The sequence below is a fragment of the Hippopotamus amphibius genome, chromosome 9 (assembly GCF_030028045.1).
Source record: "Hippopotamus amphibius kiboko isolate mHipAmp2 chromosome 9, mHipAmp2.hap2, whole genome shotgun sequence".
Taxonomy (NCBI): domain Eukaryota; kingdom Metazoa; phylum Chordata; class Mammalia; order Artiodactyla; family Hippopotamidae; genus Hippopotamus; species Hippopotamus amphibius.
This window is the reverse complement of record NC_080194.1, coordinates 111,458,770-112,035,485: the sequence shown is the minus strand read 5'-3', so window position 1 is coordinate 112,035,485 and position 576,716 is coordinate 111,458,770. Positions and strand designations below refer to the sequence as shown.

Sequence of the window (576,716 nt, the reverse complement as noted above, 5' to 3'; positions counted from 1 at the left end):
AAATGAGCCTGCCAGACAGATGACCTGGGGAAGGCCACTTAGCCTCTTTGAGCTACGCTTTCTCTTTTGGGCTCAGAGTTAGATGTCACTAAGGGTCTTTCCAATGTAGGGAAGTAGTATTTGCTACCTGAAGACCTGGATTTTCATCTTGGCTTTGCCATTTATTAGTTGTGTTACCTTGGGCAAATTACAAAACCTCTTTGAACCTCTGACTTCTCTCTGGTAAAATGGGGATAATCATACTTTGCAAGTTGTTCCAAGGACCAAATAAATTGATATATGGGATAATACTTTCCAATAAACCATAAAATAGTACACTAAAGCAGAGGTATCGATTTTTATATTTATTGATTGATTGATTGATTGGCTGCGTGGGGTCTTCATTGCTGTGCGCGGGTTTTCTCTAGTTGTGGTGAATCGGGGCTACTCTTTGCTACAGTGCTCGGACTTCTCAGTGCGGTGGCTTCTCTTGTTTTGGAGCACGGGGTCTAGGTGTGTGGGCTTCAGCAGTTGCAGCACGTGGGCCCAGTAATTACGGTTCACGGGCTCTAGAGGGCAGGCTCAGTAGTTGTGGTGCACGGCCTCGTTGCTCCAAGGCAGGTGGGATCTTCCCGGACCAGGGGTCAAACCCATGTCCCCTGCATTGGCAGGCAGATGCTTAACCACTGCACCACCAGGGATGTCCCTTTTGCACCTTCTAAAGGCTGCTTGCATTCTTAGCTTGTGGCCCATCTTTAAAGCCAGCAATGGCTGGTCATGTTTTTTCCATGATGCCATCTCTCTGGTCTGCCTCTCTCTTCTGCATTTAAAGCACCCTTGTAATTACACCTGCCCCATGTAGATAAGATTTTCCACCAGGATAATCTTATTTTAAGGTCAGCTGATTAGCAACCTTAATTTCGTCTGCATCCTTAATTCGCCCTTCCCTTGTAACATAACATAGCTACATGGGGATTAGGACATGGATATCTTGTGTGTGGGGGGGCATTATTTTGCCTCCCACAGTGACTGTTTTGTCACTGTGCTAACAAGACCAAGTGAGGGCACTAGGAAATTAAGCATGAATAACTTGTTCTCCCTAATCTCCATTCATTCATGGAGGAGCACCTCACCTAGGTTTGGCAAATCAGAGTGCGCTTCCAGGAGGAGGTGATGTCAAAGCTGACAAGCATCAGATGAGCAGAAGCTAGCCCGGTTGAGAGTAGGGGTTTAAGAAGAGTGTGCCAAGCAGAGGGAATTACATAGTCCAGAGGTTCCCTGAAGACAAAGCATGGGGGATTTGGGGGGCAGAAGAGATTCAGGAGGGCTAGACAGCAGGTAAAATGGAGAGCGGAAAACAGTGATGCTGCTTTGCTATGAGGTAGGACAGAGCAGGGACTGTTAATACCCTGCTCTGTCCTACCCTGAAGGCAAGGTATTTAAAAGGGGGAGTGACACGGTCAGATTCATGGAGGAGAGGCATCATTCAGGTTGCTGTGCAGAGAAGGCACTGATAGGACCAGACAGCTCAGTGGGAGAGCTGGAGATACCCAGGGGAGAGGCAGCGGAGATGGAGGGGGTGGGTGGTTGGATGGATGGATGGATGGATGGATGGAGGAGATGCTGAGGAGACAGAATCATCAGGGGCGGTGAATAGAGTTAAAGGGAATGCCTAGGTTTCTGTTTGGACAACAGGTACTTCTGTTTGTGCTTTTCACAGAGACAGAAATGCAGAAATAGGGTCACACGGTTGGGGGGGTGGGGAGTTGTAATAAGATGCTTTTAGGACATGTTAAACTTGAGATGCTTGTGGCCACCCTAGGGTGGATTCTAGTAGGTACATCAACATGGAAGTTAGAGGCCCAGAAGAGGAGACTAGGATGGAGATGACTATTTTGGTATGATCATCAAATAGACGAAAGCCATGGGAGGTGATGGTTTCACCCAGGAAGAGGGTGCAGAGTGAAAGTCAGGAAGTCACAGGGTAAGGAGAACAAACATTGGAGGGGCTGGAAAGGCAGAGTCGACCTCCTGCAACCGGGGGTGGGATGCGGCCCAGCTTCCTTTCCCTTCCTTCCTTCCACCCTCCCTCTGTCCTTTTCTTCCCTTCTTTCCTTTCTTCCTCGCTCCCTTCTTTACTTCTTTCTTTTCCCCTTCCTTGCTTCCCTCCCCTTCCTCCTTTTCATATTTCCGTTCTTATTCAGCCCAAAATTAGGTTTGATGAGCCCAAATAAGGTGGTCATGGTGGCCTGTGTGAGGACAGCAAAGAAACGGGATGGCAGGGACAGCCCATTGGGGTCAATGAATTGGCTGCATAGAAAGGATTGAGCACATGGAGACAGATTTTGTGTATACACTGAGATACTGGGAGCCAGATTTCTCACTATTGGAGAAGAGAGGAAGAAATATAGTGACAGGGGAAACAAGAATGAGCCCTGTGTTGTTGGCTTGGAATTGCAACTGTTGGTGTAAATTCATGCTTTATAATGTAGAGAGATATAGCTGTAAATATAGGTATAAAAGTGTGTGGGGGTATACATATATTTATTCCCTGTTCTGTCCACTGAGAGGGCCTGGGAGCTGTGACACCTGATAGCAAAAGAAACCAAGGCTCCTTGAGAAATGCCTAATTTCAGCCAAGGCTTGGGGATCTATAAGATGGACCTGGAAAATTTTGTTGTGGAAGAAGTGTTCAGATAATGATGGGAGCATGTCAAAACACACAGAAGGTGATCTGAAGGCACTCCCACTTGCCAAATCTGAGATAATTTTGAAACAGAGTAGGACCGTATGGTCCTTGACCCCCCACCCCATGTCCTCTGCCTGCCTTTTGTCTGCAGAAAAACTTTAGCCAAAGGATAAGTTTAATCAGAGAAATGAGAAAATGCAGAAACAAAGGAAAACAGTCAAAAGAGACCACATAATAATCGTTTAATGAGTAAGCAGATCAAGGACCTTTAGTTCCTTCTCAAGGGCTATAGATAATATTCTGAGCTGGGCTGTCATCCTGTGAGATGTCTTGTAGATACCAAAACCCCCACCAGGTGGGGAAGTTAACGACATGATGACCAGCCTGTCACAATTCCGAGAATTGGCCTCAAAGAAATGGAAGCAAACCGACCCTGGAATTGAAGATTAAATGTACCTAGAGCAATCAAGATGATGCTGGTCAGATCATCGATGACCAATTTCAAGATGACTGTCAGAGCTGACTGCGCTGTTTCTGCATGTAGTCCCCTTCCTCTGTCTATAAAAGCGCTTGCCCCCTGATTGTCAGGGGTAGGGGGGGAGTCAGCCTTTGGACAGGCGTCCGCCCTCACCCCCGGTTGCAGGCATCCAAAATAAAACAAACTTTCCTTTCCACAGACCTAGCCTCTTTATTGGCTTTTGAGTGGTGAGCAGCCGGACCCCACTTTCAGTGACAATTTGACCACAAAAGTAAATAAGGATAATAATTGGTTAAAACCAGTTGAAAAAATACAGAAATTCATGAGTCCACATGGATCTAAAGAATGAACAAATAAATGGGGAAGATAAACTCTGCTTCATATAGTAGAATGTAAATCAACAAATGCAGAAAAAAACCAAGAGGGGCTAGAGACAGGGGAGAATTGAAGAAATAGAATGGAAACCAGAAGAATGAGGTATATGAGGAGGGTGTGGTCAACACTGTTGATGATTACTGAGGAGAAGAGCAAGGTAAATTCTAGAAAATGTCTGATGGCTTCGGGCCCATGGAGGTTGTTGGTAAGAATCTACTGAGCAGGTTGAGGAGCGAATGGGGAGGGAAAAAGTAGACACACTGAGCACAGACAATTCCCTGACGAAATTTCACTATGATGTGGAAGAAAGAGAGGAGTAGCCGCAGGGAAGCACATTGAGTTTAGGGAGTGCTTTTCAAAATGGAAGAAACATGAGTAGTTTAAATGCTAATGAGAAGGAACTGAAAAAGAGGGACAGGTGAAAGAGACAGGAAAGTGAGAAGAAAATTGATGTGAGGTTCTAGAGAAGGTAGGAAGAGAGGAAACCTCCCCCCCCCGCCGCCCCCCCCGGGGGGGGGTGGATTAGCACTTTCTTTATAACATGAGGGAAGGAGGAAAGGCAGAATACAGGATAATATGTAGATTTAGGGGCAAAAAGTTGAGAGAGTTTCTGTCTGATGGTTTCCAAGTTTTTGTGAAATGAGAGATGGGGAGACTGACTGCAAGTGAGGGGCAGATGAAGAGCACATAGAAGCATCTGGAAAACATGGGAGATAAAAAGCTGGCAAGGACGTCGCTGGTGGCGCAGTGGTTAAGAATCCGCCTGCCAATGCAGGGGACACGGGTTCAATCCCTGGTCCAGGAAGATCCCACATGCCGCGGAGCAACTAAGCCCGTGGGCCACAACTGCTGAGCCCACGTGCTGCAACTACTGAAACCCATGCTCCTAGAGCCCGTGCTCCACAACAAGAGAAGCCACCGCAATGAGAAGCCTGTGCACCGCAACAAAGAGCAGCCCCCACTTGTGGCAACCACGTGCAGCAAAGAAGACCCAACGCAGCCAAAAAAAAAAAAAAAGCTGGCAAACAACCATCAGGGGTCCAGTGGAGGGTGGCTGTCATGAAATTACAGTGGCACCAATCTACATGGTTATGGGGCCTTCGTCCTGTCCTTCTCAGACTGGCTCTCCAAACCTGAAAGGGCCGGCTTCCTTTTCCTTCCTTCTACCCTCCCTTTCATCTTTCATCCCTTCTTTCCTTGGCAGGTGGAAATGATGTATCATGTACCAGTTACCAACTGATGCCTCTTAGCTCCAAATCCACCCTTCATGGCCTGCTTTGCAAGGGTGGAGATGGGTACTTTAAATGTTTCCTTGTGAGCTGATGCAATATTAAACACTGTCGGTAGAGGGCGCAGGAGAGACATTGCAAGAAGTGGGCTTTTCAGGTGTACTACTCACAGGCACCTGCAGTGCTAGGTGGCTAGCGGCAGCTAGTGGCCAGCAGCTTTCCCCAGCATACTCCTTGGGTGATTTTATAGTGCAGTGCCTCCAGTGAGACATCTCTTCATGAACAGCTTAATCTAGAAAACAGAAGAGTAGGTTTCCAGCAAGTTCCAGGGAGTGGATTTCTGGCACACCCCACCCCAACTCTGCCATCCAATTACTCATGACTCTGTCCCCACAAGGTGGTCTGGATCTCAGCCCTGAGGGGCAGGGGGGCCCTTCCTTGGGCACTCTATCTCAACTTAGGGATAATAGTTACTCTTTACATCTGCAATTCTTATATTCTTTAGAGTTCTCTTTACTTCTTCCTGGCCAGTCCTTGGGTAGTCTGATCCTCTGTTACAATAATTCTTTATTTGTTTAATTTCTGTGTGGTTTATGTCTCCCGATTGGACCCTGACAGATACTGATTGGTACAAGGAGTGCTACCAGGAGATAGACTTGCATAGATGGGATTTGGGAATAGGTTTGGTCATGGCTTTAGCTTTGAGTGCAGTGCTGAGCTCCTTGTCAGTGGAAAATGGGATGCTGGTAATTTATCACATGAAGTGATGTCACAATTAATCAAGCTATTTGTTGTTTAATTGTGATGAAATGCCAATTGAAGCACAAGCCTTGGAGGCTAAATGCCTCCTGCATTTGACAGTTATGACAGTAATGATGACTTTGAAGACCCTGGTGTGAGTTGGATTCTTGTGAGTGCACTTGAGCACTTTACAGAGAGAAAAACCACAAGCTCAAGTCTTTAACTTTCAGCTTAAGTCATGGTTTAAGAACCTGAGATTGCCATGATAGCCCTATTATTCTTATACAAGAATCTCTTATTTCTTGTATCCACGGGGCTGATATTGTTGAGATCAAACACAAATTTAAGTATGTGGTTGTTGAATTACGGCAAGAGTTGAGTTCACAATCTCACTAAGTTTCTCACGTGAAAGTTAGGGCATGCATTGGTAAACAATAGTATTCTAAACTTGGAATGGGAACATATGTTTGGATCCAGATGAAAGTGACAATTTCTCATGGAAGCTGAGAAGCCAAAGGAGGGGGGATTATCCAGTCACTAATCTATTGCTTCTCAGATCCAAATCCATCTTCCATTGCCTGCTCTGTGAAGATGGGTCCTCTAAATACATTTTCTATGCCAAGCTAGTGTGATGTACAGCTTTGTCAGCAGAGGTACTGTGGAGACATTGCAGGAGGAAGAAGTTTTCCTTCCTGCTTCTGATGTGCTCCTGTTGGCAGACTCCTGTGACCTGAGCAGCTTCTCCAGGACCCAGCTCTATGCTTCACGGGAAGCTTCCTTATCCTGGATGCCGGGTCCACTCAGTGATGGAGGCTAGAAACCCGAGAGTCATCTGAAATTTCTGTTTCCCCTGCTGTCCCATATATTGATCACCAGGTCAAGTGGATTCTGTCTGCTGAATATTTCTCGTCCCCCCTGCCCCCCACCCTCACCCCACTCTCCATTCCCACTCCCACTGCTTCCGTTCAAGCCTTGCTTGGAGGGTTCTAATAGTTCCTAGCCAACAGCCTCTGCCTGTGTTTTCACCTCTGTTAATTTATTCTCCACACTTCAGACAGAGTGATTGTACTAAAATAAAATCTGATCCTGTTGTTCCCCAGCTTAAATTCTTCAAACGGGTTCCGGTTTCTATAGCAGTGGTCTCTAAACTTTGTTCCTACACCCCATCAGTGAAACATTTCTAAGCATGCAACCACAATCTATGTACATTAATTTCCAGACATGTTCTACTCCACTTAAAATTATGAATCTGGTGGGAGGGATAAATTAGGAATTTGGGATTAACAGATACACGCTACCATATATGAAATAGATGAAAAGCAAGGACTTACTTTACAGAACAGGGTACTATAGTCAGTATCTTGTAATAAGCTGTAATGGAGAAGAATCTGGATCACTTTCCTGTATACCTGAAACACTGTAAATCAAGTATAGTTCAATTTAAAAAATAAAAATTAAAAATACCTTCTAGTGAGCAAAAATTTATGAATATGATAAACATATACAAAAAAGGAATGAAGATGAAAATGGGCAAGGTAAAAATAAATATCAATAGAAGTTCTGGTATTTTCTTTCCACATCTCAATAGTTATTTTTGGAATCTCCTGGGGAGTATTTGCCCTGTTTGAATACCACATACTAATTGGACAAATGAACTGCTTAGCTAGCATACCAAGCCTTCATGATGTCTTTTATTTGACATTAAAACTTGGCTTAAAAACTACCTCTAACCTGTACCACCTTCTCTTACTTTTCCAGTTGAAGTTGGAGACTTCATTAGCCCCTTTTTTCATATTTTTACCACAGCATTTTCATTAGTGGCAGCTCCAGAATCTCCATCTCAGAAGACACAGGGGCAGAAATTTGGTTGGGGTAGTTGGGTTTGGAGGGAGCTGCAGCTACCTGACCTGTCTTACTACCAAACACACTCTTTTTTGCTTAGATTGCAGGAATTTTGTTTTGTTTTGTTTTTCTGGCCGCGAGACATGGCTTGTGGGGTCTTAGTTTCCCCACCAGGGGTTGAACCCAGGCCCATGGCAGTGAAAGCATGGGGTCCTAACCACTGGACCGCCAGGGAGTTCCCACGTAGGGACTTCCCACGTAGGGACTTTTTTTGGCATAACTTTAGTGGGGGTGTTGAAGATGATGAGGCTACTGAAGCCCCCTGGCACCCACCCCTTGGGCCACCTGGGGTGGTGTGGGGCTGTCAGGGGCTGTTTATAGGGGACTCATCAGGAGGAACAAGCACCAAGGCACACAGGTCTGGTTCAAGAGTGATGGGCCAGGGTCAAGGGAAAGTGGTTTTGAGCTGTCTTCTCAGTCTGTTCCCCTCATCATCCTCCAGCCCACAGCCCAGAGAGAGGTGATGTTAGAGAGGCAGATGGGGCCAGACCCTGCAGGGTCTCCCACGCCAGGGTGAGGCGTTCAGGGTGTGTGGTGGGACCCCATTTTTGTAGGGTTTGGAGCCAGGGAATTATGTGGCTCGATTCATGTTTTACATACACCCGTCTCACTGTCGTGTGGAAACAAGATTGTAGAGGGACACATGGAAGTAGGGTCAGCTTTGCATGGGTCCTGTGCCAGCAATGGGGCCTCGAGTGGGCCATGGCCCTGGCAGTGCCCCTAGCTACGTGGAGCCCCTGGATGCTGGGAGACATGACTATGAGCATGCCACATCAGAGGAAGGTCCAACAGGGCAGCCAAGAACACGTGTGACACACACCCTGGGGAACTCGGGATTTTATAGGAGATGGAGTTCCCAGAGAGCAGGTTGGGTAGGACCAAAACCAATGATGTTCTGTTGTGACTCTGATGGCGGCCTCATTTTTCATCTCCAGGCTAGCATTAGCATTGCCTGGGAAACATGGGTGAGACTTTTATTGCCACTTGCTTTTATTTATTTATTTATTTATTTATTTATTTATTTATTTATTTTGTGCTTTTATTTATTTTTTTAAAAACTTTTTATTTTAGTTTTGGCTGCGTTGGGTCTTCGTGGCTGCGTGCAGGCTTTCTCTAGCTGCGGCGAGCAGGGGCTACTCTTCATTGTGGTGCATGGGATTCTCATTGCGGTGGTTTCTCTTGTTGCAGAGCACAGGCTCTAGGCACGCAGGCTTCAGCAGCTGTGGCACGCGGACTCTAGAGCACAGGCGCAGGAGTCGTGGCGCATGGGCTTAGTTGCTCCGCGGCATGTGGGATCTTTCCGGCCCAGGGATGGAACCTGTGTCCTCTGCATTGGCAGGCAGATTCTTAACCACTGTGCCACCAGAGGAGTCTGCCATTTGTTTTTCATCTTTCATTAAGAAGTTTTGATCCATATAGTGTGACTGTATATAAACGTTCATTATGAAAGAGACATTTGAATACCCAGAAATTGATAAGCTTCCTCAGGCTTTTGAAACCACCCTTACAACAAACACTAAAGAAGTACAAAGTATCATTATTAATGCAAGTGGACAGAGATGACCATGAGTCAACAGTACTTTGTACTTCAGCCACCTTCCAACAGAGCATCTCAAAGGGCTGGATATACCTGAACATCAGACCCTTTCACGTAGATCAGGAGGCTCTGTGATGATGACGTCTCTTAGGACCTAAGGGTGACCCTTGTCAGGGTGAAATCACCAGCTATTTCCTAAATCACAGAGAGAGAGAATAACAGCTTTGGTCAGGATATGGGTATTGCATTTGGCTTGTCATAACTCCTGGTCTGGGCAGGTGGAGTATTGCAGAAATGTGTGTGTGTGAACACACACATGCACACAGTGGGGTTGGGGGTGGGGGTTGAATTTGATAAAACCAGGAGGAGGCAGGCTGGTAGGAGGGACGTTGGCTTGGGCATGGGGCAAAGTTCTAACTCTGCCCTTCCTAGCGGTGTGCTTCTAGAAAATTAACAAATACTCACGAGCCTCAGTCTCCTCTTTTGGAAAATGAAGATGACAGTTCCTCCCTTGATGAGTTATATGTGGATTAGATGATCCAATATGTGCAAAATATCTAGTACACATTAGGGGTTGAATAAATATTTCCCGTAGCACATTCTTTTGAAGTTTTGTGTTTTCTTTGGCTACACCACATGGCATGTGGCATCTTAGTTGTCCAACCAGGGATCAAACCCGTGCCCCCTGCATTGAAAGCCCGGAGCCCTAACCACTGGACTACCAGGGAATTCCCCCTCTTACAGCACATTCTTAATGACTGCTTAATTTAAAATTTTTTAGAATGACTATTGTTTTTGTGAAAATAATTTGTGATTATATAAAATTCAAGTCATATACAAAAGCACAAAGAAGAAAGTAACACATCATAAAATTTCCTACCACCGTGAAATAACTATTTTTAACACTAGATTACAATCATTTCATACTTCTTTCTGTGCAAATTGGTGGTTTAATAGGTAGTTGGATAAATGAATGGATTAAAAATAACTTCACATATTATATAGGAATTTTAGTTTAGATACAAATGTGAACTTTAATTTTGCTTGCTATAACAGAAGCTAATGAAACTAAAGTAAAATGAAAGATTTTCTGAACTTCAGGTAAATGTTTCTGTACAAGTGATATTTGCTTCTTTGAGATTCATTAAGGTTAGGAAAAAAGATCATTAAAAAAGTACAATGATTCTTTTTAAACTGCAGTTTCGTTTTAGCTCATATTTATTTCCTGAGTTGGTGCACATTTGAGAGTTTCTGCTTAATGCTTTCATACTTGGGATGACATCCCTTTGGATGGAATATTCTTGATTCATTTTTTTTCTTCAGCTTTTCCTTTGAGCTGGTGGAGGCTATGGAAAGTTCTGAGGCTAGCTGAAGCTTCTTCTAATACATAGGTTATGCTTTGCTGCCCAAAGGCTTGTAGAATGCATTCTCTCTACTTGAAGTTCAATAGCTTAGCCAGGATTGGCTCTGGGCCAGTCACTCTATTAATTTTCAAGGTATGTGGTGTGCCCTTTGACTGCCGATTACCTCCTTGTGTAGCTCTGCATACTTTTCCTCTTTCTTTCTTTTTTTCCGGTTCTCTGCCTCTCCCAGTCACCGTTTACAACCGAGTGTTGGATTGTATCTTTCTACTCTCCACAATCCTGACTTTTTTCCAGGTGCTTTAATCTGTTTCTTTTCAGCCTTGCATTCACTGTCATTATCTCAGGCATTTCCTTTGTTAATAATTCTGATTTTTGATCATGTTGGTTCTTTCCTTGTGTCTGATTAGATTTCCATGGTGGTGTTTTGGTCCTCTCTTTGCTTCCTTTTTTGGGGGCAGAGGGGCTTGCCACTTGTGGGATTTTAGTTCCCCAACCAGGGATCAAACCCAGGCCCTCGGCAGTGATCACTGGGCAGCCAGGGAGTTCCCTCTCTTTGCTTCCTTAGTTCTATAATTTCTCTTTTCATCTCATTCTGGGGTGTCATTTTCTTGTCCTTGTGCTCTTATTTCCTGATTCATCTATAGTGCAAAGCACCTGTAGGGGCATTTTCTTCTAAGCGTGGGCTACATTTTCTTCCAAACAGGGTTCTAAATGTTGCAGAATCTCTAGGACTGGTCCTTCTCCCTTCTCTGCCTACATCCTCTGGCTAGGTGATCTCTTCTATCCTATGACTGAATGCCATGTAGATGCTAATGACTGGCAAAGTTATGCCTTTAGCCCACACCTATCTCTTGAACTCAAATTAAATTTCAACCAATTTCTTTATTTCATTTTATTTTATTTTATTTTATTCATTTATTTATTTTTGGCTGCACCTCACAGCATGTGGGATCTTAGTTCCCCAACCAAGGATTGAACCTACAGTACCCCCTACAGTGGAAGCACAGAGTCCTAAACACTGGACTGCCAGGGAAGTCCCTCAACTGATTTCTTGACATCTCCATTTGCATATCTAATATGCATCTCAAAATCCAAATGTCCTATACATATCTCTTGGTTTTCATCTCCCACATCACAGTCACCTGTTCCTCCTTCGGTCGTCTCCATTAGAGTGGATAGCACTAATATTCACTCTGTTGCTCAAGCCAAAGGCCTCACAGACATCCTCCTCCTCATGCCCCACATCTGGTCCACTCCCAAGCCTGTTATGTCTACCTCCCAAATGTGCCCTAGCGTTCTGCACCTCTTTCGTCTCAACCCCATCCCTTCTTCCACTGTTGCCCCCCTATAATTTATTCTCCACTCAGGAACCAGGATGTGGTGATTTAAAACAAGTTTGCAAATTCTTTAACCCATCTGTCATCAAGACATGGAATCCAGTTCCTCTTTCCTTGAATATAGACTTAGTCACGTGCTTCTAAGAATAGAATACCCACTCCTTCAAGGCTGGATCATAAAAGATGATATGATTTCCCCCTGCCTCTCTCTCCTGGATGGTTGCTCTTGAGACTCATTCTCCATTCCTTAAGCGAGCCCAGGTCATGTGGAGAGGTTACCTGTAGGTGTTGCACTGGACAGACCCAGCAGAGGTACCAGCCAACAGCCCACTTTAATCACCAGGTATCTGAGCAAAGAAACCCTGAGATGACTCCAGCCAGCCGTGGTTTAAAGGCAACCACATAAGAGACCTTGATCAAGAGCCACCTAGTTGAGTCTAGCCATTCCCCAGAATTGTGAGAATGAGAGTGGATGTTGTTATTTGACATCACTAAGCTTAGGGTGGTTTGTTACACAGCAATAGGTAACTGATACAACAAGTGACTTTCAAATATAAATGATATTATGTGACTTCCGCACTTGACAGCAATGAATTTTAGAATTGAGTTTATTTTTTATTATTATATTTTTTTTTTTGGTGGCACTGCACAGCTTGCAGGATCTTAGTTCCCTGAGCAGGGATTGAACCCTCGCCCTCAACAGTGAAAGCATGGAGTCCTAACCACACAACCAGGGAATTCCCTAGAATTGAGTTTAAAGTAAAATCAAAACCAAATCCTAGCATGATCTCGTCCCACCTGCCATCTATCTCTTCCCTCTTGCTCATGGTGCCCCAGCCCTGTAAACACCAAGTGTTCTCTCTCCTCAGGACCTTTGAGCCTGGTGGGGCCAGGCTATGGAGGCTTCTTGGAAAACTTCTGGCTCCTTGAAATTACATCTTAATTCATTCCTTCGATACTGGAGAAATGGTCTGTCTCTCCTCAGACGCCTACTCCATCCAAATGCAGAGTGTCTCTTAGAGCATGTGTTGCATCGTCACAGGCTGCCTCCTAGTCAGTGTGGCTTCATTATGACTCAAAAGAGCCTTTCGGCAGCAGTGGGCTTCCAAAGAACAAAAGTTCCCCAATAACTCTTCTGCCAAGTTTGAGAATGACACCCACACTTTGAGAGGGACAAAGAAACAGGGAAGAGATTGGCCAAGAAACCAACCAGGCTTGCCTGGATCAAGACACAGTCCTTTAAAATTGGTTTTGCTTCCACGGATGTCTCTGATGGAATTTTATTTCAGTTTCTTCGAGTTTAAAAGTTCCCAAATGGTATTTGAGTCGTTTTCCTTCATAGTGAATTTGAACCTTGAGTGTCTATTTTGTCATTGAACTAAGCTGATATTTTACACTTGGGAAAAACCATTTTTAAATGATTGGATTATAGGAGGAAATGGACAAGAGCGGTGGCCAGGCAGAGGAGGGTGTCACCCGTGGCTTGTGTCCCTCTGCCTCTTGCCCACCTCCTCGGTCCCCTGTTCTCCCAGCATGCTTGTGAAGTGGCACAGGGTGCAGAAGGAGGGATTACCAAATGGAGCATCCAAAAGGCATAATTCTTGGCTTCATGGAGTCGACTTACTTTTATCTGATTTGTTTACTTATAAGATTCATTAAATGTGCACTGTCTGAGGACTTCCGAATATCTACACCAACTGTTAAACACAGTGATGTTATTGGATTCTTCAAACAAGCTTCATTTTGTAATTGTGAAGGTAGGCAGTCAGAGTAGGTGAGATGTCTATTATCAGGCTGGAGGCACGCCAGCCCTATGCAGGCTCTTGGTCAGAGTGTGTTGACTGGCTGAGTGATGGTATGTTTACCATCTTTATCTGCTTTATCTGTCAGCTCAGTGGCTGGCACTGCCAGGTGCCGTAACTGGCCATCTCATCTGGCACCTGGGAGCCTTCTCGAGTTCTCCCGTTACCCGTGCCACCAGATCCACTTGTTCTCCAGGTCCCATTTGGTTGTGTCTCTGGACCATCTCTCCTGTCTGCCTCCTCCTCCTCATCCCCACATCATTGTTTCAGTCTAGTAATAATCATTTCTGGCCCAGAGCAGTGCAATAGTTCCTAGCTGGAGTCTTTTAAAACTCCCCTCTTTTAATCAAAGATAGAGCTCGCTACAAAGCAGTTAAATTTTGACACTTTGTAGTATTACCACGCATTGCCTTTTAAATGATCCAGGTACCATTTCTGTGTGTCTAAAATGTTTAAGCATTCTAATCACCATATGATCCAAAAGAGGACACAGCTTTACCCCCAAACACATAAAGTTGTCAATAATACCTCAGTAAAGTGTGTGTGGGCGGGGGTGGGGTGGGTGGGTGGAATACAGCTTTAAAGAAAACGAAATATGTAGGCACTTTTCTCAAACTTTAATCATTATTAACTTACATCGACCATGATCTCATTAGGCCAGAATGAAAATGATCCTTTATAACTCACTGGATTTTCTTAGACCCCAAATCTCTTGCTAATGTGTTTTACTCTGTCTCCAAGTGGAAAGTCATTTTCCAGTTCCACTTTAAGTTGCTCCCTGGCCTATTTAGTTAAACTTCATTCTGGTTCACCAGAACAAAGGCATCCCTGGCTGCCCTGGAGTGAATGCTTCCATTGTCTGACTTTATTGTGTCCGATTTCCAAGGGGAAAATTCCAGAGGTGGTGGGGCAGCAGATCCTACTAGCTCACAGCTTTCCGCCCTAACTAAATACCTGAGGAACAAACATAGGTTGAGGAATATGAGACAGAAGCCAAAATAGGGCTTGGAATCCTTTCTGGAGGTAAATACAGAATTGGAGGGGAGAGTAGTGAAGTGAGGGCTTAGACCTGCCTGGAACTTTCTGGGGAATTTCCCCACTTCTCCCTCAAGCCCTCCTTCCCTTCCTTTCTTTCTTTCTTCCTTCCTTCCTTCCTTCCTTCCTTCCTTCCTTCCTTCCTTCCTTCCTTTCTTCCCTCCTTTCTCTCTCTTTCTCTCTCCCTCACTCCCTCCCTCCCCCCTCTCTTCTTTCTTTCTTCCTTGTGTGTATTGAATTTGTTACAATTTTTTTTCTTTGCTTTGTTCTGGTTTTTTGGCTCTGAGGCATGTGGGATCTTAACTCCCCAACCAGGGATCAAACCCACATCCCCTCCACTGGAAGGCGAAGTCTTAACCACTGGATCACCAGGGAAGTCCCTCCTTCTCTTTCTAACCTCCTCTCCTGTCTTTCTCTCCCCTCTTTTTTGGTATTCTGGGAACCATAGGGAATAAATATGAATCTTATTTCCATCAACAATATTTTAATGGAGGAGAGTCCAATAAACACTATTTCTGTTAAAAAAAAAATACCCTGCTCAGCTCTTGAAATGTTCCCCTCTTCACCCACCATTTTCTCCTTTCTTGATCTCTTAGCATCAGATTTCACCGAACACCTCTGGATACAACCACCTTCCTTCGACTCTTTGGTCTTTTCAACGTGGTGTCTTGCATTTCCGTGTTTTTTCATTTTGCATTTAGAGCTAAAAGTTAGGTTCTATTTGGGCTGAGGAAAAACATATAGAAAAGCAGACAAATTATTTCAACCTTCACTAGCATTAACATCAAAGATCTTCGGGGATTTAACACCCTTTCCCATCAGTTCCCTGCATGTTGGCCAGTGAAGTCTTCTAGAATAGTAACAGTCAATGCTCTCCTCTGGTTGACTACTTTTCTTTTACTTCATGAGGAAAGTAACTTTTACCCCTCTTTTTTTTTTTTTAAGGAAGGGAATGAGCTCATTTCAGAGAGAAGTGCAAGGAAAAGCACAGGGTGACACAAGTCCCCAAAGGAGAGGCCTCCAACAGGGTGGACGTGGGGTCCAGCACACGTGAGGTATCACACTCCAAACAGAAACATAGCAGGAGGAACAAAGGCCCTGAACTGGGGAGGGGCCTGGCCACAGCCTTCCCTGCTCTTGGCCTTGGCTTCTCCCTGGGGGACTCTTCCTGGCCCACAACTGTCCCCACCAACCCTCAGCCAGATCTAGACAAGCTGTCCTCTTTCACTCCTGTGCACCAGCACTGTGTGGGGCTGGGGCTGACCTTGGCTTCACCCTGGAATTGGTGGGCACCACGGAAGTCCCCTTTTGGCATGGCCACCCGGCTCACAGCACTCAGTCAGGACTGGCAGATGCCTCCAGGGCTGGACCCCCCCAGGGGCCTGCTGGCTGTGGTGTTGGGCAGTCGTTCTGGATGGCCCAGTCCCCACTGCCCACGGCAGCCATCAGAAGGATCAGGACAGGACCTCACAGTCCCTGAGTCTGGTCTGGCCATGTCTTCTCCTCCTAGATGAGCCTGGTCTCTACTCGCCTAACTAGGAACAACAAATGTGTCTTCAGGCCTCTGTGGAGGGAGTTGGGAGCAGGCCGAACCATCGCGGCCTTTGCCCTCCATCGCAAACAGAGTAAAGAGCCTCTGGGTTCAGGAGTTGGCGCTGCTCAAGGGTTTGCACAAACACAAAGTTGAGAAATCCTGCTTGCTGGAGGGGGTGCAGGAGGCCAAGGGAACTGCTTGTCCCTGTAGGAGGAGTCAGTACTGTGTTGGCTTCAGCTGTTCCTTGTTGGATCCCTTGTGGAAATGGTTGACCTAGTGTCCCTCCTCTCTATCTACTTGGTGAGTTATTTAGCCTCTGTGGAACCCAATTTCCTTATCTTTGAGACTAGTGATAAGACCACATGTTCCTCGAGATCCTTTTCATCTTGGCCATTCACAAACCAATTAGTGGATTGGTTTTCCAGTAAGCACATACCTCCAAACAGTGCTGTGATCATGCAGGTAGGCATTAATGTATTCTGATAATCTTGGAATCACCCAGAATGAGGGGGAAGTACTTGAAGGAAGGGACTTTCCTCCCCTCCTTCCTTTCTTTCCTTTTTTCCTTCTTTCTTGGCTTCATTGCTTTTTTTTTTTTTTAATGAAGTCTTTATGGAATTTGTTACAATATTGCTTCTATGTTTTGGTTTTTTGGCTGAGAGGCATATGGGATCTTGGCTCCCAGACCAGAGATTGAACCTGCACCCCCTGCACTGGAAGGTGAAATCTTAACCACTGGACCACCAGAGAAGTCCCTTCATTGCTTTTTGATAGCCTTAATTACCTTCTACAACCTTATGCCTTTTGACACTAAAGTTGATGTTTATAAACAGCCGTTTGAGCCAGGCCTTGTGGATAAGTGAGTGTCAAACATGAAGCCATAACTTTGGCTACAACAGTTTCCCAGAGAGCATGCTGTAAATTCTGAAATGCTGTCTGCCAGTCACTGGGCCACAGTTCAAACATCTTGCCAAATTCCGAATTACACATGAAAAATATCCTTCGTGTCAAAGGAGGAAAGCACGAGGGCCTTCCCTTTCTTTCGATCTATTTATTTTCTCGGTTCTGGAATTTTTAACTGCTGGCTTTGATGTCCGGTTTGGTTGTACTAGACACTTCCACTGCTCTTTTCTTTAAAACTTGCTGATTTGTCCAGCTCCTTCGATAGGTCTTTGGTGTTTTCTATGTCAAAATACGTGAACTAATAATTGCAGAAACATTCTACATATTCCAGGTTACTTTAAAAATGAGACCAAATCTTTATTTATACTTTACTTTTTAGCTTTCATGAAGGTGGTTAGCCATCCTTTAATGAGAACAGAGTCTTCTGACCTTTCCACCATTTTCACAGGTTGTAGGGTGCCTGCACGGGCACAAGTGAACCTTGCAGGCAGATGGTTTCTCGCCCAGTATGACTAGGAGGCCATTTCTAACCATGTTGTTGTGCAGATGTAGAATGAAAAGCCACTTGGCAGCAAGCTATATTGGGAATTCAGGCATCATGTGGGTGGCGGGATTTACAGGGCCTTTTCTTTTCAACCAGAAAATTCTACATTTCCGTGATGCTCTTTTCCTACCTTCTATACACGATCTGTAGGCAGCTTCTGACATGACTCCCAATCATCCTGCCTCTTAGTATTCACTCCCTTGTGTAATATCTTCCTCCTACACTTGGAGTGGACCTGATGCCTGGTTTCTAAGGAATAGAATACACAAAGATGACCGGATGTCACCTCCATGATTAGGTTGGCGCAGAAGACCGGCACTTTCCATCTCACTACCACTCTCTTTTGCTGGCACTCTCTCTTGCTGTCTCCACTTGCTTACCCTGGTGAAGCGAGCTGCTGCTTGGAGAGGCTCAGATGGTAAGGAACTGAGGTTGGCCTCTGAGCAACAGTCAGCAAGGAACAAAGGCTCCTAGTCCAGCAACCAGTGAGGAAGTGAATCTTGCCGAAACCACATAAGGGAGCTTTGAATCAGCCCCTTCTCCAGTCAGACCTTCAGATAAGACTGTAGCCTTGACTGAAACATAGACACAGCCTTGTGAGAGACCCTGAGACAGAGGACACAGCTAGGCTGTGGATTCCTGGGAACCTAGATTCCTGACTGAGAGAAACTGTGAGATCATAACTATTGTTGTTTTAATTTTATTTATTTATTTGGCCGTGCCACGCGACATGCAGGATCTTAGTTCCCCAACCAGGGATCGAACTCATGCCCTCTGCAGTGGAAGCACAGAGTCTTAACCACTGGACCACCAGGGAAGTTCCAATAACTATTGTTGTTTTAAGCCACTAAAGGTTTAAGGTTTGGGGGTAATCTGTTATGCAGCAGTAAATAACCAATACATCATTCAAGACTGTCAAAAACCCTCACTCTCTTAACATTGTTTCATTGACCAGAACTCCTTTTAGTGTATCGAGTGTTTTGCTTTTAGATGTAATTTGACTGAAATTTGCTACCAAAGGGGTTGGACTCAGTCATCTAGAAAGTTCCCTTTAGCTGTAAATTTCAGAGACACATTCTTTGCTCCAAAAGCAAGCATTCATTTTTTTTCATCCTCATGAAATAAGAAGGCTTAAGTGGCCACAGTTGCTGGCACAAGATTAAGTAAGTGGCTGGCAGTGCAGAGGGCTGCTGGTGTGAGCGGATTCAGGGGCAGGGTGTGAGGCTGTGACCCCTACAAGCTCCTTTGTACCTCCACCCTCTGGAGAAGCTCAAGGTCCTCACTGTCAGCCACCCCTCTCCCACTCTGGGCGGACTCTGACTCAAACGCTTTGTTCTTATTGTGGTTCCTGTCCTGTAGCATTGTTACAGATACTTCTGAGATTCCTTTTCTCTTTCTTTTTCGAGAACAGGTGCCTGAGTCCTCCCTTCTCCCTTTGAGGACATTGAGGCAAAGACAGTTTAAGTGATCCACTCCTGGCCAGATCCTAGACCCCTCCCTCCATACGGCAGGGCATCCCAACCTTGAAGTATCTTCCCTGAGAAATGAACTCTGGGTCTCCCTGAGGATGGTGACAATGCTGCCAGCACACCCTGAATCATCTGACTTGGACATTTCATGCTGCTACCTAAATTCTCTAGAGTTGTATGAAAGTGATATCATCCGCCTTAAACTATTTTCCCTCTTTCTTTTTCTATTTTCCCTATTTTCTGCCCCTTTCTCCCTCTCTTTATACCACCTTCTTATATCATCTGCTACAGGTAAAGACATTACAAGAGTTTGCTTGCTTATTTTTTTTTTAAAGTAGAGATATATGTCAGTTAAAAATGTAAACAAACAACGAATTTCAGATTTCTTTCCTTCTCAGCCCCAGACATTCTAACAAACTTTGATGGCCTCTATTTTGAGGTTCCAGTATGTGGCCAGGACCCGGGCAACAGGTCTCCTGGTGGCTTGTGGAGTTTGTTGTGGACTAACAGGTTTCCTGGGGCCTGTCTCAGTCTGTGGGTAAATGGAAGGTCACATCAACAGTTATGAACAACGTAAATGTCTCTGGGTCTTAGCCACACCTGCTATCATAGGATCTTCCTCCCACCCATGGAGGGAGTCTCTTGGTGTGGCTTATTGGTGCTCCTGAGAACTGGCAGGTTTGTTATCCCAGGGCATCGCCAGGTTCATTCCCCCTCCTCTGGCCTCCTTGGTTAATGCCTACAGCCCCTTGGCAGGCTTTACGCCTTCTGGGCCAGGGCATTCTCACAGATGCTGGTGTCCCTGCTGAGGGCACTGTGCTCTGAAGCTTCTGAAGTTAAAAAATGCTTAAAGTTCCAGTACTGGTAAAGGCACCACTGGCAAGCATCACAATTAACTTGGCTAATTTAAAAAGAACAGAAATTTATTGAAAGGATATTGGATAGTTTGCAAAATTGCTGGATGGTCAGGGAAAACATGATGGGAAGCTCTATAGGCAGCAACAAAGGCCCAGATCCCGTCTGGGAGCAGCTTTGGTGAAGGCATCCCTCCCTGATGCCCTGGCTGGTCACCTGGCCTGCTCCCCACTAGCACCAGAACCCTGTCACTGTCACCTCCAGAAACTAATGCTGCCATTGCATCTACCTTCCCTGACACAAGGCCAGTGGTTCTCCCCACAGCTTACCTCCAGCAGAGATGGGAAAAGCATGTGTCTCATATTTTCAACTCTTTCGGTGGGAGCTGGGCTCTGCCTCCTTAGGTGGGAGACTGTCCAAATGTAGGATAGGTTTAGATCCTGGAGACCTAGGAGAGAACCAGATGTCCTCTGCTGTGGGGCCAGATCCCCTGATGCCCTTGATATTCTGAGTCCCCCAGCCCTCTCTGAGCCACGCTGACATTTGTGCACCAAAGTGCACGGTGTGGGCCCCAGCGCCCATAGGATCATCTGTGAGAACTGCTCCTTCAGCCTCCACTTTGGCCCCTCCTTCCCCAGGGCCACCCCTGCTGATCTCTTCATGCCCCTCCTTGCCTCCTCCGAAACACCTGCTGTTCTTGGTGGGGCCATCCCACCCATCCAGGGTGATGGTTTTCCTGCCACAGTGGAAGTCAGGGAAATCATGAAACTCTCTCCCCAGTACAGGGCCACCTCCTGCATAGGGAAGTGGCAGGTGTGACAGGGTATCCTGGGAGGCAGGAGCTGGGACTTACACGTGCTCCCTGTCTGGGCCTGAATGACTCCCTTCCTCCCTAATATCCCATTGCAACTACTGACTTATATGAGGAACTCTGGGAAAAAACCAAATTTAATCGTGTCGACAATTTAGAATTATATGAATTTGTAAGAAGGACTTGTCGGGACCAGTGGAAGCAGACTGTAGAAACTTCCGTCTTCCAAATGGCACCTGGTGTGATAGCCGGATGTTTACACAGGGCCAGGGTGAGGAGGGAGGAGCAGGCCTGCAGAGGGAACAGCACTGGGTTTGATGCAGAACCCATCGTGGAGTGTTTTTGCTCCAGGGAGAAGAACGACAGTGATTGCCAGTTGAGAACACGGCTTAAGTGCAATCTGTCGGTTTGGGGCCCAGACAACAGTCTCCCAGCACCCACAATGGAGCATAGTACCCAGGGAGGGAGCTGTTTGTTTATTTGTTCGATTATTTTACTTGTTTTTTCATGGGCATTCGTGGCTGGGGGAATCAGCAGGCATTTGCTCCTCGGGGTGGGGTGACAGCAGGCTATGCGGACAGGTTGGCTCAGAGGTGACTCCTCTGTGGAAATGTTGGGCTGCTTGCCAGAGTTGGGGATTGTGGCAATAATTACACTGAGGTGGTGACAGCAGAGGATTGCAGCCAGTCCATGTGGGGTCCACTCATTGGCATCTCTGAAAAGTTATGGGGACCAGCGGCTGCAGGGCCTTGGCTCAGCCAACAGGAACACTAGCCATGGTGGAGGATTTACAGATGGTGACAGTGATTAGGGAAATAGGAGCCAGAGGCAGTGGTGTACTTGGACTCAGAGAGGCACTTCTGAGAACCTGGGGGGCCATGACTGCACAGTCCTGGCTCAGTGAGCAATGGAAAGGTTGATGAAGGTATTGGGGACAATAATAGCCAGTGTTTATGGAGAATGCCGGATACTATTCTAAGTGCTTTCTATGTATTTATTCACTTAGTCCTCACTACAACCCTATCAGGTAGATACTATTACTATCCTTCGTTCAGGGATGAGAAAGTTAGGCTTGGATAAAGGTTGTTATGCGGCAGATTGCGCTTTCCAAAGACAGCTGCCACAATATTGCGTAACCCACATGTTATTCTGCAATGCACCCTTGATCCTCATACTATTGAGAGATGGGATCTATTTTCCACCGCTTGAGTCTGGGCAAGCTTCTGACTCTCTTGTAACCTACAGAATGCAGCAGAAACAAGGCAGTGTGACTTCCAAGGCTAGGTCAGAAAAGGAGATGCCCTTTGCAACTTGTTTACTGGAACACTTACCCTGGAGCCCTGAGATGCCCCGGAAGGAGTGGCCTGAGGCCACCACGCTGTGAGGAAGCTCAAGATAACCCATGTGGAGTGACCACATAGAAATGTCCTGAAACTACATAAGAGGGAGAGTGAGAGATACCCAGCCAGCCACTGCTGCTCCTTGCCCCTGCTGTTCCAGTTCTAACTACACTGATTTCAACCAGATGGGGAGACATTGTGCCAACCAAGCCTTTCTTAAACTCCCAACCAACAGAACCTGTGAGAAATAACAAAACAGTTGTTGCTGTTTTAAGCGACTAAGTTTGGGGATAATTTGAGATGCAGCAATAGATAAGTAACAAGTAATAGAGCTGAGATTTGAACTGTCAGTGCAGTGAATGAAAAGACAACACATGTGTACATGAAGACACTTTTTTTGAGATCTCCAGATATACCCGGGGAGGAGAACAGATTATTACACAGTCATCTGGTGTTCAAAATTCACAAGACTCAGCTATAATGTTAATGTCACCTTGTTGATACCTGCTCTTCTGATGGGGTCTGAGAAATTCAAACTCCACAGCAAAGTCAGACTTTTTCTTTTAAAAAATGTGTCTGGCTCCTCTCCAACATGTCAATGACCAGAGTTGAAAGTGCTTCTCAAAGACTCACCCTCGAGGGGAGGGGCTGGTTGAAAAATGTAGATGCCTGGGTGCCCCCCACCCCCATCTCTGAATCTGAATCTCGTGGCGATAGGACCAGGAATCTGAATTTTTAACAACTCTTTAGGTGGTTTTTGAGCACATTCGAATGGAAAACAGCTGCTCTATGGCCAACATCATTTAATGTGGAGAATATTCAAGGTAGGGCTCACTAATCAGCCTCCCCATGGACTCATTAACCCTCCAATCAGTGTTACTGCCTGAAGTTGCCTGATCGTAAGGATCACCTAGAGGACTTGACAAAAATACACATTCCTAGATTTCTCCTCTGCTGGGAATCAGGGAAGAAGCAAAGTCCAGCAATCTGCACTTTAAATTAGTTGTTAAGGGAATTCCCTGGCGGTCCAGTGGTTAGGACTCCTTGCTTTCACTGCCGAGGGTGTGGGGTTCAGTCCCTGGTTGGGGAACTAAGATCCCACAAGCCTCACAGTGTGGAGAAAAAAAAAATTAGCTGTTAAATGTTCTTCTAAGTAACTACTCAAGTTTGTGTGTTTCATGGAGTTATTGAAATATAGATCAGTTAAATTTTGGATAGCATTTACCCAATATGATAATTTTAGTTTTCAAACAGCACTTTATTTTAAGCCATCGCTTTTGGAAGGATTAAATTTCACCAAATGCTTCATTTTTGTTTTACCCATAGAGACAAAGATTAAGATGACAATAGTTAGCACTTATTGGACACTTACTATGAGCCAAACACCATGCCTTTAACCCTCCTCAAACTCTTTGAGGCAGGTACTATCCCTATCCCCTTGGCCCAAAGAGTGCTAGAAGAAGCCTTGTTCCTAACACAGAGAGGCCTCTTCTAAAAAATATTTTCTATACTAGAAAAAAAGATTGCCAACTAAATTATCAGAGAAGGTAAAGCCTTTTGTTAATTTTTAAATTTTTTTTTTAAATTTATTTATTTATTTATTTATTTATTTATTGGCTGTGTTGGGTCTTTGTTGTGGTGCTTGGGCTTCTCATTGCTGTGGCTTCTCTTGTTGTGGAGAAGGGGCTCTAGGGACACAGGCTTCAGTAGCTGTGGCACCCAGGCTCAGTAGTTGTGGTGCACGGGCTTAGTTGCTCCATAGCATGTGGGATCTTTCCTGACCAGGGATCAAACCCGTGTCCCCTGCATTGGCACGTGGATTCTTAACCACTGCGTCACCAGGGAAGTCCCTGTTAATTATTTTTGAATAATTTATTCTTGGGCTTCCTCTGAATTGTTGAGTTCACAGAGTATCTTGGAAAGCCTCTAATTAGGAAGTTTTAAAATAAACAAAGGATAAACATTCATAGGAGTTATATTTGAAGACAACTGTTTTTAACACCTGATCCTGAAACTGAGCAAAGGGCTTATGTGACTTTGGTGCAGAAAGCCAAACTGCCAGTGGATGTTTGCAGCGAAGTAAGGAATTACTGCAGTTACAGGGCACCAAGCAAGGGAGTGGGAGACAAGCCTCAGATCCATTCCATCCTGAGCTTTGAGTTTGGGGATTCTTTAAAGGGGAAGAACAAAGGCTGAGATTAATCATCATCTTGTGACATTTCTGTGACATTTTTTAAACTGAAGTACATATAGTTGATCTACCATATTGTGTTAGTTTCAGGTGTAAAGCAAAGCAATTCAGTTATATATATATTTTTTCAGATTATTTTCCATTGTAGGTTATTACAAGATATTGAGTATAGTTCCCTGTGCTATGCAGTACATCCTTGCTACTTATCTATTTTATGTATAGTAGTTTATATCTCTTAATCCCATACTCCTAATTTATCCCTCCCCCCCACCCCGCCCTGACTCCTTTGCCCCTTTGGGAACTATACGTTTGTTTTCTCTGTCTATGAATCTGTTTCTATTTTGTATATAGATTCATTTGTATTATTTTTTAGATTCCACATGTAAGGTGATATCATACAATATTTGTTTTTCTCTGTCTGACTTACTTCACTTAGTATGAAGTGGATATTGTCTTTATATCCACACTGCTGCAAATGGCAGTTTCATTCTTTTTTATGGCTGAGTAATACTCCTCTCTGTGTGTGTGTGTGTGTGTGTGTGTGTGTGTGTGTGTGTATCACATCTTCTTAAACCAATTGTCTGTTGATAGACACTTGGGTTTTTTCCATGTCTTGGCAGTTGTAAATAGTGCTGCTATGAACATTGGGGTGCATGTATCTTTTCGAATTAGAGTTTTCATTTTTTCTGGATATATGCCCAGGAGTGGGATTGCTGGATCATATGGTAACTCTATTTTTAGTTTTTTAAGGAACCTCTATACTGTTTTCCTTTGTGGCTACACCAATTTTCTGTGACATTTCTTTCTTTTTTCCTTTTAAGAGAAGTAAGCCTTCATTTCCTTGTTTCACAAATAAAGCAGGCTGAGTTGGTTGCTTTCTGTGACATTTCTTAATCGTAGTTTTAGGAGTCAGGATGTTTCTGCTGTATGATTCTCTGGCCAGGTGGTCCATGGCTGGGGTGGTCCATTAGCTCACCTTGCTCTGAAGAAACAACCTGAGTTTATACATTAAGATGATGTCTATAATAGCAATTTTAGCTCATTAACGATATTATTGACAATAGTCATTCTTGTCATCTGACTGTGATGAATGCTCAGTTAGCGGAGGATTGAGGTCAGAGGGGACAAGAAAGGGAATAAAGTTTTGGAGAGAGATTAATCATGGATTCGATAAGGGAAATCCCTTTTAGGGGCATTGGGTTTCAATACCACTAGGAATTCAGCAACTTGGCAGGGAGTTATTTATTGTTTTCCTTTAAACAGAAAGCATGCACATTGACTAGCTCAAAAGTGTTCTCGTCCTCATATAGTGTAGAAAATGTATGCAAGAAGAGGAAGTGTTCTGTGTGGGGAGGGCCAGGTGCAGTTTGTATTTGGCTTCACTGCTGGCTGGTGTGTGGACCACAGACAAATTAACTCATCTTTTTTATGGGTAGCGTGTGACCCTCCTTGGAGAATTTCACAAACTCTTAGGGAGGGAACCCTGTAAAGTTAGGGCTTGCTACAGTCACATAGATTGAGTATTTAAGGTGATAGAGTGCGGGAGAATAGAGAAACATTTAGAGTAACCAAGCAGGATGAAAAATGGTCTGGAAATAGTCATGAAGATCAGGGAGATGTCCCAACCTATCTCCTGCTGGGACTATGGGAAAACGTTGATTAGGACACAGCAGGTCTCTAGGGAGAGACTAGGTTGGGTGAGTGAGAGAATCAGTGAGCTAGAAGGAAAGAAGCGTGTTTCAATTACTCTTACTTCATAACATATAAACCCCAAACTTTAGAGGCTTAAAGCAATAATCTCTTTTTTTTCCCATGGTTCTGGGAGTTGACTGGATTCAGCTAGGTGGTTTGCACTTGGGTCTCTGATGCTGTTGCCATGGCTGGGTCTGAAGTTATCTTAAAGGCTTCTTTAGTCTCATGTCTGGCGACTGATGCTGGCTGTCAGTTGACACCTGGGGCTGTTGGCTTGAAGATCTAAATGCAGACTCTCTGTGTGGCCTGGGCTTCCTCATAGCGTGGCGTCTGGGTTCAACAAGCAAGCCCAAGAAGACCATGGAGGAGTGGTTTATAATCTGGCCTCAAAAGGCACAGAGCATCATTTCTGCCACAGTCAGACTCTCTCAGATTTAAGGGGAGGGAGCACAGCCCCAGACTCTGGATGGGAGCAGGGCCAACATCACAATGAAGAAGAGCATGTAGGACGGGATTTCTTGTTATCGCCATCTTGAGAAATCCAATCCTCCATAATAGGGAAGAAAAAAGAGCAGAATATTGGTGTTGAAGACTTTGGAAATCTAGCCTTTCAGAAGCATCACACATCACATTTGCTGTGAATGCTCATGTACAAGTTTTTGTGTGGACCCATGTGTTTAGTTCTCTTGGGAATATATCCAGGAGGGGAACTGCTGGGTCACATAGTAACTATGTTTAACATTTTGAGAAATTGCCAAACTGTTTTCTGAGAGGTTGTACCATTTTACATTGCCACTAGCAATGTATGAAGTTTCCATCTATGTACAAGTTTATTTATTTATTTATTATTATTATTTTTTTAATTTTAATTTTTTTTGGTCGCACTGTACGGCTTGCAAGAACTTAGTTCCTTGACCAGGGATGGAACCTGGGCCCTCAGCAGTGAAAGCACAGAGTCCTAACCACTGGGCAACCAGGGAATTCCCTGTGTACAAGTTTTGAAGTTTACCTTCTTGGATTGGCACGAGGTGACCTCCCAGAGTTGTACCCACCAAGCACAGGTCTCAGCTGCCACTTGGCACTACAGAAAAGTTCATGAACCGCTTTACAGAGAAGAGAAGCATCTTCTGTACAGAGACAAGGGCTCTTCCCTGTGAGCCCCCAACCGTGACAGCCTCCCTGGGCTTCCTCCCACAGCAGCTTCCTCCTGCTGGGTCTGCACAGCTACCCCTTCCTGCTTCTGGGAACAGCACTTTCTTGTTTTTTGGGGAGAACTGGTTTTTCATAGACTCTCTTGTAGGTCTGTGGGGGCTGCCATCTCCAGCACTCTTTCCTTTCTTTTCTTTTTTAATAATTGTTTTTTTGATGTGGACCATTGCTTTTAAAGTCATTTGTTACTATATTGCTTCTTTTTTATGTTTTGGTTTTTTGGCCACAAGGCATGCGGGAGCTTAGCTCTTCAACCAGGGATTGAACCCCCACCCCCGGCATTGGAAGGTGAAATCTTAACCACTCTTTCTTTTCTAGGCACAGGGTTCATGAGTGATCTGAGGCTGGTCAAGCTGTCTGAATTCTTCATTAGGATTTTAAAAATTGGATTTAAGGGAGGAGAGGCAGTCCCTTCTTGGCAGGAGGAAACAAAGATGCAAATGGAGGAACTTTTCCTTCTATAGTCAAAAAACTGGCCTGAGAGAACAAAATTGACACATAGAGGTAAAGTAGACAGAGAGAGTTTTGATGGGGTTTGAATCCCTGGCCTGGTGAGCCAGCTTTGTGTCACCGGAGTCCCAATTATTACAGTAGAAGTGGGAAAGCCTTCCAGGAGAAAGAGATATCTAAGCTGTGGGTAAGTAGGAGTTTGAAAGCTCCAAGATGAAGGTAGTAGAATGTGTATGAGAAATTCAAAGAAGTCTCTTCAATTGTTCAGCAAAAAACACCATAAAGAGGGGGAAAGGGCAAGCCGCAGTGTAGAAGATATTTGCAATACACATATTGACAGAGATTTGTGTCCAGAATATAGCAGACTTTCTATAAACCAAGAAGAAGAAGACAACCTACTTTTTAAAGTGCAAAAAAGACTTAAATAGGCACTTCACAAAAGAGAACATCTAAGTAGGCAATAAGCATAGGAGAGGTGCTCAAATTCATTGGTCTTCAGGGAAAGGCAAATTTAAAACCTTCACAGTCCCTCTAGGGAGCCACCAAATTGTCTAAAACTGAAAGCACTGACCTCGCCAAGGGTTAGTGAGGATGCAGGGTACCCGGAACTCTCATACTTTGCTAATGGGAACTTCAATTGGTACAACCGCTTTGGAAAACTGTTTGGTAGTGTGGTGGCCCTGGTGGCACACTAGTCAGTCTCCCTTCAAGAGAGTCTGCTGCAAAGAGGCTAGCTGGCCAGTAGCCTTCAGCGGCCACAACTTTGGGTCAATCACAGCATTCATGCTCAGGCTGTTCCCAGGCCATGACTGCGCCTGGCACGACTGCTAGGTCAGGGACACTCCTGCCTTGCTCCCTGTCAGCCTGGCTGAGATGCAAAGCTTTCACAGTGGTCAGACCTGCTTTGTGATCTGAAGGCTTTGATGCCTGCTCTTGTTCCCTGTCTTCTTTATCCTTCACAGTCACTGCCCTCCCCCCCCCCCCCCCCCCGGTCAATCTCTTACACATCTGATTTCACTTTGACCTCTCTCCTTGGAGGACCTGAATTGACTGAGGCAGTACTTACTAATACTGTCTGACTCTAATTCCACCCTGTGGATGTACTCCCAATAGACATGAGATCATATAGCCACCAAAAGAATGTGCATAGAAGTGTTATTCATAATTTACAGAATGTGCATAGAAGTGTTATTCATAATAGCTAAAAACTAGCCAAATGTCCATCAAGAGTGGACAGATTGGATAAAGTTGTGGTTAGTCATATAATGGACTGTTACACAGCTGTGTACAATAACATGGATAAGCCTCACAGACATAATGATGAGTGAAAGTAGCCAGATAATCAGTAGTTCTCACCAAGTGAGTAAAGGAAGGATGGGGGCAGCAGGAGAATGAGTCCACTCAGTTACATGAAAACCACCGGAGAGTGAGAGTGGCGATCTTTTTGAGGACTGTGGTAGGCAGCCTTAAGATGTTCCCAGTGATCCCCCTCCTGGTAATCATACCTCTGTGTAATCCCCTCCCTTTGAGTGTAGACTGGACCTAGGGACTAGCTTCTTTTTTCTCCCCCAGTTTTATTGAGATATAATTGACATATAACATTGTGGAAGTTTAAGATGTACAACATGATTCAATATACATATATAGTGAAATGGTTATTACAATAAGATTAGTTAACACACACATCACCTCACATAATTACTTTTTTTTTTTTTTTTTTGCCTGGAGGGAGGGAATGAGAACGCTTAAGATTTAGCAACTGTCTTAGCAACTTTCACGTATACAATACAATATCATTAACTATAGATGCCATACTGTACATTACACCTCCAGAACTTATTCATCTTATAATTGGAAGTTTGTGCCCTTTGACCAACCTCTCTCCGTTTGCTCCACCCGCCAGCCCCTGCCAACCACCAAACAACTCTGTTTCTGTGATTTCAGCTTTTTTAGATTCCACATGTGAGATTATACAGTACAGTTGACACCTGAACAACACAGGTTTGAACTGCACAGGTCCACTTACACATGGACATTTTTCAATACACACATAGTGCAGTACTACACGCTCCCAGGTGGTTGAATCTGTGGCTGTGAAACCTCGGATACGGAGGGCTAACTGTTAAGTTATATGTGGATTTTCGACTGTGCGGGGGAGGGGGGGAGCGGTGCCCCTAACCCCTGCCTTTTTCAAGGGTCAACTGTATTTGTCTTTCTCTGTCTGATTTATTTCACTTATCATAATGCCCTCAAGGTTTGTCCATGTTGTGTCAAATGGTAGACTTTCCTTCTTTTTGTGGCTGAATAATATTCCATTGTGGGTACATACCACATTTCCTTTATTCATTCATCCATCCATGGACACTTATGTTGTGGGCTAGCTTCTAAGTCATAGTATATGTAAAAGTGATGGGCTGTCTCTTCTGAGATTAGGTTACAAAAAAGACTGTGACTTCCTTTTCCCTCTCTCTGATCCCTTGCCTTAAGGGAAACTAGCAGCCTCTTATGGAGAGGTACAAGTGGCCAGGAACTGATGGATCCAGCCAATAGCCAGAGAGGACCTGAGGCCTGCCAACAGACTTGTGAGTGAGCTTGAAAGAGGATTCCCCAGCCTTGAGATGCCTGCAGCCCTAGGCAACATCTTGACTGCATCCTTGTGAGAGATCCTGAGCGAGGGAACCCAGCTAAGCAACACCCAGATTCCTGACCCACAGAAACTGAGAAAACAAACAGGATTTTTGTGTTTTTTTGTTTGTTTTAAGCTGCTAAGTTTGGGGTAATTTGTTACCCAATAATACATAACTAACACAAAGACATCAATTACTCAAAATCACTGTATAAAACTGAAATCTCTTGGACAGCTGCAACTAGGAAAGAGCTAGCAATCTCCAAGAACAGTGTGTTTCTTCTTAGAGACAGTGAGAATAACATACATGTATTTTTCTTTTAGTTTTGGCCACCAGGAAGCTCAGAGCCAAATTTATGGTTCGGTTTTAATAGTTATGTGATACTCTATGGCCTGCTTGTCTGTGTTCTTACTCCTGGTCTTCCCTTTTATTTTGATTTGTCTTTTTCTTTGTCCTGATTTTTTAGTTCATTTTTATACTTTATGACATGAATTATGTTAAGCCATCTCAAATTCAGCTCACAGGGAAGCAAGGTATTCAGAAATACTGTTTAAAAAAATAGTTAAGGGACTTCCTAGGTGGCGCAGTGGTTGAGAATCCCCCTGCCAGTGCAGGGGACACGGGTTCGATCCCTGCCCCAGAAAGATCCCACATGCCGTGGAGCAACTAAGCCCGTGCGCCACAACTATTGAGCCCATGTGCCACAACTACTGAAGCCCACGTGCCTAGAGCCCGTGCTCTGCAACAAGAGAGGCCACCACAATGAGGAGCCTGTGCACCACAACAAAGAGTAGCCCCCGCTCGCCACAACTAGAGAAAGCCCGTGTGCAGCAATGAAGACCCAGCACAGCCAATAAAAAAAAAAGAAAAAAGAAAAAATTGTTAAGTTTGCACTTGTTGGAACACGAAGTGCAGGAAGGCAGTGATGGGGAAGATCAGGTAATATAAGTGTGGCTCTGGAGCTTGGCTCTGGAGCTCCGGGCAACAGCCGAGGTTAATTTGGATTGGGTCAGAAAATATTAAGTGATAGTGGCAAAAAAGGCGGAAAGTATGGCAATTGATTACCACCCGCAGGAGGTGGGGCCAAGGGCTTATCCAGTCACACACGGTGGTATCTTTGAAATGTATTCCTTGCACCGAGTACCCTAGGGCCCGCCCGCGCCGCCCCGCCCCGCCGCCCCGCCCGTCATAGCGCCCCACCCGTCTCAGAGCCCCGCCCTTCCCACCTCCTGGCTCCGCCCCTCCTTCGGCCCCGCCCGCTGCGCGCGCCGCGCGGCCCCTGGCTCCGCCCGCCGGCCGGCCTCCCGGGCGGTTGCGTGCCCCGCCCCCTCCCTCCGCGCCCGCGCGCGCCTTCCCCGCCCCGCTGGGTTCTCTCCTTCAGGGGCGGTTGGGCCGCGCGCCTGTGGGGGCGGGGCCCGGAGGAGGCGGTCGAGCCAATGGGGCGCGGCGGCGGCGGCGGCGGTGGCGGCGGCGGCGGAGGCGGCGGTGGTAGCGGCAGCGGCTGGGTCGGGCCCCGACGGGCGGCGGCGGCGGCTGAGGTGGAGGCGGAGGGAGGCGGCGGCGGCGGCGGCGAGGGAGGCGGCGGCGGTGGCGGAGGGGGGAAGATGGCGGCGCCCGTCCTGCTGAGAGTGTCCGTGCCGCGTTGGGAACGGGTGGCCCGGTATGCAGTGTGCGCCGCCGGGATCCTGCTCTCCATCTACGCCTACCACGTGGAGCGGGAAAAGGAGCGGGACCCCGAGCACCAGGCCCTCTGCGACCTGGGGCCCTGGGTGAAGTGCTCCGCCGCCCTTGCCTCCAGGTAGCCCGGCTGGGGGGAGCGGGCCGGGAGCGGCCGAGCGGGGCGAGGGCGGAGGCCGGGGGTGGGGAGCGCGCGGCGGGGGGTCGGGCCTGGGGGGGCGGCGGGGACCCGGCCGCGAAGGGACCGACGGCGCGGTGAGCCTGGCCGGGGCCGGGGGGGCGGCGGCCGGGGTGGGGCGGCCCGGGTCCAGGCCGCCGGGGCTGAGGTGGCGGGGCCGCGAGACCGGCAAGGAGGGATGAGGTGGCAGAGTGCAGCCGGGAGGCCGGAGCGGACCGGGAGCAGTCGGGCAGGCTGGGGCCGGGCCGGGAAGGAGCGAGCGGGGCTCGCAGAGGGTGGGTCCCGGTCGGCTTGACAGATTTCCTGGTTCTCGCCCAGGGAGGCGGGTCGGGGGTGTGGGACCCTGCCCGGGGGAGCCGTGAGGTCAGTGTCCACCCCTCCTCCGAGGTCGCTGCTGCTGCCCGCGGCGTGGGCTCGGGGGTTGCATTTCCCACTGTCTTCCCGGTGCTAGGACAGGTGTTTCCGTGGTCAGGCCTCTTTGTACTCTGTAGCGCTGATGAGAATTTGCAGACTTCTTGAGACAGTGACATTTGCGGGCAAACACGAATTTGACCCTACTCTGGAAGGCGATACCGGCACTTAACATATCTGATTTCTTGGATTCCCCCTCGTATATTTCAGTGTGCCCGGGAGGGGGAAATGGCCTGAGTTTGGATCTGATCTAAGCTCAATCTGAGTAAAATATGAGTATGTCATGTGTAGTGATGATGTTTGGGGTATTAGGGTGACTTTTGAACGTTGTTGGTTATTATACTAGAATACCCACCGAAGATTAAAAACACACGCATTGGTAAACTGAAGGGATTGGTTTGCTTTACGTATAATTTTAGGTTTTTTTAAATGTTGTAGTTGATTTATCTCTTACACTTCATTTTCTGCATTAGGTTTTTCTGGGCAAGTTACTTTGAAAAAAAGAGTAATTTACATCTTAAAAGTGGCTGCTTTTTTTTTAATTTAATTGAGGAGGGTTCATTTTTTAAAAGTAGCAAAAGCGAAAGAAATTATTTCACAGTTGATAGGTTATAATTTTAATAGAGACATACTGTGCTGAATATTTTGGGTTTGTTAACAGTAGTCACATTTGAGCAGTTTCTTCCTCTCATGTTGATCTGTAAATTACTAGGTAGACAGTAATGTATAGCTCACTGGTTTATTTTGACCTACATATTGGTGATTACATGAACAACCTAGCACTGGAGTTTGTCTTGTTACTCTTTACAAACTTCAGGCTGCTGATCTCTTCCACTTAGACAGCCTTCTTGGTAAGCCAGGTACTCTTTCTCATTTGCCCTTAAACCAAAATCCTGTAGCTTTTTAGTGGGAAAATAGTCATCATTATTGCTACATTAAACATAATGTGTTTAAAATGTAGATACCAGTTAACAGTTTAAATATGTCAATGTGACAAAAAGCTCACTTTGTTGTTGGGTATTTTGAACAAAGTTAATAGACCTATTAGACTCTCAGGTACCCTTTGAGAACCACTGAGTGTATTTTATGCAAACATTTTTATATTATTTTCACTATCCATTGGAAAGGACTTTTATACTTAAAGTACCTTGCATGCAAAGTTAGCTGACTAAATATAGAATGAAAAGACTGTGCAGCAGTATATTTCAGGTATTTGAAAAAAGGAATAAAAATAACTTTTGATATTAGATTAATAGGGAATTTAGACAGAATTATTACCAATTTTAGCTTTTGGAAACACTGTAGTCTATAATAAATTTAACTAGACCCTTTAACATTTGGACATGAAAAGAGTGCTTTATGTTATCCAGACTGTATGTTTAAGTTCTTAAAATTGGTTTTCCTTTTAAAAAGAATGTTTTTGAACCATGTAATAAGTATAGATTACAAATATTTTCCGTTATGTGTCTTGAATGATCCAGGTTTTTGTGTTGATTTCTTTTTAATTAAGCGCCATAAAATAATATAACTACCATCAAATGAGATTATATATAAAGTATACTATGAGATTAAAAATATCTAGATCTCTTTATAGTTTTAAATCTGAATTTAATATGTTGTGACTGACACTAACGTTTAATTGTGTAGCTGTGTACACAGAATATTTTAAATTTGATGCTCACTAAAGGAAGATAGGTAAAAAATAAGACATGCCAGTAAGGGGAATAAATAGCTTATTTGCCATGTACACAATAAAATTCAAGAAATTTATCCAGTTTGACCAACCTGTTTATAAACTACTTGCAAAACCATATATATCAATACATACATACATAACATATGTATGTACTCTGTGTGTGTGTGTGTTATGTAATGGAGATACAAAAATTTGGAAGTTAAAGTGGCTTGAGTCTGATTTATAGACCAGTTTTCTTTTGGAAGTAGGTAGACCAAACGTAAAAGTTTTTATTTTGTCAAAGTGAAAAAGGCTTTTTTTTTTTTGGCACACGGGCTTAGTTGCTCCGCGGCATGTGGGATCTTCCTGGAGCAGGGATCGAACCCATGTCCTCTGCATTGGCAGGCGGATTCTTAACCACTGCCCCACCTAGGAAGCCCAAAAAAGGCTTTCAATAAAAGCAGATTATTGGAGACCTCGAGTAGTAGTTCTTTTTATTTGACTTAAGTATTGATTACCAGTTAGCAGTAGTAGTAAAAAAAAAAGTGACTATTTTATTATTTAAAAGAATTGGGTTTTTTTATTATTATTTTTGGCCATGCCACTGGGCCACGTGGGATCTTCGTTCTCCAACCAGGGATCGAACCCGCACCCCCTGCGTTGGAAGCTCAGAGTCTTAACCACTGGACTGCCAAGGAAGTCCCAAAACATGACTATTTTAGGACCAGAAAGTTTGAGCCCAGATGTGAGTGAGTAGAATTAAAGATAGATGAGAAAAATTAACCAATGAAATTCTGAGGAACATTCTCTGCCAGAATCCAGTGTTAACTCACGTGATTTTGGATTACTGAAACTCACTTTATTCTCATTTCTCAGTCCTTAGATGTATATAAATAAAGTAGAGATTAATGAGAGAATCTTGAGAGGTGTATGTGTGTGGGGGGGGTGGGGGTGTGTGTGGGGGGGGTGGGGGTGTGTGTGTGTATAAAGTCCTCTTGTTTGGGGAGGCATCATTGTCTAAGGAGGTAGTTCCCAGATGTTTGGATTTCAAGAAAAGTATTCCCCCCGCTCCCCGCCCCAAATTGGGAGGCTGCAATAGAGGTGCTAGTTCTGCCAGCTATAGTCAATAAAAACAGCAATAGTAACCCACACCAACATCTACTGTCACTGTCATTTCATTGTAAGGAAGGATATTTTAACTCAAATAATTAGAAAGAACTGAATCTCAGTATGAAAGATCTTTTAATTGAATCATTTCACTTTATTAAAAAGTTTACTTTCTTCTTATTTTTCCTCATTTTTATTCAAGTTACTAGAAACTTTGTTGCACGTCTGCACCAGCCTGCCAGCTAATCCCTGTCTGGTGCCCTGAATTCAGATCCCAGGATTCTGGGCAGATGCCTAGCTCTTCCACTTGTTGGACTGTGGCCTCGAGCTAGTCACTCATCTTCATGGAGCCACAGTTGCTTCTCATGTTAAATGGGGATATTAAAACCTACTTTGCCAGATGAATGGGTAGGATTAAAGAGGATACATGGAGTAAATAAGTGGAGGATACTTGGACACAGTATGTACTCATTTAGCTACAGCCGTTATTGACTGGAGGTGGTATGATTATGTTTTGCAGTGTCTGATCATAAACACCTTTAAGTAGTACACGTTACGTGTTTTAGGTATAGTCGTTTATGTATTTTAAATGTAAATTGTTAGTGTACTTTGTTGCTCACTCCATGGCATAGTAAAAAGACTTAAAGTCCATTTAAAACAGCTCTAAGTGTGGCAAGAGACACAATATAATGTGCAGAATATTCTTTATAGGTATTTCCTATACATTGCATTAGACCCCTTCTAAGAAGAGCTGTTATGTAAGAAAGAAATGGTTTTGAAAGATGAATAGGCGTGACAATTCATGTCCTCAAAAAGTTGCCTTATTTTGCAAAATGTTGGACTAATATCCCTCTCATGTCTTAAAAATAGTACCATCTGTTTACTGTCCCCCTCTTTGATTTACATTTTTAGAATTAGAATAGAACCTAGGAATCTTTGCTGCCCCTTGCTTAGTTCAGCTAGACTCAGAGGTTAGTGGCAGATTGGGACTAGAAGCCTGGTTTCCAGAGTACTTGTTTAGCGGGACCACCCCCACCCCACCTCCATTTTTATTTTTATTTTTTAAAATTGATTGATTGATTGATTGGCTGCATTGAGTCCTCATTGCGTGGCTGCACATAGGCTTTCTCTAGTTGCAGTAAGCAGGGGCTACTTTTCCTTGCAGTGCATGGGCTTCTCATTGTGGTGGCATCTCTTGTTGTGGAGCATGGGCTCTAGGGGCACAGGCTGCAGTGGTTGCAGCCCACGAGCTCAGTAGTGGTTGCAGCCCACGAGCTCAGCATGTGGGATCTTCCTGGACCAGGGATTGAACCCATGTCCCCTGCATTGGCAGGCGATTCTCAACCACTGTGTGAGCAGGGAAGTCCCCCCAACTCCATTTTTAAAATGAAATTCTTATATAGATAGTATATTCACTGCTTCAAATTTGAAAGATACTAAAGCATACACAATGAACCGTCCCCTTCATGACCCTTCCCAGACTTGTAGTTCTCCCTTTCCTCCCATGAAACTTTACAGAGACGTTTCATGCATATACGACATAAATGTGACCATATTAGTCTCCCTATTTTTTTAAACATAAAGCTACCATATTCTCTGTTCTGCGCTGTACTTTACTCTTTGCTCGCATTCTTTCCGTTACCACCATATTTTAAGCGCTTACATTCACGTTTGGTAGAATGTTAATAACTGCTACTATGTAAAAGAAAATTTGTTCTACTAGTGAGTTCTGACCAAGGTGAATTTAATAAATAAAATACAGATTCTTACGTGACCACTGTCTCTTGGTATAGAAATTTCAGGAGCAGTGTGAACTGCAAAGAATGTAAGGAGAATAGAGAGATATCACAGAGAGGTGAACCTGGATTGCCGTGCATTAGAGACAATTGTTAATACTTGGATACTGTTTACTGTGTGCTAGGCAGTGTTCTAAATGCTTTACATGTATTGATTCTCACAACTGTCCTAAGAGGCACTTTTATCACCATTTTACAGATGAGAAAATTGAGGCACACAGAATATGAATGAAACTTTTTTAGATAATACAGTGGCAGAGGCCACATTTTAACCCAGGCAGTCTGGCTTTTTACCACTACTTTAAATTCCTTTGGTCTGATATAGATATAGTGATAGCCATATCAGCCAAATTTTTAAAAATATGCAAATATCTATGCCTTTTTTTTTTTGCGTCTGTATGTCAAAATGCCTAGTATTTGTGTTTTAGGTTTTACTTATTGAGAGCACTCTTTTTGGAAAAGCAAGGACATTACTATGAAGGCACGGTTTTCAAGAAGTAAATCCATGGAGTGTTTGCCTTCTAAGCCTAAACTTGTGAAGATATGACATTTGTCACACCTAGTTAGTGAACAGATACACAATGGGGTCAGCTATCAGGAAGACCTAACAGCCGAGTAGCGGAGAGAAGAAAGATAAAGTGGATCTAGGTACCTGGAGGTGTAAAGGAGGAAAGAAGAGTTAGTTTGAATTTGTACTAGGGTGGGCTAGTCCTTCCTGAGAGAGGTGTTGAGTCATAAGGACCTACTGCACATAAAGACAGAAGAATTGGGCCTGGGGTGTGGTGGGCCTAAATCACCAGAACCAGGAATTTAAGAGGTATTCATTTCCTTGATGATTTGGAAGAATTCTAGGAAACAACACAAGGAAAGGCAGAAAACAATGACCATTTTGGGGGGAATAGCAAATGATCATATTTGAATGTAATAGAGACTTACTTGGGTTAGGAAAGGACTGGAATCTAGTGCTTGGCCAGGAAAATGCAAAACCAGGCATTCTTGTAAGCCACGTGTTCTTGTAAACATAGATAAGACTTACAAGCACTATGCCTTGGGTTTCTCTTCTGTACTGTGTTTGTACTAGATTGCATTAGACGTGTATTAGATTATCAATTTTTAAAATTCATTTCCCAGAATCCTAGTTCTGTGGTGGTACAGCGGGGATTTCATAACCATTTGAGTCACATTTTTAACATTGTAAACTTTAAAACGTTATAAACATTTATATACACTCAGATATATATCATGCTCAATTTTTAACACATTAGAGACCACTGATTTGTACTACCAGGTTATCTAGGTAAAAAAAATAGTCACTCTTAAAAGTTTACATTCTATGTGATTGCATTTACGTAACATTATTCAAATAACAAAATTATGGAGAATAGATTAGTTGTTGCTAGGAGTTAGGAATGGGGAAAAGGGTGGTTAAGGAGGCAGCTTGAGGGAGCTTTGTGGGGAGGGAACAGTTCTGTATCTCAACTGTGGTTACTCAAAGCTACAAATGTCAAATGTGATAAAATTGCATAGAACACACATGCACACGAGCGTAGAAGTGGTAAAATATGAGTAAACTCTGGGGATTGTACCAAGGTCAGTTTCCTGGTTGTGATCTTATACTAGAGTTATGTAAGCTATTGCCATTGAAGGAAGCTAGGTGAAGGGTCCTTGGGACCTTCCTATACATTTTTTTCGAATTCCTGAGGGTGGGAGGGAGGCTCAAGGGGAGGAGATATGGGGATATATATATAAATACAGCTGATTCACTTTGTTGTATAGTGGAAACTGGCACAACAGTGTAAAGCAATTACATTCCAATAAAGATCTGAAAAAAATAAAAAAATAAAATTAAATTAAAAAAGTAAAAAAGCAAAAAAAAAAAAAAGGCAGTATATTTAGGGTGTTTGAGAGGAAGTGAGCAAAAAGAAAAAAAATGAAAATTATCCATAAAGCCAACAGCCAGATAGCAATCCTTATAATAGCGTTTCTTGCTTTCTTTGTGCATATAATTGAATTTTAAAGATTTTTATTGATTGGAAAGATTGTAGCTTTATATTGGTCTTTTAAAAATTCAGGCCAGTGCTTATTTGCTCACGTAAAATTATATGAGCAAATTTACTCTTGTGGACAACTCTCATTGCATTGTGTAATAACATGTGACTGCCTTGTATATAATGTCTTGATGTTATAATTAGTATATATTTTAAGATTTTTATTTTTTACCAAAATATTTGTGTTTACCAAGTATTCTTATTCCTAATATTATTAGAGATTTAACTTAGAAATGTTCTACTTGGACTTCTGGACCGGTGTAATAAAATCCTTAGATAGCATTAATGTGCTGTTTTTCCAAGAATCACAAAAACTCTTACTTGCATCTGCTACTCTCTGTGAATCAGGTTTTTCTTGATTCTGGGCAGTCAAACAAAACAAATTTGACTGCCCCAATCATCTGTAATTTGAAGTTTGTGTTCATCAGAAGAGCTTCATTGTCAATGTCATAAATTTGAGCTTTTCAAATACACTGATAGAATGCGATACTGCTTTAATCTGTTTCTCATATCATAGATCCATTTAAACTTTCATTTAGAAAAAAATTTCTTTTGCCAAAAAATATTTTAAATCCCTTGGATTGTGATCTATAAAGTTTCTTTTGTAACTTAGGGGCATTTCAAGGATGCTGTTGTCACTGTTATGTGGTTATTGACCTTTTAAAAATAATCATATTTGAGAAGTAAAATAATGGAAGATCCATTACAAAATAGGAATTAAGTGGAGTATATTCAACAACACTTTGTCTTAGGAGTTTAATTTATTTCCTTCTGTGCATTGTGCTTATAGTTACGATCACAGGCTCTATAGCAAGTGTAACTGGGTTGAAACATTGATGTCTCGTCGCAGTTTCCTCCTCCATAAAATGAGGATAATAATAGCATCTAACTCAGGATTGTTGTGAGTATAAAGTGTACCAATGCACCAGTACCTGTAAATGGTCTTAGCAGTGCTAGGTACACAAGTAAGTGCTCATAAAAGTTAGCTATTATTTTAAATATGGTTGAGATCATGCTGTACGTATTTTATATCTTTTTTCCTCATCTAACATGTCACAACTATTTTCTCATGTCATTAAAAATTCCACTGGTAATGTAAGAGAACGTCAAGTGCCCTGTATCCCTGCCAGTATTAGACATTCTCATTTTTTAGACCTTTATCAACTTCATGTGTGAAAGATGTCATCTCATTATTTTGACTTGCATTTTCCTCCTAAGTATAAGCAAGGGTTAATGGTTTTCATATTTTATAGCTGTTTGTATTTCTTCTCCAGTCTTGCCTGTATAGATCTTAGAATTTTTTATATTAAGACAAATGCTTTGTATATTTAAAGGATATGAATACTTTATTATATTTTTTAATAATTTTGCCATTTTAGTTCTATTTCATTAATTTTTGCAGTACTATGGGTTTTTTTAAGTATATAACATTTATTTTTCTTTGTAAGTTTTTTTCATAGGTTTTAAGTTTAGAAGGGCATTTCTCATTCTGATATCAGATGAATGTATATTTAAAATTTCTCTTAGTTTTGAAAAAATTAATTTCTTAATCATCTAGAATGTAGCTTATCAGGTGTTAGATGAGTCTGTAACCTAACTTTTATACAGACATATGTTTAATGGACATTCATCGTCCTTCTGGATATTGCCTGTTCATGCCTTTACCCATCTTTTTCCCTTCAGAGTTGTCTTTTTTTCTTATTGGTTAGCAGGAATTCTTTGAATATCACAGTAGTTAATCCTTTGTTATATAACACATACTTTCTCTTAGTTTCTCACTTGTCTTTTAATTTCATTTATGGTATATTTATTCATATAGAAGTTTAAACTTTTTATGTGGTCCCATCTTTGACTTCTTTGTAGCTTTTGAGTTTTGTTTTGTTTTGTTTTTTTAATCTTGTTTAGCAAAATCTCTACCATCCCAAGATTTTTTTTTAACTCTCATATGTTATGTTTGAAATTTGTTTTTTTCATATTTAACTCTTAGTTTGTGTGGATTTTACTTTTTTTGTCTGGTGTGAGGTGGGGATCTAACTTACTTTTTTCTAAATTAATAGGCTTTTGCCTAACTCCACTTACTGACTTGTCCACATTTGAAATGCTGCAAGAATTTCCTTATGTATGTAGGGCCTCTTTCTGGATTCTCAGTTAGGTTCCAGTGATGTGTTTGTGTATGTTTTTGCAGAATTCCATTACCACAGACCCCTTTCCCCTGTGGCTTTTTATATAATACAGTTTGATAGCTGATAGAGCAAATATGCTCATTTTCATATTTTTCTTGGCTATTCTCATGCGTTTATTGTCTCAAGTGAATTTGAGAATTTATTTTGATGAGCTCTAAAAAGAAATCCTATTGAGATTTTGATTAGAATTGCACTGAATTTATAGATGAATTTGGGAAGCAGACAACCTTCATTAAAATCTTTATATCAAGGAACAAACATATTGTGACCTTCTACTTATTCTGGAGTTGTTAATCTGATGCCAATTTAACCTGGATGCTCATTGTGGGTTTTGTTTTGTTTTGTTTTATATGAGATTTATGTGGTGATAGAAATTGAGAAATTTTATGGTGGTATTTCAGTGGAATCCAGGAATACTAGAATTCCCTCCGGTCCACAGCTACTATTTTCAAGTCTATAGGGTCCCTAAAGGAGAGATTTATATTAAATATTTGTACTGGCAATGAAAAACCAAAATACTTTGCATCTTGGGACTTTCCTGGTGGCCCAGTAGTTGGGAATCCGCCTGCCAATGCGGGGGACGGGGGTTCGATCCCTGGTCTGGAAGGATCCCATGTGCCGCGGAGCAGCTAGGCCCGTGCGCCCCAACTACTGAGCCTGCACTCTAGAGCCTGTGCTCCGCAACGAGAGAAGCCACCACAATGACAAGCAGCCCCCCCACACACACACAGCTAGGGAAGGCCCACGCGCAGCAACGAGGACCCAATGCAGCCAAAAATAAATAAATAAATAAAATAATAGCCTTTAAAAAAAAAATACTTTGCATCTTATTCTTGACTAGGATTGGGGCATCAAACTCCAAAACAAAAGACTACAGAGCCCAGCAGCTTCATATGGAGATGCTATTTTTATCAATTTAGTTAGGCTTCATTTGTTTCAAACTGAAACAGGCCATGAGATGGACGCCCTCCATCTCCCCAGTTTTCAAATGTGGCTAGGTCTTTCCCTTGTGATGTGGGCAAAGCTGCTCTAACTCATTCCTGTCAGTGCTCAGGGCCTTGCAACCAGAGAGAGCCCTTTTTCCCTGGCTGACTGCTAATCTGGTCTTGGCCACCTGCCTCTGGCCTTTTCCACCCTAGTAGTAGGTTTAGTCCTGGCTCTCACTTGGAGTAGAGGAAGTCCTCTCCTGAAGGCGTCTCATACCACTTCAGTTACATGGAAGAAGCAGAAAAGTGAGCCCGCACCTGTGTGCTGACCTTTTCAGGGTGATACTACCCAGCAGCACACAGACCTATTAGTGCTCCCAAATCTGTCTTCCTTCCTGAGAATCAGGGAGAAGAGTGAGAGGGGCCTTAATTCCTCATTTCTAACGGTAACACAAAAGCTTGCAACCATTCTCAGACACATTGGTTTTCTCTTGGAGTGTTGCTTCTCTCAAGTCAGCCAGAGAGAGGTAGAGTAAAAACTGGCTTGCTGAGTATTGCACATAACCTGTGTGTTTTCTTAATTATGCATCAACCTGCAGTGGATGACTGATTACTCATGAGACGTTCTCTTCCCTTGCTTAATGGCTCATGATATGTTCTTGATTGTCCTCCCACCACTTGGTTCCTTCTCAGTTTTCTTTACTGGTTTATCCTCCTGCACCTGCCCATTAAATGTTGACATACCAGGGATCAGCCCCACACCCACACCCTCTTGTCAGTCTTCTTTCCCTAAACAATCACATCCATGTCCATGATTTAACTTAATGAATTCAAAATTTATATCTCTGGCCTGGACCTCTCCTCTGAGCTCAAGATCTGCATATCTAATTGACTGCTGGACATCTCTGCTTGGATGTCTCAAAGGTACTGTTAAACTCACCATGTCCAAAGTTTAATTCATGTTCTTCCCCTGCAAACGCTGTTTCCTATCTCAGTGAAAGGCAAACAGTTGTGCAAGTCAGAAACCTAGGAGTTTTCCTTGGTTGTTTCTTTACCCTACCCCCACCGCCCCCCCCCCGCCAAACCCAATCAGTCACCAGGTCCAGTGGACTTTTTCAAACCTTTTTTCTGATTTGCAACCTTTTTGATTTTGTTCTGATGCATACAGAAAAGTCATTGATCTGTGCATCTTTTTTTAAAATAAATAAATTTATTTATTTATTTATTTATGGGCTGTGTTGGGTCTTTGTTGCCACACACCAGCTTTCTCTAGTTGCAGCGAGCAGGGGCTACTCTTGGTTGCAGTGCATGGGCTTCTCATTGTGGTGACTTCTTTTGTTGTGGAGCAAGGGCTCGAGGCACACAGGCTTCAGTAGTTGTGGCACGTGGGCTCAATAGTTGTGGTTCAGGGGCTCTAAAGCACAGGCTCTGTAGTTGTGGCACACGGGCTTAGTTGCTCCGAGGCATGTGGGATCTTCCTGGACCAGGGATCGAACCCCTGTCCTCTGCTTTGACAGGCGGTTTCTTAACCACTGCGCCACCAGGGAAGTGCCAGTGCATCTTTTTTTGATGTAGTGATTGTAAAGCGTAAGCCTCGTAACCAAAATTCAGGTCATTAAATAGACAATTTTCAGTGCTGCAGAAAGCCCTCCTTAAACTCCCTCCATATGAACTATACTTTTACTCCTTCACTGGAGTAATCTCTGCCCTGACTTTTACGATAATCACTTTCTTACTTTTCTACCTAAGGTTGCAACCTAAGTTGGTGGTTTAGTTTTGCCTAGTTTTTCAACCTTATGTAAATGGAACCATTTACTTTGTATTCTTTACTCTGGCTGCTTTTACTCAACATTATTTTGTGAGATTCATCTGTGTGTGATGGAGCTGTAGTTTGTCATTGCAGAATGTTCTATTATACAAATATATGAGGGTTGATTTTTTTGCTCTTTTTCTGGATGGATATTCAAATTGTTTTCACTTTGCAGCAGTTATGAATAATGCTGCTATGAACACTTTTGTGTATCTTCAGTTTTAGTGGATAATGCCAGACTATTTTTCAAAGTGGTTGCACTAGTTTTGATTCCTACTTGTTATTCCAGCTCTTTCCCAAGGCTTGAAATTGTCAGTCTGTTAAAGTAACCATTCTAGTTTACATGTAATGGACTTTTGTGTGTTATTTGAGGTATATGTCCTATCCAATAAGTTGCAAAAATCTTTAATGTACAGCTTGAAGAATATTTTATGCTGTGCATGTACCACATCCAGATGGAGATATAGAACATTTCCATCACTCCAGAAAGTTCTCTCATACCCCTTTCCAGTCAGAAACTGTTATTCTGACAAAACTGTTTTGACTTCTACCACTATAAATTCATTTTGCCTGTTCTTGAACTTCATGTAAATGGGCTCGTAACAGTGTGAACTCTTGTGTCAGGCTGCTTCTGCCCAGCATAATGTTTTTTGCAATTCACCCAAGTTGTTAGTTTTATAAGTTATTCTCTTTTTACTGCTTAGTCCCATTTTATGAGTATCATTTTCTTATTGATTATTGTTTCTAAGTTTGGCTCTTGTGAATTAAACTGCTATGAACATTCTCATGCACGTCTTTCTGTATATACATACTTATTTCTCTCGCGCATATATTGAGGAGTGGATTTTGGGTCATCAGGTAGGCGTTTAATTTTATTAGAAAATACAGAACAGTTTCCCAAAGTGGTTGTACTATTTAACACTCCTCTTTGGTTTAATTTGCATTTCCCTGATAACCAATAGGGTTGAGCAGCCTTTCGTACGTTTATTGACCATCATCTTTTTGAAAGGCTCATTAAAGGTTAATTAAAGTCATTTGCCTGTTTTTCTGTCTGGTGTTCTGTCTTTGTCTTATTAGTGTGTGTGTGCGTGTGTGTGTGTGTGTGTGTGTGTGTATTCAGATATTCGTATTGCAGATATCCTCTTACACTCTGTGGCTTGCCTTGCCTTTTCATTTTCTTAAAAGTATCTTTGGATTAACAGAAATTCTTAATTTTAATGTAAAGTATATCAGTCTTTTCCTTTATAAGTAGAACTTTCTGTATCCTGGTGATGAAGATATATGTTCTGTATCATTTTCTGTTAGGTTTTTGCCTTTCACAGTTAGATCAACCATCTATGTGGAATTTTTTTTTTAATGGTGTGAGATAAGGGTCAATTTAATTCTTTTCCTGTATGACTGTCCAATTACTATTATTGTGGCACCACTTTTTAAAACGTCCATTCTCCCCTGCTCTGTAGAGTCACTTTTGTCATAAACCAGCTGAATGTATACACAAGGATTTGTGTGTGCTCTCCTATTCCATTTTTCTGTTTTGTCTGTCCTTATGCCAAAATGCCATTGTCTCAAGTAGCCTATTTCAGTAGTTCTCTTGGGATCATGTAGGGTCCCTGAGACCTTTTAAGGGCGTCTCTGAGGTTAAAACTATTTTCATAGTAATAATAAGATGTTGTTTGCCGTATTCATTCTCATTTTCTCACAGGTGTACAGTAGGTTTTCCAGAGGATGCATGACATGTGATATTGAAATAGATTGAATAAAGGAGCAGATCTGAGAATCCAGCTGTCTTCTATGAAGCCAGATATTAAAGAGATTTATAAAAATGTAAAGCAGTGCCACTCTTCTCACTAAATATTTTTGTTTTGGAAAACAGTTATTTTTCATACAGTTATTTCTGTTAGCATGTAATGGGTTTCTTATTATTTTTAAATGAATATTTCAGAACTTTCTGCTTTAGTTTCAATTGTGAAAAAAATAGATAACTCACATAAACTAAAGCTCTTTAGAGTCTCAATAACTTGTCAGATTATAAGACCAAGAAGTTTGAGAATTACTACGCTAGTTTTATAAATCTTGATATGCAATAGATAATTCTTGGTTATTTTGGGCCCCTTGCACTTGCGTATACATTTTAGAATCAGCTTGTGAGTATTCACAATAATAAGTTTGGGGTAATTGAAGTCTTTATGCCGATGCGTCTTCTAATTCATGAGTATTATCTCTCCATGTGTTTTGGTCTTCCTTAATTTTTTTCTCAATAATATTTTATAGATTTCTAAATAGAGGTTTCACATATCTTCCTAACAGAATTTTTGAAGAGAAAAAGGTAATTTAACAATAGGCATAAAATAAAAATCCTCATAGCTGGGCAATGTCTTTTTCTTTTAGTGTACATAAAATATTGTACATCTTACAATGAACGTATCTTTTCTGAAAAGATTTTTAGTGGAGTATAGTTGATTTACAATGTGTTAGTTTCATATTGAAAGTATCTTGAAGTTTATAAAATATAATCTGTAAACTCAGTGTAACAACAGTATCTCAGAGTTTTAAAAACTTGATTCTAAAGTTCATATGGAAGGACATAAATGGAATTTTTCATAAGAATTATGAAAACCAGTGTTCATGACGGAGGTATTCATGCTATTAAAGTCTGTGTTGAAGCTAAAGTAATTAAGAGCAGCAGAGTAGACAAGTTATCACTGGATAGAGTTGAGAGTACTGAAGTGGCCTCATTTATAGAAATGGTATATGTGATAAGAATGAAAACAATTCTTCAATAAATAGTATTGGTTAAAAAAAAGCTGGTTTGCTGTCTCACTTTAAAAAAAAACTTCTATTGAAATGCAGTTCACAGGAAAATACGCATATTTTAAGGAATCAACTCAACAAATTAGTATGTATGCATACACAAGTTACTCACCGCCTCGATCAAGATACAGACTATCTCCAACATCTCAAAATTCTCCCTTATGCTCTTCCCAGGTAATACCACCCCCCCCACCCCCACCCCCACCTCCAGTGAGAACCACTATTCTGACCTGTATCCATAGATTAGTTTTGCCTGGTTTTGATCTTCAAATAAATGGAATCGTATAGTAAGTCTTCTTTTGTGTTTAGCTTCTTTTGCTTACCATTATGTCTGTGAGATTTATTTATGTTGCATGTAGCAATTCTTTTTTATTGTTGTGTCATATTATGTTGTGTTAATACGTCACACTTTGCTGTTGATAGAAATTTTGGTTGTTTATATTTTTAGAGGTAAAATGAATAAAACTGCTGAGAACATTCTTGCACATGTTTGTGGGGGGAGCACAAGTGCTCATTTTCTTTTGGAATTGAGTGGGAATGCTGGGTCATAGGTTATGCGTATGTTTCATTTTAGTATATATTGCTAAACAGTTCCAGAATGACTGTACCAGCTTATACGCACCAGCAACATATGACAGTTCCAGTTGCCCTAAATGTTGCAAAACCCCGGAAACCATAAAGAAAAAAAGTTGATGAATTTGCATAATGACAGATAAAACCAATGCATGGCAATAACTAGCATAAACAAAGTTGGAACTCCAAAGATAAACTAGGAAAAAATTTGCCATGCATCATATTTAAGGAGCTAATTTTCTTAAAAAACAAAAAACCCCTGGGAATCCTTTTATATCAATACAGAAAAGACCAGCAACTCAACAGAGAAGTGGGCACAGGACATTCAAAGACAGTTGAAAGTAAAAACAAATAGTTTTTAAACAGGAAATGATCCTCAGTTTTAGTCGTAATGAGAGAAAAGCAAATAGAAAGTATATTGAAAGCATTTTTAATATATATGATTGGCTAAGATGGAAAAGTTTGATTAATTTAGCTAAGATGTAGAGAAATAGCTACTTCCATATAGTAATGGTAGGATTCCAAACTATGGAGAGCAGGTGATATCCATTAAAATTAAGAATGCGCATACCTCAAGAGTAGTGTGGATTGGGGCTTCCCTGGTGGCGCAGTGGTTAAGAATCCACCTTCCAATGCAGGGGACAGGGGTTCAAGCCCTGGTCCAGGAAGATCCCACATGTTGTGGGACAACTAAGCCCACGCATCACACTACTGAGCCTGCGCTTTAAAGCCCTCAAGCCACAACTGCTGAGCCCAAGCACCAAAACTACTGAAGCCCGAGCGCCTAGAGCCAGTGCTCCACAATGAGAGAAGCCACCGCAGTGAGAAGCCTGCATAGCAGCGAAGACCCAATGCAGCCAATAAATTAAAAAAATACAAACAACAAATTAAACAAACGAAAAAGAGTACTATGGATAAATTGTGATGTGTTACACAATTGAATATTACAGCGAGCAAAAATAAATGAATTACAGGACTGCTCTGATGGCCTAGTGATTAAGATTCTGTGCTTCCAATGCAGGGGGTGCGGGTTCCATCCCTGGTTGGGGAACTAAAATCCCACCATGTAGCGTAGCAAAAAAAAAAGAGAGAATGAGTGAATGAATTACAATTCACACATCCTGTAGATGATTCTCACAAACATTGAGTGGAAGAGACAGACACATAAGTTCAAAACCAGAAAAAATTAATCTATTGTGCTAGAAGTCAGGGTTGTGTTAACCTTGATGGGGCTCACGGAAAGAAAACACAAGAAGAACTTTGAGGGTCTTGTAACGTCCTGTATCTTGATGTGGGTGCTGGTTACATGTTTGTGTTTACATTGGGAAAATTCATCAAGCTATAAACCTCAGATTTGTGTAGTTCTCTGAATGTATGCTGTACTTCTATAACAGTTATAAAATAGAAAGTGTATGTACTCAGGCATAAAGCACATGCCTTTGTTTTAGCAATTCCCTTCTGTGCTTGTGAGCACACGCATGGGAGGTTAAATAGCATGAATATATTCAATTGCTGTGTTTGTAATAGCAAAGTTTTGGACAAAACATATTTACCCATCAGTGGGGAACTGGTAAAATAACTAATGGTATAGTCACACAGTGAATTAATAGTAGCTCTTAAAAGGAGTAAGGCAGTTCTATATGAGCTCCTTTAGAAATATCTCTAAATGAAAAGACCAACATGCACGAACACTATATGTAGTATGCTACCATTTCCATGTGGGTATTTTTTTTAAGGCATGTATGTACAAGCGTATATAAATAGAATATCTCTAAAAGGATAGAAAGATATATTAATACTGGCTTTCTTTGAGGATAAGTGGGTGACTGGGGTACAAAGTGGGAGAGGCTCTGTATACTGTTTTGTGACTTTTAAATTAAAAAAAATTTTTAATTGTGGCAAAATACACATAGCATAAAATTTACCATCTTAATTGTTTTAAGTGTGCAGTTCAGTACTTACTGTTAAGTATATTCACATCGTTGTGCAACCAGTCTCCAGAACCTTTTCATACCCATTAAATAACTCTTCGTTTCCTCCTCACCTTGACCCCTAGCGATCACCATTCTACTTTTGTTTCTGTGACTGACTATATACCTCATAAAAGTAGAGTCATACAGTATTTGTCTTTTTGTAACTGGCTTGTTTCACTTAGCATTATGTCCTCAAGGTTCATTTAAACTATTTTGTGACCTAATGCTGCACCTTTGTTCATTTATTACTTTTTTAAAAAAATTTTATTTACTTAATTAATTTATTGGCTGCTCTGGGTCTTCATTGCTGTGCTCAGGCTTTTTGTAGTTGTGGGGAGTGGGGGCTACTCTTCATTGCAGTGCGCAGGCTTCTTATTGCAGTGGCTTCTCTTGTTGCAGAGGACAGGCTCTAGGTGCACAGGCTTCAGTAGTTGCGGCGCGTGGGCTCAGTAGTTGTAGCACATGGGCTTAGTTGCTCTGCCGCATGTGGGTTCTTCCCGGACCAGGGCTCGAACCTGTGTCCCGTGCATTGGCAGGCGGATTCTTAACCACCGCGCCACCAGGGAAGCCCTATTATTTATTTTTAAAAGACCATTAAAGTAAAAAGTTATGACCTTATTATTCAGAGCTGGCTAATTATATGGTAAAAAGTTGACAGTGTGTATTATTCACCTTAAGCAACATTTAATGCCAGTTTTGGCAGCAAACAACTTTATGCTAAAGTGCCATTTGAAGCTTTATTTCACCTCATGTTTCTCCTTTTTTCATCTGTAGGTACCAACCAAATTGTAGGCTCATCAAGTCCCCAGTCTCTTGACCCTCAGTCTGCTCAGTAGTTTTTCCCCTGGGCTTGTTGTCCAACTTTGGTCTTCTCAAAATCTAGCTCTTTACCCCAGGCACAGTCTGGTTCTGTGCCAAGGGCAATTCTTCCTCTGGTTTTTCATTCTGCTCACTATTCAGAACTGCTTGAGATCATTAGTCTAGACCCTTCTGCAGTAATATTCTTTCCTGTGAATCGAAACTCTTTGTTTCATTGAAATTGTTGACTGTGGGGATTGATGTGGAGACAGAAGAACTAGTTGAAATGGCTTTGAAGTTTATGGGAGGATTTGTACCATTAAATAGAACAGAGGGGGACAGGCAGGCTCTAGGTGGAAGATAGGTGACTGGTTTTTGAAAATATTGGTTTGAGATGCTGGCCTATGAAGCAGCAGGAGCTGTGAGCTAGACATGGGGATTTAGAGAATAAACTTCTCATTATAAATTTATTGTTTATGTATGTGTGTATAGAAAATACAGAAAAATATATAGAATAAAAGGTATTCATAAAACATAATCACCCTTAACATTTAATTGAATTAACTTCTGTTTGTTTTTTTATGGTTACATGCATATAGATGTACATAAATAAACTCACAGTTTAAGATGTAGTTGAGATTTTACATTTTGTATTCTGCTTTTTTTCTTTCTGTTCTATTCATGAATGAAGAAGTCCAAGGCCAGTTGCATATGGTGCTTCTGTTGTGTTAAGAGTCAGCAGCAAAAGAGGTCATGAAACTGTGGGGCTTGTTGAAATTACACATGGTGAGATCCTGCACAGATGGAGGAGAAAATGTGGCAAGGACGGAACTTTGGAAACTTGCCTGTATTTGAGGATTCAAGAATAAATCATAATCAGAGAAGTAGAAGAGTTTAGCGTTAAAATGAGAGTGGAGCAAATTGTAAGGAAAAAAGGAGTAGTTAGCATTGTTAGATATTTTGTTAAAAATTGATAGAACTGGATGAACTAAGAAAAAGACTTTAGATAGGAAATTGTAAAATCTTTAGTTGATTTACAAAATTTATTCTGTCCAGCAATGAAGGAATAACAAGGACTGAATTTACCTTGCTACTTTAAGCAACTAGAAAACTAGGCAATATATGAAAAAACAGTTAAGAGACATTGGATAACAGGCAACACAGGAACTGTGATCACTGAAAGAAGAGAAACAAATCTACTGAGCTCTATGGTTGCCCCAGTTTATTATTTGGAGGTAGGTTTCAGGCTGCAGAGCAGGAATTGGGAACCCAAACAGAGTCCAGTGATCTCATTGAGTTGAGAAGACAGAGGTAGGAGTTCAAAGAGTCCAAGGCAGCTATAATTTGTGGGGCAGACAAGAAAGGAGGAAGTTGCATAGAGAATTCCAGAGATATGCAGAGGTGTCCCTTGCGTCTGGTTGAGTACTGATCTGCACATGCATGAGAGGACACCACCCGAGGCCAGAGAAAGAACTTCACTGGAAAATGGTAGGCTAGAACTCCCACAGGTTGGGAATAGTCTGTGTTCTCTCTTGCCTGAGTATGCACAGGGCATCAAAAAGGTATTGCCTTGATGATATGGCTAAATTAGCCCTAACTTAAAGATTGCTCTGGACTCATTCTAGCAAAGTACAAAAGCAAGCCTTGGAGGATCCAACTGATTCCAGGAAACTTAATTGTACACCAGAACAAAGTCAGACACTATTTAAAGGAATATAGCAAAATCCAGCACCCAAAGGATAAAATTCACAATCCAATCAAAAATTATCAGGCATGCAAAGAACCAGGAAAATATGACCTGTAATAAAAAAAAAAATCAGTAGAAATAGACCCAGAGATGATGGAATTAATGAATAAGGTGTTAAAGCAGCTGTTATAAATATGTTCTGTATGTTCAAGCAGGTAGAGAAAATGGTTAACATAATGGGGAGAGAAATGAAAGATAGAGAAAAGACCTAAATACAGCTTTAAGAGATGCAAATGGAGTAAAAAAATACACTGATGGGATTGACAACAGATGAGGCACAGCAGATCAGTGAACTTAAAGATGTAACAATAGAAAGTGTACAAAAGGAGACAAAGGGAAAAATGTTGGGAAAATTAGTAGGTCACCAATGACTATAACAGACAGAGGAACGAAAAACTCTGGCATACGTGTATTTGAGCCCTTTTTGGAGAGGGAAAGGGGAGGACAAAAAAATACTTTAAAAAATGATGACCAGAAATTTCCAAATTTGATGAAAACTACAAACCCAGAGACCTAAGAAACACAACAAATTTCCAAGGAAAATAAATATAAAAGAAACCACACCAAGGAACATCATAGTCAAATTGCTGACAACCAGTGATAAAGAGAAAATCTCAAAAGCAGGCAGAAAAAAAATACACATTATGTACAGAGTAATAACATAAGAATGTCAGCAGATATTTCATCAGAAATTTAGCAGATCGGAAGATGGTGAAGAGACATCTTTAAAGTGTTTAAAAAACACACACACACAAAACCAATAGCCTAGTATTCTTTGTCCAGGAACATGCCTTTCAGAAATGGGAGCAAAATATGTTTTGAATAAACTAATAATGCTGAAAGCATTTGTTGCCTGCAGACCCACACAAATGTTAAAGGAAGCTTTTCAGGCAGAAGGAAGATTATTTAAGATGGACATTTGGATCTTTACAAAGGGTTAAAAAGTACTGGAAATAGTAAATGTGGGGGCAAATATAAAGACAGTTATTCTTATTTTTTTAATCCTTTTAAAAGACGATTGAATTGAAAGTGACTGCCAACAATTATAGGGTTTCTTTTGGGGTTATGGAAATGTTTTGGAATTATAGAGTAGCTAGAAAAAGATACTCAGTTTTTAAAACAAAAATAATGACATAGGTTTTACAACGTGTTGTGACAACAACACAAAAGATGAGAGGGAGGGAAATGGAAGTATACAGCTGTAAAGTTCTTACATTATACATAAAGAGGTATACTATAGGAGAGCAGAGTGGTAAGTTAAAGATGTATAATGTAAAGCTTAGAGCAACCACTAGAAAAATTAAACAGAAGTATAGCTAGTTAACTAATTGGGGAGATATAAAGAAATCCTAAGAAATACTCAGTTAATCCAAAAGAAAGCAGGAATTGAGGAGAAAAGGAACAAAACACAAATGGGACAAAGGGAAAACAGCAAGATGGTAGACTTAAACACAGCTGTATTGATCTGTCATTACATTAAATGTAAATGGTCTTGAAAATTTTATTCTGTTTAAAAATTTGCAAAGTAAGGAAGATAAATATTATCTCCAATGTCACCACATTAACATTTTAGTGTACTTCCTTCCAGTTGATTTTTATCTATACATACGTATGTGTGTACATATGTACATGTATATATGTACATTCATACAAATGTATATCTATATACATAAATGCTTTTTTTGAAGAAACAAAATTGAAACTATTCTGTTTTCATTTAATTTTGAATTATAAGCATTATGACATGTAATAAAATATTTGAAAACAGCTTTTGATGTCTGTATAGTGTTCCACTGAATGGCCAAGATGTAATTTGTTTCATCCTAGATTTTTTGCCATGTAGGTGTTTGTTTTTGTTTTTGTTTTTTTTCCGGCCGTGTTGCATGCCATGTGGGATCTTAGTTTGAACCTGTGCCCCTTGCATTGGAAGCGTGGAGTCTTAACCACTGGACTGTCAGGGAAGTCCTAGGTTGTTTTTTAATTTGCCATTTTAAATAATCCTATGATGAGTACCCTAGTATACTTTTATGTAAATCTTTGCCTCATTGGTTATTTTCTAAGCTATATTCCTGGAAGTGGAATTGTCAAATTTATCTCTAGAAAATTATACCAATTTATGTTCCCTCTATAGCACATAGGAGTGCCAATTTAACCTCATCCTTGTCTACATGTAATATTAAACATTGCAAATCAGATTTTTTTTAATTGTAGGTAACTTGACTTCCACTCTGAATGCTTATAGGATACTTTATGAGCATTCAGACTCTTTGTATTAAATTTGACTAGAAGACAAAATGTGTACATTTATTTTTCCCTCTCCTTCCTTCCCTCCTTCCTTCTTTTCTTCCTTTCTCCCCTCTTCAACAGTATAGTTTTCATTTCTTTGGTTATTGCTTCAGCCTCATTTGTTCTAGAATATGAACTTTTCCATGTCTGTCTTGTTCACTATTGTCTCCTCAGTGCCTGGCTGTAGTATGCTATATGCTCAACAAATTCGTAGAAGAATAAACACTGTTTTCCTTTCTACAACTCTTATTGGTGAGGTTGATCTGTGTAATATATCTAGCATTTTTTCCTTCATTTTATTGATTGATTTTGTCCTTTAGTTGTGGGATAATTTATCCATTTGTTTTATTATGTCACTAATTTTCGTTTGGTAATATTTCATCCACCACTCACGGCTTCTATTGCAATTTCAGATTTGGCAAATCATGTTTTTCATCTCGGAAAATCTTTTCATCTCTGAAACAGTTCCTCATCTTAGATTATTCCCACTTCATGTTGATTTACATATGCAGAATTCTCTCAAATTCTTTTAAAACATTAAGTACTATGCATTTTATTATTTTCCCCTCAATTTATACCAGCTTTTTTGAGACTCTCAGCTTTTTATATCTTTTTTCAGCTCCAGGGAATTTAAACTTCAATGGGAAATAAAAGAAAATGGAGTGTCCCTTTGTTGATTACTTTTGTCATTTGCTCCTTTACTTCAACCACCTCAACACACAATTTAAATGTATCACAAGATTTTTAATAGTAGAAATTTAGGCTCAAGAGTTCTTATTGGCAAATATTGCCATGTGGGAATATTCTAGAAAACACCTACTTCTTGAGCTATTTTTTGAGACCTCCAAAGGTAGAGAACTGAATCAAAGAAACAAGTAATCAAAGAAAGTTTTAATACAAATTACCTATTTTTAAGAAGTCAGCAAATTCAGAACTTGAAAGAGTTGGGAGTTATTCCTTTCCTTAATTATTTACACTTTGGAATTTGACCCTGGGGACCCAGAGATGAATGAGTTCCTGTTCTTAATGAGTCCATCACCTATGTCTGGTGTTAGACGTAATGGTGATGGTGATGATATACCAGATGGTGAAGATCTGTAATTCCTGGTTTCCATTTTCTACCTAGAGAGGCCAGGAGGGGTTTATGCAGAGTGAAGGAGATTTGAGATTGCATTTTGGAGTAGTAGACTTGAACCTGGGATGAGTAAAAATAAATTACAAATTAATGCTTAACGTGGTTTTTTCCTAGTAATATGAGTTCTCATATAGGGGTAGAAAATGCCAGTAATGTATTGACTCAAGGTAAGGTGATTTGAAGGAAAATGGGACTGAGCAACAAAGTGCTTGATAAATAGAATCACTTGTGTGTGTATAACTGCTGGAATCCTCATTACTTTTTTTTTAAAGCTCTTTATTGGAATATAATTGCTTTACACTCTTGTACCAGTTTTTGAGGTACACCAAAGTGAATCAGCTATATTTATACACATATCCCCATATCCCCTCCCTTCCGTGACTCCTTCCCACCCTCCCTGTCCCGACCCTCTAAGGCATCCCCCATCATCAAGTTGATCTCCCCTTGTTATACAGCAACTTTGCACTAGTTATCTATTTTACAGTTGGTAGTGTATATATGTCTATGCTACTCTAACTTCGGCCCAGCTTCCCCTTCGTGCCCCCCCCCCCCAAACCCCTTGTCCTCCAGTCCATTCTCTGCATTTGCATCCTTATTCTTGGGCCCATCAGTACCATTTTTTTAGATTCCGTATATATGAGTTAGCATACGGTATTTGTTTTTCTCTTTCTGGCTTACTTCGCTCTGTATGACAGTCTCTAGGTCTCTCCACCTCATTATATATAGCTCAATTTCATTCCGTCATTACTTTTTATATTTAATATGAAATTAATTACTAAAACTTCAAGTTGAAATGGAAGTTTAAAATGTTTTTCCTTATACCTGAAAACTATGCATGGTAGCAGTATTTCTGATGGCCTCTGGCATCCTCTTTCCCAACACTGATAACTGTCTTGAAAGAATGGCTTTGATTTGCTTTCACATTACAGAACGACCCACAGTAGACCTCCTGGTGTTCAGTTTTGATTACTGGCAACATATGCCACTGTGAATACTACTGGTTTTGTTTTTTGTTTTGTATTTTCATTGTGGTGGAAAGGTCTAATAGTTTCATCTATACTAGCTAGGTTAATGATCTACCGATCTCTGAACCAGGTGTCTAATTAGTTTTCAAATTCAAATTTACTTAAACTTCAGGGAGTCTGAGATTAATCAGAACACTTTGATATTTCCAAAGACAATTTTGTTCAGTTTGTTACTCTAAACTAGATAGGTTTTTTTCTTAAGAAAATCTTCTTTGTTGTTTTTTTGTTTTTTGTTTTTTTCCCTTCAACGGATAGAACACTGGATTAAATATGAAAATGTGCTCTAGTCCGAGCTATCATTATTTACTGTGAAAACAAGCAAGCGATACATCAAGCCTGTTAACTCCTCTGCTGCCTGGGGGCCATGAGTACTCTGTATATAAATACCAACAACTGACAACTTAAGACATTTTCTATACCCATCAAGCTTCTAGATACTTAAAAATTTAGTTTTACTTCAAGTGTTCACAAAATCTTGATAAAGATACGTTCAGGATCTACGTGAATTTACTCTGTTGACACAAACTCAGGATACAAGTAGCTATTTAAGCCTAGCCCAGTGTTTCTCAAACTGGTGAAGGAAGAGTGTGAAATTTTTAGTCGTTATGGACTGATAGATTTACAAAATGAATTATTAAAAAAATAGATGAAAACAACAGACATGCTAAATACAAGTTCAAGTAATTTAGTCATCTCACAAAATTACATTTTAATGATTAATATAATCAGTAAATAAGAATAGAATACAAAGTTACAGAAATTGTAAAAAAAAAACTGTATATATATAGTCAATTACTAGAGTGAATGTGTTATATTCTTAATGTCTCTGTTAAATTCTTAATTTTGTGATTGTAATTAAGTAAAGTTATGTAACAGCAATTAGGTGTGCTAAACACCTAACATACACCTTGAACAAACACTGTTTTATCACTATGTAAAGTTTTAATGTGACAAGCTCACTTCGTGCTTGTTAACTTATCTGGGTTGGATTGAAGGCAGCACTATGGGACGCAGCAAAAGGAGTTCTAAGAGGGAAGTTTATAGCAATACAGTCCTACCTTAAGAAACAAGAAAATTATCGCATAAACAACCTAACCTTACACCTAAAACAACTAGAGAAAGAAGAACAAAGAAACCCCAAAGTGAGCAGAAGGAAAGAAATCATAAAGATCAGAGCAGAAATAAATGAAAAAGAAAGGAAGGAAACCATAGCAAAAATAAATAAAACTAAAAGCTGGTTCTTTGAGAAGATTAACAAAATTGATAAACCATTAGCTAGACTCATCAAGAAAAAAAGGGAGAAGATGCAAATCAACAGAATTAGAAATGAAAAAGGAGAAGTAACAACGGACACCTCAGAAATACAAAACATCATGAGAGACTACTACAAGCAACTATATGCCAATCAATTGGATAACCTGGAAGAAATGGATACATTCTTAGAAAAATACAATCTTCCAAGACTGAACCAGGAAGAAATAGAAACCATGAACAGACCAATCACAAGTACAGAAATTGAGGCAGTGATTAAAAATCTCCCAACACACCAAAGCCCAGGACCAGATGGGTTCACGGGCGAATTCTATCAAACATTTCGAGAAGAGCTAACACCTATCCTTCTCAAACTCTTGCAAAATATTGCAGAAGGCGGAGCACTCCCAAACTCATTCTATGAGGCTACCATCACCCTGATACCAAAACCAGGCAAAGATGTCACAAAAAAAGAAAACTACAGACCAATATCACTGATGAATATAGATGCAAAAATCCTCAACAAAATACTAGCTAACAGACTCCAACAGCACATTAAAAAAATCATCCACCATGATCAAGTGGGGTTTATCCCTGGGATGCAAGGATTCTTCAATATATGCAAATCAATCGTGATACATCATATCAACAAATTGAAGGATAAAAACCATATGATCATCTCAATAGATGCAGAAAAAGCTTTTGACAAAGTTCAACATCCATTTATGATAAAAGCTCTCCAGGAAATGGGCATAGAAGGAAATTACCTCAACATAATGAAAGCCATATATGAAAAACCAAAAGCCAACATCGTTCTCAATGGGGAAAAACTGGAAGAATTCCCTCTAAGAACAGGAACAAGACAAGGGTGTCCACTCTCACCATTATTATTCAACATAGTTTTGGAAGTTTTAGCCACAGCAATCAGAGAAGAAAAAGAAATCAAAGGAATCCAAATTGGAAAAGAAGAAGTAAAATTGTCGCTCTTTGCAGATGACATGATATTATATATAGAAAACCCTAAAGACTCTACCAGAAAACTGCTAGCACTAATTGATGAGTTTAGTAAAGTAGCAGGATACAAAATTAATGCACAGAAATCTCTTGCATTCCTATACACTAACAACGGAAGAGCAGAAAGAGAAATTAAGGAAACTCTCGCATTCACCATTGCAACCAAAAGAATAAAATACCTAGGCATAAACCTGCCTAAGGAGGCAAAAGATCTGTATGCAGAAAACTTTAAGACATTGATGAAAGAAATCAAAGACGACACAAACAGATGGAGGGACATACCATGTTCCTGGACTGGAAGAATCAACATCGTGAAAATGTCTGTACTACCCAAAGCAATTTACAGATTCAATGCAATCCCGATTAAATTACCAATGGCATTTTTCACAGAACTAGAGCAAGAAATCTTACGATTTGTATGGAAACGCAAAAGACCCCGAATAGCCAAAGCAATCTTGAGAAGGAAAAATGGAGTTGGTGGCATCAGGCTTCCTGACTTCAAACTATACTACAAGGCCATAGTGATCAAGACAGTATGGTACTGGCACAAAAATAGAAAGGAAGATCAATGGAATAGAATAGAGAACTCAGAAGTAAGCCCAAACACAAATGGGCACCTTATCTTTGACAAAGGAGGCACGAATATACAATGGAAAAAAGACAGCCTCTTCAATAAGTGGTGCTGGGAAAATTGGACAGCAACATGTAAAAGAATGAAATTAGAACACTTCCTAACACCATACACACAAATAAACTCCAAATGGATTAAAGACCTACATGTAAGGCCAGACACTATAAAACTCCTAGAGGAAAACATAGGCAGAACACTCTCTGACATCCATCAAAGCAAGATCCTTTTGGACCCACCTCCTAGAATCATGGAAATAAAATCATGAATAAACAAATGGGACCTCATGAAACTTAAAAGCTTTTGCACAGCGAAAGAAAGCATAAACAAGACTAAAAGGCAACCCTCAGAATGGGAAAAAATAATTGCCTATGAAACAACGGACAAAGGATTAACCTCCAAAATATACAAGCAGCTCAGGCAGCTTAATACCAAAAAAGCAAATAACCCAATCCACAAATGGGCAGAAGACCTAAATAGACATTTCTCCAAAGAAGACATACAGATGGCCAACACACACATGAAAAGATGCTCAACATCACTCATCATCAGAGAAATGCAAGTCAAAGCCACAATGAGGTGTCACCTCACACCAATCAGAATGGCCATCATCACAAAATCTGGAAACAGCAAATGTTGGAGAGGGTGTGGAGAAAAGGGAACTCTCCTGCACTGTTGGTGGGACTGTTAGTTGGTACAGCCACTATGGAAAACAATTTGGAGGTTCCTTAAAAAACTACAAATAGAACTACCATATGGTCCAGTAATCCCACTCCTGGGCATATACCCAAAGAAAACCATAATCCCAAAAGAAACTTGTACCATAATGTTTATTGCAGCACTATTCACAATAGCCAGGACATGGAAGCAACCTAAATGCCCATCAACAAACGAATGGATAAAGAAGATGTGGCATATATATACAATGGAATATTACTCAGCTATAAAAAGGGATGAGATGGAGCTATATGTAATGAGGTGGATAGAACTACAGTCTGTCATACAGAGTGAAGTAAGTCAGAAAGAGAAAGACAAATATTGCATGCTAACTCACATATACGGAATCTAAAAATGGTACTGATGAACTCAGTGACAAGAACAAGGACGCAGATACAGAGAATGGACTGGAGAACTCGAGGTTTGGGAGGGGGTAGGGGGTGAAGGGGAAGCTGAGACGAAGCGAGAGAGTAGCACAGACATATATATACTACCAACTGTAAAACAGATCGTGGGAAGTTGTTGTATAACAAAGGGAGTCCAACTCGAGGATGGAAGATGCCTTAGAGGACTGGGGCGGGGAGGGTGGGGGGGACTCGAGGAGGGGGGAGTCAAGGAAGGGAGGGAATACGGGGATATGTGTATAAAAACAGATGATTGAACTTGGTGTACCCCCCAAAAAATAAATAAATAAATAAAATTTTAAAAAATAGATGAAAACAACAGACATGCTAAATACAAGCTCAAGTAATTTAGTCATCTCACAAAATTACACTTTAATGATTAATATAATCAGTAAATAATAGAATACAAAGTTACAGAAATTGTAAAAAAAATTAAAACTACATGTATTGTCAATTACTAGAGTAAATGTGTGTTGTATTCTTAATGTCTCTGTTAAATTCTTAATTTTGTGATTGTAATTAAGTAAAGTTATGTAACAGCAATTAGGTGTGCTAAACACCTAACATACACCTTGAACAAACACTGTTTTATCACTATGTAAAGTTTTAATGTGACAAGCTCACTTCGTGCTTGTTAACTTATCTGGGTTGGATTGAAGGCAGCACTACTTTCAGGTAATAACATATAGCTAAACTGTTGCTGTGCTTTGATTTAATAATACTTTCCTAGAGAAACCATCTCTACTGAGATGTTGTTGGGATTGGAAGAATAGATATTATACTAAAGGCAATTTCATCAAGCTCAGGATATTCATTTAGAATTTTATCCAAAAACAAGTGGTGTTGTAGTCTCAAATGTATCCTTTACCATTCAACAGTAACCAATTCCAACAGTTTATGCTGTGAATAGTTAAATTATCTTTAAATGAAAGAAATGGGTTTAGTTCTATTACTTTTACTATCTGTGAATCTCATTTGGTTGGAAAATTAAATTTCAAAATGTTCTATGACATTTATAAGGTATATGGTGGTAGTTTGTAGAAACTGTCCTTTGCAGCTTCCAATTTTTGTTTTTCCCTTTAATCTTACCTGTCACTGAAAAGCATGTTTCATTTCTTCCTTGTGAGAAAGTCTTAAAATTGTTAAAAGTACTGAAGATATTAGGCAAATTGGTTTTCCAATTTGCATTTTTTAAGGTTGGAAGCAACTTGTTTTTTATCTTGTAGAAACAGTGTGTTCTGTAATTCCAGTTTACCCCCTTAAAAACTGTTATTTTAATACTGACATTGTTTTAACGTTAATTCATTAGCAGTCGTTTATAAGATACTTTTTTATTATTATATAATAAAGAGAATGATCTCTAATGCTTTAGCATTAACATTTTCATGACTTTTATTGTGACACTAAACATGCTGTTTAGTTCAACTAACTTTTTTTGTACCAAGATTTTGTCAATGAAAGAAGCAATGTGTTGATTTACTTTCTAGTGCTCCTTCTTAGTCTGGGGAATTTCTCCAGCATGTTTTCTTGTCATTGCAGCTGTGCCATTAGAACATTCTTCTCTATAAAACCCCACACCACCTTTGTTGATGGTGTAATTCTTTATAGTTTTATCCAGTTCAGAGTGAATTGTATTTGTTGCCTGTAAAACTGAGAACAAGAATTCTTCCTTCATATCACCATCATGTTCAAATAGCACTATCTGTGCACTTATCAAGGGGCAACGAAAAATACTTTGCAAATATTATTTTGCAAATTGGTCTTCCATTCATTAGTCTCTAAATGTGGTAAGCTGTGCTATCATAGGAAAGTGTAGATTGACCCAATATTTCCAAGCAAGTATCTTTGGTGTACTTGTTCACTTGTCTCTTAACAATTGTAGTTAGTGTTTTAGTCTTGCAATCCAAAGTGCAAGGATAGGAAGCCTGTAAAACCAACATTTATGGATGAAATACTGAATATCTGCTTCTGTTAGCCTTTTTTTTTTTCTTTTCTTTCTTTTTTGGTTGAGTTGGGTCTTTGTTGCTGTGCACGAGCTTTCTCTAGTTACAGCGAGCGAGGGCTGCTCTTTCATTGCGGTGTGCTGGCTTCTCTTGTTGCGGAGCACAGGCTCTGGGGCATGTGGGCTTAGTTACTCTGCCACATGTGGGTTCTTCCCCGACCAGGGATTAAACCCCAGTCCCCTGCATTGGCAGGCGGATTCTCAACCACTACACCACCAGGGAAGTCCTGTTAGCCTTTTAAATTCAATGCTCTTTCTTTCAAAAAAATTCTTTTGGCTGTGAGCTTATTTTTGTGCACATTTTGTAAGTGAATGCTCCTGAAATTTTGATGTTTTTGTTGCTCCATTAACTAGTATATCTCTGCAGCTAACACACGGATGTTGGCACTTCATCATTAATTATGGCTACAAAACTGAACTAAGTATACAAGGGATCATACTCCTGAGTGAAAGAAGGCCTCTTTGGTTTTCTGTTTGGAATCACTTCCTTTACCTTCATTTGGTTTACTACTACTGTAAAAAATGTGTCAGAAAAAATGTGTCTTTTCCATTAAAATGATGCTAAAAAATCCACACCAGCTTGTTTGTCCACATGTAAATTCAGTTAAAAATAATGTAAATTTCATTTCCCTCGTTTAGCTAATGATATTAAATTATAAGTTAAAAAACAAGCATGATTAAGATTAAAATGTTTATAAAATTAGCTAGTTATAAAAATGAGTAAACCTGTGTATTTTCTCAGGTTTTTATACATCTTTCGGTAGTTGACAAAATAACCTTAAAATATCGCAACTTGATTCTGCTCTGCCTCACTAGCACACGTCATGCCAGATGCAATTCGCCATGTAAGTTTGTTAACACTTGGATCTGTCTGTATTCTTTTCAGGAGGACAGATCCACTAATCATGTGCTTTGATGTCATGGCAATGCCAAATATCTATAAATTTTCTAAGTGCTTACTATCAGTTTCTGAACTAATCTCATCACAGACCCATAACCAATAATTCATCGACCACTGGTATGTGGTCCATGCTTTCAGTGGGAGTGGACTACCAATAGAGTAGTGCTTTATGTGCACTACTACTTAAATCTATAGGAAATAACCAGTTTCAATGAATCTTTTAAAAGGATTTATTTGATACCTATTACATGACACAACAGAGCATATTATGCACTATTGAAATATAATTCCATAATAAGATAATATTAAGGTAAAAGTGTATCTTATTAGGAAAAAGGAATACATACTTATATTTAGTCATTATTATACTTTAATTTTCAAATATTTGACAGTGCTTTCATGAAGAAATGTGCAGGCATCTACTGTTTTAACTGGAATTTCAGGACATTTAAAGTAGATGTGAGCTGTTCTTAAATGTTTGTGAGGTGTGAATTTGCAAATGTAAATCATTAATGATGGTGGAGCTGTAGAATATTGTTTTTTCCCCAAGAAGCCATCGAGAACCACTGTGTGGTATTATTTGTGGCTCTTTCTAAGTTCACAGTGTTACAGCTGACACTCTTCAGTGCATATTTACCCCCATGTTTCTGAACTGGTGCCACTGGATCTTTTGATTTATGGATGAGAATAACCCAACATTTTATTATGAAATTTTTCAAGCATACAGAAGAGTTTGAAGAATTTTATAGTGGGCCTGTATACCCACCACTTAGATTCTATGATTAATATTTTACTGTACTTGTGTTATTTCATGCCTATACAATTATCTACACCTCTATCCAACCATCACTAAAAATTTTCTCCTAAAAACTTCAGCATGCATATCAACTACAGTTTGTTTGTTTACATTCTGTTTTCTTTTGAGCTAAAATGCACATACAATGCAATACACAGATTACAAGTGTATGTTCTCTGAGTTTTGACAAATCATACCCCTATGTAAGCCAAAGCTCTGTCAAGATATAGGGCAGTTGTATTCATTTAGGAGCAGTTTTGCCTCCAAGGGGACATTTGACAATGTCTGGAGATATTTTTGGTTGTCCAAGCTGGGCAGGGTGAGGATGGGGTAGTGCTGACATCTAGTGGGTAGAGTCCAGTCACAATTCTTTGTCAATAGTGCCACTTTTGAGAAATCTTGATGTAGAGCATTACCATACCCCTGGAAAGTTTCATCATTTCACTAGCCAGTCAATCCCCCCTCACCCCACAACATTCCAGAGATAACCATTGGTGTGGGGTTTTTTTTTTCTACTATAGTTTTGGTTGTTCTAGAATATCATATAAATGGGACCAAACATTATACATTTCATGGCAGTCTTGTCTAAAAAAAGAAATCAAACCAAAACATTGCCTATAACTCATCAGGGGAGGCAGTTTTTTCCCTATTAACTATAAAAGAAATGCCTTGTAGGGTTTCACATAAAGGACACAGAGACATGTAGACAATGTTTGCAGCAGCATTCCTATAGGAAACAAAGTACAGGTGTCCTCTTGGTATCCACAAGGGATTGGCTCCAGGAGCTGCAGTGGATACTAAAATCCACAGATGCTCAAGGCCCACAGTCGGCCCTCTATATTCATGGTTCCACATCCTCGGATTCAGCCAATCTTAGATCATGTAGTACTGTATGTATTTATTGAAAAAATTCTGCATATAAATGGACCTGTGTAGTTCAAACCTCTGTTACTCAAAGGTCAGTTGTGAAGGAACTCATGTGACTGTTTCCTTTAGGAATTACCGAGACATAATGCCAGCATGAAACTCGGTGCAAGCAAATTTACATAGAGAGAATATTGTCCCAAAGCATAGATTTCTCATGGTCCAAGTTGATTTCAAATTAAAATCTATAGATGAATGTTTGGGATGATCCTCACACACTCCCCACAAAGGCTACTTTTTTCAGCCAGGATTTGATAAGACATACACAACATCCATTTCAAGTCATATACAGAGTGCAGATAACAGGGTGCCAGTTAAAGGGAAATCTACCAACTCTGGAAAACAAATAAGAAGAAATTTGGCCTTGCCTTAAAGTTGGCTATGCAGTTTTTTCCTTGAAGGTGGTATGTGAGAATATCTGAAGGCAAAGAAAGATTCTTTAAAAACCAAAACAAATAGCATAGTTTTTTCACTCCAGCGCAAGCTCAAGTCCCCAAGTTAACCACCACTTTTTCATCCTTGACAGCTCTGATGACTAATAGTCATGTTTATTAGTCATTGATTGATGAATTGATTCATTTATAGCAAAAGTTACTTGATGATGTCATTCAGTCTCCTGACTTTGAATACCACCTATATGCTGACAACTCCCAAATTTCTTGAACTATAAACTCATAAATCCAGTTGCCTACCTGACATCTCTACTTGGATATATAAAAGGCAATTCAAACTTGGTGTTTCCAGAACTGAATTCTCTCTGATCATTTCCCTAAAGTCTTCTCTTTCACATCTCAGAAAATAGCCAGCTTTCTAGTGGCTCAAGTCAAAACCCTAGTATCATCTTAGACCATTTTCCTTGTCTCACACTTCACATCCAATCTGTGAGCAAGTCCTGGTGGCTGTACCTTCAAAATTCATCCTGGGTCTAACCATTTTTCACCATCATCTCCACCGTGGTCATCTGTCACCATAATCTCTTTCTGGAATTACTGCAGCAATCTCGTAAGTGGGCTCCTTATTTCTGCATAAACAGTGGCCAAACCTGCAAATTAGCTTCCTGTTTCATTCAAAGTCATGATAATGGCCTAAACACCCTACGTGATCTTCTGTGACCCTTGCCTTGCTGTGGTTTTTTTGTTTTGTGTTTCAGTTTATCTCCTATTACCTTCTTTCATTTGCTCACTCTGTTCCATCCATACTTCCTGACTATTCTTCAAACCTGCCAGGTGGGCATGGTTTGCTTTTTCACCTCAGAGAGGCTTTCCCTGACCCCCACCTGACTTCACATTTTAAATGTAAAGTTTAAATTGCAGTTCTTTCAGCCCTAAACTCACCTTTCTTGACTTTGGTTCTGTTTATCCCTATCTGGCATGGTATATATTTTACTTGTTAGCTTGTCTCTCCTTCCATGAGAATGCAAACTCCATGAGGGCATAGAATTCTGTTTTTCTTATTGTATGCTGAAGCACCTAAAACAGTACCAAGCACATGGTGGGCACTCAGTATTTGTGGAAATGAGTGTTGAGACCCTACCCAACGGCATGCTGTACACTGTGCTAGACCTTGGGTAGTCAGTAGTGAGTGATCCCTCTCCTCATGGAGTCTGGAGCATAGCCTAGTACAGGAACACAGTAATTAGCACATAAATGTATGAGCAGAATCTGAGATAAAAGCTCTCCAGGAAAGGAGCTTGGTTGTATGAGAGTATAAAATCTAGGAAGCTGACAGGAGGGGTGGGGAGGCTCTTCCCAGGCCAAGTGTCAAAAGCTGGCATCTGAAAGATAAAAGTTAAGTAGTTTCTGTAAGAGGCTTACCCTTTCTCGTTCCTGAAACTGTTTTCCCCTTTTTTTAACTAAAGACGGACCTTTCCAGGCATTTGTCCCTTATATTAATCCTTGGTTTGTGCTATTATACTTGTTTCCTATTTCATTGACTACTTATCTTACATTTATTAGTTTCCTCCACTTTGGGGAGGTTTAATTTGCTGTTATTTTTCTAACTTTTTGAGATTAGTAATTATATCACTAATGCATGCATTTATGGTTATAAATTCCCTTTAAACAGTGTTAGCTAAAACCCACTAGTGTTGGTAGTGATATTCTTGGGAGGTATTTTAACAGACTTTATGTGGTCAATTTAATTACTGATATATTTGGATTTAAACATAACATCTAACAATTTCTGTTTCTCCTACCAGTTCTGTGTTTATTTTCTTTCTTGTCTTCTCTTGGATTAGTCAAACATTTCTATGATTCCATTCCCCCCACTGTGATATCTTATTCATTTACTTATTCATAAACATTCATTAACACCCTTTTAGTCACTACCCTACAGATTATACCATGCATCCTTGGATTACTGAGGTCTAGTATAAGTAAATAGTTTTATCACTTCTCTGTCAGCGCATGGACCTTGGAATATTTATGCTTCATCTACCAGTCCTACCTTTTATGTCATTATTGTCATTTAATTCTGCATATCTGTGACCCCATGAGATATTGTTTTGTATAGTCCATATTTATTTAGCTCTTCCCTCATGTTTCTTCTTTTTGTCTTCATTCTTCCAGTTTGCAGTGCTTCTGTCTGTGATCATATTTCTTTTCCCTGAAGAACTCTGTTTAGTGTGGGTCTTCTAGTGAACACATTGTTTTTACTCATATGAGAAAATATTTTCCCTTCATTTTCAAATGATACTTGGACTTGGTATAGAATTGTAGCTGGGCAGTTCATTGTCTTTTGGCTTCCCTTTCTGTTGTGTTAGCTGTCAGTCTTATTGTTGCTGATTTAAGAGTAATGTATCCTTTTATCCCCCCTCTCTGGCTGCTTTTTAAGATGTCTGATTTTCTCTCATTTTCTGGAGTTTTACTATGATATTCCTGTGTGTGTTTTTCTTTCAATGTCCTGCTTGGGATTCAGCACCTCTTGACTCTATGGCTTGGTATTCCTCTTCAGTTTTGGAAAATTCTTAACCATACTCTTTCTTCAGGTATTGTTTCTGTCCCATTTTCTCCTCTGTTTCTGGTGACCACAAAGTGGAAGGTTTGATCATGGGAAGGGATAACTGACTTGGAGTTACAAAGTGGGTAATTTATGTGGTTGGCTGGTTCATCTATGTAATGTTAAAGTCTCTCAAAAAGATGATAGGAGTTGCGGAGAAGAGAAAGACCATGAAACCAGGAGTCGAAGGCTTCCTTGAGTATAAGGATGTGAGAATATGACTGTCAGTGTGATTACAAGGTTGATAGGTAGCAACAGTGAAAGTGGTGGCTGCACTTGTATACTCAAACACAACTGCAAGGAGCAGGGAGTTTTGCAAGAGGGAAAGAGAAGCAAAGCCTTGAAAGCAAAAATTAGAAGGAAGGAGCATATTTTCCTTCCTGGCTCTGACGAATGCATATGAGACAAAAATGTGTCAGCATTTGAATGGGCTGTTAAGGAATTCGTGTTGTCAGAGAGCTAAAAAAGGCAGAAGAGGGTTTTTAAAAGTGAAGGGCTTATTTAGCTTAAGGGTCAGTGAACAGGATTTCAGAAGACATAACTAAGAGGCTTGGGAGGTAGAGGAGAAAAATGAGATATTAGATTTTAATGGGAAGTACAGAGCAGTGTGAGACTCATGTGATGATGGATGATTTAGGAAGTTTGACCTTCTGGCAGTGACAGGTAAAAGGGATGATGTGAGGCATAATGAGAAGGGTCCTGATAGTTTCTGAGATAAAGATGGGCTATCAGATTTCCTCTCCTGATTATGAAGGCTTCCCTTTCAGGTATGGGGAAGTGACATGGGGCCTTCCTAGAAGCTTTAAAGTATTGGTTCTTATGAGCTTATTGGATAGGGTGACTTAGCCAGGGCAGGCTTCCCAGGAGAGACTCAGTGCTCTAATGTCTTCATACATGGCTTACTGAGGCTGGAAATAGTAGCTTCTCAAGGCTTTTCAGGATTTTGAGATTTGAAACGCAAAGCTAGGCCCTTGGCCATGACCAGTGCACCAAACTAAATACCAATTTGTGAGACTTCTGGTGGCCTCACAATTGGTATTTTTCTTCTTTCCTTTTCTTTTTTGGTTAGTCTTTACCCTCTGTTAATCTGGACAATCTGTGTTTACATACTGTAACTGCATTATCTTTATCAATGGTGACATTATTCTGGTAAAGATTGGCTTTTTCTCTTTTTTTACTTTTTATTTTTTTTACAGTAGGTCCTTGTTGGTTATCTATTTTAAATATAGCAGTGTGAACATGTCAACCCAAACTCTCAATGTAATCCCTCCCCACCACTGGTAACCATAAGTTCATTCTCTGTGAGTCTGTTTCTGTTTTGTAAATAAGTTTTGTTGTTGTTGTTTTCTGTTTTTTTGGATTATGATATTTGTCTTTCTCTGTGGCTGACTTTTTCTTTAAAGGGCCAGATAGCAATTATTTTAGGTTCTGGAACATGATCTCTGTTCCAATTAACTTGACTATATACTGCTGTGGTGTGAAAGCAGCGAGAGACAATACAGATGAGAATGGTTATGTTCTGATTAAACTTTATTTACGAAAACAGGCAATGGGCTGAATTTGGTCCCTGGGTTGTAGTTTGGCAATCTTTGGTCAAATAAAACCTCCAAGGATATTTTTCACTGGAACCACTGTCACTTTGACAGTATACTTCATAGTAAGTTTTTTGTGTGCCGTGTGGTCTTCAAATTTTGTGAAAAATCTATCTAGCAATTTTCGCAAATGTGTCAACAGACAAATGTTCAGCTGCTTAGTTTTATTTATATGAATTTGCTGGGTGGTGATTGACAGCTATGCCTACCCGTTCTTTTAAGTCATGGTTAATCACTAGCTTAAGTGCCAAATCTAGGAAGTACTTTTTACTCTGTATTTTACTAATCTTTTCCTCACTATTTGATATTGACTATTGTATTTTTCCTTAAATTCTCTCTCTCATTCCTTCCTGTTACTACATTCTCCTGGTTCTCCTACTGCTCTCAAGTCACCCTCATGGATTCCTTCTCTATAGTCTTTTTTTCTGAATACTTTCCCTGAGCTATCTTATTTGTGGCTGTAGTTTTTAGATCCACACTTCTAAATCCACACTTTAGACCAATTTATAAACCTTCAGATTTTTATTTTTTATTTAATTAAACATAATTATTTGTGTGGCTCAGAGATATGTGAAAACTCAAAATGTCAAAACTAAACTCTATCCTCCATCGTTCTTCCTCCTGTGTTTATCTCATGAATGGCCTCACCATCTACCCAGTCATCCTGGAAACTTGGGAGTCAGTCATCCTTCTTCCGTAATTCAGTGCATCATCAAATCCTCTCAATTTTACTTTCTATCTTTTGGATCCATCTTTAGTGCTCTTTCTTAGTCCTAGTTCAGACCTTCATATTTCCCCTAAACTATTATAGTAGTTTACTAACTGGCCTCATTCTTTCAAATTCTGACCCCTTGGATCAATCTGTGCTATATACCAATGCCACAATCCCTTGTTAACCCTCTCAGGCAGAATTAAACCTTCTTCACTTAGGTACATACATACTTTATAGCATTTATTACTTTGCATTATGTTTCTGGATGTCATTTTTCTCTCTGTTCTTTAAGACGAAGTTTCTTGAGGGTACAGACTGTGCTTCGTGCATTTATATGTCCAACTTCACAGCCCCTACTGCTTCAAACACCTACTGCTTGGCATATATGTATTTGGTAAAATTTGAAGAAGTGAATTTTATTTTATTTATTTTTATAAATTTATTTATTTATTTGTTGGCTGTGTTGGGTCTTTGTTGCTGTGTGCGGGCTTTCTTTAGTTGCGGTGAGCGGGGACTACTCTTCGTTGTGGTGTGCGGGCTCCTCATTGCCCTTTGCTTCTCTTGTTGCAGAGCATGGGCTCTAGGCACATGGGCTCAATAGTTGTGGCTCACGGGCTCTAGAGCACAGGCTCAATAGTTGTGGTGCATGGGCTTAGTTGCTCCACGGCATGTGGGATCTTCCTGGAGCAGAGATCAAACCCGTGTACCCTGCATTGGCAGGAGGATTCTTAACCACTGCACCACCTAGGGAGCCCGAAGAAGTGAATTTTAGATCTCTGGACAAACAGAATGGATTTTATGCTTGTGTTTATCTCTACACCCTCAGGAAATTCCAAGGAAATGAGAGTAAAGGAATAAAAGAACTTGTATAAAACCACAAAGATAAAAAGAATGGAAAAGTAGACACAGCTCTAAGAACACTAGCAGCCAGGCATCTGCAGCCATATCCCTACCCCTAGCAGTAGGAGACTGCTGGATTTTTTTTTTCCCTAAAGAAACATTAAAAAAAAAAAAGTGTACAGATACTGACTTTCAAGGACATTTAATGATATGATTAGCTCTCTACCTAATAAGCCACCTGTAGTAACATCTAATGTTGACAAAGTCATACCCAGTAATAGAAATTCCGTTCTGCTTTGAAATTTTCAATTATTTTAAGAATTAATTTAGATTTACATAAAGTGAAATTTGCTATTTGGTTTCCAGTTTGTTGAGTTTAGACAGATGCAGTCAGGTAGCCACCAGTACCATTAACATCGGAACAGTTCCCCTTTTTAGTCAGCCTTCCATCGCTAGCCCCTGGCAAACATTGATCTCTTCTCTGTCCTTATAAGTTTTGCCTTTTCCAAAATATCATTTGAATGGATTACAGTATCTAGCTTTGAGTTTGGCTTTGTTAACCTAGCATAATGTGTTTGCAGTTGAGCCATGTGGTTGCGTTTGTCAGTAGTCATTTCCTTGTATGACTGAGTGATATTCCATGATATGTACTAGTGTGTTCATCCATTTACCTATTGAAGGACAATTGCATTGTTTCCCATTTTTGGCAACTATAAATAAAGTATAAACTTTTACAGACAGATTTTTATGTGAGCATAAAGTTTCATTTCTCTTGGGTAAACAACCAGTGGGAGTGCTGGGTCGTATGGTAAGTGTATGTTTAACTTTATAAGAAACTGCCAATTTATTTTTCCAAATAACTATACCATTTTACATGACAACCAACAATGTATGAGAGTTCCAGTTGCTTAGCATCCTTACCAGCACTTAGATGTGTGTGTTTCATTTTATTAAGTTTATTTACCATTCTGGTAGGTGTATAGCACTATGTCACTGGAATTTTAATTTTAATTTTTTTTTTTAAAGATTTATTTATTTATTTATTTTTGGCTGCGTTGGGTCTTCGTTGCTCTGTGTGGGCTTTCTCTAGTTGCAGAGAGTGGGGGCCACTCCTCCTTACAGTGCTCGGGCTTCTGATTGCCGTGGCTTCTCTTGTTGCAGAGCACAGGCTCTAGGCTCTCGGGCTTCAGTAGTTGCAGCATGTGGGCTCAGTCGTTGTGGCGCATGGGCTTAGTTGCTCCGTGGCATGTGGGATCTTCCCCAACCAGGGCTTGAACCCGTGTCCCCTGCATTGGCAGGCAGATTCTTAACCTCTACACCGCCATGGAAGTCCCTGCATTTTTCTTAATGACTGAAGATGCTGAGCATCTTTCCATGTACTTATGTGCCATCTCTGTATATTTGGTGATGTGCTTGTTTAAATTGTTTGCTTTCTTTACTAGGGTTTTTTTCCCAATGGCTGAGGTTTTAGAAATCTTTATATATTCTGAATAAAAGTCCTTTGTTTTATATGTAATTTCCAGGTATTTTGTCTCAGTCTGTGCTTTATCTTTTCATTTTCTTAATGGTGCTTTTCACAAAGCAAATGTTTTAAGCTTTGATGAAGTGAACAGTGCTTGAGGTCTGAGGTATGGGTCGAAGTTCTTTTCTTTCTTTCTTTCTTTTTTTTTTTTGTCATATGCATGTCTAATTATTCCAGAACCACTTGTTGAAGACTGTTCTTTCTCTATTAACTTGTCTTTGCACTTTGTTAAAAACACCAACTGTGTCTGTTTCTGAGGTCTGTATTCTGCTCTGTGATCTCTGAGCCTGTTCTTTTTTCAGTAGCATACTGTACTAGTCTATTACTATAGAATATCTTGAAATTAGTGTGTGTTCTCCAGCTGTATTCTTTTTCAAAAATGTTTTGGCTTTTCTAATTCCTTTACCTTTTTATATAAATTTTTGTCACTATCTATAAAGAATCCCACCGGTATTCTGATTAGAATTGCATTGAATCTGCATAGCAGTCTGAGCAGAATTAGTATCCTAACTGTATTGAGTCTTCCAGTCTTTCTCCATCTATGTAGGTCTTCTTTATCTTATCAATGTTTTATAATTTTCAGCATACATATACTACACATATGTTGTTAGATTTGTACCTATGTATTTTCTTTGTGTGTATGTACTATTGTAAATGATAATTTTAAATGTTATGTTTCAACAATTCATTTCTAGTATATAGAAATACAGTTGATTTTTGTAATTGACTTTGTGTTGTATAACCTTATAAACTCACTCACCTGTTAATTCTAGGAGCGTTTTAGTAAATTCCTTGTATGGAAATAAATGAAGACCACCCAAATGAGAACAAGTATGGCATCAGCCACCATTACTTGCATTTGGCACAGACTCAAAAGGAAATCTAAAAGGAGAGTATAAAAGCTTTATAATGGAAAAATGGGAAAGCTTCAGGTTGTCTTAATTGGAAGTTGTTGGCATGGGGAAACTGGAAGTGGGCCTAACTAGAAGTAGGGCATCCCGTGTGATTGGTTAGGGGAGCATATTTGGCTTTCTCTGATTGGTCCTAAATTGGAAGTGGGGACAAAATTTAGGGAAGCTGGCTATTATTGATCAAGACCTGGCTGTTGGGAATCAGTTGCTACAGAAGTTATAGTTCGCCTTCCTGGACTGGTTGCTGTAGAGGCTGTGGGACAGAATTCTGGTTTTGGTTGTGGCATGGCTATTGTCCATTTATATATTCAGTCTCTCACTTGGGATATTCTGTGTAGACAATCATGTGGTCTCCAAATAGAGTTTTATTTCTTCCTTTCTAATTGGTACCTTTATTTTCTTCCCTAATTGTACTGGCTAGGACTTCTAGTACAATGTGAAATAGAAGTGGTGAAAGCAGACATCTTTGATTTTGTTCCTAATCTTAGGGAAAACAATATTTAGTCTTTCCCCATTGAATATGTTGTTAGTTGTAGGTTTTTTGTAGATGACCTTTATCAGATCAAAGAACATCCCTTCTCTTCCTAGTTTGGTAAGCATTTAAAAAATCATGAATGGGTGCTCTCTTTTGCCAAATGCATTATCTGAGTCTACTGAGATCATCATGTGGTTTTTCTTCTTTAGTCTGTTAATATGGTGAATCACACTGATAGATTTTTGAATGTTGAACCAGCTTTGCATTCTCACAGTTAATCTCCCTTGGTCATGGTGTGTTATCCTTTATGTATATTGCTGGATTTGATTTACACTATTTTTGTTGAGGATTTTTACATCTATTTTCATGAGCATAATATTGGTCTGTAGTTTTGTTTTTTTTTGTTGTTGTTGTTTGTTTCTTGTAATGTTTTTGTCTGGTTTTGATGTCAGCGTAATGCTGGCCTCATAAACTGAGTTGAGAAGTATTGCATCCTCTTCTGTTTTCTGGAAGAGATTGTCTGTTTTCTGGAAGAGGTTGTGTACAATTGGTATTATTCTGTGTGTGTATGTGTGTGTCAGTATATATAGTAGAATTTGCCAGTGCAACCATCTAGGCCTGGAGAGTTTTTATTTTATTGAAAAGTTCTAAACTGTTAGTAGTACTATTGAGATTCTCTTTTTCTTCTTCAGTGAGTTCTGATATTTGGGAATTTCAAAGTATTGGTCCATTTCATCTAAGTTGTTAAGTTTATGGGCATAGAGTTGTTTGTAGTAGTCCCTTATCATCCTTTTAATGTTTGTACCTGTCTGTAATGATATCCCCTCTTTCATTTCTGAAATTGATACTTTTTGTCTTCTTTATCTCTTTCTTCTCCTCTTTGTCAAGTGTAGCTAGAGATTTATCAATTTTATTGAACATTTCAAAGAACTAGTTTTTATTTCATTTACTTTGTTTTTCTGTTTCAATTTCATTGATTTCTGCTCTAATCTTATTTTCTCCCTTCCTTCTTTTAATACTATAAATTTCCCTCTAAGCACTATTTTAGCTGCATACCACCACTTTTGATATGTTATATTTTTATTCAGTTCAAAATATTTTCTAATTTCCTTGAGACTTTATCTTTTACCTGTGGATTTTTTTTTTTAAAGTGTGTTGTTTAATTTCCAAATAATTAGGGGCATTTTTTAGATACCTTTGGTCAGAGGGTATGCTTTGTATGATTTCAATTATTTAAATTTGTTAAGGTCTGTATATGTTTGTTTATGTTTTATATATAGTGTGGTTTATCTCGATTGATGTGTATTTGAAAAGAATATATATTCTGCTACTGTTGGGTGGAATGTTCTACAAATGTAAAATCAGGTTGGTCTGGGTATGATGTTCTTTGAGTTTATGAACTCATGTTCACTGAGGTTTTTTTTGTTATGTTTTTTTTAAAGTCCATAAATGTTTGTATTTGCTAAATTTGAGGAGTTTTAAGCTACTATTTCTTTAAAAAACTTTATGTCTCAATCTCTTTTTCTGTCCCCTTCTGGGAATCCAGTGACATGAATGTTAGACTGTTTGATATTGTCCTACAAGTTCCTAAGTCCCTGTTCATTTTTTTTTTTCTTTTTCTCTGTTCTTCAGGTTGGATAATTTCTATTGATCAATCTTTCAGCTCACTGAATCTTCCCCTTTGCCATCTTCATTCTGCTTTTGACTTCATCTAGTGGATTTTTAATTTCAGATCTTGCATTGTTATATAATTTCCATTTGGTTCCTGTTTTGTAGTTATTCTTTCTCTTCTGAGAACTTCCATGTTTCCAGTAAGTTCTCATTACTCTCACCTTGTGGAGCAATCAACCCAGTTAGATTAAGAGTACAAGTTCTATCTCCTCTGTGGGTGATGGTTTCAGTGTCACTTCCATTTTCAAAGTCTTTGCCCTCACATGCCCCACTCAGCAGTCAGTCTGCAACTTGAGTGGTGTTTAGTTCTCAAAGACTTTGCTGGGCTTCTTTGGTTCTGTTCATGCATGTGCAGCTCAGGAGTGAGGCTGGGACTTGTGTTAGTTGCTATACAGAATTAAGAGATTCTGTCTTTGGCTTCCTCCTTGCTGGGGTTTTCTTCCCAACCTCTGGTTCCCAGTGGCCCCTTTTCCAGTTCCTCTAGCTAGAAAGACAGGTTTCTCACAGAGCATTTTAGCTCTGCTTGCTGTCACACAGTTCCACATGACAGATTTCACCCTCAGGGTAAAGCAGGGAGAGAAGAGGAAAAAAAATGACAGGATTCCCCTTACTCGCTTAAGACCACAGGGACCCCTTTTCTCATTTCTTCTAGCCAGAGACAGGATTTCTCTCAATTTGAGGTACCTGGACTGTCATCCCTGGGATGTAGTTTCAGAACTCTTGCTCACCTATAAGCAAGACCAGAAGAGAAAAAATAAATATGAAAACAAAGTGTGGTTGCCCCCACACTGTTCAGCTCACATGGGTCCCTTTTCTTTATCTTCTGGTCCCTTTTTGGCTGTCTACTACCCCTAGGCAGTTCTGCGCCTCGAGCTACTCTTGGTTCAAAGGCAGAAGATAGAAGAGGGGGAAACCCTCAGAAAATTCCACAGTACTGGTTATTCAAGTTTCAACTTCTCTCCCCTGTCCACTTACTGTTTTTACTTTTGCGAGTTCTCAGGTAGTTGGTTTTTATATTCTTTCCAATTTTCAGTTGTAATCAGTGAGAGAGAGAGGCTGTGGTGGGCATAATCTATTTTGTCCAGCACTGGAATTGGCATTCATATTTTTAATGCCTTGGTCTACAAATGAGTTGACAGTTAAGGGTCCTCAGACATTTGAAAAGAGTCTTCAATATGAGAGACAGACACGCGTAGACACACACCAAGGAACTCAGAGGAAACAGAAAATGAAGCTGCCTGAAGTAAATTTAAAATAAACATAAATGGTTTTAGCTTCTTAAATCTAAGGGGAAAAAAAGTGGTTACCCATAGACAAAGCAAGATGCTATTTATGTAAAAGGAACAAACAGAGAATAACAATTCAACGTATGGTAGCAGTAAGTTTAATAAATGAATGAAGATGGCTTGGAAGAGTGTATCATGTTAATCTCCTAGAAAATGGAACCAAAGGAAAGAGAGATGGCAAATAGAAGGAAAGGTAAAGGAAAATTGGAGGTTCCGTTTTAGAAGTCCAACAGTTGTCTAAATCATATGTGAAAATTTTATTCAGGAACACAAATTTCTATATTGAGAGGGCCTACTAAGGACCCTGAACAATGAATGACTGAAGACCCACACCAAGGCACATCCTTTGTGAAAAATTTTATATCACTAGAATTAAAATGAAGTTTCTTAAAGCTTCATGGAGGGACAAAAACAAGTCATATTCAAAGGTCAGAGTGGCATCAGATTTTTCAAGGACCAACTCTGGAAGTAGGATAGTGGAACAATTTCTTTAAAAGTTCTGAGGGAAAATTACTTTAGATTTATAATTATATACCCAAACAAAATGTCAGTCCATGTGATGGTAGAAGATTTTTTTGGGGGCCACGCCACATGGCTTGCTGGATCTCAGTTCCCTGACCAGGGATTGAACCCGGGCCATGACAGTGAAAGCCCAGAATCCTAACCACTAGGCTACCAGAGAACTCCCTAGAAAGATATTTTTAGACTTCCAACATCTCAGAAATTTTACCTCTAGTATGTGTTTTCTCAAGGAAGCTATTAGAAGATTGTTTCCCCAAAACAGGTGATTAAACTAAGGGGGAGTAGAGCATGCTAAACCCAAGAAACAGAAGATTTAGTGTAGGGAAGAGATTGGAAGTCCTAGGATGATAGCTGTGCAGCACACACAGAGAGCAGCCAGCCCAAAGCAAGTCCTCCAAAGTGGATCAGGAAGGTTGAAGTTTCCAGAGGAAAAATGTACTTCATTGATTTTTTGATATGAGTGATCTTGTTGAAAATATTGCTCAGAAGGATTTTTGCTCAAGGCATAGAAACAAAAAAAAAGACTATGAGTTATTAACTCTAAGAAAAGCAATTTGTACACAAAAGGAAATATAATCCTAGCTTATTATAGGCATTTCTAATATAACATATTCCTAGAAAAACTCATTTTCTATGGAATTGAGCCTTAAAAATACCAGGGTTAGGAATTTATAGCTCAGAAGTGACTTCACACATCGAAGAAAAGAAAATGGGAATGGGGACAAGTTTTAACTATATAGTATCTAGGAATGCTTACTTGGGATGCATCCATATAGAAACTCAAGTATAAAAGTTGGCATAGTTATTGCTTTGGAGAGAAGGGGTGTTTGATTAGATTAGGGCACATCGAGGGCATCTCAAAGTTCCATTTCTTGACCCAGGTGGTGGTATGAGGGTGCTTGACTTACAATAACTTTCAATAATATGTTATTAAATATTTTAAAATTTTTATTTAAATTTAATATATTATTAAATATGTTTGAATTATACTTTAATAAGGTATAATAATTCCATTTCTAAAAAAGATATCAGGATAGTGGTTATCCTGGGGAGAGGAGAAGTAACTGTAAGGGGAGCATAAGAAAGCTTCTGAGGCACTGGTATTGCTCTATTTCTTGATCTTGGTCCTGGTGCACAAGTATTCAGTTCATGGAAATTCATTGAGTTTTGTAAACTTATGTAACTTTTCTATATGTAAATGATGCTTCAATAAGAAGTATTTTTTCCTAGCCTTTTTTTTTTTTTTTTCTGGCTGTGCCATGCAGCACAGGGGATCTTAGTTCCCCTACCAGGAATCAAACCTATGCCCCCTGCAGTGGAAGTGCACAGTCTTAACCACTGGACCACCAGGGAAGTCCCAATGAAAAGTGTTTTTTCATACCAGGGCTTATGGGAAAACAAGGGATGGAAGGGACATTCAAAACCTATGAAGATTTGTAACCAGATGACAACAAAAATCCTAACAAAAATACTGACAGAGTTAAAAGACATGTTAACTTTTTTTTTTAAGATTTATTTATTATTTTATTTATTTATTTTTGGCTGCATTGGGTCTTCGTTGCTGCATGCAGGCTTTCTCTAGTTGTGGAGAGTGGGGGCTACTCTTCGTTGTAGTGTGCAGACTTCTCATTGCAGTGGCTTCTTTTGTTGCAGAGCACGGGCTCTAGGCACGCAGGCTTTAGTAGTTGTGGCATATGGGCTCAGTAGTTGTGGTTTGCAGGCTCTAGAGCGCAGGCTCAATAGTTGTGGCACACGGGCTTAGTTGTTTCGAGGCATGTGGGATCTTCCCAGACCAGGGCTTGAACCCATGTCCCCTGCATTGGCAGGCGGATTCTTAATCACTGTGCCACCAGGGAAGTCTCAAAGATGTGTTAAGTTTTAAATAAATAAATAAAGACTATGGTCATTGTAGGACTTTACCTGGGGGGTGGAGGGAGGAAATGTGAAGGAAGGTTGATGGATGAGGATATGAGGAAGGACTGAGGCAGCTGAATTATGAAGACAGTAGTAAAGATCGGTGAAGAACCACACACTTGAAATTTGAGCAGTTTCAAGAAAGCATGAGGCCAAACCGTGGTGTAGAAAGTATTTCTCTGTGGTCTGTCACATCTAGACTTATTCATGTACTTTGTGTTCAGCTACTTTTCTTCAGTGGTGCAAAACTTTAACACTCTGGGGAAAAATGTTTGTAACCAGTGTAAGTTCCTGTTGTGTTGTAACAGAACAAACTATTCCTAACTCAGTGTCAAACAATTCAACATAAACAGTGTATCTTGATGTAACCAAAAATTGTGATATAACTCAAAAGTATGATATAATTGGGAGTTTGGGAAGCAGGGAGAGGGGAAGGTGGAAGAGTACAAAGTTATAGTCTAGTCTACCATATAATGAGAAGATTGGCTGAAAATGATAGAACAGTTTTGTGAAAAGAAACTTGTAGGTAAAAACCAAAAGAAACCACAAAAAAGAGCTGAAAGTGCTTGCCTCTGAGGAGGGTGATTTAGAGATCAGTGGACTATTTGTTGTCCTAAGTCTTGGAGTACTTATCTGATTTTTAAAATTATATATATGTGTAACTGTAATAAAATTTAATATCATGAAAACAAACAAAACTTACCAAATGAGTATACAAGTCTTCTACCAAGTTTCTCAGAAATTTTTATAATAGTAATCACAAGTATTTATTGAACATGTAGTATTACCAGATACCATGCTAAGCCTAATATATGTACTATCCCACTTTAGTACACTTTCCAGGATCCAGTCTTCCTTTTTAGTGATTGTGACCCTTTTGGTTCCTGAAATAACTTGAAAAAATACATCTTTTGGCTTGAAGAAAATTTTTAATTCTGAATTTTATTTGACACGTAGTTTTCACAGTGAACTGGGATTGAGGCCATGTCTTGGTACAAGCTGATCATTTCCACAAAAGAAACTTTGACAAAGATTTTATAAATCCATCCAAACTTCTATGTTTCTATGATTTTTATGCCCGTTGTTAATTATTACCATCTGGATCAATGTACCTGTGTATATGGTCATTTTTTTCCTCTAACAATTGTTAAATTGATGATGTATCATAACCCATGACTTCAGAATGAAAGAAATGTGGATTATTTTTTCATCTTCACCCAGGGCTGCCACTTCCCTTCCATGAACCATGTTGTTAACTCTGACAATAGGAGAGGGAAGGGATGTCTAGCACTTGTTCAAAGGACTCATCTCCTTTGATTTGCGTTGACACTGGGTTTTACCTGAAGCTTTACCATTAAGGGAGTTTGTTACTATCAGAGGAATGGGCGAAAAATTATAAGAGCAGCTGCAATTGGTTGGGGAGAAAAAAAAAATTATATATATATAGAACAAGCTTTATATATCAAGAGATGGAAGCAACCTAATGTCCATGGATAAACAAAGCTCTGTGTGTGTGTGTGTGTGTGTGTGTGTGTGTGTGTAAATGGAACATTATTCAGCCTTCTGTTAAAAAGGAAGGAAAATCTGTCATATTGCTACAACATGTATGAACCTTGAGGGCATTATGCTAAGTGAAATAAGCCGGTCACAAAAAGACAAGTACTGTATGATTCTACTTATATGACTCATCTAAGTGAAGTAGTCAAATTCATACAAATAGAAAATGAAAAGGTGGTTGCCAGGGGCTGGAGGAGGTGAAGAGGAGAGTTGTTGTTTAAGGGTATAGAGTTTCAGTTTTGCAAGATGAAAAGGTTCTAGAGATCTGTCTCATAACAATACAAACATTTTTAACATTTCTATACACTTAAAAATGGTTAAGATGGTAAATTTTATGTTATGTGTTTTTTACCACAATTTTAAAAAAGTTTAATCCAGGATGCAGCTTTGTTCAGGTAGATAGACCCCCAAAGAAGGAATCCAGAAGGATCTGACCCACAGTCTTTCTTGTAAGTTGATCAGGTAAGTTTTTGCCACTGGCCTAGCAAGGAATAAGTGAAGGGCTGGGACAAAAGGCAGGGGTATTGCTCAAATGGAGGTCTCTCCATGCGGAAATTTGAGGAATAGGGAATAATTTCTGCAAACGTACTATTCACACACATATACACATATAATTCAAATATCTCTGTGTGTGTATAGGGAGAGAATTTTTAAATTGTTCTTAAAGAATATTGATATTGTTAAAATGGTAAAAGCAAGATAATTACATATTTATTGGTAACAGAAATTTAAATACCGAAGTAAAAAGCAAATAATTTCCAAAATATCAATAAAGCGAGTAAATAAAGGTAATCAGAAGTTTAAACTTGTGAGTATATTTTCTTGTTCAAGTGTAAAGGCAGGTTTATCATTTATTCAGTTCTAGTTGTCAAAGAAGACATTTCAGGGACTGATGGTGAAAGTATAAATTGTTGTAATTTTTATGCACAACCTTTTGCTCAATAGCACAACAGTTTTTAGGATGCTTCTGCCACTAGATCAAGTCATTTCTTTCTTCATAGTTTATCCTATGGAAATAATGCAATATACAGATAGACGTTTTACACAATATGTTCATTTAATGCTTTACAATCATGAGAGGTAGAAACAGCCCACCAATATTCACCAAAAAGGATACATTCAGTTAATTATAATATAAATATGCCTATAAAATATAGAATATTATACAACATTTAGGATAACAGTTTAAAAGTTTCAATAAAGTATACATATATTTGTGGAAGAAAAAAAAGGCTTTGTATAAATGCATGCTATTTCAAAACCATTGGGCCTTGAACAGATAATGCCAGATAGCAGAATGTCTTATGTAAACATATTTATTTATATTTTGATATTAAACCACTAGAATGTATAATGGAGTCACTTTGCTGTACAGCAGAAATTAAATACAACATTGTAAATCAACTATACTTCAGTAATTTTTTTTGAAAATGGTTAAAGTAGTAAACCACTACATAATTATTCTTAACCCAGTTATTTCTCAGAACAGTCCTATGAATTGGCTACCATAATCATCTCCGTTTTACAGATGAGGGAATTCAGTGTTCACGGTTAAGTGACTCACCGAAAGTCACCAAGCCTGTTAATAGAACCAAGTTTGTCTGACTCCAAAGCTCATGCTCTTAGCACTGTGGTCTCTGTGTGTCTGTCAGGAAGGTGTTCAACAGTGGGTAGACTTTTCCTTCGTGTAAATTACATTTGTAGAATTACTTTAAAGCTGATACAAGATAATCTTATTTTTCTTGAAGATGCCCAACTTTTTGCCATATCCCTTCATAATGCCCCCCAGCCAACTTTGGAAGCCAACTGGGGATTTTTCTTTGGGTTGCAGCTTATATAGATTGGTTGGATTGTTGGTTGGTTGGTTGGTTAGTTGGTTGGTTTTTTTCAGTAAAATGTACTTCCCACAGACCATCAAACAGTGCAATTTAAGATGTTGGAATAGACTTATTATTATACCAATAGGCCATTACAAAATGCTCATAAGATCTAAAATTAGAAAATTATAGGCAAAATGTATTTCCTTGGCCAAGCTTGAATTTAAGAAGGAAAAGAAAAGCAAGAGTCCAGTCGTCTTACATATATTTATAAGTGAAAAGAATTTTTTTTTTGGCCATGCTGTGAGGCACGTACATTGGGATCTTAGTTCCCTGACAAGAAAAGAATATTTTTAAGTGGTACGTGTATGCAACGTCTCAACAAATTCCTCCTCAGAGTAAGGAAAATGCCAGGGGAGCTCCTAGATTCTTATTCACCTCTTCTCTTTACTAACTTTGTGTTCCTGAATGTTTTAATCAGGACATTAGAGACTTGGTAGATTTTCCGTGATGAAAGAGATTGCAGTAAAATTTATGAAATTCTTTTTGTCTGTTGAGATTACTATATGATTTTTTCTTTCATTCTATTAATGTGATGACACATTGATTGATTTGCATGTATTGAATCATCCTTGCATCCTGAATGCAAGTTCCTCTTGATCATGGTGAATGGTCCTTTTAATATGCTGCTGAATTTGGTTTGCCAGTAATATTTTATTGACAGTTTTTGCATCTATATTCATCAGGGTATTGCCCTGTAGTTTTCTGGTAGTGTCCTTTTTTGGCGTTGGTATCAGGGTCATGCCTCATAAGATGACTTTGGCTTCTTCAAATTTTTTGGAACACTTTGAGAAAGATTGGCACAAAATTAACCATTTTAAAGTGTACATTCAGTGACATTTAGTACACTTGCAGTGTTGTGCAACCATCACCTCTATCTAGTTCCAAAACATTTTGATTTCCCCCAAAGGAGATATTGTACCCATTAAGCAGTCACTCCTCACTGCCCCTCCCCCAGCCCCTGGCAACCACAAACCTGCTTTCTGTCTCCATGGATCTGTCTGTTCTGGAACTCTCACATAAGTGTGATCTTTTGTGCCTGGCATTTTTCACTTAGCATAATGTATTCAAGGTTCATCCATGTTGTAGCATGTAACAGTACTTCATTCCTTTTCATGACTGAATAATATTCCATTGTATTCCATATATTCCAATAATATATCCATTGTATGGATATACCATGTTTTGTGTGTCCATTCATCAGTTAATGGGCATTGAGTTGTTTCCATCCTTTGGCTATTGTGAATAGTAGCACAGTACTTGTACTTGCTTGAATACCTGTTTTCAGGTACTTGAGGTATATACCTAGGAGTGGAATTGCTGAGTCATATGGTAATTCCATGTTTAACTTTTTGAGGAATCAATAAATTGTTTTCCTCAGCAGCTGTACCGTTTTACCCACCAGCAATATACAAGGGTTCCAGTATCTCCATATCCTCACCAACATTTGTTATTTTCTTTTGCTTTTTTTTTTAATGTTATAGCCATGGAATTATAAAAATATAATTTATTAAAACGTATATTATTTTATTGAGGTAAAATTGACATCATTTTAGGTGTATGATGCATTGATTTGATATTTGTATATATTGTGAAATAATCACCATAATAAGTGCAGTTAACACCCATCACCATACATAGGTATACAGAATTTTTTTTCTTGTGATGAGAACTTTGAAGATCCCCTTACCTAGCTACTTCCAAATATATAGTATAGTATTTTTAACTATAGTCACCATACTATACATTATATCCCCAAGGCTTATTCATTTTACCACTGGGAATTTGAACCTTTTGACTCTCTTCACCAGTTTTGCCCACTCCTTCCCTGAGGCAACCACCAATCTGTCCTCTATATCCATGAGCTCAGTTTTTTTGTTCATTTGTTGTTTGTTGTTGTTGTTTTAGATCCCACATATAAGTGAGATCATACAGTTTCTATCTTTTTCTGACATTTCATTTAGCATAATGCCCTCAAAGTCCATCCATGTTGTTGCAAATGGCAAGCTTTCATTCTTTTTTATGGCTGAATAATATTCTATATATATATATTTTTTCTATTTATACACACACACACAGAGCAAATTTTCTTTATCCATTCACCCATTGATAGACATTTAGGTTGTTTCCATGTCTTGGCTATTGTAAATGATGCTGCAGTGAACATAGGGATACATATCTTTTCCAGTTAGTGTTGTTTTCTTTGGATAAATACCCAGTAATGGAATTGCTGGATCACGTGGTAGCTCTATTTTCAGTTGTTTGAGGAACCTCCATACTGTTTTCCACAGTGGCTGCACCAATTAACATTCCCACCAGCAATGTGTAAGGGTCCTCTTTCCTCCACATCCTCACCAGCTCTTATTTCTTGTCTTTTTGATAGTAGCCATTCTAACAGGTGTGAGGTGGTATCTTATTGTGGTTTTGATTTACATTTCCCTGATGACTAGTGATGTTGAACACCTTTTCATGTACCTGTTGGCCATCTGTGTCTTCTTTGGAAAAATGTCTATTTAGTTCCTCTGCCTCTTTTTAAAATCAGATTGTTTGGTTTTTTGCTGTTGCATTGTATGAGTTCTTCATATATTTTGGGTATTAACACCTTATGAGATATATGACTTGCAAATATTTTCTCCCATTCTGTAGGTTGCCTTTTCATTTTGTAGATGGTTCCTTTTGCCCTGCAGCAGCCTTTTAGTTTGATGTAATCCTACTTGTTTACTTTTGTTTTTGTTGCCTTTGCTTTTGGTGTTAAATTCAAAAAAATCATTGCCAAGACTGATGCCAAGGAGCTTACTCCTTACTGCCTATGTTTTCTTCTAGGAGTATTATGGTTTCAGTTCTTATATTCAAATCTTTAATCCATTTTGAGTTAACTTTTCTGTATGGTGTATATAGTGGTCTAGTTTCATTCTTTTACATGTGGCTGTCCAGTTTTCCCAACAGCAGTTAGTAAATAGACTATCCTGTCCCCATTTTATATTCTTGGCTCTTTAAATTAATTGAACATATATGTATAAATTAATTGACCATATATGTATGGGTTTATTTCTGGGCTCTCTATTCTGTTCCATTGATCTGTGTGTCTCTTTTTATGCCACTGCCATACTGATTGATTGCTGTAGCTGTGTAGTACAGTTTAAGATCAGCTGTGATGCCTCCAGCTTTATTTCTCAAGATTGCTTTGGCTATTCAGGGTCTTTTGTGATTCCACAAAAATTTTAGGATTGTTTATTCTATTGCTACTTTCTCTCTCACCGCAGTTTTTAAAATTTTGTCTGACCTGTGATTTGTTTTTGGGGGGGAAGGGGAATTGGTCAAAAGCAGTGATTTTCAAACTTTTTGATATCAGAACCCCTTTATACCTTTAATAATCATTGAATACCCCTAAAAGTTTTCGTTTATGTGGGTTATATCTTTGGTGTTTACTGTATTAGAAGTTAAAAACTGAGAAATTATTTAAATATGCATTCATTCATTGAAACGTAATAAATCCATTATATGTTAACAAAATATTTTAATGATTAATAACTCTTCCCCCCCCCCACACACACACACAAGTGGAAAGACTTGTATAGTTTCTCTTATTGCATATCTCTTTAATGTCTGCTGATAAGACTATTGGATTCTCACATCAGCTCCTGCATTCGGTCTGTTGAATTATCACGTCATTCATATAGCCTTTGGAAAACTCCCCAATACATGAGAGAATGGTAATGAAGGAGGCAAATAATGTCTTAGATTTATCCTCAGGGACCTAGGATACCCAAGTTGGAGAGCAATTGGTTTTAAGATTTGTTGTTTCTGGCAAAATTAGAAGTGTTTAGAAACTTTCCAACAATTTCTCACCATACCTTAGGAAAGAGGTATTGGCTGTTTATGCACCCAAATGCAAAATATTCAAGGAAGTTACTATTTGGGTCAAAGATGAACCTTTTTTTAGAGTCAAAGATTAAAGAGAAGTTCTCATTTGCATAATCACTTCATTGATGTTGTTCAGTACTATACTGAAGCAAAATGAACATCTGTATGAGTAGTACTTTAAGAAAACATTTCTTGGGACTTCCCTGGTGGTGCAGTGATTGGGAATCCGCCTGCCAGTGCAGGGGACGTAGGTTCAAACCCTGGTCCGGGAGGATCCCACATGCCACGGAGCAGCTAGGCCCATGTACCACAGCTGCTGAGCCTGTGCACTAGAGCCCTCGAGCCACAACTGCTGAGGCCCGCGTGCCTGGAGCCCGTGCTCCGCAACAAGAGAAGCCACTGCAATGAGAAGCCTGCGTACCGCAGAGAAGAGTAGCCCCCGCTCACCACAACTAGAGAAAAGCCCACGCGCAGCAACGAGACCCAACACAGGCAATAGATAAATTAATGAATAAATGAATAAAGAAATAAATTTTAAAAAAAGAAAAGAAAGCATTTCTTTTTGCTCAGTTGGTCAATATCCCATTTTGTTCCATAAAGTACTTGGGGCAATCTGCAAATTAGTATAATAGAATTTTGAATATAGATGGGACAAGGAGAAAATGGTTAGAAACTAAGATAAAGCCAAGCATACAGTTAGCACATAAAATGTATTTCATATGCTTTTGTATAGCTTTTAGAAGTGGGAGAAAACTATAGTATTTTCAAATGTTCCAACTTGAAAAAGATTCACTGAGGGTTTTAAATTACACCATCCTTAGCAATTGTGAAGTATAGTGTTATTTATGAAAGTCTGCTCTTATTCACTTTTCCAAGGAAAATAATCTTATGTAATGCCAGTCTACCTAGCTAGTGATTTGACTTGCTAACAGTTATTATATCAGCCTTATTAAGTTTTATTCAACTTTGTTAATTGGATTTATTGAGGAATTAAGCTATTATTCTGTTTGGTTGAAAATTTTGGGATGGTAATTGCATTTTATAACAATGCAGCACAAGGGAAAGAGCACAGCACTGCGATCCAGGAGACCAGAGATCTGATTTTGGTTCCGAGGCTGGAGTCCTACAAGCCTAGGCAGCCACATATGTCTTGCTCTTGGGTGGAGAGGAGTGTGGATTGCTGGAAAGCAACTAACAATGTAATCTGGGAGATGGAAGCACTCTATAGAGTGTTGAGGTGTTGTTTGTTTTTTGTATTTTTATGAAAGGTACTTACATTCTCACTTCACACTACTAGAATTACTTCACACTCCAAAATTACTATACCAAGATTAGTATATAGGATTACAATTTGTATACCAGAGTTACTCAGGTGTATGTATTTGTCAAAATTATATGGTTAAGATTTGTGCCTTAAATGTATGTACATGTTACCTTAAAAAATCAAAAAATAATCATCAAGTGGTTAGTGGGTAGAGGTGGAGATAAAACAAGAAAGGCACAATTTGCAAAGCTGGGTGATAGGGACATGAGGTTATTACACTGTTCTTTTCACTTTATGTGTATACATTTGAAGCTTTCCATGTTAAAATGTTTTTTTTTATTTTTTATTTTTTATTTTTGGAACAACATTCTGGTCTGCCATATTAGAAGGTCAAAAGATAGCATTTAGAATTGACAAAGCAAGAACTAGCAATGTAAGCATATTATTTAGAAATGTGGAAGTAAATAGGAGGGAAAAACAATTAAAAGGCGTCAAAGTGGTTGCCTGTGGGGATCAGAGCTGAATGTGGAGAGGGCTGGAGCAGAAAATTATCTCTATTTTGTTTTATAAGGCTTTGGGTGTTACTTGATTTTTTAAACTTATGCATGTATATTACTTTGATAAAATGATGTATTCATTTTGTGGATTACTGCATTGTTTTCAAGGAAAATATCCACATGATCATATGTGAATAATGAGGCATAGACCAATGCTTAGAACATAAAAAATTCTGTTTATGTGTGATAATTTTGGCAGTATGCTCAGTTATTTCCTTTGCCAAAGTTGGTGATTTACATTTGAATTCCTGCTTCAGATGAGTAGGGCTTCAAAGTTTCATTGCATAGTTGTCCCTGCCCTCCTGCAGTTTGGTCTTTACGCAGCAGTGGAGAGTGGCAGCAGTCAAGAGTGACCGTAAATAAGCTTATATTACTCTCCCATTTAAAAACCACTGAGTGCCTTCCCACTGCAGTGAGAACAGAATTCAAACTCTTCATCGTGGCCTACAAACAACGCTGAAATTATATAAGTGATAGAACTGTGCCTCATTCTCTTGTCACTCTCCCTCATGGTTGTCACCTTGATGGCCTGCTTTTACACACTCATAGCTCTTTCCTGCCTCCAGGCCTTTGTCGTTGCCATTCCTCATGAGACTGGCTGCTTCTCATCACTCAGAACTTAATTCCTGAAAAAGGCCTTCTCTGACCATCTAGCTACAGCAGTGGTGCTGAGTGTGGTCCTCAGACCAGAAGCATGAGCATCACGTGGGAACATTTTATTTTGTTTTGTTTGGAAATGCAGAGTCTTCAGTCCCACCCTAGACCAGCTGAAGTAAAATCTGCATTTTAACAAAACCCCAAGGTGATGGTGTGCAGTTTAAAATTTTCAAAAGCTCTGATCTAGAATAACCCACCTTCTCAGTTTTCCTGTGTATCTGTTAATAGTTCATTCATTTCTGAAGATAACTTAGTCATTTACCTGTCTATAACTTCTCCCTAAATGAAGTGTGAGCCCCCCAAGGGCACCACTTTGTCTGACTTGTTCACTCTGAACAAGTCAGCACCTGACCCACTGTCTGCACATGGAACGCATTCAGTGAGTATTCGATGTGTAAAAGAACATACAAACATGATCGAGATTATTTTGTGTTCCTTGAAGCATATAACTGTACAATAACAGTCTTCGTGGTTCTCACTTGCTTGTAAAATTGGGGTTATTCTATCTCCCATCATCATTGTGAAGAGACGTCACTCTATTTCTTAGACACTATTAAAGTCATATGACAAAAAGAATCGCTTATTTATCCTTATTTTCAGGTAGTTTGTCTTCAGAACCAAAGTTTAGATTTTATTGAGTAATTCACTACAGACTGAAAACATTTTCATTTTGGTATTTTAAAAAGCACCTTCATCAGAGTTAAAGTTATCATCGAAGGTTTTTATCCAAAGTAAATGTTAGTTTGATATTTGTATCAAATTTTACTAAATCAGAATTTGGTAATTTTTAATAAGAAAATAAGATTCTGAAAATGTGAAGTCAAATGCAAAATTTTCAGTTAAACTGCAAATAAAAACTGATGGGGCAAATAATGTATCAACTTTCTACTCTTAAGATTCTAGGAAAGACTTTAGTCTCTGATATTCTATTGTATATTTAAAGATGTGTTCCCAGGATATGCTTCCTAATGCATGTCCTGGTCAGGAAGCAACATTATATTCTACGTACTTTGAATGAAGAATAGGACAGCTTACATCAATGGCTTCTAACTTGGGGTGATCTTGCCCCCTGGGGACATTTGGCAGTGGCTGAAGACATTTTTGGTAGGCATAACTGGCAGGGGAGTGGAGGCCAGGGATACTGCTAAGTATCCTGTAATGCACCAAATAGTCCCCCTCCACAAAGAATTATTTAACCCAGATTGTCAGTGGTGCTGCTGCTAAGAGACCCTGGCTTGAATTGAAAGAGCCCTTCCTCTCTAAATACTAATGCTCTCAGGAAAAGAACACTTTGTCCTACCTTTTGGAAAAAGAGACTATATAGAGATTGGCAATTTAGAGATTCAGATGGGTATGTGGGCATGATATGCTCAGATAATTCTACATTTTTTAAAATAGGAAAACTCAAATATAGGATTACTGGTTTTCTTTCTTTTACAGATGGGGTCGAGGATTTGGTCTTTTGGGTTCCATTTTTGGAAAGGATGGTGTATTAAACCAGCCAAACAGTGTCTTTGGACTTATATTTTATATACTACAGTTATTACTTGGTAAGTGTTTATATAACAATACAAAAATAAGTTTGTTTTGTTATATTTCATTTAGTACTTTGTGTCTTTGCCTTCATGTGTGTCTTTATATTAAATAAAAGCATATGTTAGTGATAGAACCCCTAGTTTGTAACACATTTTTGTGTTGTGAAAACGTGGTTCACTAAGATTTTGACGCTCATGCTGAACCTGGTATCTGTTGGTGTTTAATGATGCCCAGAAAAACAAGTCTCATTCCAAACAGTTTGCCCTGGAAACCTTTTCCCTTATTATTTTTTATACTCTGTAGCTATTTTTAAATATGATGCATTGAGAAAACATTAATGGTAAATGATATTCAGTCATAATTCCATCACCTTTACACAGCCACTACTGCCACTGTATTCTACTTTTTTCACTTAATTTTATGTGAACTCTCTTATGTTGTCTATCATCTTTAAGTGTTTTGTTATTGTGGACATCAAGGCTTCAGATTTTTTAATGTTCTAGACAACACTGCAGTGATCAGCTTTAAGTCCCCTTCTCATACCCTCTTACCTCTTTGAATTATTTCTGCAAAATAAATATCTAAATGTAGGATGAATGAGTCAACAAACAGATTTTTTTGTTATGGATTTTAATAGATATAAGCAAACTGCTTTTCCCTCAATTGTCAGGTTTCCCCAAAACTTCATCCATCCTCATTTTTTTTTTGTTTTTTCTGTAAAATTTCTAATTCAGTAGTTATATATTAGTAACCATTATTTTAATTTTAATGTATTTTAATTTACTTTTATTGCCAATTTAGTTATTGGGACCCTGATAACAGTACATTTCATATTTGCAACAAACATTTAACCCATTCTTTATCCTTTTTTAATGTTAGCTTTGTGGATTTTGATTGTACAAAAGTTTTTATACTTTTAGAGTTAAATCCATCCATTTTTGCCCTTGCATTTCAATTGTTAATATTTTATCCTGTTATCTGCCAGGTCTTCTGTCTAGATGCAGTAGATATATTACAAGGCAAATTGTGAATCTAAATTTTTCTCAATAGTCCTATAAAATTTGCCCAATTCCATATCTATATATCCTGCAGAAGTACAAAAATATGCACAGGGATTTCACAGCCGTGCAGTTAAAAATAGTAAAAAATTGGAAGTAGCTTAGCAAAACGTAATGGTTGAATAAATTAGGTTACAAGCATACTAGAAAATACTCTGTAGCCATTAAAGGGAAAAGTAGGTCTACAAAACCTGGAAGATGAAGATATAGTTTAGTGAGAAAAGCAAATTGTAGTATAATAGAGCTAGGATAAGTATATGTTTATATATATGCATGGAAATGCACAGAAAAGGGTGTGGTGGTTGGGCATCAGGGTTGAAACTTTCACTTTTTATTCCATTTAACTGTTTTGTTTGGATTTCTAAAGAATATAAAGTATAAACCCATATTAAAATAACCTAAGCAAAGCTTTGACTGTGTTAATTTTTGGAGATACGGGTTGAACAAATTTCTGTTTATAGTATTTAATTTGTTAATTTCATTACATACACGTTTTAAATCATGTGTATCAGATGTATTTTTTTCTGTTCACATTTTATGCATTCACATGCATTTTTAGTGTCAGTGGAGGCACATTTGAACTCCTCAAACATAGTTTTCCAGAGCTCATCATCTTCACTCCCTTCTAAGTTGTTCGAGATACAGCCTTTTGTTTTGCTTTGTTTTGTGTTTTTGGTCGTGCCTTGCGGGACCTTAGTTCCCCCACAAGGGATCGAACCCTGGCCACCGCAATGAAAGCACCGAGTCCTAACCACTGGACTGCCAGGGAATTCGCATCCTATTAGCTCCTGTAATCTGCACACCAGGCTCAGGGGGCAGTCGTGATTATTATTGCAATTTTCCAGTTAAGGAAAAGAATTGCACAGAGAGAGTAAATAACTTGTCCATATCATTTTGAAATTAACTTTCTTAGATAAAATTAAGGTGACAGCATTAATTTTTGAAGTTTTAGTTGTTAGCATAAATGAGGTCAGCAAACTATGTTTTGTAAGTAAAGGCCAGACAGGAAATAATTTAGGCTTTTCTGACTGTTGTAACTACTCAACTCTGCCACCCTAGGGCAAAAACAAGCCACAGACATTACATACATGAATGAGCGAGGCTAGGTTACGATAAATCTTTATTTACAAAAGCAGGTGGCATAAGTAATCCAACAGCATCTTAGTCTTGAAGAGCCTTGTTAAAGCATCAAATACTCTAGTACTGACCGGCTCTGGGCAAGTCGGCCCCAGTGGCCAAGTGCAGCCCACAGCCAACGTCTCATTCTACTGGCAGTGGGGATTTCAGCTTCTTAATTAACCTCTTCAAACCACTACCACCTATTCTTATTTTTTCCTGTTTTTGTGATCCTTAATGGTTAGTTGTTGGGTAGAAGGGTACAGTAGTTTAATATGCTCTGCTGTCTCCTCTGTCCTTGAAAATAAATGCGCATGTTCTGAATACTGTTGGCTACAGGAAATTACAAAATAATACACGTGAAGATGTTAGAGAGCATCAAGAATTCAGGCAAGCCTTTGTCTTGAGAACCCAGCTTAGCACACGTAACTGCCCTTTTTTCTTGATCTGGTTTGATCCACACGTGGCCAGCTGGCCAAATGCAGTTTCCCTTATGCCCCAGGGTGAGCCCTTTCTGAAATGTTTATCATGATTTTTTTTTTCTTCAACAGCATGTTGGTGTAATCATCTCCCATTATGTGTTTTTTTTGATAAATTTGATCTAAACATGGGAAAGCAAATTTTACTTTCCACAGGTGGGGAGCCCACCTGTAGTGAAAAGGCCGGGAGGGGTGTCTCACCAAATGTGTCCTGCTTGGATGAGAAGGTTGTGGTCCTCAACTTACTTCACTCATTAGAGTAGGTAGGGCTGTCAGTTTTACAAATCTGCTCATTTCATAATGTGATTACAAGAATGCATATTTTCTTTGTGCGCCTTAACTGAGGCTAGTTTATGAAATAAGTAATTTTCCTCTAGAATACTGACAAGTCAAAAACATTGCAGCTATAAAACTGGTATCCTGTGTGCAGAGTCAACCTGCATAATCTTAACAAAACAGACCTGTAGTTTTTTGTTTGTTTGTTTGTTTGTTTTTTCTTTTTGTTTTTTGTTATTTCGTTTTTTCATTTAGACCTGTAGTTTTTATCTTCAAATTTCAGAATGTTTTGTCATAAGATCGGTATTCCAACACTGCAGCAAATGGCAAAATGTTACCTTTTAACTGAGAGACTTTCTCTCCAGTGTCAGGGTCTGATTGAGCCAAGTGTCTCTTTCTCCTGCAGGCCTGACAGCAAGTGCAGTTGCAGCTTTAATCCTCATGACGTCCTCCATCATGTCTGTAGTGGGGTCTTTGTACCTGGCCTACATCCTGTACTTTGTGCTGAAGGAGTTTTGCATCATCTGCGTCATCACATACGTGCTGAACTTCATTCTTCTTATCATCAACTACAAACGACTAGTTTACTTGAATGAGGCCTGGAAACGGCAACTGCAGCCCAAGCAGGACTGACCACCTGACGAACTCTTAACTGACAGTCTGAAGTCCCTTTTTCCATTAAGTTTATTTTGCAGTTTGGTTTTTTGTTTGTTTTTTTTATTCTTCACAACAGACACTTTCCCTAAGAATCTTAAACTGATTTTTTAAAATCCTGTAAATTAGAAGGGGCCCTAGGTATTTTCTGTGTCAATCTTCATTTTAAATATGGATACAAAAAAAAAAAAGGATACACCGAGCCAATCAAAGACAAGCTTTAACTTTACTTTGGAGATGTTTCTGAAATAATAAAATGTATCCCTAGCCCCCTGCCCTCAGTTGTAAAGTGAGCAACCATTGCTAGTAATTCTCTAGTGTGTATAAATTAAATTTCAGGTATAACAAATGTGATCATGACATGAAAATATTTTAGAATAGATACTGTATTAAATATTGCCATGTTTACAATATGTAATATGTTTTTAGCAGATGGATTTAAACATGTAGATTCAGCTAGAATCCATTCATGTGATATTTGTAAATAAAGGTAGAAATATTGGATCCATCCCTGCAGAACTTACTGTACAGTTTAGTTGAAGTGTAGCAATGAAGCAATGTCAGCTCAACGTTTTGAAGAAATAGTGAAAATAGTAAGTCCATACAGAGCATCTTGTGAAAAGTACTGACAGCTGTGGGTCCAGCAATGACAGCAAAAATAATAGGGTTATTGGTTCCCTTTCATCTCCTTCCTCTGAAAGGAAGAAAACTAAATATGGACATTTGAGTCAAGCTTGTACCTAGTCATAAAACCGGATCAATTATAACCTTACAGAATGAGTCATGTGACCAGACTTTCAAGTCCAAGGCCTTCAGGACACTAAAGATGGGGAAATGGGTAGATTTCTTTGGAGAAAAGCTGGAAATATTAATATGGCATTTCTAGGTAAAGTCTCTTACAACAGTTGAATTTTCATGCAGATAATTTTCCTTAACATTGGTGCCAGTCAACCAAACAGTATTGACTTTGAAATCATCAGTATAAGCCCAGTCGCTCCAGAGTAGGATTGCTCTTGGGTAGCTCTGTAGTGTTTTCCCTGTTTCTTTCTGCACTAATTAACCAGACATCTAGTTTAATTGTTTTAGAGTCAGATACTGGAGTTGTAAACTTTAGGACTGACATGCTGCTCAGTTTGCTTAACTGGGAGGAGTACTAAAGGTAGAAATATCTCAAGGTGAAATACAGTACTCTTTCTAATAACTACCCAAGTGCAGAGTGTTTGCAAGTGATCTGAATAAACCCAAATGAAATGGCGACAGTATGTTTCTATGGTTGACATCTTATATCAGATTGTTAAAAGTGCCTTCTGTCTTAAATCTCAAACCAAATATTTTGTGTGTTGAACTTGGGCAGAAGTGTCTTTCCTTCCTTTCCTAGCGTGAAGTAGAAAACTTGCATTCTATAGAAAGGTTCTTTATGATCATTTTATTCCTTAGATTGATAAGTAGTAGCTATGTTTTTGCTTCCAATTCCATGCATCATTATGTTAACAAGAGACCGGTAACTTTTGAGTGCTTTATTTTGCCTTCTTTTGAAGGGAGGGGACAGGCTCTGCTCTGTAAACCATAACGTGTAGAGTCAGCAACTGTTCAGCAGTTTCCAACTAACTGTCATAATTGATGCAATGTATTCTTCTGGCCCAAGGCAGGTATAAAATCGGAATTGTACTTTTAACCAGTTTAAACCAGTTTTGTAAAAGATAGCTTAATTCAGATTTCATCAAGGCTTATGTTTTCCCAAGAATGTGAATATTTCAATGCCTGTTTTATTATGTATGTATTGCTCTTGTTTCTATAGTTAAAGAACTCTAGGAAGCACTGATTAGATGTCTGGTATTTTTGGAGAAACAAGTCCTAACGCTGGAGAACTGTGCAACAAGGTCGTCTCGTGGCAGTGCTTCCTGTCTACCCAGCAGTTTACTGCTTCTCTTTTCTCTGCTAGAGTGGAAATGGCTTCCCAGAGAAGACTTCGTGGTATATATAACTCTGGTCGTGCTAAACAAGTTCCTTGTGTCCCAATTTAAAATTGTTTTTCACCATATTCTGTATCAATCAGAGTAGAGTTAAAGCTTGTCTTGATGTTGCGTTCTTGCGAACGTCTTCAACTCTTACATGAGAAAACGTCAGTGTTCAGCCAGACCCTTCAAAGTTTTTCCTTTGCTTTTCTAAGCCTTGGGGAAACCACTGTTTCAGTTGTAGAAAAACTGTTGCCACATTCCTATGACTCCAGGATTAATGTCGTCGCTGGGTGATGAACATGTGCTGCCTGAAATAACAGCGTGGGGACACCCGTATCCCTGTGAGCAAAGGACCCCCTCCCCCCGACATGTGATTTGGTATTTTTTCCTTCGAAGAATTTAGGCTTCCCTCCACATCCTCAATTACACCCCAGAAGAGGGAAAGAATCCCAAGTTATAAAATCTGAGGGCTATTATGACTATTTTAGACAGAATATTTAACACTGCAACATTATTGCCCACCAATGTTGAAGAACAGATTAGGGAAAAAAATGAATTTCTGCTTCTTGGTTTTCAAAATGATTTGTAACAAATGAAGCCTCTTATTTACTTGACAGTCCTGTCATTTGAAGAAATAAGAGAAGTTATGGTTAGATGATAAATTCTAGGGAATCTAGGTAGTTAGGAGGGTTTCTTCGATTTTTTTCATTGCAGCTAGTTCTTCTCAGTGAGGGTAAACGTCTGGTGAAATAACTCAGTTTAACTAGCTGTGTGCCAGGAATTACTTTTACTTGATGTATAGAGCCTCTCCTTAAATCTATTATTTCTAGAGTTGTTGAAAGCAGTGTCTATTTTCATACATGGAGACAAAGATCTATCATTTGGTATAGGAGATCTTTGGACCTACTAGGTAGGAGACAGGACGAAGACTCCAGTGAAATTAAAACTGTTAGTTGGCTTTAGTTTTCTTATATTTCATTTATTTTTAAGACTATCAGCAAAACCGCAAAGTCGTCTTCAACAAAGCTTGACACCAATGAATGCTGACAGGTCTTGGCCTAAAAAATCAGTATTGGACAAATGCCAACAAGAAAGCCACTATCATTTTTGGTAACCTATTTGGGAAGGAACACCTAATATTCAGTCTTTGTCCTCGTGTATTTTTCCCCAACAGGCAAGCACTGGTGAAACATTTCTTTTCAGATATTTTAGGCAGCACTTATGATTCCTAATTTGTGAGAACTGCCCTTCAATAAATCCAAGGGGGTGGGGTGGGAGTCCAGGCTCCTTGGTTAAACTTTTTTTTTTTTTTTTTTTACAGATTAGCCCAGAAAAGGTGAAATGTTTTGTTATAAAACTGTATTGAGCATGGCCTAAGTATTAGGTGACTGATCTGTATAGTATGTTCCATCAAAAATATTTATTCCTAGTGCTTGAAGCTCCAGGGTAAACATTCATTGAAAATGGAGTTCACTGGGCAGATTTCCCCTTTACTATAGATAGAAATATTCTTTATCAGAGATTTAGGACACAGTTTTGCTAACTGGTAAAAAAAAAAAAAATGTAAATATGTAAGAATGTTTATTTGTTGCACATAACTTTTTTGGTATAAAATAAATGTAGACGTTACCTGTGGAATCTGTGCTGCCTTCGTTCTTATACTGCAGTCTTACCGTTCAGAAAGCAGCAGAGATGAATTCAACCTTATAGATTATCCTTGAAATGGATACTGTAGCCTCATTTCTACAGGTGTACTGAGTTGATTCTTTTCCTCTTAAACTATATGTAACTTATAGAAGACAAGCAGAATTCTGAGATTCTAGTTCTTGGAATTCCTGTGGGTTTATGATGTGTGTGGTTGTCAAAAATTAATGAAAAAGATGTTACTGCTTACAGTTCTGTAAGCACACAGAGTGTATTCATCAGCTGTTTTTCCACTGTTTTACTTTAGCTCACCTTGAATACTCCACGCTTATAATCTCCTAAAAAGTTAACATCTGCAAGAAAGATGATTCCATTTGAAATGCAGTTAGCCATATTTTACTGAATAGAACAAGTGTGTCCTGTGTTAGAACCTCAGGACTTAAGAAATGGACCTTACCTCTAATTTGTAAAACATCTAAGTGTGTTTGTGATGTTAAATTTTTTTAATGTTTGTCAAGTAAAGAGTTTTATATATTGTTCCTTGACATTAAACGGGAACACAAAACTTGATTACTTCAAGGAACTTAAGTTTAGTGGTAACAAAAGAAATATGTAACCCCTAGAATTCCTAACTTACTATTTGAACTGACGACACTCTCATTTCTTAAAAGTGGTCTAAAGATGGCCACTAAAATGAGGTTAAATTATCTATACTGTTTCTTTCATGGTGCTTGGAAAGAAAGGTTAAAAAACACCACGTGTTAAGATGTGAAATCCCCCACAAGTGAAGTGGGTCAGGCTCTGTAATAAGAACTATGTTGGTTCACGGTCTTCGATTTGACTGACAGTATTTTTCCAAAGATTTCAGCTTTAAACCAAGATTGATGAACACTGAAATCTTACAATGTATATTACTTGCCTTAATGGAGCCTGTGGAAGAGGAGGAGAAGGAAAGATTCTATAAGGAAAGACCATCCTCAGCAGCAAAGCAGGTGTCGTCACCCACAGGTACAAGAGCCTGTCCTACTTGTCTGCAGGCCCAGCCCGCTTAAAGAGGCCTCATCACATTCAGTGGAGTCAGTTGTGATGGGCCCAGTGGGCTTCTACGCCCACCTACCCCTTTCCGTCCAGACAAAACCATGGTTGAGGTTGGAAGCACGTCCCAGAAGAACTGGTAACCTCTGAGCTCCCTTCCAGTTCTGACATTCCTCAGCTCTTACCTTTCGTGGGCTTATCTGTCAGCTTAACTCTGGAAATGGGTACCTAGACTTTGTGCATTATTCCAGCATGATACTACTTTCTGTGAATTTGCTGGGACTTCAGCCTACCTGTGGAGTTACTAGCAGTTGTCTTTTACAGTCCCCCACTCAAGTCAAGGCTGGCCTAAAGCCCAGGTGGCATCTGACACAGGTGGCCGTAAGGTGGCAGCACACGGTCTGTAACCAGCGACTCTTGACTGTGGCGTGAGTGCTGAAGCAGAGGTTTCTCAAGACTTCGTACTCAGTGAAGGCTATGAAAACAGCCTGACCCGGAAAAACAATTTCAGATGCTGTGCAGCAGTACAGATCATTCAATGTATGGCTGGTCACTTTTAAGGCAACTCTTTATTCTCATACTACAAAAGCCTTTATTTTCACCTGTAATGTTCCCTTTTAGCAAATAACCACAAAATCCAGACCAGAAACTTCCCGGTCTGCCATGCACAGTCCAGGAGGCACTTGCTCTGTGTGCTGTGGAAGTCGCCCCCTACTTGAGGAGGAGGGGCTGACAGAGCCGGTGTCAGCAGAGAGGTAGTTCTTGCTTTAAAAAGTAAACGGGCTGTTTCCCACACACTGCGACTTCACAGCGGACCGGTGGTACCTGGTTTCATTGGCAAGTTTCCAGTATCTCTCTCGCAACAGGAATGCTGCGCTTTTTGGTTGTCTCTGACGAGTGAAGATCCCTTTTCTATTCCCTATCACCCTCGTTGGTGCTAAAAACAAGGCAAAAGGAATTTCAGATGACTTCGGATGGGGGCCAAATCAGAACCAGCCTGGAGCCAAGCTGGACACTAAACAGAGATGTCCTCATGGTTAAGCGTTGCTGGGTCTGAAGTGGTTTCTGAAGTGGCCCCTTAACAGGTTAAAGATTTAAAATACCACTGTTCCCCCAAAACACTGCGTGTGTTCATTTTTCTTCTGTTAGGGAAAAAATCCAAAACTATCTTTTACTTGCAAAATAAGGCTTAAGACATTATGGGTACCCAGCTGCCTGGTAACCGGAGTGGGGCTGAGACAAAGTTACCCTTGGGAAGGCTTGGGCCTCTCTGAAGAGGTGACTCTCCTCGTGGGAGCCAGAGTCTTGACCCGTCACAGGTGCCTAAGTGGCATCTACTGAGCAGATTTTAGCGTCCTCCCGGGCCGACTTCCAGCCGGGTCCTCACCCCCGGTGGCAAATCTGCCGGAGCTGGAGCTGGGAAAGGAGGGGCTACACTCCCAGTAAACCTCTCTGTCTCCTAGAGAAACCACCGCTTCTGTTAAATGGAAAGCAGGTCTTTCCCACTGAGAAGTTCAAGACGGCAACATTTTTTTTTCCATGAAAAGCAAACGCCAGGCACTGTGCCAAGCACTTTGTCAAATGGAATTCCTCCATAGACCTGCGAGGTGGTAGGCGTCATCCCCACTTCACAGGCTTGTGAAAAGGTAGGTACCTTGTCCAAGGTCACACAGCTAATCCCTCACTACACAAAGCCAGTGCGCCTCGTCACAAAACTAGACTTCCACCCCAGCTTACTCCGGGAGCCAGGCAGAGGGGAGGCTCGTGTTCTCTCTTTTTTCTCTTTACCTTTTTTCTATTCTGATTTTTAATTAAACTTAAACCTTCCAAAAACCTGTCTTTCCCCATAAGTAATTCCCACTACTACCAAATCCTTCCCTATCTCCCTAGATTACTATCCTAAGTTTATGGTATATCAAGATGCTAGTAACCTAGAGGTGTAGAAAGATAAAGATTCATTTGGAACGTCTGTGAAGTAGCCCTCATTATCCCCACTTGAGAAAGTACAGATCATATTCACTTTGAAGGCTTTCAAACCCTCCCACATTCAAAACCCTTTGACACTTACCCGTATTTGGTGAACCTGCCTTTTATAAGTGAATAATATAAAACAAACAGAAATATCTTAAGTTTCTCGGGCTTTGCACCTTACTGTGGAATAATGAGTGTATCCCACAAGGAAACCCAGTACGAGGTCCACTTTTGCCTCATTCTGTAGTGACACACAGAGGTGAGCGAGCCATCTCTGCCTTGAGACGGTGGGCTCTCCCATTTGCTTGTTCACCATAAAACGATTTGGGCACCAGGGAAGCGATGGCTGCTGGCTAAATGCAACTTACTTTTCCTAGGAAATCCTCTGTGCGGCCTGCATTGATTACATCAGCTATTCCCCCCACCTGTTTCCAAGGTTCTTACAACCAAATGTCCTGAACTAAAATGCCAACCTGAGAAAACGAGAAGTGGTACATTCCAGGCACCCAACTGCCACTTACACTGGTTAGTCATAAAATCAGCAAAATTCCAGATGAGCTCTCCCACCACATATTCTTTGCGTTTTTGATCCAGAACCACGTGATACTGCTCGAGCAGGCCTTTCTGGTACTCTTCACTGAACATCAGAGGTGGATCCTGGAGTTCAAGGCAAAGAGAGAACTCAGGAGTCAGAACCAGCAGGACTGCAAAGGTTAGACAAACCTGAAGACCCACATGATGACCAAGACATCTGTCCTTGCGGTGGGCTACAGTGACTGCAGGACTTACGGGTGCTGGTGTAGGGACACAGCGAGGGTGCAGGGTAAGAAAAAAGGTTAAAAAAACAAACACCTTAATTAGTAGCTGCTTTTTGGGGGGTGGCACACAGGATCTTACTTCCCTGACCAGGGATCGCACCCGTGCCCCCTGCCGTGGGGGCTCAGAGTCCTAAGCACTGGACCACCACGGAATCCAAGTAACTGCTTCATTTATAAGCAGATTTTTTTTTTTGGCGGGGGGTACCGTGCCATGCAGCTTGTGGGATCTTAGTTCCCTGACGAGGAACTGAACCGGGCCCTCGGTAGTGAAATTGCCAAGTTCTAACCACTGGACTGCCAGGGAATTCCCATAAACAGAATTTAATATTTGCTTTATCTTTTCCATCTCTATTCCCCAGTGCAGTCTTACAGCTGAACTACACTAGGAATAAAAGTGTGTCTCTGGATAATAAATTTAAAACTCAAGCTTGAAGTAGCTTTTGGTGCATCATTTGAGAACTAGTGTGACTCAGATTTACACACGGCAGATTCATCTGTATCTCACCTGGGTAAGTAGCTGTTATTTAGCCGATTCGTCCATTCAGCAAATAATTACTTAGTATCTGCTTATATGGGGGACATTGGAGCATCGGAGACAAGGTGACAAACTAGAAAGACAGGGTCCCTGCCCTCACAGGCTTTACAATCTGCCAGGAAACAGGCTGTAAGTGTAACAAGGGTGAATTGGGAGTGGGGGCGGGGAAAGGGGGAGGTTAGCAGGAGGCGCAGACTGAGGCAGGGGCCACTGAAGGCTCCCCTGAAGCAGAAGCTGAGACCTGCCAGGGCAGGGAGGAGAAGACTGTCCTCAGCGAGAGCAGAGGTTGCATCTTACGGACTCACCCAGTATCTGCTGAAGAGCTCCTGTGTGTTGTGTACTAAGATATAATGATCTTTCAGATGTTCCTGGAGCATAAAGTCTGAGTTTCCATCTCACGGGAATTTGGGGGTGCTGAGCCTTAGATGCTCAAGGATGTAGCATTTCAGGCATCTTATGAGAGCACCAGACCCTGTTGGCTTTGGCTCTCCTCCATGAGGATTAAAATGCTACTGTGCCTGCGGGGGCTCAGGTTCGATCCCTGGTTGGGGAGCTAAGATCCTGCGTGCCATGTGGCACAGCCAAAAAAAAAAAAAGATACAGAACAACAACAACAAAAGCTATCATACACCGAAGGTATGCCTGTACCATTGAGCCCTGTTTTCTTCCAGTTCCAAAGTGGAATCTGAGGACAGGGCACGATGTTCTTACTGTGTTTTAATGGAAATGACCCTGGGTTGTCTAACGCTAGCCACACGAGGTTACTGACCTTCAAAACTACATTAAACTACATCAGTTCAGTCACACAAGTCACGTTCCAAGGCCTCAAAAGTCACATGGCGGTGGCTCCCCTTCTGAATGGTGCAGATCTGGGACATCTCCATCGCTGCGGAGGCACTATCAGACAGTGCCGACCTGTGCCCTTTCCGAAGTTATTTATCTACTTTTTATCTATGTATGTACTGAATTTGTTACAATACTGCTTCTGTTTTGTTTTGGGTTTTTGGCAGGGAGGCACGTGGGATCTTAGCTCCCCAACCAAGGATCGAACCCACACTGCCTGCATTGGAAGGCAGAGTCTTAACCACTGGACCACCAGGGAAATCCCTTTCAGAATCTCTTAAAAATTCAGAGTTGGTCACCTTTTCAAAGAGGGAGGACAGATGTGCGTACACTTTGTCTTCATAAGATCCTTCCCTGTATGTCTGTCCAAGTGGCATTCTGTGTAGGCAAGACGAACGTAAGGGTGTGAACAGAATAAGACCGTCCACCTGGGTGACGGCTCAACCTGCAAAGGATCAGCAGGTGAAACGTGTCAGCGAGGAACCCTGGCTGTTCTGACAGGCGAGTGCGGGGTGGCTGGCGTGGGGCCGCGTGGCTGGCTGGGGTTCAAGAATCCACGTGAAAAAACTTCCCACAAGACAAGCAGCCTGTCTCTGGTGAGGAAATGGACAAAACAATGAGGAAACGCTAGCGATTAAACCTTGCTCGAAGGACTTCCCTGGCAGTCCAGTGGTGAAGACTCTGCGCGTCCAGTGCAGGGGGGCGTGGGTTCAATCCCTGGTCGGGGAACTAAGATCCCACATGCCGAGCAACACAGCCAAACCCTCCCCCCCGCCCCACCCCCCCCCCCCAAAAAAACCTTACTCCAAGATCTCACTCATTCCCTTAACAAAGATCACTTAGCACCTGCTGTGTGCCAGACACTGCTGGCTGCTTGAGAAGCAACAATAAATAGGACTTGGTCTCCCTCCTGGAGCCCCTGGTCTGGTCAAGGAGAGAACCAAAGAGATCATGACATCTCACAGGGAGAAATGCTGAGACAGAGACGGAGCAGGGCGAAGAGCTTCCTCTGCCTGGGCGGGCCATCTAAGCTGAGGCTTGAACGCTCAGTAAGAGTCCACTAGTTGGTGAACACGGTGCTAAGGCATCCTAGGTAGAAGGAAGAGGCCAAGCCGGAGCAGAAGCCAGGGAGGACAGTGAAAACAGGCCAGGGTCCAGGACTGAAGGCAGAGGAGGATGAAGACCAGGGAGACGGCAGAGGGCGAAGGCTGCTGACAGCCCTGACCACAGATTAGGGCTTCGTCTGCGGGCCAGGGGAGGCCAGGGATGGGACTCCCAAGGTTTGGATTTGCTGCAAAGACCATTTGGGCAGCTAGTGGGAGGCTGTCTGAGGACCACGCAAGTGAGGCAGAGGCTGAGTCTGGGGCAGCCGCGTGGAGGGGCAGGTTAGGGCGAGCCTGGTGAGCTGTAGGAGGTCATCAGGACAAGTGAGGCACGGGGAAGGAGGCATCTTTCTAGCCTGGGGCAGTGAGTGACACCACTGTCCAAGAGAGTGAAAAAATAACCCAACCATTCTACACTACTTACCTCGTGAAACCCTGCGATGGTTTCTGCTCCATACTCGCTCTGAATAATTGGCTTCTGGTAGGTTTTATACCAGTTCTCAAACTGGCTTGCCAGCTGCAGCTGAATTACCTCCATGTGCCCGTAGTCATGATACCAGGAGTAGTAACTGTTCACACAGATGACATCCACGTATGGCACCTAGGAGGGGGTTAAAACGTGTTCACGCACCAGGAGAGTGTAGGACAGCGTTCGCACTTGTACTCAGGGGGCTGGCAGAGGAGATAAGCAGGGGATGCAGAAAATGAGTCAGATGCTCACACGTGTAGGACATGTACTCAGAGGAGACCTGAACGGAGCGAGTCTCTAACTCTGAGCTGGTGCCCCTGACCTGGCTGCAGCTGCACTCAGGGGAGGGCGCCCAGCGCTCTGGCCCCAAGTGGGAGCCCAGGGCCCATCCAACCCGACCATGTTCCTCTCTAGGTTGTGCTCCTGTCACTGGTCATCCCCCAGCCCTGGAGAAATGTTCCCAACTGAGGGATGGAGGCAGTTTTCCTTCTTACAAAGACTTGATTTACCTTTCTGAGCTAGCGCCATGGGTCGTAAAGTGGCCAGAAAACTCCCTCCTAGGAGGGGAGCGCAGGCGATGGCGCGGGACTGCCTTGAGTCTGAACAGTGCGGAGCTGAGTGAGCAACAAAGCTCACCTGAACCCATGCTCACCTCCAAAGTCTGCACTAGGACCATCGTGGTCCATCCTTCCCAAATGACCGAGGCACCTTTCCAAACTGGTGGCGGAAAGACGCAGGCGGGAAGCTGTGCTTCTGGGTGGGCATGTGACCATGACCACGGCTCACACACCCCACCAGGTGAGCCTGGCAACCTTCCGGGCGGTGACCAGCACGGGCTCCCCTGCCCACCAGAATGGGAAAGGAAGCCCCTGAGCCTCTGAGCCATGCAGGTCTGCCTGTGCCACGCTGGTGTCTGACCACAGTCTTTGTGCTCCTTTGAAGGGAGTGTTGTCAAGAGATGGCACAGGAACGCCAGGGCTACAAACCGTCCCGTCCACGTTAAGATGCCAGTGCTCACAAATCTAGACTGGCGCATAGTGTTTTCTCACCCATTCTTTCTTCAGATGACTTCTCTTTCTGGAGCACTTTTAAGGACTGGCCTCAGTTCTCTACTGAAGGACCATCTTCGGGCTCCCATGTTTTACAGCTTCTGTGCAACTCAACACACCGTTTCCGAGGGGCTGCTGCACCCAGGGACCGAGAGGGCGGCCATGGGGTGGCTGGCTGTGTGAGCCTGTCCCTTTGATTTCCAGTCCCAGGGGCTGGATCGAGTCTAGTCTAGTCCAGATGCCAAAGCTGATGGAGGACTGGAATCACTGAGGAGTTTTTAAAAACTCAGATTCCCACCCTGGACTTTCCTACGTCAGAACCTCAGAATCCAGAGATCTGTACTTTCTAAAGGCTTCCCTTAATGGTTCTGATGATCAGCCAGGTTTGAGAAACATGGGACAATGCTGACTTTAAGCTCCCTTAAACCTCTGCCCTTTTCTGAGCACATTAAACTGAGGGGCATGAAATTAAATTGAGGTGCATAAAAACCAACGAGTCTGAACTAAGAATGGATTAGACCTCCCTATGCCCGGCCTCCCAGATGCGAGAGGCCACACTGCCGGGCAAATCTGCGGGCAGTCCTCCGTAACCTAAAGACCATCTACGGGAACGGTCGGACTGGCTGCTCGTGGTCCCTCCCAGCAGCTCATGTCAGCGGGCATCGGGGCAGGACGAGAGGACGGGCAGAGGGGAGACGGGGCGTGGAGACCCCCAGGCTCACCCCCAGGTCTGCTTCATAGCTGGAGCTGGTCACAAAGGTCACAGGCCGGGAGGGGTCCAAGGCTTTGGTGTGTGCGATCAGCGTCCTGTCCACGGAGGGCAGAAGACACGGCGCCGTCAGTTTGGGGAGGGCTCTCAGATACCCATCCGGCATCCTCTCCTTCCCACCTTCCCGGTCAGAACAACAACAAAAGACAAACCCCAAGACACTGCTCTCCTCCCTGCCGTCCGGGTAAGCAAGCATGTTCCTCTAGATACCACGCTCCCGGACATCATTCTTTCCTCCTTCCTCCCTCCCCAGATCCGGGCCCCCCGCCCTCCCAGGGGAGAGGCCCTCCTCCAGGGGTGAGAGGCACAGAGCTGAGGTCCTTGGGCTGGGCGCTGCCAAAACCTAGGTTCCCCACCTCTGGCAAAGCTCTACAAATAGGATGGGGTGTGGATCAGGATGGATATTAATTTAACACGATTAGGGAGGGAGGCTGTGTGCTCGGCACGGACCAGAGACTGAAACAGCCGTGTAGCCGTGGGGCAGTGGGAGCACAGACACCACACAGGCGAATGTGACAAATCCCGCTGGCGGGAATGATGAAGGGGGAGCACGGGGTTCCATGAGACAGCAACAGGGCACCTCGCTGAGACCAGAGGGTCAGCGGCAGCCTCTCTGAAGACACAGCATTTATGCTGCATCCTGCTACCCAAGGAGGGGTGGTGAGAACAGGCTTCCCAACAGAGGGGCCAGTCTGTGGTTAGGGCGTGGCCTCCCGGGCACAGGTCACCTTCATTCACTGTTTAAGCCTGTTTTCCTCTTCTCTCTCCTCACAGCTGGTTTTCTTTTCCTTGACCCCGCCCCCATCATAGCTCTTCTCATTCAAGGCTGTGGTTTCCACAGGCCGGAACGGAGCCCCCCCACCAGCAAGTCCAAACCCACTGTCTGAAACAGCCTGTCTTTCACCTGGGAAGCGTCAAAGCCCAGCCAAGCACCTCCGGCCCAGGCGGCCCTACTTACATCCTGTCCTGTCCCTGCTGCTCCCAAAATCAAGCCTCTGCCTCTCTGCGCCTCACAGAAAGGTTCACCGGGACCCTCAAGCACCTGTTCCCAGAAGCCTACAGTCCTTTCATCCTCACAGCAAAAATTCTATCCACCAGTCTGGCTCTACATCCCCGCGCCACATGCTCCGGGGCTGCACGTCCAGAGCTTGCCTTTGCCTGGCTGGGTCCACTCCTCAGAGCCGCCGCCCATGACACTGGGATGCAGGCAGTGTCTGCCTCAGGGAGTGTGTCCAGGGCCTCTGCTGTCTCTACAGTAAGTGAAATAATCCCCCTCTCCAGGCTACGCTACAACTGCATGACCGTAAGAAAGAGAAGGAACCCAGGAACAGCCCGAGGAGGGCCAGCCCGCTGTGGGGAGATGGCCCCTAAGTGGGGTTTCTGCCCACAGCAATGCTGGGGGACCGGGGGACCCAGTGGCTTTCAGTGAGTGGACCATGAACTTTAGATGGCCTGGTCCCATCCAACAGTGTAACTTGAGAACAATTAGAATATGCACATCATTGAGAATCTGTTTATAATTACATGCCTAGGTAAGCCAGCTTTATAAAGCTTAATTCCCCTTTACAGATGAAACCAAAGCCTCACAGAGTGGTTTTGTGCAGTTTTAACACATGCTAAATTTCCCAGGAATGGAGATACCATAAAATTCAAGGGAAAACTATACTTGGTCTTGGATGGAACTTTACCTGGAGTGGCTCAGTTCTTTAGAAAACAGCAGCATTGAATAAAAGGCTCCTCAGGGTACCAGAGTCGCCGGCGATGCTTTCCAGCTCTGCCATCAGCTTTTGTAGCTGAGCTTTCAGGGAGGTTCCACATCTAGGTGCAAGCACCTGACCCCTTCCCTGGGTCTTCTGGGGAGTCGGGCCCATGCACCCACAAATTATTTTACAAATTTACTCTTCCTTATATTACAGTGAGTCCATATCACTATTTTTTTTTTTTTAATTTGAAGTTATGTGTATAAGGAGGTTAGTTAACTCTGGATTTCACTCCAGGTATGTCAAGGAGACACTGTGTTGAAATCACAACCTGGGTGGGTGGGTATTTGGTCCCCTGAACTTATCAGGTGTGGATGCACCTGGACTGGGAGCAGGTGCTAACCCTCTCGCAGCCCATGCCCACCCCAGGGGCCACTGCGGCTCTCTCACGGCTGCCAGCCAAGGCTGAGCTGGGCCAATGGGCTGAGGACTCACCCCTGACCCAGGCCGGGGAAGGCAGGGACACTCACTTGAAGTAGTAAGCAGCCGGTTTCAGGAAGGAAGCAGGCTCGTTGGCCACAGACCACATCACAACGGCCGGGTGATTCTTGTCCCTGCGGACCATCTCCTCCATCACCTCCAGGTGGTGCTGCAGAGACACGTTGCTGTAGCTCTGGCTGTGGGTCCGGGGGAGGAAAGGGAGCAGGTCACAGGCTGTCAGGCTGGGTGGGCTGGACAGGGTGGGCAGCGGGCACTCACGCAAGCACGATGCCCACGCCGGGACTCTCGTCAATGACCACGATCCCATAGCGGTCACAGAGCTGCATAACCTCCTCCGCGTAGGGGTAGTGGCTGGTGCGGAAGGCGTTGGCACCCAGCCAGTGAAGCAGGTTGAAGTCCTTCACCAGGAGCGACCAGTCAAAGCCCTTCCCTCGGATCTAGCGGACAGCACAGCAGGGTGAGCCCCTGCCCCCCGTCCCCGTCTGAGATGCGCTTCCTCCTAGAGCCGGGCCCGTCAAGAGTCACCCCGTAAGCCCGCCATCCAGGCCACCATCGGGCAGTGGTTTCGAGCAGTTTGCGTAACTGCTCTGAGATGCCCTCAACCGCTTCAGGGGACACGGGGATGGGGATGGTGAGAAATGCCCCGCTCCCACCTACCCCCCACCCACCCTGGGGACTCAGGAGCCCCAACTCACATCTGCATCCTCATGCTTGTTGACCCCGTGAAAATAGAAAGGCTTCCCGTTGATGAGGAACTGGCTCTCTGTGACAGCCACGGTGCGGATCCCCACAGGGAGGGTGTAGAAGTCAGACATAGACCCAGTGGCCGTCTGGGCAGTCAGCTTCACCTGCGAAAGCCAAGCGCTGGGCGTGAGGCATCCTGGACGGCCCGAGCCCCACGCAGCCCGCGCTTCAGCAGGACAGCCCCTTGCAAACCACGGCGGCCCACCTCTGGGACTGCAAGCAGAGAGACGCAGAAAGTACAGGCGTCCGCCATAAGAAACTTTCGCCCACCCTGCCTCTGGGACCTGCTCTTCAAACCGGGCCTCCCACCAAGGGTTGAAAAAATTAGGCTGGGGGAAGTCTTCAATCCAACTGACCAGAAACTTCAGAGGACCACACCTGCTGAAGCCAGGGCTGCTGGATGGGGGCAGAGGCCCCCCACAGCCCCAGTCCTCACCACCATTACCTCCAACGAGTACAGGTAGGCAGGGTGCTCGTGCATCAGGTACGGCCACCAGAGGTGGGCACTGGGCACCTGCAGCTGGCCCCGGCCCCCTGTGCCCTTGGCCACAACCCTGCCTTCCTCATCCAGAAGACACACTTCCAGCTGGAAGTGTTCACTGCCCTGGACGACGACCTGGTAATTCACCAGCCCTGCGGGAGACGAGAGCAACGAGACCAGAGAGAAGAGGGAGGTCACACAGATGAGCGCGCCCCGAGGCCACCATTCTGAGGAGCCCCCAGCCAACAGCCGTTTATTTCTTGAGCTCAGCCCGCAGCGAGGGGAGATGAGATGAGGGCGGCACCGTGGGGAAGGGGCATGGCGTTCTCTTGCATCCTGGGCCGCACTTCCTCCCAAAGTGACGTCAGAGCGGGTAATTTTTAAAGCCTCTGCTGGCTCGGACAGGCTGGATTTCAGCTTCTGAAGTGGACGGGAGAGACTTTCTCCTGGAGGATCTTTCCAAACAGGGAACAGAGCCACTCTGGGCCAGGCTGAGGGCAGACCCTGGCAAGAGCCTCACCAGTGTCTTGCTCCACGTCAGTGGTGACGGTGATGTCATCGATGTAGGTGGTAGGCGTGATATAGAGAAGCACGGGCCGATGCAGTCCCGCATAGTTGAAGAAGTCAAAGTTTGTGTTCTGGACAAAGTAACCCTTGGGGTACCTAGAATGGGAGGACAGTAGCCTGGCCCTGGGGCTTTCGACCTCAGCTCGCACGTCTCCCTGGCCTCCCAGAGCCAGGGCCTCACCTCTGCTAAGGCCGCCCTGCCCCTGGCGGGAAGACCACTGGGCAGGGGGGGCAGTGGGGGGGGGGGGGGGGGGCAAGGTGCCACTCACTTGGAGGTGTCCGTCTTGTAGAGGATGGTCCCTGGCGGCAGGGTGTGGGGGGACAGCGTGTTGTTGACGGCGATGGTAATGCGGCAGGAAGACAGGGGCCCGCTCTGGACCAGCTTGCTGATGTCAGCCTCGAAGGGGAGATGGCCCCCCTCGTGCTCTGCCACATGGACCCCATTCACCCACTGCAGACACAGGGAGATGTGAGGAGGGGGCCCTGCCGTCTCAGGCGCCCCCTCACAGAGACGTGCCGTATGGGGGGTGGGGGCGGGGCGGGCTGAGGACCCTGCCAGCTGCCGCCTGCCTCAGGAGTGGAGGAATGGAGCTCCAAGGGAACAGATGAGGCGCAAGCCCCAGTGGGGGGGCGTGCGTGTGCCCCCCCCACCCCGCAGGCACCCCAGGAGGCAGGCCGTCAGGTGACGGCGGGGAGCCAGGCACCCCCCGCACTCCACCTGCTGCCCGCGACACTGACCACGATGGCATAGTAGTGGGCACTGCCGACCCTCAGCACCACTCGCGTGCCCAGGTCCTCGGTCCACCGCTGGGGCAGGGTGGCCTCCCGCTCGTACCACACCCAGCCCACAAAGCTCCGCAGCTGCCCATCCTGGCTCACGTCGTTGAAGCTGGCAGGAACAGGCATGTCCAGGGTGGGGCCCGACTGTGGAAACCAGGGCTGGAATTAGGTCCAGATCACCTGGCAATCTACGGGGCCAGGTCCCCCCAGCAATCCCACCTGCAGGAAGAAGCTGGACAAGATGACTTCTCCCAGACCCTCCCAGATTCCAGGCCACCCCACCAGCAACGGACCAATGTCTTTAATGGACTCATTTAATTTTCACGACTCGAATGAAGTAGACCCAGCCGCTCACTCACTGGTGCAGAGCCAACACCTACAAGCTTTTTTAGGCGCTGGGAACAAAAGAGTGAACAAGGCCTCTGCTGTCCGGTGAGCAGCTCTATGAGGAGAGTGTGGAGCGTGGCAGGGGACTATCTTAGGGGTCAGGGAAGGCCTCTGGGGACCAGGGCCCATGAGATACAACCTCTGGACATCCTGGCGGAACCAGGTGAACCTGAGCCCCATAGGAAATCCCTTCAACCTCTAGACCCTTGAATCCCTCAGGTAGGAGGGAAGGCAGGAGCGGGGCGGATAGCTCAGTGAGTCTGGAAGCAGCCTGGGGAAGCGCTTCCTGAAAACATATGTGGGACATGTGACCTCCATCCAAGCAAGCAGGGACTTCCTGTCCCTCACAGCTGTATGCCCAGCATCTGAAACAAACTCTGCCACATAGTAAGGACTCAGTAAATATTAGCTGAACAGATGGATACCTTGCTGATAGATCAATGGCTAGGGGGACTTCCCTGGCGGTCCAGTGGTTAAGAGTCCTTGCTCCCACTACAGGGGGCATAGGTTTGATCCCTGGTAGGGGAACTAAGATCCCACATGCCACTGGGGTAGCCAGAAAATAAAAAGAGGAAGAGAGAGAGAGATCAACTGCTAGAACGGTTTGTGCCCAAGGTCTGGTGGGGCCAGAAGTTCTTTCTCAGGACAGGGGCCACCAGGGTCTCCACGGAAAGGGGTGAGCCCAGAGTGACAACCAGCCTGGGATGAGAAGGATCTGCAGAGACCAGACCCGGACTAAGAGGAAGATGATCAACGGACTGCCCCAGGGAGGAAGGCTGGCCAGGGAGCAGGGGCCCCGCTTGGCCGAGGAAACCTTGCGTGGGGCAAGTGCCTGGCACCAGCCCCCACCCCTTTCTTCCTCCGCTGATGAGGGCCGGGCAGCAAAGACTGAACAAAGAGCATCTAAGTGAGGCGAGCGTCGGCTGGGCACACAGGCCTACGCCTGCCCCCGTTCTCAGACCACCCGACTCAAGTGAGAGGAGAGACCTGCGGGGGTGGTCCTTGGCTGAATGCCAAGACCCGTCCTCTACGTGAACCTTGGAACCCAAGGTCCTTCCAGCCACGGCAAAGCCTCCCCTCCTGCCACTGCGGGGCCACCGGCCCCCGGTTCGGTGCAGGGACACTGCTCCACCTCCCCACCGACGTCCGGCCCGCCCATTTCCTCCTTGCCGGTCATTCTCCTCGTGGGTCGACCGCAGGCCCCCAAGGGCCGTCCATCCTGAACCTCCTCCTGGCCGGCAGCCCCGAGAGCACAAGGGAAGGCTCCCCATGCGCCCCACCCGGCTTCCAGGAGCTTCCCTGCCCTGGCCCCGGGCCCCGTCCCCGGCCGGAGCACGCACCTCCCGCAGCGGCGTCCGGTACCACTGCTGCTCGAAGCCCTGGCGCCGGTTGTCAGAGAAGTCGGCGCGGAAGCTCCAGAGGCCGTTCAGCTCCTTGCGCTCCCGCGACCGGCTCTCCCGGGGGTAGAGCATCCCGCCCTGCAGCAGCGCCAGCCCGCAGCCCCAGAGCAGCGGGCCGAGCACGGCCCAGGGGCCCGCCGGCGCCCGGAGCATGACCGCCGCCCGCCGCCTGCAGCCCGGGGCCGGGTGCGGGGCGCCCAGAGCCTCGCGCGCGCGGGGCGGGGCCGGGGCGGGGCCTGACATCACGTGTCCCGCCCCCGCGCCATCTTGCCTGAGGGCCACTGCCCCGCCGGGGGGGCGCCCCGCGAGGAGGGCGTGCGGAAGGGGGTTCCCGGCCCGCCTCCCGGCCGGAGCGCCCGCCCGGGGCTCCGAAGGGCGGAGGTCACAGGCTCGGCGCCCGCGAGGTCCCTGCGGTCCTTCGCCCTCCCATCCCCAGCTGCTCACGCCCAAGGCGGCCGGTCCAGGGCCGCGGGCCGGAGGGGCACCCGGGAGACAGCTGGGTTGCCCCCGATTCTTCAAGGAGGCGGGCCTGGGACCCCTGCAGTCGCTTATGCCTGCGGGACACGGGTGGGCTTAGGCGAAGCCCCAACATGCCCAGTCACGTCCTTCCCACAGGCTCACCTGGCTCGTACGTAGCCTTGACCCTGGGCCTCCACTTGCGGCCACCCGGGCCGCGAACCCCTACCCAAGGGCCTGGCGCTCCGTCTTGGCATTGCGGACACACACGTAAAGATGTAAGGAGACATGCAGAGTGAAGTGAGTCAGAGAGAGAAAAACAAATATCGTATATGAACACGTATATGCGGAATATAGAAAAATGGTACAAACCAATCGGTTTGCAAGGCAGAAATAGAGACCCAGATGTAGAGAACAAACATATGGACACCAAGTGGGGAAAGCTGGGAGGGTTGGGGGGGAGTGAATTGGGAAATTGGGATACCAAATTGTACACTCTAAATATATGCAGTTTATCGTATGTTAACTGTATCTCAATAAAAGTTCTTTAAAAAAAAAATGAAAGGAGAGGAGGGGGTCTGTGGTTCCAGTAACTGGGCCTGGATACGATTATTCGTACAGTTACCCGATTTTTAAATTATTTATTTTGTTTTGATTTCATGTTCACCAAAGCAACCTTCTGGTAATGGACCTTGACACTGTAAACAAAGTTGTTCCCAGGATGGTAAAAATAAATATGTTGTAAGAACTGATGAGGTCTAAAGGTTTTCTGACACAAACGCTTACAATATGAAAGTAAGAGAAAGTAAGATGCAAAAGTATATACAGTATGATCCCAATAGTGCTAAAATTATATCCATGCAGATATAGATAGATGTGGAGTGTTATTATGGGTGTTACGGATGATTTTCATTTTATTCTTAATATTTTCTGATTTTTTTTAAATTTCTATCATGAACATGCATTATTTTTATAATCAGAACCAAACCAGTGATCCTTTTAAAACTAGCAAACGGGCAAAAACAAGTAAAGGTCGATCTGCTTCTATAAGTTAATACATTGATTTTCCATTTGCGAGTCAACCTGTATATGTTTAGTTAGTACAAGTTTATTTTCTGCTGTTGATAGAGATCAAGTAAAACAGTTTCCAAATGTGTGAACCTGACAACCAGACCCTGTTGGGTAAAGCCCATCGGCCAATTTCCTTCCCCTCTGATTTTGCAGCTTGGTACAAACACACCAATCCGGAGATAAAACTTTGGGAGTTGTCAGCCATGAGAATGGATGAGGTCACCAAAGAAATGAGTGCAGGTGGAGAGCAGATCCAAACGTTAGCCCCAAGATACCCCACATTATGAGTACAGGGGGTGAAGAGGAGGAGTGAGCAGCTCCCCATCTCCTTGAGGATAAATCCAGACTCCTCAGCATAGTCTGTGATCTGACCAGTCCCTGGCTCTCAGTTCCAGAACACACCATGGTCCTGCAGGCCTCTGGGCCCTCGCTTACTCCCTCTGCCTGGAAGCCCCTCCGCCCTGACTAGTTAACTCTTCCCCATCACTCATTCTTCAATAATCAGTTCAGACATCTTTTTTTTTTTTTGTCAGGGCCATGAGGTTTGTGGGATCTTATTTCCCCAACCAGGGATCGAACCCAGGTCCTCAGCAGTGAAAGTGCAGTCTCAATCACTGGAGCGCCAGGGAAATCCCCCCCCCCCCTTTTTTTTTTTTCCCCCAGACATCTTTATATTCAAATCCCCTGGCTTCCAATTCACTCCCTCCACACACATACAGACCCCAAATCCACTGAGGAACTTGGTCCTAGGCTCAGGCCCCTTCTCCATCCCACCTCCTGGCCCTGTCAGTGGCCTTCCCATCCTGGACCTTCACTCTATGACCTCCTTGACTTTATTTACCTTTCCGTTACCCATGGTGACTCACTTACTGGACCACATTCTAGATTCTTTTCATTTTCTGAAACCCACGACTTCTGAGATTCCTCCCAGCCTACAATCTCCTCTTCTTTTCACCATCCCCATTTACTCTAAACTTGCTCCTTTACCAGAACCAACCTCCATTTCTTTTATCTTCCCCATTTTTCTGAATCCAGTTGTCCTCTCCTGGTTTTCCAGACTGAAAGCCATTCTGACACCACACCCTGCCTCTCGCAGGGGTCACCTACCATTCTATAGCTTTTCTTCTGGAATGTCTCCACCCCTGCCTCGCCTTTTCTCTTTCTCACTTGCTGCCATCACTCACTTCGCCCTTGGCGGGGAATCTTCTCCTCCCTCGCCCCCAACCCTGACCAGATTTCACCAGCTCCCTCTTTGCTGCTCCCAAATATAGGCACATGAACTCTTTCTACTCTAAGGACTCATCTACAGAAGGAGAAAGGGAAAACCAAGCTAACAAAACATGGGAAAGTTACTGAGCTCCATCTCTCGTGGGTGCTGCTCTGTAGTTCCCGCTTTTATTTTGAACCTTTCCTTTGAATATCTGTCAGAGGGCTTCCTTGATGTGTCCTGATCTCCAGTGAACAGTTTCAAAATGTGAAATGTTCTTGAGGGCTGATTCTTCCTTGACCTGGAATAAGCTCCCCAGGGCATTTCCTCCCATCTGCAAATTGCTAACTCCAGGCTTTTCCATCCTCATTCGAGTTTATCTCAAGGAGGCAATTGACATGTGGACCCGTCCTTCTTAAAACTCAGCAACATCCCAGTAAAGCCCACGGCAAGACTGGTGCTTCCCATGTGCCTTCCACCCCACCCAAGGGATTCCAGAGAGCCAGAGGAACGGCAGGATGTGCCCGCGAGAGACCCTGGGAGTCCAAGCGGCACAAACCCTTGTGTGGAGAGCCGACTTCCTCGGCTGTTCCCTCCAGGATGAATGGTGAGTTCCCCCGCAGAAGTGGATTCACCCTAAAGCTAGAAGTTTAAGCTTTGGGGCCCCTCACTAGCTAGAGGGATGCTAGCAGTTGGTCATACTATATGGCAGGATGAAGCTTGTGGTGCCCCATGTCCCATCCCCTTTGGCAGCCTCTGAGTTCTGCCAGAGCTGAATTCCCTGAAAGCTCAATTAATTACCAATGACCAATTCCCTGAAAGCTCAGGCTCAGCCCCTGCTGACTCTAAACTGCTAAATTCTGCTTCTTCAATGGAGTTGAGAAGTGGAGGTGAAATGTGTATAAATAACCCGGAGGCAGCATCATCCAAAGGGAGACAGGAAGCACTGGATGAGTGTTTCAGCCTTTCCTCCCCTAGGAAGGCAACTCTGGGAGACACTGTGTATAGTCAAGGGGTGACCTTGATAATGCACTTTGATGTTAGCTTTTCATTCTTCTCTCTCTTCCTCTTCCTGCTACCATACTTCTGGGAACACTTCCCAAATAAATGCCTGCATGTAATAAGCCTTTGTCTTGGGGCTTCCCTGGTGGTCCAGTGGTTAAAACTCCGCAATTCCACTGCAGGGGGTGTGGGTTCTATCCCTGGTCAGGGAACTAAGATCCCACATGCAGCACGTCCAAAGAAAATTAGGCCTTTGTCTTAAGCTCTGCTTTCCGGAGAACACACCTGGATGTGGCTCTAGAAAGTCAACCATTAGAATGGGTTTCTAGGACTAGACAACTTTTCTGGTCATTCAGCAACAAGGGCCCTATCGTCCAGAGGTGCTGTAGCATTAGAATTACTGAGACTCTTACTTGTTGTGAATTGACATAAGGTACAGGTGGAAGGCAAAACACCAGGCAAGGCAATATAACTCAAATGAAATGTGAGTAAGGTTAATTGTAAGGCCTGTAAAGTTAGCTCGTTCTGTGAAGTGCCCAGAGACACCTCAAGAAAAAGTATGACAGGCTATGTTCAGCCAACTAGTAACCCAGGGCACAGTGTGAAAGCCAGAAGGCCTCCTTGGCACTCTGTAAAGAGACCATCATCTCCTGCAGTCGTAGGAAGACTGTACTGAAAACTGGGCATGATATTTAACCAGAAGATGCCAGAGCTGTGAGAGCCAGAGCACTCACAGGGAAGGTGTGAGAGCCGGGATCTGGGGTATGGCCATTCGGGTGGTTGCATCTGAAACTCTTACCCCCCAGCTTTACCCGAATCCTCTGACCAGTTAAAGAAGCATTTCCCCCTTGAGAGTGGCCTCCTCTTGACAGAAACCACAGATGAAGGTCTCACCTAAGGAGGCTGCCTCACAAGATATTCTGCTCTAGATCCCAATCCCCCTCCCCTCTGTCCTCCAGACCAATAACTGGGTCAGGATGAGCAGGGAAGGCTAGGCCCTGTGCTGAGCAAAGGGCTTACTCGTGAAAGAATTGCAGGACCTGGCTAATATATACTGACAGAAGGGGGCAACAGGTGAAAGAATGGACTTAAGTATATCAGACCAAAGTGTGGAATGTAAGGCTAGATAGGGAGGGTGTATTGACATAGGGTGGGGCAACTTGTCTGTGACTCAGGATATAATATTCTGGAAAGGATATCTGGAATCAGTCCTATTACGCTCCTGGGAGGGTTCCTCCAATCTTGACCACAGCGGTGGCTCACTGTAAATGAAGTGGGGATGCTGGAGCTGCCTGGATGGAGTATTGACCAAGGCCAAGTGGAAGCCCCAGCAACTCCCCTCCCCCCACCCCACCTGCCAAGATAGTAAAACAGAAGCAATGCTTCACCCTGGTGGACCTGCAGAGTGGAGCCACCGTCCAAGACAGAGTGTGCCGGCATGGTGGTCACCATCGTGTCGCTGTCCTCTGAACCTCCGTGGCCCCTACAAACACTGGATAGATCATAGATCATGACGTTTACTCCCATAAACTTCACCAACCAGTAGCCAAAGCTCAGAAGCTGTATCTTTGCTGGAATATAGCAACACAGCCTCTGGCACTTGATATGTGACTACTGAGTGGCCTTGAAAGGTTCAGCCCAGTCACCAGCTTGGGGACAGTGCTCTGCAAATTTGGAGTGCTGTCCTCCGGAATGTGGAATATGCTGACATCTGGTGTTGCCCGGTAGCTGAATCACACAGTCCAGGAATCAAAGGGAATAGAAATAGCAACAGACCCTCTCATCATCTCTTCCAGAGACCCATCTTCAGAGTTTGCGTTTCCTATCTTCATAGCATTAGGGACTGATGGACTTGGAGGTCCGGGTTCCCAGGATCAGGAGAAGGGGAACGCTTCCGCCAGAGGACACATGAACACATGAAGGATTCTGTAAACTACATCTCTGGGCTCCTCAGTCAAGGGACCATCAGGCCAAGAAAGGGTTTCAATCTGCAAGTCAGGGAACTTACTAGGCCACTCCTTGTTGCTTCCATGGCCAGAGTTAACAGTGAGCAGGCAATTGTAGCAGCCATGGCCTGACAGAGGCAAGACAGCCAAGGGCTCAGAGCAAGCAGACAACCCGGGTGAGGGAAGGTGGCCAAGAATGGAGGGAACGGTGGTGGCAGAAGGAGATCACGAGCACAGTGATGAGCTGCTGTACCAGCCGCAGCAACTGCCATCTTTGTTGCATTCCACTGCCCCACCCACGCGAAGTCTTCTTTCCAGACGGCAGGCAGCCGCCCTGCTGAAGGTTCCCTTCCAGGGCAGACTTCACACAGGCCACAGACAGATCTAAGAGCCTAAGGGGTGGGCTGAAGCAGATGCCTTGGTGCCCTGTGTCGCATCCCTTGGCCCTCCTCTGGTTTCAGCCTCAGCTGCGGGGAGGACAGCTCCATGAGCACCCAGACACGTTGAGCTGACAGTGTCCCAGAACTGAAACGTGCACGCATGGCACACGCTCCCCACCTCTGCCCAAAAGCCTTCTCAAAACCTGGGGGGGGGGGGCCCGCTTAGCCCCCATGCGAGCACAGACCGGAAGTGAGGGGCAGTGAAATAGCCAGTGAGGCACGGGAGCCAGTAGATAAATTCTCTCACCTCCTTTCCTGTAGGCCGGAAGTCCTCAGAGCCATTCTATCTGCTTCTCTGAGTCCCCAGTGGCATCAAGGTCCCATTTCCTGCAGTATTGACTTCAATGCCCAATCCTCTCTTGGTTTTTTCCTCTCCCTGCTTCCTAGGTTCACCTCCCAAGTAAACTAGCAGTATCTAAGCCCTGGTCTCAAGCTCTGTTTTGAGGGAAGCCCACATTAAAACACATCAATTTATGTTTTTGTAAAATTTATATAAAGTAAGATATTTTTTACTTGGTTAAGACTACTCTGTCTTTAGTCACTGATTTTCCTCCTGTCTTTGTGTCTGATGAGAATGGAATAGACTCTGGCGTCTTTGGGATCTGGCTAAGGGCAAGTTGAGCTCCAGTTTGGGTTTAGTGAGATATAATCATATGGTTGAGTCACTTCCTTGTACTAAGTTACTGCCAGTGGTTCCAGTGTAAGGAGGCTTCCAGGGGTGCGCCTACTGCCCACTGTGCCAACCTGCTTACCTGCTACCATGATAGCCAGGTGCAGGGCCAGAGATGCACATTTGCTATACTGTCACTGGAAGTCTGTGGGTAGTGGAGGAGAACGAGGCCGGAAGTTACAGATAAGCACAGCTGTAAGCAGACAGTCTCCTTCTTGTTGATACCTAGTCATAATGCAGGATCGTTCCTGACAGAATATCCTCCATAACTTGGAATGCGCTATCATATATGTGTGTGTGTGTGTATCTGTGTGTGTGTATGTGTGTGTGTATACACACACACACCTTGTTTTCTTTTTTATAAGATTTGTATAAAGTAGAATTTGTTACAATTCCTATGTTTATAGGGTACAAACCTGTGCCAGTACCTTAAGCAGGGGTTGTATCTTTTTGTGACCTCACACTGCAGTGTATCCGCTCACATCTTAGCATAGCCACTGCATCTTGTTCTGGAAGGTCTGGTGGTTCCGAACAAAGTAGTGTGCAAAACTGCCATCGATGCAGCGAAATGGCCTGAAGAAACAGGGACAGAACTCCCATCAGAAAAGGACTTGTTCCCCCAGTGAGCCCTCCTCTGGCACTGACAGTATTTACCCTGCTATTGAATCGCCGCTGTGTAGCATTCAAACACATCCTAGGATCGCCTATCATGGAAAATGGCCTCTGACCCCAAGTTCCCCTCCACAGAAAGTTTATCAGAAGCATTGTCTGTGCTCCGCGGCACCAGATTCTTCCATTCCGTTTACTCTCACCCTGCTCCAAACAGGTTTAACACTCCATGGAAACTGCTTGGTGTAATCATCAACCGTGTGTTTTTAGATACAAAGTGGCTTGCAGCCTTCTTACTCCTGGTAACCTTCGACTTGGTTGTTCAAGCCAACACATCTACGCTTCCAGGAAGATACACACTGTTCATCTTCCTCCAACCTCACTGGCCACTTCTCTGCCTCCTCTGCTGGTTCCCCCTCTTTTGTCGGATCTTTAAATGTTGTGGAGCGTCTCAGGGTTCTCCATCTATATCCTCCCCCCACCAAATTAACTCATCCATTCCCATGGCTTAATACACTATTTATATGCCGATAGAATCTCTCGAGATTCATGTCCTTGTATAATCTCCTCCCACATCGTATCAGGGTCGGTCTATGTGAAATGAAAAGAAGAACGGCAGAAGTGACAGTATGTTACTTCCAAGACAAGGTCACAGTGTGACTTCTGCCTCTTGCTGTCTCTCAGATCACTCGCTCTGGGTGAAGCCAGCGGCCGTGCCCTGGACACTCAAGTAGCCTATGGAGTGGCGTGGGGGTGAGAAACCCAGGCCTCCTGCCAACAGCCATGTGGCTGCGCCATCTCGGAGCTACCTCCAGCCCCAGTTAAGCCTTCAGCTGACTGCTGCCCCAGCTGACATCTTGACCACAACTTTGCCCAAATCCATAATTACCCAGCTAAGCCACTCCCAAGTTCCTGACCAACAAAAACTATGAGATGATAAATGTTTGTTATTTTAGGCTACTAGATTTGGGGGTAACATGTTATGCAGCAGTGCCACACTGATACAATCCCCACGTTTATATCTCCAGCCTTGTCCACTCCACAGATCTCCAAATTCATACACGGAAGGACTACCGGATATCACCCCTTAAACATCAAAAGCATCTCCAAATTAACATGGACAAACCAAAACTCTTGATTCAGAAAACTCTACTACCACCCAGTTTCTACTCTGGGAGAAATCTACATCTCAAGAGCCATTCAGCTTCTCAGGCCAGAAACCTAGGAGTCATTCTTGATTCCTTCCTCTCCCTCACCGTCCACATCCAAATCATCGGCTTTACTTCCAAAACTGATCTTGACTGTGTCTACTCCTTTCCACCTCTATTGCTGCTACACCGGTCCAGACCACACGTATCTCCCACCTGGCCTGTTGCCTCTTCACTGATTTCCCTTCATCCACACTTGCCCATCCCATCAGAGCAACCAGAGTGAATGGTCTTTATAAAAATTATACCATATTACTTGGTTAAAACCGTCCAGTGTCCTCCCAGTACACTTTCAAGTAAAATTCAGACTTCTTACCATGGCCTTCAAGGGCCTGTGTGACCCAGCCCCGCCAGCTCTCACTCTTATTCACCATTTCCAGAGTCATTTTTCTGTTCCTCAAATGCTTTAAGCCCATTCCTGCTTTAGGGACTTTGCACACAATGCTCTCATAGTTTCCCCTTCTTTGTGATTCAGGACTTGGCTCAAATGTCACCTCCTCATTGAGTTCTCCTCTACCTACTTTTTTTTAAAAAACATTTATTTATTTATTCAGCTGCACCAGGTATTAGTTGCAGCATGTGGAATCTTCATTGCTGAGTGCGGGATCTTTTTTTTTTTTCAGTTGTGGTGTGGGGGATCATTAGTTGTGGCATGCTGGATCTAGTTCCCTGACCAGGGATCACACCTGGGCCCCCTGCGTTGGGAGTTCGGAGTCTTAACCACTGGACCGTGAGGGAAGTACCTCTCCTTTACTTGATTTAAAATTCAGTTATAATAGTTAACTATGGTAATCGTTAGTGCTGTTCACCATTTTTCTAGTCCTCCCCCTTTCTAGACACGTGGTCCTTGTCCCTTTAAAGTTAGATGTGACCATGTGACTATTTTTGCCAAATGAGATTTCTTTTTTTAAAGTTTTTTTTTTTAACGTGGACCATTTTTTTAGAAGTCTTTATTGAATTTGTTGCAATATTGCTTCTACTTTACGTTTTGGTTTTTTGGCCGCAAGGCATGTGGGATCTTAGCTCCCGGACCAGGGATCGAACCCGCACCCCCTGCATTGGAAGGCGGAGTGTCAACCACTGGACCACCAGGGAAGTCCCCAAATGAGATTTCCATAGCAGGAATTTTAAGAGCCAGTGCTGGTCTGCCACAGACATTTTTCCGGCCTTGAGGATCATGGAAGCATGTTCCAAACCGAGCTTCCATCAGCCTGAATTCCTGAGCGACCAAGGGCGATCAATGCCTATCTTCCAACCCGGGATGGATGTGTGGCATGAGTGAGAAGTAAACCTTTGTTGTTTCTACCACAGCCCATTACCTTATTCACCTCATAACATCCTCTTTTAAGAAAGGCAGTGTCAGGTATAAGGACCACAGTTCTGCAGATGGGAACACTAAAGCAAATGGAGCTAGTGCCTTGCCAAGATCAGAGAAAAACCCACAGCAAAATTCAGGGTGGAATGGTGCTTTTATAAATTCAAAGTCCTTTCCAACTTCTTCTCAATCATATGTCTCAAATTTGTCTTAACTTTGGCCTTACTTTATAAATTAGCATGTTTAGAATCATGCTAATGATTATTGTGTAATTTTATTTGAGAAGTGTGTATCATAAATCTGCCAATTTCTAACCGAATAAATCTATAAGATGGTCAAAACCCCCACACCTTTATTGTTTCAACCAACTGAGGTTGTGGGGCTGTTTGTTACTCCAGCTCCTGACGTATACACTACAGAGCCAGCTACTTACCTGGGGGTTTTACATGTAGTAACTCATTCTCGTGTCACAACATGAAGCAGGTACTGTTATTATTCCCATGTTACAGATACAGTGACTGAGGCACAGAAAAGTTAAGTAAGGGCAGAGGTAGAACTTGAACCGGTTAGAGATTTATGTTTAGTCGCTCTGCTATACATTCAAAGACATTCAAACTCACGTTCAAACAAGGAATTGACAGTATCATGGGTTTTATTATATATTAATACATCTATAGAGAAAAGGGAACTGCCGGTTTTCATCCTTAGAGAGAGTGTGTGAGAGTGTGTGTGTGTGTGTGTATCTTTTAGGAATACAGGGATGTCACTTGATATATTAATTACTATTTTAATATCGATACCATAACAATTATCAAGTATAACAACCAATTAGAATAACAATTTTTTTTCTTTTTTAAAATTTTCAGCTGCACCACGCAGCTTGCAGGATCTTAATTCCCCAACCAGGGATCAAACCTGTGTCCTCCACAGGGAAAGTGCAGAGTCCTAACCACTGGGTCATCCGGGACTTCCCTAGGATAACAAATATTTTAGAAGTTAAAGGTTATTTTTACGAGCTCTGAAAATAAGTCTGTGTCTTAAAAGACCCTCCCCCACCTTGTGGACTTATATACTTGAAATACTTTCAAGGACTTTTTTTTTAATTGTTTAAAACAAACTCTCGGACTTCCTAGGTGGCGCAGTGTGTAAGAATCTGCCTGCCAATGCAGGGGACACGGGTTCGATCCCTGCCCCAGGAAGATACCGCATGCCGTGGAGCAACTAAGCCCGTGAGCCACAACTATTGAGCCCATGTGCTGCAACTACTGAAGCCCACGCACCTAGAGCCCGTGCTCTGCAGCAAGAGAGGGCACCACAATGAGAAGCCCGCGCACCACAATGAAGAGTAGCCCCCGCTCGCCACAACTAGAGAAACCCCATGTGCAGCAACGAAGACCCAACACAGCCAATAAAAAAATAAATAAATAAATAAATTTATAAAAACAAAACAAAACAAACTCTCTTGAGGTATAATCTACAAATAATGAAGTGCACACGCATTCTAAGCATACAGTTTGATAAGGCTTGACAAATGTCTACACCTGAGTACCTACCAGCACTATCAGAATATAGAACTGTTCCATTACTCCAGGCAGCTCCCTCCTGACCTTGTCCAGTCTGTCTTGTCCCCACCCCTGTCCAGGCAACTACTGATCGACATCGTGTCACCATAGAGTAGATTTGGCTTTTCCAGAGTTCCACATAAATAGAACGATGCAGGGTGCTTTTTTGTGTCTAGTTTCTTTCATTCAGTATAATGTTTTTAAGTTTCTCCAGGTTATTGCACGTGTCAGTAGGTCATTCCCAAGGACTGTTTTTAGTAACAGAAAATAGAACAAGTTTCAATTCTGGGCAGAACTTTCATAAATATGCTCAATTCCACACTTTATTCAGATGAGAGTCTTTGAACCAATTTTATGACCTAGAATGGTATCTACCCTCTGCTCCTTGGAAAGAGGAAATTCTTGTAATTCCGTTTTTCTTGCAACATTCTCAAGACTCAATACCAGGGACTTCCTAGGTGGCGCAGAGGTTAAGAATCCACCTGCCAATGCAGGGGACACGGGTTCAATCCCTGCCCCAGGAAGATACCACATGCTGCAGAGCAACTAACCCTGTGTGCCACAACTGTTGAGCCTGCACTCTAGAATCTGTGAGCTACAACTATTGAGCCATGTGCCGCAACTACTGAAGCTGATGCACCTACAGCCCGTGCTCCACAACAAGAGAAGCCACGGCAATGAGGAGCCCTTGCACTACAATGAAGAGAAGCCCCCGCTCGCCAAAACTAGAGAAAGCCCGGGTGCAGCAACGAAGACCCAACACAGGCAATTAAAAAAAAAAAAAGACTCAATACCAGCTTTCCATCAGCATCTAGAGAAAAGAAAGTTCTGGGGATCTCAAAACCCACCCAATGGAAAGGAAAAAGGCAGAAGCAAATTCTAAGCCAGAGGAATAAGGGGCATGTAACATTCTTCTCTGACACACCCGATAGGGAATTCCCTGGCGGTCCAAAGGTTAGGACTCCAAGCTTTCACTGCTGACGGCACAAGGAGCAGGTTCCATCCCTTGTCGGTGAGCTAAGATCCCGCAAGACAGCAGCACAGCCGGAAAAAAAAAAAAAAAAAGATACACCTGATAGAAGTTGACACCCCTCCCATCACCTTCTCACCTCTCCCTGATCTACCCCCTGACACTTCTCACAATCTGAAACAACCGTGTCCATTTCCTTTCCAGAATGCCGGCACAGCCAGGCACATGCTTTGGCCAGATCTAGCTGCCAAATGTAGCTCTGGCGCCCGTCCATTTTCATGGCTGGAGAGTATTCCATTGTGTGAATACACCACCGTTGATTTCACCCTTTTCCTGATGAGCATTTAGGTTGTTTCCATTTTTCACCTGACCATCAGCGCATTCTTCACGTGCATCCTGACCTTATGCTCACATGTGAGACTCTCCCCTGCTGTTTCCTAGAGATGTCACTGCTGGGCTGGAGGCTCTGTTCAGCTTCCCCTTTACTAAGGCCGAGCACTCTCCAAGGCAGCTCTGCACGCTGGCGCTTTTACTCCCGGCTACCCCAGGGAAGCTGAGGAAAAATGCCAGAACACCAGCCCCACCCTGGACCCAGCGCCGGCCCACAGGCCTCCCCCTTTCACCACTTCTTGTGTCTGGTTCACAAAGAGCTAATGTTTATTTTTATCTTGACTAGATCTCTCTGGGTCTTTTCTCTTTTTGTGTCTTATTCATCTTTATTATATGTCGTAAGCATGGAATGGTTGCAGGAAAGGGACTCCTTCCAGAGCCCGAAAGGGGGCTCTTGTCTGACACTCGGAAATGAATTGCCCGAGGAGACGCACGTGCTGATGAACCAAGAGACTCTGCTGGGAAGGAGTGCCCGGGGGAGAGCAGGAGGGCGGGGGAGCCCAGGAGGACTGCCCTGCCCTGTGGTTTGAAGTCTTGGGTTTTATGGTGATGGGGTTAGCTTCCGGGTTGTTTCTTGCCAATCACTCTGACTCAGGGTCCCTCCTGGTGGCACACACATCACTCAGCCAAGATGGATTCCAGTGAGAAGGCTCCCGGGAGGTTGGTAGGACGTGTGGACTGGCGTCTCCTCTCTGCTTTTGACCTTTCCCATCGTCTTCCTGTTGGTGGCAGCTTGTTAGTTCCGTGTTCCTCACCAGCATCTCCTGTGGTAAAATAACTCATGCAGATTGTTACTGTTTTTGCCTGGCCGGGACGGGCAATTGCAGACCGTGTTTCCCCACCAGAGTCATGACGCTATTTGACTGTAAGTCTGTCCTAAGAGACTTTTCTACGCGTCTACCCCGTGCCTCAGTGCCCTTCTACTGGTATACTTGCTCCTCGACCCCAGAAATACCTTCCCAGGCTGGTCTTGGAGGCTGCATAGTTCTTTCTCTCGTTCTCCGGGTCATTTTTCTAAGCTTGGCTCTCGTGCCAGCTCTTTTGTTTCCTGATGGTGACAAAACTTCCTCCTGGGATAGCCGCTGTCACCACACTTGTAGTCAAGGGTCCTGAGCTGGAGTCCTGGATGCCTGGCCCGAGCCAGACTGTGACTTTCTGGCAACCGATCCTCCTTGCATAACCACGGTGACGCGGACCTCTCCCCATACGCGAGAATATACAGAGCATCACTTGGGTAAAGGTGACCTGGGGCCTGTAAGGTGCCCGCGGGATTCCTACTGCTTGATGACAGTAGTGTCAGCAGAACCCCCTCCCCAGCAGACACTCTGCTTAGAGATTCTTCCAGCTCTGAAAGACTGTAAAGTGGAGTTATTCTTTCTCTGCTACAGATGAGGAAATTGAGACTGAATTGAGAGGAAAGGTGAAATGACTTGCTCAAGGAAACACACCCAAAACTATATTGACTTTTTTTTTTTTGGCACGGCTTGTGGGATCTCAGTTCCCCCACCAGGGCTCTGGCAGTGAAAGCGCCGAGTCCTAACCACTGGACGGCGGGGAATTCCCTGTATTTACCATGGTTGGTGGCACATTCACTCCTCTCATTCCCCCAAATCACCCTGCATCCGGAAGACCTTCTAATGTCTAGGACAGACAATAATATTGATAGAATAAGCTCTCCCTAGTGGTGAGGTGCATCAACACAAAATGCCCATGCAAAGATGTGAGGGTCACAGCCGTGAGCAGAACAAGCAAGTCACGGGACACTCAGCTGATCAGAGCACAAGCGTGAGGCTTCCCGGTTTTTTTTTCCAGTAGATAAGTTTCATTGCATTGTAAAGATATCACAGATAGGTCCTGGGACTCATTTGTCATCTTCTTGTTTCCGTAGCTAGACAACTCTTATATCTTATTCATCAGCCTGATGACTGGTTCCTTTTTCAGAGACGTAGATAACATCCAAAATGATCTGATATCCTTATTTTTAACTGTGTGGCTTGCTGAATCAAAGCAGCTGAATTTGATGCAAGGTCAATGCAAATCACTTTCCGGGCTTGAGATGCTGAATAAGCAGTGCCTGGCCTCATATGAGCCCTGCAGATTTTTCATCTAAGAAATTCCCGGCTTCAACAAGAGACCTGCTCACCTGAATAAAGACGTGGACGGGGAAGTGAGCATACACACATGTACTCTTGTAACGGAAGCCCATGGAACACCCTTGATCACGTGCTGTGTCATACTAGAGACTGCGTGAACTGGAGCCGGTTCCTTTCTCTCCTCCACTGTTTGTCAACCCAGAGTCCCTTCCTATTCTTTCCAAGGAAGGCTGAGTTCTATACTGATGTAGTCCCTCTGCAGGATTCCTCTGGGGCCCTTCACAATAACTGTGTGTCTCTCCAGAGTGATGTTGTCATTTTCTGGAATGTCGACAGTCTGGTTGCTGAAAATAGTCTTCGTTCTCATGGTGGATTCAGCAAAGAGAGCATCTTAAGGTTTATTTCTTAAACTTTTTAAAAATTTTTACTGGGATGTAGTTGATTTACAATGTTGCGTTTAAACAGTTTTATTGAGATATAGTTCACATATCACATAATTCATCCATTTAAGGTGAACAATTGAATGGTTTTTAGTATATTCATGTATACGTATGACTATCATTACAGTCAATTTCAGAATAGTTTCATCACCTCAGAAAGAAATGCCTGGGGCTTCCTAGGTGATGCAGTGGTTAAGAATCCGCCTGCCAATGCAGGGGACACAGGTTCGGTCCCTGCTCCAGGAAGATCCCACATGCCGCAGAGCAACTAAGCCCATGCGCCACAACTATTGAGCCTGCGCTTTAGAGCCTGTGAGCCACAGCTATTGAGCCCATGTGCTGCAACTACTGAAGCGCACTTGCCTAGAGCCCTTGCTCTGCAACAAGAGAAGCCACGGCAATGAGAAGCCCATGCACCACAATGAAGAGTAGCCACCACTCACCACAACTAAAAAGAAAATCTGCGCACAGCAAAAAAAGACCCAACACAGCCAATGAAATAAATAAATAAATAAATAAATAAATAAATAAATAAATAAATAAATAAATAAATTTATAAAAAAAAATGAAAGAAAAAAATGCCTGTGCCTTTTAGTTATGTATCCTGTATCCCTCCCGCTCAGCCCTAAGCCACCACTAACCTATTTTTTGTCTCCACAGATCTGGCTAGTCTGGATGTGTTGTGTAAATTATGTAATATGTGATCTTTTGCCTCTTAATGTTTTTAAATTAAATGTGTTTACACTGTAATTCTGCTTTATACCAGAATTCATCAGAATCCGTGTTTTTAGCTCTGTGGTTTTACACATGCTTTTCATGGTTAGCAAAACATTACAGCAAACCCGTAAGTTATATTTTCTCTTCCCTTTCCTGAAGAAAAGCCCAGAGACTCTTTGTTTAAGAGCTCACACTAGGGGAAATAAAATGAAAAGAAGGAAAAATAACAACCCAAGGAACTTGGGACATTTTAAATTTTTATTGAGGTTCTCAGCATCCAGGCCCCCGATCTCCAGGGTCTGTCTGTTTTGGGGTCTGAGCCCACCTTTGAGGTGCAGAAGCCTGGAAGATGGGTCAGGGCTGCCTCTCCTCCCCCACGTGCAGACTGCAGAGCTGCCTGCCGAGGAAGAGTACCCAAGGATACCTTAGAGGTGGGCATGTAGAGAGACAAAAGTGGAGAAGAGGTGAAAGTCCCATTGCCTGCAGGAGGAGGGAGCATATCAGAGCAAGGGCTGAAGACAAGTCAGTTGCCAACAGGTCCAACCAGCTCTCAAGCCTGCCTAGGGGAGCCATAGGGTACTTCCGTGCAGTGGGGTGTTCTTTTTTTCATTCTTTTTTTCTTTTTTAAATTATTTTTTGGCTGCGTTGGGTCTTCATTACTGCATGCGGGCTTTCTCTAGTTGTGGCGAGTAGGGGCTACTCTTTATTGCGGTACATAGGCTTCTCATTGTGGTGGCTTCTTTTGTTTCAGAGTGTGGGCTTCAGTAGTTGCAGCACACAGGCTCAGTAGTTGTGGCCTACGGGCTTAGTTGCTCCACAGCACATGGGATCTTCCCAGACCAGGGCTCGAACCTATGTCCCCTGCATTGGCAGGCAGATTCTTTTTTTTTTTTTTAACATACCATAAGCAGGGGGATTCTTAACCACTGTGCCACCAGGGAAATCCGGGGTGTTTTTTCAAGGTCAGTCACAAGATAGGCATCTACTAAGTGGTACACGGAAGCTCTGCTTGGGTCCTGACCCTCAGGAGGGAACTCATCAAAATGACCCACTCCTTCTGACTTCACCTTTAGGGAAGGTCAAACAAGTTCCTGCTTCCACCATAGTCCCTTTACCCAGCAAAAATGAGAATCCTTTTTCTCAAATACTGGGCGGGAATCATGCAACTCTAGGGCAATACCTAAAAGTGAGCTCCTGTTGCAGTGCCAGTTTGTAGAGTCAAGTAGATGCTCTAAGGAGGAGGGTGGCTCTGGAAACCTCAAAATCCAAATTCTACTTGGACAATCTCAAGTGAGCCAGGGGAAAAGAAGGAATTGTTCTGGCTGAGCTGGAGTAGAGGGATGAGAGAAACAAAGGTCCAGTGCCAAATGGAGACCAGGCTTGCAGTAAGAGGGCAAGAAGGGACAACACAAAAAAGAGATAAAATGATAACAAGCAGATTCAGAACTGCAGATAAAGTAATATGTGGATTTTTGACAGCTCAGAGGGTTGGTGTCCCTAACCCGCATCGTTCAGGCATCAACTGTATTTGCTCTGGCTAGAACTTTCAGTACAGTGTTGAATAGCAGCAGTGAAGACAGGCATCCTTGTCATGTTCCTGATCTTAAAGGGAAAGCTTTCAGTCTTTCAGTATGATGTTAGCTCTGGGTTTTTCATAATAGTGTTCATCATGTTCAGAAATTTTCCCTTTATTCCTACCTTTTTGAGAGTTTTTTTTTTATCTTAGAAAGATGTTGGATTTGTGAAATGCCTCTTCTCAACCATTTGAGATAGTCATGTGGTTTCGTTTCCTTCATTCTACTAATCTGATGCATTATATTGATTGATTTTCCTTTTCCTTTTTTTTTGGGGGGGGGGGGCTACACTGTGCCGCATGTGGGATTTTAGTTCCCTGACCAGGAATCGAGCCTGGACCCTCAGCAGTGAGAGTGCAGAGTCCTAACCACTGGACTGCCAGGGAATTCCCAGATTTTCTTATTTTTAACCACCCTGGAATCCCTGGGACAAATCCCACTTGGCCATGGTGAATAATTCTTTAAATATGTTATTGGATTCAGTTTGCTAATACCTTGTTGAAGATTTTTGCATCTATATTCATATGGGAAATTGCTCTGTAATCTTATTTTCTTGTGATGTCATTATTTGGCTTTGGCTGGACTCATAGGATGGGGTGGGGACTGCTGCTTCCTCTTCAATTTTTTGGAAGAGTTTGGTAGAATTCACCCGTGAAGCCATGTGGTCCAGGACTTTTTTTTTTTCTTTCTTTTTTTATATGGACCATTTTAAAAGTCTTTATTGAATTTATTACAATATTGCTTCTGTTTTTTTATGTTTTGGTTTTTTGGCCCTGAGGCATGTGCAATCTTAGCGCCCCGACCAACCCACACCCCTAGCATTGGAAGGTGAAGTCTTAACCACTGGACCGCCAGGGAATTCCCCAGGACTTTTCTTTGTTGGGAGGTTTTTGATTACTGATGTAGTCTCTATTTGTTATAGGTCTGTTGAGATTTTCTATTTCTTCTTGAGTCAGTTTAGGTAATTTTTGTGTTTCAAGGAATTCGTTCATTTCTTCTAGGTTTTCTAATTTGTTGGTGTACAGTTGTTCAGAGTATTCTCTTATAATCCTTTTTATCTCAAAAAGCTCAGGGGGCTTCCTAGATGGCACAGTGGTTAAGAATCTGCCTGCCAATGCAGGGGACATGGGTTTGATCCCTACTCCAGGAAGATCCCACATGCCAAGGAGCAACTAAGCCCATGTGCCACAACTAAGCCAGTGTGCCACAACTATTGAGCCCATGTGCCACAACTACTGAAGCCCATATGCCTAGAGCCCATGCTCTGCAACAAGAGAAGCCACGGCAATGAGGAGCCCACGCACCACAACGAAGAGTAGCCCCTGCTCGACGCAACTAGAGAAATCCTGTGTGCAGCAACGAAGACCCAACACAGCCAATAAATAAATAAATTAAAAAAAAAAAAAAAGCTCAGGAATAATGTCCCCATTTTCACTTCTGACTTTAGTTATTTGCAGCTTTCTCTTTTTCCTTTGTAAGTCTGTGCTATGTTCTGAATATTATATCCACTCAAAACTCGGCTATTGGGGCTTCCTAGGTGGCGCAGTGGTTGAGAATCTGCCTGCCAGTGCAGGGGACATGGGTTCGATCCCTGCTCCAGGAAGATCCCACATGCCGCGGAGCAATTAAGCCCGTGCACCACAACTATTGAGCCTGCGCTCTGGAGCCTGTGAGCCACAACTATTGAGCCCATGTGCTGCAACTACTGAAGCCCAAGCACCTAGAGCCCGTGCTCCACAATAAGAGAAGCCACGGCAATAAAGAGCCCGCACACTGCAACGAAGAGTAGCCCCCACTCACAGCAACTAAAAAGAAAATCCGCACACAGCAAAAAAGACCTAACACAGCCAATAAAATAATAAATAAATTTATAAAAAAAAATAAAACTCGGCTATTAAATCCTAATGCTGAATGTGATAGTATTAGGCGGTTGGGGCCTTTGGTAGGTGATTAGGTCTTGAGGGCAAACCCCTCATGAATGGGATATGTGCCCTCATAAAAGAGGCGCCAGAGAAATCTATGCTCCTTATGCATGTGATAATGAGATGTCTGCAACCTAGAAGATGCCTCTCACCTAATCACGGTGACATCTTGATCTTGGACTTCCAGTCTCTGGAACTGTGAGAAATAAGTTTCCATTGTTTATAAGCTACCCAGTCTGTGGTATTTTGTTATAGTAGCCTGAAGAGACTAAGACAGTCTAGCTAAAAATTTGTCAATATTGTTGATCTTTTTGTTTCATTGATTTTTTTCTCTTCAAATACCTTGTTTTGGGGTGACACAATTTAACCCATAACAGTGACCATATTTGGAAATAGAGTTTTTGCAGATGTTATAGTTAAAGTGGGGTCATAATGGATTAGGATGAGATCATATTGGATTAGGATGGGCCTTAAATGCAATGACTAGTGTTCTCATACCTTTCCACCAGCAGTGCACAAGGGCTCCAATTTCTCCACATCCTTGCCAACATTTGTTGTTTTCTGTTTTTTGATAGTAGCCATCCTAATGGGTGTGATGTGATATCTCATTGTAGTTTTGATTTGCATTTCCCTGTTGATTAGTGATGGTGAGCATCTTTTCATGTGCTTATTGGCCATCTGTATGTCTTCTTTGTAAAAATATCTATTCAACTCCTTTGCCCATTTTTGAATCAGGCTCTGTTTATTTTAATTGTGGTTGAGTTATAGGAGTTCTTTATATAGTATGAATATTAACTCATCAGATATATGATTTGCAAATATTTTCTCCCGTATTTTCTCTGTTGGTTACCTTTTTACTGTGTTGCTATGTCTGCTGATGTACAAAATTCTTAAAATGTCATCAAGTCCAGTCTATTTTTTCCTTTGTTGTCTGTGCCCTTGATGTCATATCCAAGAAATCATCACCAAATCCAGTGTCATTCAGTTTTTCCCCTATGTTTTCTTCTAAGAGTTTTGTAGTTTTAGATTTGACATTTAGGTCATGGATCAATTTTAGTTCATTTCTGTATAAAGTGTTAGGTAAGGGTCCAACTTCAGGCTTTTGCATATGGATATCCAGTTTTCCCAGCACCATTTATTGAAGACTCTCGTTCCCCCATTGAATGGTCTTGGCACCCTTGTTGAAAGTCACTGGACTGTATTTGCAAGTGTTTATTTCTGGACTCTATTCCATTGTCCATGTGTCTGTATGCCAATGATCTTTCAACACACTGCCTTGATTACTATAGATTTATAGTGAATTTTAAAATCGGAAAGCTTGAGACCTCCAACTTGGTTCATCTTTTTCAGGATTGCTTAGCTATTCAGGGTCCCTTGGGATTTCATTATTAATTTTATGATGGGATTTTCTATTTCTGTGAAATATGTCATTGGGATTTTGAGAAAGATTGCATCAAAGCTATAGTCCACGAGCATGGGATGTCTTTTCATTTGTTTATGTCTTTCATTTCAGCAATGTTTGATAGTTTTCATGGTATAAATCTTTCACCTCTTTGGTTAATTCTTTTAAGTGTTTTTATTTTATTTATTTATTTATTTTTATAAATTTATTTATTTATTTATTTATTGGCTGTGTTGGGTCTTCGTTGCTGCACATGGGCTTTCTCTAGTTGTGGAGAGCGGGGGCTACTCTTCCTTGCGGTGTGCGGGCTTCTCATTGCAGTGGCTTCTCTTGTGGAGCACGGGCTCTAGGTGCGTGGGCTTCAGTAGTTGTGACATCTAGGCTCAATAGCTGTGGTTCATGGGCTCTAGAGCACAGGCTCGGTAGTTGTGGCGCACAGGCTTAGTTGCTCCTCAGCATGTGGGATCTTCCTGGAGCAGGGATGGAACCTGTGTCCCCTGCATTGGCAGGCGGATTCTTAACCACTGTGCCACCATGGAAGTCCCTCTTTGGTTAATTCTTAAATATTTTATTATTTTTGATGCTATTATAAATGAAACTATTTTCTTAATTTCCTTTTTGGATTGTTCCTTGTTAGTGTATAGAAATGCAACTGATTTTGTGCGTTGCTTTGTATGTTGCTACTTTGCTGAATTTGTTTCTTAGGTGTAACAGATTTTTTGTGGAATCTTTAGGGTTTTCTACCTATAAGATCATAATATCTGTGAACAGAGATAATTTTATTTCTTCTTTTCCAATTTGAATGCCTTTTCTTTCTTTTTTATGCCTGATTGCTCTTGTTAGGACTACCAGTACTGTGTTGAATGAAAGTGGCAAGAGTGGGCCATCCTTATCTTGTTCTTTGTCTTAGAGGAAAAACTTTTTTTCACCATTGAGTATGATGTTTGCTGTGGGTTTTTTGTATACAGCTTTTATTATATTGAATTAATTTCCTTCTGTTCCTAGCCTGTTGAGTATTTTTATCATGAAGGGGTGTTGAATTTTGACAAATGCTTTTTCTGCATCAACTGAGATATTCATGTGGTTTTCTTTCCCCTTCATTCTGTTAATGTGGTATAGCACATTGATTGATTTTTGTATGTTGCATTGTGGGGGAAAGTCCCACTTGGTCATGATATATAATCCTTTTAATGTTATTATTTTTAAAACTGTGGCATATTGTATTTTGTTTTGTTAAAGAAAAGATTTCTTGAAGGAGTGGTCAGCAGTGTCAGGAACCTCAGAGAGATCAAGTAGGGGAAGGATTGAAGGGGATTTCAATATTAAGAGGATTTTGTTAAATTTGTACTCAAATGTTCTTAGCAGCACTATTCATGATAGCCAAAAAGTGTAAACAATTCAAATTTCCATCAGCTCATGAATGTAGTATATCCATGCAATGGGGTATTATTCAGCCATAAAGAGGAATGAAGTTCTGATCCATGCTACAACATGGATGAATGAAGTGAAGGAAGCCAGGCACGAAAGCCACATATTATGTATTTCCATTTATATGAAAGTCAAATAGATAAGTCCACAGAGACAGGAAATAGATTATTAGTTTCTGGGGGTTTGGGGGAGATGTTTGGATCAGGTTGGGAGCTTGAAGGTATGAAGCTTTGGATTAGCTCTGAGGTGGGGGGCGGGGGGGGGCAGTGGCAGGGAAAGCTGAGCAAGGATAAGTGAAAAACGAAATGTTTGGCTGAGTTTATAAGCCCAGCCTTGTACATGCAGATGGCTACAGGACTTGGTGAGAGATCAGGGTAATTGAGAACAAGCTGATGATTTTGCAGAATTACTGTGGGCAATGTGGTAGCTGCTGGTGAGCCAGGGTAGGCTGGAAGGACCGTAAAGATTTTAAGAATGGAAAGAAGGTGAATCCCACAAATTCCCAGCAGACTAGCGTGCCTTGAGCACAGCACCTGGCACGTGTAGGAAATACTTACTTGTTAAAAATAAAAGAATAATCAGTTTTGGGGAAGGGTATCAGCTTTATTGAGGTATAATTCAATTCGCTTATATTGGTCAATTGCTTATTATTGTTATTATTATTTTTTGATTTGGCCATTCGATGTAGCTTGTGGGATCTTAGTTCCCTAACCAGGGATTGAACCCGGGCCCCGGCAGTGAAAGTGCAGAGTCGTAACCACTGGACCACCAGGGAATTCCTGGTCAATGGATTTTTGACAAGGGTGCCAACACAACTCAACCGGGTACAAATAGTCTCCTTAACAAATGGTAATGAGACAAATGGGTTTCCACGTGGAAAAGAAATGACGTTGGGCCCTTTCCTCATACTACATATAAAAATTAACTCACATCCTGACGGGTATGAAGTAATTTCTCATTTTGGTTTTGCTTTGCATCCCCTAATGACTGAACATATTTTCACGTGCTTATTGGCCATCTATATATCTTCTTTGGAGAAACGTCTGTTCAGATATTTTGCCCATTTTTAATTGGGTTATTTGTCTTTTATATGATTGAGTTTTAAGGGTTCTTTTTATATTCTGCCTGCTAGACCCATACCTGGTATATGATTTACACATACCTGTTCTGTGTGTCTTTTCGCTTCCTTTGAAGGGCAAGTTTCTTGTGGGCTTCTTTTTAGCGTGATGAAATGTTCTAAAATTGATTGTAGTGATGATTGCACAACTCTGTGAACAGACTAGAAACCACTAAACTGAGCACTTTAAAATGTGTTTTACGGCATGTGAATTATGGCTCAGTAAAGCTGTTATAAAATAAATGCTTGAGAGGGCGTGAGAAAATGGAACCCTCTTCCACTGTTGGTAAGCATGTCAGTTGGTGCAGCCACTATGGAAAACAGTGTGGAGGTTCCTCAGAAAACTCAAAATAGAATTACCATATGATCCAGCAATCCCACTCCTGGGCACTTACTCGGACAACACTATAATTCAAAAAGATACACACGCCACTATGTTCATAGCAGCACTATTCACAACAGCCAAAACATGGAAACAACCTGAGTGTTCATCGACAGATGAATGGATAAAGAAGATGTGGTACATATATACAATGGAATACCTCTCAGCCATAAAAAGAGATGAAATAATGCCACTTGTAGCAACATGGATGCGACTAGAGATGATCATACTAAGTGAAGTAAGTCAGAAAGAGAAAGACAAATACCATGTGATGTCACTTATACGTGGAATCTAAAATATGGCATGAAGGGACCTATCTATAAAACAGAAACAGACTCACAGACATAGCGAACAGACTTGTGGTTGCCAAAAATAAATAAATTTAAAAAGTTGGGAGAGGTTTCATATTGCATGCCATAAAGATTAAACCACAGCCTTGCTCTTTTCATTGTTTTTATTGGCGATTTCAGATGAGAAAAATAGATGAAATCCTGATCCAACTTGCAGGAGTCAGAGAACCAAGCCAGCTTTAACTGGATGAATTCTACAAGGGAAAATTTTAGTTTGCATTTTTTCAAATAACTGCAGAATACAGGATGAGACATACTTCCACAGTGCTCATGTGGAGCATACCTCTGGAGTTTTGTAGACTTGAAGTCTACCAACTTTTGCTTTGTTTTGTTTTTTGTTTTGTTTTATCTGTTACAAACCCTTGTGTTGAGGGCTGACTTTCAATAGATGGCAGCGAGGGAGCTGCTCTGCTACGTACAAAACCCCAGACCAGAAACAGGTGATGTGTGAATGGTCTAGCACCAGGTTCCCCACAAACGTGTGGTTCGTGATGGGCGAGGGGATGGCCACCTTTCCGGCTGCACCCTGTGTCCCCAGAGGAAAGGCTCTCTGCACCGGACCCTAGTCCCTTGAAGTCTACCAACTTTGTGACTGCCAAACATGTCAGCGCCATCTTGGTGCTTCAACAGGACAGTAACTGCCCACGCTGGACTCCATTGGCTGCTAAATGAACAGTCATTTCCCCTCTCCCTTTTCCCTTACTTATGGGCTCTAATATTGTTCAGAAGACAACAGGAGCAGTGAAGTGGGCCCTGCCCCAGTCCCCAAGGGATGATGAAATTTGCATACAAGAGCCAATCAGACAACGTCATTTCCTTCTGCCAGGCACTTGCTTCCTCAACATCCCTTGCAGCTTCAAGAATAAAATGCAGGAATAAAGATATCAATTGAGGTAAGAACTGGTAAGCAAGAAGAAACCAGGACTTGGGATTTGGGAAATCTCAGCCCATCTCGATTGCAAAAGATACTAAAATTAGGAGATTCACTGTTAGGAAAACACGCTTTAGAGAGAAAGCCAGGGGTAGGTTGGACAAATTTTGCTACTGCCGGAAAGAATCAAAAGGCCAAGGTATCCTGTTAAGAATGCTCGTGAAGAGATTTGGCACGTGATTCATGGATCCCTCCAGATATCTCAGCAGAAGCCAGGAATAGAGATGGGATCACCTAGGAAAGAGGACTCCCTTGTCCAGTGAAGTGAACCCCTGTGACGTACACAGGAGACCCACAAAGTTCTTGAGGATGTTATATCAACAAAAACTCTGCCAGCACAGACTAAAAGGAACAAGTGGGGGGAAATTAAAGAAAGCTGCCACAGTTGTCTCAAAATATGCTTATATGTTACTCAGCTACAAACATATGCTACCCTTCAGGAAAAAGGAGTGGTGACTCTGAGGATGGAAGTGTAGGTCCAGAGGGTAGAGCTGAGAGCCACAGAGGATTATTCCTGGGCCTTGAGACCTAATGGAGTTTGCTATGTTGGATTTCAAAATTGCTTGGAACCAGTGACTCCTTTTTTCTTTCCATTTTCTTTTTTTTTTTAATTGAAATGTAGTTGATTCACAATATTGTGTTATCCATTTTCTTTCTTTTTATTATTACTTTTTTTAATTTTTTTTTTTTTTTTGTCCACATAGTGCAACTTGTGGGATCTTAGTTCCCCAACCAGAGATCAAACCCAGGCCCACAGTGGTGAAAGCACTGAGTCTTAACCACTGGACTGCCAGGGAATTCCCATTTTCTTCCTTTTAAATTGAAGTATCCGCAACTGTTATCCTGTACCTAAACCAGCATCTTATTTTAGGAGATCATTTATTTCTTGAATTTTTATGTGTGAACTCATTGAATCCTCACTGCAATCACAGGTTCACGGATAGAGAGGAATTTTGCCCCAAGATGGATCATATCCAGAATCTCATTCATACTCATTTTGGATGATGAGATATGAGACTCTTGAGCTGATGAGATTTAGATGGAATTTTGAACTTGAGTTGATGCTGTAATGAGTTGAGACTTTGGGGGAATTTGGGATGAGGTGAATGTACATTGCATGTGGGACAGATATAAATCTTTGAGAGCCAGACAGAATGTAGTAAGCTGAATAATAATCCCTGGAATTTGTAACTGTGTTACTTAATGTGATAAAAAGGGACTTTGCAGATGTGATTAAGTTAAGGACATTGAGACAAGATTATCTTGGTTTATGTATGTGCATCCAATGTAATCACAAGCGTCCTTATAAGGAAGCAGAAAGGTCAGTCAGATGCAACAAGCAAATGAACCTACCTATGAAACAGAAACAGAATCAGGCGTATAGAGAACAGACTGGTGGTTGCCAAGGGAGGTGGGGGAGGTTATACACATATGTATAACTTTACATATATATACACATGTGTATACATACATATGTATATACACACACATATATACACATACACATATATACATATATACACATATACACATACATATATACGCATACATATATATACATATACATATATACATATATACACATACATATATATACACATATGTGTATAACTGAGTCACTTTGCTGTACAGTAGTAGTTAACACAACATTGTAATTCAACTATACATCAAGAAAAAAAAAAATGTGACAATGGAAGCCGAGGGTCAAAGGGATATCTGACGATGTTACATTGCTGGCCTTGAAAATGAAGGTAGCAACTGTAAAATAGATAGCTAGTGGGAAGTTGCTGTATAACAAAGGGAGATCAAGTTGATGATGGGTGATGCCTTAGAGGGCCAGGACAGGGAGGGTGGGGGGGGAGTCACAGGAGGGAGGGAATATGGGGATATGTGTATAAATTCAGCTGATTGACTTCGGTGTACCTCAAAAACTGGTACAAGAGTGTAAAGCAATTATATTCCAATAAAGAGCTAAAAAAAAAAAAAGAAAATGGAGGAAGGGGCCAAGGAATGCACGTGGCCTCCAGAAACCAGAAAAGACAAGGAAACAGATTCCCTTCCAGTCTCTGGAAGAAGCATGGCCCTGCTGATGTTTGATTTTGTCTCAGTAAAACCCACTTCAGACTCCCGGCTTCAAGAATTATAAAACAGTGTTTATGTTGTTTTAAGCCATGAAGTCTGTGGTACTTTGTTACAGCAATAGGAAATCAATACAAGGTCACACTGAGCTTTGGTGTAAACGGCTTCTGAGACTAAAAACAAAGCAGACAAGAGGAAAGGGTGTAGCCAGTTGGTAGCAGAACAGAAGGAGGCAGATATGGGGCTCAGTCATGTATGGTCAGAGTCTGGAGAAAAGCTGCACAAACCCTTGCTCTCCCAGAGCTGGGACAGACCGTTGCTTCTGGTCAGGTCGGATCACGCGTGGCCAGGCTCATGGGTGGGAAGTCCCACGAGGCTGATTGCCATTCAGTTAAGGAAGAACTTTTGGGACTTCCCTGGTGGTCCAGTAGTTAAGAATCTGCCTTCCAATGCAGGGGAAATTGGTTCGTTCCCTTGTCAGGGAACTAAGATCCTGCATGCCTCGGGGGCAACTAAGCTTGCACACCGCAACTACAGAGAAGCCTGTGCGCTGCAACGAAAGATCTCTTGTGCCGCAACTAAAACCCGACACAGCCAAAAGTAATAAATACTTTTTTTTAAAGGAATAACTTTTAACAGGATCATCTGGAAACAGAGTCCCCACTTAGATTGGGGTGTCCCCCTCAATGGAGGTGGTAGAGCTAGAGGGAGGCATACATATATATATATACCTTTTTCAATTTCTTTTCCATTATAGGATATTACAAGCTACTGAATATGGTTCCCTGTGCTACACAATAAGTCCTTGTTGTTTATCTGCAGACCAGCACTTCTGACTCTAAATGTGTACAAGAATTACCTGGGGAGTCTGTTACCCTGCAGATCCAGAATCGGGAGGTCAGGGCAGGGCCCAGGTGAGGCTTCGTGTAACAAGGTTCTAAAGATCAGTTGATCCTCAAACCCGAGCACACGTCAGGATCAGCTGAAGGACTTGTTAAAGCAGATTGCTGGGCCCCACCCAGAATCTGGTACAGTACGTCTCGGTGGGGACTGGAAATGTTCTTTTTAACAAGTTTGAAGATGATGATAACAGTCAGGACCACGACTCTAGAAGATTCTGTCTGTGACACACCGCTTTCAGCCTCGTGGGAATTTGGTGTCGTGTCCCCACTGCTGGAGTCTTGGTTCTTTAGTTTACGAAGTCTTTTCGTTGCTCCCAGAATCGCTCGGGAGGCATTACTCATCCTTCTTGGGGCTTAGCTTGCTTACTATCTTTGTTGTTAAGAAACGTCTGAAATGTACGTTTTATTGGCACGATTCTGGTGAGATTTGTGTAGACGAGGTCTCTGCACATGTGCTGGCTCTGGGGCCCCGCTGTTACTGAATACTTACCATGGGCCAGGCCTGGCCTCGGGCTCTTTGCAGACTCCATGTGACCATGCCTCCCTTGACAGCAGCACGGGCAGGCCCTTTCAGCACCACCTGTCCGTGGCCCGCCCCTCACGGTTAGTGCCTGGGAATTTGTCTGTACATTACTGTCCAGGGTGGAGGGAGTGTCTTCTCTACCTGTGCGTGAAGCTCACCTGGTGCCTGGCATCACGTGCTAGCTGGATGACTGATTTTAACACCAGATATTCTATTCCCCTCAGAGGGCACGGGACACCCTATAGTGCTGCCTGGTGGTCCAGGGAAGGGTGGGCTAAGCACGGGGAGGATGTGAGCAGGGAAGCCTAGGAAGGACACTGGAAGGAAGGGGATGGACAGGGGCTGACTGGGTTAACCAGGCCCACCAGGTCCCATCAGGGCTCCAAGGAAGCAAGTCCTGCCAACACACCCAAGGCAGGAAATCACTGACGCCAGTTGGTGAAGGGGTGGGGCCTGCACAGGGCAGAGGCTCCGATGAGAATCCCCTCCGCCCTTCCCCATCTGTGACCCTAGCCATGCTTGTCCAGTTTCTCCACTTCCTTGATGGACCTACTGTCCCCCCCCCCCCCCCCAACCCCAAGCCCACCATCGAGGGAGACAGGCTGGGCAGGAAACACACACGGCCTCCTCTTTGGCCCACTTTATTTGGGAGCGGCACGGGGGTGCTCTAGGCCTGCTGTGCCCGTAGGAGAGCTCGCACCTGGCCGATCTGCCAGTCGACACTGGAGCGCGCGGTGCCCCCGAGGGCCGTGTACTGCTCCACGCTGTGTCCGTAGTCCCACACGTGGCTCACGTCGCCCGAGAACAGGGGGCTGGGGGGAGAGGAGGAGGAGGTGGGCCAGGGCAGCCCGGCCAGCCCAGCCTCGGGGGCCCGAGCTCGCCTCCCCGCAGGCAGCAGAGGGAGGGCAGGGCTGGGAAGGGGGCCGCACCTGATGGTCTGTAGCTCCTGCAGCGACAGCTGGTTGAGGGCGACCCCCTTGGTTTCAGCCACGAACACGGCTTTCCCGGAGGCCTCGTGGGCCTGGCGGAACGGCACCTGGGGGCGCCGGGGCGGAGGGCGGTGCTCGCACAGGCTTCCTGCGCTCCCTGTTCTGCTGGGGGTGCCAGCGGCCTCTCTGACCGCCCCCACTCCCGGCCGGGGGACACCCCTGTCCCCTCACCCCGCCGCCCTGGCCGCCCCACACTTACCCCTTTGCGGACTAGGTAGTAGGCCAGGTCAGTGGCCAGCATGTCAGGACTAAGAGCCTGGGCCATGTTCTCACGGTGAACCTGGGGCCAGCAGGCCAGGTGAGTGTGAATCTGGGGCGCCCTGGTCCTGGAGCTGCCAGCCTCAGGCCCACCCCCCTCAGCCAGGAAGCCCCCTGCCTTGGGCAGGTCCCCTCGTACCCACCCTGTTCCGCTCCCTGTGCTTGAGCCATCTTTTCATAATTATTGATAATTATCAGCTCTGCTACTGGGGCTGCCTCATCTGTAGCATCAGAATCACCCTATTTATTACACATGCGGATCGCCGCGGCGTAACCCAGAGTCTCTGATCCAGCAGGTGCGGAGGGGGGCCTAGGACGGCAGGTCTGTCCAGTTCTCAGGTGACGCTGGTGCTGCTGACCCCGGGACCACCCTGAGAACCACTGCTTTAGAGACACACCCTGAACTACTCAGGAATGCAGTGATCTGATGAGGGGGATTTGCTTAAAAACTACGGCGGAGCGGGCAGTGGGTAACGACGGCTGAAGCGAGAACGGCCGCGAGCGGATGGTTGTTGAAGCCGAGTGTTGGGACGTGGGGGTTCCTGGTACAGCCACTCAGCTGTCGTATACTAAAATTTCCCATTGTAAATGGTTACCAAAGAAATCTGGTCGGGCCAGATGATGGGGCCCCTTGAGTCTAACCCGCTTCCATTCTACTGCAGCAGCCTAAGTGTGTCTCTTCACGTCCCAGGGCAGGAACAAGCACATACCCCTCCTCCTGCCCCAGGTCTTCTGGACCCACCCACGCGTGCTTCCTCTCAGGATCGCCCTCCTGGCATCCCACCCCTGAGTTTAGGGGCCTCGGGGAGCAGAGGCGTGTCTTGCCTGCAGCGTAGAGATGACGCCAGTGGCCACCTGGAGGACGGCGCTCATGGTGTCGGACACTTCAAACACAGCTTCCTTGTCCTCCTGGAAGACGCATGGCGGGAGGTAAGGGCCCAGTAGCCCAGTCCCCACGGTCGCCTCCCCACTGCCTTCCGCTGGGAACACTCAGCACCTGGTATACCCCACACCGTGGGAGAGGAGAGCGCTCTAGGCTGGGCAAGGGCTGGGTGCACAGGATGGGAGGTTGCAATTCTGTGGGGCCCCTGCCCGGATGAGCCAGGACCCCAAGAACTGGTATGTGGGGTATATGCAGCGGGGTCCCCAGCCTCGCACCTGTAAGTCCTTGTTGTAGGTGCTCGGAAGTCCCTTGAGGGTCATCAGGAGCCCAGCACACTGAGGGGACAGGGAGGGTCAGGAGGCTGGACCTCGGAGCCTGTCCCGGACGTCCCCTCAGCACCCTCGGGTCAGCGCAGAGGCCTTGTCCCCACTCCCTGCCCTGCTCACCCGCCCAAACACGCGCCCCGCCTTGCTCCGGATCAGCTCCAGGCTGTCTGGGTTTTTCTTCTGGGGCATCAGGCTGCTTCCGGTGCTGGAGACAGAGATGCTGGGGCTGAAGGGGCTCCCGGGCCCCGCGGCCGGCCTGCTGGGCAGCTCTGCCCAGGGGCTGGAGCGGGGAGGAAGGAAGCCACGCTGGTGGGCGCAGAGCTGGGGCAGGGCAGGCGCAGCCTCACCTGTAGGCATCTGAGAGCTGCACGAAGCCGAACTCCTTGGTGCCGTAGAGGATGAGGTCCTCGGCCATCCTGCTGAGGTGGGTCATGCACAGCGAAGCCCAGAACAGGAACTCAGCTTGTGGGAGCAAAGGGAGAGCAGGCTGTCTGGTCACCAGGCCCGTCTCGCCGCTCACCCAGCCTGGAGAAGGCCCGGGTGGGCCGTGTGGGGGTGGCAGGAAGCCGGAGAGGAGCCAGGGCAGGGAGACGAGGCCAGCGCACGCTGCAGGGGCCTGGCCCTGGAGGGCGGGCGGGCTGGCTCCCAGGACTCACCCACAAAGTCTCGCGCGCTGGTGGCATCCATGCTGTTGAGAGTGATGGCCCCAAAGTTCAGCGCTGGCCGAGGCAAGAAGGGGAAGGTGAGAGGGCTGGGCTGGCGGGCAAGGAGGGGCCTTCTCCCTGCCTCCCACCCCCCAACCAGGCTGCCCAGCCACCTCCCCCACACCTCTCTCTCAGGGAGCAGGAGCAGGGAGGGGCAGGAGGTCGGGGAGGTCTCCCGCGCAGGTCCCAGGAGGGAGGCGGGAGCCCTGAGTCTCCCGGGCACCATGCACCCCGACCACGGCCTCCCCTTGCCTCTCTAGCCTCAGGTCCATACATAAGAAACCAGAGTTTCACCCGGACCCCTGTCCTCTCTAAGTGTGTGTCTGCAGAACCTGGCAGGTGTTGAGGGTGGCCTCATGGGAAAAGAGGGGCAGGGCGCCTCACCTGCTTGGAGCAACTCCCGGTCCACACCCAGAGGGTTGCCTGCGATGGCCCCGCTGTAGAGATGGGGGGGGTGTCTGTGTGACCAGGGCTCCCGGTACGTGCACACACACCCGTGCCGAGCTCTGGCTGCCAGGGCTACGGCCCGGTCAGCGTGGGTGCCAGACCCTTGTCCCCAGGCAGGGGACACAGCACGCTGTGAGCCACGGGCTGTCTGTCCAGAGAGCTCTGGCCTTGCTCTGACACACGCGTTGTCCCCGTGTGAGAGCTGAGGGTCCATGTGCGGTGCCCCTCCCACCCTGGACAGGGAGGCGGATCGCCTGGCATTCTGTCCCCCTCTGTCCTTCCTGGCCCCTCCTCTCCTGTTGACCGCCAAGGACCCTGCTGACCGTGGCAGGAACCTCCCCCCGAACCGTCGGAGCACTGGGCCTCGCTCACCTCCCCAGGGGCAGGACGTTGATCCGCTTCTGCACCTCCCGCAGCCGCTCGGCGTCTCTCGTCAGCGCCACAGCATGGCTGGGGGAGGCGGAAGGCAGCGGGGTCAGGGCAGCCTGAGCCGGGCCACGCCCCCGCCCCGCCCCGCCCCGCCCCCAGCGCCCTCTCACCTCAGGATCCAGTGGCTCCAGCGGATGGGCTGCGCCCTCTGCAGGTGCGTGTACCCTGGGAAGAGGATGTCACGTTCCCTGCGGGGGAGGAGGAGGGGCAGGGAGCCTGAGGGTCCCAGGAGGTTCAGGCAAGAGCGGCCTGTGACACCGGACCCTCTAGGGAAGAGCAGGGCAGGCCCACCAGGCATCTGCCTGCCTGAGGGGCCAAGTGATCTCCTGGGGACGAACAGGGTGCAAGGGAAGAGTCGGGCAGCGGGGCAGTGTGACTGGGCCCTGGCGGCGGCGCCTGCGGGGGGTGAGGCTGGGGCCTCTGCATCTTGGCAGCAAATCTGAGCAGGGGCCAGGGCGGGGGGGTGCCACCTGGCAGTGAGAGGCTGAGTTGGTGAGCACGAGAGGCGCTCCAGAGGAGCCTAGAATAGCGGGGGGCACTTTAAAGTGGGCAGGGCAGTGGCAGAGGTGCTGTGGGTGATGGTGCTGGTTTTTTTAAATCCACAGCTTTATCGAGATATAATTCACATACCAATCACCCATGGAAAGTTTACAACCATCACCCCAAGAAAGAAACCCTGTACTCATTAGCCGTCACTGCCTATTCCTCCCAACAGCCACCCCCAGGATGACAGCGTTGGGGCCCTTGTTTTCCCCCAGTGGTGAAGTCCGTCAAACAGGGGTCACGGGGCGCGGGGGAAGAGGAGGGGTCAACCCTGTCTCCGACACCAAATAGAGACTTCTCCGCTGTCACGTCACAGGAGCCAACGCTGGGGACGAGGCCAGCGGGAGGCAGCCCCCGGCTCTGGGCTCTGTCCTCTGCCTGCCGTGCTGGGTGCGGATGGGGGACAGGCAGGCCGAGGGGCGCCTCTCTGGCTGGCCCAGGCGAGCCAGCCCCTTTCCTCAGGCTGCAGGCCATCTGCCTGGTGCCTGAGCCTCCGGCCTGTGACGCCGCAAAGGGTGAGCTCACCCTGCCTGCTGAGCTGGCCCAGCTTGGGGGGGGGGGACACGGCACAAAATGCCCAGCAGTTCTGGGGGCCCCGGGACCCCAGAGCCTGGCCTCCTGCCCTCGTCACCCCTGCCACTAGGTCTGGTGTCCAGGCTGCCTGTCTCAGGGGAGCGGAGCCCCCGGCTGCCCTCACGCCCCTCTCTGCCGCCTGGCGTCGGCGCAGACTCACGCCTCTGCCCGATCCACCATGGTTCTGATGAGCTCCCGGAGGAGGGCAGAGAGCGTGGAGCAGTCCTGCCGCATCCACAACCTGAGGTCGGTGACCACCTGTGGGGAGGAGGAGGTGGCACTCAGGGACACAGAGGTGTTCCCCCCTGGACGCCCCAAGGTTGGGAAGGCCCGGGGCGGGGTGGGGCGGGGGGGCTGGCAGCACCTGGTCATTGCGACTGCGTCCCGTGTGCAGCTTCCCTGCGGTTTCCCCAATGAGCTCCTGGGGGTGGGGGGAGGCCCACCGTCAGGGTCTGCCTGCTCGCGGCCTGGGGGGTCAGCCCAGGCCACAGCCTCCCCAGCCTGCGGCCCTCCCTCCCCGACTGTGGGTCCCCTTGCTCAGACCGATCTCTGCCATCTCTGCTAAGGCCTCCTGCTCTGACGTCCCAGTGATGAAGGGAACAGAATGATGGTGCTTCCGTGCCAAGTGGCCCAGGGCAAGGCAGAGAGGGGCGGGGCAGGGGCCGGGATGCGGGCGGTGAGTTGGGGGTTGCCGCACCTTCAGACGCCGCTCATTGGCCGTATGGATGTCCTCATCGTTGGGATTTAGGGTGAAGGTGCCCTGAGCCCACTCCTCAGCTACCTGTAGCAGATGGCAGCAACACGGGGTCAGGAGGGCCGGCGTCCGCAGCCGAGTCCTGGCAGCGCTCCACCCCGAGGAGCATCTCAGGCCCGGAGCACCTTTGCTCAGGAGCCACGGGACCACGGGGGCATTAAGGGATGAAGAGAGACAGTCAGCACAGCACGTGGTTGAGGGCACCTCTCTAGGTGTAGGGTCACTACAAGTGGAGGTGACAGGCTTGGGATGATACCGCAGCCGGTGCTTGGGGATTTGGTGAAAGCCTGGGACCACAGGGAGGGGCCCTGGGGTGGGCCTGGGGGCGTGCAGCATACCTTGTCCAGGCCCTGGAGTATCTGGTCCATCTCGGCCTTGGTGAGGAGCCCCGCCTTCTCCAGGGCCCGACTGTAGGCCTTGCTGCCCTGCACGTCCACCTCCCAGAGGTGCCGGTCATAGGTGATGGACGAGTTGAACTTCTCCATGATGGGGTCCACTGAGCCCACAAACCGGCCGCCCCACAGCTTCCCGCTCTGGCCAGGAGGGCAGAAGCAGTTAATCTCCTCCCCCGTTGAGAACAGTGCCTCCCACAAAGGGCCCTCAGGAGACTTATCAAGTCTGATGGCGATGGGAGCCAGTGGGCGGGGTTATTCTCCCTGGACAGATAAGGAAACTGAGGCTCAGAGAGGGTCAGGAACTTGCCCAGAGTCACTCAGGGAGTGAATGTGGGGACCTGGCTGGACACTGAAGTTAGGTTCTTTCCCACCATTGGGTGCTACTCCAGGGAGATGGCGGCAGGCACCCCCAAGACCACAGAACTTCTGGGGCCCTTCCTGCCGCTGACCAAGGTGAGAAGTCACTCTGGAATCCAGCTCCGATGTGCTAGGAATAATGACCATAATACTGGCTAACATACGTCGTGTGCCAAGCGCCATTCTAAGTGCTTGGCATGCAGACAGCAACCCTGTGAAGTGGGTACGAGTCCTGTCCTGCTACAGAGAGGGGGAACTGAGGCACAGAGCAGATCTGTACCTTGCCCTTGCTGAGAGTGGCAGAGCCAGGACTGCAGCCCAGCAGCCTGAAGTTGGAGCCCTGCTCTAAACCCCACACTCCACCAGGGCCTCTCTGCTGGCTCTGCTGCTCTGAACGTTTGCTGCAGGGACAGGTGAGGAGGCACCTGAGGGGCCCCATCAGTCTCAAATTACCTGCATCTCCCTCCCACAGCTTGCGGTGGGGCCCAAGGTCCCAACCCCCACCACTCCTCTCGTGGGCCTTCTAGGAGGTCACTAGCTGACCTTCTGCCTGCCAGGAGCCAAGGGCAGAGGGATGGGGCAGAGACACCTCTGTTTTGAAAGAGGGCATAGGTCAGGGCATGGGCAGATGGGGGAGGGGGCACAGAACCCCTCAGGGGCAGTCCAAGTGCCCAGCATGCCAAGGACAGGAGAAGAGTATGGGGTGGAGGTGGGCATGTTACTTCACTGGCATCTTTTCCGGGGGGGGGGGGGTTTACAGTGGCCACTGGGGACATATGTTTTCCTCTGTCCCACCGCATTGTCCCAGACCTCTGTTAGCCACCTGACCATAGGAGTGTTCTGTGACCTCTCTAACCTTCAGGGTTGCCCTCTATAAGACAGGAATAATAATCGTATTTATCTGCTGTGAGCATTCAATTAGATTAAGCTAATTGCATACAAAGCGCAGTGCCTGGTACTCAGTAAATTCTAGGTATTACTAAGGGAGGGGCCAAGGGCTGCCAGGGCCAGGGTGTGCCTTCGCTCCACTCCTGGTTCTTGTGTGCACCCCCAGGACCTCCACCATGCTCAGGCCCCAGGCTGTAAGCTGACCCGTCTGTGCCCAGCAGCCTTGGCTGCCAGAGGACTCTGCCCTGCAGATGTAGCCTCTGCCCCCCCAACCCTCAGCCTTATGAGCTGGACCCGCCCCTTACCCTCTGCTGCCCCACCAAGCCTAGACCTCTAGCAAAGCACCGCGTGGGGCCCTGGTCCTGACCACTGGGGCCAGAGGGCCAGGGCCAGCCAGTCAGGATGGGGAGCCAGGCTGCCCTTCAGCTGGAAGCCTGGCATCACCTCCCCAGCAGGCCCCTGGGTTCCCTTCATGGGCCGTCAGTAATAACAGCTATTTAACAAGCGGGGCTGCAGCCAAACCAATTAGTGCCAACCCACAGAGGTCGCCTGGCACCCTGGTCTCCTGAAGGCAGCCTACTCTGCATTGGGGCCAAACTCCTACCCCACGGACAAGCTTAAAAGGACCCCGGGAGGCTGTCAGAGTGAGGTGCCACCACCTGGGCACTGAGGGAGGGGCCAGGTGGCGGGAGAGGGCACTGCTGTAAGCCAGGGCACATCTGGGTGAGAAGGAGCAACAGCCAGATTTGTTGGGGTTTTTTTTTGCCACACCATGCAGCTTGCGGGATCTTAGTTCCCCGACCAGGGGTTGAACTTGCGCCCTAGGCAGTGAAAGCACAGAGTCCTAACCACTGGACCACCAGGGAATTCCCAGCAACAGCCAATTTAGAACACATGGGAAATGCCAGCCTTGTCTCTCTTAGTGTCATCAGCCACAGTTTATTGAGCACCTATATTGCTTGGCCCTGTGCTAGGCATTCTCCAGATGCTGTTACTCCCTCCTATGAGGTTACCCCTATTTTACAAGTGAGGAAAGATGTTCAGGGAGGTCAAGTGACTGCTCCAGAAACCAAGTCTGTTTGGCTGCAAAATCGAGGCCCTGCCACGGGCTCTCCACCATGATCCAGAAGCTAGCAGGGCAGACAATCTTAACTCGTTTATTTAATGAACAAACTGAGGCCCAGAGAGGAAGTGACTTGCCAGCTAATGGGGGCCAGAAGGGACTGGAACGCATGCCTCCTGCTTCCCAGGCCCAGCATTCCCTTCTCTGGCATCAAGCAAACAGCACCCTTTACCTGAAGGGTTCCTTACAGAGGCAGGCAGATGGCTAATATTATCCCTATCTGCCAGGTAAATCAACTGAGGCCCAAGGAAAGGAACCTATGCCTCGGACTCCTGCCACCTGGTCAGGAAGAGAACCCAGGAGTCCTCTGGCTCTGAGGGAGAGAGGCCAGTGAGGCAGGAAGCCACCAAGTCCTGGGGCCACAGGGCATGGTCCCGTACCTCCAGGCTCTTAACCCAGGCAAGTGTCCTGTGGATTCTGATACACAGGGACAACTGCTATGGCAGGACAGGGGCACAGGATGGGGACTGACAGGAGGATGGGGGAGGAAGGAATGAAAGGTGAGGGAGCTGAATGAGTGGAGGGCACCCTTCTTCACCCGGCCTAGAGCACTGTCAGGTCAGGTCAGGTCAGGCCAGGGCCACCTACCCCAGCAGTGTGGGTTGGTGGGTTTGCCACACAGGCTGCCTGGGGAGGGGTGAGGGACTGGGGAGAGCAGATGGAGGGGGGAGACACCGGAAAGTCGGGGCAAAGTTCCCTTCCGGGCTCCGGCAGGTGCGCCCGGGGGATACCCACTGCCTGGAGCCAGCGAGGACAATTACCAGGAGGGCGGCGCGCGGCAGGTCTGGCTCGGGGAGATCGCGTGCTCGGGTCACGGCCCCGGCCGGCCCCCAGCTCGCCCCTCCCCCTCGTTGGGAGGCTTGGAGGACCGGCGTCCTCGAGGTCCCACTCACCTCCGATGCCATGTTGGGCGGCTCCTGGTCGTCCGGGAGGCTCGGTCCTCCGGGTCTGGAAGACAGGGCGGGACTGACGACCTCCTCGGCCACCGGGCGGGGTCCCCCGGGGCGGGGCCGACTCCGGGTTGGGGCCCTGTCCTTGGCGGAGCGCAGCCGGTGGGGAAGGCGGACGCGGGCAGCGCCCAGCGCGCTCGCCCGGGTCCTCTGGCGTCCCCCGCTCCCGCCCGTCCCGCGCGTCCCGCCCGTCCGGCCGCCGAGCACTCACCACCGCCTGGCCGCGCGCTGCGTCTCTCGCCAGCCACGGGGCTTGGGCTTTCCTGGCGCGGAGAGGGTCCACAGCGGCCCGCGCTGTCCCCGCCTCCTATCGGCGGCCGCACCAATCCCAGGCGGCCCGGTCAGGTGGGCGTTGCCCCCGCCCTCCAATCCCGGTTGTGGGCGGAGCCGTCTCTGGAGCTGCCTGGGGCTGAGCGGCCCCAGGGACAGGGTAGGGGACTGCGAGGGTAGTGCCTGGGCAACAGTGCCCAAAGGCTGCAGACTGCCCCGGGCACTGGAGGGAGACCCGGGCTAGGGATATAGGTAAAAGACACCGGGCTGGGCCTGGCGGGCTCACAAGAGACACAAAGTGAAAAGCCGTGCCCGATCGTTTATTCATTCAACAAACATGCACCCGGCACCTCCTATGTGGTAGGTACAGAGTTAGTCAGACACTGAAGAAAAGGAAATTAGCATAAGAAATGATGCTTGCCTCAAGAACTCTAACAAAGTTTAGACAAGGTGTGCGCGAAGCACAGAGGGCAGCGCAGTGTGGGGCGTCTACCTTGGGGTACTCAGGGAAGAGTTCCTTGACACGGTTAATTAATTATTCGACGAAAAAGACAGCCTGGGTTCTAGGCGCTAGGGGGCCTCGAACTTCTGCCCTGGAAGTTCCACATTCTGGGGGAGATATCCCCTGATTTGGGTCTTGGAAGATGACAGGGAGTTAGCTCAGAGAAAAAGGGGGTTAGAACATTCCCTGCAGCAGGGGCAGCCTGGGCAAAGTCCGGGAGGCCAGAGGCCAGAATGTGAATGGCCTGCTTGGAGAACAGGAAACTGTCAGAGTGGCTATAACAAAGGGTCAGGGGCTTTAGGATGGGGGTGGGGAGGAGAGGTGGAAAGTAGGTTGGGGCAAGATTGTAAAGGACCTTGAATGTCAAACGAGAAGGTTTGATCTTGATTCCATAGGTCATAGGGCGCCAACAGAGTTTAAAAATCAGGGGGAGCCAAAATTGTTTTAGAAAAATAAATCTGGCAACAGTATTGAAGATGGAATGGAGAGGAGAAGAGACCAATAGCTGGGATACCTCGTGGGTTGAAGGTTTTTAGCCCCACTCAAGTATGGAATTACTTGGAGTTCCCAGAATACATCAGGCTATTGCAGGCTTTCCTAAATGCTCTTCCCTGTGCCTGGAATGCCCTTCCCTCACTGTCTGTCCTGCTGCTCCCATTCATCCGTCAGTATTCGAGCCAAGCATCATCAATGTTGGGGAGACTCCCCACTGATCCAGGTGTCCAGCTCTGGGCTCCCCTCAGATCCTAGAGGAGCATCTAGCAGTCTTTCCCTGAATTGGGAAAGCACTGTAGTTGTGGCTTCTGGTTCTTCTCCCCCATCCAACTGTGGGCTCCTTGGAAGCAAGGCCTCATCCTCTTTATCTCTGTGACCCGCAGCCCTCTCCTGCCTTCTCCCACAGAAGCCCCAGAACTGGGCTGCAGCAGGTCCCTAGGTGGGCAGGGAAGCCCTTGAGACCAGCCAAGAGCCATGTGATCCTGACAATGGAGAAAGTATTGTAGCAAGTCCCTGGGATCTACCTTCTAGTGTCTGAGGGCTGACATCCCCTTCTGGGAGGTCAAGTGTCAAAGCCAGCAGTACTCTGCAAACATGAGATCACATTCCTGAATACCCAGCAACATACAGGGGTCAAAACCTTTAGCAAATGAATCCAGGCTGGAAAGGGAATTGGGGAAATGTTAAAAAATGCTCACAGTCCCTCTGTTAAAAGCCTCACAAACCTGAATATGTATGGATGGGGGTGTGTGTGTGTACATATATATGATGTATATATCAGCTTTATTGAGATGTAATTGATACACAATAATATACAAATAAAGTGCACAATTTGATATGTTTTGACATATGGACACCCATGAAACCACACCATAATCAAGATAGTGAGTGTATCCATCATACCCCAAATTATCATTATGCCTCTTCATAATCGCATCCTCCTGCCTCTCCCCATCCAGCCCCAAGAAAATACTCATGTGCTGTAACAACAGATTAGTTTGCATTTTCTCTCTCTCTCTCTCTCTATGGAACTATTATATATATGAAATTATTTTTTAAATATTTATTTTTATCTGTGTTGATTCTTTGTTGCTACACACAGGCTTTCTCTAGTTGTGGCGAGTGAGGGCTACTCTTTGCTGTAGTGTTCAGGCTTCTCACTGCAGTGGCTTCTCTTGTTGCTGAGCACTGGCTCTAGGCGCACTGGCTTCAGTAGTTGCTGTATGTGGGCTCAGTAGTTGTGGTGCACAGGCTTAGTTGTTCCACGGCATGTGGGATCTTCCTGGACCAGAGATCAAACTCATGTCCCCCACATTGGGAGTGCGGAGTCTTAACCAGTGGACTGCCAGGGAAGTCCCTGCCATGGGGTCTTTATATTTCTTGCTGTGTCACTTCCTCACCTTCTTCATGTCTCTGCTCACATGTCACCTTCTCAGAAAGTAAGGACTTGACTACCTGGTTTAAAGGAGCAGTTTACTGCTTCTCCTCTCTCTTGCCTCCTCACCTTTATTTTTGTCCACAGCACCATCACTGTCTGACATACTGTAATTGTCATCTGTTTGTTTATTTGCAATTGTTTCTGCACACTAGAATGTGAGGGATTTCTGTTTTATTTTTTAATGTCTTCCAGGCACTTAGAACATTGAAGGAACACAATAAGTATTTGTTAAATGAAAAAAAAATAGAATGAATAAATGAGTAAAAATACCTAACTTGTATGATTTGTTGTGAGAATCTGAGTTAATAATATACTGTAAAATCTCAAGAGTGGGTCTGGCAGCTATACAATCGGGGCTCAATAAATGTGCTTTCATTGCTGTTGTTGATAATAACAACTGCGCTCCCAGGAGAAGAGGGAGTCAGGGAGGGAAGGGAGAGGTTCTTACCTCATCACATCTCCTGAGCATCATCCTTAGAAATCCAAAGCTCTGGCTCCTGCCTGAGAGAAAAAGTTAAGGAAGAAATTTAGAGATAGCCTGAGGCATTTTCTGTATATAAATAGAACAATAAACAAAACAACAATGATAGCTAGTATTTCTTGAGGCACTATGTAAAACATACTATATAGTGATTACATACTTAGATCCTCACAGCCACCCTTTGTGGTCAATGCTGTAATTACTCCCATTCTGCTGATGAGAATACTGAGTCTGGGAGAGATTAAGTGACTTGCCCCAAAACACCCAGCTGGGAAGTGGCAGAGCTGAGAATGACCCTCAGCAGTATGGCCCCAAAGCCTGTGTTCTGTGCAAGCAGCAGTAACATCCATCTGAGGATCCTTGACCGTAGGCAAACCTATCATGCCCATTCTCATTGGCAGCTTGGGGGTCCAGGACTGTTCAGACAATGGACCATTTCCAGCTGGGGGCCGAGTGCTGTACAGGATTTGCCTTCCTCGAAAGAGTGAAAACCTTGCCTGGCCTCTCTCCCTTGAAGTTTCCACCTTGATACATCAAAAGAGTCTAGGAAGGTTCTAGTGCAGAACAGGGAGGAATCCCTAATGTTGGCCAGAAAGAGGTCAGGTTGGAGTTGGCCAAAGAGAAAGAACCCAGGCTCTGATACTTCCTGACTCCTCTCTGAGGTTCACACTCCTGTCTGTGAAATGGGCTGATCATAGTGCTTAACCCTGAGGACTCCTGAGAGAAATGAATGAGACCATGTTGACACCGTGCCTGGCATGCATCCCCATGGGGATTTCGTGAGGATTAAATGAGTGTACATGTGTGAAGGGCTTAGATCAACTCTCTGGCAGGGGGAAGCACCAGGCAAGTCTTACTATCCTAGACTCTCTCTGGATGACTTTACTTTAAAGGCTTCAGTTCCTACTTATACCTTCAAAAGCTCTATCAGCCAATTTTCTTCTGAGCTCTAAACCTAAAAGCTTCAATGTTCAACAGGACATTTCCACTTGGAGGACACCCAGGCTTTGCTCATGCTTTAGCCATATGTATGTATTTAATACCTCTGCCTAGAAAGCCAGCTGTTAAAGGGGAAAAAAAAAAAGCCATTTTCCAGAATGGTGTGATTTGGGTGGCAAACAGAGACTCCTTAGGCAGCCTCAAGTTAGGAAAACTGTAGGGAGGCCCTGAGTGGGGACAGGCCAGGCAGGACGGGCCCAGCTTTGTTGCCTGGGTTACCTCATTATGCAGTCTCCTTCTGGGCAGCCTTCCCTCGTGGGACCGCCTCTCTCCTGACAACTTGGCTGCCCCCTTGGGATAGATTGGGTGGCTGCATATGGCCCCCAAAGTCTTAGGGTAGCATCCCTTGGAGAACCTGAAGCTTAGCCATCTTATCACGGCACACCCTCTCTTCTGTGGAAGCCCATCCCTGAAGCCTTGGCCTTGTGTGTTCCTTTCCGCACCCGGCTCAAACACCCCTGGCTTTGGGATGCCTCTCCACCTAATTAGTCATTTCCTCCTCTGTTCCACAGCGTCTTGTAGTTATTGATGTCCAGAGCTCGTTCCCATCTAGGCTGTCAGCTAGGCAGGGTAGGAGGTGTGTATTATTCATATTGGTATCATCGCCACCGAGTGGGCCATCAGCACGTTTGCTGAGTGAAGAACACAACAGGGACTCTCCACATGAGTCAGGCCAGCTGAGTCTGGGTTGGCATTTTCTTTACTCGTTGATTTTTAAAGTAAGTTAGTTGTTTTGAAAATACTTTTGTAGGGAGTTCCCTGACGGTCCATTGGTGAGGACTCAGCGCGTTCACTGCCGTGGCCCTGGGTTCAGTCCCTGTTCGGGGAACTAAGATCCCACAAGCTTTGAGGCACAGTCAAAAAAAAAATTTTTTTTTGTATTGATAGTTTAAAAATAACAGGTATATTGAAAAATATTTTAAAAATTCTGAATGTGTAAAGTTAAATGTTGGAAATTCCCCTTACTTCTCTTCCAATGCAAACCCCACAGGCAAACACCAGGAAAAAACATTTTAACAGCTTTTATTGATAGATAATTCAGATACCATCCAGTTCACCCATTTAAAGTGTACAATTCAGTGTTTTTTTAGTATATTCACAGGGATGTGCAACCACTACCACAATCTAATTTTAGGGCATTTTTGTTTCCTCCCAAAGAAACTCAGTATCCATCAGCTTCCCATCACCACCCCCGCCCCTCTCCCAGCCCTAAGCAGCCACTAATCTGCTACCTGTCTCTATAGATTTTTTGCCTATTCTTGGACATTTCATATAAATGGAATCATATAATATGTGATCTCTTGTGTCTGGCTTCTTTCACTTAGCATGTTTTTGAGGGTCATCCATGTTGTAGCATGTATCAGTACTCCTTTCCTTTTTATTGCTAAACAGTATTCCATTGTATTAATATTGCCTATTTCATTTAGCCAGTCATCAGTCACTATTAACAATTTAACACACCTCCTGTATTTGCTCAGATTGCCTGAGTTTGAATCCTTACTGGACAAGTTCCTAGATAAATGACTTCTGGTAAGTTATAAACTCTCCAAGCTTGGCTCAGTTTCCTCAGTAGTAAAATTTGATTAACAAAGGAATCTACCTCATAGAGTGTCATGGTTGTACTGTCACAGCAATTATTATTTGTTGAGCACTTAGTATGTGCCAGGCACTTTAGGTACCTAACAGATCAATGACTTACACATTAGGGAACTGAACTTAGGAGAAGTTAAGTAACCTCCCAAGGTTAAACAGCCCCTAAGAAAGTGATGGAGGTAAACAGAATCACAGGCGAAGCCTGCACTGTTAACTGTTAATATCATGGAATAGCAAAGCACTTATCAAGGGCCTTACAAAGAGAATATATTTCTTTAGTAAATGATAACCGATATAACTATTTAAAAAGTGGGAAAAAATTAGCATCATCTAAGGACACCCGCCATTGTTAATTTTTGGCATATTTCCTTCCAGTCTTTAAGAAATATTTCAAACCATACCAAAAATCCGGGTGATAACAGACATCAACCTTTCACCTGTTTTTTTTTTTTTTTTTTTTTTATAAGAGCACAAAATTTAGTAGCTTGGGTGGCTCTATCTCCCATACCCTTAGGTATTTTTTCCCTATGCTTATTTTTCCTTAGGTTATTAGAGTCATACCACGTCATTTTCCATCTTTTAAAGCCTATCTTGAGCATTTCCCTAGCATATCAAATTATGCTACAAGATTTCTCATGGTCACATATATTGATATTATACTGTATGGTTTAAACATGATTTATCAATTCCTTATTGTTGGGCATTTAGGCTGTCTCGCAGCAAAATTATCATTACACATCTGTCTTTCTTCAAGCATCGGATAATTCCCTTTGGACAAATTCCTAGAAAGGCCAGAAGGTCAGAGACTGTGCTTGTCATTAAGGTTCTTTATACTTTCCTGCCAAATAGCTCTGAAGAATGGGAAATGGGAGGAGGCAAGCTGAGATTCTTTTTTTCACTTTTTAGAATGTCTTACTCAATTATTAACACAGACAGAAAAGTGCACCTAAGTGTACACAGCACACTGAATTCTCAGAAACGGAACACACCGCGTACCCAGCACCCAGGTCTTGAAATAGAGCATTTCCAGCAGCCCGGGGCCGCCTCACCCCTTGCCACCGCTACCATCCCAGGGGTGGGATTTTAATGCCGCAACGGCCTACTACTCCTATGATGTCTTTGGAAACTTACTTTTTTAATACTACTTAGATATAACCTAGACCACGAAAACCTGAGCTAAACCCCGTCTGCAAGCGCTTAACAGGCTTAAGTCGAACGGGGCGAAGAGCACAGGCGCGGCCGGCTAGAGGGGCCCCGCCGCGCTCGCGGTCCCTCGGGGATCCTCCAGGCTCCCGGCGTGCAGCGCGGCGATCCCGGCGTGCAGCGCGGCGATCCCGGCGTGCAGCGCGGCGATCCCGGCGTGCAGCGCGGCGATCCCGGCGTGCAGCGCGGCGATCCCGGCGTGCAGCGCGGCGATCCCGGCGTGCACCGCGGTGCGCGCAGCCGGCCACTGGGGGTCGGCGCGGACGCCGGGAGGGGCGGCGGCGGGGCGGCGGGGAGCTCCGCGGGTGCTGGCGGCCGGAGGCGAAGAGGCGGGGTCGACATGGAGGTGTAAGCCGCTCGGGGCGCGTCGCCGACTTTGGGCCGAGGCTCACAGCTGGGGGCCGCTGGAGCCTGGGAGCCGGGAGCCGTGGGCCTGGCGCGACCCCTCGTCGCGGCGTGTGGGGAGGGCGACGGGGCGAGAGGCCCGGGAGGAAGGGGCTCTGGCTCTGGCCCTCCGAACCTTCGCCCACACGCCCCCTGCGTGCCCGGGACGTGGGGCCGAGTGCCACTTGGCCCGGCTGCCTTTCAGGGTGCCTGTTCCCTCCCTCATCCACTCGCTAGCGTTTCAGGGGTCACGGCGGGGAGCCCTGCCCGGTGTCGGAGCGGGGACTGAGAAGGTAGAAAGCCCTGGGTCCGGCCCGGATGTACTTGGAGGAGAGATGGGTAGATGCTGGGGTGGAGCTTTGCTTAGGGGCAGTGGGCTCCTTTGGAACCCTAACTCGGAAGATACACCTTCAGAGTTTGATGAGAAGCGTTTAGCCTTTTGTATGTGTGTTGGGGGCGGGGGGAGGGAGTAAAATCCATTCTAACAATTTTAATTCCACATGGTCTTTTCCGTGTCTGCTACTGTACCGCGTGCAAATGGAAGTTTTTGCAGCTACTCTGTATGTGGATTTTTGCATGGTTGACATTAACTTGTAGGCATACCTATATTGCGTTTTCTTTGGCACTGATTATTTAATACTGACATTTTCCCTTATGTTCTTTAGCCTCATGTGTAACGTCTACTGTTTTTCAGACTTTAAAAAAAAGACACAATTTATAGGTAACTGAAATGAAAGCGTCATGAGAAGATACTGTACGTAGTACGCTCTGATAATCTCTCTTATTAAAATAGAATGTTGACCCACTGAATTGATTTTGCAGTCCCTTGATGGGGTTTAATCTGCATCTTGAAAAACATGCATACTATTACTCTGGCCCAAGCCGTCATTATCAGTTTTTCCCCCTTTATTAAGCATTACCTGTCAGCATACAAACCTGCTTTATCTATCTTAAAAGAAAAATTCCCAGTCTGTCCCCACATGTGTGTCCACCTGTTGCCCCCTTTCTGCTTCCTGTCACCAGAAACCTTAGAAGTGTTGTTTACCCGCTCATTCTTTCAGTCATTCTTCTGGGCTTTCATCCTCATCAGTCTGCAGAAATGGGTCTTATGTAGATTACCTAAGCCTTCCATCTTGTCACATCCAAAAGTTGATTTTCTGGCCTCAATTTTCTTGATCCCTTAGCAGCAATTGATACAGAAACTCTCTTGGCTTTGTGACATGCTCTCTTGGATTTCCTTGTACATCAAAGACTACTTACTTCTCAGTCTGCTTTCCTACCCCTCCCCTCTCTCCACCCCCTTCCTTGGCTTCTAAATGTTGAAGTATCTTAGGGCTCAATCCTGGGAGCCTTTATCTCCACACTCTCTTCCGGGGTCATTTACCCATCTGCATGCAAATGATTCCCCGGAATATATTTCTAGCCCTTTTCTCTTATCCAGCCAGTTGCTTAGACCAGAAATCTACCCTCTTTCCTCGCCCCTAAATCCAGTCCATCAGGTGTCATCTCCACCTTCAGAATGTATTTTGAATGCAGTTACTTTTCACCATCCCCACTGCTACTTTTGTAGTCCATCATTTCTGGTCCGGATTAAGCAATAACCTTTGGCTTCCACCCTTGCCCCACCTCCACCCCCCTTCATTCTGTTTTCTACAGAGCATCCAGAGTGAATCAAAATATTAATTGGATCAGATCACCTCCTGTGTAAAAACCCTTCATTGCTTTTCTGTTGTGCTTAGAGGATATCTGCATTCCTTAGTAGGACTACAAGACCTTGTGTGTAACCTTACCCACTCACCAACCTTGTTTCTTGCTATTGTCCTCTCTCCCAAACACACACACTTTCTGATGGCAGTCAGGTAATTTTGGTAACCCTCCAGGCCCTTTACTACCTCAGGACCTTTGCATTGCTGTTCCCTCTACCTGGTATACTTTCCCCCTGTCCTGCCCACTTCTTATCTTTTTGACAGCTCAGGTTGAGTGTCCTTTTTCAATGTTATTTTTCCTCTTTGGTAAATCCAAAATAAGTCCTGCTTTTTGTCTCATAGGACCTTGGTTTACTTTTCCCTTAGATAATTACAGATTATGATAGATGTGTGTTTACTTGTCTAGTGCTTTGTCTCCTTTGTGAGAGTATAAGTATCATGAAGGCAGGGACCAGTGTCTGCTCACCTAGTGCTTAGCAGTGCATCTGGCACACAGTAGGCCTTCTGTATTTACCGGTTTTGTATTCATAGGTTTCACATCCACAGATATAGAGGGTTGACTGTACTCGTTGAGTGAAGTAATATAGCAATACTTCATTAATTTAATAAATTAAATTAATTAAAATTAGTATAAATTAGCTAGTTTCCTGATTGCTGAGCATATAGGTTTTCTGATTTTCTTAAGTGAAATGGTTTCAATCAAGAGTTTTTTCTCCTGTAGTAACCTGCTCCCTTCTCCCAAGGAGTCAGTGACTAATCAAGAATTTTGTGGCTAGCAGTTTGTGGGAAAATGAGGTTTTTTGAGGTAGGCATGTGGTTTGGGAGTGAAGGGGCCCCTGGAATGAGACTGTCTGTAGGCCTAAGTCTTCTATTTTGGCTGCACTGTGTGGCATGTGGAATCTTAGTTCCCCGATTAGGGATCAAACCCGTGTCCTCTGCCTTGGAAGAGCAGAATCTTAACCACTGGACGGTCAGGGAAGTCCCTGGAGGCCTAATCTAGTTCTTGCCTGGCCTCCAGCATGAGGTGTGACCTCTGGCATTGTGGTCCCAAACATATTACACCTCTGTCAGGCATTCCTAGGACCTGCAGTGAGGAGGCATGGATGGAAAACTCCCCTGAGTTTTTACTACTTCTTTTTCTTCAATCACTACCTACTGTGTGAATGATACATATAGATATATACTAGAAGTTTTTTAAAGGTGAGGAAATTTTTGCTTTATTTGGTTTGAATGATAGAATTTAAAAATAAAAACTTTTTGACCACCACATCAAAGGATACAAAATATTCATAGCAAAATTAAGTATTTGTATATATAAGGTATTTGCTGTTTGGCTAACTTTGCCTCGTGCCTCAGGGCTGTTTATATGCTTGGAAAACTTTGTGTTCATCCTTTTATTCTTTTTTTTAAAATTATTTATTTATTTATTTATTGGCTGTGTTGGGTCTTCATTGCTGCACACGGACTTTCTCTAGTTGCAGCGAGTGGTGGCTCCTCATTGCCGTGGCTTCTCGTTTCGGAGCACGGGCTCTAGGCGCATGGGCTTCAGTAGTTGCGGCACATGGGCTCAGTAGTTGTGGCTCACGGGCTCTAAAGCTCAGGCTCAATAGTTGTGGCACACGGGGTTAGTTGCTCCGTGGCATGTGGGATCTTCCTGGAGCAGGGATTGAACCCGTGTCCCCTGCATTGGCAGGTGGATTCTTAACCACTGCACCACCTAGAAAGCCCCATCCTTTTATTCTTGAACTTAATATACATAGTTAGGGAAAATGGAGTTTCTTTCATGTCATCTTTTTGAGATAGTGTCAGAATTTCCTTCCTCTTACAGCTAGAAATACTGAGGTTTAGAGACTTTAGCTAACAGGTCCTGTAGCAATTCAGGAACAGGACTGGAAAGAGGATAATTTGTTTGCTAGCTTCCAAGCGAATGCTACAGTTTCAATTGTTCTTTGGCTTTGAAGCCTGCTCATTGTTCTTGGACCAGAGTTTGGTTTTTCAGGACAGGACTTGAATTGGTAGCATAGGTTAAACACAGGAGCATTTGAGCAATTCTTTTCGTCCTTGTGTTTGTAAGAGTTGTGTGGCAATTAACAGGCACTGTTTGCTTGGGCTTTTTTTGTGCATGTGTGCGCCTCTAAGGAAGAGTCTGTCAATAGATCATTTTGTTCTGTTTATTCAGAATTTGGTTTTCCAAAGCAGTTGTTTGTATCCATTAAATTGACTGAGCAAGTTAAGCAGATTTTGCAGGTTCAATTTCAAATAGCACATCAACTTCAGTCAGCTAATTCATTACTTAAGGAAATTAAGTGACTGCCTTCATGTGAGTATAGATTCAGACAATCTTTAAAATTCACTTGGAATATTTGCTTTAAACATCTGTAAATAAAATCAGTACTAAGTCCTACAGGAAAGTATGAAGTAAAAAAAGAGGAGAATGTCCTCAATTACAAGTTATACTAATGTCTTTTTTAACTTTATGGAATTCTTTAGTTTTACATCTCCATTTTTCTCAACTTTTTACCTTGAAAAATTTCAAACCCCTGGAACAGTTGCAAAAAGAGCATCACAAGTATCTTTATATCCTTTACCTGGGGTCACCATTTATTAACATTTTTGGTATATCTGCATTCTCTCTGTTACTCATGCATGCCTTCTCTCTCCACACACACACACACTCTTTACTGAACCATTTAAGAATTGTAGATATGTCATTTTATCAGTCTTAAAAAGACATTCTCCTGTGTAACTGCAATACCATCATCACACCCAGAGAATTTAGTGCTGATATTACCATTATTCTTAAATTGCTATAGTAAATCTCCTATAGTAAAATTTCTCCAATTGTCCTAATAATGTTTTAGCTGAATTAAAAAAAAGTCAATTCAGGATCCAATCAGGAATCACACATTGCATTTAGTTGTCAAGGTTCTTTAATCTCCTTTGCTCTAAGAACAGTTTCTTAGCCTCTTTCTGTGACGTTGGCATCGTGACAGATGATAGTGATATTTGAAGAATCTAGGCCAGTTGATTTGAAGACTTCTCAGATTGGGTTTGTCTGATTATATCTTCATAACTACATTTTTTGGCAGGATTGCTGTAAGGGATATTTCCTTCTCAGTGCATCACATCATCATTATTGGTGCTGTTAAATTAGATAACTTGATTAAGTTGATGTCTGTCAGATCTCAACCATATTCTGTTCTCAACAACCTGCCACTTAGTGATGGTTACGGTAACTTCTTCTGGAAAAAAAAAATTTCCCAATACATACAGTTCATTTAGGACTCGATAAAAGGCAGATACTGTACTCATTGACATTGAATAAAGGAATGCCTAGCATATTTTGGCATTTACTCCACTGGTATTTAGCCGGGTAAAAAAATTATGTATCTTCCTATAAAAGAATCATTGAATAAATCAGCTTCTACCCACCAGAGTACAAGATGCAGTACTTGTTTAAATATCCACTGTTCTCCTGGCCTCAAACCACAGGTTCATGAAAATATACATGAAAGCGAATTCCTTTCCTTCTTTGTATATTGGCTCTAGAAAAGACAGAAGATGGTCTTTGGATTCTTGCAATTAACAATACTGATTTGGGTGGTGGGGCAGTAGTTTGGAAGAGACAAGGACGGATTTCCCAGGGCATGGAATAGTCTGTGTGACAGAGGAGGGGGCGGTGATTTGGAAATGAAGTTGTCACGGTGGCACCTGGGATAGATCCGTTGGCCTTGAGGAAAAATAACGTTTGTAATTTTTCTCCAGCCTGTTCCAGGAAGGGATGTTTTAGTTTCTCTGAATGTTAGGGCACACAGGGCATTGTAATTCAATTTCAAGCAAAGATAGGAGGAAGCCTTGTGGGCTGACTTCCTGATTAAGTAGGCAAAGATGACATGTGTTTTAATTTGTCATTTTAAATGAACCATATCATGTACTCTAATTATGCATTATCCTTCCTGTGTTAGGTTCCTTTTAAATATGGTGTTCTTTGTGACCTGAGTGCCATTGTGGTCATTTGGGCAAGGCAGCACTTCTGTGAAGTCCCGGCTATTTGTTGAATGACTAGTAGCATTTGGTAAGCTTCATGTGCTGATTTGATTACAGTGCTGACATCATTGTGCTGACCTAAGACCTAGGTTGAAGCCTGTGTTAACCACCGGCATGTTTTGCTTTATTGACTGAGGAAACCACCCATCTGTTTGGCCCATGTGTTTGAGATTTTGTGTCCTCATTTTCATAATATAGCCCCACTCCTAGTTTAAGAACAAGCAGTAATCTTTGTTGCACGTTTTGACAAGTCCAAACTCCTTGAACTTTTAGGATTCTGCATTACTAGTTTCTGTTTGTTCAGTCCAGTTTTATTTTTCACAGTAGTTATTGTCCACTTCAGTTAGGCTTTTTACTGTGTGCCCTTGAGCAAGTTTTTAAATCTCTGAGCCTCAGTTTCATCATCTGTAAAGAAGGAATCATAATAGCACCTACATCAGGGTTTTTAATGAGAATTTAAGTGAGATAATATCTTTTAAAAATCATTTAGGGAGATCCTAAACACACCAAGAACTGTGTTACACTTTTAAAACTTGTTTTCCTTTCATCCTCAGAACGGCTTTATGAAGTAGGAAGAAGTGGTGGTGGTGGTGGTGGTGGTGGTGGTGGTGATAGCACAGGTAGTAGTAATAATAGATGGTATTTACTGAGCTCATACTGTGTTCCAGGTACTTTACATGTTTCAACTTAATCCTGTAACAGCCTTAAGAGGTTGATACTACAATTGCCATTTTATAGATGAGGAAATTTGGGTTAAATAACTTGCCCAAATTCACATAGCTAATGGGTGGTGAAGCTGGGTTTAGAATCCAGGCTACACTTCTAGGTACTAGTTATCCTCATTTTTTGTTTTATATGGGGATGCTTAGTGGGGGTTAATTAACTCACTAAAACTCACATACCTTATAAGTGGCAGAGCTGGACTATGAACCCAGATTTGTCTGATTTCAAAACTGTATTCTTTTTAAATTGAAGTACAGTTGATTTACAGTGTTTCAGTTATACAGCAAAGTGATTCAGCTATACGTACATATATATGTATATATGTATTCTTTTTCAGATTCTTTTCCATTATAAGTTATTATAAGATATTGATTATAGTTCCCTGTGCTATAGACAGTAGGTCAAAACTGTATTTTTAATTATTACTCTCTACTGCCTCCTGACTGTTAAAAATAATAAGTACTTTCTGATGTGATATTGTAGAATGGATCAGTTGTAATTTAATACAAGTCACATTGCTGTGTTCATTCATACATGAAAGGTGACATTTTGCCTTGATCGACTGTTGCCACCACTCGACACGTGAACTCTACCTGTTGAGGTGACAGAGATGAACACCTTGGGAGTTTTGTGGATATCTGGCAGGATTCCTGATGTTGCTGGAATTTCCAGTAGTGATGTTAGTGTTAAGGATCCCATTTCTGGTGATCCAGCAGGAGGACTTGGCTGCCCAAAATGTCAGTAGCTGGTAGAAGGCAGATGGTACTGGAGAGAGGACAAGGCTGTGGGATCTGTTTCTCTAGTTAATTCTAGCACCCTCTGTTTATTGACATCCCCCTCCTCCTGTGGTTTTGCCCCCATGTTCTTCCGGTAACTAGATGTCTGACATCTCTTAACTTCTGCCTACTTGGACCAGGGTAAGTGTAGTATTTTAATCACCTACCTGGTGATGGATATGTGATATACTGTTGTAGCAGTAAAAAGAATTTGCTATGAATTTGTCCATCGCCAGCTAAACCAGTAAGAGTTAGGACATTTCTCAGTTTTAGGCTGTAGTCCCCAAATTCCTAAGCTGTACTACTGATTCTTGACAGAGGGATTATCTTGTAGATATTTATAATTCCCACAAAGGGATGTAAGCCCAGACTGATGATAATTTGCTTTATTTTGCAGGAAGGATGCCAATGCTGCGCTGCTTAGTAACTACGAGGTAAATAGCTTTGGACTATGGTGTTTTCTGTTCTCATCGTTTGCCCTTTACTTCTGAAGGTTATTCAGTTAGTTTTGGTTAGAAATGACTGAATTCATTTGGATTTGCCACTATAAAAAAGGAGAGATGGCATCTGGTGGGCCTTGGAATAGTCAGTTTAGTAAATTATACTCAGTAATTCAGGGAAGCTGGGAAGCCTTTAGTTTACTGTAGGCAACCTTCTCCAAATCCCAAAGATTTTAGATCTTCATTTGGGATGCCTTCATGCGATGGAAGTATCAATTTTGGAACGGTTTCTGTTTGCAGGAGTTTTCCATTAAAATATTTATACCTTTTCCTAATGACCACTCTTTAGCTGTAGAATGCTTTTATAAGTTATTCTTTTGAACCTCATAATAGTCCCATAAGTATTAACACCTTCATTTTGGAGATGAAAGTTTAGTTGACTCCCCATTATGAATAATTTAGTAGGACCTAACAGATTTGGAATTTGGGGGCTTGAGGGTTGGGTTGCTGGGGAGAGGAAGGAAGGCAAGAGGTTGGTGAGAAGGGAGATAGAATGTTATTTTTGCCTACGTTCTGTTTTGCCTGGGTGTTGTTTGGTACTAGCAAAACTATCTGATAGGTTAACTCCAGGTTTAGAAAGAACTCAGGAAGACTTACAGGAGATTTGAGTCTCTGTTTTGTGATATTGTAGAAGGTGGTAGAATTAACACATTGGACCATATTCTTTTCTTCCTAAAGTTTCATCTTAAATGGTTGCTGCTCGTAATAGGAAGGAAATGGTTGTTGGTCAAGCCATTGGCTTTTAGGAACCTCCTCATTCAGTTTGCACTGTGGACAAGGTGTTTAGTGTTTTATCCATTGGGGAAACATTGCATTAATTGGGTCTCATGCCACTATTTCTGAAAGGAATGACAGGCAGGGGAGGGATTGCATTGTATCTAGTCAGTACTGTGTTTATGATCCTATGCTCTCAGTTCTCTGGTATAATCTCTAAAACAGGAGAGCGATTTCCTCCCCTGACCTTTCTTAGCAGTAATATACATGTGTTTCTTCCTTGTGGGGAAGTTTACTTCTAAAATTTTATAGCAGTTTTTCCCTTTTTTTTTTGTAAACCACTTTTATTTCTTTCTTCATAATTTTTCTTTTCCATAAATAAAATAGATTTTCATGTTAGAGAAACAAAATCTTTTTTTTTTTTTAAAGAAAGATTATTTTAGGAAAATGTTTTAAAATTCAGGTACAATCAACATACAACATTATACTAGTTTCAGGCATACAACATAATGATTCCATATTTGTATATATTGCAAAATCATTACTACAGTAAGTCTGCTTAACATTGGTCACCATACATAGTTACATAATTCTTTTTTTCTTGTGATGAGAACTTTTTAAGATTTACTCTCTTAGCAACTTTCAAATATGCAATGCAATTATGGTATTATTAACTAGAGTTGTCATGCTATACATTATATTTCTTTGACTTATTTATTTTGTAACTGGAAGTTTGTAACTTCTGACCACCTTCACCCATTTTACTCACCTCCCCCCCATCCCCCGCCATCCCCTGCTGTCTCTGGCAACAATCTGTTCTCTGTATCTATGAGCTTGGTTTTTAGTTTCAGTTTCGGTTTTGTGTTTGTTTTCTTTAAATTTTTGGCCATGCTTCAGGGCATGCAGGATCTTATTTCCCTGACCAGGGATCCAACCTGCTCCCCCTGCAGTGGAAGCATGGAGTCTTAACCACTGGACTGCGAGGGAAGATCCTTTTTTTTTTTTCTTTTTTAGATGCCACATATAAGTGATATCGCACAGTATTTTGTCTTTCTCTGACTTCTTTCACTTAGCATAATGCCATCAAGTTCCATTCACGTCGTCGCAGATGGCAAGATTTTGTTCTTTTTTGTGGCTGAATAGTACAACTTTGTATATATATGTCACATTTTCTTTATCCACTCATCTGTAAATGGATATTTTAGGTTATTTCCTTACCTTGGCTATTGTAAATAATGCTGCAGTGAACATGGGGGTGCATGTATCCTTCCAAATTAGTGTTTTTGTTTCCTTTGGATAGTTACCCAGAAGTTGAATTGCTGAATCATATGGTAGTTCTGTTTTTAGTTTTTTGATGATCCTTCATACTGTTTTCCACAGTGGCTGCACCAGATGAACATTCCCACCCATAGGACACAATGGTTTCCTTTTCTCCACCTCCTCCCCAATACTTATTTCTTGACTTTTTAATAGTAGCCATTCTAACAGGTGTGAGGTGATATCTCATTGTGGTTTTGATTTGCATTTCCCTGATGATTAATGATGTTGAGCACCTTTTCATGTACCTGTTGGCCATCTGTATGTATTCTTTGGAAAAATGCCCATTTTTAAGTTGGATTGTTTTCTTTTTTGCTCATGAGTTGTGTGAATTTATATATTTTAGGTATTAATCCCTTATCAGCTACATGATTTGCAGATATTTTCTCCCATTCAGTAGGTTGCATTTTGTTGATGATTTCCTTTGCTGCACAGCAGCTTTTTTAGTTTGATGTAGTCCCACTTGTTTATTTTTGCCTTTGTTGCCTTAGCTTTTGGTGTTAAATCCAAAAAATCATCGCCAAGACTGATGTCAAGGAGCTTATTACTGCCTGTGTTTTCTTCTAGGAGTTTTATGGTTTCAGGTCTTACATCAAGTCTTTAATCCATTTTGAGTTAATTTTTGTGTGTGTTGTATACATAGTGATCTAGTTTCATTCTTTGGCATGTGGCTGTCCAGTTTTCCCAACATCAGTTATTGAGGAAACTATCCTTTCCCATTATATATTACTGGCTCCTTTGTCATAAATTAATTGACCATATATGTGTGGATTTATATCTGGGCTCTCTATTCTGTTCCATTGATCTCTGTGTCTGTTTTAGGCCAGTACTATACTGTTTTGATTATTGTAGCTTTGTAATGTAGTTTGAAATCAGGGAGTGTGATGCTTCCAGCTTTGTTCTTCTTTCTCAAGATTGTTTTGACTATTCTGGGTCTTTTGTGATTCCATACACATTTTAGGATTGTTCTATTTCTATGAAATATGCAATTGGAATTTTGATAGGAATTGCATTGAATCTGTAGATTGCTTTGGGTAGTGTGGACATTTTAACAATATTAATTCTTCCAAACTGTGAGCATTTGTGTCTTCAGTTTCTTTCATCAGTGTCTTATAGTTTTCACTGTACAGGTCTTTTGCCTCCTTGGTTAAATTTATTCCTAATTTTATCTTTGTTGCAATCGTAATAAATGGGATTGTTTTTTTAATTTCTCTTTTAATAGTTTGTTATTAGTGTATAGAAGCACAACAGATTCCTGTATGTTGATTTCGTATCCTGCAAGTTTACTGAATTCATTTATCCTAACAGTTTTTTGGTGGAGTCTTTAGGGGTTTCTGTAACACTATCTCATCTGCAAATAGTGACAGTTTTACTTCTTCCTTTCCCATTTAGATGACTAACTTTTATTCCTTTTTTTGTGTAATTGCCCTGGCTAGGACTTCCAGTACTATGTTGAATAAAAGAGGCAAGAGTAGGCACCCTTGTCTTATTCCTGATCTTAGAGGAGAAGCTTTTAGCTTTTCACTGTTGAGTATGGTGTTAGCTCTGGGCTTGTCATGTGTGGCTTTTGTTACGTTGAGGTACGTTTCTACTATACCCACTTTGTTTCAAGTTTGTGTCATAGATGGATGTTGAATTTTGTCAAATGCTTTTTTGCGTCTATTGAGACGATCATATTTTAGGAAAATTTACTTTCAAATAATCAGCACATTATTTTTGAGATCGGAGGAGATCAGTTATATGGTGTATATTGGTAGGAAATACTTGAAATAGTTTATGTAAACAAATGAATTTGCACTATTTGACTTAGATAAAAGAGGATTTTTAAAAAGTCACATGCTTCTTGGATTCATTTGCTCTAATACAAGAGTTTGGGGAGGGTTTATGAGAAGAAAAGAGGTATTATTCTATTTATCCTTTAAAATCATTGACCTTGGAATAGATACATTTCTCAAATTTATTTACGGAAATCTTTTGTATATCTCTTTCTAGGTGTTCCAGTTACTAACTGATCTGAAAGAGCAGCGTAAAGAAAGTGGAAAGAATAAACACAGTTCTGGGCAACAGAACTTGAATACTATCACATATGAAGTAAGCCTACATTTCTGGAAGGTCTGCCCAAACTAACATTAAAGGGGGATGGTTTATCTTGCTGATGACCAGCCACTAAATCATGACTACTTATTACCTGATTTGAGTAGTTTTACTATAATCCAGTTTTTATCCCGTTTATAGAAGTGGAAAGGGTTTGGCCTATTGCAAGTGTTAACCAACTGCAAAGTCAGAGGAGGGAATAATCAATAGTCTGCCCTCACTTCTAATACCAGTTGCAAGTCAGGGAGCTCCAAGACCACCCTCAGGTTCAATAATTCACGGGAAGTACTCACAGAATTTGCTAAAAGCTATTTTATTCACAGTTACAGGTTATTACAGGGAAAAGATACAGATTAAATTTGTCCAAGGGAAGAAGCAAATGGGGCAGATGCTAGAAGAAATACCAAATGCAGAGCTTCCATTGTTCTCTAATGTGGAGTCAGAATATGTTTCTCTCGAAATTGGTGTGTGTTAATACACACAGAATATTGCCAACCAAGGAAGCTGGGCCAAGCTTTGGTGTCCAGAGCTTTTACTGGGGCTGCATTACCTAGGCATGATTGAATAATTGCCTGTGTAGTTCATGTCAGCCTCCAGGTCGACTGATACTGCATGACCCAAAGCCCCTACTTTAAGTCACATTGGTAAGACTATCCAGTAGGACATAAGGCCCTCAGACAGAGATACTCCTATTAGATGTAATGTTCCAGAAGTATGGAGATTACCTCCCAGAAGCTGAGAGCAAAGGCCTGACCTTCTCTTTTAGCAAAGCCAAATTCTTTATTACAGAGAAAGTGATACTTTTTCTGGTAGAAAACTTAGAAAGTACAGAAAAGCATAAAGAAGAAATCAAAAGTAATTCATAATCTTAATATCTAGTTGATAGTTTGTTGCATTCTCTCCCAGTTTTATGCTTAAGCTGTTGTATTTGTTATATGATGTTTGATTGATGTTGTATCTGTCATTTTAATTTATTTTTTCTCATTTGCTTTCAATTTTGATTTTTGTCTTTATAGAGATTTGCATTTAACTATTTTTTTTTTTTTTTTTGGCACACGGGCTTAGTTGCTCCACGGCATGTGGGATCTTCCTGGAGCTGGGATCGAACCCGTGACCTCTGCATTGGCAGGCGGATTCTTAACCACTGCGCCACCTAGGAAGCCCGCATTTAACTATTTTTAATTTGTTTTCCAAAGACATTTTTAAACTTGTATTAAGGTATACTCTCTTTTAAGGAAAATAAGGAATTTAGCACTTTCGTCACCATTCCTTCCCATCTGGTTTTGCTCATTTAATCATGTGCTTAGAACCCTACAGTTCATTTATTCATTCATGTTCTTTTACATTATATAGTTCATCTCTTTCAAAGAAAAAAAAAGATTGTTGGTAATTAGTTTTATAACCAGATTTCAAGCTATCAAGCACCCTTAACCACACAGTTAAATAACTTATGCTCAGTATCACTCTATTAATTCTTAGTTGCTTTTAATTCCGCTGCCTTTTTTTTAGAAATGAAACAACTCTTTATTATAGGTTCCTATCAAGGAAGTTCTTGACAAACTCACTACATAGCTTCCTATACATTTGGAATAATAGGTAATGAGAGAGTTTTATAAGAAATGAGGGTGGAGAGAACAGAAAAAGTTGGGTGGAGAAAGAAGCTTATGTCCAGAAGCTTTGATCTTTTCATTATTACACTAAATGTAGGGATTTTGTTAACTGTTTCCTTGCTAATATAAGTGTATTCGATAGAGTATATATACTGTTACAGTATAGTTTCTAGTCTTTCAGATCATGGACCCTAAAAGGCATATTAAAACTATATACTAAACATCTGTTTGTAGTATCGTTCTGGAATGAAAACCATGAAATATCAGATAAAATTCCTGGCCTTAAAAATTACTACTGGTTAGAGATTCAAAACATACACCTTAAATATAGAATGGAACATGGCTTCTTAAATGATGGACTAGTTACGATAGGATACTTTGACATTACAAAGTATCTCTCTCACATTTTCCCTCTTCCTGAATTGCCTTTTTTTCTTTTCTGTTCACATTTACTTGTGAAATTGTTTCCATCAATCAAATTGAGAAAGGTGACTGTCACTCTGAAAATGGTTCTAGTACTTTCTATCAGAAGTTGCTGCCTCTAAAAAAGCATTTCTTGACAATATAATGTAAGTGCATCTGTCTTCCTCTTTCTTGCACCTTCAGTCTCATTTTTTTCCAGTCCCTATCCCCAGCCTACAAATGTTCTCAGATCTCTTTTGTTCTTAAACTTTTTTTTTGTTCCTAAGAAAAGCTTTGTTCTTAAAAAATTCTCAGAGCATGCTTTTTTGCTTGCTTTCTCCTTGCAATTTCTTCCGCTTATTGCCCAAAGTCTTTAAAGAGTGCCATATTCTTGCTGCTTTCATTTTTTCTCCCTTCACTGATTGTTCAACAAGCATGTGAATTTCATTCTAGTGAATTTCATTACTCTGTTGAAAATCTTCTCTTGAAGTACAGCAATGATCTCTTTTACTTATGACTTCCTCAGTTACATGTGACAAAAACTGCATTCACCCTAGACAGAAACTATATTCACTTCAGTTACAAGTGACAACAACTGCATTCACCTAACAAAACAAAACAAAAACAAAAAACAAAACAAAAACAAAACCCCAAACCTATAAAGCTGAAGCTACCATCGAGGTTAAAATGTGTTCCCTTTCAGAAAGTCTTTCTTTATGCTGTGGCACGGTGACCCCTGACATATTACAAGTTACTAGACTTTTGCAATTTTTAAATCCCAGAGAATGATGTCTCATGGCTGATAGCTACTGGCATCATGTACAAGGGAGAATCCCATTGGTTCAACTCAGGTTGTGTGTATTTTTTAATCAATCACTGTGGCCAGTGTCTTACTTTTAGGGCTGAAGTAGAAGATGGAGTCAGTCTTACTTATAACCACATGGATTGACCAGAATTGCTATAGCACCTGGGAGTTGTGGGACACCAAAGAAAGAGCCACGGTGGGGGTGGGGAATGTATGTCTCATATTCCTACTGAGAAAAGCTTCTCTGAGCCTTGCCTTCAATCTCTGTCCAGTACAGCATTGACCAAATTTACCTTCTCGGAAACATTCTCTATTAGTTTCTATGACAAGATGATTTTTGGTTTTCATTGCTACCTCTTTGCCTCTTCTTTGTTTTCTTTCAACACATAGAAAATATGTATGGGTTTATTCTTACACATTCTGTATTTTCTTTTCATCTCTATCTAAAGTTATCTACATCACATTTCTATGATCAACTCAATGTCGTTAACTGCCAAATTTCAACAATTCTGTATTTGCCAAGAGCTAGACCTCTTCATTTGAGTTATTTGGAGATCCTAGTAGGTTCTCCAAACCCAGAATTATCGAAAAAAATTTGAAATCTTCCTCTTGTAATGTTTGCCTCTTTTCTATATTTTCTTATATTACTGAGAAGAATTTCCTAACATTCAGTAAGAAATTTTCAAGGTACTTTAGGAATACTCCTCCTTTACTTTGAGGTCATCAACCCATCTGATTGAGGAGGGAAAGATTAATGTTGCCTGACACTGTTATATGAGCTGCCTTAAGGAAAGTTACTTTGGTAATAAGTTACTTCTCATTGCATAATACAGAATACATGGTATCAGTGTCTCATCACTGATGCTGTTAATTTTGATCACTTGGTTAAGGTGGTATCTGCCTGGTTTCTCCACTATAAAGTTACTCTTTTTCCATTTCCATATTCTGTTAATGAGGAAAGAGTCACCTGATTCAGCCCACATTCAAGGGGAAGGGGATTAGGCTTCACTTCTTGAAGGGAGGGATGTTAAAGAATTTGAGGACATCTATTAAAACCACCTCAGTAATTAATCAATATTTTGGGGAAGATGCTTTGAGACTATGCAAATATCCTACTTCTCCTTAAGCTTTTGCTCATGAATATTAGTACTCATTGATGGATTCTTCCTGGTGTAATTATTCCTAAGATACAATTGATTGCCTAATGATTTATTTCCCTCATTCTTTCTATGTTTAATTGTTAGAATTCTTTGTAAGAAAGAGTTGTTCCTTCTAATCCATTTATTGGGTCATTTATACCTGTCTGGACTTGTGGCTACTTATTTTATTCTTTGGGTTCCCTCTATACAAAATTGATAACGTTGATAACAGTTGTCAGACTGAGTTTTTTCTTTTTCTTTAAGATCAGAAGTTTTTTTCTAAAATTTCAGTGATCTCATTCTAGCTACTGGTTTTATTTTTGAGGAATTCGTATTATATGAAGACTGACTCTCTTAAAGGAATTTGTTTTACAGAAGATTTTTGGAGCAAAATTTTAGAATACTAAATTATAGCCATGACCTTCTCTTTTTCTCATTCAGGGTTGTTTGTCTTATGCTTGCTTTTTCCTTTTTTTTTTTTCTTGTAGACATTAAAATACATATCAAAAACACCATGCAGGCATCAGAGTCCTGAGATTGTGAGAGAATTTCTCACAGCAATGAAAAGCCACAAGTTGACCAAGTAAGTAAAAGTCATCTTTTTTTTTTCAGATCTTTATTGGAGTATAATTGCTCTGCACTGTTGTGCCAGTTTCTGCTGTACAACAAAGTGAATCAGCTGTATTTATACATATATCCCTAAATTCCCTCCTTGTTGAGCCTCCCTCCAAGCCTCCCTATCCCATCCCTATAGGTCTTCACCAAGCATCGAGCTGACCTTGCTATGCTTTGCAGCAGCTTCCCACTAGATATCTGTTTTACATTTGGTAGTGTATATATGTTAATGCTACTGTCTCACTTCATCCCAGCTGCCCCCGCCCCCCCCACCAGTAAAAGTAGTTTTTAGTGGGAAAAGACTGACACGTAATGAAAATGATAGCTTACAGAAGTCATCCTCAGCAACTGTGTATTTATATTTAGTTGGGTTTTGAATTATAATTAGTACGCAGAGAATGCTCTTTTACAGCAGGATCATGGTGTTGTGGATGAGACAACTGAGACATAGACACCGGGATCCTTCTAGAGCCAGAAACAGAATGTAGTGGGCTTTTTAATCTCAAAAATCTTTCCCAGATATCTGTCCCATAACCCCTTCCCAACATTTAGACTAAATTGGTTGAAAAATGGGATTCACAAATTAAACTGCTTTTTATAAAGTTGATGAATTAAGTCATTTGACATTTGTGTTTGCTTGGGGCAAAACTGGCTTGATGTATTCTGTCTGCTCTTCTAGTGCCTAGTTACTTTCTTGAATAAGTTAAGTTTGTAGGAATTAAAAACATCATTAAGAATTAGATAAGAGTTTCCATGAGAAGAAAACTAGCCCTGATCTTTTAGAATTAATACCAGAGCTGATAAATCCAAAAAGCTTTTGTCATTCATTCAGAATAATCAATAATTTTCTTTTGGAGGAAACATTTGATGTTTCTTCAGGCACACAGTTGATACACGATCTGTAAACTAAGTGCCCTTCTCCCCTTGCCTCTCTTCTCTAAATGAACTCTGAAGACAAATATATCTTTCAAATGTGTGTTGGTATGTGTGTATGTTTACAGTTTATTTTGTGATAACATAACAAAATTTACCATCTTAACTATTTTTAAGTCTATAGTTCGTTTGTATTAAGTATAGTATTGACGTTGTTGTGCAGCCAGTGTCCAGAACTTTTTAATCTTGCCAAACAATCTGTATGCCAATTAAACAACTCCTGATTTCTGGCTCACTCCAGCCTTTGACACCACCATTCTGTTTTGTGTTTCTATGAATTTGACTATTCCAAATATCTCATATAATTAGAATCATACAGTATTTGTCTTAAAAAAGTCTGAATATTGTTTAATATTATCTTTTTATTTTAACCATTTTTAAGTGTGCAGCTCAGTGGCATTAGATATATTCAGTTGTTGTACAACCATCTCTGCCATCCATCCAAAGGACAGTTTTTCATCATGCGAAACTAAAACTCTATACCCATTAAACAGTGACTCCCCATACTCCCCATCCTCTAGCCCTGGTAACCACACATCTGCTTTATGTCTCATGAATTTGGCTACTTTAAGTACTTCATATGAGAATCATACAGTTTTTGTTCTTTTGTGACTGGCTTATTTCATTTATAATGTCTTCAAGTTTCATTCATTTTATAGTATGTGTCAGATTTTCCTTCCTTTTAAAGTCTGCATAGTATTCCATTTTATGTATATATGATATTTTGTTTACTAATTTATCCACTGATGTAGACCTGGGTTGTTTCCACCTTTTGGCTGTGGCACATAGTGATGCTGCTGTGGACATGAGTGTACAGATAGCTCTCTGAGACCCAGCATTCAGTTCTTTTGAGTGTGTATACCCAGAAGCCGAATTGGCAGGATCTTGCAATAATTCTATTTTTAATTTTTTGAGGAACTGCCATACCATTTTCCATAGTGGCTGCTCTGTTTCACATTCCCACAAGCAATGCACAAGGATTCTAATTTCTCCACATCCTCGTCAACACTTGTAATTTTATCTTCTCCCTTTTATGTTACAGTTGTCATATTTATTACATCTATATATGTTGAAAATAGTGTTTAGCGGTATTTTATCATTTATGTTCTATACTTATATATATATTTTTTTACTTCTACATATTTTAAAGAACATAAGAGGACAAAGTAGTCTTATGTTTACTCAGAATTTTACTGTTCCTTTTTTTTTAATGTATTTATTTTATTGGCTGTGTTGGGTCTTCATTGCTGCACATGGGCTTTCTCTAGTTGCAGTGAGCAGGGGCTACTCTTCATTGTGGTGCACGGGCTTCTCATTGTGGTGACTTCTCTTGTTGCAGAGCACAGGCTCTAGGTGTGTGGGCTTCAGTAGTTACAGCACTCAGGCTCAATAGCTGTGGTGCACGGGCTTAGTTGCTCCTCGACATGTGGGATCTTCCTGGAGCAGGGATCAAACCTGTGTCCTCTACATTGGCAGGTGGATCCTTTTATTTATTTATTTTTTAAGCTCTTTATTGGAATATAATTGCTTTACACTCTTGTACCAGTTTTTGAGGTACACCAAAGTCAATCAGCTGTATTTATACACCTATCCCCATATTCCCTCCCTCCCGCGACTCCCCCCCACCCTCCCCGTCCCGGCCCTCTAAGGCATCACCCATCATCGAGTTGATCTCCCTTTGTTATACAGCAACTTCCCACTAACTATATTTTACAGTTGGTAGTGTAAATATGTCTGTGCTACTCTCTCACTTCGTCCCAGCTTCCTCTTTGCCTCCTGCCCCCCAACCTCGTGTCCTCCAGTCCATTCTCTGCATCTGTATCCTTATTCTTGTCTTGTCATTGGGTTTATCAGTACCCTTTTTTTTTTTTTTAGATTCTGTATGTATGAGTTAGCATGCAATATTTGTTTTTCTCTTTCTGGCTTACTTCACTCTGTATGACAGGCTCTAGGTCTATCCACCTCATTACATATAGCTCCATTTCATTCCTTTTTATGGCTAATACTCCATTGTATATATATGCCACATCTCCTTTATCCATTCATTTGTTGATGGGCATTTAGGTTGCTTCCATGTCCTGGCTATTGTAAATAATGCTGCAATAAACATTACGGTACATGTTTCTTTTTTGGATTATAGTTTTCTCTGGGTATATGCCCAGTACTGGGATTACTAGATCATATGGTAGTTCTATTTTTAGTTTTTTAAGGAACCTCCAAATTGTTTTCCATAGTGGCTGTACCAACTTACATTCCCACCAACAGTGCAGGAGAGTTCCCAGCAGGTGGATTCTTTTTTTTTTTTTTGGCACATGGGCTTAGTTGCTCCGTGGCATGTGGGATCTTCCTGGAGCAGGGATCGAACCCATGTCCTCTGCATTGGCAGGCAGATTCCCAACCACTGCGCCACCTAGGAAGCCCAGGCAGGTGGATTCTTAACCACTGTGCCATCAGGGAAGTCCCTTGCTGTTCCTTTTGCTCTTCATTCATTCCTGTTCCATGTTTACTTTTTATCATTTACTTCAGCCCAAAAAACTTCCTCTAGCACTTCTTTTAGAATAGGCCTGTTGGCTACGATATTCTTAGTTTTCTTTCAAATGAGAATGTCATTATTTTCTTACAGCACTTTAAAGGTGTTAGTTCAATGTCTTCTGATTGCCGTGGTTTCTGATGAAAAATCTGTGGTCATGCCAATATGTTTTCCTCTGATTGCTTTCACTACTTCTTTTTTTAATAAATTTATTTATTTATGTATTTATTTATTGGCTGCATTGGGTCTTCATTGCTGCACACGGGCTTTCTCTAGTTGCGGTGAGCAGGGACTACTCTTCATTGTGGTGCGTGGGCTCCTCATTGCAGTGGCTTTTCTTGTTGTGGAGCACAGGCTCTAGGCGCATGAGCTTCAGTAGTTGAGGCACACGGACTCAATAGCTGTGGCACATGGGCTTAGTTGCTCCTTGGCATGTGGGATCTTCCTGGATCAGGCATCGAACCTGTGTCCCTTGCATTGGCAGGCAGATTCTTAACCACTGCTCCACCTAGGAAATCCTTCAGTACTTTTCTTTATGTTTGAAGATTTGATTATGATTTTTTTTTGTTTATCTTTACTGAACTTCTTGGTTATATAAATTTTTGTTTCTTACTCAGTTTGTGAAGTTTTGGTTTATTATTTCTCAAAATATTTTTTCTGCCCCAGTTTCTTCCTCCTTTGTTTCCAGAACTCCAAAGACACAACTGTTAGAACTCTGATAATTGTTCTGCAGTCCCCGAGGCTCTGTTTTTGTTGTTGTTGTTGTTTAAAGATAAGGAAACTTTTTAATTTAAGTATGGTTGATTTACAATGTTTAGTTTCAGGTGTACAGTGTAGTGGTTCAGTTATACATATGTATATCTATATACCTGTTCTTTTCCATTTTAGGTTATTACAGGATATTGAATTTCGTTCCCTGTGCCATATAGTAGGTCCTTGTTGTTTATTTTATATATAGTAGTGTATCTGTTAATCCCAAACTCTTAATTTATCTCTCCGCACCTTTCCCCTCCTTTCCCCTTTTGTAACCATAAGTTTGTCTGCTATGTCTGTGAGTCTTTTTGGTAAAAATGTTCATTTGTATCTTTTTTTTTTTTTTTTTTTTAGATTCCACGTGTAAGTGGTATCATGTGATATTTGTCTTTCAAAGTCTGACTTACTTCACTTAGTATGATAATCTCTTAGCCCATCCATGTTGCTGCAAATGGTATTATTTCAGTGTTTTTTATGGCTGAGTAATATTCCATTGTTTTACACACACACCCCCCCCCCCCACATCTTCTTTAACCATTTATCTCTTGATGGACATTTAGTCCCTTCTGGGACTCCCAAAATGTATCTGTTGGTCCACTTCATGGGGTTCCACAGACCCCTTAAGCTTTGTGCACTTTTCTTCAATCTTCTTTTTTTCTGTTCAAGTTCATTGATGCTTTGTTCTGATGTTCAGATGTGCCTTCAAATCCCTCTAGTGTTTTTCATTTCAGCCATTGTACTTTCCAGCTCCAGAATTTCTTTTGGTTTTGTTTTGTTTGCATCTCTTATTGATATTTCCATTTTGTTCGTATGTTTTCTTGACTTTCTCCACATCTTCCTTTAATTCTTGGAGCATCTTTAAGACAGTTGTTGTAAGCCTTTGTCTGGTAGACCTGCCATCAGGTTTTTTTTCAGGGACATTTTCTGTTGATTTAATTTTTTCCTTTGAATGGGCCATACTTAACTGTTTCTTTGTTTACCTTGTGATTTCTTTGTTGAAAACTGGACATTTGATCTAATAATGTTGTAACTCTGGATATCAGATTGTCTTCCTTCCTGTAGGCTTGCTGATTTTTGTTTATTATTTGCTATTTTTGTATTGTTGTAGGCTGTCTCTGTGCTAAGGATCAGCTTGAGGTGTAAACTCAAGGTCTTCTCAGGTCTTTTCTGAGTGTGCCCCTTTCCCTAGGCATGCACAGTCAGTCTCTGATTTTCCCCATATATGCAGTTGTTTTTGAATGTCCCAGCCTTTAGTGTCTGAGCTTTAGGGAAAAAATAAGAAAAGAAGTGGGGGTAGGGTGCGGTGCAGAAAGGACACTAGCCCCTTACATTCTAGAAGTCACTTCAGCTGGAGGGGGAGGTGCAACAACAATGGCTGCTGCCCCTTTGCTTGCACTTCTCTGATCAGAAGCTACAGTCAGTGATGAGAGCACAGATCTTGATATTTGGAGGACGGGGTCCCTTTTCCCCTCTCTGGCTTCCACAAGCTGTGTGCCAGCTGCTCCAGGAACGTGGGCACAGCTGCCTGCCACTGGAGTTGGGAGATGGGTGCTGCTGCTGTGCTAAGATCTAAAACTGACCAAAATTAACTGCTGTTTATCTTCCAAAACTTCCCCTGGAAGTTGTAAGCCTTCAGTAGACTTCAGAGTTTTAAAATAGTGAATATCAGACAGATTCTACCAGTACAGTTGTGTTCTAGGTGGGGAAACAGATTCCTGGTACTTCCTACTCTGGCACCTTTGCAGAATCATCTCTGTTATTTCTTTTTTTCCTTCTTTTTTTTTTTTTTTAAAAAAACTTCATGTTTTTAGATGGGTTTTATGTTCACAACATTAAGGGGAAGGTACAGAGATTTCCCATATACTCCCTCCCCCTCACATCCGTAGCATCCCTCATTATCAACATCCCTCTTCAGAGTGCTAGATTTGTTACGATCAATGAACCTACATTAACACATCATTAACACCAAAAGTCCATAGTTTATTTTAGGGTTTACTTGTGGTGAACAGTTGTTTGGAGTTGGACACATGTATAAGGACTGTTATGGTATCAGTATTTTCTCTGAGCTAGAAATCCTCTGTGCTCCACCTATTTTATTTATTCCTTCCTCCCCACCCACAACCCCTGGCAATCACTGATCTTTTTACTGTGTATAGTTTTGCCATTTTCAGAAGGTCATGTAATTGAAACCACACACAATATGTAGTCTTTGCAGGATGCATTTAAAGTCCCTCCGTGCCTTTTCATGATTTCATAGTTCATTTCTTTTTTAGCACTGAATAATATTGCATTGTCTGAATGTACCACATTTTAGTAATCTATTACCTACTGAAGGACATCTTGGCTGCTTCCAAATTTTGGCATTTATCAAAAAAAAACTACTAGAAACATTTGTGTGCAGATTTTTTGTCAGTGTAAGTTTTCAGCTCCTTTGAGTAAATACCAAGGAGCACAGTTGTTGGGTCATATAGTATGAATATATTTAGTTTTGTAAGAAACTGCCGGACTGTTTTCCAAAATGCCTGTGCCATTTTGCATCTCCACCGTCAATGAATGAGAGTTCCTGTTGCTTCACATTGGTTCATCAGCACTTGGTGGTGTTAATGTTCTGGATTTTGGCCACTCTGATAGATGTGTAGTGGTGTCTCATTGGAATTTGCAGTTCCCTGATGACATATGATGTGGAGCATCTTTCATTTGCTTATTTGCCGTCTGTATATCTTCTTTGGTGAGGTGCCCATTCAGGTCCTTTTTTTGGCGGGGGGAGGGCGGGGGTGAAAAAAAATGGTACCTTGTTTTTATTTGCACTTCTGTACAGATGAATGAAGTTAAGCATCTCTTCTAGTGCTTAAAAGTTTTTTCTGTGAATTATCTATTAACATCCTTCATCCACTTATTTTTTGTTTGTTTCTTTTTTTTCCCCCAGTATAGTTGATTTACAGTATGGTATTAGTTTCAGGTGTATAGCCTAGTGACTGAGTATTTTTTGCAGATTTTAGACCATTATAGGTTATTACAAGATTATGGGTGTAATTCCCTGTGCTATATAGTAAATCCTTGTTGCTTATCTATTTTGTGTATAGTAGTTTGTTAATCCCATACCCCTAATTTGTCGCTCTCCACTTCCCTCTCCCTTTTGGTAACCACAAGTTTGTTTTCTATATCTGAGTCTGCTTTGCATATATGTTCATTTGTATTATTTTTTTATTTTTCAGTTTTTTTATTTTTCTTGGCCGTGCCTTGTGGCATGCAGGGTCTTAGTTCCCCAGTCAGGGATTGAACCTGTGCCGCCTGCAGGGAAAGCGTGGAGTCTTAACCACTGGACCTCCAGGGAAGTCCCTGTATTATTTTTTTAGATTCTGCATATAAGTGATATCATATAGTATTTGTCTTTCTCGGACTTATTTCACTACCCATAACATTCTCTAGGTCCATTCACATTGCTGCAAATGGCAATATTTCATTTTTGTTTTTGGCTGAGTAATACTCCATTGTGTGCTGTATCTAAAAAGTCATCACTATATGCAAGGTCATCTAGGTTTTCTCCTGTGTTATCTCCTGGGAGTTTTATAGTTTTGCTTTTTACAGTTAGGTGTAGTTGTCTAGGTGGTAGGGAGGCAAATTCCTGGTTTTTCCTGCTCTGCCGCCTTCCTTGAATCCTCTCTGTTCCTTTTTTTTCCTTCTTTGTTGTTCAAATGGGCTAATTTCTACTGAACTATCTGTAAGTTCACAGACTCTCTTCTATCAACTCTATATTGTTATTCAGCCCACATAGTGAATTTTTAAATTTCATATATTTTTCATTTCTAAAATTGTCATTTGTTTATTATAATTTCTGTCTCTTTCCTGAGAACTTTTATTATTCCATTCATTTCAAGAATGTTTGCTTATACCTCATGTAATGATAGCTACTTTAAAGTTTTTGTCTGATAATTCCAACATCTGGATCATCGTAGGTTTGGTATCTGTTGATTGTCTTTTCCCTTGAGAATAAGTGATGTTTTCCTCCTTGAGGTAATTTTAGATTCTATCCTGGACATTTTGAATATTATATTGTTTATAACTTTGGATCCTGTGAAACACCTGTGGTTAATGTTGCTTTCTTTTAGCAGGTGGTCAGTCCAGTTAGGTTCACACTTCAAGTCTGTCTTGGCTTCCATGGCAAGGATTTCAGTATCAGTTTAGGTTTTAAAACGTTTGTTTTGCCACTTTGGATCTTTATTGCATATGAGACTGGAGTTGTGTTTTAACTTGTTCACTTCTCAATGTCTTTGCTTTGCTGGGTCTGTTTGCTCTTTGTTTTGGGGGCTGTTCTACATGTGAATAGCTCCAGCCAAACCTAGGATTTGTGCTGATTGGTGCTCAAATTTAGAGAAATCCTCTCTCTGGCTCTCCTCTCTGAGATTGCCCCCTGACTCTCTGGCCCACATGGGCCCCCTTTTTTAGGCCTCTAGCCATAAGTACTAGATTTCTCTCATCATTTTAGCTGCCCATGTTTGTGTTTGTTACTGGTGCCACCCTTGGGGCAAAGAAGGGAGGAAAAAAGAGGAAAGGGTAAGAAAAGATATTCCTTGGCACTCTGGACCACAGGGGCTCCCTTCCTGAACACAGCCACTGCCAGGGCTCCATGAGGAACTGCCCTCGAGTTGTGGGCTTTACCTAGATCTCTGGATCTTTGGAGCCTCTTTTCCCAATTTTTGGCCAGAAAGGTGGAATTTCTTTCAGAGTTTTAGCTGCCTATGAAGCTACCGCCATAGGGCAGTACTGCTAAGGGCAGTCCTGAGGATCAGGGCTTATGAGAGAAAAGAAGAAAAGAAAGAGACTCACATCCACCCTCCCATCTCCCCACTAGTTCCTTTTTTTTCTTTTTCTTTTTTTTTTTTTTGTAGGTTACGTATATTCTTTTTTTTTTTTAAGAACTTTTATTGAGATACAGTTAACAGACAATAAACAGCATATATTTAGAGTGTACAATTTGGTATCCCAATCTCCCAATTCATTCCCCACCAACCCTCTCCACTTTCCCCACTTGGTGTCTATGTGTTTGTTCTCTACATCTCTGTCTCTATTTCTGCCTTGCATTTCCTCTTTCATAGTTGTTAGCATTTGCCTTATGTATTGAAGTGCTCCTGTATTGGGTGCGTATATATTTATAATTATCTCCTCTTCTTGGATGGATCCCTTGATCTTTATGTAATGTTCTTTCTTGTGTCTTGTAACATTTTTGATTTTAAAGTCTATTTTATCTGATATGAGTATTGCTACTCCAGCTTTCTTTTGATTTTCATTTGCATGGAATATCTTTTTTCCATCCCCTCACTTTCAGTCTGTATGTGTCCCTAGGTCTGAAGTGGGTCTCTTGTAGACAGCATATATATGGGTCTTGTTTTTGTATCCATTCAGCCAGTCTGTGTCTTTTGGTTGGGGCATTTAGTCCATTTACATTCAAGGTGATTATCGAGATGTACGTTCCTATTACCACTTTAATTGTTTTGTTTTTGTTTCTGTAGGTCGTTTTCTTCTCTTATGTTTCCCACTTAGAGAAGTTCCTTTAGCATTTGTTGTAGGGCTGGTTTGGTGGTGCTGAATTCTCTTGGCTTTTGCTTGTCTGTAAAGCTTTTGATTTCTCCCTCGAATCTGAATGAGATCCTTGCTGGGTAGAGTATTCTTGGTTGTAGGTTCTTCCCTTTCATCACTTGAAATATATCATGCCACTCCCTTCTGGCTTGCAGAGTTTCTGCTGAGAAATCAGCTGTTAACCTTATGGAAGTTCCCTTGTATGTTATTTGTCGTTTTTCCCTTGTTGCTTTTAATAACTTTTCTCTGTCTTTCTTGTTTGTCAATGTGACTGCTATATGTCTTGGCGTGTTTCTCCTTGGGTTTATCCTGCCTGGGACTCTCTGTGCTTCCTGCACTTGGGGAGCTATTTCCTTTCCCACCTTCGGGAAGTTTTCAACTATAATCTCTTCCGGTATTTTCTCAGGTCCTTTCTCTCTCTCTTCTCCTTCTGGGACCCCTTTAATGCGAATGTTGGTGCATTTAACATTGTCCCAGAGGTCTCTTAGGCTGTCTTCAGTTCTTTTCATTCTTTTTTCTTTATTCTTTTCTGCATCAGTGATGATCACCATTCTGTCTTCCAGGTCACTTATTCGCCCTTCTGCCTCAGTTAATCTGCTATTGGTTCCTTCTAGCGTATTTTTCATTTCACTTATTGTGTTGCATATCTCTGTTTGTTTGCTCTTTAATTCTTCTAGGTCTTTGGTAAACTTTTCGATCTTTGCATCCAGTCTTTTTTCAAAGTCCTGGATCATCTTCACTATCATTATTCTGAGTTCTTTTTTTGGAAGGGTGCCTGTCTCCTCTTCATTTAGTTGTTTTTCTGGGGTTTTATCTTGTCCCTTCATCTGGTACGAAGTCCTCTGCTTTTTCATTTTCTCTGTCTCTCTGTGGCTGTGGTTTTCAGTTCCACAAGATGAAATACTGCTTGATACTGCTGTCTGCTCTTTTGTGGAGGAAGCTATCTAGGAGGCTTGTGGGTGCTTCCTGATGGGAGGGACTGATGGTGGGTAGGACTGGGTGGGTGGAGTTCAGTAAGACTTTAATCTGATTTGGTGGGCAGAGCTCAGTAAAACTTTAATTTGCTTGTCTGCCAATGGGTGGGGCTGTGTTCCCACCCTGTTGGTTGTTTGGCCTGAGGCCACCTAGCACTGGAGCCCACAGGCTCTTTGGTGTGGCTAATGGCGGACTCTGGGAGGGCTCACGCCAGTGAGTACTTCCCAAAACCCCTGCCACCAGTGCCCCTGTCTCCTCCGTGAGCCACAGCTGCCCCCCACCTCTGCAGGCAACCCCTCAACACCAGCAGATAGGTCTGGTTCAGTCTTCTATGGGGTCACTGCTCCTTCCCCCTGGGTCCTGGTGAGCACACTTTTTTGTGTGCCCTCCAAGAGTGGAGTCTCTGTTTCCCCCAGTCCTGTGGAGGTCCTGCAGTCAAATCCTGCTGGCTTTCAAAGTCTGATTCTCTGGGGATTCCTCCTCCCGTTGCTGGACTCCTAGGTTGGGAAGCCTGACGTGGGGCTCAGAACCCTCACTTTAGTGGGTGGACTTCTGCGGTATAACTGTTCTCCAGTTTGTAAGTCACCCACCCATCATTTATGGGATTTGATTGTAATGCGATTGCGCCCCTCCTACCATCTCATGGTGGCTTCTCCTTTGTCTCTGGATGTGGGGTGTCTTTTTTGGTGAGTTCTAATGTCTTTCTGTTGATGATTGTTCAGCATTTAGTTGTAATTCTGGTGCTCTTGCAAGAGGGAGTGAGCTTATGTCCTCCTTCTCCGCCATCTTGATTTTGTCTAGAACCACTGGACCACCAAGGAAATTCCACCAACTCATTCTTTCTTCAAGTTTTGTTTCTCTTCCAGTGCACCTACTTCTGTTTTCAGAGTCCAGGTTTTTGCTTTTGTATTTTGTCCCGAGTTTTTCATTGTTGTTGTTGTAAACAGCAGAAAGAGGTTTTAGTGGATTTACTCCATCTTCTTTACAACAGAAGTCCTAATGGTCAAGTTTTAAGACCTCTTCTCAGTTGTTTGTCTGGTGTTTTGCTTCCCAATTCCTACATCTCTTCTGCTATAAATACGCACCTGGCTACCATTCAGTGGCTTTGCAAGCTGATTCATGTTTGGCCATAATCTATACATATTTAAAGTAGACTGTAATATTCAGAGGAGGATTTATTTCACTTCTCTTTTTCCATTTGTGATCCTAAATTTGAGGATTTGTAAAGTTCTTTTTGACCCTTTAGTGTCTACTTTTCATTAAATGGTTGATTCCTGGGATAGATGAACATGTCAGGGTAGATGAACATGTCAGGGTTCTTATTGACACATGTGACTGTAGAAAGCAAAAGCTGCAGGCAATGTTATTCTGAAAACAACCAGTAGAGGGGGCCGGCAGGCTTCTTTCCGTGTTGCTGGGCCTGGCTCCTCTGGGAGGTAGCCAACTATTGCAGCCCCCTGGAATTCATTTGACCTCAGTGCCCGGTGACTCAGGGGGCTGCTTGCCATATACTATCAAGACCTGGGTCATCTTGTGCTAGCCAGTACAGTTTAAGACAGGAATCACATTTATAACAGAAACTGCTGAAGTGCTCTTTAATTCTTATTCTGAATATCTCGATAGGGTTTTTCTTTACCATTCTCTCAGGAAGAGGAGGTTCAAGATAATAGCCCTTAAGTGATCCAGTTCTAGTAGTACAAACTGGAGCTCCATTAATTTGCTTAAAAACCTCCACTGCTAGAGTTCTTGAGGGTTTGGTAGGAACTATGTTTTACTTGACTTTATAGCTTTACTCAGCAAAATGATAGTATTGAGACTCAGCTTAAAATCATTTTGACACCAAGTCCTAAGTCATTTTTTCTTGTAGTATGTTAATTCCCCAAGGCATTTGGTTCTCTAATCATTTAAATTTTTTGCTTGAGGTGCTTTGTTCTTAAGAACTGTAGCCTGGCTTGCAGCCCCAGGTCTCATCCTGAGATCTCCCTAAGATGTACAGCTGTGTCTGCCAGGAATAGAAGGACTTGCCTTTGAGACCCAGCTTAGGTAGGTCTGTAAATAACTTTGGGTCCCTAAAAGAAACTCTTCTGTGCATAGATTACTCTTGGACTTTGGCACCGTATTTGGGACATGTATCTCCGGAGCCAGCAAAGCTCAGAGTAGGTGGATGAGTTGCAGGTTTCACTAATATCTGGAATGTGGTTACTCTGCTTAGAGAGCGTGGAATCTTGCCCTCTGTCTCCTCATTGTCCCAACAGTTGTCTCTCTCTTGAACTTCTCCTGCAAGTCAATGCTATTCTAGCTCTTTATTTTTCAGACCACATTTATCTCATGCTAGCTTTGTCTTAGTTGTTGAGGATACAAAAATGAATAACCACAATGTAAGTGCTATGGTAGTCGGCATAGTAGAGAGACACTGAAGTGTCAGAATTTGAGTATATCATTTTGTCTATAGGAGGTAACACTGGGTTTTCATATAAAGGAAGAGCACATGTTTTCTAAGCAGAGGGAACATGATATGCTAGGGCCTGGAATCAGGAAGTAGTCTGTTTTCCTGTATCGCGTTTGCAGTTTCATTTAACTGGAGTACGAGTGCTTAGGGAGCATGAACATGAGGCGATTAGAGAGATGAGAGAGACCAGATTTCAGTGGGTTCTGGAGGCTGAACTAAGGAAATTCAAGTTTATGCCAGAAACTGTGGGGGCAATGGGAATATTATAAGCAAGATAATGAGATGACCAGATTTTCATCTTTTAAAAGGCACTTCATTTGTAAGAATGAAGATAGATTGAAAAAGAGGCAGACCTATGTGTATAGAGGCCTTTGTCCTCTAACCAAGAAGAATTGAAGCGGCTTGTAGAAATGGTGAGGAGGGGACAGATAATCTTGAAAGAAGTGTAATCAGTAATTCTTGGTGTCTTCATATGGGCAGTGGGTGAGAGGGAAGAGTCAGGGATGACCCTTGGCTTTCTGGCCTGTGTGTTTGGCTCTTCACCAAGATGAGAAGCACAGAGAGAGGAGCTGATTGTTGGGAAAGGTAGTCAGATTGCTTTGGGTTTGTTGAGTTTGAAGTGTATCTGAGATGTTTAGGTGGAATGTCTCAGTGGCAGTTGGTTACAAAGATCTGGAGCTCAGCTCACATAGCCTGAAGACTATGGTTGTAACCTATAGCAGCAGATGAGGTTGTGAGGTTCGGATGAAGAACTGAGTAAGGGTGAAAGATGGCACCATGGGAATGCTACAGAGGCAAGCAGAAGAAGAGAAAACCTGGAAAGGGGATAGATAGGAGAATCAGGAAAGAATGGTGTTGTGGGTGCTGCAAGGGTAGATAGGATTTTGGGTTTTCTTTCTGTTTTTTGTTTGTTTCTGTGGGTTTTTTTTTTCTTTTTTCTTTTTTCTTTTTTTAGATTAACTGGATCCCTTTTTTTTTTTAAATGCCAAGGCATTTTATAAAAATCAGTGGGAAAAGCTTATTCAGTTAATGTTATGCGGAAAGTTGTACATCCGTTTGGAAAAACATAACATGAAATATCAACATGACATGATGCAAACTTACATAAAATTTCAAATAGGTTTGAACCACAAAAGTACTTTAAAAAGATATAGGAGAAAATTTGTGTAATAATCTGTTTTATACATATTAGTGTATATATGTCAATCCCAATCTCCCAGTTCATCCAGGTAGATAGTTTTAAGGAGGGAGTGACCAGCAATGTCATCTGTCACAGAGACAGCGAAGGGCAGGACAGAGAAGCATCCTCTAGAGAGGTCAGCATGGAGCTCCCTGGGCCCTTAACCAGAATAGTTTTGCTGAGCAGTTGGGGTGGGAGCTAAAGTGCAGTGAATTAAGTGAAGGAGAAGAAAGTAGAGATGATAAAAATAAGCCTGGTTATAAAGTCAGGGGGAATGTTTGTAACCCCCACTCCCAAAACTGGTGCCTGCCGTACGTGTGGTTCTCTGACCTGACTTCAGCAGGGCTCAGCTCCTGAGCAAGTTCTCAGCAGAGAACTTGCTTGGTTGGTTTGACTCCAAGTTGGGGTTTTTCAGGGAGCAGCTGTGAATGATTTTGTCAGTAGAAGACTTATCCTTTTTGCAACTGTAGGAACATTTCCAGCATTTCAGAGCCTGGCAGGATAATGACTGTGCGATGAACTGAGTTTTGTTGCTTTGATTGATTTGTAGCTGAGATACTCATTTATTCAGCTGTGTCTTTTCTCTGTTCCTGCTCTTTATTCATACTGCCGGATGATAATGGTTAGAATAAATAGTTTTGTTTTGAGTGAGAATTCTTACTTTCCAACTCAGCTGGCCCTTCAGAGCTGCTTGCTGATCTTATTCCTAGTCTCCTGCTTACTCAATCCTCTGCAGCTTTTAGGCCTGTTAACCCTCTTCACATCCAGACCTCTCACATGGTGACATCACTTTTGCTTCACTGAGAAAACTATCAAAACTGAACTCATTTCCCTTCTCATCTCCTCAAATTTGCTTTTTCTTTCCACATTGCTGTGATCTCAGTGAAACATGAACCCTTCCACTGAAACTTTGAACTTTTGTTTTTTTGAGGGTCTTTCCCTTTCTCTCCTTATAATTTCAGCCTCTCTACCTGCTTGTCTTCTTAGCCTACAAACATGCTTCGGTTTCCCTCCAGAACCTGCCCTCCTCAGGCCGCAATTGCTTTTTCACTTCTGTCCTGTCAAGAGGTCATTTCTGTCCACGACACTGAGCTGAACCAGATCCACAACCGCTGTGAACAGCAAAGGTCAGTATCCGCCACAGCCAGCCTGCTCTGCGCAGCCTCCTGGGAATCCACTGTACCCTCAGACCTTGCGTCTTCCTCAGGCTCCACCCTCTACTGATGCTTCACCTGCCTGCTCGGAGGTCTGTCATCGGAGCTTTGTGCCCCCGGGGGCTGCCACAGTCCCCACCGTGTCAGCTGCTTTTCCTGGCACCTCATGGTATCTTCCCATGGCCTAGTCTGTGGCTGTTGGCCCTTTAGGTTCCACAGTCCTCTTGGCTTAGTATCTGAATGGTCCTATCTCTCCAGCTGGTTCAACAGTGCCGATGGGGACGGTGGGATGTGGGTGCCAGATTCAGAGCTGAGGCAGGATTCCTCCTCCGCCACCAGGGTGTCCTCCCAGCGCTGCTCAGCTTGCAGTCATGCAGGCAGGCCATGTCCTTGTAACTCACTGGACGAGAAACTTCTCCATTGGTGGCAGAGGTGGTGGCTACACCATCCGATGAGGAACCAAGGCCACCTCTGTGCCAGGAAAGACATCACCTCGCTTCTCACAATATATCTGCTCTAGTCACATTAACCTGAAGTTGCAGTTTAGACACACATTGTTGGGGTGTCTTTCTGGTGCCCGTACTTTCAGTCACTTTTCAGACTTAATAAGAAACTGTTTGTATAGTGGTAGCAGTACCTCCCTGAAGCATTTTGATGTAGAGGAGGTATCTGTTCATAAAATGAATGTGAGTGATGCAGCCCTAAGGATCTTCCTTTAGTTCCTCTGGAGTAATATTGTAACATACTGATCTTTGCTGTTACTAATGAAACATGAAATTAGGTTTGGAGAGAACTTTGATCTTCTAATTAAAGTTGCCAAATTATTCTGATTGGTTTTTAATCCCCTGTAAGTCTTTGATTTTTATTACTTGCTATACATGAAAGGCTTTGGTTGTCTGCCTTTTCCTTTCCACCTTTTGCCCTAATCTCACCCTTAACTCTCGTCTTCCATTCCCTCGCAGCAGTCTCCATTGAGTCAATGGTGCAGGACAGAAAGCAGTCAGACCCATTTTCTTCTCGCCCTGCACTTCTCCCACTTGCCATCTTTTAACCAGTCTTTTACAAGAATCCTCTGAGACCTGCTCAGTGCCTTAAGCACGACCCCATTATTTCTACTTTGAATTTCCTTAAGCAGAAGTGGGGAGTGCCTGTGGACCCTCCTTAAAGATCGTCTCTTTGTACATGAACCAAACCCAAATTTGCTTTGATTCCAGAAAAACTGAACTTTTCCCTGAGCTATCAAAGCATATCAACACAAACTACTGAAAACAGTTTCAAGTATGAGGGGCAACGAGGAGGATGCCTTTCAAAAGCCCGATGACTTTAGAGTCAAATTAAGGGGAGTTTTCAGATCACAGATTGGTTACCATTTATTGTGGGAGTGCCTGATGTGGCCACTTATGGCTCCCAAGAATTGCTAAGCTGAGTTAATGGGGTCACATTGTGAATGCCTCACTCCACAATGACTTGAGTCCAGTGAAATCTCGTTAGGGCTAAGAATATTTCAGGATCCTTAATCTTTTGATTTTTGTTTTCTGAAATTGGATTTTATTTTATGTTAAAATTTCTGTTCACCTAAATTTTGTGTTCTATATATGTTATGTTTGTTGTGGAAGTTCAGTGTTGTATGTCTCTAGCTGCACTGTGGTGCATCTATCTTGTGGGTTTTTTATACTGAAAATGTAGAATAAAGACTATTTTGCAGATTTGAATAAAGTGATAATTGAATTACAAAGAAAAAAACGAGATATTTCCTCCACAGTTAGTCCCCAGTCCCACAATCCAGTTGTCACCTTAACTGTCATTCCACTGAACTACTTGCCCAGGCCACCAGTGTCCTCCTTTTTGGCAAATCCAGTGGCTTCTCTACCATCAACCTACTTTCCTCTCTTCAGCATTTGACATTGTTGATAATACATACTGTCCTGAACTTTTCCTCTCTTGGTTTTCATCACACCACTCTCCTTGGTTTTCTTTTTCTCTCTTCACTCCTTTCTCCTTTGCTGCCTTCTCTCCTGGCCCCTTGAATGGAGGTGCTTTATGGTTTTCTGTCTTGGGTCTTCATTTACCCAGCAGCTGGTCTCTGGACTGTGGTATCCACTCTAGTGGTTTCATAGAACTGCTTGATAATAAAGCCAGCTCTGATCTTTTTTTTTAGTTCTAGACCAAACTAGAACTAAAACCAGACAAACTATTCGACAGAGACCTCTTCATTGTGGTTCCACAAGTACCATAAACTCAAATTCAAATTTCAAATAATACATTTTTTCCAAACAGGCTAAACATCTGACAGTAAACCTTAACTCTCCCCTTTCCTTCACCCCACCTCCCCCACCCAGCCAAGGCAATTGTCAGGTTCTATTGACTGTACCTGAGGGTGACCAGGAGCATTTACAGGTCCAGACTCTCATTGCCATCCCTGCTGCTGCTGCTGCTGCCGCCCAAGTTCACAACTTTGTTTTCTCTCACCCAGGAGTATTACAGTGTCTCTGCCTCCATTTTCTCAGGTTTTTCAGACCCAGCAAGTCACTCCTTCCCTTGGTTGCTCTCCAGTGTCTGCAGAGTAACATCCAGCCTCTTGGTAGTCAGGGCCCTCTGTGGTCTCATCCCAGATGACTCCTTCAACCTTGTGTCCCACGGCCTCTCTAGCAGCCATTTCCTGAAACTCCATGAATTTTTGTTCTTCTGGGTGTTTACTTGCACTGTTCCTTCCCTGACAGCCCATTCCTCTCATCCTTTTTGCCTAGAAGATCCTTAAGGGCCCAGTGAAAGAGTCTTCTCCTCTGTGAATTCTGGAGTAAATGTTTGGAGGATTATGAGGAGTAGAAGTTAACTACAGCGACCTTGATCATGACTACCATTTATGGGGAAACAGATGGTTAATAAGGACATGAGCTTTTTTCTTTTTCTTTTTTTAATATAGTTAATATGGGATGTAGTTTTACAATGTTGGGTTAGTTTCTCCTGTGCAGCAAATTGAGTTCTCTATGCTATACAGCAAGTTCTCATTAGTTATCTGTTTTATACATATTAGTGTATATATGTCAATCCCAATCTCCCAATTCATCCCATGCCCCTCTTTCCCCACTTGGTGTCTGTACATTTGTTCTCTACACCTGTGTCTCTATTTCTACCTTGCAAACCAATTCATTTGTACCATTTTTCTAGATTCCACATATATGCGTTAGCACACGATGTTTGTTTTTCTCTTTCTGACTTAACTTCACTCTGTATGACAGTCTCTGTAGGTCCATGGGGTGCATGTGTCTTTTTGAATTATGGTTTTCTGTGGGTTTATGCCCAGTAGCAGGATTGTTGGGTCATATGGTAACTCTGTTTTTAATTTCTTAAGGAATGTCCCTACTGTTCTCCGTAGTGGCTGTATGAGTTTACATTCCCACCAACAGTGCAAGAGGGTACCCTTTTCTCCACATCCTCTCCAGCATTTATTGTTTGTAGATTTTTTGATGATGGCCATTCTGACTGTTGTGAGGTGATACCTCATTGTAGTTTTGGTTTGCATTTCTCTAATAATTAGTGATGCTGAGCATCTTTTCATGTGCCTCTTGGCCATCTGTATGTCTTCTTTGGAGAAATGTCTGTTTAGGTCTTCTGCCCATTTTTTGATTGGGTTGTTTGCTTTTTTGATATTGAGCTGCACGAGCTGTTTGTATATTTTGGAGATTAATCCTTAAGGACATGAGCTTTGATGGCAGAGTCCCAGCTCTGCCATTTACTAGCTGTGTGACCTTGGAGAGATTATTTCTTTACCATCTCAACGTCAAGTCTGAGGGTTAAATGTGCTTGCCATACGGAAAGTAAGCAATAAATGGTAGCTGTTCCTGCTATAAATGGTAAGATTGTCATCCCTCATAACCTCCTCATGAGATAAGTAAGTACTGTTGTCATTCCTGTTTGACTGGTGATGAAACCAAGGCTTAGGGAGACCTAGGTAACTGGTACTTCTTCCCCAAACACCTGACTGTGGGAATTGTGCATTACTCATCACTTTATTCCAGAATATGTTTATTGATTTGAATTGAAAGTTGAAGCTGGAGCTCCAGGGTCAGATTGAGAGAAAAATGTAGAAATTGTCACCTGCACCGGGGTGGTAATTGAAACCACTTTTTTCTAAGTCCTGTCATCTTTGAAAGTCCACGCATTTCAACCACTGCTTCAGCAATGAGCTGTGTATTGTCTTGTGTCAGATGATAGCTAGTACCTTCACTGTTACTGAAATCTTTTGTTAAAATTTGCTTGTGTTTGTCTTCTTTCCCCAACTGGATTGTAAGCTCTTTGAGGGCAGAAGACTATCTTATACTACGTGTGTATTAACTCCTGTCCCCTTAGAGTCCTTGTTTTTGTTTACTAAGATAACAGGCCAAGTCTGAGTAACATTTAATCTTACTCTAAAAAAGGAATTCTTAACCATTTCTAAGTGAGGACCAACCAAGATGATTTTGTTAATCTTTACTTTCTGTAATTTTTTTTTATAAATTTATTTATTTGTTTGTTTGTTTATTGGCTACATTGGGTCTTCATTGCTGCATATGGTCTTTCTCTACTTGTGGCGAGTGGGGGCTGCTCTTCATTGTGGTGTGTGGGCTCCTCATTGCTGTGGCTTCTCTTGTTGCAGAGCCTGGGCTCTAGGTGCATGGGCTTCAGTAGTTGTGGCACATGGGCTCAATAGTTGTGGCTCAGGGGCTCTAGAGCACAGGCTCATTAGTTGTGGCACACAGGCTTAGTTGCTCCGCGGCGTGTGGGATCTTCCCGGTCCAGGGCTCAAACCCATGTGCCCTGCATTGGCAGGCAGATTCTTAACCACTGTGCCACCTAGGAAGTCCCTACTTTCTATAATTTGGATTAAGAAAGCATTATTCACATTTTCCAAATAAAATTTATTAAAACTGCACCTTTACTATCTGTTACATTTCTTATAATCCAAGCCTCTGTACTGGTTAGGATTCTAATATACCTTTGTGCCCTTGAATAAGAGTCACTGATATAGGACTCTCCTACTTCTATTCTTTCATTTTACAGTTGAAGAAACTGAGCGCCATGTTGCAAGTTGTTCTTCCATGGAAATTTGTTATCTGACAAAGTGTTGTCTAAACAGCTTGGTCAAGACTCAAGATGCTTAGGGGTATGAGAGTTTTAAATGCACTGTACTTTTCTTTTGACAGAGCTGAAAAGCTGCAGCTGCTGAATCACAGGCCAGTGACTGCTGTTGAGATCCAGCTGGTGAGTAAAGGAGGCTTGAACTTGGGTGGGTTGGTTTCTGGGTCTGAGATGTAGAAAGGATCCTAAAGGCTGAGCTCAGGCAAGCCAGGAACTGCCATTACTTGAAAAGACTGCCAGACCACCCACTTTATTTTATATATATATTTTTTTCATCTTTATTGGAGTATAATTGCTTTATAATGTTGTTAGTTTCTGCTGTACAAAAAAGTGAATCAGGTATATGTATACATATATCCTCATATCCCCTCCATCTTGAGCCTCCCTCCCACCATCCCTATCCCACCCCTCTGTCATCACAAAGCATTGAGCTGATCTCCCTGTGCTCTGCAGCAGCTTTCCACTAGCTATCTATTTTACATTTGGTAGTGTGTATATATGTCAATGTTACTCTCTCACTTTGTCCCAGCTTCCCCTTACCCCTCTGTGTCCTCCAGTCTGTTCTCTACATCTGTGTCTCTTCCTGCTCTGCCACTAGGTTCATCAGTACCATTTTTCTAGATTTCATATATATGCGTTAGTGTATGGTATTTGTTTTTCTCTTTCTGGCTTACTTCACTCTGTATGACAGACTCTAGGTCCATCCACCTCACTACAAATAACTCAGTTTCATTCCTTTTTATGGCTGAGTAATATTCCATGCATATATGCACCACATCTTCTTTATCCATTCATGTGTCAATGGACATTTAGGTTGTTTCCACAGAACACCCATTTTATAAGTGAAAGGAAAGCTTACTAGTTTGACACTAGTTAATATGGACTTAGGAAAAGGGAAAAACTAGGAAAAATTCAGTTCCTTCTGCGGGCTTTGGGACTGTGACTTGGCAGCTCTGTCTCCCCGATGTCCTGCACCATTCTGGCCACTGCGTCCCTGTAGGGATTATTGCCAACCAGATAAAAGCATTAGATTCAACATGACTTTGGTGGAATTTATTTCCCCCCACTCCCACCCTTCGACCTCCACTTCCTGTATCTTCTCTTAGTTCATGGAGCGCATGTACACTTTCCCGCATGCTCGCGCTCTCTCACCCTCCTGGCCCTGTATCCCGAGTTACAAGGCTAGAAGCCATTCCCTTCCCTTTATCTCCTAGTCAGTCAGTCCTGGGTTCTCGTGCTTCTCCCTCCTCTTGCTCTTTCTTCTCTCCCTGCTGCACTGCATTAATTCCTGTCGTTATTGCTCAGCTCAGCTCTTGCAGATGTCCTCTCACTGTTCTCCCTGTCTCCAGTCCAGCCCCCTGCTGTCCATCTTCTACACCACGATCAGAGTTCACTTTCTAAAACCACACATTTGATCATCTTGTTTCCTCGCATGAAACTATTAGTGGAACTTCAACACTTGCAAAGTCTAAACTGCAGTCATAGCATAAAGCTTTAGAATTGGGGAAGCTGGAGTAGAAGGTGGAGATGGTATAAGGAGAGTGTGAAGATGAGACCCAGTGGTGCAGACCGAGCGGCTGCTGTATTGGCGTGCGCCGCACTTTCCTTCTGTGTACAGGGCAGAGAGCACCGTTAAGCTCCAAATATTAGGCAGACCATTCAACTGCCAGTAAAAAGCTTTGGTTGAAGAATTAATAAAATGAGAATAAAGCAGCTTTCAAAGTCAGTTTTAGAAGTATTGAGCTGTTTGTCATATTTCCCTCAGAAAACTGTGGAAGAAAATGGCCAAAAATACCTCTGATATTTAGAGCTGCTTCAAAACAAAACAAATCAAAACAAACAAACAAAAAACCCATTTTGAAAGAATCATGGTGTATTTAATTTTTGACTAAAACTTTTGTTGTCTTCTCAGCATTCTGTTTCTACTCTTCAAAATGCACCCAAAATTAAATTAGAAGAATTCCTTCCATTAAGGGTGCCTTTCTGGGGGAACTGGCCTTCAGGCTGAATAGAGATCCTTTTTTTAGACCCTCATTATTCTGATGCTTTCGACTGTGTTGGAGATTCAGCTTAGAAAAGAGAAAAAACAAACAAAACAGCAAGAAACTAATCCCTATCCCTCTGGGTTAAAGATCACATGTCATGTCTCCTCCAGCTTTAATCAGCAGCATATGTTATTCATGGCTTAATGACAGATGGAGGAGAAGAGATGAGGAGGATTAGCATGACCTCATCCCAGAGGCTGTAGAAAGCTCTCATTACTTGGTAAGATTAGCTGCTATTAAGATTGCCTGCTCTATGCCAGACTTGGTGCCAGGGGCTTTGTATATGTCACCTTTAACGCCCTTGCCGTAGTCTTGGCTAGTGAGTGGCTTGAGTGGGTCTGTGTGATTCAGAAGCCTTACTCTGTTCCTCCAAGCCCTGTGCTTCTGCATGGTGAGGGGAAAGGTGCGTGTGGCATCCCCTCCTTTCCACAGGTAGGTAGGCCTTGTTAAAAACTGTGTATGTTGTTCCCAGCAGTGGGACCATTTTTTGGTTCGATTTTTCCCAGCCTGGGATTTGGCTACAAAGGGTAGCAAATCATTTACCAAGGTTTGTAGCCGTGTCTCTTTTCACCAGAAAGGGATAAGAAATGAGGTTTCCCCTAGAGTGGAAAGTGCAAAGGACTGAGAATTTCCCTGTGTTAACCTTGTAGCCGTTTATTCTCCCTGGGTCCAGAAGTAACCCCAGCATCCAGCACTTTTCAGGATTCAGTTTTGGAGGCTGAAGCTTCTCTTTTTCAGTTTTACTTCAGCGATGATTTGCTGTGATTCTGAGATCCACAGCTGACTGCCTGCTGTGTGTGAGGAAATGAGGAAGCCACAGCTCTGTGACTTCTGCCATGCCCTGCTGTGTATTCATTTGGGACCGTTTGTGAGTCCTCTGGCCTGAAGACAGGACCATGAACCCCTTGACCTCACAGGCTGCTGTCCTGAACAGCATTACCATCTGTTCCTGCTGTAATTTAGTGATTGTAAGAAGGCTTGAGTTATATAGTTTCATGGCTTACAAAACACTATAGTTTGTGTTCTCCTTTGCTCCTTACTATAGGCATTACTTTTGTTTTACTTTAGAGAAAATTGAAATTTATAGAGGTTAAGTGAACTGTTCTGGGTCAAATAGCTATGTGTCTGTTGCTATTAGATTTTGAGTTGTTTAAGGAAAGGAGGAGGTTAGGCTTGGCAGCTTAGAGTGAGAGGCAACCATTTTTGGAGTACAGCAGCCCAGTCTGACAGCCCTGGTAACCAGTGTAATCTTCACATATGACACAAAATTTATCATTTATGTTGACCCGCCTGCAAATGCTTTATATTTTTACATTTCATTTGCCCTTATATTCTGAACAGCTTGAACCCTTTAATGTTTGGGAATGTTGAGACAGTGCTTTGCATTTCTTTGTTTGGGCTCTGTTTCTTCTGTGTTGGAAAGAAACGGTGAGGAGTAAAGTAGTTATTATTTAGTCTAGCGATCCAAGAGGGGTTAGTAAGTTTTTGGTTTCTGCGCATTTCTTTTTGTGTATATTTCATTTTGCTTAACACAGCTCAGGTTTTCTTCCTGTGACTGGGAAAGAAAATTTCCTGACTGTAATTGTCCCTGAGGGTTGTTTGCTGATAAAAGCTTCTGCTCTTGGCAAATTTGGCAAAATTAGTAAAACTCGTCAGCCCTATTGCTAAGAACACACCTAGCTGAAGCTGGATATGTCAGACCCAGAGATTGGGATGCAAGAAGGTGGCCTGTCTAAATCCTCTCTGTTTGGTTTTCTGAAAAGACCCCTCAGAGGTCATACAACCAGACTCTTTCAAACCAGTGGACTCTGGTGTGCCAAACAGTGTCTCTAAGAGAGGAAATGATAGAAACCTCCTGCTTGAGGCTGTGGTGTTCTAGAAGGAGCTGGGATTCAGAATCTCAAAAGACCTTACACTACCTGCTGTGAGATCAGATCACGTTTTCCTTGTGATGCTGAGCCTTCAGGTACCCATCTGTAAATTGTTCTCACTTTATGTACAGCATCCTTGAGAAGAGAAGCTCTAGTGGCAGTGATTGTGGGAAAACCCCGGTCCACTGTGGTGCTCAGATGGTGGTGGGAGGTTGTCACTGGTCTAATGACAGTCTCCTTCACCCTGTTCCCCTGAGTAAGCAGTTCATCATCAGCTGTGTGTACCAGTTATTCACAAACTTGAAGACATTTTTCTCCCATATGGACATCATTTTTTCCTCAAGATTAAATTGTCAAATCAGATATATTCCTCCTTCTTCCTCCTTCATTCTTTGGAGGCAGTGTATGGTAGAGTATTTCCTTTTACAGACCATAATTTTGCATGTCTGATTTTAAAAGTGGATTTTTGATAATTGTTCCTTGTTCAGTAGAGAAGTTACATGGAGGCTTTGAATCTTTAGAATATGGTCGTTTTATTTCACAGCATGATGGGAAGAAGCCCCATTGGTTCACTCTGAATCTTTATTCCAGAACACCCAGGATTATTCTCTAGTTGTGGAAACATTTTTGGACTGAGGTGAATGAAGAGGCCAGTGGTTTGCCAGGACTTTGATCTTGGGCATGTCACCTGGCTTCTTTAGCTTCTGGACTGTTGTTTGTGAAGCTAGGCGGTCAGACTGAAGTCCTTTTGAGGATTGTAAGCCTAGCTTGTCATCATGCTTTACTTAAATCTGTCAAGATTTCTTTCTGGAACTCCTTTTGGTCTTAGTTGCCAGATTTCAGAGATTGTTATGGGAAATGCTGTAGGGTAGGACCCTGGGCACCTTTACTGGGAAAGCTGTTGGTGATAGATGGCCAGTGCCACCAAGTGAGTGTGGTTAAGTAACTTGACTGCCTGCATACTGCGTTTACAGAGCTGGTTGATGACATTGTCTATTTATTAACATGTTGAGAGTTAGAGGTGAAGCTAGAAATTGTGGATATCATCTGTATGCTCAGATGTCCAGGACCATGTCAGAAGCTGGGCTCTAAGCAGACCTTTGATGGGGCGGTGGGAGATTGTTTCTCAGCTGTCACTCGTCCGACTCCTGTTCTGCATTCCCAACAGATGACCAAGGGCGCAGGGCATGGGGTAGATTGTAGGTGTTAGAGATGGGCAGGTCTGGCTTGGGATTGTAAATCTGCCCTTTTCCGGGCTTGTTGTGAGGTTTAAAAGAAATAATGGGTGTGACGTGCAAGGCACAGTGCCAGCACAGGAGCTCCCTGAGGGCCGCTGTTAGTGGTGGTAATAATGAGGATTAGAAAAAACACACAGGCCATATGGCACATAGTGGGCAGTCAGCAGATGAGTTGTTGGTACAGGTCATAAGTTACAGATGTGCTTGTTGTGATATGTAAAAGTATATAAGATGCCATTTCACTCCCCAGAGGTGAGTTTTCTTTGCATATACAGCATATTCATGTGTGTATGTGGATGGGTAGAGAACTGTTAGAGTTTGCTTTTTCTTTAAGGAAAAATGCTAACCTGCAGCTTGTTTTTTTCACTGACCCGATTGGACCAGCCACATCGGCTTATCCTGGAATTTGAGCTGGTTTCTCCTTCCCGTGGAGCCAAAATGGAAAGAACCTGGAGACCCAGGGTGGCTCAGGAGCCAGGCCTTGAGCTCTGTGCTGAGGGGCGGGGGTGGGCCCAGCCTGTGAGGCTCCACTGTAATTCCTGGAGGGTTTTCTTTCCTTCTGCAGATGGTGGAGGAGAGTGAAGAACGGCTGACAGAGGAGCAGATTGAAGCTCTGCTCCACACCGTCACAAGCATCCTCCCTGCGGGGCCAGAGGCTGAGCAGAAGCAAAATACCAATGATGACGTGACGATGGACGAAGAGGACCCAGCATAGAAGAGCACAACTGGCCCAAGTGTCTCTCGGAAAGTTAAAAGGCTCAGCAGACATTCAGAGGATTGTTTACTTGATTTTACCTTCTATCCCAACAGGCCTAATTTCCTGGTTAGTTGCGTAAACCACAAAAACAAGCCTCTCTCAAAAATAAGCTAAAAAGAAATCCTTGTGCCTCTGGGAGAAGAAACATGGTGGACAGGCTGAGGTTGTCAGGGCCGAGAGCTAAAGAGAGGAGGAGTGGGTCCAAGAGAACAATGACTGTGGAACCCTCTGTGGTAAAAATATTTCTTCTGTGGCCTTTGCCGCAATTGTGGGAAGGTCCCTGTACACAGCTGGTAAAATACTTGCATTGGCTTTGATGGGCTATGTCCTAATTAATTTCATCTGCTTCCCTAGGAGCTTCCTGAGCAGGGATGCAGAGCACTAGTGGGATGAGCGCAGAGTTATGAGAATCCTTTTAGATGGCTGAAACCTCCCAAAGCGGCAAGTAGTTGCTTTAAGTTTAAATGACCCACTGAACTTGGCTCACCTTAGAGGAATCTTTTCTTTGAGAATAGCAGAGATGAGAAAAGAACAGCCTGGACAACTCTTCATCAAGTCTAAAGGCCCCTTTCCTCTGCTGGCTTTGTTTACCGGCTTACTAGTTAGTCTTAAATGTTAGGGCACCAGCTCACTCCAGTTGAAAAGAGACACTTCAGACTGAATGACTGTGTCGCTGCCTTTCTGAACACCTTCAGGTTCCTGCCCTGTGACAGGTGCTGCCTGTTGAAGCCAGGTGAGCTTCCTTTGCACAGCGGCAAATTGCATCTTTTAAAAAGGGCACAATTATGTAGCTCTTTTTGTGGATGGAGTATGAAGAACCAGAGGTTGATTACTAAGAATTTGAATTTGTTGGCTCTTGCATCAGTTTTTGAATTTAAAATATTAGAATAATTACCATGTGAAGAACTTGTTAATATTCAGGCTTTGGAGAGTTCAGTAGCCCCGAGCGTGGTTGCCTTAGATCCTAGGCATATTGTTAAAAATTAGTTTTCCACATTCACTCTGCTCCCTATTTGGGGAAGAAAATGCCCATAGACATTAGTGTTTCAAATTGATACTCGTGTTGTAAAATCACATATTTTCAGTGCTTCTGTTAATTGGATTCTTTCCATCCCTTGCAATTCCCAGGTTATTTCAGCCTCCCCACTACCCCTGCCAATAGACAGTTATGTTCATCTTAACCTTATCATCTAAGGATCAGTTGAGATCGGCTAACAGGCAGTATTGAAATTAACAGGGCATTTATTTTTAAATCTCTCTTGAGTATCGGGAATTTTACCAGGAGCTCTTGATTTGTCAGGGTATACATGTGCTTATGTCACTGTTGTTTCATTTTGACCTTGAGTGTTTTCAGTGCTTTTTCTTCATGGATTTAGGGCTTAATTAGTTAATAATAAATCATTTCCAGGTACTGCCAACTTGTGCTATTTTTATAAATCTTTGAAGAGTTTGTTTTACTGTGGCTAGAAAGAAATAAAATCTGACTTAAAAGCTAACATATATCTAATTTTATTTTAATTTTTTTCTTAAGTTGAATCTATGTAGGTCTAAATTTTGTGTTGGATTTCAAGAAAATTTCAAGTTTCTTTATTTGGGACCTGAATTTAGCCTCTGATGAAGTTTCTGATTAAGTCAGACAGGCTGTAGAAGACTTAACCTTTATAAGAAATATGGTCTGTGTAATATTCCCATGGCATTAATAATCAACATTTCAGAAATAAAAAGTTGTAATTTACACAAGAAACAACCAGGAAGAAATCTGGAAAGGAGAGCTGGGAGTCTTTGAGACTTGCTTCTCATTTTATATCCTTCTGTATGGCCTCAGTTTTGTTCTGTTTTTTTTAATTAATTAATTTATTTATTTTATTTATTTATTCGCTGCATTGAGTCTTTTTTGCTGCACATGGGCTTTCTCTAGTTTCTGCGAGCTGGGGCTGCTCTTCACTGCGGTGCGCAAGCTCCTCATTGTAGTGGCTTCTCTTGTTGTGGAGCACGGGCCCTAGGTGTGTGGGCTTCAATAGTTGTGGCACATGGGCTCAGTAGTTGTGGCTCACAGGCTCTAGAGCACAGGCTCAATAGTTGTGGCGCACAGGCTTAGTTGCTCCGTGGCATGTGGAATCTTCTCAGAGCAGGGCTTGAACCCGTGTCCCCTGCATTGGCAGGCAGATTCTTTACTACTGCGCCACCTAGGAAGTCCCTGTTTTGTTTTTTAAATAAGCTTTATGTTTATTTTTTATTTTTTTAAATTAATTTATTTATTTATTGGCTGCGTTGGGTCTTCATTGCTGCACAATGGCTTTCTCTAGTTGCAGAGAGTGCGGGCTGCTTTTCATTGTGGTGTGTGGGCTTCCCATTGCACTGGCTTCTCTAGTTGCAGAGCACAGGCTCTAGGCGTGTGGGCCTCAGTAGTTGTGGCACACAGGCTCAACAGTTGTGGCTCACGGGCTTAATTGCTCCACAGCATGTGGGATCGTCCGGAGCAGGGATCAAATCTGTGTCCCCTGCAGTGGCAGGTGGATTCTCAACCACTGCGCCACCTAGGAAGTCCCTGGCCTCAGTTTTTGACCAGGTGACTGTTCTTTCTTTAAAAAGAAAAAAATTTGCACGTTGTCCTTGGCCTCTGCAGAAGTTATTCAATGTATAGTCGATAGTTAAATTATGTCCCAGATATGGAGACTGACACCCAGTCCAGTCACTCTGGAAGATGCAGCACTGAGGGGACTGCTTTTTTAAGAAGGTACTACTGAGCTCTTGAAAGATGAAGTTGACTCCCAGTTAGAGGTTTGTCCAAATAATTGCCTTGCCTCTTTTTGGTTAAAAGTTACTGTGTGACCCACGACCACCTCAGAAGACTTGCCATTTAATCAAGGCTTGTTCATAAAATAATGGGTACTCTTTTCCTAATCAGTCATTGTGTAACCATAGCAGCTCTCAAGAGCTTATACCCTAGTGAGAGATAAGAGAATTAATCCTCCAGTGTATTCTTTGCTAAATCATTTTCTCCCTGAAACCAATTTATTATCACTCATGTAAATGGATTATTTCTCAGTAAACTATAAAACAGATCACATACTCTGAAAAGTATCGTCAATCTTACTTAATTACACAGTGAACAAAGGGGATAAAAGGAAGCAAAACTGCCCAGAAATCCTTTTACATATTTTAAAAATAAAGATATAATTCACATACCATAAAATTTATCATTTTAAAATATACCACTCAGTGGTTTTGAGGATAATCACGAGATTATACTATCATCACTACTGTCTAATTCCAGAATGGTTTCATCACCCCTAAAAGAAGCCCCATACCCATTAGCAGTCATTCCTAATTCCCCATAGTCTCTGGCAACCAGTAATCTACTTTCTGCTTTTTCTCTCTGTGTTTGCCTATTTTGGACATTTCACAGAAATTGAGTCATACAGTATATGGCCTCTTGTATCTGACTTATTTCACTTAGCATAATATTTTCAAGGCTCAAATATATTGTACTGTTACTTTTTGTGGCTGGGTAATACTTCATTGAATGGATACACCGCATTTTGTTTATCCATTCATCAGTTGGTAGACATTTGGCTTGTGTCTGTTCTTTGGCTGTTAGGAATATGCTGCTGTGAACATCCATATGTAGATTTTTGTGACTGTTTTCCTCTCTTGCATATACCTAGGAGTGGAATTTGGGGTCATATGGTAACTCTGTGTTTTATTTTTTTGGCCACACCATGCAGCTGTGGGATCTTAGTTCCCCAACCAGGGATCAAAACCATGCCCCCTGCAGTGGAAGCATGGAGTCGTAACCACAGGACCACCAGGGAAGTCCCTGTGTTTACCTTTTTGATGAACTCCCAAACTGTTTTGCATAATACCTATACCATTTCGTGTTTCTACCAACACCACAAGATGGAATCCAGGGAATTCTCTGGTGGTCCACTGGTTAGGACTTGTCGCTTTTACTGCTATATCCTGGGTTCAGTCCCTGATTGGGGAACTAAGATCCCACAAGCCGTATGGAATGGCCAAAAAAAGGAAGAAAAAAAAAATCCAATCTCTCATTTGTTATCTTGTTATTGTCCCTCTTATTGATTATAGCCGGCATAGTGGTTGTGAAGTGCTGACTCACTGTGGGGTTTTTTGTTGTTTTGTTTTTGTTTTTGTTTTTTGCCTGTGTTCAATCTTTGTTGCTGCTCATGGCCTTTTCTCTAGTTGTGGCAAGTTGGGGCTTCTCTTGTTGTGGAGCATGGGCTCTAGGCACACAGGGTTCAGTAGTTGTGGCACGTGGTTCCCAGTAGTTCTCAGTAGTTGTAGCTCATGGGCTCTAGAGCACAGGCTCAGTAGTTGTGGTGCATGGGCTTATTAGTTGCTCTGCAGCATGTGGGATCTTCCTGGACCAGGGATTGAATCTGTGTCCCCTGCATTGGCAGGCAGATTCTCAACCACTGTGCCACCAGGGAAGTCCAGTAATTACTTTAAATGGATTAAACTCCCCAATCAAAAGCCATAGATTGGCAAAATATATTTGAAAAACATGATCCAACTATATGCGCTCTACAAGAGACTCACTATTTTTTTTATATTTATTTATTGGCTGGGCTTTCTTAAGTTGCAGTGAGCGGGGGCTACTCTTCATTGTCATGTGCAGGTTCCTCATTGTGGTGACTTCTCTTGTTGTGGAGCATGGGCTCTAGGTGCATGGGCTTCAGGAGTTGCGGCACACAGACTCAATAGTTGTGCCACACAGGCTCAATAGTTGTGGCTCATGGGCTTAGTTGCTCCATGGCATGCAGAATCTTCCTGGTGCAGGGATTGAACCCATGTCCCCTGCAATGGCAGGCAAATTCTTAACCATTGCGCCGCCTAGGAAGTCCCTGAGACTCACTTTAAATTTAAGGACACAAATAGGTTGAAAATGAAAGGATGGAAAAAGATATTTCATGGAAATAGTAACCAAAAGAGAGCAGGAGTTAATATGCTAATAAGACAAAATAGACTTTAAAAAGATTATGAGAGACAAAGAAAGATGTTATAAAAAGTTCAATACAGCAGGAAAATATAATAGTTTAAAACATTTATATTTGTAATAAGACAACCAGAATATTTGAAATAAAAATTGACAGAATTGAAGGGAGAAATAGATAGCTCCACAATAATAGTAGGAGATTTCAGGACCACTTTCAGTAATGCAAGAACAACCAGACAGAACCAGTAAGGAAATAAAGGACCTGAAAAATACTATAAACAATTGGAACTAACAGACTTACAGACACTCTACCCAACCACAGCAGGATACATTTTTCTCAAGTGCACATGGAACATTCTCCAGTGAAGACCATACATTAGGCCACAAAGCAAGTCAATATGTTTCAAAACTATTGAAATTACAGTTGGCCTTGCACAACATGGGTTAGAACTGTGTGGGTCCACTTATATGTACATTTTTTAAAATAAACATGTTGGAAAACTGTTTTGAGATTTGCAACAATTTGAAAAAACTTGTGGATGAACTGCAAAGCCTGGAAATACTGAAAAATTTAAGCAAAAAGTATGTCATAGACATTTCTCCAAAACAGATATACAGATGTTCCATAAGTTTGTAAAAAGATGCTGGACATTACTAGTTGTTAGGGAAATGCAAATCAGAACCACTAAGATCCACATCCATTAGGGTGACTATTATAAAATAGAACTAAACAAGTGTTGGTGAAGATATGGAGAAATTAGACTCTTTGTGCATTGCTTGTTGGAATATAAAATTGTGCATTCAGTGTGGAAAAGAGTATGGTAGTTCCTCAAAATGTTAAACATTAAGTTCTCGTATGATCTAGCAGTTCCATTTCTGGGTAACTACCCCCAAAGGATTAAAATCAGGAACTTGGACAAATATTTCTATACCCATGTTCATAGCAGTATTATTTTCAATAACCAAAAATTAGAAGCAATCCCAATGTCTATTGATGGATAAGTGGATGAACAACATTTGAATATATATAAAAATCTAAGCATTTGATCCCAGTATTCTAGGTCATTCACAATCTGATTCTCAGTAAAATTTCCAACTTTATTACTCTCCTGCATAACCCTCCATTCCAGCCAAATGGAGCCACTCATCCATTTACTCAACACATTTTTGAGTGTCTGCCATGCAAGGCAGTGGTGGTGCAATGCGACTCTGTCATCCAGAGTCCCTGCCTTCGGAAAGCTTTATGTTTTAGGGGAAGAGATGCTAAATGATCAATTTCACAATTCATTATTGCATTACAGCTGTGGTTCGGATTAGAAATGAGAATGAGCTAAGAGAGCATGTAACAGAGAACCTGACCTAGTCTGGTTAGAATCGGGAAAGGTTTTTCTGAGGAAGTAATAATGTTTGGACCTGAAGGATGAGTAAAAGTTAGCCAAAGAAAGAACATTCCTTGAAAACATTCTTTGTTTTCTCTGTGCTTCTGTGTATACTGTGCCATTGGCTCATTCTACACTGCTCCTTCAAGTATCCAAATCGTAGCTCAGGATTTGCCTCTTACCCACCATTTTCCAGAAGGCCCTTCCTGAGCTCTTGTGTGTTGATAATAGTGTGTGCTCTTTAAATCTGAACATCAGTTTCGCTGGAAACAAAGTCTTTGAGTCACAGTTTCTTTTCCTTGAATTTAAAATATTCAGTTACTCTGTTTTCTTCTGACATCAAGGATTGATGTTAACACGTCTAACAATATCCTCATTTTGTTTCTGGTATAAGCCACTTGCTTTTTTTTTTTTTGCCTAGATGCCCAAAGGATTTTTTTTCTCCTGCAAGTCTGGTGAGTTTACTAGAATATGTCTTGGTAGTGGTTGTTTGAGTCAAGTATTCTTAGATACATGGTGTATATATAGTTTCAGGTATTTTTTCTTCAATTTGGAAACATTTATGGAAATTTTTTTAACATACTCTCTTGATTTTATACATATTTTATACCAAGATATATATATACACACCTTGATTTTTTTGTATATTTTCTTGATTTTTGTATTTATTCTGTTCACTTGCTTCAGTTCTGTGCTTCCGAGACGTCTATATTCTGTATTAGTTCTTTGCCTATCTTCCATATGTCATTTTCGTTCAGATCATTTTGCTCTCTTCTATGATTTCTTAAAAAAATTTCCTCCTTTCTATTTTCCTTAAGACATTTTTTTTATTGCATTTATTTGGTCTTGTGTTTCTTCTAATTTAGTCTTCTTTTTTTTCCCATTTTACTTATAATTTTTCACTCTGAGTAAAGTAAAACTCCTATTTAAGAGTTTTTCTAATTTTATTTACTGTGGTTCATTCATGTCATGTATCATTTTCTTATTAATTTTTAGCTGGTTTTAAAACAGTTTGCAATTTGAGCTGTTTTGTGTGCATGTGTTTCTGGTGTGCTTTCATTATCTTATAGAAATGTTATGCTCTTTTTCTTTTTTTTAATAATAACTTTGATAATTGATCTCAATCATGTTCTGTTTATTTTTATATGAAATTAGTTTTTTGGAACTTTTGGAAGGAGTTGTGTGGTTCAGGTTGATTTTTCTAACTTCACTGTTTTGTTGTTTTCATGTAGTAGTCAAAAATTGTTGGTTTGCTGACTCTGTTTCCCTCCTACTCTTTTCTTTAGACCAAGGATTGGCAAAAGGTGCCTGTTTTTTGTAAATAAGGTTTTATTAGACCACAGCCCTGCTTGTTCATTTCTGTATGTTTATGGCTACTCTCAGGCCAAGTGTGCAAAATTGAGGAGTTGCAACATGGACCTTATAACCTACAAGCCAAAAATATTACTGTCTAGCCCCTTAAGACCCTGATTTAGAGCTCTGCTTTCTTTGTCTGTTGCCCCTGTTTTGCTCAATTTTGACTTTATCCCAGCCGTATCTGCTCAGTGTGGGGTGCTGTCAAGCAGGCCCTCACCAGTCAGCTTAGAGAGTTCTAAGGAACCCACATTGCTTCAGACCTTAGCACCCCGTACATTTAAAAAATTGTGGTAAAATATACATATAACATAAAATTTATCATTTTAACCATTTTTTAGTTTAACATTTCAGTATATTCACCATGTTGTGCAATCATCACCACTCTATATTTTCAGAACTTTTTTATTACCCCAAACTAAAACTCTGTACCCTTTAAACAGTAACTCCCTATTCCCCCTCTTTCTCTGGCCCCTGGTAACCTCTCTTCTACTTTCTGTCTCTATGAATTTGCCTGTTCTAGGTACTTAATGTAAGTGGAATCATACAATATTTGTCCTTCAGTGTCTGCCTTAGATCATCCATGTTGTAGTAGGTATCAGAATTTTGTTCCTTTTTATGACTGAATAATAGTCCATTGTTTGTATATGTCACATTTAGTTGATCCATTCATTTATTCATGGACACTTCAGTTGTTTATTTGTTAGTTTGTTTGTTTTGGCCGCACCACGCTTTTGGAATCTCAGTTCCCCGACCAGGTATTGAACCTGAGCCATGGCAGTGAAAGCCGGGAATCCTAACCACTAGGCCACCAGGGAACTCCCTATTTTTAACTTTTTGAAGAACTGTCACAGTGGCTTTTTCATTTCTCCACAGCGGCAGCATCATTTTATTTTCCCACCAGCAATGCACTTGAATTCCAATTTCTCCACATCCTTGGCCGACATTTGTTTTTTTTCCGTTTTGCTCTTGTTTTAATAATAGCCATCCTGATGGGTATTAAGTGGTATCTCGTGGTTTTGATTTGCATTTCCCTAATGATTAGTGATGTTGAGTATCTTTTCATGTGCCTATTGAGCACTTGTATTTCTTCTTTGGATATATATCTGAGTCCTTTGAATTGCATTTGTTGTTGAGTTGCAGAAGTTCAGTTCTTTATATATTGTGGATGTTAATTCCTTACCAGATATGTGATTTGCAGATATTTACTCCCATTTACAGGTTGTATTTTTGCTCTCTTGATAGTGTCCTTTGATTATTTTCCCTTTTAGAATTAATAAGTAATTTATGGGGAGATACTTCAAGGTTATATAAATATCCTCTTCTTCATCAGACTTTCACTCACTAATTTAGGCATCTATCAGTGATTCTTTCTTGAATCAATGGCTACTATTTTTGCACCCAGCCATGTTTCAGATACTGCACTAGGTGCTGACCATGCATTATCCCTGTGTCACAGATGAGGAAACTGAAGCTGAAGAGGTGAAACAATGGTGCAAGGGCTCCTAGCAAGCAGTAGAAATGGAAGTAGACTCAGGACTGTCTGCTCTAGAGCTCGAGCTCATGTGCTAGAGCTTGGAAAGCAAGTGTTAGCTGGAAACTTGGGCCTCCAAGCATCAGGTCTGTTGAGCCAGCCTGTTTCTGATGCTCGTTCCTTGTGCTTCCCAAACACCCGTGACATCAAGGAGGCATAGGGCAGGCAGACTTCAGGGCTGTGGGTTGTGACGTGCTGGGTGTGTTCTGCTGTCAGGAGCCAGTCCCTTGATAGAGTACCAGCTACCCAGACTGATCCCCTGCTTGCAGCTTCATTGCTTACTAGCTGGGTTCACAGAACCAGAAGTTCCAAGTTGTCCTTTCAGTGATAGGGGTGGGGGGTCTTAGTAACCTAGCAGGTTCTGGGTTAAACATTCCCATTCTTTCCTCCTCTGTGGCCTTAGCTGGGAGGACCAGAACGTAGGCAGGGTGGGGTCCTGGGGCAGGGAGCCATTGCCCTGAGTCATAGGGAGACCAGGAGTCAGGGTGAGGGCACGGCATGTTGAGCCAGAAAACCTGGAGGAAAGCCATGCTGGGAGGAGGGAGAAGTCACCAGATGCAGGCGCGGTCACAGGAGGGATCACAGTCAGGAATGGAGCCAAGAACAAGCTCCAGTGGGTCAGGATCACATTAGGTTGGTGTAGGAGATGCTGAACCTGTGTCTGGAGATCTCCACTGTGGGAGGCTTATTCTCCAGGGCCGACAGTGGCCTAAGCCTGGTAGATAGGGGATGCACAAGGCCAGGTGTGTGCATTAGTCACAGGTGCCTTATTGGTTCAGGCTTCGTTGTGGACATTCATCTCTCCAGCTATAACTGGGCATCTCCAACATGCCCATACCCACCTCCACTACCTGGGATTCAGCCTCTGTATCCTATCAGCTGGGGTCTCCTAGCCCAGCTCCTCATCTGCTGCGATTTCTCAGTCAGACCCCAACCTCCCCTTGCATGAAAACTGCAGTCTTCAAGAGCTTTACTCTCAGGCACTTTCCATGTAGTGGGTTTTGTTGTCGTTGTTGTTATTTTTAACCATCCAGTAAAAATTTCAAGCTTACGAAAAGTTGCAGAAATAAAAGCAGCACAATATAAAAATATGCATTTCCCCCCAAACCATCTTGAAGTGAGTTAAATATATTTATTACTCTTTACCCATAAATATCATGATTAATTATTGCTGGTGTTTTCTCCCTTGCAACTAATAAGCAGTGCAGAGAGACCATGCAAATTTCCTTCTCAAAATCTTCCCCTCGTTTGAGCATCCCCTGATTCTTCCCTAATCCAGTCTTTACTGTGATGGTTGCAAAACTGACTTGCTGACTCCAGCACTCCCTCCACATCTTCCATTCCGCCCTCAAAACCCCATTTTTTGAAAAGCGCTTCCTTACTTTCTGATAAAACATGGGATTCCAACCCTAGCTTGTACCAGCCCCAGACTCAGTCATTTCTGTGGGGAGCATGACTCCTTTCAGTGGTGAAGGTATCAGAGAGCTAGATGTCCTCAGTGCTACTGGAGTGCCTTTGCTTCTTGACTCTTTCAACAGACTGAGCTAGGAAATATACGCTTGTATATACACATGTACACATGCACATATATTTGCATATTCATACATTTGTATAACATAAACACGCATATACATATTTTAGAAATCATGAGTTTACACTGATACCTCCTCAGAGTTATTTCTTGCCTTGCTCACTCTGTATATTTATGTCTCTTCTCCCTCAGCAAGAATCCTGGCTCCCTACTGTATCAACATATTTACTCAATCCTGTATTACATCTAAAATATTTGGTTCAGAAACCAAGATGGTTTCTGAATTGCTTTGCCCACAGATTACAAACAGCAGATGTACTAAAAGGAGTTCAGAGTTTGTTTCCAGTTCCCCCTCCCACCACACCCCTGCCCCCAGTTGAGGGTATGTAGTCAAATACTGTGTTAAGTTACTTGAATTCTTTTCTTTTTAGTGTGGTTATGGTACTTATTTGAAATATGATTAGTTCCATTGTTTCAGTTTGCTTTCAGTTTTAACTTACCTCCTTCCTGTTCTTATTTATTTGATTTTATTTTTTAATATGTGGGATATTGCCATACTTTCAAAAGTCAAAACTATAAAAAAGGTATGCTCAGAGGAATATCACTTCCACCTATTCTCCTCCACCCCATGTAGGTAACCAACGGCATTTTTTCCTGATTTATCCTTCGTGTGTTTTATTTTGTAATGATTATCAGAAATAGGTATATTTTCTTATCTTCCCTTTATTTTCTAGCAAAAGTTAACATACTATATATGTGTTGTGTAGTAAGAAATATATTCGGTCTTTGTCCTGGGTTCCCAGCACAAAGCTCCTGAGACCCTTGAGATTTCCTAAGTGATGGGATTGTCTTAAGTTACTCATAAGGAGCCCGCTTTTTTGAGCACACCTGAGTTTATGCTAATGAGGTGACGTAGTGTGGAGCCCCTAGATAGCTTCAGGATGGGGTTGGTCACCAGAAAGACCAAGTGATTAGAAGGTTGGAACTTTTCAGCCACACCCACTAACCTCTGAGAAGGTGAGAGGGACGAACTGGAGATTAAGCTCTATAAAAACTCCTGAATAATAAGACTTGATGAACTTCCCCGTAGGTGAATACATCCACCTGTCAGGAGGGTGGTACACCCGTTCCATGGGGACAGAAGCTCCTGCACCGGGACCGTTCTGGACCCCACCCTGTGTACCTCTTCATCTATCTGTTCATCTGTATCCTTTAAATAGCCTTTATAATCTAGTAAATATAAGTAAATGTTTTCGATGAGTTCTGTGTGCCACTCCAGCAAATTAATCAAACCTGATTGAGAAAGGTGTTCTCCAGTTTATAGCCAGTTAGTCAGAAGCACAGGTAATAACCTGGATTTGCGATTGGTTAAAGTTGGGACAGTCTTGTGGGACTTATCCCTTCACCTGAGGGGTGTGGTGCTATCTCCAGGTAGTTAGTGTTAGAATTGAGTTAAATTGTAGACACCCAGCTGGTGTCACAGACTTACTTGGTATGGGGAAAACAACTACATGCTTGGAGTACAGAAGTATTCAGAGTATTGTGTGCAGTATAAAGGAAGACAGTAGGGTTCTTTATAATATGCTTTTCTGCAATTTAATGTCTCCACTTATCTTCTGGAAATCATTCCATATCAGTTCATAGAAATCTTTCTCATCTTTTTATTCCATGAGCTCCAGAGTGTATGCCACAGTATAGTCAACCAATCTCCTCTGCTTGCACATTTAGGTAATTTCCAGTATTTTGCTGTTAAAAATAAGATTGTGATAAGTAACCCGCACATGTATTTTTGTATTATTGACAGTATGTCTTTAGGACAGATTTTTAGAAGTGGGATTGCTGGGTCAAACAAAGGGTGTTCCTTTTCTACTGCTTGTAACAAGTCACCACAAATTTAGCGTCTTAATACCCATTCATTAGCTCAGAGTTCCATAGGTCAGAAGCCTGGGGGCCTTGACTGAGTTTTCTGCTCAAAATATCACAAGGCTGAGAAAAGGCTGGCTGGGCTCTTATCTGGAGGCCTTAGAAAGATCCACTTCCAAGAAAATTTCTTTATTTTTTAATTTTATTTTACTTTAATTTTTGGCTGCACTCCGCACACTTGTGGTATCTTAGTTCCCCGGCCAGGGAGCAAACCCAGGCCCCAGCAGTGAAAGCGCCAAGTCCTAACCACTGGACTGCCAGGGAAGTCCCCCAAGGAAACTTAATGGCAGATTTCAAATCCTGAGACCGGATTCCCCGTTTTGTTGCTGGCTTTCTGCTGAGGCTGCTCTCAGCTTCCAGAGGCTGCCCCAGTCCTTGCCATGAGACCCTCTCCACCTTCAGACCGGCACCGGTGTGTTGAATCATTCTTCCTTGGACTCTCTCTGACTTCTCTCAGAGATAAAGCTGGACACTAGTTAAAGTGGTAAGGACAGATTGTGATCAGTAAGAAGTGTTGCAACAGGGGAAAGAGTCCAACAGAACTGAATTCAGCTTCTGCGCAGGGGCTCAGTAAAGTCAGGGTAGTGCAAAATTGCAGAGGATCAGTTGATGTACGTGCAGTTCGGCCAGCCATGTCTGCTAGCTGGCAGTTAGCAGCATCAGGCTCCTGTCCTCCCACAGAGGCTGGGAGATTGGGGCCCTGGCTTCAGGTTTTGACCTGGAGCACAGTCAGTTCTTAGGTTTTCTCAGGTGGGCACTTAAGGGGCCTGGGGTCATCCTAGGGATATGACCTGGAGCTGTTAGAAACTATGTTAGTGTTTGTTCAAGTCTTTATAGGCCAAAGTTGAGGCCTGATTGAGAGATGGCTCAGAGGAGCCTGGCTGGAGTTTGGTCAAGGAGAGAATCTTTGTCACTTCCTCTTCTACTAGCAGACAGAGAAACTACTTTTAAAGGGCTCATGTGATTAGTTTAAGCCCACCTGGATACTGTCCCTTTTGCCATATAACGTAATCATGGCAGTTATACCAGGGGGTAAAGTTTATAGGGACCAGCTTAAAATTCCCAGCCCTCCTTCCAGCAGTTGTTCTGGCCAGCGCCCACCTGGATCACACAGGAACCAGGATAAGAGGTCTGAACAGTGTGGGGCTCTAACTCAGCCTGTGGTTAACAAGCATGGGGAAGAGCCTACAGTCCATCAGGAACTTTCTTGGTGCTGACAATGTGGGAACAGTGATGGAGGCTATAAACAGTGTCTTGGAGAATGAGGGTAGGGACAGCCCCATGAGGTATCTTGAGTAAAGGACAACTACAGTAGGACTGTTCTGAGTGGCTGAATCCTGTCTGTACTTTTGTGCAAGAACGTGCATGCACCTCACATGCCCTTTAATACTCACTCTGGTTTTCAGCCTCCTTTGAGGGACCTGTCCCTTGCTCTTGGAAGCCATGCTGGTGAATGGCTAGCAGGAGTACAAGCCCTAGGCCAGATGAATCCAGGTTCAGACATTTACTAGTTGCAGGACCTTGAAATTACTTAATTTCCTTGTGCCATGATTTCTTCATCTATGAAATGTGAGTAATCAGAGTAACTACCTCCTGGGTTAGTAGTTGGTGGGGGTGGGGGTGGGGTTATCAAATGAAATCATATTCACTGAGTGCTGATGCGTTCCTGGCACAGTCAGTGTCCAGCAAATGTTAGCTGTCTGAGTTTATCTGTCTTGCTTCGTTTATGGCTTTGTACCCTAAGCGCTTCTTGGCTTTGCTGCGGTCCTTAGTGTTAACCTCTGGATTCTCTCAGCATGATGGCTCTTGGTTCCCAAGTGTCCTGTCCTAGAACTTGCCCTACTCTCAAACCTGTTAAGGGTGGAGGCCGAAAATAAAGTACCCTGTTTATTAGACATCTGTTTCAAGACACCCAAACAAGAAGCAAACTTTGGTCTGTTGTATGCCACTGTCTCTCTGTGTAACCCAGTTCCACATGCAAGTTTTAAGAAAAGGCATCTCTTCTGTTAATTTATTGTTGTGTAGCAAAGTACCTCAAAACTTAGTGGCTTAAATAACCATTTTATTTTAATCATTTTGTGAGTCAGGAGAGAGTTTGGTTGAGTGGTCCATCTTTGATCCATGCTGGAGCAGCTGGGATTGGAAAATTCCCTTCCAAGATAGCTTCTTCACACCCATAATGAGCATTTATTTCCACATAATGTCTCTTCTTCCAGGGCCTTCAGGATGTTTGGGCCACAGACAGCATGGCTCTCCAAGGGCAGTCAGACTTCTCACATGGCAAGTGGCTTCCCCCAGATTGAGCGTTCCAAGAGAGAGGGCCAGATGGAAGCTTCTTATGAATTACATTCAAAGTTTGAGAATGTCATTGCTACTGCATCCTTTTGGCCAAACAAGTCTTCAAGGCCAGATCAGATTCCAGGGGAGGGGTATTAGATTCCACTTCCTCAGTGGGAGGAGTAGCAAGGAATGTGAGCGGTCTTTAATCTACCACAGCACCTGATGAGTGGAAGCTAACTCCTGCCTGGAACTCTGCTGCAACGGGGTCTGGGAAATATAGTTTTAGGATTTTTAGTCTGCAGCATAGAAGGAGGATGGGGCACAGGAAAGAGGGTGGGGCAGTTCAGCATTCGGTCGTGTTTTGGTGATCAGATTCTGTATTAGGCTTCCCTTCATCCTTCGTGTCAGCATCCTTGAGTCCAAATGGGAGTGGGGAGAAGTCAGTCCCTCAGTCTATCCTGTCCTCTGGGTCAAGGCTTAAATTTTTTTTTTTTTTTTTACTGGAACTCACAGCAAAAAATACAATTTGTATCAGCATATGGACATATATATGTAACTGAAACCAAAGTTTTATGAAACAGTCCTTATCTTTACTATGTGCAGTGTTCTCTTACAATTTTCTCTTCTATTGTATTCTAGTCTGTTCCTTTTATTTATTTATTTATTTATTTTTTATTATTATTATTTTATTTTATTTTTTTTGGGGGGTACACCAGGTTCAATCAACTGTTTTTATACACATATCCCCATATTCCCTCCCTTCCTTGACGCCCCCCCCTCGATTCCCCCCCACCCTCCCTGCCCCAGTCCTCTAAGGCATCTTCCATCCTCGAGTTGGACTCCCTTTGTTATACAACAACTTCCCACTGACTATTTTACAGTTGGTATTATATATATGTCTGTACTACTCTCCCGCTTCTTCTCAGTTTCCCCTTCACCCCCCACCCCCTCCCATACCTCGAATTCTCCAGTCCATTCTCTGTATCTGCTTCCCTGTTCTTGTCACTGAGTTCATCAGTACCATTTTTAGATTCCGTATATGTGAGTTAGCATACAATATTTGTCTTTCTCTTTCTGACTTACTTCACTCTGTATGACAGATTGTAGTTCTATCCACCTCATTACATATAGCTCCATCTCATCCCTTTTTATAGCTGAGTAATATTCCATTGTATATATATGCCACATCTTCTGTATCCATTCATTTGTTGATGGGCATTTAGGTTGCTTCCATGTCCTGGCTATTGTAAAGAGTGCTGCAATAAACATTATGGTACAAGTTTCTTTTGGGATTATGGTTTTCTTTGGGTATATGCCCAGGAGTGGGATTACTGGATCATATGGTAGTTCTATTTGTAGTTTTTTAAGGAACCTCCAAATTGTTTTCCATAGTGGCTGTACCAACTTACAGTCCCACCAACAGTGCAGGAGAGTTCCCTTTTCTCCACACCCTCTCCAACATTTGTTGTTTCCAGACTTTGTGATGATGGCCATTCTGATTGGTGTGAGGTGATACCTCATTGTGGCTTTGACTTGCATTTCTCTGATGATGAGTGATGTTGAGCATCTTTTCATGTGTTTGTTGGCCATCTGTATGTCTTCTTTGGAGAAATGTCTATTTAGGTCTTCTGCCCATTTGTGGATTGGGTTATTTGCTTTTTTGGTATGAAGCTGCATGAGCTGCTTGTATATTTTGGAGGTTAATCCTTTGTCCGTTGTTTCATAGGCAATTATTTTTTCCCATTCTGAGGGTTGCCTTTTAGTCTTGTTTATGGTTTCTTTTGCTGTGCAAAAGCTTTTAAGTTTCATGAGGTCCCATTCGTTTATTCTTGATTTTATTTCCATGATTCTAGGAGGTGGGTCAAAAAGGATGTTGCTTTGATGTATGTCAAAGAGTGTTCTGCCTATGTTTTCCTCTAGGAGTTTTATAGTGTCTGGCCTTACATGTAGGTCTTTCATCCATTTGGAGTTTATTTTTGTGTATGGTGTTAGGAAGTGTTCGAATTTCATTCTTTTACATGTTGCTGTCCAATTTTCCCAGCACCACTTATTGAAGAGGCTGTCTTTTTTCCATTGTATATTCGTGCCTCCTTTGTCAAAGATAAGGTGCCCATATGTGTTTGGGCTTACTTCTGAGCTCTCTATTCTGTTCCATTGATCTTCCTTTCTATTTTTGTGCCAGTACCATACTGTCTTGATCACTATGGCCTTGTAGTATAGTTTGAAGTCAGGAAGCCTGATTCCACCAACTCCATTTTTCCTTCTCAAGATTGCTTTGGCTATTCGGGGTCTTTTGCGTTTCCATACAAATCGTAAGATTTCTTGCTCTAGTTCTGTGAAAAATGCCATTGGTAATCTGATCGGGATTGCATTAAATCTGTAAATTGCTTTGGGTAGTACAGTCATTTTCACGATGTTGATTCTTCCAATCCAGGAACATGGTATATCCCTCCATCTGTTTATGTCATCTTTGATTTCTTTCATCAATGTCTTAAAGTTTTCTGCATACAGATCTTTTGCCTCCTTAGGCAGGTTTATTCCTAGGTATTTTATTCTTTTGGTTGCAATGGTGAATGGGAGAGTTTCCTTAATTTCTCTTTCTGCTCTTCCGTTGTTAGTGTATAGGAATGCAAGAGATTTCTGTGCATTAATTTTGTATCCTGCTACTTTACTAAACTCATCAATGAGTGCTAGCAGTTTTCTGGTAGAGTCTTTAGGGTTTTCTATATATAGTATCATGTCATCTGCAAAGAGTGATAATTTTACTTCTTCTTTTCCAATTTGGATTCCTTTGATTTCTTTTTCTTCTCTGATTGCTGTGGCTAACACTTCCAAAACTATGTTGAATAACAGTGGTGAGAGTGGACACCCTTGTCTTGTTCCTGTTCTTAGAGGGAATTCTTCCAGTTTTTCTCCATTGAGAACAATGTTGGCTTTTGGTTTGTCATATATGGCTTTTATGATGTTGAGGTAATTTCCTTCTATGCCCATTTTCTGGAGAGCTTTTATCATAAATGGATGTTGAACTTTGTCAGAAGCTTTTTCTGCATCTATTGAAATGATCATATGGTTTTTATCCTTCAATTTGTTGATATGATGTATCACGTTGATTGATTTGCGTATATTGAAGAATCCTTGCATCCCAGGGATAAACCCCACTTGATCGTGGTGTATGATTTTTTTAATGTGCTGTTGGAGTCTGTTAGCTAGTATTTTGTTGAGGATTTTTGCATCTATATTCATCAGTGATATTGGTCTGTAGTTTTCTTTTTTTGTGACATCTTTGCCTGGTTTTGGTATCAGGGTGATGGTAGCCTCATAGAATGAGTTTGGGAGTGCTCCGCCTTCTGCAATATTTTGGAAGAGTTTGAGAAGGATAGGTGTTAACTCTTCTCGAAATGTTTGATAGAATTCGCCTGTGAATCCATCTGGTCCTGGGCTTTTGTGTGTTGGGAGATTTTTAATCACTGCCTCAATTTCTGTACTTGTGATTGGTCTGTTCATGGTTTCTATTTCTTCCTGGTTCAGTCTTAGAAGATTGTATTTTTCTAAGAATGTATCCATTTCTTCCAGGTTATCCAATTGATTGGCATATAGTTGCTTGTAGTAGTCTCTCATGATGTTTTGTATTTCTGAGGTGTCCGTTGTTACTTCTCCTTTTTCATTTCTAATTCTGTTGATTTGCATCTTCTCTCTTTTTTTCTTGATGAGTCTGGCTAATGGTTTATCAATTTTGTTAATCTTCTCAAAGAACCAGCTTTTAGTTTTATTTATTTTTCTTATGGTTTCTTTCCTTTCTTTTTCATTTATTTCTGCTCTGATCTTTACGATTTCTTTCCTTCTGCTCATTTTGGGGTTTCTTTGTTCTTCTTTCTCTAGTTGTTTGAGGTGTAAGGTTAGGTTGTTTATTCGATCATTTTCTTGTTTCTTAAGGTAGGACTGTATTGCTATAAACTTCCCTCTTAGAACTGCTTTTGCTGCGTCCCATAGGTTTTGGGTTGTTGTGTTTTCGTTGTCATTTGTTTCTAGATATTTTTTGATTTCCTCTTTGATTTCTGTAGTGATTCCTTGGTTGTTTAATAGTGAATTGTTTAGCCTCCATGTGTTTGTATTTTTTGCAGTTTTTTTCCTGTAATTGATATCTAGTCTCATGGCGTTGTGGTCTGAGAAGATGCTTGATATGATTTCAATTTTCTTGAATTTGCTGAGGTTTGATTTGTGACCCAAGATGTGATCTATCCTGGAAAATGTTCCGTGTGCATTTGAGAAGAAAGTGTAGTCTGTCGTTTTTGGATGGAATGTCCTATAAATATCAATTAAGTCGAGATGGTCTAATGTGTCATTTAAAGCTTGTGTGTTTTTATTTATTTTCTGTTTGGATGATCTGTCCATTGATGTAAGTGGGGTGTTCAAGTCTCCCACTATAATTGTGTTACTGTCGATGTCCCCTTTTATAGCTGTTAGCATTTGCCTTATGTATTGAGGTGCTCCTATATTGGGGGCATAGATATTTACCATTGTGATATGTTCTTCTTGGATGGATCCCTTGATCATTATGTAGTGCCCTTCCTTGTCTCTTTTAATAGTCTTTACTTTCAAGTCTAATTTGTCTGATATGAGTATTGCTACTCCAGCTTTCTTTTGACTTCCATTTGCATGGAATATCTTTTTCCATCCCTTCACTTTCAGTCTCTATGTATCCCTTGGTCTGAAGTGGGTTTCTTGTAGGCAGCATATAGAAGGGTCTTGTTTTTGTATCCATTCAGCCAGTCTGTGTCTTTTGGTTGGAGCATTTAATCCATTTACATTTAAAGTGATTATTGACATGTGTGTTCCAATTACCATTTTCTGAATTGTTTTGGGTTTGTATTTGTAGGTGTTTTCCTTTTCTTGTGTTTCCTACTTAGAGAAGTTCCTTTAGCACTTGTTGTAAGGCTGGTTTGGTGGTGCTGAATTCTCTTAACTTTTGCTTGTCTGGAAAGCTTTTGATTTCTCCCTCAAATCTGAATGAGATTCTTGCTGGGTAGAGTATTCTTGGCTGTAGGTTTCTCTCTTTCAGGACTTTCAGTATATCCTGCCATTCCCTTCTGGCCTGCAGAGTTTCTGTAGAAAGGTCAGCTGTTATCCTGATGGGTTTTCCCTTATATGTTGTTTGTTGCTTTTCTCTTGCTGCTTTTAATATTTTTTCTTTGTGTTGAATTGTCGTTAGTTTGATTAATATGTGTCTTGGTGTATTTCTCCTTGGGTTTATTCTGTATGGGACTCTCTGTGCTTCTTGGACTTGGTTCATTATTTCCTTTCCCATGTTGGGGAAGTTTTCCACTAGAACCTCTTCAAATATTTTCACAGACCCTTTCTTGTTTTCTTCTTCTTCTGGGATGCCTATAATTCGAATGTTGGTACGTTTAAGGTTATCACTGAGGTCTCTGAGGCTGTCTTCTAGTCTTTTTATTTTTTTATCTTTTTCCTGCTCTGTGGCGTTTATTTCTTCCATTCTATCTTCCAACTCACTTATTCGTTCTTCTGCCTCAGTCATTCTGCTGGTTAGAGCATCTAGAGTATTTTTAATTTCAGTTATTTTGTTATCCATTGCTGTTTGTTTTTCTGAGTTCTTATGAACTGTTTCTTGTACTTTCTCTAATTTGTTATCGAGATTTTGTATCATTTTTACTATCATTACTCTAAATTCTTTTTCAGGCATTTTTCCTATTTCCTCTTCATTTATTTGGTCTTGTGGGTTTTTTTCCTGCTCCTTTGCCTGCATGGTGTTTCTTTGTTTCCTCATGGTTGTCCAAGCTTTTGGGGTTGCTTGTCCTGGTGATAGAGGTGTTTATAGAAGACTGTCCAAGCCTCAGACTAATGTCCAAGTATTGGATTAGATGAATATTCAGTCGGCTATGTCAGGTTCTCCGCAGCCCTTTCCGGTGTCCGAGGCTGTCTGCTGGTGTTCAGCTGGTTCTCTGTGGGAATGACTGCATCCTTCCGTGCATTCCCAATGCATCTGTGGAGAGGGATGCACTCCACGTCTCTCTACTTCGCCGCCATCTTTTTCTCTATACACTCGATACTTAATGAAATGCTTTTCTCCTAAGCTTTACAACAAGGCAAAAATGTTCTCTCTTGCTTTTCCTATTCAACATCATACTGGAGTAGAGAGAAGAATCAAGATGGCGGAGTAGGAGGACGTCTGCTCACTCCCTCTTGTAAGAGCACTGGAATTACAACTAACTACTGAACAACCATCGACAGAAAGACACTGGAACTCACCAAAAAAAACCACCCCACATCCAGAGACAAAGGAGAAGCCACTAGTCTGTTCCTTTTAAACAGTTGCTTGTGCTTGCACTCAATTAATCTCATGACTTACTAAATGGGTTACCACCCATAGTGTGCAAAGCATTGCGGAAAACTCTTCTGCCTCTGTCTTCAAACAGGCAATGAAAAACTGAAAAGAAAAAAAAGATGAGTCAATAGGAAAAAAATTATATAAGAACAAAAAAAATACATTTCCTCCAAGTAGGTCTAATTAATTCAACAGAAGTATGGTAGAGTATATCATTGTTTCACCATTACTCCTTCTCTTCCCTATAAGGTGATTATACATACCTGCTTGCTAAGTAGTCCATTGTGAGGCTTGGCCATGTGACTTCTTTTGGCCTTTGGCATGTGAGCAGGAATGACATTCATATCATGTCTGAGCAGAAACTTTAAATGCAAAAAATTGCATGGTTTGGCTTGGTCTCTAGTGGTTGTGCCCTCTGCTATGAGAACAGTATGTTTCAGTTAGGTCTCTTCTTTTGACCTGGGTTCCAGAGTGAAAAAATACACAGATCCAAAATGCAGCCTATCCTCAGCCTTCATGTAACATGAGAAACAAATATTTGTTGTTATAATCTGCTGAGATTGGGGGTCGTTTGTTACTGCAGCAAAAGCTGTCTAATCCAAGATGCAACTTAATGAAAAAAAAAAAAAGAGAACAAAAAATCAAAGCACTCTTTTGAACATTTAAACAATACAGAAGTATATAAAGTAAAACATGAAGTTCCCTTTCACCAACTCCCTGCTCCAGCAGTCATCATTGGTAACATTTTGGTGCATGTCCTTTCAGAGAAGGAAATTTTTGAAATGGCTGTTTTCTAATCTTAATGAGATAAAATTAGTACACAGTTTTCCATAAGTAAAGTTTTATCACCTATTTGTTTACATATGGCTGCTTTCACACTAAAATACCGGAGTTGAGTATTGCAACAGAGACTATAATGCCTAGCATATTTACTGTCTGGCCCTGCCAGAAGAAATGTGCTGACCCTTGACCTAAGTTTACCAAATGTTAACGTTTGGCATTTTGTAACTTTTGTTTTTATTTTTCTCTTTTGTATATATTTTCTAAACTATTTAAAGTGTAGATATTTATATATTTCAGTATGTATTTCCTAAGAATAAGTGTACTCTTATGCATAACCTGTTAACTCTAATAATGTAATAGCCAGTTATTTTACTAGCAAAAGTGAATTTATTTGGGAAAAGCAGAGGACTTGCAATTTGGGATATGTGAACCATTGTGGACCGTAGGCAAATCCAGAGAATAAGGAAGGGAGATTTTTATAGGAAAAAGCAGGGAATTGGAAGGAGATTGTGATAACCAAAGAGTCCATTGGAAGAAGCTGGAGTCCAAAGTATGGGGCTTTCTCATTGGTTGGGCTACTGTAGTCTCTAAGTACCTGGGTTGTTATGGGTGGAGAGAAGTTTTCTTCTTGTGCTGGGTAGTAAAGTAGAGGCATCTTCCTGTCAGAGATGTAAGCATATATCTCTTCCTTTTTGGAGCAATCAATGATGCATGGTGGGACATGAGACCTCCCCCTACAGGCCTGTCCTGACTCCAGTTTTAGCTGAGGTTTCTTTGATTCCACATTTCCCCCTTTTGATCAAAATCTTTCCTTGAAAGCACTGCTGATCGAAAGTCAGGAGCTCTGCACATAGTGTTTTGTCCCTTGGTGCCAGGAAGGATCTTCCCTGGTTGTTATGTGCCATGTTGGAGGGAAAGTACACAAATCAGAAACCTCTTGAGGTACATTTGAGTAACAAAAAAAGGTGGTAGGAAGAACTCTCAGGCATTTCTTGTTAAAAGTCCATATTTAGTCAAGGTTGTAAGTGCTAGAAATTACCTCAGCATGCTGAACAAGCTCATCTTATTAGGCATGTCATTTTTGCAAAGGTTCAACAAGCAATAGGTACAGAACTTAAACAGATGACAGATGATTATAAAATAATTATCTATTTGATCAAAGTAACACTAAAAGATTTCAGAGAAAAATAGAAAATGTTACATAGTTGTAAGGGAGACTTCGCTCTTTTAATACTGAGAAGATTCAGTATTCTTAACTAATCAGAGACTTGATTGACAACGTGAAGCACAGGAAATAATTTTGTAAAACAGAAATCTCTGTTTTCTAAGCAGATTATGTAAAGGTAAGGAAAAACCTGTCACAATTTTTTTGTCAGGGGTAGACCAATATTCCAAGAAAATCTTGTTCTTTTACCAAATGAAAGAAAATTTAAGTTTTGGTTTTATATAAGTACACCACCGATTTTAAAGCTTAGTCTCAAAACCTTTATAATCTTCACCAGATTGACCACACATAAAGTTTCTTTTTTCAAAGATTCTTTTTCAGCTTACTGTTTCCATTTAGATTTTGTTCTATCTTTCCTATTCTGAAATAGCCTCATTTTAGGACAAAATTACTTTCTTTCCCTCAACCAAATTTCCATTCCTCACACCTTTCAATACTAAAACACATATTCTCCTTTCCTTGAATACAGAGTTGTTTTCCCTTATTATTTCTAGTAGCTTCACTAGAATGGCCTGTTACTGACAAATTTCTTCACACATTTCATAATTCCTAAAAGCATATTTTCCCCATAGTAAAATTTCCAAAATATGGTATGCTTACCAGTAGATCCAACTATCTTTAATCCCTTTGTAAAGGAATCCCAAAGTGGGTGAACCCTTTTTTCATAATGTTTTAGTATTTTATCTTACTTGGGAATGATGTAGATATTTAATGACTACCCACCATTTAACTGAGCAAAACTGTAAGGTTTCAAATTACCAAAAAGATTTGGGGAAGCTACCTTTAAGCATTACCTATAAACTTTTATCTCATTCACATCCAATTTGCTTGTTTTCAGCTGTCATGTATAGATCACTCACAAAAGTTTTTATCATACCAAGTTATTTTTCTTGCCAACAAATTTTGTTAACAAAGATAACATGAACTTATCTGACCAGTAAACTAGGTGGAATAAAAATTGTATGCCTGCAATTATTTTCAGTGTTGATAACTCCAAAGATATGTGTGTTTTAATTAAACCCCAAACTAGCTTTCATTCACCAAAATTTATCTCAGGTCATGTAAACCTGAAAAGCACCTGGTCCGGTCTCTGTTATATTTCAACTCATATAAGTGCTTGTTTGTTTTTAAGCCAGTTAAATAGGACTCGTTTATAAATTAATTTTAGCAATACCATCTGCAAGTAGAAAAGGGAAAAAAAAAAACCACGCATCTACAACACATACATACATATAGACACAAATGAAAATACAGACAGATGCAAACAGGGACCTTCTAGGTTTGTTTTCAATTTTAGCCATGTCTCAGATACAAACTAAAGAATAGTTAGATCCAAATTGTGTTCCTGGCATGCTGTAAGGATGCTTTTAGAGCTGATTATGGAGTCAATTTGCCTTTTAGACACTTATGTATACCAATCAAAGAATGCATTACATTGTCTCCCTAAGGGTTTGGACCCCTCTCTTTTTTCCCTTTTTTTTTTATTTTATTTTTTTATTTTTTAAGAAATTTTATTGAGGTACAGTTAACATACAATAAACTGCATATATTTAGAGTGTACTGTTTGGTATCCCAATCTCCCAGTTCATTCCCCCCCAACCCTCCCCTCTTTCCCCACTTAGTGTCCATATGTTTGTTCTCTACATCTGTGTCTCTATTTCTGGCTTGCAAACCGGTTGATTTGTACCATTTTTCTATAGTCTGCATATATGTGTTAATATACGATATTTGTTTTTCTCTTTCTGACTCACTTCACTCTGTATGACAGTCTCTAGGTCCATCCATGTCTCTACAGATGTCCCAGTTTCCTTGCTTTTTACAGCTGAGTAATATTCCATTGTGTATATGTACCACATCTTTTTTATCCATTCGTCTGTTGATGGACGTTTAGGTTGCTTCCATGTCTTGGCTATTGTAAATAGTGCTGCAATGAACATTGGAGTGCATGTGTCTTTTTGAGTGATGGTGTTCTCTGGGTATACGTCCAGCTGTGGGATTGCTGGGTCATATGGTAGTTCTATTTTTAGTTTAGCAAGGAACCTCCATACTGTTCTCCATAGTGGCTGTATCAATTTACATTCCCACCAGCAGTGCAAGAGGGTTCCCTTTTCTCCACACCCTCTCCAGCATTTACTGTTTGTGGATTTTCTGATGATGCCCATTCTAACCGGTGTGAGGTGATACCTCATTGTCGTTTTGATTTGCATTTCTCTAATAATGAGTGATGTTGAGCAGCTTTTCATGTGCCTCTTGGCCATCCATATGTCTTCTTTGGAGAAATGCCTATTTATGGACCCCTCTCTTTTAAGGGTACTCTGTAAGTTGGACTTATTTACAACAAAGTTTCCCCCTTTTGAACAGGATGGGGTGACTTACCAAAAACTTCAACAGACAGAAACAGAAAGCAAGTTTTCTCCTATTATCAAAAATCTAGGGCAACTGCTATTTAAATCTTTCCTTCTGGTTGTTTATTTGCTCCAGATAACTTACAAACAGTATCTAGGGGTTTAGCATTTGAATCCTCAGAGGGTTCAATATTAAAGGGGCCAGTTTTCACAGAGGAAAGAGGAAGGTGGCATTGAGGGTGGGGCCAGAGCACAAGGTGGAATCTGAGGCCAAGGGGCCAGAGAAGACACACAAGATGGCCCCTGAGACAAAGAATCTGGGGGACGAGAACACAAGAAGTATGAGGCTTCAGAAGTCATTTTGTTCTTTTTTTCTTTTTCTTTTCTTTTCTTTTTTTTTTTTTTTAATTTTTTTTGGCCATGCCACGTGGCATGTAGAATGTGGGATTTTAGTTCCCCAACAAGAGATAGAACCCGCATCCCCTGCATTGGAAGCATGGAGTCTTAACCACTGGAAAGACAGGGAAGTCTCAGTCATCTTTTTCTTTTCTAGTTTTTTGGTTGTTTCTGCCAATTTAGAAACGGTATCTTGCAAAGAGGCAATTTTAGAGTTTTGTGTGTATTTGGGAGCTTCCGGGTACCAATAAAAATAAATATACCATTTGTTTTGTTTAATTTTAAAACCATGGTCTTAAAATAAGTTTGAGGACTTCCTAGGTGGTGCAGTGGTTAAGAATCTGCCTGCCAATGCAGGGGACACGGGTTCAATCCCTGCCCCAGGAAGATCCCACATGCCATGGAGCAACTAAGCCCATGTGCCACAACTATTGAGCCTGTGCTCTAGAGCCTGTGAGCCACAACTATTGAGCCCATGTGCCACAACTACTGAAGCCCACGTGCCTCGAGCCCGTGCTCCACAACAAGAGAAGCCACCACAGTGAGGAACCCATACACCACAATGAAGAGTAGCCCCCACTCGCAGCAACAAAAGAAAGCCTATGTGCAGCAACGAAGACCCAACACAGCCAATAAAAAATAAATAAATCCAATAAATAAATAAATTAAAAAAAATAAGTTTGAGAAGAGTGAAAATCCCCCATAATGGCCACTGTAATTCTGAATTCCCTTTAGTTTTTTCAGCCCACTTAATTTAAAATGTGCATGTGAGGAGTCCGTAGTTTTTAAACATGAAACCAGCTGGAGCCACCAAAGGAGGGCTGCCCTCAGAGCATTTAGATGGCCAGGGTCTCATTTTCTTAAGTTCTCTTGGAAACCCAAGAAAGTAGCTGGAGTCCTAGCCCAGATTCCAAAAGGGATAAAACAAACTCTTATATTCCAGTTAGCTTAGTCCCCAGAAGAGAACCTCACTATCGTGCTCCAGAAAACAACTGAGTACTCACCAAGGATGAAAACTTGAACCAGAAAGAACAAAACCTTTCCAGATCCCAAATAAGGCCCAAGAGCTCAAAATGCAAAAAGAGTGGAGCCTGGAATCCAAGATGAGACTCCAGACTGAAAGCAGGTGGTGACCCACAGAAGCAGTGGGCATAAAGGGCTTGCTGCAGTATCTCGTTCAGTTCTGGGAGCCATTATTTCTCGGGTCCATCTCCTTTGGACCCCACTTCTGACACCGAATATGTCAACTGTAATAATAGCCAGCCATTTTACCAGCAAAAGTGAGTTTAAGGATAGCAGAGGGATTCCAATTTTGGATGTATGAACTACAGCACACTACAGGCAAATCCAGAGAACAAGGAAGGGGAACTTGCTTTTATGGGGAAAAGAGGGGAGTTGAGAGGCTCTATGATAACCAAAGAGTCCACTGGAGGAAGCTGGGAGTCCAAAGTATGGTGACTTCTCATTGGTTGGGCTGCTACAATCTTTGATTAGCTGGGCTGTCATGGGGTAGAGAGACGTTTTCTTCTCCCTGCTGGATAGTAAAGTAGAGGCACCTGCCGGTCAGAGATGTAGGTGAGGTCTCTTCCTATTCGGAGCAATTGATGATGCGTGGCGGGCATGAGAGCTCCCCCTACAGGCCTGTCCCAACTCCAAGTGTAGCTGAGATTTAAAAAGTTAATTTCACAAAGCCCATTATAATTATCACACCTAGAGCATTTAACATTGATACAATTCTGCTAATACTCAGATCTCCCCAAAATTGTCCTGAAAATGTCCTTCATACCCTTTCCCCAGTTCAGTTTGTAATTAAAAATTATACAGTATATTTAATTATCATGCATCTTCAGTTGCCTTTTATCTAAAACAGTTCCCAGTTTAGACTCTCGTGAAGCTTTTTGAAGAGTTTTTGAAGAGTCTGGGCAGCTGTTCTGCAGATTGTCAATTTGGATTTGTCTGGTTTTTGCAACCGCAGTATGAGATTCAGGTTAATCATTTTTGGCAGAAATTCTACATAGCTGATGTCATGTTCTTATCAGGGGGCTCATGCTGTCACTTTGACTGATTGTGATGTTAAGTTTTGTTTGTTTTTTTAAATAATTAATTAATTAATTGTTTGGCTGCATTAGGTCTTAGTTTTGGCACTCAGGATCTTCAGGCTTAATTGCTCCACATCATGTGGGATCTTAGTTCCCCAGACCAGGGATCGAACCTGTGTCCCCTGCATTGGAAGGCGGATTCTTTACCACTGGACCACCAGGGAAGTCCCATGATGTTTTGTCACTTCTTTACATAGTGTCTGCCAGATTTCTCTCTGGTTTATAACTGATAAGTCATCTGTGGGGAAATTCTTTGAACTGTGGGGAAATTCTTTGAACTGTGCGGAAAAACTCTTCCCCAGGAACCTTTTACCCTGTGGTTTTGGCTCCACTGATGATTCTTTCTTGAATCAATTGTTGTCTTGTAGGATGTAAATGGACATCAATCTTTAAAATGGTCCCCAGGTGATTTTAAAGTGTAGCCAGGAATCGCTAGACCAATGCTTCTCAGTCTGTATTTACAAATCCCCGGAGATCTTGTTATAATGCAAATTTGGATTCAGCAAGACTGAAGTAGAGGTAAGATTAAGCATTTCTACAAATTCCCAAGGTGCTGCTGGTCCACATGGGTCACACTGTAAATATCAGGGGTCAGTCTAGACTCCAGAGAATACATACAGTTCATTCTGGATACAATGCCTTTCTTCTCTAATGTAGTTTTGCCCAGTGTGTCAGTCAAGATTCTCAGTCACAAACATCAAAACACACTCTAGCTTGTCTGCACAGAAAAGGTATTTATTAATCAGCATTGGGGAACTCTCAGAACCCCTTGGGACTGGGCTCACAGGAACAGTGCCCAGACACATTGCAGAACTGACCTAATGAGGGAACCAGTCTTTCCACTGCCGGGCACTGAACCCCTCAGCACTGATGCCAGGGATGCAGATCTGCTGTGACTGCTACTGCCACCAGCACGAATGCCATGGTCATGCCTGAAACTCAGCCTCACAGCTATTGCCAGCCCTCAGAGCTAGATGTCAGTTGTCACCCTCACGAAGGAACAGATTCCACACAGAGCCTGCTTTCTCACATTGTTTATTTCTAAAGTTTCACACAAGTATGTGGAATTGCTGGAGCCTAGGTCACATGCCCATCCCTTAGCTGCAAGGGAGGCAGGGAACTCACATTTCCTGGCTTTTCTCTTGGGAGATGGGGAAGGAGCAGGATTCATATAGCAGAAAGTGCTCTAAAGAGGCGGCTCCAAGACATGACAAGTGTCCAGTACACAGTTACTTGAAAGAATAAACATAGTAAGTGCTGAGAAATCTATGAAAAATAAGGTTAATAATAGAGATATTCTCTCTTATGTGGAAAATAATGTGTGACACCAGAATGACATTAGATAAATATTTGGGGTATACTTGTCATATATATATAAATGTGGTGGGAGTGGGGAGGTGTTAGATCCAGGCCTTTACATCAGCATTGGCCTAAGCCAGTCAGGATGACAAAGCCCAGAGTCATTGTACAGCATGGGAGGGAATCAGACAAGGGCTTGGACAGAGGGAAGCCTTTGCTGCAAGAGTTCTTCAAGTATGTTCTCATTTATGATTTTTTTTTCTTTTTTTTTGCCACACGGCGAGGTATCCGGGATCCTAGTTCCCCAACCAGGGATCAAACCGTCGCCCCCTGCAGTGGAAGTGTGGAGTCTTAACCACTGCACTGCCAGGGAAGTCCCTCATCTATGATTTTTAAACTGTGTACATTAATAAGGCCGAAAGGAACTATCAGAATGTTACTGGTGATTGTCTCTGAGTGGTAGCTGTCTTTCCATTTTAGGACTTTGCTGTGCGTTCTAAAGTGTTTGTAATAAGTATGGGTTTGTTTGTTTTTTAATTTTTGGAAAAAAATTTAGAAGAATGGAAAGAAAGAGAAAGAAAGGGAGGGAGGGAAGGAAGGAAAGGTGTGAGGGAGAAAGAGAGAAAGAAAAAGAAAGAGAGAGAGAGAAAGAAAGAAACAGAAAGGGGAGAGGAAGTGAGGGAGGAAAGGAAGAATTACCTGAAATTGATTTACAGTTAGAAGGCTGGTTGCTTTCTTGGAGCTGAATTTTCCAGAAGAGCAATCTGAGAAGTGCAATGCAATCTGAGTGGCATGTCTCTTTTCCTCCTCACCCTCTCCTAGTTGTTGGATCTGCAAAGCGCCACAAATAGCACCTAGTCCAGTTCGTGTGTTCGGCCTCCCCTTGCTCTAAGCTTCTATGTGTTGCAGCCTTGGCTTCGCCCAGAGCTTTGGATGGACTACAGAGACTGGAGAACTATGCTGATGGGAGATTCCTTTGATGTGGAGCAGGATAGAGAGAGAAAGGGTAGCCAGGATCTCCTGATGTTTCCGTTGGAGCCTGAGCTGCTTCTAGCTAAAGCTGGGATAAACCTTCAGAGCTGGTTTGAACTGGGAGGTGGAGTGAGAGGCCCTGACTGTTATCCTCCTATGTCAATCAGTCCTTAGATATGGGCTGCCTGAGATGTGGACGTGACCTTGGGTGAGATGCCTCTCCTCAGCTGAGGCTATTCTTGAAGGCGGCTGAGGCTTATCTATGGGGGTCACTCTGAGGTAATTCGTGCTTCTTTCCTGAAAGGGGATCTTCATTTCTGATGGGGGATCACAGAATCCACCATGAGTTTACAGAATAGTATATTTATAAGAAACTAGGCAAGAATAGAATGAGAAGACATTAGAGCAAGCAGTGGGAAAGGAGGCAGGAAATGGTGTCTTGTATTTTTGTTTTTGTCTTTTTTAATTTTTATTATATATGTTACAAATATTTCTTCCCAGTTTGTTCCTTATATATATATTTGTTGTTGTTGTTTTTCTATCTTTTGGCCGCACACCACGTGGGATATTAGTTCCCTGACCAGGGATCTAACCCTTGCCCCCTGCATTGGCAGTGCAGAGTCTTAACCACTGGACTGCCAGGGAAGTCTGGTGTCTTGTTTATGTGGGTGCTATTTTACCCACCACAGCACAGGCGCCAGGCCAGGCCCACTCACCTAGGAAAAAACCTGGCTTCACCCTGACATTGGTTCTCTCTGTCTTCTTCTTCTGTCTTCATTCACGGTCCAGGCCTGCAGGTTTCTCAAATATTCTGCTCCAAGGCACCCGTGCCCAAGGATCTTTGGTACCTTTGGGACTCCAGGTCTGTTGAGCATCTGGCCACCCTGGTCCACTTGGAGCTAGTCCCTTGGATGCACTGCTTCATCCTGGGAACACCACCAGGGAACATTACAGACACCCTTGGCTCGCAGGACCCAGGCTGAGGACTCTGTTTTCAGCTGAAGAAACACTGCCTCTCCTCATCTTGCTTCTGAAAAAAATAAAAAAGAGAAAGAAAATATATTTTGGGGGATTATCCTTTTGAAAACAAAAGACACTGAGAGCCATGGAGATGTGACAGTTGGATCTCCCTCAAGAGAGAACATGGCCTTTAGCCACCAGGTGTGCAGGTAGCTGACAGCCTCCAGCTGTTTGCATCTCATGATCTGCCTCAGCTTCCACCCTGAGGCCAGAGTCTTACTGGGCAGCCCCAGACTTTGACTACATGTGGCAGGGATACTAGGGCCTGGTTATTTTTGCCAAACATAAGATTCCTCTACGGGTTATCTTTGCTCCCTCTCAAGAAAGTGAAAAGATAGCCCACAGGATGGAAGAATGCTTTTGTAAATCTTATGTCTGAGAAGTGACTTGTCTGCAGAATATATAAAGAATTCTTACAATGCAGTAATAACAAAAACAAACAAACATACAATTAAAATATAGGCAGAGGATCTGAGTAGACTTTTCTCCAAGGAAGAAATACAGATGGCCAAAGGGCACATGAAAAGATGCCCAACATCATTAGCCATCAGGGAAATGAAAATCAGACCCACAATGAGGTAACCCTTCATATCCATCAAGATGGCTAATCAGAAAAACACATGAGTGTTGATGAGAATGTGAAGAGATTGGAAACCTCAGACCCTGCGGGTGGCAGTGTAAAGTGGTGCAGCCACGTGGAAAACAGTCCGGCAGGTCCTGAGATGACTAAACATAGAGTTACCCTATGACCCAATAATTCCAAAAACTTGTATGCAAATGGTCACAGCAGCACTGTTCACAATAGCCAAAAGGTGGAAACAACCCAAATGTCCATCAAGTGACAAATGGGTAAACAAAGTGTAGCATACCCACACAATGAAATATTTTTTGGCCATAAAAAGGAATGCATTGCTCATACGTGCTACAGCATGGATAAACCTTGAAAACATTACGTAGGGCGCCAGTTACAAAAGACCATATACTGTATTATTCCATTTGTGTGAAATGTCTATAATAGGGAAATTTATAGACAGAGTAGATTAGTGTTTGCTTAGGACTAGAGGGAGACGGAGGATGAAGGGTGATACCAGAAGGGTGATACCTAAAGAGTACAGGGCTTCTTTTGGAGGTGCTGAAGTTGTTCGAAAATTGACTGTGATGATGATGGCACATATTTCTGAATACACTAAAAACCACTGAATGATATTCTTTAAATGGGTGAATTATATGGAATGTGAATTACATCTCTATAAAGCTGTTTAAAAAAAAAAAAGAAAAGAAAACACAATGTGAAGAGAGCTGTGATCATAGGGGCATAGGTAGGGTGCTGTGACAGCTAATCTAGAAAAAAACAGAAAAAAGGCCAGACCACCCCAGGCTAGGATGGTCAAGGAAAGTGTTTCAATGAGGCCCTGGTTGGGGGTAAGAAGGGGTGAGAAGATTCTCAGGGTGAAGGCTATAATCTGGGACCCAGGTGGGAAGCCTAAAATGGGGAATGCATTCCGAGGAGTTAACTTTTGAGTAGCTAGCTTGAAAGTGGAATACAAAAAAAAGCAAGAGAGAAACGGGAAACGGGAGAGTTCTTATCTGAGCACTGCTGCTGTGAACTGGTTTCGGATTTGTTGAATGTTTAAAGCCAGTTCTTTGAGGCTTGGGTACTTAGGTGAGTTCTCCAAGGAATGCTTTTCTTCAGTCACTAGGAGTGAAGGAAACACACCTCTCCTTCTAGAAAATTCTCCCCCAAAATTTTCCTCCTTAAGTCCAGTCACCAACCTTTTTATACCTTTGATGGGGCAAGGAGTTAAGACTAAAGTAACTACTTTTCAGAAACCTAATAAATTCTGCATTTGGTCTTAGCCCAGGGTTTCTCAGCCTCAGAGCCACAGACACTTTGGTTGGATAATTCTTTGCAGTGGGCACTGTCCTGTGCACCAGAGGATGTTTAGCAGGGCCCCTGGCCTCTACCACCTAGGTGGTTAACACCCTCCACTTCCAGCTGACAAGCAGAAACATCTCCAGACATTTCTCACTGCCAGATGTCCCCTGGGGGTGTTGATAGCAAACTCACCCCAGGTTAAGAACCACTGACCCAGCCCCCTTGCTACTGAAAGTGTGCACCATGGACCAGAAGCATAAGCATCATCCGGGAACTTGTTAGAAATGTACATTGTCAGGCGCCACCCTAGACCTGCTGAATCAGAATCTGCACTTGAACAAGATGTATGATTTGTATGCTCATTAAAATGGAAAGGCTGGTCTAGTACACCGTGGCATGTGGGATCTTAATTTCCCAACCGGGATTGAACCCGTGTCCCCTGCAGTGGAGGCTCGGAGTCTTAATCACTGGACCGCCAGGTAAGTCCCAAAACTGACATTTTTAACATAAAAAGAAACTATGAAGGCCGTGGCCTGCCCTTACTGGCACCATGTTCTCTTGTGCTGGCCCTTAACTCGGGGTTTGCATTAGAATCTCTACAAATTTTCTCAGACTAACTGGGTCTAGGCCCCAGATTTTCTGATTCAGTGGGTTCAGAATTGGGGTTCAGGGTCTATGACTTTTGAAACATCTCTCTAGGTAATGTGTTCTCAGTTAAGATCCCCTGGACTAACTTTGCTGGGTACTTAGCCGCTTCCTTCCAAATCAACTATCCAAGTTGCAGAATCTCTTAAGATAGAATAATTGGCTACCAAGTGAGCCCTGGCCATGTTTCAGAAGCACCAGGGGAAATAGGGTCATACTTGGATTCTGGAGTGGAACCTTCTCAGGCCTCCAAACCTGGGTCTCTGGAAGTCGCGGAGTGTGGTCTCTGGAAGTCGCCAGTTGCCGAATCCCCTTCTTTTGCCTGGAGGACCTGGGGAGCTGCTCTTTCTGTCATCACCCCCTGCATTGCGCACCCCCCTCTGAAACTCTGGCCACCAAGCTCAGGCATAGTGTTCCTTCCAAGAATACCCAGCCTTTCTTAATTTCCTCTGTGTCCTCAAACCAGAATGGCTGGAAAAAGTGACAGGGCGGGCTTTCTTGGAAAGCAATCTGGCCTGCATCAGCATTAATGAGTAAAATGTGTCCTCCTGTGGCTATTCCCCAACAGACAGCACATTCCCAAGCTATTTTAACTCATCGGTTCAGAAATCCTAGCATCCCAGTCCTTGAGGTCTGGATCCTCTTTCTCCCAGAGAATCAGATGCAGACTTCATGGATTAAAGGTTCTATAAGTCTCAGCAAATATCTCCCTGTCATCTATCCACAAATCTGTCTATGTATCTATCACCTCTGTCATCATCTAAATATAGATTGTTAGTTGTAGCGCTATTTATATTACAAAGTGTTAAGAAATTCAACTGAGGAAATGTTAAAGATCTTATTGGCTTCATTCAATAATTCATGAATCAGGAAGCATCCCATCTAGCAAATAGGAGCTCCCAGGAGCTATACAAAATGAAAGACTTACTGGCAGAAGGAATGGAGTAAGGAATTTAAACTAGCAGAAAGTGGATGGATTGCAGCAAGGTCACCTTTCCTTAGGGGAGAGCAGCAGTCTATCAGTCAGATTACCTCACTGACCAGGTGATTCCTCATTGACTGGTTTAAGACTGCATTTCCAGGAAAGACCAAAACTATAATTATTAAGTCTCAATTAGCTGTTACGAGGCTTAGTATAAGTGACTCCATGCCGAGACCAGCTCGGCGACTCGAGGCGAGTGACGGGTGCCGCAAGCTTGAAGAAGACGCAGACACAGACTGAAGAGAAAAGTGGGACCGGGGGGCTCAAGACCTCTCGGATCAAGAGCCCCGCTGACTCATCCCAGGCTGCTTTTATTGAGTTCCGTGGGCTGACATTCTCAGGTGACACTCATAAACAGTCAAAGGCCTCACATGATTGAGGCAATTATCTTTGTGTACTTCCTGGGTCTGAGTTGAGCAGGTGTGGATTTGAGCTGGGGGTGGAGAGCAAAACAGCCCTGGGGGCAGGAGACCTCTCTCAGATATTGGGGGTCTGTGCCCCACCCGTGTGGGCCCCTCTGCGACTGTGCCTGTCTTAGGTTGTTCCTCCCTTGAGGAATCTTACCCGTCTCTGGCTAGCCAGTCATCCTCCAGGGCCAAACACGGTGATATAAGGAAGGTTCTGTGCACCACCCCTGTTGGCCCCTCTGCGGCTGTGCCTGTCTTAGGTTGTTCCTCCTCTGAGGAATCTTACCCGTCTTTGGCTAACCAGCCATCCCTCAGGACCAAACAGGGTGATATTAGTCTCCACGCCCCGCACCCTCAGCTCCTCCACTGCTCAAGCAGGACATTCTGAATCCCATCGCTGGGCCCACATACTTCAACATTTTCAATGTTTCAAAAAGGTTCCAGAATGTCTTCCCACAACTCCATTTTGGGTCTGCTGTCTTGTTTTTAACAAAAACAATATAATCTTGATTTAGAAAGTTTGGAACATGATACAGTTTTTACAACCCTGTTAAGGTTTAGTGGCCAGAACCTTCTTGGAGCTGTCAAAGTAACACAGAAAAAGCCAAGAATAGGCTGCCTTTCAGAATCACAGAAAATTGGACTATCTTTATTGTGCTTCTCAGGGCTGTGGAAGCAGGCCATACAACATTTCAGGCCCTGTTCAAAAGAATGCATTTTCCTGTTCTACTGGGTCTTTTATTGTCCTACAAAAAGTTAGTTTTTTTTTTTTTTCCTTCACAAGTAAACATGCAATTGACTAGTTTCAGTGTGGTCAACACCTGACTTGAAGCTAAATCATCCCCACTTTTGTCTCAGCTGTGTTAAGTTCATGAGACCTTTGTTTCTTATCCCTGATCAGCACTGTCATTTGTATAGTATTTTCTATTCAATTAAATATTTAAATAATGACATCAGTTGCTCTTCTGAGCCTGATGACAACCGGTGATGCTGAAATGGGACTCTTGGCAGCTACACAGCACCCCCAGGAGTCAGCCTGAAATCATCCAGAGTCAGCTGACAGATTAAAAGTTCAAGTCCAGTCTTAGAAAACTGCCTTGAGTCTGTCAGCATATAGTGTATGAAAAGTGTGAAAGTGTAGACTGTTCAAGTCTTGAATTTAGCAAAGTTGAGGACTGTCTGTATATACAGGACATACCCTTTCCCTGCAGCACAATATCTTCAAAATTCTTCCCTCCAATCCCCCGAAAACTCAGAGCCTGACTCTCCTATCACTATAACAACCCCTGGCTCATGGTGAATAGGGTCGTTATCAAGAGACGCAGAAGTAGTGAAGATTTTTAGTATACCTCTTGAAGTCCCATCTGGTGCTCGCGTCTTATTTTGGGGGCCTCTTGACATCTTGACCTTTGCAACACTTGCCAGTTGGGCCTATAACAGCCCTAGAGTGATCTTCTGGGTGATCTTAGTGACAAATAGGGTAGTTAAATTCTAACCAAAGTTCGATATCCACACATAAAAATAAGATGTGCTTACAATAGAGAAATCCTCCATAAAAAAGAGGGTAAGGGCAATCACCTCTGATTAATTATCCCAAGTGAGGCAGCAGTGTCCCGCAGAAGAAGGGAACAAAGAGTGCTGGCCTGTGCTGGAGAAGGTTCCCTCTAGGGGCACCAGACTGCAGTCCAAACTGTGAGCCTGTTAAGGCCAGGTACCAAGGCTCGCTTACCTGGAATCTATTTGAGGATACCTGTGTTCATCTACTCAACTGCAGACTCTTATTTGTGAGTGGTAGAGACTCAAAATAGCTTAAGCCTAAAGATGGATTTACTTTAAGGAACAGTGGACCCTTGGAACCAATGGGTCTCTTGGAACCCAGGAGCAAGAATTCAACAGGGGAACTTCCCTGGTGGTCCAGTGGTAAAGAATCCGCCTTCCAATGCAGGGGACATGGGTTTGATACCGGGTTGGGGAACGAAGATCCCACATGTCATGGAGCAGCTAAGCCCGAGTACCTCAACTAGAGAGCCCACGTGCTGCAAACTACAGAGCCCACGCACTCTGGAGCCCGCGTGCCACAACTGGAAAGAGAAAAATCGCATGCCACAACTAGAGAAGTCCACACGCCACAATGAAGAGCCTGGGCCTCAAGATCCCGTGCTGCAACTAAGACCCGATGCAGCCAGAGAGAGAGAGAAGAAAGGAAGGAAGGGAGGGAGGGAGGAAGGAAGGAGAGAGAGAGAGGGAAAAGGAAGGAAGGGAGGGAGGGAAGGCAGGCAGAAGGAAGGAAGGAAGAGAAAGCAAGCAAGCAGCTGGGCCTCAGAAACTTTATGGAATTGGAGACTCAAACACCACCCGCCTCCGTCTTCTTTGAATGCCTCTCTGAGCTTCACTCTTTCTTCTGAGCAATGCATCTGCCTCCAGTCCACATGATATGAAACATGATTGTAGAGAGCTCCTAAATTTTATTTTTTTTATTTTTAAGAACTTTTATTGAGATACAGTTAACATACAATAAACTGCATATATTTAGAGTGTACAGTTTGGTATCCCAATCTCCCAAGTCATCCCCCCCAACCCTCCCCGCTTTCCCCACTTGGTGTCCATATGTTTGTTCTCTACATCTGGGTCTCTATTTCTGCCTTGCAAACCAGTTGATTTGTACCATTTTTCTATGTTCCACATATATGTGTTAATATACAATATTTGTTTTCCTCTCTGACTCACTTCACTCTGTATGGCAGTCTCTAGGTCTATCCATGTCTCTACAAATGTCCCAGTTTCATTGCTTTTTACAGCTGAGTAATATTCCATTGTATATATGTACCACATCTTTTTTTAATCCATTCATCTGTTGATGGACATTTAGGTTGCTTCTGTGTCCTGGCTATTGTAAGTAGTGCTGCAGTGAACATTGGAGTGCATGTGTCTTTTTGAATTATGGTGTTCTCTGGGTATATGCCCAGCAGTGGGATTGCTGGGTCATATGGTAACTCTATTTTTAGTTCAGCAAGGAACCTCCATACTGTTCTCCATAGTGGCTGTATCAATTTACATTCCCACCAGCAGTGCAAGAGGGTACCCTTTTCTCCACACCCTCTCCAGCATTTACTGTTTGTGGATTTTCTGATGATGCCCATTCTAACCGGTGTGAGGTGATACCTCATTGTCGTTTTGATTTGCATTTCTCTAATAATGAGTGATGTTGAGCAGCTTTTCATGTGCCTCTTGGCCATCCATATGTCTTCTTTGGAGAAATGCCTATTTAGGTCTTCTGCCCATTTTTTGATTGGATTGTTTGTTTTTTTTTTATATTGGAGAACTCCTAAACTTTATTTTAATTTTTTTTATAAATAGGGTTTTTTTAATAAGTTTATTTATTTATTTGTTTTATTGGCTGTGTTGGGTCTTTTTTTTTTTTTTGCTGTGCGCAGGCTTTCTTTAGTTGGGGTGAGCGGGGGCAACTCCTCATTGTGGTGTGCAGGCTCCTCATTGCCGTGGCTTCTCTTGTTGCGGAGCACGGGCTCTAGGCATGTGGGCTTCAGTAGTTGCAGCACATGGGCTCAATAGTTGTGGCTCACGGGTTCTAAAGCACAGGTTCAGTAGTTGTGGCGCGTGGGCTTAGTTGCTCCGCGGCATGTGGGATCTTCCTGGAAGAGCTCCTCAATTTTATATTTTTACACTCTTAGACACCAACAAGAGCCTGTTTCAATTCTCTTTCAGTCTTTGGTTCAGAAAATCTGGGAGAAGGCACTCCTTGGATCAGCTTGAGAAGGGTGCCTTGCCTTGAGCCAATCAGCTGTGAGCAGCAGACAGGGTCCCATGAAAACCTGGCAGCCTGGAAGCAGGAAGGAGCACGTGCAGCAACTAAAAGGCGAATAGTTCCAGCCAGTCATTCCCATGGGGTGTTCAACAGTCCTACTATTTTGATGTCTTCTTTTGTATTCATTGTTCTGTGTATGAGGCTGGAGAAATATGCCATGTCCATAGATTAGAAAACAATATTGTAAGGATCAATTCTCCCCAAATTGATTTCTAGATTATACATATCCTTATCAAAATCTCAACGTGTTTCTTTTTTTTTTTTTGGTGTTTTGTTTGGTTTGTTTTTAGATTATGATTTTTATTTATTTTGTCAATTGTATGTATGTATAACTTTTTAATGATTATATCCAATTATGTAGGTCTAATTTCTTTTTTTTTTTTTCAAAACAAACAACTTTTTGTTGTAGTACAGTTGGTTTACAATGTTGTGTTAGTTTCAGGTATACAGAAAAGTAATTCAGTTATATTTTCTCTTTCCAATTCTTTTCCATTATAGGTTACTACAAGATATTAAATATAGTTCCCTGTGCTTATCTATTCTGTATACAGTAGTGTATGTCTATTAATCCCAAACTCCTAATTTATCCCTCCCCCTCCCCGTTTCCCCTTAGGTAACCATAAGTTTGTTTTCTATGTCTGTGAGTCTGTTTCTCAACATGTTTTTTAATAGAGCTTGACAAGCTGATTCTAAATTTATATGAAAATACAAAGGGCCAAGAAGAGCCAAGATAGTGGCCTGTTCTGTGAAATGATCCACTTCTTACTCACTCCAGATGTGACTTTTTAAAAAATATTAGAAGGAAAAACTAGCAGAACACTGCCCACAGTTTTCACTCAATAAAGGAAGGGAAGGTCACCAGCAGGCTAGAGCCCCACAGGCACAGCTGAAAGCTTATTCACAGGCGCTCAGGAAGGAAGATCCAGGGGTGAAAAAGAACAACTGAGTGAATAACGGGGAGAAACCGTGTGTGTGCTAAACAGTGACTGCTGCCTTCCTTCCATCCTCTGACTCTCATGAGAGTACCGCTGGTAGCCCACCCTCACTGGAGTCTCACTGGAAAGGGCTTTGGAGTGTGTAGATCACCCGAGCTACCTTGCCCCTTCACACGTCCGCTGCACTAGTGTGAGTGCCAGTTTGGGTGGATACTGCCAGAATACGGTCATTAGTCTCACCTTATCCTGCACATCATTGCCAACGACTGACCCCCAGCTTCCAGCTGGGTCTCCTTTGGTCAGGCTCTCTGCCCTCCACGCGGCCCTACACACCTTGTCCTTTGAGCCAACCTCAAATCCAGCATGTGGGGACTTCCTTTGTGGTCCAGTGGTTAAGAATCCTCCTGCAGGTGCAGGGGACGCGGGTTTGATCCCTGGTTGGGGAACTAAGATTCCACATGCCACGGGGCAACTAAGCCCGCACACGGCACCATGAGCTCTGGAGCCTGTGCACCACAAGTAGAGAGAAGCCCTGCGCTGCAACTACTGAGACTGCACGCCTCAATGAAGAGCCCACATGTCGCAACGAAGATCCTGTGTGCCACAACTAAGACCCGATGCAGCCAAAAATAAATAAATATTTTTTTAAAAATCCAGCGTGTGTGTGTGTGTGTGTGTGTCTGTGTGTGTGTGTGTTCAGGCCTCTCTAGCTGTTCAAGGTCCAGCTGATCCCTTTGCTCAGACTCCTCTCTCTCACATCCCAGAACTCCAAGCCCCTCCACAACATCTGCTCTTTCAGGAATGGGGTCACCCCTGCCCACAAATGTTTCACTCAATCAAGGATTTGATGTTTTAAAAATGACTTTGCCGGTGACTTTGTTTATTTGCATTAAGGGCCTTCACATTCCCTGGCTGCCTGTGGCCTAGAATTGCTGACTTCAGCCCTTCTGCGAGCCCTGGGCATGGAAAAGCGCTGCAGACTCTGCATCCATATTACGCCCGTGGTGTGTGTGTGTCTGTGTTTCACCAGGATGTGAACAAGGCGTGGGTTTGCTGCCTTGTTCACTGCTGTGTTTCCAGTGCCTGCACGGGGCCTGGCACATGGTGGACACTCAGTAAAGACATGTCAGATGAGTGAATACAGCATACACGCACATTTTGGGATAGGGACCTGGGTACAATGTGTAAACACCTGTGTGTAGAATACGTTATTGTGTGTGGGGGGGGGGGGTATGTGTGTGGCAGGGGGAAGACAAAAATATTTGGGTAGGCCCAAAACAGCCATCAGGGACTACCTTAGTGACTCCTAACCATCAATACAGAATTTGTTAGAGAAACATGTGGAAAACTAGCATTTGTACAGAGAAGACAAACACACGTGAATTCCTTCCATAGCAAGTTGACTGGTGGCCCCCAAAGATGTGTACTAACTCCTGGAACCTGCGAGTGGGACCTTATGTGGAAAAAGGCTCTTTGCAGATGTAAATATTTTGAGAATCTCACTGTGAGATCATCCAGGATTACCTGGGAATCCCTAGGATCCTGCTCCAAACTCCTTATAGGAGAGAGGAAGAGGAGGCTTGTGACCACAGTGGCAGGAACAGGAGGCTGTGGCTAAGGAAGCCAAGGGTTGCCAGCAGCCACGACAAGCTGGAAGAGGTGAGGAAAGATTCTCCCCTAGAGTCCGCAGAAAGAGCCCGGCCCTGCTGACGCCTCGATTTCAGACTTCTGACGTCCAGAACCGTAAGAAAATAAATTCCCGCTGTGTTAAGCCACCCCACTTGTTGTCCTTTGTTATGGCAGCCACAGGAAACGAATACACCTTCTGTCCGGCACACAAGAACTCGTGGTCAATTTGTCCTGGGCTGTGTGTGCCCTGTGGGTGTGCTTCCCCTACATTCCACTGTGACTGCCAGCCCAGGGTTGTGTACAACAGCAGAGCAAATATTTGTAAGGTGTGGAGCAAACTGGCAGAGGGGTTTGAGGGAGCCTGGCCAGGCCAGACCAGACCCAGAGACCTGGAACTCTTCAGATTCACGGGGGCCTCTGGAAATATTCTGGAAATAATACCTCTAAGGCATTTCCCCCCACTGAGCACCAGGGAATAAGGAGGAAAGGATGGGCTTCCTGCTTCCTGCGGACTGGTCCCTCTCCAGGTCCTGATTCTGGGGAAGGGCCAGTACCCTTGAGGCTGCCCTGTGGTGCCTGGTGTGGCATGACTGTCACCCACACCTCAGTGAGCTGCAGCTCAGCTCCCAGCATAGCGCTCAGACTGCCTGCCCTGCTCTCCGCACAGTTTCCTGTCCCCGCTGCTTCTCCTTCTCTTCCCATCCCGGCTCTGTGATCTCCAGAGCCTCTGCTCCGGGCCACCGGCCAACTCCACTTTCCTTGAATGACTGGCAGGCACATCAGGGCCAGACAGGAGTCATCATCAGACAAGGAACAGGGTATTTCCACAGTCTCTGAAATACTAAGTCATGTCAACACTTTATGCTTATAATTACAAAAGGAAAAACTGTAGTGGAGGAACCTGGCAGATACCACCTTAACCAGATCATCGAAGTTAATGTCACCAGTAATGGGACAAACTGACCTTGTGTGTGCCTCCTGCTGCCATGTTCTGAGAAAGGTACAACCTCACTCCTGGGGCCTTCTTAGTGGAGGAACCTGGCAGATACCACCTTAACCAGATCATCGAAGTTAATGTCACCAGTAATGGGACAAACTGACCTCGTGTGTGCCTCCTGCTGCCATGTTCTGAGAAAGGTACAACCTCACTCCTGGGGCCTTCCTGCCCCCCAAAAGCATAACCTGAGACAGCAGACAAAGTCAAATCGGAGGCTGTTTTACAAATAACTAGTATGCCTCAAGAATGAAAGAGGGGGAAACTATTCCATGTTATGAGAGACTAGAGTGATACAACTAAATGCAACACACAGATGATAGGAATGAAAAATGTCACCTGCCATCTCAGTAAACAGAGGATGCTGCGGCCCCAAGGGTGAGCCCTGAGGGAACTCAGGATGGGAAAGAACTGGATACTGGCCCTGGATAGCTAAGGTGCATATCAAGGGATGATATCAATGAGCCCAGACCCTTGCATCTTCCCATATATAGAAAAGCACTAAATTCATTAACTTGAGATGTCTGGTTGTTTTCTTTAATTAACAGTAATTTTTTTTTGAGGGTAGAAAGTGAGATTTATTAAGTACACGGTAAGGGAGCAGCTGGCAAGGCCAAGAGGGGGTCTGCCAACAGTAATCTTTTGATGCGCCAACTACTGGATTTTTGTTGCTAAACTCCTGTATATCCTGGCTCCTCCCTTACCTCTTGGGAGCAGTCCCTCAGAGCTATCGGAGAGGCTGTCTCCTGGGCTTGAGTGCTCAGAAAGGCCTCCAGGGGACTTCCGTGGTGGCCCATTGGTTAAGACTCCTCAATCCCAGTGCAGGGGGCTCGGGTTCCATCCCTGGTCAGGGAATTAGATCCCACATGCCGCAACTGAAAGATCCCACACGCTGCAACTAAGATCCGGCACAGCCAAATAAGTAAATAAGTAAATAGATATTTTTTTAAAAGTCCTCCAAATAAAACACAATTCTCAACTTTTAGGTTGTACTTTTTTTTTTTTCAGTAAACAATGAGAATGAAAAATATAGTTGTAAAGGACATAATTGGGACAGTTGGGGAAGTTTATATTGACTAGGGACTGTATATGTAGATAGTAAATAGTATCCTATCAATGTTAAATTTCCTTCATTGGATCATTATACAAGAGAATGTCCTTGTTTTTAGGAGATACCAATGAAGTATTTAGGGGTAAAGGGACATAAGACACAATGTCTGTAATTTATTCTCAAATGGTTCGATAACTAAAAATAATGATAATTATAGCTAGCTAGAGACAGTCAAGCAAAGGTAGCAAATGTTACCAACTGAGGAATCAACATTGGAGTTAATTGTACTATTCTCACCAATTTTTTTGTAGTTTAAAAAATTTCAAAATAAAGTAAAAAAAAAAGTAGGGCTTTTTGTCTGTGAATTACAGAGATGCGGAACAAAGTGAACTGTTGATTCTTCAGGGAGATGCTGTCCCATCATTCAATTTAATCCATCTCAGCAAAAATTCTAAGGCCTCTTATGGGCCCAGAAACAGTGTTGGGTGTGGCAGGGAAAATTCCATTCCCTATCTAAGCAGCTTCCTATCTAATGGGGGTGAGGAGGGAGAACCAGACAAATACACAAAGAAAAAGAATACAAAGTAGAAAGGGAGAAGGGCCATAAGAAAGGCATAGGGACTTCCCTGATGGTGCAGTGGTTAAGAATCCGCCTGCCAATGCAAGGGACACGAGTTCGATCCCTGGTCCAGGAAGATCCCACATGCCGCAGAGCAACTAAGCCCGTGTGCCTCAACTACTGAGCCTGCACTTTAGAGCCCGCAAGCCACAAGTATTGAGTCTGCATGCCACAACTACTGAAGCCTGTGTGCCTAGAGCCTGTGCTCTGCAGCAAGAGAAGCCACTGCAGTGAGAAGCCCGCCCACGGCAACAAAGAGTAGCCCCAGCTCGCCACAACTAGAGAAAGCTTGCGTGCAGCAACAAAGACCCAACACAGCCAATAAATAAATTAATTAATTTTAAAAAAAGGTGTAAATGGGGGCACAGGTCACGAGTCGCAGAGAAGAGACCCTTCCGAGTGAAGCTGGCATTTCAGTGTAGTGTGAGGTTGGCTTCGTTTGCACCAGCAAAGGTGCACTGAGTTTTCACTGGCTGGGTTGAGGAGTGCAACACAAGTAGAAGGCTATGTGTGAGCACAGGAGCAGAGTGGAGACAGGGGCACACTGAGTGGTGAGCAAGTCTTCATTGCCTTGAGTGTCTTTGTTAAGTATTTGTAGGAAAGACAATGCTTGTCTTCTACTCTTCCTTGGTTCAGTAGGTACAGCCTGAGAATTAAACTGACAAACAACAGATTACAGGCATACCCTGGTTTGTGTGTGTGTGTGTGTGTGTGTGTGTGTGCGTGTGTGTGCTTCACTTTGTTGTGCTTCACAGATATTGTTTTTTACAAACTGAAGGTTTGTAAGGAGCAAGTCTATTGGCTCCATTTTTCCTCCGGCATTTGCTCACTTCATGACTCCGTGCCACATTTTACTAATTCTTATAATATTTCAAACTTTTTCATTATTATTATATTTGTTATGGGGATTTGTGATCTTTGATATCTTTGAGATTACTATTATAATTGTTTTGGATGCCATGAATCATGCCTATGTATGATGGTGTACTTAATAAATGAGTGTGTTCTGACTGCTCCACCAAGCAGCCGTTCCCCCATCTCTCTTCCTCTCCTCAGGACTTCCTACTCCCTGAGACATGACAGGATTAAAATTAGGCCAATTTATAACCCCACCATGGCCTTTAAGTGTTCAAGTGAAAGGAAAAGTTGCATGTGTCTCACTTTACATCAAAAGCTAGAAATGATTAAGCTTAGCGAGGAAGGCATATCAGAAGCCAAGACAGGCCACAAGCTAAGCCTCTTGAGCCAGACAGTTGGCCAAGTTGTGAATACAAAGGGAAAGTTCTTGAAAGACATTAAAAGTGCTACTCCAGTGAACACACAAATGATAAGAAAGCAAAACAGCCTTCTTGCTGATATGGAGAAAGTTTTACTGGTCTGGTTAGAAGATCAAACCAGCCACAACGTTCCCTTAAGCCAAAGCCTAATGCAGAGTGAAGCCGTAACTCTTCAGTTCTGTCAAGACTGAGAGGTAAGGGAACTGCAGAGGAAAAGTTTGAAGCTAGTAGAGGTTCATGAGGTTTAAGGAAAGAAGCCCTCTCCATAATATAAAAGCAGGGTGAAGCAGCAAGTGCTGATGTAGGAGCTGCAGCAAGTTATCCAGAAGATCTAGCAAAGATAATTCATGAAGGTGGCTCCACTAAACAACCGATTTTTCAGTGTAGACAAAACTGCCTTCTATTGGAAGACGATGCCATCTGAGACTTTCACAGCTAGAGAGGAGAAGTCAATGCCTGGCTTCAAAGCTTCAAAGGACAGGCTGACTCTCTTGTTAGGGGCTAATGCAGCTGGTGACTTGAAGTTGAAGCCAGTGCTCATTTACCCTTCTGAAAACCCTAGGGTCCTTGAGAATTGTGCTAAATCAACTCTGCCTATGCTCTATAAATGGAACAACAAAGCCTGAAATGACAGCACATTTGTTTTCAAATACTGAATATTTTAGGCCCACTGTTGAGACCTACTGCTCAGAAAAAAGGATTCCTTTCTAAATGTTACTGCTTATTGACAATACACATGGTCACCCAAGAGCTCTGATGGAAATGGACAATGAGATTGATGTTGTTTTCATGCCTGCTCATACAACATTCATTCTGCAACCCATGGATCAAGGAACAATTTTGACTTTCAAGTCTTATGATTTATGAAATACAGCCATAGCTACCATAGATAGTGGTTCCTTTGATGGATCTGGGCAAAGGAAATTGAAAACCTTCTGGAAAGGATTCACCATTCTGAATGCCATTAAGGACATTAAGAATATTTGTGATTCATGGGAAAAGGTTAAAATATCAACATTAACAGGAGTTTAGAAGAAGTTGATTCCAACCCTCATGGATAACTTTGAAGGGTTCAAAACTTTCATGGAGGAAGTAACAGTAGATGTGGTGGAAATAGCAAGAGAACTAGAATTAGAAGTAGAGTTTGAGGGGACTTCCTAGGTGGCACAGTGGTTAAGAATCCGCCTGCCAATGTAGGGGACACAGGTTCGAGGCCTGGGCCAGCCAGGAAGATCCCACATACTATGGAGCAACTAAGCCTGTGCACCACAACTATTGAGCCTGTGTGCATAGCATGGGCTCTAGGCCCGCATGCCTAGAGCCCATGCTCTGCAACAGGAGAAACCACCGCAATGACAAGCCAGTGCACCACAGTGAAGAGTAGCCCCCGCTTGCCACAACTACAGAAAGCCCGTGTGCAGCAACGAAGACCTAAATCCGTCAATAAATGAATAAATTTTTTTTAAAAGTAGAGCTTGAAAATGTGACTGAATTGCTGCAATCTCATGATAAAACGTTAATGCTTGAAGAAGTGCTGCTTCTGGATCAGCAAAAAAAGTGGTTTCTTGAGGTGGAATCTACTCCAGAGGAAGATGCTGTGAAGATCATGGAAACAACGACAGAGGATTTAGAATATTAGCTAAACTTATTGACAAAACAGTGGAAGGGTTTGAGAGGATTGACTCCAGTTTTGAAAGAAGTTCTACTGTGGGTAACATGCTATCAAACAGCACTGCAGTCTACAGAGATATCGTTCATGAAAGAAGAGTCAGTGCTGCAGACGTCATCGTTGTCTTATTCTTAAAAATTGTGCATTCTGAGACACTTCACATTCTGCCTATGGAATGTGCATCTCCCTAAATAAACTTGCTCTCACTTTACTATGGCTCACTGAATTCTTTCCTATGGAAAGCCAAGCATCCTCCCTTGGTGGTCCCAGGGACTCCCCCAAGACTGGGGTATGACCATTCTCTCGCTCCTATTCTCCTGCAACAGTTGCACATCCCATTGGTGATTCTTTTTTCTTTTTTTTTAATGGGCACAGGGTATCTTTCTTTGGTTATGCTGGGTCTTAGTTGTGGCAGGCAGGCTCCTTAGTTGTGGCATGTGAACTCTTAGTTGTGGCATGTATGTGGGATTTAGTTCCCTGACCAAGGCTGGAACCCAGGCCCCCTGCATTGGGAGCACCAAGTCTTAACCACTGCCCCACCAGGGAGGTCCCTCAATTGTGATTCTTTACTGCTCCTGGATAAGTCCATTTTGCTGGTAAAAATAACTGGCTGTTTTATTGTTTTAGGTTAACAGATATTAGCCAAATAAGGGCAGCAGGGACTGACTTGTTCACTGCTGTGTCCTCGGCACCTGGGACAGTTCCTGGTGCGGGACATTGGTGAATCCCGCTGCTGGAGCCCCCCAGATCCTGCTGGGAGTGGCATGTTCTTCGAAGAAGCTGCTCACCCTAGTAAAGGGACCTGGGAGGGTGCCTAGAAACCGGTAGCCTCTGCAGCCTCTTTAACAGCCTCTTTAACCAGGGAGGGAAAACCAAAGTCACAGGAGAAAATGACCCTCTTGAATTAGATCACAGGAGGCCTGAGCAAGCTCTGTCCAAGAAGCAGGGCACAGGAGAAGTCTGCACTGGTGTCACCGGTTGGCATCCATGGGCAGAGAAAGTCTGGCTGCTCCCATCCGGGCCCCTCCCCTCTCTCAAGCTTTTCTCCGCTGAGGGTCAGAGACTTGCCTAGGAAGGGAGGCAGACCCTGTGGCTACTCCAGCCAATACTGAAGAGCACCCAGCATCTCTCTTTTGTGTAACCTAAACCCTTCATCCTGAACCTCCAGCTCAGTGGTTCTGAAACCTGGTAGGGGAGCAGATGGGAGGTTTTTGGTTTTGTTTTTTTAATGAAGTGTAACAGTCATACAGAAAAGTGCATAATTCGTGTATAATTTGATGAATTTTTACAACGTGAATAAACCAGGCAGTTCCCAAGTCAGGAAAGAGAATATCATCAACTAGCCTCTCTGTTCCCCAAGTGCCACCTCCTAGTCACTACCCCTATCTCTTTCCCTTGGGAGTTGGGGGGATCCTTCCCTGAGAACTTCTATTTCATAAAACTGACCAGGTGCCCACTGTCTATTTTACAGAGCTGCACAGGTGGTTTACTTGCATAGCTAGGTTTGGCAACTATTCCTGGAAGTCATATAATCTCCTTTGTCATAAGTGGAACCAGAGGCTGCTTTGCTCCCAGCCTTCAGCTCAGCACCAGTAGCTGTCTGGCTAGGTTTACCCGAGAAGCAGTGAGCATTTCCTGTATCTGGGGTCTGCAAAGCACGGGGGTGGCAACTCTTGGGCTCAGGAAGCCCAGTTGATTGGTTCCAGCCTGGGCATGTGGCCCTCTCTCCCTGGCAGGAGTTGCATGAAGAGGTATTTTTGGAAGGTACAGGAATTCTGTAGCCATTTGGAAAATGCCTGCTCATAGGCTGGGCTGGATTCTCACTTTAAAATGATGATGTGGCCGAGGGGCCTGACCTGGCCAGTTTTCCTGGATCTAGGGGTGGGGAAAGTGAAGAGGCATGCTCAACTTTTTCCCTTTTTCTTTAAATTGTATCACCATTTTCTTTTTTGTCTCAAATCCCTCTAACCCACAAGCTTCAAGAGAATTGTGAGGTGTCTCCTGCAGTTCGTTAGCTCTTTGACGCTGTTTGCAGGTAAGTGTTTCATCTGGTCTCAAGTCAGCCAGGGCTCTAGGGTCACTTTAAGTCGAGTGAAAGTTTAACCCTCAATTCCCTATCAAGGATCTTTGGCTCTGGAGCCCTCACCTGGAGTCTCCCTGCCCTTCCAGGCAGGACCCTCCTACTCTCTTCCCTGCGACTCTCTCTGCTTTGCCCTGCTGCCTTCATCTTCATTGAGAACTGCAGGTTTGTTTGTTTTTTTTTAAATTGAGGTAGAGTTGATTTATAGTGTTGTGCTAATTTCTGCTGTACAGCAAAGTGATTCAGTTATATGTATGTGTGTCTGTATATATATGCACACACACACACATACACATTCTTTTTAATATTCTTTTCCATTATGGTTGATCACAGGATATTGACTATAGTTCCCTGTGCTATACAGTAGGACCTTGTTGTTTATCCATTCTCTATATAATAGTTTGCATCTACTAACCCCAAACTCCCGCTCTATCCTTCCCCCTCCCCCCTTTTCCCTTGGCAACCCCAAGTCTGTCCTCTATGTGTGTGAGTCTGTTTCTGTTTTGTAGATAAGTTCATTTGTGTCATATTTTAGATTCCACATATAAGTGATATCATATGGTATTTGTCTTTGTCTGACTTACTTCACTTAGTATGATAATCTCTAGGCCCACCCATGTTGCTGCAAGTGGCATTACTCTGTTTTTTTTATGGCTGAGTAGTATTCCATTGTATATATGTACCACATCTTCTTTATCCATTCATCTGTTGATGGACATTTAGGTTGCTTCCATGTCTTGGCTATTGTGAATAGTGCTGCTATGAACATAAGCATGCATGTATCTTTTTGAATTATAGTTTTGTCTGGATATATGTCCAGGAGTGGGATTGCTGGATCATATGGCAACTCTACTTTTAGTTTTTTGAGGAATGTCCATACTGTTTTCCATAGTGGTTGCACCAACTTACATTCCCACAGACAGTATAGGAGGGTTCCCTTTTCTCTACACCCTCACCAGCATTTGTTATTGGTACACTTTTTATTGATGGCCATTCTGACTGGTGTGAGGTGGTACCTTATTGTAGTTTTGATTTGCATTTCTCCAATAATAGCAATGTTGAGCATCTTTTCATGTGCCTGTTGCCCATCTGTATGTCTTCTTCGGAGAAATGTCTACTTAGTAGCTGCAGTTTTTGCTAATCATCTATCCATTCACTCACCCATCCATTCATTCAACCAGTGCCAGGCCCTGTGCTGGAGACAGGAAGGAGGGTCAGGCAGACAAACCATCTTCTGTCATCACCATTTCTGCCCTTACCCTTGAGAGCTCTTTGTCCTCATTTCTCCACTTCCTCCCAAGGCCATGTCCGTGCTCTCTGAGCTCTCTGCTCCTTCACTTGCATTGCAGAGGTAGCCTGTTCTCTCCATTATCTGTGTCCAAACCCCTTGCCCCCAAGCCTCATTTCCAGCTCTCTTGGGCTGAGACTCAGAATAAAAAAGTAGGACCTGGCATGATTCTCTTCCCCAATTTTCCATTTCTGAGACCCTCTCCGTCCCTTCCACCTCCCACCCCTGCCACCATCCTCTTTCCATGCCAGATCCTGGAATGGAAATGCCATGAGGGGAGGGAGAGCTGCTGTTTTTTTTGTCCTTCCAGAAACCAAAGCAGGGAATTCCCTGGTGGTCAAGTGGTTAGGGCTTGGTGCTCTCACTGCCTGGGCCCCAGGTTTGCTCCCTAGTCAGGGAACTAAGATCCAGCAAGACACATGGCATGGCAAAAAGCAGAACAAAACAAAACATCCAAAGCAAAGCCAACAACCCCCAAAACAAAAGTACTGGAGGGCTGGGTTGCTTGCTGGGAGATGACTCTCTGAGGCAGAATCTGGGCAAAGGTTGAACTAAAAGAGGGCAGCAGCTTCCGGGTATCACTAGGGTGTAAGCGAGCACTTGTCCACTTCTCTTTTCTTGGGCCTGCCAGGCTGTTTGGAAGAAACGATCTCTGAGCCCTTTGAACTGCCTATCGGTCAGGGAGTGAAGCTGTCTGGGCTCTCAGTTGAGGTTCTCTGAGTCTGAGCTGATCACCTGGAAGAGGTAAAGCTGGGGAGAGAAAAAGTAGATCCAGAGTGTTCAGAGTATGTGTCCTCACTATGAGACTTACTAAATGACACAGAGCAATACATACATCACGTGAACCAGATGTTCATATGGGCTTGATCAGTGAATTTTCCAGAAAAGAGTTCTTTTCTTAAAAAAAAAGTATTCATTTTAAATAGGTAATCCAAGCACAGGGCACAACATTTCAAAAAGTGCCAAAGAGTATATATAGTGACAAATAAATATCTTTCCCTCTCCTGTGCCCAAGTTCTTCAGTTTCCCTCCCAGAAACAACCACTGCTGCCAGTTTACTGTGCATCCTTTTGGAGATTGTCTCTGAAAATCACAAGTGTGTGTGTGTACTTGAAAAAAATACAAATGGGTATATTATATATACTGTTTTTAACATTGTTCATTTCACTTAAGAGTATATTTTGGAGTCTTTTTTTCTTAACATATACTATATGGGTTGGGGATAGATTTAGAAAGCACAAAAAGCTTGTTCCCACATGACCCTTAATTTTGCTTCAGATCAAGCAGCTGCTTGTTTGGGGCTGTTGTTTTTTTTTTTAACAGACAGTGTGTGGTCCCTGGGCCACCTGAAGCTGTCTTGCTCAGGGAGACATCCTGCCTGCCAGATTTCACTGGGATTCCTGTCCCCCGTTCTTACTGAATTCCCCACGTCTGGAATTTGTTTTCAGAGTTTATGTGTGAGATACCACCACCAAGCCCCAACCTGGCTATTCAAAAAAAATTTTTTTCAGGTCTTGTAGGTGGGTGAAATATTTTCTGGGTGTTTTGGAGGTCATCTCAGAGAGCTGCATTTCTGCCTTGTGGGGAGAAACTGGCAGGGGCTGTGTTTAAGGGATTAATGCCCCATGGTGCTGGTTGTGGCTTCAAGATTACTGAGGTCAGGGTGAGCTGTTTCCCTGAAGAGGTCTGGAATGCAGGAAGTGGAAGGGGACACAGCTCTTACTTAATGTTAAAAGTCTGGTTAAACAAATGACTTTGGGTGCAGGTGTATCTCAAATCACCTCGTAGAATGCTGTGCCCCTTCCCTTTCCTCTTGCTCCACGCTGCCGATGTTACTTATTTTCTTTTGATGAGCTTTATAATCCTAATGGTACATTTTTGCTGCCCCAAAGCAGCTGGGGTCAAATCAGATCATCTTCTTCATTTGATTTAAATGTTCCAAAGAAAAATATCATGGTGGGTATTTCTTTACATTTCCTCAGATCAAATTGCTTACAAGATTTTTCCAATAAAATAAAGAGAAAACAGATATACTGAGCCCATGTTCTTACAGCGGCACCACAGAAGCTTGTTACCTTATTTGCTCTTTTAAAAAATAATAGCTTTACTGAGACACAATTCACATAACATACAAGTCACCTACTGTAACTACACAATTCAGTGTGTCTTTTTTTCTTTTTTTGGATATTTACAGAATTGTGCAACCATCGCCACAATCAATTTTAGAACATTTTCATTAATCACTCCCCCCACAAAAGCCCCACAGCCATTAGCAATCACTTCCCATTTCCCCCCAACCTCGTCAGCCCGAGGCATCCACTAATGTACTTGCTTTTTATATGGATTTGCATATTCTGGACATTTCATATAAATGTGGTCTTCAGTGACTGGCTTCTTTCACCTAGCCTGATATTTTCAAGATTCATCCCTGTTGTAGCATGTAACAGAACTTCACTCCTTTTTATGTCCAAATAATATTCCACTGTGGATATGGAATATTTGCCCTATTTTACTTATCCATTAATCAGTTGATGGACATCTGGGTTATTTCCACTTTACTGGCTACTATGAATAATAGTGCTGTGAACATTCGTGTACAGATTTTTGTGTGGACCTCACTTGATCCTTACAGCAACTCTCAGCGGTACATATTCTACAGCTCTCATTCTGTAGATAACAAAACTCATTCCAAGATGGTAGACAGGAATTTTGAATGCAGCTGTTAGATTCCTGAGCCCGTGCTTTTTCCCATGTACGTTCATAGAGTTGAAATAATTGCTTGGACAGAACCTGGTGTGGATATGCCTGTAGGAAGGAATTGTGAACATGAACGGTTATTTTTCAGTTGTGAAATTTCAGCCCTCTCTCCAACGTTCCGCTTCTCTTTGCCCTTTTCTCCTTTCCTAGTTTTCACCTCTTTCAAGTATCAGTTGCCCGCCCCTGTGGTGGGGACAGAATTTGTGCCAATTTGATATTTGCATTTTCAATGAAAGCTCCTCCGCCGGTAGTAGCAAGCACAGAGGTGGTATCTGAAGCAGGGACAAGCGGAGGGGGGATTTCTTGGAAAAGCTTGTTCTTCTGTCCCAGGATTTCAAGGATGAAGGCCACCCACGTTGGAGGTTGGGGCTGCGTGGACCGCCACCTGTCCGCGGCTCCTCTCCAGCTAGGTCGCGCGCGCCGTTGCTCGGCAACAGCCCGCTCACGCAGGGGGCGGCCCCAGAATCCCGCGGGGAGCGCGCACACGCAGGGACGCGGGGCCGCCCGTGCGGCCGCGACGTCAGACCCATCCCGCGCTTCAGAGCCTGTGGGACCCGGCAGGAGGCCGAACCCCGCCCCCTTCGGGGAGGGGACGGGGGCAGCCAGAGGAATCCACGAATCAGAGAGGCCGACACATCGCCCGGCCAGGCGCCGGGTAACCAATCGCCGCACGCGTGTGATCCCGCTCCTGCCCAGGAGGCCGGAGGCGGGCGCTAAGGCGGCGACGCGGGGAGTCGCTGCTGAGGCGGCCGCGGGCGCCGGTAGCGTCAGCTCAGCTCCGCGCGGCAAAGCCGGGCAGCTGCTGGCGCCTGGCGGTGAGGGCGGGCCCTCGGGGTGAGCGGAATGGTCCCCACCTAGGGCGGTGGGAGAAGCGGCTGAGCCCAGGATGCTGGGGAGGCGGCGCGGCGGCTCCTCACTCATCCCAGGTAAGGGGGACGCCGCGCTCGCTGCGGCTCCGCTCGGAGCGCCGCCCCGGCCCCGCTCTCCTCCCGCGGCCGCGCTCCTAGCTCCGAGTCCCGGCCGCTTCTCTCCTGGCGTCCCTCGGCCCCGGTCGCCTCCGGCGCGCACATCTCTCGGCACCCGGGCAGTTATCCAGCCCCGCCCCCTCGGCGGAGAGCCCCGCTTCGGGCCGGGCCCGGCTCCGCCGCCCGCACCCCTGCCCCAGGCGCCGGCGTTTCCCGGTCTCGGGCCCGGCTCGCCCCCGCTGTGGTCGGCCTCCCGCCGCGTCCCCGCCTTCCCCTGCGCCTCCCGGGGCCCGCACCGGTTCCCCAGCCCCCGCAGTCCTTCAGGGCGCCTTCCGGGGATGAGACCACCCCCGCCCCCTCCGTCGGACTTTTGCCCTCACCTCTACCCGGGCTTCCCTTCCTCAGGCCCACGCCATCCTTGCCCCCTATACCGTGTCCTCTCGACATTCCCACCCCCACGCCATGTGTCCCTGGGTTTTGCCCTTTTGCTCCCAGATGCCTTCCTTTCCCAACTCTCCCCTTCTGCCTTCACGCTCATCAGCCACGGTCGCAAACACTGCTTTTCCTTTACACTGAAACCCTCAGACACTGCTGCGCTCCTGAATGCCCGGGCTGTAGTTTCAACATCGCAGTCCGTCTTTACGTGAGCTGCACCCGTAACTTGTAAAGTGTGTTGCTCAGAGTCTGGCACACAGTAGGCCTGGTACATGGTAGGTGCTCACATGTGTTACCATCTTCCTCCTTCCAGGCCTCTGTACTCTCCAGATTGTGCGAGCAAGAGGTCCAGTGTCCAAAGGGAATTGACGAAAGAGTGGTATAGGAGGTGTGCAGGATGAATTAGTGGCCTCCAAGTGTGGTAAAGAGATTAACATTGTCAGTTAGTTTACTCGCTGTAGTCATCCCGAAGAACTGAATTCTGCTATCTTGTCATGTGTTGTTTTATAATAATTGGCTATGTGAAGGATTCTTAACAATGTTTGCAATATAATTGCCCCCTTAATCCTCCCTCCCCATCTACAGTGTTTGCTGACTCTTACTTTTAGGGAAGAAAGAGCCCCTACCTCCTAGTGAAATAGCATTGTGCCTAAGAAGTGTTTCACTTTATCTCCCAGCTGGATCGTACAGTCATGCAGTGAATTTTCATCCTTTAAGAGCCTGGAGGAATCAGGTTTAGTTTCTTGGAATCAACTGTGGAAGGGATCAGAGAGTGGAAGTTCTGACAAGTTCTCTGAGAGTGAAAGAGGAATTAGCCACCCCCGCCCCCCTTTCTGGGTATCAGAGGAAATAACTATAGTCGATTTTTAAAAAGATTAAAATAAGTTTGACTTTTTAAAATTATAAAAGCAATGTTAGTGGCCTCAAGCCATTCTTGCTACATTTGCTCTGATGGTTTCCAAGCCTGGATGAATCAAACAGTTGGCTTTTTCTGCTCCTGCAGTCTCCGGAGCATGCTGGAGGAAAGCATGTAACTGAGCTGCTGGTGCTGTTCTGAACTTCTGGATTCCAACTTTACGTGAACTGCCCCGAGATGTTTTGACTTACTCCCCAGGTTCCTCTTATGTACTCAAACCTAATTGCTATCTATAGATTTTTACCATTCTCCTCTCCTTGTCCTACTCTTGACTTTTCTACATTGCATATTTTGCCTACTTCACAGAAGAAACTGGTGGGCATCAGCGCTGAACTCTTAAGGGTCTGTCATTTTTCTATGTGCTTGTACCAGTCTGATTTCTGATCTTCCTTCCTTTTATCAGAGGAAGATTACTTTCTAAGGCTAACTAGCATCTTTCATATTCTGTATTCTCTCTCTCTCTCTTTTTTCTCAGCCTGCCTGCACACATGCTCAGGTTTACACCATCCAAAACAAACAGAAACAAAACATTGCCTTGATGTGCTTTTCCCTCAGATCAACGTGGTATTCCTTAGGGTTTTATTTTCTGTTCTTTGCTCTGTCCTCTAATTTCCTTGTATGATTACACTTCCCTTCATGGCTTTAAGCAGCACCTGTATATTTTTGGTTTTCAAAATGTGTGTTCAGTCCCCATTTCTTGAATTTCAGGTGTTTCTTATTTTCCTCTGTCTATTGGATAACTATACTTGAATACTTGGTACTTCAAACTTGGTTATTTTTTCCTTTCTCCTCCCTCTTCGTACTCATAGCTGCCTCAAAAGCACATCCACAAACCTCCTTTTTAAGGTCTTTACCCTAGAAACCTTAGAGTCCTCTTCTCTTCTGTCATTAAGTCTACCATAGATCCTATTCTGCCTACCTGAAATCCTTTTCTTTCTCTCCTCGTTGCCAGAAGATTGGTTGAGGCCTGGGTTATGTTTTTCCTGAACAGAGTTGGTTGTTTCCAACCCAGGCTCTACTTTAAAACCACCTGGGGAGTTTTAAAGGTTAAGGTTGAGGGGATCAAGGCATCCACAGACATTCTGATTCCTGGTCTGGTGTGGGGCCAGACATTTTCTTTTAAAAAATGTTCCTCACGTGGCAGTAATAGGCAGCTAGGGCTGAGAACTGGCTTGAGGGCTCTAAGAGGGAGTGAAAACCCTGAAGAACTATATATAAACTGATCCTTTGAAAATCAGCATAAATGTCACTTCTTTTGGCATGGTTAATTGCTTGCTTTCCTGATATTTTGTACATGTACCTATTAAACTACTTATTATATTTTATTTAAATTATTTCTCATGGGCCCATTTTTCTCATGACTAAGAGTTCTTGAGGTCTGGGATTATGCCTAAAGGTAAACTACTGTTTCTTACAGTACTCACAGCACTTCTGATACCAAATATGTAGGTTTTCCCCTCACATTATATAGTTCGCCAACTTTTCGGACAACAACTGGGTATTCTACAATTTAACTTAATTATTACTAACTATCTGGATTTAGTGCAGACCCCACAGATTTAGGACTCAGTCCCACAAGACTCCTCCCAACTTCAGACCAATCACAAGTCCTAGGTTGTGACCTGTATTTCTGACCAATTAGCTATAAATTGGGACTTCCCACAACTCCCTCCTCAGGTCAGTAACTTGCTATAATGGCTCACAGAACTCAGGAAAGCTCTTTACTTACCTTTACCCATGTATTATAAAGGCTGTAACTCAGGAACAGCCAAAATGGAAGAGATGCAGGGTATGTGGGAAGGGGCATGGAGCTTCCATGCTTTTTCTGGGCTCGCCATCCTCCCAGCACCTCAGTGTGTTCACCAACCTGGAAGCTCTCCCAGTCCTTTTATTTAGGGTTTTCATGGAGGCTTCATTACATAGGCATACTTGATTAAATCATTGGCCGCTGGTTATTAGCTTCTTTCCCCTTCCTGGAGGTCAGGGATTGATTCCTCTGGCAACCAGCCCCCATCTTCCCAGATACGGTTGAAAGGGCGCTATTATGAATAACAAAATGTTCTCTCCTATCAAGAAATTTCAAGAGTTTTAGGAACTCTATGCTAGGAACCAGGGATGAAGACTGATACACTGTTCTATTCTACAATAATTCTTATAATATCACAATATCACAATGCCTTATTTATCTTTTCATCACTGCCTTACACAGTACTTGGTGTATTTTAGAAACTTGATAAAAATTGGCTGAAAGAATCAGTTGGTAAATAATGTAAAACAGATCACTGAATTCACAGTTTTGCAAGCTGACCAGCTGTTTCTTTTCTGGGTGCTTAACAGGTCACTAGTCATACCTGCACAGTCATTCTTTTAGAAACACACACACACACACACACACACACACACACACACACTATAAATCAGAGTGGATTAAGAGAAATATTATTTGCTCTTATGTTTTGGCTTTTAAACCAAACTATGATAGTATAGAGGTTCATTCAGGCTTCCTCTTTAGCAGATACTATTTAAAATAGATTTTATTTCATATGGTTGAGGTAGATGTATCTTTTTTATTTTTTTATAAATATTTATTTATTGGCTGTGTTGGGTCTTCGATGCAGCACATGGGCTTTCTCTAGTTGCAGTGAGCGGGGGCTACTCTTCATTGTGGTGCGCAGGCTCCTCATTGTGGTGGTTTCTCTTGTGGAGCACGGGCTCTAGGTGCGTGGGCTTCAGTAGTTGCGGCACATGGGCTCAGTAGTTGTGGCCCATGGGCTCTAGAGCGCAGGCTCAATAGTTGAGGTGCACAGACTTAGTTGCTCCGAGGCATGCGGGATCTTCCTGGGGCAGGGATTGAACCTATGACCCCTGCATTGGCAGGCGGATTCTTAACCACTGTGCCACCTGGGAAGTCCCTTTTTTATTTTTTATTTATTTTTTTAAGAACTTTTATTGAGATACAATTGACATACAATAAACTGCATATATTTAAAGTGTACAATTTGATTTTTTTCTTATTAGTAATGTATATATGGCAATCTCAATCTCCCAATTCATCCCACCCCACCCCCCCACTTTCCCCACTTGGAGATGCATCTTTTTTAAACAAATAGCTCTGATTTTAGGCTTATAAGCTTTGGAATCTTTAACTAGAACAAAAACTGTCAAATTGATAAAGATCTTGAACAGTGAAAGAACTTTCTTTTTAACTAAGAGAATTAAGGAAGTAGAATTCAAGCCAACCGCCCATGTCAAGGGGGGGAATCTGTAATTCTCAAGTATTTAATTACTGTTACTGGAAAAACTTGTAATTGCTCATATATTGATATCAGCATATTTTGTAGTTCCTCAGAGCTAAGATATAAACTGTAGAGTTATTTGCCTTTTTTAGTTTTAGTTTTGTTTTTGTTTATTTTTTGGCTGTGCCGAGCAGCTTGTGGGATCTTAGTTCCCCAACCAGGGATCACTCTGGCCCCTGGCAGTGGGAGCGCCGAATCCTAACCACTGGATTACCAGGGGATTCCCTGTTTTTTAGTTTTCTTAAGATTTTGTCAGCTATGCCTCTTTATAGAATTTGTGGTTGACAATTCCTTACTTTCAGCATTTGAAAAATGTGCCAGTTCCTTCAGACCTCCATGATTTCAGATGAGAAATCTGTCATTGGGATTTGTGTTTCCCTACAGCTAATGTGTCCTCTCTCCCTGGCTGCTTTAAAGGCTTTTTCTTTGTCTTTAGTTTTCAGAAGTTTAATTATGGTATGTCTTGTCATGGATTTCTTTGGGTTTATCCTATTTGGAATTCTATTAGTTTCTTGAACTGTGGGTTAATGTCTTTTGGCAAATTTGGGGTATTTTCAGCCATTTCTTAGAGTAACTTTTGTCCTACAGGGCATGAGGCATTCTTCTTCCCTTTTCCCATTCAGATTGGGTAATTCTTAATGTTCTACTTCTAGTTTCAAGTTCACTCCTTCTTTATTCTGTCATATTCATTCTGCTGTTGAGCGCATCCAGTGAGGTTTTGTTCTGTTATTGCAGTTTTCAGTTCTGTAATTTCCATTTGATTTTTTCTATATCTTCTCATTCTTTGATGAGATTTTCTATTTGTCATTTGTTTCAAGAATATGTCTCGTTGCTCATTAAAGCATGATGGCTGCTTTAAAATTCTTGTCAGGTAATTCCAACATCTGATTCATCTTGGTGTTAGCCTGTGTTAATGTCTTTATTCATTCAAGTTGTGATTTTCCTCGTTCTTGGTATGAGTGACTTTTTCTGTATCCTGGACATTTTTGATATTTTGTTAGAAGACTCTGGATCCTATTTAAATCTTTATTTTATAGGTGAGAGAGGTTAAGAGTTACAGACTTCCAGTTATAAAATAAATAAATCTTGGGAGTATAATATACAACATAGGGAATACAGTCAATAATATTGTAATAACTTTGTATGGTGACAGATGGTAACTAGACTTATGGTAGTGATCATTTTGTAATATATAAAAATATTGACTCACTGTGTTGTACACCTGAAATTAATGTAATATTGTAAGTTGGTTATACTTCCATAAAAAAAAAAACCTTCTATTTTAGTAGGCAGTCACTCTAAAAAGTTTAATGCATAGCTCCCAGCCTACTTTCTTTTTTTTGGTAGCAGCTTTATTGAGCTAAAATTCACATACCATACATCCACCCATTTAAGGTGTAAATTATTTTTAGTATATTTACAGAGTTGTGCAACATTTACTACAATCAATTTTAGAACATTTTTAAGAAACTGCACGTTCCTCACCTGTCACCTCCAACTCTCCCATTCGTCATCCCCTCCATCCCTAGGTAGCTGCTACTCTATTTTCTCTCTATATAGACTTGCTTATTCTGGACATTTCATGTAAATGTAATCATACAATATGTAGTCCTTTGTTACAGATTTCTTTTACTTTACATGTTTTCAAGGTTCTTCCATGTTGTAGGATGAATCAGTATTTTACTTCTTTTTCTTGCTGAATAATAGTCTGTTTTATGGATAGACCACATTTATATATTAATCAGTTGATGGGTGTTTGGGTTGTTTGTAAATTTTGGCTGTTATGACTAAAGCTACTGTGAACATCTGTGTACAAGTTTTTGCATGGACATGTTTCATTTCTCTTGGATACGTACCTGTGGGTGGAATTGCTGGGTTATACAATAACTCTAGAACTCTAGGTCTTATATCTTGAGGAACTGCCAGACTGTTTTCCAAAATGGCTGCTCTATTTTACATTTCTATTAGCAATGCATGAGGGTTCCAGTTTTTACCTCCTTGCCAAGCTTGTTATTATCTGACCTTCATATTCTAGCTACCCTAATGGGTGTGAAGTAATATCTCATTGTGGTTTTGATTGCATTTCCCTGATGGCTAATGATGTTGAGCATCTTTTCATGTGCTTTTTGGATATTTGTATATCTTTGGAGAAATCTCTGTTCCTTTGTCCATTTTCAAATTGAGTTATTTGTCTTTCTGTTGTTGAGTTTAAGATTTCTTTATATACTCTGGATACTAGACCCTTATCAGATTTGATTTGCAGATATAAATCTCCCATTCTGTAGGTGTCTTTTCACTTTCTTGATGGAACAGAGGTTTTTAATTTTAATTCCAGTTTGTCTTTTTTTTCTTTTGTTGCTTGTGCTTTATGTTTTTTATTTAAGAAACCATCGCCTGATTCAAGGTCATGAAAGCTTACTCCTGTGTTTTCTTCCAAGAGTTTTTTAGTTTCAGCTCTTACATTCAGATCTTTAATGTACTTTTGTGAATTTTGTATGTGTTACGAGATAGGGGTCCAGCCTCATTTTTTGCTATAGATATTCAGTTATCTTAGCACCATATGTTGAAAAAAACTATTCTTCCTCACTTTGAATTGTCTTGGCACCCTTGTCTGGTTGGAATTTTGACAGACATTGCATTGAACTTGTAGAACAGTTAGGGGATATTACCATCTTAACTGTATTAGTCATCCAATCCATGAGCTTTGGAAGCATTCCAACCCATATTTAGATCTTCTTTAATTTAGTTCAGTAGTGTTTTCTAGTTTTCAGTGTACAAGTTTTGCATTTTTTGGTTAAATGTATTTCTTAATATTGTATTCTCTTGGTGCTATTGTCAGTGGAATTCTTTTCTTAATTTTGTTTTTGGATTGTTATTGATAGTATATAGAAATATAATTGAATTCTTTATATTAGTCATGTATTTTAAAACCATAACAAACTCATTTAATAGATCTGATAGTTTTTTAGTGATTTATTAGAATTTTATATATACATGATCTATAATCTCTGAGGAGAGATAGTCTTAATTCTTCCTTTCAATCTGGGTTGTTTTTCTTTTCTTTTTCTTGCCTAATCACCCTGGCTAGAAGCTCCTGTATAATACTGAATAGAAATGGTGAGAGTGTACATCCTGTTGTGTGAAGTTAGCTGTGGGTTTTCTTAGCTGTCCTTTTTCAAGTTCATGAGGTTCTCTTCTCTTTCCAGTGTATTCATCGTGTTTATCATGAAAGAGCGTGGGAGTTTGTCAAACGCTTTTTCAGTGCCTGTTGAGATTATCATGTGATTTTTGGTCTTTATTCTATTAATAATGGTGTGTGGCATTAATTGATTTTCATATGTTGAAACAACTTTGGATGCATGGAATACACCACACTTGGTCATGGTGTGTGATCCTTTATATATGCTGCTGGATTTGGCTTGCTGCTATTTTGTTGAGGATTTTTGCATTTATACAATACATATTTGTTTATAGTTTTCTTTTATTGCATTGTCTTTGTCTGGTTCTGGAATCAGGAAAAACTGGCTTCATAGAATGAGTTGGGAAGTGGTCTCACCTCTTCTGTATTTTGGAAGAATTTGTAAAGGGTTGGTGTTTATTCTTAATGTTTCATATAATTCACCAGTGAAGCCATCTGGTCCTGGGCTTTTCTTTGTGGGAAGTTTCTGATTACTAATTCAATATCTTTATTTGTTATAGCTTTATTCAAATTACTCTTTGTGAGTTGGTTTTAGTAGTTTGTTTCTTCTAGGGATTTGTCCATTTCATTTAGGTTTTGTAATTTGTTAGATTACAGTTTTTTGTAGTATTCCCTACAGCCCTTTATAATTATTTTTATTTATGTAAGGTTGGTAGTAATTACTGATTTTAGTAATTTGATCTTTAGTAATTTGGGTCTTCTTTCGTTTGTTCTTGTTCAATCTAGCTAAATAATTGTCAATTCTGTTGATCTTTTCAAAGAACCAACTTTTTGTTTTGTTGATTTTCTCTGTTCTTTTATTATCTGTTATATTTATTTCATGAATTATTTCCTTCTGTCTGCTGGCTTTGGGTTTAGTTTGTTCTTCTTTTTCTAGTTTCTTAAAGTAGACAGGTTGTTGATTTGAGATCTTCTAAACTTTTAAAATAAAAAATATTTAAAAATTCAGGTATAATTGACATATAACATTGTGTAAGTTTAAGGTGTATAACATTGAGTTGAGTTTTTCTTTTTAATATAGATGTTTACAGCTATATATTTTATCATAGCGTGGTTCTTGCTGCTTTTGTTACATTCTGTAAGTTTTGTGTTTTTATCTCAAAGTATTTTCTAACTTCCCTTATGATTTCTTCTTTGGCTTATTGGTTGTTTAGGGGAGTGGTGTTTATTTTCACATCTTTGTGAATTTCCAAAATTTTTTCCTGTTATTGTTTTCTAATTTCATTCCATTGTTGTTGGAGAATATGCTTTGTATGATTTCAGTTTTTTTTGAAGGATAGTTTTGCTGGGTATAGAATTCTTGATTGATAGTCTTTTTCTTTTAGCACTGTGAATATGTCATCCCACTGTCTCTGGCCTCTGGTTTTGATGAGAAGTCAGCTCTTCATCTTATTGAGGATTTTGAATGTGATGAGTCACTTTTTTCTTGTTACCATCAATATCCTCTGGTTTTGGCTTCTGACAGTTTGATTATAATGTATCTAGCTGTACATCTCTTTGACTTATCCTACTTGGTGTTTATCTAGTTCCTCAGTTGTTAAGATTAATGTTTTTCACTAAATTTAGGGTATTTTCAGCGATTTACTTATATAAATCTGATTTCCCCCTCTTTTTTGTCTTCTCTGGGGCTTCTGCATATTTTGGTGTGCTTGATGATATTGCACAGATCTGAGGCTGAATTCATCTTTGTTCGTTCTTTTTTCTTTCTGTTATTCAGACTGGAAAATTGATCTCTCTTTAAGTAAGTTTGCAGATTCTTCAGGTAGCTTAAATGTGCTGTTGAGCCCCTCTAGTGAGTTTTTCATTTTAATTATTGTACTTTTCAACTCTAGAATTTCTACTTGGTCCTTTTTTTTAAAGAATAAAAAAGAATTATTTTTTAAGAATAATTTTTATCTCTTGATACGCCCTATTTGGTGAGAAATCTTTCTCAAAATTCCTTTTAATTGTTTAGACATGATCTTCTTTAGTTCTCTGAGCATATTTACAATAGCTGATTTAAAGTCCTTGTCTCTTAAGTCCAACATCTAGGCTTCCTCAGGGATAGTTTCCATCAACTGCCTTTCCCCCCCTGTGTTTGGGTCATACTCTCTTGTTTCTTTGTGTGTCTCATAGCTTTTGCTATGAAATGAACATTTTAAATAATACAATGTAGCTACTCTGGAAATCACCCTCTCTCCCAGGGTTTGTTATTGTTGCTGTTTGTTTTGTTACTTTTTTTGAGTAGTTCTGTAAACTCTGGGCTCTTTGTCCTCTTTGGTTAGCTTAGTGGTTAGCTAAATGATTGGGCAGATTTCCTTAAGTGTCTTGAACCTATAAGTCTCCCAGCCTTATTGAGGGACTGTGTGTGTTATGGCTCCCTTCATGCACCAGCAGTTTACATTGTGCCTTAGCCTTTACTTCCTGCTTGTGTAGAACATCAGGGTCAGCCAGAGGTGAGAGAACAGGGCCATCCTAGGTCTTTCCTGGACATGTGCATGCCTTCTGGATTACTAAAAATGTGTTGGAGCTTTTCTAAATCCTCTCTGTACATCTCATTCCTCAGTTTTTCCTTTTAAGTTTTTGGATCAATGTATTGTTTGCCCCAATTCTTATTGCCACTGCAGACAGCTGTTTTGATGATTAAAGTGTTTCTGATTATTTTAACAAATGCCCTGGGGATAGGATTGTTTACATTGAGGGTGCTCTGATTCAGATCCAATAAAGATAAGCCCTGAGAATGGAGCTTTTCCAGTGAGCTGCTCAAAAGGTTAAGCGGTACAATTCTGTGCAGATGTGGTTTCAGAGGGAGCTCCTAACCTCTTCTGCTCCCTTAAGTGGCTACTGGGCTGCTGTTATTCACAACTACCATGTTTGCAGGTTGTTGGTTTCCCAGGCTTCCATGGAGCTGGGAAGAAGGAAATAGGGCAAATTGAAATGCCATAAAGCTTGCTCTGCTTACAAAAAATCAGCTGCTTTTCATGAATGAATTGTTGCAAGCCTTTGGTTAGTTTTCAGATTTCTGAAAAAGTTGATTTTGACCATTTGTGCCAGTGTTCTTATTAGTTTTATGGAAGATCAGACTTTTAGAGTCCTTACTCTGCCATGCTGAATGTGTTTCCTTCAGCCTTTTCTTACATTTATGTAGTAGAAGAGTTTCATGCATTAGATTGTAGGACTTTTTTAGGTTATTGACAACTTTGAGATAATACATTTTTGTTTTTCCAGTTTGCTTTTGTTTCTGGTTAAGCTGATTACTTAATATTTTCTGAATACATGCTATCTTTTTCCACTTTGAGGCTTCTTATTATCTTCTTTTCTCTGCTTAGGACACTCTTTCTTCCCTCACTCCCACAGTGGGAGTCCTGCTTATCTTCTAAGATTCATTCTGATGTCATTGTCTTCATTTAGCCTTTTATGAACCCATGGATGTGATCTTTTCTTGGAAAATTTGTCTTTTTTCATACCTTTTGTATGATCTTATAATTTCACCATACATATGTGTGTGTGTTTGTATGTGTGTATATATATATATATGGTATGCATACATAGTTTCTTGTCTTTTCCCTGTGCTAAGTTGGTAGTTCTACGAAGCCAAATAATTAATCACACTCATTTATGTGCTCAGTAAACGTTTGTTTAATTCAAATGTAAGGGTAATGTTTCAGAGCAAGAATGCTCCACATTTTAGGTATTGTTACTGGTAACCACATTTTATTTATTACTGAACTGAAGGAAAATGTCTGCTCTGGAAAAATATAACAATACATGGTTGTACTCACACTGTACTATATAATCCTTGGTAAGGTACAGGAAGATAAGATTATAGAGGCAACATTCAATTTCTCCCAGAGAGATTGTTATAATAGTTGTTTCTGATCAAAGATTTGATACCCAGATTTTTATGGAGAAGATCACAGAATTCCAGCTCTGAAAAACTTTGTGTCAAAAGCATAATTTCTCATGAAGTGGGAACTTATTTACATGTGAGAGTGACTCTGCTGAAGCAAACCTAAACTGCTAAAAAGCACAGGAAATGTAGAGCTGCTTGACATGCTAGTTTTTAGCTTCCATATATGTCTCTTATCTCTTAGGACCAGATCTAGCTTTCCATTCTTAATCTCATCTAGATGAAATCATCAGGGACTTGCAGAAAGTATGCAAAAATGTGTGCTGTTCATTTATCCAAATAAAGTAGAATGCATACATGGATTTAGAATTTTCTTTTATCATTCTTATTAGACCTGAGATGATCAAAATAGGATAATTCAAAAGCTAGGTACATTGTTTAAACCATATGCTAATGAAAGCCTTATAACACTATCAAAGTCTTAAATTTACTTCATTTGCACCATACATGTTGCCTGCATCTTTTTTTTTTTTTAAGTTTTTAATTTTATTTATTTATTATTTTTTGGGGGGTACACCAAGTTCAGTCATCTGTTTTCATACACATATCCCCGTATTCCCTCCCTCCCTCGACTCCCCCCGCCACCCTCCCTCAACTCCCCCCTACCCTCCCCATCCCAGTCCTCTAAGGCATCTTCCATCCTCTAGTTGAACTCCCTTTGTTATACAACAACTTCCCACTGGCTATCTGTTTTACAGTTGGTAGTATATATGTGTCTGTGCTACTCTCTCGCTTCGTCTCAGCTTCCTCTTCACCCCCCCGCCCCCTCCCAAACCTCGAGTTCTCCAGTGCCTGCATCATTTTTTGTTCATGCCAAGTCTAATGCCTGGGAAACACCATAGAATAGTCATCATAGTTTTAGAGTCAGACCTGGGTTCTAGCTTGGTCTACAGTTTGCCAAGTATTGATAGCTTATGTGAGTTACTTACTCTGTCTAAGCTTCGGTTGCCTCATGTGTAAAACGATTCAAGGATAGAAATGTTACTTTACCCTTTGGTTTGTTGCGGTGAATCTAAGGGAATACAACAAAAATAAGATTCTGACTTATTCATTAATGAAAGTGTGAAATGGTAGAAGCATATGATCAATAAAGAAAGTGGATTAGAAGAGCAAGGGCCAGAGGGGGAAAATAAGAGGTGAACTTTGTACTCGTCTTTCTGAGTATAGTCAAATCATATTTTAACACTGGAACCAGGCGGAAAGACCAGTATTCTAATTACAGGAAAGTGTTAGCTGTCTTGGGGTTTTAGTGAAAGAGTAAATTTAGTGGGATCACTCGATGCATATTTATTGAGTGCTCAATATGCATGTAGCATTTTATGTTATATGCTGTGGAGAAAACTGAAAAGGGTAAGAGGTAGTCAGTACCTTCCAAGAACTCACAACTAGTTGAACTCATGGAATTTAGTTACATTAACTTGTTGGCAATCAAGAATCCATTAACTCATTCAAAAGTCCCTGTTTTCAAGGAGTTCACAATCTACTGAAAAAAGACAAATTATATAAGAAGAAATAAGATATGGGTAAGTACAGGGGCACTAGCGAGGACACCTGTGTCATATGAGGCGGAGAGCTGTCAGGAAAGCTTCCTAGAAGAGATAATATTGAAGCTGAATACTGAAGGATGAATGGGAGTTGTAAGTAAGAGATAGTGCAGGTTGTTCGAGGTGAAGGCAGCATTGGGTGATTGTGCGTGTGTGTGGAGGGGTGTTAGTGACGAGGAGTAATGAAAGAAGAGGCTGAAGGGCAGGCAAGGGCTGGATCATGAAAGGCCTTATGTTATAGTGAGGATTTTTTTTTTTTTTTCCGGATTTTTTTCTGAAGGAAGTAGAAAGTCTCTGAAGGGTTTTAACCAGGGGAGTGTCATAACTATATTTACATTTTAGAAAGATCACTCCTGAAACAGGATAGTGAATGAACTGATTAAAGGAAGTCAGAGAGTACACCAGTCAGCAGACTGTGGAGTTATCCTTGAGAATAAGATGAGGGTGAGAATTAAAGCCATACTAGCAGGGGAAGAAAAGTGAGGAGAATAGATTCAAGAGCTATGGAGGAGGAAGAATTGACAGGAATTTACCTGTTATATATGGAGAGGTTAAGGGAGGAACTACATAAAGCCTCCCAGATTTTTTAGCTTGTGCATTTGGGAGGAAGTGGTTCATTTACCAGTAGAGGAAATTGAAGAGGAGGATTGATTTACTAGGGAAGATATGTTCCAGTTGGTGTTCTTTGAATTTGACAGGCCCAGTGGAACATCCAGATAGAGTTTGTCCCTTGGCCTTTGAATGGTCAGGTCTTGGGATTTAGCAAAGAAGTCTTGGTTGCAGATAGATTTGTGAGGCATCAGAAAATAAATAGGGGTGGCCGTAGATGAAGTAGGGTCAGTGTAGGAGTGTGGAAGGGGGAACCCAGTACCATAAATTAAGTAGTTTTGTTATGTTTGGTTCTGAAACATATTAAGTTCATATACATAGTTGAGGCTGTTTTTTTTTTTTTCTGGGCATTCTATTTTGTTCCATTGATTACTATCAATATCATAACAGTTAAAATATTTTTGTTAATACCTTAACATCTGTATGGCTTTTTCCAAAGTCTTGGAAAAGCTGTTATTCCCATCTGCTATGAACTTTCTAGATTCAATATAAAAAATCCTGTTAGAATAATCACTGGGATTACAGATTTTTTTCACGGCCTCCAGATTACTTTGGTTTTGTATATTTGTAGTTCCTTGTTTCACTTTTGACATTATTTATTGAACATTTGCTTTATTCCAGATGATTCCATAGGCATTTTAAGGAAATTTGAGAGAGAAGATTTCACTAGGTGCTTATTCACCTATAAACTCCTTACTTTGTATTTTATTTGATAATAATGCCCCCACTGCATAAATGATGAATGGGTTTTAATTTGTGGGTTTTTTTATTTTTTAAAATTTGTGCTTTAAAGGAGCTTATAGTTGAGTGAGGTAAACTAACCACCATACAGTGCATGAGTGTGCACACCAGTGTGTTTTTACCAAATGCTTGAGGTTACAGAAGAGGGAACAGTTGATTGTGGGGGGTGAGGGGGATGGGTAAAGGGCAACAAGGAGGCGTGTGTGAAGGAGAGAAAGGGGCTTGAGACAGGAGGCGGCAGTGTAAGCAGAAGCCAGGTGTGTGTGGAGTGGCAGGTGTGGATGCGGGGTGGTCCTGAAGGGGGTAGGCTTTGTGGGAGGAGGGCCACGGGGTGAAGCTGGAGGCTGAGCAGGAGCCAGTGTGTGAAGGGTGCCACAGGCCTGTGTTCTTTAAAAGTCCTGTCACATGTTATCCACCTGATGGTCGCAGCAGCGCTGTGGAAGAAACAAGAACTTGCAGGTGTTCCTTTATCTTTGTGTTTTCTCTCCTGTCTTACTTCTTGTAATTTCTACTCTAATTACACGTGGAAAAGAGTTTGATTACCATTATCCCTGTTTTATGAATGAGGTACTTGACGCTGAGTGATTTATCTCTTTTCGTACCTCTAAGAAAAAACGGATTTCAGACTAGAGCCCAGGTCTTCTGACTCATAGATTAGGCTGCCTTTACATTATTTCAATGCCATCTTCTTTTCTCCTTTTCCTACTCTAGTTACTTTTAATTCTAAAATTTGGGAGATTGGTGGGAAAATTGCATAATTGAATAACTGAATGAGAGCATATAATTTGAACAAGTTTGCTTTTTCTTTCCTTTGTGTTCCCTCTTGTGGATGATTTAAACGGACGATAAACATAAGTGAAGACTCTAGAATGGGAATGGTTAACCTACAGTGGCCCTCTGATTTATAGTTCTGAGAAGGTTAGAACTTGGTAACTTAAACTTTTAATTTTGTTTTATTCCGTTTAGCTCTTTATTATGAAAAATTTCAAACATATGCAAAAATAGAAAATTATATTGAGCCCTCAGGTACCCGTCGCTCAGCTTCAACAGTTATTAACTCACTGTGATCTAATTTCATATATAACCCTTCCTCGCCCCACCACCTCTGCCTTCAGATATTTTTGAAGTAATTCCCAGACATCATTTCATTTAATGTGAACGTTTAAAAATGTTGTGCTTGAGTTTGCCTTGTGCTCTTGTCTCTATTTGTGTCCCAGGCCTTAGGTCCAGTTCTTAGTATTTGACCAGCTCTTTTCCCTCTTGACCATGAGTTTTATTGAAAACAAAATTCCAGTACACTGCTCCTTTATGAAGATGGGTCCCAGCAGACTTCCAAAGGTCGTCAGCTGTGTGTACTGCATTTTTCTTACCATTTGTTGTCAGTGGTTTTAGTGCCAGCCCCCAGGGTGTGGCTAGAAAAAGATGTTCCCATGTTGGTACTCTGACCACAAGCTGACATAAGGATTGATTTTACAACAGTGGGTTCATTTGAAATTTCTGCTGAACTACAAAGCTGTCATTCAAATTAACCCCTGGACACGTATTAATTGGCGAGTTCAAGCACATGATACAGTTATTTTTCCTTTGGCTAAAAAGCTGGAAACAAATAAAGAAACCAGCTATAGACTGGACTTTAGACAGAAGGCAAAGTGGCATTGGCTGTTGCTGTTTGCCACACTGGTTGGCATGAATAAGCATGGGAAGCAAGGAGCTAATGGTTAACAAAGGAAAGAAAGCTTTCAGGGGATTGTTACAGTCCTATAATTTATCTTTTGCTGGGAAACTTACCCAGCATCTCTTTGTACGTAGCACATACTACTTTCCTGATTATAAAAGCAGGGTGTAAGGAATGTGCTCCTGAGGGCATGTGCCTGGGCCTGTGTGTATGCTCTAAGTGTTGGGCGTGGTCTGCTGACTACCAAGCTCTTATACCCCTACATTTGTTGACTGACTCTGTTTTTGATTAGAAATCTTTATAAAATTTACAAAGATCTAAGTATGGAAGTTTAATGTCAACATTCTCTTCTTCTCTAGAGCATTATTTCTGGGAGTCTTTCATTTGGCTTGCTGGGAAAGAGCCGTCTTATTAATAGTAATTTTTTGCTGTATTTCAGTGTTTTTGCTTTCTCCTGGAGTTAAAAAAGAGATTGAACTTTCCAGTGTTTCCTTCTAGCTCAGCCTCAGCTTTGTAAATGTCCCAGTTCAGAAAAATATTGATACTACTTGTCTGAAAATACAGTGATATGGACTTTTAAGATAATGCAAAGAGGCCTGTGTGGGTGTGCGCGCGCGCGCTCGCTCGCATGCGGACAGTGTTCAAATATATATGGGTGATGGTCAAACAAGCTTTTACTGTTCTTCTTAAATTATAGGGCTACTTTTTAAAATAATTTGAGAAGAATCAATAGCGAGGTATGAGTAGAGACCTCAAGCTCTATAGCATCTCTCTTCCATAGACATTTTCTTCCCAGCTTAATTAGCTTATTGACACTTCTTGAAAACTCAGCATACACTGTGACCTGGTGCTTTGTTAAGCATGCTCTGGTAGGGGACAGGACATGGACAAGGTCTCTGAGCTTCAGGAGTTTAAAATCTTTTGGAGTAAGTAAAATATATACAATAAAGTGAAGAGTGACCTTTGAAGAAGAGGTGAGATTTAGAGAGGTGGTGAGGAGAACATGCTACTTGGGCCTCATTTCCTATGTCCATAAAATGAGAGCATTGGACCAAATGACCTAAAGACCCCTTTTAGCCCTCATGTTCTATGATTCTTCAAGTTAAGAAACACCTAAGGACAGAAAATTAGGCTTCATAAACTTAGTGGAAAGTAATGAGGGACTTTCCTGGTGGTCCAGTGGGTAAGGCTCTGCACTCCCAGTGCAGGGGGCCGGGGTTTGATCCCTGGCTGGGGAACTAGATCCTGCATGCATGCCACAACTAAAGAGTCCACATGCTGCAACGAAGATCCTGTGTGCTGCAACGAAGATCCTATGTGCTGCAACTAAGACCTAGCGCAGCCAAAATGAATGAATGAGTGAATGAATGAAAGAAAAGTAATGAAAATGTTTCCGAGGAAGCCAAGAATCCTCTTCTTTTCCTTTTTAGTATCCCTTACGAGGCCTTTGACCACTATTTTACTTGCTTTCAAAATCTTGAAAGGGAGGTAGAACATACTTTTTCCCCCTAATTGTGTTGGGGGAGACAGTGCTTAATTTAAAATACAAGAGAGGACTTCCTAGATGGCGCAATGGGTAAGAATCCACCTGACAATGCAGGGGATACGAGTTCGATCCCTGCTCCGGGAAGATCCCACATGCCTCAGAGCAACTAAGCCCGTGTGCCACAACTATTGAGCCTGCGCTCTGGAGCCTGTGAGCCGCAACTACTGAAGCCCACGTGCGTAGAGCCCATGCTCTGCAACAAGAGAGGCCACCGCAATGAGAAGGCCGCGCACCACAACGAAGAGTAGCCCCCACTCACCCTAACTAGAGAAAGCCCGTGTGCAGCAACAAAGACCCAACACAGCCAATAAACTAAATAAATAAATTAATTAAAAATAAAATAAAATACAACAGAAATGAAGGCTTGAAAAAAATCACCCTAAATTATGTTAATTGACAAAACTATCAAGTATGCTGGGATATGTGGCAGGGTTTTCTTTTCCCCTAACTCGTCCCTTAGTTAAGAGGAAGTTGCCTTCATTTGAGTCCTTATTAAACCTCTAATGTGAAGAGGTACCTTCTCAGTTATTTCACTTTGAACAAACTGCTGATTTGGGATAATGATACATTAGCCTGGCTTCAATCACTGCTATTTTTGATGCCTATTGACAGAATCAGTAGAAAGAGACAAATTTAAGATGAAATTTAGTGTTGGATGTCTTAAGCCTTTTCAAGACCATTTTGAAAAGTAATAACCAGACTTTGATCAGAGGAATAACATGTTCTGACTTAAGTTTAGGAAAGATCTCTTTGGCTGTTGAGTTGAGAATACTCTTAGGGGGCTGGAGTAGAAGTAAAGAAACCTTTCTGAAATCCTGGTGAGAGATTCTGGCAGTCCTAGTGGAAGTGTTGAAAAGTGGTGGGATTCTGACTACATTTTGAAGGAAGAGCTGGTAGAATTTTTGTCAGATTTGGATGTAGGGTATGAGAAAGAGGTAAATCAGATATTAAATGCTTTAAAATCAAGCACATCTCACACCCTTTGACCTAGCAATTCCTCTTTTAAAAATTCAGAGTAGAAAATAATCATGTGTGCGAAGATGTCTGTACATGCAAGAATATTTATCACAAAAATTTAAAAACAAGTAATAATACAGAATTGGCCAAATAAACATTGGTGGGTCCTTTCAGTTAAATATTGTGCAGTAATGAAAATGATTTACAAGAATGTTTCTGGACAAGGAAATACATTCATAATATATTTCCAGTTTTTGTCTTTTTATGTATTTTACTGGGAATTTGGGGTATTTTAATGAAAAGTTATCAGATACTGTTGGTTGCTGCTATAGTAACTTAAAGGTCTATCATGTTAACTTCTGGTGAATTCTATTTAGTATCTAATATATGCTTGGGGAAGTTTTCAGAGAAGTAGTTATCTTACTTTTGTACAATTGAATTCTAAATTGTTGCTCATGTAATTTTTGAAAGAAGGTGAGTCATTTGTCACCTATTGGATTCTGACATATATCAGATGTTGGTAAGTTAAATGTAAAGTATATGTGTAATACTGAATTTTATCAAAAGGCTTTGCAATTTCAGGGTGATTTCTTAGTGATCACTGCTTTCCTCTCATGCAGTATGCATTATGCAGCCCCCTAAACAAATGAATGTATTAGAGGAATCATTCCTGTATAACTATCTGAAATGAAATTAACTAGAGTTAATTGTTTCCCTAAGAGTACTCCTCTTTGCTTCACTAAATGAGTTTTGTTTGCTTTGTTTGTATTTAAATGAATTTATATTTCATTTAAATGTTCATAAAATGGAAGATATGGAGATCATTTTTCTAGGATCATTTCTCTACTTTTCTCAGTAAAACCCATTATTTACTTAATGTCTTCCTATCACCACTGAATCTATCACCACTAAATAATGTTAATCAGAAACATTGATTGGAAGATTTAGAATCATAAGCTCTCTCTCCTGTTCTTGGTCTTCTCCTGTCATCTGTCTTCTCCTCCCCCCATTTCCCCTCAAATTTCTCTTGATTCAAACATGTTTTTTTTGTTTTAAAAATTGTTACACAGTAAAATTGACTTTTTTCTGGTGCATAGTTTTGTGACTTTTCATGCGTATATAGATTCATGTAGCAATTACCACAGTCAGAATACAGAGAAGTTCCATCATCCCAGGAAACTGCTGTGTTAGATCCTTTTATACTTACAGTCCTCTGGCAACCACTGATCTATAGTTTTGTCTTTTTAGGAATATTGCATAAGTAGAATAATTTTGAGACTGGCTTCTTTCACTCAGCGTAATGCCTTTGAGATTCATTCAAATTATTGCCTTTATCAAAAATTTGTTCCTTTTTACTGCTGGATAGTATTCCAGCAGTGGATATACTGTAGTTTATCCACATTTACCCACTGAGGTAAATTTGGTTTGTTTTCAGTTTTTAGTCATTGTGAATAGAGCTGCTGTATTCATGCACAGGTTTTATGTGAATGTAGGTTTCATTTCTCTAGGACACATGCTCAGGAGTGCACTTGTTGAATTGTATGGTAAGTGTATGTTTACATTCATTAGACTCTACCAGACTTTTTTTTTTAAAATTTTTGCTGGAGTATAGTTGATTTACAGTGTTGCATTAGTTTCTGCTGTACAGCAAAGTGAATCACTTATACATATATCCACTCTTTTATAGATTCTTTTCCCATATAGGTCATAAGAATCTACCAGACTCTTTTTCAGAGTGGATGTACCATTGTGCATTACCAGCAATGTGTGAGAGCCTGTTGCTCCTCATCTTTGTCAGCACTTGATATTGTCTGTCAGCATTTTTTATTTGAGCCATCCTAATGTGTGTAGTCGTTTTTTAAAAAAACGTATTATTGAGATGTAATCCACATACCATAAATTTCCCCACAACCTGGGTTTAGAACATTTTAATCACCCCAAAAAGAAACCACATGGTAGTCACTTTCTTCTCCCCTCAGCCCCAGGCAACTACTAATTTTTCTGTCTCTATAGATTTGCCCTTTCTGGGCATTTTGTATAAATGGGATCATACAATGTGTGATCTTTTATGAGTTACTTCAGTCAATTATCATAATGTTTTTAAGGTTCATCCAAATTGTAACATGTGTCAGTACTCCTTTTTATGGCTGAATAATACTTCGTTGCATGGATATACCATATATTATTTACCCATTTATCAGTTGTTGAACATTTGGGTTGTTGCTACTTTTTGGCTATGAATAATGATGCCATGAACATTTGTGTACAAGTTGTTGTGTGGACACATGTATTCAGTTCTCTTGGGTGGAACTGCTGGATCGTATGGTAACTCTATGTTTAACCTTTTGAGGAACTGCCAAACTGTTTTCTACAGTGACAGTTTACAATCCCACCCACTGGCAGTATATGAAGATTCCAGTTTCTCCACATCTTCGCTAACACTTGTTATTGTCTGTGTTTTTTTTGCTGCCACGTAGTGGATTTAAAGTGGTATCTCATTTTGGTTTTACTTTGCATTTTCCTAAAGACTCATATGCTTGAGCATCTTAATTAGTGCTGATGAACTATTTGTGTCTCTTCTTTGGAGACGTGTCTATTTAGAGCTTTAGTCCATTTTTTATTGGGTTATTTGTCCTTATTGTTGAATTGTAAGTTCTTTATATATTCTGGATACAAATCCCTTATTGGATATATGATTTGCATATATGTTCTTCCATTTTTTGGTTTGTCTTTCGCTTTTAGGATATTGTCCTTTGAAGCACAAATATTTTAAATTTTGATGAAGTCCAGTTTATCTGGTTTTTCTGTGTGTACTTTTGGTGTTGTATCTAAGAAACTATGGCCTAACACAAGGCCACAAAGATTTACACTTCTGTTTTCTTCTAAGAATTTTGTAGTTTTATTTCTTAAATTTAGGTCTCTACATCATTTTGTGTTAATTTTTGTGAATAGTATTCAACTTCATTCTTTTGCTTGTGGATGTCCAGTTGTCCCAGCATCATTTGTTGGAAAGAGTGCTCTTTCCTCACTCAGTTATCTTGGCACCCTTGTCAAAAGTCAGTTGACCGTAAATGTAGCCGTTTATTTCCAGACTTCCACTCATCTGTATGCCTGTTTTTTGTGCCACTGTCTTCATCAGTCACTTTCTAGTAAGCTTTGAAGTTGGGAATTGTGAATCTTCCAACACTGTTGTTTTTCAAGATAGTTTTGGCCAGAGTGAGATTGTATAAACCTAAACAGGATTAAGTAACTCTCTGCTTAGAATTTTTAAATCAGTCACATCTGATTGCATCTATGATAAAATTTTATATCCCTAACCTGACCCACAAGATTTATGATCTGACCCCTGCCTATCTTTCCAGTTTCATCTCTCACTCACTTTCTCTTGCTTACTGCCCTAGCTTGCTCCTTGAAGGCTTTAAAATGACTTTCTATTGCAGGGCTTTTGCATCTCCATTTACTTTTGCTTAGAATGCTCTTCTCTTCACTCTTTACCTAATTCCTACTCATTCTTCAGATCTTTACCTGTCAGTTTTTAAGAAAAGCTATTCCTATTATCTTTTAAAATACTGGTTTTTCTTTTCCCACTTAGGTAACTCATGTTCATTACAGCAAATTTGAAAAATAAGGAAAGGTATCTTACAAGGAAACCAGAGGATAGCATTTGATGTTGTAGAGCATCTAATGCCAGCTTGTTATTTGGTCCTTTGGTCCTTTTTTTTTTTTTTTTCCCCTTTTTGGAAGCCTGCGGAACTATTTCTTTCACATTTGCAATTGAACTATATTTGAAATTTGAAATTGCCAGGATGTTTCCAGATTGGATTTATTGTCATTTGTTTTGCCTGAAAGGTAGGCCCTAACATGTATAGACTAATGTCTTTTCTTCCATTTCAGAAAAGATTTTTCCCTTTGTGTTGTTAAATAGTTTTAGTTTCTTCAACCAAAGTGTTATTTTTCTACGGTTGAATCTTAATTCTCCATTTTCTGTATTACTCTCTTTTCTGTCCATTCTTTTCTTTCCTTCCCACTTACTCCCTTTTAAATTAAATAGTGGTGTAACATCTTTTTTTTTTTTAGATTTATTTTATTATTTATTTATTTATTTTGGCTGCATAGGGTCTTCATTGCTGCACACAGGCTTTTTCTAGTTGTGGCGAGCAGGGGCTACTCTTTGTTGCTGTGCATGGGCTTCTCATTGTAGTGGCTTCTCTTGTTGCAGAGCACAGTCTCTAGACAAGCGGGCTTCAGTAGTTGCGGCACGTGGGCTCAGTAGTTGTGGCTTGCAGGCTCTAGAGCACAGGCTTATTAGTTGTGGTGCACCGGCTTAGTTGCTCTGCAGCATGTGGGATCATCCCCGCCCAGGGATCGAACCCACGTCCCCTGCATTGGCAGGCAAATTGTTAACCACTGTGCCACCAGGGAAGCCCAAGTGGTGTGACATCTTAAGTGTGCCTTCTCATGGATACAGTTTTCTGCATAGATATTTCAATGCTATATTGCTACCAATTATCTTAATTTTTTTTTCTTTGCAGTCTTTTCTTATCAAGCTGATCTTCTAATCTCAACCTCTTCTCACTTTGTGGTTCTTTGTTGCAGCTTTATAATAAAGTACAGTGCCTGGCACAATAATATGTCTTCAGATATGTGGCTAAAGGGATGAACACATGAGTAAACAAAAATCAGATCTTGATTGTTGTATCCTATTGAGACTCTCAAAATATATTTCTTTGAGTGTATTCTTAAAAAAAGAAGAAAAACCAGCTATATTAGCTGTATTGAGGTGTAACTTATGTACCATAAAACTTACTTATTGTAAGGTACAATTCAATGATTTTTAGTAGATTTTATAGAGTTGTGCAGCTATCACAGTAGTCCAGTTTTAGAACATTTTCATCACTGGAAAAAGTTCCCTCATGCCTGCTTGCCACAAGTTCCTGCTTCCACCCCATGCTTTCTGTCTCTATAAATTTACCATATGTGAACATTTCTTATAAATATATGCTGATGTAGCTGCTCAGATACACACACACACACACACACACACACACACACACACACACACGTTTTTATTTTTAAGCAGGCTTTCTAGTGGTTTGCCCCTCAGTCTGCATAGCTTAGTGGACAGCAGTTGTACTCAAACATACTGAGGCAGTAAGACACGTCCTCTGCCAGTGGATCTGCGTGTGGGCAGAGGAACACGTTCAAAGTTCAGGCTGTTCTCAGATCTGCCCTGGTGTTTATTTTCCACTTGATCCTTACATGTCTCCTCTTTGCCTGTATGCAGCTCAGGATTGGCCACAAGTTTGTTAATCATGACTACAACCTCAGCCTACTAGAGCTCTTCACCCTCCTTGATCACTAGCTGCCTGGAACATCACCTACACTGGCAGCACAGTTGGGCATGTATGTTACGCTCCAGTTCAGATTGAGCGATCTCTCTCTCAATAAAGCCATACTCAAGTCAGTGAGAAGAACAGAAACCAGAATTCTTGCTCTGAGAACATGGTTTGCCAGCCACTCATCTAATCTAACCTGATCATTTTACAGAAGGGTGTCAGCTCTCCTGCTCTTGGCCAGCTGTATGACACGTTCCTGAGTCTATACTTGGATTGTGTTTTTTCTGGACTTTCAGAGGCTGAGCAGCTCCTGAATTAGGCAACAGGTCATGTTGTGACTGTGGAGGGTCCCTGCATCCTGTGCAGGTGAGAGATACCCCCACTTTCTCTTTCCTGAAAGCCCAAGTTTGTTTTCTTTTTTAGGATTTTTGGTTGATTCCAGCAGCAAAGCCTCCACGCCTTGTACTTTGCCCTGCCTTGCCCTGCCCTGCAGAACTTCGGTACCTGCTGATTGGGTGGATGGTGGGGTGGGAATAGTTTTAGGCACAAATACCACAGACTCTCACTCTTCTGACGCATTGTTGAACAGGTTTTCTAACATAAATGCTTCTTGGGTTTTTGCATTCCTTTGGTCAATTTCCAGAGGACTAAAAGGGTTGTTTTGTCAGTTTCATCCCACTTTATAATTTGTTTTTTGAGGCGAGAAGAATTGCCTACCTTCTCATTAGTTCATAGCTAGACATCCTGCCCCTCAGAATGTATTCTTTTTCTGGTGTAGTTAGGCATTTCCCCAGGTGTACTCACTGCCAGTCAGGATAGTCATATATGTATGACTGAGAGTTTTTAGGGAATTGGCTCAGTTTTTAAGAAACTGGCATTTCTAAAATCCGTATAGGGACTTCCCTGGTGGTTCAGTGGGTAAGAATCCATGCTCCCAAAGCAGGGGGCCCAGATTTGATCCCTGGTCGGGGAACTAGATCCTTCATGCATGCCGTAACTAAAAGTTTGCATGCCACAACTGAGAGTTCGCATGCTGCAACTAAGAAGTCCACATGCTGCAACTAAAAAAAAAAAAAAAAGATTCCGTATGCCACGATGAAGATCCTGTGTGCGCAACTAAGACCCATTGCAGCCTAAATAAATAAATAAATAAATAAATAAATTTTTAAAAACTAAAAATAAAATCCATGTAGCAGTTCAGCAGGTAAGAGTTGGTGTTAGCCTTGAGTCTAAATTCCTCAGGGCAGCAGGCTGGAAACTCAGGCAGGGTTTCTGTGTTGCAGTCTTGAAGATAATCCCTTTTTCTTCAGGAAACCTGTCTTTTCCCTTAAGGACTTCAGTTGTTGGGTGAGGTCCACCTGTGTTTTGGAGGGTAATCAGCTTTACTCAAAGTCTGTTGATTTAATTGTTAATCAATTCTAAAAATAAATACTTCACAGAAACATTTAGACTGGTGTTTGACTAAACGTTGGGGCACCATGGCCTAGCCAAGTTGGCAGATAAAATTAGACATCACATTTGCCCTGTGAAGTTCAGGGTTAATTTACATGTACATGGTATGTATGTTTTACATACATGCCCCTGCATTTATGTGTCTGTGTCTTTGGTCATAGTGTATCTCCAGTTTAGAATGCTCTGTGTACACAAATCTTAACTATTCTCCACACACACAGTTTTCTTTGTACGCTATACACCAGCTCTCCTGAAGTACTTCTCGTCACCTGATTATGCTGTGTTCTGTCATGCCATTGTGCTTTTGCACACAGGTTTCTATTGCTTAGTATGTTCCTTCCTCTTGTTTTATTTAAGGCTTTTATAGCTTCCCGAGGTAGACTCTGTGTGCCTTTTCATTATACTCCTGTTGTCTCCTTTGCTGTTTCTACTAAGGCACTGATCACATTTTATTGTCATTGTCTGTCTGCCCATGAGCCTTTGTTTCCTGAGAGCAGGTGTCACTGCATTGCTGTCCTTTTCAATGTCTGTCCTCAGCCAAGCCCAAGTATCTGGACTGTAGTACCTAAACAAATAAGTTATAAGATGAATAAACTGAATCTGTGTTAAAATTTTGAAAGTTGTGTATTTCTTCTGTAATTTCTCTTTATAGTAGAATGTGTAGATAATGACTTCTGGGGGATGAAGCAACTCTGAATACCAGAGATGAAGCTTGGGTTAAACTCCAGACATACTTGGAAATATTAAATATTTGCTTGACTCACTATAGAAATAATTTTATTTATTTTTCCATTCTGTAGCTTCAGAATTTTTAGAATAAGAAGAGCTGTTTCTGATTAGAAATGTTGATTTATTTTTGCTTATATTTACCTATACTTATATTCTAAGAATATCAGTGTATTTAAGACTGCTTCAGCTTCTTTCTAGCTAAAATGTAATGGTGATAACTAATGATTAATTTGTAAACAATCTCAATGTGATGGTAAAATAACTTTTTCCTTTTCCTGTTAGATATTGATCATCTTTCCGAAGTAGAATCTCCATGGCCTGAATGTTTTCTGAAAATCATTTGGAGCAAAATATCTGTTTAATAGCAAGATAACCACATCAAGATGGTTGGAAAACTGAAGCAGAACTTACTATTGGCATGTCTGGTGATTAGTTCTGTGACCGTATTTTACTTGGGCCAACACGCCATGGAATGCCATCACCGAATAGAAGAACGTAGCCAGCCCCTCAAATTGGAAAACACAAAGACCACTGTGCGAACTGGCCTGGACATCAAAGCCAATAAAACCTTTGCCTATCACAAAGATATGCCTTTAATATTTATTGGAGGTGTGCCTCGGAGTGGAACCACACTCATGAGGGCCATGCTAGATGCACACCCTGATATTCGCTGTGGAGAGGAGACCAGGGTCATTCCTCGAATCCTGGCTCTGAAGCAGATATGGTCACGGTCAAGTAAAGAGAAAATACGCTTGGATGAGGCTGGTGTTACTGATGAAGTGCTGGATTCTGCCATGCAGGCCTTCTTACTAGAAATCATTGTTAAGCATGGGGAGCCAGCTCCTTATTTATGTAATAAAGATCCTTTTGCCCTGAAATCCTTAACGTACCTTGCTAGGTTATTCCCCAATGCCAAATTTCTCCTGATGGTCCGAGATGGCCGGGCATCAGTACATTCAATGATTTCTCGAAAAGTTACGATAGCTGGATTTGACCTGAACAGCTATAGGGACTGTTTGACCAAGTGGAATCGTGCCATAGAGACCATGTATAACCAGTGTATGGAGGTTGGCTATAAAAAATGCATGTTAGTTCACTATGAGCAGCTTGTCTTACATCCTGAACGGTGGATGAGAACACTCTTAAAGTTCCTCCAGATTCCTTGGAACCACTCAGTATTACACCATGAAGAGATGATTGGGAAAGCTGGGGGAGTATCTCTGTCAAAGTAAGTAGATGTGGTGGGTTTTTTTGACCCTATATTCAGCTAATAAAGGTGTGTATGTATGTGTATGTGTCTATATAGATGTGTATGGAAACTGTAGACCTTTTCTAGAATAGATAGAGCTTCATCAGTGAATTTTTTTAAAATTCTGTAGCTGGTTCATTATAGACACTTTCATTTACTTAATTCATTTTTAAATTTATGAATTGTGCTTTATATGTACTTGAGGGAGGCATACCCAATTTATAGCAGTGAAAGAGTGTCAGACTTCAATGTCCATCATTCAGTTTTAGTGGCTTCTGATATTTAATTTCTAGATATCTTTGTTAATAAGGATAGTTGACTTTTGCATAGATTAAGGTCAGTATGAAGAAAAGCATCACCATGTTTGTATGTAGTGAATTCCAAGCATATAGGAAATTTTCATGAGAGAAAAATAAAGGTTAAAATTATCTCAGTCCCTTCATTTTACAAGTAGGAAATCTGAGTCAGAAGGATCAGAATCATTTACTCAAATTTAGATGGCAAGGCTAGAATTAGAATATGTGCTTTGGTCTAAGTGGTCCATTGCTTTTTCCCATGGCATTTTATTACATGTGGTGCTTCTTTTGTCATCTGATGGATACATCTTCCATTGATTTTTACAAAAGATTAGAGAATCTCCATAATTTCGAAGCTTAATCCATAATTCATACAAGAAATTCCTTGGATTGAAATATTTCTAAAACCATTGAATTTTTCTTCATTTCTCATGATGTGATGACTAGGGTGGCCTGACTTGATCTGATAACCTGACTTGATGACTTATACCTAGAATAAGTGTATAATGATATAAAAACTACTGTTAAATTCAGGTAGCATCTTCTCATGAAGAAAAGTTGGCTATGACTAGATTTTATTTTTTATCTTTCCATTTGTAAAAGTAGTATATATCCCCTGTAAAAAAAAAGAAAAGAAAAAGCTGTGAACTTTCCTCATGTGTCCTGCTTGCCCCTATCAAGGAATGTCTTCTTGATTTTTTTCCAAAGCCTAGAACTTGTCCAGTAAATATTGATTCCTTGTATAGATAATTTGAAAGGAGCCGCTACCTTTGTGCAACTAGCTTTCAGTGATTGATTATAAATTATTAGGTACCATCATCACTTCAGTGGCTCCAGGTTATTTTTATTGATTCAAAGAGGATTACAGCTTTGGCTACTGTCATCACAGTTTATTGTTCTTTCCAAATAATAGACCATAACTAGTTTCTAATCTAAACTAGTTTCATAACCTATATTCCTAGGTAAGCATTTTACTTTGTATGCTTGTATGTTGGCCCAGAAATTCTGATGCTAGTTCCATCTATTAACATAAAATAAGGCTATTAACACCCCCCCACCCCACCCCCCCCACCCCGCCATCTCTCCAAGTAGGGATTAAAGAGATATGCTCAAGTTAAATTTCTGTGGAAATCAGGAAAAGATAATTTTGCAGGGACTTCCCTGGCAGTTCAGTGGTTAAGACTTAGTGCTTCCACTGCAGCGGGGCACAAGTTTGATCCCTGGCTGGGAAATTAAGATACTGCATGCTGTGCAGTGTGGCCAAAAAAAAAATTTTTTTTTGCAAACTTGCAGACCAAAGAAATTCTTAGGAATTTTGAATCAGTGAATTTTTGAAAGGGAAGAGACCTTAGCATGTAGTATATGGAATGCAGACCCAGTGAGGTTTTATACTTTGTCAAGAATCACACATGGCAGAACCATGACTGCAGCTTCCAATGCCTGTTTCAAGACTCTTGCTACTATATGAAATTTTTTAAATTAGGGTATAACATATGTAGTAATTCACAGATATTCAGTGTACAATTTAATGAATGTTTACATCTCTGTACACTTGTGTTCTCACCATCCATCTAAAGATATAAAAAAAAATTACCAGCACTCAGGAGACTCCTTCCCAGTCAGTATCCTCATCAATCCCAAAGCAACCACTGTTTCAGTCTCTTTCACCAAAGGTGATATGAGTTTGCATATAAAGTTCAAAAATAGTCTTGCTTGTTTGTGAACTTCATATAAATACAGTCATGTCTGTTTATTATCTTGTTTCTGGATTTGTTCATTTAACTTTCAGATTCACCGTAATATTATACATAGCAATAGTTCATTCTTTTTCATTACTATGTGATATTCCAATATGTAAATATAACACAATTGATCCATTGTTCCATTGATGGATATTTGATGTTTCCAGTTTTGGGAAATTATGAGTAAAGTTGCTGAGAATATTTTTGTACATAACCTTTGGTTGATGTAAGCTTTCATTTCTCTTGGGTATATACCAATGAGTGGAATTGATGGGTCATAAGATATCTCTGTGTATCTATATATCTTTAACAAATATTTCCAGTTTTCCAGAGTGTCTGTATCATTCATGTGTGACTGTACCATTCATGTATGACTATATTATACATGAATGTGTTCTAGTTGCAGCATGTGAGATCTTAGTTCCCCAACCAGGGATCAGACCCACACCCCCCTGCATTGGAAGCGTGGAGTCTTAACCACTGGACTGCCAGGGAAGTCCCTAGGATTTTAGATATACTAGTCATCCTTGATATTTTTAGGTAGTCATTCAAGTTCAGTAGTAGTGCTAGTTTCTCCAGTGACTGGCATTATAACTTTTATGTTTTGAATGCTGTGTTCTGTTTTAATAAATTATTCAACCATACTACTAAACTTCGTATTAAACCAAGTCATAGTCTTGAATGTGATAGCTCCAAAAAATATGTATAGAACTCTCTGATTTCTCTATTTCTTCTAAACTGATAGAGAGTAGAAACAAATTGAGGTATTTCTTAATGTCTTTTTGCCTTTGTCTTTCAAGAAATGTATGTATAGAAAGGTGGAGGGAGCACATTCTAAGCAAAATATTTTATGCAAATAGGTGTATTCCAGTGGAATTCTCCAGGTGATTGAATATGAAGTGGGGTCTTGCTGATTAGTGAACGGTATGTACTGCTGAGGCCCGCTCTTGCTGATATTTGTATTTTACATTTGGAGTAGGAAGTAGAAGTAAGATTCGTATTTTGAGTAGGAAATAGAGCTAAAGTTTGAGACTATTTATATTGACCTCTTCTTGCAAATTGTGGAATTTTTGTGGAATTTTAGTCATCTGCATATGGAAACATTCAGGAAGTTAGTAGAGTGTACAGTTATTTCTGCTATTAAGCTCATTAAGATACTATAAAATTACCTGGAACAAATAAAAATCATCAATAACAACAACAACAAAAAAAGCCACCAACGTATGTGTACTCGAGTGAGTGAAATAAAAAGGTAACCTAGGATCAGTAAATAAGTTTAGTAGTCAGAGAAGCAAAGCTAGAAAAACAAAACAATATAATGGTAACCCTTAAAAGGAATAAGTACAAGAATCACAACTATAATTCAGAGAAGAGTTATCTACTCCTAGAGCAAACAAAGGGTGTACAACTATTATGCACAAATAGATTAGAATGAAAAATGTAATAATAGTGGTAAGTATAAGAGAACAAACTGAAACACAATAAATGACTGAAGCTTCTCACAAGTGTAAAGCAGAGAAGAAACTTAGAAATGAGATCCAGAGCAAAAAAAGATTAAATAATAGGTGAAAATAATGCAAAAAAGTTTTTGGAAATGGAGATGCTTTTGAGGAAGTAGAATAGTTATTTATTAAATTTAGAATATTAATTTTTTTTAGTTTCCAAAATGGAATTTAGTTGGAAAATTAAAATTTTTTATATTTTATAGGATTACCAGAGAAAGATAAAATGTCTACTTGAAATATTTCTGAAATGTAAGGATCACAAGAATATTATGAGTAAATTAAGAGAAAGACAGGCTATATTTATGCAAATTAGAATCACTACTCTAGTTTGTAAAATTAATAGCATGCAAATTAGAATCATCTGAGCTCTATCAACTCAGATTAAAATATCCCAGAGGGGGCTTCCCTGGTGGCTGCAGTGGTCAAGAATCTGCCTGCCAATGCAGGGGACACAAGTTCGAGCCCTGATCTGGGAAGATCCCACATGCCGCGGAGCAGCTAAGCCTGTGCACCACAGCTACTGAGCCTGCGCTGTAGAGCCTGAGAGCCACAACTGCTGAGCCTGCATGCCACAACTACTGAAGCCTGCACGCCTAGAGCCTGTGCTCCATAACAAGAGAAGTCACTGCAATGAGAAGCCCAAGCACTGCAACAAAGAATAGCTCCAGCTCGCCACAACTAGAGAAAGGCCGTGCACAGCAACAAAGACCCAACGCAGCCAAAAATAAAATAAATAATAAGAAGAAATAAAATATCCCAGAGGAATTTTATTAATACTACATTTTTCCCCATAAAATTATCATAGAGCAAGGCTGCTTACTTTGGATTACTGATTCTTTATGAAGGCAGTAAACCTATCTTTCTAAACTTAGTTGTTCATCAGATACCATCTAAGAGGAATGCTTTTGGGCTTGTGGAAATCGCTGTGCTGCTTTTACAAGTCAAATTGAAAAGATAAGTAGCTGAGAACCCTTAGCTGGAGAACGGTAATTGAATAAACAAGGAATACAATTGTCAGCAAAACAGGTTGTGAAAGGAAAACAGTAGAGGAAAATTGTATTTCGGAATATGTCAGTGAAGAATGAGAAGAACAAGAACATAAATATAAAGCACAGCTTGCACTTTTCTTGAAGAACATGGCAATTGATGGCAAAAAGTAGAAGTTGGATATTAGATCATTTAGATTAGGTGTCTTAGCAAAAGGTAGAGATCCAAGATAACAATGATTTTGAACAAAATAGTGGCTATTACATAAAAGAAGGCAGACCAAGACAGGTTTAGAAGCTCGTCACCCTCATGGTCCAAGATCGAGCTCCAGTCATATCTGTGTCCTAGACAGCAGAGTGAGGGTAGGTTGGGCATATAAGAAGGGGCATTTAGTGTTTTTTAAGGACATTTTCTCCGTGTGTTGCCCTCGCCATAACTTAGTCTTATGGCCGTAAATAAAAGGCTGAGGAATGTAGTGACCAAGTGCCCAACCGAGAGTTGATGTTTCTTTTACTGAGAATAGGTTGGTTATTGGGGTAGGCAGATAGCAGTCTCTGCTACTTCACTGAGTATGTACTACGTGCCAGGCAGAGTGCAAAAGTCTCTGCCCTTAAAAGTATCCATGATCTAATGGAAGACACAGATTGCTATATGATATAGTGCTAAGTACTGTGGGAAACCAAACAAGAGGTACCTAACCCCATCTGGGCTCTTCAGGAAGGCCTTCCCGGATGATGTGGTATCATGCGAAGTAAAGCAGCATTTCTCAGCCTCGTCAGTATTGACATTTTGGGCCAGATAATTCTGTCGTGGGGGGCCATCCTGTACATTGTGGGATGTTTAGCAGTACCCCTGGCTTCTACTCAATAGATATTAGTAGCAACTCTCCCCTCCCCCACCAAGCTGTGGCAACCCAAAATGTTTCTGGACATTGCCAAATGCCCCCTGAGGGGCAAGCTCCCAGATAAAGGGAAGCCCATTTTGACTTACAGTATATTGTGCTCCTTGGGTGACCCATGGTTGGAGTGCAGTAGTTCTTCCTCTACTATTTAGAACAATGGTCTCTTCCTTCCTTAGCCAAATGAACCATCAGGAGATATTACTCCAAGGATCAGCCTGTTTCTAACTCTAAGCCTACAGTGTCCAAAGAGAAGAGGTGGAATGGAGATCTTCTTGTGGCGTGACTCCTGGCCCAACCCAGGGGCACAGAAAGACCTAGGGAACAGCTGGGACCTGTTACACCTGAACTGTGGGCCCTGCCCTCCCACTCTATAGTGGAAGTCATCCAAGCTCAGTCCCACCTGGGCCCAGAATGTAGCATTTGTTTCCCATAGCCTAATATAATTTTTTAAACATGAAGTAAAATAAAACCAGGCAGTAATCATTTGGAAGCTGCATTATGGACAAATTCACAAAGATGAGAAACACTGTGGTATTTATGAGGAATTATAGGCAGTTTGGTGTTGCTAGAGAGTTCATTCCCAGGCACGAAGTAGTGGGAATAGGCTTGAGACGTTTGGGGGGGTTGGGCGCCAGGCTTTGGACGGCCTTATATTTTATGCTAAAGATCTTAAATTTTATTCTGTAAATCAGTTGTTTCAAACGTGTCTTCTCAGTGGCACACTCTTTTCAAATGAAATCTCATAAGGAACCTTGATATCTAAAGTACTTATAGGCGTTGTGGCTTTGGTTTGTTGCAACATTTAATTTTGCTTGGGTTTAGCAAATCTGAAGTAAAACTCATGGAATTGCAACACTTCTATTTTGTTTTCAAAAGAAAAAAGTTGATTATAACATCCTCTTACATTTATAGAAATGATAAGTTTTAAAGAGGTTGGGATTGTAATGTTTTCTATAAAACAGTTAGTTTTAATAGACCTAAGTTTGACCTTTCAGAGTATGAAACTTAGAAAGTCCTTGATAGCCCCCCAAAAAATTTTTTTTTTTTTTTAAGATTTAAAATGTTAGCCTGTTTGGGAGTGTTTTTCTAAGATGAAGCATAGAGCAAATTTGATCTTTGAGTTGTAAGTAGAATAACCTGTAAAATTGATTAACTGCTATCAAAGAAAAACCAAGCACATCATAGGTATTATAGCTAGTTTCTATTCAGATATTCTGGTCCTCTCCCTCTTCTGAAATACATGACTAATAAAGGATAATTTTATTATTTTTGAAAAACACCATTACATTCCATCATTGCTCAAAATCATCTTCTCAAACATCAGCCGTACATTAGTCACCTAAAGGACCTTTTAAAAGACCCAGAGTTTCTCAGTTAGACCTGGTGTAGCCCCAGTAATTTGCGTTTGTAACAGGTTCCTTGGTGGTGTTGATGCTCCTTGTTTGGAGGTTTCTCTTTAAGACCCCCTGCTCAAAATCATACTGCCTCGTATGCTTGCTTCATGTGCAGACTCTAACTTTTTTGCCTCTTACTCTCTGGGCTCCAGCCACACTGAAATAATTGTATCTACTCAGATATTCCACACTGTTCATTGTGTCAGCTCCTTTGGATATACTGTTCCCTCTGTCTGCAGAACCTTTCTCTCACTTCATCTGAAAGTCAAGTTGTATTTCAGCATTCAGCTTAGGTCTCCCTTGCCTAAGGAACATCTCCTTCAGATCTCCCTCTGTCTGGGATGTGCTTCCTGTGCCTTCATGATGTGTCTCGGCAAGTGGAAAAGAGTTCAGACTTTGAAGCTGGTTAGGCCTATGTTTAAAATTCTTTCACTGACGCTAACTGGTTTGTAACATTGGATAAACTGCTGTCCCTCTCTGTGTCTCCATTTTTTTAATCAAGAAAATGGAGAAGATGGTGATGATGACCGTGATGATATCATCCAATGTTTATTGAATATTTGTTGTGTGCCAGGCAGTGTTAAGGTCTTCGCATGCCTTATCTCAATTTTCATACTTACCCTTTCACACTTACCCATAGATACTTTAAAAACCTCGATTTTATAAATGAAGGGCCTGTCCCTCTCACAGAGGTTGAGAAGCTTGTCTTCAGTTCCACATTTGGAACACAGTAGAGCGAGGATATGGGCTCACATCTTTCCATCTTTAGAACCTGTGCTCTTTTTTTTTTTTTTAATATTTATTTATTTGTTTATTTTATTTGGCTGCTCCGGGTCTTAGTAGCCTCCTGCAGGATCTTCATTGCAGCATGTGGGATCTTTTAGTTGCAGTGTGAGAACTCTTAGTTGCAGCATGCGAATGGAATCTACTTCCCTGACCAGGGATTGAACCTGGGCCCCCTGCATTGGGAGCGTGGAGTCTTCACCACTGGACCACCAGGGAAGTCCTAGTACCTGTGCTCTTAACCTCTATGTCATATTTGCTTTACAGGGCTTGTGAATATTAAATAAAATAATGAGTGTGAAAGTGGCTAAACACAGGCAGACAGATAAGAGTCAGACAAAGCTTCAAATCCTAACTCTATCCTTTACTAATTGTGTGTCTTGAGTGAGCTACTTGCTTTTGCTTATTCTTAGTTACCTCATCCTACCCTTAGTTTTCTTATCCTGGAAACGGGGATGGGAGTATCGATAATATCCTTTAGGGATGGTATCTACTTTATAGGGTTGTCCTGAGGATTAAATTAGGTTGACTATAAAGCCTTAGCCCAGTGCCTAGCATTAGTAGGTGATCAAAAATACCTATTGGGAATTTCCTGGCAGTCCAGTGGTTAGGCCTCTGTGCTTTCATTCTGCATTCAAGCTGCATGGTGTGGCCAAAAAAAAATGTTACCTATTATCTTTATTGTAATTATCAGGATGATGATAATATCATTAGTACCCACTGGGGATGGTGGTCATAGTATTTACTTCATAGAGTTTTTGCAAGGATTAAATTAAAATTACTATAAAGTCTTTAGCACAACACCTGGCATAAATCGTACTTATAGTATATATATTTTTTATTATTATTAAATGCTTATACTCTGTCAAAAAAAAATTTGAGTGTGAAACACCTAGCATGGTACCTACTAGCACGGTACCAAATGCTTCATAGGCTTTTGTTATCACACATTCTCCATAAGCTTGTTTAGGGTAGAGATAGTCTTAACTCATGAATGTTTAATGAAGCAAAATGGGCACCTGATTTGAACAACGCTACTAGGGAAACTGACATGGCAGATTGAGAACTTCAGCCTTACAGTAGCAGTATTTGAGACTGCTTGATGGGGATCCCTGGTCTGTCATTATTGTCATGTTTTTCCCATTTTTGTTTGTTTAGTTTGTCTATTTCTGAACTTGAGATTTATCTTTTTGAGGTGTATAGCTGTTTTCAATTTGTATTTATTGCTGCAATACTATTCTATGATATGATAGATATAATAATAATAAATATAATTATTTATACATTTATACTATTGATGAACATTTGGGTCGTTTTTGGTTTGGAGCTATGTACATTTTTTAAGGTGTTCTTTTTGAGAGTTTCTCTGAGATACACACTTAACCATAGGGTTGCTGGATCACGGGGAATATGCATTTTCAGTGTTACTAGGTAATTCCAAAGTGTTTTCCAAAGAGTTTGAAGTAGCTTACACTGCTACAGAAGTCCCCAGGAATCCATAACCTTACCAGTTTGGCCTCTCTCTCTCTCTTTTTTTTTTTTTTACAACCTTTTTATTTAACTATATAGTACAGCCTGGATTTTTAATTTTTCTAATTGGATAAGAATAAATGGTACCGCATTATAATTTCAATTTGTAGTTTTCTGTTAATAAATTTGAGCACCTTATATTTGGCTTCTGTTGGCTATTTGTAGTTCTCTTTTGTGAAAGGCCTGTTCATGACCTTTGCCCATTTTTCTGATGGATAAGGTTTGTCTTTTTCTTTTTGATATCCTTTATCTGATAGATATATTACAAATTGCTTCTCTCAGTAGCTTGTCTTTTAACTTTCTTTATAATCTCTTTTGATGAATGTAGATTTTAAAGTTTTTGCACTTATCAGTCTTTTCCTTTATGGTTTGAACTTTTTGTTTTTTGTAAAGAAATCTTTCCTTACCCTAGGGTCAAAAGTAGTCTCCCATATTTTTTTCTAAAACTTAAAAAAGTTTCCTTTCATGTTAATCAATCTGGAATTTATTGATCAATATGAAATTTATTTTTTGTGTGTCAGGTACAGATCCATCTTTAATTTTTTTGCTTATAGATGACCAGTTCCCCAGAGCTGTTTGTGGAATAGTCTTTTTTCCCTAGTCACCTGCAGTGCCTGCTAGGTTAAATATTAAGTTTCCAGATGTGCATTTTTCTGTTATTGAGCTCTCTCTCTTCAGTTATACTCTCTTTTAATTTCTATGGTTTTACAAAATGTCTTAATATGTAGTAGGGCAAGCTCCCTGCTTAGTTCTTCTCTAGGAATGTCTTGGCTATTTTTAGCCATTTATCCCTCAATTTAATATTTAAGCATGATTTATTCATGCTTAAATTTACATTGAATTTGTAGGTAGTTTTGAGAAGGATAGCTGTCATTATATTAAGCCTTCCTATCCATAGCACAGTATGCTTCTCCATTTATTTAGGTCTTCAACATCTTTGGTGATATTTTATTATTTTCTTCATGAAAGTCATACTTCTTTTGATTAATTATCTTGTTAATGTAAATAATGTGGTTTTTTTAGAATAACTTTTTTTGGCGGGGCCGCACCACACAGCTTGTGGGATATTAATTCCCCGACCGAGAATCGAACCCAGACCCTGCACTGAAAGCTTCGAGTCCTAACCACTGGTCCGCCAGGAAATTCCCCTAAATGATATGTTGTTTTTAAATTTTCTATTAGTTGCTCTTGTATACAAATGCAAATGATTTTTGTGTATATTATATTTATCCTGCAGCTTTCCTAATGTTTTGTGTTTTGTCTAAGCTAGGACTTCTAATAATAACAAGCAACCTTGTTTTAAAGCAGTGGTTCTCAGTGGGGGCCATTTGCTCTCCTGGGGGACATTTCACAATGTCTGGAAATATTTTTGGTTGTAATAATAATGGGGTGGTGGCACCATTGGCATTTAATAGGTAGAAACCAGGGATGTTGCTAAACATCCTACAATGCACAGGACAAGCCCCACAACAAAGAATTTATCCAACTTAAAATGTACATAGTGCCAAGGCTGAGAAGCCTTAAGATAAGTTTTTTGTTTATTATGAAATTTTTCAAATGCAAATACAGAATAGTATATGTATGACAACCAACAATTATCAATATAGGCCCACAGTGTTTCATTTAACTTTCTCCCTTACCCCACTTTTGAATTATTTTAAAGGAAATCCAAGGTATTATATCATTCCATTTTTTTTCCCCTGGCCTCGCTGCAAGGCTTGTGGGATCTTAGTTTCCCGACCAGGGACGGACCCATGTCCTCGGCAATGAGAGTTCAGAGTCCTAACCACTGGACCGCCGGTGAATTCCCCATTCCATCTTTTGAAAAAATAATTGAATCATTTATTTCATTAAAAGTAGACATTAAAAGTTTTAAATCAAACATTTACAAAAAAAATTTCTGATTGTAATCTGCATTAAAATTAGCTCCTGTGATGACATGTTCAGTGATAAAGTGGTTAAGATTTTGGTTTCTTAGTGAGATAATCCTGGGTTTGAATCCCAGCTCTGCCACTTATAAGCAGTATAAGCCTGCATAAGGTCACTCTGTTGCTTTGAGTCTTGGCTTATTTCTCATTTAAAAGATTGTCTTTAAGAAAGAAAATCTGGAGCCATTCTTAGAAAGGATACAGATGAAGAAGTACATAGGGCGAGGTCTGGAAGGGTCCCAGGACAGGAGCTTCTGGCCCCATGAAACAAGGGTGCTCTCTCCTCATGGCTTGTGGATGTGTTCACCAGCCTGGAGGCTCCTCAAAATGTAGTGACTTTAGTGTTTGCTTAAAACAGCAAACTTATTTTATCATAGTGTTGGTGGGTTGGGAATATGGGCTTGTTTTAGCCAAGTCTCCTAGCTCAGAATCTCTTACAGGCTGCAATCAAGGCTTAACTCGTAAGGGACTGTTTCCCAGCTCATGTGGTTTTGGTCAGGATGCAGTTCCTCATGGGTGCTGGATGGAGGATCTCACTTCCTTGCCATGAAGCTTTCCCTGTGGCTGCTCACAACACAGCAGCTGACTTAATCAGAGCAAGTAAATGAGAAGAGCCAGGGAAAGCATGCAAGACAGTTCACATCTTCTTAACCTAATCTTCAGGTGACATCCTATCATTTTTGCCATATTCATTAGAAGCAAGTCCCTAGGCCCAGCCACAATCAAGGGGAGAGGATTACACAAAGGAATACCAGGAGTTGGGAATCATTCGGTACCATTTTAGAAGCAGCCAACCAGTCTGCTCTCTGGCTGCCAATGACTCATATGCAAAATACATTTCCCCCTCCCCAAGTCCCAGAATTCTCACCCAGTCACAAGTTCAGAGTCCTTCATCTTGCCATCTAAATCAGGTCTAGTTGTGGATGGGGCTTCTGAGTGTAGTTCCTTCAGTATAGGTCTTTGAATACAGTTGCTCTCAATCTAAAGATCTGTAACACTAAAGATACAAGTTATAGGCCAGACACTATAAAACTCTTGGAGGAAAACATAGGCAGAACACTCTATGACATACATCAAAGCAAGATCCTTTTTGACCCACCTCCTAGAATAATGGAAATAAAATCAAGAATAAACAAATGGGACCTCATGAAACTTAAAAGCTTTTACACAGCGAAAGAAACCATAAACAAGACAAGAAGACAACCCCCAGAACGGGAGAAAATACTTGACAAAGAAGCAAAGGACAAAGGATTAATCTCCAAAATATATAAGCAGCTCATGCAGCTTAATACCAAAAAAGCAAATAACCCAATCCACAAATGGGCGGAAGACCTAAATAGACATTTCTCCAAAGAAGACATGCAGAGGGCTAACAAACACATGAAAAGATGCTCAACATCACTAATCATTAGAGAAATGCAAGTCAAAGCCACAATGAGGTATCACCTCACATTGGTCAGAATGGCCATCATCAAAAAAATCTAGAAAGAATAAATGTTGGAGAGGGTGTGGAGAAAAGGGAACTCTCCTGCACTGTTGGTGGGAATGTAAGTTGGTACAGCCACTATGGAAAACAGTTTGGAGGTTCCTTAAAAAACTAAAAATGGAACTACCATATGACCCAGTAATCCCACTACTGGGCATATACCTAGAGAAAACCATAATCCAAAAAGAAATCCCAAAAGAAGCATGTACTATAATGTTCATTGCAGCCCTATTTACAATAGCTAGCACATAGAATCAACCTAAATGCCCATCAACAGATGAATGAACAAAAAAGATTGTGGCATATATATACAATGGAATATTACTCAGCCATAAAAAGGAATGAAATGGAGCTATATGTAATGAGGTGTATAGACCTAGAGACTGTCATACAGAGCGAAGTAAGCCAGAAAGAGAAAAATACCGTATGCTAACTCATATATACGGAACCCAAAAAAATGGTACTGATGAACCCAGTGACAGGGCAAGAACAAAGATGCAGATGTAGAGAATGGACTTGAGGACATGGGGATGGTGGTGGGGGCGGGGGGGAGCAAAGGGGAAGCTGCGACAAAGTGAGAGAGTAGCATAGACATATATACACTACCAAATGTAAAATAGATAGCTAGTGGGAAGTTGCTGTATAACAAAGGGAGGTCAACTCGATGGTGGGTGATGCCTTAAAGGGCCAGGACAGGGAGGGTGGGAGGGAGGGGATATGGGGATATATGTATAAATACAGCTGATTCACTTTGGTGTACCTCAAACACTTGTACAAGAGTGTAAAGCTATTATATTCTGGTAAAGAGACTGAAAAAAAAAAGTTATGTCCCCACCCCACCTATGCCAGTATACAGTGGTGGAACAGGCATGGGATAATAGACATTTCTTATTTAAAATGAAGGCAAATGGGGAGGGAAAAGGTTTTTTTTCACTGGTTCATATCAATTCTGAAATCCGTCTGGGAAAATGTTAGACATTCTTTGATTAGGTCTCAATCAACTATAAGTAATTTTAGGAATTATTTTCCATGTCTCTCAGCTCTGCCCTTTGGGCTCTTGGGTGATCCTTCCTTTTTCATGAAAGATAGATATTTTATAGCTATGTGGTTTTATCAGTCTAATTCCTGCCAGAAGAATTTTGGGAATCCAATGTGTATTTTCATTTTGTAGTTTCTGTCTCTTTCAGTCCAAGTTGGCAATGCTGCTGTTAATAAGCTTCTCAAAAACTTTGTGAGTCCTCTGTAAATCTCACTGGGGTTCATTCCATTTGGATAATAATTTTACCCACAAATCTCTTTGAGATAAACCGTTCTTTGCTTTGGGCTTCCACTGAGATGGCTAAGGGACAATGTGCTTAAGCTTCCTAGAGGCCTTATTGTTAAATTGAGAGGACCTGTGAGGCACACCCTTAATTTGTTGAAAGGACTCTGTGTGACTGAGTTATTGGGAGCCATTTAGAAGCAGCCTACTACAGAGGTTAATTTATCTAACTGAAGTAGTTCTTTGACTACTAATATGTTACATTAATAGATTTTGTAATTTTGATTTAACCTTGAATTTCTGGAAAAACTCCAACTTAGTGGAGCACTAATTATCATCCAGTTTGATATGCTAACTTTGGGTTCAGGATTTTTGTATCTTTTCATGAGTGATACCTGTATTTTTTGTTATTCCTGTACTCTATGTCTGGTTTTAATAGGGACAGAGTAGGATAGTTACACAGGTAGTTTTAGAAATCCCACTAGGGGATTATAGATAGAGAGGGAACCTTAGGGAACTTTGGGAGACCACCGTAAGTTTTTGTTTTGTTTTGTTTTGTTTATCGAGATCACTGTAAGTTAATGGTTGAGTCCAGCAAGAGAATGATCCTTAGGAGCAAGGACAGGAATATAAGGGAAAAGTGACATTCCAAAGTAGAAGACCCTCATTATACTGAAATCTGAGATGATTTAACATTTTAGTATATGTTACCCCCCTTCTGCTGATTTAAATAAGCACCGTGACAGTCCTAGTTTGAACCTATAGGGTCAAACACTCTCCTGCCTGATTGAAAAGAGGAGCTAGTGGTGTAAGCCTAACATCTACTCAAAAAATGAGGAAGAAGGTGGTCCTCTCCCCACTTTCCTTTGATTATAAAAATTAATCCTTGGGGCAGAGCCCTCTTGCCTGCCCGCTCGTATCCCTCGCAGGTGTCCTATATTAATAAATCAACTCCTTGCCTATCACTTTGCCTCTCACTGGAGTCCTTCTGTGCTGAGACGTAAAGAACCTAAGCCTCAGTAAGTCTTGACACCAGGTGAGTGATTCTAATTAAAAGACTGGGTTCAAGTCTCAGTCTGGGTTTTGACTGGGTCTGAGTCCCAGCCTATGGGTTCAAGTCCCAATCTGAGGTGTGTGGTTTCAGTTTTGTTATATAGTTATGCTGGCCTTACAGATTATTTAGAGAGTGTTCCCTCCTGTTTTGTGCATCTTTTGATTGTCTTTTCCGTTAATATTTGATCACATTTTCTTGGTTCTCTGTATCTGAGTAATTTTTGGAGTTATGTTTTGTGTTTTGAGTCTCTGAGTCCTGCTAGAATCCTCTGGAGAATGCAGATTTTTTAGTTTTGGTGGGTAATCAAGCTGGTTAGTTTCTAAACCACAAGTTTGAGTCTCCTTCTGTGAACACTGTTTCCAGTATCAGTTTAGTTTTCAGACTTTGCTATGCTGCTTTGGGTTTTTCTCATTCACAAATCATTTATGAGTTTGCAGTGTTGGTGGCAGTTTATTTCATAGTTTAATTCTCAAAGCCATTGCTGTGCTTCCTTCAGTCTTTCCCAGGTGTGAGTTGGAAGTTGTACTGACTCATATGCAAAATTATGGGGAATGTTCTCTGCCTCTCTCTGTCCCTTAATCTCCCCCCAATACTTCCTGGCTCCCAGAGGCTACATCTCTTGTTATTCTGGTCAGAAGTTTTCACTACCTGCACCATCACTATGCATTTCTGCATGCTGGGTACCACCATTAGAGCAAAGAGGTGAGAGAAAACTGTCAAAAATAACAAGGATGTTTCTTATACTCTTTAGACTCCAGTGGTCCCTTTTCCCAGTTATTTTTTACCTAAAAGATGGAGTTTTGTTCAATTTTTGCTGCTTACATTTGTGCATAGTATGGACTTAGAATTTTTATTTTATTTTAAGGATTTTAATGTTTTAAGTTTTATTTGAAAAACTCAAATTTTTGGAAGATTATTTTTGTTCTTTTCAGTCTGGGTTGGCAGTAATTTTCTCGTAGTGCTTTGAAGATATTATTCCACTGTCCAATAGTTGTAGTTATTGCTCTTGAGAAATCTGCAGTCAGTCAAATCGTCAGTCCTTTTTCTATATGCCATTTGCCTGACCATTTTAAGATCTCTTCATCTTTTGTGTTCTGTGTTTTCACTCATATATTTTGTGAATAGGTGTGGATTTCAATGTCTTTAAAAGATAAAGGCTATTTAAATTACTTCTTGATGGTGCTTTGTAATTTTCAGAAGGAGTTTGTCCATTTCTTCTCAGTTGTTGAATCTATAGGCATAACATTGTTTATAACATTCCTTTATTGTCATTTTCATATCTGTAGAATCTATAGTGATCTGTAGAACCTATCATTCCTAAAATTGGTGATTTCTACTTAGAGGCTGTTGAGCTTTTTGGATCTTTGAGTTTTATAGTTTCTATAGAATGTGGAAAAACTTGTACATTATTTCTTTTTTTACAACTAATTTTTATTGGCTGCACTGGGTCTTCGTTGCTGCATGCAGGCTTTCTCTAGTTGCAGAGAGTGGGGGCTACTCTTAGTTTCAGTGCACGGGCTTCTTAATTCAGTGGCTTCTCTTGTTGCAGAGCATGGGCTCTAGGCGAGTGGGCTTCAGTAGTTGCAGCACATGGGTTTAGTAGTTGTGGCTGTGGGCTCTAGTTGCAGACTCAGTAGTTTTGGTGCATAGCCTTAGTTGCTCCATGGCATGTGGGATCTTCCTAGACCAGGGATCGAACCATTGTCCCCTGCATAGGCGGATTCTTAACCACTGGGCCACCAGGGAAGTCCAAGTAGATTGTTTCTTCAGATATATATTTTTTCCCTTTCATCTCCTTTGGAGACTCCAACTACAGATATATGAGACTGTTTGAAATTGTTTCAGAGCTTACTGATGCTTTTTAAAATAATTTTAAAAAAAAATTTTATTGCAGTATAGTTGCTTTACAATGTTGTGTTAATTTTTACTGTACAGCAAAGTGATTCAATTATACATATATACATCCTTTTTAATATTCTTTTCCATTATGGTTTATCACAGGATATTCCCTGTCCTATACAGTAAGGCCTTATTTATCCATTCTGTATATACTAGTTTGCAGCTGCTAACCCCAAACTCCCACTCCATCCCTCCTCCACTTCCTCTCACACTTGGCAACCACCAGTCTATTCTCTATGTTTATGATCTGCTTCTGTTTCATAAATAAGTTCATTTGTGTCATATTTTAGATTCCACATATAAGTGATATTATATGATATTGGTCTTTGTCTGACTGACTTTACGTAGTATGATAATCTCTAGGTCTATCCATGTTGCTGCAAATGGCATTATTTCATTCCTTTTATGGCTGAATCATATTCTTTTGTATATATGTACCACATCTTCTTTATCCATTCATCTATTGCTGGACATTTTGGTTGTTTCCGTGTCCTGGCTATTGTAAATAGTGCTGCTATCAGCATAGAAGTGCATGTATCTTTTTGAATTATAATTTTGTCTGGATATATGCCCAGGAATGGGATTGCTGGATCTTATGGCAAGTCTTTTTTTAGTTTTTTGAGGAACCTCCATACTGGTCTCTGTAGTGGCTGCACCAATTTACGTTCCCACCAACAGTGTAGAAGCGTTCCCTTTTCTCCACACCATCTCCAGCATTTGTTATTGGTAGACTTTTTAATGATGCCCATTCTGAGCAGTGTGAAGTGGTATCTCACTGTAGTTTTGATTTGCATTTCTCTAATAATTAGCAGTGTTGAGCATCTTTTCATGAGCCTGTTGGCCATCGGTATATCTTCTTTGGAGAAATGCCTATTTAGGTCTTCTGCCCATTTTTCAGTTGGGTTATTTGTTTTTTTGTTGTTGTTGCGTTGTATGAGCTGTTTGTATATTTTGGAAATTACACCCTTGTTGGTTGCCTGATTTGCAATTATTTTTTTCCCATTCTGTACGTTGGCTTTTCGTTTTGTATAATTATGGTGTGCTTTGCTGTGCAGAAGCTTACAAGTTTGGTTAGGTCCCGTTTATTTATTTTTGCTTTTATTTCTATTGCCTTGGGAGACTGCCCTAAGATAACATTGGTATGATTTATGTTAGAGAATGTTTTGCCTATGTTCTCTTCTAGGAGTTTTATGGTGTCATGTCTTATGTTTAAATCTTTAAGCCATTTTGAGTTTATTTTTGTGTATGGCATGAGGGTGTGTTCTAACTTCATTGATTTACATGTGGCTCTCCAACTTTCCCAACACCACTTGCTGAAGCGACTTTTTTTTTCATTGTGTATTCTTGCCTCCTTTGTTGGAGATTAATTCTCCATAGGTGTGTGGGTTTATTTCTGGGCTCTCGATTCTGTTCCATTGATCCATACATCTGTTTTTGTGCTAATACCATGCTGTATTGTTTAGTATTGTCTGAAGTCTAGGAGGGTTATGTCTGCTGCTTTGTTCATCTTCCTCAGGATTGCTTTGGCAATTCTGGATCTTTTGTGGTTCCATATAAATTTTAGAATATTTTGTTCTAGTTCTGTGAAAAATGTCATGGGTAGTTTGTAAGGATTGCACTGAATCTGTAGATTGCTTTGGGTAGTATAGCCATTTTAACAATATTAATTCTTCTAATCCAGGATGATGCTCTTTTTATTTTAAAAAATAGACTAGGAACTTCCCTGGTGGTGCAGTGGTTAAGAATCCGCCTGCCAGTGCAGGGGACACAGATTCAAGTCCTGGCCAGGAAGATCCCACACGCTGTGGAGCAACTAAGCCCATGCACCACAGCTACTAAGCCTGCGCTCTAGAGCCCTTGAGCCACAACTACTGAGCCTGAGTGCCACAGCTACTAAAGCCTGCTCGCCTAGAGCCAGTGCTCTGCAGCAAGAGAAACCCCCACTCACCACAACTAGAGAAAAGTCCGCACACAGCAACGAAGACCCAACGCAGCCAAAAATAAATAAATAAATAAGCAATATTGTAAGAAACTCAATAAAGACTTTAAAAATGGTCCACATCAAAAAAAAGAAATAGACTGTTTTTTAGAGCAACTTTAGGTTCACAGTAAAACTGAGAAGAAAGTATAGGGATTTCCTGTATAGTCTCAGCCCCCACACATGCACAGCCTCTTCCACTATCAAAATCCTTAACCAGGGACTTCCCTGGTGGTGCAGTGGTTAAGAATCTGCCTGCCCATGCTGGGGACACGGGTTCAATCCTTGGTCCTGGAGGATCCAACATGCCACAGACCGACTAGGCCTGTGAACCACAAATAATGAGCCTTCGCTCTAGAGCCCACAAGCCACAGCTCTTGAGCCTGCATGCCACAACTACTGAAGCCTGTGCACCTAGAGCCCGTGCTCCACAACAAGAGAAGCCAACACAATGAGAAGCCCTCGCACTGCAATGAAGAGTAGCCCCTGCTTGCCACAAGTAGAGAAAGCCCACGTACAGCAACGAAGACCCAATGCAGCAAAAAAATAAATAAAATAAATGAATAAATAAATTTAAAAAAAAGAAAAAAGAAAAGATAGATTAAAAAATTCAGTTGTCATTCATAAAAACTGTTAAGGAATAGAAAAACCTACTTAAATGTATGTGTCTACCTAACATGTTTTTACTGAGCACCTGTCATGTGTCAGGTAATGTTCTACATGCTGGGGTTACAGCAGTTAAAAAAACGTACAGCACAAAACAAAATAAACCCTTTCTTCATGGAACTTACATTAGCATTTGGGAGTTATCTCATAAGAAAATAGACAAGTTAAATGTCTAGTTTGTCAGGTAGTAATAAGTACTATAGAGAGAAAGCAGAGAATAGGTAGTTGCCAAGAACTGGGTGTAGGAATAGTAGGGAAGTCCTCATTGGTAAGGTGACATTTAGAGCAGAGCCCTGTGGGAGAGCAAGAACAAGTGAGCAAAACCCAGCAATTCCTGCCTTCATGGAGCCTACAGCCTAGCAGGAGGAGGCACTAAAAACCCTATAATAAAAAAGGAAAACAGTATATTAGGAGGTTATAAATGGCTATGGGGGAAGAAAATATCGGAAGAGTAAATGGGACCAAGAGTCAGGGGATTTTGAGGGGCAGGTTGTAATATTAGAGTGGTCAGGGTATGCTTCATTGAGAAAGTGAGGTCTGAGGAAAGTCTTGAAGGAGGTGAGGGACTTAGCTCAGTGAGTATCTGGGGAGTGTTCCAGGCAGAGGAAACAGCCTCTTCGGAGGTGCCAGTGAGGAGCATTCCTGGCCTAAGCAAGAAATTGCAAAAAGGTTAGTGGGGCTGAAACAGAGTAGATATGGGAGTACGTGAAAGATTATTTTTTATAGGGCCTTGCAGATCATCATAAGAACTATTTTAAAATTAGTTTAGTGAGTTTTAATAAGGTAGACACCCTTATTTATAACTGTCACTGATATCAAGAAATTGTACTGTGGCAGTCAATCCAGAAGCCTTTTCATGTACCGTATCTCAAATTAAATCCCCATCCCCACCCCCTGCAAACTACCCACTATTCTGTCACTTTTAGAAATCACCTTCTAATGTTCCTTTATAGTTTTATCACCCAAATATGCTTCTCTGTATACTGCGGTCTTACTCATTAGAAGTAATTTAACATGTCTTTAAGTTTCTTTTACTCTAAAGGTTTCCAAACACTCCACTGCTTTCTTTACTGTACCCTTTATTTTTTGAAAAGCTTAGGTCATTTAGCCTGTGAAGTTATTTATAATCTGAATTTTGGTGATTGCACAATTTTTTTAATGAAACTGCTGATTGTCCAACATATCTTTCTGATTCTGTACTTCATGCAAATGAGGCTTAATCAGACTCAAGATCTGATTTGGCAAGACCATCCATTATGTGTATTTGTCTTTTTTTTTTCCTGGTCACGCCCCACAGCTTGCGGGATCTCAGTTCCCTCACCAGGGATTGAACCTGGACTACGGCAGTGAAAGCCCAGAATCCTAACAGCTAGGCAACTGGGAAGCTCCCTGACTTTCCTTTTGTTATTTTAGCAGCCATTGATCTTCTGTGCCTAGATTCATCAATTTGTTGGCTCTTGCAAAATTTTGATATTACAATTCTGATTTCTTTTCTATATATTAGTTGGAAAATTTTTATAAGGTGATATATTCCTGCATTTGGTCACCCAGGGTTATAGTTCACACAGGAAAAAGGCATGATAAATACTTGATTCTTATTCTTTATTTGTTAGTTTTTATGGTAATGAGTTTGGTTCCTTATTATATCTTCCCAAGAGACCAATTTGATGATTTCCGTCTATTGCAATTATTTTTATTGAAGTTCAGATTGTTTCATCTGTGACCACTTCTTCAAATTGGTGCCTGCATACTTTTGCCATTACCATAATAATATATGATACCTTTCTTGCTATCTGACATAAGATATTATAGGCTTAGTTCAGATCTCAAATCAGTCATTTCTCTGATATATCCTAGTTTCCTTTAGCAGAAAATGGTGTTTCAGGTCTGCTACCTGGTCAGGATATCTGAGTCCTTTGCCAGTACCTCAATGATTTTGGTCTGAAGCTCATTTTCTAGTACAGAGGTTGGCAGACTGGTTTGCCACATGTTTTTGAATGGCCTGTGAGCTAATAATGGCATTTACTGAGTTTTAAAGTGTTGTAAAAAATTTTTTGAAAGGAGGATGTGCAACAGAGATGGTGGCTTGAAAGCCTAAAATATTTTCTATCTAGTCTTTTACAGAAAAAATTTGATTTGCTGACTTGTTCTCTAGTAGATTCTTCAGAAAGTGTCGATGGAAACAACGTTCCTTGAGTTCTTAAGATTTTTGTTTGTTTGTGTTTATTTTTTCTGCTTTAGGCTGTGCTGTGTGGTATAAGGGATCTTAGTTCCCTGACCTGGGATTGAACCCATGTCCCCTGCATTGGGAGCATGGAGTTTTAACTACTGGACCCCCAGGGAAGTCCCCCTGAATTCTTAATTTTGGTAACAACTTCTCTGTGCCCTTTCTACCTGAAAGTCAGTTTTTCTAGGTATAGAATTCTTGGCTCAATTTTATTCCATGTATGTTAGATTGCTCCATTTTCTTCTGGCAGTGTTGATGTTGGAAAGTCTGATAATGTAATTTTGATTCTTATTCTTTATTTGCTCCTTTATTTTTCTCCTTTAAATCATTTGCTCATTTTGCCTAGATGCTCAGAGGATTTTTTTATTTTATAGTCCTGTAATTTTACTAGAATATGTCTTGATATTGGTCATTATAAAGCAGATATTCTCAGATAGACCATATACTCTTCCAATTATAAAGTTAAAACATTTTTAAAGAGTGTTTTCTTTGAATTTTGGTTTTTAGTATTTTGTAACTTTGATTTTCTCCTTCCTGTTATTCATATGCTAGGTTCCTTTTTTTTCTTTTTTGGCCTTCAATATTTGGTCACTTTGTCCTGAATTTTATCTCTTCATTCATTTTTTACTTTTTAATACTTCTATTTCCAATTATTTTAAATTGGAAAACATTTAAGTCTTTTGAAGGCATTATTCTACTTCATTTTTAATTTCTTTAAAGGGTATTATATTTATTAATGCTTGTCATTCTTTAAGATTAGTCTTCATTTCTGACATGATCTTTTTTCGTTTCTAATTTTTCCCCTCAGTTCTATCACTTCATTTCTGAGTTTTTGTAATTATGATTTATGTTGTTCTTTCCTATCTTGTATCATTTTCTTAATGTCTTTTAGCTTGTTTTAAAATAGTAAGTTACAATTTTAATTTTTGTGGGCATGTCTTTTTGGTTGCTTTCCTTATCCACAGGGATGTTATTTTCTTTTTCTCTCATAATAACTTTGAGATTTGACCTTGTACTTTTTTGTTGCTCATTTGTACATGAAATAGGAATGGTTCGGGGTCTCCTTATCAATTGCATAGATCTCCCTCTTCTGATTTTTTGGTAAAATATTAAATAATATGATGGGTTGCTTTCTGGGATTTACTGGCTCTGCACTCTTCCCTCAAAGGTATCTGAACTTTCTCACTCCTTTGTCTCTGTCCCTATTCTGATTCCACTCCAGAAGTTTCCTTCAGTGTGGTGCCCTGTCTTGGAAAGGAGCTTTGGCTGGTTGGTTTCGAGAGTTCATGTTTGCTAGCCTTTTGACCCCTTTCAGAACTTACCAAGGGCCACTTGCACTCATCTTTTGGTTTGGGTGAAACCCCTCCCGCTTTAAACTAGTGTTCTCAAATAGATCTGCTGTGGTTTCACAGTATGGCTGTCTTTCCTATGTCCTATTGCTTCTCTCTCTTTCCTCCTAAACATTCATTCCATGCAGGTAATATGGCTAGGTCTCCGCCCACTTGTATTTGGGGCCTTGTGGGGGGACTTTGTCACCTAGTTTTGTTTTAAATGTTGTTTATGGGGCTTTGGTTTTGCTATCTGGTTTCTTTGTTTTCAGGGAATATTTGGCAAAATGAAAAGATATTCTGTAGTTTCTCAGATTCCCTCTCATTTTCAGGACATTGGACTCGGAATACCTGACCTCGGGGTTGGGGGCGGCCGGGGGGAAGGGGTTTGCAAGATTTTGAGCAGAGGAGTGACATGATCTGCCTTGTGTTTTCAAAGGCTCTATCTGGCTTTTATAGTAAGAATAGACCACAGGGACATAACTAAAGAAGCAGAGACACTGTTAGAAGAATATTGTAGACATCCAGGCAGGAGACAGTGTTGGCTTGAATCAGGGGAGTAGCAATGACATTAGTGAGAAGTGATCATATTTGGATATATTCTGAGGTATAGTTGATAAGCTTTTCTGATGGATCAGATGCTGAGTATGAGAAAAAGAGAAGAGTCAAAAGACAGCTCCAGTTTTATCTTGTTTTATCCTGCACAGCTAGAAGAATGGAGTTGCTTTTAACTGAGATGGGGAGGACTGTGGGTATAGTAGATTTGGGGGATAAGATTAGGAGTTGGACTGTGCTGAACTTGAGATAATTATTAGACTTCTCAGTGAATCTTTGTGATCCTATGCATCCCACTGTTGCATGGACTGAAAAAGAAAGACATTAGTTATCATAGAAAAGTCAGGTAAGACTGTAAAAATCATGCTTAAATCGTATCACTGTCATTGTTAGCATTTTGCTGATTCTATGCTTATATAAAAAATTTGCGTATGTAACACATTTTTACAAAATTGAATTTCTGTTATGTACACATTTAAAAATCCCCTTTCACAAGACATAACCTGAACATTTGCTAAGAGGAAAACAGTCTTTGAAAACATGACTATTAATGGTATTTCATCTTTTGTTTTACTCTAATAAGTGTAGCCATATGGATTATGTACTTTTACCCATTCCTTTTTGCATGTCCATTCCAGCGCTGATACTTTAGTGCAGAGAGTTTGGTTTCCTGTAGTAGTTGCTATATATCATAATTCAGACCTGCGGTTTGGCAGCTCGCCTGGCTGTAGTGTTTAACTAAGACTCGCAGAAGATCCACGCTTTTAAAATGAGCGTCTTGGAGGATTATGTTCACTCAGGACTTTGGCACTGACACCATTCCCTGAGGGAGGAATGCCTTCCACTGTGAACACCGCAGAAGAGGGGAGCCTGGACACTTAAGACTCAGGGAGAGCCTGCAGATTCATAGATGTCTTGTCTTGCCTTGCAGTATTGTGCCTGGGCTGTGGGTGTTGAAACATATGTCTGTCAGGCTCTGTTTTATGGTCCCAGTGAGACTGGAGGGTACTGGAGTGGTAACTAGTTTATACTCTAGTACACTTCAGGCCTAAGTGTTGGTTCGCTTCTGGAAGGAATGAGGGAGTGAAGGAGATTGGGTGAATTCCATCCAGCCTGCAGGTTGTTGTCTAGAGAAGAAGATCAGGCTCTCTGGAGGAGGTTTGTAGTTCTTTAATAACTGTATCCTTTTCAACAGAGAATGACAAACTTTTTCTGTAAAGGAGCAGATATTTTGGGCTTTGTCGGCCATACAATTTCTGTCATAACTGTTCAGCTCTGATGTTAGAGCAAAAACAGCCATGGATAGTACAGAAACAAGTGGATATGGCTTTGTTCCAGTAAAACTTTTATTTATAAAACAGGCAGCAGGCCAGATTTGGGCCATAGTTTGACAATTTCTGCTTTTGAGCAGTGTTTTACAAAACTGTGTCTCTGCTTGTTAGTGGTCATTATCCAGGGATCAGAGTCTTCCTAGATCCTGAAGCTAGATCACACAGGCTCGACTTCCAGGTCTGCGTTCTCACCACTGCAGCTCACTGCCTCTTCGAAGAAGGCTGACTAGCTGGCACCCATGGGAAGAGATGAAAGACAAGCCCAGAGTGCTGGCTTAGAACTAAGACGCAATTTTAAGAGTTCAAATGTGGAAAGTTTGTGTGGCAAACCAACCAGATAGTGACCTCCTGGAGGATTGGGACCAAACCTTCTCTTGTTTTTTAATTTATTTTCTGTTTTATTTTATCCTATCCTATTCATCACACAACAGATGTCTTTCTTGAATCTAAGTACAGAGTAAACACTCTGTTTCTTTTCCCCCTTCTCACCCTCTCCACCCAAGCAGCTCCAAACACATCCTTAGCTTTCTTCACGTGTCATTCTCTAAATGCACCAGGTTCCCGTGTGTGTAAAAGGTGATGTGGTCCTTCTGTGAGGAAGGATATCACCTGAGACAACCCCCCCCCCCCCACAGACCCTACATGCCCTTAAGATATAGTCTTAGATTAGGGTTGATGAATTTTTTCTGCAAAGGGCTGGATAATAAATATTTTAGGTTTGGCAACCTTAAGGTCTTTACCTCAACTACTCAACTCTGCCATTGCAGCACAAAAGCAGCCATAGACAGTATGTAAACAAATGAGTGTGGCTGTGTTCCAGTAAAACTTTATGATGTAAAAATTTGAATTCTGTATGATTTTCATGGGTTTAAAATATTCTTTTGATTTAAAAAAAATTTTTTTAAATGTAAAGCCATTCTTAGACTGAAGGCCAGATAAAAACTGGCCGTAGGACTGGATTTTGCCTGTGACCCATAGATTACTGACCTTTACCTTAGCTCCTTGGTAACCTTTGCTAACTCATGTCCCACCCCAGGAGACAAATGGCCTAGTTCTGTCATCCGCATTCCCATAATATGGTTTCTTTCTTTCTTTCTTTCTTTCTTTCTTTCTTTCTTTCTTTCTTTCTTTCTTTCTTTTATTTATTTTTTTTTCATAATATGGTTTCTAACCTCTGTCATCACATTTTTCATGCTGCATATTAATCGTGTGTATGCTTATCTCTCTTACTGGACTCTGAGCTTCTTGGGAGGAGGGCCATGACCTAGTCATGTCATCTTTGCATCCTTAGTATCTAACACTTGACCTGACACATAGTAGGTTCAAAAAATATTTAATATGAATTTTATGCTCAATCAATATAAAATGCCATTATTGCTGCCTTAAAGAGAAACAGCTGATTGATATGCAGTAGGCCTTCCTAAGTTCTTCCCCCAAGGAGTCCATAGCAACTACATTTGCTACTAGTGGATCTTGTGACTCAGTACTTACATAACAAAAAGCCTTTTCATTTTAGAATTCTATCTCTTTCAGACAAGAGATGGTTGGACTTTATCTTTAAATCATTTATTCAATTATCATGATAAATAATGGCTTTCATTTTTCTTCTGAACCGGTGCTATAATCTGGATGCAAATATAATAATAGCTCTTGTTTACTGACCACATACTACATTTCAGTCTCTTAGTCAACTGTAATTTTCCTTTAGACTTTTGGTAGCTTCCTGACTACTATCAATTTACCTCTTTTCCTTTGTTCCCTACATCTGAAACAAAACTCAGCAACAATAGTTATGCTTTTCCTCCATGCTATTGTAATGAATGATAACACTTCAAGTCCTTCAAGTCAAATCTGAATTCATCTAGACTCCTTTCTTTCCTTCCCATATCTAATTGACCACGAAGTCTGATCGATTAAAAACAAATCTATGGGGACTTCCCTGGTGGCGCAGTGCTTTAGAATCCGCCGGCCAGTGTAGGGGACATGGGTTCGATCCCTGGCCTGGGAAGATCCCACATGCTACGGAGCAACTAAGCCCATGTGCCACAACTCCTGAGCCTGTGCTCTAGAGCCTGCGAATTGCAACTACTGAGCCCACATGCCACAACTCCTGAAGCCTGCGCGCCTAGAGCCCGTGCTCCAAAGCAAGAGGATCCACCACAATGAAAAGCTCGTACACTGCAATGAAGAGTAGCCCCTGCTCGCTACAACTAGAGAAAGCCTGCACTCAGCAACGAAGACCCAATGCAGCCAGTAAAATAAATAAATAAATAAATAAATAAATAAATAAATAAATAAATTTATTAAAAAGAAATCTGTGGAGGTTTTTTCTTTTCATTTTTATGTCATTTGCTGTAGTTGAAGCTTTAATCATTTCTCAGTTCTGTCCATGTATAGTTGAAAGTCTTTATTGGTTTTTCTGACCCTGGTTACCCCATTCTTCAGTCTACTCTTCCCATAGTTATCAACATTGAATGCAAATAAGGATAATCTCGTCTTGTCAGTCCTGTGATTAAAACCTTTTTATCATTCCCAACTTCCTAGTTATGACACCTACAAGACTTTGTATGTGACTTCAGTGCTTAACACAGATACGTTAACAGAATTCAAAATTTTTGGATTCTAGAAAGGTCATATGATGTACATAATACATATTACAGAATATCCTCTGCTTGTTCTGAGTCAACACTTTGTAATCAAGCACATCAGTATTTCTGTATTAAAGAGTATGATTGTTTATGCCAAGAAGAATAAAGACTATAAATAGATTCCTATCAGTTCAGGTTATGTTTTGCTGCCACATGAGTTACAGGAAAATGTTTAGTTTGAGGAGCTTTTTGGATTTCAGAATTTGGAATAAGAGACTGTGGCCCTATAGATATCCAGTGGTCTGCTGGAGCTGGATTGCCCCAGCTATAGAGAACCCATTTTTGTGCATACTTTCTCAACTCTGTGGTCAATAACATCATGTTGGTAGCTTGAAACCAGCCATGGTGAGAGTATTTACACCATTGGTCATCAGTAAATGCTATAAATCATGGCCTTTCCCTTCTCAGAGTTCAGGTTGTTAAATGTTACTGGCACAGCTCTGTATATACCTATTACATGTGTAGTACGTTTATCACTGTGGCAAAACAACTTAGTCTATGCAGTATAGAACAAGAGACCAAGGTTTTCAGGGAAGCATAGCATGTAAAAATTAAAATGATCAATAGGACAGCAGTAAGAGAAACTGGGTAAAATAGGAGCTTTGGAGTCAGACAGACGTAGGTTCAGATTCTAACTCCATTATTTCCAGGCTGTGTGACCTTGGATGAGTCACTTATGAGTCTCAGTTAACACAGTTTAAAAATGGGGACTGATAATATCTTTCTCTTAAGGCTGTTTCAGGGATTAAAGTAGGTATCATATGCGAAGTACCTGACATAGAATGAACAGAAATTATTATTTTTTGTTTACTATAAGCGTTTTTTCCCTTGAAATGTTTATCTCTGCAAACATGACTCCCATTCTCTAACATTCCTAGTGCACCAACAGTAAATATCACTCAGTTCAGCACTTGGTTGTTCTCTAATTATTTCATCGTGTCAGTTGATATCCTTGTTAAGATATGATCCTTGACTTCTCTTGAGCATGTTTGTGTAAACTAAATTTGTAGGGGGGTTTTTTCCCCATGAAAAGCTTTTATTCATAAGTTTAATGAACATTTATTGGGCATCTATTATATGTTAATATGCTAGATACTGTGATCGTGAGATTAATAAAACATAGACCTTCCTTATAATCTGGATAGATAGTTGGGCAAAGAAGCCAACTACTTAAATGCAGGGAGATTAGGAGGCTTTTGTAGTAATCTGGGTGAGAAATGATGGTGACATGAACTAAGGTTAGTGGCAGGAAGACTAGAGGAGAGATTTTCCTACTCAAAGATAGAGCCTCTAGGGGCTTCCTAGGTGGCGCACTGGTTAAGAATCCGCCTGCCAATGCAGGGGACAGGGGTTTGATCCCTGCTCCAGGAAGATCCCTGCTGTGGAGCAACTAAGCCCGTGTGCCACAGGATTGAGCCTGTGCTTTAGAGCCCGTGAGCCACAACTATTGAGCCCATGTGCTACAACTACTGAAGCCCACGTGCCTAGAGCCTGTACTCCGCAACAAGAGAAGAGATGGCAATGAGGAGCCCGCGCACCACAACGAAGAGTAGCTCCTACTCACTGCAACTAAAAGAAAGTGTGCACAGCAAAAAAGACCCAACACAGCCAATTAAATAAATAAATAAATAAATAAATAAATTTATTTAAAAAAAAAGAGCCTCTAGAACTGGATAACTTGGGAGTGATCTTGCTCTCTCCCTGTCCCAACTGAGATCTCTGGTTTTTCCTTGTAGAGAGGTGGTGGTGCCATTTATCATGTAAGATGTACATGAAGAGGAGTAGATTTTGAGCAGAAGATGATGGGTCCAGTTTTGGACCATCTTAGTTTTGGGGTGTGTGCAGGGTATAAGAGTAGGGTGACTATATAATTTATCATACAAACTTGAACATTTGTGGGTATGAGTGGGATGTGCTGTTCATAATTAAGCTGGGGGCAGTCAGTATAAACTGGACCTGTCCTGGACAAACAAGGATGTTCTTTTTGCAGGGTGGGGGGGAGTGTTGTGTTTAGTCTTTGATGCTGAGCGAGGGCTTTCTCTAGTTGTGGCAAGTGTGGGCTACTCTCAGTTGTGGTGTGTGGCCTTCCCAGTGCGGTGGCTTCTCCTGTTTTTACATAGCATGGGCTCTAGGTGCGTGGCCTTCAGTGGTTGCAGCACACGGGCTTCAGTAGTCGCAGCACACGGGCTCAGTAGTTGTGGCACACAGGCTGTAGGGCATGCGGGCTTCAGTAGTTGTGGCACTTGGGCTCAGTAGTTGTGGCACACAGGCTTAGTTGCTCCATGGCATGTGGGATCTTCCTGGGCCAGGGATTGAACCCATGTTCCCTGCATTGGCAGGAGGATTTTTAACCACTGTGCCACCAGAGAAGTCCCAGAATGTCCTTTCCTCAGGTAGAAAATACCAAGAAAAGATCATAGAGATGAAGCCATACATGGAAAATGTATAGTGTGAAGAGAGTAGTGGGTTAAATGAAGTTCTGGAGAAATTTTTAAGAGGAAAAAAGGAAGGTGGCCATCGAGGCAGGGAGGAAACTTGGAGCTAGTGGCCTTACAGAATCCCAGGGAAGAATCATTTTATTTTCTCTTGTGTATTTTTTAAGGAGTGGAGGCCCTTTGAGGGATTCTTCATCAGATAATGATTATCTGCAGTGAGAGAGAGAAAACTTAAAGGAAGCGGTCTTTTTAACCTTGTGTTTGAAAGACTTCTAATGTATTATGATATAAAACTCTCTTAGGCAGTTTTGTTTGATAAGCATTAGGCCAAAATCTGCTAGTTCAGATCCAGTTTAAATCTAGATGTCATTTTATATTATATTTTACTCTAAGATTATGAGTTATTTAGTCAAATATAGTGTCACTATAAGCTTAAAGTAAATTTCTAGGTCAAGAGGTAGAACACATTTATTTTATAATATTGAAAGTCATAAACAGCACTTCTTTTTCTTCCTTAGAAAATAGGGTTCTTTAGGAAATCAAAAGAAAAATCGGACAAATGAATATTTTGCGTTCTTAGTGGATTATGGTTGACTATTTTCCCCCCAATATTTTATTATGAAAAATTTCAAACGTACAAAGAACTGAAGGAATTATACCCACTAGCTACAGTTAACATTTTGCTATATTTACTTTATCACATAATCAGTCCATCTTTCTGTCCCTCTAGTCATCATTCATCAAGCCATCTTATTTACTTGTGTTTTTTTGATGTATTTCAAGTAAGTTGACCAGCTGTTTTTCTAAGCAGTCTCATCTTTATTTTTTTCTGAATGTAGTAATTAAAGTGTCAATACATCTTGTGCAGATGTTTTCAGCTGACCCTTTTTCCTATTTATAGAAATCTGAGGTTGCCAATAATTGCTGTCAAATTGAGAATATTAAAAAAAAAAGTCTGGTAAATACTGTTAAGCCTGAAAAATGTGCTCTTTCTCAATAGCTTTATAATCCAGAGACTTGTGATTTTTAAAGTCATCAAAAATAATTTCCAATACTGTTTTCAAGTATTCCACATACATGTTTATTCACATTATATTGTTTTCAGAGTGGAGAGATCTACAGACCAAGTCATCAAGCCAGTCAATGTGGGAGCTCTATCAAAATGGGTTGGGAAGATACCTCCAGATGTTTTACAAGACATGGCAGTGATTGCACCCATGCTTGCCAAACTTGGATATGACCCATACGCCAACCCACCTAACTACGGAAAACCTGATCCCAAAATCCTTGAAAACACTAGAAGGGTAAGTGAGATTTTCAAAGTGAATTGAGAAAACTGGATATGGAATTTGGGTCCTAAATAGTTTTTTTAAATTTTGTTTCTTGCTTTTTTATGATCAGAAGATTATTTTAGATTAGAAAAATCCTGTTTGTAAAATGCTTTATCATCAGAAATCTTCCACTGCATATTAAGGATAACTGTAGCTCTTTCCAGGGACTGTGGGGACAATTCTTTAATCTAATTCCCCCAGTTTCTAAAATGGTGCTTACTGTTGGGGAGATTTATTCTCATAGCTAATTATCATAAATTTGCATAACACCAGAATTATTAGTGGCCTCACTTACTTCTCGTTTCTTTTTACTTTGAATCTGATGGCTATTTTACTTTTTTAAAAATTTATTTATTTATTTAATTTATTTATTGGCTGCATTGGGTGTTCGTTGCTGCACACAGGCTTTCTCTAGTTGCTGCGAGCGGGGGCTACCCTTCATTATGGTGCGCAGGCTCCTCATTGTAGTGGCTTCTCTTGTTGTGGAGCACGGGCCCTTGGCACGTGGGCTTCAGTAGTTGTGGCACATGGGCTCAGTAGTTGTGGCTCACAGGTTCCAGAGCACAGGCTCAGTAGTTGTGGCACACGGGCTTAGTTGCTCCGTGGCTTGTGGAATCTTCCCAGGGCAGGGCTTGAACCTGTGTCCCCTGCATTGACAGGCAGATTCTTTACCACTGCGCCACCTAGGAAGTCCGACTATTTTACTTTTAAACCTTTGTTTAGTTGAGGCATAATTTCTTGATACTTGAAAACTAAACATTGGCTACATGAGAAGAATTATTAAATAGGTACAATAAACAACCCTCTGATTGAGAGAAAGTTGCTATTAAAGTGTGATTACAACTATTTCTTTTAATAGTTATGCTCACATCTTTATAATCTTATTTGAGAAAGCTGAGAACTCAAAAAATCTGAATATATATTCCTTACCTCTATAACCAATTTCAAATCAGACCTTAATTTATTCTTTTTTTTTATTGTGGTAAATTTAAATAACAAAATTTACCATTTTAACAATTTATAAGTGTGCTACAGTTCAGTACATTCGCATTGTTGTAGAACTGTCAGCACCATCCATCTCCAGGACTTTTTTCATCTTCCCAACTGACCTTACAGACTCGTTACCCATTCCCCCTTCCTCCAGCCCCTGGCAACTGCAGTTTTACTTTCTGCCTATAGATGTAGTCTTTTTTGAAACTACAGTTTAAAGAAGACAACCATGTTAGCATAAGTTCACGGATAGGCTATTGCACTTCAAGATTAAAATCCCTTGCCTTTCTCTGGTATTCTCTTTTTATGTCAGTGTCCTCCCTTCCCCACAACCTTATAATATATCATCTCTTTATTCTGTTCTTCTTTGATACCTTTAATTGACAAACATATTTCGTGAGGCTGATTTCCACGTGGATTTTTTACTCTTAGATATTACTTTTCTTTTTTTAAGTCATTAGTGGCTATATAGGAAGAGCTGTTTTCTTACAAACCATCATATATGGAGGCAGTTTTTTTTATGTTTTAAATAATCTAACCTTTTAATATTTTTCATACATATATTATAAAAATTTAAGCTTAGTTTATAAAACTTATAAAATTAAAAATATAAGGGAATAAAATTCACCTATAATGCTACCACCCAGACAAATACCATTTTTAGTATTTTGATAGATTTCTCTTTTTTCTTTGCATATGTTAAACAAAGGTGAGATTACATATCTTATAATCTTACTTTTGCACACCCACAGTCTTGTATCCAGCCCTTTCTCTTAATATTTATGAGCATTTTCTCATTGTTACACACGCTTTTTAAACATACATTTTCATGGTTGTATAAATAAATTATTGTATGAGTCACCTTAAGTCCTTTACGAAACACAGTAGTAAGTGAATGAATGAATGAACAAATAAAATATTTCCCTAGTATATGTTCTGTAATTCATTTTACCATCTTTCTTTTGCTGCTTACAATTTTCTCTTTGACAAACAGTGCTACAGTGAACATCTTTGCACATACTACATTTTAGTTTTCTGTTTTTTGTTTTTTAAGGCTAGACTAAGGAGAGGGATTTAAACCACGTCGAAGTATCTGAAATCTTTTTTAAGGTGCATGATATATGTTGATAATTTTTTTTAATCTTTTGAACTACCAGCATGATATAGGTAATTTTATTTTAGATTTTTGCTGATTTTAATAGGTTTCATTGATTAATATAATTGAACATTTCTAGTTATTACCTATATGTATATATTCTTTCATGAAACATTTCTTTTTTTTATTAGATATATTTTAATTTTACTATATATCAACCTCAGTTCTTCTAGTTTTGAAAATGTTTATTTCCACAGTTTAAGGGAAAGAAAGGACCTGTCTAATACAAATTAGAAGATTAGTTTACATCAAAATACCAAATATATACACTAAACTCTACAGTAAATATTAACCTGTACTCAGAATTCTTTGCCATTCAGATTGACTAGATGTTTGCTTATATTTGGGTCTGTTGAATCAGGTCCATTGCTATTGCCAAATATACAAATCTAACTTCAGCTTGTTCAGGTCTCTGTGCCATATCTATTCACATGTTCTTTTTTTTTTTCTGACATACAATTAACTGCATATATTTAAAGTGTACAATTTGATATTTTTGTTCTTATTAGTAATGTGTATGTGGCAATCCCAGTGTCCCAATTCATCCCACTCCAACCCTCCCCCCATGAAACATTTCTTAAGTTTTCAAAAAGTTTTATATGTGTTAAAGTTTTGTGAATTACGTTCTGCTAAAGACGAAGTACACAGTCTAGCATCCATTATCATAGTCTGTTTTAATCTCTTGGTAATTGGTAATTCATAGCTTTCTCCTTTGTACAATACTGAAATGGTTTTTATAAACCAAGGTACAGGACTTCCTAGGTGGCACAGTGGTTAAGAATCTGCCTGCCAATGCAGGGGACACGGGTTCAAGCCCTGCCCTGGGAAGATTCCACATGCCACGGAGCCATTGAGCCTGTGCTCTAGAGCCCATGAGCCACTACTGTTGAGCCCATGTGCCGCAACTATTAAAGCCCACATGCCTAGAGCCCATGCTCCACAACAAGAGAAGCCACTACAATGAGGAGCCCTCGCATCACAATGAAGAGTAGCCCCTGCTCGCAGCAACTAGAGAAAGCCTGTGTGCAGCAACAAAGAACCAACACAGCCAATAAATAAATAAAATTAAAAAAATAAATAAATAAACAAACCAAGGTACATGCATAAGTGATATTTAGAGGTCTCCCAAGCAGTAGACATCATAGTTTTCCTACATGTGGGTTGGCTGGCTAGATTATTCTTGGCTTGCTTGAGTGGTTAAGTAGAGAAGAATGCTGTGGTTTGAATCCTTGTGACTAGAGAATTTTTTTCATACACATTTGTGGCTTTTGAAAGAGTTTCAAAGTGCACAGTGGAAAAAACCTCCACCCCGCCATCTCTGTCTGTCACTAAAGTGACAAATAATTTTGAGGAAAAAAAGATAAAGTGTGGACAATAATTGCATTTTTGGGCACTGTGATAATGCGTACAAGCTGACATCCTTGTTTTGCGGGGTTGGACTATGTATTTTCAGAGCTTTTTGCCTGTAAGATCTCAGATGCTAATACATCAGCATTGATGACTGTGAAGTAATCATGGTTTCATAGTGTAATGCTTAGAAAGTGATCTTCCATTGTCAGCTGTGACATGAGATGGACTCCAGAGAAAGAAGGTGGCTGGGGAGATTGCGCCCTTTATTTATGGGATGGGAGTGGGGGGAAATTCATGTTTTGACTGGGAATATAGAATCCAAAGCTCTAGGCCTAAAAATTCTGGTTTTCATACAATTTTGGGTAGTCTAGGAGTATTGGTATGTGAGTCAGCATATTTTGAGGACATGTTGCCCAATTTTGAATAGAAAATCGTGTGCTTCATGGTTTCTGTGACTCAGATGGTAAATTGGAAATGAAATGCTAACATATTCCATACCCTTTCCCACTGTGGTCTCTAATCCCAAAATTGTAGCACATTTTAGTAAATAGTGCCCTCTAGGTTACATTCTAACCATCTCCCTCCCCCATAGGTTTTTAATCTTTTTAGATTTACAGACCCTTGAGAATCTGATGAAACTTACAGGTCCCTATCTGAGAAATACAGACACATACATACACAGAATTTTGCCCACAGTTTCAGTGGATTCATAGATGCCCCTAAAGCCCATCAGATTAGGACTTCTGTTTTATAGTCTCCTTGATTAAGCTCATCTACTCACATGACTTTGATTACAGCCTATTTGCTAATGATCATAAATCTTTATTTCCTACTGGGTGTCTTTCCTGTGGCCCATTTCTTCCACTTGCTTTCTGTATCTCTCCAACCTGGGTGTTCACAAGGACCTCAAATTCAATGTCCAAAATGAATTTATTGTCCAAACTTGTTCCCTGATAGGCGGAAGCTAGGTGGATTGTTCACTAAACTGAGTAAGAATCTAGAATAGGGGTGGGATGAGGCTGTGCTTATCTATATTTGCGTTTTCTATGAGCCAGTGAGCAGATATGAGAAGCAGAGTTCTCAGGACACATGGGTCAAGCCAAAAACAGTTCAGAGACCTGGTTACTAAGCCTGAAGAGTGAGCTAGAAAGCAGATCCAAGTGTGAATGGAATATCCAGTTGAAACCAGACTAGACAGTACTAAGGAAGAGCAAACAGTCAAGTGGAAAAGCACATATCAGGGTGCAGAACCCACAGAGCAAACAAGAGGAACTTGAATGTTAATTGAGCTGGGAGAGGGAGTTGGTTTATATCCCTGAACCAAACAGTAAGAAGCTGCAGCAGTTGGAATTGATGTTCTTGCATTAAAGGGAGAGCCTGCAGTGCACACCTGTGTTTTCTAGTTCCTGTACCCATCAGAAACTGCTTCTCCCTGTTTTTCCTGTCTCCATACATAGCATTCCTATTTGTCTAGTCATCAGAGTTAGTTAGGATTAACTAGCTTTGCAGATCACATGTAATTAATTGGTTGTGAAGTCCCCTTGATTCTGCATTTGAAAATATCTTGATTCAATCCTATTTCAGCTACCTTAGTTCAGTTTCTCCTCATTTTTCACATGAATTATGGTTTATTCCCCTTTGTGTATGTGTGTTCAGTCATTCTTCAGCTACATTTTAAAAATATTCAATGAAAGTTAATTTTGAAAAGCTCAAATCTGAATGTATTATATCTGAATGTATCATTCCCTTGTGTAAACCTTGAGTAGCTGCACTAGTACTATAGGATAAAGCCCAGACCTCTTCAAATGGCATTTACTTTTCAGATCTTTGGAGATTTTCTGGTGATCTTTTTATTGTTGGTTTCTAAGTTAATTCTGTTACTGTTAAAGAACACACTCCATGTGGTTTCAGTCCTTTGAAATATATTGAAAATTGCCTTTTAGCCAGCATATGTTCTCACGTGTCACTTGAAAGGATGCATGTTCTGCAGTTTTTGTAAAATTCTGTAAATATCAATTGTCATGTTGTTTCACAGTGTTGCTCAGATCTTCTAATTCTTATTGATTGGGGGGTTAATTAATTGGGGGTTTAAGTTAATTTTATTGGAGGGTTAAATTAATTTTATCAATTTTGGAGAAAGATGTGAATTTGTCTTTTTTTAAATTTCTGTCAATTTTGCTTTATGTGTTTTGAATCTGCATTATTAGGAGCAAACCCTTTTATATATTCTTGAGGAATTAACTATCATGAAGTGTCTCTCATCATCTCTGAGGTTTCTCTCTAGAAGTCTGCTTTGATGTAAACATAGCCACTTTGTTGTTTTTATGCATACTATGTACATGGTATATTTTTCCACCCTGCTGCTCTTAATTTGTGTCTTTATATTTAAAATATGTTGCTTATAAGTGGATATAGCTGGTCTTGTTTCTTAATCTCATTTTATAATCTTTGGCTTTGAATGGACTAGCTAATGTACTTAGACGTAATGTTATTACTCACCTGTTTGGGTTTAAATCTACCACCTTGCTGTTTGTTTTCTATTTGGACGTCTGTCTTTGTGCCTTTGTTTTTTTCTGCCTTCTTTTGCATCAGTCTAGTATGTTTAAGTATTTCATTTTATCTCCTCTATTGGCTCTTAGCTCCCCTTGTTAGCTGTACCTCTTTTTTTGTTTGTTTATGGTAGTTGCTCTCTAACAAGAGCTGCAAACTTTTCTGTGGGCCACAAATGGTCTCTTTCATCGTTTTTGAAGACTCAGATTTTCATCTGGAATCATCTCTTTTTACCCTGATGAACTTCTTTTAGTATTTCTTATAGTAAGATTTTGCTGGCTACTAATTCTCTCAGCTTTTGTGTATTTGAAAATGTCATTATTTCTCCATTATATGAGAATATTTTGCTGGATATAGAATTCTAGGTTGACAGGTTTTGGGGTTTTGTTTTACTTTCAGCATTTAGAATATGTTATTTTATTGGCTTTCATTGTTTTTATAAGTCAACTAAAATTCTTATGACTGTAATAGTTTTGGGGTTTTTTTGGGGGGGGGGCAATTACTGCTGTAAGATTTTTCTCTTATTTCCAGGCCTTGGCAGTTTGACTAAGATGTGCCAGACTCGCTGATCCTCTCTTTCGCTGTCTCTGGTCTGGGCCTCAGGTTTGATTTGTTTTTAATTAACCTGTCTTTGAATTAATTGATCCTTTCTTCTTCTTTGTCTGGTTTGCTATTAATCCCATCCAGTGACTTCATTTCAGATAATTTATTTTTCAGTTCTAGAATTTCCATTTCTCTGCTGGAATCCTCCATCTCTTCACCCATTCTGTTCATCTTTTCCTCTAAATTCTTTTTAACATATTTATAATAATTATTTTAAAGTTCTCATACATTGGTATCTCTTCTGACCTTTTTTCTTTTTTAATATTTATTTATTTAATTATTCTTTTCTTTTCTTTTTTTGGCTGCATTAGGTCTTAGTTGCAGCATGTGGGATCTTTGTTGAGGCATGCGGGATCTTCATTGTGGTGCACGGGCTTCTCTCTAGCTGTGGTGTGTGGATTTTCTCTCTCTAGTTGTGGTGTGTGGGCTCCAAGGCTCATGGGCTCTGTAGTTGTGGAGCACGGGTTTAGTTGCCCCTCAGCATGTGGGATCTTAATTCCCCAACCAGGGATCGAACCCGCAGCCCCTGCATTGGAAGGTAGATTCTTTACCATTGGACCACTAGGGAAATCCTTGGCCTTTTTTCTTAATTATGAGTTAGACATGATGAAGCAAATAAGTATTAGAAGTTTTGATTTCATACTTGACCTTTTGTATAAAAGAAGAGTAGAGAAGTAACCTAGGTAATATCTTTGCTTTATTTTTCCCAGAGAAGGGTATATTCTTTCCTCTGTCAGGCAGCTAGGGTAATGGGCTGATCATTCAAATTTCAGTGAGTTAGGCTGAGCTGGGGCTGAGCAGCAGTTTTAATTAGTTTACTTCTGGATTTAAATGAGATTATGGAGATTTGACCTTTAGCCCAACCCACAGTTTCCTCTGTGCTGTAGATAAAAGATTGATTTCTTTGACGTTTTAAAAATAGCAGCCGGCACAGAGTTGGGTTGAAGCTTAATTTATTTCACCTCTGGATTGCAGCTGCAGCAGGGCCCTGGAACCTCAGAACCACACAAGTTTGGGAGATCTCTCTCCTTTCTAGCTCTGCTCTCACTGTTACTTACTTAGCAGAAGTCCCTTGGAGTACAATTTTGTTAGACCAAGAGATTTATTTTTATGCCTGGGGCTCTTCTAGATTTAAATCTATCATACCAGTCCACACTGCCACTAAGAATTCAGCTTCTTTTTTTTCTCATCAACAAAATCTTTCACCTCTGGTTGGCCTGCTTCTCTGCCTGCCTAGATGCAGACTAGGCAATTGATTCAAGATAGAAAGAGGCTCTTTGCTCACCTTTGAAGAACTCATCCTTCTCTGGAATTTGGTTCGTTTAGACTTCTTTGCATCCACTGCTCTTCGATGGCTCTAAAGAATAGTATGAAGTTTAGTTTATCTGGTGTTTTCTGATTGTTTTGATGAGAGTGGTGGTCTTTTGAGACCTTCTGCTTTGTAACCATAATGGAACTCGGAATAGCATTGAGATTCTTTGTCTTCTGCTTTCAACCTTCTTTTTCAAACTTGTCTCTTTTTATCCTTCTAGTCACACCACACTACCTGCCTTTCATTCTCTTGGCACATTTTTATACCTCTGTACCTTTGCACTTACTCTTCTTCCTGCCTTGATTATCTTTTTTTTTTTTTTTAATTTATTTGGTGGCGTTGGGTCTTAGTTGCGGTACGCAGGATCTTCGTTGCAGGATGTGGGATCTTTCATTTTGGCACGCGGGCTCTTCATTGCAGTGTGCAGCCTTCTCTCTAGTTGTGGTGCGCAGGCTCCAGAGCTCACAGGCTCAGTAGTTGTGGTGCGCTGGCTTAGCTGCCCCTTGGCATGTGGGATCTTAGTTCCCTGACCAGGGATCGAACCTGCGTCCCCTGCATTGAAAGGTGGATTCTTAACCACTGGACCACAAGGGAAGTCCCCTGCCTTGGTTATCTTGCTTCTTCTTCTGTTTACAACTTTGTCCTTTAAGACTCAGCTTAAATGACACCTCTTCTGTGCCACAGATCCTTCTACTGTACTTTGGGCCTGCTTTTACTCTTGCAGTTATCACACTGTGTTATGACTGTTTATATTATGTGCTGCTTCTTTTACACTAAAGACTTTTCAAAGGCAAGGACCATGTATGCAGTTTGTATTGTGAGCACCAAACTTTTTTTTCCTTAGATCTTTATTGGAGTATAATTGCTTTACAATGTTGTGCCAGTTTCTGCTGTACAACAAAGTGAATCAGCTATATTTATACATATATCCCCATATCCCCTCCTTCTTGAGCCTCCCTCCCACCCTCCCTATCCCACCCCTCTAGGTCATCATCAAGCATCAAGTTGATCTCCCTGTGCTCTGCAGCAGCGTCCCACTAGCCTTCTGTTTTACATTTGGTAGTGTATATGTGTCAATGCTACTCTCTCACTTCGTCCCAGCTTCCCCTTTCCCTGCTGTGTCCTCAATTCCATTCTCTACATCTGCATCTTTATTCTTGCCTTGCCACCAGGTTCATCAGTACCTTTTTTTTAGATTCCATATATAGGCGTTAGCATGCGGTATTTGTTTTTCTCTTTCTGGCTTACTTCACTCTGTCTGACAGACTCTAGGTCCACCCACCTCACTACAAATAACTCAGTTTTGTTCCATTTTATGGCTGAGTAATATCCCATTGTATATATGTGCCACATCTTCTTTACCCATTCATCTGTTGATAGACATTTAAGTTGCTTATATATCCTGGCTATTGTAAATAGTGCTGCAATGAAATTGTGATACATGTATCTTTTTGAATTATGATTTTCTCAGGGTATATACCCAGTAGTGGGATTGCTGGGTCATAGGGTAGTTCTATTTTTAGTTTTTTAAGGAACCTCCATACTGTTCTCCACAGTGGCTGTATCAATTTACATTCCCACCAACAGTGGAGGAGGGTTTCCTTTTCTCCACAGCCTTTCCAGCATTTATTGTTTCTAGATTTTTTGTTGATGGCCATTCTGACTGGTGTGAGGTAATACCTCATTGTGGCTTTGATTTGCATTTCTCTAACAAATACTGATGTTGAGCATCTTTTCATGTGTTTGTTGCCATCTGTATGTCTTCTTTGGAGAAATGTCTGTTTAGGTTTTCTGCCCATTTTTGGATTGAGTTGTTTGTTTTTTTTGATATTGAGCTGCATGAGCTGCTTGTATATTTTGGAGATTAATCCTTTGTCAGTTGCTTTGTTGGCAAATATTTTTTCCCATTCTAAGGGCTGTCTTTTTGTCTTGTTTATGGTTTCTTTTGCTGTGCAAAAGCTTTTAAGTTCCATTAGGTCCCATTTGTTCATTTTTGTTTTTATTTCCATTACTTTAGGAGGTGGGTCAAAAAGGATCTTGCTGTGATTTATGTCATAGAGTGTTCTGCCTATGTTTTCCTCTAAGAGTTTTACAGTGTCTGGCCTAACATTTAGATCTTTAATCCATTTTGAGTTCATTTTTGTGTATGGTGTTAGGTCTGATTTCATTCTTTTACATGTAGCTGTCCAATTTTCCCATCATCACTTATTGAAGAGGCTGTCTTTTCTCCATTGTATATTCTTGCCTCCTTTGTCAAAGATAAAGTGACTATATATGCATGGGTCTATCTCTGGGCTCTCTGTCCTGTTCCATTGATCTATGTGTCTGTTTTTGTGTCAGTACCACACTGTCTTGATCACTGTAGCCTTGTAGTATAGTCTGAAGTCAGGGATCCTGATTCCTCCAGCTCTGTTTTTCCTTCTCAAGATTGCTTTGTCTATTCAGGGTGTTTTGCTTTTCCATACAAATTGCAAAATTTCTTGTTCTAATTCTGTGAAAAATGCCATTGGTAATTTGGTAGGGATTGCATTGAATCTGTAGATTGCTTTGGGTAGTATAGTCATTTTCACAATGTTGATTCTTCCAGTCTAAGAACATGGTATATCTCTCCCTCTGTTTGTATCGTCTTTGATTTCTTTCATCAGTGTCTTATAGTTTTCTGCATACAGGTAGTTTGCCTCCTTAGGTAGGTTTATTCTTAGGTATTTTATTCTTTTTGTTGCAGTGGCAAATGGGAGTGTTTCCTTAATTTCCCATTCTGATTTTTCATTGTTAGCTGAGCACCAAACTTAATACTTGAGAATCAGTAGGTGTTCAATAAAATGATTGTTATTAGCAAAATAAACCTTAGACATAGGAAGAATATTTCTTCAACCAAAAATACTATATCCTGATATGAAGCTCTTGTAGATAATATTTGAAATTATGGCCCAGGTCACAGGGATTCTGCCTTATGCGAGAAATGCGCCATTACCCAGAGGTGAACTCCAGTGGCTACAGCTATACTTTATGACTGTATCAGTCTGCATTCAGTTGGGGAAAGAGAACTACTGTAAATATTATAGGCGTTAGGGGTTTAATATGTTAATTATGGCTTATGCAAATGCAGGAAAACTGGAGAACTAAGGTCTGGAAAATTTTTTCATGTACTGGACATTTTATTTAAAAGAACAGTAGAGAGGGGACTTCCCTGGTGGTGCAGTGGATAAGACTCTGAGCTCCCACTGCAGGGGGCCTGGGTTCAATCCCTGGTCAGGGAACTGGATCCCACATGCGTGCCGCAACTGCAACTTCACATGCCACAACTGGGGGGTGTGGGTGCCACAACTGAGGAGCTGGCAAGCTGCAACTAAGGAGCCCACCTGCCACAACTAAGATGCAGTGCAACCAAATAAATAAGTAAATAAATAAATAAAATAAAAAGAGTAGAGAATGAACTAGATAAGGCTATCGTAGAAAGAAAATAGGCATTAATGATTTAAGCCTGAAGTGGGTGGAAAGCCAGAGTTTACAGAGAAGCCCTGCATCTAGCTGTCAAAGTGGGACCTCAGTAAGGGTGCCTAAGGAAAGGCCTGTGAGGCATTCCATGGGGATGAAGTGGGAGCTTTCGGAGAGGTCTGTGGAGGCACTGCATGTCTTGAGAATAATGGCTTCTGCTTCATTTTCACTTTATAAATCTCATATAAATTTCTCTTATTGACAGCCTTTTACTCAGAACCACACAGGGAAGGGAATTATAGGAGACTTAATTTTCTGCCCTAGACAAAAGTGGTTGGTGGTACCAGCTGACCGTGGACAGTCCAGCATAGTTCATCTGTTTGTCAGCCTGACATACATACATACCCATTTTAACCCTGTTTAACTTCCAAATAAAGATAATGACATTATGCTTCCGCTTAACATGTTGCAATGATCCCTTACAGAACTAAAAGCACACTAACCATCTCCCTAGAAGAGGTGACACTGTGTTTCTTATTGCACTTTATTCATGTCTGAGTGATATTTATTTACTGCCCTAGCTGAGTCACATTCCATCTTTAATATCCTGAAACCTAAATACTGAGCTTTAGAGTCAGCCATAAGTAACACACCTTATTTTAGAGAGTATGGGAAAGGGAGGGGAAAAAAGAATTCATTAATCTATTCAGATATATTCATAACAAAGCAAGGAAGAATATCTGCAACACTGTGGTAGTCCTCATTTCTGCACCTGTTGCGTGATCGTGTTTCTCTTTCTTTCTCTAGCTATTTCATACTCCATTTGCCCTCACTAACCATGTTGGTTCTATGGTTCTATGCCTAGAGGGGTGACCCAAACCTTCATTCCAAAAGGGTGTGTGCCGATAATGGTCATGCCTCTATTGTTTTGCTGTAATTTTCCGTATACTTTCCATTGTAAACATGTGTAATAGAGAATCTCCTGGATTCTGGGAAATGTCTTTCCTTCCTCCCTTGTGTATTTTAAATCCTGTTTCCTGTTGATAATCTGAATTAATCAATCCAGAGTACCTTTCTTTCTCTTGCTTAAGTGTCACCTGGAGGCAGAAATGTTAAGTCTCAGCTTTCTATTCAATGGAAACAATGTTGCATCTCCCAGAAGAAACATTTCTCCTTTGAGAACTAATATCTCTAAACCACCAGAGCCCAAAGCTGCTGAGAGTTTTCTTTTAGGGAGGACTTAATAATGAATTCCATCTCTTTAATGTTATAGAGCTATTCAGATTTTCTGCTGCTTCTTATGTCACTTTTGATACATTGTGTTTTTTGGGAACTTTTTCCATTTCATTTAAGTTGTCAAATTTTTTGACATACAATTGTTTGTAGTATTTTCTTACAGTCCTTTTAATGTCTATGAAATTGATGGTGACAACTTCTTTTTTATTCCTGATTGTGATGGACACGTTCTTAATATGGCCTCACTATCCCTCTTTCTGGTGTTCATACCCTTATGTAATCCCCTTCCCATGAGTATGGGCAGGGCCTGTGACTTGCTTCTAACTGACATAGGCATATAGAGATAATGCAGGTTCGGTTCCAGACCACTGCAAAAAAGCAAGTGTTGCAATAAAGCTGAGTCACATAAATTTCTTTGTTTTACAGTGCATGTAAAAGTTATGTTTATACTATACTGTAGACTATTAACTGTGCAATATAGCATTATGTCTACAAATATTGCACATACCTTAATTTAAAAATACCTTATTGTTAAAAAATACTAACCATCATCTGAGCCCTCAGCAAGTCGTCATCTCTTTGTAATACTAGCATCAAAGATCACTGATCACAGATTATCATAACAAGTATAATAATAATGAAAAAATTGAAAATACTGCAAGAATTAACAAAATGTGACACAGATAGGAAATGAGCAAATGCTGTTGAAAAAAATGGTACTGATAGACTTGCTCAATGCAAAGTTGCCACAAACCTTCAATTTGTAAAAAATGCAGTGTCTGCAAAGCACAGTAGAGTGAAGGTCAATAAAACAAGGTATGCGTGTAGAATACAACAAAGGTGACAGGATGTATGTGAACACATGATTGCATTGTATAAGACTGTAGCACTGGATTTGCTTAAGTCTCTCCCTGTCTTCCTTCCCTCCCCCTCTCTCCTTGCCTGACTTTGAGGAAGCAGGCTGCCATGTTGGAGACGTCCTTGTGGCAAGGAACTATGTATAGCCTCTAGGAACTGAGGGTGTTCTCCAACTGACAGAAAACAACTGAAGTTCACAGTACTACAACTGCAAGGAACTGAATTCTTACAACAATCCAAGTAAGCTTGGAAGTAGACTCTTCCTCACTTGAGCCTTAGATGAGACTATAGCCCTGGTCAATATCTTGATTGCAGCCTTGTGCGATGCTAAGCAGAAGACCCTAAGCTGTGCCTGTATTCTTGACCCCAGAGAAACTCTTAGATAATAAAGGTGTGCTGTTTTAAGCTGCTTAGTTTGTGGTAATACTGTAAGAGTTTGAGTTTTGTTGATATTTGCAAGGAACCAGCTTTTGCTGTTTTATCATTCTCTCTGTTGTTTGTCTCCTACTTTTTTGACCTTGTGTCACTATCATCATCTCTCTTATCTTTATTATTTCCTTCTTTTACTTAAAGCTTATTCTTTTTTATTTTTTCTAGCTTTTTAAGGTGGAACTTTAGGAATCAGTTTTAGATCTTTCATTTTTTTCTAATAAATGCATTTGAAGCTATAAGTTTCCCTCTAAACACTGCTTTATTGTTATATTCCACAAATTTTGGTATGTTGTATCTTCTTTGTCATTCAGTTTAAAATATTTTCTGATTTCTCATGTGATTTTTTTTCTTTGACCCATAAATTACTCAGGAGCATGTTGTTTAATTTCAGATTGTTTGGGTTTTTCTAGATAGTTAGTTGACAGCAAATTCTTATTTAATTTTGCTATGGTTTTGCATAGCATGATTCTGCATGATTTTGGTCCTTTTAAATTTCTCGATACTTGTCCAGCATCTGTTCTCTCAAGGAATGTACATTGTGCATGTGAAAAGAATGTGTATTCTGCATATGTTGGATGTAGTGCCCTTTAAGTGTCAATTAGAAATTAAATCAAGATTGTTGATAGTGTTATTCAGAGCCTCTATGATGTTACATAGTTTCATGTATACTGAACATTGCGAATATCTTGAGTAGACTCTGGGTTCCTTTATAATCCTCTGGTAAATGCTTATGTTTTTGTTTTAGTAAGCAGTCAACCCTGGTAGGCTGGATTATAAATTCTGTTTCACCTTTCTCAGGTAGTGGTTCAAATCTCAATTCATTTATCAATGCAGAGTCTTTGCTAAGCACATTTGGATTTGTCCTTTGCATATGTGCCTTAGAAGTTAAGCTGAGGCTTTCATAGGTTTATATATAGTTTTGGGGATCCTCTTTACCTGCCTTCTTCTTGCTAGGATTTTCCTCTAATCCCCTGTCTTGCCCTGGCTCCTTTCCTTTCTTCCTCTGACCAGTAAGAAGGCAAAGTTTCTTTCAGAGTTTTAGCCACCTGCACTGTGCTGCTTAATGACTGGAGCTGCCTCAGCCTCAAGGCAAAACCTCCTGAGAAAAGACAATAAACAGGAAACTCATCCTGTACAGGTCATTTCTCCAACTTTTGACTTCCCTCCACAATCTGCCTGCTTTTGTTTATTTTTCAGATCCTCAAGTAGTTATTTTTAAATTTTGTCCAAACTTTCTAGCTGTAATCAGGGAGGGATAGCTTTATTATGGCTTACACCACCATAATGGAACCAGAACTCCACTCCATTCACTTTAAAATGAGGTCTTTGATTAGAAGCAATGCTGTTTGGAATACCATGATGATGGATAAGGCATTCTGTAAGTGAAAGGATGCTGGTTTTGACAGAAATGTTGTGGGCAGGGAAGATAAATTCGTATCTAAGGTATTTATTCAGTGAGAACAAAGCAGTGTGCTCTCCGTGATGGAAGTGATTCAGTGTAATCATCCTGCTCCCAGGTTGCTGGCTAGTCCCACTGGGGACAGTGCCTGATTAGGGAATCGGTGTTGCTCTCTGCTGTTGGCAGGCTGGACACTGAGCATTAGCTGCTACCAGGTCATCCTTGGCAGTAGAAACCCATGTTACTAAGCACGTGCATAACCTTCATCCCCACTGCTCTTGCTACTCGTTCAGGAGCCTTTTGCGCAAGGGGAACCCTGGTTGCTGGGAGAGGCTTGCTGACAGCCACAGAATGAATCGTCTGTCCACCTGATCACTGAGAACCTCCCCTGCTGAAATTGTCCTTTGGTGATCATTTACACGAGACACAAATATTCTCATACTCTGTCCCATTCAGGAAAAATTTGACATACCTATTTTCCATATCTCCTTGTCCCAAGTTTTCCAACCTTGTTCTTTCTGATTTTCTGACTTTCTGGCAAAATTAGCAGCTAGTGACCATGACTCATTACAGATCCTTATCCCTGGCCATCTCTCCTTCCAGACAGAACATACAGTCATGTACACTGAAGTTCCCAGTAGCAAGCCAGGGATCTCTCTCAAAAGGAGACTAATGATCCCCAGAGGTTAGCATCGCTTTGCTGTAAAATCCTAGGGGTCTACCCTGTGACTGACTGGTAGGAGCCTGCTGAAACCTCCACACAGCCCCATGTTCCCCACAGACACTTCAGGCACCCCTGGATCTCTTCAGTCATGTGGCTGCAGAGGCACAGCAGCATGCAAGACAACTTGCACCTACTTCACGGTCTTCTCTTCTCAGAATGTCAGCCTTATGGGTGACCTGGTAAATGTGTAGGAGCAGCATACCCAAATGAGGTATGTTTTTCCCAAAATGCAAAGCCACCTTTTAGGTATTCAGTTTATTTCTTAGTAGAAGGAGATACTAATTTTCAGGGTCTCATTCCTTCGATCAGTGCCTTAACATTAATGCAATACCTTACATGGCTGTGAATTCAGTTAGTGTTGATATTCAGCCACCTGCAGGATCACACTTTGGGCTTGGTTTTCAGAAATGTTGATCCAAGTGGCTGTAAGTGATAAGGGTATACAGGGCATCCACGGAAGCATTCTGGTTTCAGGACTTTGGGTGGGTATTTAAATGTCTCAGTTTATCACTTCTTTTTTCCAAATTCTCTAGCACATATAGAAGCAACTCTAGTCCTTTATTCTTTTATACTCTACTTCTACTGTTACCTTTGTTTACCCAAAGCCTTGTACTTTAAGGGCATATGACTAAGGTGATTGAGTAACTGTTTTGCCTCATTTACCAGGGGCTGCTGTTGTCCCATTGACCATCTTTGAATCTAATCAAAGAATAATTTTAGCTAAGGAAGCCACTGCATTTGCCATAGTCTTTCAAGAATAATGACTTGATTTCTGCCTTTCAAGTTTCCTGTGAGTTCCTCTCATGGGCACACTCTATCGTGGAGCCATATGTGGAAGGGGATTCTGGGAAACATAATTCTGGGAAATGCAAGCCTTTGACAGGAGTGGTGGTGGTATTGAGTTGGCAACAGTCTAGCACAGTGACCCCTCTGAAGATCATAGCAGATTGGTTCAAGAGTGGGAACCTGACTCAACCCAGGCAAATAAGGGTCTTTCCCTGGAAGTTTTGGATTAGTACCAAGGGAAAAAGGGTGATTCCTCTCTGGTAGTGAGGGCCATAGATGATAAGGCAGAGGAACTGTTGGTAGAACTGTTAGACATGGTTGATTGACTTCTTCCCTATTGGTAGGAACTATCTCTTTAAAAACAAGCTAAAAATTCCTGATATTAATTTTACAAGGCTCTCTTGTAAGTGGAATAGCCATGTGGCCAGTTTTTTCTAGACCATGCTATATAAAGAGATTGTCTGCTAGGGGTTTTCTGGGAGATAAATTTAACTTCCTGAGAAAAATAAAGAATTGAACTTGAAGAGAATTTACCCCTCCCTTCATGCTTTTGAACATTGCTGTGAAAGAACATTACGCCTGGCTCTGCTGCAGCCACCTTGAGATCATAAGAGAAGATATCCCCGACACTCTGAAGGTGACAAAAAGAAGAGAACAGAAGAGCCTGAGACCCTTTATTTCTGAGCTGTTGAGCTCACAACTGGCCTTCCACCTTATCTCTGAACTTCCTGCGTGTTTGAGCTGCTTTGACCAGTTATCTGTTACTTGTATCTTAACTACTAATGGGGTTCTATTCCTCAGTGTGTGGAAGGAATAAAGCCAACCCATTGAGGGAAGCAGAACCTAGAGGCTAAGAGAGAGTCTGACATTATTTGAAGTCTTGTTCTAGATGTCTATGAAGATCATCTTCAACTCTGCCCTTGCCACAGCCATGGGAGACGCCCTAGTTCACTTCCAGGACAAATTCCCTCTTTTGACAACATTACTGTAATGTAGCTTCTGAGCTATAGTAGGAGTATTCCAACTAATACTATCCTGGGTGAATTTGAAGTATGATGAATCCTTAACTATCTCATTTCCTTTATTTCTTGTACTCAAATTTTAGCTGTTTTAGTTAAAGGAACATGTATTCCCCCAAATTGTACACTCTAAATTTATGCTGTTTATTGTCTGTTAACTGTATCTCAATAAAAGTTCTTAAAAAAAAATGGGAACACGTATCCCATTCTCCTAAGATTTTCATAGACCTTCAAAGCAACAACTGTAGAATTTAATTCAGTTCCTTAACTTGGCTTTTTTTCCCAAGTATTTTGCTTTGATTTTGAAAGCAGACAGAATTGTTTTCTTCAGGCATTCTATGAAGAACGTATAAGAAGGTTCAGAGTAGTACATGTTATTGTCTCTTAGAATAAACTCAGTCTGTGTTTGAGTGTATCATTTTAAGGCTTTGATTATTAAACAAGTAATTACTAAATAATTGCTCTAGACATAATATCTTCTAGTTGCTTCAAGAGAAGCAAGGACCTGGTTTTTATCCAGAGGGAATATATAGGTAGTGGGAGAGAAAAGATGACATAGAAAAAAAACAAGGTAATGACAAGATGACAGAAATTTTCCCACTGTGTTTTAAAGGATAAAAACTGGTTTTAGAAATGCAGGAATTTGTCCACAGTGTCAGTCTAAAAGTCTGAGACTACCGTGAGGGAATAGCCACAGCAAGATTGTGCCCTTAGAATCATTTTTCAGAGTCAGATCTTTCTCATCTTCTCTGTAACCATTTTGGCACTGTCATTCATAAATGTGTCCCAATAATTTGTGTTTTCTGCCAGAAGTGCTCTTGTAGGTAATGGGTTTCATGCACTCATATATGCTGTGTAAAGCAGGTCTTCTTCTTTGTCATCTGCTTACCTAGATCAGATGTCAAAGGAGCCCCTTTATTATGTGTGTAAGCACTTATTCCTTACTGTGCCATTCATGATTTAATACATTTTAATTGTCTTCTTTAGTAGCTGTGATCCCATTCTGAAGGCTCATGGGGAATTCAGTCTCTTAAACAAATGAAGCAGTTTGCAGGGTTCCTCTCATCTTTCTCTTTCTGTCTTCTTCAGTTAGATTACCTTTTGAAAGTGAGAGAACACTTACAGCGAAGAGATTTGGCTGGATAGCTATTGACAGAGTTTCCTTTGGAATATTAAAGACAGCAATCACTTCTCTTTATGTCACTAAGTAAATATCTATTCTGAATATTCATAAATGATTGTACTAAACAATAATACCTGTGGGAAGACATTCGGGAACCTTTCTGAAACCTTGAAAGTGTTGAGGTGCGTGGGCCGAGCGATGGGATTCAGGGTGTCCTGCTTGAGCAGTGGAGGAACTGAGGGTGCGGGGCGTGGAGACTAATGTCGCCCTGTTTGGCCCTGAAGGATGACTGGTTAGCCAGAGACGGGTAAGATTCCTCAAGGGAGGAACAACCTAAGACAGGCACAGTCACAGAGGGGCCCACACAGGTGGGGCACAGACCCCTAATATCTGAGAGAGGTCTCCTGCCCCCAGGGCTGTTTTGCTCTCCACCCCCAGCTCAAATCCACACCTGCTCAACTCGGACCCAGGAAGTAAACAAAGATAATTGCCTCAGTCATGTGAGGCCTTTGATTGTTTATGAGTGTAACCTGAGAATGTTAGCCCACGAACTCAATAAAAGCAGCCTGGGATGAGTCAGCAGGGCTCTTGATCCGAGAGGTCTTGAGCCCCCCGTCCCACTTTTCTCTTCAGTCTGTGTCTGTGTCTTCTTCGGGCTTGCGGCACCCGTCGCTCGCCTCGAGTCGCCGAGCTGGTCTCGGCAAATACCCAACTCCTAGAAAACCCAGTATCTATAAATGAGAATATAATAAATCAGAAAAATTAAGAGTAATTTTTTTACCCTGTGGTCTTATTCAGGGAAAACATACAGTTTTAGGTTAATGTGGTATCAGATTACCAGTGTATGAAATAGCTTATTCCAATTACCTTTTAAAAAATTCCATAAAGATCCCTAATAATGAGGAACATCACTGTAAAATAAAGATATGAAAAAACTCCATGGTAATGAATGGGGAAATTTTCTAGTAAGTTTATCATTGATTGTATTGAAGGCCACATTCATAACACTTCCTTAAACCCAGGATTCCACTAGCTACAACGAAGGCAGAAGAAGGCTCTGACTCCCCTTTACTCCTCATCCCTAACTCCATATGGGAGGGGCTCCCTGACTAGAAAATCAGGAAGTCAGGGTTGTTATCTGATCTGCTAAAAATCCCAACACTGTCATCTCCCCTCATTTTATATCCACTCTATCTTCTATATCCACTCGTAAGCCGTAGCGCCAAGGAAACAACATGGGGTAGAAGGAGCATATGATAAAGGGCAGGATTTGACCCAAAAAATCAAATTAATGACATAGAAAGCATCCTTGGGATGATACCCAGAATTCACAGTGAAAGGACCGAGATGGAAATGATAAGAGAAAATTACACGTTAAAGAAAGAAAATTGACATTTAAACAGTGAATAATGGAAATTTCTAAAGGAGAAACCAGAAGAAATGGAGCAGAAGCATTAATCAAATCTGTCATTGTAGAAAAGTTTCCAAGGTTGGAAATGACCTGAAGAACGAAAGGGTTCACCATATTCTAAAGAACATTATGGAAAAAATGTCTGAACCTAGACATATTTTGGTGATATTTTTTAATTTCAGGGATCCTGAAAAAAAGAAACCTGCATATATAGAGGCATAAAAAAAGAGGTTACCTACAAAGGAATGAAAATTATGCTGGCTGCAAAATTCTCTTTTGCAGTACTAAGTAGAAAATGATGGAGTGTTAGTTCTTAACCTGCATATACTTTTTGGTTTCTTTGAACCCCTTGAAATAATATGCAGACTTATGTGTACTGATACAAGTTGCTATTTGGAAATAGAATTCATATCTTTTGTTTCATGTGAAAATATGACCTGTTGTAATATTTCAAATATTTTCACTATAGTATCTGTTGTGATCTGTGATCAGTGACATTTGTTGTTAGTATAATGACTGTTTTGGGCACCTCAAACCATGCCCACGTAAGACAGTGAACTTGATAACTGTTGTGCATGTTCTGATTGTTTCACTGAGTGACGATTACCCCCCTCTCTCCCTGTCCTCGGGCCTCCCTGTTACCTGAGACATAGCAATACTGAAATTAGGCCAATTTATAACCCTACAATGGCCTCTAAGTGTTCAAGTGAAAGGAAAAGTTGCACATCCCTTGCTTACCTCAGAAGCTAGAAATCATTATCCTTGGTGAAGACAGCATGTAGAAAGCGATAGGCCGAAAGCTAGCCTTTTTGCACCAACAGTTAGCAAAGTTGTGAATGCAAAGGAAAGGTTCTTAAAGGAAATTAAAAGTGCTGCTCCAGTGAACACACAAATGATAAGAAAGCAAAGCAGCCTTATTGCTAATATGGAGAAAGTTTTACTGGTCTGGTTAGAAGGTCAAACCAGCCACAACATTCCCTTAAGCTAAAACCTAATCCAGAGCAAGACCCAAACTCTCTTCAGTTCTTTGAAGGCTGAGAGAGGTGAGGAAGCTGCAGAAGAAAAATTTAAAGCTAGCAGAGGTTGGTTCATGAGGTTTAAGGAAAGAAGCCTTCTCCATAATATAAAAGCACGGTGAAGCAGCAAGTGCTGATGTAGAAGCTGCAGCAAGTTATCCAGAAGATCTAGCAAAGATAGTTAATGAAAGTGGCTCCACTAAACAACAGATATTCAGTGTAGACAAAACTGCCTTCTGTTGGAAGAAGATACCATCTAGTACCCTCATAGCTAGAGAGGAGAAGTCAATGCCTGACTTCAAAGCTTCAAAGGACAGACTGACTCTCTTGTTAGGGGCTAATGCAGCTGGTGACTTGAAGTTGAAGCCAGTGCTCATTTACCCTTCTGAAAACCCTAGGGCCCTTGAGAATTATGCTAAATCTACTCTGCCTATGCTCTGTACGTGGAACAATGAAGCCTGGATGAAACCACATTTATTTACCAATACTGAGTATCTTAGCCCACGCAGAAAAAAAGATTTCTTTCCAAATATTACTGCTCATTGACAATGCACTTGGTCACCCAAGAGCTCTGATGGAAATGAACAGTGTGGTTAATGTTATTTTCATGCCTGCTAACATAACATTCATTCTGCAGCCCATGGGTTTCAAGTCTTATTATTTAAGAAATATATTTCATAATGCTATATCTTAGATAGAAAGTGATTCCTCTGATGGATCTGGGCAAAGGAAATTGAAAACCTTGTAGAAAGGATTCACCATTCTAGGTGCCATTAAGAACATTTGTGATTCATGAGAAGAGATCAAAATATCAACATTAACAGGAGTTTATAAGAAGTTGATTCCAACCCTCATGGATGACTTTGAGGGGTTCAGGACTTCAGTGGAAGAAGTAACAGCAGATGTGGTGGAGATAGAAAAGAACTGGAATTAGAAGTACAGCCTGAAGATGTGACTGAATTGCTGCCATCTCATGATAAAACTGGGATTCATGAGAAAGTGCTGCTTCTGGATGAGCAAAACAAAGATGGCTTCTTAAGATGGAACCTACTCCTGGTGGAGATGCTGTGAAGGTTGTGGAAATGACAACAAAGGATTTAGACTGTTACATAAACTTAGTTGATAAAGCAGCAGTAGGGTCTGATAGGATTCCAATTTTGAAAGAAGTTTTACCATGGGTAAAGTGCTAGCAAACAGTATTGCACGCTGCAGAGAAATCGTTCATGAAAGGAAGAGTCGGTCAGTGCAACAGACGTCATCCTTGTCTTATTCTTAAAAATTAGAATAGAAGCCACCCCAACCTTCAGTAACTACCGCCCTGATTGGTCAGCAGCCATTAGCATCAAGGCAAGACCCTCCGCCAGCAAAAAGATTGACTCACTGAAGGCTCAGATGATGGTTAGCATTTTTTAGCAATAAAGCATTTTAAAATTAAGGTATGTACATTATTTTTAGACAGAATGCTATTGCACACTTAATGGGCTGCAGTGTAGTATAAACATAACTTTTATATGCACTGGGAAGCCAGAAAATTTGTGTGACTTGCTTTTTGCGATATTGGCTTTATTGTGGTTGTCTAGAACCAAACCCACAGTATCTCCAAGGTATGCCTATTATTTTCTGTTGTTGAATCAGCATAGCTGACATTGATAGAAAGGTCAACATTGCTTTCTTCAAATATTTATTTTTGGGACTTGAAATCTTGAGTAAGCATCAATGGGCTTCATGTGAATTCTTCATATATTTTTCACTTAATGTATTTTGCATTCCAACAGGTGACACAATCTCCTGAATAGTGATTTGAAAGGCAAGAGAGCATACAAAGACTTCATCTTGTAGTGAAAGCCTATTGATCACGTTTTATAATTGAATGAAGATTGTGCAGACTTTTGCCAGTTCCTTTCTATTTTTCCACCATTTTTCAATCCAGAGATGCTTCCTTTTCTTTCCAAGGAGACAGTAACAGTACCCCAGAAGCCCTCTTTCTGCCTCTCCAAATTATTTCCTCCTCCTCTTTCCTTCTTTCCACAGTAACTTATGGATTCTGCCATAATGGATTTTAATTTTGCTTGTTTTTAGGTTTCTTATAAATGGAATCATATAGTATATTTTGAGGAAAGAAAAAAAGCAGTCTCTGACATCCAAGGACGATCTGACACAACCTCTAGGCCATGGTTTATTAGAAACTGGCTTGATGCTCACCACTAAGACATTTTGGTTTTGTATTGAGTAAAAATGATCTCACAGAACACCAACACAAGACGAGACTACTCTTTAACCGTGAGGAACTGAGAAAAGGCAAGACAACTGTATAATTTTGTTTAAGCACAGAGAATATCAAGGTCACTGTGCAAACCACAAAATGCCAAATATCCACCTCTTGTTTAATATGGGTTGCTTGTTGCTTTTACAAATAGCTTTAGTCTCACCTCTATTCTAGTCTTCCTTCTTTTTAGATGAGATTTATTAAGACACCCAGTTATAGGATCATCCCTGCTTGTTGGCAGCACCCAATCCAGGGCAAACCCCTGTTTCCTTGGACTCTTCCCAAAATCACATAACCAAAACATGAATTGTGAAAGTCCTTTCTAATACTCTTTTACTGAGACATCCCACGCTTCCTGTGTTGTGTGTCTTCCCTTGCTTAAATGAATAATGAATTCAGCATGTTCAACTACAGCTATGTTCCTGGTAGTCTCTAGCTGGAGGGTATTGACAGTATTCTTTTGTATCCGTTATCTTTCCTTTAACATTTGTGAATTTCATGTTGTTGCATTTCACAGTAGTTCATTTTTGTTATTTAACATGGTACTATAATTATACAACTGTTTGGACATTTGAGTTGTTTATAGTTTTAGTGATGTTTTAATGTTGATATACAGTATCCTTGTACATGTCTTTTGATGGAAATGAGTATGCATTTTTGTTGAGAATATGCCTGAGAGTTACATTAGGAGTTCCCAAGACCACTCACAGTAATCCCAAATTCTTATGCTCACAGTTGCAGTTGATTATAGCAAAAAGGATATAAAGTAAACTCTACAAAGCAAAAAGGCATATGGGAGAAACTCTGGAGGAAACCAAGTGCTATCTTTCAAATGTCCCTCACAGTGGAGTCACACTGGATTTGCTTCATTCACTCAGCAACATGTGTGACAACACATGTGAATTGTTGCCAACCAGGGAGCTCACCAGAGCTTTTGAATCCAGGGTTTTTATTGAGAGTCGGTCATGTAGGCATGTAGACCCCCCCAGAGAAAAAACAGCTGTTCACCATAAATAAATTACTAACACAAACTATCTGTTCAAAGTGGTACAGGCTGGCCCAAAGCCTCAGACATGCAAAAACATTCTTATAGACAGAACATTCCAAGCGCAGATCCCAGGAGCCAGCCAAGAGCCAGTCTTGAAAATAGGCCTTTCTTGGGAATGTGCAACATTTGAGCAAGCTAGGCCTGCTGAGTTAATCTTTTCCTTTACAGAATGAATGCATGGCAGAGGACATTTGTATGTGCAAATTCAGGAGCTAATGCTACAGTTTCCCAGGGTGATTATACTCTCTCACTAAGCAGGTATATGCCAATTTCTGTCACTCTACATTGTCCATATTTGTTGGTCAATCTTTTAAAATTTTAGTCTTTCTTGTAGGAGTGTCGTCATGTTTTATTACGGTTAAAATTTGTATTCCTTAATTACTAATGAAAGTGAACACTTTTTCATCTTATTTGCCACTAAACTATGTTATGAAGTGCCTTTTCAAGTCTCTTACCCGATTTTCTACTGAATCATTTGCTTTCTCCTTAATAATTTTTTAAAATTCTCTACATATTTTGATGTGTGGAGTTTACACGTATTTCACATATCTTCTCCTACTTATCTGCTTTGCCTTTCTTTCCATTAAGTCTATCTTTTCAAGAATAAAAGTTCCTGGGACTTCCCTGGCAGTCCAGTGGTTAAGACTCCGCACTCCCAATGCAAGGGGGCACAGGTTCGATCCCTGATCAGGGAACTAAGGTCCCGCATGCTGAATGGCATGGTCAAAAACAAACAAACAAACAAACAAAAAAAAGGATAGAAGTTCCTATGCTCAAGCTAGTGAATAGTGCAGGTGTGTCTGAGTATAGATCCCTTGTACTGAGATGTCTCTGGAAAGAAGGAGATGAAGATTTATTACTTTTTTTGGTCTGCCCAGCATCTTTGGAAATCGGCAGTCAGTCATGTAACCCTGCCTTTCCAGTCCTGGGGATGATGGGAATGAGGGGAGAGAGGGAGAGGCTGGACTTGGGCTAGCCAGTCAGATTACTCAATATCCCTGGGCTTAGTGAATTGTCTGAGAGAGCATATGAACCTAGGGGGCCAGAGTGTCTTCATAGATTGATATAGATGCTGGGGGAGAGGGGTTCTCTTTCTTCTTACTGGGATTGGAAGCCAAAAGATGATGCAAATCTAGAGCTAATAGGGGCATCTTTCCCACCGCTTGGAGAGAGCCTGTCTGAGGATGAAGCCATTGTGATGATAAATTTGAGGACACTTTAACATGAGGGACACCTATCCTTTTTTGTTTCCTTGAGCTATTTTGATTTGGGTCTCTACTATATACTGTCTGTGTATTTTAACTAATATAATACCAGTCACCCAAATTTATCTGGTGCTAAAACCGGTATTGCCTCTGAAAAGTGTTCAGCTGCTAATCAAAAACTAATGTGATTTTTAAAAAAATAAAAACATCTGTTTCTAATTTTTAAAAACGTTCCCATTTTTAATGCCTCATTTAGTACCCTTTTCTTTATGTTTAATGGTTTTGTTATACCATTTAATAAATCTAGATGTTTTTATGTGTAGTATTTTTTTTTTTAGCATTTATTTCAAAATATTTGGTAATTTCCATTTTGATTTTTTTGGATTACATTTTGTTACTATTCAGAAGTGTATTTCTCAATTTCCAAGCATCTAGGAATTTTCTAGTTATCTTCTTATGACTAACTTATACCTTAATACCACTATGACCAAAGAACCTATTATGTTATTTTTATTAACACTTGCTTTTGGCCAAGCAAATTGTAAATTTCAATAAATCATTTTCATTAACTTGAAAGGAATATTTATTCTGTAGTTTTTGCTGACAGGTACTATATAATGGTATTAGGTCAAGGTGGTTAATCGTGTTGTAGAAATCTCTACAACCTTACCAATTTTCTTGTCACCTTGTTCTATCGGTTACTTAGACAAGTGTATTAAATCTCCCACTGTCACTGTGGTTTTATTTATTTCTCCTTTTAGGTCTGTCAGTTTTTGCTTTAGATACTTTGAGGCTAGGAAATTTTAAAAATGCAAATTTAGAAGTGTTATATATATCCAGTGAACTTAACCCATTACCATTTTGAAATGTCCTTATTTCTGAATATTCCTCTTACCTTTTTGTCTGATATAAGCATCGATATACCAGCATTATTTTGCATCGTATATTGTGTTAGGTTCATTTCCTTTCAGTCTTCTTTCTTTATATTTAAGGTGTGTCTCTTGTAAGCAGCATATCCAGTCTGACATTTTCTTTTATTTGAATTGGTTTGTTTTCATTTAATTTAAATTAATACCTATTTGAATTTTAATCTGCCATTTTACTATTTCCTCCTATTTATGCTGCCTGTTATATGCTCCTTTTTCTCTCCTTTTTGAATGTCTTTTGGGTTGACTAATTCTTTTTAATTTCATTTTTAGTTCCATTAGCTTATAAATTATATACATATATTTTTTACTGTTTTTCTTCGGGGTTACCCTAGAGATTAAAACATACCTTTTTGGCTAATTAAATCATAATTTAATTAGTATTTTACTACTTTTCAATTTAAGGACCTCGGCACACTTAGTATTTTAATATCCCCTCCCACCTTTTGTGCAAATTTTGTTTTATATTTTAATATCATATATAGGCATACTTCATTTTATTGTGCTTTGGTTTATAGTGCTTTGCAAATACTGTCTTTTTCACAAATTGAAGGTTCGTGCCAACCCTGCATCTAGCAAGTCTGTCAGCACCATTTTTCCAACAGCATTTGCTCAGTTCATGTCTCTGTATCACATTTTGGTAATTCTTGCAATATTTCAAACCCTCCACCAGCAAAGAGATTATGACTTGCTGAAGGCTCAGATGATGGTTAGCATCTTAAAGCAATAAAATATTTTTAAATTAAAGCATGTACATTGCCTTTTTTTAGACATAAATGCTATTGCACACTTAAGAGACTACAGTATAGTATAAACATAACTTATATATCACTAGGAAACCAGAAAATTTCTGTGACTTGTTTTATTGCAAGATTTGCTTTATTTTGGTGGTCTGGAACTGAACCTGCAATATGTCTGAGATATGCCTGTGTGTGTGTGCGTGCGTGCGTGTGTGTGTATGTGTGTGTTCCCACAATATATTTTTATTTTTGTATTATCAAGTCAGTATTCTTTTTTGCTTGTTTTGTTTTTTGTGTCTTCTTTTTTTTTTAATATTATTTATTTATTTATTATTTTTTGGGGGGTACACCAAGTTCAGTTGTTTCTTCTTTTTTGGCTGCTCTGCGGTGCTTGTGGCATCTTAGTTCCCCCACCAGGGATAGTACCCATGCCCTCCGCAGTGAAAGTGTGGAGTCCTAACCACTGGACCACCAGGGAATTCCCAGTAATCTCTTAATTTTATCCACATATTTCCCCTTTCTATTGCATCTTCCTGAAACTTCCTGCTTCCATCTGTGATCATTTTCCTTCTTCCCAAAGAACCCCCTTTACTTTTTTCTTTTCTGTGAGTCAGTAGATAACAAATTCCTCCTGTGTTTATTTGAAAATCTTTTCTTTATCTTTTTTACTTGAAAAGCGTACTTATACTAATTCTAGAATTATAGACATTAATTTTCTTTCAGTAATTAAAGTTATTTCATTGTATCTACCTTCCATTGTTTCTTAAGAATTCTGCATAATTCTCAGCTATCATATCTTTAGATATTGCTCCTGTCCTACTAGCTCTTTTCTTCTAACATTCAAATAACACATATATTAGAACTTTTCAACATAACTTATGTCTCTTATGTTCTTTTATTTTCCTTTTTTTAAAATTATTTATTTTATTGGCTGTGTTGGGTCTTTTTTGTTGTGCACGGGCTTTCTTTAGTTGCGGTGAGTGGGGGCTACTCTGTCATGGTGTGTGGGCTCCTCATTGCCCATGGCTTCTCTTGTTGCGGAGCACGGGCTCTAGGTGCGTGGGCTTCAGTAGTTGCGGCACATGGGCTCAATAGTTGTGGCTCACAGGCTCTAAAGCGCAGGCTCAGTAGTTGTGGCACACGGGCTTAGTTGCTCCACAGCATGTGGGATCTTCCTGGAGCAGGGATCGAACCTGTGTACCCTGCATTGGCAGGCTGATTCTTAACCACTGCACCACCTAGGAAGCCCTATTTTCCTTCTTTGTAACTTTCTGTGCTGTAGTGTACATATTTTCTTCTAACCTATCTTCTAATTCATTAATTTTCTACTCATTCATATCTAGTTTCTATGAAACCCCTCTACTGAGTTCCTAGTTGCTTCTTTTTGTTTTGTTTTGTTTTGACTACGCCACACAGCATGTGGGATCTTAATTCCCCTATCAGGGATCAAACCTGTGCCCCCTTCAGTGGAAGCACGGAGTCTTAACCACTGGATTGCCAGGGAATTCCCCTAGTTTCATTTTTAAAAATGTTTTTATAGAATTTCCATCTGGTTCCTTTTTATAGTTTCTAGTTCTCTGCTGAAATTCTCAATCAGACTTTTAAGTTTCTTAAACATCTTAATTATAGTTATTAAATTAAATATCTGTTTGGTTACTCCATTACTTGGATCTTCTATGGTGCTGTCTCTTTTGCCTATTTTTCTTCTTGGTCTCAAGTTATATCACTCTTCTCCTACATGTGTATATTTTTTAAAAACTGGACACATTTATTTGAAAAACTATAGAGCCAATTTGAAATTTTGGATGGTGTCTTCCTTCAGAGAGGATTTATTTATGTTTCTGGTAGGCAGCTAGGTTAAGGGTACTAACACTTTGAGATCACCTTAATCCAGTGTGGAAATATGATGATTTGAAACTGTGCTGAAGTCTCTATAAAGGCTTGTCTGTTTCCAGTTTATCTTTAGTGTGTAGTCGTTTGGAGTCCCATCCAAAAGCCTGGGGTATTTACTTCTGTTTTGGTGGGTCCTACATTTCAATTTTTATCCCCTCCCACTTCAAAGTCATGAGTCTGTGAGAAGTTTTGCTCAGCTTCTCTTCTTGTCAGCTACCAGTTTCAGGACGAGTATCCTTCTTGAGGAGTAAAAGAGCCCATGTGCCAGGACTACTTTTCTAGGTTTCCCTTCTTTCCCAGTCTTCGCCCTGCAATTTCTTACTAACCTTACTGAGTCTCTACTACCTTCAGACAGCTTGTTGTTTGTTAGTTGGCATCTAAATTTTGTCCTACCTTTCTCGTTGTTCTTAGTATAAGAGTAACTAAAAACATCTTGGTCTACCATTGCTGGAAGGGGAAGTACATTCAAGGTCAAGGAAAGGTGAGGGGGACACCCAGTGTGGATGCTTTTCTCTTTAAAAAATGAATAATAAAGCAAAAAGGGATGAGCACCGGATGAAAATTTGACCAAGCATATAGCCCTGAATTAAAAAAAAAATTAATGACAAAAAAAACCTTTAAAAACTATTATAAATATTATTGATTATATAGAAGGAGATATGAAGCAGCATGTGTGTTATTTGCAGTTTTGATACAGGAGACAAGATTTGTCTCCCACGGAGGCTCATGAGGTGAGGCATGTCCTCAATGCAGGAAGGCCATTCGAATCCTGGGCGGCCACAGAGAGTGAAACTACTGCTGTGTGGAGACGTACAGCGGGGAAAATACGTGCACACACAGGGTTTGGTCTCCATTTCACTGATTTCAACACTTATCAGTCTCTGTTTAAGTAAATCAGATTTTACTTTCTGCTTTAAGGAAACTTTGAACATTTTCTTTCTGCCCCAATACTGATTTTGAGTTCTTCAGTCTAGTTTAAACATCTTAACAGAGTGAAAGTGTGACATACTTGCTTGTACTTAGCCTCCCCTTTTCTTTGTAGGCCCTCTTCTCTACACAGAACATGATTGTGCTAGCCTTGCTTTCCTTTTCTCATCGTGTCCATTTAAAAAAAAAAAAAAAGGAAAATAAGGCAAAGCACTTGTTTCTGCAGTATGATTTTTCTAGCATGGTCTTTGAGGCAAGAAAAAAAGATCATGATTAGAGGTCTTTGAAAATGTGCTATATTCTTTCACACACACACACACACCCCCACACCCACACACACCCACACACACCCACACCCTTATTATTGTTGGGGCCAGGGAGAATTTCTTAGATTTTCTACCATTTTTTTCTTTTTTTGCTCCTTGGCACCAATTAGTTCCTTCATGAATATTTCAAAGTGCAGTTTAGAAGAAGGGAACACTTTTTTAAAAAGCTATATAATTTCTTATCAAAAAATAATTTTAAATTCTTGGATTCTTTTATTTCCAAGAGTAGAATTGAATGGAATGAATAACAGTGTTCTATAGGGTAATGTCATATGTAGCCCTGAAGGGTCAGCAGGTTCAAATCAGGGAGGGCCCAATGGAGTTGCTTCTTCTGCTTCTCTGCTCAATCTATATACTATAAGTTGCCCTCAGAAACTATTCTCAGTCCATCATCTGTAAAACTGGAGACCACTATGAAAGGATCTCTTCATTTCTTTTCTAATCCAACTGTCCATTCATCCTTGCATACAGGATGTATATTAAGGGTCTATCCCTCTCCTGAAGAAGTATGCTAAAAATAGATTTGTAGTTAACTGTAATTCACCGGGATAACTGCCATAAAAGTAGAGTATTCGGGATGCCATGTGGACACAGAAATGGCACTGCTGGATTCTCGTGTTTAAAGAATAAGTAAAAGTTCCCTAATTTGAGAAAAGAAGGAAAAAGCACCCCAGTGAAAGTAAATTAATGAAATTATTATTGACTGTACTTGCATGTATTAACTATCCTTCAGTGTTTCTGAAAACTGTGTTCAGTACATTTACCTTTGAATAGAAATGATTTAGCGTTCTTGCCTGTGTCCCATAGTAAAATGATGCAATTTCTTAATGATTCTGCATCCTAAACTTTTCTCTCTGGGAAATCAACATCCTAATGCTAAATTTTCTTTATTTATAGTGTTTTCTGTAGAGGTTCCTATGTCACAGTTACTACATGTCCCCAATTCAATTTACATTCTAATCCATCGTGTCCCGACTTCATCCAAAAGTCAATACGCTTTTTCTTAAAAACATTATTGGAGAAGCAGATCATGCTTCTGAGCTGGTTAACATTTTTTCTTCTTGATATAGGGAATACTCTTAATAGCATTTGTCTGTCGTTTCTAGCACAGGATTATCAAATGCTTCAGGAACCCAGTCTGAGATTTGCCAAGCTGCCAAAATATTTTAAGACAAGTGAGGATATGTAAACATACATGTTATCAGCTGTTTCGTATTTGTGTTTTAGAGATAATGAGTCTCTAGTGGGCCACAGGAGCCCAGCAGGCTTGAATATGTAAATTTCAAAACCTAGATTCCTTCCTGTATTATCTTATTTGGCTGGAGTTGTGTTTTCTCTGCATGTGAAACTATCAAGTCATTGTTTCTCAAGGGAGAATGCGTTTTCTATTATTAAAAATAATGAATTGCATAACAAAATAAATCACAGCAGGTCAGTGGACCAATGATGAAATTTTGCCATGAACTGAGGGTTAGGTTTAATCCAATTCTGTGTACTTGAGCACATTTGGAAAGAGGATAGAAAGAAGGAAGGGAGGGAGGAAAGGAGGAAGGGAGGGAGAGAGGGAGGAAGGAAGGAAGGATGGATCAACTATATTATAGAATTTACAGTGCGTTTACAGAAAGGAGGAATAAATTAGATTTGAACTTACAGTGAAATTTGAATTCATAACCAGGGGTTATGAGACTGATCTTTTAACCCTTGGAGAGTATGTGTGTGTGTTTACCTGTGTATATGTACATACACACACACTTTGAACAGAAGATGTATGTGTACATACATACACTTCGGAGAAAACAATGAGCAACAGGAACATCTTGAAGTCTGCAGTGTGCATAGTCTGCTCATGAGTATGTGTTCCTGGAGACTGTTTAAAATTCTCTTATTTTGAAAGAATGTTTTGAGTTAAATCAGCAATTGGTACTTCACAGCCTACAGGCCAAATATGGCCTGCCACTTGTTTTATTTTTTATTTTTTTATAACTAATTTTTTTTAATTAATTAATTTATTGGCTGCATTGGGTCTTCGTTGCTGCGCATGGTCTTTCTCTAGTTGCTGGAGAGGGGCAACTCTTCATTGTGGTGCACGGGTTCCTCATTTCGGTGGCTTTTCTAGTTGTGAAGCATGGGGATAGAGCCCAGGCTCAGTAGTTGTGGCTCACGGGCCTAGTTGCTCCGCAGCATGTGGGATCTTCCTGGAGCAGGGATCAAACCCGTGTCCCCTGCATTGGCAGGCGGATTCTTAAACACTGTGCCACCTAGGAAGTCCTGACACTTGTTTTATAAATAGTTTTATTAGAACACACTGCACTCATTTATTTACATATTGTCTATATCTGCTTTCACACTACACAAGCAAAGCTGAATAGTTGGGAAAGTGACTGTAGCCCACAAAGCATAAAATATTTACACTCTGTCCTTTTACAGAGTAGGATGCCAACCCCTGAGTTTAATCCTTAGTTTCAGTCCCTTTACAAATTATATATTTCTTATAATCTACTCTATTGAGCTTTGTAAGGCTAATATATTTATTCTCTTGAAAATTGTTTTGATCTCAACTTTTTCATACTTATAGAAAAATTTGAAAATATCTGTATACCTTTAACAGATTCATTAGTTAAAATTTTGCCATATTTGCTTCATCTCTCTGTGTACATGTATACACACACGTGATTGTTTTGTTTTGTTTCCCTGTTGAATTATTTGAAAGTTGCAGATAGTATGCTCTTTCAGCACACATCTCTAAGAATAAGAGCATTTCCTACATAATCCATTGTTTTAATATTTAAAGATACACATACAAGCTTTTTGTTTGTGTGTAAGGACCATCTCATTTCTATAGCATTTTATTCAACCCTGTGTTCCTATTTATAAGTGGGAATTCCAAGTATAGTAATTATTTATCTATTGATTATAGCCTGAATAATGGTGCACTAAAGATTTCCATGTCCTAATCCCTGGAATATGTAAACACATTCATTACCTTACATGGCAAAAGGGACTTTGTAGATGTAACTAAGGAATTTTAAATGAAGAGATTATCCTGTATTACTTGCATAATCACAGGGGTCCTTATAAGAGGGAGGGAGGAGAGTTAAAGGCAGAGAAGGTGATATGACATTGGAAGCAGAGTCAGTGAAAGAAATGTGACAGTGCTGTGCTGCTAGCGCAGCTAAGAATTTTCAAACCCATTTCAAAACCAGCAGCTCGTGGCTCCTTTTTTTTTTTTAGCAGTGTTTCCCTGCGTTTCTCTCTTCTCTTGCATGTTACTGTAATTATCAAGAAGAAACCTGGTGATACCTTCAGTGCTTTGCTTGAAAATTTCCTTAGCTGGACCATCCAGTTCATTTGGTTCATGTTCTACTTTCTGGGTAACTGCAAGTAACAGAGTCGCTAAACTTTCTGTTACTATGTTATAAGATCCCTTTGCTTCTAGTTTCTTTTTTTTTTTTAACTCTTTATTGGAATATATTTGCTTTACACTCTTGTACCCGTCTCTGAGGTACGCCAAAGTGAATCAGCTGCATCTACACACATATCCCCATATCCCCTCTCTCCCACGACTCCCCCCCACCCTCCCCGTCCTGGCGCTCCAAAGCATCTCCCATAAAGTTGATCTCCTTTTGTTATACAGCAACTTCCCACTAGCTATCTGTTTTACAGCTGGTAGTGTGAATATGTCTGGGCTACTCTCTCACCTCGTCCCAACTTCCCCTTTGCCCCTCACCCCAGCCCTGTATCCTCAAGTCCATTCTCTACTTCTGTAACTCCACTCTCGCTTGTCACTGGTTTCATCAGTACCATTTCTTCAGATTCCATATATATGTGTTAGCATACAGTATTTGTTTTTCTCTTTCTGGCTTTACTGCCTCTGGTTTCTAATCAGGTGTCCCTACATTCCTTAAAAGCTGCACAGGTAGCCTCCACAAAGTCAAGAATCCCCTGTCAGTTCATGTCAATTTAGACTTTTACTACTGCTCTCCTTAAAGTCCCTCTAGCTACCTCCTCCTGCCCAGTTCCAAAACTTATGCCACATTTTAGGTATTTGTTGCAATATCACCCCACTTATGACACCAAAATCTGTATTAGTTATCTACTGATACTTAGCCATAACAAATTACCCTAAAATTTAGGATAATTAGCTTAAAACAACAAACATTATCTCACAGTTTCTGTAGGTTAGGAAGCCAGGTGCAGTTTATCTAGATACCTGGGGGCAAGGTCTTTCATGAGGTTGTGGTCAAACCATAAGCCAGGATTGAGCCATCTCAGGCTCATTTGGGAGAGGATCCCTTTCCAAACTCCCTTCTGTGAATGTGGGCAGGCCTCGGGCCCTTGGCCGTTGGCTGGAGATATCCGTTCTTTTGCCACTGGGGCCTCTGTATAAGGCAGTTCACAACATGCAGCTGGCTTCTTTCCAATCAAATAAGCAAGATTGAAGAAACAGACTTTTGTGACCTAGTCTCAAAAGTAACATCCCATCACTTTTGCCATATTCTAGTTGTTAGAAGCAAGTCACTAGATCCAGCTCACACATAAAAGAAGGGGATTCCACATGTCATGAATACCAGAAGCAGGGATCACGGGGGCTCAATTTCAGGGAATGTGGCTACAAACACTTTTAGCATGAAAATAACTTAGAAAAAGTTTAGTATTCTCCATAAGATCAAGCCAGATTGAGAATTAGGCCACATAATATGTCTGACACTTTCTCCTGTAAATTGTAGAAGCTTGACTATCTGAAACCCTTGGGGAACCTGTCATTCTAGAAAGTCAGGTTTCTGGATAGATTTGTCCCATTTAGGACCAAACCTTAATATTTTGGTGTAGAATTGCTCTGCATTTTGATGACATATTTCTTTACCTTCTTAAATAAATTATTGATCATGATTTGAATTTTCGTTTCATCCAAAGGTAATTACTGTATGTGTTACAAAGAGAAAATGCCCATCTTCTCTTTATATAGGGTATGTATAGGTTCTTTCTTAAAGAATTCAAGGCTTCCTATCTGCCTTTTATAATTTCTGTGTCTTCCTTTGTTTCATCACTTCTCAGTTGTCAGTACTTCCCCATTGCCTTCCTATTTGCTTTATCTAGTTGCTACAGGTTGAAACCAGATAACTTACAATGGTTAAACCTCTGTATAAGGTAAAAGGGACCTAACAGAGGACTGGATCTGCAGTCTGCAGATATATTAACGACATTCATTTTATCTGCTTGGAGACTTGTTTACACCTTAATTGTAAACTTAACTGTAAACTATTACTATAGGTGAGGCTGTGGTAGCAGGTGAAGTAGTATTGGGCATAGTTGGTCAGTTTCTAATTAACCTTATAAGAAAGCTGAAAGTGGTCTGAGGACAAATAACAGGAATGGTGCATTGCTTGCTTCAGCCAGTATTCAAAACCTCTTCTTTCTTGGGTTTTTGAAACTTCTCAGGGAGCTTAAATTCTCCTCCCTTTTCTAGCTCTGTATTCTAGGTAACTCCACAACTGAAGGCTTCGCTTATAATGGAGTTAATTATACCTCACTCCAGAAATCTGAATCTGATTTTAGTCTATAAACCCAAAACAGCAAATACAATTTACTTTTCTATTTGAGTTATTTCTTTTGAACTGGTGTATGTCACTAGCCAAAACCTCTCAAATGGAAGCATACTGTCACTACCACACGTAAAAGCTATAAAGCAGGGTTAAATATGTGGAGCTCACTTTTTTAAAAAAAATTATTATTTATTTATTTTTTATTTCTTTTTATTTTTGGCTGCATTGGGTCTCAGTTGTGACACGTGGGATCTTCGCTGAGGCATGCAGGATCTTTCCTTGCGCCACACCGGCTCTTCCTGTGGCGTGCGGGCTTCTCTCTAGTTGTGACATGCAGTTGTTGTTGTTGTTGTTTTCTCTTCTCTAGTTGTGGCGTGTGGGTTTTCTCTCTTTAGTTGTCGCATGGGGGTTCCAGAGTGTGTGGGCTCTGTAGTTTGCGGCACGTGGGCTGTCTAGTTGAGGCGTGTGAGCTCAGCAGCTGTGGCGCATGGGCTTAGTTACATCGAGGCATGTGGGATCCCAGTTCCCTGACCAGGAATGAACCCAAGTCCCTTGCATCGGAAGGCAGATTATTCTATACCGCTGAACCACCAGAGAAGTCCCTGGAGCTCACATTTTTATATGCATTTCTTTTAGACCTTGTTTAGTGTTTTGCTCTGTGAGAGGATCAAGAGCAGTGCGGTAACATTTACAGATTGTTAAGACACAGACCAGGAGGCCTGCTAGAGAGGACAGAGGTGAAACTGAGAAAGTATTCCTTGTGGTATTAAGGCTTTGAGAAACTTCCTTCAAAATCACAAAATGTTAGAGCGTGGAACCGAGTCGTTTAAAGAAAACCCTTAATCCTTTCCCCCCAGCTCTAGTCTCTTGCAAACAGTTAACAATACAGCTAAAGATTATGGGAAGTACAGATCTCTCCTGCTTATCTTTTTCCTCTGCATAGCATAGAATTCCTTTTCCAGTAGTAATGTGTTCCTTTACTTAGCAGTCTCATAAATAGTGGTTTCCAGCTTCTGCGAAGCTTTAACCACAAGTTACTCACATGGACCTCAGAAGATGTGCATTCTATGAGTACACCCTCACCACATGTTCCTTTAATTTCTATCTCCCAACTTCGCAGAGACCACCAGACTAGACACACCAAACCCATATGTCACCACTAAAACATAATATATGACTATGGAAAGCTGTTGTAGGAATAGTAAATGACTTAGCAGAGTGGAAGATAGCTGAATTTATATGCCTGAAAAAAGGGGGACACAAGCAAGCAAAGGGACAAGAAACAAGCTAGTTCGCTCTGAACCCCACAAAAGTTTAGGAATTTGGAAACATCAGGTATTACAAACTGGGAGTGGGGGAGGTATGAGGTCTGATACTAAAAACAGGGAGATTGAAAGTTTGTGTAGAGCAGTTAGACTTCTAGATCACCACGCTTCCCCTCCCCTTGCAGAAGTACATTCTCTTAGAGGGAAAATAGGGATGGACATTAGGAATAGAGGTAGGGCTCCAGATTGAAAAACAGAGCATTAACTGAAAGTCTGCTTTCTGAAAAAATAAATTATCATTAGATGATGCCCCCCTCCAATCCTCTACGTCTACCCAGCTCAAGAATGCTGGTACTAACGTAGGAGATTGTGGTGCTTTCTCTAGGTTCTTAACTGCCCCAAAGAAAAGGCCTACAGCACGATAAGAACCCTAATTTAAAAAAAGCTGGCTGAGGAAGTATACCTGTAATTAGACTCAACCTTAATAAGCAGAACTCCAGTCAGTGTTTTAGTGCTTCTTAGCTAAGACTCACTGGACACTTGTAGAACATCTTTAACATGAAAGAAACTAAAAGATAAAAAAAAAAAAAAATACACCTCAGAGGAAGCAATGTAAAGAGCAAAAGAAAACGTAAATGAACTGTAATCAATGTTCTTAAAAAGTAGAACAAAAAGACCAAGAGATGACTTGGAGAAGAAAAAAATATTAGAGGCTTAATTCAAATGGTCTAACATTTGACTAATTGGAGTCCAAGAAAAAGGGAGAAACTGATGAGCAGGAAATTATCAAAGTAGTAATTTAAGGACATTCCCAAGAACAGAAGGACATGCATCTCCAGTACCAATGAGTGAACAAAATGAGCCTCATCAAGGCACATTATCATGAAATGGTAGAACCACCAGAGATAAAGAGAAAATTCTTAAAGCTTGCAGAGTGAAAACAAGGTCACATGCAAAGGACCAGGAATTAGAATATCAGCCTTGTCAGCAGAAACATGGGAAAACAGAAGACAATGGAGCAATGCCATAATTTCAAAGAGAAAGTTATTTATATCCTACAATTATTCAATATATAAACAGATAAACTTTCAGCCAGCTATTAGGATAAGATAAAGACATTTTCAGACATGCAAAAAGACAAATACTGTACGTTCTCACTTCTGTGTAGAACCAAAAAAATAAAACAAACTAGAGAATACAATGGAAAGAAACAGACTCACAGACATGGAAAACAAAGTAGTGGTTACCAGTGGGGAGAGGAAAGATAGGGATAGGGGATTAAAAGGTACAAACTACTATTATAAAATAAGTAAGCTACAAAGATACATTGTACAGCACAGGGAATATAGCCAGTTTTTTATAATGAGTATAAATGGAGTGTAATCTTTAAAAATTGCAAATCACTGTGTTGTACACCTGAAACTTAAATAATATTGTAAATCAACTATACCTCAATTTTTAAAAAAAAGAAAGAGGGAAAAATGGCAAAAGATCTGAATAGACACACCTCGCTGAAGGAAAACATACCAATGACAACTAAGCATATGAAAAGGTGCTCAACATTATATGTTATATGGGAAATGAGATACCACTACACACTTAGTAGAATGGCCAAAATTTGAAACACTGACAACAGCATATCATTGTGACGATGTGAAGCAACAGAAACCTCAGGCATTGCTGATGGGGATGCTCAGTGGTACAGCCACTTGGAAGACAGCTTGGCAGTTTCTTATAAAACTAAACGTGCTCTTACCTTGTAATCCAGCAGTCACATTCCTTGGTATTTACCCAAATGAGTTGAAAACTTATGTTCACACAAAACCTGTACACAAATGTTTACAGCAGTTTTATTCATAATTGCCAGAACTTGACAGCCACCAAGATGTCCTTCAGTAGATGAATGGGTAAATAAGTATCCAGGCAATGGAACATCATTCAATGATTAGAAGAAATGAGTTATCAAGATACAAAAAGACGTAGAGGAACCTTAAATGCATATTGCTAAGTGAAAGAAGCCAATCTGAAAAGGCTGCATACTGTATGATTCCAACTCTATGACGTTCTGAAAAAGGCAAAACTATAGAGATAGTAAAAAGTTTGGGGGAAGGTACGGAGGGCTAAATAGATGGAGCACGGGATTTTTCTGCTTGTGAAACTACTCTTTGTGCTACTGTAATGTGGATGCATGTGCCAAATCCCATGGAAAGTACGAGAGCGAACCCTAATGCTCACAGAAACTGTAGTTAATAACAGTATATCTGTACTGGTTTGTTAATTGTAACAAATGTACCACAGTAATGCAGGATGTTAATAATGAGGAAACCGTAGGACAGGGAGAGGAAGTATATGGGAACTCTGCTTTCAGCTCAATTTTTCTGTAAACCTAAAACTGCTCTACAAATAAAGCCTGTTAATTTAAAAAGTATAAGACGTAGTTATTGGGACTTCCTAGGTGGCGCAGTGGTAAAGAATCCGCCCGCCAATGCAGGGGACACGGGTTTGAGCCCTGCCCTGGGAAGATCCCACATGCCACGGAACAACTAAGCCCGTGCGCCACAACTATTGAGCCTGTGCTCTAGAGCCCGTGAGTCACAACTACTGAGCCCATGTGCCACAACTATTGAAGCCCATGTGCCTAGAGCCCGTGCTCCACAACAAGAGAAGCCACTACAATGAGGAGCCCGCACACCACAATGAAGAGTAGCCCCCGCTCGCAGCAACTAGAGAAAGCCTGTGTGCAGCAACGAAGACCCAACGCAGCCAATAAATAAGTAAAATAAATAAATAAATTTATTTTTAAAAAAAAGGTAGTTATTAACTCTAGCTAAAAATAGCACAAATTGTATAAGAAAATGTAACTATATGATATTTATATTGTCATAATAATGAAAACTTACAGAATGTGGCTTTAAACAAAAAATATTATGTAATTTTGAGAGACTAGAGGAAGGGAAGTATTGCAGACCTAATATCCTCATCTATCATAATAGAAAGTCTGTGTAACAGAAGTGAACATCTGAACATGTTCCTATCCAAAGGCATTTCCTCCCCTTGTGTACAGCCCACATCCCTGTTTCCTGCATCATCACATCTTGCTTTCCAGTAGAATCTTTCCCATCGGCAGACAAATATGCCTTTAGTTCTTCTCTTTTAACACACACACACACATACACATACACACACACCTACCCTTATCCCAGGTGCCCTGCCACTGCCATTCCATTTCTTTGCTTCCCTTTACATAAAAGTCAAGTTTTCTATACTCTCTATCTCCAGTTCCCCTCCCTCTATTTTGTCTTACATCCACTCCATTCAGAATTTAACAACTACCATTCTACTTAATTTGCTCTTTTCACATCGCTAATCCAACTGGTCCGTTATCATCTTGTCTCCCAGCCTCTTTTGATACAATAGATTACTCCCTCCGTGGTATGTTTCCTTCACTTGGCTTCTAAATACCACTTTTTAAAATTTTCCTTATGTGTCATTGGTGGCCTCTTCTCAGTCTTCTTTGCCAGTTCTTCCTCTTCTCCCTGACCTCTTGATGTTAGAATGCCCCCATATCTCAGTCTTAAGTCCTCTGCTCTTCTCTCTACCCTGAGCACCTGGGTTATCTCATCAGGTATGAAGTTTTAAATACCATCTGTAAATTGATGATTCTCAAATTTGTACATCCCAGCCCAGACCTCTTCCATGAACCCTAGATTTGTATATCTAACTGGCTACTTGACTTTTTCATTTATTGTCTAATAGACATCTCAAGCTTAACATTTCCAAAATTGAACCCCTGAAAATCTGCTATATCCAGAACCTTGCCCAATGGAGTTGATGGCAGGTTCATACTTCCATTTGGCAGTTGCTTAGGCCAAAAACCTTGGAGTCATCCTTGACTTCCCTCTGCTCTCTCACACTCCACATCCAGTCTGTTAGGAAATCTAGATATAATTAGGAAAAAAAATCCACAAAGGTACATACCGTTTCTCACCACCTCCACCACTGCCTCCTTGTCGTTGTGTCTTGTCTGAATTACTGCTGTTGCCTCTTGTGTCCTTGGCCCTCTGCAGTCTAAACAGAGCAATTAGGATGGCCCTTTTAAAATGCAAGTCCAGTCATGGTACTTAGTAGTCTCCCATTTCAATACATTGGGCAAATTAACTTAATTTCTTTGTGCCTCAGTTTCTTCATCTGTAAAAAGAGAATAATACCTCCCTCAGGAGATTGTAGGATTCGATAAGGTGAAATATGAAGTGTGCACTCAACACTAACCTGATGCAGAGAACATAATAAAGTTTACCTGCTGTTCTTATTATTTTTATTTCCAATGCACCCTCAAAACCAAAAGCCTACTTTTTTTTCCTCGTTGTTTTCAGTGCTTGAGGTGGGAGGGTTCTGTAGGAATGTTTGGATTCTGAGTACCTAGCTTGTTTCTGTCAAGCAAAATCCTCAGTTCAATAGTACCAGAGAATAGTATGTCCAGAAACACTGTTCCTTTAGCCAGAGGAAATTCCATTCCTAACTTTGCTGTTTTTATAAGTGATGCCGCTCTTGGTTTCCTGCACTAACTAGGAATTGCTTTGTCAGCAGAAAGTGTTCTTTGTGTCAGTACCGTAGTTCCTAACTTTTGAAGCATTTTTTTCCCTAAAGGATAATGAGAGGAGACAGCTTCCCACTTATTTTTTGATTAATCCTTTTGTCTCATGTCTTATCCTGACCCCTTTTTGTTTTTTTATTACATTTGTGACATTACATATTTAGGGGTTTGGTGTTTTCTCTCCCCTTCATATGAGCCATACTTCTCGGGAACTGTTGCTTCCTGGAAGACACATCATATTTAATGTTCCCAGTCATATTTTCTGTCATGCCTTGCTGGTTTTTACAACGAACCAAAAAGAGAAGGGAAAATTTAACAGTAAGATTTGCTAATAGTAATAAAATGCAAAGAGCATAGTATAATGGGAGAGTGCTGAGCCAGGGCCTTCTAAGAAGAGCCTCACTCTGCCACTAACTAGCTGTATGACCCTGTGGGCTTGCGTTGAACCTTCAGCTTGAATTGTAGCAGAATGGGCTAGCTAAAAGAGAGGAGACTTGGTTTCTGAGAGGATGTGAGGAATAAAAGAAAAGTTTCTTAGGGACCAAACTCTCTTACAGTGGAAGAGGTACTGGGGCAAACATACTTGCTCTGGTTCAGTAAAGGAGCCAAGGTACAGGACCCTAGACCTGAGCAGCTTATGCCCAGGGCTTGGAGGGTGGGGGCTGGAACTCAGTTCCCTGGATAGAGGGAGAAGGAAGGACACTTGAGAATCTGGTAAAAAGCAAAAATAAAAAACCTATTCTAATGGCTTGAGCCCCTGCTTTGGATACAGTATCTGCTTGCCCCACAGATAGTGGAGACAGGCACAGTGGAAGTCAGTGTTAACATGATATACACACTTCCTACATCAGAAAGCTGGAACAGTCATACAGTGTTATATGTCCACTGAATCTCAGTAAAACTGGGAGGAAATGAAGAAAGCTGGAACGATCTCTAAGCTGTGGCGTTGGGGTAAAGCAAACAGGATTCTTACATGCAGGTTCTTCAGGGAGCAGTGAGGACAGCCCTCCAGTGACCTGGACTATTCGAGGGTATGAAGAAGATGGTGGCAGCTTTCAGCACACTCCTGGCAGCTGCACTGTTGTTATCCTGCACCTGTCAGCTTCCAGTGGGACGCATCTCTAAAGAAATATCTTATCCATAAGTCTCTTCTCTCTGCTTTAATTTAGGCTTCCTAGGACTTTAGCAGAGACCAGGTTTTAGAAATTGCAGAGAAAGAGACAGGAAAAAAGTACATTCATTCTCTGAATCTCAGAAGGAGTACTGCTACTTTTAGAAGTGGATCAGCCATCTTATAACCAAGTAAAAATCCTTTAGGTGTGTAGGCTTTAGTATTCACCATTTAGAATTCTTTGTGTTCTGAGGGGCTACCCAGTGACTGTTCCCAGTAACAACTCACAGTTTCTTTCTGTAGTTTCTCTAGTCGAGCAGTTATCAAACTGCAGCTGATGGAGACCTTCTTCACTCTTGATTGACATGATAGTTCCCAGTGTTTTGCTGTTGTTGACAGTGTTGAAACAAACATCTTTGTACTTAAAGTGTGTGTGTATGTGTGTGTGAAAGAGAGAGCAAGACAAAGCAAGTATAGTAAATTCCTAAACTACTGGCTCAATTTGTTCAGTTTTGTTACTGAAGTATAACATACATATAGAAACGTATAGAAATCATAGCTCAATAAATGATCACAAAATGAATACATCTTTATAATCGCTACCCATATCAAGACAGAAAATTACCAGCACCCTGGAAGCCTATCTCATCCCCCCTCCCAGTCACTACCATCCCACTCCTCCCTAGAGTAAACAGTAGCCTGATTTCTAACATCAGAGTTGCTTTGCCTGTTTTTGAGCTTTAAAATTTTTTAATGGAGACATGTATCAGTAGTATATTATTTATGGAGATCTGGCTTTTTTCTCCTCATCCTTGTGTGTTGGGATTCATCTACATTGTTGCTATAGTAAGTAGTTCATTTTAAAAATTGCAGTATGGTATATCATTATATACATAAACACATTTATTTATTCTTTCTAACTGCACGGCTCTGCAGTTTGTCATAAACCAGCTATCTGTAAATGTGGGTCTGTTCATGGACTCTTCATTCTGTTTCATTAATGTATTTGTCTGTCCTTGTGCCATAACCTTACTGTCTTGATTATAGCTGTAGGTTTTTTTGTGTGTATAGCTGTATAATGTAACTTAATTATATAGCTGAATAATAATGTCTTAATATCTCATATAATAAGTCCTTCCACTTTGTTCTCTTTAAAATTACCTTGCTTATATAAAGAAGATGTGGCATATATATGCAGTGGACTATTACTCAGCTATAAAAAGGGATGAGATGGAGCTATATATAATGAGGTGGATAGAACTACAGTCTGTCATACAGAGTGAAGTAAGTCAGAAAGAGAAAGACAAATATTGTATGCTAACTCACATATACGGAATCTAAAAATGGTACTGATGAACTCAGTGACAAGAACAAGGATGCAGATACAGAGAATGGACTGGAGAACTTGAGGTTTGGGAGGGGGCGGGGGGTGAAGGGGAAGCTGAGATGAAGTGAGAGAGTAGCACAGACATATATATACTACCAACTGTAAAATAGATAGTCAGTGGGAAGTCGTTGTATAACAAAGGGAGTCCAACTCGAGGATGGAAGATGCCTTAGAGGACTGGGGCGGGGAGGGTGGGGGGGACTCGAGGCGGGGGGGAGTCAAGGAAGGGAGGGTATATGGGGATATGTGTATAAAAACAGTTGATTGAACTTGGTGTACCCCCCAAAAAATAATAAATAAATAAAATTTAAAAAAAATACAATTTAAAAATTACCTTGCTTGTTTTTGGCCCTATGCATTTCCATAAAACTTTTACAATCAGCTTGAAACTACCCCTCCCCCTTCCCCAAACAAGAATGCTAGATTTTTTATTGGAAATCCTTTGAGGAGAATGGACAGCTTTACTATATTGAATGTTACAATCCCTGAAAGTGGTGTGTCTCTCTATTTATTTGGTCTTTAATTTCTCTCAACAATATTTTATAGTTTTCTATGTAAAGATCTTACACATCTTTTTAAAAACTATTTCCTAATCATTGCTGCTATTAGAAACATAATTTTATATATTGAAAATAAGTTTTTAATTATAAGATTTTACGAAGTTAAAATATATACCATTTTAAGAACCACCTAATATTCACATTATTATGGGAATATTGGCTACATTAAGAAAAGTGAAGCTGGATTAAATCCAGAGTTGTAAATTTGGAGATCTCAGAAGGAAATCAGGAGGAACCTGTTCCTAAATTGTGTGAATTCTGTGTTGGTTGCTGGAGAGAGATGGCCTAGGGCTTGCTTTCTCTCTCAGCTAAAATAATTGGAACTTGGAATGTTAGGATGCTTTTCTTTCTTCTTCAGAGACTCTAAGCCCTCTCTCAGCCAGCCCACATTTGGGAGCACCCAGGCAAAAGTAGAGCAGGTGGGATCAGAGTGAATAGGGATTTCACTCCATCCTCAACTCTGGCTGCTCTTGAACTGACAGGTTTCCCTCCTTTTAAAAGTTTTCCCTTTTAAAACTTGCCAAGAATGAAGCAGTGAAGCCATCCACCGGCAGGCATTGCAAGCATCCCAGTGATGATGACACTACTTGTTTCCTTAGACTCATACTTGGCTTTGTTCTTCCAGGTCTATAAAGGAGAATTTCAGCTACCTGAATTTCTTAAAGGAAAACCTCAGGTACTGTGTCTGCTTCCTTCTCTTGATATACAGTAATAGATGGGCTCTTGCACTGAAGTAATCTTTTCGAAGGGATAATGATATGCGCTGGTGGCAGAAAGACTGGCTTCTGGTAATTGTTGGTTTTAACAGTCATTTAACACAGTCTTAATTTCAGAGGGCTCAGTGTCTTCTAAAACTAGGGAAATACTTTATTGATAACTAAAATCTGATTGCTTGAGGTCGCTCACAAGCCACACAGCATTCCACATAGAAGGAGCCTGCCAGGCTTCTGATACCTAACTTGAGGTAAAAATGTACAGCCACCCTTTGTTCTTGTTACATGTACATCCACGGCCTTTTCATTTTTCTCATTTGGAGCCTAGAAGACTTGTGAATACATTATACACACAGCCATTGGCCCTCAACTGCTAAGTCCCTGAAGTTGGGAATGGATGGTATGAGTTTGAAGTTTATAACTTTTACATTTAAAAAAATTAATTAAAACAGATCCAGGGACTTCCTAGGTGGCACAGTGGTTAAGAATCTACCTGGCAATGCAGGGGACATGGGTTTGATCCCTGATCCTGGAAGATCGTACGTGCTGCAGAGCAGCTAAGCCCATGTGTCACAACTACTGAAGCCCACGTGCTTAGAGCCCATGCTTCGCAACAAGAGAAGCCACTGCAACAAGAAGCTGGTGCACTGCAACGAAGAGTAGCCTCCACCCCCCCATCCCCCCCCACTGCAAGTAGAGAAAGGCTGTGCACAGCAACAAAGACCCAACACAGCCAATTAATTAATTAATTAAAAAATAAAAAGATCCAGTGTTCTCCTTGTAATGTCACACTGCCACTTACCTGGATTCCAATATTGTTTCTTGAGTTGAAGAGAAATAGGTGATATTATGGCCGACAGGCCTCGAGTAGCCCAGTGTGTCCTGCGTGAGCACATCACCTGCCATTCCTACGTAGTAGTGGGAAGAAGTCAATGACTACAGCCTGAGCCCAGCAGAAGATTCCCTGTCCAATATGGTGATAATACATGTTGCCTCTGGGCTGCTGCTGTCAGTGATTAGCTTGTTAATAGGAAATGAAGATCCAGCACCGAACTCAGTTTCTAAAAGTATTCCACATCTGGGTTGTTGAGGGGAACCTCATAGACTCCGCGTGAAGTTGTGTTGCCTGAAGCAAGCCTAGAGTAAATGGGCTTCTCTCTAAGAGCAGCTGTGTCTCGCACCAGGGCTGAAAGCTCTGTCTTCTCCAATCCTTATCTCATAACATCCATCAATAATTGATACGTATTACTTGAGCATATTAAACCACTTTCATGCTATATGTTTATTAACATATATTTATTTTTAATCCATCCATTCATTCATTTATTCAACAAATGCCTACAGAATTACTTTTATGTGTGAGAAATTGGAATAAGTCCTCAAGAGTCGCAGGAAAAAAAACTCTTCTCAAAGAGCTCCTTATCTAGCCAGAAGACTCTGATCAACTTTTGCAGACAAGAGGGGGCATAGGGGCCCTGAGCCTTGGCTGGTCAAGATGTGCCAGAAACCTGGATGGATTCGTGAACAAGTTGTCACTCACTCACAGGCTATGGCAGCTGGAGCCAAAGGATACTCCGAGAGGCAGAGTCTGGAAGAAATGTCAAATCCAAAGGCTGTTTTGCAGGAGTCAAGAAAGGGAATTTGAGGCTAAAACTAAAGGGACACTCCTGCTTCACAGCATACATGAGGATCATTTCCAGGTCGATTGTAGACCTAAATGTGAAAGGCAAAATAGTAAAGTTTCTAGGAGGCAATAAAGGAGAATATCCTCATGATCTTAAGAGGGAGGGATTTCTTAAACAAGTTATAAATAATACTGATCATTAATTTTAAAATGGATAAGTTGAACTACATTAACATTCAGAATGTTTACTTATTAGAAAGCATCATAAAGAGTAAAAAAAGTACACCTTAAGTGGGGGAAAGCTTTGAAACAAAGGATTTATCAGTAGGGAATTCCTACAAATAAATAAGGAAAAGATAAAAAATTGGGCAAAGGACTTAAAATAGGCACTTCAAGCCCCCTGTTCTGGTTAGTTTCATTTAATGTATCACATACACACTTAGAAAAGAGCCTGTAAAAGGCTTGAGTTTAACTTCTAATATATAAGAAAACTGAAGCCCACAGAACTCTCAGCATTGATATTTAGCTAGAATTCTCACAGAACTCCGGAAAGTGCTATACTTAAGATTATAGTCTTGGGACTTCCCTGGTGTCCAGTGGTTAGGACTCCGTGCTTCCACTGCCAGGGGCCCAGATTCAATCCCTGGTCAGGGAACTAAAACCCTGCAAGCCACACAGTGTGGCCAAAAAAAAAGAAAAATTATAGTTTTATTATAAAGGAAACAATTCAAGACCAACCAAATGAAGAGACACGTAGGACAAGGTCTGGGAGAGTCTCAGACTCAGAGCCTCTGTGCCCATTGCCTGTGCAATCAGGGTACTTCTCCCTCACAGCACATCAGTGTGTTCACCAACCAGGACGCTCCACTGGACTTTGGCATCCAGAGTTATTATTGATGTCTGATGACATAGGCGTGATTGATTGACTCATTGGCATACAATTGAACTCAGTCCCCAATCATCGTCCGCTACCCAGACGCTGGGCTGGCTCAGAGCCCAACCCTCAAATCACAGGTCGGTCTTCCCGGTGCCCAGCCCTCATCCTGAGTCATCTCACCTCTTAGCAGAAATTCAGGTATGATCTAAGGGGCTCATGAATAACAAAGACACTCCTGTTACCTGGAAAATTCCAAGGATTTAGAGTCTCCCTACCAGGAACCAGAGCCAAAAGCCAGTCATCTTTATTATACAACAGTAGCAGATGGAATTCGTTAGGAAGTCTCTGATCAGAGCCTGCAAGCTACACTTGATATTTTGATGAGCGCAGTCACTTTTCATGCTGACTGACTTTAAAACATCTTTTGCTTCCTTCCCTAGACTGAGCAAGTGGAATAGCAGAGCCAGGAGCCTCTTACACACACGAGGTGAGGTTGGGGACGTTGCTGGGTCTTTGGGTTTCACTGCTTGGGCTCTCAGGGGAGGCAGCCTGGTGGGTGGAGAGCACAGCTCTGAAGTCAGCTCACCTGCTTTGGAATCTTGGCTGTGCGTGGATTGAGAAAATTACTTAACTTCTCTGTGTCTTAGTTTCTTCATCTATAAAATGAGGTTGATGTTAACAAGAGAGTGGTAGAATTTACCATAACAGTGTCTGCCAGAAGCCGGGCACGTAGTGAGCACTCAGTGTTAGTTACTATTTTCAGTGTGAGGAGGGGTTTAAAATGATAAACGATTTTAGCGGAAAGAAACCTGAAGACCATCAACCTCAGTCACCTGTTTGCTGGTAGGGAAACTGATCCTAGAGAGAGCAGGTTATTTGTCAAGGTCACATCATAGGTCAGAAAAACCCAAGGCTGAAGAGCAGTGTCTCCTGACATCCAGCCAGGGATTCTTTCACCACCTGGTACTGCTTCCTCTGTGTGCTGGATGTGCACATGTTTTTGCGCTAATATTTTCAGGAGTTGCTTGGTTGGTTTTTCGAGTCTGCCCTTGCTGGTGTAAATGCATTACAGTGTCTTACGTTTGTGACCTCTGCTGTCTCATTGTAGTTAAGGGCTGCAGCGTGGGGCAGGCCTCCTCGGCCTCCTTGCTGTCTGAGTAATCATCAGGTGCGTGTCCAGGCATACCAGCCAAGTAGTGGCAAAGCTGGTTTCTGAACCTGGACCACCTGGCGTGGCTGCTCAGACCTCACACCCCTCACCCACACTTCCTTAAGGTTCTGTTTTGCTCTGAATAGTGCGGTTATGTCTGAGATCATTTGGAACTTGAAAAGCTTTCTTTAAAATCTGATTTTTATAGATAGCTAGTGGGAAGTTGCTGTATAACAAAGGGAGATCAACTCGTGATGGGTGATGCCTTAGAGGGCCAGGACAGGGAGGGTGGGAGGGAGTCGCGGGAGGGAGGGGATATGGGGATATGTGTATAAATACAGCTGATTCACTTTGGTGTACTTCAAAAACTGATACAAGAGTGTAAAGCAATTATATTCCAATAAAGAGCTTAAATAAATAAATAAATAAAATCTGATTTTTTTTCTGGGAATTCCCTAGCAGTCCAGGGATTAGGGCTCCAGGCTTCCACTAAACGGGGCGGGGGTTCGATCCCTGGTTGGGGAACTAAGATCCCACAGACATGCAGTGTGGGGGAAAATAGTAAAATAAATAAAATTTAAAAGAAAACCTATTAAAAAATTTAAAAAATAAAATCTGATTTTTTCTCATAGTTTGCTGATTTTATTTTATATAATAACCATGTATTGAGTGTGTACTCCATACCAGGTGTAAAATACCAAGCATCATATATATAGTATATAAATGATATATGATACTATATCTATAATAACATCTATAATAAATATATACTATTCATATATATACATATATGAATGATTTCATTCAAGTTTCAAACCACTCTAGCAAGTAGGTGATATTATTACTGTTCTACTGATAAGAAAATTGAGGTTGAATAATTTGATTTGAATAAGAGATTTTTATGACTTGCTGTGTATTAGTAGGTTATAGACAGAGAAAGCATGTGAACACTACTATGCCGTGTCGGAATCACAGATGGCAGTGAGGTAATGATATTCATAGGTTTTAGGATTTATGATTGCCTTTTTTGCTAAGAAGCAAATGTTAAATGTAGACTTCAAGTCGATGGGCATACAGGTATAGCAGCAGTTATCAGGCCTTGGGTAATTTTGTTTATTCAAAATACTTTCAGAAATATAGATGAATTCCCTCCTGGAAACAGGCATACAGGAATTCATTACTGACCAGCTGTTTTACGGGACGGAACGCAGTGTCGGTTGACTGCAGCCTTGAGTTGCCTCCACAGCAGCATTTCATCCTTCTTTGCTTGTCAAGGCCTGTGGTGCCCACATGCAGTGAGAGAGGACTCAGGAGAAGCTAGGAAAACATCAAAGCATCTCAAGACAAATCGTAGTCTTTCTTCTTGTCTTTTGGATCCCTTTGGCATATGACTGACAGTCACTGTTTCCTAAAGCTTCCTTTAAAGAATCTTAGTATCCACATTTTCATATTGAGTCAGCATGTTAGACCCCTGGACATTTGTCCCCATCCGTGCCCCTGCAGTAGCTTCAATTGCAGATGACAGTTGCAGTCATTTAGAAATGGGCAGGAACAGCCCTTGCTTTGGCAGCCATCCTTTTGTTTTGTACATTGAAGCTACTGGCAGGCATCTAAAAGCATCACAGACTGAGGGGGAGTGTGCCTCTCTGGTAGTCCTCCTGAGGCAGCTGTTCTCATGAGGGTCCACCCCGCTGCCTGTCTGCTGGGCTTGTGCCAGGCCCACAGCTGGAAAGGAGGCGGTGTTGTGCAGAGAACAAACTGACTGTAACATACCTGTAACACATTCTGTTTGTTTACCCTAGGGAAGACTGCTGCCTTTTCAGCCGCAGAGGAATTTCTAGGCCTGCTGTCCCTGCTGAGATCAGTGGAGTGTATGTATGAAGGCCCGCATCTCCTGCTCATTTGCCAGTCTCCTCCTACCGAGAGCGTGGGATGTCAGCACACATTTGGACCTTCCTGAGTGACCTGCTTCCCAAGTGCAGCGCTCTTGATCCTAATTACATGCACAGCCCTGTGGAGAAGGAGCCCAGAGGAGATGTGTGCTTTCTGTTGAAACTGCTCTGGTCTTCACCATTTCCTACCAGATTCCAAACGTTGTTTTCAAGGGGAGGGTTTAAAAATGGTATTCTGTAAGCAAAATTGGGCAGTTTCATCTTGGAGTAGGTTGTCTGTACATGTTCTAATGTTTTGTAGAACACTTGTACCTGTTTAAATGTACTGATGTGGATAATATTAAATATCTTAATTATTTAAATAATTCATTGTATTGTTCCTGAGAAGTTGAGGAATTACCACATACATTTACAACTTGATGACTTTTGCATTTTATTTTTCAAAATAAAAGCTTTAAATGTGAAGCACTCTGGTAGTTTACATGTTTTCATTACTGTGATTTCCAAGAAGCAGTAAGACCTAACAGGTGATGATCTGATAAACCACAGTCTCTTCAGTTGCTGTATTTTAGATATTCCCCTCTATACATCCTAATTTCTTAGTGATGTTTTTGCTATAATTTATTTCAGAGAGACCTGCTACCATCCTTTTGTCTCAGAATCCTGTTCTATTTCCTTCTCAATTCTCTGGTCTCCATCAGTTCTAATTCCTTAGAAAGACTTTCCCTGATGCCCTTCGTGCTGACCTTATTCACAATATCACCTTATCACACTCTGCAGTTTTTAATGTTTCTTGACTTCTTAAATTGTCCATCTCTTATACTAGATGGTAAGTTCTTGGAAGATAGAGACTGTGTCTCTTCTTTATTTTTGTACCCCTGACACCTAGCAAAGTATCTGGCACATTGTAAGAACCTAATAAAATATTTGGTAAATGATTAATCCTCCCAGAAACTTCTAACATATCATTTTCAGGTGAAGAAACAGAGGCTCAGCCAGGTCAGGTCACTTACACAAGGCCCCTCAGCTAGTGCCATAGTGGTGACCTGGCATCTAAACCTGACTCTCGTATCCTTTCCGCTCCACTCCCCGGCCCTGTCCCCTTCAACTGAAAATGAATAGTGCTGGCAGATCAGTCCTTTGTTCAGCACTGTCTTAAGTCACTCTTTTGTTCAAAAACCTTCTTTGATTCTCTTACGCCTCGCGCATTACCTCTAAACTATTCTGTCTCCACAGTATGACCTTACCACCCCCTTGTGAACAGTACACTTCCTCCCTGTTTCCTTACAGTCTACTTTCTGCTGCTTCCAGATGCCCAGAAGCCCAATCCCTCTCCCCCTTGGGAAATCCCAGCCCCGTTAAGGGCTCAGCTGTCTTTAAGTCCCATTTCTTGTTACTGCTGTAGTTACTGCTCCAACCTCCAGATAGCAAGAAAATCAGCTTCACCATAACATAATTTGCTTTTGGTTTTGTTTTTTCCTTTTTGCTTATTTCCTGTGTTAGTCTTATGTTGCCAGCATTGTAAGGAGGAGGTCACATACCCCTCCAGAGCCTATCAGAGTGGGAGGGGAGGACATCTTTAAACTCTAATGCAGCCTGACTCTCATACTCGCCCCTAGGCGAACATAAGGATTTTTAATTCCCTACACCTGCCCACCCCTGGAGACCCCACTGTCATGAGTGGGAGTGTACTGGAATAGGAAAAAGACAGAGAACCACCGCACAAATGGCTGACTCAGGAAAGAAGAAACCACTGCTGAGCTGGCCTGGAGAAGCAGATGCTGTGGTATCTCCATCCCTGTTGACATCCCTTCTATCACAAAGCCTCATTTTTTTCTGGTCTGAGCACGTTTCTTTTGAGCCCTTTGAAGCAAAGCATTTCTGTTCCATGTGACATCTTAGAACACCTCAAGGAAGATGACTCTATTTGTGAAATGTTGTGATTTGATCAAATGGAATTCTTGTTGAACAAATGAAAGATGGCTAGAATAAAATTTTAATAAAAGAGGTTTGGGTAAGGGACCAGGGTAGGTGTGCCACCTGTGAAGATGAGAGGGCTGCCTGGGGCCAGCATAGCCATGGCTGCAGCCCGCAGGCAAACCTGTGGAGCCAGGGAGAGGCTGGCGTCCTCAGTGGCGGCAGGAGGAGCCTGGAGAGAGCATCATCCATGAGGAATCATAGAATTTTTAAATGAGAGAAAAAAACCTTAGTAATAACTTAGCCACGTAGTCATCCTAGACACATTTATCAAGAGCTTCTCATGACCAGGCCCTGTGCCTGAGTGTACATGTTTAAACTCACAATTCTCAATGCAGGGGACACCAGTTCAATCCCTGGTCTGGGAAGATCCCACATGCCACGGAGCAACTAAGCCTGCGTGCCCTAGAGCCCATGCGCCGCAACAAGCCCCACACTGAGAAGTCCACATACCACAACGAAGAGTAGCCCCTGCTCGCCACAACTAGAGAAAGCCCACGCACAGCAATGAAGACCCAACACAGCACCCCCCCCCAAAAAAATCACCTTCTGAGGTAGGTACTATTACTACCTGCATTTTACAAACAGTGGCTTGGGAGGCAGTACTAAGGTTTCTAGACCAGCTAGTAAGTGGCAGTCAGGATACAGATACAGGCAACCTGGCTCCAGAACCTATACCCTTAACTGCCACTCTACCTCTCAATAATCATCTTTATACTAGAATAGAAACTTGTCATTAGCCCTGAGTGACAACTATTTAAATACTTCCTGTGTACTTAGTCATTTGCTAAGTATAATTGTGGTGCTAAGAAGCACAGGCAGATTGCTGCCCTTGGAAGTTTATGGTCTTGGTGAAAATCAAGAAAAATGTACATAAAACAATTACTTCAAGCTCTACTAACAAAACCTATGGTATTACCTACCAAAACCTGATGGGTAGGTGATGGGTAGGTAATAGTCTAGGCAGGACTCCATTCAGTGTTGCCCCCAAATTTGTTTTTCTAGGGAACTACAGACCTGGGGGGCTGTCTGAGCTTTTCTCTGGCAAGGTCAATATTTTCAGCATTGAGTTCCCTTTCCAGCTTGTTTGTCACTTTCCCACAGTCTTCTGCAGGGACTTGAGGACTTTGCATAAAGCAGAGCTTTCCCTTTGTTATTCTCAGCAAAAGAGATAATTTTTATTCATTTTGGGTTTAAGTCCTAACAAAGCTCATTATTTGAGGGTTTTTTTTTTTTTCCTTTGGAGAGGGGGAGTCTGGTTAAACAGAAAAATAAATGACTTTGATTCTCCCTTTGGAGTTTGCTGATTATTACCGAACATCCAAAATTGAATCATTTTTCACAATTAAACCACTGTTTTGGTTGTTCTCTGCTGTAGAAATGACTCTATGGCCTTACCCTGAGAAGGAAAGCCTTAAACGCCCTCTGTTGGTCAAGCATAAAATAACTGTTGAACGTATGAAAGTTTTTGTTACAAGAAATAAGGAAATACATCACAAAGGTGTGCAAAGCTTTCTCTACAAAGACATCCATTGCAATGAAATTTATGGAAACAAAAAACTGGGGAAAAAAACAACAAAAGGGGGTCTTAGTTTAATGAATTATGGTACATGCATGTAATAGAATACTCATAGCTAATATACTGTAGAAAACAATGTAACATGGAAAAATGTTCATGTTACATTAAATGAAAATTTGAAATCACAAAGCTGTTTAGTGTGCACCCACTTTTATTGTTTAAAGGGTAGATAAAAAACTAAATAGAATCATTAAATCAATAAACAACAGAAAGGACATTTGCTAAGATGGTAACAGTATCCCCTCTCCGTGGTGGAGTTGTGGGGATTCTTTTTTTCTTTCTGCTTAACTCTGTCTAAATGTGCTGCAATCAGCCTGAATTACTTTTAGTAAAAAAAGTGGAAAACAATGAGAGTTTTTTTAAAAGAAATCAAGAGATTGAACGCCCTAATCTTAGAAATAAAATGTGGGGTCTAGAGTAGTGCTGTGACTTACCCAAGGCTACCCATCCAGCTAGACTTAACACTGACTTTCAGTTCATTTATTGTCTGGTAAGTCTCATTATTTAGCCAATTCTTTTGGTGAAAAATTAGTAATATTAATAATCTGAAGTCTTGGCTATTGGTTGTTCTTCACAGACGAGTAGCTGAGACTTGAATTAGAAATGATGCTGTGGGGCTTCCCTGGTGGCGCAGTGGTTAAGAATCCACCTGTCAGTGCAGGGGACATGCGTGCAAGCCCTGGTCCAGGAAGATCCCATATGCCGCAGAGCAACTAAGCCTGTGCACCGCGACTACTGAGTCCATGTGCTGCAACTACTGAAGTCCATGCACCTAGAGCCTGTGCTCCACAACAAGAGACGCCCCTGCTCTCCACAACTACAGAAAAGCCCACGCACAGCAACGAAGACCCAACACAGCCAATAAAAAAATAAATAAATTTATTAAAAAGAAAGAAAGGATGCCGTGGAGTTTGTGTGGAGTAAAGCAGCTCCCTCGCTGTGATCGACTGAAAGTCAGCCCTCGACAGAAGGGTTTGTAAGAAAAAGAAGAAAAAAGAAAAAGATGAAGCTGGGTGTTAGCTATTTGGACATTTAGATGGAACACATCTGAAAAGAGCACAACGCGGTTATAATCGATCTGTTTCTCTCGTGCAGGGGTTGGTAAACTACAGTCACTGAGCCAAATCTGACCACACCATGTATGTCTCATGACATAATTTAGGACATATAACCTATGACATCCCTTACATCTTGTCTATGGCTGCTTTTCCTCAACAGCAGCAGCGTTGAGTAGAGACAAACTCTATGGGCTGCCGTTTACCCTCTTTCCCTTTACAGAAAAAGTTTGCAGGGACTTCCCTGGCAGTCCAGTGGTTAAGACTCTGCACTTCCACTGGAGGGGGTGTGGGTTCGATCCCTGGTTGGAAAACTGAGATCCCACATGCCATGTAGTGTGGCCTTTAAAAAAATAAAAAGTTTTTAGTCCCCTACTCTTATAGATGATTGTAACTCTGTCTTGCCTCAGGATATCTTAAGGTTTCACAAAAGGACTCCTAGCTGGTAGTTCCAAACAAATGTCAGAACAAATAGCACTAGGAAGGCCCCAGATTGCAAGTTGTATTCCTCTGATACTCTTTTACTGCCTCAGAGAAGCAGGCCACTCACAGCCTCAAGTCCAAGGTAGTTTCTAAGTGGGCGGAGGTACCTGGTGGGGAGAAAGGCTGTGGAATGGTGGAGTGGCCCCAAGAGATGGGGACACTAGGAGATAGGGTGCATTTTATCAGGGTGCAGGGGATTATATTTCCAGCTAAATTCTTTTTTCCACTTAATGGAATCATACCGAATAACAGATATTTAAACTGTGAAGTGCTTAAACCTGAACTGATAAACCAGTGGAAGTGCCACACAGAAGGGCATGGGGTGGGAGGGAGAACTGGGGATGTGGCTCCAAGATACTCACCCGGCCACCAGTGGGATTTGACCATAATGCTTGCAGAGGTGACTGGAACAAGGGCTCCCTTAGAGACATACGGGATGAGAGAGTAATAAGCAGGAGTTGGTAGGACAACTGTGGGCCCTTAAGCCAAAGTAATACAGCACTATTTTCATCGAATTCTGAGTGTGAGGTTTTTTTTAATTTTTATTGGAGTAGAGTTGATTTATAGTGCTGTGTTAGTTTCTGCTGTTGGATGTGAGTTATTTTTGCATCTATATTTTATTTGTTTTATTATGATTAATAAATGAAAATAAAAAAACAACATTTATCATAAGCTTACATATAAAGAGCCTGGGATGAGAGCCCTTTGGGGCCCATGTTATCTCGCACAGTGAAAATATCCATGGTTACCAGTATGCACTCCAAACCAAAGAGCCCCCCCACTTAGTGTTCTGCTCTGGATATCAGCCCTAGGACCTCTCACAACTTGAGGGGAGCCCCTTCTCATCAGCTCAGCATGATAGCATCCTGAAATTTCCTACCTCTATGATATCACGTAACAATCCATGCCCTTATATACTAACAGTGCCAATAAAATACATGAGGAAAAAAATCTATGGAGAGAGGTAATTATTTGAATGTGATCACAGCACAAATTTCTTTCATGTATTCATCTACTGAATGCTACTATATGCCAGGCATTGTACTAGACCTTGGAGGTTGATTACAAAAATTAATAAGACAGCAAAATGGATGCCCCCACCCTGCTTTTTGACACCCAGGAAGGTAAAGACCAACATGAGACCTCTGCTATAGCCACAGCAAAAAAGAAAAGTTTTAACACTTCCACATCCAAGCTTGTCCGCTGAAAAGAGCAAGAAGCCGGGCCTCCAACTCAGTGTTCATTTTCCCCCACCAAATGTCACGTGCAGGGATCTGCTTGGTAAAAGGTAGGTCACCTGTGGAACCCAGGATACAAGGTACCATGTGAACAGCAGCTTTTAGATTTCAAGGTTCTAGCATTCAATGAGGCACACTGGAGTGGTGGGAGGTGGGATTCAGAAAAGAGATGAGAGAGGCAGTCTGAACGTCGGCCACGTTTACTGAGTGGACAGTGAGAAGAGAAGTCCAGGCTGAGGAACAGCAGTGGTTAATGAACGGGGGTGTGTCAGAGGCTAAGGGAGAGCTGAGCTGGGTTGAGAGCAAGTGGGCCCTTAGCCAAGCTTTTATGCCTTGGGAAGCTGCTGGCAAACAACCTCTTTCTCAAGGCTGGGAGAGAAAGGAAAGGTCAGTCCCCCACCTGGAAGTAAAAGAAGATGGATGTTTTGTTCCCGTCTTCATTTCCTTTATTGTTGTTAAATTATTCAATACATTAAAATTGGAGAGAAAATTCAGTAGCTGAATCAGCACTTTGGAATCTGTTGCCATTCAAAAGGTCTTTTCTTTGGTGAGGCATGCAGAATAGAATCCAATTGACTAACCTCAGGGCTCCATGCCTGTAGGATTATCTGTTTGGTTGACTCCTGGAGGAAAAGTAATCCCAGGGCTATAAATGCCTGTGTCCTGAGAGCAGCCCCCACCTCTGCACGGCCAGGTGCTACCCATCCTACCCTCCAGCCCCGCAAGGCTCACTGACCCTTCCCTGCAGCCCTCATGCAAACTGGAAGTCATCTCACTGCAAGGTGGGGACAGCCACTGCCAGCAAACTGTCCTGCTTTCCCAGAAAGCCTGCTCCAACCCCTGCCTACTCCCTCAGCAAGTCCTCGTTGCAGGCGGCTGACCTTGGATGCCACCCCGCCTCCCCGCCGGGGAAACAGAAGCAACTGGGAAATTATATTCCTGAAGGAAATTCTCAGCTGAAATGGAAGATGAAAACTCCAACACATTCAGTAACGTAACCCGGGTTGCACATGGATTCTCCTACCTCCTGAGCCTCCGGGGTTCTTTTCCCATTCTCTTTATACAGCCTTGCTCTAAGGTATAGGAATAACTGTCACCCTGATAGCCCTTAGTTCTCTGGTTTTTTCAAAGGGATTCCTGGAGGAGGAGAGGCCATCCAGCAAAGTGGGTAAATGGAAGGAAGCTGGTCCAGGTAACTCCTTGCTGCGTTACTTAATGAACCATCCTAGGATCCACTCAGACTTCTTGTTAGGTAAGGTAATAAAATCCTCCTATTATTTAAGCCACTTTTGGTTGCAGTTTCTATTATAGCTGAAATATCCTAAGGATGGAAAGAGGGAATTTTGTTACAGATATTGTTGAGAAAGGCTGGAGCAGGTAGTGATAGCTAAGAGATGGCCTCAGGGGGCCTTCTTTAGGGCAGTGCTCCTCAAAATGTGGTTCGAGGACCTGCAGCATCAGAATTACCTGGGAGTTTGTTAGGAATGGAAATTTAAGGGCTTCACCCCAGACAGACCAAATCAGATTTTCTGGAGGTGGGGCTGGGAAACTGTATTTTAACAAGTTCCCCCTCCAGTGATTTTGATGCAGCTATATTTGGAGAAAACTCTGACCTAGGAGACTCCTATAGCTGGGAGTGTGACTTGGTCCCACAGAGGAAGTGCTGGGCTCAGGCTGACCTCCCTGAAGCTGTTCTAATCCTTTAGGCCTCAGTTTCCTTTTCTGTCACAACAATGTGAGATTCAAATGAGGAAGTGGGTGTAAAAATGGTTTGAAAGAGCTAAAACCTTGACCCCTAGGAGAGTCCCTGAGCTGACCAAGGCTGCAGACAGATGTGCTGGACCAAGCTGGACGCTGCCTCCGCAGCCTGTGAGCTTCTTTGCACAGGGCCTGTTTCCACCTGTGTCTCCAGGTGCCCAGCGGAAGAACTGCCACGCAGAGGTGGAGAGTCACTGTAATTCTTCATTGAACTCAACTGCCCCTATTTTCAGTTTTCTTTTTCGGACTGCTGCTGGAGTCAATCGGGAAAGACTGAAAACCTAGGTTTTGCCCTTGTGGTTAGAGGAGGGCCAGCCGCTGTCTCTGTGCTGCCCTTCCTCTCCTACAACCCCAGTAACCTCAGCCGTCCTCCCTCACAATCCTTCAGGAAAGGATGTTCAGGCTCTCCCCTGAGGCGGTGACCTGGTCCTCCCAGATTTCCCTGGCCTCCGACGCCCAAGGATGCACGGGACCCGTTGCCCTGGAAACGTACGAACGATTAAGTCGCGGGCCCCGTCTCATCTCAGGTTTCTAGGTGTCCACCCCGATGCGGGAACCACCCTCCAAGCCAAGCAGGCCCCGCTTAGAGGCGGTGGCCGCGCGCGCCCCCCGCGCGCCGAGCGAGTGTTAGCTGGCCGGGAGGGCGCGTCCGCTGGCCAGAGAGCCAATCAGAACAGGGCAGGCCAGCCGGTCCGGCTCCCGGTGGCCACTCAGGCGCCGGCTGAGAGCGCTGCCTGCTCTGGATTGGGCCAGCTTCCTGCCAATCAGGGGCGGACGCTAGAGGGGTTCGGCCAATAGCAGCAGGCGGCCGGGTCTGGCCGGTGGCCCTGTGGTCCGCACGGTGGTCGGCGGGCCCGTCGGCGCTGAGGGAGAACGGCCGCCCTCCGGCCCGCGCGCGCTGCGCTCTCTGCCCCTCCGGCCCCGCCCGTCGGCCGCGCCGCGCCGCGTCATGCCAGGCGCTGCTGGGTGCTAGTGCCCGGGCCGCCGCCCTGCCGCCCGCCCGCCCAAAGCCGCGCCCACTGCCCAGAGCCAGAGGGATGGTGGTAGTCACGGGGCGGGAGCCAGACAGCCGTCGCCCGGACAGTGCCATGTCCAGCTCCGACGCCGAAGACGACTTTCTGGAGCCGGCCACCCCGACGGCCACGCAGGCGGGGCACGCACTGCCCCTGCTGCCGCAGGAGGTACCGGGACTGGGGGGTGGGGGGCGGGGCGCGGGAAGGGGCGCAGAGCGGGGAACCGGTGCCAGGCAGAGCTGACCTTGGGATGTGAGCGGCGCTGAGGTTGGGGTGGGGGTCGGGCCGAGGGCGGCGCCAGAGGAGCTGTGCTCCCCTGCCCACCCCGCTCCCACCACCCACCGAACCCACCCCCACCCCCGGGGGACACACCAGGTGTGTCTCCCTGCCCCAAACAGCATCCGGCGCTGACATCCCCTCCCTATCCCCCTGCTTCCAGGTGGATTTACTCCCATCCCATCCCTGTGTCCCATCCTTAACCTGGAGGGAGGGAAGGTAGGCGGTGGGAAGGGGCCCTTGGAGCCGCGAGAGATGATAGTGTCTTATGAGAATCCAAGAGGAGGCCTCGGTGGTTGCCCAAACCCAGTCTCCAGCTGCCCAGAGAGTGGGGTAAGGGGCTGTGTGCAGATAAGAAGCAGGCCAGTTAATAGGTGTGGCCTCACTCACCTGACCGCCCCATGGCTTTCCCTCCTCGCTGCTGTGCTGTGATGCACAGTGGCTTCCGCTGGTCTTACTTAACGCATGTGACACTATCATAGGAACACCTGAAATGACCCTTAAGAGACGGGAAAAGAGGGAAGGTGGGGCCCTACTGGGCACTGAAGACAGATGCTAGGAGGTAGGGGCTAAGGTAGGGGCAGACATGGGAGCATATGACATGTGGTGTCCTAGGTGAAGGGACTGAGCCCCAGAGGGGCGGGGTGGGTCTGGGTGAGGCACTTGGGACGTGGTAGTGTCCTCTTGGGGTTAGGAGCCAGTACCCTAAACATCATGGGACATTTGTGAAAATGAGCAGAACTCCAGAATGACTCTTTGTAATTGAAAAAAAAAAAAACGAAGAAGAAAGAGCCAGTGGAGACACAGGGTGCCATGTTTTGTGCACTGTCACTGGGGAAACGGTGTGGTTTGAGAGAAAAAGCACAGGACCCAGAGACTATAGGCCAGCACTCCAGTGCCAGCTCTTTCACAGATTACATTGCTCCATGTGAGTAATGTAAGGTATTACTATCCCCAAATAATATTTGAGTCCTTGGTATGCACATAGAATAGTTTTAAAGGAACTAGCTATAGAATAAGCAGAAGGCATTTCCTGTCCTCTGGGTGCAGAAGAGTAACAGTATCTACATTTACACAACTGTAAACGCCTGTGTTTCATTTATTCATTGATTCAATGCATATTTGGGGTTTTACTATGAGCCAGGCACTGCACAAGACCCTGGACAACTTTGATGTAGGATATTTGTATCCTCCTTTATTTCACAAGGGATTTGAAAGTTGGGGAAAAGGACTGTCTAGATAAATACACCTAGACGTTCACAGAGCCAAGAGAGATGTCGTAATATTGAAAAGTATGCACTGGGATAAAATTTTAGTTAATCTGGAGGAGGTTTGTGGGAATCTTAGGGAGAATTGGCCTCATTTCTTTCAAAACCGCAAGCAGTGAAAGATTAAAAAAAATAACAATAAAGGTCGTGAGCATTTGAGAGCTTCTCAGGGCAGATGTAGGTAGCATCATTCCCTGCGCTTGCCTCCAGAACCATAGCTGGACTGGGCAGTAACCTCACTGCACAGATGATGGAGAGAAGTGGAGGGGAACAGAGGAGGAGGAGTGGATGCCTGGCGTTATTCAACAAACATCTGTGAGCCCTGCTCTGGGTGGCCTCAGGATAGGTGAACAAGATGCTGTCCCTGCCCTCGGGAAACTTGGGCAGCAATCAATAACCACCAACAGCACAAAGCGCCTATTGTGCAAGGCACTATTATAGAGGAGAATGTGGATACAGTGAAGGCACAATGGCGGGAGTGTTTAGTTAACCCTCTCGGGGTAGGCAAGGGACAGTAGAGCAGAAATGCTCACAGAGTAGGGGACCTTGAATAGAAGCTTTTAGAACGAGTGGAAGCTGCCAACCGATATGGTGCTTTGGCGTAAATTAGCAAAAGGGAGCACAGCTGGACTAGCAGACCCAGCTGCCCTTGTGCAGTGAACAACACACACCACCGTTATGGGGCAGTTGCATTTGCTGGACGGACAGAGGGAGAGTGGCAGGAGCACTGGGGACAGAGAAGACAGCGTGAGCAGGGGCACAAAGATGGGAGGTTCAGGAAGTGGAAGGAGGATGGTGAAGACTTTGAACTCTAGAGCAGAGGTAGTAGGACTGCGGTGGGAAGACCCTATTTAAGAGCTGTCAGAGGAGCACGGGGAGGATTTGGTCATTGATGAGTGTGGGGAAAGGGAGGAGAGAGAAGGGGTCAGAAAGACACCTGGGTTTTGGCGGCGGATGGCGCCATCAGACCCAGGAAGGCTGCAGACGGGGCAGCCCCGGCCCGCCTGCCCGAGGGACTGAAAGTGCCCGGGATTCCCCCCCAGTTCCCTGAGGTCGTCCCCCTTAACATCGGAGGGGCTCACTTCACCACACGCCTGTCCACCCTGCGGCGCTACGAGGACACCATGCTGGCCGCCATGTTCAGCGGGCGGCACTACATCCCCACGGACGCCGAGGGCCGCTACTTCATTGATCGGGACGGCACGCACTTCGGGTACGTTGCTCCCTCTGCCGTCAGCTTCGGGGTCCTAGCAAGTGAGGGGCCCGGGCTTGGGTGTGGGACTCTGACGTCTTCCATAACACCTAAAGAAGGGATAAGCTGCTGGTGGAATTTGATCAGTGTGCACGTTGAATTGGATCAGAACTCTTAGTTTCCTTCCCAGAGGAGGCAAGGACAGCTGGAGAAATCCCAGGTAACACACATTGGCTGGATGTGATGAAACTGCGTCTCTGCTATGCAAATTAGGACTGGGAAGCGGTCATCCCTGTGGAATAGGTGTGACCCCACCTAGAGGCAGGGGAGTTCCAACACAGCTTCTGGGAGAAGACCCTCAGATCCAGATTCTGGGGCTCGGCATCACCGTTCGGGAGGAACCTGGCGTGCGGCAGTAGTATTGAAACTTCTTTCGATAGTTTAAAACAAACAAACAAAACAAAAAAAGGTGAGGGAAGGGCCAGCATAGGGTTGCCATCCTATAGTTTGCCAAGTCTTTAAAAAAAAAAAAGACCCCTCAGGGACTTCCCTGGCAGTCCAGTGGTTAAGACTCCGAGCTTCCACTGCAGAGGGCACAGGTTCAATCCCTAGACAGGGAACTAAGATCCCACATGCCTCGGGGTGTGACCAAAAAAACCAAAAACCCCAAAAAACAAAACAACCAAAACCATACAAAAAAACCCCACCTTCAGTTGTTACTGTCATTTTAACAGTAAAACATGGAAGGACACAATCGGAAAAAAAAAAGATAGCCCTTCCCAAGAGAGGACTTCTGACAGCCTTAGATGTAAACAATTTAGAGACTTTAGGTTTCCGTTTCCTTGTATGTGAAATGAGAAATAATTACAGCTGCCTTGCAGGCCTGTCATGTGGATTAAATAAAGAGTCTTGGTGTGACCCCTGGCCAGGTCCTTTCAGAGTATGTTGCTGAAGCTCTATGCCCCATCCTTCTAGCTTTGGAGATGACTGGAAAACTAACATGGTCCTTGACCTTGAACAAAAGGAAACCCTCCAGCCACTACGTCTCTGTGCTGGCCTCCACATGGGATTGCCCACACTGGGAGAAGGGTCATTTTCATCCTCAGAAAGGAGCCTCTGCTCAGATGATTTGCTTCAAAGTATCTGGGTTTCCCCATTGGGCTGTCAGCTGCCTCCAATGCTGAGAAAACAAAAGTGTCACATCGCTCTGCAGAGCTATAAAAAGATTTTTGTTTGCAGGCTGTTTGGGGGAGGAAGGCGCTGGCCCCAGCTGGCAGCTCCCTCAGCACTCTTCCCTGGGCCTTGCCCCAGGGTTATGTTTTTCAGAGCTCACCAAGGTTTGCTTATGATCCTAGAGGACTAATTTTGGAAGGGGCAATGGGAAGGGGGATCCAGGTTTGGCTCTAGGCTGATGTGCCCATGCTTGGGTGGCCATAGCTGGAGGGTGGCAGGGCCAGGCAAGGGCATGGCAGCAGGCAGGATATTGTGGCATTTATCCTCCGGCTGCTGGACTCCAGTGGCCTGTGATTCACCAGCAGCCTATGAAGTTGTCGAAAGAGTCAGATAAAATAAAATACGGGTTTAAGGCATTTCTCTGTGGGTGAGCTCACATACCCCCAGCACCCACCATGGAGGCTGCCTGGGCCTCTGCCTGGGGCGGTTTCCCGTTGTGATCAGTTCCAGCACTTTGGACTGAAGTCTGGACCACTGTGAGTGTGGGCTTGGAGTCACCCGTGTCTGCATCTGGCCCCTGGCTAGCTGTGGCTCCTTTAGCGAGAGCGTTCCTTAAGCTCTCTGAGCCCCACTTTTTCCTCATTTATAAGATGGACATAAGAGAGTACTTACCCCGTGTCACTGGAAGGATTCAATGGGATAACACCTGAGTAGTGACTGACAGATTCATACTCAGAGTGTTGGCTGGTGCTGCTTCGTGGTGAGAGACTGACTATGGAGGTAAGAGCTTGATCTTGGGGTTTCCTCATATATCCTTACAGAAAAGCCCTTGCACACCTCCCCGTGATGGGTCCAATTACTTTTAGCACTAAGGAATCTGAAGAGAAAATTAAAAGAACTGAATTTTTATTTATTTATGTATTTATTTATTTTTAAATACATTTATTTATTTTATTGGCTGTGTTGGGTCTTCGTTGCCGCACATGGGCTTTCTCTAGTTGCAGTGAGTGGGGGCTACTCTTCATTTTGTGGTACGTGGGCTTCTCATTGCAGTGGCCTCTCTTGTTGCAGAGCACAGGCTCTAGGCACGTGGGCTTCAGTAGTTGCGGCACATGGGCTCAATAGTTGTGGCTCACGGGCTCTAGAGCACAGGCTCAATAGTTGTGGCACACGGGCTTAGTTGCTCCGCGGCATGTGGTATCTTCCTGGGGCAGGGATCGAACCCGTGTGCCCTGCATTGGCAGGCAGATTCTTACCCACTGCGCCACCTAGGAAGTCCCTGAATTTTTATTTGAAGAAGATGCAGTATGTGCTTTTTTATCCACTCCTGAAACCACTTTGTTCAGGAGTGAGGCATTCCTCTTCTCCGTACAGCTACAGAAAGATACTGCTGGCCAGGATGGGGGGTAGGGGGTGCAGAACTCTTCCGCGTGGCTGGCGGGAGTAAAATGCTACAAGCACATTGTCAAACATACCCTTATGACCGAACAATTCTCCTCCTGATGTTTACCCAAGAGAAGTTGGTGCCTGAGTCCACAATAAGTTTACAGGGAATGTTTATCATAGCTTTACTCTTAAGAGACCCAAACTGGAAACAGCTCACATGTCCATCAACAGGAAAATGGGCAGATAGTTTATAGTGTATCCATACAACGGTATGCTACTTAGCAATAAAAGGAAGGAAACTTCTGCTACACACGGCGTAGGGAATCAATCTCAAAGACACTCGGTTGAGGGGAAGAAGCCAGGCACAAAAGAGAACATACTGTATGGTTCCACTTATACGAATTTCAAGAAGAGGCAAAACTTGTCTTTGTTGATAGAAGTATAAGTTAAGAGTGGTTGCCTCTGTAGTGATTGACTGGGAGGAAGCACAAGGAAACTTTAAGGAAATGAAAATGTTCTACATCTTGATGTAGGTGGTGGTCGTATGGGTATATTCATATGTAACGTAATTGAATTGTACAATTGAGATTTGTATGTTTATTGAATATTATCTATACGTCACTTAAAATATATTAAGGGGCTAGATATTATATCTTTCCATTTTTCCTATATATACTTAATTATTGTAATTGTAACAGTAATGATACTGACAGTAACAACTACTGATACTTATTGAGGGCTTGCTCTGTGCCAGGTATTTTCTAACCACTTTTTATATATTTACTTATTTAATCCCCTCATAACATTATGGGGTCGTTTTCTTATTTCCCCGATGTCATAGAGGAGACAAGGCACAGAGTGGTTAAGTTCACTTACCCAAGGTTACACAGCTGGCCGTCTGGGTCCAGATCCTGTGCTCTAACCACTGGGTGGCACTGTCCAGGGGCATCAGCTCCTTCTCACAACCCTCTTTCCTTCTGCTCAGAGATGTGCTGAACTTCCTGCGATCGGGGGACCTGCCACCCCGGGAACGCGTGCGGGCCGTGTACAAAGAGGCCCAGTACTATGCCATCGGGCCCCTCCTGGAGCAGCTGGAGAATATGCAGCCACTGAAGGGGGAGAAAGTGCGCCAGGCATTCCTGGGACTCATGCCCTATTACAAAGGTGAGGGGTCCATGCCCAGGGCAGTCCGGGTGTGAGGAGGCAGGGTTACAAGTCCTCTGTCAGTGCCAGGGGCTCCACCAGAATGAGTGGGTCACGGCCACCTAGACACCTGTCATTCTCGAGATGGGAGAGGAGGAGAGGATCCTGCTTCCCTTCCTGCTGCCCTCCCAGTCCCGCGGGAAGATGCAGGTGAAATAGGGCCCACCTTACCTGCAGCATCATCAAATCACATTTCAAAAGGACGGTACTCATCCCACCCCTTTGGTTTCCTTGTGCCCTGCAGAACCATGATCCCCGTTTAAGTTTGTGCCCTTCAAAGGCCCAGAGTCCCTTCCCCAGGGATCTGTCTCTTCCCTCTTGGGTCCACCGTCACTGGGGCTCTCTCTCTGTGCTTCCCCACCCCTGCCTTGCCCCACCCCCACCTCCCAACCCCCGACCCAGTGATGGGTGCTGTGTTCACCCCCACAGACCATTTGGAGAGGATTGTGGAGATTGCCCGGCTGCGCGCCGTCCAGCGGAAGGCCCGCTTTGCCAAGCTCAAGGTCTGTGTCTTCAAGGAGGAGATGCCCATCACCCCCTACGAGTGTCCGCTTCTCAACTCCCTGCGCTTCGAGCGGAGCGAGAGTGACGGGCAGCTCTTTGAGCACCACTGCGAGGTGGACGTGTCTTTTGGGCCCTGGGAAGCCGTGGCTGACGTTTATGACCTGCTGCACTGCCTGGTCACGGACCTCTCAGCCCAGGGCCTCACCGTGGACCACCAGTGCATCGGGGTGTGTGACAAGCACCTCATCAACCACTACTACTGCAAGCGCCCCATCTATGAGTTCAAGATCACGTGGTGGTGAGTAGCCCTGGCAGGGAACAGAGTCCCGTCAGGGAGGGTGTCCGTTCCTCTTGGTGGCTCTGGGAGTGAGGTCCCTGGAAGGGCTCCTGGCTGCCCCAGAACCTGCTGAGGTGAGGACGGGTCCTGAGGCACAGCTCCAGGCGGATGCAGGTGCAGCCCCAGTCTCCCTGGCTGTACCTTGGGGCCAGGTTCAGGGCCGGGGGCCCACGGGGACTTGGCCTGCACTCACCTGGCCTCTTCTCGAGGCATGGCAGCCTCTGCCTGAGGTTGATGGGGTCCGGCTAGCAAGGGCTTGATGGGAAGTCCAGAGAGGTTTCATCATTTTCTTGACCTCGCAAGAGAGTTTCTGCCCTTTTCAGAGCCGCATTACCAAACTGATGTAGGCATAACCACTCCACCCTGTTTTCGTGTCCCATCCTTGTGCTCAGTGTATTGGTAAGATGTAGAACGTGATGGGGGATTTACCCAGGGAGCCCGCCCACAGCCCCCTGGCTGAAGAAGGAACGTTTTCTCTCCCTCTTCCCCCCACGAGAGCCCCATGCTTTGTTTTAGGATGTGGAAAGACTCTTTTCCTCCCAAGACATATTCTTCACCACCTCTTGGAGATGTAACCTTAGTTGCCAAAGCCATGCACCAGGTTGGCCTTAGAAAAGCACAATGTTTACAGCCCTGCCTCAGGGCCTTGGCTTCTCCTGCCTCCCACCAACCTTCCTCGCTTGAAGGGTTATCTTCTCACTGGGCTGGAATGCACATTTCAGGGACTCCTTTTGAAGATTCCCTAAGTCAAGCAGGCAAGATGCCTAGATCTGCTGTTATCTTTGAGACGCAGCGTACTTTCTAGAGGCTCAGAATACCTCCTTGGCTGCTGTTCCGTGTGTTAGGATCCAATTTATGGTGAACCTCCTTGGATGGGAACCCCTGTTGCTTTTTCCTGCGAACGTCCTCCTTCTAGGAGATTGTCTGTCTTGGGGAAGGAAAGGGAGGGCTGGGGGAGAGGCGCAGCTCTCCTAGGAGCTGCGGGAAGACAGCGGCAAGCCTCCATTACGTTTGACTCCCCACAATTCGGAGAGAAAAAGAGCCACCAGCTTCTGCTCCACTGCATTTCCTTCCTGCGCTGTCTGCAGCCTGGGGCAGCGCGTCGGGGTGTGGGCGTGCGCCCCCTAGAGGAAACGCACCGCTCGTTGCAATGGGACATTCCTGCGCTGGGAGCAGGGCTTCTCCCTGTCATTGTGATTGAACTTGACTCCTCCTGGGTGTTGCTGGAGGGAGATTTTTTTTCTCTCAGCCTCATCGGTCTCAGTCTTACGAGACCAGATAGGTGAGGAGGGTGGTGGGGGAGCTGAGGAAGAGAAGGCTACGCCCTGGGTCCTTGGCTGAATTCCTTCACAAGGCAGTGACCCCTTGGCCCCTGTGTGGGAAGATTCCAGGGCATGGCCTCCCATTCCCACACTGTATTCTCATGTGTGTGGAGCAGGCCTCCAGGCTGACATCCAAGGGGACGGTACAGGCAGTGGTTCAGGTTCCGAGATAACATGTTCTCTCCTCGTTCTCACCCGCAAACGGCTTGTCACTTTTCTGGAGCTGATGTGCCTGCTCGGACCTTACCCCAACAGCACGACTCTTGCCTTGTCCTCGCAGGAAAGTCTTTTATTTAAGTTGTCCAGATTGGCCAATAGATCGAACTCTAATACAGGTTCGTTTTTTGACAGACACTGAGGCAGGCTATTCAGGAGGGAGCCACTGTGAGGAGAGAGCACATAGTTAAGCCCAGTGCTCCCAGCAGCCTGACCTCAGCCCCTTCTCTTTCCCTCCCCTGCCCAGAGCATCCCAGCGCTTGGTTATTTAGAGTCCACACACGTAAGACAGGGAGTGACTGGCTCACACAAACGCAGGTTTGCTCCAAATCAGGGCCTGAAGACTTGCTTGGGGCTTCAGGGGCGCTGGATGAGAGCACTGTCCCTGTGCCTCTTGCTGGAGACACCCCCGTTTCTCTGCCCCCCCGTGTTGTCCTCGCAGTGGTGTGCTCTGTGCTGTCATGGGGAGACAAGGCCGTAGGCCAGTAGCCCAGGCAGACCTGGGGCACCAGTGGCCATCTTACAGCTCCTTTTAAATGGAGTAAAAGAATTTGGTGGCCCTGGTTGGCCATTGTCGGATGAAAAGCCAAGGCCAGGCAGCAAAGTGCTCTTGGGTGTCGGGGTTTGTGGTGATGGCCTCCAAATAAAGGTCATCTCTGGGGAAGTGACTTCTCCCATTTGGGTTGCTTTTCACCTGTCAGTGGCCAGGCCCAGAGCATAAGAAGTGTTGGGTTGGAAAGGAGGGCTCCAGAGGACGACTGCTTCTCCCAGACTGAAAGGAAGTCTGTCTTCGTAGAATTCGCATGCGTAATGTCAGTGGGTCAAAGCAAAGGGCCTGCCTTTCGAGTTTCCCTCGTGTTTGACTTCGGGTACCTTTTCTCTCAGGTGCTCTGCTCACTGGTTGGGAAGGTGGAAGTTTTATTAGGCAGGACTGCATGGTGCAATGCTAGCCGCAGTTCAGTAAGAATGAAAAACTTAACAGCAACAGAAAAGACTGAAACAGGGGCTTCCCTGGTGGTCCAGTTGTTAAGACTCCCCACTTCCACTGCAGGGGCTGCAGGTTCGATCCCTGATCAGGGGAGTTCCACACGCCTCCAGGTGCAGCCAAACAAAAAAGACTGAAACAAAACCACAGTGAAACCCATCACACCATCCTAGGTGGGGTAATTCTTTGGGTAAAGCTCTAATCAAAGAAATAGAGGAATCTTCACCATCCTTATTCTACCTCTGATGAATTCAGCAGGTTGTCCAGTGTTTATCATGTGGCGAGCAGTCAGCTGTGCTCTGAAAGCTTCTATCCTTTCTCCCTGGGGCTTGGGATATTCTGGGAGCTGTCTGAGCCTTGTGCCTCAGGCTGCCCAGGAGATAGAATCTTCCTGTTCTGGGTTGCTCATTGGAGGACTAGGAAATTGACATCTGTAAGCCTCCGTGTGTGATCTTGGCCTAAGCTGGATCCTGACATAGTTAAGACAAATAACAACAACAAAACAGAAACCACTCACACCGAGCATTTTGATCCCAGTTAGAATTTCAGATATCATCCTTCCTCATACCTTCTGTCTGTATTTGATTGTGCTACAAGTGATTTAGCTTTCTGGGGTACCATTTTGCTGGGGCTCTTTCATGAAGGTGGCGTCTGCCTCACGAGCCTTAAAAGAGGGAGGCTTTATCCATCAGCAGCTGGAGTGTTGGGAACTGGGGTGGGAAAGGCACTTTTTGGAATTCTGGAAGGAATATACATGTATACGTGTGTTAATTGGGGGAAGGGTAGGCTGGCAGAGGGTTGGAGGAGGCGGGAACAGAGACAGGGAGGAGGAGCTGGCAGTTGCCTCTGGGTGTGGAAGGTCACGGGGTGCGCCGTCTTCCTTCTGTACAGTGTTGGGTTTGTGTACACAGTGTACCGCTGCCTGTGTTTGTTCATGTCCTGTGTGTGAGCGCTTCGGTGCATGGAGCCTCAGTACCCTCACCTGGCATTAAAGTCACGAATTAGAACCTGGGTGCCGTGCCTTTCTTGTCTAGAGACTTACTTTCATCCCTCCCCTGCCCTCGACTCTGCCAGCAAATATGTGTTGATTTCTGCTTAAAATGTGGTGTGTTGTGGGATGCCATGCTGAATCAAACAGCCTGTTCCCTGAGACATGCAGCTGAACTTCCGCCCTGACTTGAAGTTAAAGGGGGACAGGCCCCCTGGAGGTCCCTCTGCAGTTACCCTCACCTGGTCTCTGTCCCAGTAGGCATACTCACCTCTGCCCCCGGATTTCTGGGGTTTATAGGCAGAACTGGCCGTTTGTCCACGACCCTCAGCTTCCTCACTAAACCATTCTGTCTTTTTAGGCAGTGGGTTCACCTGATGCCTCACTGAGGACCCAGCATTCCAACAGCTGAAAGCCCTGTACATCTTTTCTCCTGTCCCGGCCTTACACCTCCAAGACACACTCCAGTGCCTCGGTGGGGGTCACAGGGAGGCACCAGCACAGGCAGCCTCGGGTCCTTGTTCCTACACCCTGATGCTGGGGTTGGCTGAGGCCAGCAATCCTTATAGGTATGAGAGTTGCACTGTATTGGGTTGGGCAAAAGGTTTGTTCGGGTTTTTCCATAAGATATTATAAAAAACCCAAATGATCTTTTTGGCCAACCCAGTAAACAGATTCAAGGTCCAGAGGTACGAGGTGAAAGAACCCCTTCAGGGAGTGTCTGTCCACGCAGCAGCCTGGAGCGGTCAAGGTGAAACTGGCAACTTGGTCCACACAATGAGGGCAGATCAGGTTTTTCAAACACTTTGCCTTCAGAAGATGCTCCAATACATGTGCAAGACCCCAAGAGGCCAGCAGAGGAATTCCAGCTCTGGTTGTAGCTGACAGAGAAGCCACTGCAAGCTGCAGGTAGGTACCCATGTGCAGTGGAGGCCAGCTAAAACCCAGAGCTTCCCAGAGTGGACGTGAAAAGGAACCGTGTTCTCTTCAACGGCTGACTGGTGTGCTGGCAGAGGAAACTGCACTCCTGCTCACCCTGTTGCCATCCATGTGCCTTTACATCCCACTCGTTCAAGATGGAGACTAACACAGAGACTCCTCGGGACCTCACATCTGACATCTCAGCCTGTATTGTCTCCAGGCCTGAATTGCGTTCGGAGTCATTTGTATTAGTCAGGAGGAAAAAAGAAAACACACGGTAATTTGAATAACTTATATCTTTAACATAGATAACTATTAATTATAATAACATTGGCGTAATGAGGGGTTGGCTAATAAAGAGTATGGGAATAGCGGATATAAGAAGCAGCCGCCAGGGCAGAGATAGAGGGTCCAAGCATGAGCACCCCTCTCCCCCCAGGGCTGACATCCACACCTTTTTGGAGAGGGCATGACCACGGCTCACTGAATGGCAGAGACGTCATGGGGGTGCTGTGCTAGTGGAACTTGCTGGAAACCCCACCCTAGGGTGCTGGAAAAATCTGTTCCTTGGAAGATGTCTTGCCAGAGCCCTTCCACTACAAACCCACCCCCCCGGGGAGTGCCGGGGAAAGCTGCTGGCGCCTTCGTGCCGCTGACTCCCCTGCACGGCAGGAGCTGGCTGCTGGAGAAGCTGTAGAGCTGTGAGCAAGCACACCAGGACCAGAAAGGAAACAGCTCCCTGCTTACAGTGTCTCACCAATGCCCTCCACTAACAAAGCTTCATATCATGTTAGTTGGCAGAGGAAAAATTACTCATAAGTCCCAATCCAGTTTTTGCAGAGGCAACGAAGGATGGCTGTGGAGCTGAGAGGCACATCATCTCTATGCTGGTGACTCCCAAATGTATACTCCTGCCCAGGCTTCTTGCCTCAGCCTGGAATTATACACCCAATAACCTGCTAAATATTGCTACTTCAGTATCTGTTAGCCATCTCAAACTGAATGCATCCAGATGGAATTCTTGATCTCCCCTCCCACGCTAAACATCCTCATCCCACCTCCTCCCTCTCAGGAAATGGCACCAGGATGCACCCAGTCAACAAAAACCTGCGTCATTTTTCACTCCCCTCCCTCCCCTTCCCCTTCTACTTGCACTGCATCACCAAGTACTTGACTCCATCTTCAAGAGGTATCCAGTTTTCACAGGCTCGCTTGTTTGACTCCCAATCATCTTTCCCCCTGAGTTATTACAAAGGCCTCTTGGCTTAATTTGGCCCTCAGTTACCCCCTCTAAACTACTCTCCACAAGAGTCTTTTGAAACATTTGATTAGATCCTGCAGTATGCTGACTTAAAACCCTTTGCTTTTTTTTTTTTTTCAATTAATTTTTATTGGAGTGTAGTTAATTTACAATGTTGTGTTAGTTTCTGCTGTACAGCAAAGTGAATTGGTTATACATATACATATATCCACTCTTTTAGATTGTTTTCCCATATAGTCCGTTACAGAATATTGAATAGGGTTCCATGTGCCATACAGTAAGTCCTTATTAGTTATCTATTTTGTGTATAGTAGTGTGTACGTGTCGATCCCAATCTCCCAATTTATCCCTCCCATCTCCCTTTCCCCCTTGGTAACCATAAGTTTGTTTTCTACATCTGTGACTCTATTTCTGTTCTGTAAATAAGCTCAAACCCTTGCTTTTAAATGAAATTGAAAAGACTTACCATGTTTGATCTGATTCCTGCCCGCCTCTTCAGCCCCATCACACCACCCTACTCCTTGTTTCCCATCCTCCACCCTGGCCTTCTTTCATTTCCTGCCTCAGCTTTTTGTGATTGACATTTCCTCTGCCTGGGATGCCCTTCACCCAGCTCTTCTGATTTATAGCTGGCTCCTTTTCATATTTTATGTTCCAGCTCAAATGTTACATTACTCAGTGTGACCTTCTCTGACCACGCCATCTAAAGCACATTCCCTCCTATTGCCGTCTACCACATCACCCTATTTCTTTATAGCATTTATTACCAATGGTAGTTGTTTGTTATGTCTCTGTTTCCAATAAGCCCCTCGAAGGCATAGATTTTCGCCTCTGTTGTTCACAACTGTATCCCAATGCTTAGAACAGTCAGTGCCTGGAAAAAAGGTGCTCAGTCAAGATCCATCAAACAATCTGTCCAGTATGTGGACAGGAGACCGCTTGGAGTATCTTAGTGCTCCCATGCCCTGTGATTAAAGTCAATGGAAAACTGCAGCAGCCCAATCCAGGCAGGGTTACTAATGGCTCAGACACTTCCCGAGTGAAAGTTTAGGTTACCCCACCAGGTGAAGAGGTTAAGTATGGAGATTAAGCTTGATTTAAGGAGATGCATATGGGTGCCAAGTTGACAAGGGGTGGAGTTATGACAGTTAATTGTATGTGTCAGCTCCTTTGGGCCACAGTGCCCAGATATTTGGTCAGACATTATTCTGGATGTTTCTGTAAGGGTGTTTTGGATGAGATTTACATTCAAATCAGTGGACTTTGAGTAAAGCAGATTATCCTCCATAATGTGGGTGGACCTCATCCAATCAGTTGAAGGCTTGAATAGAACAAAAGGTTGACCTCCCTCAAGCGCAAGGGAATTCTGACAGCAGTCCAGTCTTCAGACTTCACTGCAACACTGGCTCTTCCTGGTTCATCAGCAGCCTGCCTTTGAACTTGAACTGTAATTCTTTCCTGAGCCTCCAGCCTGCCAGCCTCCCCCATCAGATTTTGGACCCACCAAGCCTTCACAATCACATGACCCAATCCCTTAAAATAATTCTCTTCCTATATATACTGTATGTATCTGTCTATCCTAGGATGTGTATATCTATATATCTACATCTTTATTCTAGAAAGAGATTTATACACATCCTAGGAGAATAGATATCTATAATGAAGTCCAAAGGTAGCATACCGCATGTTTTGCCACCTTACTATTCTTGTTTAACATTTTCTTTTGGAGATCTGTTCATTTCAGTTCATGTATAGCTGCCCCTCCCCCCTTTAAAAATTTGATAATATTCCATTAAAGACATGTTCCCTGAAACTAAAAATAGTTTCTGCTGCCTTTTGAGATATACATGCCTCTAACTATTTAGGAACAGATTAGTAAGTCTTTCCCACATTTAGGCAAACCTAGCCCTCAACTCTCTTATTCCTTGCTATGATACAGACTGCTCAGAGACAGACAAAGTAAGGTGGAGGTCTTGGGGTTTTTAGCTGATTGATTCTCTAATGCTTATAGGTTTGAGTCGAGGTTGCCCACAGCATGTTGCAGCAAGAGAGATTGTGCTCCTTTGCTTAGGTGAATGGTCTGTTTTCCTTGATTTTGGATCCGATGGAAAATGGCTTAAATTATGTGGTTCCTGGATTGCTTCTCACTGGGGAACTGGGTAATTTGATAAGCCCTCCTGCTGTCACTAATTTGATTATCTCCCAGAGTCTATCCCTGAGGCTTTCCCCTGGATTTCTTCATTCTTAGGCAGCCTTTTTCTACTGCTGCTGCAGAGATCGCCTTTGCTAGTTCTAGGATTACACTGTTCTAGAAAACCAGAGAGGAGAGAGAGAGAGTCACTTTCCTGAAAGCTAGAGAAGTCCTAGAAAGGAATTATGGGCAATCCTGATGCATTTGTTATAGCCAGGAGAATGGCAGGGCTCACATGCCTACTCTTGGAGCCAAAGGGTAAGGTCATCAGTGGCTGAAATATGTGGACTAATAATGTAGGGAGGTGCGGTTCCCTAAAAAGAAGCTAGGTAGGCAAAAACCGCACATCCTCTACTAGTTTTACAAAACTGTATACTCTTTCTCTTCTAATAGGGGCCTCTGTTTTCACTGGTAGCCATTAGTTGTAGGCACATCGTATGAGTTTAGCACAAATCTCTAGCTGTTGATGGTTTCTTAAAGTCTTGCACTCTGCAAAAACAAGAAAAAAAAATAATTTCATCTTTGGGGTGAAGTAGAAAAAAAGGGGGAGAGGGTCAGTTCTAACACCTTTTCTCTTTAATGTATATATTAAGTGGTTTGATATTAGTTTTTGATGAACTGATATGTGTCCTATCATATAGCAAGTGGAAATTTTAATTCTGTCTCTATAATAATGATGTAATTTTACTACTACAAACCAGGTAAGTCTCATTAAGAAAGATTTGTTTCTTTTATATAATTGATGCAAGAAAATGATGCGACTGACAAGGGCTTAATCTCCAAAATATACAAACAGCTCATACAACTCACAACAAAAAATCAAACAGTGGTTAGAAGACCTTAATAGATATTTCTCCAAAGAAGACATACAGATGGCCAGTAGGCACATGAAAAGATGCTCAATATCACTAATTATTAGAGAAATACAAATCAAAACTACAATGAGGTACCACATCACACCAGTCACAATGGCCATCATTAAAAAGTCTACAAATAACAAATGCTAGAGAGGCTGTAGAGAAAAGGGAACCCTCCTACACTGTTGTTGGGAATGTAGGTTGGTGCAGCCACTATGCAGAACAGTGTGGCAGTTCCTCAGAAAACTAAAAATAGAATTACCATCTGATCCAGCAATCCCACTCTTGGGCATATACCTGGACAAAACTGTAATTCAGTAAGATACATGCACCCCTATGTTCATAGCACTATTCACCATAGCCAAAACATGAAAACAACTTAGATGTCCATTGACAGATGAATGGATAAAGAAGATGTAGTACATATATACAGTGGAATACTACTGAGTCATAAAAAAGAACAAAAAATGCCTTCTGCTGCAATATACATGCAACTAGAGATTATCATATTAAGTGAAGTAAGTCAAAGACAAATACCATATGATATAATTTATATGTGGAATCTAAAATATGGTACAGATGAACCTATCTACGAAACAGAAACAGATCACAGACTTAGAGATCAGACTTGTAGTTGCCAAGGGGTGGAGGGGTGGGGAGGGAGAGGGATGGACTGGGAATTTGGGATTGGTAAATGCAAACTATTACATTTAGAATGGATAAACAACAAGGTCCTACTGTGTAGCACAGGGAAACTATATAATTGCTGCAAGAAATAATGGCTCAATGTTACATAAAGTCAAAACTCCTGTCTTAGGCACACATTATTACAATTTGAGATGACAGGACAATTTGAACATGAAAATCATTATAGTAATGGGTTATAACCCATTGAATAAAATAAGAATCCATGAATTCATGTTGACACAAATGAATAATTACATAAAAGAGGTAGAAAGGAAAGTTCTTAATTAGAGTAAAATGTCAGCTAATAACTATAGAAAGAATGATGGGGTTAGAAAACCTCCATTTAGCAACCATCATAATTATAACTGAATCATCATCAATCATCAGCAGATTCTAAAATAAATTTTTAAGCAAAACAGGATCTTTACAGTCTCAGAGTATTTCCTCATAAATTACTAATTAATTATAAAGGTAAAAATAGTAACTTCACAGTGGAGACAACTGAAAGACTCCACCTTAATCATTAATCAAAATTGTTAGCCAAAATGGGACAAACATCGTATGCATCACCTATCTTAATGCCTTGAGAAGAACATAACATTATGTATCTGATTTTTCTGCAAAAAAAATGAATAACCTGAATCTAATCATGAGGAAAAATCTGAGAAACCCAAAGTGAAGGATGTCTTTTAGAATGACCATCTTATACTTTACAAAAATGTCAAGATTTTCATAATCTTGACATAATCTTTTACAGACAAATTTAAATGGGAGAAATATGCCACACTGAAGAAGGCTAAAGAGACACAGCAATTAAGTGAACCTGGGTTAGATTTGGGACCAGGAAAAACAGTAGCTATGAGGGACATTTTGGGAATAATTGACTAAAATTGAATTAGGGTTATAGATTAAATAATAGGATTTTATCAGTTAATTTTCCTGATTTTGATAATTTTACTTTGTTTTTTCTCAGAGAATATCTTTATTCTTAGAAAATACATGCTGAAATGTGTAGGCATTAAGAAGCATGATGTTTGCAAGTCAGTCTTAAATTCTACAGGAAAAAAGAGAGAGAGTGCAAATGATAAAGCAAATGGGGCAAATCTACAAATTCAAGAAGCTCAAAAAACTCCATGTAAGATAAATTCAAAGAGACCCACAGCAAAACATTATAATCAAACTGTAGAAAGCCAAAGAAAACGAATCTTGAAAGCAGCAAGAGAGAACCAATTCATCACATACTATGGAAGCCAGAAGGGAGTCAGATGTCATATTTAAGTTGAAATAAAAACCTGTCAACCAAGAATTCTGTATCGGGCAAAACTATTCAAGAATGAAGGAGAAATTAAGACATCCTCAGATAAACAAAAGCTAAGGGAGTTTGTTACTGGTAGACCTGCTCTATAAGAAATGCCAAAAGGACTTATTCAGGCTGAAGAAAAAAGGACAGTAGAAGAAACCACATGAAGAAATAAAGAACACCAGTGAAGATAAATACCTAGGTAAATATAAAAGCCAGTATTATTGTACTAAAAGTTTTTAACTCCTCTCTTTTGCCCTATATGATTTAAAAGGCATATGCATAAGACATTAATTATAAACCTGTGCTGATAGGCACACAATTTATAAAGATGAAATCTGTGAGAATAACAGGATAAAGTGAGAGGGACATAGTTGTATTGGAAGCAGAGTATACACTATTTTAAATAGGTTGGTGTTATTCAAACTCATAAATTGTTATGAGTTAAAAATGTTAATTGTAATCCCAAAGGTAACCACTCAGAAAATAACTAAAAAATGTACAGAAAATGAAAATGGTAGACTACAGAAAAACAAATACCAAAAAATGTGATAATGGAAGAATTGAGGGAAAAAAACCATATAAGATATATAGAAAACAAGTAGCAAAATGGAAGAATTGTCATTATTTAGCAGAAATTACTTTAAATGTAAATAGATTAAACTCTCCAATTTAAAGTCAAAGATTGGCAGAACGTATTTCCTAAAAAGTTCCATCTATCTGCTGCGTATAAGAAACTTGCCGTAGATACAAAGACACAAAGAGTTTGGAAGTAAAAGGATGCAGAAATATGTTCCTTGAAAACAGTAACCAAAGGAGAGTTGGAGTGGCTATATTGTTAGGCAGAGTAGATTTTACATTTAACAAGGTTATAAGAGACAAGAAGGACATTATAAACTGAAAAAGATTTAATCCAACAAGATGATGTAACAATTATATGCATATATGCACCTAATAACCAATTACCAAATATATATGAAACAAACAAGGCAGAATTAAGGGAGAAATCAACAGTTTTACAATAATAGTTGGAGACTTCACTATCCCACTTTCGAAAATGTATAGAACAATCAGAGACAAGATCAATAATAGAGTGCTTGAGTGGCACTATAATCCAATGAGACCTAACAGATATATATGGAACACTTCACCCAACAATAGTGGATATACATAGAACATTGTCCAGAATTGAACATATGTTAGGCCACAAAAAAGTCTGTAAATTTGAAAGGTCAAAATCATACATTTTTTCTAATCATAATGGAATGAAACCAGAAATAGAGGGAAACCTCACAAAAAATGTGGAAATTAAAAAACATGCTCTTAACCAATGGTCAAAGAAAAAACACAAGGGAGATTAAAAAATACTTTGAGACAAATGAAAATGAAAACAACTTACAAAACTTATGGAATGATGTGAAAGCAGTGCTCAGAAGGAAATATGTAGCTATAAGCATCAACATTAAAAAAGAAGAAAGATCTCAAATCAATAATGTAACTATACACCTTAAAGGAACTAGAAAAGTGAGAAAATTGAGCCAAAGCTAGCAGAGTGCAGAAAGTAAAGATTAGAGAATGGAGAATAGGAAAATGAGAATATAGAAAATCAACAAAACTAAAATTTGTTTTTTTTTAAAGATCATCAAAATTGACAAGTCTAGCTAGATTGACTAAGAAAAAGAGAAAACTCAAACTGCTAAAATCAGAAATAAAAGAGGGGACATTACTACTGACTTTACATAAATGAAAAGGATTATGAGAATTCTATGAATATATGTGCACCAACAAGCTGAATAACTGAATGAAATGAAGTAATTCCTAGAAACATAAATCCTACCAAGTCTGAATCACAAAGAAATAGATAATCTGAATATACTTACAACTAGTAAGAAGATTGCATCAGTAGTCAAAAGCCTCCCAACAAATAAAAGCCCTGGACTTTATGGCTTTGCTGGTGAATTTTACCAAATGTTTAAAGGATAACTAATATCAATCCTTCTCAAATTCTTCAAAAAAAATTGTAAGTGGAGAGAATGCTTTCTAATTTATTCAATGAGGCCAGCATTGCCCTAACACCGAGCCAGATAAAGACACTGCAAGGAAACTACAGACCAACATTCCTTAAGAACATTAATATAAAAATCCTCAGCAAAATCCTAACAAACTGAATTCAGCAGCATATTAAAAAGGTTATATACTGTGACCAAGTGGGATATATTCCTGGAATATTCAAGGATGGTTCAACATATGAAAACTGATCAAATGTTATTCACTATATTGAAAAAATACCCAATCCTTCTCGATACAGAAAAAGCTTGTGACACAATTCAATACTCTTTCATGATAAAAACACTCAAAACAAACAAATTAGGAATATAAATATAAGAAAGCCACATATAAGAAACCCACAGCTAACACTATACTCAATGGTGAAAGATTAAAAGCTCATCTGCTAAAATAAGAAACAAGACAAGGATGCCTGTTTTTGCCAATTCTATTAAATGCATTATTGGAAGTTCTAGTTAGAGCAACTAGGCAAGAAAAAGAAAAGACATCCAAACTGGAAAGGAAGGAGTAAAATTATCTGTTTGAAGATGATATGATTGTATATATAGATAACCCTAAGAATTCCACACACACACACACACACACACACACACACACACACACGTTAGAACCAATAGATGAATTGAGCAATGTAGCAGTACAAAATCAACACACAGAAATCAATTGCATTTCTAATAATGAACAATGCAAAGAGGAAATTAGGAGATAGGATCAAGATGGCGGAGTAGGAGGACATGCGCTCACTCCCTCTTACAAGAGCACCAGAATTACACCTAACTGCTGAACAATCATCGACAGAAAGACACTGGAATTCACCAAGAAAGACACCCCACATCCAGAGACAAAGGAGAAGCCACAATGAGACGGTAGGAGGGGTGCAACCGCGTTAAAATCAAATCCCATAAATGCTGGGTGGGTGACTCACAAACTGGAGAACAGTTATACTGCAGAAGTCCACCCACTAAAGTGAGGGTTCTGAGCCCCATGTCAGGCTTCCCAACCTGGAAGTCTGGGAACGGGAGGAATCCCCAGGGAATCAGACTTTGAAAGCCAGCAGGATTTGACTGCAGGACCTCCACAGGACTGGGGGAAACGGAGACTCCACTCTTGGAGGCACACAAAAAAGTGTGCTCACCAGCACCCAGGAGGAAGGAGCAGTGACCCCATAGGAGACTGAACCAGACCTACCTGCTGGTATTGGAGGGTTGCCTGCAGAGGTGGGGGGTGCCTGTGGCTCACCGAGGAGATGGGGGCACTGGCGGCAGGGGTTCTGGGAAGTGCTCATTGGTGTGATCCCTCCCATAGTCCACCATTAGCCCCACCAAAGAGCCTGTGGGCTCCAGTGCTAGGTGGCCTCAGGCCAAACAACCAACAGGGTGGGAACACAACCCCACCCATTAGCAGACAAGCAGATTAAAGTGTCACTGAGCTCCACCCACCAAGTCAGATTAAAGTCTTACTGAGCTCTGCCCACCCAGCCCTACCCACCATCAGTCCCTCCCATCAGGAAGCACCAACTAGCCTCCTAGATAGCTTCCTCCACAAGAGAGCAGACAGCAGTATCAGCAGTATTTTGTCTTGTGGAACTGAAAACCACAGCCACAGAAAGATAGAGAAAATGAAGAAGCAGAGGACTTTGTACCAGATGAAGGGACAGGATAAAACCCCAGAAAAACAACTAAATGAAGAGGAGATAGGCACCCTTACAGAAAAAGAACTCAGAATAATGATGGTGAAGATAATCCAGGACTTTGAAAAAAGACTGGATGCAAAGATCGAAAAGTTTACCAAAGACCTAGAAGAATTAAAGAGCAAACAAACAGAGATATGCAACACCATAAGTGAAATGAAAAATACACTAGAAGGAAACAATAGCAGATTAACTGACGCAGAAGAGCGAATAAGTGAGCTTGAAGAGAGAATGGTGATAATCACTGATGCAGAAAAGAATAAAGAAAAAAGAATGAAAAGAACTGAAGACAGCCTAAGAGACCTCTGGGACAATGTTAAATGCAGCAACATTTGCATTATAGGGGTCCCAGAAGGAGAAGAGAGAGAGAAATGACCCGAGAAAATATTGGAAGAGATTATAGTTGAAAACTTCCCTAACATGGGAAAGGAAATAGCTCCCCAAGTGCAGGAAGCACAGAGAGTCGCAGGCAGGATAAACCCAAGGAAAAACATGCCAAGACATATCGTAGTCAAACTGACAAAAATTAAAGACAGAGAAAAGTTATTAAAAGCAACAAGGGAAAAACGACAAACAACATACAAGGGAACTCCCATCAGGTTAACAGCTGTTTTCTCAGCAGAAACTCTGCAAGCCAGAAGGGAGTGGCATGATATATTTCAAGTGATGAAAGGGAAGAACCTACAACCAAGAATACTCTACCCAGCAAGGATCTCACTCAGATTCGACAGAGAAATCAAAAGCTTTACAGATGAACAGCTAAGAGAATTCAGCACCACCAGACCAGCCTTACAAAAAATGCTAAAGGAACTTCTCTAAGTGGGAAACATAAGAGAAGAAAAGGACCTACAGAAACAAAAACAAAACAATTAAAACAATGGTAATAGGAACATACATATCAATAATTACCATGAATGTAAATGGACTAAATGCCCCAACCAAAAGACACAGACTGGCTGAATGGATACAAAAACAAGACCCATATATATGCTGTCTACAAGAGGCCCACTTCAGACCTAGGGACACATACAGCCTGAAAGTGAGGGGATGGAAAAAGATATTCCATGCAAATGGAAATCAAAAGAAAGCTGGAGTAGCAACACTCATATCAGATAAAATAGACTTTAAAATCAAAAATGTTACAAGAGACAAGAAAGACCATTACATAAATATCAAGGGATCAAGCCAAGAAGGGGAGATAACAATTATAAATATATATGCACCCAATCTAGGAGCACCTCAACACATAAGGCAAATGCTAACAACTATGAAAGAGGAAATTGACAGGAACACAATCATAGTGGGGGACTTTAACACCCCACTTAGACCAATGGACAGATCATCCACACAGAAAATTAATAAGGAAACACAAGCTTTAAATGACACAATAAAGCAGCTTGATTTAATAGATATCTTTAGGAGATTACATCCAAAAACAGCAGATTACACATTCTTCTCAAGTGCACATGGAACATTCTCCAGGATAGATCAAATTTTGGGTCATAAATCAAACACTGGTAAATTCAAGAAAACTGAAATTGTATCAAGCATCTTTTCCAACCACAACGCTATGAGATTAGAAATCAATTACAGGAAAAAAACTGTAAAACACACAAACACATGGAGGCTAAACAATACACTACTAAATAACCAAGAGATCACTGAAGAAATCAAAGAGGAAATCAAAAAATACCTAGAGACAAATGACAATGAAAACGCAACAACCCAAAACCTATGGGATGCAGTAAAGGCAGTTCTAAGAAGGACGTTTATAGCAATACAATCCTATCTCAAGAAACAAGAAAAATCCCAAATAAACAATCTAATCTTACACCTAAAGAAACTAGAAAAAGAAGAGCAAAAAAACCCAAAGTTAGTAGACAAACTGGGACATTTGTAGAGACATGGATGGACCTAGAGACTGTCATACAGAGTGAAATGAGTCAGAAAGAGAAAAACAAATATCATATATTAAACATATATGTGGACTATAGAAAAAATGGTACAAATCAACTGCTTTGCAAGGCAGAAATAGAGACACAGATGTAGAGAACAAGCATATGGACACCAAGTGGGGAAAGCGGGGAGGGTTGGGGGGGGATGAATTGGGAGACTGGGATACCAAATTGTACAGTCTAAATATATGCTGTTTATTATTGTCTGTTAACTGTATCTCAATAGAAGTTCTTACAAAAAAAAAATTAGGAAAAGAGTTCCATTTACAATATCATCAAAAAGAGTAAAATAGTTAGGAATTAACTAAATCGAGGTGAAAAACTTGTACACTGAAAATGGCAAAACTATTGCTGAAAGAAATGAAAGATGTAAATAAATGGAAAGACTTCTCATGTAAATTGGTTTGTTGTTGAATTTTAGGAGTCTTCTATATATTCTGGATAATAATCCCTTATCACAGATAGGCGATTTGCAAATATTTTTTTCCTATTCTGTGAGCTGCCTTTATACTCTGTTGATTGTTGCCTTGGATGGACAAAAGTTTTTAATTTGGTAAGTTCAATATGTCTATTTTTTTATTACCTGTGCCTTTAGTGTCATATCTAAGAAATTATTGCCAAATCCAGTGTTATGAAGCTTTTCTCCCCTGTGTTTCCTTCTAAATTTTATCCCTTACATTTAGGTCTTTGAGCCGTTTTGAGTTAATTTCTGTACACAGTTTTAGGTAAGGGTCCAACTTAATTCTTTAGCATGTAAATTTTATATTATGTATATAAAAATTATGTAAAAAATTAATACCCTTTGATGACAAAAACACCCAGTAAACTAGGAATCGCAGGGAACTCCCTCAACACGATAAAGGCGATGTATGAAAAACCCACTGGTAACATCATACCATGGTGAAAGATTGAAAGTTCTTTTCAGTAAGATTGGGAACAAGACAAGGATGTGTACTTTAAGCATTTCTATTAGTACGTATTCATTTCTCTTGGGTAGATTCATCTTATCTAACTTTTCTGCAGAATTTCCCTCTTCTGATCAATCCCTTGGCTTTCTCTCTCTCCTTAGACTCCATATTACTCCTCTTTTGTAGTCTTATTTTTTTTTTCCTTCTTCTTTGCTGGCTCTTTTTCTTTTGACCCACTCCAGGATTTACTCTTAGCCCTTTTTTATCTTCACTTTTTCCAGTGGGACTGATTTTTATAAGTGAATGTGAAAAAACAACACATAAATTGAAATAATACAATGAATATCCAAATACCTACCATTCCAACTCAAGAACTAAAACATTGCCTCCTCAGTTAACTATACCTTTTGGTGCCCCATTCCAGTAGCCTTCACCACCACCACCACCCCTTTTCCCAGAGGGAAGTGTGGTAGCTTTGTGGTAGTTTGCTGCATTCATGGCCCCAGTGAGTCAGACTTTCCAGTGTCCTCACTTTTGCTAGTCCCCTCCCACTTTCACTTTGGGGTTTGCCCCTTACTTGCTTTGCCCAATTACCGTTTGCTCACTTCTCTTTTCTCCCCTCAACTCACTGCTACAGCTACACAAGTGGGCGCCAGGAGGGCCTTTGCACTTGGCGTTCCCTGTGCCTAGAACACTCGTGCCCAAACACTTGCACAGTATTGTATAGCTAGCGCCCTCACCCTTTGCTCTAGTCACCTTCTCAGCCAGGGCTTTCCTGTCCACCGTAAAACACCAAACCTCTTGGTTGTACTGGCTATCCCTCTCCCCTGCATTATTGTTTTCCATAGCAATGGTCACTGTCCTGTGTACTATTGTAAAGAATGTATTGTTGATTGGCTCCTCCACCTCTTCCCTAGAATGTGAGCTCCTTCGCTTAGGTACTTTTCTTAATAGTCTGGTATCATCAGCCTAGCACACATCAGGTGCTGTAGGGGGCGGGGAAATGATTGTCCCTCTGCTCTTCTGAGTTCTTGGCTGAAATCCTTATAATACAAGAATAGAGTAACAAAGAGAAAAACAAACAAATTTGTTAACACGTATACCTCACATATACATAGAAGATAGCCAGGGAAAAGGCTGAGAATGCGAACTTAAATACCATTTTCCAGTAAAGACAAACGAGGAAAGGTGTGTGCTGGGGGAGGGTGGAGACTAGTTATGGAAGTGACCAGGAAAAGAAAAAGAACAAGCTTAGAAGTTTGTTACACAGATTTAAGTCAGTGTCATCTGGGATAAGTCTCTAGTGATTTGTGTTGTCCTTCTCTCACAGGTAGAGAGGAGGTGACACTTTCACAAATGGCGATTTCCTTCATAAATGTACGTTTCCCCTACAAAAGGTTAACTTCCAGATTTCAGGGCTTCTCTGTGTCTACTTTCTCAGAATAACCCTTATGCCAAAGAGGCACATTCTGGGGTGGCATATTCTGCTACCCTCCAACGTTTAGGAATAATACGAGGAACGAAGCAATCTCCACTTTGCAAATAATGAGCAAAGACTGAGAAATCAGGCAAGCTGTCCAAGATCACAGAGGCAGCATTTAGCAAACCTGGGATTCCAACCCAGGTCTCCCTCCCGGACACTGTGCTATATATAGTATTTTTCTTTTCTGTCTCTTTTCTTATTTTTTTTTTCCCAGTCGTGGCTGCGCTTTGTGCCACAGATGGCATCCGGAATTACAGAGGCAGCTGCTGTCTCCAACATTCCTGAAATGGGAATCACGGAGAACAGGATTCCATTTATGACTCGACCACTAATACTGTGTGTGACACTAGCTAACTTACTGAACTTCTGGGACTCAGTTATGCTCAGCTGTGAAACCGGCTTCTAGATCAACTCCTCTCTTGAAGGTCCTGTAAACTCAAGAACTTTTACAATCTTAAGACCCGTGTGAAGCGATGGGAGTCATCCGTTTCTCAGGCAGCCTCATCCCCTTCGGGCTGGAACCGTCCACCGGCCCGGAGACGGCTCTCCCGCGGCCTTCGCCACCGCCTCCCATTCCAAGCTAAGAACGGGCAGCGTCGCCCTCGGAAGCAGGGGCTGAGGAAAAGACGGGGGAACACCGGCTTCTGCGCCGGCTCCCGAGCGCCCCAGGTCAGTGCCCCACGGCCAGCGCTGCAGCCACCTCCTTGCCCTCGCCTCCGCGGCTCCATCGCTGTCGTCATCCACGCCGGCCGCGCCCTCGCCCCACCCAGGACCGACGGCGCCGCGCAACCGCACCCTGCCGGCGACCGTAGAGGTCCCGGAAGTGACGTCCGTGCGTGCGTGGCGTGCGCGGCGCCGGGGGGCGGGGCTGCGAGAGGGAGGGCCGGCGCGAGGGCGGGTCGTGGACTGGCACCGGGACCTACTCTAGCAACGCTGCGGAGCGGTGGGTCCAGACGCCGGGGAAGCCGCGGGCGAGGTACGGAGCGGAGGGACGGGGGCTGAGGGCGGCGTCGGGGCAGTGGGGCGGCGGCGCTGTGCCGGCGGGGGTGGCTGGGTCATGCGTCGGGGCTGTCCACCCGGCTGGGGCCACCTCGCTCCGGTGCCCCCTGCCGCCCTCGGTCTCAGCCCGGGGCCCGGCGGCGCGGCCCTGGCAGGTCCCAGGCCGTCGACGGCCCCCTGCGTTCTCTGCGTGCCCGGCCTTCCCGTTTCGGGCCCTCGTCGCCAAGTTCTCCGCGGCCCGGCCCGACTCCGACGGGCAGGCGCGTATCGTGTCCTGGCCGGCCCCTGCCACCGGTCCACCCTTCGCGGGAGGGCTGCCCGCCGGCCGGCTCCCTTCCTCCTGACTGTCCAGTCGGCGGAGCGCCGCGGACACCTGCGGTGGTGGCCGGGCGGGTCATGCCCTGGGCCCCTTGGGGGGCCCGTCGGAGCCCGGCTTGTTCAGGGACGCCGGGACCCCAGGGACCCGCGTCGGTCTCGGGGAGGGGAAAGGTCCCAGAGCTGGGAGGATGCTGTCTTTCGTGGCGCGGGGACTGGAGGACTGGTCCTAACTTTCGCCCCGTGGTTGAGGGCGCCGTTGTGGGCCTGGGGTTAGGAGCAGAAGTCCTTGCTTCCGAACCGTCTTGGAGGAGAGCAGAGGTGCTGCCCCTCACGGAAGCTTAGTCGACAGGGTGGAGGGACTCAGGCGCTTCAGAGGGTAGGTCAGAGCCTGCTGGTGGTGTCTCAGCGCTGATGACCAAGCCCTGTGGTTGGGAAATGTGTCACTGGGCTCCGGGGCTCGCCTTGTCAGGAGAAGTTTACAGCATCACCTGGGGAGTAGTTTATTTTGATCTGAAGAGTTTTGTTTGTTTTGAGTTTAAAAAATAGTTGTACCTTTTCTTTCTGTAAAACTAAAACTGCAAAGCAAACCAAAAGAAGTCTATTAAGGTTACTAGTTAAAGTAGTTGTACCAAGAAAACTTGCCGGAGTTGCAAGAAGATTTGATGTGATTTAATTCACATAATGGTAAATGACGTTCATTTTAAGGGTTACTGGTTCTTAGGTGGAAGATTAAGAAGTGTTCAAGGATTTGAATTTTTATTGACCTTCCAAGCAATCATTTTCTTCTCTCTAGAAGTTAGTCACTTTAGGAGAGAGGGACAGTGAGGATACTCGCCCTGCAGTGTGGTGAGCGGCGGGGGCCAAGAGTAGAGCACAGAGGGGGACACCCCAGGTGTCTTGAGGCAGTGGAGGGTGGAGGAAGGTGCCAGGGAATATTTCTGGAAGTGTCTTGAAGGATGAATAACATTCAGATTAACAAGGTGGGGTGAGAACTTTAGGGGTAGTGGGAATGTGGGGGTGGGGCAACTAAAGGAGAAGAGGCTAGTAGCTACCAGGAGGTGGTTTTTGAAAAGTGAAAAAATGCGGGCCAGAGGGTGGTGGCAGATAGGGGCAGAGACGCAGGAGATTCTTGGACTTTTCTCTGATGGTGACAACCAGGGAAGGGTTTTAAGGAGGGTTGTTTGCCCGGTCAGCATGGAATTTTATGTAGATTCTACACGGGGGCTGCTGTGTGGCTGCTGAGGGTTGTGCCCTGTATAATGCATGATTATGTGTTAGCTTGTATCTTAGTCTTTTCTGCTTATTAAATGTTTGAATTTAATTGTATGTTCGTTTACTGATTGCTTGTGTGAGAGTGTCTGACACCACTTATTTGTAAGCTTCTGTAAACAGGAATTCTGCTTTTATCTCTGTCTCAATCCACTTTAGGCACTCACGAGTATTCCATGAGGACTTGATGAGAAATCATTGATTTATAATGTTGAATTTCAGTGAAAAAAAATTTGATTGGTATTTAAATATCTACATATGGAAGAACTGAGATCTTGTTTCATTTACTCTTGTCAGACTTTGGCTAGAGACACAGAATTTCTGTCTTGACAATGTGAGTTTAATTTTTGGCACATGTGTTTATATTGGTTTGCAAAGTAAACATCTCTAGCAAAGATGACCCATCTGTAAAATATAGGACATAGCCTGTATAACATAACATACCTGTCTATTCTGTGACTTAGAATAGAAATGTTCTTAAGTGGCTTCTTAACCCAGCAGTAAAGTTGTCACCCTAAAAAAAGAGTTTCACGATAGAGGCCAAACATTTTTTTTTTAAATAAATTTATTTATTTATTTTATTGGCTGTGTTGGGTTTTTTTTTGCAGTGTGTGGGTTTTATTTTAGTGGTGGTGAGCGGTGGGGGGCGGGGGGGCTGCTCTTCGTTGTGGTGCGAGGGCTCCTCATTGCTGTGGCTTCTCTTGTTTCGGCGCATGGGCTCTAGGTGCAGCGCATGGGCTCTAGGCTTCAATAGTTGTGGCACACAGGCTTAGTTGCTCCGCGGCATGTGGGATCTTCCTGGAGCAGGGCTCGAACCCGTGTCCCCTGCATTGGCAGGCGGATTCTTAACCACTGCGCCACCAGGGAAGCCCGAGGCCAAACATTTTGAAAGTCATATTAAATGTTCATTTCTGTCATAAAGCATTATGGGAACATAATGTATGTTGTTTCATGTGACTGAAATGCCTTGACATAATCTAGACTATTGTTGAATACACAGGAGAAATAACAGTTGACTCATCTTTATGCCACATAACATTATTGTAGCTCTTATTTTATGCGTGTTATTTGCATAAAGCTCCTAAAATGCTTTAAGAAAAGGCTAGGCTTTATGGTGCTGCTTTCAAGTTACTCGGTGAGATTCCTGTTGTTGATGAAGTTTCTATCGGTGAGGTAGGAAGTGTAATTTTTATTGTGCAGTAAAACACTTTTACATGTCTCTGATAGCATAGCTTGCTTGTTTATGGTCACTAGGAGGGTGGACTATAATTATAATCAATTAATTAGATAAATTTTTAGTTAGAAGTTATGACCAGAATGTTAAGTATGAGTTCTTGATAGGGTAAAATTTTAATCACTAAGAGAGTATTAAGCTTTTTGTTTTCCTCAAATGACAGCAGTAAGATGACTGAAATCCCTGAAGGAGGAATGTAGCAAGAACATTTGGGGCTGTAAACTCTGTGCTGTCGCCCAGTAAGGAATGGTTGGCAGCGTCCCCTTTGCTGGGCACACAGCAGCTCAGAAGGAGCTGTACAAAATTTTATATCATTTTTGAAGCTAGTCTATTTAGTTCTCATTCAGAATAAATATTCAAATGCAGCTGCATTTGTGGTGATTTCATCTGCATTTTAAAAATAAAAATGACTTTGGGGGATTTTTACCTGGGATATATTTTCAGTTTTCTGTGTGCTCCACACTTAAAAATACGTGGTGAAAGTGTTTTATTTTGGTAGTTCCTCTATTAGAATTTCCTAATTATAAATATAATGTTTGCTGCAACACTTTCTTTTTTTTCTTTTGGCGCACAAGAAAGATAATGCCTTTAGAAACTGAGCTCATAAAACGTTTATTAATGGAAGACAATATCTTCTTATTGTGCTATACTATTTTTTAAGTGGAGCATATCATTTACCTATATCACATCTTGTTCCAGAAAGGATTCATAATGACTTACAAAGATACATACAACATGCTGTTGGTAACAGAAATAAAGGTAACAGAAATAAAGGGGTGATGAATTCGGGACTGTGGGAGAAAAACTAAGATGGAAACAGGAATGAGATGTGTATACAAAGCACTTGGACTGAAGTCTTAAGTATTTGTGAGAGGGCCACAAATTTGACTCTGCTTTTTAGCAGCCAGTTCAGAAAGAAATGTAATCCGTTATATGGTTCAGTGACCATAAGATAAAAGACCAGTTTCTCCTTTGGATTCCCAAAGAAACTCCTCAGCTACATCCTTAAGTATAAATACAGCATGCGTTTCAGAGGGCTGTGTTGTGTTTTCCTTTGTTTTTTAGTAAAATTCCTCATTGCCTCATCGTGTAGGTTGATGACATAAAATCAAAACATAATTCAATGAAAACGGTTCTGGTGCTGGCAAAATAATGTGGACTAAGCACTTAGCTCTCTAGACTGATTTAATTTAAGGATCTGTTTTACATTATCTAGGTAAGTAGATGGGGATTAGACATTTTTCAGGTTACCTTTCCTAAGTATTTTGTTTCTCAGTGGAGCTTTTGTTATTAATTTATCAGCAGTGGGGTTTGTGTTTGTGCTTCCTGACAAATTCTTTTGACTACATCGATTTTTTTGTGTTGTTGGTTAATCATAGAGCCATATTTTTAGCAGGCATGCTTTATTGTGGGGGGTATGAAAATGGAGGAGACTGATAAATATTTAAATAAAAGTCGCCTCACCTCCACACACAGATGGGCTGAGGGAATACCAGTGAAACCAGGATTCGTTTCTGGAATTAGGTTTGGGGTGTTAGCTCCAGCACAGAGAGCATTGGCTTGAAAAGTCTAGGCGTGTAATTTATTTTTAAGAAGGGAACAGATCCACTCATCTTAGGTGTAGTGTCCACTAAATTAATGTGTCTATATTTTGCTCAAGCTAAAAAGTTGACCTCTTAAGTAATTAGTTCAAACTTATCAAGTGCTAGCGTGGGCCAGGCATGTGCTGATAATAAGCTCTTTACATGCATTATCTCAATGTTGTCTGCTCCCTTTATTCCCTTCCTTAAAAGAAAAATATAAAGAAAGTGGTTCACAGCAGTAACTTGTTCCAGGTCATGCAAGAGGTGATGGAGATTTGAACTCAGGTAGTCTGACAGACTCAGTGGTCCGCACCTATGACTTTATACTGCTTGAGGTGAGCTGGACTGGGCCTAATAGAGGTGAACCCACCACTACAAAAGGGCCTTGAACACCTCTGAATCTTCCATCCAGAAAATGAGCTGAGAGCTACAAGTGCAGGACATTTGGCCGTAGTTTATAAAGCTGGGGAAAATACATCTTCAGGATTAGAGAAGTGGGAATATTATTATATGTGTTTCCATCTGAAATACTTATATTTTTTCTTTCTATTTGTTATAAATTTGTCGTATAAGATCAGGAAAACCCAGTTATATAGAGATAGGGTGCCATTCTGGAAATAGAGGTCTATACTTATATTTTTGAGTAAAACTTTAGCTGGTGATCTCACTGCTATGATTTGGGATGAATTTAGGTAAGCTTTTGTAGTGACATTGCTAGGTATATATGTTCTTAAATCTTATTCTGTGTTTTATTAGGAATTATATTGCAATAGAGTTGTACAGATAAGTAAACCATTATTTATTGTGAGTTTTCATATGAGACTATTCCAGGTAATTCCAGATCATTTTATTTTGAAGTATTGTAATATAGTTCCTACAGTATATTGTAAATTGTGACCTAGCCTAGGAAACTAAAGAGTACAGAACATCCTTATTCACCCTTAATTAGTGAACAAAGGGTGGAACTGTCCTTGCCTAAATATAGTTGTGTAACATAGTGTTTCCTTAATTGCATTTCCATAGAGCTTTTGTCATTGTTAGTTAAATAGGTTCCTGAAAAATTAGGCTAGTGACCTAAGTTTTGAATAGGATATTATAAGAAGAATACAAATTAAAAATGTGAAAACAAACAAAAGTAGGCTGATGAAACAGAATGTCTAAAATCCATTATAATTAGTGTCTCAGGAAGTAATATGCTTGGCTTTTACTTAGCAAATTGGATTATATTTTTATTTGTATAAATTAATTAGCCTTTGCAGTTGGGGTTGTAGTGTGTGTGGATTTCATTTGTCTATGGTTTCAAATGTTGTATAGTTATGAATGGACACATCTTAAATATCATTTATAAGGAAGAAAGTATTTTCATAGCATAATGTTAGTGCTGATACCTTTACAAAACATCATGTGATGTTACCTGCCCCAGGAAGTAGAATGTCTGGTGAGAGACAATATTGAAATTCCGTATTTAAGTCCTTTGAATATCAACAGTATGAAGTAGACACCACTTTCTCCCAAGAGCCTACTTTCATTTTGTTTTACTTTTTTTAATTTGGAGTATAGGTGATTTACAATGTTGTGTTAGTTTCAGGTATACAGCAAAGTGAATCACTTATACATATATCCATATTTTTTTTTCAGATTCTTTTGCCACATAGGCCATTACAGAGTATTGAGTAGAGTTCCTTCTTCTGTACAGTAGGTCCTTATTAGTTATTTATTTTATATATAGTAGTGTGTATATGTCAATCCCAGTCCCACAATTTATCTCCCCCCGGCCCCGTAACTGTAGGTTTGTTTTCTACACCTGTGCCTCTGTTTCTGTTTTGGAAATAATTTCATTTCAAGAACCTACTTTTATTCTTGCACATATTTGAGAACAAATTGCAGGCAGATTTTGTTGTTGTTATTCATAGGAGGTTGTAGGCTATTTCCCTAAAGAAGAATTTTTGCCTTTTCAGTATGTTGGTCTAGTCACTGACCCTTCCCCTCATATATATATATATATATAAGCTCAGTGTATTTGTTATAAAATAATGCTTGAGAAATGAGTTGAGGTTCTTTTAAAGTTTAAAGTTCTTAGATTAAAAACTAAGTTTGACAAACTGATCGGGAGGCTGGATTTTATTTAGTCCGGCCAATTCCAGCTCCAAACACAACCAATGATGGTTATAATGGTGAGTCTGCCATTTAGGTAAATGTAATGTGAAGATTTCAGTTTCATTCTTCAGTGAACACTTCAGCTATGTTTGGAGAACAATCTGAATACTAAAAAATACTTAAAAATTTTTTTTTCTTTTTCTGAGGGTTTAATTTCAGGAAGTCTAGTTTCTATAGTTAGGAATTTTAGTGGCTTTACCAAACTACCCAGTTTAGTAAACACTACATCACCCCAGAGTATCTTCTGATCGTTGTTAATATGTATGTTTTTGTTGTCTAAAACTGTCTACCTGTTATTTCGTGATTTTACAGTTTTAATATTTTGTGTAAGCATTTCAGAACTCACCATAAGGTACATATGTGAGTTTTATTGAATTGCAAAGAGGTCCCGCATTTAAGCTGTACGTTACTGTGTAGTTCTGCCCTTCTTTGAGCTGCCATAGATTTCCTAAACAGAATTGATTTCAGCCAGTGTATTCTTCTTAGCTCCCAGTGCTGACTAATTTCTAATCAGTTGGCTCACATTAGAGTTTTCTTGGTGGGTTAACACTGTTATCCTTAAATCATTACTAGTGCTTTTTGCCTTAAAGTCTACCTTATGTGATACCAGTATATACTTGCTTTCTCTTGATAAATGTTGCATGCTCTTTTTTTCCATCCTTATGCTTTCCAACTTTCTTTGTCCTGGAAAGCATCGTGAAGTTAGTTTTTTTCCTTTAGTCTGACGATTCAGTCTTTAAATTAGAATCATTAGTTCATTTAATGCAATTGTCACTGTATTTGGTGTTATATCTATCATCTTTTCTTTTTGACTCACCTGTTTTGTTCCTTTTTCCTTTTTTTTTTTAACCTTTTTTGGATTATTTACTATTCAATTATTATTTAATTTTTCCTCTCTAGTAACTTCTTAGTTATACATTCTTTTATTAGTCTTTTGTGGTTACATTAGAGATTATAGCATATACCCTTGACTTATTATAGTCTAATACAAATTATAACTTTTATCATGTCTCCAATAATGCTAGAATTTTATTTTTTTAATTTTATTTTTTGGCCATGCTATGAAGCATGTGGGATCTTAGTTCCCTGACCAGGGATCGAGCCTGCACCCCCTGCGTTGGAAGCATGAAGTCTTAACCATTGGACCGCCAGGGAAGTCCCTAAAACTTTAGATACTAACTCCATTTGTCTTTTTCCCATCTTTTTTTGTTTTGTTTTAAAATAAATTTATTTATTTATTTATTGGCTGCATTGGGTCTTTGTTGCTGCACACGGGCTTTCTCTAGTAGTCACGAGTGGGGGCTACTCTTCGTTGCTGTGCTTGGGCTTCTCATTGCTGTGGCTTCTCTTTGCAGAACATGGGCTCTAGGCACGAGGGCTCAGTAGTTGTGGCTCACGTGCTCTAAAGCACAGGCTCGGTAGTTGTGGTGCACGGGCTTAGTTGCTCCACAGCATGTGGGATCTTCCCAGACCAGGGATTTAACCCCCGTCCCCTGCACTGGCAGGTGGATTCTCAACCATTGGGACACCAGGGAAGTCCCCCCTCTGGTATTTCTTCTAATGCAAGCCTGCCCATAACGAATTCTTTCATTTTTTGTGTGTCTTAAAAATATCTTTATTTTGCCTTCAGTTTTAAAGGAAATAATCGCTGAGCCCCACATTCTAGGTGGGAATTTATTTCTTTCAGCACTTGTAAGGTGTCATTCCATTGTCTTTTGTCTTTTATTATTTCTTTTGAGAATTTAACTCTTAGTTTTATTGTTGCTCCTAAGAAGGTAATGTCTTTTTCCCACTGGTTACTGTTAAGACTTTCTCTTTGTTTTTGATAATCAACAGTTTATGCTATGTCTTTGTGTGGTTTTCTTTGTCTTATTCTGCTTGGGGTTCACAGTTTCTTAAATTTGTGGGTTGTCTTTTCATCAATTTGGAAAATTTCATTCTTTCCTCTTAATGTTGCTTCTGACCTATTTACTCTGTCCTCTCCTTTTGGGACTCTAGTTACACGCCTGGTAGACTTTTTCACAGTGTTCCTCTTTCCCTTTTACGTTCCCACCTGCCCTTGTATTTTCTATTAGTTTTTATCTCTGCTTAAATATGGATATATTCTATTGACTTGAGTTCTAGTTACTAATTCTCTCTTCTTCTGTGTCTGACCTGCTCTTCTATCTACCCTTTGAATTCTTTTAGTTAATATACTTGTCAGATCTAGAATTTCAGTTTGATTCTTACTGATTCCAATTCTCGGTTGAAATTCTTATTCTTTTTATATGTTCTTTCCTCTTTCTTCCCCTGTTTTTTAAAATAGGAAATTTAAATAGCCATCATTATTTAAAAGTCTTTGTTAACTTCAGTGTCTGGATTATCTGAGCATCTGTTTCTGTCCATTTTTTCCTTTCGGTTTTCAGTTGTATGAATGCTGAGCGTTATGAATGAAATGAAGCTCCAGATGATGCTGTTCTTTTTCAGGGAGGAAATCCCCCCTCCCACCTAAGCCTGTTAGGGACTGAGTTGATAGTTGAGGTGGTGTTGCCTGTTTGGTAAGGCAGCGCTTCCCTCCAGTTTGCCTTTAATGCTAGCAAGTAGCCATCCATCCAGGGCTTCCAACTGATAGTCTCATGAGTTCACAGGGGTCCGTCCTCCTGGTATCTTCTGTACTGTAATCTTTGTCTCCTGAGAACAGTGAGATTGTTGAAAATTCTACTCTTGATTTTCAGAGGCTTTTAGTTTTGTTTTGAAGCCCTCTTTGTACAACTGCAGAATTTGGTAAATGTCTTCAGGGGAAAGCCAGCCTTTTGTTAGGCCTAGTTCTTTGACTTTCTTCTTTCACTGGGATCTTGACTCCTTGAGTCTTGCTTTTCACCTCTTCCAAAAGCTGTCATGGTTCCTCTGCTGAAGGAAAGTCTGGATTCTCAGCTTTTTGCCCTAGAATCAGCTAATGCACTTGGGGGGAAAGTGGCTGCAGAATGTCCTTTTGTTTCTCTACAGTTCCTCTGTTTTTCTAGAATGTAGACCCTCCTAGTCTTGGTTGCTTCAGCTGTTTCTTGATGCCTTTAAACATTGGCTTTTAAAATGTATCTGGCTTTCCAGTTCTCAGCAGGAATGTTGATCTGTCACAGCTACTCTGTCATATTCAGAAAAGGATTTCCCATGAGGAATGAAATTAGAAGGAGAAATTAATCTTTTAATACTTGTGGTGCTTACTTTTTAGCAGTGGTTCTCAGAGAGTAGCTCCTAGGTGCATCACCTGGAAACTTGTTAGAAATGCAAATTCTCAGGCCCCACCTCCGCCGCCGCCCCCCCCCCCCAAGACCTCCTGAATTAGAAACTCTGGGTTGGGGCCCAGTACTATGTGTTTTAACAAGTCTTCCGGGTGATACTTATGCATGATAAAATTTGAAAACCACTGCTTTGTAAGTTAGTCATTTTGTTAAGTTTCTCCTCCTGCCTCCTACAATTGGGCCCTAGAGGGTGTATAAGGGTGTTAAAACCAAAATGTAGCTGAGTGAATTTGAAAATCTAATTGGCTTTATCAAATGATTCATGAATCAGGCAGCATCTCATCTGGCAAACAGAGATACTCTGAGGGGTTACACAACATGGAAGGCTTTCATAGTGAGGAGGGGAGACAGGAAAGGAAGTCATCAGCAAGGAAAAGATGAAAGTTCATTGGAGGGAAGTAAAAGTTCAGGTGCCAGCAGCTTCTCATTGGCTGAGCTGTGGCATGTTCTGTTGGCTAGGCTGGTTGCTGGGAGAGAAGGAAGTCTTTCTCTTGCTGACGTAGTGAAGTAGTGTACTTCCTGTTTGGGAGTGCAAGGTGCATCTCTTCCTGTTGGAGTCAGTAACTGACGTCTTTCTGTCAGGGTGACTGACGTCTTCCTGTTTGGAGTGACTGATAATGAGGACCACGAGTGTGGTGGTAGGGCATGAGAGCTACCTTTACAGGCTTTCCCAGCACCAATTCTAGTTGAGATTTTCTTTTTTTAATTTGCACAAGGGACAAAAGTGAAAGAAAACTGTCTATGCAGGTATTTTGTCAGTCTTCTGAATAAATCATTTAATAAATTTAGAAGATACCTACTGAGCACTCATTCTGTTCCTGACACTGTGTTGTGTTCAGACATGGAGCGGACGAGTAAGCAAGTGATTGTAGTAAAACATGAGTATATAACAGCTGTATTTATAAAATGCTGTAGAAACCAGAGAGATGGAATTATTTTGTCAGTGGCAAAAGGGAAGTCAGAAATTATTTGAATAGGGTGGGATTTGAAGGCAGACAAACTGAAGGGTATCCTAAGCTTATTCATAAATAAGATGACCATGTAATTTATTATCAAAAACCGGTAACTTTTGAGAATCAAGGGATGCTTTTATACCAGGACAACAGGCATAAGCCAGGACTGTTCTCATTAACTGGGATGTATGATCACCCCATTTGTAAAGAGCAAGTGATGCTGTGAATCCACGGTTCTGTGTCAACTGGTGGAAAATTCATTTCTTTCAGTTATTTCTAGAATTTAACAGCACTTCTTATTGGATGGTTTATTAGTTTTCTAGGGCTGCTGTAACAAATTACCACAAACCAGGTGCGTGAAACAACAGAAATTAGGAATCTTAAAAAAAAAAAAATGGTACAGATGAACCCAGTGACAGGACAAGAATAAGGATGCAGATGCAGAGAATGGACTGGAGGACACCAGGTTGGGGGGGCGGGGGACGAAGGGGAAGCTGGGAAGAAGTGAGAAAGTAGCATAGGCATATATATACTACCAACTGTAAAATAGGTAGCCAGTGGGAAGTTGCTGTGTAACAAAGGGAGATCAACTCGATGATGGGTGATGCCTTAGAGGGCCAGGTCGGGGAGGATGGGGGAAAGTTGTGGGAGGGAGGGGATATAGGGATATGTGTATAAGTACGGCTGATTGACTTTGGTGTACCTCATAAGCTGGTACAAGAGTGTAAAGCAATTATATTGCAATAAAGAAATTAATTTTTTCAGAGTTCTGGAGTCTAGAAGTATGAAATCAAGGTGTCAGCAGGGCCATGCTGTCTGAAGGCTGCAGGGAAGATGATTTCTGGCAGTCCTTGGAGTTCCTTGGCCTGTAGCTTCGTCCTTCCAGTGTCTGCTTCTGTGGCCACATGGCCCCTATTGTGTCTCTGTGTCTCTCGGTGTTATAAGGACAACAGTCATTGGATGTAGGGCCCGTCCTAATCCAGTATGACTTCATTTTAACTAATTACATCTGCAAAGACCTTATTTCCAAATCAGGTCACATTCACAATATTGGGGTCCAGCCTCTCTTTTGGGGGGGCATAATTCAATCCACAACAGATGGGATGGTTTTAGCAGCTTTTGAAAGTTTCTGCAATTTAATTGGATTACTTCTTTGTTATATGCAAGGCACTTCTCAAAAGCTTAGACTATAATACAAATATTTATTTGATTGAGCCCTCTAAGAAGTCTGAATAAATACATTTCTATCCAGGTAATGGCTTTTTGTATTTCTCTTATCTCGTAGATTTATGTATGTCTAGCCCAGCCACAGTAACTGGCTAAGGTTGAAATGGCTGCAGTAAAGCTAAAACTAAGATATAAGTTTGCAAAAACAAGACCAAAAACCTTTGATCATTGAAATCACCTAGTATATTGCAGTTTCCTGTTACTTTAAGTCAAGAGACATAATTTTTGGTCAGTTACTTATTGAGTAAATTGACCAATTGAGGAATTGACTGCTTCTATGGAAGAGAGAGGGTAGAGCATAGTAGAAGTAGACTCAAGCAGCCAGGTTATTTTACATGTAATTTTGATTTATTCGCCTGGGGAATGGCGTGCCCAGATTGGAGTCATAATTTCACTTGGCTGAAGAGGGTGTGACATAATACAACCGAAGATTGTAGTCTAGAATTCATTCCTTAAGAATGCTGCTCTGCTGGCTCTGCTCATTCCAGCAGCATAAACTCTACATTATATTCCATGGGCTTGATTATCATTTGGAATTATTTGGGCAGGCTAGTGTTTGGATACTTTGTATTGTTATATTTAACATTGGAACTCTGCCACTGATTCTCTGTGTGTCATTCACATTCGTTTTGGAGGCAGTGTATTTAATGCTATGAAAGTCTGTGAAACCTGGATACAGTCTTTGATTAAACCTATAGCATTGGGCTTTCCCTGGTGGCACAGTGGTTAAGAATCTGCCTGCCAATGCAGGGGACACGGGTTCAATCCCTGGTCCAGGAAGATCCCACATGCCGCAGAGCAACTAAGCCTGTGTGCCACAACTACTGAGCCTGTGCTCTAGAGCCCACGAGCCACAGCTACTGAAGCCTACGCTCCTAGAGCCTGTGCTCTGCAATAAGAGAAGCCACTGCACTGAGAAGCCCACGCAGCACAACAAAGAGTAGCCCCCACTCGCTGCAACTAGAGAAAGCCCACACACAGCAGCAAAGACCCAACACAGCCAAAAAAATGAAAAATAAATAATAAATCTTAAAAAAAAAAAACTATAGTATCTTCATAACATATAAAGTCAAGGGCTAAAAGATAACGTAAAAAAGAGCACCTATGAAAAGAAAAAAGATGTCATAGAAAAATGAGCAAAGAAAAATATGCTAATGGCCAATAAATATAAAGATGGTTAATTTAAGGACATGTATTAAAACAAGAATTGCTTCCTTTTTTGCCTTTCAGATTGGCAAGAATTAAAGACTAATAATGCAGTTTTTATGAGTTTGTGGGAAAGAAGACCACTGTAGGTGGGAATGTAAATAGGTATAACCTTTTTGTGAGGCCAATTTGATGATATAAATCAGAGTTGACAAGGCACAGACCCTTTGACTTTCTGTGTGTGTTCCTAGGAGGCTGTTTCCATTTTGCGAATCATTTGCTCATATCCTTATCCTGCGTATCAAAGATTTACAAATCCTATTAGTATAATTTCTAAATGTGATAAAATACTCTCTTGTCCTATTTACTTAAAATATTCTTCCTAATCTCTTATTTGCCTTTCTATTTTGGTTCGAAGTGGGACCTTTTAAAAACTAGGTAGAAGTTTCAATTTACTTATTCAAATCTGTTTCCTTTCCGATTTCTTCTGCAGCTTGTAAGCTTGAATAGCCCTCACCTCTTTAGAAGTTTCCTAAATACTTAGTTTTAGTTCTGTTTTTTTCGTTTGTCTTTAAAAAACTTTAACTCTTTAAGATACCTGTATTAATTTGGGGGGGGGGGGGCAGATTGCTGACCAGTTATTCTAACATTGTTTATTGAAAATCTTCCTTTCTCCTCCTTCCTCTAATAATAAAGTATTTTATGTATTAGCAATTCATTTTGGGGTTAATCCATTCTGAAGTGATTTGCCAGTTCTGTTGCTAAGTTCACAGTATTTTAACTAGTTTGCAGAAAATTAAAGTTCAGTAAATTAATTTAGAATGTTTTTAAAAGTTCCTGCCCATTTATTGTTGTTGATAAAATATAGAATAATTTTGTCAAGTTCAAAAAAGTCTTTTGAAAATTTTTTGTCATTTATAGTAAACTTAAAAATTTGGAAACATTTGCCATTTATAAAATATTTAATTTTCTCAGACTGTGTCCTGGTATGCCTTGCCAACTGTTTAAGCCTTCTTTATATCTCAGTATTTTTATGTAGATGACATAATTTCCTTATTAAAATAGTACCTAGAGTTTTTTTATATTTTGATACTGTTGGGAATGAGATCTCTTTTTATATTTCCTAACTTCTTATTTTTAGGCTATTGTAAGAGTTTCATAGGTTTCATGTACACATATTTAGCATGTTTCATATAAACACAAATTCTTCTATGAAATTTAGTAATTTTAAAATTAATTCCTCAGTGTTCATAGTGCTTTAATTTCTTCTTCCAGGCCTTCTAGATGTATAGTCACGTCTTCCATACTAGGCAGTAAGCGCTGTGAGGACTGGAACTTTATTTTTACTTTATATCCTAAGTGCCTGTCGTATAGTGTAAATCACTGTATAAATATTGCTTGACTAAATGAATGAGATCATGATAAGTAGAGAAAGCACTATAAAAATATAGTGACTGTCTCTGGGTGATGTCTACTTTCTACTTTGTGTATGTATCAGGTTTTTTAGAGTAACCATCTTTTACTTATATAACTGAAAAAAAGCAAATTTAAGGGAAAAAGCTTAACTTTAAATTCTATTTCTTAACTGAGGTTCAAGGGTAGTTTATCATTTTAGTATAGCTGATTAGATGTTTTCTATAAGTCCCAGATGAGTTGCCCAGAGGAATGATCTATGAGGATATGAGATCGAGCCTAAGGATAGGAAGCAGGACTCTTACAAGGAAGATAGTGGGAAGCTACTCAAATCTACAAAGTATTTTTTGTTTTTTGTTTTATGAAATGAACCTGGTTTGCGTACAGAGCCTTAAGGAAAAGCATACACAATTCTGTGGGCTTTGTACTCCTCTGGCCCTTTTCAGGGTACCTAGCCCTGAGTCAGAATTCACAGGGATCTCAGCTGTCTCAGCAGTAGAGATCATTTTTACTCTGTCCTCCCAAATGTGAGTGGGCCAATTGAATTATGCAATCTTTGTGCCCAGGTTGCTCAGTAGAAGCCTACTTAGTGGAGTGCAAAGCTCAAACAGGAGCTGGGTGTGGCCCCTCGGGCCTCCCTCCTGGGTGCAGTAGTGATAGTAGCTTGCCTCTGGATTGTGGCTAGGGATAGGTCTTTCTGCCCGGAAAAGCAGAATTGAGTCTCAGAATTGATTCCGCATGTTTCTCCCTAACTGAAGAAGATATGGTTTCTATATACCTCTGATGTCTAATCTGGATGTGCTGACTGTACCTGCTTTGCTCCACCAAAACAACTTCATCACCACTGCATAGCCTTTCAAATCAGGGCATGTACTCTTTTTTTAGTGGCTCACCTTGTTTTCCATACTTAGGAACAGAAATGATCTGAGTGGTATGTACAGCTGTCTGATACACGTTAGATCATAGGTGTTTTTATTTAGTACATTTTAAGTGGAATTTTTTAAAATAGCTTTTAATTTGAAGTTTCAGATTAACAGGAAGCTGCAAAGATAATACAGAGAGGTCCTGTATACTCTTCACCTAGTTTGCCCCAGTGGTTATGTCTTATGTAACTGTAGTACAATGTCAAAACCAATAAGTTGACACCTCTACAATGTGTATTATAGTTCTATGCCATTTTATCACATATGTAGATTCCTGTAACCACCAACATAGTCAAGATACAGAACTCTTAAGATCTCCCTCATGCCACCCCTTTATAATCACATCCTGTATCGTAGACTCCAGGGCTGCCCCCAGGTCTGCTAATTCACTAGAAGGACTCACAGAACTCATTTACTACTAGCTGTGTTGTATTACAGCGAAAGGATCCTGAACAGGATCAATGAAGGAAAACAGTGCATTGAGCGGAATTTGGAGGATACCAGGCACGAGCTTCCAGGAGTCTTCTCCCAGTGGAGTTGAGAGGGCACATTTAATCCTTCAGCAACAAACTCTAGTGAAGTGTTTTCTGTTGGGCAAGTTCACTTAAGCCTAAGATTTCAGGGTTTTTATTGGTGGCTGGTCACAGAGACAGAAGCACCTTCATGACTGACCCCCAGAAGGAAAGCAGTATTCACTATATATCACACAGTCTGCACAAACTGTCTAGACAAGTTGGTACAGTGTGGATTAAGACTCCAAGCATACAAAACACCCTTATTAGTTAGTGCATAAAGACACTCTTAAGACCTCAGTTCCCAGGATCTGGCCAAGAGTCAGCCACAGAAGCAGGCCCTTCTGAAAATGAGAACGTACATGATTTGAGCAACTCAGGGCTGCTTGGTTACTTCTTCCTGCATACCTTTCCGTGCCCTCCCTTGTTAGAAATAGATAGGATATGGAGAAACAATTCTGGGCCCCGGGTGGAGGTGGGGGTTGGGTAGGTTGGGGTAGGTACTGCTTTAGGTAAAGTGGCCAGGGAAGGCCTTTCTGAACGTATCTCTTGAAAGCTGAGACCTAAATGATGAGAGGGAAATCGGCATACCAACAGCAAGGGTCACGGCATTTAGGCATTAGAACACGTGTGCAGAGGCCCCCAAAAGAGAGAAATTGAAAGGAGGCCTATTATTAGTTTTCTGCTGTTGCCATAGTAAGTTACCACAAACTTAGCAGCTTAAAACCACACCCAGGGCTTCCCTCCTGATGCAGTGGTTAAGAATCTGCCTGCCAGTGCAGGTGACGTGAGTTCAAGCCTTGGTCTGGGAGGATCCCACATGCCGCAGAGCAACTGAGCCCGTGTGCCACAACTACTGAGCCTGCACTCTAGAGCCCGAGAGCCACAACTACTGATCCCACGCACCGCAACTACTGAAGCCCGTGCACATAGAGCCCATGCTCCTCAACAAGAGAAGCCACGGTAATAAGAAGCCCGCACAGTGCAATGAAGAGTAGTCCCCACTCGCAACAATTACAGAGAGCCCATGCGCAGCAACGAAGACCCAATGCATCCAATAAATAAAAAATAAATAAATAAATTTATTTAAAAAAAAAAACCCCAACGACAACACCCAAAGTATTGTAAATCAGATCTCCTGGCCAGCTCAGCTGGGTACTTGGTTGGTTAAGGCTCTCAAGAGGTCAAAATTAAGATGTTATCTATCTGGGCTCTTATCTGGAGGTTGTGGGGAGAATCTGCTTCCAGACATACTCAAATATTGGTGGAATTGAGTTTAATGAAGTTAGATGACTGAGGTCTTCATTTCTTTGCTGGCTGTCAGCCAGGGGTCATTTTCAGCTTCCAGGAGCCACCCACATTTCTTTCTCCACCTTCAAAACCAACAATGGTTCTTTGAATCTCTCTGACTACACATTCTACCCTCCTCTTTTGCTTTATATTTTAAAAACAATTTTATCGAGATATAATTCACATACCATAGAATTCACCCATTTGAAGGGGGAAGTACACAGTTCTATCAATTTAGAAACGTATAGATTTCTGTAAACACCCCCATAATCAGAATACAGAACAGTTCTATCACCTCTAAAAAAGTTTCTTGCACTATTCCTTTATAGACACCCTCCCTTCAGCCCTGATTCCTAACAAACACTGATTATGCAGTATGTAAACTTTTAAAACTGGCTTCACTCACTCAGCATAAAGCCTTTGAGAATTCATGCAAGTTGTTGGGTATATCAGCACTTTTTTTTTTTTCTTTTTGCTGAGTAGCATTCCATTGCATGAGTGTACCACATAGTTTGTTTATTCCTTCATCTGTTGAAGAATATTTTGGTTGTTTCCATTTTTAAAAAATATTTTATTGGCGTATAGTTGATTTACAATGTTGTGTTAGTTTCAGGTGCACAGCAAAGTGAATCAGTTATACATATACATATATCCACTCTTTTTTTTTAGATTCTTTTTGTTTCCATTTTGTAATGATCATAAATAATGTTACTAGAAACATTTTTAAATAGATTTTTGAGTGAACATCAGTTTTATTTCTCTGGAGGGAATAACCAGGAATAGGAATGCTGGGTTGTATGGTAAGCACATTTATTTATTTATTTATTTAGTAGATGTTTTATTTATTTTTATAAATTTATTTATTGGCTGCACTGGGTCTTCGTTGCTGCACACAGGCTTTCTCTAGTTGCAGCGAGGGGGGCTACTTTTCATTGTGGTGTGCGGGCTTCTCATTGTGGTGGCTTCTCTTGTGGAGCATGGGCTCTAGGTGCGTGGGCTTCAGTAGTTGTGGCACACAGGCTCAATAGTTGTGGCTTATGGGCTCTAGAGCGCAGGCTCAATAGTTGTGGCACATGGGCTTAGTTGCTCCACAGCATGTAGGATCTTCCTGGAGCGGGGATCAACCCCACATCCCCAGCACTGGCAGGCTTGGCAAGTGGATTCTTAACCAGTGGGCCACCTAGGAAGTCCAAGTGCATTTATTTTTATGAAACTACCAAATTGTTTTCCATAGTAGTTGTACTATTTGCTCCCACTAGGAGGGTCCTAGTTGCTCTGCTTTCTTGCTACCACTTGTATTGTTCTTAATTTTAGCCATTCTAATAGGTGTGTAGTGATATCTCCTGGTGGTTTTAATTTGCATTTCTCTAATGGATAATGATGTTGAACAACTTTTCATGTGCTTATTTGCCATATTGTCAAGAACTGTGACTGACATGGGTTTTTCACGGGACATGTAAAAGGAAAACAAGCTTCATCTCACGTGGGCTACCCTTGCCCCCAAGTTCCATGGGGCTGGTGTCACAGCTGGGGAACCTAAGTTTTAGGAATCCAAATCCTTTATAATGGGCAGCAAAAAATTGCACCTGACTTTTGACCCAGAGGGACATATTATATCTGTTTTACTTGACGGTGAACAAACTTGCCCTCTTCTCTGGAGGGAGACAGTGATCTGTTCCTTCTGAGAATGTTAGATAGGCAAACATCCTTGAAGAGATAGTCTGTTACAAAGGCCTCTTGTACAAAAATGTGAGACACCGTGGAGAATTGTCTCTCAATGTGTATATCTTCTTTGGATAAGTCTGTTCAAGTCTTTTGCCCATTTTTTAAATTGGGTGGCTTTTCTTTCTATTGAGTTTTGAGAATTTTTTATATATTCTCGATGTAAGTCCTTTGTCAGATATATGATTTACAGGTATTTTCTCCCAGTCTGTAGTTTGCCTTTTCATTTTCCTCGCAGTGTCATTCACGGAGCAAAAGTTTGTAGTTTCGCTGCCAAGTTCGGGCTACAGGTTCCAACTCTACTTCTGTGAGCTGTGGTCCCATGTCAGTTCATATTTCAGAGGCTTCACAGTGCTGTTTCAATCTGTTTCCTGCGTGTGCCAGTCTGAAACCAGTGCAGTGGTCTCTATTTGTGTGAATTTGCCTGAATAGCATCAGACCTATGCAGGCATGGCCTCGGGCGGAGTCCAGAAGCTCACAGACAGCATTTTCAGTTTGCTTTCCTGCGTTTTCCTCCATGATTCCTCCCATATTTTTTAAGTTCCTTCGGGGCTCATCTTCTCTCCTCTGGGTGGAAAGCTGTGGAATTAGTTACCCCATTCTGTCTTGTACTCCCATCACTGTCAGGGAGACTAGAGAGTGGGGAAAATAGTTTCCCTTCCTCAGAGTTTAGCTCCTGCTGTCTCTCATTCCAGCCACTTGGACACCATGTGATTGCCTGTGGCTCAAGAGAAGGGGGAAAAGATGAGGAAATGGAGAGATTTTCATATTTCCTCAGTGGTAGGAGTTCCCTTTCTCATTCTTTGAACCAGAACTAGAGGAGCTCTCTCTGTGCCCTGGTGTCCATATCTGGGTTGGCATGGTGATACTGGAGGAGAAAAAAGGGTAAACTCACCAAGGGTTCAATGATACATTGAATTCTGGTCTTCTTCCTTTAAAAAAAAATGTCTTTATTTATTTATTGGCTGTGTTGGGTTTTCGTTGTTGTATGCGGGCTTTCTCTGGTTGCAGTGAATGGGGGCTACTCTTTATTGCGGTGCATGGGCTTCTCATTGTGGCGGCTTCTCTTGTTGTGGAGCACGGGCTCTAGGTGTGAGGGCTTCAGTGGTTGTGGCTCATGGGCTCTAGAGCGCAGGTTCAGTAGTTGTGGTGCACCGGCTTAGTTACTCTGTGGCATGTGGGATCTTCCCGGACCAGGGATCAAACCCGTGTCCCCTGCATTGGCAGGCAGATTCTTAACCACTGGGCCACCAGGGAAGTCCTGGTCTTCTTCCTTAATTCTCCTCCCTTTTGCCGTTGAGAATCCTCAGAAATCGTGCTTAGCGCATGCCATCTAGGTTTTATAGCTGGAGTCACCCCTCTGCCTGCATACCTTAATGTTCAGCCAAAGATTGTTGTTTGTTCAGACAAAGACTGAATTTGTGCACAAACATCTCTAGCCGGTAAGGCTTCCAGTGTCTGGCCAACAGAGCGTGTGCATATACACAGGAGACGTGAGAGAGCTGGTGGCTTGAAGTTTAAATGCATTCCTTGGCTCACACTTTGATCCATCAGCAGAGAGGAAGTTTTGTCTCTCTTTATTGTTGATTTCCTGACTTCATCATCCTGGAAGACAGAACTCCACCTCTCAAGTTTTATGTCTTAAAATAGACACCTATCATGATTTTCCCGTCTCTTCTTTTTTTAATAAATTTATTTATTTTATTGGCTGTGTTGGATCTTTGTTGCTGTGCGTGGGCTTTCTTTTAGTTGCGGTGAGTGGGGGCTGCTCTTTGTTATGGTGCGTGGGCTTCTCATTGCTGTGGCTTCTCTTGTTGTGGAGCAGAGGCTGTAGGCACGTGGGCTTCAGTAGTTGCAGCACGTGGGCTCCATAATTGTGGCTCACAGGCCCTAAAGCGCAGGCTCAATAGTTGTGGCGCCACGGGCTTAGCTGCTCTGCGGCATGTGGGATCTTCCTGGAGCAGGGATCGAACCCGTGTCCCCTGCATTGGCAGGCGGATTCTTAACCACTGCACCACCTAGGAAGCCCTTCCCTTCTCTTTGAAACAATGATGCTGTAACCCAGACCCTTGCTCGGAATTTTAAAAAGCCATCATAACTGAACTTCACACCTAGCAACTTCTGTTTACCTTCTACCTATACCACATCATTCATGTTCTGCATTTGCTGTCCTATCTGTGAGCTTTTTGTGAAAGATGTTCTTCCTATCTGGAATGTCTTCCCTCTTTTGTGTCATCACTCCAAGACCCTCTAAGCCTGAACTCAAGACTCTCGAATGTCTACCTCCCCCACCCTTTACTCCCTGGCCCAGGTGGTCTCTCCACACTCCCTAAGTCAGGATTACCTCACCATCTCTTCCCCTCACCCCCCAGTTTCATAGCACTTTTCTCTTTTTCTGCATTGTTCCTGCTGCCTGTGTTTTTGTTTATGAGTTTTCACATCTAATAAAATGGAGGTAATATCTACCTTAGTTTTTGTGAGAAATAATTATATGGAGTACCTGTCAAAATATTGGCATGTAGTGAGTGGTGGCAGTGATCCTATCATCATTGATAATTCTATTTCTCACTTTTTGAGGAAACTCCATACCGTTTTCCCCAGTGGCAGTGCCATTTTACATTCCCACCAACTGTACACAAGGGTTCCAGTTTCTTTACATCCTTGCCAACACTTATTATTTGTGGTCTTTTTGATGATAGCCATTCTGACAGGTGTGTGATGGTATCTCGTGGTTTTGATTTGCATTTACCTGGTGATTAGTGACATTGAGCATCTTTTCACATGTTAGTTGGCTGTTTGTATATCTTCTTTGGAGAAGTGTCTGTTGATGGCCGTTGCTAATTTTTAATTGGATTTTTGTTGTTGAGTTTTAGGAGTTCTTTACATATTCTGAATATTAACCTTTATCAGAGATGGTTTGCAAATATTTTATCCCATTCCATAGGTTGTCTTTTCACTCTATTGATTTCTTCCGTGTGCAAAAGTTTTTAAGTTTGATGTAGTCCCTTTTGTCTATTTTTGCTCTTGTTGCTTGTGCTTTTGGTGTCATATCCAAGAAGTTGTCGCTAAATCCAATGTTGTGAATTCTTTTCCCTATGTTTTCTTCTAGGCGTTTTATAGTTTCATGTCTTCTGCTTAGGTCTTTAATCCATTATTAGTCCTTTCTTAAAGTGTTCTTTATATTATTGGGCAGGAATAAGAAGTTTGTTCTTTAGTATGATAGGAATTTGCTATATTTAAACTTTCTTCTTCCGTCCCTCCCTTCTTTCCTCCCTCTCTCCCTCCTTCCCTTATAGCTTGAAGATGATAGAGTCATTCATTTTCTTTTCTTAATTACTTTGCTGTGAGTAGAATGATAGTCCATTTTCAATGAAACTGTCTTGTTTGCTCTTTGATTAGCAGGAAGAAGATGAGCCTTAAGTCTGAACGCCGAGGAATTCATGTGGATCAATCAGAGCTTCTGTGCAAGAAAGGATGTGGTTACTACGGCAACCCTGCTTGGCAGGGTTTTTGCTCCAAGTGCTGGAGGGAGGAGTACCACAAAGCCAGGCAGAAGCAGATTCAGGAGGACTGGGAACTGGCAGAGCGGTAAAAGAACTTAACTAGGGGTGGTTTGACAGTGATGTAACTGGATACATCGCTCTGTCATTATCAGAATAGATTTTTTTCTTCTGTTTTGATCTATCATCACGTCAGCTTAATTTAAGAGAAATGAAATTTTTCCCTTCATTCAACATTTAATGAATAGCTTTCAGTGATTTCTTCATTTTGTCTTTGTCCTAACTTTTAATTGTTTTGTGTTTCGGATGTGTTTGTCTTAGTTCTCTAATAAAGACAGTAAGCTCCTTGGAGTAGAAGATTGGAGATAAACATATTTCATGGTGAAGATTAAATGAGGGTATAGATATGACATACCTAGCTCAGGGCTTTGCACATGACGTTCGTCAAGCATCATTTTCCTCGTTCTTTTAATATATCCAGCATGGCATCTGGCACAGTGATAAGCACATAATAGTAGGAATCTGCTGATTTGTATACATAGTCCTTACGTTATGGCAATTTAACTTTTCCTTAAAAAATGGCATTTGTTAGTATTATCCAGAAATATGATTATGATAAAAATTAAAACATAGAAGTCTAGTGAGCATGGGAACTAATAAAATACCATGAATAATGTTAATCCTTTACCAGAGCATCTTAGAAACTGAAACTTCTCAGTAAAAGAAAGTCAGACTGGTCTCTGACAGCTTTTGCTAGTTGTTTTTTTTATATCTAATCAGGTATATTTGTTGAGTGATTGCTTTGCTACCATCTGTGATGAACTCAGTTTATAAAGTACACTCACTGCTTTCAGTGTCTCTATAGTCAATCAAAGAGAGAGAGTACGTAGAACATTAACTGTTTCCTCGGGTTTCTCATTGCACTTCTGATATTCTCAGTAGCTGGTCTTATTTCAGAAAGAAAGTAGAGGCCACTAGACGTGAATTTCCTTAGCTTTCTCCACTGTTCACATCAAAATGTACTAGTGTCTTTATATTAACTTCTGTGTTATCTCAGAAAAAGATGTGCCTCTATTCCATTCTCACACCAACACCTCTGCCTGTGATTTTGTTGCTCTTTCTTACTGCTTCCAACTGCGACCTCGCTTGAGATTTCCTACAGTACTATTTCTCATATTTGAACAGGCATGAGAGTCGCCTGGAAAGCTTGTAAAAATGATAGTCACTGACCCTCACCCTCAAAGCCTCTGACTTTAGTAGTTTGGGAGTGAGGCCTGAGAATTTGCGTTGTTAACAGGTTGCCAGGTGATGCTGCTGCTGCTGTCTGGGGAATCACACTTTGAGAACCATAGTTCTGTAGCTAGGCTTTGAGATTCATTATAAATACCTCAGATTCAGCTGGTCCAAGGCCAGAGTTCTTGCTTTTATTTACTCTAATTCCCACTCCCAGCAGTTCCTCCTAACCCTCCTCCTGTATCAGTTAATGACATCACTATTTATTCAGTTGGCTAAGAAATATTAGTCATTCTTAATTTCTCCTTCACCTCCTACATTGTTTTCAACTAATTGAGCAAGTTCTGCTTATTCCAGCGCAGAGAAGTCTTTTGAATTTCATCCTCTCCTATTTTCTAGGTTATTTCTCTCACTTAAAACTTTGTAATATATTCCTGTTATTAATATATTCTTAACTGTTACCTCTGTCCCTAGTCTCTCTGTCCCTGAAGTTGTCACATAGCTACCTGTGTTACCTTTAAAGCACAGATCAGATAATGGTAAATTATTAGATTATAGTCTTTCTTGGTTCCCACCACATGATGAAATCCAGGGTTATGGCAGGCTTGGCAGTCAAGGTTTCTTACCACCAGGTGCCTACCTGTACTTCCAGCATCATAGTACATCACACCGTCAGTGATCAGACTACGGTGAATGAACGTGGTCCACAACAAAAGCCACATCCTTCACATTTGTAGTGCCTTCTTCCTGGCATGTGCTTTCACATGGCAGATCCTCTTGACCCTTCTAAGACTGGCCTAAGTGTCATCAGTATAAAACCTTCTTGGACTCCTCTAGCAGATTTAGTTTTTTTTTCCTGTGTTCTTATAGCACTTGGGTTTTGCTCTCTGCTGTAGGCACTGTCACATTATGTGGTAATTATTTAGTTATCTCTTTCTCTCTTCCAACCTTGAGGTTGTCAGGGAAAAGGACTAGACTTTATTTCTTTTACGTAACCCTAGTACAATTGCTGAATGAACATGATCCCTTTCGAAGGGACCTTTTCAAGGTCCCCTTTGAAGTTTATAGTAGCACATAGGAGAGTTTCCTATCAGAGACCTCAGACCTATTTGGTGTATTTAGCCTCTAGTTCTAAAAATTTTAGATCCGCAATTCATTGAGTTATTACCTTTAGATACAAGGAAAACTTGGAGAATATCAGGGTTATTCTCAGTCTCTTCTTGAATTACAGACTACAGCGGGAGGAAGAAGAGGCCTTTGCCAGCAGTCAGAGCAGCCAAGGGGCCCAGTCCCTCACATTTTCCAAGTTTGAAGAAAAGAAAACCAATGAGAAGACCCGCAAGGTTACCACAGTGAAGAAATTCTTCAGTGCTTCATCCAGGGTTGGATCAAAGAAGGGTAAGTTTTTGATTCTCTTTTTTCTCTTGTGACCAGTGAGATACAGAGTAGATCCACAGTGTATGTGGGCTCAGCTTTTTAGTTTCTGAAAGCATTCAGAGAATATCAGTGCACACTTCAGGTGTTGGGTTTGAGGTGCAGGTGATGTATGAAATCTCTGTGGTTGGAGGACAGTGTTTTAGAGAACTTATTTACTGTATAGGAGGAATAAAAATAATTAAATTATGTAATTTTGTTTATAAAATTCATTCCCATCCCATCTGTTTGGGTGTTTTATTTTTTGTGCCTTTAATTTTTGGATATTGGTTTATTCTCCTTTGTTTAATATCCTCACTGTTCATACCTTATCAGAAATGATTATTTCTAGGCTTAAAATTGTCTAAAAAAGTTTTCTGAGAGCTTGAGAGACAGCTTGTGTCTTGAGGAAATGCTATATAGAAAACATGTAGGAAAAGGCTCACTTTTGTATGTACTTGACCTTATTATTCCCGCTTCTTAAAATTCCATATTATAACCAGCAAAAAGATTCTCACTAGTGAGCAGATAAGCTAGTTGAAGTGGCCTAGCAGGAAACAAGAAAGAATTGTCTGTCACTAGGACTTAGTCTCTGAACCTTTATATTGGTAATCAGAGCTATGCAGTAAATTTGAAATGGTGAGGGATACTGGGAACCAAGCAATGTCTTCAAAAGAGCTGTTCTAGAAAGGAAAAAAAAAAAAAAAGAGCTGTTCTCGTAGACACTCCCTTACATCCCCCCACCCCCTGCCCCCCAACCTGGGGTAATTGTCTTGAGATTTCTGGTCTGCTTAAAGGAAGGGGAATAATAATATCATACCTTAGGATCTTTGCTGGTCTTTCAGATTTAATGACTGTTGGTTTTTATTTTATTCAAAGGAACAATTGCTTATCCCAAAACACAGCACTTCTCTTTAATAAAGGCAAGCATTTAAACAGTCTTTTTGTTCACATGATTAATTTGGAGTTGTTCTTGGCCGGCTGTCACTCAGCAGTTTTCTCTACAGCAGTAAGAAGGAGAATAATCAGTACCTGCTAGAGGTTAAATGTGTTTGATAAGAGTGTATTTGGCTCATGATTTATTTATTAGGAGATAGTGTAGTAGGGTGATTAAAAGTGTAAGCTTTGGAGTCACCCTGGTTTCAGTCTCAGCTTTGCAATTTACTAGCTGTGTGACCTTAAGCAAGCTAATCTCTTTAAGCCCTGTCTATTCTGAGGGACGGTAATACCTGTCATAGGCATGTCTTGAGGATTGAATGAGCTGATGTGTGTAGCATTCAGTGCCATACCTGACACACATAGTAAGTCTCCACTAAGCGTTAGCTATTTTCAAATGCATGTTGTTTTTCTGACAAAATAATCTCTGCTAGTAAGGAGCTCAAAGGTATTGATCAAAATCATTCATTCCTATTTAGCTTAAATTCTGTTTCCTGCTTTAGGAAAGTCTCATTAACCTTATGAATTTATGAAAGCCCATAAAGGTTAACTAATTTACCCAAGGTCATATAATGAGTTGATGTATTATACCTCGGGTCTCCTAACTCCTGGTTAAACCTTTTTCCATTATATCCTTTGACCTCAAAATATGTGTGTTTATTTATAACCATATCTGTGTCTGTATCTAAATAGATAGATAATGAAGTTTCTGTTACTGAAGTAAGTGCCTAATAGTCACATACATTCATTGACCATACTTGGCAATTTAAAAAAATCGTGTCCAAAGAGCTTCTGTACAGTATGCATTATATTATGGAAAGAAGATTGTATTTTAAATTTATTTATTTTTTTATTTATTGGCTGCATTGGGTCTTTGTTGCTGTGCGCAGGCTTTCTGTCATTGAGGAGAGCAGGGGCTACCCTTCACTGCAGTGCATGGGCTTCTTGTTGCGGTGGCTTCATTTGTTGTGGAGCATGGGCCTTAGGCGAGCAGGCTCCAGTAGTTGCAGCATGCCCAATCTCAACAGCTGTGGCTCGCGGACTCCAGAGCGCAGGCTCAGTAGTTGTGGCGCACGGGCTTAGTTGCTCCAAGGCACGTGGGATCTTCCCGGACCAGGGCTCGAACCTTTGTCCCTTGCATTGGCTGGCAGATTCTTAACCATTGCGCCACCAGGGAAGCCCAGAAGATTTGTACTTTAAAAGAAAAATTTCAAGTGATTTTTATCTTAAAAACTTTTATGTAGAATAGTTCTTACCTTTTTTCTTTTCTTTAAAATGATAGTTTTTTAATTTATATTTTTTGATCTTTAGCTGTTTTTTGTCTATAGAAAGCACATGGCAGGAGAGACCTCAAAGTGTTGGGAAAAAAGTTAATGTGTGTGTGTATTAGAAAAAAAGATGCTATTGGATCTTTGTCTCATAAGCTGCTTATGTAACTCTGCCAGGTGAACTTTGCATTTCAGGCTGATTATTTGTTTGGCCTTTGCAAGTGGATAAAGTTAGCCTGTACTAAATGCAATTTTAATTTATTGAGTCTAGACTACAGTAGAACTTTTGTGTTCTGTATTCTTTCTTTTACTTTGTTAATGCAAGATGTCCTTGCTCTTAATATTTTACTTGCTTCCATCAGTAGCATGAAAGAAAGCTCTTAAGCCAGGGCAAGTTGGTAGTACATAGAAGACAAATAACCTTCTAAGGGATTTTTTAAAAAAATTTTATTTATTTATTGGCTGTATTGGGTCTTTGTTGCTGCGCTCAGGCTTTCTCTAGTTGTGCAGAGCGGGGCTACTTTTCATTGCAGTGCACAGGCTTCTTGTTGCGGTAGCTTCTCTTGTTGTGGAGTACGGGCTCTAGGTGCGTGGGCTTCAGTAGTTGCAGCTTGTAGGCTCGGTAGTTGTGGCTCGCAGGCTTAGTTGCTCCACAGCATGTGGGATCTTCCTGGACCAGGGATCAAACCCATGTCCCCTGCATTGGCAGGTGGATTCTTAACCACTGCATCACCAGGGAAGCCCCCTTCTAAGGGGTTTGAAAAATATTTTAACTTCCTGTTAGAGTTGGCTGTCCCTTCAGAGAAGATAAATGAAACAGCTTGACTGTAAAGAGTCAGAGAATTTACTTTTAGTTTTTTAATCTAAGGTAGCTGAGACTAAATCATAGGGGGTCAGCCAAGTCAAAATACTTGCTCATATATTCCAAAATGCCCTTTTCTTTTAGAGCTCAAATAGATGTTGTCACCCTGAGTAGAACCTTGTGTACATCTTTTACAAACTAATCTAAAAACAATGCTCTAAGGAGGAATACCTTTTCTTTTTTGTGAATTTAAATGCCAATCTTTCTACTCAGACCTTAGATTCTAAATACTATTCTTCACTGAAGTGAATTAGGGTTCCTTGGAGAAATGACTGATACTGGAACTGGAACTGGGAAAGAAGGGCCCCTCAGAAATGTTGGGGGCATGTCCAAGGCCCAGAAGTCAGCTTGAACAGGTTCTCACTGGCCAAATTTGGGTATTAAATAAAGACAATAAATGGAGTGTAAATGAATAAAACAGTAATCCATTAGTCCATCCAACTAATAAAATAGATAAATAATTAAATAAAGGAGAAAACTCTTCCTTACCCTAGAATGTTACATATAAATGTAGGGGTGTTGGAGATAGAAAATCACCATTTTGTAGTCATCCTAGTAAGAATTGATTCAGACTAGTTTCATCAGTGGATGCTAAATCTAGGGTGAGAGGAAGGAGTTTCCTGAGTAACAAGTTATGAACATAATCTCAAATTAACTCCCACAACTTATTTATTAATTGCAAATAGAGCAATGATAGATATGTATCAGTGGAGGAAAATGGACATTCTGTGCCTCTAGATATGATACTTTGAGAAGAACACGCGTGAATTGTGTGATATTAAGAAGCTGAAAATTTATAACCTGAAATCCAGTCATAAGGAAGCAGTAGAGAAACCCAAATTGAGGTGCATTCAATAAAATAAGTGGGCTGTATTCTTCAAAATTGTCAGTGTCATAAAAAACAGAAAGTCTGGGGAACATTTCCAGGTTAGAGGTGACTAAGTATACATGAGCACTAAATGACTATGTGACCCTCAGTTCAATCCTGTGTGAAAAACAAACGAATACTTTTTTTTCAATAACTATAGTTAGCAACAGAATGTCCTTGTTGCTAAGAAATACTCATAAATCTACTCTGAAGAAATTTAGAAAAAATACATACAGGCACGGAACAAAATGTTAAAATTTTGTAAATCTGGATAAAGGGTATAAAAGAATTCTTTGTAACAATCTTGCAGCTTTTCTGTAAATTTGAAGTTATTTCAAAATAAGATTTAAAAAACAAAACTATAATCCTCTTGCATTCAATGCTATCCGAGACCTGAATTTCAGATGTTAACTAAGTAGAAGCATAGTGAAGGATCACTAGTCATTTGAAGAACCATTTAAGGAACACTAAGGAATTGCTGCTTTAATCATGTGGGCCTCTTTGGCACTTAAATGAACTGCAGTAACGATTCCCCAGGTTGAATTTGAAACTGGTTTTATAATCGTGCCTGTTTTTACAGTCATTTCTCAGGTACACTCTGCTTGGTTGCCTTTTCTTGTTTACTTCAAAAATTTTTTATCTTGTAAAATCATCTTTTATAATGTTTTGAATATATTTGGAACATGATCAATTTCTGACTTTCATTGATAAGGGCAATGAGAAAATGTTTTCCCCAAACCAAATATGTGGTTTCTTTTATTTTCCAGTACCAACTAGATATACAGCAAGTCAGTCCTATTCTGACACGAACTACCCAGAGTCAGCACAGACTCCAAGGGTTAAGGGCTCGACCCCACAAGACTGCCCCCACTTCAGGTACCAGTTGTAATCCCCAGGAATGGGGACACCCATACTTCTGACCAACCAGCTATAAATTGGGGGTCCCCACAACCTTCTCCCCCAGGTTTGATAATTTGTTAGAATGACTCACAGAACTCAGGAAAGCAGTTTATTTATGCTTATGGATTTAGTAAAGAATGCAACTCAGGAAGAGCCAAATGGAAGAGAGATGCATAGGGCAAGGTAGGGGTAGGGGGCACCAAGCTTCCATGCCCTCTGGGTGTTTGCTCCCAGCCCCTCAATGTGTTCCTCAATGTGGAAGCTCCCCAAACCTCGTCATATAAGGGTTTTTATGGAGGTTTCATTTTGTAGTCATGGCTGATTAAATCATTGGCCATTTGTGATCAAAAATATCCATCCCTGCGGCAAAACCCGAATATATACATATATATATATATATATATAACTATACTACAGAATCCGCCTTTTAGTCTATATTATGTAACTATAGTCAAAACAGCTGAAAAAGTCAAAAGAACTATAATATTCTACTGAGCTGTCCTTATTCTATTTGGGTAATCTGAGAAACGTGGGATTTTCAGTAAATTTTTTTAACATTGAGATACAAAATGTGTTTTTTGTACTAAAATGGTGTTAATCATCTTTACTACATGATCTTGTTCTATTTTGATATTGACATTTCAGGTTGTCTTTACTCTTTCACAGCTGTCCTTCAGATAGACTTTTTGTTGACGATTTTGCTTTTATAGGTTTACTTTTTTGAAGATTTAATTCAATTTAATATGTAGTCTGAGTTGCAGACAGCCTTACAAAATAGGTGCTCAGTGGATACTCATTGATTAATTTAAACAGGAATAAATATGCTGTAATAATAGGGAATTATGGTGCGACTGTGAAGAACTTGGGCTTGGGAATCAGACAGACCTGGATACAAATCCCAGCTTTTCTTCTTAACCTCCTGTGTAATGTGTCTCACATAAGTGACTTAACCTCTAACCTCATTTTATTCATGTGTAAAATGATAATTCCATCTACCTAACAAAAAATTTTTATTGCTGTGAACATTTTTTATTTCATAGGGTTTCAGGCATCTAACAAAATTTTTAAGAGTTAGTGGGAATGTGGAGTAAAGCACGGTGTCTGCCATGTAGAAAATTGTCATTGAGTGATAGCTTAGACATTATCATTATAATTCAAGTGCATCTTTTGTTCTGCTGGCAAAACTTTTTTTTAATTATTTAATTCATTTTATTGGCTGTGTTGGGTCTTTTTTGCTGTGCGCAGGCTTTCTTTAGTTGCGGTAAGTGGGGGCTACTCTTCGTTGTGGTGCGCGGGCTCCTCATTGCCGTGGCTTCTCTTGTTGCGGAGCACGGGCTCTAGGTGCACGGGCTTCTGTAGTTGCAGCACACAGGCTCAATAGCTGTGGCTCACGGACTCTAAAGCACAGGCTCAATAGTTGTGGCGCACGGGCTTAGTTGCTCTGCAGCATGTGGGATCTTCCTGGAGCAGGGATTGAACCCGTGTCCCCCTGCATTGGCAGGCGGATTCTTAACTACTGTGCCACCTAGGAAGCCCTGGCAAAACTTTTTATTTTTTTTTATTTTTTTTTATTTTTTTTTATTTTTTGGGGGTACACCAGGTTCAATCAACTGTTTTTATACACATATCCCCATATTCCCTCCCTTCCTTGATGCCCCCCCCTCGAGTTCCCCCCCACCCTCCCTGCCCCAGTCCTCTAAGGCATCTTCCATCCTTGAGTTGGACTCCCTTTGTTATACAACAACTTCCCACTGACTATTTTACAGTTGGTAGTATATATATGTCTGTGCTACTCTCTCGCTTCTTCTCAGTTTCCCCTTCAACCCCCGCCCCCCCCATACCTCGAGTTCTCCAGTCCATTCTCTGTATCTGCGTCCTTGTTCTTGTCACTGAGTTCATCAGTACCATTTTTAGATTCCGTATATGTGAGTTAGCATACAATATTTGTCCTTCTCATTCTGACTTACTTCACTATGTATGACAGATTGTAGTTCTATCCACCTCATTACATATAGCTCCATCTCATCCCTTTTTATAGCTGAGTAATATTCCATTGTATATATATGCCACATCTTCTGTATCCATTCATTTGTTGATGGGCATTTAGGTTGCTTCCATGTCCTGGCTATTGTAAAGAGTGCTGCAATAAACATTATGGTACAAGTTTCTTTTGGGATTATGGTTTTCTTTGGGTATATGCCCAGGAGTGGGATTACTGGATCATATGGTAGTTCTATTTGTAGGAACTCTCCTGCACTGTTGGTGGGACTGTAAGTTGGTACAGCCACTATGGAAAACAATTTGGAGGTTCCTTAAAAAACTGGCAAAACTTTTTAAAACTGAGTGTTTAGATTGGGAAATGGAAAGCTTGATAATCATAGCAGACTGGCTATACTTGAAATACAAGCTTTGCTTCTATATTAAAAACACGGGATTTTTTTGTTGAAGAGCAAGTAGTTGCCGTTTGGGTTCTAGCCGAAATGTAATGTAGGTGAAGTTGTTCTTTTCCATCTTCCCTTCTGAATACCCATTGGGTGTTCAAAATGACCCTACTTTCTTCCATGTACCTGACACCTGAACTGTGTCTCTCTTGCTTTCCATTCTCTAATCCAAAATTATGTTCTTTTATTAGGGGTTGATTTTTAGGAAGGTCAGAGAGAAACAACCAAGTGTTGATTTTAGTAATTTGTACTAATTTAGTAATTTGTACTAGTGAATGGAGTTCATCTCGCTTTACTTTTTTTTTTAAAGATTTTTTTTTTTAAAGCAGTTTTAGGTTCACAGTGAGCTTGAGAGAAAGGTACAGAGATTTCCCTTGTAAGCTGTGCTTCCACACATGCACAGTCTCCCCCATTATCAACATCCCCCACCAGAGTGGTACATTTTGTGTTACATGTGATGAACCTGTCTTGACACATGATTATCAAAAGTCTGTAGTTTCCATTAGAGTTCATTCTTGGCATTGTGCATTTGGTGGATTTGAAAAAATGGATAATGACATGTAGCTACTGTTATAGTATCATGGAGAGTATCATCACTTTTATTTTCATTTGCAGGTTGAAAGAGGATTTTTTAAAAATTAAAATCATCTGTCTTTGGAGAAAAGTATTTGTTGAAGGTAGAGAGTGTGCACAAGTAAAGCAATAAAGGAGATGATTAGAGTTGCTTTACCCTTGACTGGCTTACAGATCTGCAAAATCTCAGGGCTTGGTGTTGCTTCAAAAGAGTTCTCAGTCCTCTCTGACATGCTGAGACAGATACTGCATAGTAAAGAGCTCAGGCTGTGGAGTTAAGGCACAGAGTACTGGGTTCAAATTCCAGCTTCTGCCACTTAAATAGCTGCAGAATCATGGAAGTTACTTAATGTCCTCAAGCCTTAGCTTACAGAGTTGTGAGGATTATACAACAAAGCATGGTAAGAGTACTTAACACATAATAAACGTTTGCTATATGTGAACTGTTACCACAGTTAGTTTGTCAGATTGAATGTGTTCTGTGTTGGATGGAGTGTTCTATAAATATCAGTTAGTTCAGGTTGCTTGATAGCATTGTTCAGGTATTCTGTCCTTACTGGTTTATTACCTGTAATATCAATTACCGAGAGAGGAGCATTGAAATCTCTGACTAAAATTATGAATTTTTTATTTCTCCTCTTTAGTTTATGCTTCATGTGTTTTAAAGCTGTGTTACTAGGTACATACACACTTAGGATTGCTATATCTTCTTAAAGAATTAATCCCTTTTTCATTATTGATCAAAACAGAATATTCTATGTTCTGATATTTACTTTGATATTGATATAGCCACTTCAGCTCTTCTCTTCTTGATTGTTTAGGTGGTATATTTATTTCTTTAGTTTTTTAACTATCTGTAGCTTTATAATTAAAGTGGATTTCTAGAGAGAATTTGTTTTTAATCTAACCTGATAATCTCTGGCTTTTAATTGGGCTATTTAGACTACTTATATTTAATGAAAATTTTGATAAGATGGGAGCTTAAACCTACCATTTTGCTCTGTTTTCTATTTATCCCATCTGAATTTAGTTCTTTTTCTCTTTTCTTGCCTTCTTTTTGATAGATTATTTTTTATGATTACATCTTTGTCTCCATTATTGATATGTTAGGTATCTCTTTTTTTGGTTGCATCCTGTTTATTTATTTATTTCTGATGGTTGTTTTGGGGTTTTCAAAATACATCTTCAACTGCTCTGCCTTCAAATAGTATTATACCACTTTATGTATAAGAACCATACCAACAGGATTCTTAAATTTCCTCCTTCTACCCTTTGTGCTATTGTTGTCCTACATTTTACTTCCACATGTGATATAGATCTCATAGTCCATTATTGCTACTTTAGCTTTAAACAGTTAATTATCTTTTAAGGAAATTTTTAAATGAGGAAATATCTTTTATAGTTGCCCACATATTTGCCATTGCTGAAGCTCTTTGTTCCTGGCTTGTGGGAAAAATGAGTTATTCTCAGCCATGTGTGCTCAGGAGATAGTTCTGCCCACTCCTTTACCCAGTCATGGTTGTTTTCTCACACGCACGTGCAGTACTCAGAGACTCAAGGGAACCCCTCTGTGGTTATCTGGAGTTTTTTCTTTGCAGCCCCATCCTCATGTGTTTTGCCATGCAAATTCTAGCAGCTTTGGCCTCCTTCAGCTCTAAATGCTGTTTCCTCAATTCAGCAAGTCTGCTAGGCTCTGTTTAAGTTGCCTCTCCCTGTGCCAAGGCCTAAAAACTCTCCCGGCAGTGAGCTGGGGCGCTTGTAGGATTTACCGTGTTTGTCCCCTTCTTTCAGGCGTTATTCTCCCCTCTCCCCATTTGCCAGTGTCTGAAAAGCATTATTTCATACGTTTGTCTGATTTTTCTAGTTGTTAAGGCAGTAGGGTAAACCTAATCCCTGTTGTTCCATCATGACTAGGAGTGGGATTTATCAGATTGAGTGAAGGATTAAATTCCAAGTATTAAAGAATTTTTTCTAATTGTACAGGGTGTCAAATATAATTTTCAGTTTTCTATGTTGGTAAAAAATGTTTCAAGAAAGATCCTGCCAGTTTTTGTTTTGAGTTAAATTGTGCCTAATTTAATTTACTTATTTGCTTTAAAAAAAAAAAGTAGTACATCCAAATGGCTCAAAAATAAAAGGTATATATGGTCCCTCACCCATCTAGTTCCCAACCACTACCACCATCCTTCCCCCATATTCAGACAGCTCTTATTACTAGTTTCTTGTGTATCATTCTGTGCTTTTGTTTTCATTTATAAACACATTTGTTCTTATCCCAGTCCTCCTTCAAATTTTTGTCCACTTGTTGATTTTTAAAATGCTATCTAATAGTTTTAATTTGCACATTTGTTATTGTGGGTGAGACTGAGTATATTTCCTATGCTTAAGATCCATCTGTGTTTCCTTTCTGTGCAGAGTTAGTATTCTTCACTCATTTTTCTATTGAAACGTTGGATATTTGTCTTCTATAGTTATAAGAGTCCTTATATATTAGGGAGAGTAGCCCTTTCTGATATAGCTTACAAACATTTTTTCCGGTTTGCTGTCTGACTTTTGATAGTATTTTTAGCCACATATATAGTGGTTTTTTTTTTCATGTGCCCTTCTTCTCTTCTTTTAAATTTTTTCCTTTAATATGATTGAATGCTTTTATTTCTGTAGCCTTGGGAGACTGACCTTAGAAAACATTAGTATGATTTCCGTCAGAGAATGTTCTCCCTATGTTCTCTTCTAGGAGCTCTGTGGTATCATGTCTTATACTTAAGTCTTTAAGCCATTTTGAGTTTATATTTGTGTGTGGTGTGAGGAGGGTGTGTTCTAACTTCATTGATTTACATGTGTCTGTCCCAGAACCACTTGCTGAAGAGACTGTCTTTTCTCCATTGCATATTCTTGCCTCCTTTGTCTGTGTGTGTGTGTGTGTGTGTGTGTGTGTGTGTGTGTGTTTTGTTTTGTTTTGTTTTGTTTTTTGGCCTCACAGCGTGGCATTTGTGATCTTAGTTCCCTGACCAGGGATTGAACCTGCGCCCCCTGCAGTGGAAGCATGGAATCTTAACCACTGGACTGCCAGGGAAGTCTCTCTTGCCTCTTTTTCCGAAGATTAATTGACCATAGGTGTGTGGGTTTGTTTCTGGGCTCTCTATTTCGTTCCATTGATCCATATGTCTGTTCCTGTGCCAGTACCACACTGTATTGATTACTGTAGCTTTGCAGTATTATCTGAAGTCTTGGAGCATTATGCCTCCAGCTTTGTTCTTTTTCCTTAGGGTTGCTTTGGCAATTCTGGGTCTTTTAGGGTTGCATATAGATTTTAGGATTTTTTTTTTTTTGAAACTAAATGCATTTTACTAGAAAACAAAATACAGAATAACTCTTTTCAGAAAACAGAAATATTTAATCCTTTTTTCCAGAAATTATAAGTCACTTTATCCTCAGAGCATAGTTTTCGATGTGTGTGTTTGTATTTAAGATTTGTTTCACAGACTATTCATTAAACTGCTATTGTAAAGCAGAAGTTGGGAGGCACGATCTCAGGAGAAAAAGACATTGGAGAAGGCATGCCTCAGAATTATTTGGAAATTCAGCATTTTCTAATTCTGTCATTTGACTTTTCACTTCCAATTATTTTCATTTCTTTACCACAGTCTGTCCTTCCAGGGAGAGAATTGTTAATAGAAGTGCAGCCAAGAAAAGAATCTTTCTTACCCACCATCACTGCAAGAGCCCAAGACTTTTTTTGTTCTAGTTCTGTGCAAAATGTCTTGGATAATTTGATAGGGATTGCATTGAATCTGCAGATTGCTTTGAGTAGTATAGCCATTTTAACAATACTAATTCTTCCAATCCAAGAGCATGGAATATCTTTCCATTTCTTTGAGTTATCTTCAGTTTTCATTATCAGTGTTTTATAGTTTTCGGCATATAACTCTTTCACTTCCTTGGCCAGGTTTATCCCTAAGTATTTTCTTTCCTTTTGATGTGATTTTAAAGGGGACTTTTTTTTTTAACTTTCCCCATCTGATATTTCATTGTTAATGTAAAGAAATGCAGCAGATTCCTGTATGTTAATCTTGTATCCTACTACCTTGCTGAATTAGTTTATCAGTTCTAGTAGCTTTTGTGTGGAGTCTTTAGGGTTTTCTATATATACTGTCATGTCATCTGCATATAATGACAATTTTACCTCTTCCAATTTGGATACCTTTTATTTCTTTTTCTTGTCTGATTGTTATGGCTAGGACCTCTAATACTATGGTGAATAGAAGTGGTAAGAATGGGCATCCTTGTTTCCTTTCAGATTTTAGCAGGACAGCTTTCAGCATTTCACTGTTGAGTATTATGTTGGTTGTGGGTTTGTCATAAATAGGTTTATTATGGTGAGATATGTTGCCTTTGTACCCATTTTGGTAAGAGTTTTTATCGTGAATGAATGTTGAATTTTTTCAAATGCTTTTTTTGCATCTGTTGAGATGATCATGTGGTTTTTGTCTTTCTGTTGACGTGATATATCACATTGATTTGTGTATGTTGGAAAAGGATTTTTTTGAAGTGAGAGGTGGAATCTTTAGTTTGACATATGTAGTTAAGGTATATTTTTAGGTAATCTGTATATGTTTGTCTCACTTGAATAAACTAGTCACTCTAAAAGGGATATGCTTTTATTATGTTAAAACTTTATTTCAACTTCATCATTAAAATGTATCTTAGATACTAAAGTTCTAAAAAAAATGGTACTGATGAACCCAGTGACAGGGCAAGAATAAAGATGCAGCTATAGAGAACAGCCTTGAGGACCTGGGGAGGGACGAAAGGGAAGCTGGGACGAACTGAGAGAGTAGCACTGACATATATACACTACCAAATGTAAAATAGATAGCGAGTGGGAAGCTGCTGCATAACACAGGGAGATCTATGTGATGATGGGTGATGACTTGGAGGGCTGGGATAGGGAGGGTGGCAGAGAGTAGTGGGAGGGAGGGTATATGGGAATATATGTATAGATACAGCTGATTCACTTTGTTGTACAGCAAAAACTGGCACAACAGTGTAGAGCAATTAAATTCCAATAAAGAGCTTAAAAAAAAGGAAAAAGGGAAGAAGTGGAGGAGAAGGGAAAGAAGTAAGAAAGTCAAAAGGGAAAGAACAAAGGAAGGAAAAAAGAAAATATCCATATAGAATAATTATAGTTTAATAATTATGTAATAAGAGATTGGTTAGAAAAGTCTGCCAGATTCATAAGAGCTGCAGTCTTTGCAGTGACTGTGTTTGCCAGATGGGACATTTGTTTTTTTCCTCTTAAATTTTTTCATACTCTTTTGGGTATTTTCCATAATTATACCAAATATATTCTTAACTTGGGAATCTTTCATTAATGGTGTCATATATGGTAAAAAAAAAAAAAAAAAAAAAAGATTATAAGAAATTACTGTGAAACAGATTCACAGACATAGAAAACAAACTTATGGTTACCAAAAGGGAAAGGGGGTAGAGGAGGAATAAATTAGGAGTTTGGGATTAGCAAATACAAACTATTGTATATAAAATAGATAAATGACAAGGTCCTACTGTATAGCACAGGGAACTGTATTCACTGTCTTGTAATAGACCATAATGGAAAAGAATATATTTACATGTATGTATAACTGAGTCAGTTTGCTGTACATGAGAAACTAACACAACACTGTAAATCAACTACAGTTCAGTTAAAAAAAAATTACTCTGAGAAAGCATGTAATAGGTTGATTTTAATACCTACAAAAGATACTTTTTCTTCTCAATTACCTTTTTTTGGTGGGTGTATAGAAAGGAATTGTGGGTGTGTGAGACACTTTAATTCCTTAGAGATAGTGAATTAGAGAGCACAGTTCAACATCAGGAGGCTTAGACTGTGATCAGAGACCGAGTAATAGTTCATGTTTTCTGAGAGCACTTACTCTATTACAACGCCCTTATCTGTGTTGTGTAAAGGTCTTATTTTCCTGTTAATGTATTTATTTGAAGAGCAGAAAGAGTTGTGTGAATGACTGATTAGACGGTGCTGTATTTGCTCCTCTTGCCTGTTTGCTCTGTCATGGTCCCTGTGCTACTGTGGATGCATACTTACACTTCGAGCAGTATGACTTGAAAATTGAATGGTGGGTAAATAATTATTAGTCTCCACATAAATAAATTACCCTTTACGTTTTTGGCAAATCTAGTGGATTTGGGAAGGTTGTCTAACATAAGTCATGTACAATTTTTGTGCTTCTACTAATCGTTATTTTACTTGTTGACTGGTTTTGTAAACTCATGCAGTCTTCTAGAGGTTGTTCAAGACAGCAGTGCCATTTCAGTGTTAACGATTAAACATATGGATCAAAGCATGATATATTTTGGCTAAGAAGATGCTAATAGAGCACCTTTCATTTGAAGAGGAGTATCTTTTAAATATATAGTTTTATCTAATTGTACTTCCTACTCATAAAATAGATTTAGCTAACTTTAAGGAAAATCCAAATATTTAAACATAAAATAATTTAAATTCAAGTGTAACTTTGACTTAGCATAATTTAAATAATCTTAAGTTAGATACTTAAAGTAATTCCATGCATGGCTCTTCTGTGTAATGAAACTTAATTATGTTTAATTTTCCCAGCAGAAATTCAGGAACCAAAAGCTCCCAGTCCTTCCATAAACCGGCAAACCAGCATTGAAACGGATAGAGTGTCTAAAGAGTTCATAGAATTTCTCAAGACCTTCCACAAGACAGGCCAAGAAATCTATAAGCAGACCAAGATGTTTTTGGAAGCAATGCATTACAAAAGGGTAGGTTGAGAACCACTTAGAAACATAGAGTTTTGGTTTTAGGAAAGGTCTTAGAGATAATCTAGTGCAACTTTGTCATTTTACAACTGAGAAAATAAAGTCGCAGAAATATTAAGTTACTTACCTGAGAAATGTCACTGAACCAAGTTAAACACGACTCCTAGGCTAATACTTTTCCACTGCAGCTCAGTGGTGTGTGGATCATCTTCACGTGGAAAGTCTAGCATCAAAGCCACTTGTATTGTGTACTTTAGTTATAAGCCTTCCTAATTTGTCACCTTGTAAATAGTATAAGCTGCCAAGAGAGCCATAGTAGAACTTGAACTCTAAGTAACAATCGTTAGGCCGATAATAATTATTTTAGGGTTTTTTTGGTTTTGTTTTTTATTTTTTTATTTTTATTTTTTAATATTTAGTTAGTTAATTCTGCCAGGTATTAGTTGTAGCAGGTGGGCTCCTTAGTTGTGGCATGCGAACTCCTGGTTGTGGCTTGCATATGGGATATAGTTCCCTGACCAGGGATCAAACCCAGGGCCCTGCATTGTGAGTGTGGAGTCTTAACCACTACACCACCAGGGAAGTCCCTGTTTTGTATTTTGATTTTTAATTTTCCTCTCCATGCTCAGGTAGAGAAGAGAAAGCTAAAATTTAAATATTGAAAGGGACCTTAGCAGCTATCTAGTTACTGTCCCTTTATTTTACAGGCAGGTAAGTTGAGAGCCAGAGAAAATAAATGACTTGTCCAAGGTCACTTGGATAACAGGTTGTGTCTTTCACACATGTGTCTTTAACCTGTACTTTCTAACCCATAATTTCAACAATGAACTACTCTTGCCCACATCTTTTTCCTCTTCTTTCCTGTTTCCTCCAATCCTAGTGTATACCAGTGGTGAGCAACCTTTTTTCCGCATGTGGGTTAAGGCTAGAAAATTCAGTATTTTCAGAATTGCATTAAGATTTTTTTTCAGCCATTTTATCTTTATCAGGAAACCCTTTACATCTGCACTGAGACTTCTTTTTTAATTTCCTCATCCCCAAAAGGTATATCTTTTGGCTAAAATTTCATTCAGCACCTACATAATCCACACACACTGCAGTATTGCAATGTAATGCTTGGCTGTTTAACAGATATTGTTTGCTAAGACTCTTCTGAAGCTGAACGGTTTATTTCACCCTTTTTTCTTTTAGATTAATCTCATTAGCTACTTAATAGTCCCTTGTAGTCCCTTTTCACATTCTTTAAGAGATATTTCTTGCACAAGACAGGCAGTTACCTCATTAACACACAATTCATTTATGTTGAACATACACTTGTCATCAGCTACTTTTTTCTTCTTAGAAGTCACCCCAGCAAGAACTTACATTTTATTGAGAAAATGGGAAGTGGGGCGCTAAGAAGCTAAGAAGAATTTACAAGATTTAGTTTTTTAAACTTATTATTATATATTTTATTTACATAACTAGAATTTAAGAATTCTCAGTCTGAGAAGCAAGCTTCAAATAGGTGTAAGAGTGGCCATGGACTCAGGGATGTATATATGGTCACCAGTGAAATGGAGGATGTCTAGATTTCTTTTGTCATTTGGACAAAATACTATATATGCCCAGGGTAATTTTAAAGCATCAAAAAGACCCAATGAGATGGGTCCCATCGTAACTTGAAAACCATATTTTCTAACTTAATGAGCTCCCTGACTTGGTAAAGAATTTTTTTCCACAAATTTATTCATATGAAAATATTTTCAAAACACACAGCACAGACTGCAGTTAAATCAGATTAAATAAGGCTCCTAGAGAAGCTTTTTTGCTGCCCAAACTGTTTAAATCCTGCCTTTGCTAATTGTTGATAAATCCCTCAGATACGTTTTCCCTTGTTCTGAAAGTGTAGCTTGCCCCATTTTAAAAAATATAGCCTTTGTAACCCTCTGCTACCTCAAAATTCAGACCCTTTAATTTATTGGATATTGCGTTAAAGCTTTTTAATAAATGGACTTTCTGGGCTTTTGAATGCTGTTTTTAAAACACGATTTCTTTATTTGTGGTAGTTCAAATATGCTCTTTTTCCTTGCTAAGGAAGCAGTCAAGCATAACGTCAGATCTTTGCTGCTTTCAGTGTTCTTTTCCCAGCCATTCGTTGTATAAAAGTCTCATGTTGATTATGTTATATAGACTTAAAGTTTTTCTGATGTTATTTCTCCTGAAAAACTGTTTTCTAAACCTGAATGAGGAGAAAAAAATATCGTAATTTAAAATATGGCTTTATCTTCATTTATCTTCTCTTCCCCCAAATAAGTAAAAAGATAGATGTCCTTCTGTATTTTAAAATAACTTTAAGATTCTAAACCATATGTGTGTGCAAGGAGTAGTTTACCCTGCTATGTAATTACCTTTAGGAGAGCAGAAGCATGTATTCAAAATGAAGAAACTTTAATCAACAAACCAGGCTTTAATTATGATAAGAAAATCAGGGGGTGGGGGGAAGTAACCAGGACCTAACGGTTCTGGGTTAATTTTAAAGTTAGAAGCATCAAGGATGAGAACTGAGGCAACGGAACAATGGGAAAACATCTGAGCTGGTGGAATCTGGACATCATAAGAAAGAAAACGAAATAAAAGATTGAGTTGATAACTGTGTCGAAAGTAATGAATGAAGAAGTATGAGACCATGTCAAACAAGGCAGCCTTGGTGGCTCGGTGGGTGAGGCTGGTGCCGTGTAGTCTCCCAGCTTTGGCGTTGTGTCTCAGGCCCTTTCCTGTTGTGCACAGCTACAAAACGGAAGAACAGCGGCCAAAATGGAAGAGGGTGTGGGTCAGAGTGGACCAGAAGAGAGATACTCCTACAAAGAAGATACTCATGGACAGGAAGGTCAAGCTAGAAGAGCAGCTAAAAGAGACTATGGAGAAATGGTTTTTAGAGCTGCTGCGAGGACTTGTGAGAGCCTGCAGGCATTTCGGAGAAGGCAACACAATGAAGAAGTTAAAACGATAACCCTCACCTGAAGAGCCTCTGTGAGGTCCTCGTAAGGACCGAAGTCCACATTCAGAAGGTGTTCGTGAAGCATGGCTTACTTAACTTGAACCAGTTATGGTTCAGATCTAGCCAAGTTTTGACTCTTACAGGCATGAGGCCTTGTTCCATGTGCTGGTTGAGGGGAAAGAGCCGGGCACAGTGGTGCTAGTTAACTAGTGGGGTACAACTGCATAGGCATACCCCAAGACCCACCCTGGTAAGGGTGGTGAAAGAAATATAGCAGCCTCTTGAAGAGGTTTTTTAAGACTAGCTGCTGTACCCCTTGAAAGGCTGGTTCACTTTATTCATCTATGAGGACTTTTGATCTTTTCCTAAACCTTGTTGGAAGACTCAAGTAACCAATGGCTCAACACACAATTGCATTAATGAACTCTTAATTCATGAGTCTGTTTATTGATTTTTAGGACTACACGTTTAATAATGTCACATACTTGCAGAATAGGCCAGCAGGACACTACTGGACCTCTAGGGCATCATGAGTAATGCTGCATCTGCTCAAACTCTGGTGACATCAGGGTATTTTAAATGAACACAACGTCTCTGGGAATTCTGCAGTTTGGCTACCTGGCTGCACCAACTGGTACTGTTTCATTCTTCTCACTGTAGAATGTGAGTTGCTGGAATACTTAGCCCCCTACACATTTCATTCGTTGAAGGAAAGGCAAAAGTTTAAACATTTCTCTTGCTGAAAAATTATATGATGATGTTTGTGAAGAGCATATTTGAGTTCCTTTGCAATTAGTAGGTATCTAGCTCCTAAAAGTGATCGACTATTGGCTTTTCCCTAGAGATATGAAATGAACATATGTGCCTTAACACTTCTCACCACCTTCATTTTGCCAATAATTGAATTTGACAAAAAGCAATTACTTTTCCTCTGTATTCATCTAAATGTAGAAATGTTTCAGTCTGTATTCAGCTAGCTACATGACCTCAAGATATATTCCTTGGTAAAGTGGACTATCTTAAAATCTGAGGACTGCATGCTTGGCATACTTTAAATATTAATGTTTAATTTTAAGATTTATTTAAGAGGAGAAAAGCCCTAATATGTTTAGTATCCTAAGGAAAAAAAAATTATTGAAGGCAGCAGAAACTAGCAATACAAAAAGAAAAAGAAAAAAAAAAGAAAAAAGAACCTAAATAGATCAAACAGTTAACTGTAGTACAAAAGAAACTTAATCCAGAAAATAGATCATGGGGATCCAGTTTCTAAAGGTCAAATACACAGAAAACATAATTAAGGAAATAGTCAAAGATTCTCAAAATATGGGTAGAAAAAAATTTAAGACTTCAGCCAGACAGTTAAGAAAGAATATAGAGAACCTCTCGGAATAGTCAAAGGAATATATCTGCTTGTCAAACTTTTACACTAGAAAGGAAAAAAATTTTTAGGAAAAAAAATAAAATGGCTTCATAAAGACATTATGGAAAAGATGATCCCAGGCATTGGCTAGAGAATACTTAAAGAAGAGGATTCATTTACACCGCTAGACTGTGTTTTTTCTTAGAAAACTATGAAAAACCTTTTGAAATTTTTTTAAAACCTAAAAGAATTTGCCAGCACAAACCTGCAGTCATATCACTTAGCTCTTTGGCAAGAACTTTGAAGGATCTCAGATGTTCTACCTGCAAGTGAGAAGTTAGCCTGCCGTTGTTTCATGGATACTGGCAGAAGACACAAGCCTCCTGGGTCAGGGGGAAAAAAAGGCCGGTTTATTACAGCATTAGCAGTAGCCGGAGTATATCAGCATTTGTACCAATTCCCTACATATCACTTCCCACAGGGCAGTGCAAAGACGACCAGGTAATGCCTGCACACGCAGTAAGTTATGATAGAGAAGAGAATCTTTTATAGGGCTGTGAGCTTGCCTGACCTTTGCCCCAGAGGGAAACATTATTGTACTAGACAGTCAACAATCTACCCTTTTCACTTGAGGGAGGCCCTACCTCTGTCTTCCAGGCTTGTCTGCTATACAGCTATGCTTGGAAATGGTGCAGAGTAAAGGCAGTCAGTGTCTCTCCTCACAAGATGTGTAGAAATAGGAGAGATATATGTAGAATTGTCTCCCCACATCTTTACAGTACTGTAAAGGGTGGGACAATAGTAAATGGCCATTTCCATTCTTCTTTCATTCAGCTAGTGTTGAGCACTATGTCTGGCTCTGTTGTAGACCCCAAGGATGCGGTAGTGAACAGCACCCTCATGGAGCTGACCTTTTAGCAGAGGAGATAGACAATAAACTAATATATATAACAGTGGTTAAGTCCTCAAAGAATCTAAAGCAGGACAGGAGGACAGAGTGGTAAGGGAGTTAGTTCACATTACAGAATAAACACTGAAGTATAAATCTGTACAATAGAAATAGAAACATAAAAAGGAGTTTTCTGAATTATAACAAAATTACAGTGATTGTGTGGAACTGGGGGAGGAATAGGTGATCCATTGCCACCTATAAAACAGGCCATTTAGGCCTTTAAAAGGAGGTCACAGTTTCTAGTTAGAAGTGAGTACTAGTAGTAATCATAAGAAGTGTGTTCTTAGTGTTAAGATTTGGTGCAGATGAAAGGTAGCCTGTCTAAGCTACCTAAGTAGATAATCCGTTGCAGAAAGTACTGAATTATTTGCATTCAGTCTTCCTGTTTAAGCCAAATGCCCTCTGAGAATTTTATTATTTTTTATTATTGTCTTGTACAGTGGCTAGCAGTTCTGTTAACCATGTAATAAATGTTTTTAGAATGGATAGAAATATAATTTTACAGAAATTGGGGAAAAAGAATCCTACTGGAAAATCCAAGGGAAAGCAGAATACTAATAGAGGTATAAACTTAGCAACATGGTGAGATAAATCCACAAAACTCGGTTACAGTACAAGATGCCAGAGCTAGAAAGCTAAAGAGCCTAGCATGTTTTTATTTTTTAAAAAAACAGCAATTTTTAAAGACAATAGCAATAAAAAGATTATTAAATAATAACAATCTAATATAGAAAGAAGTTCATTCAAAGAATTAAGAGACTGGATTTTATCTTGGATTTAGCTGAGGTAGTAAAATATCTTGAACCTAGCTGAGGAAAACAAGATAAATTTACAAATACTTTGCAGGTCAGTATGAGCACTTAAAATATTAAACTACAATGTTACATTGTTTATTCTAGAAAAAGAAGGAAGCAAGGGTTTAGGATGGGAGGTTTCTAAATGTAGCAGACTTCAGAATATACTAAAATGAAAGTTATCACAACTAGATATGATTTTCATGTATTTATATATAGAGAGAGAAACAGAGAGAGAGAGGAGAGAGAGAACAGTGAAATAAACTAGGGATTCCAGAAATAAATTCAGTTTCTTAGGAGCAAATTGTATGAGAATTGGAAAACAAACGGAAACAGTATTGCTTTTTACTAATTGCTGCTGCAAAAGGGAAGTTTGTATGCAGATTATTTAAGGTCTATTTTTCATACTGTGAACCTTACATGCCAACCAAATAAAAGAGCTAAGCAGGAAAAAGCTTAGAAGAAAGCAGATTAAGATTTTTATTTCACCTACAGAGAGGAGCTAAATTCAGCTGTTGATGAATTGTTCTTAATGACCAGGGAAGAGGTTTAATGGTATTAAAGAACATTCAGGCAGTAACCATTTCTACAGTCAGTGTGGTCACAGAGCGCTCTGAGTGCAGTGAGGCCTGCAAGGTTATTTTGAGGCACCTTAGAAGAGGCAAGATGTGGACTGAGCCTTAAAGGAAATACTGTGGAACTTCCTTGGACAGCTGTTGGAGGATTCGAGAGGAGTAAAAGTCACCTGGACAGAGAATAATTTCACAGTGGTAGGCAGGAAAACTAACTGCAGATTCTCAACAATAGATAACCTGGCCAGGTGAGTGGGGACCAGATCATAAGCTAAGATGATCAGTTGAGAAAGAGCAAAGGTGGGGAGAGCAGCTGAACTCCAAGTGAGAGGTAATGAGAACCCCAGCCAGAAGGATGGATGGGGGGCCATTGTGGAGGCAGAGAGGCAAGGTTTGGTCCCTGTCCCTCACCCCACGGCATCTTTCCTGAATTAGCCAGAGTGTCAGGTCTGCATGTTTCGCCGGGGCTTTATTGGCTGTTAGCCTGTGCAGAAGTGGTCTGTGAGAAGCAGTGCTGAAGAATTTGTCTTAGACCGTATTCATGCCCATCTATGATGACATCTTTATGAGAAAGCTTGGAGAAATTCCTGATTTTGGTGTCAGAATTTCAGCTGAAGAATTAGTTTGCTTCTTACATTTTGGACACTCAGTTATGTGACGATTTTCACCTTAGTGATGATTGCTAGAAAGTTTAGTTAGAGACAGATTTATGGGCTGACTTTTTGCTAACTTCTGTATCTTCAGGGAATCCATTTTTGTGTTATCTTTCCTGGCTTTCCTTTCTGTTTCTGTTTCTCTCCATGTTTTGTTTTGTTTATCATTTTCTAGGTTATTGTGCTAAACTATGTTCATCTTTTATATAGACTTCAAATATTTTTGGAAGAAGGTGGGGAATAAATATATGTAAGCACACATACATGGCTAATGACTGTACTTGGCGTTTCTGAGGATTGTATCTACTGTAGATACTTGGAGCTGTTGTAAAGCTCTTCATACTTATTAAATTGTTAATGCCGCTTCTGAAAATGAATCACAATGAAATAACCAGAAAGAAACCGTCTTCACACAGTTGTTTATAGCTGCAATATATGATTAGTGAAAAAAGGGAAAGAACCCAAATACACAGTGATAGAAGATGGTTAAATAAATTGGTTAATATAATGGAATATTATAAAGCCATCAAATGGTTAAGTAGATTAGACTAATCAAAATGTACACAAACATGTAAATTATCAAAATATGCATTGTACCCATATAAGAATACGTACGTACAACAAAAAGAAATAAGAGATCATGGAATGTTGTAAGTAATATTAGTGGGCAGGCTTTTCTCCCCTGCCGCATTCATTTGTAAGTACTTTTGAGATTAGTTCAAGGAGTGGGTTTTTAGAGCTCTCCTCATGATCTTTCTTCAGCCACTGAGCAGCCTCTCTGTCCCTTTGTTTCAGGATTTAAGCATTGAGGAGCAGTCAGAGTGTACTCAGGATTTTTACCAGAATGTGGCTGAGAGAATGCAGACTCGTGGAAAAGGTAATACTTTGTTAGCCCGCCTTCGAGGGATTGCTGATAGCTGCACAGGGCCTGCTGCTGAGTCTCTTAGCAGTTTCTCTCTTTCTCCAAAGGCTTGGTTGGTTTGCCCACTCTGTTCTATAAAATTACTACGCTGATTTTCAGGTGGCTGATTTTATACTTAGCAGTATCTTTGAAAACCACCATGTATATCATTCCAAGGTAATCAAGCAGTTGGATCATTTCTTGAGCAATGTTTAATACTTTTATTAGGGGTAGGGACAGAGGCGACTAAAACCCCTTGGGAAGTTTCTAAATGAAGCCCCCACCTTGGAATTGCCATCATGGTGAGTCATTATTCACAGTCATATTCCTCATGTGAGTTGGGACAGGAAAGAAATCGAGAACCACTGGCAGTGCTGTAGGTTTTTAGGGATTCTTCTTGAACTTGACTTCCATTGATGTGGATTTTAGGGTGTACTTAGCCTACATGCATATCTGAGAAATCCACCCCATATGTATACATCAGTGCGACCTCTAAAGGTTTACAGTAAAACTCAGAAAAACGAAAGGGCAAGTCTTGCCAGCATTCATTGGTCTTGGGAGTTTCAAGTGCTTTTCTAATGTAGCAGTAGGGAAGGACCCATGCTGAGACCTTCCCACTTGGGAGGGTGTGCACCCATTAGGTTCTGCCAGGCAGCTTAAGTGAGAAGTAGGGACTCTGTAAAAGGCAGCCCCAAAAGTTGAGGTAATTTCTTAAAGGGTACTTTTTAATGTAACATTTTATTGTTTCTGAGTGTGTTTAATGTGTTTCTGGTAAATCAATTTTCTGCTACATTGAAAGTACTGTGGAAACATACTCTTAATTTTAAATATTCATCCTTCATTCAAATATCTATTTGGATATTTCAGTGCCTCCAGAAAGAGTTGAGAAGATAATGGATCAGATTGAAAAGTACATCATGACTCGTCTCTATAAATATGTGTTCTGTCCAGAAACTACTGATGATGAGAAGAAAGATCTCGCTATTCAAAGAAGGATCAGGTAGTGGATTGTTCTGCTTTTTCTTGTTGTGTTTACTACCTCCTATTGGAAGAACACATTGCAGAAAAACAGGGCACTTGAGTTTCAACCCTTCAGAGCAAGTAACAGCTAAGGTACCTGCCATCCTTAGCATATAAACTCCTTTGTGGTATCAGAAAGAAATGTGGTAAATTGACAGGAGGAAAAGGCTCAAGTCACCATCTTGCTTATCCATTTGAATCCAGGCAGCTTTAGATAAGAACCGTGTGTGATACTTGAGACTGTTCAAATATCCAGAATTTCCAAGGAACAGGAGGACATTTCATTGTTCTGTCATCTCATTGCACGGACTGACTTGTCAGGCAGGAAGCTGTGAGCGCCCATATCAAGGCAGTGTGTGTCGTTTTTCCTCATTCCTGCCAGGCGTGCTCGTGATTCAGCTGTTCCTCCCAGCGCATCTTGCCACGAGCACTGCGTTGCTAACACTTCACAGGGCACCCACTCTTCCATGGCCAGGGGAGTGAGCCCCAGTGCTCTGCATGCCAAAGGCAGCAGAACACAGAGGACAGAGGCCTCTACATGTGGGAGCAGGGCCGAGCCTGAGCACGACGAGGTGCTTCTGGAGGGGAGGGGCCTGGGAATTGCAAGTGGGCTTCCTGGACAGCGCGGCTGACGGTGGGTGGCTCTGCACGGGATGGTGTCTCACCAGATGTGAGCAGTTGATCTCGGGAAGATGGGAGACAGAGCCAGCAGTAACCAGGCGGGCTTTGGACCGAGGTGCAGGCTGAGAGCGTTAGGCAGGCGGGCGGTGAGGGGCAGCAGCGGGGTCTCTGGAGTGACGTTGCCATGTGACCAGGAACCTCAGTGACTCGGGCGGAAGTGACGCGTGCCTGTCGACCTCTCACTCATGCTCTGGTGCGCCCCGGCAGCCGAGGGCACAGCCGGAAAGGCGGCAGCGAGGACGGGGGCAGCAGAGTCTTCTCAGATCTTTGTTCTCCGATATCAGGAGCTTTTCAACCATAGTGTAATCTCATTTCAGCTGCGAAATTGTCTCCTGCTTTCTTGTGATAAGCGCAGGAGAGAAGCCTTGTCTTAGGATTCCAGTTACTCCGGCACGTCAGCCGAGCTTCTAGTGTGTGTGTGGGCCCAGGATTGCCTGATTAGTCAGCGGTGGCCCCGTCTTTTCCCGTGACTGAGGAAATGTTAAGGTAATCACTTACAGCCCATCCTTGGAATCGTTTTTCACTGTCTCTCTCTCTCTCTCTCTCTCTCTCTCTCTCTCTCGGTAGAGCCCTGCACTGGGTCACACCTCAGATGCTTTGTGTCCCTGTTAATGAAGAAATTCCAGAAGTGTCTGATATGGTGGTGAAAGCAATTACAGGTCAGTGAAACCAAGAGCTTTTGTATTGGGTTGTTTTCCCCTTGAAGTTAGCATTTGGCTTTATAAATCTACACTTACTTCAGTGGGCAAAAAGATAGTGTTTCTGAAGTACTTCTAAAATGCACACTGCCAAAGCTATGTTGGAATGTGGTAAAAGTGATTTAAGAGTGTTAGTTTTATGAATTTGAAGCATTCAGATTAGCAGGTAAACCACTTTCCTCCATCTTCCATGACCATTTCTTATTTCTTGAGCATTAAACTAAAGTCAAATACAGCTAGGTTAAATTTCTTAAAACTCAGTTTCATTTATATATTCAAACTAATTTTGAGAGGTGGAATTGGTGAGGCAGGGTCATCCCCAAGCTAGAGTTATGTATTAAAATGATGCCTCTAATTGGTTGTTCATCAGAGATGTGCTTTGAATTACTTTTCTGGTTTGTTCAAGAAGTAAATGAAGTGCCCTAAATCGATGTGGCTCTGACATTCTGGACAGGTCCAGGCACCTAATAAGTTTCTGTTTCTTATTCATAGGAAATAACCCAGCAGAAGTGCAACACAAAAGTTAAAAAAAAAAACAAAACAAAAAACAAAAAACCTCCTAATGGAGAAGACATCCAACTTGCCCAGCTTCTCCTTAATTAAGGAGAAGAGTCGGAAAGACTTGCTGATTTGGAGATTGTTAATGAAATTCTGCTGGGAAGGAAAGTGGGTCAGCTGATGTTTAGCAGTGTTGGAGACATGCCATTAAGTAGTCTCCTTTGGTTATAAGAACCAGAGACTCGAGTTACAGGAAGAAATGAGGGTTTGCTTAAGGTATTATCAGAGTTGGAATGGAGGGAAGGCTGTCACAGAAACTTAGCTCCAGGGCCCCTCTAGCGACTGAGTTGTCTGCTGGTTAACATGATTCTTCCACTTTCTCAGGTTCTGCTTCTCTTTGTACATCTTCACATTTCAGCTCTCATTAAGAAATGAATTATTGGGCTTCCTAGGTGGCGCAGTGGTTGGGAATCCGCCTGCCAATGCAGAGGTCACGGGTTCGATCCTGGCTCCAGGAAGATCCCACATGCCACAGAGCCGCTAAGCCCGTGTGCCAAAAAAAAAAAAGAAATGAATTATTTTCTGTATTTCCCTGTGTACAGTTTACCTGGCCTCACTAAATACTGTTCTCTTTGTTGTTCAGAGCTTTTCTTCTAGGCTACTCATGGTCCCATGAATGACTGCTTTGGGTCAAGGCCCACCCCCTCCCCTACCTTTTGCTCAGGGAACGTCCATAAGAGATCACAGGTGAAGCCTGAAACTTGTACTTAAGTTTTCTCCAAAGACTCTTACTAAAAAGTTCAAGACCAACTGGTTTATGTTTAAAGTACTTCATAGGAATTTATGAAAAAGCCACAGGACACACCTTTTCTGAAAAGCCACCTGGTAAAACCAGAAGCTACAAGTGCCAAATCGTTGTTTCCTTAAAAGTAGAAATAAGAAAAGAGGATGTCGATACATCAGCAGTTTATTAATAGAATTTGAGAGGTGGAGCTTTTCTCTTGAGGCATCTAAGATAGAGTTTCAAGAGATCTTTTGATGGTAAAAATACAGCCACCAAATTTTAAAAGCCTTCTTACTCTCTCATCTTAGCCCCTCTGCTTGCCAGTCCAAGTGCAGACACATTCTGCCTCTGAGGACCACAGTTTGTATGATCACTTTCTTCCTACTGTAAACTTGTCGGCCTTTGAAAGGACAGTTTATAACAGTAGTCTTAAATAAGGAGGTAATCAGTGAAATTTCTCCAAATCGTCCTCTGTGCTACTAATCAGGACCATCAGTTTTATTTATAAATACACTGAGCTGAGGCCTTTGCCATGTCAGTTGACATCTGTCTTCTCGTGGGTAGAACCCCCGGATGCTACTAAACATCCCGCAGTGCACAGGACAGTGCCCTGCAGCAGAGTTATCCAGCTCAGATGGCAGGAGTGCCCAGGTTGACTGAACCAGAAGTACCACCTACTTTGTTTTCAAAATCCCATTGAAGATAAGTCTGGACACCTGCTAAGATAGAGTACTCACCTTCAATCCTCTTTCCTACTGATTAAAGCCCTGAATAGAAGACACAAAGCAGTATCTGAGGACTCTGAAAAGTAAATACTAGCAGGCAGATTGGGAAGGGGAGTCATTACTAGAGGAACAGCTAATACAGTGGTGAGTTTCCTGTTTTGTTTGCTTTTCTTTCCATGTCTCCTAGTTTAGACTTTAGGGCAGAGCAAATCATGGAGCTGCTCTTTGGGATGGGCGATCCAAAAACAGAAAGAAACTTCTCTCAGACTGAAGGATACTTAGGAAGGGTGGGTTTCACTACAAGAAAAAGAGTGTGGGAGAAATCCCTGGGGTTTTGTTTTCCCCTTTATTCTCCTTCCTATTCCTTCTGTTTTCTTCCTTTTTACACTGCTGGCCCTGCACCTCGGCAGTGGCAGCTACACACGTGTCCAGATAGAAAGGGCACACGTGCCTCGGAGATAATGCGGGTTCGGTTCCCAGCCACCGCAAGAAAGCAAATACCACTATAAAGTGAGTCACACAACTTTTTTGGTTTCCCAGTGCTTACAGAAGTTATGTTTATGGCAGACTGTAGTCTCTTCAGTGTGCAATAGCATTGTATCTTAAAAAAAACAATGTACGTTGACATATATACACTACCAAATGCAAAATAGCTAGCTAGCTAGTGGGAAGCTGCCGCAGAACACAGGGAGATCAGCGCGATGATGGGTGATGACTTAGAGGGCTGAGATAGGGAGGGTGGGAAGGGCTCGCGGGAGGGAGGGGATATGGGGATATATGTATAAATACAGCTGATTCACTTTGGTGTACAGCAGAAGCTGGCACAACCGTGTAAAGCAATTAAATTCCAATGAAGAGCTTAAAAAAAAAATGTATGTACCTTAATTAAAAAATACTTTATTGCTAAAAATGCCAAAGCAATTACTATGGTAACATCAAAGATCACAGATCATGATAACGAATATTTGAAATACGCAAGAATTACCAAAATGTGACACAGAGACACGAAGTGAGCAAATGGTGTTGGAAAATGGCACTGAGAAACTTGCTCGCACAGCTTGCCACAGACCCTCAATCTGTAAAAAAAACGCAGTGTCTGTGAAGCGCAATAAAATGATGTATGCCTCTGACTCGCTTTTAATTTGCTTTAAAACTTATAGAATAAAGATTAATGACAAAATGATTAAATGTTTGAAATAGAGAATGAAAACCAATAGTAAAAGGCAGAAGGCTAAATAGGGTGAAAATTGTTTAAAAAAATATATATACATATATATATATATAGAGAGAGAGAGAGAGATACACATGCATTCCCCAAGATCTTTTTGGTAATAAGTTCTATTTAAATAGAAAAAATAAATAAATAGACGAGACGTAGTAGCAATAATTACAACCCAGAATTATAAGATAAAAGGAACTAAACAATAAAACAAACAAAAATTATGTAATTCATACGATAGACAGGTAAGTAGGGGAAGTAAAAGTATTAGTAAGTTACAGTAAGTCCTCTGCACTGTCCAGTGTTCCTGTCCCGCACACGTTCGTCTTCCATGGCTGGTAGTCCTGCGAGGGTTTCCTGGGTAGCTGACCTCAGGGATGAGAGCTAAGAGCAGAAAGAACTCTTTGGCATGGACCACCATCCCATGTAAATCTGAAACTTTTATTCCCACTAATGGCAAGAAATTGGTGTCAAATTAAGCTGCCTCAGCTCTTTTCTTTCATGATGTTCTAGACTGCAGGCAGATGCATCCACCCAGAGGCACACACCTGCCCTCCTCTTGTGTTGTTCTGACAGTGCTGAGTTTGTACCTAACTACTCCTCTTTGCCTCCTAGTCTCTGTGACAAAGAATGTGAACGTATAAGAGCCCACCAGTTGGACTTAGTGGTAGTTAAGGGCAGTGAAATAATTTTTCTCTGAGAGAAATAAAATATTGTTCATGCGGTTAAATGTATACCCATGCTCATCGCCACTGCTAAGCAGCAGGCTATAAGTGTCATAAGGTGTTGTAGGTATTTGTTGCTAGTGGAGACTTACATGCTGCAGGGATTGGCCACCATCGACCTCCATGTGATGGATTTCAGCCGCTTGCACTTGGATATCCAGTACAGAGATGTCTTGTATCAATATAATAGTCACATTTCTAAAAAGCATTAAGCAAATGAGGCCTTCTAAACTGAGTTTTACAATGTATTAAGAGGAACAAAAACAGAAAAAGTCTCTGCTTATTTCTCCATGGAGCAATAATACCATCATGATTAAAAGAATGGGCTTTCAGAGTCAGGTAGACTTGGCTTCAAATCCGTCCCTTTTTGTTGTATGATCTTGGGCAAATCATTGAACCTCTCGGAACCTCAGTTCCCTGAATAATAATAGTGCACGTACGTAATCTGGGGGTGGAGAGCACACTGTGCAGGGCCTGGCTCGTGGTCAAGTGTGAGCTAGTATCTGCTGTGGTTGCAGTCTAAGTTTTTCATACATTAACTGGTGGAGAAGAGGTTAGCAAGGGTACCTCTGTACTTTAGATAAAACATGGTTATCCTAATGCCGCTTTGATGTCATGATTTTCTCACTAGAAGCAGCATCTTTTCTCCGTTGTAGATATCATTGAGATGGATTCGAAGCGTGTGCCCCGGGACAAGTTGGCCTGCATCACCAAGTGCAGCAAGCACATCTTCAATGCCATCAAGATCACCAAGAATGAGCCAGCTTCAGCCGATGACTTCTTACCCACTCTCATCTACATTGTTTTGAAGGGCAACCCCCCACGCCTTCAGTCCAATATCCAGTATATCACCCGCTTCTGCAACCCAAGCCGACTGATGACTGGAGAGGATGGCTACTATTTCACCAATCTGGTAAGTGTTTGGTTTCTTGGTGTTGTGGAGAAGAACCAAGAAGGTATTTATTTTAAGGATAGGACAGGTCACTCGCAGGCCTGTGACACGATAGTGCTCCTGAGTCGAGGGGTCCGCGTAGCTGAGGAGGCTTGCTTGGTGTCACAGTGCACATGTGACCAGGCCATGCACACATGCCACCTCCCAGGACTTGGCCATTGTGGTTCCCCTACAGGACGCATGATAGCCACATGGAGGAGTCCCCGCTGCTGCGGTTGGCCATTGCTCCCCAGGGTTCTGGGTGTAAGAGCCACTCACTTGGTTGTTTCCACCATGAAGAAGTCAGATCTTGGACTGATTCCTTTACTAAAAGATTTAATATTTATTTTGTGTTTTATTTCTATAAGTTACCTCTTAAAACTGAATACTGAGATATTTTAAGAAAGCATAAGTTTAGAGGATATGAAATGATTTCCAGCTGTTGTTTTTCTACAGTGCTAATTAGCCCTAGGCAGGCAGTAGTAAGGTATGCATATCTAAGTCATAAGACCGAATGCTTCCTTTTACTGACCGCTGGACTTCTGCTTGTTTGCTTTAGACTAGATTTATTGTCAAGCCAATGAATTTGAGCCTCAAAACACCTTATGTTCTTTGTTTCCTGTGCTGGAAGTTGTACAGGATGATAGGGAGGGAGGGGAGGCCAGGTTACATAAGGAAGTATTTCTGGTAAATTGTCTAAAAATATGGGTACTTGAATCACTTACACTCTGCAGCTTCCCAGCCCCTGACCTGCAGCCTTAACTGTGTTCACACCCTCTTTCTTCATCCACTTCTTGCCTGATGCGGAGTCTGGCTTCTGCTCCCACTGCCCCAGTGAAGCTGCTGTGGCAAAAGTAAAAAAAATCCGCCAGTTGCCAGATCCCATGGGAACGCTCAGTTTCACGTCACCTCTTTAACACTCCTTATGACTCCTTCCTTCTGGGACTTCTCATGTGCCTTGGCTTCCACAAGTCCACTCCATCTTCCTGGGCTCTTTGTAGGCCTCGTGTCCTCCACGTCCCCTTGAGTGTGTTATTCCCTCGGGTTCTGTCCTCTGTGCATCTCTCTCCCTAGTCTGTCTTCTCGGGTCATAGCTCTGCTGGTCACCTGCCCAGTGATGACCCAAGGTCACCTGCTTTGACCTCACACTGAGCTCCGCTTCCAGCTATTTATTGTCCCTCAGACTTAGTGTGTTCAAAACTGAAGCTGCTTTCCCATCCAGTGTCTCTTTCTTGTCCAGTATGCACGTATTTCCATCAGTGGCAGTACCACACAACTACTCCCCTAAGCCAGGAACGTTAGAATCGTCTTAGGTGCCTCCTCTGTCCAGGTGACAGGCTGCAGCGATTCCACACACAGTTAGACAGGCACATTCTCATCAGATGAGTCTGTTGAAATAGATTTGGTAAATATTACTTAAGGAGGTGATTCTCTTTTTTTATGAATGATAAGGTAAGATCCTGTGAATGAGTTTCTCAGAGGAAATTCTGAGATCTGCCTGTTTTCTCCTGTTTATAGTGCATGTTTTTTTATATGAAAATAGCTTTTTTAAAAAGAAAGTGTGAAAAAGGTGTGTTCTGCTTGTAGAAAAATTTAATTAATATAAGGAAATATAACTAACATGTCTGTGTCACTCAACATCTGCCCCAGCATTTCTGTACTATGATTGCTACCATGTATTCATTGCTTACTACAGACCCATGAGTTAAACATGTTACATGTGTTATGTTGTTTAATTCTCACAATAGATCTGGGTGGTATTTCCCCCATTTTACAGATGTGGAAACCACAGAAGCTTAGGTAACTTTTCTAGAGTCACACAACTCCGGGCTGTTAAGTGACAGAGGTGACAATTCACATGGGTTGTCTGATTTCAAAGCGTATTCTTTTAACCGTTTGATGTTAAAATATCTCTTTGAGGACCACAGGTCTGGTCTTTGTGCCACACCAGTACCTGAGGACATGCCCAGTGGCTGGCATTGCACTGGGTGGGTCTTGTGGAGCTGGCACGGCCTCAGACGAAGGGTCTTGTGGGGCATGGCCCCCAGATCCTTGGCCATGGTGCTCCCGGCCACCACAGCAGTTCCTCTGCCTTGCACCATGGCAGGGAAGCAGAGAGCCTGTGACTTCAAGGAACCACACAGGAAGCTCTGTGATAACCATTGTGGAACAAATACTGACGGTGCCGCTTCAGATACTTCACTCTGTGCAAGACCCTAAGACCTTCGAACAACCCGAGGAGAGGACTGAATTTCTGACAGACTCGAAGTTGGCAATTAGATTCAGTTTTTTTTTTTAAGGAAGAAATGTGTCGTTGCAGATGGGAGTATAAAGGAAACTACACGAGTGGCTGTGAGTTGGTGATTTTTGAAGCTGAAGTCCATGGAGGTTCATGAGATTGTTTTGTTGGACTTTTGATTCTGCTTTAAATTCTCCATAATAAAAGGATTTTTAACATTCTCTTTGAATATTTATAGCTTTCCTCGTATAACTATAATAAATAACATTCTCTTCTTTTTATAGTGTTGTGCCGTGGCTTTCATTGAGAAATTAGACGCTCAGTCTTTGAATTTAAGTCAGGAAGATTTTGATCGATACATGTCCGGCCAGACTTCTCCCAGGAAGCAGGAATCTGAGAACTGGTCTCCTGATGCTTGCTTAGGTGTTAAGCAGATGTATAAGAACTTGGATCTCCTGTCTCAATTGAATGAACGACAGGAAAGGATTATGATTGAAGCCAAGAAACTCGAGAAAGACCTAATAGATTGGACGGATGGAATCACAAAAGAGGTTCAAGACATTGTGGAGAAATATCCGCTTGAAATTAGGCCCCCAAATCAGTCTTTAGCAGCTATTGACTCTGAAAATGTTGAAAATGATAAACTTCCTCCACCGTTGCAACCTCAAGTTTATGCAGGATGATGAAAATTTACGAGGATAGTATTTATTCGAGCCTAAATTGTAGCCAGCCCTTACTACAGCCCACTGATTGGGGTCTAGAGTATAACTGAATTGCTTATAAATATCAGAGCATTTTTAAAGGTACAGTTTGTGGGGATTGTTTTGTTTGTTTCGTTTTGTTTTTCCTGTCTTGGGAGGCTTAGTAAATAATAAAGTACTATTTATTTGAGACACTGAAAATAGAGTCATTTAAGGCTTGTGTGAAAGTTTTGTCTCTAAATCTATATTTTCTCCATGATTTTCCTATGTGCTTCCTCTGTGGCATTCAGTGTTTTGGATTTGGTTAAATAATTGCCTTTTAAAGGATAAAACAAATGAATGCCACAAAAATGTCTAAGAAAATTCAATGGTACCACTGTTCTACAGTTTGAAATAATTTTATAATTGTAAAAATAGAAGATATATTGCTAAGTAAATATGTAAAATTGTAAATATGTAAAAAAAAAGAAAGGAATGGTGTCTGCTGTGCATGGCATTTCATGTAATAATTTTTTTTTTTTTAGTTTAGAATGAAATATATTGAATGTTTGCCTTTAACACCATTTTATTTGGTTTGCCCCACTAAAATGAATCTAGAAGTATTTACACATACTCCCTTAAAATATTGACTGCATCTTTACAATGTGTTAGCCCTAGCTTTGGGGTCCTGTACAGTCAGAGACTGTGACACCGTTGAGGTGCAGGATACTTTTCAGGTCATATAAAGTTACTGAAGCAGATTGCCGATTGAAGACTGAACCACGCCTCCCGCACCTCTTCCCTCCTTTCATTCAGCAGATATTTACTGAGCTCTTGGTAAGGGAAGCGGACCTGGGTCTGAGTCAGAAGACAGGAATGAACAAGTCTCTGCAGGTGTGCGCTGATGGGGAATCCCCCCTCTGAGCGTTAAAGTGCAGGGGGTCCTTTCTGCCTCCATGGTGTACCTTTGGCTTTATGGACAACCCAGACACGTGTGCTGTAAGCCTCTTTCAGGGTTTCTCAATTTCAGTACTGTTTGGGGCCTGAGGACTTTTTTGTTTGGGCGCCGCCCCGTGCATTATAGGGTGCTTAGCAGTGTCCCTGGCCTCTACCCCCACTAGATGCTAGTAGCAACCCCCCCAGATGTGAAAAATCGTCTCCAGACATTGCCAAATGTCTCCTGGGGGGCAGAATTGCTCCCAGTTAGGAACTGCTGAACTATTTTGTAAGCAAAAGAATTTTCCTTCTGGTGGGTAATGTGATGTAACCAAAGAATGTGACACTAAATGCACAGTATAACATGAACTGAGAGCTCATTCAGTGAGGCTTTACAGCCCCTGGCAGCATAGAACCTTTTCTAATCCTAATGGAGCCTTTCATAACCTAAATACACCATTATGATCCTCCTTGCAATCAGTGATTTCTACACATTCTCGGTGTACCTGTGAAATTGTAATTCCCAGGGCACCATCTTTGAACAAGATCACATCACACAAGCAGTTCAGAAAGCTTCCTTTGCTTTTCCAGTATCTTCCTCATGGTGGACCACAGATTTGTAGTGCAGTAGTTTTGGAATAAAACTGGGGTGGATGTAAAACTTTTTACTTACATTAACGTATAAAATCCATCACGTTGACACATCGGTTGTCCTAAAGCATGAAGACATGAAGCAGTTAACTGAGTCAGCTGAGCGCCAAGCTGACTTGGAATGTAATGAGTTACCGTCAAATGCCGGGAGAATCTGCTGGTAGAAACCTGGGCCCGGATGGTCTTCGTAGAAAGCGTTCCCCTTTTTCCTTTTCTATGTACTTTCTAGGTGCTAATCCAGGTATACACACTCTTAATTCTCCTGGGAATATACTGTTCTTTTAGTCGTTGTACATTATGTTTGTTAAATAAAATGCCTATCAGCCTCCCCAAAAAGCTGTCTTCTTTTGACTTCTTACCTATGTTTAAAGTAAATTGCTCAATTGGTTTTTTTGTGTATATATCATATTGGTTGAATTCTTCATTTTTGGACTCTTGCCTTATATTTCTCTTAAGTCAGCATCCATACTATGGCCAGAGTTTCTGTTTTCTCAACAAGAAGTATTGATATTTTATGTACTAGTAATGTGATTGGAATAACCCTTTGGAACAGAAGTCCTTATCAATAAAGTTTCCTGATCCATCCGTCTTCCAAATAGGTTAATTTTTGGTTCTTCATCTTAGGAAAATATACGTTATTAATATTTTCACATTATAAAGGTTTCCTTTTTAAGCCACAGCCATCATTATACTTAAAGATGAAACAGGGGACTTCCCTGGTGGCGCAGTGGTTGAGAATCCAATGCAGAGGACATGGGTTCGATCCCTGGGCCAGGAACATCCCACGTGCTGCAGAGCAACTAAGCCCGTGCACCACAACTACTGAGCCCACACAGCGCGACTGCTGAAGCCCGAATGCTCTAGGGCCTGTGTGCCACAACTACTGAGCCCGTGTGCTGCAACTACTGAAGCCCCCATACCTAGAGCCTGTGCTCTGCGACAAGAGAAGCCACCGAAATGAGAAGCCCGTGCACCACAACAAAGAGTAGCCCCTGCTCACCACAACTAGAGAAAGCCCGTGTGCAGCAACAAAGACCCAATGCAGCCAAAAAAAGAGAGAGAGAAAAGAAACAGACTAATTAAAATTAAGAACAAGAGAAGGATGTGTGCTGTCACTACAGTTAGCCTTGTTCAGACAGTTTTACCCAAGGCACTTGGTCTTCAGGCAGAAATAAAGGGGGTTAATGTAATCAATATAGAGTTATTATGGCCTGGTGGTTGAGGATGTGGACTCGAGCTAGAAGGCTTGGATTTGATTTTGAATTTAGACTGTGCCCCTTACTTATTAGCTCTTTGGCCTTGGGCAAGCCTCTCGTTTCACATTCCTCATCTGTGAAATGGGGGTAATAAGAGTACCTGCTTCAAAGGGTTGTGAGGATTAAATGACTTAAAACAGTACCTAGCAATGCTAAGTGCTCAATAGCTGTTACTTGTACATGACTTTTCTATGTAGTAAACCTAAGAGGACTGATATTGAAACTTTATTAAATGTTACTAAAATGGTGAGATAAGAAATACTAAAATAGCCATCAAGAGTAACTAAAAAATGACTTTCCTATATTCTCATTACTAGCCTGTTAGCAGATATAATGGGAACATTTTATTCACAATAGAAACAAATATAAATCACATATAAGTAACAACTTTTAGCATTTATATGAAAATTACAAAATTGAGTGCGAAACAAAAGAATACACAGGGCTTGTGCTCATAAGGTCCCTGCACTTGGACTTCAGTGCTCTATCTTTGCCATTTTGGAATTCTTAATTTTATCTTTGAGTGTGTGTTTTCAAGTGAAGCCTGATGGGACAGTGGAGCCTGAGGGGGGCTTGGAGCCTCAGCTCACGCACAGTCCTGCCTCCCCCACCCCCCAACCCTAGGCTCCCACCGTGTGGTTTCCCTGCTCCCACCCTGTGGCCACTCTAGCCAAGGCCTGGGCACTCAGGAGTGGTTGGGGCTGGGTGTTCACGCCTGTGGCGTCTTGGGCCAGGGCGTGAAGGTGCATCCTGTTAGCTAGCTGACCACTGGGGGGTAGGGGGTAGTGAGGACAAACCTCTCAGCCACCCCGATTCAACATGCTCCTTGGGGAAAACGCTGAATCCAGGGAAGGATAGAAACAAATGAGAAAGTCCCAGCAAAACAAAAATACAAAGAAGAAACAAGTGGAAATGTTAGAACCGAAAACTAGGACAACTGAAATTTAAAAACAAAAAACAAAACCTCACTGGCGGGCTCCATATCAGGGGAGATGACAGCAGAATGAATTTGTGAACTGAAGATAGATCAATAGAAATTACCCAATCTGCTCAACACAAAATAGACTGAAATTAAAAATGAGTGCGTGCAAAAAAGAGGGGGTGTATGTATACGTACAGCTGATTCACTTTGCTGTACCACATATGTACAATGCTAACACAATATTGTAAAGCAACTCTACTCCAATAAAAATTAATAAATAACACCCATAAATGACAGCAAAAAAACAAAAAAAAATGAGTGCAGCCTTAGGGGCCTCTGGGACAATAATGAATGATCTAACATTCTTGTCATCGGAGTCCCAGAAGGAGAGAAGAAAAAGTCCATGGCAAAAGAAATATTAAATAGTGTCTGAAAGTTTACCTAATTTGGCCAAAGACATAAACCTATAGATTCAAGGAGCTGAGTGAACCCAAAGAAGAGAACCCAAAGAAATCCACTCAAAGACACGTTGCAGACTTCTCCAAATTAAAGGTGAACAAATCTTAAAAGTAGTTAGCAAGGGGACACATTACCTATAGTGGAGCAATGACTCACATGACAATTGGATTTCTCATCAGAAACCATGGTGGCCAGAAGGAAATGCTGGAAAGGGTGTGGAGGAAGTGGATCACATACAATTCTGATGGAAATCTAATATGGTATATCTACTCTCGAAATAGTTCACTTCTTGTAAAACCAAACATGTAATTATCATACAGCCCACCAATTGCATTGTTGGACTTTTATCCCAGGGAAATGAAAACTTATGTTCACACAAAGGCATATACACAAATGCTCATTGTGCCTTTATTCATGATAACTCCAAACTGGAAACAATCCACATATCCTTCAGCAGACGAATGGTTAAACAGATGAAACACTGCTCAATAATAAAAAGAATGAACTACTGATACAGCTGCTTGGATGGATCTCAACAGATATATACTGAGTGGAAAAAATGCAATCTCAGAAAGTTACATATTGTATGAGTCCATTTATACACATAATTTTTTAAATATATACTTTAAAATGGCAGTTATAGAGATGGGGAGCAGATTAGTGGTTTACCAGGGATTCATAGTGGGGTGAGGAGAGAGCTGCATGTTGTTGTAAGAGCAGCACAGTGGATTCTTTGGTGTGAAATTGTTCCATCTTACACAAATGTACGCGTGATAAAATTGCCTAGAGCTAAAGCACAATATTAGGCAAAACTGCTGAAATCTGTATAAAATCAGTGTATTGTTTTAGTGTAAATTCCCTGGTTGTGGTATTTATGCAAGATGTTGCCATTGGAGAAAACTGGGTGAAGACTGGGTAGGATCTGTTATTTCTTACTCCTACATGTGAATCAATAATTATCTCAAAATAAAAAGTTTAATTTTTAAATTCTACAGTCACGTAGAAAAAAAAAACCTAAACGCCCATCAGGTGATAAATGGATAAACAAAAATGACACATCCATACAATGAAATATTATTCAGCCATAAAAAAGAATGAAATACAAATACGTTCTACAACATGGATAAACTTTGACAACAGTATGGTGAGGGAAAGAAGCCAGACATAAGATACCACATATTGTATGATTCCATGTATATGAAACGTCCAGAACAGGCAAATCCATAGAGACAGAAAGGAGATTAGGTTGTCGGGGGCTGGGTGGAGGGGAGCATGGGAGCGACTGCTACGAGGTACAGAGTTTCTTAGATCGTGATAATGCTTTCACAGCTTTGTGAATATACTCAAAACATTGAACATTAAAAGGATGACTCAGGGTGAGTTATATTTCCGTAAAGCCTTGCAATATCAGAAGAGCAGCATTGTTAGCATCTTAAATTTTTCTCAGACAGATCTTCCGGGCTGACCTGTGGCATTTCCTTTAAGGTTTTTGGTCTTGACTTCAGGATGCTAAAAATTGATATGTTTTAAGGAAAATGTACTGTGCATAATTTTAGCAGCTTTCCTTTTGTTTCCTGAAAGTTCCCCTGGTGATTTTGCTAAGATACTTATGGAATAAATATTTGCAAAAAAAAAACCCAAATATTTTAGCAAAGAATAGAAACATAAATGGCAAGTAAATAGGCACTTTGCAGTGCAAGTGGATGCTAAACATTGATCTTCTTTTGCTTAAATAAAAATAGTTATGTAGATACAAAAATATATATATATATATGCCAGCAATGAACAGGTAGAATCAAAAATAAAATACACTACTATTTATAAATGTTCAAAAAACAATTTATTAAGATAGAAATATAATAATACATGTCTGGACATCAATGCTGAAAAACAAAATGCTGATGAAGAAATCAAAGAAGAGCTAAGTAAATGGAGAGACATACTGTGGTCACAGATTGGAATACTCAACATAGTAAAGACAGCAATTCTCCCTGGGCTTCTGTAGGTTGAATGCAATTCCTATCAAATCCTAGCAAGATTTCTTTTTATAGACATAGATGAGCTTATTCTAAAATTCAGATGAAATGGCAAAGGAACTAAAACGATCCCTAAGTGGGAGGAATCGTTCTATCCAATTCTAAGATTTGCTATATATTTACAGTAGTCAAGACAGTGCAATATTAGTGGAGAGATAGACACATAGATCAATGGAAAAGAATAAAGAACACAAAATGGACACATACAACGGTGACCAATTGATTTTTTCCAACTGGTATCTGACAGAGGCGTAAGAGCAATTAAATGGAAGAAGGATAGACTTCCAACAAATGGTGCTGTAGCAATTGGACATCCATAGGCCAAAAACAAACAAACAATCAAACTTCCACCTAGGGACTTCCCTGGTGACGCAGTGGTTAAGAATCCACCTTAGATTCAATCCCTGGTCCGGGAAGATCCCACATGCTGTGGAACCACTAAGCCCATGCACCACAACTACTGAGCCTGCGCTCTAGAGCCCGAGCTCAACAAGAGGAGCCGCTGCACTAAGAAGCCTGTGCACCGCAATGATGAGAAGCTCCCGCTCTCCGCAACTAGAGAAAGCCTGCGTGCAGCAATGAAGACCCAACACAGCCAATAAATAAAAATTAAAGTAATTTAAAAAATAGTTTAAGAAAAACCAAACCTTCCACCTAAATATATGTTATAATTTCTATGATACTTTTAGAAGAAAGTAGAAGAACATCTTTGGAACCTTAGGGCTAGGCCAGGAGTTCTTAGACATGACACCAGAATCATAATCCATAAGATAAAAAAAATTGATAAGTTAAATGTAATCAAAATTTAAAACTTTTGCTGTATGAAAGACCCTGTTAATTGAATGAAGGGACAAGCTAGGGACTGTAAGAAAAATATTTGCAAATTGCGTATTCAACAAATAAATAATATCCACAGTAAGTATGTAAAGAACACTCTGAATTCAACAGTTTAAAAAGAATTCAATTAGAAAATGGGCAAAAGACTTGAACAGAAACTTAACCAAAGAAGATATATATACAAGGCCATTCAATGGGGAAAGAACATAAGAGCTGAAACCATAAAACTCCCAGAAGAAAATGTAGGGGTGAGCTTTTTGAAGTTGGTCTTGGCGATGATTTTTTTGAATTTGACACCAAAAGCAAAGGCAACAAAAGCAAAAAAGTAAACAAGAGGGACTACATCGAATCAAGAAGCTTGTACACAGCAGAGGAAACCATCAAGAAAATTAAATGCAACCTATGGAATGGGAGAAAATATTTGTAAATCGTATATCTGATAAGGAGTTAATATCCAAAGTACATAAAAATTCATACAACTCAATTCATAAAACCCAAACAATTCAACAACAACAACAGCAAAAACAAAATGGGCATAGAACCTGAATAGACGTTTTTCAAAAGAAGACATACAAATGGCCAAAAGGTGCATGAAAAGACACTCAGCATCATTAATCATCAGAGAAATGCAAGTCAAAACCACAATGAGATATCACCTCACACCTGTTAGAATGACTATTATTAAAAAGACAAGAAATAACAAGTATTGGGGAGGAGGTGGAGAAAAGGGGGCCCTTGTGCACTGTAGGAGGGACTGTAAATTGATCCAGTCACTATGGAAAACAGTGTGGAGGTTCCTCAAAAAATTAAAACTGCAACTACCTTATGATCCAGCAATTCCACTTCTGGGTACAGATGTGAAGGAAATGAAATCAGCATCTTGAAGAGATACCTGTACACCTGTGTTCATTGCAGCATTATTCACAATAGCCAGTACATGTAAACAAGGTAAGTGGCCGACAACGGATCAATGGATAAAGAAACAGGCGCATATATACAATGGAATAGTATCTTGCCATAAAAAGGAAATCCTGGCATTTGCAACAACATGGATGAACCTTGAGGGTATTATACTAAGTGAAATAAGTCAGGCAGAGAAAGACAAGTACTGTATGATCTCACTTATATTTGGAGTCTAAACAAGCTGAACTCGTAGAAACAGAGTCAGTGGTTGCTAGAGGCTGAAGGGTGGGGGAAACGGGGAGATGTTGGCCAAAGGGTACCAACTGCCAGCTATAAGATGAAAAAGTTCTGAAGATCTAATTACAGCGTGGTGATTATAGTTGACAATACTGTATTATATACTTGGAAGTTGCTGAGAGAGTAGATCTTAAATATTCTCACAAAAAAAGGCGAAGTAATGGATGTGTTAACAGTATCGTGGTAATCATTTCACAATATTTATATTGCATCAAATTGTCATGTTGTACATCTTAAAGTTACGCAGTGTGATATGTCAATTATATCACCATAAAGCTGGGAGTGGGGTGCGGAAAGAAAGACAAGTTACCAATACAAATATGAAAAAAAAATTAAGTACTTTTTCAAGTAAGAAAATTAAAAAAATTCAAACACTTAAAAATACAACAAAGGACATGAACAATTCACCGCTTAGACTTAAAAATGGACAACACCCCCCAAAAATAATAAATAAATAAAATTAATTTTAAAAAATGGACAACAGATGAAAAATAATCAGCCTCATTAGTAATCAAAGAAATAGAAAACAATTCAATAACAAGATTAATGTTTTTCTTGTCAGATTGGCAAAGGTGAACATTTTATGGCCAATACAGTATTTTATGACTACGAATGTCCAGAGAAATGTATCTCATTGATGAAAGCACAAATTATAGCATTTCCAGAGAGCAAATCAATGCTGTGTGTCATGACCCTTAAAAATCTTTTTATTTTTTTGGCACAGTAATCCTATTCCTATAAAGCTATGCTAAGAAAAAAAAAATTTGTATAAAATATTAAGTACAGAAGTCAAAAAAACTGCGTAGAGGGGGAATGTTTCATTGAAAGAATAATTATGCAGAAAGCTATCTGAGCATAATATTAAGCATAGTTCCAAATTTGTTTTAAAATCTCAAGCAATGCTAGAGAAAAAAAAAAAGAAATACAGCAAAATCTCATCAGTGGTTACCATTGGGTTAGAGGATTACAGATGGTTTTAATTTTCGTTTTTAATATCTTCTAAGTTTTCCTAACATTATACAATAGCATGGTTGTTTAATCATCAGAAAACAGGAAAAAATTATTCTGAGTATAAAAACAAAAGCTCCAAACCACTGCATGACGCAGAATTGTAATACTACACATTAGCTCTTAAAAGGAGAAGTTTGTTTTAAAAGTGACACAGCTGTCTCTGAACAGGGTTTCCCAGGCAACGTCTCGGCGGTTGCCAACACAGAATGCCACCTCTAGGGGTGGAATCACCCTCTTGGAAGGTTCTGAGGCCTGCCCCTCTTTAAAAGAATAATGAGTTGTCTGCAGGGGTAGCTGTCTGGTTTAAATTTCCTCTATGGAAGTACGCACCTGCTGAATGGTTTCCCTGCCAGAAGAAAACTGCTTGCTCCCTTAGTAAAAAGTCAATGAAGCTGAAAGAAATCTAGTTTCTTGGATTTGGAGTGGCAACCAGAAGACCGGTAAGTATTCTTAAATATGGAGGAATCTCCTCTGAGCGCTAAGAAGAGTCTGCCGTCAGCATTAACCTGAAATTCTGGTGGCATCTGTGCTGAGTGGTGGACAGGTGGGGTGCGGGAGGTATCTGATCGTTTTCTCCTGATTTGGAAAGTGAGAGGGCTGATGGACATGGTCACTATTTCAAGTGGAAACGTTCTCTTACTACTTTGTAAATAAGAGTGACTCGTTCCGAAATGAGCCCTTTCTGTGTGTTTAGGTGAACCCCTCAGTGGGGGGCTGGACGAGGTGGTCTGTGGAAGGGTCTTCCTTTAAACCATATTAATTCTCTGCCTTAAATATATGTGCAGCCCAGACTACATATAAAGAATGCTGCTGGAGAATGGGCTGGAGGACATGGGGTTGGGGGGGGCGGGGGGCGATGGGGAAGCTGGGACGAAGTGAGAGAGTAGCATAGACGTATATATATACTACCAACTGTAAAATAGATAGCCAGTGGGAAGTTGCTGTATAACAAAGGGAGATCAACTCGATGATGGGTGATGCCTTAGAGGGCCGGGACTGGGAGGGTGGGGGGGAGTCGTGGGAGGGAGGGGATATGGGGGTATGTGTATCAATACAGCTGATTGACTTTGGTGTACCTCATAAGCTGGTACAAGAGAGTAAAGCAATTATATTCCAATAAAGAGCTTAAAAAAAAAAAAAGAATTCTGCTGGAGGGACGGTAAAAAGGCACACGTCCTGGACTTTGCCTTCAGCTTATTTACAATGCAGTAGAAATCGGCAGCTATAGAAGTATGAAAAGTCACATAGCTCAAGACTTAGTCAAGTGTAAGATACAGCAGAAGAGACAAGGCCCCAAATGCAGGTTTAACCTCCCAGTGGAATAATGATAGCATCTCACTCATATTCAGCCATTATGGACAAGGTACCATGCTAAGCACTCATTTAAAATCTATTACCACTTGAATGTGTCTGAGAAACCTCGTCTAGCAGGTATTAATAATAGGTAGCCTTAATTAGTGCTTAATGCATACGAGACACTGTGCTAAGTACGTCACATGCAGCCATACATTTACCCTTCTCGGGTCCCTTGCAGGGAAGTATTACTGTTATCCTGAGGCACGAAAAGGAAGCTGATGCAGAGGTGTGAGTGTCTTGCCCAAGGTCACAGAGCTGAAGTCGGAAGCCAGGATTCAAACCCAGGCCTCTAGCTCCAGAGCCCCACTCTTTTTATTTTTATTTTTGTTTACTTTTTATTGTGGTAACAACACTTAACATGAGATCTAACCTCTTAACATGAGCTCTATCCTCTGGTAGATTTTTTGTTAATTTCTGGTTGAATTTTTGTACATGATTGTTGAGTCTAGGTACAGTGTTGCACAGCAGATGCCTAGAACTTATTCATCTTGCTTTAAGTGACACTTTACACCTATTGATGAATAACTCCCCATCTCCCATTTCCCCAGCCCCTGGTGACCCCCCGTTCCAATCTTTGATTTCATGAGTTTGGCTCTTTTAGATACCTCCTGGAGGTGGAATCAGGCAGTACTTGTCTTTCTGTGTCTGGCTTATTTCACTTAACATGATGTCCTTAAGGTCCATCCATGCCCCATGTTGCACAATTTCCCTTTATTTATTTATTTTTTTAATTTTAAATTGTATTTATTGTTTTGCATACAACTCAGACATTTTTAATATTTAAAAAACCCAAACACAAAGTAATACATTTGGCTTCTTTTCCCCACAAAAATGGGAAATATATCTTGGTAAAGAAATTTTTAAATTATTTTTACACACCAGTTGGTTATTGGGATTTATAGTTCCAGAAAAACAAACAAAAACCTTAACCAGCCCTCAAAATAATTAACTGATTAGTATATAAACAGTTTACAATAATAAGGTAAGCAAGAAAGAAAAACTGATCAGAAAACACCCTGCTTTAAAGTAGTTTTCAGATCTCTATTATAATAGTGCAGTTTACTGCCAACAACTCTGAGCCCATTAAGAGCACTTCTATAGGGAGAAATACATAACAAAATGATACATATTTATTGCAACAACAAATGAAAGGTTATCGTAATATATGTAACTTAAATACCCCCCCCATTGATAAAGTGGCTTTTTAGTCCTTAGACATAGAAATTCTGCTCTTCGTAGTAGAAAGATGAAGTCCTCTCATCAAAAGGCACATTCTTATCTTCGAGGATGATTGGCATCAAGCAATGTGTTATCAACATCCTCATCATCTTGTTCTAAAGGTGTCAATTCCATGTTTTCTGTGTTAGTGTCCAAAACTCCGTATCTCCTAGTCTTTCGGTTTCTTCTTCTCATCCTGACCGTCCTGACAACGAGGTACACCAGCACCACGCCACTCACCACCACCAGCACGGTCAGGGCTCACTGAGTCATGGGCTTGTTGCCGGGGTTGGGGCTCACAGTGAGGACGCCACCCACTGAGGCTTCAGAATTTCCCTTTTTTAAAAATCTTTTTAATTTTTTTTATAAATTTATTTATTTCTTTGGCTGCATGGGGTCTTCGGTGCTGTGCATGGGCTTTCTGTAGTTGTGGAGAGCGGGAGCTACTCTTCGCTGTGGTGCGCAGGCTTCTCATTGTGGTGGCTTCTCTTGTTGTGGAGCACGGGCTCTAGGTGCAAGGGCTTCAGTAGATGTGGCACACAGGCTCAGTAGTTGTGGCTCTCGGGCTCTAGCGTGCAGCCTCAGTAGTTGTGGCACTCGGGCTTAGTTGTTCCACGGCATGTGGGATCTTCCTGGACCAGGGCTCGAACCCCTGTCCCTTGCATTGGCAGGTGGATTCTTAACCACTGTGCCACTAGGGAAGTCCCCAAAATCTTAATTTTTAATTTATTTTATTGAAGAATAGTTGATTTACAATGTTGTGTTAATTTCTACTATACAGCAAAGTGATTCAGTTATACATACATATACATATATTCTTTTTTATATTCTTTTCCATTATGGTTCATCACAGGATATTGAATATAGTTCCTGTGCTATACAGTAGGACCTTGTTGTTTATCTGTTTGGTATATAATAGTTTGCACAGAATTTCCTTATTTTTTTTAAGGCTGAGTAGCATTCCATCATATGTATACACATTTTCTTTATCCATTCATTTGTCAGTGGACATGTAGGTTGTTTCCATGTCTCAGTGACTGTGAGTAGTGCTGCAGTGAACACAGGAGTGCAGCTATCTTCAATATCCTGATTCTATTTTTTATATACACCCGGAAGTGCTGGATCATATGGCAGGTCTCTTTTTAATTCTCTGGAACCACCATACTGTTTTTCATAGCAGCTGCATCATTTTACACCCCCACAGAGTCCCCACTTCAAAGCACCATTTTATACCAACTCTCCCCAAGATCTCAGAGAACTGAGAAGGGAAAGGATGGTAGGCATTGGTGCTTTAGACCTTGGGCTTCAGGAAGATAATGAGATTTGAAGAGTTTTTATTAGAGAAAAGATGAAGAAGAGGAGAGAATTTTTTAAGTGGGATGTGGCTGTTAGGTTCTTAGTTATTAGATGAATAGGATTATAGCATTTCAAGCTATTATATTTGATTCATGTTTCAAGAGAATTTGTCAATTCCAGCCATGAATTTCCATTCGACCATGGGATGCAGCCTTGAGTTTCTCACAGCCTAAAGCAGGGGTCAGAACATGTGGCCTGCAGCCAAATCTGGCCCACCACCTGCTTTTGTGAATAAAGTTTTTTTTTTTTAATTTATTTTTTTATTTTTTGGGGGGGTACACCATGTTCAATCATCTGTTTTTATACACATATCCCCGTATTCCCTCCCTTCCTTGACTCCCCCCCCCCGTGAATAAAGTTTTATTAGAACACAGCCATTCCCATCCATTCTGTTGCTTTCATGCTACATGGCAGAAATGAATAGTTACCAATAGAGACCCTGTGGCCCGTAAAGCCTAAAATATTTTTTGCTGAAAAGTTTGTTGACCTCTGGCCTAATGTAGTACAGTGATTGTTATTTTTTCCTCCTAAATTTTTTATTTTGAAAAATGTCAAATCTACAAAAATATTGCAAGAATACTATGACGAACAAACTATATGCCCTTCTCCTTGATTCATACCTTTAACCATTTGCTACATTTGCTTTCTCTCTCTTTCTCTCTCTTTCTCCTCCCCGACCCCCTACTTGCACATGTAATCACTCTCTGCCTGTAGTATTTGAGAGTTATGTGCAGATATCATAACTCAATATCCCTAAATACATTAGATACATATCTCCTAAGAATAAGGACAGTCTTTTACATAACAACAGAAATTTAACATTGATGCAGTAAACAGACCAAATCCAAACTCCAAGTAATGTCTTTAATAGATTTTTTTTTTAATCCAGTTTCCTGTGCAGGATTAATCACTGCATTTAGTGGTCATATCTCTTTAGTCTCCTTTGATCTAAACAATTGCGCAACTGTATTTGTTTGGGTTTGTTATTCCAGCTTTACTGAAGTGCAGTTGACAAATAAAATTGTTAGATGTTTAACATGTACACAGGATGATTTGACATACATAAACGTTGTGAAAGGATTGTTTTTTTGCTTTTCACGACATTGATATATTTGAAGAGCGTGGGCTTGATGTTTTACAGAATGTCCCTCATCCTGGATTTGTTTGATCATTTCCTGATGATCAGATTCGGGTTTTAGCGTTTGGGGGGAGGAATACCAAAGAGGGGATGTGTCCTTGTCAGCCCACCCATCAGAAGACTGTGATCATGAGTTCAGGAAAACTGCCCCAAGGGTGGTAAACAGGTTTGAATTGCTAAAGACCCAAAATGACAGGACTCAAAATGGCAATGCTTATAAATCTAGAGTTTTTCTCAGGAAAAGGGTACAAGATAGCAACAGCTATTAATGTAAGGAAAGGTATCACAACCAAATGCTGTCACCCTATGAGCACAGAACACCTGGGAACAGGGACCCTGTCCAGGTAGAGAATCCAAATGTGCACACAGGTTCCCGATGTTTGCAGTCATCTGAGGCGTTAGTATTCATTTACAGACACTTCCTTCAACCAGTAACACCAGCACAAACGTTTTTATACTTGACAGTTCTTCTCCTCCCTGACCAATGATGATCTACATTTTATGGGGTAATTCTGTTGACTGATTAAACCATAATTAATCTATCATCGATTCCCCCCCCAACAAAATTTACCTTTTCTCATGTGCCATATATTGTTTCTCATGGGAGTACAGGTTAAAGCCCTTGTCTCTGTTATTTCAGGCTCCAAACATCTTGAGGCTATAACCAAACTCCTTTTCTCGGGTCACATGCTTTGACAGATCGTTCCCAGCAGGAGGAATCCCTTGACGGGGCCCACGTGTTCACCACAGGGAGCACTCTGGTCCGGTTTAAAATCTGTCCAATACCTGCGACTTGGATTTTAGGGAAAAAATGGTTAGCACTCAGTTGTGGGAACAAAGTCGTGGCGCTCTGATAGGTTGCATTTTCCAGTAAAAATTCCATCCACTGAGATACGTCTCCTGTAAGTGCAGAGCCTGGGCTTCTGCTAGGAGAATTCCTGGCCATTGTGCCTGGGTCGCCCTGATACTGACCCAGCTGTGTTGATGTGCAGCTGTTCCACTGTGGGTGTGGCCACGTGGCCTTAGCATCTGCTCAAATTGCAAGACCCTTTTGACCAAGTGCCCTGTGACCATTCCAGGCAGCTCACACACCCCTCTCCTTCCTCCTGGGATAGGATACCTTTGAGACAACGTGCACTCCAAGGCCTTTTTCATCAGTGTGTTTGAATCCGTATTCAAAGTGATTTCCACCAGGCCAACTACGCCTGGCCCAGCTCCTTGTTCTCCTAGGGCTGTCTTGTCTTGAGCCAGTGCCGTTTCATCCCCCAGACATGTGGTTGCTATTGAGCGCTAATCGCTTTAGAACAGTTAGGAAATAAACATGAAACTCGAAAATATGGAGTCCCCCCAGGGCAAGATCAACTGAGTAGTCCTTGCTAAATAGACTGACTTTGTTTTCTCCTTCCAGTTTTATTGAATTATAATTGACATATGGTGCTGTGTAAGTTTAAGGCCTGCAGCACACTGATTTGACGTGCACACATCATGAAATGATACCACAGTAACTTTAGCGAACAGCCATCATCTGGTACAGATACAACATTAAAGAAATAGAAAAAAGAGATTTTTTTTTCCTTTTGGTGAGCACCCTTAGGATTTACTCTAACTTTCATAGATAACATACAGCAGTGTTAATTACATTTATCACGTTGTACATTATATCCCTGGTACTTATTTCTCTTATACCTGGAAGTTTGTACCTTTTGACCACCTGCATCTTAAGGCCTCCTCCGCCAAACCTTGCCTCTGGTAACCACAAATCTGATCTGTTTTTCCAGGAGTTTGTTTTTGAAGATAATTGACCTATGACACTATGTTAGTTTCTAGTACACAACATAGTGACTCAATGTTTCTATACATTTCAAAATGACCACCACGATGAGTCTAGTTGTCATCTGACACCATACAAAGATATTACGTACTTATTGACTATATTCCTAAATACCCTTTGGTTTGCATATGATGTGGTCTGTGTCCTCACAATGGACGAACAGGTGGGAGGTCTGACTGTGTGACAGTTTGGACCAGGACAAGTGTTTCTCATAACCATCCATGTGCATTTCTGGCTCTTCATTCTCAGGAAGGTAGGCCCACCAAATTATACCTAACTCTTTTCCTTTTGTCAGTGATTCAAATGTCCCTATTGCCCGTCCACTTCCTTATGTTTTTTTTTCCACCCAACAAGAGAGAAAATAGCTATTTTTACACACAATGACAGATGGGTCCTGCCGCGGATAACCTTCTGCCTTTATATTTTGGTACTTTTCTTAAACCTTCATCAACACAATACCCACACAATTTTTTAAATAAACTTTTCTTTTAAGAACAGTTTTAGGTTTACAGAGTGACCAGGAAGTGTTCATTCAGATCATCGTTAATCTGTACACTCTGAGTTTAACCAGGGAAACGGTCCCGCAAGCTGCTTCCCACCACACATCCTCTATACTAACATACATACAGGAAATGGGAACCCGAAGGCATAGCCACGCCTGTCCTGGTCCAGACTGTCACACAGTCAGACCTCTCACCTGTTCATCCCTTGTGAGGACATAGACCATGCCCAGAAGTTCAGTAGGTACAGTAAGTCCCCTACGTAGGAACCTTCCAAGTTGAGAACTTTCAAAGATGTGAACGTGCGTGCCATCAACATCAGGTGTGAGTGAAACTGCAGCCCGCCCTCCATCCTCTATTGCTGACGACCCTTCAGCTCTACCACCTCCCACCTCCTCTCCCTCCTCCAGGCAGGAACGCTTCTTGCCCGTTCACTCCCTGCCAGCCCCTGTATGCCAGCTGGTGTACTGGACTACTGTGCTTTTCAAGGTACTGTGCTGTAAGATTAAAAAATCTTTCTTTATGTTTTGTGTTTGTTTTTTATGTATTATTTGTGTGAAAAGTATTATAAACCTATTACAGTACAGTACTGTATAGCCAGTTGTGTTGGTTGGGTACCTAAACTAACTTTGTTGGACTTATGAACAAATTGGACTTAACAAATGTGCTCTCAGAAAGGAACTGGTTCATATGTAGGGAACTTACTATACCATGCTGTTAGCTCACTTTTTTTTTTAGTTTGGTGGCATATATACATAACATAAAATTGACCATTTTCAAGTGTACAATTCAGTGGCATTAAAGTACATTCACACACCCCAATGTTCACTGCAGCACTGTTTACAACAGCCAGGTCATGGATGCAACCTAAATGTCCATTGACAGACGAATGGATAAAGAAGATATGGTACATATACACAGTGCAATATTACTCAGCCATAAAAAGGAACGAAATTGGGTCATTTGTAGAGATGTGGATGGACCTAGAGCCTATCATACAGAATGAAGCCAGAAAGAGAAAAACAAATATTGTATATTAACGCATATATGTGGAGTCTAGAAAAATGGTACAGATGAATCAGTTTGAAAGGCAGAAATAGAGACACAGATGTACAGAACAAACATATGGACACCAAGGGGGGATAGCAGGGAGGTGGGGGGGTGGGGGGGGATGAACTGGGAGATTGGGATTGATGTGTATACACTAATATGTATAAAATAGATAACTAATAACAGTAGAAACTAACACAACATTGTAAAACAACTATACCTCAATTAATAATAAATAAATAAATAAATAATTCACAATGTTGTGCAACCGTCACCTCTACCCACTTCTAGAACTTGTTCATCATCCCAAGCAGGAACTCTATACCTGTTAAACAATAAACTCCTCACTCCCCACCCCCACCCCACCCCTGAGGCCCCTGGTAACCTCTATTCTACTTTCTTTCTTTCTTTCTTTTTTTTGCTGTGTTGGGTTTTTGTTGCTGCATGCAGGCTTTCTCTAGTTGCGGTGAGCGGGACTACTCTTCGTTGTGGTGCGTGGGCTTCTCATTGAGGTGGCTTCTCTTGTTGTGGAGCAAGGGCTCTAGGCACACAGGCTTCAGTAGTTGTGGCGCACGGGCTTAGTTGCTCCTCGGCATGTGGGATCTTCGTGGACCAGGGATCAAACCTGTGTCCCCTGCATTGGCAGGTGGATTTTTAACTACTGCATCACCAGGGAAGTGTCTTAATGAATTTGCCTATTCTAGCTGCTTCGTATAAGTGAAATCATTTAATACGTATTCTTTCGTGTCTGGCTTATTTCATTGATCATACTGTTTTCAAGTCTCATCGTAGCATGTATCAGAATTTCATTCCTTTTTAAGATTATACTCCATTGTATGTATATATCATTTGTGTTTATTCATCTGTTGGTAGACATTTAGGTTGCTTCTGCCTTTTGACTCTTGCAAATAATGGTGTGATGAACACTGGTATACAAGTATCTGTTTTAGTTCCTGCTTTTAATTCTTTTGGTACCTAGGAGGAGAATTGCTGGATCACACGATAATTCTATGTTTAACTTTCTGAGGCCAAACTGTTTTCCACAGCGGTCAGATCATTTGTTGGCTCTTTCAAAGAGGAGGAGGTTTTGGCAAACAGGTACTTTGCCCTGAGGATCTTGTGAGTCAGAACTAAGAGACAATATTTATTCTTTTGCTGTAAGCGTCTCACAAGGCATTGAGATTAACAACAATTTATTCTGTCCCTCTCCCTCGGCAGCAGTCTCATCTTCTTCCATATATCGTTAATTTCAATCCATTTTTTTTTCCCCTCTGAAGCAGGACCCTCCCGTTGTATGGGTGGCAGCAACTGGACGAGACATGGAAGGGCCTCCACTTGGTTTCATCTTGAGGTTCTGATTAAGTGCAGAGGAATACAACTATCCTGTCTACTAGGCAACAAAATATTTTCGACAGTCAGCTCCAGTGTGGCAGGGTGTGGGGAATGAACCATCGGTCCCGTCAATCCCTTTGGAATTCCTGCAGTTAGGTCCAAAGTAATAGACATGGTATCTTATTGTGGACTATTTCCAGCCTCTGGAGCCCTGAACTGTAGTTCCAGTGCAGAGACTCCCAGGTCCAGTATTGGAGAAGAAAACTGGGTACAGCAGGGATGACTCCTATGACGATTTCTCTATCATGCCTTCCCCACCCCAGTTCCACAAAAAGAGCACAGCCCATAAAGGAGACACCGCCACAGGGTACGTTTAAAAAAAAGAAAATCACATATTCCAACTTTTAACCAGACTTTCATTTTGGTCCCTCTCAGTAGCATCCCCTTAGCCCCCTGGATTAATTCTGTTGCCGCCAAATGAGCAGGCCTGGGCAGTACTGGAACTGCTCCTGTACCCAGAAGAACTAGAAGACTTATTTCACCCACACATGGGTAAAAGGCCTTAGGAACCCCACAGGGAATTGGGTCAAGGGACCCCAGCCTTTATGTCAATCTTCTTCCTCCATCCTGGCCTTGACTTTTTTTAAAAATAAAAAATGTCAGTTATTTTAAAATTTGAAATAATCCCGATCTTAAGGAAAATTTGCAAGTATGGGACAAAGAACAACCGCATTTATATTACAAGTGGGTATTTTGGAATTTGATGCTGTAGGCTCTTGGAACTTTTTTCTTTCTGAAATTTCTGTAAGCCTTGGGATTTTACATCCTAGGGGCTTTGAGGAGACTTAGTCATGGGAACCTCAGATTCCCATAAAATTTCTATCCAGGTTTCTATGGCACTCTGTCAATTTCTTCCTTTTTTATTTTCATTTAAACATTAACTGTCAAGATTTTCACATGAAAAGTTATTCCCTTTCTTGTTTTCATTTTCTTTCCTTTGTAAAGTCCTAATTTTTTAAAAGACAGCTTTATAGAGATATAATTCATATGCCCTACAATTCATCCAATTAAAGTGTTCAGTTTGGTGGTTTTCAGTGTATTCACAGAGTTGTGCAACCATTCTACAATCAATTTTTGAACATTTTCATTGCCCCCCAAAGAAACTCCCCTTTAGTTATCACACTCCAATCGCCTCCCACCTTATGCAACTTTTAATCCAGTATCTGTCTCCACAGATTTGCTTGTTCTGGACATTTCATGTCAGTGGAATTATATAATATGTGGTCTTTCGTTATTGGCTTCTTTCACTTAGTATGTTTCCAAGATACACCCATATTATGTATCAATACTTCCTTCCCTTTTATGGGGGAATAATGTTCCCTTACATGGATATAGTGCATTTTGTTTCTCCATTCATCAAGTGGTGAACATTCGGGCTGTTTCCATGTTTTGGCTATTCTGATGCTGTTACGAACATTTGTGTACACATTTTTGTGTCAACATGTTTTCCATTCCGTTGGGTCTCCAGGAGGGGAATCACAGGGTCAAATATGAACTCGATGTTTAACTTTTTGAGGAACTGCCGGTCTGTTTTCCAAAGTGGCTACACCATCTTTTTTTTTTTTTTTTTTTTTAATTTTGAAATTCCCTATGTGGTCGTTGAGATAAAGGATTTGAGGTTGCCTCCTTTACATTCTCTTGTGGTCTCAATAGCAAAGTCATATATGGTGCCCATGCCAGTGGGATTCCTTGCATTATGGTTTTGGTCCATAGCCTGGGTGACTCGGTTCCATGATTATACAGGTCGCCCAACCCTGCCTGCGCCAGCAGTGCCTCTGCATCTTCAGTATGTGTGGACACAGGGAGGGGCAGTAAAATTGCCCTTCTCTGGATATGTCTGATGGACCCTTCTCTTAATCCATTCTGTTAATCTAAGGGCGTCTGCATGAACCATCCTCACAAAGATACTAACCAACCAGAAGGTGGCAGGGGGTGGCCCAATACTCCCCCTCTTGTCGGCAGTGTTCAAAGCAGAGACACTGCCCCTTGTTCTAAATTTCTCAGGAGTCATTTCAGCAAAGGTTTGTCCGGATGATACCTGCAATGATCTACAAAATGACTCCATGCCTTCACAGAATAATCCCTTATTTCCATGGTTTCCTGCCCTCCATTGTCATCTTGTCACACTTGAATTATTTTCTTAGCTGTCATGGGTGTCACAGGCTTAGTGGATTCAGCAAAAATTATAATGCCAGCCAGAGAGGGCACAGCTCAACCCATGGAGATTCTGAACTTGCTTTCATTTTGCTGCTGCTCAAAGCAGCAACCACAGGACTGAATGTGTAGCTGACAACCTGACGTCGGTTTGCATTTCCCTCCTGATCCATTTTTCTAGCCCCTGAAGTTCAGATTCTTTCATTTCTAGACTTACTGGAAAGTTTTATTATTAATAAGTATCTCATTTCAGTCCGTGCTACTTCAAACCAAGGGTAGCTTGCTCATTTTCACCCACTGTATCAGAATCATCCTTTTTCTTTTTAAATCATGCCTTAGCCATATTTTGAGTTAAGAATGAGCTGGTGTTTTCGGGAAAGCCTACTTCTGATACCAGCTGCATGAATGGTGGCAATTAAGAAGGGTTTAACAGGGGTTGGCTGCTCAAGAAACTCACAGGATCCTAAATGACAACGCTACACTTTATTTTATATATATATATATATAGAGAGAGAGAGAGAGAGAGAACAACAACAGTGTAGCAACAATATTAAAGTAAGGGATTTGCATCACAGCCAAAGGCTCTCTCGTAGCAAGAGGTCTGAAAAGGCCAGGTCCTATTATCTGTTTTTTGTAAGAGCCAAGACGGAACTCACTTTCTCTCTTGCATCAAGAACCATCAACATGCGCACGGAACACCTTGGAACAGGGAGCCCAAAGCGGAGTCCTTTAAAAAAAAAATCTTGCTAGTCACATAGGCTTAATCCTGCTCCATTCCTCCATCGCAGAGCCCGTTCACACCTCAGTGAGAGTGGGTGTAAATCGTCAGTCTGATTATTACCAATAAATAATGCTGAGAAGCTGACATAAACAGCTCTGAAGCTCCTTGAATCCAAGGGTTACAAAGCATCACTAGTCTAATCAGCATGATGACCAGGGGATGGGACCAGCTAAGGTTACTTCTGGTCCTACCACGGTTAACTCTCACAGCACATAACTTATCTTTGGATGGCGCTTTACGGTGTACAGAACACTTGGAGGATTTTTACGGACTTGAATAAGCCGATATCATCATCTCCACCTTAGGAAAGAAGAGTGTGAGGTTCAGAGCGTCTGTGACTTGCTCAAGGAGGGTCCAGACAGTGAGCAGCAAAGCCAGGACTAGACCCCAAATCCTACCTCCGACCAGAGCCTCCTGTTCTCCTTTCTGCTGGGAATACCCTCCCTCCCAGCAAGCTATCTGCTTATCCTCAGTGTGTCCCTTATCGTTATTACCAAGACATCTTTTTCTACCTGTTGGAATTCATATTTCTTCTTTTATGAAATGTTTACTGTTCTTCCACTTATTCAACGAGTGTTTATTGATTCCAACATTGCATTGAGTGTAAGACATTCATTGATGCAATAACAGCTTCCCCCTCGACCCCCCCCCCCCCACACACAAAAAAAGTATGTGTGTATGAAAATAGTGGCGTTAAATTTTTTTACTGCTATTTGGACTTTGATGCACAGAATTGACAAGACATTTTAAATTTATGACCGCATATATTTATCCTGACACAGTGATCCACCACATTGTTTTTCACCTTCACAATCCAAGTTGAAGTTTAATCCATATACACCAACCGATTTAAATTACCCTTGGCCACTTGCAGTTGTTCACTACTCGCATTGGCATGCTTGTCAAAGCCTCCACTTATATAATTTGGATTGTTTTAACAACTTTAAGGTTGAGGGTATATAATCTTAAGGATAGAAATGTTATCTTTGATTTAGTTACTTTCTACTAGGAAGTTAAGCAGCTTCTTTTGAAAGCCAGCTGAAAGCTATTAATACCTTTGTCAAAAGATATAAGTTTTGGGGTACAGTTATTCTCTTTCATGACTCTTGAATGACTTCACATCGACGTTTAGGTTTGACTTATTTTAAGTACTTAGCAACTTCTGCTGTCTTTGTCACGTGATAGACCATCTTCTGGACACTCAACAGCGTTCTAGTTCAATGGTGAATCAGTGTTTTTCTTTTTTTTAATTTTATTTTTATTTTTAAATTAATTTTTATTGGAGTATAGTTGATTTACAATGTTGTGTTAGCTTCTGCTGTACAGCAAAGTGAATCAGTTATACATATACATATATCCACTATTTTTAAAATTCTTTTCCCGTGTAGGTCATTACAGAGTATTGAGAAGAGTTTCCTGTGCTATACAGTAGGTCCTTATTAGTTATCTGTTTTATATATAGTAGTGTGTATATGTCAGTCCCAATCTCCCAGTTTATCCCTCCTGTTTTTCATTTTTATTAGCTATCTAGTAGATACAAAATAAAAATTTTAAGTTATGCATAAAATATAACAAATTCATTAAATAGCTGTGTACCCATGACCCTTTTTAAGATAGGGAACATTTCCATTACTTTTGAAGTGCCCTGTGTGCTCCTCCCCAGTTCCATCATTTTAACACTTAACATGAAGTTTGTGCATCTTTTCTCTCGCTTCTTGTCAGAATTCTACCAGTTACGTATGCATCTCTAAACAATATGTGCATTAGATTAGCATGTTTTAGAATTTTATAGAATGGAATTATGCGGCAATGTATCATTTTATGATTTGCTCCCTGAGGTTGAGACCCCTTGTTGTGTCAGCGGTTTTCAATTATTTCCACAGCTCTTTTGTATTTGATTATACATGAATATACCTAAGTCTAGGTTTACATTTGACTGTGTGGGCATTTGTTTTCATTTTTCCCCCTCAATTTTTTTTTTAAAGAGCCAAAGTATTATTTATTTAGTAGATTATCGTGGAAAGCATCGACCTGAAAGCATCGGTTTCATTTTGCGAAATCATAGGAACAGCAGTCTCAACAGTGCTTGCCTTCTTGGCGTGGCATCATTTCTTCGCCTGGATACACAGTCCTATTTTTTTTCCCCCTCAACTAAAGATCAGCCTCCAACACGATACCCTTTGTGCTCTCAGGGTCCTGAACTCTCTCCCCCCTCCTCAATTCTTCGTGTGTACACACAGCGACGCTGTAAACATTGTTTGGTCTGCTTGTGCGGATGTGAAAGTGTTTCTCCAGGGTAACACGTATTCTCCAGAGAAGATGTATATCTTTTAAGTGCATCGGACAATATCAAGTTTATTTTACCAAATTATTTAAAATCATTTTACAAGATTATTTCATACGTTTGAGTGCACCAAGCGACACGTTCACCAGCAGTGATTAATACAGGAGCAGAGAGACACAGAGACACGCACACACCTTGAGCCGCCACCCATCAGACACTAAGCTCGCGCGCAGACTCACACAGAGGTCCAGGCATGTGCACCACCCACGCTCTCGTACATACCGCACGCCGACGCACACACATTCACCACGATCGCTCCCACAACACCCCACTCACACACAAACAAAAAGACGTCCCGCGCTCCACGCCCGCACGCACGCAGCCCACGTACTCCCGCGCGAGCTCCCCCACGTGACTCAACCAGGAGGCGTGGCCTGCGCCGTCCGCGACTGAGGAGTCTTGTCCCGGCCGCGCCGCCGTCGGACGCCAGGTGTCGGAGGTCAAGGCGGCGTTGGCGGTGGTGGTGTTTTTTTTTTTTTTCCCCCTACCCGGAAAGCACGGCTGCTGGACCCGGAGACGAGCCCGTGTTGCGGTGACGGGAGCCCGACTGGCCTCTGGTCCTCGCGTCGGCCCCGCGGAGCCGGACGCTGCCCCCGGCGCGGCGGGGAGGATGGTGCCGAGCGGCCCCGGGCCCGCCGCGCGCCACCGCGAGTGAGCCCCGAGCGGCCGCGGGCGTCCGGCGAGCAGCTGGCCCGGCCGGACCCGGGGCGCGCCGCTGCCCGCCGGGGCGGGGTGAGCTGGGTCGGGGTCGGGGCTCGGCGGGGGCTGACGCGGGGCCGGGAGGGGCTCAGCTGCCCGGGTTTCTCCCTCGGGTTTCTCGGGCTGCAGCCCCAGCCGCCGGTGGGGGTTGGCCCGGGTCTGGCCTTCGCTGGTGGCGTCGGCCTGGTCGCCCGCCACCGGGGTTTGTCCACTCGCGTCCCCGGAGCCGGGGTTCCCGTGGCCGCCCTCGAGATGGCGGGACTTCCCACGTCTGGAGCTGAGGCCTGGATAATTTGGATTTGGCACGGGGAACGTGTTGGTAGCTTGCCATTTTTGATTTCGGGTTGTGTTTGCGTTACACCTCCGTTTGCAAAGGATGCACATCTCAGAAGATGAGAGAGAGAGACTTGCGTATGTGTAGACACTGAAAATGAAAAGTAGTGGTATTTTCTGTATCAAGCTTGGTAAGTATCCAGAGACGGGGTGGATTCTCATCTTTACTCATGTTTTGATAGACTAAATTGAGTGGCGTCAAGGTAATCTGGAGGCACGTAGTTCTAGTTCCCTTGATAGGCACCGTCCGGAATAAAACTAGGCCTGTTGTGCTGTTTTGAATTGTGTAAACACCATAACCGGTGGACAGCTGGTGAGGGGGCCTTTGTTGAAGAATCCAGTGTCTGTAGTTTAGTTCTCAACTAACAGATGACAGCCTTGGCTGAGTGTTGAATGATGAGCTTCTTTGCGGTCTGCTTGAAAGCAGGAAAGCTCCTGAATTGCTACTTTCCTGTTTCAAAGGTGAGCCCGCTCTGGGAGGTGGCGGGAGGCAGAACTTCAGGGTTGATGATGACTGTTGGTTTGCCACTGTAGCACTCTTCCTGGTCAGCGTGGAATCCGAGATTCTGTATCCCATCTGTAGATGAATGCTCCATCCGTGCTTGATGCTGTGGGCACCTTCCTCCTCCCTCATTTCATCTAAGGATTCTCAAAGGAAATAGACCTGTTGTGCAGCTAAGAGGTACTTCATGACTCCAAGCCTATGTACTCTCTGGGAGTAAGGAGGCAGTGGGTAGACTTCGTAGTAAAGGTCCAGGAAGAATTTCTGTGACCTAATTGAGATGGACTGGAATCAGGGCTGCCACTGGTGTCTGGGTACTGAGATCACAAGTGCTGATTGAGCACACCTGCTCTGTTGGGGCCGTAGCTGCAGCTGCTGCAGGGAAGCGAGACAGACTTAAGTGCAATTATAGTTTCTGCCCGCAAGGAACTTAATTAGAGAAAGCAATAGGCTATAAAATGTGGTAGGACTTAATTGCCATATAGAGATACCAGCTATTACGGATTTTCTTCTGATTAGGATCAGAAAAGGCTTCATAAGGGAAGTGACCTTCGAGGTGGACCTCGAAGGATAGGGAGGATTTGGGTCATTCGGAATCAGCTGGGCAGTGAAAAAGCTCGGGCCAGTTGGTGGAAGGGCACCTAGTCTAGGTAACTGGGCAGTAGATGCCTGGAAGTATTGACAGAGGTAGCTGGTTAAGGGTTAAGTGCTTTTCTAAGACAGGAAAATACGTGCTACCCAGTCTGGCTTCTGGTGGATTTCTGGGTTCTAGAGAGTTGTTTTCATTTGATGAGTTTGTCTTGTTCTGTTAAACAGCCAATAATATGAAGCGGTGCTTAACTCATTTTCAGGGCAATGAAAAAGCTGCTGATTATAATTCCTGTCTGGTATTAACAATCAGGAAATTAAATTTGCTGTCTGCAAGTTGTCTCAGTGCCTGTGTTTAGTTTGCAGGAGCACAGCTCTAGTAGCATCCCTGCCACTCTGCTGTAGCCCAGTGATAAATGGCAGGCTCTTAACTGTCTCCTGAGTGTTTGTAAGTGAGAGTTCACTTCACAGAGATGCTGTTTGTTTCTGTTACCCGATTGTTGAAGAACCTCTGGAGCTGTTCCCACAGGACGCCATGTCATCGCCCTGGCACGTTCTCACTAGTCTTAGGACCTCACTGGCTTCAACTTTAACTTTTCTTTAAACATGCTCAGGACCATCCTAACTTTCTCATGCTTCTCTGTAACTCTTCTTCCCTCTCTACCCACTGCTCTCACTCCTCCTTGTTATAGACAAGTGTCTGAAAAAGTGTGGTCGTAACAGGAATGGCAGATCTGTGGAATGTTTTGTCAATATTAACATGCCACAGAATAATATTGCCATGTAAGAGGACCCTAGAATTTATAAAAAATAAATTTTTTTCATTGACATTCAAATTAAAATGAAAAAAAGGAAATGGAGAAAAGATAGGGTTTTTAGCACATTGAATTTCAATGTAGAATTTGTTTTGACAAACATAGAAATCCTTAAATTATCTTTCCCATACAGGAGATAAATTTGACCAGAGGTCTACAGCTTGTTCTGTGTGTACTTATATACCTAAGTGTAGTCCTGGGGACTATAGAACAGTGTTTGGTGATGATAGTTTGTAAAAACTAAGAACAAAGAGATAACATTATTTTCATTTTGGGGACTAAGAGGAATTTATTTGTTAAAAAGAGAGAGGGAGTGTGTTGAAGGTTCCCATGATTTTATATGATGATTTTGAAAATGGAGCAATGCATTAATTAGTTATAAGTGAGTAGAAATACAGCCAACGTCTGAATTTTGGAAATAAGTTATGAAGTTATATCAGCCCATGTTGTTCCTTTTCCCTTTGGCTTTGGGTCCTGATGTTGCCTAAAAATGCACGTCTAGCAACTGAAACTTCTTGCTTTCTGTTGTGATTCCTCTTTTGATCATTTAAACTTGTTGAGTGAAACAAGTTTTTGAAAATCTCTTCTGCACCGAGAATCGTATTAGATTAAGAAACAAGAAAACATTGATGGGAGATTCCACTGGTCTTTGCTTTATACCCTGATGAGAGTGCTGAGGTAAGAGTTGTTTTGATAAAGAGATGGGAAATAAGGTAACCATTTTAAACCTCAGAAAAATCAACCTTCAGTGTGCTTTTATTCAAGTCTGTGACTAAAATAAACTTTATCTGTGGCGTGTGATTTTTTTTTTTTTTCCTGTCTGGCATTTGATTGGAAACCTACTTAATCAACCCTGGTACTGTGATTGATGGCACGGCTTTTGGGGTCAGATGAATTAAGTCAGAATCTTAATTACTTACTGCCACTTTTTCTGTAGTGTAACCTTGTATAAATCGCTTACCCTCTTCGGTAAAATGAGGATAGTAATATCTGCTTAGCAGTGTGCTGAGGATTAGAACATATGATGTATGTAAAGCACTTGGCATGGGGCCTGGCTCATGACACATTTTAAATGGTGGCTATTAGAAATGATACTCTCTCCTTAGCCCCTAATGAGACAGGTTTCTGCTTACATCACTATTGATGTCTTAATTGCAAAGTTGCATGGATACTTTTCAGTGTTTATCTTATTTAATGGGGTTGACTCTTCACACCCATAATGTTTACTGGGAGGCAGCAGAGCACTTAGTGGTTAATGCACGGGCTCTAGAAGCTGACTTGATTTAAATCCAGGTTCACTTAGACCTTGGGCAACTTAGCTAACTTCCACACACCTGAATTTCCTCATCTGTAAAATACAGATGTTGTGAGGATAAAATATGTGCAAAACTCTTAGAACAGTGTGCCTTGCTCAAAAAAGTGGGCAGTAATGTTAGACCTTCCTGGTAAGCACCTTCCTGGTAAGCACCTTCCTGGTGCCAGGCCCTGCCCGAGGTAGGAGGTGTGCAGAAACAGCATCACGGAAATGAGAGAGCAAAGGAGCAGGACACATTTGGAGTTCAGTTTGACTGAAGGAGGCAGTGGGGCTGGAGCAAAAGCTGCTGTTGAGAAGCGTTGCAGAGATGGGAGCCACAGGGCTGGTAATGGGTAACTGTGCAGGTGTAGGGGAGAGAGTCCAGAAGAGCTGGCAGGGGTCCCTGGGTAGAGAGCGCTGTCTTTCTCTATGAGGAGGAGCCGATTTGGAGATTTTTGGATAAGTTTTGGCCTTGCTGGTTCAAGGTGCCTGTGGGTCATCTGCATGGAATGTTCCGGTAGGTAGACGTGTCCATCTGGAGTGAGGAGGTAGGTGAAATTGACAGGAAGCTATGAATGAGTGTGTGCACTTTGAGCAGAGGCCCAGCCAGAGCCCGGGGGAGCCCCAGCTTTTGAAGAAAAGTGAGAAGGAATGGTGGCTAGAGAAGTGAAAGGGGGGCCAGGAGAGCGAGGTCCTGGAAGCCGGAAGGAAGATAGTTTGGCCCTCAGTGTCCAGGGCCGCAGGGAGGTGAGGACTGAAACCGGGACTTTGGCTTTAGCATTGAGACCTTAGTGGAGATCTTGATGTTTTCCTTAGACTTTGTTGCTCGGCGTTTGCCTCTCTGAGGGTCTTTTGCATCTACGCTCGCTTTCTGGCGGGGAGGGAGGGTGGTTTCTCCTCAGTGCTGGGTAGCTGGGTGTTGAGATTGCCCAGGGTCTCTGCTGCCAGCCCTTGTCCTCATCTCTGCTGAGTCTTGGATAGTCCAGCATCGCACCCATTAACGTTCTTTTAATTAGGCTCACGGTTTACCATCCCCCGCCTTAAAGCCCTTTGAATATCTCAAAACTCGCAGGGTATTTGAGAAATGCTACTTTAATTTTTACATTCAAAATGGGCCTCTCCCACATCAAGGTGGGTTCCTGCCATTCTCTCTTAGCACAAAACCAGCGTATTTCCTGCAGTGGGTGTTATAGGGAGCTTGCCTCTCTCATCCTCCCCCTTTGTCCCCCTGTGGTGTTCTTCCACCACTTCCCTGACTCCCACTCTCTTCCGAACTTTGAAAAGGGTGTGACTTTATAGGAAAGCTTCAAGGAATTTCTCATTTAGCATAAGGTCAAAAATCCAGTTGAGTAAGATGAATGGTGTTTTTGTTGTTCATATGAAGTGTGCTTTGATCTGGGTCGCAAGTAGTGGTTTAGTGTATCTTAAAATAATTTAGGAACTATTTAGGAAATATCATTTGGGAGTGCGGAATCCCCATCCTGTCCAGAGATTCTAGTTTTAAACTTGGAGACGTCGCCATGTGGTACACTTTATCATACGTGGACTCTGGAGGGAGGGAGAAAGACACACAAAGGACTTGGGTATCTGGCATAATGAATGTTAATTTATTTCCTTTCTAATAAACTATTATAATCAAGTGGCAAAATTATGTATTTCTGCCTTCACTGGTCCCTTGGGAGGCCTTCCTCTTTTAGTAGCTCCTTCTCTGCTTACAGGTACGTCCGTTTCCTCATTTCTCTTGATCCCACTGTCCCTGCTTCCTCTCATTTGACCCAGTGGTGCTCCTCTGTGGCCTCAGTGGTTTCCTCCTCCCTCTTATCATCTTCTTACTGTCTGGTTGCTCCCCTGCCGGAGCGTGGTTTCAGAGGTCACCAGTGATCTTGCCAGGTGGAGGGTTGTGATTACGCAAGCTTGAGTTCAGCTGAGTACTTTTTACAGCACAGCAGAGCTCAGAGACCCTTTCTTTGTCACTCCTAATGCTTGGTCACTTCTCGGCAATATTTGGCTGATCCCTCTTCCTTCTTGAAACTCTTCGCCCCTGCCTTGCAGGACCCCTCACCATCCTGGGCACCCTTTTGGCTCATGGTTACCTCCCCCTGCACCCCACGCCCCCCCAACCTCTGCCCTGATGGAGGAGCCCACGCTTGTCTGGAGGAACTCTGTGCACCACCAGCCCGAGGAGCGTGCGGTACCGGATTGTCTGGAGGGGTCTAGTCAGTGTCCTTTCTCATTTTGTTTTTAGTTTCTCACAGATCCAAGTACAAATTGGCACGTTAACCTTTGCCTTTCTTTAGTGCCATATTAAAGGACGTATTAAAGGACTGTCCTGTTTTCTATTTGTTTTTTTTCTAAGCAGGTTTAAGAAATAACTTTTTTGTTATTTTATTTTTAAGCTCTTTATTGGAATATAATTGCTTTATACTCTTGTACCAGTTTTTGAGGTACAGCAAAGTGAATCAGCTGTATTTATACGTATATCCCCATATCCCTTCCCTCCCACGACTCCCTCCCACCCTCCCTGTCCTGGCCCTCTAAGGCATCACCCATCATTGAGTTGACCTCCCTTTGTTATATAGCAACTTCCCACTAGCTGTCTGTTTTACAGTTGGTAGTATATATATATGTCTATGCTACTCTCTCACTTCGTCCCAGCTTCCCCTTCGCAACCCCCCCCCCAACCCCGTGTCCTCCAGTCCATTCTCTGCATCCTTATTCTTGCCCTGTCACTGGGTTCATCAGTACCATTTTTTTAGATTCCGTATATATGAGTTAGCATACAGTATTTTTTTTTCTCTTTCTGGCTTTGCTCTGTATGAAAGTCTCTAGGTCTATCCACCTCATTACATATAGCTCCATTTCATTCCTTTTTATGGCTGAGTAATATTCCATTGTATATATGTGCCACATCTTCTTTATCCACTCATCTGTTGATGGGCATTTAGGTTTCTTCCATGTCCTGACTATTGTAAATAGTGCTGCAATAAACATTATGGTATGTTTCTTTTGGGATTATGGTTTTCTCTGGGTATATGCCCAGTAGTGGGATTATTGGGTCATATGGTAGTTATATTTTTAGTTTTTTAAGGAACCTCCAAACTGATTTCCATAGTGGCTGAACCAACTTACACACCCACCAACAGTGCAGGAGAGTTCCCTTTTCTCTACACCCTCTCCAACATTTATTGTTTCTAGATTTTTTGATGATGGCCATTCTGACCTGTCAGAGGTGATACCTCATTGTGGTATTTCTTGCATTTCTTGCATTTCTCTAATGATTAGTGATGTTGAGCATCTTTTCATGTGTTTGTTGGCCATCTGTATGTCTTCTTTGGAGAAATGTCTATTTAGGTCTTCCGCCCATTTGTGGATTGGGTTATTTGCTTTTTTGGTATTAAGCTGCATGAGCTGCTTATATATTTTGGAGATTAATCCTTGCTCAGTTGCTTCGTTGGCAAGTATTTTCTCCCGTTCTGGGGGTTGTCTTCTTGTCTTGTTTATGCTTTCTTTCACTGTGCAAAAGCTTTTAAATTTCAGTAGGTCCCATTTGTTTATTCTTGATTTTATTTCCATTCTAGGAGATGGGTCAGAAAGGATCTTGCTTTGATGTACATCGTAGAGTGTTCTGCCTGTGTTTTCCTCTAGGAGTTTTATAGTGTCTGGCCTTACATTGAGGTCTTTAATCCATTTGGAGTTTATTTTTGTGTATGGTGTTAGGAAGTGTTCTAATTTCATTCTTTTACATGTAGCTGTCCAATTTTCCCAGCATCACTTATTGAAGAGGCCGTCTTTTTTCCATTGTATGTTCTTGCCTCCTTTGTCAAAGATAAGATGTCCATATGTGCTTGGGTTTACCTCTGGGTTCTCTATTCTGTTCCATTGATCTTCCTTCCTATTTTTGTGCCGGTACCATACTGTCTTGATCACTGTGGCCTTGTAGTATAGTTTGAAGTCAGGAAGCCTAATTCCACCAACTCCATCTTTCCTTCTCAAGATTGCTTTGGCTATTTGGGGTCTTTTGCGTTTCCCTACAAATCGTTAAGATTTCTTGTTCTATTTCTGTGAAAAATGCCGTTGGTAATTTGATAGGGATTGCACTGAATCTGTAAATTGCTTTGGGTAGTATAGTCATTTTTCACAATGTTGATTCTTCTAATCCAAGAGCATGGCATGTCCCTCCATCTGTTTGTATCGTCTTTGATTTCTTTCATCAGTGTCTTATAGTTTTCTGCTTACAGGCCTTTTGCCTCCTTAGGCAGGTTTATTCCTAGGTTTTTTACTCTTTTTGTTGCAGTGATAAATGGGAGAATTTCCTTAATTTCTCTTGCTGCTTTTTTGTTGTTAGTGTATAGGAATGCAAGAGATTTCTGCATATTAATTTTGTATCCTGCTGCTTTACTAAATTCATCAATTAATGCTAGCAGTTTTCTGGTAGCATCTTTAAGGTTTTCTATGTATAATATCATATCATCTGCAAAGAGTGACAATTTTACTTCTTTTCCAGTTTGGATTTCTTTTATTTCATTTTCTTCTCTGATTGATGTGGCTAAAACTTCCAAAACTATGTTGAATAATAATGGTGAGAGTGGGCACCCTTGTCTTGTTCCTGTTCTTTGAGGGAATGCTTTTAGTTTTTCACCATTTAGAATGATGTTGGCTTTTGGTTTCTCATATATGGGTTTTATTATGTTGAGGTAATTTCCTTCTCTGCTCATTTTCTGGAGAGTTTTTATCATAAATGGGTGTTGAATTTTGTCAAAAGCTTTTTCTGCGTCTATTGCGATTATATGGTTTTTATCCTTCAGTTTGTTGATATGATGTATCACATTGATTGATTTGCATATATTGAAGAATCCTTGCATTCCAGGGATAAACCCCACTTGATCATGGTGTATGATCTTTTTAATGTGCTGTTGGGTTCTGTTAGCTAGTATTTTGTTGAGGATTTTTGCATCTATTATTCATCAGTGATATTTTCTTTTTTTGTGACATCTTTGCCTGGTTTTGGTGTCAGGGTGATGGTGAACCGTAGAATGAGTTTGGGAGTGTTCTTCCTTCTGCTATATTTTGGAAGAGTTTGAGAAGGATGAGTGTTCTCTCTTCTCTAAATGTTTGATAGAATTCGCCTGTGAATCCGTCTGGCCCTGGGCTTTTGTTTGTTGGGAGATTGTTAATCACAGTCTCAATTTCCATACTTGTGACTGCTCTGTTCATATTTTCTATTTCTTCGTGGTTCAGTCTTGGAAGATACTTCTCCCTTTTTTTCCTGATGAGTCTGGCTAATGGTTTATCAATTCTGTTTATCTTATCAAAGAACCAGCTTTTAGTTTTATTGATCTTTGCTATAGTTTCTTTCATTTCTTTTTCATTTATTTCTGCTCTGATCTTTATGATTTCTTTCCTTCTGCTCACTTTGGGGTTTTTTGGTTCTTCTTTCTCTGATTGTTTTAGGTGTAAGGTTAGGTTGTTTATTCGAAATTTTTCTTGTTTCTTGAGGTAGGACTATATTGCTATTAACTTCCGTCTTAGAACTGCTTTTGCTGCATCCCATAGGTTTTGAGTTGTTGTGTCTTCATTGTCATTTGTTTCTAGGTATTTTTTGATTTCCTCTTTGATTTCTTTGGTGATTTCTTGGTTGTTTAAGAGTGAATTGTTTAGCCTCCATGTGTTTGTATTTTTTACAGTTTTTTTCAGGTAATTGATACCTAGTCTCATGACATTGTGGTCAGAGAAGATGCTTGATATGATTTCAATTTTCTTGAATTTACTGAGGCTTGATTTGTGACCGAAGATGTGCTCTGTCCTGGAAAATATTCTGTGTGCACTTGAGAAGAAAGTGTATTCTGTAGTTTTGGATGGAATGTCCTATAAATATCAATTAAGTCGAGATGGTCTAATGTGTCATTTAAAGCTTGTGTGTCCTTACTTATTTTCTGTTTGGATAATCTGTCCATTGGTGTAAGTGGGGTGTTAAAGCCTCCTACTATTATTGTGTTACTGTCGATGTCCCCTGTTATGGCTGTTAGCATTTGCCTTATGTGTTGAGGTGCTCCTGTGTTGGATGCATAGATATTTACAATTGTTATATGTTCTTCTTGGAAGAAATCACTCTTAAGTTGTTTTTTGTTCTGTTTTCTTCCTGTTTACTGCCTTTATTAATGAACAGAATGAATGGAATTAAGATTTAATGAAGTTTTATTTTGGCCACAAGACCAACAGGATCAATGGAATATTATTTATAAATTTTATTGTTAGAAATTATTGCAAAGGAAATACATATTTGTGATGGAAATGTTAAAAAAAAAAAAAAAGACATGTAATCTCACCAGCTAGATAACCACCCCTGTTTATATTTGAGGGTATGTTATGTCTTTTCTTTTCCCATGTGGGTGCTTGTGTAGTTCTTATACTTTAAAAACCTGAAATAGTCTCATTTTCTGTATTTTATTTTTAAAATATTTTATTTATTTATTTGTATGCTCCAGGTCTTAGTTGCAGCATACAGGCTGTTAGTTGTGGCATGTATGTGGGATCTAGTTCCCTGACCAGGGATCGAACCTGGGCCCCCTGCATTGGGAGCTCGGAGTGTTAACCACTGGACCACCAGGGAAATCCCTCATTTTGTGTATTTTAGATTGTGTTTTTAATAGCTCCTTAGTTTTCCTACTGGGGATATATTATACATTAACCATTTCCCTACTATCGTTGGATATCTAGTTTTCCAGTTTTTACTATTTTGTACACTCCTGAGATAGTTATCTTAGTAGTTAAGTCTTTGTTTTCCGCAATGGGTATTTTCTCAGGTGAACTCTTAGAGGCAGAATCACAGAAGTAAGAGTGTGCTATTTAATGCTGTTGGTATATATAGCCAGGTTGGTCTCTAGAAAGTTTGTAACAGCCTTCCCCTCCCCTTTTTAGGATCTCCTAACTTGTGTGTTGCTTGAGTTAACTGCAGGATAATCTTAGTGTTGCCTTTTGCTAACTTAAATTGCAACCTGATGTTTAGTGTTATTGAGCTAGTCTCAGAGCTCTAAGTTCTGAGTCAATGGACTTTAGTCGTGTGCTCTCTTGTGAAATTGGCTTTTGGCCGTGTTCTGTGTACCTTAAATCCCTAGACTTTCCAGAGAGGCAGCTTCACAGCCCTGGTCATTTCTTATCTTTATTCTGATGATAGTCTACAGTTGGAGTTGAGATGAATGAATATAGGGGAGGGAGGTTGGTTAGTGTGCTTTTTCTCCATCCACCTTTCTTCTCCCCGTAGAGCTTAACTTATTTTTTAATTAAAAGTGACATTTACTGTTGAGAAGATTATGGACATTTTCTTATAATTCTTTGCAGGGGAAATAAATTTATTTAGCCCTTGTTAATTTCATATTTGAAAACACTTGTGAGTGGTGGAAAGGAATTTTAAGTTTATGAAATATTTGGACTTTTAATAGTTTTATTTAAAAATGCTTTTACTTTTTAAGTGAATACAGTTGGCCTCCTTTGGAACTTCCTCTAATTAAATTGGCTTATGTTGACATTGCTTGCTAATTTGTGGGTATTTATGTTAAGATATATATACATATATATGTTTAATTTCTAGTGTGACATGGTTTTAATGACTTAGATTTATCTAGAAGGAAGTTTAATTCATATTTTTCTGTTTTTCTAGATGTTTCATAATTGTAGTTCCAGGTGGTGAATAATTCCTATTTATTTTATATGATTCAGATTTTATTGTCTTTCTTAATAAATGGAACTAATTTACTGTTGATGTGTTTCTGAAGCCTATTAATCTTTTTTATTTTATTTTTTAATTGAAGTATAGTTGATTTACAATATTAGTTTCAGGTGTACAACATAGTGATTCAGTACTTTTATAGATTATACTCCATTTAAAGTTCTTATGAAATATTGGCTTTATTCTCTGTGCTGTACATTACATCTTTGTAGCTTATTTATACATAGGGGTTTGTACCTCTTAACTCCCTACTGCTATCTTGCCCCTCCCCCCTTCCCTCTCCCCACTGGTAACCCTAGTTTGTTTGCTATATCTGTGAGTCTGTTTCTGTTTTGTTACATTTGTTTATTTGTTTCATTTTTTAGATTCTACATGTAAGTGATAACATACAGTATTTGTCTTCTTCTGTCTGACTTATTTCACTAAGCATAATACCCTCCAGGTCCATCCATGTTATTACAAATGGTGAGATTCATTCTTTTTTATGGCTGAGTAATATTCCATTGTATATGTGGAATATCTCCTTTATTCATTCATCTGTTGATGGACGTTTAGGACACATGTTGCTTCCATGTTCTGGCTATTGTAAATAATGCTACTGTGAACATTGGGGTGCATGTATCTTTCAAATTGTTGTTTTCACTTTCTTCAGATATATACTCAGAAGTGGAATGGCTGGATCATATTGGTAGTTCTACTTTCAGGTTTTTGAGGAACTTCCATACTGTCTTCCATAGTGACTGTACCAATTTACACTCCCACCAACAGTGTACTAGGATTCCCTTTTCTCCACATCCTTGCCAACATTTGTTATTTGAATCCTGTTTAATGAATAGAGACTTCCTATTGCTCAACATCCTTGCCAGTATTTGGTATTGCCAGTGTTCTGGGTTTTGGCCTTTCTAATAAGTGTGTCGCGGTATCTTGTTTTAATTTGCATTTCTTTATGACGTATGATGTGAGAGCATCTTTTCATATGCTTATTTGCCATCTGAAAGTCTTCTTTGTTGAAGTGTCTTTTAAGCTCTTTGGCTAATTTTTAAATTGTGTTGTTTATTTCCTTATTGTTGAGTTTTAATAGCTCTTTGTATGTTTTAGAGAACAGTCCTTTGTCAGATGGGTCTTTTGCAAATATTTTCTCCCAGTCTGTGCTTATCTTCTTATTCTTTTAACAATGTCTTTTGTAGAGCAGAAATTCTTAATTTTAATGAAGTCTAGCTTACCACTTTCTTCTTTCACAGAATAGTGCCTTTGGTGTCCTTATCTAAAAAGTCATCACCAAATTCAAGGTTTTCCCCAATGTTACCTTCTAGAAGTTTTATAGTTTTGCATTTTACGGTCAGGTCTGTGATCCATTTTGAGTTCGTTTTTGTTAAGATTGTAAGGTCTGTGTCTCGATTCATTTTTTTACATGTGGATGTCCAGTTGTTCCAGCACCATTTGTTCAAAGACTTGTCTTTGCTTCATTGTATTGACTTTGCTCCCTTGTGAGAGATCAGCTGAGTATATTTATGTTGGTCTATTTCTAAGCTCCCTGTTCTGTTTCATTGATCTGTTTGTCTGTTCTCTTGCCAGTACCACACTGTCTTGATTACTGTAGCTTTATAGTAAATCTTGAAGTCAAATAGAGTCAGTCTTCCCACTTTGCTCTCCTTCAGTATTGACTCTTCTGGGTCTTTTACCTCTCCATATAAACTTTAGAAGGAGTTTGTTGATATCCACAAAATAACTCGCTGGGATTTTGACTGAGATTGTGTTGAATCTGTAGGTCAAACTGGGAGGAACTGACATCTTGACATCCTGAGTTGTTGTATCCGTGAACGTGAAATGTCTCTCCATTTATTTAGTTCTTTGATTTTGTTCACTAAAGTTTTGTACTGAATAGTTTTCCTCATATAGACCTTGTACACATTTGTTAGATTTAAACTTAAGTATTTGGGGGGGAGTGCTAATGTAAATGATATTGTGTTTTTAATTTCACACAGTTAGTCAAACCATTGAGAAGCAGACAAGACCTGGCTTATGGTGGACTGCCATTATAAGGAGCTTGGACTTTATCCCTAGGTCATTTGGAGCTCTGAGATAATTAAGCAGTAACATAATTAGATTTGCGTTTGGAAAAATCACTCTGATAGCATGAGGAAGATGGATTATTTGACTGATAACAGGAGGATTCAATTGAGACTAGCAGTAGTTGCAAAAGATGATGATGAGGGCCTGAACTCAGGGGAGTAGCAGAGGAATGTGGAAAGGAAGCATCAGAAGTAAGAGATGTTAAAGAGAGAGAATCTTTAGCACTTAGTAGTTGCTTGAATATGGGGTAGAAGTAGTCTAGGATGTTTTCCAAAGTTCTAGATTGAGATGGGGAATATAGGAGGAAGAGTCAGATTGGGCAGGAATGCAGATTAGTTCAGTTTTGGACATGTAGAGTATATAAGTATAGGGATATTCAGTGGGCATTTGGATATAGAGGTCTTACGGCTGTAGAGACATGTGGAGGACTGATACAGTGATCAGCCTCTGTCATCTTAATAAGAAGATAGGCAAAGTGGGTAGATCTGAGACGCATTTTGGAAAGAAAACCAACAAGATTTGCTGATGATTGATGGTAGTGGTGAGGGAGAGTAATGCAGCTGAAGAAGGAGTATGTTGAGGGAAGTTTATATTTTGAAATGCTTCCATTAAAAAAAAAATTAAAAATCTGAGGTAAGATTCCAACTGAAGAGGTTAGAAAAACCAAACTGAGTTATCCCAAAGAAGGCAGATGGAGAAAAATAATTTTTTTTAATATAGAAATTACTGAAAAAGAAAACAAAGAAATTATCTAGATATCTCTAAAATCAAACACTGGTTTTTTGAAAACACAAATAGAATACAAACACACAGAAACATTTGTAATGAAAAAGAACATGACTGCCAGTAAAAATCAAACAAATCACAAGATAATACTGTGCCACACATCTCAGAAACCAGTATAATATGGTCAATTTCCTAGAATAATATATCTTATCAAAACTGACTTACTAGAAATAGAAAACATAGACTTATTTTTAAAACATGAATAAGTAGTTAAGACAGCCCACCAAAATACAAAACTCAACAAAAACTCGAGGAATCCAGATGGTTTTTTGGTCAGGGTCTATCAAGCTTCCCAGAAATAGAAGCAAATATCTTACACGTTGTTCTAGAAAATAGATGCGTGAACACATTCAATTAATCTTATGATACTAGAATGACTTAATCAGGGAGTATATACTGTCAGAGAATTATGGCTTTTTTTTCTTATGTCACTTGTGAATAGATGTGGAAATTCAGAATCAAATTTAGCAAAGTCAGCAATATAGTTTTAAAAGATCACGATTGTATTGTTTATCCAAGCAATGCATATGAGAGTCATCATGAAAAAAATCAATTACTGTAGTTCATTTTAACAGATTAAAGGAGAAGAATTGCTTGTTCAGAGGTTGCAGATAAAGCATTCATTAAAATGTAACATTTATAATGAAATTATCTTTGCAAATTTGAAGTAGAGGGTACTTTAACCTGGTGAGGAATTTCAGAAATGATTAACATATACCATATTTAATAGTGAAGCATTTACATTAAAGTCAGAAATGAGGCAAGGATTCCTATTTTTGCCACTTCTGTTCATCATTTCACTGAGGGTTCTAGTCAAAATGGTAAGAAAAATTTTAAAAAATGAACTAAGGGAAAGAAATGCTGTTATTGCTTTTACAATAAGAGAAGCTACCACAAGCTAATTAGAATTTAAAAGATTGTAGCAAAGTGTCTGGAATCAAGATCACTATACAAAAGTCTATTGCTTTTGTATAAACTATTAACAGTGGAAAGGATCATTTTTAGAAGATACTGTCAATCATACCTGCATAAATTAGTATGTCTTTGAGTCAATCCAACAAGATGCATGAGAGAAATTTTTTTTTTAATTATTGAAAAAGAAAGGTAGGCCCAAATAAATAGTTACTGCTAAAGGGTATGAGTTCCTTTAGGAAATGATGAAAATGTTTGGGCAACCATCACTATATCAATTTTCAATCTGTGAATTGGGTTGTATACTTTAAATGGGTGAATTGTATGGTATGTGAATTATATCTTAATAAAGCTGTTAAAAAAAAAAAAAGAACCATTTGTATGGCAAACAATGCCATGAACCGTATTAAAGAAAATTCACAGACTTGGAGTAGTTATATATGTCATTTAAAAAAATTGGAAAAGGCTCAGTGTCTAAAATATCAAAAAAAAAACACCCCCAAACTTTTAAACATTAATAAGACATAGGCAAACATCCTACTGGTAAATGGCCAAAGATTCAGGCAGTTCACTTAGGAGGAATCTAAATGGCCAATAAAGAAGTAAAAAGATATTCTGTTTCAGGGAGATGTAATTTAAAATAATGATGAGATACAATTTAACATGATTAGGTTGGTTGAGTTCCACAAGATTGCCTTAGAATATCAAGTGTTGGCATGAATGTTGGGAGATGGAGCAAGCCCTTTCCTTGCTGGGGGAAGTATAAGCTGGTCAAGAGTCTGACAATAGAAGGTCAAGTTGCAGATGGGCCTCCTGGTGACCTCATTGTATTAGAACCACTCTTGTGCCTGCTGTGGTGCCCTTTGTGAGTGAAACAGTGGGAAGAACCCAGGTGGGCTCCTCCGCTGGAGATTACTGTGATGCAGTTGCCTCCTGTACAGCAGGTAAACCCAGTAGACTGAATCGACAGAGAGAAATCTCAGAAACAGAATGTTGACTCAGAGTCTTGTGAAAACAATCAGGTACACAGCCTGGCTTATTGCACGTGGTCACTGTTGGTTCTTAGGGGCTGTCGATGCATCTTTTTCTCTCTAAAAGCTGGCACAGATTTTTTAAATAGTTTTAGTGTTGTAGTCTGATTGTTATGTGCCAGCTGCTGTTCTAGGGACCAGGAGCCAGGGCCACAGCAGTGAACAAGACTGCAAAATCCCTGCTCTCTTGGAGCTCACAAATGAGGGATGATAGACTATAAACAGGTAGAAATTTAAATGGTGTGAACGAAGTCACGCGGGACTGGGAGACAGGGGGCTGAGGGTGGTCAGGGAAGGCCTATCTAAGGGGCTGACTACTGAGCAGAGACCTGCATTTTAAGAAGAGCAAGCATGTGGAAATTTGGGGGAAAAGTATTCCAGGCAGAGGTAAAAGCCTTCAGATAGGACATGTTAAAAAATTCCAAGAATAAAATAGGAATAAGTTTAGCAAAAGAAGTGCAAACATAGGCTTTGATAACTATGAAATATTGAAATAAATGAAAGAGAACAGAAGTAAGTGGAAAGGCACCCCAGGTTCATGGACTGCAAGACAGTGTCATTAAAGTGGCAGTACTCCTCAGACTGACTTCCTTGCAGAAATTGACACGCTGATCCTGAAAAATAGCAGGGCCAGTGTGGCCGGCACCCAGTGAACGAGGAGGGAATGTTGGTGGAGATGTAGTCATTGAGGTTGGTGGGGCTTCCGGGTCATGACACCCTGTGAGCCTTCACAGGAATCTCATGCCAGGTCCAGTGGGGAGCCTTAGGAGCGCTTGAAGCAGGGGAGTGATAAAACTCAGTATCTGTTGAGTGCCTGCTCTCTGCCAGGTGCTGGGATGGGCATGAGTGTGGTGGTGAACAGGACAGAATGTTGACTACATAGAATTCAGCTCTTCAATGATTGGAGATATTAGAGCATCCTCAGTTTAGTACCTGTTGGCATGTATTTGTGTCATATCACTGACCTACTTAAACATTTTCTTAATATGGAAGTAGCAAATGTTCATTAAAGAATAATTAGAAAATTCAAACGGAAAGAATGCCTGTCTTTCAAGATCCTACCACTTGGAGATAATGACAATTAGCATTTAGTGGTGGTGGTTTTTTTTTTTCCTTCTAGTCTTTTGAATGGATGTATGATCAGACAGTTCTCAAGTGCACTAATGAGTGATCTCCCCACCCCCCAACACCATCAGAGGAAAGAGAACTGAGAGTCATAGGTTTTCTTCTGCGAGTGAGTTGGTGAGCCTTCTGATTGCTTCCTTTCAGGTGGAGCTGATGAGAATAATGTTCAGCATCAACCCCCTGGAGAACCTGAAGCTGCACATCAGCAGCCGGCCCCCCTTGGTGGTCTTCATGATCAGTGTCAGCGCCATGGCAATCGCTTTCCTGACCTTGGGCTATTTCTTCAAAATCAAGGAGATCAAGTCACCAGAAATGGCAGAGGTATAGTAGATGCTGCGTTCTCCCCTCAGACTGGCTGGACCTTTATAGAGTGGGAAAACACCTTGGGCTCTCCACATACCTTTCTTTGGTTGTGACTTTTATCCCAGTGAGAAAGAGTAATATTTCTTCAGAATTTTTGGCCTTCCATCTTGCTGTAACTCACCTTGTGAGGAAAGAACCTAGTCAGATAGTTATTGATTTAAATAATGCTACCAGCTTTAGTTAGACTGTTTCAGCAATGAAACATGTATTTTGGAAAGTATACTCGTAAAATGTTTTTGTGTCAAGAAGATTGAGAACGAACTACTTTGCTATTCATATTAAATTAGCTCATCACAATTTTTAAAAACTAAACGTTTGTTATTTTAAAGCCATATATTGTCATGGAGTTTTATCAGTTGTACTGATAGCTTTTTCATTGGATAAGATGGAATTCTGAAGAAATTAGGAAGCAGGATCTTATTTCCAAATATATTTGTCTTATCAAGGAAAACTTCAGTTGTCTGCAAACTTGCCTTCTAGATTTTATTTTTTGGCCAATTTAAATGAATTATCCGGGCATTGCTCTTTCATCGTTAATGTAGGCATACATGACTGTTTTTGAACAGTCATAACACAGATTTTAAAAGATGTGTGTTTCTGCATATCAGAAAACAATACAAAGTTAATATTAATAATCTTGTTTAATAGACGTGAATAACAATTATGGTGAATCAGTGATATGGTGAATTTGCTGGGGATTAAGTGTCTTTTAGGACAAATTAGTTCCCATCGTCGTGGATTCCTCGAGTGCCTTCTCTGACACTTTCTCCTTGGGTGTGTGCATTGCTGCTGGAATGGGGGTGGGGATAGGGATTGCATTGTCGCGCATTGTCGCGCTGTGCGTGCCGTGTTCTGGAGAGGAGAGTGCTTCCTCCTGTGCCCCGCGCGTCCTAGATCATGGGTGATGTTCACAGGAGGGACCGCCTTCCCACGTGAACTCTCTTACACAAAGCAACAAGTTTTAGCTATTTCTCCCCTGAAACCCTTCTCAAGAGTTTCTTACCAAGAGACCTGCCGGCTGGCTTCAGTCTCCGTCTTTTCTGACCCTGCCTGAATCTTTAAAGGTTGTGCCAACGGGCGGTACCTACATGAGGGCTGAAAATGAACACTCTTGTCACAACCAAAGTTCTGCAGCAGCCTGGCACTGCCCTCCCTCAGCGCTCAAGTCCGTGTTGAACACTCGGCCGGGGCCAATGGTTAAGATGTAGCCCAGATAATTAGCCCTTAATAATCAAAATGGGGCCTGACATTGGCCTTGGCCAGCTGTTCAAAATGGACTCAAACACTGCAGGAAAGCAGCGCTGCAAGGTGCTGCAGAACTTTATGGTTAATTTAGTGATTTTTATTTTCAAGTGAAGATCCTAGGTGTATGGGAAAAGTTTGGGGCTGCGAATCAGAAAACTTAATTCTGAGTCTGCTTCAACTCAACTGGAATTGGACAGTCCCTAATTTGCTCTGGGCTTCAGTTTCCTCATGTCTGGAATAGGAAAGGGTAGAATGTTCATTTTCAGCCCTAATGTTCTTGAATGGTCTGCTGAGTTTATAGGTGTCAGGGAAAATGTAATTTGAAATGTCTGCTTGCCCTCTTACTAAATGCCAGAAACTGATAAACTGAGGCTATAGAGGTAGACTTGACTACTTCGGGATTACTCCGAATGGCATTTTTAATCAATGTTAGAGTTATTTGAAATGTAACTTGGTTTGTCTTCACATTTGGTAACTTTTTGTAGATAATGTTGCTTGGGAGAAAGAAGTTGTATGTAACAGCCTAGGTTGATTTGTTGTTGCTATTTTAGCCTGAGTTCATCTTTGGGTGTTTGCTAAAATTAAAAACACACCCTGGTGGGTACACTGTTGGTATCAGTTTTAAAACTGATATATATAATTTAAACCGTCAATACAGATATTAAGAGAAGCCTGAAAACACCTTTTCTCCTCCCTTTTGAAATTGTTCCTGTTCTAAAGTGGCATCCAAAGTCCATGATGAGGGGGAAAAGTACCACAGGAGTGTTGGTTATTTACTGCGGTTTGGCATTCTCAAGACGGAAAGCATGGTGTAGAACATTGACCTTTTGAGAAAATATTTTAAGGCAGCCTTAATTTTTAAAAAATTGTAACTGCTCAATGAGTTTGAATTAATACTTCTGATGTTTTACTACTTTTATTCAAGCTTTCTTTTCAAGTTTGATTCTGAGGCTAGAGCAGTTTCTATAAGTTTAATACCCTTTTTTTTCTTTTTGTATTTTCCTAAGTTGGTTTAATCTCACAGTTTATTTAATAGCTCATGCCAATGAAGAGTTCATATTTTAGCTTTTGAATGTGAGAGTGGTTGGAAAACCACACTGTTATGCCAGCATAAGAGGCTGTGCTGTCGTGGTCATGTTGAAGGACCGACTCCGAGGCGTAGTTTCCCTGTTGTTGAAGCCACACCAAGGGTTGTGGCTGTGTCGTTGTGCTGGCAGCACTTTCAGACGGCTCATGCTTGTTTTTCTCTCTTTCACTTTACCGAAGGATTGGAATACTTTCCTTCTGCGGTTTAATGATTTGGACTTGTGTGTATCAGAGAATGAAACGTTAAAGCATCTCACAAACGACACCACAGCTCTGGAAAGCACAGTGACCAGCAGCCAGGCCAGGATCTCCACCCAGTCCCCGCAGTCCCTGGAGGATGCAGGCCCGGTGAACATCTCCGTTGCAATCACCCTAACCCTGGACCCACTCAAACCCTTTGGCGGGTACTCTCGCAACGTCACCCATCTGTACTCGACCGTTCTCGGGCATCAGATTGGACTCTCAGGTACGTGAGTGTTAGCCAGCTCCCGCCTGGCTTTCTCGGGCAGCAGCTGCTACAACACAGTATTAGAGTGTGTGGTTTCACTCATCAGACTTGCTTTTATTTCTTGTATGTGTCTTCCCTTTTGTTGAGTTTGAACTAAACAAAGTCAAGAAGGAACCATCTCTACTACATCTTCACTTATCAGAGTGCTTGGTATGCAGTAGGCTGTCAAGAGAAGCCTGTAAGAGTAGGAGACTGGGAAAAAACTATAAGGCCTATTTCTGGTCTTAACATATGAAAACATACTTTTAAAATTTTCATTTGTTTTACATTTTATTGAAGTATAATTAACACAGTTGTAAATCAATTTCTGCTGTACAGCAGAGTGACTCAGTTATACATACGCATATATTTTTTCATATTCTTTTCCATTATGGTTTGTCACAGGATATGGAATATAGTTCCCTGTGCAAAACTTGTTATTTATCCATCCTATATATAATAGCTTGCCTTTGCTAATTCCAGATTCCCAATCCATCCCTCCCCTACCCCTCCGTCCCCGGCAACCACAGGTCTGCTCTCTACATCTGCAAGTCTGTTAAAAACACGGATTTTTTATTTGGGCTCATCATGTGGGATTTTTCAGTACATACTACAGATATTGCTGTTAGCCCAGTGCAGTCAAAAAATTTTTAAGACTAAGTGCTAAGAACTAGAAAAAGCCTAAGATCTGGTTTCTTCCCTTTGGAATTTTGGGATATGAAAGAGACAAGCATAACGTGAGTTAATATTCATCAAGCACTTAGAATAGTTCCTGGCACAGAGGAAACACGCACTGCGCTTGGACTAGTACTCAACCCGTGAGAGACTGTAGGTGATTCAGGAGGAGGTTGAGGAAGGAATAGAAGCTGGAATAGTTAGGAAAGGCTTCGTGCCAGAGGCTTGGGCCATGGAAGAATCGTCTTTGGTTCTTTGGTTACCAAGAACCTTTTAAAGCCCTCAAAGGAACCTGGGAGCTCCTGCCAGCCTCCTGGTGGCTGTACTAGGAGAGAGCTCTTCCCGTGTAAGGAGGTAAGGGCGACGTCTGGGTTTTCCACGTAGTGAGTGGACCTTTTCCTTCTGCCGCAGCGTTCACGTACGTTGGCATGAGTTACGCTTCATCGCTCACCCATCTCATGACCTTTCTTAAGCCTGTTCGACCCTGTGATTCTCAGTCTGCTTGTATGCAAAAGGGGACCGGTAACATTTCTTTGGTGTTCTTTGTGAGAGAGTGATACATTTTAAGTGAAGTAACAGGTATAAAAGCAGTTTGGAAATGAGTGCTGTAACACGGGTGATGACTTACCCAGCCCTCCCACACAGGCACGGCCTGGGCCCTTGCGTGGCATCTCCAGGCAGTGGCTGAAAGGAGCCCTTCTCTGCCATTGTGTGGCTCTGCCAGGTGAGCAGGCCTCAGTGTGGCGCAGAACTGTTGTTCTCCTAAAACCCCGCGGAGGCAGGGGTCCCACTTCGGTGGGCTGACAGGTGGGCGATTCCTGGGTGGGTTTGATGTCAGGATTCATTCAAATCCCTGAGAATAATAAATGTATGAATTCTTGCCTGGCTTACCAAAAAACTGATTTCTCTTCCCAGGCAGAGAAGCCCACGAGGAGATAAACGTTACCTTCACCCTGCCCACAGCCTGGAGCTCGGACGACTGCGCCCTGCACGGCCACTGTGAGCAGGTGGTGTTCACGGCCTGCATGACCCTCACAGCCCACCCTGGCGTGTTCCCTGTCACCGTGTAAGTACTTTCCTGGCCCCAGTGGCCGTGCGTGAGGAGCTCCATTTACCGTGAACATGACGGGGGTGCTGTAGCAGCACATTCTCAGGACGGCTAGCATCATGTTACTTTGTAGAACTGTCATCACTGGGACCCGTCTGTAGGATTGTTTCAGTTTAATTTGGTTTTCTAAAGGTAAAACCTCTGCCTAGAAGTATCAGAGGGTTAGTGTTTCGACAGGGTTGTAAAAGCATCTGGTTGTTGTTGTGGGTTTTAGGGGGCCTTTCCTGTTGGTAGAAGAAGCCAACAGGAAAGAGGAGTAAGAGCTGATCCTATGACCATAGTGACAGTTACGTCTCCTGAAAGATAAAGGTTTTGTTCATCTCCATTATCCAGGAAGAGTTACTGTTTAAATTGATAGTGTAAATTGAACCTTATTTTCCATGAAATAGTTACTATTTCTGAAACTTTGGCTTCGTGTTTTTTTTGAGCAGCTGTCAGTGTTACCGCTTTGCCTTTAAGGCTCTTCCTGCCTCTCCTTTCTCTGTGGAGGAGATAGTGATCTGTAAATATTAGTAAATGAAATACCCAAGATGTAGCCTATTTAAGAGTCTTATGGTGAATCCTTTTAAAATAATTGTCCTGGGATTTATCTGTTTTAGACACTTGGAGGTTTGTAGGACAATTTAAGCATTATTTGCTGTATGGTTGCAATATCTGATGGAGAAGTTTGTATGTAAAATTTGCATTTGCAACTAAGAGTTTAGATATTTTGAGAAAATGGGCTTAAAAGGAGCGAGTCTTCTCTGGCCACATCATATGCGAGAGGACCATGGGTTGAATTCTGAAGGCAGAAATCTAACACCCAGACTCCTAAGTGCTGGATGCCTATTTCTGACTCTGTTATGTGTTTATTAAAATTTTTGTAAAAGTCACTGAACTAAAAACATAATGGTGTTTATCTCAAGAAAATGCCTCTTACTCCTCCCTTCCACACGTGTGGTCCTGCTCAGTGCTGTTCCAGCACCCGCTGGGGAGACGCAAGTACATGTCGCAAGGCCACTGAGCACGTGTCTTGCCCCCTCTCCTCCTGCAGACAGCCGCCGCACTGTGTTCCTGACACCTACAGCAACGCCACGCTCTGGTACAAGATCTTCACAACTGCCAGAGATGCCAACACAAAATATGCTCAAGACTACAATCCTTTCTGGTGTTACAAGGGGGCCATTGGAAAAGTCTATCATGCTTTAAATCCCAAGCTTACAGTTATCGTTCCAGATGTAAGTGGGAAAAATCATGTGTGTCTGTGTATGTCTGGGAACGGTTAGAGCAGGCCCGGCTTACCTCCTTGGGTTAGCTTAGCCCCTGCCCATCTAGATATCCAGCTGGGTTGGGAGACCAGGTAGAGTGGTGGAGACTTGGAAAAACACGCTGCCCGTTTGGTTAAGAAAATTGCTTCTGTTCTTCGTTTTCCGCTTTGTTCTGCAGCAGTTATTTATTGAGCACTGCTGTGTGCCTAACCCAGAGGGGCTACAGGAGAGGCTGCTTCAGTCTTACTCATCCACACGGCCACTCACAGAGGCATATTTGGTTAGTGTCTGTCTGAGCAATAAGTAGTTTGGAATTCAGAAGGGCAGAAGTAAAAAGGAGGAGATGACTCCGGCTAGATACTGATGCCTGGATAGGATTTTACTTTACAAGGAGGAAATGGGTGGAAGGCACTGTACTCCACTTGTGGCTGATGTGCTGGTTTAGTTTGCTGTTCAGACTTCAGCCCACCTTTAACAGACTGCACTGAATTTTTGTAAATGTTCTTTTCTTCTGACCATATATGCCAGGTGGATTTCTTTTCTTTTTGCCTGGTCCTTCTCTTATGTCTCATTTTCGTCACGTTGTGGGCGTTGGTACGCCAGCGGCCTGCAGGAGCGTGCAGTGGAGATCAGGCCGTGTGGTGGGTAGGGGCCAGGTTCCAGAAGGCCCTTTGTACCTCCCCAAGGCGTTTAGATTTCTCCTTGGAGGAGGCTGTCACTGCCTGCATTTGGGCTGTAGGGAATTTGTAAAGCAGTGTGTCGGGAAGACTGGTCTGCCCACCTGATGTGTGTAAATGGGACGGCGCCTGAGGCCTGGAGCTGTGAGAAGGAACAGGAGTGGAGGCCTGGCTGGGATCTCAACAGCTGGCCAGGCAGGTGGCTGATTGCCTGTGGGAGATCAAGGAGGTGTGAGTCGAGGCCGGCCCCAGCGTTTCCAGCCGGGGGCTTGTCCAAGTGGGGAGAGGCTGCAGGAAGGACACAGCCCCTCAGGGGAGGAGGAGTAGCAAGGAGTTAGGAACACAGGCTTGGGCTGTCAGCCCCGCAGCCTGAGGGCCGTCAGAGTGAGAGGACTCGAGGAGAAGAGCGGGGTTAGATGGGGGTCTTGTCAGGGGCGGGGATTCAGGCAGGGGGCCGCCTGAGGGAGGGAAGGTGTGGGTGGCGTCGGGAACACCATGTCTTCACTTAACGAGCTCCAGCTTTAATAGTTGCGAGGACAGGAGAAGGGCCTCCTGTTCCCGCGTGAGAATGAGAGCTGAGGCAAGCCTGGAGGCTGTGCATCCTGATTCCAGGAACCCAGCATTAAGGTCTCTCAGTAACTCATCGCGGGTGTCTCCGGCGTATTCTCTTTGTGTAGGATGACCGCTCCTTAATAAACCTGCACCTCATGCACACCAGTTACTTCCTCTTCGTGATGGTGATAACGATGTTCTGCTACGCGGTTATCAAAGGCAGACCCAGCAAACTGCGTCAGAGCAATCCTGAATTCTGTCCCGAGAAGGTGAGCGGGGTGGGGGCTGGTCCCGCATGGCTCCAGAGACCTCTGTATACAGACAGTCCCAGGTAGTCCTGATTCCGTTTATTGTGGGTGATTCCTTTCCTCCAGAGAAACTAGTTCCTGTCTTTTTATCAGCGGTTGTCTCCCCTCAGCCTAAATTATGGTGTTGCACTTTCAGCCATATACCCAGGCCTCAGCTGGGAAGAAAGGGTTCTCAGATCCACACGGGAGAGCGGCTGACCCTGAGGGCCGCCTCCTCTCCACTTCAGCCAGCTGGAGAAGTCACCTCCCAGAGTGCTGATCAGGGTTTCCAGACACTTGACCCTGTATCTCAGCACAGTGGTTCTACGAGATTAGCTGCGTCTTGCAGGAGACTTAGATTTCTATTCATTCCCTTCTCAGTGAGGCTTATTTTCCTAGGGATTTAATAGTTCCCCTGCCTGATAGATGTGTGTGGTGCTGCTCGCTGGGTTTGGGGTAGGGAGTGGAGCCCAGTAAGGGTGCTGGTGGGGCTGTTACCTGGGCTTGGCTGCGTGACCAGGTCGCCGTCTTGCTGTCTTCTAGGTGGCTTTGGCTGATGCCTGATCCCACAGCTGCCGTCTTCTGAGAGAGCCTGAGAGAACCATGACCATTGCCTGCTGCACCCAGCCTGGGCCTGGACACTCTGTGAATACATTATCTTGCAATGTTGGGTTATTCCAGCCAAAGACATTTCAAGTGCCTGTAACTGATTTGTATATATTTATAAAAATTATTCAGAAATTGGTCCAATGATGCACGTGCTTCGCACTGGGTGCAGCCAGAACCCTTCAGCCTCACCTGCGGACTTGGTGGGATGATCCCACGCAGCACCAGAGAGGTTTCGAGATCTCGCTGTTGGAGCAGGCCGTGCTCTTTCCCAAGGTCCCAGAGGTGGTTCACTGCTCGTGGGGTTGAGGTTTGCTTTGGTTCTTGTTTCAGCCCGATCTGTACAGAATGTTTGAAACAGTCTGCACCTTTGATGTGATACTGCATTTCCAAAGCCACCCCAATCCATTTTGTGGATTTTGTGTGTCTGTGGCTTAATAATTACAGTAACAAAAATACCTTTTTCTCCGTTTTGCTTGCAAGGAAACATACCTATCTTTCTAAGTTTTTTTTCTTTTTTTTCCTCTGAAGAAAAAATAGTGACATTTTAATACTACTCTAGTTAGGACACATTTGTGCTTTTATCTTGAGTAAAAAGTTAAATATTTAAAAGTCACCTACATGGTAAAGATCTAAGTTTCATTTTCCACATGGACAAGGAGGAACTTGTCTTGTTTGAGTCGAGTTGGCACAGAATGTTCCACTGTCTCTTTCTTCTGTTGTCCCTTCCCTCCATTAGAAAAGTTAAACAGCTTCCTCACTCAAAAGGGCTTAAAAATGAAGTACACATGGCTCTAGAGTAGAAACGAGCCGTTCTCTTTTCTGGGATGCAGATGACAGGATGGAAAGAGGGGGTGATCATTAGGTCTAGTAGTTATGAAAGGGTTTCTTGTTTTCTTTGAAGAGGGAGTGGATTTTCTTTCCTGGGTGGTTTTTGGTTTTTTTGCATTTATTTTTGTGCAATTAACATTCTCAGAAATGGCAGCTAGTAGATCAGTAACATTAAAATGATGCTTGTGAAATCTGAAGGAAAGCAATTCTGATTTGCCGTTTATCAGGAAAACCAGAAGCATTTTTCTTTCCTATGACATTTTGATGATTGAATTCCTTTATCTCTGTTTTCCTTCCAAGCCATCTTCATTTTAAAACAGTTGTGCATCTTTTCCAGCCCTTTGTTACTTGTATTTTACCATTTTTTTTTTCTTAATAGCTTTTTGCCTGAATAATTCACAGTCATTAATGATTTCTGTGTCCTCCCAAGCAATGTTATAGCAGAAGGGCAATTAAAACCTTGGGCACGACTGTCAGCACTTCTTTCCCTGAACTCCAGGTCTGTAGTCTGTTCTAAATTAGAACCAGCTCTGCAGTCTGAAATATATTGGCTAGAATATTTTATCCCAGGCTTTTTCTTTTTCTTTTTAATATCCCAGGCATTCTTAAATGGAAAACAAATGTGGGCTTTTACTAAAGGTTATTAAAATAATCATCATAGCAACTTGGTATGTTAATACTCCTTTGTCTTTCCTTTCAGTATGTTTCAAGTGCAATAATCATACTTGGCTATCCAGTTTTTTTATGATATGAGTTGCTTACATAGATGCATGGCTAATTGGTTTAGTTTTCTCTTTAGAGGCTTCGAAACTCTTATGAGACAAGATTGAGAAAGAGCCATTTGGCTTGGCCTTTAGAAACATCAATATCACTAAGACCAACAGATTTTAGATGAAGCTGCTACTGAATGAATAAAATCGCAATGAAGCAGAGTTACAGGAGTAGATTTAGAACTGGCAGAGGAATATGAAAGGAAGACAGGTGAGAAAAGTCAGTTTCACTGGTTTGTTCAATCCAGCTTGTTGCTAATATTAATGACCCTTGTTGTGATCACAGGGACTGGCTGGCATCTGTGGCCAGGGGAGCAGGGACACTGTTAGGCATGAGGAAAGGAAGTGCCAAAAAGCCTGGACAGTATGACTTGTCACGAGGCCAGGACACTCACTTTAAAATCCAGCATTCTCCCTCGCAGGTGATTCTCAGAGATCTTCCGGCAACCCAGAGTCAGCCAGGTGTGCAGAGGGGAAGGCTGGGGAGGAGGGGGGGGCCGCAGGGCCTGGGTCCACGGACCCTTAGCAAGTCCAGGGGACCTGTTGCTCTCTGGGCAGTAGCAGGCAAGGCCCGGTCCTCCACTGTCCCTCTCTGAGGGGCCTCGGGATGAGAAGAGTGTCACAGGGCCCGTTTGCCATTCACGGGTGACCCCGCGCAGGAACACTGGCACGTCCTCAGGCACCTTGGACTGGAGTCCAATAAAAGGTCAGCAATGCACTATTAAAATGGTTGTTTCAGATCACATTGATCTCTTTCCTTTTTCCTTTTGTCCTTTCACTGTATGACTTGAATCAGTTTTGATTCCATTTGTAAGTTTTTCTCGTCATTAGGAACCTGCCACTTCTGTTGTATTTTCTTTGGCAGTACATAGGGACTCAGCATCCTGGGTTTTCAACCCTCCTGTGGGGTTTCGAGGGCCAGCGGATCCATGTCACTTACCTTGCATGATGGTCAGTAGCTGGTCTGTTACGGCATTCACTCCCGGATTAATTTTCTGTGTTTGAAATATGTGCATATGTGCTTTCCAGAATAAAAAAATCTGAATTTGCTGTGTCTCTATTTCCTTCCGTCTGATGGGTGTTTTCTAAGGGACGAACATATGCGATAAGTAACTGGGGGTGTTTTGTAAGCTGTTCTTTCCAAGTGTCACCTGTTGTCAGGATGAGGGGTGGTCAGGGGTTTCCTTCTAGGCCTCGATCAAGCACACACGTCTTCTCCCCAAGAGTACAAACCTCTTTTAGGGTATTGGGCCAACAACTACTCGCAGACCTGACCCAACTCCTGCCCGGAAGGACGATGTAATACAGACCAGTAGGAGCCTCTGAACGGGGACGGAAGTTTAAAGACACTCTTGTCACTCCTCCGTGTGCACTCGGCCTGAGATACCGGAACCCCGCTCTGACTTCCCGGTCCAGAGCTCCCGCGTGGGCTAGGCCTCTCTTGCCAGGAAACGCACCCTCCGCGTTTGTAAAGGGCAGTCATTTCACTACCGTGAATTCTTCCCTTTTCCGGTGGGCAGGGGCCCAGGGGTCTTCCCTCCCTTTCTCCCAAGCAGGTGCCGGGTAGTAGGGGTCAGCCGCCAGGCCCTCTGGGGGACAGGACGGTGTTGAGGACAGGACACCTCAACAGGCTTTTGCTTCTACCTGCTTCGCCTCGTCCTGCCTCCTCTCTCTAATGGGTAGAACACTACTCACCACGCTTTGTGCCCCTCAGAGGTGTGTGTGTGGTGTTTCCCTCACAGCGCAGAAGCCCGTGGAAAATGAGAGCTCGCATCTTCCTTCTCTACCGTCTGTAAAATCTGACATGGTGCGGATATATGTACAAATACAGCTGATTGACTTTGGTGTACCTCAAAAACTGGTACAAGAGTGTAAAGCAAGTATATTCCAATAAAGAGCTTAAAAAAAAAATTCTGACATGGGCCCAGTCCACGAGTCCAGATCTCTCTGTCCTGGTGGGCGCGCTGTGCCTGAAGGTCCTCAGATGCGCCCCCTGTCCTTGCGAATTTCAGGAGAAGCAGTGAGTGCACAGACCCGAGGTGCGCTGCGCAGTCCAGTCCAGCTCATTGTGAGCGGTTTGCCATCTTGAACACACGCTTGCTCTGCCCGTCTGTGAGAGCCCATCTTTTTTTCCCCACCTCTGAAGACCCTGAACTCATCATACCACGCTAGTTGTTGATCATGGGTGACTGGAGTGGTTTGAGCTTTGCAAGAACAGATGGCAAGTAGAAAGTGCTGTGTCCGGTGGAGCGGGGATGGGGGGTTAAGTTTTGCTTTTGATGTTATTCACCCTCTTTACTCCAAACTCTTGCTCACTCAACACGTTTTTCTGGGGTTCTTCGTAAGCGCCATCATCCGTCTAGGCATTAGAGGCACAGCAGCGTGTAGACAACATGCTTGTCATGCTGGTGGGGGAGACAGTCCACAGACACAGAAATATATCTATAATCTCACGGCAGCTAGTGATGAGATACAGAGGGTTACCAGGATGAGGCTGATGGCCGTGATACCTCAGCTGCCGTGGTTGCGGGGAGGCATCTTGAAAGAGGCGCACTTTGGGTTTGTTTGCTTTTTTTTTTTTTGGCTGCGCCACACAGCTTGTGGGATCTTAGTCCCCTGACCAGGGATTGAACCCGGGCTCTCAGCAGTGAGAGTGCAGCGTCTTAACCACTGGACCATCAGGGAATTCCTGAAAGAGGTGCGCTTTGAAGGCACACACAAAGGGGGCAGTTCTGGACTAGGGCATCCCACGCAGAAGGCAGAGCGTGTGCTCCTGGAGCCCTGGCTTATTCCGGGGTGGAGAATGGGAGTCCTACAGGGATTTGTCTTCCCACCTGAGGACAAGATTCCTCCAGGCTGCTGCCCGGGGTGGCCCCGCAGGCGTGGCAGGCCATGGGCTATGCAGGGAGATGCTGCAGTGCCTTCTGGTCCAGGAAGGGCATTCTCAGGACTGGAGTCTGTGGCAGGTCCGAGCCCCGGCTCCAGCTCTGACGGACCATGTAACTTTGGCTGAGTGGCTTAACTTCTCTGTGCCCATTTCCTCATCTGTAAAATAAAGATAACAGTACCCACTTGAAGGCAGTGAGGATTGAGCAGGTTTTTTGTTTTGGTTTGGTTTTTGGGGCTGCTCCATGCGGCTTGTGGGATCTTGGTTCCCTGGCCGGTGATTGAACCTGGCCCCTCAGCAGTGAAAGCACAGAGTCCTAACCACTGGACCGCCAGGGAATTCCCATGAGCAGGTTAACAAAGTACTTAGAACAGTGTCTGGTGCTGTTATGTTTATTATATTTATTATATACTTTTAAGTTATATAAATAAATTTATAATAAATGTTATAAATAACTTATAAATTGTAGATATTTATTATAAACATTTATTATAACAATGTATCATGGGGGTGTCCAAGAGCAAGGCTGGTGGGTCACCTCTGGTCACCTTTGGCAGATGAGAACTAGCAAAGCGAAAAGATCTCCCCCAAGCTCTAGTCTTCCATCAGCAGTGGTGCTGCCTTTGCAGTGGGTTCTTATCATTTGTTGAGTATTCAAGAATTGATGCCTGCAAGGATGTGTATATAACAGAAACAAATTTCACAAAATAAAAAACACCCTCGCCACACGTAACATATAGATATTTTAAATGTTTAGTTTCTTCTATTTAATTAAGAAACTGGGCTTAACCACTAAATTGATTGCATGGCCAACTTAAAGGAAGGCAGCCTGCAATTTAAAAAGCACTGTTCTAGTGCCAGCAATAATAGTGACCAGGTGGTGGACAGATAGCGTATGGGGAGGCAAGAGAATATTGTGTTTAGGAGCCTGACTTTAGGATCACGAACCAGATTTGTCTGGGTTCAGATTCTGGCACTGCCACCTTTTTTCTTGGGGAGCCTTGGGCAAATTCATTTACACTCTCTGCCTCCATTTTTTTTTTAATCTATAAAAATAGGGGTTAATAGCATTTACTTCCTAGGGTTCTTGTAAGGATTCAGTGAATCAAAATATGTGGAGCCTATAGATGATATATGTTAGCTGTAGTTGTGGAGGCCCGGAATCAGCCTGCTTACCTAGACCCCCTCCATGCAAGGAATATGGTGGAGGGTGTGGGGGCCAGCACTTGGGGGTCACTTGGCAGAAACAGGACCAGAGCTGAGCCCACAAGCCCTGTCTACTATCATATTCACACCCTCCCTACTTTGGTCCCTGGAAAAGTTATAGGTTAATGGTGCAATTCCACCAGTGGTCTGATCCATTGTACACACTGAACTATGTGAAAGATGACATTTCTCATGACCTCTCTTAAGGAAGATGCAGAGGCTGGGATGTAGCCCATCTGCACCCGTGAGCCCCCATTGATAAAGTGGGTACCTTGGATTGAGGCAGGGGAGTGATGTTGGAGGCTTCAGGGATGAGTCTGCTGGTTGTCCTGAGTTCTGGTCCTGCAAGTTCAGCCCCAAAGCTGCATGACACTGAGCCTTCCCTCACCAGCAGAAGGAATCATCTGAATGGAGAGCTTCATTTAAAGAAGGCTGATTCACCCACTGGGGCTGTAGCTGGGAGGGTAGAGTCTAGATCCCAGCTGGATCCCAAGCTGTGTCCAAGGGTGAATGGTTCAGTCATCTCTGGATATTTCTGGCAATGTGTCGGGCAACTATAAAACAGGACAAAATTGTCTAAACCAACCATTTCAGGGCACTGGAAGTTGACCAAAGGCAAGTAAATAAATTGAGAAGCATCTATTTATGGAAAAACTGCTGAACTTCAGGAAAGAACACTTGAGTATTTTGCCTGGAGCTGCTTCCATCTCTTCCCTCATCCCCAGCTTGGAGTGCTTCCAGGGTGAAGATGTCTCAAAAAACTAGCAACTTCACGTGACGCAACTAAGAGTCTACATGCCGCAACTGAGAATTCTGCATTGCTGGAACTAAAAGATCCTTCATGTCACAACTAAAGATCCTGTGTGTCACAACTAAGACCTAGTGCAGCCTAAATAAATAATTAATTTAAAAAAACTAGCAGTTTCACTGTTGGGCTTGATCTGGACGGAAGGTGAAAAACCTGTGTTCAATGGCATTGTCATTAAAATAGGAAACAAGGTAGGAAATGGGAAGCCCACAGCTTTGTTAGCCTGAGGCTGTCTGTGGTCCCACTTGGGGGAGGTGGCAGACCAGTGGACTCTACAGAGTTTAGCGAGGAACTCCTGGAAAAGAGAGAACCAGATGTTCCACACATCCCTGGTTGAATGGGAGGCTATGTGCACACACAGGGGAGATATAAGAAAGCTCACGCTCTGTGGTGGAAAGTAAAAAGCTGGATAGACTTGAAAACAGACTGAATTTTGAATTGGCTTCTCCACTCACCCCAGACCTATGGGCAAAGGTTGAAAGCCTTACTGACTTGAGGTGTTTGAGCAGAACCTCTAACCAGTCACTGCCTGATTTCTATGCTATACAGACCTAGAGGCAATCTCTTGGGAGATACATATTGCACAAAAATCCAAAATATAAATTAAACTGAGCAAAGACATCATGGGCTACATACCATGGAGAAGATGGTTTCCACAGATTGAGTATAGGCAATTTACTAAAAGCAAAACAATAACATCAGCCTCAGGGGGAAAAATCAGAATCCACAGTTGCTACAATATATGATTGAAAATGTCCACTTTTCAACAACAAAAAAATGGAAACTAAAATTAAAAATACAGTACCACTTTAAATATACTTAAGTATGAATCTAGCAAAGCATTTATAGAACATATGCTGAAACTATAACTCACTGATAAAAGAAATCCAAGAAGGCCTAAATAAACAGGGATATATCATGGTCATGACTGGAAGACAACACAGGAAACATGTCAGTGCTTGCCAAACTGATTTAAAGGTATAATACAATTCCTCTCAAAATCCTAGCAAGGGTTTGTTTTCTGTTTGTTTTGTTTAGTAGACAGAAACTTATTCTATTTAATTTATAATCTAATTTATAAATTAAAATTTTTAAGGAAAGTCATAGGCCCTAGATATCCAAGATAATCTTAGAAAAGAATAAAGAGTGGAATCACTGTACCCAATATTAAGCCTTACTATATAGCTACAGTAATGAAGATAGTAGAGTATTGGTAGAAGGACAGATGCATAAATCAATGAAATAGAGGAGCCCAAAAATAGACCCACACAAGTATGACCACTGGATTTTTTACACAGGTACAAAAGCAACTCAGTGAAGGAACAACAGTCCTTTCAATAAATGGTGCTGAAGCAACTGGACATTCATAGAAAAACAAAATTGAACCTTGACCTAAGTCCCATACATTATACAAAAATTAACTCAAAATGGATCATGTACAACAGTGTAAAGCAATTATATTCCAATAAAGAGCTTAAAAAAATGCATCACGTGAAAGGTAAAACTTTAAAACTTCAGAAAAAAACGTAGGAGAGAATCTTTAGGGTCTAGGGCTAGGCAAAGGGTCCTTAGACATGACACCAGAAGCACAATTCATAAAGGGAAAAATCGACAAATCGGACCCCATCAAAATGTAAAACTCTTGCTCTGTCAAAGACAGTTAAGAGGAGGAAAAGACAAGATACAAAGTTGGAGAAAATATTTGCAAACCATATATCCAAAAAAGGACTACTTTCTAGAATATATAAAGAATTCTCAAAACTCAACCAACCAACCAAACAAAAAATCCCAAAACCCACCCAACAATCAAATTAGAAAATGAGCAGAATGCACAAACAGACATTTCACTAAAGAGGATTTACACCTTTCACATAAGCACATAGGAAGATGTTCAACATCTTTAGCCATTAGAGAAATGCAAATTAAAACCACAATGAGATATTTCTACACACCTATCAGAATTGCTAAAATAGAAAGAAAAACAGTGACAACAGTGACAACATCAAATGCTAGTGAGAACACAGAGAAAATGAGTTATTCACACATTGCTGCTGGGAATGTAAAATGGTACACCTACTCTGGAAAACAAGGTGGAATTTCTTATGAAACTAAACATGCAATTACCATACATCCCAGAAACTGTACTTCTGGGCATTTATCCCAGAGAAATGAAAATGTGTATGTTCACACAAAAACTTGTACATAGGAGAAGAATCAAGATGGCAGAGTAGGAGGACGTGCGCTCACTCCCTCTTGTAAGAGCACCGGAATTACTACTAACTGCTGAACAACCATTGACAGAAAGGCACTGGAACTCACCAAAAAAAACCACCCCATATCCAGAGACAAAGGAAAAGCTGCAATGAGATGGCAGGAGGGGTGCAACTGCATTAAAATCAAATCCCATAAATGCTGGGTGGGTGACTCACAAGCTGGAGAACAGTTATACCGCAGAGGTCCTGAGGGTTCTGAGCCCCACGTCAAGATTCCTAACCTGGGGGTCCAGCAATGGGAGGAGGAATCCCCAGAAAATGAGACTTTGAAAGCCAGTGGGATTTGATTGCAGGACCTACACAGGACTGGGGAAAACAGAGACTCCACTCTTGGAGGGCACACAAAAAAGTGTGCTCACCAGGACCCAGGAGGAAGGAGCAGTGACCCCATAGGAGACTGAACCAGACCTACCTGCTGGTGTTGGAGGGTTGCCTGCAGAGGTGGGGGGCAGCTGTGGCTCACCAAGGAGACAGGGGTACTGGCAGCAGGGGTTCTGAGAAGTGCTCATTGGCGTGAGCCCTCCCAGAGTCTACCATTAACTCCACCAAAGAGCCTGTGGGCTCCAGTGCTGGGTTGCCTCAGGCCAAATGACCACCCATTGGCAGACAAGCAGATTAAAGTGTCACTGAGCTCCACCCACCAAATCAGATTAAAGTTTTACTGAGCTCCACCCAGCCAGCCCAACCCACCATCATTCACTCCCATCAGGAAGCATTGAGGAGCCTCCTAGATAGCTTCCTCCACAAGAGGGCAGACAGCAGAATCAAGCAGTATCAGCAGTATTTCAACTTGTGGAACTGAAAACCACAGCCACAGAAAGATAGAGAAAATGAAAAGGCAAAAGACTTTGTACCAGATGAAGGGAAAAGATAAAACACCAGAAAACAACTAAATGAAGAGGAGATAGGCACTCTTCCGGAAAAAGAATTCAGAATAATGATGGTGAAGATGATCCAGGACTTTGAAAAAAAGACTGGATGCAAAGATCGAAAAGTTGCAAGAAAAGTTTACCAAAGACCTAGAAGAATTAAAGAGCAAACAAACAGAGATATGCAACACAATAAGTGAAATGAAAAATACACTAGAAGGAACCAATAGCAGATTAGCTGAGGCAGAAGGGTGAATAAGTGACCTGGAAGACAGAATAGTGATAATCACTGATGCAGAAAAGAATAAGGAAAAAAGAATGAAAAGAACTGAAGACAGCCTAAGAGACCTCTGGGACAACATTAAACGCACCAACATTTGCATTATAGGGGTCCCAGAAGGGGAAGAGAGAGAGAAAGGACCCAAGAAAATACTGGAAGAGATTATAGTTGAAAACTTCCTGAACATGGGAAAGAAAATAGCTCCCCAAGTGCAGGAAGCACAGAGAGTCCCAGGCAGGATAAACCCAAGGATAAACACACCAAGACATATAGTAGTCAAACTGACAAAAATTAAAGACAGAGAAAAGTTATTAAAAGCAACAAGGGAAAAATAACAAACAACATACAAGGGAACTCCCATCAGGTTAACAGCTGATTTCTCAGCAGAAACTCTGCAAGCCAGAAGGCAGTGGCATGATATATTTCAAGTGATGAAAGGGAAGAACCTACAACCTAGAATACTCTACCCAGCAAGGATCTCACTCAGATTCGATGGAGAAATCAAAAGCTTTAGAGACGAACAACAGCTAAGAGAATTCAGCACCACCAAACAAGCCTTACAACAAATGCTAAAGGAACTTCTCTAAGTGGGAAACATAAGAGAAGAAAAGGACCTACAGAAACAAAAACAAAACAATTAAGACAATGGTAATAGGAACATACATATCGATAATTACCTTGAATGTAAATGGACTAAATGCCCCAACCAAAAGACACAGACTGGCTGAATGGATACAAAAACAAGACCCATATATATGCTGTCTACAAGAGGCCCACTTCAGACCTAGGGACACATACAGACGGAAAGTGAGGGGAAGGAAAAAGATATTCCATGCAAATGGAAATCAAAAGAAAGCTGGAGTAGCAATAGTCATATCAGATAAAATAGACTTTAAAATAAAAAATGTTACAAGAGACAAGAAAGGACACTACATAAAGATTGAGGGATCCATCCAAGAAGAAGAGATAACAATTATAAATATATATGCACCCAGTCTAGGAGCACCTCAGTACATAAGGCAAATGCTAACAGCTATGAAAGAGGAAATGCAAGGCAGGAATAGAGACACAGATGTAGAGAACAAACACATGGACACTAAGTGGGGAAAGCAGGGAGGGTTGGGGGGGGATGAATTGGGAGATTGGGATACCACGTTGTACACTATATATATATGTTGTTTATTGTCTGTTAACTGTATCTCAATAAACGTTCTTAAAAAAAAAAAAAGAAAGAATGACAGATGCCATAAACACTTTATCCAATTTTCTCCAGTGGTAACATCTTGTAAAATGTAATACAATATCACCACCAGGATATTGACATTGATGGTCAAAATACAAAAGAATTCGATTGCTGCAAGTATCCCTCCTGTTGTCCTTTCATGGCTATACCTATACCCCCATCCTTAACTCCTGAAAACTATTAAGAAATGTTCTCCAATGCTATAATTGTTATTTCAAGAAAGTTATGTAAGAGAAATCATATAGTATGTGACCATTTAAGACTGGCTCCTTTTACTTAGCACAATGCCTCTGAGATTCATCCCAGCTGTTGCACGTATCAACAGTTCATCCCTTTTGGACTCCTCCTCCTACTGTTGGTGGGAATGTAAATTGGTGCAGCCACTATGGAAAAGAATATGGAAGTTCCTTTAAAAACTAAAAATAGAGTTGCCATATGATCTAGCAATACCACTCCTGGGCATATATCTGGAGAAAACTCTAATTTGAAAAGATACATACACCCCAATATTCGTAGCAGCACTGTTTACAACAGCCAAGACGTGGAAGCAACTTCAACGTCCATCGACAGATGAACGAATAAAGAAGATGTGAGATATATATATAGATATAGATATAAAATGGAATATTACTCAGCCATAAAGAAGAGTGAAATAATACCATTTGCAGCAACATGGATTCACCTAGAGATGATCATACTAAGTGAAGTAAGACAAATACCATATGATAGCACTTATATGTGGAATCTAAAATATGATACAAGTGAACTTATTTATAAAACAGAAACAGACTCACAGGCATAGAAAACAAACTTATGGTTACCAAAGGGGGACAAGGGTAGGGGAGAGATAAGTTAGGAGTTTGGGATTAACAGATACAAACTACTATATATAAAATAGGTGAACACTAAGTTCCTACTGTATAGCACAGAGAACTGTATTCAATATCCTGTAATAGGTCCTAATAGAAAAGAATATGAAAAAGAATGTATATATTTATCTACATATAACCGAATCACTTTGCTATACACCAGAAACGAACACAACATTGTAAATCAATTATCCCTAAATCAAAAAAAAATTTTTTTAAGGTTCATTCCTCTTTTTACTGAATAGTGTTCCATGATGTGAATGGACCTCAGTGCCATAAACTGAACTTTTGTGTTACCCCCAAATTCATATGTTGAAACTTAATCCCCAGTGTGATGGTATTTAGAGGTGGGATGTTTGGTAGTGAAGGCAGAACACTCAGGAATGGGATTGATGCCCTTATAAAAGAAACTCCAGAGTAGGAGGCAGGCTCTCATCAGACACTGAATCTACTGGAGTCTGAATCTTGGACTTCCCACTCTCAAATTGTGAGAAATAAATTTCTGTTGTTTATAAGACATCTAGCCTATGGTAATTTGCTATAGCATCCCAAACAGACTAAATCACGCAATTTGTTTAACCTTTCATCCATTGAGGAACATGTGGGGTCATTTCCAGGCTTTGGTTATTATGAGTAATGCTGCTGTGAACATTTATGTACAAGTTTTTTTTTTAAACTTTTAATTTTTTAATTTTTTACAATAAGCTGCCTATATTTAGAGTGTACAATTTGGTATCCCAATCTCCCAATTCATTCCCCCCCCCCCCGCCCTCCCCGCTTTCCCCACTTGGTGACCATATGTTTGTTCTCTACATCTGTGTCTCTATTTCTGCCTTGCAAACCAGTTGATCTGTACCATTTTTCTATAGTCCACATATATGTGTTAATATACAATATTTGTTTTTCTCTTTCTGACTCACTTCACTCTGTATGACAGTCTCTAGGTCCATCCATGTCTCTAAAAATGTCCCAGTTTCATTGCTTTTTACAGCTGAGTAATATTCCATTGTATGTATGTACCACTTCTTCTTTATCCATTCATCTGTTGATGGACATTTAGGTTGCTTCCATGTCCTGGCTATTGTAAATAGTGCTGCAGTGAACATTGGAGTGCACATGTCTTTTTGAATTATGGTGTTCTCTGGGTATATGCCCAGCAGTGGGATTGCTGGGTCATATGGTAGTTCTATTTTTAGTTTAGCAAGGAACCTCCATACTGTTCTCCATAGTGGCTGCATCAATTTACATTCCCACCAGCAATGTAAGAGCATTCCTTTTTCTCCACACCCTCTCCAGCATTTACTGTTTGTAGATTTTCTGATGATGCCCATTCTAAACAGTGTGAAGTGATACCTCATTGTAGCTTTGATTTGCATTTCTCTAATAATGAGTGATGTTGAGCAGCTTTTCATGTGCCTTTTGGCCATCCATATGTCTTCTTTAGAGAAATGCCTATTTAGGTTTTCTGCCCATTTTTGGATTGGGTTGTTTGTTTTTTTGATATTGAGCTGGATAAACTGTTTATATATTTTGGAGATTAGTCCTTTGTCTGTTGATTCATTTGCAAATATTTTTTCCCATTTTGAGGGTTGTCTTTTCATCTTGCTTATAGTTTCCTTTGCTGTGCAAAAGCTTTGACATTTCATTAGGTCCCACTTATTTATTTTTGTTTTTATTTCCATTATTCTAGGGGGTGGATCAGAAAAGATCTTGCTGTTATTTACATCGAAGGGTGTTCTTGCTATGTTTTCCTCTAGGAGTTTTATAGTGTCTGGCCTTACATTTAGGTCTTTAATCCATTTTAAGTTTATTTTTGTGTATGGTGTTAGGAAGTGTTCTAATTTCATTCTTTTACATGTAGCTGTCCAGTTTTCCCAGCACCACTTATTGAAGAGGCTGCCTTTTCTCCATTGTATATCCTTGCCTCCTTTGTCATAGATGAGTTCACCATAGTTTATCTCTGGGCTTTCTATCCTGTTCCATTGATCTATATTTCTGTTTTTGTGCCAGTACCATACTGTCTTGATCACTGTAGCCTTGTAGTATAGCCTGAAGTCAGGAAACCTGATTCCACCAACTCCGTCTTTCCTTCTCAAGATTGTGTTGGCTATTTGGGGTCTTTTGCATTTCCATACAAATAGTAAGATTTCTTGTTCTAGTTCTGTGAAAAATGCCATTGGTAATTTGATTGGGATTGCATTGAATCTGTAAATTGCTTTGAGTAGTATAGTCATTTTCACAATGTTGATTCTTCCAATACAAGAACATGGTATGTCCCTCCATCTGTTTGTGTCTTTTTTGATTTCTTTCATTAGTGTCTTATAGTTTTCTGAGTACAGGTCTTTTTACCTCCTTGGTTAGGTTTATTCCTAGGTATTTTATTCTTTTTGTTGCAATGGTGAATGGGATTGTTTCCTTAATTTCTCTTTCTGATCTTTCATTGTTGGTGTATAGAAATGCAAGAGATTTCTGTGTGTTAATTTTGTATCCTGCAACTTTACCAAATTCATTGATTAGCTCAAGTAGTTTTCTTGTGGCATCTTTAGGATTGTCTATGTATAGTATCATGTCATCTGCAAACAGTGACAGTTTGACGTCTTCTTTTCCAATTTGGATTCCTTTTATTCTTTTTCTTCTCTGATTGCTGTGGCAAGGACTTCCAAAACTATGTGGGATAGTAGTGGCGAGGGTGGACATCCTTGTCTTGTTCCTGATCTTAGAGGGAATGCTTCCATTTTTTCACCATTGAGAATGATGTTTGCTGTCAGTTTGTCATATATGGCCTTTATTATGTTGAGGTAGGTTCCCTTTATGCTCACCTTCTGGAGAGTTTTTTATCACAAATCGCTGTTGAATTTTGTCAAAAGAGTTTTATGCATCTATTGAGATGATCATGTGGTTTTTATCCTTCAGTTTATTAATATGGTGTATCACATTGATTGATTTGTGTACATTAAAGAATCCTTGCATTCCAGGGATAAACCCCACTTGATCATGGTGTATGATCCTTTTACTGTGTTGTTGGATTCTGTTGGCTAGTATTTTGTTGAGGATTTTTGCATCTAAATTCATCAGTGATATTGGTCTGTAGTTTTCTTTTTTGTAGTATCTTTCTCTGGTTTTGGTATCAGGGTGATGGTGGCTTCATAAAATGAATTTGGGAGTTTTCCTTCCACTGCTATGTTTTGGAAGAGTTTGAGAAGGAATGGTGTTAGCTCTTCTTTTAATGTTTGATAAAATTCACCTGTGAATCCATCTGGTCCTGGGCTTTTGTTTGTTGGGAGGTTTTTAATCACACTTTCAATTCCATTACTTGTGATTTTTCTGTTCATATTTTCTATGTCTTCCTGATTCAGCCTTGGAAGATTTTCTAAGATTTCTAAGAATCTGTCCCTTTCATCCAGGTTGTCCATTTTATTGGCATATAGTTGCTTGTAGTCATCTCTTATGGGGCTTTATATTTCTGCAGTGTCTGTTGTAACTTCTCGTGTTTCTTTTCTACTTTTATTGATTTGAGTCCTCTCCCTCTTTTTCTTGATGAGTCTTGCTAGAGGTTTATCAATTTTATTTATCTTCTCAAAGAACCAGCTTTTAGTTTTATTTATTTTCATGATTGTTTTGTTTCTATTTCATTTTTTTCTGCTCTGATCTTTATGATTTCTCTCCATCTACTCTCTTTGGGTTTTGTTTCTTCTTTCTTCTTTCTCTAGTTTCTTTAGGTGTAAGATTAGATTGTTTATTTGGGATTTTTCTTGTTTCTTGAGGTAGGATTGTATAGCTATAAACGTCCCTCTTAGAACTGCCTTTGCTTCATTCCATAGGTTTTGGATTGTTGTGTTTTCATTGTCATTTGTCTCTAGGTATTTTTTGATTTCCTCTTTGTTTTCTTCAGTGATCTGTTTTTTTTAGTAGCATATTGTTTAGCCTCCACGTGTTTGTGTCTTTACAGTTTTTTTCCTGTAATTGATTTCTAATCTCATAGCATTGTGGTCAGAAAAGATGCTTGATATGATTTCAATTTTCTTGAATTTACCAATGCTTGATTTATGACCCAAAATTTGATCTATCTTGGAGAATGTTCCATGTGCACTTGAGAAGAATGTGTATTCTGCTGTTTGGGGATGTAATGTCCTATAGATATCTATTAAATGAAGCTGATTTATTGCGTCACTTAAAGCTTGTGTTTCCTTACTAATTTTCTGTGTGGATGATCTGTCCATTGGTGTAAGTGGATTGTTCAAGTCCCCCACTATGATTGTGTTCCTGTCAATTTCCTCTTTCATAGTTGTTAGCATTTGCCTTATGTATTGAGGTGCTCCTAGATTGAGTACATATATATTTATAATTGTTATCTCTTCTTCTTGGATGGATCCCTCAATCTTTATGTAGTGTCCTTTCTTGTCTCTTGTAACATTTTTTATTTTAAAGTCTATTTTATCTGATATGACTATTGCTACTCCAGCTTTCTTTTGATTTCCATTTGCATGGAATATCTTTTTCCTTCCCCTCACTTTCCGTCTGTATGTGTCCCTAGGTCTGAAGTGGGCCTCTTGTAGACAGCATATATATGGGTCTTGTTTTTGTATCCATTCAGCCAGTCTGTGTCTTTTGGTTGGGGCATTTAGTCCATTTACATTCAAGGTAATTATCGATATGTATGTTCCTATTACCATTGTCTTAATTGTTTTGTTTTTGTTTCTGTAGGTCCTTTTCTTCTCTTATGTTTCCCACTTAGAGAAGTTCCTTTAGCATTTGTTGTAAGGCTTGTTTGGTGGTGCTGAATTCTCTTAGCTGTTGTTCGTCTCTAAAGCTTTTGATTTCTCCATCGAATCTGAGTGAGATCCTTGCTGGGTAGAGTATTCTAGGTTGTAGGTTCTTCCCTTTCATCACTTGAAATATATCATGCCACTGCCTTCTGGCTTGCAGAGTTTCTGCTGAGAAATCAGCTGTTAACCTGATGGGAGTTCCCTTGTATGTTGTTTGTTATTTTTCCCTTGTTGCTTTTAATAACTTTTCTCTGTCTTTAATTTTTGTCAGTTTGACTACTATATGTCTTGGTGTGTTTATCCTTGGGTTTATCCTGCCTGGGACTCTCTGTGCTTCCTGCACTTGGGGAGCTATTTTCTTTCCCATGTTCAGGAAGTTTTCAACTATAATCTCTTCCAGTATTTTCTTGGGTCCTTTCTCTCTCTCTTCCCCTTCTGGGACCCCTATAATGCAAATGTTGGTGCGTTTAATGTTGTCCCAGAGGTCTCTTAGGCTGTCTTCAGTTCTTTTCATTCTTTTTTCCTTATTCTTTTCTGCATCAGTGATTATCACTATTCTGTCTTCCAGGTCACTTATTCACCCTTCTGCCTCAGCTAATCTGCTATTGGTTCCTTCTAGTGTATTTTTCATTTCACTTATTGTGTTGCATATCTCTGTTTGTTTGCTCTTTAATTCTTCTAGGTCTTTGGTAAACTTTTCGATCTTTGCATCCAGTTTTTTTTCAAAGTCCTGGATCATCTTCACCATCATTATTCTGAGTTCTTTTTCTGGAAGGGTGCCTATCTCCTCTTCATTTAGTTGTTTTTCTGGGGTTTTATCCTGTCCCTTCATCTGGTACAAAGTCCTCTGCTTCTTCATTTTCTCTATCTTTCTGTGGCTGTGGTTTTCAGTTCCACAAGATAAAATACTGCTGATCCTGCTGTCTGCTCTTTTGTGGAGGAAGCTATCTAGGAGGCTCGTGGGTGCTTCCTGATGGGAGGGACTAATGGTGGGTTGGGCTGGGTGGGCGGAGCTCAGTAAGACTTTAATCTGACTTGGTGGGTGGAGCTCAGTGACACTTTAATCTGCTTGTCTGCTAATGGGTGGGGTTGTGTTCCTACCCTGTTGGTTGTTTGGCCTGAGGCCACCTAGCACTGGAGCCCACAGGCTCTTTGGTGGGGCTAATGGTGGACTATGGGAGGGCTCACGCCAATGAGCACTTCCCAGACCCCCTGCTGCCAGTGCCCCCATCTCCTCTGTGAGCCATAGCTGCCCACCACCTCTGCAGCCAACCCTCCAACACCAGCAGGTAGGTCTGGTTCAGTCTCCTATGGGGTCACTGCTCCTTCCTCCTGGGTCCTGGTGAGCACACTTTTTTGTGTGCCCTCCAAGAGTGGAGTCTCTGTTTTCCCCAGTTCTGTGGAGGTCCTGCAATCAAATCCTGCTGGCTTTCAAAGTCTGATTCTCTGGGGATTCCTCCTCCTGGTGCTGGACTTCCAGGTTGGGAAGCCTGTCATGGGGCTCAGAACCCTCACTTTAGTGGGTGGACTTCTGCAGTATAACTGTTCTCCAGTTTGTAAGTCACCCACCCAGCATTTACAGGATTTGATTTTAACACGATTGCACCCCTCCCAGCATCTCATTGTGGCATCTCATCATCCTTTGTCTCTGGATGTGGGGTGTCTTTTTTGGTGAGTTCCAGTGTCTTTCCATCGATGATTGTTCAGCATTTAGTTGTCTCTTATTATTTCTTAAAACTGCATGTGAATCTATAATTATCTGAAAATAAAAATATCAGTTTCAAAAACTGAGCAATGTGTCTCCTTCACACAATGGAAGGAGACACATTCCACAGATTAAGTTCAGGCAAGTTACTAAAAACAAAACAATAGTGGCTCTCAGGGGGGAAAAATCAGAACCCAAAGTTGCTACAATATAGTATTTAAAATGTCCAGTTTTCAACAAAAAAGTATGAGGCATACTTACAAAGTATAATCCATTTTCAGGGAAAAAAACAGTCAGTAGAAGCTGTCGCTAAGTGGATCCAGATGTTGGATTTAGCAAAGGCTTCAAAGCAGCTATTATACATATGCTCAGAGAATTAAAGGAAATTATGATAAAGAATTAAAGCAAAATATAATTACAACTAAAAAGCAGTGAATCTCAACAAAACAAACAAAAAATATAGCAAAGAGCCAAGTGGAAATTCTAGAGTTGAAAAGTGCAGTAACTTTAATGAAACATTTACCAGATGATCTTAACAATAGGTTTGAGATGGTAAAAGAAAGAATCAGTGAACTTGAACAGAGATCATAAAAATTACCCAATCCTGAAGCCTTGAGAGAAAAAAAATGATTGAAGAAAAGTGAATAGAGCCTCAGGACCTGTGGGCAACATCAAGGGACCAACACAGGGAAATGGTAGTGACAAAAAAAAAGAGGAGCTATAAAAAGGGACAAAAAAAATTTGAAGAAATAATGGCCCAAAACTTTCAAGTTTGATAAAAATCACTAAATCTACAGATCCAAGAATATCAATGAATCCCAAGTTTAATAAATACAAGGAAATATCTATCTAAATATATCATGAAATACAAAGAAAAAAAATCTCAAAGCAGCAAGAGAAAAATGACTCAGGAAACAATGCAATTAAAAACGGCCTTCTCAGAAGCAATGGAAGAAGACAGTGCAGTGGCATAGTCAAAGTGCCAAAGAAGAACTGTCAACCAAGAATTCTATATGCAGAAAGATTATCCTTCAAAAATGAAGTTGGGAGGAGATTAAGATGGCGGAGTAGGAAGATGCAAGCTCAGCTCCCCCTTAAACATATCAAAAATACATCTAAAGATGGAGCAATTCTCACTGAAAACAAACTGGAAACTGGTAGAAAGATTCTTATACAACTAACAACCAAGGCTGTAAGAAAGATCCACAGAGAATTAAGTAGGAAGGAAAGGAAAGTGATCAGGTTGGGACCTGCACCCCTGGGAGTGGACACAAAAGAATAGGGGGATTACGTGGGCTTGGAGCTATCTCCTGGGGAGTGAGCAGTTCAAAACACATATTGGGAATCCTGGGCTTGGGGTCCGACACTGGGAGAACAAATCCCCTTAAGTGGCTTGAAAACCAGTTGGATTGACGGCAGGGCTGTCAGAAACCTAGACTCTGCTCCTGAAGGGTGCACACATACTTGCTAATTCCCAAAACAAGGTAAAGGAAGCAGATTGAAACTGTCTGGGGGGACTTCCCTGGTGGCGCAGTGGCTAAGACTCTGCACTCCCAAAGCAGGGGGCCTGGGTTTGATTCTTGGTCAGGGAACTAGATCCCATGTGCATGCTGCAACTAAGAGTTCACATGCCACAACTAATGAGCCTGTGTGCCACAACTAAGGAGCCCACCTGCTGTAACTTAGACCTGGTGCAGCCAAATAAATAAAGTCAATTAATTAAAAAATTGTCTGGGACTCTGGTGAGTTTCCCTCAACTGCCCCGGTGTGCCCCAGCCTGAGCCGAGTGCCCACTCCAGCCCCTCTTGCTCCATGGCACAGCTCCACACTAGGGCAAAGACTGACACAGCTGAGGGGAATGCATAGTTGTAGGGGACAAAGCCTGCTCAGACCCAACATGGCATCTAAACAGGTGAACACAGCCCTTATTGGCACTAGTGGAGGCAGCAGATAGGGAGCGAGCAGGAACTCTGACTGGTGCAGAGACTGCACCAATCCATGCCCCAACTCATGCTGAGTGCCCACTCCAGCCCCTTTTGTCCAACACTGCTCCCTTCTGGGGCAAGAGTGTCAATCATGGGAGGGGGGAAAGCACACACTGAGAGGGAAGAGAGCCAGCTTGGATCTGACCCTCAGGGGCTTCTGCTCCAGCAACTTGGGAATTGACCCCACACCCAATAGGGTGGTGCTGGTCACTGAGCAGAGGAGAAGCCCCAGCTCACACCAGGCTCCAGCCTTAGCCCCTCCATCTCCAGCTCCACTTCCTATCAAGGTGATAGTTGCCAGCACACTCTGGGTGATGTGACTTGTGCTCCTGCCAGAACAAGCTCTCCCAGAAAAGCCACTGGGCACACACAGACTGTGCAGAGATGCTCTCACACAAGGATACCCCTTCAAGACGAGGATAGGTAGCTGTTTCACCTAATTTCATGGAGACAGAGGCATTTAATCAAAATGAGAAGACAGAGGAAATTATTTCAAATGAAAGAACAAGAAAAAACAACTAATGAAACAGAGATAAATAATTTACCAGAAAAAGAGTTCAAAGCATTAGTAATAAGAATGCTCATTGATGTAGGGAAAAGGATAGATGAACACAGTGATAATTTTAACAAGGGACTAAAAAATTATAAAAAAGAACCAGTCAGGGCTTCCCTCATGGTACAGTGGTTGGGTGTCCACTGCCAATGCAGGGGACATGGGTTTGATCCCTGGGCTGGGAAGATCCCACATGTCACAGAGCAACTAAGCCTATGCACCACAACTGCTGAACCTGTGCTCTAGAGCCTGCAGGTCACAACCACTGAAGCCCGTGCACCTAGAGCCTGTGCTCTGCAACATGGGAGGCCACCACACTGAGAGGCCTGCATACTGCAGAGAAGAGAGCAGCCCCTGCTTGCTGCAACTAGAGAAGGCCAGTGCACAGCAATGAAGACCCAACACAGCCAAATAAATATATAAATAAATGTATTAAAAAAAAAGAACTAGGCAAATCTGAAGAACACAATAACTATAATGAAAAAACACACTAGAAGGAATTAAGAGCAGACAAGGTGATATAGAAGAAAGCATAAGTGATCTGGGAGATAGAATAATGGAAATCATTCAATCAGAAAAAAAGGAAAACAAATTTTAAAAATTAGAACAGTTTAAGGGACCTCTGGGACAACATCAATGTACCAATATTTACATTATAGGGGTCCCAAAAGAAGAAGAAGAGAGAGAAAGGAATAAAAAATGTATTTGATGAAATAATGGCTGAAAACATCCAGAACCTGAAGAAGGAAACAGATGTTCAGGTACAGGAAGTACAGAGGTTCCCAAAAAAGATGAATCCAAAGAGATCCACACAAAGACATATCATAAATAAAATGGCAAAAGTTAAAAAGAAAATTCTAAAGGGATCAAAAGAAGAAAAACAAATAGTCAAAAACAAGGGACCCTCCAAATGGCTATCAGCTGAGTTCTCTGCAGAAACTTTGCAGGCCAGAAGGGTGTGGCATGATACATTTAAAGTGCTGGAAGGAAAAAACCTGCAACATAGGATGCTCTATCCAGAAACATTATCATCTAGAATAGAAGGACAGATAAAGAACTTCTCAAACAAGCAAAAACTAAAAGTCAATACTAAACTGACTGTAAAAGCAATGTTAGAGGGTCTTTTCTAAGTGGAAAAGAAAAGGCTACAAGAGATAAGAATCCATAGAAAGGGAAAACCCCACTAGTAAAGGCAAATATATAGTAAATCCTACGGATCAACCACCTAAATAAGCTAGTATGAAGATTAAAAGACAAAACTGTAAAATCAAGCATAACTACAATAAACAGTTAAGGGACAAACAAGAAGATGTAAAATATGACATCAAAAACAAAATGTGGGGGATGAGAGTAAAACATGTAGATCTTTTAGAATGTATTTGAACTTAAATGACCAACAATTTAAAACAAATAGATATAGTTATAGGTCACCATATACGAACCCCATGGTAACCACAAATCTAAAACCTATGAATAGATACACAAATACTAGAGAGAAAGCAGCACAAGCATACCACTGAAGAAAACCATCAAACCACAAGGGAAAAAACTAAAAGAAGAAAAGAAAAAAGAACTAAAAAAACAATCAGAAAACAAGTACCAAAATGCCAGTAAGTACTTGCTTATCAATAATCACTCTAGATGTCAACAGACTAAATGCTCCAATCAAAAGATATAGGGTGGCTGATTGGATAAAAAAAGAGAGCCATCTGTATGCTGCTTATAAGAGACTCACTTCAGAGCTGAAGACACATACAGACTAAAAATGAGGGGGTTGAAAAAGATATTTCAGGCAAATGAAAATGACAAGGAACATGGGGTAGCAATACTCATGTCAAACAAAATAGACTTTAAAACAAAGTCTATAACAAAAGACAAAGAAGGGCATTATATAATCATAAAGGGATCAGTACAAGAAGAGGATATAACATTTATTAACATATATGCACCTAATATAGGAGCACATAAATATATAAAGCAAATATTAACAATCATAAAGGGAGAAACTGACAATAATACAATAATAGCACAGGACTTTAACACCTCAATGACATCAATGGACAGATCATCCAGACAGATAATCAACAAGAAAACAGTGGCCTTAAATGAACGAGTTGAACTTAATAGACATCTACAGTACATCCCATCTAAAAACAGTAGAATACACATGTTTTTCAAGTGCACATGGAATGTTCTCCAGGGTAGACCACAAGCTAGACCACAAAATATGCTTCAACAAATTTAAGAGGATAGAAATTATATCAATACTTTTTCTAACCACAACAGTATGAAACTAGAAATCAATCACAGTAAGAAAAATGGGAAGAACACAAACATGTGGAGACTAACCAACTTGCTATTAAAAAACAGTGGGTCAATGAAGAAATCAAAGAGGAATGAGAAAATACCTCAAGACAAAACAAAAGAAAAACAGGACTTTCAAAAATCTATGGGATGTAGCAAAAACAGTTTGAAGAGGGAAGTTTATAGACATACAGGCCTATCCCAAGAAATAGGAAAAATCCCAAAGAAACAACCTAACCTACCACCTAAAGGAATTAGAGAAAGAAGAACAAAGCCCAAAGTCAGCAAAAGGAAGGAAATATTAAAGGTTAGAAAACTAGCACAACATTGCAAAGCAATTACACTCCAATAAAGATGTGTTTTTAAAAAATTAAAGAGAAAATAAATAGAGAATAAAAAAAATTAGAAAAGATCAATGAAATCAAGATCTGTTATTTTCAAAATAAGCAAATGGGACCTAATGAAATTTAAAAGCTTTTGCACATCAAAAGAAACCATAAACAGGACAAGAAGACAACCCTCAGAATGGGAGAAAATATTTGCCAACAAAGCAACTAACAAAGGATTAATCTCCAAAATATACAAGCAGCTCATTCAGCTTAATATCAAAAACACAAACAACCCAATCCAAAAGTGGGTGGAAGACCTAAATAGACATTTCTCCAAAGAAGGCATACAGATGGCTAACAAACACATGAAAAGATGCTCAGCATCACTAATCATTAGAGAAAGGCAAATCAAAGCCACCATGAGGCATCACTTCACACCAGTCAGAATGGCCATCATCAAAAAATCTAGAAACAATAGATGCTGGAGAGGGTGTGGAGAAAAGAGAACCCTCCTGCATTGCTGATGGGAGTGTAAATTGATACAGCCACTATGGAGAACAGTATGGAGTTCTTAAAAAACTAAAACTAAAAATTAAAAACAGAAAAAAAAACTAAAAATAGAAATAAAAAACTTAAACTAAAAATAGAACTACCATATGACCCAGCAATCCCACTACTGGGCACATACCCAGAGAAAACCATAATTCAAAAAGATACATGTACTACAGTGTTCACTGCAGCACTATTTATAATAGCCAGGACATGGAAACAACCTAAATGCCCATCAACAGATGAATGGATAAAGAAGATGTGGCACATGTATACAATGGAATATTACTCAGCCATAAAAAGGAACGAAACTGAGTTATTTGTAGTGAGGTGGATGGAACTAGAGTCTGTCATACAGAGTGAAGCCAGCCAGAAAGAGAAAAACAAATACTGTATGCTAATGCATACATATGGAATCTAAAAAAAAAAAAAAACTGGTACTGATGAACCTAGTGGCAGGACAAGAATAAAGACACAGAGAATGGACTTGAGGACACGGGGGTGGGGGGGGTGGGGAGGGGAAGCTGGGACCAAGTGAGAGAGTAGTGTTAATATATATATACTACCACATGTAAAATAGATGGCTAGTGGGAAGCTGCTGCATAGCACAGGGAGATCAACTCGATGCCTGGTGATGACCAAGAGGGGTGAGATAGGGAGAACTGGAGGGAGGCTCAAGAGGGAGGGGACATGGGGATATATGTATAAATGCAGTAGATTCATTTTGTTATACAGTGGAAACTGTACAACACTGTAAAACAATTATACTCCAATAAAGATCTGAAGGATAAAAAAGATCCTTTATTTTTTTTTAAAGATGAAGAAAACTGATAAGCCTTTATCCAGGCTCATCAAGAAAAAAAGAGAAAAAGAGAGAGAGGACCCAAATAAACAAAATAAGAAATTAAAGAGGAGAAATAACAACTGATACCACAGAAATACCAAAAAATAAGAGAATACTATGAATAGTTAAATACCAACAAATTGGAAAACCTAGAAGTCAACAAATTTCTAGAAACAAATAACCTGCCCTGACTGAATCAGGAAGAAATATACAATGTGAAGAGGCCAATTACAACTAATGAAACTGAATTTGTAAAAAAAAAAAAAAACCTGCTCCCCCCCCCCCCCCCAAAAAAAAAAAGTACAGGGCTGGATGGCTTCACAGGGGAATTCCACCAGACATATAAAGAAGAGCTAATACCTTTCCTTCTCAAACTATTTCAAAAAATTGAAGAGGAGGGAACACTCCCAAATTCATTCTATGAAGTTATCATTACCTTGATACCAAAACCAAAGACACTACAGAATTACAGGCCTATATCTCTAATAAATATAGATGCAAAGTTCCTCAAATAAATATTAGCAAACCAAATTCAACAATACATAAAGGGACTTCCTAGGTGGTGCAGTGGTTAAGAATCTGCCTGCCAATGCAGAGGACATGGGTTTGATCCCTGCCCCAGGAAGATACTACATGCCATGGAGCAACTAAGCCCATGTGCCACAACTATTGAGCCCATGTGCCACAACTACTGAAGCCCATGAGCCTAGAGCCCATGCTCCGCAACAAGAGAAGCCACCACAATGAGGAGCACATGTACCGCAATGAAGAGTAGCATCCTTGCTGCAACTAGAGAAAGCCCACCTGCAGCAACAAAGACCCAACACAGCCAATAAAAAATAAATAAATAAATTTGTTTAAAAAAAACAACAACAATATATAAAAAGGATCATATAGCAAGATCAAGTGGGATTTATTCCAGGGATGCAAGGATGGTTCAATATCCACAAATCCATCAATGTGATACAACACATTAACAAAAGGAAGGGTAAAAATGACATGATCATCTCAACAGATACAAAAAAGCATTTGACAAAATTCAACATCCATTCATCTCATTCAACTTGGTATAGAGGGAACGTATCTCATAATAAAAGCCATTTATGACAAACTCAGAGCTAATGTCATACTCAATGTGGAAAAGCTGAAAGCTTTCCCTCTAAAATCATGAACAAGATAAGGATGTCCACTCTCACCATTTCTATTTAACATAGTATTGGAAGTCATAGCCTCAGAAATCAGACACACACACACACACACACACACACAATGGCATCCAGATTGGAAAGGAAGAAGCAAAACTATCACTGTTTGCAAATGCCACGATACTATATGTAGAAAACTCTAAATTTCTACCAAAAATTAGAAGCAATGAATTCAGTAAAATTTCAAGATACAAGATTAATATACAGAAATCTGTTGCTTTTCTATACACAAATAATGAACTATCAGAAAAAGAAAGAAAACAATTCCGCTTAAAATCACATCGAAAAGAATAAAATACCTATGAATAAACTTAACCAGGGAGGTGTAAGACCTATACTGTGAAAACTATAAAACATTGATGATGGAAATTGAAAGATGATGTGAAATGGAAAGATATCCTATGATCATAGATTGGAAGAATTAATATTGTTAAAGTGTCCATACTACCCAAAGCAACCTACAGATTTAATGCTATTCCTATCAAAATACCCATGACACTTTTCACAGACCTAGGACAAATAACCCTAAAATTTATATGGAAACATAGAAGACCCCAAATAGTCAAAGCAATCTTGAGGGAAAACAAACAAATGAAGCTGGAGCTATCATGCTCCCTGACTTCAGACTGTACTACAAACCTACATTAATTAAAACAGTATAGTACTGGCACAAAAACAGACACATAGATCAATGGAACATAATATAGAGCCCACAAATAAACCCATGCACTTATGGTCAATTTATCTATGACAAAGGATACAAGAATACACAATGGGGAAAAGACATTCTCTTCAATAAGTGGTCCTGGGAAAACTGGACAGCTAATGGAGAAAAAGACAATTCAAAAATTATAGTTGGAAATTTCCATACCATACTCTCAAAAATTGTTAGGATAACTAGGCATAAAATCAAGAAGGAGATAGAAAAGTTGAAAAACACTATTAAACAATTGAATCTGATCTTTAGTTAGTTAATTCCATCCAATAGCAGCAGATTATACATTCTTTTCAAGCACACTCGGAGCACTGTCAGGATGCTATAAGACTGAAATTGAAGATGACACACACAGATAGAAAGGCATACTGTGTTCATGAATTGGAATAATCAATATTGTTAAAATGATCATACTACCCAAGGCAATCTACAGACTCAATGCAATCTTTATCAAAATACCAAAGGCATTTCTCACAGAACTAGAATAACTAACTCTAAAATTTGTGTGGAAACAGAAAAGACCCCAAGTAGCCAAAGCAATCTTGAGAAAGAACAAAGCTGGAGGTATCACATGCCCTGCTTCAGACTATACTACAAAGCTACAGTAATCAAAACAGTATGGTACTGGCACAAAAACAGACACATAGATTAGTAGAACAGAATAGAGAGCCCAGAAATAAACGCACACACTTATAGCCAATTGATCTATGATAAAGGAGGCAAAAATATACAATGGAGAAAAGACAATCTCTTCAGTAAGTAGTGCTGGGAAAACTGGATGGGTACATATAAATCAATGAAATTAGAACATTTTCTCACATTATATACAAAAATAAACTCAAAATGGATTAAAGACCTAAATTTAAGACTGGAGGCCATAAAACTCCTAGAAGGAAATATAGGCAGAATACTCTTTGATGTAAATCATAGCAATATTTTATTTAGATCTGTCTCCTAAGGCAAAGGAAACAAGAGCAATAAACAAACAAATGGGACCTAATTAAACTTAAAGCTTTTGCACAGCAATGGAAACTATTGACAAAACAAAAAGCCTACTGAATCGGAGAAAATATTTGCAAATGATATGACTGATAAGGGGTTAACATCCAAAATATATAAACAGTTTATATAACTCAATATCAAACAAACAACCTGATTTTAAAAATGGGCAGAAAACCTGAATAGACATTTTTCCAAAGAAGACATACAGATGGTCAACAGACACATGAAAACATGCTCAACATTTCTACTCACCAGAGAAATGCAAATCAAACCCACAATGAGATATCACTTCACACCCATCAGAACGGCTATCATCAAAAAGACCATACATAAGAAATGCTGGTGAGGATGTGGGAAAAAGGAACATGTGTACACTATTGGTACCACCAGTACAAATTTACCATTTGTAAATTGCTATAATCACTGTTTTTTAAAAAAATTAATTTTTTGGTTGCATTGGGTCTTTGTTGTTCTGCGTGGGCTTTCTCTAGTGGCAAGCCAGGGCTCTAGGCTCGTGAGCTTCAGAAGTTGCAGCACACAGGCTCAGTAGTTGTGGTGCACAGGCTCAGTTGCTCTGCAGCAGGTGGGATCCTCCCAGCCCAGGGATTGAACCCATGTCCCCTGCACTGGCAGGCAGATTCTCAACCACTGCACCACCAGGGAAGTCCCAGTGTAACCACTGTTGAAAGCAGTATGGAGGTTCCTCAAAAAAACTAAAAATAGAACTGTCATATGATTCAGCAATTCCATTGCTGGGTATATATTTAAAGAAAAGCAAAACACTAATTTGAGAAGATACATGCACCCCAATGTTCATAGCAGCATTATTTACAGTAGCCAAGAAATAGAAGCAACCTAAGCATCTATCAACAAATGGATGGATAAAGAAGATGTGATACCCACCCACACACACACATACACACACAGACAATGGAATATTACTCAGCAATAAAAAAGAATGAAAATTTGCCATTACAACAACATAGATGGGCCTGGAGGATATTATGCTTAGTAAAATAAGCCAAACAGAGAAAGACAAATTCTGTATATTACCACTTATATTTGGAATCTAAAAAAATAAAATGGATGCGTATGAACAAATCAGAAACAGACTCACAGAGACAGAGAACAAGTGGTTACCAGTGGGGAGAGATTTAGGGGATTAACAGACACAAACTACTGTATAGAATAGAAATAAGCTACAAAGATATAATGTACAGCACGGAATACAGCCAACATTTTATAGGAACTTTGAGTATAAACTATAAAATTTTTGAATCACTATGCTATACATCTGAAACTAATATTATAAATCAATTATATTTCAGTTTTTAAAAAATGACTGAATGATGAATAAATGGGGGAGAAGGGACAAATCTTCCACATAGAAGAATTCCAAATAATATGTGTAAATTCTCCCTGCCCCCTTCTGGGAGATGGAGCCTAATTCTTTTCCCTTTGTGTGTGATCTGGACTGAGTGACCCACTTCCAAAGAATAGAACCCAGAAAGGAAAAAGTAACTTCACAGCGGAGAAACCTGGCAGATGCAATCCTAACCTACTGATTAAGGTTATATCAGTTTTGGGTTTTTTTTTTTTTTTAAGATTTTATTATTTATTTATTTATTTTTGGCTGCATTGGGTCTTTGTTGCTGCACACGGGCTTTCTCTAGTGGCCGCGAGCAGGGGCTACTCTTTGTTGCATGAGTTTCTCATTGTGGTGGCTTCTCTTGTTGCAGAGCACAGGATCTAGGCACGCAGGCCTCAGTAGTTGTGGGTTATGGGCTCAGTAGTTGTGGTGCATGGGCCCAGCTCTGCATGTGGATCTTCCCGGACCAGGGATCGAACCTGTGTCCCCTGCATTGGCAGGTGGATTCTTAACCACTGTGCCACCAGGGAAGCCCTAGGTTATATTACTGTTAATGTCATGCTGTCAATGCCCTAATATGATGCACAGATAAAGGTACTTCACTCTGAATATTCTTTCCAAAAACCTACAACCCCTTTCTAATCACGAGAAAACATCAGAAAGATTGAAGGACATTCTACAAATTACTTGGCTAGTATTCTTCAAAAGTGTTAAGATCCTAAAAATACAAATAGATTGAGAAACTGTCACAGATTGGAAAAGTCTACGGGGACATGATGATTAGATGCTATGGTTACCCTCGGTTGGGTTCCGGAACAGAAAAAGGATATTAGTGGACAAACTGGTGAAATTCGAAATAAAATCTGTCATGTCGTTAATAGTATTGTTAATACTAATGATAACTTCTTAGTTTTGTCAAATGTGCCACAGTTTTAGATGTTAATATTAGGGGAAGCTGGGTGAAGGGTTTATAGGAACTCTCTACTGTCTTTGCAATTTTTCTGTAAAATTAAAATTATCCCAACGCAAAAAAGAAAAAAGTATTAAAGAATAAGAAGCTATCTATGGAATGATACGGAGAAAACTCCAAGACATAAGTGAAAAAAAAATCAAGTTGTAGAATGATAGGTATTGTTTGCTATTGTTTGATTGTAAATGCTGAGATGCTTCTGGAAAGACAACCCCCAAAACTTGGTCAGAGAGTTGCCTCAAGAGGAGAGTAACTGAGTGGGGTGGGGACAGGAGTGGGAGGGAGACTTTTTGCTCTGGAACTTTTGTCCCTTTTGAATTTTATACCATGTGTAAAAAAAAAGTAAATTAAAAAGTGGGTAGGAAAATTGCCTCTGGTCAAAATCACCCACAAAGATCCCTTAAATTGCCCAGGATTAGGGAAAAAAAAATCAATTAAAAATTTTGGTTGAGTTCCCCCAGAGAAGCAGCTGGCCTGAATTTAGGAGCCACCATGTGTGGTTCTCTGCGCTCAGGCCAGTGGGAAGGGGACACCCTGGGAAGCCGTGAACTTGAGGCAAGCAGGTTTACACCCACGTGGATGCCACAGGCACGGTTCTCAGTCCTTGCTCTGCCCTGCATTCTGGCTCACTGTTTTCTTCCTTAACAGGTTTGGTCAAATTCACTTCATTTGCCACTCTCATCAGCACTTCCCCTCCTCCTGCTTTTCTTTATAGCACTGATGTTGCATAAAACTGACGTTATTAATTATATGTTCTTGTATCTGTGTATATACGGCTCTGTAACAAACCATCCCAAACTTAATGAGGCAAGAGCCATTTTGTTGGGCTCAGGAATTCTGTGGGTTGGAATTTGGACAGGGCACAGCAGGGATGAATCGTCTCCGCCCCAGCATATCTGGCCAAGGGTGGGGGACGTGCCAGTGACCTCGAGGGCTGGGGGCTAGAATTCCTGGCACCTGCACAGCGCTGGTTGGAAGACAATGCTCACCTGGGACTGTGAATCCAGTGCAACCATGTGGCCTTTCCACCTGGTTTGCACTTCTGAGTGCATTTACAGGTGCATCCGGAAGAAGAGTCTCAGAAGAACAAGTATTCTGAGAGACATGGCCTTTTATGACCTAGTCTTGGAGGTCACTTGTGCTGTTCTCTATTGGCTGAAGCAACCCCAGGCCTGCCCAGACTCAGGGTGGAGAGGTATCAACTCCACCTCTCCCTGGGAGGAGCGCCAGAGGACTGGGGCCATGTTTTAAGATCACCACACTTGTTTATTTTCTGTCTCCTTTCTACAAGGGCAGGGACTCTCTTGGTTTTGTTTTCCACCGTATCCCTTGTAAGGCACTCAAAGAAATGTTCGCTGATGAATGCTGTATAATGCTCATGTGGAGAAAGTGTCATTTTATTCCTAGTTTTTAAAGTCTTCATTAAGAAAACATCTCGAATGGCGAGAGCATCTTCTCCGCTGTCTGTGGAGACCACCAGACGGCCCAGCTGCCTCAGCTTTCCTGAATCCACATGCTGTACTCCGAACCTTGCTTCCCCAGCCCCCTTGTCTCCACGCTTGCCACTTCCCAGCACTGTGGTCCTGCCGGAACCTACGCGCTGTTTAAGGCACCCTCAGACTTGACAAGGAGCGGGTGTGACATGCATGCCCTGTGGCATCTGCAGGTGCTACAGTGTCAAGCAGTTGAGGGGCCCCTGGGTTTGCAATGCCTTTAGCTCTTGCCGACAGTGCCACCCATCTGTACCAAACACTGGAGCCTGACTTCCTGGGACCTCACAAGTCAACAGAGCTCGGAGACCTCCCGGGCTGAGGCTGTCCCCTACCATGATGGTCCCCCTTGATCCTCACTGACTCCTGATCCTTTCGCCAAGACCCAACCTTCTCCACACACCCTGGCACCTTGCTCTAAGCAGAACAAGAATTTGCCATTTTGAGGACACCTAGACCTTCATAGATGACCACACATTATTCCACATTGGGAACGCCTCTCTGCTGCTGTCATCTTGATGGAATGGCAAATCCAAGTCACCTGCCCTTCTGCTGTAGAAACCCACGTGGTGCCCTCACTGGTCACTTTCTCTCCCCTCTCCAAGCCAAGGGCTTGGCATGTGATCTACATGTTGCTGGTCAGTATATCTGTCGTGCGACCGCGCATCTGAAAGGCAGTGACACAGGGTAGAAAAACAGCTAAAGCCACTCTGGCGGTAGCTCCAAGGCAGGACTGTTGAGCAGTTCCTACTACTGACCCTCCCCCCACAGGCACCAGATTCCTGTCTGTTCCAAGGCTACATCTCCATCCTCCTGAACCCTGTCGCTTCTCCCACACACAAAAAGATGTTCAACATCACTAATTATTAGGGAAGTGAAATCGAAACCACAGTGAACGATCACCTCATGCTTGTTAGAATGGCTATTATCAAACAGGTAAGAAATAACAAGTGTTGGTGAGGATATGAAGAAAAGGGATACCACATACGGTGTTGGTGGGAATGTAATTTGGTGTTACCACTATGGACAGAAAGGAGATTCATTCAAAAATTAAGAATAGAACTACCATATGATCCAGCTATCACACTTCTGGTTATTTATCCAAAGAACTCTAAAACACCAATTTGAAAAGATATATGTACCCGTATATTCATCACAGCACTGTTTACAATAGGGTTTCAGTCATGCAAGATTTAAAAAATTATTGAGATCTGTTGTATAACAATGTGTATATAGTTAACAGTACTATACAATACACTTAAAAATTAAGAGGGTAAATTTATGTTGTGTTTTTTTATACCACACAAAAAAAGAGCAGGGCAGGGCAGTGTTTTAAGTAGGTATGTTTAAAAAGTAAGGAGAAGGAGGAAAAAGACAAAGAGGAGGAAGAGGAGGAGGAGGAAGAGGAGTCCTTGTCTCTGCCTATACACAGACATATGTTTAAAATTTACAAACACAGTTTTCTAACTCCTGGATGTCTCTGAACCTTTATATGCGGTTAGGCATTGGGACTCTGGGACCAGGAAATCTGTGGAAGCAGCCCAAGTGTCCATGGACAAATGAATGGATAAGCAAAATGTGTTATATAATACAATGAAATATCAATCATCTAAAAAGAAGGAAATTCTGATATATACTACAAAGTGGAAGAACCTTGAGGACATTATGCTAAGTAAAATAAGCCAGTCACAAAAAGACAAATATTATCTGATTCTACTTATGTGCAGAGCTTAGAATAGTCGAAATCATAGAGACAAAAGGTAGAATGGTAGCAGAGTGATGTCAGCAGCATGGTAGATTGAAATGCTCCCTCTGTCTCTCCCCTTCACTCGACAACAAGTAGAACATTCACAACTCAACAAAGATGCCTCTGCCCAACACACCAAGGTTCCAGAGAATTTCACACAACTGTACATCTAAAGGTGGGTGGACTGGAACACATAGAGGAGGTGGAACCAGGGAAACAGTGGAGGTGGTGCCAGCAATGCTGGTCTTCTGGCTAGGGCATCTGAGCCCACAGCACCAGAGAACTTGCTAGCAGCAGGGAAGGCGGTGCACGTGACTCCAGCCTTAAGGCAGCAATGGCACCTATGGCCACAGGTAACTAGGAAGCAGTGACAGTGGAACCTGGAACCCATTCCCTCAGCTGCTGAGGTGCCCACAACTCTGGCCGCTGCCCACATGCCCCACAGTGGTAGAACCCACAAACCTTACAACACTGGACATAGCAGAGGTGCCCCTGCTATCCGGGCTTCCTCCTCACCCTCAGGCACCCCGAGCAGCAGCATAACCTGTGAATCAGGGGATCTCAGACATGGCAAAAAGAGCCCACCATCCAGCCAGAGACACTGGTAGCAGCTAGGTACCTAAGACCATAGGGGCACAAGAAGCAGCGACAAGGGCACAGGACAACACCTCTGACAGGCTGTGGACAGTGTAAAGTGCAAACTCCCAAATACAAGCAGAAGCAGCTCAGGTAAGAGAAACCAAAAACTTGTGCTATACCGCCACCTATTGGAAAGCAAAAGAATGGCCTCTAAATTTTTACCTGATGAATCTTTAGAATCAAATAAAAACGCTTTTGTTATTTCAAATGCACCAGCAGAGGGACAGCTCATCAAGCACCGAGAAGAACCACAAATAACACTGTGCCGCTAAGTGAAACTTACAATTCTCCAAAAACCACTCTTAAATTGATGGAATATTGTGATCTAAAATTCAAAATAACTGCCAAGAAGAAACTCAATAAGGTATAAGAAACTCAGAAAGGCAGCACAATGAGCTCAGGAATAAAACTAATGAAGAGAGGGAATACTTTACTCAGGAGAGTGAAATTCTAAAAAGAACCAAACAGAAATTCAAAAGCTGAAGAACTCAATAAAAGAGCTGAAGGATGCATTAGAAAGCATTGGAAATAGAGCAGACCATATGGAAGAGAGAATTAGTAAGCTCAAAGATAGAAATCTGGAAATGATATCAGTAGAAGAGGAAAGAGAAATAAGATAATAAAAAATGAGAAAATTCTATGAGAGCTATCCAACTCTTTTAGGAAGGGCAACATTAGGGTAATGGGTGTCCCAGAAGAAGAAGAGAGGGAGAAGGGATCAGAGAGTTTATTTAAAGAAATAATAGCTGAGAACTTCCCAAACCTGGGGAAGAAACTGAATATAGAAGTTTATGAAGCTAAGAGAACACCTAGTAACCTCAGTGCAAAAAGGTCTTTTACAAGGCACAATACATTAAAATTGTCAAAAGTCAACAACAAAGAATTTTCAAGGCAACCAAGGAAAAAAGGATGGTAACCTACAAAGGAATCCCTATTAGGCTATCAGATTTGTCAGCAGAAACTCTGCAGGCCTGGAGGGAATGGAATGACATTCTCAAAATACTGAAAGATGAAAACTGTCACCCAAGAATACTCTATCCAGCAAAGTTATCATTCAGATGTGGAGGAGACCTTTCCAGACAAACAAAACCTGAGATAATTCATCAATGCTAGACCTGTCTTACAAGAAATGTTAGAAGGAAATCGACCAGAAACAAAAAAGGCAAAAGTACACAAAACATTGAGTAAGGTGATAAATAGACAATCAGAAAATTGCAACTCTTTATCAGAATTGGCTTTTAAACACTTTATTATAGCATAAAGGTTAAAAGGAGGGAGTGGAAAAATAACTATAGCCAGCTACTTCAATTTGGTAACAAACTCACAGAATAAAAAGGGATAATTTGAGACAAGAAAAACACAAAAGGGAAAAAGGAAAGGACAGAACCTATATAGGTAAATGAGCATAAGATGTTATCAGCATAAAAAGATCTATTTTATCTATGAGACATTTTATAAAAATTCCGTGGTAGCCACAAAATATAAACCTAGAGAAGAGACACTAAACATTAAAATAAGAAACTGAGAAAACATCATAAAAAAAACCCCACCAAACCAAAATGGCAGAGAGAAACACAAGAAAAAAGCCACAGTGAAGATGCAGCGCAACAAGATAAAATAGTAGTACTAAGTCCTCATTTATCAATAATCACCCTAAATGTAAATGGATTGAATTTACCATCCAAAAGACACCGAGTGGCTGCATGAATTAAAAACAAGACACAACTATATGCTCCCTCCAGGAGACTCACCTCAGCTCTAAAGACAAACATAGGCTAAAAGCAAAGGGATGGAAGATGATACTCCAAGGAAATGGAAGCCTAGAGAAAGTGGGTGTAGCCATACTTATATGGGACAAAACAGACTTAAAGCCAAAAAAGGTAAAAAGAGACAAAGACAGTATAACAAAAAGGGGACAACAAAGGGGGTATAGAAGGAATGCATGTCAATATAATAAAAGCCATATATGACAAACCCACAGCTAACATCATACTCAATGGTGAAAAACTGAAAACTATCTCTCTAAAATCAGGTAGAAGAAAGATACACTCACTCTTGCCATTCTTACACAACATAGCATTGGAAGATCTATCCAGAGCAATTAGTCAAAAAAAAAAAAAAGCATCCAAATTGGAAAGGAAGAAGTAAAACTGTTACTGTTTGAGGATTACATGATTTTATATATAGAAAATCCTAAAGATTCCAAAAGTCTATTAGAAATAATACAGTAAAGTCGCAGGGTACAAAATCAACATACAAAAATCTATTGTACTTCTATACATTAACAATGAGCTGGGGGTGGGGGGGCAGCAAAGGGGAAGCTGGGACAAGTGAGAGAGTAGCACTGACATATAGACACTACCAAATGTAAAATAGGTAGTTAGTGGGAAGCTGCTGCATAACACAGGGAGATCAACTTGATGATGGGTGATTACTTAGAGGGCTGGTATAGCGAAGGTGGAAAGGAGTTGTGGGAGGGAGGGGATATGGAAATGTATGCATAAATGCAGCTGATTCACTTTGTTGTATAGCAAAAACTGGCACAGCAGTGTAAAGCAATTATATTCCAATAAAGATCTTAAAAAAAAAATCTTGGAAGAAAGAGAGAAACAAACAAAAAACAATGAACTAGAAGAAAGAGAAATTGGAAAACAATCCCAGGACTTCCCTGGTGGCGCAGTGGTTAAGAATCCTCCTGGCAAGTAGGGAACACAGGTTCAAGCCCTGGTTAGGGAAGATCCCACATACTGTGGAGCAACTAAGCCTGTGCACCACAACTACTGAGCCTGCACTCTAGAGCCCATGAGCCACAACTACTGAGCCCTCGTGCTACAACTACTGAAGCCCACATGTTTAGAGCCCGTGCTCTGCAACAAGAGAAGCCACCGCAATGAGAAGCCCACACACTGCAATGAAGAGTAGTGCCCCCCCGCCGCCCCGCTGCAACTAGAGAAAGCTCGTGCACAGCAATGAAGACCCAACGCAGCCAATAAAAATAAATTAATTAAAAAAAAGAAAACAATCCCATTTGCAATTGCAAAAAAGGATTAATATCTAGGAAAAAATTTAACCAAGGAGATAAAAGACCTGTACAGTCAAAACTATGTCATTCTTAAAAGAAATTAAGGAAGACATAAATAAATGGAAAGATATTTGCGCTCTGGGATTAGAAGAATTAACATTACCTTAGGTGATATGGACATTTTTATAGTCTACAGATTCAATGCATTCCCTATCAATATTCCATGGACATTTTTTCACAGAAACAGAACAAAAAATTCTAAAATGCATATGGAACCACGAAAGACCCTGAATAGCCAAAGCAATCCTGAGAAAAAAGAACAAAGCTGGAGGTGTCACACTCCCTGATTTCAAAGTATATTACAAAGACACAGTAATCAAAACAGCATCATATTGGCAGAAAAACAGATATACAAATCAATGGAAGAGAATTGAGGACCCAGAAATAAACCCACACATATATGGTCACTAATATCTGACAAAGGAGCAAAAAACATACAATGGCGAAAGGATAGTCCTTTCAATAAATGGTGTTGGGAAACCTGGACAGTCACATGCAAAAAAATAAAACTAGACTACTATCTCACACCATACACAAAAATCAACTCAAAATGGATTAAAGACTTGAATGTAAGACCTGAAACCATAAAACTCCTAGAAGAAAACATAGGCAAAACACTCTGACGTCGGTCTTAGCAATATCTTTTTAGGTATGTCTCCTCAGGCAAGGGACTCAAGAGCTAAAATAAAGAAATAAGATTACATGAAATTAAAAAGCTTCTGCACAGCAAAGGAAACCATTAACAAAATGAAAGACAACCTATGGAATGAGAGGAGATATTTGCAAATGATATATCCAATAAGGGGTTAATAACCAAAATATATAAAGAACTCACATAACTCAACAACAATAAAAAACAAACAACTTGATTTAAAAAATGGGCAGAGGAGCCAAATAGACATTTTTCCAACAAAGACATACATATGGCCAACAGGTACATAAAACAATGTTCAACATCACTAATTATTAGGGAAATGCAAATCAAAGCCCCAATGAGATATCACCTCATGACTGTTAGAATAGCTGTTATCAAAAAAAAAAGGGAATCTTTATGCAGCGTTGGTGGGAATGTAAATTGCTTCAGCCACTGTGGAAAACAGTACGGAGATTCCTCAAAAAATTCAGAATAGAACCATCATATGACCCAGCTGTCCCACTTCTCGGTATTAGCCAAAGAATACATAAACACTAATTTGAAAAGAAACATGCACTTCTATGTTCATGGTGGCATTATTTACTGTAGCCAAGATATGGAAACAATCTAAATGTCCATCAACAAATAAATGGATAAAGAGGATATGGTATTGTATATATGTGTGTGTACACACACACACACACACACACACAAAGGAATACTACTCAGCCATGAAAAGATGAAGTCTTTCCATTTGCAACAACATGGATGGATCTGGAGGATATTATGCTAAGTGAAATAAGTCAGATGGAGAAAGACATACTACAGGATTTCACTCACATGTGCAATATGAAAAAAAAATAAAATAAATGAATGGACCAAACAAAACAAACATGTAGCTATAGAGAACAAAGTAGCGGCTGCCAGAGGGGAAGGGGCACAGGGGAGGGCAAATTGGGGAAAGGAGATCAACTGTATGGTGACAGATGGAAACTAAATATTTGGCAGTGAGCATATGGTAGGGTATATAGCAGTAGAAATGTAATGCACATGTGGAACTTACATAATGTCATAAACCAATGTTACTTCAATTAAAAAAGTAAACAAAAAACATTCAGCAGGAGAGAAAAGATCAAAGTATATCACACGCAGTCAGGCTAAGGATCAATTCATGAAACTCATATTTCCATTTCACTTACATGAGTATGTAAGTGTGTGTTAGGTCACTATGTAAAATGTACTTCTTATCTGGGTTGTGGTTCAAAGGGTTTGAAGGTGCTTGCTCTGGGAGCTGCTCAAACAGATGGCTCTGAGATAACTTAGGAAACAGAGGACAGTCCTAGGGGAGCAGCCTGGCCTGCCTCTGTCTGGCTTCATTCAGGACTCTGGTTTCTGGCCCTCTGAGCAAGCCCACCTCCTGGATGAAGGATCACCCTCAGCCCCAGTGCCTGTTAGTAGAAGCCCCCGCAGGCACTAGTATTGCCTGCAGCTTTTCTTCCTTTGCTGTATGGCAACTACAGTGCTTGCCCTCACGAGCCTGGCTTTCTCACCCAGGCGGAGCTGCTGCCTCAAAGAGTAAATATTTTCAGGACCACTGTTAGTTGGGTGGGTCTCCTGCGCCTTGTGAAACTTAGGGACAGAGGCCCAAGGGGTCATTCCCAATGGCACGGAAGGGGTTCAGTGCTACAGCTATACATCCTCCTCACCTTCTCCTCTCGGCCTTAATTCTGCCTGTTCTTCAATACTTTTTTCTTCAACTACCATCTCCTCCTAAAAGCCTTTGTTTTCTCTCCTTATTTTCTGCACCACATTTTTGGCCTAGATTCTATCTGGGTTCATACTTTTAAATATCTCACGGGATGCCCTCTCTTTGCTAGGCATTATGCTTTCTTGTGGCATAAATCTTGTCTTTTCTCAGGCATCAGACACTTGTGAGAAAGGCCTGTATGCCTTTGAAAAATTCCTCACCGTGCTAGGCACATAGTAGATGCCTAGTAAATACCCACTGGACTGAATCAAAATATAGGCTCAGGTTTGTCAAATAAATAAGGATCACACCTATTTAGATTATGAGCATGAGTGGTGGTGCAGCCACTACAGAAAACAGTGTGGAGGTTCTTCAAAAAACTAAAAATAGAACTACCATATGGTCCAGCAATCCCACTCCTGGGTGGATATCCGGAGAAAACTAATTCAAAGAGATGCATGCACCCCTATATTCATAGCAGCACTATTCACAATAGCCAAGACATGGAAACACCTTAAATGTCCATCGGCGGATGAATGGATAAAGAAGATGTGGTACATATATACAATCGAATACTACTCAGCCATAAAAAAGAACAAAATAATGCCATTTGCAGCAACATGGATGGACCTAGAGATGATCATACTAAGTGAAGTTAGAAACAGAAAGACAAATATCATATGATATCACTTACACATAGAACCTAAAATATGACGCAAATGAACTTATCTACGAACAGAACAGGCTCACAAACAGAACAGACTTGTGGTTGCCGAGGGGGAGGGGGAGGAGAGTGGGGGAAGGTTGGATGGGGAATTTGGGGATTAGCAGATGCAAACTATTATATGTAGAATGGATAAACAACAAGGTCTTACTGTATAGCACGGGGAACTGTATTCAGTGTCCTGGGATAAACCATAATGGAAAAGAATGTATATATATGAATAATTGATTCATTTTGCTGCACAGCAGTAATTAACACAACACTGTAAGTCAACTGTACTGCAATAAAATAAAAATTTTAAAAAAGAGGATGGGACTTCCCTGGTGGTGCAGTGGTTAAGAATCTGCCTGCCAATGCAGGGGACACAGGTTTGAGCCCTGGTCTGGGAAGATCCCACATGGCTCGAAGCAAATAAGTCTGGGTGATACTACTACTGAGCCTGTGCTCTAGAGTCCGTGTGCCACAACTACTGAGCCCATGTGCCACAACTACAGATGCCCGAGCACCTAGAGCCCGTGCTCCCCAACAAGAGAAACCACCACAATGAGAAGCCCATGCACTGCAACGAAGAGTAGCCCCCACTCACTACAACTAGAGAAAGCCTGTGCGCAGCAAAGACCCAACACAGCCAATTAACAAATTTTTTAAAAAGGAGGATAAATGCTTATTTCTCAAATTTGGGCTGAATAAGAATCATGATGGTGAGTAAGAATCATAATAATCACCACTCATTGATCGCTTACCAGATGCCAGGTCTGTAAGTGGGCTTTATACATATCATTTAATTTAGATCCTCACAACAGCCACAGGATGTTACAAATTATAACCATCATTGCCACTTTGTCAAGGAGGAAACCGAAGCTCACGGAGGCTGGGAGACTCGTCCAGTGTCACATCGCTGGTAGGCAGGGTGAGCAAAGACTCAAGTCCAGGCTGCGAGACCCAAAGATGGGGTCTCCGTCATCATTTAGAGAGTAAATCCAGGCAAAGAACTCAGCTCTTACAGTCATCACACTCACAATCCAATACTCATGGACCACAAATTGGGCATTGCCATTTGATCCTGCACAGTTGCTTCCTGAAGGAATTACTTACTCTGAAGCTTACGTGAATCCCTCATTTGCAGAGTAGGGATGATTCTATAAATGACCTCAAAGGGTTGCCATGGTTAAATGAGATAGTGTGCAAAGCCCTGTGCTTGGCCCGCAGGGGATGCTGAGAAAATAGCACCTGGTACCTGCCGTCTGGTTATTGTTGGATGGCCCATCAGCCCTGAGCCTGATTCCATGATATGTAAGTGGCCTTGACAGTAACAATCACATCAAGGTAAAAATGACTACAAAACAGGCCTTCAGTAGAGACTTTGTCCAAAGATGAGAATCCCATCTTTTTTTAAATGATGAAACTGTGACTTACCGAAGTTAAGGAACCTTCTGGAGGCTTCATGCTAAGAAGTGATAGAACCAGGTCTGTTTGATATTAAGATATCAAACAGGTCTTTAGTTTTTGTGATATTAAACATGAAATTAATGTTGCTACATGGAAACTCTGGGGACACATCAGATTCATAACTCTAAAAAGTTATGCTTATCTAGTACACAGTGCAGAGATAACAAACCCTCCTGAAGCTGTTGGTGGCATTCTTATTTTAGTATTTAATAATCATTAGGCATTATAAAACAGAAACAGAATTACAGGGCATGACTGCAGCTGTGGCGACATTGCTGCTCCCAACCCCTTTTCCACCCGTTTATGTGAAATACGAAAATGTCCTCACAAACTTCGTGGGCAAAGAAATATTAGGCCTGTTAAACTAATCCAAAATCCAAAATGGGTACCACCAACGCTGAGATCACTTCAGGCACATTATTAAGGACAAAATAATAGCTTTAAAGCAAAATTTTGGAGATTAGACGCCAGACTCTTTGGAACAGCAAGTATAACCACTGACTTGTCCTACAGAGATGAAGTCAAGATGAATTATCTGAAAATTGCACAAGATTTGGAAATGTCTGGCGTCCTTTACTTCCTCCTCACTGTGAGCGTGTTTCGTGGTAATTCAGCCTCATTTCTGACTTGAGGTGTCATGCATTTTCCACACGTGTCTGTGTTTCTCCTTTCAGGGTGGTTTGAGGGGTGGCTTATGAAGTATGTTCATGGATCATTTCATGGGAAAAGGTTAGGGCTCTCTGCATTGAGTTCTATTAGAAGTAGCCTGAGTTCTGAGACTATTAGGGTAAGTGAAGGTCAAAGGGCAGGGAATTTCCTTGCAAAAAAAATTGAGGTCTTTTTCTCTCTTCAGTTCCTGTCTGGATGGGACATTCTGCTGACCTCAGGTGTCTGGACTCACAGGTGTGTTCTCTGCCCTGGGAAGACACGGTTCCCTCGTGACACCACATTTCTTCTTTAGGGTCCCTTTTTTTTTTGCCTTTTTCCTCATGTAAGCCTGTGATGTCTGTGACCTTATGTGATACTCGGTTTCCTGTCCCAGGTCATCAGAGGACTTCCTGAAGGCGGGGGATTAGAATGAAGACTGATCATGAAAAAGTGTGTTTGGCCTTAAAGGTGGCTTTGCAGGTGGCCTGAGAACCACAGGGGCTTCTCCAGGTTCACTTAGTGTTTACCAGACCAGTGGATTCCCCCGGGACTGGGGATGGAAGGTCTGTCTCGGTGCTGTGTTGTGTCCTTGCCACACCTTTGTGTTATTCCCTGCGAGCTGTGTGGGGACAAGCTGAGATAGAGGTTAAAGGGCTCATAAATTACCAACATGTACCAAGTTCAAAATGGGTTTCATATAACATCGTTTATCATAAAAAGTAGTTTGGAGATTCTAATCCCCATCCACCAGGAGGGCACCTGAGAACCCCCCAGGGGAGGCAAGAGGTTGCTGAGGCTGGTGGTTGGCAGTGCTGGAAGCTGCCTTCTGACCCCAGGACCCCCTTCACTCCACAGGCCCGCCTCCCTCGTGGTGAAGCAGCTGGAAGGGGAGGGGCTGATGTTCTGGGGCCCCGATGCCGGTTGCGGCTCTCCTTGTAGGGGAGTTGGCTCCCACGGGGATGGGAGTTCACTGCTAGTCCAGCTGAGCCCCGTGTTTGATGGGCAGCGAGGGTCTGAGTTGGGGTTTCTCAAGAAAACCCCAAAGCTTTTGTTGCTTGTAAATGCACCTTTCAGTGAACTTGAAATTTTGCAGCCGTTCCTCTTGAGCAGCTTCTGTTTCTTGGACGCTGTTCAGGTTTGGGACGTTTGGACTCCGTTAGGAGCATTCTGGTAACCAAGGCTCTAGCAGAAGAACACTGCAAGAGGCCCCATTGGCCCCGCCCTCTACAGGGCGTGCCGGGCAGTCTCAGATAACCCATGGCCAACCGCAGGCTGTGTCCCTGACCCTGTCCCGTTCCTGTTACACATCTCCTAAGAGATACTGGGGAGGATCAGGGTAGGGATGATTCTAGAAACCCCAGCATTTACTCCAAGGACACTTCCAACCCCGTGTCCCATGCCAATGCTCTATTGAGGCAATACATAAATAAGATGTAAAGAAAATCCATCTCTATTATTTGCCTGGAAATAAAGTCAAAAAGCTAATATTTTTCTTCTCTGCCTCCATATTTTAGTAGAAATTCTATTTTTAACATCCGCCATGATTTATTATTTTGCAGCAAAATAAAAACTACGTAGATCTTTTACATGATGTGGACACCCGAAGAAATTCACGCTTATAGCATCCATAATTGTTTTCCTCCACATAAGTCTTTCGAATGGTACAATCCACAAAATATTTCCTACAGAGAGAAAGAGTAGGCACATTTGATTTCTTAGTGTGTTCTGGAAGTGAGTAGAATTGACTGGAACATTATAAAGTAAAATCTGGATCTGTTCCTCTACAATGGGATGTGAGGCAATGATGTGTTTTTAGATATACAGTAGTTGGCCCTTACCTGAGGGGGATACATTCCAAGACCCCCACTGAATGCCTGAAGCCTTGGATAGTGCCAAGCCCTATTTATACTATGTGAAGTTTAATTTATAAATTAGGTACAGTAAGAGATTACCAACAACTCATAATAAAATGGAACAATTATAAAAACATACTGTAATAAAAGTTATGTGAATATGGTCACTCTTTCAAAATATCTTTTTGTACAGATTTAATGTCTTTTCCATCTTAACTAAGCACTTAGGTGCTGTGGCCATAACTCTTGAAGTTTGAATTTGGCCAGGAAAACTAGCACAAATTTCTTTTTCCTTCTCCACAATTTCACGGACTGATTTGTTCTTACCGTAAATCTTAGCAACCTCAGCATACGATTTTTTTACTTCCCTTATTAAGTTGAGAACTTTCACATTTTCACTTAAAGGAAGCACTTTAAGGCTTCTCTTTGGCACATCCAAATTGCCAGAATCACTCCTCTGATGCCGTGGGGCCATTATTAGGTAAAATAAGGGTCACTTGAACACATTCGATCAGATAAGGGAGCTGGCTACTAAGTAACTAATGGGCAGACATGCTGGACAAAGGGATGATTCACGTCCTGGGTGGAACAGAGCTGACGATGTGAGATTTCACATGACTCAGAATGGCAAGCAGTTTAAAATTTATGACGTGTTTATTTCCAGAATTTTCCATCTCAGCATCTGGCACTGTTTATTGATTTGCTTTAAATAGAAGAAGAAAAAGCTCTGCCTTTGTTATTTGAAAGCTTTGTCCTAAAAGATGCAAGGAGACTAATCTTAACAGGAAAGAAGCTTTTGAGGGATTTCCTTGGTGGTCCAGTGGTTAGGACTCTGTGCTTTCCCTGCAGGGGGCCTAGATTTGATCCCTGTGTCATCCCTGGTTGGGGAACTAAGATTCTGAAAGCTGCTCAGTGGATGGATGGAAGGAAGGAAGCTTTTGAAAACATATCTTCAGATCTCCGGATATGGAAATTACTGAAAGGCACCTTATCATTTCCTTGCCAATCAGAACAAGTTATCTGTAGATGCCCAGGCTTCCAGGTAGAGACTGGATAATAGTCACCAGAGCCATCCTCGTCCTTTTGCCCCAGAGCAGGGGAGTGGAGTACAGAGCTCCCTCTTAATACCTGAGGGAGCAACTTTACTGAGCCTGTTGTCTGCTAGAGTATTTTATGTACATTATTCCACTTAGATCATCACCAATTGATGAGGCAGATATTCCACGCCTCCTTTCATAAATATAGACATTGAGGCTTAGTGAGATTAGCAATTACGTGAACGATTTTGCTCCCATGTCTTAGCAGACTCTCTGGATGCAAGTTACAGAAAGCAACTGGGGCTTAATTTTGCAAAGGAAAAAAAGGTAGGGAGGGGGCAAGGAGGGTTATTTTAAGAATCCCGGATGCTTTGCTGAACCCAAAAGCAGACTCACTACACTCAGGAGGTGTTGAGTCTGAATCAGGAAAGCACTGGGAACCCAGGAAACACACCCCTGATTCATCTTTTCTCCTCCTGCAGAATGGTTTCTTTTTCTGGGCATCCTCTATTATCGTGTAGAGAATAATGGCTGCCCCACAGCTAAAGTTATATATTATAGGTCCAGGCACTTGCAAAACCTGACTCTTCCTCTGTCTCGATTCTAAACTCCTTAGAGAGACAATTGAGACTTCTTAGAAGGGCCTGAGCTAGGCACACAAATATGGTTGCAAGAGTCTCTCCAGGTGTAGAAAGACTGAGAGACAGATTCTAGACAAACAATGGAAAAATCATGGGATGGGCAAACACTAAAAAACATGCCCGCTGCATACCAAGTTCACACAACTAGCATGATTTAAATTCTTGTCTATCTGACTCTGTTTCAAACAGACTTTGGGCTTTTTTTTTTACTCCTATGATGCTTTTAAAAAACCTGTTAGATACTTTCTTTTTGGTCCCTTTTAGCCTCCCAAGAAGGCTATCAGTTTAAAAACCATATGATCTCAATAGATACAGAAAAAGCATGTGAGAAAATTAAATATCCATTCATGATAAAATCTCTCAAAGTTGATATAGAGGGAACATATCTAAACATAATAAAGGCCATTTATGACAAACCCACAGCTAACATCACACTCAATGGTGAAAAGCTAAAAAATTTTCCTCTAAAGTCAGGAACAGGTGGCACAGTGGTTAAGAATCCACCTGCCAATGCAGGGGACATGGGTTCGAGCCCTGGTCCTGGTAGATCCCACATGCCGAGGAACAATTAAGCCCATGTGCCACAACTACTGAGCCCATGGGCCACAATTACTGAAGCCCACATGCCTAGAGCCTGTGCTCCACAACAAGAGAAGCCACCACAATAAGAAGCCTGTGCACTGCAATGAAGAGTAGCCCCTGCTCTCCACACCTACAGAAAGCCCGTGTGTAGCAATGAAGACCCAATGCAGCCAATAAATAAAATTAATTAAAAATAAAATGGTCACATTCTCTTAAAAAAAATAAAGTCAGGAACAAGACAAAGATGCCCACTCTTGCCAAGTCTATTTAACATAGTATTGGAGGGCCTAGCCACAGCAATCAGACACAATAAAGAAATAAAAGGCATCCAAATTGAAAGGGAAGAAGTAAAACTATCACTATTTGCTGATGACATGGTATATATAGAAAACCCTAAAATTTCCACCAAAAAACTACTAGAGCTCATCAGTGCATTTGGTAAAGTTGCAGGATACAAAATTAATAAAATCTATTGCATATCTATACACTAATAAACTACCAGAAAGAGAAAGCAAGAAAACAGTCCCATTTTCTACCACTTTAAAAAGAATACCTAGGAATAAATCTCACTAAGGATGTAAAAGACCTGTACTCAAACATGTGTAAGACATTGATGAAAGAAACTGAAGATGACACAGATGGAAAGATATACTGTGTCTGCGGGTTGGTAGGATTAATAATGTTAAAATGATCCTACTACCCAAGGCAATCTACAGATTCAGCACAATCCCTATCAAAACACTAATGGTATTTTTCACAGAACTAGAACAAATAATTCTAAACTTTGTATGAAAATACAAAAGTCCTCAAACAGCCAGAGCAATCTTTTTAAAAAACTTTTTATAAGTTTATTTATTTATTTATTAACTGTGTTGGGTGTTTATTGCTGCATATGGGCTTTCTCTAATTGCAGCAAGCAGGGGCTACTCTTTGTTGTGGTGCATGGGCTTCTCATTGCTATGGCTTCTCTTGTTGCGGAGCACAGGCTCTAGGTGCAAGTGCTTCAGTAGTAGTGGCACCCAGGCTCAACAGTTGTGGCTTGTGGGCTCTATGGTGCAGGCTCAGTAGTTGTGGCACACGGGCTTAGTTGCTCCGTGGCATGTGGGATCTTCCCAGACCAGGGATCTAACCCGTGTCCCCTGCATTGGTAGGCGGGTTCTTAACCACTGTGCCACAAGGGAAGTCCTAGAGCAATCTTGGTAAACAAGAATAGAGCTGGAGGTATCATACTTCCTTGACTTTTGATGACAAAGCTACAGTCATCAAAACAGTATGGTACTGAGAAAGACACATCATATGATATTACTTGTATGTGGACTCTAAAAAAAAGGGTACAAATGAACTTATCTATAAAACAGAAATAGAGTTACAGATGTAGAAAACAAACTTATGGTTACCAGGGGTAGGAGGGGGAGGGATAAATTGGGAGATTGGGATGGACATACACACACTACTATATATATTAATAAAACAGACAACTAATAAGCATCTACTGTACAGCACAGGGAACTCTACTCAAATCTCTGCAATGGTATATATGGGAAAAGAATGTAAAAAAGTGGATAAATGTATAACTGATTCACTTTGCTGAATGCCTGAAACCAACACAACATTGTAAATCAAACTTACCTTAATAAAAATTTAAAAAAAAGTATGGTACTGGCACAAAAACAGACACATTGATCAATGGAACAAAATACAGAGCCCAGAAATAAACCCACACACATTAATCTATGACAAAGGAGGCAAGAATATACCATGGGGAAAAGACAGTCTCCTCCTTAGGTGGTGCTGGGAAATCTAGACAGCTACATGTAAAAGAATGAACAAAACATTTCCTCACATCATATATAATAAACTCAAAATGGATTATAGACCTAAATGTAAGACCTGAAAACATAAAACTCCTAGAAGAGAATATAGGCAGAACACTCTTTGACATAAATTGTAGCAATATGTTTTGGGGGATCTGTCTCCTAAAGCAAAGGAAACAACAGCAAAAACAAACACACAGGACCTAATTAAACTTAAAAGCTTTCGCACAGCAAAGGAAACCATCAACAGAAAGACAACCTACCGAGTGGGAGAAAATATTTGCAAACGATATGACTGATAAGGGGTTAACATTCCAAATATGCAAACAGCTCATACAACTCAGTATCAAACAAACAACCCAATTTAAAAAATAGGCAGGGATTTCCCTGGTGGTGCAGTGGTTAAGAATCCACCTGCCAATGCAGGGGACACGGGTTCGAGCCCTGGTGCGGGAAGATCCCACACGCCATGGAGCAACTAAGCCAGTGTGCCACAACTACTGAGCCTTCGCTCTAGAGCCCACGTGCCACAACTACTGAAGCCCACGCACCTAGAGCCTGTGCTCCTCAAGGAGAAGCCACCGCAGTGAGAAGCCCACGCAATGCAAGGAAGAGTAGCTCCCCTCTTGGCAACTAGAGAAAGCCCACGTGCAGCAACGAAGATCCAATGCAACCAAAAAAAAAAAAAAAAAGAAAAAAGAAAAAATGGGCAGAAGACCTGAATAGACATTTTTTCAAAGATATACATATGGCCAACAGGCACATGAAAAGATGCTCAACATTGCTAATCTTCAGAGAAATGCAAATCAAAACTGCAAGGAGATGTCACCTCACACCAGTCCGAATGGCCATCATGAAAAAGTCTGCAAATAACAAATGCTGGAGAGGGTGTGGAGAAAAGGGAACCCTCCTACACTGTTGGTGGAAAAGTAAATTGGTGCTGCCACTGTGGAAAACAGCATACCCGCCTAGCTTCACGTCGCTTAGACGAACTGTCACAAGACTCTTCACTGCCCCCTAGAGTTAACACCTCTGATATCCGGGTCACTGTAACAGTTGCCTAAGTTGTTTTTTAGGAGCTAGTTCTTGCCCAACTCAAAGTGGTCAAGACCACCGACCATTTAACTGGGCCTGTGTGAGTGTCCAACAGATAAGCTTTTTACATCAGAGGGTGGAAAATGCCACCCTCAGATGACGCTAACGCGGCCGTTTTCTAAGCATGCATCCCGTGAAGTGTGATGCTCAGTTACACCTGCACAGAAAAACAGTCGCCTCCCCTGCACCTCTGACAACCCTATACTCTTTACCCATAAATATCCCAAGCCCCTCACCTTGAAGGAGGCAGACTTGAGATGTATTCTCCCATCTCCTCGCTTGACTGCCTTGTGAATAAACGCTTTCTTTGCTGCAAACATGGGCATCTCAGTGTTTGGCTTCCTGCCTGTTGGACAAATGAACCTGGTTGGGAAGCACTTTCCTCTATAAAAGCAAGTCCCTCTCCGCTGTTCTCTGGAGTTGCCTGTGGTTTGCAATGTTTTGCATGTCCTGACTGCGATTCTCTGCTATTCACGGATAAACTCATTTTGCTGGTACCATAACTGGCTCTTTTGTGTTTTTTTTAAGGTCAATATTCCAATGTATTCAGAAGTGGAATCCCAAGGAGACAAACCCCTGAGATAATTCACAACCCCTGGAACCATGTGAGGTGCTCACTTGGGCCTTTTCTGCCCTCTGCTTCTGTGAGTTTCCTTTTTCCTTTCAGCAAGTCTCCTCTCAGATGGGAGCTCCCTCCTTTCAGTTGAGCTCGGGCTTTATTTCGGATCTGTTTAGAGGCTTTGTACTTTCTGGTGAGTGCTCACTTGTTTTTTTGAACCTCTGGTTTTGAGTAATAGAATCCCAATCTGCTAAATTTTCTCAGGAGGGTCCTCCTTCTGGGACCCCAGCAGGTTTTATGTTTAAAAACTTGTAGCATTTTTTTTGATATCACTTACATGTGGAACCTAAAAAAATGATACAAATGAACTTATTTGCAAAACAGAAACAGACTCAGACATAGAAAACATAAATTACCAAAGGGAAAAGGGGCTGGGGGAGGGATAAATTAGGAGTTTGAGATTAACAGATACACACAATTATACATGAAATAGATAACAAGGACCTACTGTATAGCACAGGGAACTATATTCAATGTCTTGGAATAACCTATGATGGAAAAGAATTAGGAAAAGGATGTACACACACATACATGTAATATATATACTGAATCACTTTGCTGTACACCTGAAACATTGTAAATCAACTATACTTCAATAAAAAACCAAAACAAGAAACAAAAGGAACCCCCCCCCCCAAAAAAAAAAACTTATACACATTTAAAACTAATTGGAGGGACTTAACCAAAAACAATTTAGAACTCCAATGGCCATTATGGGGAACTTTTGATCTCCCCAGACTTGCTTCACTTAGAACCAAATTAGAAGACCGAGGCTCTAAAATAAACTGAACAGGATGCCTGTTTCCGTCGGTACCTTGAGGCTTCTAAGCATGTTCAGGGCTCTTAAAGTGCCTCTTTACAAAACACCATTTCTAACTTAATGTGAACAAACAATTGAAAGAAGAGAAAAAAACTTCTTTTGAAGCTTCATTTTCCCCTTCCCCGTCCTCTTTTGTCTCCATCCCCACACCTCCTTCATACCCTCCTCTTCCTCATTCACATTCTTTTACGGAACTTCGATTTTTCTCCAAACCTCTTCCTACTTCTTCCTCATCTGAACCCATTAGAACCTGTCCCATTAAAATCAAACCCTCTGGAGATTCTAATGCTAAGCTCCTAATTTCTAATGCCCCCGGGACTAAAGCTGAACTACAAGGCATAAAGGTTTTCCTAGAATAACTAAGGATCCCTATACATTCGCTGAGGGATAGAATGTAGCTGTTCAGACTTACCGACCAGGTTTTATCAGACTTATACCATGGAGCTCACATGCTTGTTGGTGAAGGCCAAACCCAAGACCGGATGAAAACAGCACGTTGGGGTACTCCTGAGAAATATCTAGAACTGCAAATGGGAGCACCTCCCCCCTCCCTTTATAAAGGATCAGGTTCGGACGACCTTAAACGACTTCACCTGGCTCTCCCGAAAACCTGTTGATTGAAATAAGATTCAGCCCTGCGCCCAGACCCCCTCCCCCCCACCCCCACCGCCTAGTGAGCCTGTGCAGAATTCTTACAGCCTGTTTCCAGTTATTTTGAAGGAAAATTCTCGCCTTCCTATGGATTTGATTGTACTTGGGTAGCCTTCAACTCTGTTTTTAAATGGGCTGAACTGGGGTCTTTTCCTTCTAGTTAAAAGGACCAGGATGGAATGGGAAACCATGTTTCCTCCTAATTCCCGGTAACGGGACTCTGGGCTTTCCCCAGCCCTTCCTCTTAACCAGCTTGGAGTGAGATGAATCTCTGTCTGTCCTTATTGATACCAAAGCTACCCTCTCAGTGCTCAGTCCCACTGTTATTCACATCCCTTGCCCGGGAGTACTATAACGGCTCAGATAGTGGGGGTCTCTAATAAATCTCAACATGTTCCTAGCTCTCAACCTGTTCCCTTTTGTTTGGTTCCTCTAAGAGATACTCACACTTTCCTCCTTTGTTCCTCCACCCCTACTCATTTATTAGGTGGAGATTTCTTAAAGAAACATTGTCTGGAATTTCTTTCTCCCCAAAAAGGGAGCTAATTCTAGAATTTCACAGTAGTGTTACCAAGCGAGGGCTTCTATGTCCGACACACATAGAAGCCAATTCCGTGGCGCGAGCTTTTTTTTTAAAAATTTTTATTTAATTTAATTTTTTTATTTATTGGCTGCATTGGGTCTTCATTGCTGCGCGCAGGCTTTCTGTAGTTGCGGAGAGTGGGGGCTACTCTTCATTGCAGTGCGTGGGCTTCTTATTGCAGTGGCTTCTCGTTCCAGGGCATGGGCTCTAGGTGAGCGTGGGCTTCAGTGGTTGTGCCAAGTGGGCTCAATTGTTGTGGCTCGTGCGCTCTAGAGTGTAGGCTCAGTAGTTGTGGCCCACGGGCTTAGTAGCTCCACAGCATGTGGGACCTTCCTGGACCAGGGCTTGAACCCATGTCCCCTGCACTGGCAAATGGATTCTTAACCACTGCGCCACCAGGAAAGCCCCATGGCACCAGCTTTTGAGAAAAGAAAGAGCTTTATTGTGAGGCTGACCGGCGAGGAGACAGAAGACAGGGCTCAAATCTGTCTGCTTGATCCGGGGTTAGGGGAATTTCAAACTTGGCAGAAGTTGATTGGCTAGCTTCAAATCAGTACATATATATGGTAATCAAGCTACTTGGGCTGCTGAAAGCCAGGTTTTCTTTATTGTAAGACTTCGCCCTTCTTAAAGCCCTCAGGTGGCAACATTTCTAGTCTTTGAGTTCCGTAGATTGAAGATATTTGCTCCTGGGCTCAGCCTGGAGGTATGGGTTCCCATCTTGCACATGCGCAGTGCTGTCTCTGTAAAACAACTTCAGGTTTGGTTAATCACCAACCTGTTTTAAGAAAGCAAAACCAGTTTAAGTCACTCAATGTTTTATGTGCTATTTCAGTAGCAACCGAAATAGCTGACAAAGTGACTCCAATGAAGTTACCTGGATCCTGTAGTTTATTTCAATAGGTAAACAACTTGCTTCTCTGCTTCCCTTCTCAGGCCTCTTTGCAGGAGGACAGCATTTACCTGTTAAAATCTTTAGCCTTAAAGGGACACAAAGTCTCCAAGGAAAAAACTGCAATTTGTTCCAACTCAGATTTCATAGTTGGGGCACCTGATCTCAAAACAAGGGCTACACTTGGATCCAAAGAGGCTTCATGGCATCCTGAGCTTCCCCAAATTCAAAACTAAGCTTGGGCTAGCTGGCTACTGTTTTGGTTTTTTGTTTTGTCTTTTTGTGTCTTTTTAAAAAAAATTTTTTATTGGAGTATAGTTATTTTTCAATACTGTGTTAGTTTCTGCTATACAGCAAAGTAAACTGGCTATATACATATATCCCCTCTCTTTTGGACTTCCTTCCCATTTGGGTCACCACAGAGCATTGACTAGAATTCCCTGGGCTATACAGTAGGTTCTCATTAGTTACCTATTTTATACATAGTATCAATACCACATATATGTCAATCCCAATCTCCCAATTCATCCCACCGCCCACCTTTCCCCCTTGGTATCCATACATTTGTTCTCTACATCTCTGTCTCTATAAGATCATCTATACCAATTTTTGTCAGATTCCACATATATGCGTTAATATACAATATATGTTTCTCTCTTTCTGACATTTCACTCTGTATGACAGACTCTAGGTCCATTCATGTCTCTACAAATGACCTGATTTCGCTGGCTACAGTTGAAATTGGAAAAGCTTGATAAATCCCTCTGTCCTTGGCCTATGAAATTCTTATGCTAACAGCTCTTTTTCGCTGTAGTATTAACCCTGCCACTCTTCTTCCCTCCTCTGTGGACAATACTCCTTCTGACAGATCACCTCCTGGCCCCTGTGATGACTTATAGGAAAGTCCTTGTGTTTGGCTGAGGGCAAAACTGCCAAGTATCTATACAGACAGTAGATACACCTTTGGAGTGGCTTATGACTTTGGAATGCTATGGAAACAGTGAGGCTTCCTCACTTCCAGTGCGGACCAAATTTAAAATGGCCCTTATGTTCAGGAATTCTTAGATGCCATACTCTTGCCAGGGAATGTAAACTGGTGCAGTCACTATGGAGAACAGCTAGGGCACGTCCCTCACAGCCCCTCAGCTTAATGACCATCATAAGGGCAGATATTTCCCTTTCATAAACTAGCAGGTGGAGCCATTCTGGCCTAAGGATTATAGCACTCACCAGCTGGGGCTGGGAGCAAGCAGGGTGTAGGGGAAGCAGGCACTGGGCAAGTAGAGGATGTACAAAGAGCAAGAGGGCGGCCATCCTGAGTGCCCTGATCAAACGCCATGGCAGAGGTTTAATTGTTGGTTCCTTTGACAGCAGTGCTCTTTTCAGAAATATCAGCGAGGTGGTTTCCTTTAACCTCCAGGGAATCAAGTTTGGAATGCCCAGGGGCCTTGACAATTGGCCAAAGTGGCTGGCAGCATCTTGCTGGTAAAATAAGTGGCTCTTTTGCTTTTTTAAGATCAATCAGCACTATTAAACCACTTTACCAAAAAGCTGAAGGTAAACATTTTTTCTCTTCCCAAATGAGGGTGAATGAACTGGTTAGCCCATGTCTGCTACTTCACTTACTGAATGAGTGTTCTAAAAATAAAATACTAATATCCTAAGGCAAACATTTATAACTAAATTCCAGACCCTGAAATGGAATCCTGCCCCCAAGCCCTCATTTAGCGTCATATTCTCCATCTGTGAAGGATGTATAAAACCAGGAGCACTTTGTAGACAGTCAGGGTAAATGAAATAATACCTGAAAAACACTTGAGACACTATTGTCATGTGCTTTGTACTAATAGAAAGCACTGAACTGGCAAAATATGCAGGGAAAATTTAGCTGTGCTTGTTATTGTGTTCGGGCACAACTTGGTAAGGAAATTGCTCAGAATAGTTTCTCTGAAGAGCTTTGGGTATGCTTACTATCATTTGCAAACCTTGGAAAAGGATTTCTCACTGGAGGGAGCTGGAATTAGAAAATGGAACTTCTGCAATGGACTTGTAAAATAATAAAGCAATCAGAGAGAGAGAAGTCTGTCATTTGATATTTTCTGGTCCTTTGGAAGGGGAAGTATTTCCTATAAAGTCATTCAGTGCCAAGGGGGAGGGGGTGAGAGAGAGATGGATTGGGAGTGTGAGATTAGCAGATGCAAAGTAGTATATATAGGATGAATAAACAACAAATCCTACCGTGTAGTGCAGGGAACTATGTTCAATATCCTGAGATAAACCATAATGGAAAAGAATATGAAAAAGAATATATATATGTATATTGGAATCACTTTGCTGTATATCAGAAATTAACACAACACTGTAAATCAACCATACCTCAATGAAAAATTTAAAAAAAAAAAAAAAGAATATAAGAGACCCATGAGCTCCTTGGGGTGTTATGGTATGAAGTAAACAGAAGTGGCAAATTACCTGGCAGCCCTGCCTGTCTCTCCGCCGCCATGCCATGGCTTTTGGGGGAGGAGCAGGGAGTAAACGTGGGGTGCTGGATGTCACGAGGCAGACAGCTGGACATTGGGTGAGAGCTGCATACTCTGCAGTGCACAGATTTTACAGGAATGTACTGGAAATCATGATCAGTTTATGAGGACTCTACTGAGGAGTAGCAAATAAAATGAAAGGAAATGGCTCACAATAAAGGGAATTCATTCTCTTAAAAAAAAAACCTGTGTTTTGCACTACGCTTTGTTTCTGCACTGTTTGGTGGCTATTCCTGAAGGAGGACTAATTTTAAAAACTGAAATGTCTTCTGAAATGTTAAATATCTCCCTGCTCAGAAATCCAATTTAACACAGTAATGTACCTCAAAGAGGCTTCCCTTCTTCGAAACCTCCTACACTGTTGGTGGGAATGTAGGCTGGTGCAGTCACTATGGAAAAGTGTGGAGGTTCCTGGGAAAGCACAGAGTCCTACCTACCAAGCCTCCAGGGAATTCCCTTCGCTACAATTACTGAACTCCTGAACAATCACCATGTCTCTGAGAAAATCAGGCAGTTATCACTCAAGCTTTACACAATTATCTCTTTACACAAATTTCACTAAGAAATGCTTTCTTTACTATTCTTTTTTGTCATGCCAATGTATGTCCAAAGCCTTTCTATAATCTGCAAAGTTTTAACTTTAAATCCACATACTATTTTACCTCAATTACATGCAAGAGTCCTAATCTTGAACCTTTCTCTCTCTGCAGGACAGTAATAAATAAATAAACTTGTGGCCTTTTTTCCTTTAAAAGCGTGTCAACTATGCTTGTCTGCCACAGGAAGAGTGCCACTTAAGAACCTTTTGGCATTCAAGTGCATCACCAGATGGAAAAAATCTCCTGAGATATGAACGGCATTGAGTGTAGAAGACAAGTCTGTTCCTCTCTGCAGTAAAAAGGACTCTATTCTATGTTCAATTCTACAACCCATTTATCTCCATTCTCTGTCAACTGAAAATATGTAAGAATTTGGTGAAACTGATGACTCTTCTGGGTGTTTCGAAGGGGCCCTCAGCCACTCAAGTACATGTGCTCAAGAGTGTTGTAAAACCGTTCTAGGAATATCCAAGTTGATAAAGAATTAGGTCAGTATTATACTTTTAGTTCAGAAGAACTGTTGCTATAAAATTACATTTAGACTCATTAATTTTGTAGGTACCAATAATATACATGCAGAGATGAAAATCAGTGGCCTTCACCATCTCAGCCATTAAATGCTGTTAGTGGCAAACTATGTAACCACAACCACCTCTAATGCGCTGCAGCAGGAAAATGGTTTCAATGTCAACACCTTGAATTTCAGTAAATTAAGAGCAGGTACACAAAAAACTCTAAATAAGGAAACTAAATACTGTACTACCAAAATTATAGGGACCTCATGATATGGGTTTGAGGGTAGCATGCAGGTTAAAACCACATGTGTAGCTATTGCTTAAAATAATGAGTGCTAGTCAACTTCCCCATCACAGCCCAGGGAATATGATGTGCGTATGATACTCCGGGGTGAATGTGAGAGGCTGCGTGCAGGCAGAGACAAAAGCCCTGAGGGCTGAAGGGATCTTAGCACACAGAGACCACCAGGGGCACACTAGCATGCAGGGGTATGAACGGTGGGAAGCTCTGGCTTAGCTGACAAAAGCTCAATCAGGCTTTAATGAAGGATTTGAAAAAGTCACTGGCCAGCCAAATTTGTCATTACCTACCCTCACTTCTGATGACACGGACCCCCACTGAGATAGCATGCTTATTACTCCAGACATTTATTCCACAAGTACTAGGTCCAAACTATGGTGGGATACACACCCATGTATGTAATGGCTGACTAACCTGCCCTTGAGCTGCTCACAGTCTAGCATGGCAGGTATTTAGGCAGCTCTCTACAACACAAGGTAGGGCAAAACCAAGGCCAAGGAGGGACTTTCCAAGTGGTGTGAGGTTACACAGGCTGGAGCAAATAACTGGGTATGGGTACAAGGGAAGCTTCAATGAAAAAAGCTCTGAAAGACAGAAGAGGTTTAATTCTGAATGTCATTCTAACTCAATGTACACAGTACAGCTTGCATTGAAAAAGCAAAATAAACCAATAATCCTTAAGATAACCCATTACAGCAGTGGTACCTGAAAGATGATTATGAACCAAACTTTTAAACTACTTTTGAATAATGAGATTAATATAAGGTAAAAACTTTTTATTTTTTATAGGTTCAGAAACATGACTCAGTTCAATCTACATTCGACATTTCTTGAAGTTCCAGCTTTTTAGAAGAAATGAGGATGAGAATGGGGAAAACTTAAGGCAATGTTGTAGTAACATTTTATCTTTTTCTACTTAAGATGCAGCTCCTGAACATTTTTAGTAATCATGAGTTTCGACCTGAAGCACTGCTTTCACTGTTTAAGCCAGAAATAAAGTGTAAACCTCGTTGGTTGAAATTATTTCCTGGGACTTCAAGTTTTTTTTTTTTTTTTTTTTCGGCACACGGGCTTAGTTGCTCCGCGGCATGTGGGATCTTCCTGGAGCTGGGATCGAACCCGTGACCTCTGCATTGGCAGGCGGACTCTCAACCATTGCGCCACCTAGGAAGCCCGGACTTCAAGTTTAGATTACCTTTGTAAAACAACAAACTATGTAAGTAAAATGGAATCAGTGAGGGGGTCATCTTGAAGATTGTATCAGAACAGTAGTTCAAGTTCAGCATTAAAGAAAGTGTGTCTTTCCAATGTCATCCAGCAAGAATATTTCTTCTAATACTATGAGAAAAGTTTTCGACTTCAATCAACCAATCAGGATCTGTTCAAGTCAAGAATGTTTTCTCACTTAAAAAGTTCCATCCATAAAATACATCTTTATGTTTATTTTGACTGAAACCCTACTTTGTACTCTAGACTATCTCTTTTGAGGATGAGTTGATTTAAAAACACTTGCACACTGTCTAAGTATTCAAATACTAAAATACTCAAGTTCGATTACATCCCAAATAGTATTTCCTAAGATTTACCAGGTATTTAACAGAACAGGCCCTGTTCTGAGCACGCCTCCTCCTGACTTGTTTAATCCTGCTAAGAACTCTCCCATCCTACCAGGCAAGAGGCAGAGAAAAGAAAAAGTTAGGAAGCTGTCTAGAAATGCAAGCCATAGTTCAACAAAAATAAACAGTGGTTTTATTGATTACATAATTTTCAGCTCTAGTAATATATATTATAAACTTGAAGAATTAGAAATAAATGACTATTTATTTATTTTTCCACCAAGAATAATCTAGGTTATGGCAGCATATTTGATGAATATTACTGAAGTCCTGCACAGTCATCATATTCCTATTTTTCAGAAAATCAGGAAGTCACCATCCAAGTTTATACTAGGTCACGACACAGTTACCCCATACACACATTTCACTAAGTAGAAATAAGACAGTATATGTTTTCTTTTCTGGCAAATCCTCCCTTTCTATCATACAGATATATCCTCCCAAAGTTATTTTCTTATAACGTACAAAATTTACTTCTTATCCACAAGAGTTGTTTTAAATAACTTTCATCCTGGAAAGCTACAAAGGCATAAGGCAATAACAAAATGCTACTCTGGCCTTTGTATCTTGAATACTTCTGCCTAAAACCCCATTTTATAATTAAAACTAAATTAATCCCACATTGTAATACTTACTTAGTTAAGTCTTTTTGTGCACACGTTTGCCACAAAGATGGAAAATGTCAACTTGTCTGAGCAAGTACTTGGCAGATTACAGAAAAAAAACAGGGTCGTGGGAAATGAAAACGCTTTAGTGTTTGACAGCTGAAGAGACTGACGACTGTCACTCAAATTTCTCATCCCCTTCCTCCACGTCTTTCAGATTGAGTACTTCCAAAGAGCCTTTGCCTTTTGTCTCCTTTTTTATGAGCTCATCGATTTCTCGGAAGCAGCCGGGGTCAATGAGACACACCTGAAATATTGAACACAGCTGATGACCACATGAGGAAGAGCAGTAGCCCAGAATGGACACAGCTTTCACTTCCTGTGAGACAGCTACACCATACTTTCCATGTCTCTCTGCGAACACTGATAAGACAATGCACAGGACAGCTGGGTTCTGGTCCAGCCTCTGCCCTTAAGTACACACGCAGGCCCCTGTGACAAGGTATCATTCTCCCTATTGAGGACTTCACCAGATTCCTCAGCTGTAAAATGAAGTGGTTGGATTAGAAGGCTATGTTCCTTTTCATACTAAAATTTAGCATTAAAATTTATAGTTCAATGAAATCATCTCTTGTATCCACATTTGAAAGGGGGAAAAAAAAGAGGTGGAAGGCCTGTTTAGAAACCATGTGCAAAGTTTTGCACAGATTTTAGAACTTCATAGGGTGCCAAATGTGTTGTTCACATCTCCAGTGGAAAGCTCAACAATCCTCTAGAGCTCACTTATTTGTCAAGAAGCTATAAAGCTCTAAGACATGGGTTTACAGACAGCTGAATTTACATGATGTCTGAAGCTGTGGGGTGAGGACCCAAAGACATAATGATTTGCTGCTTCTTTAAAATGTCTGTGGTAAAGGACAGTGACAAACTTTTAGTCCTATTTCCAATTTCCTCATAACAGAAGACTCACTGTAAAATATATTCTCATCAAAAATGAGCATTGACCAAAATCATTTTATCATGAATAATTTAAACTAAAAAACAAACAAAAATTGTAAGTGTTCTTAATGACAATTTGGTTCTATGTAGACCTTGACCTTCTTACCTAATTCTAGTTGTTTCTGGAAGTATCTTGCTGTTCACACCTTCTAAATGTCTGGGACACATTTATGACTAGAGAAGAAACTATTTTGGTAATGCAGAAGTGAAGAAACAAGAGTATGTTAATCTTACAATTTCTAACTGTTGACCGTAGTCTTCACTTTCTATAACCTTGATCAGGGGCTTGAGTTTTTCTTTCAGCTTCTTCCCTTCATTCACTGGAAGAATGAACCGAAGTCTCATGTGAGCGCGTTCTATCTTCATGTTCTCCTTTAACTGCTTTATCACTTCCAAAGCCTATCAAGACAAAATTAAAGACGTTTGCAATTTCTTTGTTTCCTCTGCTTCATCACTGTGGAAGGTATTCAAAACAAAGCAGTTTCCATCTAGCTGGACTGGGCAGTGGTTTCTTTTAGATAACAGGAAGAACATTAGCAACCACAGGAGAAAACAGATAAATTGGACTTTAAGATTAAAACCTTTTGTGCTTCAAAAAAACCATCAAGAAAGTGAAAAGACAACCCAGAGATTATGAGAAAATACTGGAACATCGTGCATTTGATAAGGTACTAGTATCCAAAACATATAAAGAACTCTTACAACTCAATAATGAAGAGACAAATGACTAACTGAAAAATAGTCAAAGGATCCAAAGAAGACAAAGGGTCAGTAAGCCCCTGAAAATATGCTCAAAATGTCAGTCATTAGGGAAATGCAAATCACAACCAGAATGATACCCCCAGGGTGGCTATAATCAAAAAGGTGGACAATAACAAACATCACTGAGGATGTGGAGAAATGGGAGCCCTTGTACGCTGACTGTGGAAATGTAAAATGGTTCAGCTGTTTTGGAAACCGGTTAAGCAATTAGTCAAAAGGTTAAGATAGTCGCCGTATGACCTAGCAATTCCACTCCTGGGTATAGAGAGATGGAAACATTTGTCCACACAAAAATGTGTAATGAATTTCATAGCAGCATTACTCATGGTAGCTAAAAAGTGGAACCAATCCAAATGTCCATCAACTGATGAATGAACACAAAGGTGGTATTTCCATACAATGAGCTATTATTCAGTCCTAAGAAGGAATAAAGTACCAATACAGGCTACAACATGGATTAACCGTGAAAGGCCACATACCATACGACTCCATTTATATGAAAATGTACAGAATAGACAAGTCCATAGAAAGACATAAAAAGTGCAGTTGCCTTATCCCCTGCTTGTGAGACAGGGGAACAAGAAGTGACTGCCAACAGGTACAGGGTTTCATTCTGGGGTGATGAAAATGTCCTTAAGGTAGGTAGTAGGGAAGGCTGCAAAAACTTTGTGGGTGTACGACTAAATTGTATGCTTTAAATGGGTGACTTTTATAGTATATGTATTATACATACATTAAAAAAAACCTAACAAGTGGGGTTATAATGTCTCTTTAAAACCCCAAGTTTTACTTTTTATTTTTATTATTTTTTAAAAATTTATTTATTTTATTTTTCTTATTTTTTTTCTATTTATTGGCGGTGTTGGGTCTTCGTTGCTGCATACAGGCTTTCTGTAGTTGCAGAGAGCCAGGGGCTACTCTTCATTGTGGTGTGCAGGCTTCTCATTGCCATGGCTTCTCTTGTTGTGGAGCACAGGCTCTAGGTGTGTGGGCTTCAGTAGCTGCGGCAAGTGGGCTCAGTAGTTGTGGCACACAGACTTAGCTGCTCCATGGCATGTGGAATCTTCCTGGATGAGGGCTCAAACCCATGGCCCCTGCATTAGCAGGTAGATTTGTAACCACTGCACCACCAGGGAAGCCCAAGTTTTATCTTTTTTTAAAAAAAATTTTATTTTATATTGTAGTACAGTTCATCAACGACAATGTGTTAGTTACAGGTGTACAGCAAAGTGATTCAATTATACCCACACAACTATCCATTCTTTTTCAAATTCTTTTTCCATTTAGGTTATTACAGAATATTGAGCTGAGTTGCCTGTGCTATACAGTAGGTCCTTGTTGGAAAAATCCAAGTCTTATCTTTAAAGGTCTGACTTGCATAGGAAGATGAGAGTCCTAGTATATTTGTGTTTAGTTAAAAAAAATATTCCATCACTCCTCTCTAAAACCTCCATCCTTCCCCTCCCCTCTCACCAAACCCTCCTACCCAGTTGCTTCTGAGTAATACCATTCTGTTATCACAGACCAACTATTTTAATGTTTTCCTCAGACAACACTGATTTTCATGGACACTTTTTGACATTAAAAAAACAAACTCACCTGCTGTTTTGTACTCTTGTTGGGTTTGACCGAATAGTGGATGTCCTTCATGGCTCTCTCAATAAGGATAACGGTGTACGGTCTCTTTGTTTCAGGGTTCACACATTTGTCAGCCACAATAGTTGCAATGTCCCTAAACATCTGCTCCAGCTGTGTGTGCCGTTCTTTATCTGACACTTGAACCTCTCCTTTATTCAAAATCTAAAGAACCCAACAAGTTTAAGAAAATAATGTCTTTATTCTGCACTATTCGTTAACTAATCACAGGAATTAATAACTGGGGAGAAAATTAAATTTCATCCTCTTCAGCTACTGATATTTGGTAATAATTTGAGCTTTGCCTAAAGGATGCACCGGATTATTTTGTTCCAAAATCTTACTTATTTAGATGGGGGAAGGGGTAAAGGCAATCTTAGCAGAGGGTGTAAATGATGAAATACTTGAAAAGAAATTCTACTTTCAGGTATATTACACTAAAAATATGTAAATGGACAACATAAGGCCATTGAGTAGAAAACCTGATTTCTGGAGGCTTTGGCAAAAAATATCCATGGCCTGAATTATTAACAGTGATGTTTTACAGATCAAATTATTGCATAGTAACTGTTCACTCCAAAAAATAGCACTTTAAAGTTTAACATACCTGAAATCTAATATCTAATAGTAATGGATATCGGGGTCAACTATACTGCTACTGTTAGAACCCACCTGCTTACAGATTTCCGTCTGGTCATCTGTTCCAAATGCACTGATGAGATCTTCCTTCTTTGCAACCTGACCTTTAGAGACATTTACAAACACCGAGTGGGTCTGCAGAACTTCATCAAGGTCTTTTTCCCTTGTGAGGACAGAAGAGAAAGTCTTAAGTGAGCACGCCTGAAACTTGGAAGGTCATTCACATTTAAATACAAGATGGCAAACGATACGAATAGGAAGAAACAACAAATACTCCTAAATGACTCTCGGTTCCAAGGGAACATTTTCGGAATCCAGAACTCTATTTGTATACGCCTTTCCTCAGAGGCGAAAAACATCGTGGCAGTACTTGTGAATCACTGAGGGGCGGGGCCTGGCTGGTGCCAGGGAATTTCGATCTCTTGGATGGCAGCGGTGAAGACTCTGCGCACTTGGGTGAAACCACTGGGCAGAGATCTGCGACAGGCGTACGAACTACAGAAGAACCTGCCCTTTGCCTCGATCAATATTCTGAGACAAGGACCGCAGTTATGGGGGTTTCTTGGCTGTAGCTTTTACGGCACCAACAAAGCAGAGCAAAACCGGACCCCAAGCCGAACCAACCATACGAAAAAGGGACCGTCTGGTTCAGATGCCAAGCTTGGGCAGTTTCCCACCTCCTCCCCTGACAAGACCCCAGCTTGGCCCATTCGTGAGACGACCAGAGGGAGGCCGCCTCCTAGGCTACCGGCTCCGGCCAGGACCCAGAGGGAGAGGGTCACTCACACGCCGCTCCGCCAGCCCACGACCTTGTTTTTGTAGCAAGCGATTTCGAAGCGCTTCCCGGCTCGCTTCATCCGTACTACGGCCACATTGGTCAGGCGGATCTGGTTGGTGGGGGTGAAGATCGACATCGCGGCGGCTCACGGACCTCGGGTCCGGTGAACCACGAGGCACAGCCGCGCCGCCGGCCTGAGGCCTGCCTGCACCTCGATGCGACCACCCGGCGGCGGCGCGCGCCACAGGAACGCCCGCAGACCGCGCGGCGCCGGGACCAGTTCGGCAGCCACAATACACCCACCCAACTTCGTGCGCAGACGTCAGGTGTTGCGGAAAGCGGGCGAGGAAGGGAGGGCAATGACGCCTGCGCACTGCGGCTTTTACGACACTGTTCCACGCCCGGAAAGAGAGGCGTTCTTCCTTGACGTAATTTTCTGTCGCGAAGGAACGAAAGAGCTCTGATTGGTCGGTGGAGCTCACGTTTGGTGACCGGGTGGAAACTCAGTGCCGGGCGCCTCAGAGTTCCGCGGAGTTCCGGGCCACGCCCACCTTAACCTTTCATTATAGAAAAATTTTAACACAAAAAACCTAGAGAGAAGTGTCATGAACTGCCACGTACCCATCACCCCGCTTCAACAATTATCAACATTTTGCCGTTCTTGTTTCATTCTCCTTTTTTTAATTGGAGTATTTTAAAACAAATCATCAGAAGGTTTTAGCTTTAAATACTTCAGTCTAAACTCTAACAGATACACCCAACGAGATTAACTATAATTTCTTAATAGCGTCTCAAAGCCAGTCCATAATCAAATTTCCCCTAAATAATGTCTTTTTTACAGTCGGTGTGTTTCAACTGAGATTCAAACGGGCTCACAGATTCCATTCGGTTGATGATGCCCCTAGTCTCCTAACGCCGACCTTCTCTTTCCCCCACTGCCACACACCCTTTTTTTTTCCTAAGCTACTCCTGTTTCCTGCTTCTCTCCGGACTCGCTCCTTCCTCTCCCGTGCAGATTCCTGAGCCAAGGGGAAAGCTCCTCCTTCCATCGCCGGGAGCTCTGGGCGGTGCTTTTCT

The 576,716-nt window shown here is 41.5% G+C and overlaps 9 protein-coding genes, 1 non-coding gene and 2 pseudogenes across 31 annotated transcripts; 7 read left to right on the top strand and 5 right to left on the bottom strand.

The window, feature by feature from the left end:
• Nucleotides 1-31,559: 31,559 nt before the first annotated feature.
• VKORC1L1 (vitamin K epoxide reductase complex subunit 1 like 1) lies at nucleotides 31,560-95,966 on the top strand. The gene is made up of 3 exons (XM_057747842.1): nucleotides 31,560-31,891; nucleotides 90,548-90,657; nucleotides 93,979-95,966. Exons 1-3 carry the CDS (start codon nucleotides 31,698-31,700, stop codon nucleotides 94,203-94,205), a joined length of 531 nt encoding a protein of 176 aa, XP_057603825.1. The 5' UTR covers nucleotides 31,560-31,697; the 3' UTR covers nucleotides 94,206-95,966.
• Nucleotides 95,967-99,382: 3,416 nt separating this feature from the next.
• On the bottom strand, nucleotides 99,383-113,205 carry GUSB (glucuronidase beta). The gene is made up of 12 exons (XM_057747841.1): nucleotides 112,921-113,205; nucleotides 111,152-111,337; nucleotides 110,683-110,864; nucleotides 110,367-110,509; nucleotides 109,811-109,998; nucleotides 109,317-109,469; nucleotides 108,880-109,058; nucleotides 108,651-108,797; nucleotides 106,374-106,458; nucleotides 104,558-104,734; nucleotides 101,356-101,491; nucleotides 99,383-99,800 (listed from the first exon to the last, which is right to left on the bottom strand). The coding sequence occupies exons 1-12, from the start codon at nucleotides 113,131-113,133 to the stop codon at nucleotides 99,631-99,633; spliced, it is 1,959 nt and encodes a 652-aa protein (XP_057603824.1). The 5' UTR covers nucleotides 113,134-113,205; the 3' UTR covers nucleotides 99,383-99,630.
• A 14,527-nt stretch (nucleotides 113,206-127,732) lies between these two features.
• Nucleotides 127,733-128,286, bottom strand: LOC130861002 (60S ribosomal protein L9-like; annotated as a pseudogene).
• Nucleotides 128,287-142,293: 14,007 nt separating this feature from the next.
• Nucleotides 142,294-151,617, bottom strand: ASL (argininosuccinate lyase). Of its 3 annotated transcripts, XM_057695444.1 has the most exons (17): nucleotides 151,517-151,616; nucleotides 151,249-151,303; nucleotides 147,931-148,125; nucleotides 147,536-147,619; nucleotides 147,203-147,259; nucleotides 146,999-147,096; nucleotides 145,833-145,910; nucleotides 145,666-145,743; nucleotides 145,231-145,283; nucleotides 144,799-144,861; nucleotides 144,490-144,604; nucleotides 144,263-144,347; nucleotides 144,092-144,151; nucleotides 143,759-143,842; nucleotides 142,875-142,955; nucleotides 142,616-142,722; nucleotides 142,294-142,498 (listed from the first exon to the last, which is right to left on the bottom strand). In XM_057695444.1, the coding sequence occupies exons 2-17, from the start codon at nucleotides 151,258-151,260 to the stop codon at nucleotides 142,354-142,356; spliced, it is 1,395 nt and encodes a 464-aa protein (XP_057551427.1). In that variant the 5' UTR covers nucleotides 151,261-151,303; nucleotides 151,517-151,616; the 3' UTR covers nucleotides 142,294-142,353. The 3 variants fall into 3 exon arrangements, with proteins under 3 accessions (XP_057551427.1, XP_057551429.1, XP_057551428.1); XM_057695446.1 differs by lacking the exon at nucleotides 142,875-142,955 and having other exon boundaries at nucleotides 151,517-151,617; XM_057695445.1 differs by lacking the exon at nucleotides 147,203-147,259.
• A 6,884-nt stretch (nucleotides 151,618-158,501) lies between these two features.
• CRCP (CGRP receptor component) lies at nucleotides 158,502-241,221 on the top strand. 7 transcript variants are annotated; one of them, XM_057748261.1, is made up of 8 exons: nucleotides 158,502-158,634; nucleotides 164,342-164,451; nucleotides 166,320-166,356; nucleotides 170,446-170,544; nucleotides 174,992-175,086; nucleotides 190,532-190,642; nucleotides 195,853-195,910; nucleotides 240,771-241,221. In XM_057748261.1, the coding sequence occupies exons 2-8, from the start codon at nucleotides 164,435-164,437 to the stop codon at nucleotides 240,816-240,818; spliced, it is 465 nt and encodes a 154-aa protein (XP_057604244.1). In that variant the 5' UTR covers nucleotides 158,502-158,634; nucleotides 164,342-164,434; the 3' UTR covers nucleotides 240,819-241,221. The 7 variants fall into 7 exon arrangements, with proteins under 7 accessions (XP_057604244.1, XP_057604242.1, XP_057604243.1 ...); XM_057748259.1 differs by lacking the exon at nucleotides 240,771-241,221 and adding an exon at nucleotides 201,507-203,513; XM_057748260.1 differs by lacking the exons at nucleotides 164,342-164,451; nucleotides 240,771-241,221 and adding an exon at nucleotides 201,507-203,512.
• Nucleotides 241,222-255,882: 14,661 nt separating this feature from the next.
• On the top strand, nucleotides 255,883-366,891 carry TPST1 (tyrosylprotein sulfotransferase 1). Of its 5 annotated transcripts, XM_057695524.1 has the most exons (7): nucleotides 255,883-256,095; nucleotides 256,883-256,990; nucleotides 282,741-283,686; nucleotides 314,747-314,945; nucleotides 360,792-360,842; nucleotides 363,821-363,867; nucleotides 366,333-366,891. In XM_057695524.1, exons 3-6 carry the CDS (start codon nucleotides 282,842-282,844, stop codon nucleotides 363,836-363,838), a joined length of 1,113 nt encoding a protein of 370 aa, XP_057551507.1. In that variant the 5' UTR covers nucleotides 255,883-256,095; nucleotides 256,883-256,990; nucleotides 282,741-282,841; the 3' UTR covers nucleotides 363,839-363,867; nucleotides 366,333-366,891. The 5 variants fall into 5 exon arrangements, with proteins under 5 accessions (XP_057551507.1, XP_057551506.1, XP_057551510.1 ...); XM_057695523.1 differs by lacking the exon at nucleotides 256,883-256,990; XM_057695525.1 differs by lacking the exons at nucleotides 255,883-256,095; nucleotides 256,883-256,990 and adding an exon at nucleotides 280,606-280,643.
• On the bottom strand, nucleotides 291,462-291,534 carry TRNAW-CCA (transfer RNA tryptophan (anticodon CCA)). The gene has a single exon. It is a non-coding gene; the product is annotated as a tRNA-Trp (tRNA).
• An 8,453-nt stretch (nucleotides 366,892-375,344) lies between the features above and the next one.
• Nucleotides 375,345-402,025, top strand: KCTD7 (potassium channel tetramerization domain containing 7). Of its 6 annotated transcripts, XM_057747776.1 has the most exons (7): nucleotides 375,345-375,693; nucleotides 378,113-378,282; nucleotides 381,806-381,984; nucleotides 382,426-382,825; nucleotides 386,737-386,944; nucleotides 387,043-387,573; nucleotides 401,910-402,025. In XM_057747776.1, the coding sequence occupies exons 1-5, from the start codon at nucleotides 375,550-375,552 to the stop codon at nucleotides 386,762-386,764; spliced, it is 921 nt and encodes a 306-aa protein (XP_057603759.1). In that variant the 5' UTR covers nucleotides 375,345-375,549; the 3' UTR covers nucleotides 386,765-386,944; nucleotides 387,043-387,573; nucleotides 401,910-402,025. The 6 variants fall into 6 exon arrangements, with proteins under 6 accessions (XP_057603759.1, XP_057603761.1, XP_057603756.1 ...); XM_057747778.1 differs by lacking the exon at nucleotides 401,910-402,025 and having other exon boundaries at nucleotides 382,453-382,825; nucleotides 387,043-389,032; XM_057747773.1 differs by lacking the exon at nucleotides 401,910-402,025 and having other exon boundaries at nucleotides 387,043-389,032.
• Nucleotides 402,026-402,588: 563 nt separating this feature from the next.
• On the top strand, nucleotides 402,589-462,849 carry RABGEF1 (RAB guanine nucleotide exchange factor 1). 3 transcript variants are annotated; one of them, XM_057747772.1, is made up of 9 exons: nucleotides 402,589-402,671; nucleotides 425,119-425,307; nucleotides 427,684-427,850; nucleotides 442,351-442,517; nucleotides 450,621-450,702; nucleotides 451,594-451,726; nucleotides 452,995-453,086; nucleotides 457,733-457,989; nucleotides 460,531-462,849. In XM_057747772.1, the coding sequence occupies exons 2-9, from the start codon at nucleotides 425,129-425,131 to the stop codon at nucleotides 460,927-460,929; spliced, it is 1,476 nt and encodes a 491-aa protein (XP_057603755.1). In that variant the 5' UTR covers nucleotides 402,589-402,671; nucleotides 425,119-425,128; the 3' UTR covers nucleotides 460,930-462,849. The 3 variants fall into 3 exon arrangements, with proteins under 3 accessions (XP_057603755.1, XP_057603753.1, XP_057603754.1); XM_057747770.1 differs by having other exon boundaries at nucleotides 442,348-442,517; XM_057747771.1 differs by having other exon boundaries at nucleotides 402,623-402,671; nucleotides 425,122-425,307; nucleotides 442,348-442,517.
• Nucleotides 445,129-445,811, top strand: LOC130860039 (grpE protein homolog 1, mitochondrial-like; annotated as a pseudogene).
• A 23,107-nt stretch (nucleotides 462,850-485,956) lies between the features above and the next one.
• Nucleotides 485,957-514,221, top strand: TMEM248 (transmembrane protein 248). Of its 3 annotated transcripts, XM_057749287.1 has the most exons (9): nucleotides 485,992-486,086; nucleotides 486,756-486,848; nucleotides 486,970-487,068; nucleotides 503,383-503,559; nucleotides 506,113-506,398; nucleotides 508,010-508,160; nucleotides 509,236-509,419; nucleotides 510,804-510,947; nucleotides 511,509-514,221. In XM_057749287.1, the coding sequence occupies exons 4-9, from the start codon at nucleotides 503,392-503,394 to the stop codon at nucleotides 511,527-511,529; spliced, it is 954 nt and encodes a 317-aa protein (XP_057605270.1). In that variant the 5' UTR covers nucleotides 485,992-486,086; nucleotides 486,756-486,848; nucleotides 486,970-487,068; nucleotides 503,383-503,391; the 3' UTR covers nucleotides 511,530-514,221. The 3 variants fall into 3 exon arrangements, with proteins under 3 accessions (XP_057605269.1, XP_057605270.1, XP_057605271.1); XM_057749286.1 differs by lacking the exons at nucleotides 486,756-486,848; nucleotides 486,970-487,068 and having other exon boundaries at nucleotides 485,957-486,086; XM_057749288.1 differs by lacking the exons at nucleotides 485,992-486,086; nucleotides 486,756-486,848 and having other exon boundaries at nucleotides 486,945-487,068.
• Nucleotides 514,222-570,331: 56,110 nt separating this feature from the next.
• SBDS (SBDS ribosome maturation factor) lies at nucleotides 570,332-576,016 on the bottom strand. Its single transcript, XM_057750621.1, has 5 exons — nucleotides 575,648-576,016; nucleotides 574,895-575,024; nucleotides 574,187-574,387; nucleotides 572,060-572,224; nucleotides 570,332-571,133 (listed from the first exon to the last, which is right to left on the bottom strand). The coding sequence occupies exons 1-5, from the start codon at nucleotides 575,773-575,775 to the stop codon at nucleotides 571,005-571,007; spliced, it is 753 nt and encodes a 250-aa protein (XP_057606604.1). The 5' UTR covers nucleotides 575,776-576,016; the 3' UTR covers nucleotides 570,332-571,004.
• Between the last annotated feature and the right edge of the window lie 700 nt (nucleotides 576,017-576,716).

What these genes read in the sequence shown, in the direction of transcription:
- VKORC1L1 (XM_057747842.1), top strand. Translation starts at nt 31,698, where the DNA reads ATGGCGGCGCCCGTCCTGCTGAGAGTGTCCGTGCCGCGTTGGGAACGG. An exon ending in TCCGCCGCCCTTGCCTCCAG is followed by an intron (nt 31,892 to 90,547) that starts GTAGCCCGGCTG and finishes TTTCTTTTACAG; the next exon opens with ATGGGGTCGAGGATTTGGTC. An exon ending in TATACTACAGTTATTACTTG is followed by an intron (nt 90,658 to 93,978) that starts GTAAGTGTTTAT and finishes TTTCTCCTGCAG; the next exon opens with GCCTGACAGCAAGTGCAGTT.
- GUSB (XM_057747841.1), bottom strand. Translation starts at nt 113,133, where the DNA reads ATGCTCCGGGCGCCGGCGGGCCCCTGGGCCGTGCTCGGCCCGCTGCTC. An exon ending in ACCGGACGCCGCTGCGGGAG is followed by an intron (nt 111,338 to 112,920) that starts GTGCGTGCTCCG and finishes TGGTTTCCACAG; the next exon opens with TCGGGCCCCACCCTGGACAT. An exon ending in TACAAGACGGACACCTCCAA is followed by an intron (nt 110,510 to 110,682) that starts GTGAGTGGCACC and finishes CTCCCATTCTAG; the next exon opens with GTACCCCAAGGGTTACTTTG.
- ASL (XM_057695444.1), bottom strand. An exon ending in CCAATGAGCGGCGTCTGAAG is followed by an intron (nt 147,260 to 147,535) that starts GTGCGGCAACCC and finishes CCCCACCCCCAG; the next exon opens with GAGCTCATTGGGGAAACCGC. An exon ending in CAGGAGCTACAGACCATCAG is followed by an intron (nt 142,499 to 142,615) that starts GTGCGGCCCCCT and finishes CTCTCCCCCCAG; the next exon opens with CCCCCTGTTCTCGGGCGACG.
- CRCP (XM_057748259.1), top strand. An exon ending in CGCTGCTTAGTAACTACGAG is followed by an intron (nt 166,357 to 170,445) that starts GTAAATAGCTTT and finishes ATCTCTTTCTAG; the next exon opens with GTGTTCCAGTTACTAACTGA. An exon ending in CTGCTGTTGAGATCCAGCTG is followed by an intron (nt 195,911 to 201,506) that starts GTGAGTAAAGGA and finishes TTCCTTCTGCAG; the next exon opens with ATGGTGGAGGAGAGTGAAGA.
- TPST1 (XM_057695523.1), top strand. Translation starts at nt 282,842, where the DNA reads ATGGTTGGAAAACTGAAGCAGAACTTACTATTGGCATGTCTGGTGATT. An exon ending in GGGGGAGTATCTCTGTCAAA is followed by an intron (nt 283,687 to 314,746) that starts GTAAGTAGATGT and finishes TATTGTTTTCAG; the next exon opens with AGTGGAGAGATCTACAGACC. An exon ending in TCCTTGAAAACACTAGAAGG is followed by an intron (nt 314,946 to 360,791) that starts GTAAGTGAGATT and finishes TTGTTCTTCCAG; the next exon opens with GTCTATAAAGGAGAATTTCA.
- KCTD7 (XM_057747776.1), top strand. Translation starts at nt 375,550, where the DNA reads ATGGTGGTAGTCACGGGGCGGGAGCCAGACAGCCGTCGCCCGGACAGT. An exon ending in CGGGACGGCACGCACTTCGG is followed by an intron (nt 378,283 to 381,805) that starts GTACGTTGCTCC and finishes CCTTCTGCTCAG; the next exon opens with AGATGTGCTGAACTTCCTGC. An exon ending in ACTCATGCCCTATTACAAAG is followed by an intron (nt 381,985 to 382,425) that starts GTGAGGGGTCCA and finishes CCCCCGACCCAG; the next exon opens with TGATGGGTGCTGTGTTCACC.
- RABGEF1 (XM_057747770.1), top strand. Translation starts at nt 425,129, where the DNA reads ATGAGCCTTAAGTCTGAACGCCGAGGAATTCATGTGGATCAATCAGAG. An exon ending in CAGGGTTGGATCAAAGAAGG is followed by an intron (nt 427,851 to 442,347) that starts GTAAGTTTTTGA and finishes TAATTTTCCCAG; the next exon opens with CAGAAATTCAGGAACCAAAA. An exon ending in GCTACTATTTCACCAATCTG is followed by an intron (nt 457,990 to 460,530) that starts GTAAGTGTTTGG and finishes TTCTTTTTATAG; the next exon opens with TGTTGTGCCGTGGCTTTCAT.
- TMEM248 (XM_057749286.1), top strand. Translation starts at nt 503,392, where the DNA reads ATGAGAATAATGTTCAGCATCAACCCCCTGGAGAACCTGAAGCTGCAC. An exon ending in GGCGTGTTCCCTGTCACCGT is followed by an intron (nt 508,161 to 509,235) that starts GTAAGTACTTTC and finishes CTCCTCCTGCAG; the next exon opens with ACAGCCGCCGCACTGTGTTC. An exon ending in TTACAGTTATCGTTCCAGAT is followed by an intron (nt 509,420 to 510,803) that starts GTAAGTGGGAAA and finishes CTCTTTGTGTAG; the next exon opens with GATGACCGCTCCTTAATAAA.
- SBDS (XM_057750621.1), bottom strand. Translation starts at nt 575,775, where the DNA reads ATGTCGATCTTCACCCCCACCAACCAGATCCGCCTGACCAATGTGGCC. An exon ending in ACAAGAGTACAAAACAGCAG is followed by an intron (nt 572,225 to 574,186) that starts GTGAGTTTGTTT and finishes TTGTCTTGATAG; the next exon opens with GCTTTGGAAGTGATAAAGCA. An exon ending in ACGGTCAACAGTTAGAAATT is followed by an intron (nt 571,134 to 572,059) that starts GTAAGATTAACA and finishes TCAATATTTCAG; the next exon opens with GTGTGTCTCATTGACCCCGG.